Source organism: Pituophis catenifer, unplaced genomic scaffold (assembly GCF_029215685.1).
Source record: "Pituophis catenifer annectens isolate HBS135680 unplaced genomic scaffold, rPitCat1.0.hap2 SCAF_7, whole genome shotgun sequence".
In the NCBI taxonomy this organism is placed as follows: domain Eukaryota; kingdom Metazoa; phylum Chordata; class Lepidosauria; order Squamata; family Colubridae; genus Pituophis; species Pituophis catenifer.
In genome coordinates this window covers 35,090,163-35,666,878 of record NW_027256887.1, presented here as the reverse complement: position 1 = coordinate 35,666,878, position 576,716 = coordinate 35,090,163, and the positions used below count along the sequence as shown (strand labels likewise).

The following is a 576,716-nucleotide window of genomic DNA, read 5'->3' as shown; positions in this document are numbered from 1 at the left end:
GGACCTGTGACCCTGAATCGCAAGTATCTAATTTATTTTATAACAGTTACTGAAGAAGGAAAAGGAAAAGGAAAAAAGAATTTTTAAAAATGGCGACTGCCGAGGCTTGAGAAGGGGCTGAAAGGGAGAGTCCTTCCGTTTCCTATTAAGATACAAAGTAGCTGAATAAATACCTCTGGCTACAATTGAAGATAAAGCTCTACTTTTGTGTTCTCTTTTTCCTGGAGATCTGATAGTGATCTTGGTTGGAAAGAAGTTTTTTTTTTCTTCTTTTCCTCTCTTTTCTTTTCTAAAAAAGTTTCTCTGTGTGGAAACATGGCATTAAAACTTACAAAGCCGGACAAACAAGCAGTGGGGGGGGATTCCCCCATTAACAGATTACGTGAACAAGTTCTAAATCTCCAGTCTCAGAAAACTGATTTTAACATAATTGAATTTCTTTTGGAGGAGATTGTAAGAGGGGATGAGATTGTGAATCAGAACTTTGAAAAATTTAAGTAGGAAATTAAAGAATTAGTGCAATTAAAGTTTGATACTTTGGATCGAAAGATTATAAAAATGGCTAATGGTTTTACAGAATTTATGATCAAGTTGGATGCAAATACTAATTTATTAGAGTCTAAAATGGAAGAAATTGAGGACAATTTGGACAATAGAATACAAAAAATTGAAAATGATTTGACAAATACTCAAGACAATAGCTCAGAACAAAAACCTAAAATGGAGGCTGATCAAAAGACTTGTAATGCAGAAAATATACAACAACGGATTGAAAGAGAAGTTTTAATGATGCAATATAATTTTACTGAATATGCGATTAGACTGAGAGGATTGCAGGAAAATAACAGAGATGATTTAAGGAAAATATCTTCTGAAATTCTGGCTGGGATTTTAAAGGTTCAACCTGAGGAAGTATTTTGTAGGATCGATAGAGTTTATAGAATAAATTCCTGGACTGCAAAGCAAAGGCAATTGCCTAGAGATGTGGTGATTTATTTTACAGATAAAGAAATAAGAAATAATATTGTGCAAAATTCCTTCAACTCTACTTTACAATTGTTTGGAAGAAAGATTTGGATTTACAAAGAGCTCCCGCCCAAGATGTTATCGGAAAGAAAGAAATTTGGTTTTCTAGTGTCTGAGCTTAAAAAAAGAAATATTCTATTCAGGTGGGATGCTCCAGTTGGCATAATATTGAGATATCAAGGAGAAAGATACCAACTAAATACTGTTGAAAAAGCGGAATAATTTTATCAAAAAACTTTGAAAATGAACTTAACATCTTTATGCACAATACAGGATAAGCAGAAGGAGTTGGAAATAAAGGGAAAACATTGAATTATAGAGGCTGCTGTGGACAAATTGCCTTTGGATTCTTTAGACACATCAGCTGGATTATCTACAAATATGAGAGAAGTGGCATCGGATTCTAATGTGATGATTCATCAAGTCATAGACAAGCATGGAAACCAATTAGCTGATACACAATTGATAAAAAAGAAATATGAGCCACAAAAGCAAAACCAACAAGACCAAGTCATAAATCAGAATGAAAATCGACCAGTTGATATACAACTCGTAGAAAGGAAATTAGGATGGAGATCAAACCCACAAAAATTCAAGAAAAAAAGAAATAGATCTCACAAAAATAAAAATTTCTAAATTAGGCAACAGTGAAGCCAGTTATTTAAAAGATGACTGAATACATAAAAAGATAGTTGAGGCGAAGTATTGGTTAACATTATCCTGAGGAGAGTGACAGACCTCTGCAATGCCGTAACTTTGGGATGTGAAAAGAGCCTTAAATTGTTGGATTTGAATTATCTATCTTGGATTTCCTTTTTTTTTATTGATATATGTATTATATTTATCTTGAGTTATAAGGCAAGAGAGCTACGCTGGGGCACGCAGAAGATCTGGTTGTTACCCATTATGATGATGGGAATTAATAATCCTGATGAAAGCCACAATTACAGATACTATATGGAATATAATTATAATGTCACTCGGGTGGTTGTTTTCCTTTTTTATATATATATATGAGGATATTCATTACTGATGGGGGCAGATGATGACTGAGGATTTTGAACAAACTGTTGCAACCAGGATGCTATGTTACCCTAATATGGATGATGGACTCAATAATCCAGTGGAAAGACATCAAAGAAGATATTATATGGATTATAAATTTAAAGTCATTGATTTTTTTTTATATAACGGAATATATCTTTTTTTTTAGCAGGGCGGGCAGTAGATTAAAGATATTAAGAATTGTTGTGTATGGCAATTTTGTAGGAAAGTGGGTGGAAATAGGTTAGTTTACTGATTGTTTAGTTTAAGAAAAGGGATGTTTAAGTGATATATTTAGGGGAGTGGAGGAAATGGATAGAGTTGAATAAATGTTAAATTAAGATTTATGGGGAAGGCTGCTTTGAAATGTTATATATATAAGTATGGGGGAGGAGAAAAAAAAGGCAGAGTGTTGCTAGATTGGGAGTTATAATAATATTATGCTAAATTAGTAGTTATTATATAATGTTATTTTGAAATGTATGGTAAAAGGGGGAAGTAATAATATTAATAATATTATTAGCATGTAAGGGTCAGTATTTAGAGGAGGGAGTAAGGGGATGGTAAAATATTATATAATCTGTTATGAATTAGGTTTTTGTTGTGAAGAAGTCACAGGGGGGATGGGTGGTGAGGGAGGGTTAGGGAGGAGGGGGGGAGAAAAATGGGGGAAAAATTTGTATTTGAAAACTTTTTCAATAAAAAAAAATGTAAATATGACAAATTTGCTAACGACCTAGGTAAACATTTCTCTTTAAAGGCTTTGTGTGAAATAAACAAATATCTTGGGGTGCAAATTACAAAAACAGAAAAAGGTTTTAGCCTATCTCAAAAAGAAAAAATCATAGAACTTGTACACAAATATAATATGCTCAATGCTAAACCTAGTGAAACTCCTATGCAACAAGACTTCTTAAAAAATATGTATATCGAAGCCAGCGCCTTCACAGACAATACTTTTTACAGATCAGTCATAGGTTCTCTACTCTATATCACCAATTGGACGAGACCAGACATAGCCTTACCCGTTAATCTTCTATCCAGGCATGTCAGTAATCCAAATTCATATCATTGGGACGCTGTCAAAAGAGTGCTCAGATATTTGAAACACACTTTAAATACTTGTTTGTATTTAGAACCAGAAATCTCTAAAGAACTGAATCTAACTTGCTATGCTGATGCTGATTGGGCTGGTGATATAAAGAATAGAAAAAGTACATCCGGATATGTGTTCTTCATAAATAACAGTCCTGTATACTGGTATACTGGAAAACAAAATCTAGTAGCTACTTCTACCACTGAGGCAGAATTCATCTATATGTCTAAAGCTGCTAACAATTTGATATGGTTCGACGATCTACTTTCATCCATCTGGACTGAACCAAACTACCCTATTATTATACACGAGGACAATAAGGCAACTATTGAGATCTCGACAGCAGAAGCAATAGGTCAAAGGTCAAGGCATATTGACATAAAAAATAAGCATGTCAGACAACTTTCAAATATTGGATTTATCAAAGCCTTATATTGTGATACAGAGGAACAAATTGCAGATATTTTAACTAAACCACTTCAAAGTAAACAACATAACTATCTAATGTCCAAATTGTGTATTCGTATATAAGATGAGATATTCTAATTACTTTTCATATATATTGGTTAGTCATTTAGAGGGGGTTTTGTCATATGTAAATGACTAACCCTGTGATTGATTGATATATATATCTAAAGAATGTAAATATTAATTCCCTTTTTCAACAACCATCCCCTCATAACTCCTCCTTACCTTGACTCCACCTCCTTAGTATAAAAGCCCCATCCCACTCCTTCATCTTGCTCTCTCCTGTCATGATACCTGTTAAGATGTTTAATAGAAACAATAAATATATTTAATAGAAAAGGAATGACTTCTATGAGTTATTGGGCTTGATCCTTGAACCTACGTAACAGGTATCTTCCTTTTTGTTTTTCCTGAAAAAGAAAACCAATTCTTTCTCCATATATTGTTGAAATTCTTTTTCACTTAATATTGTTTGAGTCAAAGTCCATCTCAGTCTCTTTCTTTGTCCCTTCCATGAGATTGTAATTAGGTTATGATCTGCCCAAATGCTTGCTTCAATATTTATATTTTGCATATTAACTAATAAATCAATTGACATCCACATCATATCTATTCTGGACCATGACCTATGTCAATTTGAATAAAATGTATACTCTTTCTCCTTCAAATGCCTTTCTCTCCAGGTGTCTTGAATGCCTACTTCCTCTACCATTGTAAAAAAAGCTTTTGGAAGAGTTTTTCTAGGCTTTTTATTAATCTTTGTCATCTTATAGTCCAAATCAACTTCTCTTATCGCATTAAAGTCTCTCATCATGCAGATATTTTCATACTCAAACTCTATTATTTTCCTATGTAATTTTCCATAAAATTCTTGTTGATTTTCATTCGGTGCATATATCACCACTAAGACTGTTTGTAATCCAGTGTTACTTCCACCATAAGGATCCTCGCTTCTTCATCAGTAAATATTTGTTCAGGTTCTAATTTCTTTCTTTTTTTTAATATAAAAAGTTTTTTATTTTTTTTAAGACAAACAAACATATAATACATCAGTCTTTCCGTGTGTCATCTCAGTATTTCTTCAGTGACTTCTTTTTGTTACTCCTCCTCTTCTTATTTCTTCCTTAATAAATCCCATTTCTCTATTTCAATATTTTCCCCAAAATACATATATATAATGTAACTTTCTCCTGTTTGCTTATCAAATTCTTTATCTATATCTATTCAATCATAAAATTTTCCCCATATCTTAAAATATTCCGTATCCTCCTTCTCTTTAATCATTAAAGTTAATCTATTCATCTCTATGCAGTCCAAAATTTTTCTAATTACTTCCCCTTCTAAAGGGATTTTCTCTGCTTTCCATCTTTGTGCAAATAAATTCTTGCTGCAGTTATTATATGTACAATCAAATATACATTTTCTTTACTAGAAAAATTTCTCTGGTAGGATACCTAGTAGGAACAACTCAGGTTTTAAAGCAATATGTTGTCAAGTCATTTCTTCTATCCATATCTTAATTCTGCTCCAATAATCTTTAGCTTCTGGACAAGTCCACCACATATATGATAATAAGATCCTGGTATTTGGTAGCATTTCCAACATTTAGTTGATTTATCTTTGAACATTTTTGCCAATTTTTCAGGAGGCATATGCCATCTGTAAAACATTTTATATTGATTCTCTTTATATGCAGTTGACATTGTTAGTTTATAATTCCTTTCCCATAACTGTTGCCATCTATCAAGCTCAATTGAGTGTCCACAATTTTTTGTCCATGCAATCATTGTTTCTTTTACTTGCTCTTCTTCTAATTCAATACTAAGCAAAAAGTTATAACTTTTTAAAATTATTTTGTCCTCTGTTCCCATGAGTATCCTATCCAGATCTGTCATTTCTAAATAGAAACCATATAATTTTGCATCTTTTTCATATCTTGTTTGTATTTGTATATACATATACCAGTCCATCACAATGCCTTGTTCTATCAGTTCTTGTTTTCCTTTCAATTCCCCCTTATCTGTAAGTAAATATTTATATCTAAAAATATTTTTAAAATTAACCATATTTGGGTGTATTAGTGCTTTCATTATTGATAGCCATGTTGGAATTTTCACATAATATTTATCTCTGATCTTCTCCCATACGAATAACAATGCATTTCTTATATAATGTCTTTGAAAATAGTATGTAATTTTTATGATAGCCATATGGGTTGTCTCACTTTAAAGGGTAGTGGTGGGAATGCATGTTTGTTCGGGTTCTCAAAGGAAATAGTAAAGAAAACATCTTCACACTTGTGTATTGGCTGAAATCTGCATTCTGACTTAAAGGGAGGGGTCTCTACCACTTTAATCCTACTGCTTTGCCTAAGGGTATTCAGATTGTGCTTTAGCTGGATGGCCATCACTTCTGCTTAATAAAAGAATCCTTTTGAACAACTATATTTCAAGAGTTCGTATTTTCTTAAATTGGAAGGAGAGGCGATCCTTACAGAAAGCACAATCTGCAAAATGGTCAACCCAGAGAAGCAATCTTTGCTTTACTGAGGGGACCTTGCAAACCATGTCTGAACAAAGCAGAGAGCTGGGAGAAACCGATTGCTGGGGAGAGACAGCAACTGCCACCCAGTCGGATGCCTGTCTCATGCAACCCATCGGAGAGGATGAGGTAACCCTGGGGAATCCGGAAAAACCCCACTGGTCGATTGGCATAGGGAAGAAAGATGGCTGGGATGAGAGAACCAGGGGAGTCACCCTCAACCGTGGCAACTGAAAACCGGGGTGGAAACTGGAACTAGAAGCCCTTACTGACCAGGGGGGACTGACCGAAGCACCCCTGAGGGAGGACTATCTGAAGAGGCATATAACCCAATTGGTGATGGAGACTTTGGAAAATCTTAACATCCGAAGGGAGCCAGGACAACAACCAAAGAGCACTGAAAGGGCAGCAGTCGTGGATGATGCCAGGGGAGGCACCCCCCTCCTGGAGCCCGCCTATCGAGTAGATGGTGCAGCAGCAGTGGGAGAAGACCGAGAAAACCCTCCCCCCATGCAGCACGCACACTGGCGCCCATTCCCATCCAACCCCGGGCTACTCAACTGGAAAGAGAAACTCCCCCCTTGGGGTGAAATTTGATGGGAATTCGCAACAATTAGGATTCTTTGTGGCACATGTGCTCACCTACATGCAAGAGTATGGGCGTGATTTCCAAGTCCAAGGCTCCCAAGTGTGAGTTGTGACCCTAGCCCTAGAGGGTGCCGCAGCCAGATGGATGGTGAACCTACATAACGCCAACGCACCAGAACTGCGGAATTTCGACCATTTCATGATGGCCCTGCGACGTCGATTCGAGGACTCACTGGCAGATCGCAAAGCACGCGACCGCATTAAGGTGATGGCCAGAAACCAGTATCGAGCAGGGCGAGCATGGAAGAAATCCTCACCCCAATGGAAGCAAGAGCCCATTAAATCACAAACCACATTCTCCCCGAGATCTTCAGCCTGTTTCAAGTGTGGAAAAGAAGGGCACCGAGCTGCAGAGTGTTGTTCGCAAACACCTGCCTGGAACCACCCACCGGGGGAGGGTCCTGAAAAACCAGGTCGGCATGGGAAGGAGACTGCTCTGAGGAGCAGGGAGACCATAGAAGTCCCATCCCCTCCCCTCTTTGGGGAAGAAACCCTGGCATCTGAACAGGAGGAATCACACTCGTTCGGAAGCGATCCAGATGATGAGCCACTGGTAAGCAAACCAATTAAACCGCTTACCCTCCCCTTAAGACTATTTATCCCAAACCAGGACAGGGAGATAAGTATCCCCACCCTAGTGGATTCAGGGTGCACCCGTTGTTTGATCAGCCCAACCTTAGTAGGGAAGTTAGGGATTAACGTAAGAAAGCTGAAAACCCCCATTGCTTTCTGCCAACTAGATGGGTCAATAGCAGGAGGGGAGCCAGCTTCTCTGGCCACCGTGCCTCTACATATAGGCATCGGAAGCCACGAGGAAAGGCTTACATTTATAGTGGCACCTGGCATGGAATGGCCTTTGGTTCTGGGCCTTGCGTGGCTAAAAAGATGGAACCCACAAATCAATTGGAAACAAGGCATCATAAAATTTCAGAGGAAGGTGACTTTTGCTGAGTATCCACATAAAGGACTTGAGGGGGCAGAGAATTGAGAAACAGCCATGCCTGGTCACGCCACACCAACTGAGGGCATACCCATAGAATATAAGGATTTAGCTGAGGTTTTTAGCAAAAAAGCCTCAGATGAGCTCCCCCCCCCCGCGCGCGCCACTGACTGTGCAATAGAAATCTTACCCGGCGCGAAACTCCCTAAACCCAAGATGTACAGCATGTCACCGAGGGAGTTGGAAGAGCTGAGAACATTCATTGAGAAAAACCTACAAGGGGTTTCATCGAGCCAGCCCGTCCAAAAATTGCAGCTCCAGTATTGTTTAGAGAGAAAAAAGATGGCTCAAAACACCTATGTGTTGACTTTCAAAACCTGAATACTATTAGTGTGCAGAAGATGTATCCTCTCCCCCTTATGAAAGATATATTAGCAGACCTCGCTAAAGGGAAAATTTTTTCAAAGCTGGACTTAAGGGAGGCTTACTACAGTGTCAGAATTAAGGAAGGGGATGAATGGAAAATGGCATTTAACACCCCCCTCGGCTGCTACCAGTTTAAGGTGCTCCCCTTTGGGTTGCAAGGAGCTCCTGCAGTGTTTATGCAGATAATAAATGAAGTACTGCATCAGCATTTATATAAGGGGGTTCTGGTCTATTTGGACGAGATTTTAATCTATACCGAGACCAAAGCAGAACATGTAAAACTAGTCAGGGCAGTTTTAAACAAACTCCGCGCTGCCAAACTTTATGCCAAACTTTCCAAATGTGAATTCCATCAAGAGAAGATTGACTATTTGGGATACCGCATTTCACACCAGGGGGTTGAGATGGATCCTCTAAAAGTGCAGGCTGTACTTGATTGGGACCCTCCACGCACACGTAAACAGTTACAGAGCTTCCTGGGGTTTGCCAACTTTTACCGCCAGTTTATCCCTGTGTTTACTCAGATTGCCCTCCCCATCACCAAGCTCTTAAAAACAAAGGGGGAGGTAAACCCTAAACCAAAGCAACCATTGAACTGGACTATGGAATGCCAGGCAGCATTTGAAAAACTTAAACGGCTGTTCTCGGCAGAATTAATTCTACAACACCTGGACATGGAGAAACCATTTGTCATACAAGCAGATGCCAGCGATGTGGCAATAGGAGCGGTCCTGCTTCAGAAGAATGAGCAAGACCAACTACAATCCTGCGCTTACGCATCCAAAAAGTTGAATGAGACTGAGCAAAGGTGGGCTATTTGGGAGAAAGAGGCGTATGCAGTTCGTTGGGCATTGTTAACCTGGCGGCACTTCCTAGAAGGCAGTAAGACCCCTTTTGAAGTCTGGACTGATCATAAAAATCTAGAAGCCCTAAAGACCCCAAGGAAACTCTCCCCAAAACAAGTACGATGGGCTCATTACTTTAAACGGATTGATTTTACTCTAAAATACCTCCCGGGGGGGGGGAACTTTCTGGCGGATGCGCTATCCAGAAAACCGCAATACATTAGTGCAAAGTCAAACGTAATCAAACCTATAGTACAAAACAATCAACTAGCCACTAAAGTAGTCACCAGATCCCAGGAAAACCAAGAAACAGTGACGGACAATGACATCACCCAAAATTTTAAACAAGCATTGACCATTGATGAATGGTTTTTGAACAACAAATCCATCTGTCTGATGAAAGAAGACTTGGCTTGGGTGGGGGGAAGTTGTATGTCCCTGCAAGCCAAAGACTATGCTTAATGGTACGGTGCCATGACTCCAAATTAGCTGGACATTTTGGGTTTGTGAAAACTTTACACCTGATTAAAAGACAATTTTGGTGGCCATCACTATAAAAGGACATAGAAAGTTATGTAGCTAGCTGCCCCATTTGTGCAGCAGCAAAGAGACGCCAGGGGAAATCCCCAGGTCTATTGCAGAAGGTAGCTGAACCTTCAGCGCCTTGGAGAGAGATCGCTATGGATTTCATTGTGGAATTGCCAAACAGTGAGGGAAATACTGTTATTTGGGTCGTGACAGACATATTTTCAAAACAGGCACATTTTATACCCTGCCAAAAGATCCCAACTGCTAAAAGTTTAGCCACATTATTCCTAATACACATTTATCGACTTCATGGTGCTCCACAAAGGATCATCTCCGACGGAGGGGCTCAATTCACCTCCAACTTTTGGAGGGCGTTTTTTGGCTTACTTGGTACTGGCCAGGGGTTGAGCACATCTTTTCATCCTTGTACTAATGGTAATTCTGAAATTTTGAATTCGGTACTAGAACAATATTTAAGATGTTTCATTAATTTTCAACAGGATAACTGGACCGAACTTTTGCCTTTTGCTGAAGTTGCATTTAATAATGCTGTACATTCAAGCACTGGTTTTACCCCTTTTAGAGTAGCAATAGGCCAGGATTTCAGCCCCATGCCTGAACTACCCACAGAAGAACCCACCATCCCCTCACTTAAGGAGTGGATGGATAATTTGCAAAACACGTGGCCAGTGGTTAGATTAGCCTTACAGGAAGCTAGAGAAGCTTTTAAGATTCAAGCTGACAAGAAAAGGATGGAACCCAAACCTTTTCATATTGGAGACAGAGTATACTTACCTACAAAATTCTTGAAATCATTAAAACCATCAAAGAAACTAGGGCCAAAGTTTATTGGACCTTTCCCCATCACTAGAATCATCAATCCAGTAGCAGTTGAACTACTTCTTCCAAAGACACTCAGGCAGATCCATCCAGTATTCCATATCAGTTTACTCAAACGAGAAGTAATCTCATCCCTCAGACCACCTGCATCTACACCGCTTGTTCCCATCATGATTGAAGGTGAACAACACTTTGAAATCAAGGAAATCCTTGATTCTAGGATCCACAGAGGGAAAGTCCAATACTTAGTTGCTTGGAAACATTTACCATCAGCACACAATGAATGGGTCGCTAAACACCACGTTAGGGCTCCAATCTTACTGAGTAAATTTCACTCCCAATACCCTAACAAACCTTGTTGATCTACTATCATGAAATCTTGAAATCTTGTGTATATTTGTTTTTTTTTTTACAGGTGGACCCTTTTGTTTTCTAAGGAGGGTAGCATGTCAGATCCCTAAAAGTGATACTGCCATTCAAGTGGAGGAAGGGGGGACTTGGATTCAATTTACTAGCATGGCCTGTGTCATCAGATATTTTACAACCTGTATCCTGGCGCCAAGGAAGCCTGAGATTCCCTTTACCTGCAGGAATTTTTATGATAGCCATGTGGGTTGTCTCACTTTAAAGGGTAGTGGTGGGAATGCATGTTTGTTCGGGTTCTCAAAGGAAATAGTAAAGAAAACATCTTCACACTTGTGTATTGGCTGAAATCTGCATTCTGACTTAAAGGGAGGGGTCTCTACCACTTTAATCCTACTGCTTTGCCTAAGGGCATTCAGATTGTGCTTTAGCTGGATGGTTTTCACTTCTGCTTAATAAAAGAATCGTTTTGAACAACTACGTTTCAAGAGTTCGTACTTTCTTAAGTTGGAAGGAGAGGCGATCCTTACAAGCTATTTGAAATTTTTTAGTCCGATATTTGCCTTGAATATAATCAATCCATCTTTTCCATTCTAACATATATTTCTCATTTGAGTGATCCTTAGATATGCTGAATTTTTCGCCATTTCTGCTAAATTTACTACTTTTAATGTCCATTCTTGAATAGTAGGTAAATCTTCCTTTTTCCAGTACTGCGCCACTTGCTGCAGTTATTAAGTTAAAATCATATTAGTCTCTATAGCCGTACAATCTGTAATTATACCTAACAAAAACAACTGTGGAGTAAACTTTATCCTTTTTTTTAGAATATTTTGAATAATCCACCATATTTTTATCCAAAATGCTTTAACTTTTTTACAGGTCCACCAAACATGAAAATAGGTAGCATCAACACAATCACATCTCCAACTTTTAGGTTGTAAGTTTGGGTACATATAAGCTAACATTTTAGGATCCTAGTGCCATCTATAAAACATTTTATAAAAATTTTCTCTCAAGTTTTGAGCTTGTGTAAATTTTACATTTCTTACCCAGATCCTTTCCCATGTTTCCATCATTATTGGTTTCTCAAAATTTTGTGTCCATTTTATCATACAATCTTTAACTAACTCTGTCTCCGAATCTATTGCTATCAAAATATTATACAACCTTTTTATATGCATTCTAATCTGATCCCTAATTTGTTTTATCAAATTTTCTTCAATTTGTATAATACCAATTTTCTGATCTTTTTTCCATCTATTCTGCAGCTGTACATACTGAAACCAGGTTTGAATTGCCCTTTCCTCTCTTAGTACATTCAGAGGCTTTAACTGTAGTGCATTTCTTTCTTTAAACAGAAGTTCTTTATAAGTAATTACATTCTGTCTTTGTTCTATACTTATATTTTCTATCGCATGTCTGGGTACTGCCCACATGGGTAACTTGCCATTCAAATTATATTGGTATTTTTTCCAAACACGCAGGAGGGCATTCCTTAATATATGACTTTTAAAAGTCCTATCCACCTTCTTCTCATAAACTAAGTAGGCATGCCAACCATATAACAAATCATACCCTTCAATGTTTAGTATTCTTTCATCTGTTAAATTAATTCAATCACTAATTGCTGACAAAACAGCCGCTTCATAATACAATTTTAGATTGGGCAATTTCAAACCTCCTCTTTCACGTATATCCTGCATTATTTTTAATTCAACTCTCCGTCTCTTCCCTACCCAAACAAAGTTGTTAATGCCTCTCTGCCATTCCTCCAAATTTGCATCCTTTTTAAGTATTGGTATCATTTGAAAAAGAAATAGAAACTTGGGCAGAACATTCATTTTAACTACTGTTATTCTTCCCAACAAAGACAGTTGTAATTTTTTCCATTTGTCTATCTCTGTCTGTATTTTATGCCATAATAATTCATAATTATGCTTGTATAATTTCCCATTTGACATTGTAATAACAATTCCTAAGTATTTAACCTTTTTCAGTATCTCGCATCATGTTACTCTTTCCATTTCTTCCTTTTGATTTTTTTTAAAAAATTTGATTTATATGCCGCCCTTCTCCGGAGACTCAGGGCGGCTTACAATGCGCTAAGCAATAGCCTTCATCCTTTTGTATATTTATACAAAGTCAGCTTATTGCCCCCACAACTGGGTCCTCAATTTACCTACCTTAGAAAAGATGGAAGGCTGAGTCAACCTTGAGCCTGGTGAGATTCGAACCTGCAGTAATTGCAGGCAGCTGGTCTTAATAACAGGGTGCTTTAGACCACTGTACTACCAAGGCTCTTGTATTTGTATTCATATTCTTAGCTATCATCTTTGTTTTCCCTATATTTATTTTAAACCCTGACACTTGACCATATTGCCTAATTATCTCCATCAAACCTGTAACTGAACTTATTGGTTGGGTTAAAGTTACAACCAAATCATCTGCAAATGCTCGTAATCTATAATCATGTTGCCTGATCTTAATACCTTGTATATTATCTGAGTCCCGTATTTTGTTCAGCAATACTTCCAAAGTTAGAATAAACAACAGAGGAGACAAGGGACATCCCTGTCTTGTTCCTTTCTCAATTTGAAACATTTCTGTGAGACTACCATTAACTATTATTTGTGCTGTCTGTTTCTGATATATTGCCTTAATAGACTGTATGAAATGCTCTCCCAACTGCATTTTTTGTGCTACTTTCAATAAAAACTGCCAATTCAATCAATCAAATGCTTTCTCTGCATCCAAAAAGATAAGCACTGCAGGGACTTGGTTGTTCTTCCCCAAATACTCCAGTATATTAACTATTTGTCTTACATTGTTTTTCATTTGTCTCCCTTGTATAAATCCAGTTTGATCTTTATGAATCACTTGTTGCATAACTGACATTAGTCTATTTGCCAAAATTTTTGCAAAAATCTTATAATCTGTATTAAGCAATGATATGGGTCTGTAATTTTTGGGTTGACTATGATCTTGATCTTCTTTCGGGATCAGGGAAATAAAAGCTGTTCTCCAGGATGGAGGCACTTCTCCTCCCTGTTGTATTTTAACAAATAACTCCTTAAGAGGTTCTACCATTTCTAATTGAAAATTTTTATAGTACACTGCTGTCAAACCATCTGTACCAGGAGCCTTTCCACTTTTTAACTGTTTAATTGCCAAAAGAATTTCCTCAGTGGTTATTAATACATTCAATCTTTCTCTTTGTTCCTCAGTAATTGCAAGAATATTTTCCTTCTGCAAAAATCTCTCTATATCATTACCTTGTATATTATCACCAGCATATAACCTCGTATTAAAATCTAAAAATGCTTTCTTAATCATATTCTGTTGATATACCTCTTTACCTTTATACTCTATTTTTTCTATTGTACGAGATTTTTGTTTTTTCCTTAACATATATGTTAACCACCTGCCTGGTTTATTTGCGTTACAAAAAGTATTATGTTTAGCATATTGCAAGTTCGTTGCAACTTGATCTGACATCAACATATTAAACTGTCCTCCCAATATTGTAATGGCTTCTTTTATATTCTTGTCATCTGTTCTTTCTTTTTTATTTCCTCTTCCAATTCCCTCCATTTTTTCCCCTGTCTACATCTGTAAGAATTATTCAAATTTATTAAAACTCCTCTCATATATGCTTTACTTGCATCCCATACCATTTCCACAGGTTTACCCTTATGCATATTGAAAACAAAAAATTCTTTCATTAACTTTTTACATTCTATCACATTTGCTTCATATCGAAACAAGTTTTCATTCAATCTCCAGGATCTCCTGGACCCCTCCCCAGACTCTAGTTCCATCCACATCGGATTATGGTCTGTTAAGGTTCTTGGACATATCTTCGTCTTCTTTACCCTAGAAAGAAAATCATTTGTAATTAGTATAAAATCAATTCTAGAAAAAGATTGGTGCCTATCAGAAAAAAAAGTAAAATCCTGTTCTTTAAAATGTCGTTCACGCCATATATCTCTCAACTCCATATCATCCATCATGTCAAAAAAAGATTTAGGCAATTTAGCCCGTGTTTGAACATTTGGCAAAAGAGTCTTTTTGTCTTTTTTGGTGTCCAATACACCATTCCAATCACCCATCATTATGCATGATTTGTAATCCATTTGTATTATTTTTTTATGCAAAAGTTTATAAAATTTCTCTTGTTGCTGATTAGGTGCATATACTCCCACTAAAAGTATTTTCTTCCCTTCTATTAATAGTTCAATCATTATATATCTTCCTTGTGGATCTGCTTCAATTAATTTAGCCATTAAATCTGTTCTTAGGTATATAACTATACCATTTTTCTTCTCAGGAGCTGATGCAACAAAGTGTTTGCCCAATCTAGCATTTATTAGGTATTTCTGATCACTTGTTCTGTGTTTCTTGCAAGCAGATTACATCATTTTTAAACTGTTTCAAATAGTGAAATATTTTCTTTCTCTTTTGTAGTGAGTTTAGGCCATTAACATTCCATGTCAAAAATTTATTTGCCATCCTTGGCCCCTGAAAGCTTATAGAGCACCGACTGGAAGTCCTCCTGGAATTTCCTCTTCGGTCTAGCTCCTCCCATAGCTTCCACATTTGTAGTTACAATTTCTTGGGTTGTTATCTGGCTTTGTTGCTTCTTTAGTTCTTGTTCTTTGCGTTTGGTTGCTGCTCGAGTTTGTCTTTGATCCTTGGGGTCTTCCGTTTTTTCAAATAAATCCAGAAGTTGAACATCCTCTGAGAGTTGCAATAATTCTTGTTGAGTAGTCAAAACACCTCCTTGTGCTTGTGCCTGCATAATTTCCTTTTCCCCCTTTCTGACCTCTCCTGGTTCTTTCCTTCTTCTGGCATCTGGAGATGGTGGGTTTCCAGCCTTTAGTATGGTAGTGTAAAAATCTCTTGCCTTCCAAACTGAGTTAAGACGATGTCTCTCACCCAAATAATTCACCACTAATCTGGCTGGAGCATCCCATCTATACTGTAACTGACGCCTTCTAAGTTCATCAATTAAAAATGCATAGTCCTTTCGAGATCTCAACATTTTGGGGGGAATTTCCTTCATTACTGAAACCTCCTGTCCTGCCACTTGAAGTTTCTTCTTATAAGAGACTTGTAAAACTCCATTTCTTGTTCTCCTTGTGACAAAGTAAATCACAATATCTCTTGGTAATTGTCTCTGTCTGGCAATCCATGAATTAATGTGATAAATTTTGTCTATTTGCCAGTCACACTCTGCTTTAGACTCTCCAGTAAACTGAGCAAGGGCTTCTGCAAAGATCTCTCTGAGATTTTCCTGGTTATTTTCTTTCAAGCCTCTGACCCTCACTGCCCATTCCATCACTCTGTATTGTGTCATTATAAGTTCTGCTTCCACCTTTTCCATCTTGTTTTGAGCCTCTCCCAATTTAGCTTCCACATTCAAATTAAATTGATCAATTTCATCCACCCTTTCTTCCAATGATGTAACATGACCCACCAGTCCCTTAAATGCATCCACAATATTTTCTCTTATTGCATCATTTTGGGTTTTAATTGTTTATTTAACTTCAAGCAGTTCCTCAGACACTCCTTTAATTTTTTCCTCAAAATGGAGTGTGATTTTTTTTCTTCCAAATCATTAGACAATTTAGTAAACAATTTCTTTAAAGCTCCCTGAAAACTTCTAGTGTCAGTGTTTATGTATCTGGTGGGGCTGACAAAGACTGCATTTTTGATGTTTGAGCTGGAGAAGTCCCCACACTTTTAGTCACAACAGTTTTTATTTGTTTGGCAGCCATCTCCAACACTTTCCCACCAACCACTCAGCAGAACCAACAGGTCTTCTTAATCTCAGTCCTTAATAATTATTATGGCTTATTGATAAGTCAATATTGTATTCTTTAATTTCCAATCCTCAAAATTCCCCAACAAAGTCTTTTAAAAGGTACTGACAGTGTTAACGAGCATTAATGAGTGTTAACAAGCACTTTCTCTTTTAACTTTCGATTTCACGCCCTTAAGCAACTCAGCGCCATCTTTTTTAACTTTCTCCCATCTCAAGCTCTGAAGGAAATGGTAATTTATTAGAGTTAAAGTTTAGTACTTGCAGTTGTGATTTCTCCTGTCTTGCTCTGCCTGCTTTAAAGCCAATCGCTGTAAGATCATTTAGTTCACAGGGATGGTCACGGCGCCTTGTTCTGTTAAAAAAACAGACATGTCCCGGATCCGGAGCTTCTTCAGGTGCTTGGGGAGCTCTCACCCTCTGCGCCCCATGATTAATCCTGGGGGGTCCTGGGGAGCTCTACCCACACCTGTCTGCTCACCTTCCCCTCTTCTCCCAAGGGGAAAGTTCTGAGCCACTAGAACAGCTGATTTTCGCTGCTCTAGTGGCTTTACGAAATTGCAGGAGTTAGCGCTCCCAAGGGAGCTGCTGACGACATCTGCGGTGCCACCAGAAGTCCCTCCTGTGTAATTTCTTATAAAATTCTTCTTGTTTATCATTTGAAGCATAGATCGCTATCAAAAGTATTTGTTTAAAATTCATTTTTGTTTCTACCATTAGAATTCTACCTTCTTCATCCTCAAATATTAATTTAGGCTCTAATTTTTCTTTAACATATAAAACTACTCACCTTTGTTGTATCAATGAAATGAATACCACTCCTAGTTTTGGATAGTCTAATAATTTTGTGTGTTGTTTTCTAATGTGTACTTCTTGTAAGCAGGTGATATCCATCTTTAGACTATTTAATTTGTTAAAAATTCTATTCCTTTTGTCACCGAATTCAGTCCATTTATGTTTATTGATATTGCTTTGATTTCTTCTTCCATATTTTGTTTTACTTGTTACTAGTTTTTAGTTTCATCGCTCTTGTCTCTTTTGTTCCTTTGGATCCTTTGATCTTGCTCCTTCTCTTATTGCTCTTTTTTCCTTTTCCTTTGTGGTTTCTTTTTTTCTTTCCTCTTCATCCTGTTGTTTAGTCTCTCTTCAACCTCTAATGGGCCACAAAATTGTTCATAAAATAATTTTGCTTTTTTGATTGAATCTAATCTGTGTCTTTGTTCTTGCCATGTCACCAAGATTCTTTCTGTTATCAACCATCTAAAACTCATTCCTTTTGTTATTAAGAATTTTGTTAGGAACTGATATTCTCTCCTCAAATCTCTAACTCTTATAATAATAATAATAATAATAATAATAATAATAATAATAATAATAATAATAATAATAATAATAATAATAATAATAATAATAATAATAATTTTATTTCTATACCGCCCTTCTCCCGAAGGACTCAGTGCGGTGTACAGCCAATTTAAAAACACAAGACACAACAATGATTAAAATTTAAAATAATAATTAAATAGATTTGGCCAGTTTAAAACCCCAAAAATTTTAAATACCCCAATTTAAAATTATTATGTTGATAGCCCGGCCTGGCGGAACAACAGGGTCTTCAGTGCGCAGCAAAACACCCGGAGGTCGGAGATCTTACATATTTCTGGGGGCAGTTCATTCCACAGGGCTGGGGCTCCCACAGAGAAGACCCTCCCCCTGGGTGTCGCCAGCCGACATAACTTGGCTGATGGCACCCTGAGGAGACCCTCTCTGTGGAAGCGGACTGGTCAGTGGGAGGCTATTGGTGGCAGAATACGGTCTCGAAGGTACCCGGGTCCTATGCCATGGAGCGCTTTAAAGGTGGTAACCAACACCTTGAATCACACCCGGAAGACCACTGGGACCCAGTGCAGCTCGCGCAGGAGGGGTGTCACACGGGCACAATGATTTGCGCCCATAACCACCCGCGCGGCCGCATTCTGGACCAGTTGGAGCCTCCGAGTGCTCTTCAAGGGGAGCCCCATGTAGAGAGCATTACAATAGTCCAGCCGGGAGGTGACAAGGGCATGAGTTACTGTGCGCAAGGCATCCTGGTCCAGAAAGGGCTGCAACTGGCAAATCAGGTGAACCTGATAAAAGGCCCCCCTGGCCACGGCCGTCATATGCTCTTCTAAAGACAGCCGTGCGTCCAGGAGGACACCCAGATTGCAAGCCCTCTCTGTGGGGGGCAGAGATTCACCCCCAATAGTCAGCGATGGCACCTGCTGACTATATCGGGATGCCAGCAACCACAGCCACTCAGTCTTGGACGGGTTGAGTCTGAGCCTGTTCCTCCCCATCCAGACCCGCACGGCCTCCAGGCAGCGAGACATCACATCAAGGGCATTGTTGGGGTGGTCTGGGGTGGAGATGTACAGCTGAGTATCATCAGCGTACAGATGACACTTCACCCCAAAACCACGGATGATCTCATCCAGCGGCTTCACATAAATGTTGAACAGAAGGGGCGAGAGGACCAACCCTTGTGGCACTCCCCATGCGAGGTGCCTCGAGGTCGACCTCTGCCCCCCTGCCAACACAAACTGCGAGCGGTCGGAGAGGAAGGAGGAGAACCACCGCAGAATGGTGCCCTCTATTCCTAACCCCCTCAACTGCTGCAGCAGGATACCATGTTCGATGATATCAAAAGCCGCTGAGAGATCTAATAGGACTAGGACAGAGGAGCAACCCCTGTCCCGAGCGCGTCCAAAAATTCCTAGAGATGTGCACCAGAGAGGACCCTCAAGCTTTTGTGATCAAGCCAGGATGAGGTCCTTCCTCCTAATTTTAAAAGTTTAAGTGTGGGTGGAGGAAATTTTAAGGAATGGGTTAAAAGTATTCAAGTAATTTTAATGAAAGAGAATGTTTTATCGTTGTTGCTAAGACCTAGACCATGGTCCTTAGAAGTTGATCTTTTACATCATAAGGCCTTTTGTATTTTATTGATGTCCATTGACCCTGCATTATATCCCAGTATACCTAGTAACCTGACCGTAACAGAAGTTTGGGTGAAACTGCATAAGCTATTTTGTTCAAAAAGCTCCCATGTTACAAACAGAGTTTATAGGGAGTTCTATTCCGCAAGGTTGAAGGCGGGAGTAGATATTAATGAACACTTATGTGAGTTAAACAGGTTAAGGCAGGAATTGATGTTGAGGGGGGAAACAGTGTCTGAACAAACCCTCATTACTGTTATACTCAATTCCCTTGACCCTAGCTGGGATAATTTTATATCGCAACTAGATAATGTTGATTGTAATAACTTATCTTTAGAAATGTTATCTGGCAGATTGATTGCTGAAGATAACTTGCGAAAATGCAGGGCGGCTTTTCACAAAAAGGAAAAACCTTTAAGAAGGCCCGATAGTTCAGATAGAGCATATACTATTGGAGAATGCTTCAATTGTGGTTCAAGAGAACATTATAGAAGGGATTGCCCACAAAACGTGAATGCCAGGGCAAGTGTAAAGACACTTTCTGATAATAAATGTAAAAGGAGGCCATTGCCTCCTGGTAGAAAGCCAAGTGGAGATGTTCCTAACCACAGAAGGGGTAAAAAGCCAAATAGAGGCAACAAAGGGAACAATCCCAGGTTTAATGATAGTTCTGTAGGTATAGTGGAAACTACTGAGTCAGAACTTACAAGGGAACAGCGAAAGCAACTATGGTTAATGGATAGTGGAGCCAGTAACCATGTTGTCAGTGACCGAAGGTTGTTTGTTAATATGAGAAGGCATCAATCCATGGTCAAAGTTGCAAACAGTAAAAAGGTGAATGTTGTTGGCATTGGAGATGTTTATATTCCTGGGATAGGAGAGATTCATGGAGCATTGTATGTACCAGAGATAGATCATAATTTGCTAAGCCTAATGAGGATATGTGAGAACCCTAGAATGGAGATTCTGTTCTCAGGAGGAACAGCTGTGATCAAAAACAACAAATGTGTGATTGGGGAGGTTTTGAAGATAGGTGGCTTGCCTTATTATTCCCCCAATACAAATGCTGAGACCTGCAGTGATAGCAATTATACTATCTCATTTGGTAGTAACAATGAATCACAGTTAGAACTAGGTGATGAGGATCAAGACTTTCACCAGAGGAAGCCTTGTAAAGACAAATGTAAAGTTAATAAAAAGTTTTTAAATTTTAATTTAGAGTCAGATAGTAGGGAACCTGAAAATGCTAATGCAATTTCTATAGGAGAACTGTTGCACAATGAATGTGCTCACTTGATGCATCGCAGATTAGGTCATGTGAGTTTTCCTATAGTGAAAAAGGTAACCGAACACTCAAGGGGAACCAAGATCAATGATTGTAACACATTTCTAGACTGTTCAATTTGTAGGAGTGCAAAGTTGAAGGTGAAATCTGCGCCCAAGAGGTCTCAGAGGTACTCTGAACACCCGTTTCAGCTCATCCACATGGATTTGGTGGGTCCATTCGCACCTTCCGTGGGTAAGAGATGGTACTTTCTTACCATAGTAGACGACCATAGCAGATTTGGATTCGTTTTTCCCCTAATGTCCAAGAGTGAAACGTTGACTAAGTTTAAGGAATTTTGTAACTTAGTCCAGAACCAGCACCAGGTCAGAGTTAAGAAGATCTTAACTGACAGGGGGACTGAATTTAATTCCAGGCAGTTCTCCAGCTGGTTGAGGAGTAAGGACATAGTCCACTTACGCACCACGCCTTACTCTAAGTTTCAAAATGGCGTTGCAGAACAGCACAGCAACGTATTACAAACAATGATGCGGTGCGCCCTAGAAGATTCCGGATTAAACTTCGCGTATTGGGTAGAAGCAATTAGATATGCGAACTACACCTTGAACCGAGTGTGGTCTAGCGTGGTGCAGAAGACCCCATACGAGGTGCTATACGGCCATAAACCTAGCTTGGCACACCTCCAAGTTTTCGGAGCGATGGCCGATGTTCATGTCCCGAAGGAGCTCAGGAGAAAGGGAGACCGGATCTCTGTTAAACTGAGATTCGTTGGTTACGAGCAGGGCTCCAAGGCATTTAGGTTTGCCTACCCTAACGGAAAACTAATGCTATCAAGGTCTGCCACCTTTCACGAGGGGGCCAATTGGAGTAAGATCCATGCCAATGAGATTCTTACTCAGAACCCTTCCCATAGTTGTCATAGACGAGCGGAGGATGTATCAGAAAACCTATCCGAGGATAGGGATACATCTGGTTCTGGGAAGCGTGCACCCCAGGCACCCTTGAAAGGGATATTGAAGCGTAAGATGGGGGTAGCCAGGAAGGATAGGCACCCAGCTTCTGAGACGCATAGTGATAGTCACGAGGTAGATGACTCATCAGATGACTCTGATGTGAGTGACTCTCCTAAAGGCAGACCAGTTAGGGCTACCAGGGGCAATAAGCCTAAGAGGTACGACGACTTTGTTACCTCAGTCGACCAGGTTTTGGCCACCCCTCAGAGATATGAGGATGTGTTGGCCTTACCTGACCATGAACAACAGAAGTGGCTGGCTGCCATGGATACAGAACTAGATAGCCTGAGAAGGCTCGATGTATTCATGCCAACAAGATTGCCCAAGGACAAGAGGGTGATCGGCACCAGGTGGCTTTTCAAGCAAAAGCCCATTGAAGGTGGGGGCTTTATCTATAAAGCAAGACTAGTAGCGCAGGGATTCTCGCAGAGATTCCCTGATGATTATGAGGACACCTTCTCGCCCACGGTGCGCCCTGAGAGCATGAGAACAGCTCTCACCATCGCTACCATGCGAGGCGAACATGTATATCAATTTGATATTCAGACCACGTACCTGCACGCCCAGTTAGACAAAGAGCTGTACGTGAGGATTCCTCAGGGAGTAAGCCATTGGGAAGACGATGTGTGGTTGTTGAACAAGAGTCTATATGGCTTAAAACAATCTGGTAAGTGATGGTACGAGTGTCTCACTAAAAGCCTGAGAGAGATGGGCTTTTTACCATCGTCGGCTGACGAGTGTGTTTTTGTCAAGGAAGATCAGGGCATTAGGGAAACGGTACTGTTGTACGTTGATGACATCTTATATATTTGCAGATCAGAGAACAGGCATAAGAAGTTCTCTGAGGACCTAAGTAAGAGTTTCGCCTTAAAACCATTAGGTCACATTAGCAAATTTTTAGGGGTGCAATTCGTAAAAACCGAGAAGGGGTTTCGGCTCTCTCAGGAAGATAAAATTCAGGAATTGCTTAAAAAGTGTAGCATGGTAGAGGCAAAGCCATGCGATACCCCTATGGCAACAGACTTCCTTAAGAATATGTACACTGAGAGCACGGAGTTTGAAGATAAGACCTTTTACAAGTCCGTGATTGGGTCGTTGTTGTACATTGCAAGTTGGACTAGACCGGACATCAGTCTAAGTGTAAATGTGTTATCTAGACATTCTGAACATCCCACACAGTACCATTGGAGCGGAATCAAACGACTCCTGAGATATTTAAAAGGTACTGTGAACTATTCATTGTTACTGGAACCAGAAGCAACTAGAGAATTAAGATTGAGTTGTTTTTCGGATGCCGATTGGGCAGGGGATGTTAGATCTAGAAAAAGTACCTTGGGGTACATTGTATACCTAAATAGTAGCCCCCTGTATTGGTACTCTGGGAAGCAGGAGCTAATTGCAACCTCCACAGCAGAAGCTGAGTATGTGAGTTTGTCCAAAGCTTCCAATAACCTAGTTTGGTTTGACGATCTTCTGGTAAGCTTATGGAGGCAGCCCATGCAACCTATAAAAGTCTATGAGGACAACATGGCTGCCATTAACATATTGGAAGCCAATGCTGTAGGCCAGAGATCGCGCCATATTGAAACAGTATGGTTTCAATCAAGCCATCTCCTGTTGGTAATTACCTGCAAGCCTTCCCCGCCCTAGTTAATTGCAGGTTAACTCCCCATATAAGCAAGGATCTTTTCGCTTGCTACTTGGGCCTATACTCCTGGTTTAGGCCTAAATGCACAGCTCCTGCAGGAAGCTTAGTGCAACGCCGCAGATGGGAGAAGAATGCAGATAAGGACTCCAGACGCCGTTGCAGAGAAACTCCCACAGATGCTTGCCTTTTGCTGTTTTATAGCACGCAAGCTATCATCGGGACTGCTGTTGCTGGACCTTTTTCCTCCCACAAGCTTCAAGCAATGTTTGCTGTTTGAACTGTTTTTACTTCAGGTGACTTTTAGCTGTGATGTTTGTGCTGCCCCCATTTTGATTGCCTTGATGATGTATCGGCGCTGAAGCTGCTTACCTTCATGCTAGCTTTATTCTCTTGTGAACTGTTTCGGTATTGTGGAGAGGGATCTAGGGAGATAGCCTTGCTTCACATACCCAGATAAGACTTTGTTTTTAATATGCTTTCTTAAAGACATAGTGCTTTTTAAATGTTTTAAAGTAAATTATATTTTTACACAAGGCGCCTCTGTCAGAATTATTTCAGTCTCAGTGTGTTTACTCATGAGCTGGTTCACAGTCTGGGGTACCCCTCAACCCCATTTCATAACATTTAAGTTCATTAAAAGAAGCCTCCTGGCTCTGTGAATCAGCCGGAAGTTGTGCTTTCTGTGTCACTACTGACATTACTGGGGAACCTCCTTGTCACTGCGTTATTTTATTTACCAGCTGAGCTCATTATTTCTGGACTATCTGACTTTCCGTACCTTGCCAAGAATTGTTATCAAAAGCTACTACGCATGTCCATCCACCCACATTCCTTCACTTGCTCTTCACACACTTTTCCTTTGTTCTCTTGCCACGGGTGCCGGTTGCTGAAAGGCAGCTGGCCCAAATTACTTCCAAAATGTAACAATTAACTTTTCTTAGTTAGTGAGGTGTTTTATTTTCTTTATAACAAATAAGTGAGTTTTATTAGAAACCTTTCTCGCGTTTCTTTTCAGATTATTGCAACAAGGAATAAGCCTCGATTCATCTTCTCTAATCTAAACCAGGATAATTAGTCCCAGAGCCAAACATGGGATTAATAAATGCCCTGACATCTGATAGCACGAGGACGGTTTGATTTATGGCTTTTTTCCTTGTTTTGTTACTTCTGATAAGAGCGCATAGGCAATTAGTTTTTAGCTACTGAGGTACGCTAATTATATTGCTGAGATGCCGAAACAGAAGAAAAACAAACAAAAAATGTATTTTGCTGAGAAGGTGGCAGAAAGAAGGTTTTCAGATTTCCAGCCCCTTACTACAGCCACACGCCTGGAACAAGAAGAAGCCGTGGGAACAGGAACGAAGGGAGATAAGACAGAAGCTGTTTTTGAAGATGATGATTTACGACTGAGGTCAGTAACATTTTCTTCTGATCTTCCAAGCTCTGAAAAAGTCTTCCCAGAACCTTCTGAATTTGTAATGCTCGATGCAAGGCTAAAGCACACTGCGGAGCAAAATTCCTCCCACGCAGAGAGAGAAACAATTCATTATTCTCCTCGAAGCTCTAAGCTCACCCTGGATGAGCTGGCTATGAAAGCCTTTCGTGACCGTATAAAACTCTATGAACAGCAGCTATCCCAGGCAAAAATGGCTATATCTATGCTTGAGCAAGATAAGGGAGATAACTTAAATTTTTCAAAAAGCGCCATATTGCCTTCTTCTCCGGAGCCAAAGACACTCCCCCTGGTGGATTCTGTGTCAGGCCAATTAAGGCAAAGAGCACTGCATACGTCGCATGAAAGTCTCCCTGATCAAGTTACACATGTCTTACATAACCACTCCTACTCTAAAGCATACAATGCCACGTATGCAAAGCTGCCCAAAGGTGCAGCACCATCTGCTGGCAAAAGTAATTTACTACAGGAAGCTGAAATGCCACAAGTGTTTTCACAGGCCCAAACTCAAACACCCCCTGGCAGTGTTGGTGTCCTTTTAGATGGAACACAGCAAAGGCAAATGACTGCATCTCCAGCAGGTCATGCCAATATTGCAGATCAAGCACAAATGGCAACTGGAATACAGCAGATTCCAGTGCATCAGCCACAGCAGCTACAAATGCCTGCATATGTGCCCCAGCCACAAGTGCAAAGAGGACCACCTCCTGGCCCACCTCCAATGGCACAACCAAGACCATTTTTAGGTCCACAACAGGCACAGCAAATACCACAGGCATTTATTTATTTATTATTGAATTTCTATACCGCCCTACTCCCGAAGGACTCAGGGCGGTGCACAGCCATGAAATAAAACACATAAATATACAAAATTTAAAATCGAATAAAATGGATTAAATAAATTTGGCTGAATTAATACCCATAATTTAAAAATACCCATATTTTAAAATCCATTAAAATTTAGAATTTACACTTAAAAGGGAGAAGATTTAGGCGAGGCCAGCTTGATGAAATAAAAGCGTCTTCAACTCGCGGCGGAAGGTGCGCAGATCCGGAATCCTCCGTATCTCTGGGGGGAGCTCATTCCAGATCGTCGGTGCCCCCACAGAGAAGGCTCTCCCCCTAGGGGCCGACAGCCGACATTGTTTGGCCAACGGCACCTGGAGGAGCCCCTCTCTGTGGGAGCGTACTGGTCGGTGGGAGGCTGATGATGGTAGTAGGCGGTCCCGTAAGTAACCAGGTCCCAAGCCATTTCTGCCAGCACAGCCAGCATACCAAGTGCAGGCTCCTTACCAGGCATTTTCTGTCTCTCCATTAACTGGTGAGTCAAAACTAAAAATGTCAGGACACAATTACAAAGCCTGGGTCAGTGAGATTACACTATTGCTTCTTAGAGAAGGCACGCACTGTATGGTATTTAACCCACCTGCTCCACCTTGGACTTATGCAATAAGAGATTTAGAGATAAGGGCTCGCACAACATTATTGATGTCCATGGATACTGAACTGCAGGTCACTTTTCCACCAAACACAACAGCCCGACAAATTTGGGCTGAATTGGAAAATTGCTACAGGCCTATCTCAATTGAATCTTCATGTTTACTCATGTCTGAACTCCACGGTTCGAGATTGAAACCTGGTGAACAAATTGGAGGGCATTTGACCAAACTGAAAGGACTGAGAACAGAATTGAGAGAAAGAGGCCATAACATTGAAGATATTCAAATGATCAGCATCATTATTAACTCTTTGAATTATGAATGGAAAGATGCTGTTACAAAAATTAACCAAGTCCCAATTGCTCAACGCACAGTGGACAATGTTTGTAGACTTTTAATTGAAGAAGAGGCATTCATGTTGGCCACGCCACACTTGAGAGGACCACCCGCATCAAGAGCTCCAGCTAGGCGCCCCTTCCGAGGAAGAACCTACGCTCCAAGGATGCCAAGGTGCAACACCTGCAATCGTGTGGGACATGCCACCCGGGATTGTCCCCAACGAGTTCCAGCTCCCGTCACGTACCAGCCCAGAGGAACAGACTCCAGAGGCAGAGGCAGAGGCGGAAGACAAGGTCGTCGTGGTCCCTGGCGTGATCCACAAACTCCACTCACCACATTGGCTTTAACCAATGATCCACAACCTCAACCAGAGTACGACAGACGACTCCTGTGGACTTTGGACAGTGGTGCAGCATTGCATGTTACCTACAGAAAGGAACTTTTCACAGAGATGCACGAGCCTGAACCAGAACTATGTGAACTTTATTCTTTTTCCAATCATCCTTGTCAGGTCAAAGGAAAAGGAACTGTTTATGTTGAAGAGCTCGATGCATTCATTCCTGATGTTTATTACATACCAACAGCAACCTGTAATTTGCTTAGTCAGTGTCACTTGTCTAGAATGTTAAAGTTCCAAGTTCACCACCATGAAAAAGCAAGTTACATAGTTAAAGATGGAGATATTGTTGCTGAAACCATATTAATTGGTGGTGTTTATTACCTAAAGCCAAAGCCTAAAACACAAACACAGGCAAGTATGCAAACTCCAAAAAGGGAAGGCACAGTCCCAGATAGAGATGCTTCAGTGAGAGATCCTGTTGCTACCCCTAAGGCTCCTAAAGCCAACAAAAATAGAAGTGGTAAACAGGTTGCTCAGAGCAAGCCTGAGGTTCCACATAAAAATGTTAATGTTGAGAATTCACTAACTGGTAAACCTTTGCATTCCAGGTGTATCCACAAATGGCATAGAAGATTGGGGCATGCCAGTTTCCGTGTTCTTAGGAAGATGCCGGAGTTCGCAAAAGGTTTGGATCTAAAGGGGTGTAAGGTGTTTTTGGATTGTGCTGTATGCGAGAAGGCCAAATCCAAAGCAGCAGCCATTCCCAAACGTGCTACACGCCTATCAACATGCATTTTTGATTTGGTTCGCATTGACATAGTTGGTCCTTTCCCGCCATCATTTGATGGTAGAAAATATTTTCTAACAATTGTTGATAATTACTCTAGATATGGATATGTGTATCCTATGAAAGAAAAATCAGAGACTTTTCAGATCTTTAAAGACTTTGCAACCCTTGTTTCTACCCAACACCAAGTTCGCATCGCCAGAATCCAGAGTGATCGTGGTGCCGAATTCATGTCTCAGCGTTTTCAGGACTGGATGCGTAAGAATGGAATTATTCATCAGACTTCAGCCCCTGACACACCGGCTCACAACGGAGAGGTACTGCAAACCATGATGCGTTGTCTCCTAGAAGACGCCAACCTTGATATGATATACTGGGGTGAAGCTATCAAGTACGCAAATTACATTGTCAACAGTACTTGGAGCAGTGTAACAAATCAGACTCCTTTCTTCATGTTGTATGGCTACAAGCCTGATCTTAAAAACATTCATATTTTTGGTTCATATGCTATGGTGAACATTCCCTTAGCTCAAAGAAGAAAAGGAGGTCCAACAGCAAAGAGACTGAGATTTATGGGTATTGATGATAATTCAAAATGGAGCAAATTTATTGACTCTAAACATGCAATTGTGATTTCCCAATCTGCTAATTTTGAAGAACACATTGACTGGTCCAGGATTCATTCCAATGATCCTGGAGTTTATTTTCCCAGAGATGATACTGCTGATGCTACGCAGATTGATGATCAAGATTCCACTGATTCTTCTCAACCCAATGTTCCGTCTTCGCAAGCCACGGATGCTGACGCTAGCGACGAAAGTGAGGACGAGGACGAAGCAGAAGAAGATTGGACAGTTGTTCCGAGATGTTCCAAGAGGGCCACAAAAGGAATCCCTCCACAACGATATTCTTGGCAACTGACAAAAGCACCCTTGCCTTTGATTTGCAATGTTACACTTCCACCTGATAATTTCACACAAATCAAGCAGCTCCCTGATTCAGAGCAAGACAAATGGTATAAAGCAATGCAGGTTGAAATGGACAGTCTAAAGAAACTTAAAGTATTTACACCTGCAAAAACCTCCAGCAAACAAAAAGGTCATTGGCACTCGATGGGTCTACAGAATCAAAAAGAAACCAAATGGTGAGTCACTGTACAAGGCCAGACTTGTAGCTCAGGGTTTCGCTCAACGTTATCCTGAGGACTACACAAATACTTACTCACCGACAGTCAGAACTGAAAGTGTAAAAATTGCTTTAGCAACTGCAACTATCCTTGGTTTAGAAGTTTTCCAGTTTGATGTTGACACGGCTTATCTACATGCAGACCTAGACGAAGAGATCTACGTGAGAAGTCCTCCGGGATTCCGACAGCAAGAAGGGGATACCTGGTTCCTAAACAAAAGTCTCTATGGCCTGAAACAATCTGGTTTAATGTGGTACTTATGTCTTACTGACAAACTAAATTCAATGGGCTTTATTAAGTCCGAAACTGATGAGTGCGTGTTCACAAAAAGATCTAACAATGCATATGAGATAGTTCTTGTTTATGTTGATGATATTGTTTATATTGGTCCAAATAAGCAAATGAGTGAAATTTTTGCCAAAGCTTTGCAGAGATACTTCACATTGAAATCATTAGGTCATATTAGCACTTATTTAGGTGTTCAGATTGAAAAAACACAGAAGGGGTTTAGTCTTTCACAAGAAGATAAAATTGAACAAATTTTGCATCATTGCAACATGAAAGATGCTAACACAACAAAGACACCCATGCAAACAGATTTTCACAACTTGACACAAGAAGCAAGTCCTGAGTTCGAGGATCAAACACTTTATCGTTCAGTCATTGGGTCACTGTTATACATTAGTAGTTGGACCAGACCCGACATTGCACTTAGTGTTAATCTCTTATCACGACACGTAGGTAAGGCAAAACAGTTTCATTGGACATGTATTAAGAAATTATTGAGATACCTAAAATACACCAAACACATGAAGTTATTGTTAGAACCAACACATACTGATTATGCAGAATTATGTTGTTATGCAGATTCTGATTGGGCAAGTGATAAGAAATCACGCAAAAGTACTTCAGGTTATATGATGTTCTTAAATGGATGCCCTGTTTATTGGCAAGTACGTAAACAGAATTTTGTTTCTTGTTCATCTACTGAAGCTGAATATGCTTGTGTTTCAGATGCATGTAATTCCCTAACTTGGTTTGATGCTTTAGTCACAGATATCTGGACACACCCGATCCGACCAATCACCGTGATGGAAGACAATGAATCGGTGGTTTATATTTCTGAATCTCATTTCACAGGTTCTAGGTCCAGACACATTGACATTCGTTACCAAAACATAAAACATTTAGTGAAAAAAGGTTTTGTCAAAATGCAATATGTATCTACACATGATCAAATTGCTGATATGCTCAACAAACCACTTCCAGCAGCTCAACACAAGTATCTGCGTGAGAAGATGTGCCTTATTTGATGATGTACTGATATTCGCTCAACTGGCAAAGAAGGGGAATGTCACTGCATTATTTTATTTACCAGCTGAGCTCATTATTTCTGGACTATCTGACTTTCCGTACCTTGCCAAGAATTGTTATCAAAAGCTACTACGCATGTCCATCCACCCACATTCCTTCACTTGCTCTTCACACACTTTTCCTTTGTTCTCTTGCCACGGGTGCCGGTTGCTGAAAGGCAGCTGGCCCAAATTACTTCCAAAATGTAACAATTAACTTTTCTTAGTTAGTGAGGTGTTTTATTTTCTTTATAACAAATAAATGAGTTTTATTAGAAACCTTTCTCGCGTTTCTTTTCAGATTATTGCAACAAGGAATAAGCCTCGATTCATCTTCTCTAATCTAAACCAGGGTAATTAGTCCCAGAGCCAAACATGGGATTAATAAATGCCCTGACACTCCTCCACTTTTAGAAGCTTAACTTGTTTAGAAGCTATCTTTATTTCAAAAGTCTTTTTTCCTTTCCCAGCCACAAAATCCCTTGAGCAATTTTCAAAAGCTTGTAATTTATAGTGTATAATTTGTCAAGCAAAATAGTCTTTTCTCCACAAGCTCTCAATTCCCAGCAGCTTTAATCCACTCTCAAAGTGCAAAGTTCTCAATAAACACTTTCGTTTTTAACTCTCACTTTCACGCCCACAACAAAGGTGCCATCTTCAGCCTCCAACTCAAAGAGATTCAATTAGAAACAATGTAAACCCGGAGTTAAGCACTGTTACTTGTAAATGCTTGTTCTCCTGTTTCCGCTCTGCCTGCGCTTGTATTCAGTCAAACTCACTTTTGCCTGCAGAATTGGTCGCGACGTCTGGCTCTGTTTAAAACAGAGTCGTCCCGGATCCGGAGCTTCAGTGGGCTGACCGGGGAGCTCTCACCCTCCAAGCCTCTGGAATTATTCCAGAGGACTTACGGGGAGCTCTACCCGCACCCATTGATTCTCCTCTCCTTCTTCTCCCGATGGAGAGGTTTTCAAGCCGCCAGACAGCTGCTTAACGCTGTCAAAGCGGCTTTTATGAAATCGCGGGGCTGGCGGTCCAGAGATACCGTCCACGACGCTGGCGGTGCCAACTGGAAGTCCCCAAAATTTGAGTGATTTTATCATGCAGATATTGCGCAAAATCCTCAGCTCACTCCTTGCAAGGGGTCTTCCCACGCTCCCAGGTGGAGAAGGGAGCAGGTCATCCTAAACAGGGCAACTGGGCAGTTATCTGCCGACGCAATAAGAGCAGAAAAGTAATTACACTTTGCCGCTTTTATCGCCACTAAGTAGGTCTTAATGTGAGACCTCACCAGTGTTTGGTCGGATTTGGAACAACTAGCCCTCCAACTGCTCTCTAGGCGTCTTTTCCGGCACTTCATCTCCCTCAGTTCCTCGGAGAACCAAGGAGCTGGGCAGGTTTGGCGCCGGGTCAGAGGCCGCAAAGGCATGACCCAGTCCAAAGCACCAGTGACTGTCCTATTCCAAGGGGCCACCAAGTCTTCAGTCAAGTCGTGAGACAGAGTCTCAGGGAATGGCCCAAGCTCCATCTGAAACCTATCAGGATCCATCAGGCACCTGGGACGGAACCACCTAATCGGTTCTGCCTCCCTGCGGTGGGGTGTAGCAGTCAGAAAGTCAAGCCTAAGGAGAGAATGGTCTGATCATGACAAGGGTTCGATGGCTATATCCCCTATATCTAGGCCATTCAACCACTGACCAGAGACAAAAACCAAGTCCAGAGTGTGTCCTCCCGTGTGAGTAGGGCCATGAATTAACTGGGTCAGGTCCATGGCTGTCATGGAAGCCATGAACTCCTGAGCCACCTCAGATGTTTCACCGATGGATGGCAGGTTGAAATCCCCCATGACCAAAAGCCTGGGGGTATCAACCGCCACCCCAGCTATTATGTTGAGGAGCTCGGGCAGGGCCCCTCCACGTGGCAGGGATCCAAGTATGTAATCAGCAAGCCCACCTGCATCCCATGACCACACTTCACAAGGAGAGATTCACATCCGGCTATCTGAGGTACAGTGGCCTCCCTAGGATCAAGACCTTCCTTTATGATAACCGCCAGCCCCCCCACCCCTACCCTGGGCCCTCGGCTGATGAAATGTGCGGAAACCTTGTGGGCACACCTCTACGAGGGGGACCCCCTTTCCTGGCCCAACCAGGTCTCTGTAATACCCACCAGGTCCGCTCCCCCCTCCTGAATCAGCTCGCAAATGAGGGGGGCTTTGTTGACCACGGACCTGGTGTTGCACAGCATCAGCCTAAGGCTTGGGCTCTGAGGCTCTGGACAACCCAGGGAACGAGGAGAGCATTGGGGACCGGAGCACGCCACCGCTTGAAGACAGCGGGTGGGTGACCCTGCAACACGATATGGCCCCTTGCTCCCACCATATCTGCCCCTCCCACCCACAGTACTGATGGAATCGCCCTCCTCCCTACCAACACTAACCCCCTCAACTCCCCGCTCTGCATCTCCCATGATGCGACCTTGTGCCGGGCCTGGCCTCCCCCTTTACAAATCACCCTCCACACACCCCTCCCTTGCCAAACAACCCTCCCCCCCAAAAACCCCTAAAAAGATTGGCTAACAACAATTTTTAAAAACCCCTCAACCCCCTCTTCGTGGCATGCCACCTCTCGGGGTTCCAAAGCCCGTCATCGAGGTAAGCCCTCGATAGAGTGGAGGGCCAATCCTGCGAGAGGGGGGACTCTCGCAGAACAAGAAGCTCAGCTGCCGAATACATCTTGCCACAAGAGGATAAAAGTGACCATGTCCCAAAGGGTCCAGATGGAGAATAAAAGTCCAGGGGAGAGCAAATACGATGGGAGCATCCAAAGTCCAAGGTCCAAAGTCCACTGTCCCCTCACAACAGTGGGCAGAGTCTCTTGTCAAGTCAACACAGCTCAAGGGGGATACAATCCAACCACCCTCTCACAGTGGTTGGTCTGATAGTCAGTCCCCTCTACTGGTGAGATGGAAGTAATGAACCAATGCAGTATCAAACACAACCCAAGGGGCTAAAGTCCAAAACCACTCTCTCATGGTGGTTGGTCTGATAATCAGTCCCCTCTGCTGGCGAGATGCAAATAATGAGCTAGTACAATACCGACTCAGCCCGAGGGGCTCAAAGCCAGAACCACTCTCTCACGGTGGTTGGTCTGATGGTCAGTCCCCTCTGCTGGTGAGATGAAAGTAATACACCAGCTCCCATAGCATCCCAACGTATTTGATAATCCTCCAAACGGCTAAGGGGAAGGGCTCAGATGGAAATGAGCCAGATTTCGGCATCAGTAAGTCAGTAAAGTGGAAGCCAGTCCGAGATGGACATAATGCGAAAGGGGAAAAAGATGGAAAATAGGGGGTAGATGGCCTCCTACCCCCAGCCCCCAAAATCCAAATGGAGGCCTCCCAGTGTCTGCAAGGAACTGACCCATCAGCTGGGCAGCCCTCACGCAAGGTCCTAGACAATCCCAGACAATAGATGTTTCTCTGCCACGTTGACCCCGTTGACCACATCAGTAGGGCTGACAGCCAACGCTCTCCTCCCCGCCATCGTCAGATGATCGCCATTGCAGCCGCAGCTGTCACCACCACTGCCTCTGCCACTGCCACTGCCAGACAAAAAATTCTGGCAACGTCCCAGAGCTCTCCAGGGAGTCCGGCAGGCCCCAAAGCAACCAGAAAAACCCCAGGGCCTGGGGCTATTGCCGTGCCGCAGACAACCCCAGTGGACCCGTCGCCGCTGCTGCTCCGACCTCCGAACAGACTCCGGCTCGAGGAATCCTGCCATCACCGCCCAGCTGCTATGATCCGCCATACCGGAAATTATATATATAATTTATATTTCGCTGATAAAGAAATAAAGGGAGACTAGTATAGATCTATGCTAGCCATATCCTTACTTGGATTTGAACTTGGGCTGCCTGCATGTTAGGCAGTTGTATTAACCTCTGAGCCACAAGTTCTCCTCCCTTCATCAGCTTGAGCCAGGGGAAAGATTAAGTGTTTTTCTATCGAGACACCTGGTCTACCCCAGCATGTGGGAGGGAGCATACTGCAGCGAAATATAAATTTGGTATAAAATGGTTTGTTGTGAATGTAACTGCTTGAGGGCTCCTGGATTGGAGCTGAAAGGTGAAAGGGATGCAGTATGCTCCCTCCCATATGCTGGGATAGGCCAGGTGTCCCGATAGAAAAACACATTATACATAGACCATAACCTACTACTAAATAAAATAGAAAAATGTGGGTTAGACAGCATCACCACCAGATGGATTCATAACTGGCTGACCAACTGCACTCAATGGAACTGCATCTACATGGAGGGAAGTATGCAATGGAGTACCCCAGGGCTCTGTTTTAGGCCCACTGTTCTTCAACATCTTCATCAATGACTTGGGTGAGGGGTAGATGGGGAACTCATCAAATTTGCAGATGACACCAAGCTGTGTCCTGCCCTAGCTCTGGATTCCCGAGGATATTGACACACACCAACGGTCCTTATCAAATTTATTTTTTTTTTATTTCAAAAGTTTTACAGTTACATTTTCACCCCATTTTTCCCCCCCACCACCCACCCCAAACATCCCAACCTCCCTAACCCTCCCTAACCCTCCCCTCCCCCCAGACTTCCACACAATATACTCATATCAGGTAGAAAACCCCCCTTAGTATAAAACTTGTATAAAACTTGAACCCCTCCCTCCCCCTTATAATTTTTCTTTTTATCTTCATTACATTAAAATATTTGTGGAGGTAATTCTTTAAAAATTTCAAGTCGTGAACCCCCCACTTGTACAGAAGTGTGAAAAGATTTTTGCAGGATATCATTTCTAATTTCTCTATCAGTAAAGTATATGACCACATCTCTGGGCAGTTGTCTTTGTCTGGCCACCCAAGAGTTCACTCTGTATATTTTGTCTATTTTGTGAAATACCAAATCAGGATTAGCTTGTAAAATCTTAGCCAAGGCTTCAGAGCAAACTTGTCTCAAATCCTGTCTCTCCTCCTCTCGAATTCCCCGAAGCCGTATGGCGAATTCCATCGCCCGGAATTGTATCATAACAATCTCATCTTCAATTCTCTGCATTTTATTGTCAACCTCATCAATTTTATAATCATTGTCTTTCATCTTAACATTAACTTCTGATTTAAATTCTTCAACTTTAAAATCAACTGTCCCAATAAATTCTGCCAGGCCAGACGCCACTTCTGAAATTTTTTTGGTCACCTTATTTTGATTCTGTTTCACCATGTCTTTAACTTCATTAATTTCCTGCATAAATTCCTGATGTGATTTTTGAAGTTTATCATCTATCTCCTGTTGAGATTTTTGAAATTTATCATCCAAAGTTTTAGAAATAAATTCTTTTAAATCTCCCACATCAAATTCTTTTTTCTGAGTTTGTAGCTGTTGAGCAGGGGGAAGTTGCGTTTCATGTTTATGTGTGGGGGATCCCCCCCCTAATGCCTTCCCTTCCTGCTTCTTTGAAGCCATCCTGGCTCGTGATCTAGTTTTTCTAAAGAGGGAAGTTCCTTTTCCTTTCCCTCCTGCACAAAGACTTCTAAAAAAGTCCCCCAGATTTGATCAAATAAGGGTTAAAATAAAGCAAAGTCCAATATTGAAAAGGGAAAAATTTCCCAGTTGTTTCTCTTATAACAAGCAAGGCAACTTTGTAGCAACTTGGAAACTTTGTAACAAAGCAAAGTAACTTCACCAATCCACACTCGCTGGCTCATTAACTCTGAGGCTAGGCGCCATATTTTTTCAAAGCACTTTCACTCACTCGCATTTTCTCAGATTGAAAAGTCAACAAAGTGCTAATACTTGCGTTTCCAAATTTCAGGATTCAGTAGTTTTGCTGTTTATTAAAGCTGGTTCTTTCGCTTTAAGTTTCCTGCAGCCGGCTTGTTCTGCAAAAGCAGAATCGTCCCACGTCGCCCGGAGTTTCAGCAGGTTGGGAGGGAGCCACGCCTGTTCTCTCCCCAGAAACTTCCCTGGGGGGTTACAGGGGCTCAACCTGTGCCCTGCGATCTCTCCTTCTTCAATCCTGTGGATTTAGAAGTTTTCGAGCCGCTTCTTCGTCTCGAAGCGGCTCTACAGGCGGCGGGGCTGGCGGAGCTTCAAAGAGCGCCGCCGTCGCCAAAGACAAGGAAACCGGAAGTCAAATAGCTTTTATTTGAAAATAATGTATTAGAAATATCTTAATGTAAAGAGAAAAAGAGGAAAAATTATATAGGGGGAGGGATGGGTTCAGGTTTATATACCAGTGTTATTAGTTATGAGTACATAATAGGGAAGTCTGGGGGGGGAGGATTAGGGAGGGTTAGGGAGGACGGGAAGTTTGGGGAGGGAGGTGGGGGGGTGAAAAAAAGCGGTGAAAATGTAATTGTAAAACTTTTGCAATAAAAAAAAATATTTGTAATACATTATTTTCAAATAAAAGCTATTTGATACTTCCTAGTTTGATATTTGTTCTGAACATATTCTATCCACTTTTTCCATTCCCATTCATAAGTCTCTTGTGAACAATCTTTTAAGTATGCTGAAATCTTCGCCATCTCTGCAAAACTGGCCATCTTCAAAGTCCATTCCTCAATAGTGGGCAAAGCTTCGTTTTTCCAATATTTACCTATCAACAATCTTGCTGCTGTTATCATATATAATATCAATTTTGTTTCACCCAATGTAAAACCCTTAACTATACCCAATAAGAACAATTGTGGAAAGAATTGAATTTTTTTCTTCAAAACATTCTGCATGACCCACCAAATTTTTATCCAAAAAGCCTTAACTTTCCTACAGGTCCACCAAACATGATAATATGTAGCATCCAAGCATTCACATCTCCAACATTTTGGCTGAACATTAGGGTACATACATGATAACTTTTTGGGGTCTAAGTGCCATCTATAAAACATTTTGTAGAAATTTTCCCTCAAATTCTGCGACTGTGTAAATTTAACGTTCTGAACCCAAATTTTTTCCCATGTTTCCAACATCACTGGTTCTTCAAAATTTTGAGCCCACTTAATCATACAATCTTTAATTAATTCGGTTTCTGAATCCCTTTCTAACAAAACATTATAAAGCCTTTTAATATGCATTGGACCTTTCTCTTTTATGTGTCTAACCAATTCTTCCTCATGCAACATAATACCAGTTTTTTGATCCTCTTTCCATCTCAATTGCAATTGATTATATTGTAGCCAAGTTAAATTAATCCCTTCAGCCAACAGTGTCTGTAGTGTCTTCAGCTGCCATCTGCCCGCATCTGTAAAAAGAACCTCTTTATATAAAAACCCCCCGAGTGACATTATATTTGTATTCCACAAAGTATGACCAAGATCCAGCCATAGCGGTATTTTATAATCCCATTTGAGTCGGTGCTTCTTCCAAACTCTCATCAAAGAGTCTCTAAGTATATGGCTTTTAAATACTTTATCGACTTTATCATCATAAAATAAGTAGACATGCCATCCAAATTCAAGATCAAAACTTTCTACGTTCAATATTCCAGTCTTTTTCCTTCCAAACCAATCACTTGTTAAAGTCAAAGCTGCTGCATCATAATATAACTGTAGGTTTGGTAGTTTAAGACCTCCCCTTTCTGGAACATCTTGCATAATTTTCAATTTCACTCTCGGCTTTTTCTCGTTCCAGACAAACTTATTCACTCCAGCTTGCCACACTTTCACTTGTTTATCACTTTTAAGCACCGGAATCATTTGAAACAAAAAAAGAAATCTTGGCAAAATGTTCATCTTAACTGCTGCTATTCTTCCAAGTAGAGACAGTTGCAGTTTTTTCCAAGTCTCTAAATCTTTCTGCACCTCTCGCCACAACACCTCATAATTATTTTGAAACAATTTCGTATTTGATTCTGCAACCTAGACTCCTAGATATTTTACCCTTGGTACAACCTCAAAACCTGCCCTCCTTTCAAGCTCGTGTTTACGATCTTGTGTCATATTTTTAACTATCATCTTAGTCTTTTTGTGATTCAGTCTAAAACCTGAGACTTTACCATAGTCTTGTATAATGTCCTTCATCAGGATTATTGATTCCATTGGCTGTGTTAGGGTAACAACTAGATCGTCTGCAAATGCCTTTATTCTATAATCGTCTTGCCTTATCGTTATACCTTTTAAGATATTAGAGTCCCGTATTGTATTTAACAAGACTTCTAGTGTTAAGATAAATAAAAGTGGGGACAGCGGACATTCCTGTCTTGTTCCTTTTTCAATTTTAAACTCTGTTGTCAAGCTTCCATTAATAATAATCTGTGCCTTTTGCTCTTGATAAATTGCTGAAATCGCCTGTACAAATTGATCCCCAAAATTCATCTTTTTTAAAGTCTTTAGTAGAAAATTCCAATCCACTCTATCAAAGGCCTTCTCTGCATCCAAGAAAACCAGCACTGCAGGGATCTGTTTATTCTTCTCAAGATATTCCAATAGATCTATTACTTGCCTTACATTGTCCTTCATGTATCTACCCTCGATAAATCCCGCTTGATCGTCATGAATCACCTTTTGAATTACTGGCATCAACCTGTTGGCTAATACTTTCGCATAAATTTTATAATCAGAATTCAGAAGAGATATTGGTCTATAATTCTCCGGTTTTTTAGGACCGGCTTGCTCTTTTGGTATCAAAGATATGTAAGCTGTTGTCCATGATGGGGGTATTTTGCCCCCTTGTTGAATATTGCAAAATAAATCTCTAAGTTGTTCCACCATTTCGGCTTGCAAAGTTTTATAATAGATTGCAGTCAAGCCATCCGTACCAGGAGCTTTAGCTGTTTTTAATTGTTTAATTGCTACTATTATCTCCTCCTCTGTTATAGGATAATTCATTCTTTCCTTTTGTTGATCAGTAATTTTTATAACTTTTTTATCATCTAGGTATTTTTCTATAAGTCCATTCTGCACATCCTCTTTAGCATATAATTTAGTATAATAATCCACAAAAGCTTCTTTAATTAATTTTTGTTGAAAAATTTCTTTCCCTCCAATATCAATACTATCAATAGTCCGTATACTCTGTTTTTTCCTCAGTGTATAGGCCAACCATCTGCCTGGTTTATTAGCGTTACAAAATGTATTATGCTTCACATATTGTAAGTTTGTTGCAACTTGTTCCGCCATAAGCATTTGAAATTGGTCTTTCAAAAGTTTTATAGCACCACGCATTCTTTCATCTGTTGGATTTTTAATAAGTAACTGTTCTTTATTCTTTATTTCTGCTTCCAATTCAGATCTTTTCTTTTGTCGAATCAGTCTATGTTTAGAATTCATATAGATAAGCACCCCTCTCATATAAGCTTTGCTTGCATCCCACACAGTTTCTATTGGGGTGCCTTTATTCAAATTTAGTTGAAAAAATTCTTTCAGGTGCTTTTTAAGTTCTGTTATATTTTTTTCATATCTGAACAAGTTCTCATTTAATCTCCAAGAGCGTCTCTCAGTCTTGCCTATCTCAATTTCTATCCATACTGGGCTATGGTCAGTCAAAGTTCTTGGAAAAATCTTTGTTCTTTTTGTCTTAACGAGTAAATCATCTGACAACAAAATGAAATCGATCCTAGAGAAGGATCTATGTCTGTCTGAAAAAAAAGTATAGTCCAATTCTTTTGGGTTGTGTATTCTCCAAATATCTTTTAATTCCAAATCTTCTTTCATATCAAAAAAAGTCTGTGGTAGCCTAATCCTAGACTTCGCCAAACTCTTTTTATCTAATTTGGAGTCAATTACTCCATTCCAGTCTCCCATGATTAAAATAGATCTATAATCCCATTGCAGTATTTTAGTATGTAGCATTTTGTAGAAGTGATCCTGTTGTTGATTGGGAGCATAAATTCCAATCAAAAGAATTTGGCCGTTTGTTGTAAATAATTCAATTGCTACAAACCTACCATCTTCATCTGCTTCTATAACTTTAGCCGAAAATTTTTTATTTACATAAATAACCACACCATTCTTTTTTTGCAAAGTTGAAGATATAAAATGCGTTCCTAGTTTGGAGTTTATCAAATATTTTTGATCTTGAACTGTAATATGCGTTTCTTGTAAACAAATTATATCATTATTAAATTGTTTCAAATATGCAAATAATTTCTTCCTTTTCTGTACTGAATTCAACCCATTCACATTCCAAGATAAACACTTAATCATCATCTTTATCTTCCTGGAGCAAAGAGCAGAATAACCGAATGTCTTCCAAAATCTTCGGTCTCGCTCCCCCCATGGCTCCAGTCTCTTGTGTAGTACTCTTAGCTTCCTTTTTATCTTGTCGCTGTTGTTGCTTTTCTTTAAGTTGCTTAGACTTGGCTCGGGTTATACGCTGATCCTTAAATTCAACCGTCTGCACCGGGTCCAAGATTGGAGAAGATTTCAGCAAAGGCTCATCCAGAAAACCTCCTTCAGCGCCCTGCGTTTCCTCTGGTTCCTGCTTAGACTGTTCTTGAGGTTCTTGTTGAAGTTGCTTCTTATCACTCTCCTTAATCTCCAGAACTGTGGATGTGCGCGGAGATGGTGTTCTTTCTTTAAAAATAGTAGTGTAAAAATGCTCCGCCTTCTCCACAGTGTTCAAGCGATGTCTTTCTCCCTTGTATCTCAAAATTATACCAGTTGGGGCATCCCACCGAAATGGTATCTGTTGGTTTTGCAATTCTTTAACAAGAAAGCCAAAGTCCTTTCTGGTTTTCAACATTTTAGGTGGTAACTCTTTATAGACTCCAATTTGTGAACCCCCCACTTGTACAGAAGTATGAAAAGATTTTTGCAGAATGTCATTCCTTATTGCTCTATCTGTAAAATATATGACCACATCTCTAGGCAATTGTCTTTGTCTGGCCACCCAAGAATTCACTCTGTAAATTTTATCTATTTTGTGAAAAACCACATCAGGATTAATTTTTAAAATCACAGCCAGAGCCTCAGAGCAGACCTGTCTCAAATCCTGTCTGTCATCTTCTCGAATTCCTCGAAGCCGTATAGCGAATTCCATTGCCCTGAATTGCATCATAACAATTTCGTTCTCGACTTTCTGCATTTTATCATCAACATCAGAAATTTTATAGTCATTATCTTTCATCTTGACATTAACTTCTGATTTAAATTCTTCCACTTTAGAATCAACTTTGATAATAAATTCTGCCAGGCCAGACGCAACTTCTGATATTTTTTTGGTCACCTTATTTTGATTCTGTTTCACCATATCTTTAACTTCATTAATTTCCTGCATAATTTCCTGATGAGACTTTTGAATTTTGTCATCTATTTCCTGTTGGGATTTTTGAAATTTATCATCCAGAATTTTAGAAATAAATTCTTTTAAATCTCCCACATCAAATTCTTTTTTCTGAGTCTGTAGCTGTTGGGCAGGGGGAAGCTGTGTTTCATGTTTGTGTGTGGGGGATCCCCCCCTGTTGCCTTCCCTTCCTGCTTCTTTGAAGCCATCCTGCCACGTAGGCTAGTTTTTCTGAAGAGGGAAGTTCCTTTTCCTTTCCCTCCTCCACAGAGACTTCTAAAAAAGTCCCCCAGATTTAATCAAATAAAAACTGAAGTAAAGCAAAGTCAAGTGTTGAAAAGGGAGAAATTTTTCACTTATTTCTCTTATTACAAACGAGGCAACTTTGTAGCAACTTGGAAACTTTGTAACAAAGCAAGATAACTTCACCAATCCACACTCGCTGGCTCGTTCATGCTAAGGCTGAGCGCCATGTTTTTTCAAAGCACTTTCACTCATTCGCATTTTTCTCAGGTTAAAGAGTCAACAAAGCGCTAATACTTGCGTTTCCTAGTTTCAGGGTTCAAGTAGTTTTGCTGTTTACTAAGGCTGGTTCCTTTCGCTTTAAGTTTCCTGCAGCCGGCTTGTTCTGCAAAGGCAGAATCGTCCCACGCCGCCCGGAGTTTCAGCAGGTTGGGAGGGAGCCGCGCCTGTTCTCTCCCCAGAAACAATTCCCTGGGGGGTTACAGGGGCTCGACCTGTGCCCTGCGATCTCTGCTTCAGCAATCCTAAGGATTTTGAAGTTTTCGAGCCGCTTCTGGGTCGCGAAGCGGCTCTACAGGCGGCGGGGCTGGCGGAGCTTCAAAAGGCACCGCCGTCGCCGAAAACAAGGAAACCGGAAGTCCCTTATCAAATTTATTAAGTAGCAAGAATAAACCAAAGTCCAGCAAAGGTTGGCAACCAGCCCAGAAAGCAAGATACAATAAGACTTTTCCAAAAATGCTCTGATGATAATTACAAGTTGTTTCTAGCAAGAAACTTACTAACGGCATGTGACTTAAATAGGCTAAGGGAGTGGCCAATTATCCTCAAGCCTTACTCTCGAGGAGACCTCCTCCTCCTGAGTAGCCACTCCTGCTTTTTGGCAGCCCTGTGTGCTCGAGCATTGAGGAGAGGCTCCTCCACTTAGCTATCTCCACTTGAAGGAGCCTCTGCAGGTTCTGAAGGCCCTGGCTGAGTCTCTGCCTTTGGCACCACATCCTCTTCAGCCTCCTCGCTGTCCGATGCGAGCGCCAGCTGCACAGGCTGCTGGCGCGACACCACACCAGCCTCCTCGTCGTCGGGATCAGCCACGATCTGCGCAGGCCGCTGGCGGGCCACAACAAGCTGGCAGGAATAGCCAACACTCCAGAAGATAGTCTCAAGATACAGAAGGATCTTGACAGACTTGAACATTGGGTGCTATCTAAAAAAATGAAATTCAATAGTGAAAAAAGTAAGGTTCTACATTGAGGGAAGAAAAACAAAATGCATAGGTACCGTATATGTGGTAACCTGCTCAATAGTAGTAACTGTGAGAGGGATCTTGGAGTCCTAGTGGACAACCATTTAGATATGAGCCAGCAGTGTGCAGCAGCTGCCAAAAAAGCCAACACAGTTGGCTGTGGGATAGAATCAAGATCACGTGAAGTGTTAATACCACTTTCTAATGCCTTGGTAAGGCCACACTTGGAATATTGCATCCAGTTTTGGTCACCACGATGTAAAAAAATATTGAGACTCTAGAAAGAGTTCAGAGAAGAGCAACAAAGATGATTAGGGGACTGGAGGCTAAAACATATGAAGAACGGTTGCAGGAACTGGGTATGTCTAGTTTGATGATGAGAAGCACTAAGGGAGACATGATAGCAGTGTTCCAATATCTCAGGGGTTGCCACAAAAAAGAATGAGTCAAACTATTCTTCAAAGCACCTGAGGGTAGAACAAGAAGCAATGGGTGGAAACTAATCAAGGAGAGAAGCAACTTAGAACTAAGGAGAAATTTCCTGACAGTTAGAACAATTAATCAGTGGAACAACTTGCCTGCAGAAGTTGTGAATGCCCCAACACTGGAAATTTTTAAGAAGATGTTGGATAACCATTTGTCTGAAGTGATGTAGGGTTTCCTGCCTGGGCAGGGGGTTGGACTAGAAGACCTCCAAGGTCCCTTCCAACTCTGTTATTCTATTCTATTCTATTCTATTCTATTCTATTCTATTCTATTCTATTCTATTCTATTCTATACATACATACATACATACATACATACATACATAAACTTTCATATTATCCACTCCTTATTCCCTTTATTAAAAAAGTCCAAGAAAAGCAGGAAAAAAATATCCAATTTCTATTCAACTCAGCAAAGTTCAAATGAAGTACATTAAAGTGTTCAACAAAAGTAAACAAGGGAATAGGCAAAATATATATATAAAAATTTAGAAAGTACAAACAAAGTTAACAATCCAGACCTTCTCTCTTAAACATCTGTTTCCTTATCTTCCCAAACAGAGTTGTCAAGGTCAGCTTTGAAGTTAAAATTAATTCAAAGTGTTTTTTCCCCTTTTTTTCTGCCACTAGGTGGCACTGCAGGCTAATTCAGTCAGTAGAACAAAGCATTTTCAACACTCCTAAATTTTTGCTGTTAATTAGTTCTATTCAAACTTTAAACTCACAATTGTTTAGAACTATTTAATCTTTTTGTAAAAAAAGAAAATTCAGCTTTCTCCATTTAATTAAACCTAGTTTTCAAAAAAGTTCCCAATTTCTTCTCTTTTTTTTTCCAGAAAAAAAATCCTTTTATCTGATACTTTCACTTTCCTTACTGCTCAATGCCGGATGTGAGAGCTGAATACATACCCACTCTCACTCCTCTCTCTCAGTCTCTTTTTTACTCTATTCACCACAAGTGGGTATGAAGGGAAACTGTCGAGTGTCAAAAGCCCCTCGACAACACATCACCTTGATGGATGGTGTTGAAGACCATGAAGGGGATCCGGAGAATACTGACGGATTCCAGCAACAAAACACGGTGGAGGGGGGTGTTGCATTAGGACACCATGTACACTAATAGTGGGTGATGGACGGAAGGCAAGAAGAGGGGGGATGGAATGGGAACATAAATCAGCTGCTGAAGAGATAATGAAGAGCGGGGGTGGAATGGGCACGTAAATCAGCTGCTGAACAGATAATAGTGCGGAGGGGAATAACGTCCTATGCCTGCGATGAGCATGAATGGAACAAGCGGCAGCTTTGATTGTGACAGCTGTGAGAAATCATTGCCTGCCTAATAATAGTTAACTGTATCCACGCCCTATAAAACAGTACGGGCAGAGAGCTAGAGCGTCTCTGACTTTGTTTTGCTTAGCAACTCAGTCTCTACTGTACGCTGCTGTGTTGCCTCCATTAAACTGGGTTTTGGAATGAATCCTTTTCGTGTGTGCATGTTCGTTTGCGCCCAGTGAAGCATTGGCAGCTCCAGAGGGGCTGAGAGAAACTTCTTTTTCCCAAACATAAAGAGTTTTCTCTCCTTGATGTCACACACTGTCTTCTTAAACTTTCTTCTTCTGTTGTAGCCACCCCAGCTTTTTAGCGACTTCTAAGGTCACTTTCTCTGCTGCCCAGTTTGAGGAGCTCCTGACTAGCCAGGAGGTTTGCGACCCCCCTGTGCTGGTTGGACCATGCTCCTCTTGTTCCTTGTCCCTACAGGATGACTTAGGTCACCCAGGACCCTGGACAGCAGAGATATTGGCAGATCTTTGGGGAGCTTCCAAAGAGCCTGCCATGTCGCTGTGGCGTTGGCCATGCCTCCCCCTAATTTCTTTTTAATATATAATACTACAATAATTCTCCCAATTTTGGATATTCCAATAGTTTTTCATGTTGTTGTCTAATATGAACTTCTTGTAAACATATTAAGTCCATTTTTAGTTTCCCCAATTTATTAAGAGTTCTTTTCCTTTTTATCGCCGAATTTAGTCCATTAATATTTATTGATATCGCTTTTATTTCTTCTTCCATACTTTACTTATTACTAGTTTTTGCCGATCTTGTCATTCTTAACTCTCTTTGATCTTTAGGGTCTTTTAGCCTTGCTTCTTCTCTTATTGCTCTTTTTTCTTGTTCTCTTGCCATCTCTCTTTTTTGTTCTTTTTCTTTCATCAATTCTTCCTGAACTGTAATCTCTCTTTCCTTGCTTGATCTTCCCTCTTCTTGAAACCCCAAATATCGCTCATAAAATAGTTCCGCTTTCTCTATAGAGTCTAATCTATGTTTTTGCTCCTGCCAGTACACCAATATTCCTTCTGGTATTAACCATCTGAAGTTTACTCCTTTTTTAATGAGACCTTTTGTCAAGAATTGATATTCTCTTCTCAAATCTCTTACCCTTCTGGGTATCTGTTTCAACACCACTATCTCTCTACCTTTATATTTTATAGGAGTATTCCTTGCTGTCTGTAATATTTCTGTTTTTATTGCTTTCTTGGTGAACCTTACATGCACCTCTCTTGGTAGTTTATTTCTCATTGCATATCTTGTGTGCACTTTAAATATCGTATCAATCCCACTTAATATCTTTTCTTTGGTTTCCTCCATCGTTTCCACCAATATCTCTGGTATAACTTCAGCCAGATTCTCCCCCTTTTCTTCTTCTATATTTTGAAATCTTAGATAATAATCTGCATGATCCATCTCAAGAGAAATAACTGTCTTTTCCTGATTTTTGTCAATTTTTGTAAGTCTTTCATCCATCTCTCCCACTCTTTTTTCAGTTGATTCTGCTTTTTCTCCCACTTTTTGTATTCTATCTTCATTCTTTCCAATCATCCCTTTGACATCTTTAAGCTGTCCTTCTACCTTTTCCATTCTCTCATCCAATTTACTTATTCTTTCTTTGAGATCTTCATGTAAGGCCTGTATCATGTTTTTTTATTCCAATTGCATGCCCATAGTGTCCAGTGTCTTTGAGCCGCAGGGAAGGTAACTGTGTTGTTGTCTTCTTCATTTTGTCACATCTTAACACTGTTATCCACTAGGTTTGTAATCCAAATACAGCTTTGATTTATAATCCAAATATCTAATCCACCCCATTGGATGGATTAGCAAAAAAAAAAAAAAAAGGAAAAAAAAATAACAAAAATAAAGGATGAAAAGCTCAATCAACCCAAAAACCAAAAATGCAAGGGAGGAAGAAAAGAACCAAATAAAAACCAAAACCAAAAACTCCAAAACTTCTCACTCTCCAGGTTCTTCTTACCTTAATCCAAATTTTAGAACATCCAGAAAATCAACCATCCAAAATGAAAAACAATAAAAAAGAGGAAAAAAACTATCCCCAAACGTAAAAAGACCAAAAAGAAAAACACAATCCTGACTCTAATTCCAAAAAAATAAATAAAAAAGGAGTAACGAAAAATCAACTATTAGAGCAGAACAAAAAAAAATTGTTAAGAGTTAATAAATAAAATCCCAAACCAGAAACAAAGAAAAAAAAATCTTGCATAGAAGACTATATGGAAAGTGTCAACAATCCTTCTTATGCTTCTTCTTGCACAAACTTCAAAAGGCAGCTTGAATTAAAGATAACACTCTCAATATGCAACTCTCCACCAGGCACCCCAATTTCTTATCAGTTCTACCAAGAGTCTCAAGGTCAGTCCTCTTATTCAGCTTATTCAGTTTGTACGAAACAATGCCTTTTCACTGGTGCTTCAAGATGGTGCTGCAATTCACTTTCACTCAAGGGAAAAAGGAAAAGTTTTGTAAGGATAGCTCATTCAATCATTTCAACTCAATTTCCATTTCGAAAGTTTAAAAATACTCCTTCAGGCTTTCTGCTCTAATTCCCTTGTTTCCCAAATCAATTCTACTAATTCATTCAATTTTCTTCTTCCATTTGGGCCAATCCACTTTCTTCATTGCTAAGCTGCCGGAGGCAGAGAGCCAGCAAAGAGCCGGCACACGCCCACAATACAATAGTGCGAAGCCAGACGTAATCAAGCCCATAGTACAAAACAATCAACTGGCCACTAAAGTAACCACCAGATCCCAGGCAAAACAAGAAACATTGATGGACAACCACACCACCCAAATTTGGGTGGACACCAATGAATGGTTCTTGAGCCACAAATCCAGCTGTCTGATGAAAGATGACTTAACTTGGGTGGGAGGGAAGTTGTATGTTCCAGCTAGCCAAAGGCTGTGCTTAATGGCAACGTGCCATGACTCCAAATTAGCTGGACACTTTGGATTTGTGGAAACTTTACACCTAACTAAAAGACAATTTTGGTGGCCATCATTAAAAAAGGACATAGAGAGCTATGTAGCTAGCTGCCCCATTTGTGTAGCAGCAAAAAGACATCAGGGAAAACCCCAGGAGTCTTACAGAAGGTAGCTGAACCTTCAACACCTTGGAGAGAGATTGCTATGGACTTTATTGTAGAACTGCCAGAAAGTGAGAAGTAAGTTTTCCAAGGATCTTGCCCAATAATCACAGACACGATAGGCTTTGAGTTCAATGTATTTATTTACTCCATTTCTTTCTATTCAGGTACTCATTTGGAACTGATCCTGGACTTCTGCGCACAGCCTTATATATGGAGGAGGTGGAGTCAAGGTAAGGAGGGGTTATGGGAAGGGCTAAGTGAGGGAGGAGGGATCAGTGGGTCAGTCTATGCAATGGTGTATACACAGTTAGGCATTTACTCGTAACAAATCCCCCTCTAAATGCCTAACATTCGGGGTTGATTCTGTGCCTGGCATGGTCACCCCTAGTTTTGATGTGAGATATGTGTGTTGCTTGTTTGGTAATGGTTTCGTTAGAATGTCCGCGACTTGCTCAGAGGTTTCACAATGTACGGCCCTAATAAAACCTACATTTGATAACTGCCTGACATGCTTATGCTTGATGTCGATATGTCTGGACCTCTGACCCACTGCTTCTGCATTGGAGATGTCTATGGCTGCTTTATTGTCCTCGTGGATAGTTATAGGATAAGCCGGTTCGGTCCATATTTCAGAGAGCAGGTCATCGAACCACACTAAATTGTTAGCTACTTTTGATAGGCAGATGTACTCTGCTTCTGCTGTGGATGTGGCAACCAGGTTCTGTTTGCCAGCATACCAGTGTACCGGGCAGTTATTGATGAGGAACACGTAACCTGATGTGCTTTTCCTGCTCTTGGTATCACCTGCCCAGTCAGCATCCGCATAGCAGGTCAGCGCCGGTTCTTTGGATTTGGATGGTTCCAGGCATAGGTACGCGTCTATGCTATGTTTCAGGTACCTGATTACTCGCTTCACCCCTTCCCAGTGGTATACCTTGGGTTCACTGACATGTCTGGATAATAAATTAACAGCTAAGCTGATATCGGGCCTTGTCCAATTGGCAATATACAGGAGGGATCCAATGACAGATCTATACAAGGTGTTGTCCTTAAATGACTCCCCCTCTTCGTGCATATGTTTCAAGAAGTCTGTTTGCATGGGGGTTTCGTATGGCTTAGCGTCCCTCATGTTGCATCTATGTACAAGTTCTAATATTTTCTCCTTTTGAGAAACCTTGAACCCGTTCTCTGTTTTCTCAATTTGTACTCCTAGATACTTATTGACTTTCCCTAGGGTTTAGTTTAGTTTAGTTTAGTTTATTTGATTTGTATACCGCCCTACTCCCAAAGGACTCAGGGCGGTGAACAGCCAACAATAAAATACATAAATACACAAAAATTAAAAAACCCGATAAAATCAAATTAAACTTTTTGGCCCAGACAAATTAAAATACCCCAATAATTTAAAAACAGATTAAAATTTACATATTTAAAAAGGGAAGAGATCAGGCCAAGCCCGCTTGATGGAATAAAAAGGTCTTCACAGCACGGCGGAAGGAGCGCAGATCCAGGATCCTCCGTATCTCCGGGGGGAGCTCATTCCAGATGGTAGGTGCCCCCACAGAGAAGGCTCTCCCCCTAGAGGCCGCCAGTCGACACTGTTTGGCTGACGGCACCCGGAGGAGTCCCTCTCTATGAGAGCGTACCGGCCGGTGGGAGGCTATTGGTGGTAGTAGGTGGTCCCGTAAATAACCAGGCCCTAAGCCATGGAGCGCTTTAAAGGTGGTAACCAAAACCTTGAAGCGCACCCGGAAGACCACCGGGAGCCAGTGCAGCTCGCGCAGGAGAGGTGTTACATGGGAGCGCCATGTCGCTCCCATTACCACCCGCGCGGCCGCACTCTGTGCCAGTTGGAGCCTCCGGGTGCTCCTCAAGGGGAGCCCCATGTAGAGAGCATTACAATAGTCCAGGCGGGAGGTGATGAGGGCATGAGTGACCGTGCGTAACGAGTCCCGATCCAGAAAGGGACGCAACTGGCGAATCAGGCGGACCTGATAAAAAATCCACCCGGTCACGGCCGTCAAGTGCTCTTCTAAAGACAGCCGTGAATCCAGGAGGATGCCCAAGTTGTGAGCCCTCTCCGTGGGGGCCAATGATTCGCCCCCAATAGTCAGTGATGGCGTCAACTGGCTATATCGGGACGTCGGAAACCACAGCCACTCGGTCTTGGATGGGTTGAGCCTGAGCCTGTTCCTCCCCATCCAGATCCGTACGGCCTCCAGGCACCGGGACATCACTTCAAGGGCATCGTTGGGGTGATCCGGGGTGGAGATGTACAGCTGGGTGTCATCAGCGTACTGATGGTACTCCACCCCGAAACCACGGATGATCTCGCCCAGCGGCTTCACATAAATGTTGAACAGGAGAGGTGAGAGGACCGACCCTTGCGGCACCCCACATATGAGGGGCCTCGGGGTCGACCTCTGTCCCCCTGTCAACACAGACTGCAACCGGTCAGAGAGAAAGGAGGAGAACCACCGCAACACAGTGCCTCCCACCCCTAACTCTTCCAACCGGTGCAGCATGATACCATGGTCGATGGTATCAAAAGCCGCTGAGAGATCTAACAGGACCAGGACAGAGGAGCACCCCCTGTCCCGAGCCCTCCAGAGATCATCAACCAACGCGACCAATGCCGTTTCCGTGCTGTACCCGGGCCTGAAGCCCGACTGGAATGGATCCAGATACGTCATTTCATCCAGGTGCTGGGGGAGCTGTTGCGCAACAACACTCAAGGGTCTTGAGTGTGAATTGTTTCCCCAGTTCTCTGGCGAATTTATCGCAATTTTGCTTGTGCTGCCCCATGTACAGGATGTCGTCTACGTAAACGAGTGCGTATTCGATCGATGTGCCCTCCCTCTTGGCGAAGAGGCAGAGGTCTGCTGATGTGGCGGTAAAACCTATGTCCCTGAGTGTTTTGGCTAGGCATTCATGCCATCTTTTCCCGGACTGTCTTAAACCGTACAAACTTTTGTTTAGTAGCCAAGTGACTCCCTCTTTCGCGCCTTTCCCTGGGGGGTGCCCTGACATATATTTCTTTGTCTAACTTCGCATGGAGGTATGCGGTTTGAACGTCAAATTGGTAGACTTCTAGGCCTAAGATAGATGCAACTACTAGGGCGCTTTTGACACTTTCTGCCCTAACTGTGAGTGAGTAGGTATCCGTGTAGTCGTCTGGATACCTTTGGGCGAACCCCTGAGCTACGAGTCTAGCCTTGTAGAGGGCCTTGTTGTCTTCGAGTTCCTTGATTTTGAAAACCCACTTCGTGCCTATGAGTGTCTTATTGGCTGGGACCTTAGAGGTACACGTACACGTTCAGTTCGCGCAGGCTAGCCATCTCCCTTTCCATAGCTTGCTCCCACTTATCTCTCTCTACCTGCGGCAGACTAATGATTTCTTCGTATGAGTTGGGTGTTGTTCTATTTGGGTGAATGGACATGACATAATCTTTAAACCTCTTGGGCATTTTGTTTCTGTTGGGTCTGATAGGTCTCATGGGTCTTGTGTTGGTGTCGTGCATGTATTTGGCCTCCTTCTCTGTGACCATGTCTACCTTGATGATGGGGTGGTCTTCCTTCCACCCCTTGGTGGCTACCTCATGGTGTCTTGGTCTTTGTCTGTCTTGTGTATTTGCTTCTAATGTGATGGGTTTGCTTTCGTCCTTTGATTCGTTTGTGTCTTCCTGTCTGATGAGTGTCTCGTTGAGGTGTATCTTAGACCAGTTGGCGTTCTCGTGGAACACCGCTGTTCTGGATACGATGAACCTGTTGTCCCTGTCAATGAATCTATAGCCTTTTGTGCCTGGTTCATACCCCATGAACCTTAATCTCCTGGAGACCTTGTCTCCTTTTCGCCTCAGTTGCCTGGGGATGTGCACATCCGCCGTGACTCCAAATATGTGCAGGTGCGCAATCTTTGGTTTTCGGTCGTACATCACCTCATAAGGTGTTTTCCCTATTACGCTAGACCAGAGTCTGTTCAGCGTATAATTTGAGTAGTTGAGAGCTTCCGCCCAGAATGGTTGTCCTAACCCCACATCCTCTAGGGTGCATCTCATCATTGTTTGTAGGACTCCATTCCTCTTCTCTGCGACTCCATTTTGGAACGCGGAAAACGGAGAAGTCTTGTAGTGTATTATCCCGTGCATCTTTGACCAGTTCGAGAATTCCCTCGATAAGAACTCAGACCCCCTATCTGTCATTATTTGCCTTATCTTTGTGTTGTGTTGTGTTTCCACTCTCTTATAAAACTCTTTAAATTTTTGGAATACCTCGTCTTTATGATTAATGGTATACACAAAGCCATAGCGGCTGTAGTCGTCTACTATTGTCAGAAAATATCTCCTTTTGTATTTTATAGAGGGCTTCATGGGGCCCACAATGTCCATATGTACCAGGTGGAAGATAGAGTTGGTAGTACGGGTGGCTTTTCTAGGTCTGGGTTTGGTTTTTAACTTAGATGATTTACATATAGAACACTCTAAGTAGTTTTTGCAGTTTTTTATTTTCAAATCACTGGTACATTCTGTCATTTTTTGGATGACTGGGAAGCTGGCATGGCCCAATTTTCTGTGTAGCAAATGGGCGCAGTCATCGTGAATGGGTTTGCCTATTAGCAATTTCCCTCTGTGTGTCGTGTTGCCTTCGGTGGGGTCGTCTTCCCTGCCCCCCTCTGCCTCAACATGCGTGTTGACTTTATTCTCAGTGTTTTCTAGTTGGGCAATAACTTGGGTCTGGTTATTCTTTTTAGGGTGGAGGTATGTTAGCCCTCCATTAATGACTATTTTGCTGATGCTTTCCCTGTCTCTGGTCAGGTAGGCTTCTCCCTCTTTGAAGGTAGTCTCTATGCCCATGTCCTTGCTCAGTTTAAGCAGTGCTAAAATGTTGTGGGGTATTTCGGGTATGAGTAATACCCCCTCTACTTTGCCTATTCCACTTATGAACGTGTTTCCTCTCCCTGTCACTAGGACCCTGTTTTGATTGGCCACCTTAATGTGGTAGTTTTCCTCTGTGAATGAGGTCAGTATCTTTATGTCATGAGTTGTGTGGTTGGTGGCTCCCGAGTCGATGAGCCATGCTTCTCCTTCTCTGGTTTGTGAGTGTGTGTGTGTGTTCTCCCCGATCCCATATATGGACCCTGGTCGGCTCTCCCTAGAGCTGTCCCTACTTCCCCTTCTGTTCCTTGGGTCGGGGGAGTCTCTGCGCCTGTATCTGTTGTCTGATGGGGATCTATCGGGGAGCCCCGGCTTCCTGCCTTCCCTTTCCCTTTGGTAGGTGTGGCCCCTCCCCTTGAGTTTCTTGGGCAATCCCGTTTGTAGTGATTCTTTGAGCCACAAGTGAAGCATTCTGGGTAGTCTAGGTTCCTGGTTTGGAACTCAACTTTCTTAGTTGGCCTGCTGTCCCTGCGGCTGATGGAGCAGTCCCTCCTTAAGCTATCTTCTGCTATTATCCTATTTGTCAGTGACACGAGTGTGAGGTGGCCTAAGCCTATGCTATCCAGCTGCATTATAAAATTGTCCCAGCTGGAGTCCAGGGAGTTGATGACTATGCTCTTCATGCTCTCTTCGGATATATCCTCCCCCCTTTGTATCAGTTCAGTCCTTGTGGCATTCAGGTTCAGTATATGTTCACCCATGGGAGTCCCTGCTTTATGCCTGGCAGAGTGGAATTCCCTGGATATCCTTGCTGTGGTGGCAGCGCTTTTACTATAGAACAGATTAAATATTCTCTGCTGTATCTCAGACACAGTCAGATAATGGCTTAGGCTGGGGTATACACCTGGTGGGATACTTGCTATAATTAAATAGTAAGCCCTGTGATGCAAGCAATCTGTTTCTAAAGTCCAAGGTTTTGTGGGGGGGTCATCAACTAAAAACAATAGATCCTCTTTTAAAAATAAAACCTGGAGTTGGTGATTCCACTGCATGAGGTTCGATCCATCTAATTTAAGAGTGGGAAAGTTAGCTGGTAAATTCCCTGAGTTGTGTGATGAATTACTCACAGTCTGTTGCTGCCCATGGTGTCTCAGGTGAGGGAACTCACAATATGGCTTGGGTATGCAGTTTGCAGCTCTGTACAGACTTGGATTTATGTTCCCTCCTTCTCTTCTTGCTGGAGCCGACTGAGCACGTGCGAGGCCCATTTCGCTACTGTAGCCAATGGGGGAGTAGCTGGCTGTTGCTGCTTTTAGGCCTCGGCCTAGGCCTCCAGTTGGGGGTCCCATCTCACTCCTGGGATGTCCGGCTTCATCTCTGGAGGCAGGCATCCATCGCTGGGCGTCCGGATCCATGCAGGGGGCTGGAGAGAGTCGGGGAGGCGAGGCAGTCGTAAGTCGAGGACTTCTGGGGTTCTGAGGCGTGGCGGCTGCGGTGGGCCCCGATCCTTGATTGCTGGTCCCTGGGCATGTGAGTAGGCCGGGCGGAGGCCGCATGGGGGTTGAGTAGCAGGTGTGCCCTCTTCCCCTCGGGCCTCTTATGCTTGGTGCTGCGGGTGCTGGGTTCGAGTCCTGCCATCTGCATGATTCAAGCATAGTTGGTGCCCTGCGGTTGTCTTCGTGGGGGTTGGTCATCGTGTGGAGTATCTGGGGGTGTGTGCTATCATCGATGGCCCCCCGTAGCCCCCTCGGTTCGCGGCGGTGTCTCTGGGGTGCATGGCTGGCGTGAAGGGGTTGCGTGCAGGGCCTATTGTGGCTGCTGGGGCCTCGGGTGTCTTTCTGGCTTCGAGCTCGGGAGGTGAGCTCCAGATGCCTTGGTGTGTCCCTTCGGGGGTGCCTTTGACTGTTTCCCTATTTGTTCTGGGGTTTCTTTCATTTCCCGCCATTGGATTTGAATCCTGGCTCCCTATTGGTCGGTGGCCATCCCAAGATGGCCGCCCGGAGCATGGCACGAAAATGGAACCGTTTGGCTCTTGGGTCTCTGCCAGGGGGTATCTCTGTCTTACCGGTCTGGCAGCCTCGTGGTCTTGCTCCTGGGGGCTCATCGCTGCTCCCTGGTCATCTAGAAGGTCCCGGAGCTTCGCGATGAGTTCATCCTTGCTTATGGAGGCTTCTATCATTTTCTGTATGATGTCCTTTAGTTCATCTTGCTCGGGTGATCTGTCTCTGGTGTGCCTGGCTGCACTTTCTTTTGGCCTCACGCTTCTGTTTGTTTGGTCCAGTTCCTCCATCTCTGCCATCAGCCTGGTGGTGGACCTTGTGTTCATCCTTCCTTCCATTTCCGATTTTGGTTCTGTTTATTGGGCACAACCGTCCTCTGCTGCCATTTTGAGAAGTAAGTTTTCCAAGGATCTTGCCCAATAATCACAGACACAATAGGCTTTGAGTTCAATGTATTTATTTACTCCATTTCTTTCTATTCAGGTACTCATTTGGAACTGGTCCTGGACTTTTGCGCACAGCCTTATATATGGAGGAGGTGGAGTCAAGGTAAGGAGGGGTTATGGGAAGGGCTAAGTGAGGGAGGAGGGATCAGTGGGTCAGTCTATGCAATGGTGTATACACAGTTAGGCATTTACTCGTAACAGAAAGTGCAGGGAATACTGTCATTTGGGTCGTGACAGACCTGTTTTCAAAACAGGCATATTTTATACCTTGCCAAAAGATCCCAACTGCCAAAAGTTTAGCAAAATTATTCCTAATACACATTTATCGTCTTTGTGGAGCTCCACAAAGAATCATCTCTGGCAGAGGGGTACAATTCACCTCCAAACTTTGGAGGGCATTCTTGAGCTTACTGGGCACCACCCAGGGTTGAGCTCATCGCATCACGTGTGTACTAATGGTCAAACTGAGAGAACTAACTCAGTGCTAGAACAATATCTAAGATGTTTTATTAATTTTCAACAAGATAACTGGACTGAACTTTTACTTTTTGCTGAAGTTGCATTCAATAACTCTGTACACTCAAGTACTGGTTTTGCCCCTTTTAGAGTAGCAACAGGCCAAGATTTTAGCCCCTAGCCTGAACTACCCACATAAGAACCCACCATCCCCTCACTTAAGGAATTAATGGACACTTTGCAAAACACATGGCCAGTAGTTAGACTAGCTTTAAAGGAAGCTAGAGAGGCTTTTAAAATTCAAGCTGACAAAAAAGAATGGAACCCAAACCTTTCCATGTTGGAGATAGAGTATATTTATCTACAAAATTCCTGAAATCATTACAGCCATCAAAGAAATAGGGCCAAATTTCATTGGACCTTTCCCTATCACTAGAGTCAGCAATTCAGTAACAGTAGAACTACTTCTTCCAAAGACAATCAGGCAGGTCCACCCAGTATTTCACATTAGTTTACTCAAACAAGAGGTAATCTCATCCTTCAGACCACCTGCATCTACACCACCTGTTCCCATCATGATAGAAGTTGAACAACACTTTGAAATCAAGGAAATCCTTGACTCTAGGATCCACAGGCAGAAAACCCAATACTTAGTTGCTTGGAAACATTTACCCTCATCCCAAAATGAATGGATTGCTAAACACCATGTTAGGGATCCTACCTTACTGAAAAAAATTCCACTCTCAGTACCCTAAACAAACCTTGTTAAAATACTATAATGGACTTTTTTGGTTTATATCTTTTCACAGGTGGATCCCTTTTTTTCCTAAGGAAGGCAGCATGTCAGATCCCTAAAAGTGATACTGCCATTCAATTGGGAGAAGGGGGCTTGGATTCAATTCATTAATATTGCCTGTGATAACTGGTATTTTATAACTTGCATCCTGGTGCGGAGCGCCCTGAGATCTTCTCATCTCTTGGGGAAGTATAGGAGGGATGGCCATGTGGGATGTTTCATTTTGATAGCCAATGGAAGATAGCCATGAGAAAGTATGCTTATCCAATTCTCAGGGCAGCAGGTAAAACAACATCTTCACACCTGTGGATTGGCTAGATTTGCATCACACCTCCCTTTAGTCAGATTTGCATCTGACTAAAGGGAGGGGACTCTATTGCTTTAATTCTACTTGGCTTGCCTAATGGTATTCAGATGGTGCTTTGAATCAATTACTGTCATTTCTGCTTAATAACAGGTTCCTTTTGAAATACTTCGTTTCAAGAGTTTTCACTTTCTTAAGTTAGGAGGAGAGGCAATCCTTACACCCTCTTTTCTTTGATTCCTGCAGTATTTTCAAACCTATTCTTGCTTTCTTTCCTAACCATACATATCTTGATATTATTCTATTTAATTCCTCAAAGTATTTTTTCTTCAGTTTTATTGGTATTAGAATAGAATAACAGAATTGGAAGGAACCTTGGAGGTCTTCTAGTCCAACCCCCTGCCCAGGCAGGAAACCCTACACCACTTCAGACAAATGATTATCCAACATTCATTTCATTTTTTCATTTCATTTATTGGTTTTATATGCTACCCTACTCCCGAAGGACTCAGGGTAGTGAACAGCCACAGAATAAAACACATAAATACAAAATTTAAAACAGAATAAAACTGAATTAAACAATTTGGCCGAGACAAATTTAAAACACCCAATAATTTTAAAAACAAATTAAAATTTACATTTTAATTACATTTTACTTCCTGTCTGGCTTCCGGCGCCGCCAGACGGTCCTCTGTGACCGCCGCCCCGTTGCCTGTAAAAGAGCCGCCTTTACATCTGAAAGGCGGCTCGAAAAACTCCATTTCCTGATGGAAATGTGAGTCTGAGCGGGCGGGGGTGGGTAGAGCCCTCTGCGAAGTCCCCAGAGTCTTTTTTAACTCTTGGGGACGGGCAGGTTGGAGCTCCCTATTGTCCCTTGCCGCCGCTCCGGGCATCGAGTGCAATCTGCTTTTTTGCAGAGCCAGGCGCTGGAACCGGATCAATTAATGAAACTAACAGATGGACTTATTAAAAAAGATGAGACTTGGATTTTGGACCCTAAATCGCAAGTATCCTTAATGAATTTACAAGCATTTTAAAGTGAAAGAGGAAAAAAAAAAAGCTTTAAAATGGCCGCTGAGGCTTGAGAAGTAGAAGAAAGTTGAAACTAAGAGTCCTTCCATAACAGATACAAAGTAGCGGAATATATACTGTTGGCTACAATTTGAAAGAAAAAGAGTTATTTTAAGTTCCTCTCTTCTTGGAGATCTGTACTTGATCTTGTTTGGGGGGTAAAAAAGAACAGCCTGCTGGAAGGATGGCGTTACTAATGAAATCTGATAGACAAGAAGGGGGGGGGGGGCGCTCCCCCATCCACAATTGTTTGAGCAAGCGCTGAGCCTACAGACTTTGCAGAATGGTTTTAATTTAAAAGAACTTATTCAGGAGGAAATGGCAAAATTTTATGAGACTGTGAACCAGAAATTTGAAAATTTAAGGCAGGAAATTAAAGAAATGATACAACAAAAGTATGACAATTTGCAACAAAAGATTGTAAGACTGACTAATGGTTTTTCAGAAATTGTTATAAAGCTGGATACAAATATTAAATTGTTAGAGTCCAAAATGGAGAAAATTGATGATTTGGATAATAAAATATTAAGAATTGAAAAGGACTTAATAAATATTCGAGATAATAGCTCAGAACTAAAGTCTAAAAAGGAAGATGGTCATGAGACTTATAACGCAGAAGATATAAAGCAAGGAATTGAAAGAGAGGTTGTAATGCTGCAATACAGAATTACAGAATTTGCGATCAGAATTAGAGGCTTACAGGAGAATAATAGTGATGATTTAAGAAAAACATCTGCTCAAGTTTTGGCTGGGATCTTAAAGGTTCATCCTGAGGAGGTATTCAGTAAAATTAATAAGGCTTATAGAGTGAATTCCTGGATTGCAAAACAAAGGCAACTGCCTAGAGATGTGGTGATTTATTTTACAGACAAAGAGATAAGGAATGATATTGTGCAAAAATCTTTTAATTCTACTTTACAACTGAATGGGAGAAAAATCTGGATATTTAAGGAATTACCACCTAAGATGGTAAGAGATAGAAAGAAATTTGGTCTATTGGTGACTGAGTTAAGAAGACAAAATATTCTATTCAGGTGGGATGTCCCAGTGGGTATTATACTGAGATATCAAGGAATAAGATATCAGATAAATACTGTTGAAAAAGCGGAAGAATTTTATCATAAGGTACTTAAAAAGCAAAATCAACAAGAGACAGAAATTCAAGAAAAGCAGAAGGAGATGGAGACAATGAAGAAACAACAAGTTAATGAGGTCTCCACAGATGAGCAGCTTTTGGATTCTTCTTCAGAGGTCTCAGCTGGATTATTTAATATAAGAGAGGCGGTTCCGGATCCTATTGCAATGATTTGTCAAACCACAAACCAGCATGGAAGCCAATTAGTTGGTATACAATTTACAGAACCAGAAAGATCTCAGCCACAAAAGCAAACTCAACAGGATCAAGTTATACACCAGCAAAACCAAATAGTTGATATACAATCCACAGAAAGGAATTTAGGATGGAGATCCAACCCACAAAAAATCAAGAAAAGAAGAAGTAGGTCTCACAAACATAAAAATTTTTAAACTCAACAACAGTAATGCCAGTTACTTATGAGAGGACTGAATATATGAAAAGATAATTGGCAAAGTATTGGTTTATTTTATCCTGAGGATAGGGCAGATCTCTGCAGTGCTGAATTATTTTGGGATGTGAAAAAGGCCCTAAATTGAATGGTTGGAAACATCTTGTTTGATTTTCGGATTTCTGGATAAATATATTAAGTGTATGTCGAGTTATATGGCAAGAGATTTACTGGATTGGGGCACGCAGAAGATCTGGTTGTTACCCTATTACGATGGTTGGAATTAATAATCTGGATAAAAGACACCTCCATAAACATTATACGGAATATAATTATAAAGTCACTCGGGTGGTTGTTGGGGGCTCTTTTTGTTTCTTTCTTCCAATATGAAGATATTCGTTACTGATGGGGGCAGATGGTAATTGAAGATTCTGAAAATACTGTTGGAATAGGGATGCGATGTTACCCTAACATGGGTGATGGAATTTATCATCCAGTTGAAGGATATTACAGAAGATGTTATATGGATTACAAGCAAAAAGTTTTTTTTTTCCCTTTTAGGATTTTATTTACATAAGGGAATATTCTTCTAGGGGAGTGGGCAGAAGAATAAAGATATTAAGAATAATTATGGTAATTTTGTAGGAAAGTGGGTGGAGATAGGATAGGTTATGGATTGTTTAGTTTAAAGAAAAGGGATATTATGTTTAGATGTGAATGTATGTAATGAAGGGGGGGAAGGAAATGGGTAGTTGAACTGAATAAGTGTTAAATTGGGACTTATTGAATAGTATTAGAGTGGAAGTATGCTTTGAAATGTTATATCGTATGGGGGGTAGTAAAAGGGTAGATTACGAGCGGAAATTGTTAAATTGGGAGATATAATAATATCATTATGTTAAATCAGGAGTTACCAGATATTGTTATAATAGAATGTCACTTTGAAATGCATATTATAGCATAGTATAAGGGGGGCATGATAATTTTATTAGAAAGAAAGGGTCAGTATATGGAGATGGAGTAAGTGGATAGCAAAGTATGATATAATCTGTTATGAATTTGGGTTTTATTATGAAGAAGTCAAAGGGGAAGGGGGGGGTGAGGGGGGTTAGGGAGGAGGGGGGGAAAAAGGGGGAAAAATTTGTATTTGAAAAACTTTTTCAATAAAAAAAAAATTACATTTTAAAGGGGAAAGATTTAGGCCAGGCCAGCTTGATGGAATAAAAAAGTCTTGAGAGCGCAACAGAAGGTGCACAGATCCAAGATCTTCCGTATCTCTGGGGGGAGCTCATTCCAGATAGTAGGTGCCCCCACAGAGAAGGCTCTCCCCCTGGGGGCCACCAGTCGACATTGTTTGGCCGACGGCATCTGGAGGAGCCCCTCTCTACCGGCCGGTGGGAGGCTATTGGTGGTAGCAGGCGGTCCCATAAATAACCAGGTCCTAAGCCATGGAGCGCTCTAAAGGTGATAACCAAAACCTTGAAGCGCACACGGAAGACCACCGGGAGCCAGTGCAGCTCACGCAGGAGAGGTGTTACATGGGAACGCCACATCGCTCCCATAACCACCCACGCGCCCGCACTCTGCGCCAGTTGGAGCCTCTGAGTGCTCCTCAAGGGGAGTCCCATGTAGAGAGTGTTGCAATAGTCCAGGTGGGAGGTGACGAGAGCATGAGTGACTGTGCATAAGGAGTCCCAATCTAGAAAGGGACGCAACTGGCAAATCAGGCGGACCTGATGAAAAATCCTCCCGGTCACGGCCGTCAAATGCTCTTCTAAAGACAACCGTGAATCCAGGAGGATGCCCAAGTTGCAAGCCCTCTCCGTGGGGGCCAGCAATTCACCCCCAATAGTCAGTGATGGCGCCAATTGACTATATCAGGACATCGGAAACCACAGCCACTCGGTCTTGGATGGGTTGAGCCTGAGCCTGTTTCTCCCCATCCAGATCTGCACGGCCTCCAGGAACCAGGACATCACTTCAAGGGCATCGTTGGGGTGGTCGGGGGTGGAACGGATCCAGATACATAATTTCATCCAGGTGCTGGGGGAGCTGTCACTCAACCACACTCTCAACAACCTTCACCACGAAGCGAAGGTTGGAGACCGGACGATAATTAGCCAATACTGCTGGATCCAGGGAAAGCTTCTTGAGGAGAGGCCTCACCACCGCCTCTTTCAGGGCGGCAGGGAAGACACCCTCGCCCAATGAAGCATTTATTTATTTATTTTTTTTATTGCAAAAGTTTTACAATTACATTTTCACCCCTTTTTTCACCCCCCCACCTCCCTCCCCAAACTTCCCATCCTCCCTAACCCTCCCTAACCCTCCCCCCCCAGACTTCCCTATTACATACTCATAACTAATAACACTAATATATAAACCTGAACCCATCCCTCCCCCTATATAATTTTTCCTCTTTGTCTCTTTACATTAAAATATTTCTAATACATTATTTTCAAATAAAAGCTATTTGATACTTTCTAGTTTGGTATTTGTTCTGAACATATTCTATCCAGCTTTTCCATTCCCATTCATAAGTCTCTTGTGAACAATCTTTTAAATACGCTGAAATCTTCGCCATCTCTGCAAAACTGGCCATCTTCAAAGTCCATTCCTCGATAGTAGGCAAAGCTTCATTCTTCCAATATTTACCTATCAACAATCTTGCTGCTGTTATCATATACAATATTAGTTTTATTTCACCCCGTGTAAAACCCTTAACTATACCCAATAAAAACAATTGTGGAGAAAATTGAATTTTTTTCTTCAAAACATTCTGCATGACCCACCAAATTTTTATCCAAAAAGCCTTAACTTTCCTACAGGTCCACCATACATGATAATACGTAGCATCCAAACATTCGCATCTCCAACATTTTGGCTGAACATTAGGGTACATACATGACAACTTTTTAGGATCCAAATGCCATCTATAAAACATTTTATAAAAATTTTCCCTCAAATTCTGCGACTGTGTGAACTTAACATTCTGAACCCAAATTTTTTCCCATGTTTCCAACATCACTGGTTCTTCAAAATTTTGTGCCCACTTAATCATACAATCTTTAACTAATTCAGTTTCTGAGTCCCTTTCTAACAAAACATTATAAAGCCTTTTAATATGCATTGGACCTTTCTCTCTTATATGTCTAACTAATTCTTCCTCATGCAGTATAATACCAGTTTTTTGGTCCTCTTTCCATCTCATTTGTAATTGATTATATTGTAACCAAGTTAAATTAATCCCTTCGTCCAACAGTGTCTGCAATGTCTTCAGCTGCCATCTGCCCGCATCTGTAAAAAGAACCTCTTTGTATAAAAACCCCCCGAGTGACATTATATTTGTATTCCACAAGGTATGACCAAGATCCAGCCATAGCGGTATTTTATAATCCCATTTGAGTCGGTGCTTCTTCCAAACTCTCATCAAAGAATCTCTGAGTATATGACTTTTAAATACTTTATCAACTTTATCATCATAAAATAAGTAAGCATGCCATCCAAATTCAAGATCAAAACTTTCTGCATTCAATATTCCAGCCTTTTTATTTCCAAACCAATCACTTGTTAAAGTTAAAGCTGCTGCATCATAATATAACTGTAGGTTTGGGAGTTTAAGGCCTCCTCTTTCTGGAACATCTTGCATAATTTTCAATTTCACTCTCGGCTTTTTCTCGTTCCAGACAAACTTATTCACACCAGACTGCCAGACTTTCAGTTGTTTATCACTTTTAAGCACCGGAATCATTTGAAACAAAAACAGAAATCTTGGCAAAATATTCATCTTAACTGCTGCTATTCTTCCAAGTAAAGACAGTTGCAGCTTTTTCCAAGTCTCCATGTCTTTCTGAACCTCTCGCCACAACACCTCATAATTATTTTGAAACAATTTCATATTTGATTCTGCAACCTGAACTCCAAGATATTTTACCTTAGGTACAATTTCAAAACCTGCCCTCCTTTCAAGCTCATGTTTACGATCTTGTGTCATATTCTTAACTATCATTTTAGTCTTTTTTGAGTTCAGTTTAAAACCTGAAACTCTACCATAGTCTTGTATAATGTCGTTCATCAGGATTGTTGATTCCATTGGTTGTGATAGGGTAACAACCAGATCATCTGCAAATGCCTTTATTCTATAATCCTCTTGCCTTATCACTATACCTTTCAAAATTTTTGAGTCCCGTATTGTATTTAACAAGACTTCCAATGTTAAAATAAATAGAAGTGGGGACAACGGACATCCCTGTCTTGTTCCTTTTTCAATTTTAAACTCTGTCGTCAAACTTCCATTAATAATAATCTGTGCTTTTTGCTCTTGATAAATTGCTGAAATCGCCTGTATAAATTGGTCCCCAAAGCCCATCTTTTTTAAAGTCTTTAGTAGAAAGTTCCAATCCACTCTATCAAAGGCCTTCTCCGCATCCAAAAAGACCAGCACTGCAGAAATCTGTTTATTCTTATCAAGATATTCCAATAAGTCTATTACTTGCCTTACATTGTCCTTCATGTATCTGCCCTCAATAAATCCCGCTTGGTCCTCATGAATCACTTTTTGGATTACTGGCATCAACCTGTTGGCTAATACCTTCGCATAAATTTTATAATCTGTGTTCAAAAGAGATATTGGTCTGTAGTTCTCTGGTTTTTTAGGACCAACTTGTTCCTTTGGTATCAAAGATATATAAGCAGTTGTCCAAGATGGGGGTATTTTACCCCCTTGTTGAATATTACAAAATAAATCTCTAAGTTGTCCCACCATTTCAGCTTGTAAAGTTTTGTAATACACTGCAGTCAAACCATCCGTGCCAGGAGCTTTAGCTGTTTTTAGCTGCTTAATTGCTGCTATTATCTCCTCCTCTGTTATAGGATAATTCATTCTTTCTTTTTGTTGATCAGTAATTTTTATAACTCTCTTATCCTTTAAATATTTTTCTATAAGTCCATTCTGCACCTCTTCTTTGGCATATAATTTAGTATAATAATCCACAAAAGCTTCTTTAATTAATTTTTGTTGAAAAATTTCTTTCCCTCCAATGTCAATACTATCAATAATCCGTATACTTTGTTTTTTCCTCAGTGTGTAAGCCAACCATCTGCCCGGTTTATTAGCATTGCAAAATGTATTATGCTTCGCGTATTGTAAACTTGTTGCAACTTGTTCCGCCATAAGCATTTGAAATTGGTCTTTCAAAAGTTTTATAGCACTTCGTATTCTTTCATCTGTTGGGTTTTTAATAAGTAACTGTTCTTTATTCTTTATTTCCATTTCCAACTCAGATCTTTTCTTTTGTCGGAACAGTCTATGTTTAGAATTCATGTAGATAAGTACCCCTCTCATATAAGCTTTACTAGCGTCCCACACAATTTCAATTGGGGTACCTTTATTCAAATTTATTTCAAAAAATTCTTTCAAATGCTTTTTAAGTTCTATTGTATTTTTTTCATATCTAAACAAGTTCTCATTTAATCTCCAAGAACGTCTCTCAACCTTATCCATCTCAATTTCTATCCATACAGGGCTATGGTCAGTCAAAGTTCTTGGAAAAATCTTTGTTCTTTTTGTCTTAACAAGTAGATCATTTGACAACAGGATAAAATCAATCCTAGAAAAGGATCTATGTCTATCGGAAAAGAAAGTGTAATCCAATTCATTTGGATTATGTATTCTCCAAACATCTTTTAGTTCCATATCTTCTTTCATATCAAAAAAGGTCTGCGGTAGTCTAATTCTAGACTTTGCCAAGCTCTTTTTGTCTAATTTAGAATCAATTACTCCATTCCAATCTCCCATAAATAAAATAGATCTATAGTCCCATTGCAATATTTTAGTATGTAACATCTTGTAAAAATAATCCTGTTGTTGGTTGGGAGCATAAATTCCAATCAAAAGAATTTGACCATTTGCTGTGAGCAATTCAATTGCTACAAACCTACCATCTTGATCTACTTCTATAACTTTTGCTGTTAATTTTTTATTTACATAAATAACCACACCATTCTTTTTCTGCGAAGTTGAAGATATATAATGTACTCCTAATTTTGAATTTATCAAATATTTCTGATCTTGAGTTGTAATATGCGTTTCTTGTAAACATATTATATCATTATTAAATTGTTTCAAATATGTAAATAGTTTCTTCCTTTTCTGTGCTGAATTCAACCCATTAACATTCCAAGATAGACACTTAAGGGTCATCAGCCTGTTTCTGGAGCGCAGAGCAAAATATTTGAAGTTCATCCAAGAGCTTCGATCTTGCTCCTCCCATAGCTCCACTCTCTTGTGGGGTACTCTTAGCTGCCTTCTTGTCTTGTCTTTCCTGTTGTTGTTGTTGCTTTTGTTTAAGTAGCTTGGATTGAGCTCTAGTTATACGTTGATCTTTAACTTCAGTCAACTGAATCAAATCCAAAATTGGAGAAGAATCCAGCAAGGGCTCACTCAGAAAACCTCCTTCTGCACCTTGCACATTTTCTAATTCCTGCTTGGACTGTTCTTCCAATTGCCTCTCTTCACTCTCCTTAATCTCCAAAACTGTAGATGTACGTGGAGATGGTGTTCTTTCCTTAAGAATAGTACTATAAAAATGTTGTGCCTTCTCCACGGTATTCAATCGATATCCTTCTCCCTTATATCTAAAAATTATCCCAGCTGGTGCATCCCACCGGAAGGGTATCTGTAAATCTTTCAATTCCTTAACAAGAAAACCAAATTCTTTTCTAGCTTTCAGCATTTTAGGAGGTAATTCTTTAAAAATTACAAGTCGTGAGCCCCCCACTTGTACAGAGGTGTGAAAAGATTTTTGGAGGATTTCATTTCTAATTTCTCTCTCAGTAAAGTATATGACCACATCTCTAGGCAGTTGTCTTTGTCTGGCCACCCAAGAGTTCACTCTGTAAATTTTATCTATTTTATGAAATACCAAATCAGGATTAACTTGTAAAATCTTAGCCAGGGCTTCAGAGCAAACTTGTCTCAAGTCCTGTCTCTCCTCCTCTCGAATTCCCCGAAGCCGTATGGCAAATTCCATCGCCCGGAATTGTATCATGACAATCTCATCTTCAATTCTCTGCATTTTATTGTCAGCTTCTTCAATTTTATAGTCATTATCTTTCATCCTAACATTAACTTCTAATTTGAGTTCTTCAACTTTAAAATCAACTTTCCCAATAAAATTTGCCAGGCCAGACGCCACTTCTGATATTTTTTTGGTCACCATATTTTGATTCTGTTTCACCATATCTTTAACTTCATTAATTTCCTGCAAAAATTCCTCATGTGATTTTTGAAGTTTATGATCTATTTCCTGTTGAGATTCTTGAAATTTTTCATCCAAAGTTTTAGAAATAAATTCTTTTAAATCTCCCACATCAAGTTCTTTTTTCTGAGTTTGTAGCTGTTGAGCAGGGGGAAGTTGCGTTTGATGTTTGTGTGTGGGGGATCCCCCCCTGATGCCTTCCCTTCCTGCTTCTTTGAAGCCATCGTGCCACGTAAGCTAGTTTTTCTAAAGAGGGAAGTTCTTTTTCCTTTCCCTCTTCCACAGAAGCTTCTAAAAAAGTCCCCCAGATTTAATCAAGTAAAGCAAAGTCAAATTTTAGCAAGAAAAATTTTTTCCTTTAGGTAGAACAACTTTGTAGCAACTTTTCAACTTTGTAGCAAAGCAGAGAGGCTTCGCAAATCCACTTTCACTAGCTCGTTAACTCAAGTGCTGGACGCCATATTTTTTCAAATCACTTTCACTCGCTCAGTTTCTCTTTGATTTAAAAAGTCAATAAAGCACTAATACTTGCAATTTTCAGGTTTCTGGATTCAAGTTGATATTTCCGCTATTTGTTAGAATTAGTTCCTCTCACTTTAAAAGTTTGCTGCTATCGGCTTGTTCTGCTGAAGGCAGAATCGTCCCACGCCGCCCGGAGTCTCCGCAGGTTGGAAGGGAGCCGCTCCTGTTTTCACCCCCAGAAGCAATTCCCTGGGGGGGTTACAGGGGCTCAACCTGTACCCTGCTGTCTCTGCTCCTGCAATCTTCAAGATTTCGGAGTTTTCGAGCCGCTCCTCGTTCGCGGGGCGGCTCTACAGGCGGCGGGGCTGGCGGTCTTTAGAAAATCACCGCCGTCGCCGAAGCTCGCAAACCGGAAGTCCCAATGAAGCATTTATAATCCCCTGGAGCCAGCCTCGCGTCACCTCCCGGGAAGCCAGCACTAACCAGGAGGGACACGGGTCCAGCAAACATGTGGTCGCGTTCAGTCTGCCCAGAATCCTGTCCACGTGATCAGGAGTCACAGGATCAAACTCATCCCAGATAACATTCTCAAGACCTGCCTCAGTCATCCCCATCATTGGGGTGGTCGGGGGTGGAGATGTACAGCTGAGTATTGACGAATTGATTTCCAGCCAATCAAACAATTGTCTAACATGATAGCTATACCCGATGTGGACTTTCTGGTGGTCACATCAGTAGCAAAACTGGCATCAGCATATGCGCTCAATACTAAATCTAAATATTAAAATATTATTATTATTATTTAATATTAATATTAAAATAATATTATTATTATTAATATTATACTAAATATTATACTAAAACTAAATATTGTTAGGTTCTAGATACAATGCGGAATGCATCGTCATTTTCAGATATCTTAATATACGCTTTGCGGCCTGCCAATGCCTATCAGTTGGCTCTGCATTATATCTCGCTAATTGGTTTACTCCAAATGAAATATCAGGTCTTGACCAATTGCTTATATAAGATAAACTACCTATAAGAGACTGGTAGATCTCCTTACTAAATTTAGGACTTTGGATTTCTCCTTCTTGAAAATCCTGTGCCATAGGCGTTTTAGTTGGCTTACATAGCTCCATGCCATAACGTTTCAACATTTGGCTTATTTTGCTAGAATGAGATATTTTATAACCTCTAGCTGTTTGATTGATATCTAGACCCAAATAATGCCTAATATTTCCTAAATTTCTGATCTTAAATTTGGTTTGTAACTGTTTAACAATACCTATGGCCCCCTCGTCAGTTTCAGTTATTATGGCTATATCATCTGTAAACAATAACAAAAATGATACTACACCATTATTTTCTCTTTTAAAGAGACACTTATCCGCTATACCTTCATGAAAACCGATCTTATTTAACTCTTTAACTATACATTGGTTCCACTCAAACTCTGATTGTCTCAAACCATAAAGAGCTACAAGGCGAGCTTTATAGTTTACTGCCCCATCTATGCTTTTCTTAATTTTGTAAACCCATCTACAACTTATTAATTTTTCACCAGATGGCAATTTCACAGTTTCATAAACACCTAACTTAGTTAAAGAATTAATTTCCTTACTCATTGCCTCCTTCCAAGCATTCTGCTCCTTTTCAGGATAAAGCTTGATATCCTCATAACTTGAAGGTTCAATGTTAACTTGGCAAACTATGGTTGCTTTATATCGATCAGGTGGATGCCTTTCCCTAGTAGATCTCCTAGGTAAAACAGGATTTACAGCAGAAGGTTCATCTGACTCCTCCCCTAAACTTCCTTCCTGTTCTTCCTCCTTGATAGAGGATTCTACATCATCTAAACCCTCAGGAATATCATCAGGAATATGATGCTCTATACTAACAGTATTATTATCATGTCTGTAATCTGCATGCTCTAGTTTATCCCATCCTTCGTGCTCTAGAAATTTAGCACTTGCACTACAGTAAACACTAGTAGTTCCCTGTGCCCAAAATCTAAAAGATCTATGATTTGATTCATAGCCAACGAAAAACATTTTTCTGGCTCTCTGTTGATCCTTTCTCCTTAAACTAGATGGAATATGTACCCAAGCTGGGGTTCCAAATGTGTGTAAGTAACTAAGATTTGGTTTCCTCCCAATAGCAGGCACCTCCTATGCTGGGTTTCTTGGGTCCAATTAGGTCTACAAACACTACCTCTAATGGATTTTTGGTTTTAAAACCATTAACACGGTTTGCTGGTGTTACCCTACTTTTTTGCTGACTACAGGCATTGCAATTTAGATATTTACTACATGCTTGTAGTTTTATCCCTTCAGATAACTGAACTGTTTTCTTTAACGTCCTGAAATTTAAATGCCCAAGTCTCCAGTGTAACAGATGAATACATTCATCATGTGGTTTAACATTCTTATAAACAGACTTAGACTTAGCAACCAATACTGGGTTATCACTGTCAACAACCCAACAATCCTGGTTAACTTCGGTAGATGAACTGGATATAGCTAAATTACAACCCTTCTTGGGTCTAGTATTGTCCCTAACAGACATTTTCTTATTTTTACAATACTTAGCTATATGCCCTTTATCCCCACAAGCAAAACAACGTTTTACAAAATAGGCAGTTGAATACATTTTTTCTTCTTTTGGTTGTTGCACTCTCAACTGATCCCTTTCTTGTCTTCTTTTGGATAACCTACCGGTTATGCCAGCCAATGTCAGTTCATCTCTGGACAAAACCTCTAACGAAGAAACATAGTCGTCATAACTATCGTCCAAAGAAGAAAGAAGTATATAAACTTATTGTAGTTCTGAGAAAACAAGTTCCTTTTCATGCAGCTCCTGGAAAATTCTGGTCATGGATTCCAAATGAGCCATCATATCTCCACCTTTAAGAAGATGTTGTTTAAATAATATTCTTGTGAGATAAATATGAGCGCCCATAGAGTCACGAACATATAGTCTCTTCAACTTGGTCCAACACCTAGCAGCAGACTCTTCGCCATGAATATGGAAAACTGCTGCTCACCCAGTGTTAGTCCAATAATGCAAAGAGCTCGTTCATTGTCTCTGTTAAACTTGGCTAATTTCTTCGCATCTTCTTCATCAGCAGGATTCCATGCTGTTACATCCGGTGGATTATTAACTATGTCCCATAGTCCTTCTCTACGCAAAAGTAGACTACATTTTGTAGACCAGGATACATAGTTTGTTCCATCCAGCCGGGTATTTATTTATTTATTTATTTATTTATTTATTTATTTATTAAATTTATATCCCGCCCTTCTCCCCGAAGGGACTCAGGGCGGTGAACAGCCGAGAATTAAAATAATATACAATATAAAAGTTAAAATAATTAAAAATAAATTAAATTAAACGGCCCCCCCAATTTAAAACCCCTAGCAATACAATTAAAAAACTAACCCATAAAACCTATTCAGGCCAGGCCGGCTTGCTGAAATAAAAACGTCTTCAGGGCCTTTCCGAAAGTGCGGAGATCCGGAATCAGCCGTATTCTGGGAGGTAGCTCATTCCAGAGGGCGGGTGCTACCACAGAGAAGGCTCTCCACCTGGGGGCCGCCAGCCGACATTGCTTGACCGACAGCACCCTGAGGAGGCCCTCTCTGTGAGAGTGTATTGGCCGGTGGGAGGTTATCGGTAGCAGCAGGCAGTCTCGTAAATACCCTGGCCCTAAGCCATGGAGCGCTTTAAAGGTGAGAATCAACACCTTGAAGCGCACCCGGAAGACCACCGGGAGCCAGTGCCGCTTGCGCAGGAGAGGTGTTATATGGGAGCGCCATGTCGCTCCTGTGATCACCCGCATGGCCTCATTCTGGACCAGTTGGAGCCTCCGGGTGCTCCTCAAGGGGAGCCCCATGTAGAGAGAGTTAGCGTAGTCCAGGCGAGAAGTGACAAGAGCATGAGTGACTGTGCATAAGGAATCCCGACTCAGAAACGGGCGCAACTGGTGTATCAGACGAACCTGATAAAAAGCCCCCCTGGCCACGGCCGTCATATGCTCTTCTAAAGACAGCCGTGTGTCCAGGAGGACGCCCAAGTTGCGAGCCCCCTCTGTGGGGGTCAATGACTCACCCCCAATAGCCAGCGATGGCGCCAGCTGGCTATATCGGGATGCCGGCATCCACAGCCACTCAGTCTTGGAAGGGTTGAGTCGAAGCCTGTTCCTCCCCATCCAGACCCGCACGGCATCCAGACACTGGGTTATCATGGAAAAAGTTGCTGCTTGTTCTAGTACCAACTTCACTTGGATTGTTTATCATAAACACAGTTTGTACTATTCACATTAACTCTCAGTTTAGCTTTTAACAATCCTTGTTAGTTATGGTTGGCTCTGGGCCCATAACCAATGTTAAGGATCTTGGTGTTGTGTTACCAACCAGCAAAGTAAATGCACAAGGAAACGTTGCTGAGAGCAATGAATAAGAGATATGCAAACTGGTTTATCAAAAGCTTACTTTATAGTAGAAAAACAATCTCATAGTCTTTAAATAAATTCCAAGTCTTTGCCAGTTAAATCAGTCCAGTAGTTACAGATATCTTCTTACCAAACAAACATTAGTTGGTTAGAATAACAAACTCACTCTGGTTCACAAACCACGATGGTAGCAAATCCATCCAACGATGATTAGCAGAATATTAGCAATTCCTCTCAATGGTAGCATATCATCTCGGCTTCATACACAATGGCAGCATATCATAGCAGCTTCATCATCAAACTGAATACGTTACAATACCTTGCTTAAATACTCTCACAGCCAGTCATTACCTAATTACAGCATGACTCAGCATTACCTTTAAAGTCACATAATACATTTACAGATTAAAGTTACAGTACACATATATTGTCTGGACAACTTGTTAGGCTCAAACCATATCCTAACAAGTATCATCAGCGTAAAGATGGCACTGCACCCCAAAACCATGGATGAGCTCACCCAGCGGCTTCACATAAATGTTGAACAGAAGAGGTGAGAGGACCGACCCCTGCGGCACCCCACAAATAAGGTGTTTTGAAGTCGACCTCTTCCCTCCTGCCAACACAGACTGCGACCAGTCAGAGAGATAGGAAGAGAACCACCGTAGAACAATGCCTCCCACTCCTAGCCCCTCCAGCCGGCGCACCAAGATACCATGGTCAATGGTGTCAAAAGCCACTGAGAGATCTAATAGAACCAGGATAGAGGAGCAACCCCTATCTCAAGCTCTCCAGAGATCATCAACCAATGCGACCAATGCTGTTTCAGTGCTGTAACCAGGCCTGAAGCCGGACTGGAACGGATCTAAGTAGACAGTTTCATCCAGATACTGTGGGAGTTGCTGTGCCACCACACTCTCAATAACCTTTGCCACAAAGCGAAGGTTGGAGACAGGACGGTAGTTTGCTAGAATAGCCGGGTCCAGAGAGGGCTTTTTGAGGAGGGGCCTCACCACCACCTCTTTCAAGGTGGAAGGCAAGAAACCCTCACACAGAGAAGCGTTTATAATCCTATGGAGCCAGCCTCGTGTAACCTCTTGGGAAGCCAACCAGGAGGGACACGGGTTCAATAAACATGTGGTTGCATTCAACTTCCCCAGTAACCTGTCCACGTCTTCAGGGGTCACAGGATCAAACTCATCCCAAATAACATCCTCAAGACTCGCCTCCATCACTTCGTCTGAACTTACCCAGTCAGAGTCCAAGTCTTCCCGAATTTGAGCGATTTTATCGTGTAGATATTGTGCAAAATCCTCAGCTCGACCTTGCAAGGGGTCTTCCTGTGCTCCCAGATGGAGGAGGGAGTGGATCACCCTAAACAAGGCAGCTGGGCGATTATCTGCCGATGCAATAATAGCGGAAAAATAGTTATATTTTGTCGCTGCTATCGCCACTAAGTAAGTCTTAATATATGACCTCACTAGTGTTCGGTCAGATTCGGAATGACTGGCTCTCCAACTACTCTCTAAGCGTCTTTTCTGGCATTTCATTTCCCTCAATTCCTCGGAAAACCACAGAGCCGGGCAACTTCGACGCTGGGTCAGAGGCCGCAAAGGCATAACTCGATCCAAGGCACCAGTGGCCATCCTATCCCAGGTTGCCGCCAGGTCTTCAATCGAGTTGTGAGCTAGAGTCTCAGGAAATGGCCCAAGCTTCATCTGGAATCTGTCAGGATCCATCAGGCGCCTGGGGCGGAACCATTTAATTGGTTCCGCCTCCCTGCGGTGGGGTGTAGCGGACAGAAAGTCAAGCCTCAGGAGAGAATGGTCTGACCATGACAAGGGTTCGATGACTATATCCCCTATATCTATATCTATATATTGTAGACTATATCTACAACCTCTTTGGCCAAAAAAATGCTTTTAAAAGTAAAAAAAAAAAGCCTCTGATGATTGCACGGCTCAGCTGGGATCATCAGAGGCTTTAAAAAGCATTTTTTCTACAACCTCTTCGGCTGAAGAGGTTATAGAAAAAATGTTTTTAAAAGGAAAAAAAGCCTCTGCCGATCAGGCAAGTCAGCTGGGATCGTCAGAGGCTTTAAAAAAAAAAGCTTCTGCCGATCAGGCAAGTCAGCTGGGATCATCAGAGGCTTTAAAAAAAAAAAGCTTCTGCCGATCAGACAAGTCAGCTGGGATCGTCAGAGGCTTTTAAAAGTATTTTTTTTACAACCTCTTCAGCCAAAGAGGTTGTAGAAAAAATGGCTTTAAAAGTTAAAAAAAAAGTTGGCCACGCCCACTCAGTCATATTACCCCCCCAAGCCACGCCCACAGAACCAGTAGTAACAAATTTTACATTTCACCATTGCTTCATATGTTTTAGCCACAAAGTCCCCTAATCATCTTTGTTGCTCTTCTCTGAACTCTTTCTAGAGTCTCAACATCTTTTTTACATCGTGGTGACCAAAACTGAATGCAATATTCCAAGTGTGGCCTTACCAAGGCATTAGAAAGTGGTATTAACACTTCACATGATCTTGATTCTATCCCTCTGTTTATGCAGCCCAGAACTGTGTTGGCTTTTTTTGGCAGTGCTGCACACTGCTGGCTCATACCTAAATGGTTGTCCACTAGGACTCCAAGATTCCTCTCACAGTTACTACTATTGAGCAAGGTACCACATATATGGTACCTGTGCATTTTGTTTTTCTTCCCTCAATGTAGAACCTTACTTTTTTCACTATTGAATTTCATTTTATTAGATAGTGCCCAATGTTCAAGTCTGTCAAGATCCTTCTGTATCTTGAGCCTAACTTCTGGAGTGTTGGCTATTCCTGCCAGCTTGGTGTCATCTGCAAATTTGATGAGTTCCCCATCTATCCCCTCATTCATTGATGAAGATGTTGAAGAGTACTGGGCCTAAAACTGAGCCTTGGGGTACTCCACTGCATACTTCCCTCCATGTAGATGCAGTTCCATTGAGGACTACACGTTGAGTGCAGTTGATCAGTTGAATCCATCTGGTGGTGATGCTGTCTAACCCACATTTTTCTACTTTATCTAGTAGAAGGTTATGGTCTACTTTATCAAATGCTTTACTGAAGTCCAAGTAAATTATATCGACAGCATTCCTCTGGTCCACTAATTTTGTCACTTTGTCAAAGAATGCAATAAGATTAGCCCGACATGATCTGTTTTTAATAAACCCATGTTGGCTTTTGGTTATTACTTTGTTTGCTTCTAGATGTTCGGTGATTTGTTGCTTGATTATCTTTTCCAGAATCTTCCCTGGTATTGAGGTCAGGCCGATAGGTTTATAGTTTCCTGGATATGTTTTTTTCCGCTTTTTTGAAGATGGGAACTACATCAGCTCTTTTCCAGTCCTCTTGCAGTTCCCCTGTGCTCCAGGATCTTTGAAAGATATAGTTCAGTGGTTCTGAGATCTCATCTGTCAGTTCCTTCAGAACCTTGGGGTGTAATCCATCTGGTCCTGGTGATTTGAACTCGTGTAGGGTAGACAGGTGTTCACTTACCATTTTCTTCCCTATTTTATCTTGTGTTCCTAACCTGTTTTTTTGTGGTGCTGTTTTTGATAGGTTGGACTGTTTTTGTTCTGCTTTCTCCCTGTTGCTTGTCACCTTCTTGCCACTTTCTCCCAGCAATGGGCCAATTGTTTCCTTGACTTTTTTCTTATTTTTAACATGTTGGAAGAAGCTTTTTTGTTATTTTTTACTTTTGTCGCAAGCTTTTGTTCATTGTGAGCCTTAGCTTTCTTCACTTCATCTTTACAGGCTCAGGCTATTTGCTGATATTCTGTCTTAGTTATTTGCCCCTCTTTCCACTTTTTCTGCTTGTCCTTTTTGTCTTTCAATTTTTCAGAGAGTTCTTTATGCAGCCATGCTGGTTTCTTTTGAGATCTATGATTTTTCTACTTCATTGGTATTGTGCTAGGGTGGGCTTTTATAATCTCACTTTTCAAAATTTCCCAAGCTTCTTGAGTTGTTTTCCCCTTGAGGATTCTCATTGATGGAATCCTTCTCAAACTCTCTCTAAGTTTATTGAAATTAGCTCTCTTAAAGTCCAAGACTTTAGTTTGACTTTGTTCTACTACTTGTATTTGCATAATGTTGAATTCCAATATTGCGTGTGTTGCAATATTTTCAGGATCAGACTCAATAAAGATAATAGAAGTTAAAGATTTAAATATATTTCTCTTTAATCATAATAGGCATTCTATATTCGCTGAACATTCAAGATAGAAGCAAGGAAAATGGGGAGGATGGCTCCTTTTATATACAAGGGGTGGAGCCAGGAATGGGAGTGGTAAATTATGAATACATTAAAGTCCAAAGAATAAGTTAACCCCTGATGTTCCATATATACATTATTTACACATTAGAGAATAAGGCATTTACATCTGACAAATCCCCCTCTAAATGCCGGTTCGTTATACAACACCAGTTACATTCAGATTCAGGACAATATAATACATATAATTTAGAAGTTAAATATTTGTGTTGTTTAGAAGGTAAGGGTTTTGTTAATATGTCAGCTAATTGTTCAGAAGTATCACAATGTATTGCTTTGATGAATCCGTCTTGAGATAGTTGTCTCACGTGCTTAAATTTTATATCAATATGCCTGGACCTTTGTCCAATTGCATCGGATCTAGATATTTCAATGGCCGCTTTATTGTCTTCATGCATAATAAATGGTAAAGTAGGTTTCTTCCAAACATCTGTGATCAAATCATTGAACCATACAAGGTTATTTGCAGCTTTAGACAAGCAAACATATTCCGCTTCTGTGGTAGAAGTGGCTACCAGTTCTTGTTTACCAGTATACCAGTAAACTGGACAATCGTTCAATAGAAAAACATAACCAGAGGTACTCTTTCTGCATGATGTATCACCAGCCCAATCTGCATCAGCATAACAAGTAATTTTTGGTTCTTTGTCATTATTGGGTTCCAATATTAAACAAAAATCTAATGTACTTTTCAGATATCTTAAAATTCTTTTGACAGCTTCCCAATGATACAAGGTTGGTTTGCTAACATATCTTGACAATAAATTGAGAGGTAATGCAATATCTGGCCTAGTCCAATTAGATATATAAAGGAGTGAACCTATAACTGATCTGTAAAATGTGTTGTCTTTAAACTCAGGGGAAGATTCATCGTTGTTTCTAAGAAAATCAGTTTGCATAGGTGTGTCACATGTTTTGGCATTATTTAAGTTACATTTGTTTAGGAGTTCAATGATTTTATCTTTCTGAGTAAGTTTGAATCCCCTTTTAGTTTTGTTAATTTGTACACCAAGGTATTTATTCACTCTACCTAGTGATTTCAATGAGAAGTGTTCGTTTAACTTATTTACAAAGATTTCCCTGCTCTCTTTATGCTTTCCAATATATAAAATATCATCCACATAAATTAATACAAATTCAATATGATCATTACTCTTTTTTACAAAGAAACAGTTATCAGCAGTGGTGGCGTTGAAATCCATGGTCTTAAGTACTTTTACCAAACAATCGTACCATCTTTTGCCAGATTGCTTCAATCCGTACAGACTCTTATTTAATAACCAAATTTCGTTCTTATTAGTGTATTGACTGTGTGGTGCTCTTACATATATTTCCTTATCTAATTTTGCATGTAAGTATGCAGTCTGTATGTCATATTGAAACACGTCTAGATTGAGTGCAGATGCTACTACAAGAGCTGTTTTGACACTCTCTGTTCTCACTGTGGGTGAATATGTGTCAGTATAGTCTTCTGGATATTTTTGTGCATAACCTTGTGCAACTAGTCTGGCCTTGTATAAGGTATTACCTCCTTCTAAATTCTTAATTTTATAAATCCACCTGGTACCTATAATTGTTTTATCCTTAGGTGCGATCGCAGGTGTGAATACATTTAATCCTTGTAAACTTTCCATTTCTTTTTCCATAGCTAGTTCCCATTTTTCTCTTTCTTCACGGGGAAGTTTCAATACTTCCTCATATGTATTAGGTGTTATTTGTTCTCCATCCATATGCATAATATAATCTTTGTATTTATTTGGTATTTGGTTTCTATTATTTCTAATATTTCTTTCAGGTTTGCTATGGTTGTCATGCAAATATCTGGCTTCCTTTTTTGTTAATGTGTCTGTCTTTATTTTATGCTGACTATTTGTCCAAGTTTTGGTTTTGTTCTTACTTTTGTTAATATTTTGATTTTCTGTTGTTCCTTCCTCGCAAGATATATTATCTTTGCTTTTATTAGGAAATATTTCATTAAGGTGCAATTTAGACCAATTGGCCTGCTCATGAAACACAGCTGTTCTGGATACTATAAATTTGTTATTATTATCAATGAATCTGTACCCTTTGGTTCCAGTTTCGTATCCCATGAATCTTAATCTCCTGGATACGTTTTCTCCCTTTCTCCTCAATTGTTTAGGTATGTGCACGTCTGCAGTAACTCCAAATATGTGCATGTGTGCTAATTTAGGTTTTCTATTGTACATCACCTCATATGGTGTCTTATTCACAATACTGGACCATGTTCTATTTTGAGTGTAATTTGAATAATGTAAGGCTTCTGACCAAAATTGTTTGCCTAAACCAGCATCCTCTAATGTGCATCTAATCATGGTTTGTAGTGTGGAATTCTTTCTCTCTGCAATCCCATTTTGAAATGCAGAAAATGGATTGGACGTGAAATGTAGCATCCCTCTATCCTTTAACCATTGGGAGAATTCTTTAGACATGAATTCACATCCCCTATCTGTCATAATTTGTTTTATTCTGATATTATGTTGTGTTTCTATGCGTTTGTAGAATTCCTTAAATTTCTGAAAGGTTTCATCCTTGTGCTTTAATGTGTAAACAAAACCATAGCGACTGTAATCATCCACTATTGTTAGGAAGTAACGTTTTCTATAGGTAATTGATGGAGTTAATGGACCAACTAAGTCCATATGTACCAAATCAAAAATATTGTTAGTTGATCTGTTAGATTTTTTTGGTCTGGGACTGGTTTTTAGTTTGGTGGATTTACATACTGAGCATTCTAAATAATTTTCACAATTTTTTATTTTTACACCTTCTGCGTGTTCAGTCATTTTTTGTACTACAGGAAAGCTTGCATGTCCTAACTTCCTATGTAAGATGTGAGCACACTCATCATGAATTGGTTTACCTATTTTTGGTTTCTTCTCATTGTGTGTATTTTTGTTATCATGAGTTATTTTACATTCATCATTGTCACTATTACTGACATTTTCATCATCTGCTTCAATACAATCTTCCATATTTGAATCAATGTTATGTAACCATCTTTCTTTGGTTATCAGATAGGGTAGACCCCCTTTTATCATCACAGTGCCTACATTTGTTTTGTTCTTTTCTATAGTTGCTTTCCCCTTTGAGAAAACTATATTGATGTCAGATTCTCTGCTTAGTTTTATAGCACTTAGTATGTTGTGAGGTATTTCTGGGATTAATAATACCCCCTCTATTTTCCCTAAACCAGGCAAGGTCACATTTCCTCTGCCTAATACTTGAACCTTTTCTTGATTAGCTACCTTTATCACAAACTTATCTTCTGTAAATGAAGATAATATACTTTTGTTGTTAGTGGTGTGATTTGTTGCACCAGAATCAATAAGCCAATTATTGTTCTCATCTTGTTGTGTTTTGGTGCTGTCTTGTTTATTTAGCCCATTTAGTGACCCAGATTTTCTCTCTTTTGAATTTTCTCTACCCCCTCTACTTTCTCTGTAATTTGGTGGACTTCTATATTTGTGTCTATCTGTGGAAGATTGTCTGTAATTGTATTTGCTCCTATATTCTGGTCTATGTCTCTCTCTTGGGACTTTGTGACAATCTCTTCTACTGTGTTCCCTGGATCCACAATTGTGGCATCTAAAGGCCTCATTATATTTATCTTGGAAGACTACTTTCCTAAAAGATTTGTGTTCTGTTTGGTTACTGGAACGATTTTTTCTTGAATTGTCTTCTGCTATCAATTTGTTAGATAGACTTTCTATTGATAAATATCCCAAATTAATGGTATCTAAGTGTGACATAAAGCTATCCCATGATGGATCAAGTGAATTGATAATAACACTTTTCATTGTTTGATCTGAAATCACTTCCCCCCTCAATTGCAGCTCAGCTCTTATTTTGTTTAGATTTATCAAATGCTCACTTATAGAAACCCCTGGTTTCACTCTAGAAGAAAAGAAATCCTTAGACATTCTTGTGGTTGTGGCTACGCTATCGCTGTGAAATAGATTAAACATGCATTGAATTATTTCTGATACAGTTAGGTTTGGTTTGATGCTATGATACATTGCAGGAGACACGCTAGAAATTATTATGAAAAATGCTCTATGATGTAAACAATCTATTTTTAAAGTCCAAGGTCTTCTTGGGGGACTGGTGATAAAAAACATTAGGTTTTCTTTCATAAAGGCAACCTGAAGTTGCTGATACCACTCTTGCAAATTAATGCCATCAATTCTAAGTTTTGGAAAATCGCTAGGTAAGTCCCCAGTATTATTATCCCCACTACTTACAACGGAGGGTAGTCCATGGTCTCGTAAGTGTTGAAAGTCACAGGATGGAGTGGGTATGCTGTGCATTAGTCTGAGTGGTTTTTCTTCATCATAATGTCTTCTGTAGTTCTCTGAATGCATCTGCGCATGTGCATAGTTTATATTTCTGTCGAAGTTGTCATAGGGAGCCTCTGTCGCTGCAGTTTCTTCGTAAGTTTCTTCCTCCGACGATTCGGTCTCCATTTCTATCTTGATCTTCTTGTCGATGGCTGATGCTTGCCTCTTTTCGCCAAAGCCGCTCCGCTTGAAGCTCTCCACCTCCGGAACCGTCTGCGGTGTGGGAAAAAACCTGCAGGGTCCTCTGGGCTCAGGTGTCGTCATCCTTTCTGTACGAGTTGAATTGGATATGTTCTGGTTTTTCTTTTTGCTTGCTTGTCTTTTTACTTTTAGGTCATTGGCTTCCGTTGATTTTTTCGCCATTTTTAAATTTGGATCAGAAGTTCTAAATAGTTGTTTCTTTATCGCTTCAACTTTCAGTTCAATAGATGTTTCTTTTGTGTCCGTGTTTGATCCTTCTGAAGAATAAAGATTTTCTTTACTATTTTTTGTACTGTTTGATTCTTTTCGCGCCAGAGATTTTGAATGGTGTATCGTGATTGGCTCTGCTTTGCTTGTCTCAGTGGCCGGTTGAAGACAAGATGGCTGCCATTCGAAATTTTGAGCGGGATCTCTGTTCTTTCTTCTCGTTATTTTCTCTTTTATAGATGGGTTGCTCACCGTCTTTGTTTCTTTGAATTCAGCTGTCTCGATGCTATTTTCTCTCGCTGCTTCGTTTTCTTTCAAGAAGTTTTGAAGGTTCGCGATGAGATCGTAGTCATCCTTTTGTATTTTTATTATTCTCAGTATCTCTGATCTGAGATCGTTGCTTTCTATTTCTTTCTTATACATGTTTATTTTATTGAGTCAATTAACCATCCTCTGCTACCAGCTTGTTGCAATATTTTCAGGATCAGACTCAATAAAGATAATAGAAGTTAAAGATTTAAATATATTTCTCTTTAATCATAATAGGCATTCTATATTCGCTGAACATTCAAGATAGAAGCAAGGAAAATGGGGAGGATGGCTCCTTTTATATACAAGGGGTGGAGCCAGGAATGGGAGTGGTAAATTATGAATACATTAAAGTCCAAAGAATAAGTTAACCCCTGATGTTCCATATATACATTATTTACACATTAGAGAATAAGGCATTTACATCTGACAGCGTGATCACTTGTCCCCAAGTGATCCTGTAGCTACAGTGCCCTGTAGCTTCAACACCTTCTATCATTTCATTTCTGTTAGTGAGAATTAAGCCCAATATGGCTGATCCCCTTGATCCCTCCTCTACTTTTTGGGAAACATAGTTGTCTGCTAGGTTTGTTAGGAATCCGTTGGATCTTCCACTTGGTGCAGAGTTTTTCTCCCAGTTGATGCCAGGGTAGTTAAAATCCCCCATTACTATTGTGATGTGCTTCCTACATACCTTAGTTAGCTGACTAGCAAAAATTTCATCTACTGTCTCTGTTTGGTTGGGTGGCCTATAGTATAGACCTATGGCAATGTCATTTCCCCCCCCCCTTTAATATTGACCCAAATGCATTCAAGATAATTTTCATCATTGTTGTGCTCTATTTGTGTAGAGATGTAGTTATTTCTTATATATAGTGCACCTCCACCTCCTTTTTTATTTGGTCTATTTCTTTTATTGCAAAAGTTTTACAATTACATTTTCACCCCTTTTTTCACCCCCCCACCTCCCTCCCCAAACTTCCCAGCCACCCTAACCCTCCCTAACCCTCCCCCCCCAGACTTCCCTATTACATACTCATAACTAATAACACTAATATATAAACCTGAACCCATCCCTCCCCCTATATAATTTTTCCTCTTTATCTCTTTACATAAAAATATTTCTAATACATTATTTTCAAATAAAAGCTATTTGATACTTTCTGGTTTGGTATTTGTTCTGAACATATTCTATCCACCTTTTCCATTCCCATTCGTAAGTCTCTTGTGAACAATCTTTTAGATACGCTGAAATCTTCGCCATCTCTGCAAAGCTGGCCATCTTCAAAGTCCATTCCTCGATAGTAGGCAAAGCTTCATTCTTCCAATATTTACCTATCAACAATCTAGCTGCTGTTATCATATACAATATTAGTTTTATTTCACCCCGTGTAAAACCCTTAACTATACCCAATAAAAACAATTGTGGAGAAAATTGAATTTTTTTCTTCAAAACATTCTGCATGACCCACCAAATTTTTATCCAAAAAGCCTTAACTTTCCTACAGGTCCACCAAACATGATAATATGTAGCATCTACACAATCACATCTCCAGCATTTTGGCTGAACATTAGGGTACATACATGACAACTTTTTAGGATCTAAATGCCATCTATAAAACATTTTATAAAAATTTTCTCTCAGGTTTTGCGACTGTGTAAATTTAACATTCTGAACCCAAATTTTTTCCCAAGTTTCCAGCATCACTGGTTCTTCAAAATTCTGTGCCCACTTAATCATACAATCTTTAACTAATTCCGTTTCTGAATCTCTTTCTAACAAAACATTATACAGCCTTTTAATATGCATTGGACCTTTCTCTCTTATATGTCTAACCAATTCTTCCTCATGCAACATAATACCAGTTTTTTGGTCCTCTTTCCATCTCATTTGTAATTGATTATATTGTAACCAGGTTAAATTAATCCCTTCGTCCAACAGTGTCTGCAATGTCTTCAGCTGCCATCTGCCCGCATCTGTAAAAAGAACCTCTTTGTATAAAAACCCCCCGAGTGACATTATATTTGTATTCCACAAGGTATGACCAAGATCCAGCCATAGCGGTATTTTATAATCCCATTTGAGTCGGTGCTTCTTCCAAACTCTCATCAAAGAATCTCTAAGTATATGACTTTTAAATACTTTATCAACTTTATCATCATAAAATAAATAAGCATGCCATCCAAATTCAAGATCAAAACTTTCTGCATTCAATATTCCAGCCTTTTTATTTCCAAACCAGTCACTTGTTAAAGTTAAAGCTGCTGCATCATAATATAACTGTAGGTTTGGGAGTTTAAGGCCTCCTCTTTCTGGAACATCTTGCATAATTTTCAATTTCACTCTCGGCTTTTTCTCGTTCCAGACAAACTTATTCACACCAGACTGCCAGACTTTCAGTTGTTTATCACTTTTAAGCACCGGAATCATTTGAAACAAAAACAGAAATCTTGGCAAAATATTCATCTTAACTGCTGCTATTCTTCCAAGTAAAGACAGTTGCAGCTTTTTCCAGATCTCCATGTCTTTCTGAACCTCTCGCCACAACACCTCGTAATTATTTTGAAACAATTTCATATTTGATTCTGCAACCTGAATTCCAAGATATTTTACCTTAGGTACAATTTCAAAACCTGCCCTCCTTTCAAGCTCATGTTTACGATCTTGTGTCATATTCTTAACTATCATTTTAGTCTTTTTTGAGTTCAGTTTAAAACCTGAAACTCTACCATAGTCTTGTATAATGTCGTTCATCAGGATTATTGATTCCATTGGTTGTGATAGGGTAACAACCAGGTCATCTGCAAATGCCTTTATTCTATAATCCTCTTGCCTTATCACTATACCTTTCAAGATTTTTGAGTCCCGTATTATATTTAGCAAGACTTCCAATGTTAATATAAATAAGGTCTATTTCTTTTAAATAATTTATATCCCTGTAGCTGTATGTTCCATTTGCGGGTTTCATTCCACCAAGTTTCCGTAATGGCAACAATATTATATTTGCCCTCATTTACTTGAATTTCTAATTCACCCTGTTTATTCCTCATACTCTGTGCATTGGTGTATAGACATTTGAGTCCATTTTGATTGACCCTGTGTTTACTGTCTACATAACCTGTGTTGTGCCTGACTGCCCTTACTTTCTTGCCACCTGTTTGATGGTATGGTACTCACTATTAAATGCTTGGTTTTGCTTGACAGCAGCTGATAATCTTACTCACGCACACATATGTTACATGTACTGATAACCCTATTAATTTTGGATTGCTGGTTACAGAAATGTTCTGTATCAATTAATTCTCTGTCCCTGCTGTTCAGTTTAAATGTTTATCCAGAAAATCTGTGAACTTTTGCTAAGTAATTCAGTCCCTTTCTTTGATGGATGCAATCCATCTCTTTTGTACAATTTTTCATTGGACCAGTTGCAGAAATCATGACTAATAAAACCAAAGCCTTCCCTTCTACACCACTCCTTTAGCCACACATTAAACTCCGCTACATGCTGGCCTTTCCCTTTTTGTTCCTTATATACCGGTAAAACCTCTGAAAAGATAAGCCTACAACCTATACTACTAAATTCATACCCCAAGCTCTGGAAATCATTCTGCACAGAAAGTACATCCTTTTGGGACAGATCATTTGTGCCAAGATGTATAATAGCATCAACATCCCAGTCCTTACTGGCATTCTTGACTATCTTAAGAATAGGCCTCTTGTCTCTGCTGGCAGTAGCACCTGGCAGACACCTGACCTCTTTCAAAACCTCCATATCTTTTCCTAAATTTACATCCCTTACAATTGAATCACCAACCAGAGGGTGGCTTCTCTTTTTGGATACCGTGCTCTTTTTGTGTGACTGATGTGTAATACCTGGTTCACACTTTCCCCTTTCCAAAGTAAGTTCTTCATCTCGGACCATGATCCCCTGCTTATTTCAGATATCAGTATCACAACTACCTTGACCTGTCACGTTAGTGTCCCTATTAAGGTCAGCAAGGGCACTATATCTGTTATGCTGGAACACAGCAAAAGCTTTGTGTTTATGGTTCACAGCTCTCACCCTGCCAGATCCCACAGCTCTCACCCTGCCAGGTCCATACCGCCCTTCTCCTGCAGGATCTTTGTGGTAGAGGGGACTGATGGCGCGGCAGCTCAATAAAGTGGAATGGGTGAATTGGGCACCTAATTTATTTATTTATTTTATTTATTTATTTATAAAGCATATATAACAAGTAAAAGTATAAACTTAATTTGAATACATGAAAAGAGTAAGTAAAAAGGACAGGGACGGTAGGCACGCTGGTGCACTTATGCACACCCCTTCAGACCTCTTAGGAATGGGGTGAGGTCAACAGTAGACAGTTTAAGGTTAAAGTTTTGGGGGTTTGGGGAAGAAACTAAAGAGTCAGGTAGTGCATTCCAGGCATTGACCACTCTGTTACTGAAGTCATATTTTCTGCAATTGAGTTTGGAACGGTTTACCTGGAGTTTGTATCTATTATTTGCTTGTGTATTGTTGTGGTTGAAGCTGAAGTAGTCATTGACAGGAAGGACATTGTGGCAGATAATTTTTTGTACTATGCTTAGGTCAGACTGAAGTCGGCGTAGTTCTAAGTTGTCTAAACCCAAAATTTGGAGTCTGGTGGCATGAGATATTTTATTGCGGTTAGAGGAATGGAGGACTCTTCTCGTAAAATATCTCTGGACTCTCTCGATTGTATTTATGTCCAATATGCAGTGCAGGTTCCAGACAGATGAGCTGTATTCAAGAATTGGTCTAGCAAATGTTTTGTATGCTCTAGTTAGTAGTACAACATTACCAGAGAAGAAGCTACACAAGATTAGGTTAACAACTCCTAATACCTTTTTGACAATGTTGTTACAGTGAGCTCATGCACTTAGATATTTAGAAATAGGTTTGTTAGGAACATGTTGGATCTTCCACTTGGTGCAGAGTTTGTCTCCCAGTTGATGTCAGGGTAGTTAAAACCCCCCATTATTATTATGATGTGCTTCCTACATACCTTAGTTAGCTGACTAGCAAAAAGTTCTTCTCCCTTGATAGTGGAGACAGCAGCCATATGTGGGTTATGCTCATTGGTCAAATGTGGACTGAGCCTGTCAATTAATTATTAAATCCTGCCCCTATTCCTAGGGATTCCGCTTTTTTGCTCAGTCGTCAGACTGGACAGTTGTGTGGAAAGTGAGCTCTATCTGCTTTTCAGCGTTAGAGTGTTATTTCTGCTTAATTTCTTTAGTTCTTTTATCTACTGTACGTTTTAATTTAATTCACCTATACCTCAGGAGATTCTTAGGTCATCTAAGGATTTTTTTCTATTTCAACATCAAAGAAAACATCGTTACAACTGGTGAAGTTATTCATTTCCTTGGAGCATCCGCTCCCTTAAGGGGGCGGGGGGTTAATTTCTCCTTTATCAGCAGAAGCTATTTAAAACGTAATAAATCAATTGTGGAGTCTAGCGCTCCCCTTGTCATAGCTAATTTAATCTGATTACAAGTGGAGTTTTTGCGCTCCCTCAGGCTAACCGCTTGTCGGTCACTGAACAAGAAAATAGCTTCACGTATTGCCTCTAAAAGCTCCTCATCAAAGACCTTAATTGGTTTCAGCTTTTAAGTTGCGGCTACAAATTTAGCCGAATAAAGGAGGCTCACAGTTTAGCGCTGACTTACGGCTTCAAATTTAGCCAAAAGAGGAGATTCACGCTCCCAATCATCATTAAAGACCTTAATCAGTTTCTACTGTTTAACGTTAAATTGCGCTGACAGTTTAGCCGGAAAGAGGAGTCTCAAGATATAGCGCTGAGTTGCAGCTTTAAAATTAGCCGAAAGAGGAGCCTCATGATTTAGCGCTCCCAATATCACCATCAAATACCTTGATTGGTTTTATCTAATTAGCGCTGAGTTGTGGTTATTATTTTAACCTGAAAGAGGAGCTTCATGTTTTAGCGCTCCCAATATTACCAGCAAAGACCTTAATCGGTTTTATCTAATCAGCGCTGAGTTGCGGTTATTATTTTAACCGGAAAGAAGAGCTGCATGATTTAGCCCTGAGTTGTGGCTTCAAACTAAACTGAGAGTGGAGATTCACGCTCCCATTATTAATTAAATCCTCTTCTGATCTTACGGCTACAATTTAACATAAAAGAGAAAGACTTACGCTCCCAAGAGCAATTAAAACCTTGTTTATTTCTATAAGTATTTAGAATTAATTTAACGGTTTAAACTGTTTGGAATTTTAAACTACCTTACAGTTGAGCCTCGAGCTCACATTGACAGTTGAGCCAGTTGCCTTTTGAATACTGGCAATAACTCAAGTTCCATTCAGGAGAATTTTCAGCCTATTAGGCTGTTACAGTGAGTTTTTTCTGTGAAGCCAATTGATTACTGACACAGTTATAATTTTACAGTTATCTGAGTTCATTAAACATATTAGCTATTCTTAATTTCAAACTATTGGAGAAATATTGAACAAAATCCTTCATTTAAGTAACTTACTGGTTACAGATTGTTACTACATTCCAATTTATTATTATGCCTAAAGCCATCTCAAAATCCAAACATGGCCGGAAGGCCACAGTAAGAGAGCAATCACAGGCTTCATTTAGGGAGGATCAAAAACAAAAGGAATGTGTACTTCCTATGCGTACAAACGCAAAATATTCCTTAGTGACTCCCAATGTTACCATCAGTCAGGACAAGACTGTTAAAAAGTTAAGTAAAAGAAATGATACTGATTCTAAGGTTTCTAAAAACAGAGTTTCTTCTGATGAACCTAGACAGGAAACATCTAATACACCAGACCAAATGTCTTTAAAAGATTACCAGATGTCAATTCAATCATCTGAAGTTTGGGGTTCTAATCCCGTCATGGGTTCAACATCTAATGTGGAGTCTAGTGCTCCCATACTCTCAGCGCTTAATGCACCTGAATCCTCAGTTTCTATCCAATCTTCTAATGAAGTGGACCAGACTCGAAACCAAGCGCAAATCAATTGGCGCACAGAGGACATTCAACATATGATTAATATGGCAGTACAACAATCATTATCGGAACATATGTATTCTGCTGATAGGCAGGTTTCTGCTCTTTTAGAGCATCCAAATATTTCTGATCCTCTAGATTCATTTAATATGGATGATGCTATTTCACTAACAGGTTCAGATTCTCCAGAGGTTTCTTGTGTCAGTGATCATTCAGTTCCAACAGGGTTAGAAACACAGGAACCGGAACTTTCGGAGGATGAAGGTTTACCTCCTGATCAACCTGCCTTCACAGGCATTTTTCCCCAGTCTCTTTTTAAATCGCTTTTATTTAAAGCAGTTAATACAGCCCAATTGGGCTCAACATCTCAACCAGAGCCTAAATCAACTGCTTCTTCATTAGATCCTTTGTTTGCTCAACAGGCTAAGCCTGTGACGACCATTCCAACTCCTCCACTCTTTCTGGAGGTCATTCAAAAACAATGGTTTAATCCCTCTGCAGCTCCAGTTCCATCTGCTACAGACAAAAATAATTTCATTGTATCTTCTGATCTGGATACCTTGTTACAAACACCTTATGTAGATACTCCTGTGGCAGCTTTAATATCATCCTCCTCTATTCCAGGAGATCCAGAAGAAGGTCTTCGACCTGAGGAGCGTAGATCGGATCAGATCCTTCAAAGGGCACATCTTGGAGCGGCATGGGCCATCAAATCGGCAACCACAGCATCCTTTTTTAATAGAACAACTCTCCTGTGGCTGCGTCAATTGCAGGACAAAATTTCTTCTGAGGATTCCAGATTAAAACAGGACCTCAATAAAATTGTAGCAGCAGTTCAATTTTCGGCTGATGCCACTTTACATGCTACCCGGTTTGCAGCTAGATCTCTGGCCTCTTCAATTGTGGCTCGCCGCTTAGTGTGGTTACGTCACTGGCAGGCCGATGCTAGACATAAATGGCGTCTGGCTTCCATACCCTTTTCAGGCACAAAATTATTTGGGGATCATTTAGACAAGTTTCTTATAGAAACCAAAGATAAACGGAAGATACTACCTAGTGTTTTTCGCAGAGGAGAAACCCGTTTTTCCCCATATAATGCCCGTCCTCAATTTAGATCTTCGGAAAGGGGATCTGGATCATCTCGTAACAAGGGTAATTACTACCCACTCCCTTACATTTCTAGACAAAAATTTTTTCAAGAGAGACCACCCAGGGGAAGAAATTTTAGTTCTCGCCGGCCCTTTCGAGGGGGAGGGGGTCGTTCCTTCCGACGCCATCGTTAATGCTGCTAGGGAGCCTCCCATTGGCGGAAGATTGGGCCTCTTCGCCAGAGCTTGGGAGGACACTACTTCAGATCGTTGGGTCTTGGCCTCCATCAAATCAGGTCTGGCTATTGATTTTTTTTCTACCCCTCCGTTGACTTTTATTTGCTGTTCCATCTCTCAGATAGCTGAACGAAGAAAACTTATGGAATTGGCAATTAAACACCTTTTATTAATCAACGCCATTCAAAGAGTCCCTCGTCATCAAGAAAGACAGGGGTTCTATTCTCAGGTCTTTCTAGTACCTAAGTCATCGGGTGGGTGGAGACCTATTCTAGACCTTAAACGATTGAACCAATTTGTAATTTATAGAAGGTTCAAAATGCAATCTTTACGATCAATTCTAGACGGCATACGGAGGGGCGAACTCCTCTCTTCAATAGATCTTACGGAGGCTTATCTCCATATTCCAATTTGTATTTCCCATAGAAAATATCTACGTTTTTGTTATGCTGGTGTTCACTACCAGTACAGAGCCTTACCTTTTGGCCTTTCTCCTGCTCCTAGGAGCTTCACAAAAATTTTGGCAGCCTTAGCAGCTAATCTCAGACTTCAAAAAAATCGTCTTCAATGTTATTTGGATGACATTCTCATTATGTCATCTTCCCATCAGCAAGCTAAGGTCGATCTCGCTCTCACAATACAGTCATTAGCATCACATGGTTTTTCTGTTAATGTGAAGAAAAGCCATCTGGAACCCTCGACCAGAATCCTCCATCTGGGGGCTATAATTGATACAATAGAATGTAAAGTTTTCCTTTCCCCTGATAGACAATCCGGGCTGAGATCATTAGTAACTAAAGTCATGAAGGATAAACGAGCTTCTCCTTTATTCCTTTCTAAATTATTGGGTAAAATGGTATCTACCATTTCTATGGGCCAGATTACATCTTAGAGACCTCCAATGGTTTCTCTTACCTTTTCAGAGGTCAGGCAAGGGATCGTCTTCAACCACAATCAAAATTCCAAGAGAGGTACTCATTTCCCTTCGTTGGTGGCAATCTCCGGCAATTTCCAAAGGCTGCCTATTCCTGCAATCTCAATACGTGATAGTGACGACAGATGCCAGCAAATCAGGTTGGGGAGCTCACTGTGGAACACAGGTCACACAAGGAACTTGGTCGACCTGGGAATCAACCCGCAGTATAAATTGGTTGGAGCTTCGGGCAATTTACTTAGCATTGAGAAATTTTCTAAATCTGGTGAGAGAAACTCATGTGTTGGTCCTCACCGACAATACATCGGCCAAAGCCCATGTGAATCGTCAGGGAGGAACCAGGTCAAAATCTTTGATGCGAGAAGCGAGAAAGATAGGTATTTGGGCAGAGCAAAATCTGATTTCATTGAAAGCAGATCATATTTCAGGAAAAGCAAACATGACTGCGGACTGGTTGAGTCGTCAACAAATAGATCACGGGGAGTGGAGCCTCCATCCACTATTATTCCAAATGATATCGAAACGTTTCGGAATACCAGAAGTAGATCTGTTTGCCTCCCATCAGAACACCAAGTTACCTCGCTTCTTCTCACGTTTCCAATCTCAACATGCAGAAGCTGTGGATGCTCTACGCTCCCTTTGGCCACAAGGTCTGTTGTACGCCTTTCCACCGATTCCTCTAATTCCGAGGGTATTAGGAAAGGGCGGAAATCATTCTAATAGCGCCACATTGGCCAAGAAGGTCTTGGTTTGCAGACCTCATGAATTTATCAGTGACTCCTCCTTGGAGGATTCCATGCATCACAAATTGTCTCAGCCAGGGCTCAATCACACATCCGGATCCACAATGGCTACAGATGACCGCATGGAGGTTGAGCGGGATGCTCTTCAGCGAAAACACATTCCATCTCCAATAATTAAAACCATGCAGGCATCTAGGAGGCCATCAACACAAAGAATTTATTCAGCAACTTGGCGCACATTTACATCTTGGGTGAGACTCAAGGTTTTTCTGCTCTTCAAGCTTCTGTTTTGCAGGTACTGATGTTTTTACAGGCTGGTTTAGAAAAAGGACTTTCTCCAAACACTCTAAAGAGACAGATGGCTGCTATCTCATCTATCCTGTCATATAATTCAAATAATTCATTATCACAAGATCCCATGATTCGTCGTTTCCTCAGAGGAGCAACTAACCTCTGTCCACCAGTAATTCATCGATTTCCTTCTTGGGAACTTTCAATTGTGTTAGACTCACTTATGGGTTCACCGTATGAACCAATAGAATCTAACAGTTTACGACTATTGTCAGAAAAAGTTGTTTTTCTAGTCGCGATTACTTCGGCGCGACGTATTTCAGAACTTGCAGCATTGTCGGTCCGAGATGATTTATGTGTATTCCATGTAGATAGAATGGTCCTCAGATTGGATCCTACATTTATACCTAAAATTAACTCTTCCTTTCATCGTTTGCAGGAAATTGTTTTACCAGATTTTTATTCCTCACCTTCCAATCCATTGGAAAACAAATTACACATGTTGGATGTCAGACGGGCACTGCAGTTATACATCCAGAGGACGGCGGATATTCGTAGGACAGAGTCAATGTTCATTTCCTATCTTCCGTCTTCATTAGGAAATAAGGTATCTTCTTCGACGTTAGGTCGATGGATTCGAACAACGATTAAGATGGCATATGAACTGCGATCTTTGCCTCCTCCTACCAAGGTGACAGCTCATTCCACTAGAAGTGCTGCAACTACAGCTGCTTGGGCATCTAAAGTTTCATTGTCTGAAATATGCAGAGCAGCTACTTGGACCTCTCCTTCTCCATTTGTTAAGCACTATAAATTAGATAAATTTGCCTCTGCAGAGGCTGAGTTTGGGAGAAGAGTATTACAAGGTGTTGAGGTCAGGGAGGAGTTTTTAGGCCCAGACTGTTCCCACCCATTGGGACAGTGAACTTGGGTATGTCCCACATATGGCTGCTGTCTCCACTATCAAGGGAGAAGGGGACGTTGGCTTTGCCTGATACACCCCTTCTTGTTGAGTGGAGACAGCAGCCAGTCCCACCCAGTATCAGTCTGGGTACTAAGAGTAAAATTTATCTAACAGTTTATTTATAATTCTACTTTCCACACTTAGAGTCTGTCTTCCTCCTTCACCAAAGCGGAATCCCTAGGAATAGGGGCGGGATTTAATAATTAATTGACAGGCTCAGTCCACATTTGACCAATGAGCATAACCCACATATGGCTGCTGTCTCCACTCAACGAGAAGGGGCTTATCAGGCAAAGCCAACGTCCCCATCTACTTCCTCTGTTTGGTTATCTCAATGGCTGCTTTCTCAGTCATTCAGTTCAGAGGCTTCTTCCGACCAGTCAGGGAATTTGCAGCTTCCCTGTGCTTTGTGTCTCTCAGGACAGCTTCAGCCAAACAAGACCCCCAGATGGCTGTGATATTGACTGTCAGATCCCTAAGAGTGATACTGCCAATCAATTGGGAGAAGGGGAGGCTTGGATTCGATTTACTAGCATTGCCTGTGTCAACAGATATTTTACAACCTATATCCTGGCGCCAAAGAGCCCTGAGATCCTCTTAACGTGGAGGAATGTTTATGATAGCCATTTTACTTTAAAGGATAACAGTTTGAATATATGTTTGTTCGGTCTCTCAGGAAAATTAGTAAAGAAAACATCTTCACACTTGTGTATTGGCTAAAATTTGCATTTTGACTTAAAGGGAGGGGTCTCTACTGCTTTAATCCTACTTGTCTTGCCTAAGGGTATTCAGATCTTGCTTTAACTTGGTTGCTATCACTTCTGCTTAATAAAAGGAGACTTTTGAACTACCACGTCTCAAGACTCTTTATTTTCTTAAGTTGGAAGGAGAAGCAATCCTTACAGAGACAATCCTTCAGGAGCCCCTGAAGAAAGTGTCATTTTGCTGTGGATACTGGCTACGCCCCCCCTTAAATTTAAATGTAAGAAGAAAGATAAATATGTATTAAGATGATAAATGTTGGATAACACAAAAGATTTTCTACCCAGATGTTACACTGATTAATGATGACCAAAACTGGATGCAGTATTGTAGGTTGGTCTTACTAAGGCTTCCAGAACCTGGTGAATATCACCTCTGCTGTAGTTTCTTTTTGTGTGACGACTTATGCAAAGAATAAGTTAAATAGCTCTGCTTTCTGTCTGCTGCCTGTTACTTCCTTGCTCTTTAGTGGACTGACTGTTTCTTTGATTTTTTTTTCTTGTTATATGTTGGAAGAAACTTTTAAAATGATCTTTGACTGTCCCTCTTTCCATTTTTTGTACTTGTCCTTTTTGTCTTTCAATTTGTCAGAGAGATCTTTGTGCAGCCATGTTGGTTTCTTCTTGGATTTCTTGTTTTTCTTTCTCAGTGGTATTGTGCTGGTCTGGGCTTCTATGATCATTTATTTATTTATTTAGTTATTTTTAAATTTCTATACCGCCCTTCTCCCTGAGGACTCAGGGCGGTGTACACCCAAAATTAAAAAACATGCAGTACAAATATTAAAAACAATTAAAAGATATATAAATTTGGCCCAATTAAAACTCACTACCAATTAAAACATTTAAAAATTTCTTCTTAAGCCAGCCCGGCTTGCTTGAAAAAATGGGTTTTAAGAGCACGACGGAAGGCACTGAGGTCTTGGATTCTCCTTATCTCTGGGGGCAGCTGATTCCAGAGGGTAAGTGCCCCCACAGAGAAGGCCCTCCCCCTGGAGGTCACCAGCCTGCACTGTTTGGCTGATGGCACCCCGAGGAGGCCCTCTCTGTGGGAGCACACAGGTCGATGGGAGGTCGTCGGTAGCAGCAGGTGGTCTCGAAGATAGCTAGGCCCTCTGCCATGGAGCGCCCTCCAGGTGCTCCTCAAGGAGAGCCCCATGTAGAGACCATTGCAGTAGTCAAGGTGAGAGGTGACGAGGGCATGAGTGACTGTGCACAGGGAATCCCGATCAAGAAAGGGCCGCAACTGGCGAATCAGGCGAACCTGACAAAAGGTCCCCCTGGTTACAGCCGTCAGATGTTCCTCCAAGGACAGCTGCATATCCAGGAGGACTCCCAGATTGCGAGCCCTCTCTGTGGGGGCCAACGACTTGCCCCCAATAGTCAGTGATGGAGTCAACTGACTATATCGGGATGCCGGAAGCCACAGCCACTCAGTCTTGGAAGGGCTGAGCTTGAGCCTGTTCCTCCCCATCCAGATCCGCACAGCCTCCAGGCACTGGGACATCACTTCAAGGGCATCATTGGGGTGGCCTGGGGTGGAGATGTACAGCTGGGTGTCATCAGCGTACTGGTGGTATCTCACCCCAAAGCCATGGATGATCTCGCCCAGCGGCTTCACATAAATGTTGAACAGAAGGGGCGAGAGGACCGATCCCTGCGGCACTCCACAAATGAGAGGCCTCGAGGTCGACCTCTGGCCCCCTGCCAACACAAACTGTGACTGGTCGGAGAGAAAGGAGGAGAACCACTGTAACACGGTGCCTCCCACCCCCAACTCTTCCAGCCGGTGCAGCATGATACCATGGTTGATGGTATCAAAAGCCACTGAGAGGTCTAACAGGACCAGGAGCACCCCCTGTCCCGAGCCCTCCAGAGATCATCAACCAACGCGACCAATGTCGTTTCCGTGCTGTGCCCAGACCTGAAACCCGACTGGAACGGATCTAGATAGGATGTTTCCTCCAGGAATTGCAGAAACTGTCGCGTGACCACACTTTCAACAACCTTCGCCATGAAGCGAAGGTTGAAGACAGGACGGTAGTTGGCCAATACTGCCGGATCCAGGGATGGCTTCTTGAGGAGAGGCCTCACCACCGCCTCTTTCAAGGCGGTGAGGAAGTAACCCTCACTCAACGAAGCGTTGATAACACCCTGGAGCCAGCCTTGTGTAACCTCCCCGGAAGCCAGTACCAACCAGGAGGGACACGGGTCCAGTAAACATGTGGCCGCACTAAGTCTCCCCAAAATCCTGTCCACATGATCGGGAGTCACAGCATCAAACTCCTCCCAGATAACATTCTCAAGACTATTCCTTGTCACCCTGCCCTGATCTACCCAGTCAGAGTCCAAATCCCCCTGGATCTGGGCGATTTTGTCATACAAGTATTGTCCGAAATCCTCCGCCCTGCCTTCCAAGGGATCCTCCCGCACTCCCGGATGGAGCAGGGAGCGGGTTACCCTGAACAGGGCGGCTGGACGATTCCCTGATGATGCAATAGAGGCAGAAAAGTAATTAAACTTTGCCGTGTTTATCGCCACTAGGTAGGCCTTAATATGTGACCTTACCAGTGTTCGATCAGATTCAGCGAGACTGGCCCTCCAACCACTCTCCAGGCGTCTTTTCCGGTGCTTCATTTCCCTCAGCTCCTCCGTAAACCAAGGAGCCGCCCGGGATTGGCACCAGATCAGAGGCCGCAAAGGCACGACTCGGTCCAAGGCCCCACCAGCTGCCCAATCCCAGGCAGCTACCAGGTCCTCAACCGAGTCATGTGCTAGATCCTCAGGAAATGGCCCAAGCTCCATCTGGAACCTATCAGGATCCATCAGGCGCCTGGGGCGGATCTATCTAATTGGGTCCACCTCCCTGCAGCGAGGGGTAGCGGTTCGAAGATCCAGGTGAAGGAGCAGGTGGTCAGTCCATGACAAGGGTTCCATATCTATATCCCCTATAACAAGACCACTCAACCACTGGCCAGAGACAAAAATCAAGTCCAGAGTGTGACCTCCCCTGTGAGTAGGGCCATGAACTAATTGGGTCAGGACCATGGCCGTCATGGAAGTCAGGTCCATGACCGTCATATTTTTTAGAGTTTCCCAAAATTCTTGAGTTGTTTTCCCCTTAAGGATTTTCATTCAAGGAATCTTTCTCAAGTTCTCTCGGAGTTTATTAAAATCAGTTCATTTAAAATCTAAGACTTTGGTATCATATATGTTTTATTGCTTCTGTTTGCATTATGTTGAATTCTAGTATGACATGGTCTGTCAGGTGTGCTTCCTTCGAAGTCCAAGAAAGAATAACCCAGACTCCATTGTTTATAGAAGCAGGTACTTTTACTGGAAAATGAAGTGATCGCAACCAAAAAAAAGCAGAATCGGAGACAAGAGCGCGAAAATTACAGATAGAAAGCATCCCCTCCCACTATCCAATGTAAATCATCCAATCCAAAGGTCTCCCAGGGGTCACATGGAAGCACACGTCTGGTGGTGTCATAAATCAGGAACGCCACGGCCATTGACCCGATACCAGCTTCAAAGATGCAATACTATATCTTAGGATTTACTTTCATTTCTCTGTCCAGCATGCTTACAACTCCCCCCTCCCCGTTACCATGGCAGCCAAAGCAGGAAAAAGCAGAGGCTGACATTTGGCCCCCCCCCTTCAGAAGAAAGGAAACCCTTATGCCTAAAAGAGAGGAGAAAGGAGGTAATAACACAATACAATATACATAGATAGAAATCAGGGTTTATCAGAATATTTGGTGTGAAACAAGTGTACTTTCTTTGGTGCCCGGACATCATGTTTGTTCATCCATTCAGCTTTAGACAATGGGAAATGTTTCCAGGCCACCAGATATTGCACTTTACCGTGATGCTTCCTGGAATCCAAGATCTCCTTAACCTCAAAATGTTGTTCCCCTTCAATCAGTATGGGGACAGGAGGAGGCTCTTGGTCTGGACGTAAAGGGGACAAATGCCGGTTTCAGCAAACTGACATGAAACATGGGGTGAATTTGTTGCAAATTTTTTGGCAATTTCAATTCAACCGTGACTGGATTAATGACTCGAGTTTTTTTTTTTTTTTTTTTTTTTTTTAATTTGATTTATATGCCGCCCTTCTCCGGAGACTCAGGGCGGCTTACAATGTGCTCAGCAATAGCCTTCATCCTTTTGTATATTTATACAAAGTCAGCTTATTGCCCCCACAAACTGGGTCCTCATTTAACCTACCTTAGAAAGGATGGAAGGCTGAGTCAACCTTGAGCCTTGGAGAGATTCGAACCAGCAGTAAATTGCAGGCAGTTGTGTTAATAACAGGGTGCTTTAAACCACTGTAGTACCAAGGCTCTTGGTAATTGGGAAAGGGCTGACATACTTGGGTCCAAGCTTCTTTGACTTTTGGGGGGTTTGCAAATACTTGGTAGAGTGGTAAACCATGTTCCCCACTTTATAAGCATGTGCCGGGCACCTCTTTTTATCAGCTTGGGCTTTATGTGCTCAATGTGCTTCATCTAGAGCTTTTCGAGTTACTGCCCAAGTCTCTCGTAACTGGTTAATCCACTCAATCAAGGAGGGGTTCTGTGGGTCATTTTGGGGTAGCTCTGGGATTGGTACAAATTCTTGTCCAGAAGTCACCTTGAACGGAGTGAACCCTGTGCTGCTATGTATGGAGTTATTATACGCCACCTCCGCAAATGGCAATAAGTCCACCCAGTTATCTTGCTGATAATTTATGTAACATCTTAGATATTGTTCTAACACGGAATTGGTTCTCATGTTGAATAAACATTTTTGGAAGGGTTTTAGCTGAAGGGATCTTAGGACATGGAATGAAATGCACTTGTTTGGAAAACAAATCAGTTACTACCCATATGACTGTGCACTCCCCACTATCTGGCAGGTCTACAATAAAATCCATTGATATCTCTTTCCACGGGGCATTTGGCCTCACCACACTCTGAAGTAGACCAGGTGGCTTCCCTGGAGGTCTCTTAGCCGAGGCACACACTGGGCAGCTAACTACGTATGCTTCTATGTCCTTTTTGAGTGCGGGCCACCAGAATTGTCTTTTAACGAGATGGAGAGTTTTAACAAATCCAATGTCAACTTGCAAAGCTTTCAAGTTGCCATGAGCAGGACGGAGGGAGAACTGAAGTGAATTCCATACATTCTTTCTGACCGCAATCAGAAGGAGGGTGTTAGGTTTCACAGCCAGCCAAAGTGGTTAATTGGAGAATGTGATTTATGACATGGCCAGAGAGGAGGGGAGAGACAGGGTCATCGGGGAACATAAATCTACATAGGATCAGTCCTAACTGCATCCGAGTATTGCCGGAATGGTGCTCCTAATAAATGAATATATTTCCTTTGAAGTTTGGATCATGGCTCATGATCCAATTAGGGCATCTTTCAGAAACTTGACATCCAAAGTGTCCCACCACCTTGGCGTCATGAGCGTGCTGCAATACTGTTACTCTCAAACTGGCAGGAACATACAATTTGGCTCCAAGCCAAGCTAGTCCATCACAAAGTGTACATTCATTCGAGTGGGTTTGAAACCGCTCATCAGTTTTCAAAGCTTCTGGTAGTTTCTGACGCAAATCGCCCGAGAGGGATGGATCGCCCCTCACTTGCACTCTGGTAAGTGGGTCGAAGGGATGATCGGGCGAACCACTTCCTCCTTGGTACTGTTGTATTGAGGCAATCTGGAAAATGCATCAGCCATGAGATTCTTTCCACCAGGAAGGTAGCGTAGAGTGAAATTAAAACGATTGAAGTGCTGAGCCCAGCGAATTTGCTTTGGTGACAGCTTACGCAGTGTTTTCAATGCCTCCAGGTTTTTATGGTCAGTCCAAACTTCAAAAGGATGCTTAGCTCTTTCAAGAAATTGTCTCCACGTTAACAATGCCCAGTGTACTGCAAAAGCTTCCTTCTCCCATATGGCCCATCTTCTTTTGGTCTCCGACAATTTATGGGAGGTATAGGCACAGGGTTGTAATTTCCTTTCTGCATTCTTTTGCAGGAGTACTGCTCCTACTGCCACGTCACTCGCGTCAGCCTGTACTACAAAAGGCTCTTCCATGTCTGGATGTTTGAGGACTGGTTCAGTGGCAAACAACCGTTTTAGCTTTTCGAATGCTGCCTGACAGTCCATAGTCCACTCAAGGGCCTGGGAGGGCTTTGGTTTTGCTTCACCTTTTGTTTTCAGGAGATTTGTTATTGTTAGCGCAATTTTTGCGAACGAGGGGATGAACTGTCTATAGAAGTTAGCAAATCCCAAGAAGCTCTGCAATTGTTTGCGGGTGCATGGCGCGGCCCATTCCAATACAGCCTGGACTTTTCCAGGATCCATCTCTATTCCTTCATGCAATATGCAATATCCAAGATAGTCAATTTTGACTATCTTCCCCTTTCCTAGGTGGGCTAGCATGTCCTTCATGAGTGGCAGGGGGTAGACATTTTCCACGCAAATGGCGTTCAGGTTCCTATAATCAACTACCAGATGAAAGGAGCCATCTTTCTTTTCCCAGAACAGTACCGGTGCCGCTACCCTTGGTCTGGCTGATTGGATAAACCCCTATTCTAGGTTTTTGTCAATGAACTTTCGTAACTCCCTCAGTTCTTGAGGGGTCATAGGGTAGATCTTTGGCTTAGGGAGTTTTACTCCAGGGAGGATTTCAATTGTACAGTCCGTAGCTCTGTGGGGGGGGGGCAGCACGTCTGAAGCTCTTTCACTAAAAACTTCTCGGAGATCCCAATACTCCTTTGGAATCTTCTCCTCCCCTTCAATATAACCTATTGCCACCTCTGCCCCTTCGTGTTCTACTCCGTCCTCGGGGGGGGAGGTTCTTCCGTTTCTAGTCCAGGGTTTCTGGTGTGGATGCGCAAACCCCCCGTTTTCCAGTTAACACCCAGGTTCCATTTACAGAGCCAGGGCAGTCCAAGTATGAGGGGTCGTTCCATGCTAGGGGCCACAATAAAACTGAGAGTCTCTACGTGATCCCCCAATTGCATTTCAATGGGTTCAGTCACAAAACTGGTTGGGCCCCATCCTGCTATTGTTCCATCCAGCTGACAGAATGCAATGGGCCTTTTTAACGTTTTTAGTCTCAGGCCCATTTTCTCCACCACTTTCGGGCTGATTACGCACCTGGTGCACCCAGAGTCTAATAGGGCTAGCAGCTGCGCGTGTGCCCCTGTGGACGGCACCCTTATTTCTACAGGAACGAGCATGGGGCCCTCAGTGTGACTTACCAGATCATCGGAGTCGGAGTCGGAGTCCGTCTCGCCGTCGTCTGCGGTGGTCGGAGTTCCCAACTCACCCTGGTTTCGGGGAGCGAACTCAACGACTTCCCCTTTCAGGGCAGCTTCGCGGGCTTTTGCGGGCGCGTTGTCAGCCTTCTTTGGCACCGAGCCGGTGGATTTTGGCATTGGCTTGGAGAAACATTCAGCGGCCCAATGACCTTCCTTGCCACACTTGAAGCATGTGAAGGGCTTTGACTTGGGTTTAAATTCCGCTCTCCCCCCGACCATCTTGGGCGCTCCTTTGCGGTAGTAGGAGAATGACTGGTCCCCTGTACGGCCCCCTCGGAGTCGGCTTCGGGCCAGATCTATCTCCACGTCCTCAGCTACTATGTACCAACTCTGCAAATCTTCGGGGACTCCCCGTGCTCTACAGTCTTTGTAGACGTCTTTATTCAACCCATCCTTAAAACTCTCCAGTAGGGCTGCTTCAGACCACCCTGTCATAAAAGGTGCCAGCTCGCGGAACTCTTGGGTATATTCTGCCACCAATCTCCAGCCCTGCTGGATACCCTTCATTTGGAGTCTCGCCTTCCGCTCAGCTAGGTGGTCTTCAAACCACCTCCTAAGGGCCCCCATGAATAGGTTGTAGTTTCTCAGCAAGGGGGAGTTGTTATTATGGAGCACCACCATCCATTCAGCTGCCACTCCCTCTAGGACATTCGTGACGCATCTCACTCGTGCTACATCTGACAGGTAGTCCTCCCCCCAATCCTGCATGTCATTCCACACCTGGGTCAGGAAAAGCCCCAAGGTCTTCGGATTCCCTCATACTTTTCAGTTAAGGGGGGAATTTTTGGCTTATTGTGTCTCTGGGGTGGGGCCTGCAAGGCTGGGGGTTCCTGGGTTGCTGTATCCCTCGCTTGGGTCCCAGAAGCCTGAGATGTTCCTTCCCCAGCTTCCTCTTCCTCTCCCCCACAAGCAGTCTCTTCTGGATCCACTCTGGGGTAGTCTCCTCCTTTCCCACTAAGGAATGCATTAGACTCATGGTTTTTCCGGCTTTCTTCGGCATCGTGGGGGAGTTGCTTAGCCTGAGCAATCATGAGGCTCTCCTTTTGCTCTTGCAGCCACACTGCCTCTCCCTTATGAGGTCTGGAGCTGGTTACTCCGTGGGGGGTCCTCGCCAGGTCCAGCAGCCTTCCTACTCCCCTTGACCATCTGGCTTCCTCTGGCTCCTCTCTCAGCCAAATTTTTTCCATCCATTCCGCAGCTTCCTTTTCTGCTTGAAGTGAAGTTATCATAGAGCCAGAAGGCCCCATCTGGTCTCCATCACTCTCTTGATCAGACATAGTTTGAGTTCAGCCCCCTCAGTAGTTATCCGGGATGGCTGGAAAAAGGAGATTCTGCTTAATGTCAGGTGTGCTTCCTTCGAAGTCCAAGAAAGAATGACCCAGACTCCATTGTTTATAGAAGCAGGTACTTTTACTGGAAAATGAAGTGATCGCAACCAAAGAAAAGCAGAATCTGAGACAAGAGTGCGAAAATTACAGATAGAAAGCATCCCCTCCCACTGTCCAACGTAAATCATCCAATCCAAAGGTCTCCCAGGGGTCAGGTGGAAGCACACATCTGGCAGTGTCATCAATCAGGAATGCCGCGGCCGTTGACCCGATACCAGCTTCAAAGATGCAATACTATATTTTAGGATTTACTTTCGTTTCTCTGTCCAGCATGCTTACAACTCCCCCTCCCCGTTACCATGGCAGCCAAAGCAGGAAGAAGCGGAGGCTGACATGGTCACTCTCACCCAAGGTTCCTGCTGTTTCAACTCCCTCTATCACTTCTTCTCTGTTTGTAAGAATTACTGTACTTTTCAGAGTATAAGACACACTTCCCCCCCTAAAAGTGGGTGGAAATGTCTGTGTGTCTTATACACCAAATGTTGCTGAAGCCCTGCCCACCTGCCCATCCCCACCTTTCAGCTGTTTTCAGCCTCTGCTTGTTGCATTTTCGGCCTCTGCATGCTCCATTTTAGAGCCCTTCCAGGCTGCCAGGATCACCACAGCACACCACCACCGATTGCTGCCTCCACGCATCATGTTTTTGGCTCCGCGTATCATGTTTTTGGCCTCCGCGCACCCCATTTTTTGGCTAGTTCCAGGTGGTGGGGATTGCTGCCACTGCCGCTGATCCCCGCCACCTGGAACCAGCCAAAAATATGACGCATGGAAACCAAAAATGGGATGTGCGGTGGCCGTAAACATGATGTGCGGAGGCCAAAAATGCGATGGGCGGAGGTGGTGATGGGTTGTGGCGATCCCTGCAGCCTGGAACAGCTGATTGCTGGTATTCTGGGAAGCCAATCCAACCACCAATCATCTGCTCGTGCTGAATCAGGCTGCAATAACATGCTGAAGCTGACCAGGCTATTTGCTGTTTGCTGCAAGGACGCTAGCCAAATGAATACCAATGGATGCTGGTAGGCAGAGCAGAATTTTTTTTCTTGTTTTCCTCCCCAAAAACTAATGTGCGTCTTATATTCCAGAGCATGTTATACTCCGGAAAATACAGTAAGTCCAGTATGACTGTGCCTCTAGTTCCCTCCTCTATATTTTGATCCACTATTAGGTAATAATACTTCAGTGCTAGTGTGTGGAACAGATCCAGAATTCCTTAGTCAGCCACGGGAATTCTGGGAGTTGACGTCCACAAGTCTTAAAGTTGCCAAGATTGGACAACCCTGTTCTAGATCCTACTTTTTTTTTTTTATTTACTGCCATATTTTGTTTCTAATCCCACTGTTCCTACCAGTGATTTATAAATGGTGCCTAAAATTTACCATTTAATATACCGTGTTTCCCCAAAAAGACGACCCACCTTGAAAAGAAGCCCTATCATGTTTTTGAGCGCATGCTATCAAATTAAGCCCCACCTACAAAATTAACCCTAATTAAGACTCCCCACCCCGGGGTGCAGGGGGTGGGGTGAGGTACATAGGTAAAAAATAAGTTAGTGTGGGGGACTTCCGGTTTCTCTGCCTTCGGCGACGGCGGTGCCTTTCGGAGCTCCGCCAGCCCCGCCGCCCGTAGAGCCGCTTCGCTACTTAGAAGCGGCTTGAAAGCTTCAAAATCCGAAGGATTGAAGAAGTAGAGATCGCAGGGTACAGGTTGAGCCCCCGTTGTCCCCCAGGGAATTGTTTCTGGGGAGAGAACGGGTGTGGCTCCCTCCCAACCTGCGGAAACTCCGGGCGACGTGGGACGATTTTGCTTCCGCAAAACAAGCCGGCTGCAGGAAACGTAATTTGAAAAGAATCAGCTTTAACAAACAGCGAACCTATCTGAACCCTGAAATTTGGAAACGCAAGTATCAGCGCTTTGTTGATTTTTCAAACTGAGACAAATTTGAGTGAGTGAAAGTGCTTTGAAAAAAACATGGCGCTTAGCCTTAAAGTTAACGAGCCAATGAGTGTGGATTGGTGAAGTTATTTTGTGTTACAAGTTTCCAAGTTGTTGCAAAGTTGCCTTGTTTGCTATAAGAGAAGCAAGTGGAAAATTTCTCCCTTTCTAATATTGGACTTTGTTCTACTTTAGCTTTTAATTGATTAAATCTGGGGGACTTTTTTAGAAGTCTTTGTGCAGGAGGGAAAGGAAAAGGAACTTCCCTTTTTAGAAAATCCAGATTACGTGGCAGGATGGCTTCAAAGAAGCAGGAAGGGAAGGCAGCAGGGGGGGGGGATCCCCCACACATAAACAAGAAACGCAGCTTCCCTCTGCACAGCAGTTACAGACCCAGAAAAAAGAATTTGATGTGGGAGATTTAAAACAATTTATTTCTAAAACTCTGGATGATAATTTTTTAAAATCTCAACAGGAGATAGATGACAAACTTCAAAAATCACATCAGGAATTTATGCAGGAAATTAATGAAGTTAAAGATATGGTGAAACAGAATCAAAATAAGGTGACCAAAAAAATATCAGAAGTGGCATCTGGCCTGGCAGAATTTATTGGGAAAGTTGATTTTAAAGTTGAAGAATTTAAATCAGAAGTTAATGTCAAGATGAAAGACAATGATTATAAAATTGATGAAGTTGACAATAAAATGCAGAGAATTGAAGATGAGATTGTTATGATACAATTCCGGGCGATGGAATTCGCCATACGGCTTCGGGGAATTCGAGAGGGGGAGAGACAGGATTTGAGACAAGTTTGTTCTGAAGCCTTGGCCAAGATTCTACAAGTTAATCCTGATGTGGTATTTCACAAAATAGATAAAATCTACAGAGTGAACTCTTGGGTGGCCAGACAAAGACAACTGCCTAGAGATGTGGTCATATACTTTACAGAGAGAGAAATTAGAAATGATATCCTGCAAAAATCTTTTCATACTTCTGTACAAGTGGGGGGTTCACGACTTGAAATTTTTAAAGAATTACCTCCTAAAATGTTGAAAGCCAGAAAAGAATTTGGTTTTCTTGTTAAGGAATTGAAAAATCTACAGATACCCTTCCGGTGGGACGCACCAGCTGGGATAATTTTCAGATATAAGGGAGAAGGATATCGGTTGAATACCGTGGAGAAGGCACAACACTTTTACACTACTATTCTTAAGGAAAGAACACCATCTCCACGTACATCTACAGTTTTGGAGATTAAAGAGAGTGAAGAGAGGCAATTGCAAGAACAGTCCAAGCAGGAATCAGAAGTAGTGCAAGGTGCAGAAGGAGGTTTTCTGAGTGAGCCCTTGTTTGATTCTTCTCCAATTTTGGACTTGATTCAGTTGACTGAAGTTAAAGATCAACGTATAACCAGAGCTCAATCTAAGCTACTTAAACAAAAGCAACAACAACAACAGGAAAGACAAGACAAGAAGGCAGTTAAGAGTACTGTACAAGAGAGTGGAGCTATGGGAGGAGCGAGATCGAAGCTTTCGGATGATCTTCAAGTATTTTGCTCTGTGCTCCAGAAAGAGGCTGATGACCTTTAAGTGTTTATCTTGGAATGTCAATGGGTTGAATTCAGCACAGAAAAGGAAGAAAATATTTACATATTTGAAACAATTTAATAATGATATAATATGTTTACAAGAAACGCATATTACAACTCAAGATCAAAAATATTTGATAAACTCAAAACTAGGAGCACATTTTATATCTTCAACTTCGCAGAAAAAGAATGGTGTGGTTATTTATGTAAATAAAAAGTTAACAGCTAAAGTTATAGAAGTAGATCAAGATGGTAGGTTTGTAGCAATTGAACTGTTTACAGTAAAAGGCCAAATTCTTTTGATTGGAATTTATGCTCCCAATCAACAACAGGACTATTTTTACAAGATGTTATATACTAAAATATTGCAATGGGACTATAGATCTATTTTAATTATGGGAGACTGGAACGGAGTAATTGATTCTAAACTAGATAAAAAGAGTTTGGCAAAGTCTAGAATTAGACTACCATAGACTTTTTTTGATATGAAAGAAGATATGGAACTAAAAGATGTTTGGAGAATACATAACCCAAAAGAATTGGATTACACTTTCTTTTCTGATAGACATAGATCTTTTTCTAGGATTGATTTTATCCTGTTGTCAAATGATCTACTTGTTAAGACAAAAAGAACAAAGATTTTTCCAAGAACTTTGACTGACCATAGCCCTGTATGGATAGAAATTGAGATGGATAAGGTTGAGAGACGTTCTTGGAGATTAAATGAGAACTTGTTTAGATATGAAAAAAATACAATAGAACTTAAAAAGCATTTGAAAGAATTTTTTGAAATAAATTTGAATAAAGGTACCCCAATTGAAATTGTTTGGGACGCAAGTAAAGCTTATATGAGAGGGGTACTTATCTACATGAACTCTAAACATAGACTGTTCCGACAAAAGAAAAGATCTGAATTGGAAACGGAAATAAAGAATAAAGAACAGTTATTTATTAAAAATCCAGCAGATGAAAGAATACGAAATGCTATAAAACTTTTGAAAGACCAATTTCAAATGCTTATGGCGGAACAAGTTGCAACAAATTTACAATATGCGAAGCATAATACATTTTGCAACGCTAATAAACCGGGCAGATGGTTGGCTTACACACTGAGGAAAAAACAAAGTATACGGACTATTGATAGTATTGATATTGGAGGGAAAGAAATTTTTCAACAAAAATTAATTAAAGAAGCTTTTGTGGACTATTATACCAAACTATATGCCAAAGAGGAGGTGCAGAATGGACTTATAGAAAAATATTTAAATGATAAGAGAGTTACAAAAATTACTGATCAACAAAAGGAAAGAATGAATTATCCTATAACAGAGGAGGAGATAATAGCAGCAATTAAACAGTTAAAAACAGCCAAAGCTCCTGGCACGGATGGTTTGACCGCAGTGTATTACAAAACTTTACAAGCTGAAATGGTGGGACAACTTAGAGATTTATTTTGCAATATTCAACAAGGGGGTAAAATACCCCCATCATGGACAACTGCTTATATATCTTTGATACCAAAAGAACAAGTTGGTCCTAAAAAAACAGAGAATTATAGACCAATATCTCTTTTGAATACAGACTATAAAATCTATGCGAAAGTATTAGCCAACAGGTTGATGCCAGTAATCCAAAAGGTGATTCATGAGGATCAAGCGGGATTTATTGAGGGCAGGTATATGAAGGACAATGTAAGGCAAGTAATAGATTTATTGGAATATCTTGATAAGAATAAACAGATTCCTGCAGTGCTGGTCTTTTTGGATGCAGAGAAGGCCTTTGATAGAGTGGATTGGAATTTTCTACTAAAGACTTTAAAAAAGATGGACTTTGGGGACCAATTTATACAGGCGATTTCAGCAATTTATCAAGAGCAAAAGGCACAGATTATTATTAATGGAAGTCTGACGACAGAGTTTAAAATTGAAAAAGGAACAAGACAGGGATGTCCGTTGTCCCCACTTTTATTTATTTTAACATTGGAAGTCTTGCTAAACACAATACGGGACTCTAAAATTTTGAAAGGCATAATGATAAGGCAAGAGGATTATAGAATAAAGGCATTTGCAGATGATCTGGTTGTTACCCTATCACAACCAATGGAATCAACAATCCTGATGAAGGACATTATACAAGACTATGGTAGAGTTTCAGGTTTTAGATTGAATTCAAAAAAGACTAAAATGATAGTTAAAAATATGACACAAGATCGTAAACATGAGCTTGAAAGGAGGGCAGGTTTTGAAATTGTACCTAAGGTAAAATATCTTGGAGTTCAGGTTGCAGAATCAAACATGAAATTGTTTCAAAATAATTATGAGGTGTTGTGGCGAGAGGTTCAGAAAGACATGGAGACTTGGAAAAAGCTGCAACTGTCTTTACTTGGAAGAATAGCAGCAGTTAAGATGAACATTTTGCCAAGATTTCTGTTTTTGTTTCAAATGATTCCGGTGCTTAAAAGTGATAAACAACTGAAAGTTTGGCAGTCTGGTGTGAATAAGTTTGTCTGGAACGAGAAGAAGCCGAGAGTGAAATTGAAAATTATGCAAGATGTTCCAGAAAGAGGAGGTCTTAAACTCCCAAACCTACAGTTATATTATGATGCAGCAGCTTTAACTTTAACAAGTGATTGGTTTGGAAGTAAAAAGACTGGAATATTGAATGCAGAAAGTTTTGATCTTGAATTTGGATGGCATGCTTATTTATTTTATGACGACAAAGTAGATAAAGTATTTAAAAGTCATATACTTAGAGACTCTTTGATGAGAGTTTGGAAGAAGCACCGATTCAAATGGGATTATAAAATACCGCTATGGATGGATCTTGGTCATACTTTGTGGAATACAAATATAATGTCACTCGGGGGGTTTTTATATAAAGAGGTTCTTTTCACAGATGCGGGCAGATGGCAGCTGAAGACATTACAGACACTGTTGGATGAAGGGTTTAATTTAACTTGGTTACAATATAATCAATTACAACTGAGATGGAAAGAGGACCAAAAAACTGGTATTATGTTGCATGAGGAAGAATTGGTTAGACATATAAGAGAGAAAGGTCCAATGCATATTAAAAGGCTTTATAATGTATTGTTAGAAAGAGATTCAGAAACGGAATTAGTTAAAGATTGTATGATTAAGTGGGCACAGAATTTTGAAGAACCAGTGATGCTGGAAACTTGGGAAAAAATTTGGGTTCAGAATGTTAAATTTACACAGTCGCAAAACCTGAGAGAAAATTTTTATAAAATGTTTTATAGATGGCATTTAGATCCTAAAAAGTTGTCATGTATGTACCCTAATGTTCAGCCAAAATGTTGGAGATGTGAATGTTTAGATGCTACGTATTATCATGTTTGGTGGACCTGCAGGAAAGTTAAGGCTTTTTGGATAAAAATTTGGTGGGTCATGCAGAATGTTTTGAGGAAAAAAATTCAATTTTCTCCACAGTTGTTTTTATTGGGTATAGTTAAGGGTTTTACACGGGGTGAGATAAAACTGATATTGTATATGATAACAGCAGCAAGATTGTTGATAGGTAAATATTGGAAGAATGAAGCTTTACCCACTATCGAGGAATGGACTTTGAAGATGGCTAGTTTTGCAGAGATGGCGAAGATTTCAGCATATTTAAAAGACTGTTCACAAGAGACTTATGAATGGGAATGGAAAAGGTGGATAGAATATGTTCAGAACAAATACCAAACTAGAAAGTATCAAATAGCTTTTATTTGAAAATAATGTATTAGAAATATTTTAATGTAAAGAGACAAAGAGGAAAAATTATACAGGGGGAGGGATGGGTTCAAGCTTATATATTAGTGTTACTAGTTATGAGTACATAATAGGGAAGTCTGGGGGGGGAGGGTTAGGGAGGGTTAGGGAGGGTTTGGGGAGGGAGGTGGGGGGGTGAAAAAAGGGGTGAAAATGTAATTGTAAAACTTTTGCAATAAAAAAAAAAAATAAGTTAGTGTGGGGATGGAGGGGGGGAGCTGCCCTATTTACCAGGCCTCACAAATCCTGATACTGCCTCACCTTCTTCTGTGGCCACTTGCCGCCACTCGAGTTTCGCCTTCAGATGTCTGCTGGCATGTGTTATCTGCAGCCAATAACAGAGCTCCGGATCAATCCAGAGCTCTGTTATCAGCTGCAGATTCCTTCTGGCAGGCATCTGAAGGTGAAACGGAGGCCAGGGTGATGCGTGCGAGTGGTGGCAAGCGGCTGCAGAAGTGGGCTAGCAGTGGGCTCCTGCTGGGCAAGACTGTTGTGCCACCACCGCGAGATGAGCCAATAATAAGAACCCTTGAAAAGAAGTCTGTTTTTTCAGGGGTCAAAAGAAAATAAGACCTGGCCTTCTTTTCGGAGAAACACGGTAGATGTGCAACCAAGAAAGGTCTCCATCAAAGATCCAATAAAATACTAAAGTTAATTTATGGGGATTAATAATTAATAAAATAAGAACATAGTAAGAATCACTCAACAGTGAGATTAGGGGTGAGGGAATATAAATTTGCAGTCAAAGTTTCAGAAAAGTATAGTAAACTTAGTTTACTATATTTATATAATAAGCAAAATACTACCTGAAAGTAATGGCACCTTCCAAGTAAAATCCAGTCACATTGAAACACAAGATACTGAATGTAAACCAATTTTTGGCTTTTTGTATGTTTCCTACATACTGTAGTCAAGGGTGGTGTGCAATTATACTGTGTAGAAGAGAAAGACAAACAAAAAAATGTACATTGAAATATCAACTGTTTTATTATAGTGTACATTGAATCTTGTGTCTTTTTCATATAATTACTGTTTTTGTTATAATAATTTGTTTATCTGCTTCCTTTCTACACAAGAGAGACTATACAACTAAAATATAGTTGAAATTTGCCTCAAAATATTTAAACCTATTATTAACAAGCTAGAGTGCAAGTAATAATAGGGAAAATTGACGCAGATGGTGAATTTTCTTTTAAAGTGACAGTAGAATAATATACAAGCTCGAATATTTAATTCTCACTCTTTATAGTTTTCTTTCTCTCGCACTGCTTCTTTATTTTTCTATTCCTGAAATTCGACGTGTAGCTCTTCTGGGCACGGTTTTTCTGACTCCCCTGTCTAACTAGTACTCGATTACTTATTGCCGTCGCTATACTTTCGTCGCAGCGCGGCGACCTAAATTTCTCCACGCCCTAATTCCTTAGGAACGACACCCAGATCGATGGCCGGTGCAGGGTAGATGCTTCGCTAGGGCTTCATTGTGAGACTGAGCATGTGCAAAGAGCTGCCTCCTCCTCCTCCTCCCCCCACTCCCCCCCGAGCACTGAGGCGGCGGGTGGGGTTGCTGCGTCGCTTTTGCATCTGCAATCATGTGTCACCGCGAATAGAGAAGAGATAGGCGGGCGGGATGGAGCGGGCCACTGACTCTCTTTGCCGTCGCCGCTGTCTCTCCAGGGGATCATACGGTTGTGCCGACTGGTTTAGTCCTACCAGTTCCCACTGACTCCCGTCCGTGGCTTTTTTGCAACGGGCTGGCAGGTTGCGACGGTTTCTTAGCCTGCAAAGCCCCACTCTGACATCGCGGTTCTGATTGTTTGATCCAAGAGTGACATCACCCTCGTCCAATCGGTACCGGCGCTGCCTCAGTTCCCAACCTCAGTTCCCAGTCTGTTGCCCCGATCAGCTTGGTCCGCCCACTGCCCCTCCGGCAAGGGCGGGCAACTGTCAAGGCAGTGGGGAGGACGCGCTGTGCTGGAGAAGGTGGGCTGGACAGGCGTACGGGTAGGGCACTCCCAGGTGCTTGCGGCTGAGGCGGGAAGTCTTCAGTTGACAGCCCAGCTGTGCGCATCCATCCCTCTGCCAGTAGCTGCCACCACACAGGTAGGATATATGCTTTTTCTTGTTATTCGCTGCATAAATGGAAGCTTGAAGAGCCCGGCGGAGGTGGCGGATGAGCCAGGAGCGTTTTAGGGAATGCGTGTCATTCGAAGGAAGGGTGTGTCTGAAAAGTAACCTACTAGGGAAAGGCAGAATCTGGCCGAGGGCAGGTCATCTTCTGGGGGAGGATGGAGAGAAGGATGGGCAGGTCAACTTTGCTATTCAAAGTTGTCAAAGAGAGTGCCAGGTAGATTTTTGCAGAGGATGCCACAGCAGCAGCAAGAAGCTGTGCCTGGAATAATAATCAGCTCCAACCAGTTTGGGCTATGAAAATTGATCATATAGATAAACTAGTGTCATTTCATCAAAGGGGGCTTCCTAGCCCCTTTATCCTCATTTCCCCCTATAAAGCTTTTTTTTTTTCCATATTAGAAGTTTCAATTTCAAGGGCACACTATCACAGCTTTGCCACGAGGTCATATATATTTGCGTATTATTTTGCTGTATAAAGCAAACAGGTTGGAAACAGCTAAGTGTCATAGACTGGAATAGCTAAAAAAAAGAAAGGCAGGATTCCACTTCTGCTTATTTGTAGAAGCACAAACATTATTTGTTTGTTTGTGATCTTTCTCTCCTGCAACAACAGAGCTGTGAAGTTGGATGGGCTGAGAGGGACTGAAGCTCCATGGGTTTCCATGATTTAAACCTGAATCTCTGTGCTGCCAATCTTAAATTTAGCAGTGACATTTTACAGGGAATGTCAAAACATGGTTTAAAGAGTTTGTCTGAACATAGGAGTTCTTATTGTGAAGACGCAACTTGACTTTTTCTTTGAGGTATTTATGACATTCCACATATATTAAAATACGTTCCAGCAAGATAGGATGAAGTGTGAAGAGGCCTGTAAATCCTGTCAGAAAAGTAAAAATATATATTTTAAAGAAAACCAATCAGAATAGAGCTGAAAGGGACATTGGAGGTCTTCTAGTACAGCCCCCTGCTCAAGCAGGAGACCCTATACCATTCCCAATTCCTGCAATCATTCTTCATGTTTTAGTCTCCAGGCCTTTAGTTATCTTAGTTGCTCTTTGCACTTTATTCAAAGTCTCAACATCTTTTTTGTAATGATGTGATCAAAACTGGATGCAGTATTCTAGGTGTGGCCTTACTAAGCCTTTATAAAGTGATACTAATACTTCATGTGATTTTGATTCTATGCCTCTGTTTATACAAGGATCGTATTAGCTTTTTTGGCTGCTGCTGCACACTGCTGACTCATGTTTAAGTTATTGTCAACTAGAACTCCAAGATCCCTCTCAATTACTGTTTTTGAGCTAGGTTTCGCCTAATCTGTACTTGTACTTTTGGTTTTTCCTGCACATTAGGAAATGTGTTTTCTCCACATTAAATTTCATTTTGTTGGATAGGGCCCATTGTTCAAGTCTGTTAAGATCTTTTTGGATCCTGAGCTTGTCTTCTGGGATATTGGCTGTTCCTGCCTGCTTAAGTGTCATCTGCAGATTTGATGAGTTCCCCTTCTATTTCCTCATCTAAGTCATTTATGCTATGTGTATGTAATATACATGTACTAGTGTACTAGTTCAGGGCGAGGGGGTGTTGGTCACATATATTGTAGCATAAATGCACAGACAGCTGGAACTTGATCCAACTTTATGGTTTGTGAAAATATGTTAAAAATGATTTTTTTGAAACTGCAGACACATCTCAACATGAATCTTTAACCTAGATTTATCTTCATGGTTTTAAACTTAAAATGTTTATTTACATGTATTTTGATAAGCGTTAATAGTGTTGGTTATAGTTCACATATACATTTTAGTATTACTCTTATGATTATGCAGGCAACAAGCAGTTTTGTTTTTCTATCTGGTAATGTGTGTCCAATGTTTTATATATTTATAGAATAATTTACAGTTCCACATCGGAACAAAATATGCTTAAATTTCCTGTCATACTTATCTGAAATGCAAGTGTTCTTAAAAATGTTCATATCGCATATGTTATACTTTTAAGGTAATTCATCTTAATTGTAGTAGCATCTGCTGGTAAGAATAGAAAACTGCTCCCAGAGCTACCTTGAGTTCAGAAGAAATGTCCTCATATTAATTAAAATATAATATGTAGGAATACTTTTCAACGCATTTAAAGAAAAATTACTGCTTTGATGTGAATACAAGAGCCTGTAAAACATGTCCTTAGCCATATGTACCATCCAAATCAATAATTTATCAATAATGAGCAAAAATAATCCAAAATCAATTATCCATACTGAGCAGATACAGTAAGGATAACTAAAGCCCACAACACACAAACAATATTGGTCAAAAGTTACTGTAATGTAAAGCACACTGTTTTACATTATTTCTACCAGTATTTTTGGTCCAGTTTATATATTTTACTAGGGTGGTAGAATAGTGATAATCTAAATTTGTTTCCTTAAATAAGGAACAATTAAGTTAACAATATGTTGGAAGAAATATCCATCTAGTTCAGTTCCAAGCCGGGAGAAAGACACTGGAAACATGGAGGCTGATAGGAAAGATGGTTTAATGATGAAGCAGAACCACCAAGCACATGGTTCTCTAGTGCAGCTGACCACATGGAGTTGAGAGTCAGGAGTATTTATACCTTCTCTTGGGCTTTGAACTTGAACTTCCTGTTTCTGTGCAAGAACATGTATTCTATTGGCTGTTGTCAATCTCCCATGGTGCTCTGTACAAATCCTAGGAGTTTGTCTGAGCCAAGCTTGGTTGAAATTTGCCTGATGCAATGTCTTTAGGAGATTGTGCAATGTAGTGAGCTCTGCTGCTAGTGGGTTAATCCTATTATGTCCTGGAGGGTCATGTCTTGTCTGAAGATGGCATTTAATTTCATTGTACGAGGTGCAATGACAATAAACTAAACTAAACTAAACTAAACTAAACTAAACTAAACTAAACTAAACTAAACTAAACTAAACTAAACTAAACTAAACTTAATCCCATCATCCTGGAGCTGAAGGTCTTTTGTTTTGTAGATATGATGGCCCACTCTTTTTTAATGGGCACAAAATATCTGCTGTGGGGAGGGAGCTGGGGCTGAGTATTTGTCTCCCTTAAGATTTTTATTTCTCTTTTAGGGGAAATACTTTATTCTGCCTTTTTTAATATTCCTCAAAATATTTCATTCTTCTAGGAGAGGAATGGGTGCTAACTTTCTACAAATAAAATTGTTAACAAATCCCACTTCAGATATTTATTTCTTCACTGTAAATTGCATTACTGCTAATTAACTATTGGACCAAATAAAACAATGTTCATATAGTGTTCACATAAATTAATAGTTAAATGCCAAATCTTTGATGTTTATCTTGATACAATTGTGATGTAACTTTATTGGGTAATTTATCTCTCCATTTCAGAAATTGACAATCTGAGATTTCAGAGCCATGTGAGACTGGATTCTAGAGACCTCTAAATATTGTTATTCCAAATGGAGAATAATCAGTGGTGGGATTCAGCCAGTTTGCATCGGTTCGGCAGAACCAATACCTAATTTTTTGTTGAGTTCGGTGAACCGGCTCCGAAATGGCCAGATTAGCTTGCATTCATGTGCCTCCAATCCCTTCCTTGTTGCAATCTGGCTTTGCAGCAAGCAAGGGGGTTGGAGGCATGTGAATGCACGCTAGTCTGGTGTCTTAAAAAACCTTTACTTTAATTCAAATTGTAATAACTCAGGTTTTTAATCTGGCTTTTGTAATTGCAGCTCAGACATGCGTTTTATACAGATGCAATAGCTCCTGCTAGTTTACAGAATTACGTGTACACGATAAGAGAAGAAGACCTCCAGTAGTAAAATGGACTGTTCTATTTCAGAGGGTAGATAAGAGTCCGCTTTCTCGATTGCTTCTCTAAATAACTTTTTTTATCTGCAAGTAGGAAAAACAGCAGAGCCAGATGGGGGACAGAAGAATTTGAATCTAAGCTCTTTGCTTCTTTTCGTGCTGATTTCCCAAATGGAGTTTTTAATATCATGGAGAAGTAAATGATGTTACAATTTTGCTCTATTTGGAAGTGGTACAGCTCATTTTATGACTTTAGAACTTTTTTTTTGGTCAGGTCACTGAATTACATGTTTAAACCTGGCATTTTTGAATCAGGCAAAGTGAGCTTTTTTTCAAGTTTGATTTTTCAAGCTTGGGGTTCTTTTTCCTTATTTATTCCTATGCACCCATCCTTTTTCGCTAAGAAGGGATACCTCTTCTTCTAAGTTGCGGTGTAGACACAGGGTGTGTTGAAAGTTTAGTTCACATGTTTTGCATGCAACACCTCCTTTCTCTGGCTTAATCTTTCCAGACTTCATTCCAAACCCCTAACTGCAGTGTCGAAGTATGTTGTAAGTACCAGAAACTGTCATTCATACTTTTTTTTAAAAAATTCATTTAGACTCAAAATAGTATACACTAATTCAGGAGTAGGGGAAAAACACTCCATTTTTTTGAGACACCGGACTAGCATGCATTCATGTGCCTCCAATCCCCTTGCTTGCATTGCAGCAAGGAAGAGATTGGAAGCATGTGAATGCATGTCACTCTGGCCATTTCGGAGCTGGTTCACTGAACTCAACAAAAAATTAGGTATCAGTTCTGCCGAACCAGTTGTTAAATTATTTGAATCCTACCACTGAGAATAATTACACTTAGAATGAATGGATAATGTGGTCAACACTATCAAAAGCCAGTGAGAGATCAAGGAGTGCCAGGGTAGATACACCACTGCCATGCTGGCTCTGCCAAAGGTTATTAGCAGAAGGATCAAGGCTGTCTCTGTATTGTACCTTGGCCTGAAACAGACTGAAATAGATCCAGATAATTTTGAGGTTTATATGGCTGCAAACTCAAACAATATGGGTCTAGTGCAGTGGTTCTCAACCTTCCTAATGCTGCGACCCATTAATACAGTTCCTCATATTGTGGTGACCCCCAACCAGGGGTGGGTTCTAAATTGTTTTACTACCGGTTCTGTGGGCATGGCTTATTTTGTGGGCGTGGCTTGGAGGTCATGTGACTGGGTGGGCGTGGCCATGGCTATGTGTATAGGGACTACTCAGAGGGCTGAAAAAAGTCATTTCTGACAGATCCTCGCACTTTTGACTGGTCCTCACACTTATGACCATCCTCACATTTATGCCTGTGCAGCATTCTTAACAACCATGTCACTCATTTCACAACTGCTTCTCTTCACCATGGTGATAAGATAGGGCAAAAAACGTAAAATGTGAGGATAGTCGTAAATTCGAGGACTGGTCAAAAGTGCAAGGACCAGTCAAAAATAACTTTTTCAGCCCCCTGAGTAGCCCATGTGCACAAAAGGACTACCCAGAGGGCTGAAAAAAGTGATTTCTGACAGGTCCTCGCACTTTTTTTTTTTATCAAACAAATGACATTTTCACTTGTCTATTTAAACATTTATAAACCCAACCTTCCACCCCCCCTTCCCACCCCCTCCCCCGACTTCCCAGAAGAAAAACAGGGTATAAATTTTACCAAACATACGCTAAAATATGCTAAGTTAATGCAAGACTTAAAACTCCCTAGACCCCTTAACTCCCCTTCTACAGATTATTCATCAACCTCCCTTTAAACTCAAAATAACATATAATCCTTTAAACCTGAGAGTTTTAAAAAACATTAACAAACACTAATAGATCATTCAAAGCCTAAAAATCTCATGATACATCTGTAAGATATTCTTAGTTCATTTACTTAATCATTTTACTCTCCCTCCTACTTTTATTCTCAAAATTCAAATATTTTTTTTTAAACCTTAATTAATCATTAATTGAATTCTTAATTCATTTACTTAATCATTGTAGTTAATCATTAATACATCAATTATTAGACCAAAGAACGTTAATCTTCCATTCTTCCTTTCTTTCTGTATTTTTTCCAGGCTTTCTTTCTCCCTCTTACTTTTATTTTGAGGAGGTTTTGAATTTCAACTGGGGGTTGATGTATCTTTAAAACTTGTCCCTTTCTTGGAACCATTTCCTCTGATTTGGAGCCCCCATATCGACTCTTCTTGCTTATATAATCAGTCAGTTCATAGAACGAAGAGTTAACATGATCAGTTTGCAAAGAAAAGTTTGCAAACTTAATTGTGTGAAAGCCTCTTCCAAGTCTTCTTTATCCTCTGAAACCTCGTAGGGCTGGTCAGTTTCTTCTTCTTTCTGCTCCAAATTATATTTTTGAAATTCCAAAAGGGCAGGAAGAAAGTTTGAAGATTCTTGAGAATCAGCTAATTCCAGCTTCTCTGTTTTAGTCAAAATGTCTCCTACATTGTCATTGTGCTTTCCTTCAAAAACATCCTCATTTGCTTTTATATCCTCCACCAGTTCTATAGATTTTCGTTCCATTATTGCTGTTAAGTTATTAATAATTACAATTTGGTTATTCATGGCTTCCTTTATAAATTCTGTAAGGTCTCTAAAAAAATCCTCCTGGCTCTGTGAGTCAGTTCTCTATATCATTTCTGACGCCATTAAAGAGCTTCCACCACTTTCAGGAAGTGGAAGCCATGTTACTTTAAAAGAATTTTTCTTTTCAAAGCCATAAAATCTCTTGAGCAGCTTTCTCAGATTTATTTGTAATTTATCAAGCAAGATAGTCTTTTCTGCACCCAGCTCCCAAATCCCAGCAGTTTAAATCCAGTCTCTAAGCACAAATCTGTTAACAAGCACTTAACTTTCACTTTTCCGCCCACAATGAAGACACTATTTCCACCTCCAGCTCAGCAAAATCAAGTAGAAACAATGTATCCCAGGAGTTAAGCAACATACTTGCAAAGGCTTGTTCTCCTGCTTCCGTTCTGTCTGCTTTTGGAATCAATTAATCTCCTTGTTGACAGCAGAGTTGGTCGCCGGCGTCTGGCTCCGTTTAAAACGGAGTCGCCACGGATCTGGAGCTTCAGTGGGCTGAATGGGGAGCTCTCACCCTCCAAGCCCCTGGAATTGCTCCAGGGGCTCTACCCTCACCCACCGGCTCTCCTCTCCTTCTTCTCCCGAAGGAGAGGTTTTCAAGCCGTCTGACAGCTGATTAGCGTTTTCAGAACGGCTCCAACGGAATCGCGGGGCTGGCGGTCCTAAAATACTGTCCGCGACACCAGCGGTGCCAACCGGAAGCCAGGTCCTCGTACTTTTGACCGGTCTTCGCACTTATGACTGGTCATCATTTATGCCCATTGTACCATTCTTAACAACCGTGTCACTCATTTCACAACTGCTTCTCTTCACCATGGTGACAAGATAGGGCAAAAACGTAAAATGTGAGGACAGTCGTAAGTTCGAGGACTGGTCAAAAGTGCGAGGACCAGTCAAAAATAACTTTTTCAGCCCTCTGAGTAGTCCATATGCATAAAAGGATACAGCAATAGAGAGGGATGAAGGAAGGGAAGGGAAATTAGAGTAGGAGTGAGGGTAAGAGAGGGAGGAAGAGAGGAGGAGAAGGAGAAAGGAAGAGGAAGTAGGAAGGAGAAGAAGAGGGGAGGAAGAGAAAGTAAGAAGGAAAGAAAAGAGAGAGGTGGTAGGTTTGAGGAGAAAGATTGCTGTACAATAAAAAAGATGAAAGGGAAAAAAACCAACCCCAAACAAATATAAAGATATTAAGATAAAGAATGAATTGTTAAACTTTAAAGAATAAACGAGAACAAATATGAATAAATAGCAATAATTAGAAACACACATACAAACATACAATGTATTTTCTTTGAACAGAGTATTTGGCCGGTTCACAAATTTAACCAGTGTTTAGTCATTTCAATTAAATTTACAATTTCTATATTTCCTTTTTGCCATATTTATTCCTCATCTAATTTTTTAAAAAACCAATATTACCCTTCATCCTCATCTCTAATCTTAATCAAATTCAATTTTTCCCTTCTATTCTATATTATACCCCTTCACATTGTCATCTATTTTTATATTCATCCTCACATTGGTTAATTATGTAATTATGTAATACAGTTGTTTAATACAAATTCAACATTTTAATATAAATCAATTAGTTATATAACTATCTTTTTTGTATATCAATCAATATGAACATGAATATTCCAATTATTTCCATGCAATCCAATTTCTTACAAATCAATTAATTCTATTTACCAATAATAATAAACCAAATAATTTCCCCCATACATTCCTCCAAACCACAACTTAAGCATTTCTGCTTTCAACACAATATACAATTAATAGTATTTCAATTATTACAATTCCCTAGTTAAATAGAGCTTTTTTTCTTTTGTGTTTTAAAATCTTGAACCTCCTCTTTTGCCCTAAATTTCCCATTGTTTGCAGTTTTGCACCTACCTTTTTTGGTGAGGAAAAAGAAAAAGAAATCTCTCTCTGCCTCATTTTGTCACATTGCAGCAATCTGGACTACTGTAACACTCTCTACATGGGGCTCCCCTTGAAGAGCACCCGGAGGCTCCAGCTGGTCCAGAATGCGGCCACGCGGGTGATTATGGGGGCGACTTGGTGCTCCCATGTAACACCGTTCCTGCGCGAGTTGCACTGGCTCCCAGTGGTCTTCCGGGTGCGATTCAAGGTGTTGGTCACTACCTTTAAAGCGCTCCATGGCATAGGACCTGGATATTTACGAGACCGCCTTCTGCCTCCGATAGCCTCCCTCCAACCAGTATGCTCCCACAGAGAGGGTCTCCTCAGGGTGCCGTCGGTTGCTGGTTTTTATCTTGGCTGTACACCTCCCTGAGTCCCTTTGGGAGAAGGGCGGTATAAAAATTTGATAAATAAATAAATAAATAAATAAATAAATAAATATCCAGAGGTGGATCTCTTCGCTACCCCGGAGAATGCTCAGCTCCCCTGCTTCTATGCTCACTTTCTAGTTCCTTGGGTGGAGGGAGTGGGCGCTCTTCGCAGACCCTGGCCGAAAGGGCTTCTTTACGCCTTTCCCCCACTGCCACTCATTCTATGTGTGGTACAGAAGATGCTGGAGGAGCGGGCGGAGGTCATTCTGCTAGCGCCACACTGGCCCCGGCGGTTTTGGTTTGCCGACCTCAAATCATTGTTGGTGGCTCCTCCCTGGAGGGTCCCTCAGTCTGTGGACTTGCTCAGCCAGGGGGCGTTCCTCCACCCGGACCTTCGGTGGCTCCAACTGACCGCCTGGCGCTTGAGTGGTGCACTCTGAGTAGGGACAACATCCAGGGTTATCTGGACCATCCAAGCATCCCGGAGACTGTCCACAGACCACATTTATTCGGCCACTTGGCGGGCATTTTGTGATTGGTGTGACCGTATGGGGGTTTCTATCCTGCAGGCCACAATTGTCCATGTCCTGATTTTTCTCCAGGACAGACTTGAGAGGGGACTTTCACCCAATACTCTTCAGAGGCAGGTGGCGGCTATCTCTACGGTGCTCACATGTGGGTCCCTTACCTCCTTGTCCCAACACCCTCTCATACATAGGTTCCTGTGGGGAGCCACTAACTTACATCCCCCCTTGGTACACAGATATCCCACCTGGGATCTGACCATTGTTTTGAACTCCCTTACGGGAGTCCCATATGACCCCTTAAGGACTGCCAGCCTCCGCCTACTCTCATGCAAAGTCGCCTTTTTGGTGGCTATTACCTCTGCCAGGCGGATTTCTGAGATTGCCACCCTTTCTGTATGTAGTGACCTTTGCATTTTTCACTCAGACTATGTGGTCCTTCGTATGGATCCCTTCTTCGTTCCGAAGATCAATATGACTTTCCATCACACGCAGGACCTGGTCCTTCCAAATTTTTGCCTGCATCCTACTCACCCTTTAGAACGGCACTGGCGTACATTGGATGTGCGGAGGGCTCTTCATATTTATCTCAAGAGGACTGCTGATATCCAGAGAATGGAGTCCTTGTTTGTCTCTTTTATTCCAGTGTGTTTAGGTTCCAGGGTCTCTTCTGCCACCATTGGCAGATGGATTCGGTAGACGATCGCCAAGCATACGAATTGTGTTCCTTGCCACGACCATCCCATCTGACAGCGCATTCCACGCGCAGTGCGGTGACTTCTGTGGCCTGGGCCACGCAGGCGTCCTTGAGCGAGATCTGCAGGGCGGGGACATGGACGTCTTCTTCGTCTTTTGTTAGACACTACAAGCTGGACCAGTTTGCTTCGGTGGAGGCAGCATTTGGCCGCAGGGTTCTGCAGTAGGTTCATTCTGATGCAGAGACTTAGGACCAGACTGGAGCCTGCCCGTAGTTGGCATACTAAGCTTTGGTATGTCCCATTCCTGGCTGCTATCTCCACCCACAATGGAGAAGGGGCATTGGTCCTACCTGATACGCACCTTCTCGTTGGGTGGAGACAGCAGCCAGCCCCCCCCCGGACTGTCTGGTCTCCTTTATTAACCTTTCTTTCTTTCTCCCAAGACGTTGAGTCTGTTGTTGTCTTTGTAAAAAGCTGGAGATTCCTAGGAACAAGGGAGGGGCTTAATTTTGCAACAGGCGAGAACACCCATTGCTGGCTACTGTCTCCACCCAACGAGAAGGTGCATATCAAGTAGGAACAACACCCCTTTTTCCCCCAAAGTCAAGCCGCTTGCAAAGGGATCCTCCCCAAAAGTTGTCATGGCTATTATCTGTAAAGTTCACGATTTTCCAGAACACAGACCAAGTTACAATGTTCCTTTTTACTCCTGATGGTGTCTCTCTTGCAATCCACAATTTCCGGTTATTTAGCAAGTACCCATTTTGTTTCAGTATGTTAACGATCTTAACTAGTTTTTCTTTTTCTTTTTGGCTTTGAGAATACCAAGTCAATTTTGTAGTTCAGTCCAAATTTAAAAATCTCTTTTCCTTTCTTTTTCCCTTTTTCCCTTTGTTTATACAGCACTTCTGTTACAAGGCTTATTGTCCATTCTCTTTTTATTTTTCTTAAAGTTCATGAGAAAGAGGAGAAAAAAGGATCTAGTTATTCCGTTCTGATCCTTTAATCAATCTTGGGGTAATTTCTTTCATTTTAAAAATTTCCAAGTTATTTTCCAAATCATTTTGTTCAAGGATCAATTTTCTATTTTGGGTTCTTTTTTTGTCTATTTAAAAATACGCTCCAATGTTCTCTTTTCCTCCCCCCATGCTTATTAGCTGCCGTTTTCTCGCTGGGGGTTTCAGGTTTTTTAAAAAAGTTTTTCCCTTATTATGAGTTGGCTAACACTCACCCGGCTCCAAAAACTCCGATCAAATCACTGCTCCTGCTCCATGCTTAGTCCGGTTGCCCCAGCTTCATGACAGCCGCAATGGCTGCGGCCCCCGCCGCCAAGTCATAGAGAGCTACCTCTGACCATCGAGGAACTTGCCTGTTCCTCTTGGTCTTCTGAGGTGCCTCTCCTTCACCCCCGTACCTACAGGACAGTTCCGGTCCGAAGACCCCTTGGCAGCGGTTCGTCAGTCCAGGTTTTTGCGGAGCTCATCGGAGCCCGCAAATTCCTTGACTATCTTGCCGCAATGCTTCCGGTCGAATCTCGCCAATTGGCATTTTCAATACCGGGCCATACCATTCGGCCTTTCATCAGCCCACAGGACCTTCACAAAACTTCTAGTGGCTGTAGCCTCCACTCTCAGGCAGATTCCTGTCAGGGTTCTTTGCTACTTGGATGACATACTAATTCTCTCATCCTCTCATATTCAAGCTGCGCGGGACCTGATTACGGTGTGCCGAACTTTGCAGCTACATGGATTCTCCCTGAACCTGGAGAAAAGTCATCTGCAGCCTACCACCCGCATCCTCCATCCACTCTGGTGCAGTGATAGATTCCGACAAGGGTCAAGTTTTCTATCCCCAGATCATTGTCTCAACATCAAGTCCTTAGTGTCTCACGTCCTTTCCATCAGGTCGGTTCCCCTGCTTCTCCTGTTCCAGCTGCTCAGGAAGATGACCTCGTGCATTGCAATAGTCCCTTGGGCACGGCTTCATGCCCGGCCTTTGCAATGGTACCTACTACCGTACCAGAAGTCATGCCGCAACAATTCCAGGGCCACAGTTCGGTCCACCTATCCCTCCATTGGTGGACTTCAGTGGCCATATGGAAGGGATGTATCTTCCAAGAGTCACAATGTGTCACCGTTACAACGAATGCAAGCCTGTTGAGTTGGGGCGCTTATCTTCTCTCCCGAGTAGCTCAGGGTCGTTGGTCTCCGGTGGATCTTCAGAATGATATCAACTGGTTGGAACTGTGGGCGGTCCACCTTGCCCTCCGCCACTTTCGATCCGCCGTGGCACACCACCACATTTTTGTCTTAACAGATAATGTCACAACAAAAGCACATGTCAACCGAGAGGGTGGAACTCAGTCCCGATCACTTATGGATGAGTCTGTGAAGATGATGTCCTGGGCGGAGAGACACGTTCTCTCTATCACAGCACAACACATCTCCGGATCAACCAATACCCAGGCAGATTGGTTGAGCAGGACTCAGATAGATCAATCAGAGTGGTGTCTCCATCCTGCTCTTTTCCGAGAACTGTCACACCGATTCGGACATCCGATTCTGGACCTATTTGCACACCCGAACAACACTCAGCTCCCTCGTTTCTTTTCCTGGTTCCCGTGTTTGGAAGCAGACGGGATCAACGCTCTATGGTGCCCCTGGCCGCCAGGGCTACTCTACGCCTTTCCACTCCTCCTGCTCCTCCTGAGGGTGATTCGCAAGGTCCTGGCAGAGGGAGCAGACATCCTCCTGGTCACCCCCTATTGGCATGCGGACTTGGTAAGCCTGTCTGTCGCCTGTCCCTGGAGGATTCCTCAGGACCGGATCTCTCTCAGCCAGGGGGTCATTCTGCATCCAGAGCCCCAGTATCTTCAGTTGACCGTCTGGCACTTGAGAGGATCCTCCTGAGGAAGGGCAATCTCTCAGGACGGGTGATCTCCACCATACAAGCTTCGAGACGCGCCTCTACGAACCGGATCTTCAATGCCACCTGGAGGTTGTTCTGTTCATGGTGTGCCCGAGCTCACATCGACCCGACCTCGGCTTCAATGTCCGACATTCTTGAATTCCTCCAAGATGGGTTGGATAAGGGCCTTGCCCCGAACACGCTTCACAGGCAAGTGGCGGCTTTACATACCGTTCTGTCTGGTGGGGCCGATCATCCTCTTACCCAGGACTCAAAGATTCATAGTTTTCTTAGAGGTGCTGCCAACTTCCGTCCACCGGTATCCAACATGGGACCTTTCTCTGGTTCTCCAAGCGCTCATGTCATCCCCCTTCAAACCTTTGGGGTCTATCAGTCTTCGGCTTCTCACTCTTAACGTCGCCTTCCTAGTGGCAATCATCTCTGCAAGATGTGTGTCCGAGATCGCTGCCCTGTCAGTTAGGGGAGACCTCTGTATCTTCCATTCGAACAGAGTCGTCCTGAGGATGGATCCCTCCTTTTTGCCCAAGGTCAATTCTTACTATCATCGTGCCCAGGAACTCGTATTACCTGATTTCTGCCTGGGCCCATGGCACCATCTGGAAGCCCAATAGCATACCTTGGACGTTCGGAGGGCCCTCTGCAGGTACATTAAAAGAACCACACCTTTTTGAAGATCTGAGGCACTCTTTGTCTCCTTCTTTCCTGCATTGATGGGCAGGAAAGTCTCTTCATCTACAATTGGCCGCTGGCTAAAGGCGTGCATTTGCAAGGCATACGCCCTCAAGAACAAACCCCTGCCGGACAAATTTTGCCCCACTCGACGAGGAGTGCTTCTACCACAGTGGCATGGGCCACCCAGGCTTCCGTAAATGACATTTGCAGGGCAGCCATCTGGACTTCATTGACACCGTTCATCCGCCATTACAAGGTCGACTCCTTTGCCTTGGCTGAGGCGTTCTTCGGATGACATGTGCTGCAAACGGTCCACTCTGCTTCTGCCACCCGGGAGCACTCCCTTCTTATTAATTGCTTGGGTATATGCCATATCTTTGGATTCTCCAAGCAGCGCGCTGGAGAACGGACATTGTCTTACCTGAATGTCCCTTCTATGCGCGCTGCTGAAGAATCCAACCCTCCCTGGCCGGCTGCTGCTCTTCAGTCCCGGATGGCTCTATAGTGACATTCTTCCTATATTTTCCTTCATGAACAAAACTGAGCCTCAGCCAGGCAAGGGAGGCAGAGTCAAGAAGATTTAAAGAAATATTCACTCAGTCTCTGGCTAACAGACTAGGAATAACCCATACCTTTGGATTCTCCAGCAATGCGCATAGAAGGGACGTTCAGGTAAGACAACGTCTGTTTCCAATAAATACTTTACAAGTTTTCAATAAAATTAATAAATAAACAATAAACAATAAATTAATAATAATACATTTTAAGAATCTATTCTTAATTATAATAAGAACTGTACTAGTCCTTTATACTTTAGAATATTTAGCGGAGTGGCAAAGTTTTAAAAGTGTATAAGAAGCAGTGGGAATTGAACTGAATACACATAAATAAACAGAAAATGCATCTTTTATTTTTTGTTATCTCTAGAGTTTGAGCGTACCTCAGTGTACTTGAAGGACTATACACAAGAAAGATATGTATCGGAATGGAGAATATGGATTGACTATATTCAAAATAAGTATCAGACAAGAAAATACTAAATAGCTTATGAATGAATGTTAAGTATTAGAAGTATTTTGTTATCTATAGTGGAGTTAAGGTTTCAGGGGGGGAGTTAGTAGTCCGAGGATAAGTAGGTTAATCTAATTTATGATTGTTAAATGAAACACCTTGTATTTTGCTCTGGGAAGTCAGGAGGAGAGGGTGGGGGGAGGGGAGGGAAAGGGTGGGGGGAATATGGGGGGGAAGAAAATTTTTGTTTTTTGTAAAACTTTTCAATAAAAAAAAATAGAAAATGCATCTTTTATTTTTTGTTATCTCTAGAGTTTGAGTACATTTGCCTTTTCACTTACTTTCCCTTTCCCTGTCACCTCTCCCTCTTCTTGCCACAACTGGTTATTTCTAAAAGTTAACTTTAGGGAATATCTTTTTGACTGAAGATTATTTTATGGCCGTGATGGCGAACTTATGGCACACGTGCCACAGGTGGCATGCAGAGCCCTCTCTGTGGGCACGCCAGCCATCGCCCCAGCCCAGCTTCACTGCTCATGCGTGTGCGCCTCCCACCAGCCAGCTGGTTTTCAGGTCTCTGCTGTGCATGCATGGGGGGTGGGACGCATGTGGGGAACATGTACATGCATGTGCGGGGTGGGTGGGGTGTATGCGTGGGGGTGCACGTTGGTGCAGGAGGTTTTCCAGGACAAATCGGGGCACGGGTGGCCTCGCGCTGTGCCCCTGCACACTATTTTGGGCCTGGAAAGCTGCCTGCACCAACCTGGTAGCCAAAATGGGGCACAGGGGCCGGGATGCATGCGCAGGGGTGGTGGGGTACATGCATGGGGAACACACATGAGGGGGGCAGGGTGCATGCATGGGGAACGTGCTCACATTGCATTTTCTGGATTTGGGCACGTGCACGTGCATTTGCACCAAAAAGGTTAACCATCACTGTTTTATGGGATAATTAAGGTAGTGCCCTGGCTTTTAATTTTTTAATAAGTGACCCGAATTCATCAACCTTAAATGTTTTTGATCCCTTTAGGCTTTGAGATGGTGGAAAGTAGTCCTGGCAATCCAATTAGAGCTTCTTTGCCATGTGCCATGTTAAAAGTCAATAGGAACTATTTTACTTTTTTCTTTATTTTGGAGCTCTCTTAAGGTTAATATTATAGACACTCCTATATGCAAGAACAACTGAATAAAAAACAGCTACAACACTGAACAACTTTCCTCCAGATGTTGGGTTTCTTCTCTTCAGTATTTTTTTTGGCTCATATTTCCAGATGATTGAAAAGAATGTGAAATACCTGCATAGTAGTCAAACAATCCTAGGATAAATATATTTGAGTAAGGAGATACTGACAGAAAGCTATACCTGCTCCAGAGCATACCCTATTAGCATGCTTTTACCTCTAACATTGATTTTCCTAGGATTGAGTGGCTACCATGTGATTACTTTAAGGAGATTCTGACTGGCACTGCTTGCATGCCCATGCTCCCTTTGAGACATCTTATTTGTTTTAGATCTTACATGTTATCCTACAAAATTGTGTATCACTGGCACATCGATAAGTTACAATAACTTTGTCAAAGTTATTCATAAAAATATTGAAAAGAAGTAGCTGTAGGATTCAATTTTATTAACTACTAGCTGTACCCGGCCACACGTTGCTGTGGCCCAGTCTTGTGGGTATACAATATTTTTTGACCAAGTGCCAATAATGTCCCTCTGTAGCTCAGGTCACGCCTACTTTGCCTCCGTCCCACCAGTCTTTTCACTCGGTCGATTGGATTCAGACCTGAGTTGCCTTTCTCTACGTTTCTTTTTGGACTTTAACGTCGCTTAATCAATTGCTTTCTTGGACTTTTACCTATTTGGTGGTTGTATTGGGAGAACTACGCGTCATGGGATTGGCGGAGGCCTCTGCCTGGGCTGCCGTCGGTGAGTTTGCATTCCTGGGGATCTGGAGGTTTGTCTTCGGACGCCTCCAAGGATACTTTGCCGCGGGTGCAAGAGCTGGGTTCCCGGCTTAGCGTTATAATCGCCGTCACCTTCGCAGCTCTCCGCACCACAGGCGGCATCGGGGTCCCTGCGAAAGGTACGGCATATTCCGTTAGGAGGACGCTTCGCGGCAGTTGACATTTCCCACCATTTTGCTTGTGGATTGGGCAGCAGCGGCGCTGAAGGGAAAAGACCCGGGTCGCGCCTGCCATTGTGGTGTTGCAACATTAAAGTCCAAAAAGAAACGTAGAGAAAGGCAACTGAGGTCTGAATCCAATCGACCGAGTGAAAAGACTGGTGGGATGGACGCAAAATAGGCGTGCCCTGAGCTACAGAGGGATATGGCACAGCTCAATTCCAACGCTGTCACATATAAATGTCATACCTGCTCAACATACTCCCCCTAGCCTGGCACCTCAAGGGTTAATTCATGCACCTCTGGTCCCCTCCCCTTCCCCTGGGTACTCCTTACCTGAAGCTCCGCCTCTAGGGTACTTAAGGCCGTCTCACGCTGCTCCCGTTGCTGTTGTTGCTGATACCTGCAAAGAGAAACATCTGTAAATAAAGGATGATCTGAATAAAATTCTAAATTTAACATTTATCCTCTTTAATCCTTCATAAAATTGAACATTTTCAAACCTTAGACATTTTCTCTCGCATACCTTTTAAGATACTATAATCTTATATTAAACATTTTAAAAATCTCTTAATACATCAATAAAACATTCGTAATTCATTTCACAATTGAATTTCAAAACCTGCAGGAAGATATCCTTCAAATTTTCAATTAACCATTTTAATACTTCCATAACTTTTAAAAAGCAATCATTTTTATATCCAAAGCTAATTGTAAGAAAACACTTCCTTTATATCATTGTCTTAGAATAACCTTTAAGAATACCAGTTAATTAAAATTTTGAATTTATTACTAAAATCCTTCCCCCCAAAAAAGGAATTAATCTTCTATTCTTCCCTTCTTTCTATATTTTTTCCAATCCTTATTCTTCAATAATTCTTTCAACATTGCTCCTCCCCATAATTTTATTTTCGAAAAATTTTGAATTTTGATTTGAGGTTGATGTATCTTGAAAGCTCGCTCTCTTCTTAAAATCATTTTCTCTGATTTAAAACCCCCCTTTCGACACTTCTTGCTTGTATAATCAATCATTTCATTCCTTTGTCTGTAAAGCCAAGAATTGTTGCCATAAAGTTTGTCAACTTGCAATAAAGAGTCTACTTGTTGCTTTTCTGTTAATTGAGTGGAAGCGTCTATTTCAACCTCCATTTCCAGCCTGACTGCGTCTTTATCCTCCGGAATCAAAATCCTCTGTTTAATTTCCTCCTGTTTCTCAGCCAGCAAATCATTACAATTCTCCAAGCTACATTTTTGAAAAGTTCTTTCAATTGTTTCCAAAAGAGCAGAGTTAAAAGAGTCTAAAAGTTCTTGAAAAACCTTTACAGTCACAACTTGAGAATTTGCTGATTCACCAAACAGTGACTCTCCAGCCCAGATGTCAGCCATGTTTCAATCTTCACTTTATATTTATCCAGCTATCAGGTTGACAAATCCAACTATTTTCCACACAGTGTGAAGATGTAAATTAATTGAGGTCAATACCAAATTCTTTTTCATGCCGCTTCCACTTTAAATCTTTTTCTTAGAGTGTAATCCAGTAGCTGTATCGATGTTACAAGCGTAACAAGCACTTTCACTAATAGCTTTTACTTACGCCCTCAGGCGCCATTTTCTGCATTTTTAAACTGAGTTAAAGTGTTACTTGCATTTTTTTTCCTTTGTTCTCCTGATTTGCTCTGCCAGCATATCAAAGCCCAAATTTAAAATTGCGTTGCTGGGATGGTCGCGGCTTCTAGCTCCGCTTTAGCGGAGTCGTTCCAAGGTCCGGAGCAGATTGACAGGCTTTTAGGGAGCTCTCACCCTTCGCGCCCCAAGATTTCTCCTAGGGCGCTTGGGGAGCTCTACCTCTGCCTGTCAGCTCTTCTCTCTCCCCTTTACCCGGGGAGAGGGTTTCCAAGCCCCAGACAGCTGTTTTTCGGCTGTTCTGGGGCTTTTACGGTGCCGAGGATCGGGCGCCCACAAAGGAGCGTCAGCGAAGCTCGCGGAGCCAACCGGAAGTCAACTTTGGTATAATCTTCAAGCCAGCTCCAGATCTATTTAATTGTTGTTATCCAACCCATATTAATTATCTTGCTGACCAGAATGTCATAGGTATTTTGTCAAATGTTTTGTTGAAATCAATATTTCCACACTCTATTAAAGAATCATTCTGCTGTTGCAATTTCTTGGACTTCATTTTCCATGCTGATTAGCACAGTTGATCCTTTCATACCTAAAAAAATGTTAACAAGACAGGCCAGAAATTGGAGAAGGAGTAAAAATGCCCCATCAAACTATTTATGCTTATTTGAAAGATCTATAGTTATCCACATCGACTCCCTGGTTAGATAAGCAGTAACAGACATAATAGACACAACACATTTGAATTCAAAAACATTATTATATTGTACTGTGGAGTAGCAATGGTAGTATTGTCACAATTACAGTTATCCATTATTATGAGAAAATTAATACATCTCATAGCTTTGGTGTTTCACAGTGACTCATGTCATGTGTTCTATAAATAGGCTGGCAGTACTTGGAATCTACCAAGTGAGATTCCTTAGGATTACATTGTACATTCCTAACAAAAGTACATAAATTAAGTCATCTTATTGCTATAGGATACAATAGATTTGTAAGACAATCACACAAAGGCTGCTTAAGTTTTATTGAAATAAATGAGAATTAATCAGTCTAATTTTGAACAAGATTGCCTTGCTTTAAGGACCCAAATTCCTCATGCTTATTGATGCTTCATTCCACTGCATTGATATATGTAATGATTGCCTCTCCTTCCAACTTAAGAAAGTAAAAACTCTTGAAACGTGGTTGTTCAAAAGGATTCTTTTATTAAGCAAAAGTGATAACAACCCAGTTAAAGCAAGATCTGAATACTCTTAGGCAAGATTAAAGCAGTAGAGACCCCTCCCTTTAAGTCAGAATGCAGATTTTAGCCAATACACAAGTGTGAAGATGTTTTCTTTACTAGTGTCAGATGTAAATGCCTTATTCTCTAATGTGTAAATAATGTATATATGGAACATCAGGGGTTAACTTATTACTTGAGCTTTAATGTATTCATAATTTACCACTCCCATTCCTGGCTCCGCCCCTTGTATATAAAAGGAGCCATCCTTCCCATTTTCCTTGCTTCTATCTTGAATATTCAGCGAATATAGAATGCCTATTATGATTAAAGAGAATTATATTTAAACCTATAACTTCTATTATCTTTATTGAGTCTGATCCTGAAAATATTGCAACAAGCTGGTAGCAGAGGATGGTTAATTGACTCAATAAGTAGTTAAAAATGTCCAAGAAAGATAGGCCCAACACCAGGGCCTACAGCAAAGAAATAGAAACTGATCAAGAGATGATCAACGAATCCACTAATGCGATTTCGAGAGAATCCGAAGAATACACCACTGAAGAAGAAGAACTGATGAGTGAAAATAACGACCAGGAAGAAATCGAGATAGAAAATAACGAACTCAGGTCAGAAATATTAAAAATACTAAAAAGCCAAAAGAATGATGAAAGCCTCATCGCGGACCTCCAGGAGATGCTGAGGAACAGCGGAGCAGCGAGAGAGAAAAACATCATTAAAGAAAAACCCAAAGATCAAAAAACTGTGAGTGAGATGACTACTGAGAAAATAGTTGTAAAAAAGAAAAGATGTGACCCCGCGCGAAATTTTGAACGGCAGCCATCTTGGTTTCAACGAACTTCAAAAGAGAGTGAAGCAGAGCCAATCAAAACGCTCAGTTCAAAATTTCTGGCGCGAAAAACGCTATCAGACGAAGAAAGTGAAAAAGAAGTCTCAAACTCTTCAGATGAACCAAAATCAGAAAGTGAAGACGATTTAACAAAGTCTCAAGTAGAGTCAGCAATGAAAACACTTTTTGCTGCTTTTGGGCCAAGATTGAAAATTTCTAAGACATCAACGAAGAAGCAAGCAATCAAACCGACAACTCAAGACCTGCACGCTCCCATCCTGACTTCGAAAACTACGACACCCGAGCCCAGAGAGCCATGCCGATTCCGTCCTACACCGCAGACAGAATCGAGTACCAGCACACACAAGAGAAAGAGAAGAACCGCCGCCATCACCAAAGCCCCAAAAACCGAGCCAGAGACCGACTCATCTGAAGAGGAGCGGATCGAGAGAGCTGAAATGGAGAGAACCTTCCACAACGGCGCCAAAGAAGAAATGAGCAACGCGCATGTGCAAAACTACGTAGACGGCCCCGAAAGACTTGAACTGGCCAGAGAACCGCGCAGACTCGTTACAAGCATCCCAATGCCGTTCTGTAATTTCCTGCACTTGAGAGACCACGGACTGCCTCAGGTTGTAAGTAATGGACAGAATAATGTGGGGAACTTACCCAGTGACTTCCCAAAACTTAGAGTTGATGGCATTAATTTACAAGAGTGGTACCAACAGCTTCAGGTTATTTTTATGAAAGAAAATTTACTATTCTTTATAACTAGTCCTCCAAGAAGACCTTGGACTTTAAAAATAGACTGTTTACATCATAGAGCATTTTTCATAATAATTTCTAGCGTGTCTCCTGCAATGTATCATAGCATCAAACCAAACCTAACTGTATCAGAAATAATTCAATGCATGTTTAATCTATTTCACAGCGATAGCGTAGCCACAACCACAAGAATGTCTAAGGATTTCTTTTCTTCTAGAGTGAAACCAGGGGTTTCTATAAGTGAACATTTGATAAATCTAAACAAAATAAGAGCTGAGCTGCAATTGAGGGGGGAAGTGATTTCAGATCAAACTATGAAAAGTGTTATTATCAATTCACTTGATCCATCATGGGATAGCTTTATGTCACACTTAGATACCATTAATTTGGGATATTTATCAATAGAAAGTCTATCTAACAAATTGATAGCAGAAGACAATTCAAGAAAAAATCGTTCCAATAACCAAACAGAACACAAATCTTTTAGGAAAGTAGTCTTTCAAGATAAATATAATGAGGCTTTTAGATGCCACAATTGTGGATCCAGGGAACACAGTAAAAGAGACTGTCCCAAAGTCCCAAGGGAGAGACATAGGCCAGAATATAGGAGCAAATACAATTACAGACAATCTTCCACAGATAGACACAAATATAGAAGCCCACCAAACTACAGAGAAAGTAGAGGGGGTAGAGAAAATTCAAAAGAGAGAAAATCTGGGTCACTAAATGGGCTAAATAAACAAGACAGCACCAAAACACAACAAGATGAGAACAATAATTGGCTTATTGATTCTGGTGCAACAAATCACACCACTAATAACAAAAGTATATTATCTTCATTTACAGAAGATAAGTTTGTGATAAAGGTAGCTAATCAAGAAAAGGTTCAAGTATTAGGCAGAGGAAATGTGACCTTGCCTGGTTTAGGGAAAATAGAGGGGGTATTATTAATCCCAGAAATACCTCACAACATACTAAGTGCTATAAAACTAAGCAGAGAATCTGACATCAATATAGTTTTCTCAAAGGGGAAAGCAACTATAGAAAAGAACAAAACAAATATAGGCACTGTGATGATAAAAGGGGGTCTACCCTATCTGATAACCAAAGAAAGATGGTTACATAACATTGATTCAAATATGGAAGATTGTATTGAAGCAGATGATGAAAATGTCAGTAACAGTGACAATGATGAATGTAAAATAACTCATGATAACAAAAATACACACAATGAGAAGAAACCAAAAATAGGTAAACCAATTCATGATGAGTGTGCTCATATCTTACACAGGAAGTTAGGACATGCAAGCTTTCCTGTAGTACAAAAAATGACTGAACACGCAGAAGGTGTAAAAATAAAAAATTGTGAAAATTATTTAGAATGCTCAGTATGTAAATCCACCAAACTAAAAACCAGTCCTAGACCAAAAAAATCTAACAGATCAACTAACAATATTTTTGATTTGGTACATATGGACTTAGTTGGTCCATTAACTCCATCAATTACCTATAGAAAACGTTACTTCCTAACAATAGTGGATGATTACAGTCGCTATGGTTTTGTTTACACATTAAAGCACAAGGATGAAACCTTTCAGAAATTTAAGGAATTCTACAAACGCATAGAAACACAACATAATATCAGAATAAAACAAATTATGACAGATAGGGGATGTGAATTCATGTCTAAAGAATTCTCCCAATGGTTAAAGGATAGAGGGATGCTACATTTCACGTCCAATCCATTTTCTGCCTTTCAAAATGGGATTGCAGAGAGAAAGAACTCCACACTACAAACCATGATTAGATGCACATTAGAGGATGCTGGTTTAGGCAAACAATTTTGGTCAGAAGCCTTACATTATTCAAATTACACTCAAAATAGAACATGGTCCAGTATTGTGAATAAGACACCATATGAGGTGATGTACAATAGAAAACCTAAATTAGCACACATGCACATATTTGGAGTTACTGCAGACGTGCACATACCTAAACAATTGAGGAGAAAGGGAGAAAACGTATCCAGGAGATTAAGATTCATGGGATACGAAACTGGAACCAAAGGGTACAGATTCATCGATAATAATAACAAATTTATAGTATCCAGAACAGCTGTGTTTCATGAGCAGGCCAATTGGTCTAAGTTGCACCTTAATGAAATTTTTCCTAATAAAAGCAAAGATAATATACCTTGCGAGGAAGGAACAACAGAAAATCAAAATATTAGCAAAAGTAAGAACAAAACCAAAACTTGGACAAATAGTCAGCATAAAATAAAGACAGACACATTAACAAAAAAGGAAGCCAGATATTTGCATGACAACCATAGCAAACCTGAAAGAAATATTAGAAATAATAGAAACCAAATACCAAATAAATACAAAGATTATATTATGCATATGGATGGGGAACAAATAACACCTAATACATATGAGGAAGTATTGAAACTTCCCCGTGAAGAAAGAGAAAAATGGGAACTAGCTATGGAAAAAGAAATGAAAAGTTTACAAGGATTAAATGTATTCACACCTGCGATCGCACCTAAGGATAAAACAATTATAGGTACCAGGTGGATTTATAAAATTAAGAATTTAGAAGGAGGTAATACCTTATACAAGGCCAGACTAGTTGCACAAGGTTATGCACAAAAATATCCAGAAGACTATACTGACACATATTCACCCACAGTGAGAACAGAGAGTGTCAAAACAGCTCTTGTAGTAGCATCTGCGCTCAATCTAGACGTGTTTCAATATGACATACAGACTGCATACTTACATGCAAAATTAGATAAGGAAATATATGTAAGAGCACCACACAGTCAATACACTAATAAGAACGAAATTTGGTTACTAAATAAGAGTCTGTACGGATTGAAGCAATCTGGCAAAAGATGGTACGATTGTTTGGTAAAAGTATTAAAGACCATGGATTTCAACGCCACCACTGCTGATAACTGTTTCTTTGTAAAAAAGAGTAATGATCATATTGAATTTGTATTAATTTATGTGGATGATATTTTATATATTGGAAAGCATAAAGAGAGCAGGGAAATCTTTGTAAATAAGTTAAACGAACACTTCTCATTGAAATCACTAGGTAGAGTGAATAAATACCTTGGTGTACAAATTAACAAAACAAAAAGGGGATTCAAACTTACTCAGAAAGATAAGATCATTGAACTCCTAAACAAATGTAACTTAAATAATGCCAAAACATGTGACACACCTATGCAAACTGATTTTCTTAGAAACAATGATGAATCTTCCCCTGAGTTTAAAGACAACACATTTTACAGATCAATTATAGGTTCACTCCTTTATATATCTAATTGGACTAGGCCAGATATTGCATTACCTCTCAATTTATTGTCAAGATATGTTAGCAAACCAACCTTGTATCATTGGGAAGCTGTCAAAAGAATTTTAAGATATCTGAAAAGTACATTAGATTTTTGTTTAATATTGGAACCCAATAATGACAAAGAACCAAAAATTACTTGTTATGCTGATGCAGATTGGGCCGGTGATACATCATGCAGAAAGAGTACCTCTGGTTATGTTTTTCTATTGAACGATTGTCCAGTTTACTGGTACACTGGTAAACAAGAACTGGTAGCCACCTCTACCACAGAAGCAGAATATGTTTGCTTGTCTAAAGCTGCAAATAACCTTGTATGGTTCAATGATTTGATCACAGATGTTTGGAAGAAACCTACTTTACCCTTTATTATGCATGAAGATAATAAAGCGGCCATTGAAATTTCTAGATCCGATGCAATTGGACAAAGGTCCAGGCATATTGATATAAAATTTAAGCACGTGAGACAACTATCTCAAGACGGATTCATCAAAGCAATACATTGTGATACTTCTGAACAATTAGCTGACATATTAACAAAACCCTTACCTTCTAAACAACACAAATATTTAACTTCTAAATTATATGTATTATATTGTCCTGAATCTGAATGTAACTGGTGTTGTATAACGAACCGGCATTTAGAGGGGGATTTGTCAGATGTAAATGCCTTATTCTCTAATGTGTAAATAATGTATATATGGAACATCAGGGGTTAACTTATTACTTGAGCTTTAATGTATTCATAATTTACCACTCCCATTCCTGGCTCCGCCCCTTGTATATAAAAGGAGCCATCCTTCCCATTTTCCTTGCTTCTATCTTGAATATTCAGCGAATATAGAATGCCTATTATGATTAAAGAGAATTATATTTAAACCTATAACTTCTATTATCTTTATTGAGTCTGATCCTGAAAATATTGCAACAACTAGTTTCCCTGAGAACCCGAACAAACATGCATCCACACATTATCCTTTAAAGTGAAACAACCCACAGGGCTATCATAAACATTCCTCCACATAAAGAGGATCTCAGGGCTCTTTGGCGCCAGGATATAGGTTGTAAAATATCTGTTGACACAGGCAATGCTAGTAAATCAAATCCAAGTCTCCCCCTTCTTCCAATTGAATGGCAGTATCACTTTTAGGGATCTGACAATGTGTGTGTGTGTGTGTGTGTGTGTGTGTGTGTGTCTGTGTGGCTAAAAAGAGGTGACCGAGTGTTTATTCAGGCAACAGATTGACCATATATTAAAAGCTTGGCTGAACTAATGGCTAAATTCAGTGCAAGACTTGGAAACTGATAATGTTGTATGAGTTATTATTTCTTATACAAAATTAACGACTATAAAATAAAACAAGTTGTAGGAAAATAAAAATCTGAGGAACATGTTATTTCTCTGTTGCAATGAAATGTGCCACACTTATGATAAAGAAATGAACAAATTTGATTTTTTATTTCAACACATTCTGTTTTCTTAAAAAATGAAAGTAACTATTACTTCTTTCTTTTTTGATGGAATTAAATTAAACTTTTTTTTTTCTGAAGCAGCAAAAGAGAAATTCTGTTTTGTTTAAGGAATTTTTAAAATGTAGAGGTAAAGACAAAAAGGGCTCTTTTATTTTTATTATTATATTTGATACAAAAAATTGCCTCATCTTACAGACTCGTAACTTCAGAAATGCATGATTGATGCCATTAAATTTGATTTATTTTTAAGACAGAAGTGAAAGATCTGCCAAAAATTCATTTTCCCCACTCTTCCCTTATTTTTGTGTGGCAGGTTATTGAAATGCAATGTACAGCTTGCTCAGTAGATTGTAGAATGGAAGAAGATTGCAAAGTTAGAATATAGTAGGTAGCTACTGTGAAGAGAAGAGCCCTTATTGAAACTGGGAATGGATGGCAGTTTTCAGAAATAAGAAATTTATTTTCTTGGGAGTGTGTAATGGGAAATGAAGGCAGAGAAAAGCAATTAATGAACTTAGATTAACAAGTCTACTACAAAGGAAAGCGCTTTAGAAATGATAGTATATCATTTCTCTGTTGGAGTCAGTGCTTTTTTTTTGTGCTATGTGAATCTTCTCTCATGTTGTCTCTAAACATGTAAAAGTTATTATTATTTTTTCCATAACTCCTCCATTGAGCAAAAAAATAAAATCCAAATTCTCTTCTTGTTGGATATTTAGTGTCTTTGCTGATGCTAGCTCACAAATCAGGGAGATGAATGGAAAGCTTTTGTAATCTCTCTTTTTCTATATATTCAGAAAGATTTGAAGTAAATGTAAGATCCCAAAGATGTATCTGCTTGACACAGAGTGCACTTTCAAAAGAGACAAGCATGGATAAAGCCAATTTTCTGGTTGAAAAGCATAAATACATTTTCTGTTATGTGTTAGTTCTATAATCAAATGTATTTTGGCTATTATAAGAAAGTCAGCAATAACTCTCATTTGCACTGTGACTATAGACTACCCAGTGATTTATGTCAACTTGTTCATCCAGAGATAGGAATAGAGAGATAATAATGATCAAAATTTGAAAATGCTGTTATGAATCAAGATAAGCATCTCGTTTTTAATATCAGTCAACTGACTAGCAGCTTAAAGGAGCCACAACTGTATTTTTGGACTTTCCATATGGTAGTAAAATGAATGAATATTGTGCTATGATGTGTTCTTCTTCTTGTGCCATATCCGTCATCGGACATTGGCGATCATGTTGGCAATCCTATTTTTGCATGAAAAAGTGCTGCTGAGTTTTGTCCAAACCAGTCCCTTAGGTTTTGAAGCCATGATGTTCTTCTTCTGCCTGGACCTCATTTGCCTTCCATCTTTCCCTGGAGAATTAAGTGAAGGATGCTGTATATTTCTGGGTGTTGCATCACAAGTCCAAAATATTCTAACTTTCACTTTTCAATAGCTTTGATGATTTCCCTTTGCTTTCCCAGGCAGCTTATCACTTCCTCATTTGTGATTTTGTTAACCCAGTTTATGCATAACAGCCGTCTGTAAATCCACATTCTCCATTGTGGAGGGAGAAAGAGCCAGGCATGGGTTGTACTCATCTATTCAGATTGATGGACTGAGTCTGTCATTTAAGCTAAATCCCGTCCCTGTTGCTAGGGGCTTCCAGCTTTTGACTCAGTCCGTCAGACTGGACAGTTGTGTGGAACTCTGTCTCTGGCTATATTTCTTTACTTCTTCACAATTGTGAGATTCTCGGATTGCCTCGGTTTTTTTGACTTTGGACTTCACTTTGACTCTTCGATTTTTGAATTTGGACAGTTCTCATTGATCGTGGGTCCGGTGGTCATCTTCCATGGGGTGTGCTCTTCCGATGATGACGGATCGGGTCTGCTAGCTGAGAAGCTCCTCCCTTCCTGTAGCCTCCCAGCTTTCAGACTCGATCCGATTTGTATCAAGTCACGGTTTGAGCTGCTCCTGAAATTTGGAAGTTTTTCTAGCCTTTAATTGGATTTTTTCTAAATTGGTTCCTGCCTTCCTGCCTGTTTACCCCCTGGGGGGGGGGGGGAACCAGCGAGCAAGGTTTCGTCCCAAGGCCGCTGAAGACTGCTTGCGGTGGGATAGGCTCCCATTAGGTAGAGCCTTCCCTGACAGTGAGAGGGGCTCTCTCCCTATGCCGCTGTAGCAGCCCTTCGGCAGGAATTAAGTGATTGTTTCCTCCGCCGCCGCATCGGCTTCAGAAGGGGCGGGGAAAGTCGGAGCCTTCTCTGCTCCACTGGGCTGCATTGCGCCGGAAGGCGCAGGAGCGGTGAGCCTTCCTTCAGGGGCAGGATCGCCTCTGTTTCCACCGGCTCGCCTTTCAGCTCCTTTGGGACCGCGGGCAGGGCGGTTCGGCTGCCTAGAGCAGCAGTGTTTCGGCGCCTCCTGGGCTTTCGCCCACGTGCCTGGAGGGATTTAAAAGAAGCAGCAGCAGAGCTTCGGAGGTTTGGAGCACAGTGCAGGCGGCTGTAAGTTTCTCCCTGCGGGGGGGGGGGGGTTGTTTAAAGGATCTAACCTCCCCTCCTTGCCCTAATTGCCTTTTCTTCGGCAGACGGCTGTGGCAACCCTTGCTAGGCCACTCCAGGGATTCCTCCTCTCCTCGTGGCTGCCGCCATTTTGGCTCTCCTGCTCCCTCCGCCATTTTGCAATTCTGCGTGGTCTGGGCCCTTCTTCACGATGGCATCCACCAGGCAGTCCAAGCCCAAAAGACAGGGCACTTCTATTGACCAGCCTGGATCTTCAGCTGAGGTCCCTACTAAAAAGACAAAGAAATCCTCCTCCAAATCCTCAGAGTCTAGATCAAGGGAGGAGGTGAGGCTGCATCAGGCCATTGAACGTTCAATACAAAAGGCCCTCAAGGAGGCCTCCATTAAGGAATCTGATGTTTCAACCTCTATCCCTGCTCGGGCCTCCTCTCCTGTGAGACCTGAATCCATCCCTCAGGCCCAGCCTCCAGCCTTATCCCCGGATGGGGATGGGACTTGTGTGCAGCCACAGCAACAAGTTAATGAATCCCTTTTTGGAAATCAGGAAGAAGGGTCCTCTAGGGCTCAATCTCCTGGGGTGCCCAGGGCTTCTCCTACTCCAGCCCTGCAGAGTACGGGTGACCAAGTTCAAGAGGGGCCTGTAATTTCCCCAGATTTGGTGGCTTACATCCATCAGGCCATACAACAGGGTATTCAAGCTGACAGGCAGCGCAGAACAGCCTCATGGGTCTCTGACTCACCTTCTCACATAGATGTGGAAGGTTCCTGTCTCATGTCAGATAGGGCTCAACCCTCCGCCAGAGCTCATTCATCAGCTTCTTCTGTCCAAGGTTCTCTCATTGGTGAGGATGTGAAGGATGCTGAGTTGTCTGATGATGATGACTTATCCCCAGACCAACCTTCTTTCATAGGTCTATTCAAACCACAAATGTTCAGATCTTTATTGCATAAAGCTAAACTGACAACTGGTTTAGGGACACCCTGCCCTAATCCGGCAGGGGAGGGGACTTCTTCTTCTTCTGTACCTCTGTTTGAGGAACCTCTCATTGAGACCGAAGAGATCCCAGGGCCCAAGTTGTTCAGGGATGTTCTCACTAAGCAATGGCTTGCTCCTGCATCGGGGCCTAGACCCAATACACTGGACAAGCGCATATATAATATGGCCCCGGAGTTTTCTTCCCTTCTACAGGTGCCCTCGGTTGATGCTCCTGTTGCCGCCCTTTCGGCCTCATCGTATACTGCAGGCCCTCCAGAGGAGAACCTCCGGCCAGAGAAACGCCGTCTGGAGCACGTATTGACTGCGTGAGCAGTCAGAGCTACAATGGCAGCTTCTTTCTTCAACTGGGCCTCCATTCTTTGGCTCAAGCAGCTGCAGGAACGTCTTCCAGTGTCTGACTCACGCTCCCATCAGGACATTAACAAGGTACTGGCGGCATTAGAATTTTTGGCCGATGCCACTTTGAATTCATCCAGGTTCATGGCTAAGGCCATGGGGGCGACTATCACGGCCCGTAGGCTTACCTGGCTCAGGCAATGGCAGGCAGACGCCAAGTCTAAGTGGCGTTTGGCATCATCCCCGTTCGAAGGCTCCCTCTTATTCGGGGCTCCACTGGAACCTCTCTTAGCAGAATCCAGGGATAAACGTAAATACTTACCGGCCATGTCTCGTAGATCGGGCCAGAGATTCCCCTCCTCCTCCTCCTCCTCCTCCTCCTCCTCCTCCTCCTCCTCCTCCTCCTCCTCCTCCTCCTCCTCCTCCTCCTCCTCCTCCTTTCGTCCCTTTCGAGGGCCAGAAGGAAATTCTTACCCTCGCCAAGGTCAGAGGTCCTTCTATTAGGGAATGGGGTTGAGGGGTACCCCGGACCGTGAACCAGCTCATGAGTAAACACACTGGGACTGAAATAATTCTGACAGAGGCGTCTTGTGTAAAAATATAATTTACTTTAAAACATTTAAAAAACACTATGTCTTTAAGAAAGCACATTAAAAACAAAGTCTTATCTGGGTATGTGAAGCAAGGCTATCTCCCTAGATTCCTCTCCACAATACCGAAACAGTTCACAAGAGAATAAAGCTAACATGAAGGTAAGCAGCTTCGGCATCGATACATCATCAAGGTAGGGGCAGCACAAACTTCACAGCTAAAAGTCACCTGAAGTAAAAACAGTTCAAACAGCAAACATTGCTTGAAGCTTGTGGGAGGAAAAAGATCCAGCAACAGCAGTCCCGATGATAGCTTGCGTGCTACAAAACAGCAAAAGGCAAGCATCCGTGGGAATTTCTCTGCAACGGCGTCTGGAGTCCTTATCTGCATTCTTCTCCCATCTGCGGCGTTGCACTGAGCTTCTTGCAGGAGCTGTGCATTTAGGCCTAAACCAGGAGTCTAGGCCCGAGTAGCAAGCGAAAAGGTCCTTGCTTATATAGGGAGTTAACCTGCAATTAACTAGGGCGGGGAAGGCTTGCAGGTAATTGCCAACAGGAGATGGCTTGATTGAAACCATACTGTTTGTGAGTAGGCAAGTAGCCACAGCAATCCTGGAAACACTCGTGACAATCCCCTTCTCTGCGGCTATTTGACTCGTTAAAAAACATACATTCTACATTGGGTACATGTACACATCAATGGTGAGTACGTTCACATAGCCATTGACATTTTACCCAGAAGATAGAGGTGTTGGTCACGGGGCAGCGGTTTGGTAAACACGTCCGCTACCTGTTCCTTGGTTTCACAATACACAGTCTTAATGAAACCTGTTTTCACCAATTGCCTCACGTATTTGTTTTGTATATCAATATGGCACGATCTCTGGCCTACAGCATCAGCTTCCGATATGTTAATGGCAGCCATGTTATCCTCATAGACTTTTATAGGTTTCATGGGCTGCCTCCATAAGCTTACCAGAAGATCGTCAAACCAAACTAGGTTATTGGAAGCTTTGGACAAACTGACATACTCAGCTTCCGCTGTGGAAGTTGCAATTAACTTCTGCTTCCCAGAGTACCAATACACGGGGCTACTATTTAGGTATACAATGTACCCCGAGGTACTTTTTCTAGATCTAACATCCCCTGCCCAATCGGCATCCGAAAAACAACTCAATCTTAATTCTCTAGTTGCTTCTGGTTCCAATAACAATGAATAGTTCACAGTACCTTTTAAATATCTCAGGAGTCGTTTGATTCCGCTCCAGTGGTACTGTGTGGGATGTTCAGAATGTCTAGATAACACATTTACACTTAGACTGATGTCCAGTCTAGTCCAATTTGCAATGTACAACAACGACCCAATCACGGACTTGTAAAGGGTCTTATCTTCAAACTCCGTGCTCTCAGTGTACATATTCTTAAGGAAGTCTGTTGCCATAGGGGTATCGCATGGCTTCGCTTCTACCATGCTACACTTTTTAAGCAATTCCTGAATTTTATCTTCCTGAGAGAGCCGAAACCCCTTCTCGGTTTTTACGAATTGCACCCCTAAAAATTTGCTAATGTGACCTAATGGTTTTAAGGCGAAACTCTTACTTAGGTCCTCAGAGAACTTCTTATGCCTGTTCTCTGATCTGCAAATATATAGGATGTCATCAACGTACAACAGTACCGTTTCCCTAATGCCCTGATCTTCCTTGACAAAAACACACTCGTCAGCCGACGATGGTAAATAGCCCATCTCTCTCAGACTTTTAGTGAGACACTCGTACCATCGTTTACCAGATTGTTTTAAGCCATATAGGCTCTTGTTCAACAACCACACATCGTCTTCCCGATGGCTTACTCCCTGGGGAATCCTCACGTACAGCTCTTTGTCTAACTGGGCGTGCAGGTACGCGGTCTGAATATCAAACTGATATACATGTTCGCCTCGCATGGTAGCGATAGAGAGAGCTGTTCTCACGCTCTCAGGGCGCACCGTGGGCGAGAAGGTGTCCTCATAATCGTCAGGGAATCTGCAAGAATCCCTGTGCTACTAGTCTCGCTTTATAGACAAAGCCCCCACCTTCAATGGGCTTTTGCTTGAAAAGCCACCTGGTGCCGATCACCCTCTTGTCTTTGGGCAATCTTGTTGGCGTGAATACGTCCAGCCTTTTCAGGCTGTCCAATTCCGTATCCATGGCAGCCAGCCACTTCTGTCGTTCATAGTCAGGTAAGGCCAACACATCCTCATATCTCTGAGGGGTGGCCAAAACCTGGTCGACTGAGGTAACAAAGTCGTCGTACCTCTTAGGCTTATTGCCCCTGGTAGCCCTAACTGGTCTGCCTTTAGGAGAGTCACTCACATCAGAGTCATCTGATGAGTCATCTACCTCGTGACTATCACTATGCGTCTCAGAAGCTGGGTGCCTATCCTTCCTGGCTACCCCCATCTTACGCTTCAATATCCCTTTCAAGGGTGCCTGGGGTGCACGCTTCCCAGAACCAGATGTATCCCTATCCTCGGATAGGTTTTCTGATACATCCTCCGCTCGTCTATGACAACTATGGGAAGGGTTCTGAGTAAGAATCTCATTGGCATGGATCTTACTCCAATTGGCCCCCTCATGAAAGGTGGCAGACCTTGATATCATTAGTTTTCCGTTAGGGTAGGCAAACCTAAATGCCTTGGAGCCCTGCTCGTAACCAACGAATCTCACTTTAACAGAGATCCGGTCTCCCTTTCTCCTGAGCTCCTTCGGGACATGAACATCGGCCATCGCTCCGAAAACGTGGAGGTGTGCCAAGCTAGGCTTATGGCCGTATAGCACCTCGTATGGGGTCTTCTGCACCACGCTAGACCACACTCGGTTCAAGGTGTAATTCGCGTATCTAATTGCTTCTACCCAATACGCGAAGTTTAATCCGGAATCTTCTAGGGCGCACCGCATCATTGTTTGTAATACGTCGCTGCGCTGTTCTGCAACGCCATTTTGAAACTTAGAGTAAGGCGCGGTGCATAAGTGGACTATGCCCTTACTCCTCAACCAGCTGGAGAACTGCCTGGAATTAAATTCAGTCCCCCTGTCAGTTAAGATCTTCTTAACTCTGACCTGGTGCTGATTCTGGACTAAGTTATAAAATTCCTTAAACTTAGTCAACGTTTCACTCTTAGACATTAGGGGAAAAACGAATCCAAATCTGCTATGGTCGTCTACTATGGTAAGAAAGTACCGTCTCTTACCCACGGAAGGTGCGAATGGACCCACCAAATCCATGTGAACGAGCTGAAACGGGTGTTGAGAGTACCTCTGAGACCTCTTGGGCGCAGATTTCACCTTCAACTTTGCACTCCTACAAATTGAACAGTCTAGGAATGTGTTACAATCATTGATCTTGGTTCCCCTTGAGTGTTCGGTTACCTTTTTCACTATAGGAAAACTCACATGACCTAGCCTGCGATGCATCAAGTGAGCACATTCATTATGCAGCGGCTCACCTATAGCAATTACATTAGCATTTTCAGGTTCCCTACTATCTGACTCTAAATTAAAATTCAAAAACTTTTTATTAACTTTACATTTGTCTTTACAAGGCTTCCTCTGGTAAAAGTCTCGATCCTCATCACCTAGTTCTAACTGTGATTCATTGTTACTACCAAATGAGATAGTATAATTGCTATCACTGCAGGACTCAGCATTCGTATTGGGGGAATAATAAGGCAAGTCACCTATCTTCAAAACCTCCCCAATCACACATTTGTTGTTTTTGATCACAGCTGTTCCTCCTGAGAACAGAATCTCCATTCTAGGGTTCTCACATATCCTCATTAGGCTTAGCAAATTATGATCTATCTCTGGTACATACAATGCTCCATGAATCTCTCCTATCCCAGGAATATAAACACTTCCAATGCCAACAACATTTACCTTTTTACCGTTTGCAACTTTGACCATGGATTGATGCCTTCTCATATTAACAAACAACCTTCGGTCACTGACAACATGGTTACTGGCTCCGCTGTCCATCAACCATAGTTGCTCTTGCTGTTCCCTTGTAAGCTCTGACTCAGTAGTTTCCACTATACCTACAGAGCTATCATTAAACCTTGGATTGTTCCCTTTGTTGCCTCTATTTGGCTTTTTACCCCTTCTGTGGTTAGGAACATCTATACTTGGCTTTCTACCAGGAGGTGATGGCCTCCTTTTACATTTATTATCAGAAGGTACCTTTGAGCATGCCCTAGCATTCACATTTTGTGGGCAATCCCTTCTATAGTGTTCTCTTGAACCACAATTGAAGCATTCTCCGATAGTATATGCTCTATCTGAACTATCAGGCCTTCTTAAAGGTTTTTCCTTTTTGTGAAAAGCCACCCTGCATTTTCGCAAGTTATCTTCAGCAATCAATCTGCCAGATAACATTTCTAAAGATAAGTTATTACAACTAACATTATCCAATTGCGATATAAAATTATCCCAGCTAGGATCAAGGGAATTGAGTATAACAGTAATGAGGGTTTGTTCAGACACTGTTTCCCCCCTCAACATCAATTCCTGCCTTAACCTGTTTAACTCACATAAGTGTTCATTAATATCTACTCCCGCCTTCAACTTTGTGGAATAGAACTCCCTATAAACTCTGTTTGTAACATGGGAGCTTTTTGAACAAAATAGCTTATGCAGTTTCACCCAAACTTCTGTTATGGTTAGGTTACAAGATATACTGGGATATAATGCAGGGTCAATGGACATCAATAAAATACAAAAGGCCTTATGATGTAAAAGATCAACTTCTAAGGACCATGGTCTAGGTGGGGGTTTTAACAACAACGATAAAACATTCTCTTTCATTAAGATTACTTGAATACTCTTGACCCATTCCTTAAAATTTCCTCCACCCACACTTAAACTTTTAAAATTAGGAGGAAGGACCTGTACATTATTAAACATGGAAATAGACATTAATTGATGTTCAAAATGTGGTCCATCCTGGAACGGGCAATAAGGCATTGGAATGGAAGCACACAGCACAGTGTCTTCCATCTGGCATTCTGACAATCGTTCCTCCCCAATGGGAGGGATTAAAACTTCATGTTGTGTGGATGCAAAGCTCATCCTGGTTTGATCACAAAAGCTCGAAGGTCCTCTCTGGTGCACATCTCTAGGAATTTTTGGACGCGCTCCCAAATTCCTATCTTCAGTTGAGGCAGCCTCCGGAACCGTCCTGGATGTCGATGTCATCACGGATGGATATATCCCACTCGTGGCGTGCGCTGAATTAGTCGCAGACATCAGGGGTACTTTGGTATGTGCAGCTGCTATTTGTTGAGCCAATGGTGCCTGCAAACCATCGCCTAAAATGGTTGCCAAAGTTTCTATCACACTTGCAACCTTACGCTCAACGTGAGAGTCTCTTAAATTTTTAGCAGAAGTCATTGATATCATCAAGGGAGCTAAAGTCTTTATGGCCTGATCTATGATGGCTTCAACAGCAGGTGGCACAATATCAACTTGGCCATGCTGGTTTAACAAAGAAGCAGGAACATTCGAATCAGGCAGTCTGTTATCTCCCATTCTCCACTTATGGTCTGAGGTAGGGGTTTTAGGAAAAGATTGAAAGTCTCTTACCAATCCGGTGTTTTCTAGGACTTCGATCTTCTTTTCTTTCACGGCTGGATTCTTTAATAATTCGCTAGAATCAGCAGTTGGGTTCTGACTTACTGTGGGCAAACCTAAAAACTGAAGGATTGCCTTCCTAAACTCATCATCCACCTCTGTATTTGTTTTCAAGACCTGAAGTGGCGTTCTTCCAGTCTCTACTTCTTTAGGTGATGATGGTTTACTCACTATCTTAGGCCCTTCAGAAGTTGAGGCCTCTGCTCCAAAACTTACAGCTCCACTATTCTCTAAATCAATTAGAATTTGGGTTTTTTTCAGCCAAAACATTTTTGGCCTGAGCCCCAGACAGTCCAGTTTGTGACTTCATACTTTTTGCTGCTGCTGCCGCCCTAGTCAACATCTGTTCAACTGCAGACATTCCAGTCTAGCGCATTACCACATGAGCGTAGGTTCGTTAAACCATCCTCTGCTACCAACTGTTAGGGAATGGGGTTGAGGGGTACCCCGGACCGTGAACCAGCTCATGAGTAAACACACTGGGACTGAAATAATTCTGACAGAGGCGTCTTGTGTAAAAATATAATTTACTTTAAAACATTTAAAAAACACTATGTCTTTAAGAAAGCACATTAAAAACAAAGTCTTATCTGGGTATGTGAAGCAAGGCTATCTCCCTAGATTCCTCTCCACAATATCGAAACAGTTCACAAGAGAATAAAGCTAACATGAAGGTAAGAAGCTTCGGCGTCGATACATCATCAAGGTAGGGGCAGCACAAACTTCACAGCTAAAAGTCACCGGAAGTAAAAACAGTTCAAACAGCAAACATTGCTTGAAGCTTGTGGGAGGAAAAAGGTCCAGCAACAGCAGTCCCGATGATAGCTTGCGTGCTACAAAACAGCAAAAGGCAAGCATCCGTGGGAATTTCTCTGCAACGGCGTCTGGAGTCCTTATCTGCATTCTTCTCCCATCTGTGGCGTTGCACTGAGCTTCTTGCAGGAGCTGTGCATTTAGGCCTAAACCAGGAGTCTAGGCCCGAGTAGCAAGCGAAAAGGTCCTTGCTTATATAGGGAGTTAACCTGCAATTAACTAGGGCGGGGAAGGCTTGCAGGTAATTGCCAACAGGAGATGGCTTGATTGAAACCATACTGTTTGTGAGTAGGCAAGTAGCCACAGCAATCCTGGAAACACTCGTGACACCTTCCCATCTAGACAATTTCGCCCCTCCGAGCGTCAAGGGTTCCAATCCCAGCGGGGCCAATTCAAACGCTCCTTCCATGGGGATCATGGGCGCTCTGCCCGCAGATCCCGCTGACGGTTCATCAAGCCTTCCCATCGGAGGCCGCCTGGCCCTGTTTGCCAGCCAATGGGAGGCCATGTCCTCGGACGTCTGGGTCAGGGAGACAGTCAGGGTGGGCCTCTCCCTCGAATTTCTCTCCACCCCCCCGACCCAATTTCTCAAATGCCCCTTCTCTCAGGATCGGGCTCGCCGGCTCCTGATGGTATCAGCCATTCAACATCTACTCGAAATTCAGGCCATCGAACCGGTTCCTCAGGAGCTGCACGGACAAGGCTTTTACTCCCGCCTGTTCGTCATTCAGAAGTCATCGGGGAGTTGGAGGGCAATTCTAGACCTCAAATCCCTGAACCGACGGGTCGTCTACTGTTGGTTCAAAATGCAGTCCCTCAGCTCCATCTTGGAGGGTATCAGGCCCGGGGACCTCCTTTCGTCAATAGACCTGACAGAGGTCTACCCCCATGTCCCCATCCACGCGGATTTCAGGCAGTTCCTTCGCTTCTGTTATGCGGGTCGTCATTATCAATATCGAGCCCTTCCATTCGGCCTATCCTCGGCGCCCCGAGTTTTCACAAAAATCATGGCCGCGCTAGTGGGCTACCTCCGGACTCTTCCAGTAAGGATCCAGACCTACCTGGACGATCTCCTCATCCAGTCGACTTCGGAGGATCTAGCGCGCCAGGACTTGGAAACCACCCTCCAGGTCCTGGAGAGCCATGGGTTTTCCGTCAACATGGCCAAGAGCCATTTGATACCCACGACTCGCATACAGCACCTGGGGGCCATCATCGATTCGGTGGAGGGCAGGGTTTATCTTTCCCAGGACCGCCTGTCCAGCCTGCGGTCACTGGTCAGGTCAGTGTCGTCAGGGAGACCAGTCTCCCGGCATCCCTGTCCAAGCTCCTGGGAAAGATGGTCTCCTGCATCGGGATCATTCCTTGGGCGCGTCTCCACTGCAGGGATCTGCAGTGGTTTCTGCTCCCGTATCAAAAGCGTCAACTAGGGACTTCCGACCTCAAGGTCCTCCTTCCCCACAAGGTTCTCCTCTCCCTTCAGTGGTGGTCTTCAGCAGCAGTCCTCAGGGGGAGGGAGTACAGGGTTTCCCAATACCTTATTCTGACAACAGATGCCAGTCTTCTAGGCTGGGGGGCTCACCTGTCCTCGTCCATGGCCCAGGGGCGTTGGTCCCAGTCCGACTTGACACACAATATAAACTGGTTGGAACTTCGGGCCATCCATCTGGCTCTCCGGGTCTTCCAGCATCGCGTGTCAGACAAACACGTACTGGTATGGACAGACAATGTAGCCGCCAAGGCTCATGTAAACTGCCTGGGGAGGACCCGATCTCGCCAGCTCATGGAGGAGGCCGAGAGTCTGGGAGCCTGGGCGGAGACTCACCTGAGGTCCCTCAGATGCCTGGGGCATCTCACATATCGGGAGTGACAAACACCCAGGCGGACTGGCTCAGCCGGGAGTCAGTGGACCAGGGGGAGTGGGCACTTGACCCGGACCTGTTTCGGATGATCACCGACCACCTGGGCCTCCCTGTGGTGGACCTGTTCACCACTCGGGCCAATCGCCAGACAGAGGGGTTCTTCTCTCGCTACCCGGAACCGGGGGCAGAGGCCGTGGACGCAATTCACAGCGACTGGCTGGCCGGCCTCCTCTATGCCTTTCCACCTCTGCCTCTCATTCCCAAAGTCATCAGAAAGATGCTGTTCCTCCGGGCAGAGCTCCTGCTGATTGCTCCGTTCTGGCCTCGTCGGCCATGGTTCGCAGACCTCCAAGCTCTGTCCGTCCGGCATCCCTGGCGTCTTCCTCGTGACAAAGTGATTCTTCGTCAAGGGCCGCTGCTCCACCCGGATCCGGCATGGCTTCAGCTAACCGCCTGGCGGTTGAGCGGAGCTTGCTGAAGGCGGCCAGGGTTCCTTCTTGTGTCGCCAGCACCATCCAAGCGGCTCGACACCCTTCAATGACATGAATTTACGACTCCACCTGGCACTCCTTTGTGTCATGGTGCAACCGTCGCTCCATCGTCCCTACGGCGGCCTCCATGGTGCAGGTACTGGTGTTCCTACAGGACGGCTTTGAGGCGGGCCTGGCTCCTAACACGCTCCGCCGACAGGTCTCTGCCCTGTCCACCATTTTGTGTTGTGGTTCCAAACGCCCCCTCTCGAGCCATTCCCTTATCCGCCTCTTCCTCAGGGGGGCTTCTAACCTTTGCCCGGGGACTATCCACAGATACCCTTCCTGGGATTTGCCCTTAGTGCTAGACGCCCTCACTAGGGCTCCCTTCGAGCCCCTAAGGTCAGTGGGCCTACGTTTCCTGTCTTATAAGGTCTCCTTTCTACTGGCCATAACTTCAGCCAGGCGAATTTCAGAGTTGGCGGCCCTCTCCATCAGGGCTGATCTCTGTGTTTTTCATCCTGACCGGGTGGTGCTTAGGTTGGACCCCACGTTCCTCCCTAAGATGAATTCCCCTTACCACAGGGCACAGGAACTAGTCCTTCCAAATTTTTGTCCACGTCCCAGCCAGCCCTTAGAACGAGCCTGGCACTCCCTGGACGTGAGGAGAGCCCTTCGAATTTACATCTGTCGGACATCTGACTTCAGGAGATCGGAATCCCTTCTGGTCTCCTTCCAGCCATCCAGTATGGGCCAAAAAGTCTCATCCATTATGGTGGGGCGTTGGATTAGGGCCACCATAGCCACAGCATATGGGTCCCAGGCGTTGCCAGTTCCACCCAGGATCACGGCCCACTCCACCCGCAGTGCGGCCACTTCGGCTGCCTGAGCCACCCAAGCTTCCTTGGAGGAAATCTGCTGGGCTGCGGCCTGGTCGTCCCCGACCCCTTTCATTAGACATTATCGCCTAGACCAGTTCGCATCTGCAGATGCGGCATTTGGGCGTAGGGTACTCCAACAGGTCCTCCAGCGGACCACCTCATCGGCCAGGGCAAGTCCCTCCCTATAGTTACAGGCTTGGTATGTCCCATGGAAGATGACCACCGGACCCACGATCAATGAGAATGGGCTTTGTCTTACCTGAAAGCCCTTTCTGATTGTGGTGGGTCCGGTGGTCAGCCCCGCCCTGTTTATGCCCAGGGCCGATTCGGCGGGGTCCTGGTGTCCTGTTTCCTTTCTTGCAGCTCACCATGTAGGTCTGCTACAAATCGTATCTCGTCAGAAAGCTGGGAGTCTACAGGAAGGGAGGAGCTTCTCAGCTAGCAGACCTGACCCACCACAATCAGAAAGGGCTTTCAGGTAAGACAAAGCCCATTTTCTGAATTTCGATTACCTCAGCGACTAGCTTGGCTGGTTCACTGGGGGGGGGGAGGAGTATACTTCGCTCCTGACTGCCCTGGGAATTAGATCGCTTCGGACTGGACAACACTCTGAGATCTTGTGGAGCTTCACGCTCCCTGTAAGGGCAGGAGCTGTCCCCCTTCGTTTGCGGAGCCTCACACTCCCTTTTGCCAATAACTGACTGCAGAGCTTCGCACTCCTGGATTTATTGATGGGTGGCCATTTTGCTTCAACTACTGACGGCTTGCCTTTTGGTGGAGTCCTCGTGCTCCCCTTTGTGCCCGTTCACCTCATTCGATTAACCGGGTCCCTGGCACCCTATCGAGCATGGATTTGAGTTTCTAAAGCTTCGCGTTCCGGCTGAAGCCCCTTTCGAGCCCCCTTTAGCTGCTGAGTGCCTGCGGAGCTTTGCGCTCCCGATTTGAGTGATGGGTGGCCATTTTCTTCAACTGCCGATGTATTAATAATTGGTGGAGTTATCGCGCTCCCGTTATTGCCCATTTGTATCCCACTATTAACCGGGTCATCGACATTCTAATTGACGTGGGATTGAAGGCTTCGGGGCTGCGCGCTCCAGCTGGCTGATTTCAGCACCCGGGTGCGGCTGGTGGAGCTTCGCACTCCCTGTCAGAACGCTACAAAGCATCTGCCATTTTGAAACATCTCCCAATTAGCCGCACATGGGTGGGCGTTACTCAGGCCTCCAGGTTTTAGCCTGTGCCTTTTTTGGCCGTTCACCTGTGGCAGCAGGCTTTTATTGACAGGGTTGAGGCGCTACAGTTTGAACCGATCTATCTAGCCATTTGGCAGATATATTGCCCCCTTTTACGCCCAAGGTGGCATATTGGGCGTTGCTATTGCTCTAGTTATCACAACCTACAATGCTTAAAGTCTTGGCCAAGAGCAAGCATGGCAGTAAGGCCATGCCTCAGGAACAGTCTGGTCCCATTCCAGGTCCTCTTCTTCTTCCAAGCCCACTCAAGGTACTGGTCCTTTGGACAAAGTTTCCAGCAGTAAGGACTCTCATCATCATCGTAAAAGCAACAAGCATTCTTCTGCCTCCTTGCGGGTTGAAAAGAGCCGGGATAAGGTGTTGCAGAAGGTGTGTGACAAGGCCAGCGGCCATTGCTTTTTACCTCCTGCTGGTAGCACAGAGAGGATTTCTTCCGGCACAGAAACTCGGGACCCGCTATTAACACCGGATGAGATCTCTTTGCAGGACTGCCCGGTAACTATCCAGACTGCTGATTTGTGGGGGCCTATTTCCCATCCAGCATCTAAGATCGTCGCAGAGACAAAACAGGCTGCGCACCTGGTTCAGCCAGGTCCATCTATATCTTCTGCTCTGGTCCGCACTTCCGAGGAAGCCGGCCCAGCCCAAGAACAGCTGTCTGCGGCCCGAGGAGATTCAGCAAATGATTGCTACAGCTGGCCAACAGTCAATGTCATCTCAATTCTTGCTGCTCAACAGGGAGGCTTCGGTGCACTCATTTCCGTCAGGGTCACCTGATAGAGATTATACCATGGACTCTCTTTCTGTTGCAGGTTTGGATTCTCCAGCCCCTTCTTATGTGAGTCACCCATCTGTCCTTGACGATGTTGAGTCACAAGAACTGGACTTGTTGGAGGATGAGGGTCTTCCTCTAGAGCAACCTGCCTTTATGGGACTCTTTCCTCAGGCCCTTTTTAAATCCCTGCTGTTTAAGACAGTGAATACGGCTCAACTTGTTTACGTCCATACGGAGCCTTCTCCGATGTCTGCACCGGGGTCTCTGAACCCTTTGTTTGCTGAGCCGGCTAAGCCATTCCCACGCCACTTCTCTTTCTCGACATAATCAAAAAGCAGTGAGCTTTGCCCAGGGCTTCTCCGGCTCCATCCTCAACGGACCGAAAAATTTTTCACGTGGCTTCTGATTTGTCTGACCTTCTTCAAGTGCCGACGGTCGATGCCCCTATTGCTGCTTTGCTGCCTAATGCCTCCGTGCCAGGAGATCCAGATGAAGATCTGCCTCCGGATGAGTGCAGGTCGGACCAGGTTCTTCAGTGGGCGTACCAGGGAGCGGCGTGGGCCATTAAATTGGCCACAACCACCTTTTTCTTCAATCAGTCTACTCTGCTGTGGCTACGACAACTTCAGGACAAACTCACACTGGAGGACACGAGGATAAAGCAAGACTTGAATAAAATCATCGCAGTGGTGCAGTTCTCTGCTGATGCTACCCTCAACGCTGCACGCTTCGCATCTAAGTCTCTGGCCTCCTCAGTAACAGCCCGGCATTTAGTTTGGCTCTGCCATTGGCAGGCCGACACCAGACACAAATGGCGTTTAGCATCAGTTCCCTTTACAGGAGACAAATTGTTAGTGGCCCCAATAGAACCTTTCCTTGTGGAAACGAAAGATAAAAGCAAGGTCTTGCCTACGGTTTTCCATAGGGGAGAATCCTGGTTCGTCCCTTATTCACATTGGCCTCAGTTTCGAGGAATGGACGGGGGGACCGGTTCATATCGTTCTAATGGTAATTTTGTCCCGAAGCAGCGGGGTTCCCAAGACAGGATTTCCAGGGGCAGACCCTTTATGAATAGGCGGCCCTTTCGAGGGGGAGGAGGTCATTCTATGCGGCGCCGGCACTAGTAGTATCTTAGATCCTCCCATTGGCGGTAGATTGGCCCTCTTCGTCAATGTTTGGGAGCATACTACTTTGGATTGCTGGGTCCAGGCCACCATAAGATCTGGGTTGGCGATATAATTTCTTTCCACTCCTCTGATGTTCTTTGTACACTGTACACTTTCTCATAACTCCGAACATCGAGCTCTTATGGACTCGGCTATCAGGCACCTTCTTGCCATTAAGGCTATCCAACAAGTGCCTGAAGATCAAGCAGGACAGGGATTCTATTCTCGTGTTTTTCTGGTTCCTAAGTCATCGGGTGGGTGGAGACCTATTCTGGACCTTAAGCGTTTGAACCGCTATGTGGTATACCGCAGGTTCAAGATGCAATCCTTGCATTCTATATTAGACGGCGTCAGGAGGGGCGATCTCCTCTGCTATATTGATCTCACTGAAGCTTATCTTCATGTGCCTATTCTCCCTTCCTATAGGAAGTTTTTCAGGTTTTGCTATGCAGGAGCCCATTATCAATATAGGACTTTGCCCTTTGGGCTTTCTTCTGCTCCCTATAGTTTTAGCGGCCCTGGCGGCTTCCCTCAGGGTTCATTCTATCCATCTCCAGTGTTACCTGGACGACATTTTGATATTGTCTAGTTCTTCTCAGCAGGCCTTTTTGGACCTCCAGTTAACCGTTCAGGCACTCGCCTCCCATGGTTTCTCTATTAATACGGAGAAAAGCCATCTAACTCCCTCTACTCGTATCCTCCACTTGCGGGCAATCATCAACTCTGTTGAGGGTAGGGTTTATTTATCCCGGGAACGACATGATAAGTTGAAAGCCCTTGTGGCTAAGGTAGAAAGGGACCGAAAGGCGTCTCCCTTACTTCTTTCCCAATTATTGGGTAAGATGGTTTCGGCCATTTCCATAGTGCCCTGGGCCCGTTTACACCTGAGAGACCTCCAATGGTTTCTTTTGCCATTTCAGAGGTTGGGCAGGGGCATGTCATCAGCCAAGATTCCCGTTCTCAGAGAGGTAATCACGTCCCTCAGATGGTGGCCGTCTCTAGCCATTTCCAAGGGCTGCCTGTTCTTTGAACCCCAGTGGCAGGTGGTTACTACCGATGCCAGCACGTTCGGCTGGGGAGCCCATTGCCAGTCTCAGGTGGCGCAGGGCAGGTGGTCAACCAGCGAAGCATCCCGAAACATCGACTGGCTGGAGTTACGGCAATATTTGGCCCTTCAGGCTTTTCAACATCTTGTGTCTGGTTCCCATGTCCTGGTACTCACAGACAATGTGGCGGCCAAGGCCCACATAAATCGCCAGGGAGGCACCAGGTCCAAGTCTCTGATGTTGGAGCCCAAGAGAGTGGGACTCTGGGCAGAACGTCACCTTGCCTCATTGAAGGCGGAGCACATCTCAGGAATGTCAAATGTGCACGCAGATTGGCTGAGTCAGCAAATGATCGACCACTCAGAGTGGCACCTGCACCCTCGGATATTCAAGGACCTGGCAGACCAGTTTGGCGCACCGGTGGTCAACTTGTTCGCGACCTCGAAGAACACTCAACTTCCGCGGTTTTTCTCGCGGTTTTCGCAGAAGCGGTGGATGCTCTGCGCTCCCGATGGCCCCCAGGCCTGCTTTACCAATTTCCACCAATTTCCCTCATTCCGAGGGTCCTTCGAAAATTCTTACAAGAATAAATAGAGGTCATCTTTCTGGCTCCGCATTGGCTGAGGAGGTCATGGTTCGCAGACCTCGTGAGTTTGTCGTGTCATCTCCCTGGAGGATCCCGTGCAGCGAGGATTGTCTCAGCCAAGGGGCGTTGTTGCACCCGGAGCCCCAGTGATTGCAAATGACCTCCTGGCAGTTGAGTGGAATGCTCTGCAGCGGTTCAATTTCCCCGCCACTGTGATAAGGACAATCCAGGCTTCTAAGCGGCTTTCCACGGACCACATTTATTCGGCCACTTGGCCGGCCTTTTGTAATTGGTGTGATCTCAAGGGTTTCCCTGCCCTTCAGGCTTCAGTTGTGCAGGTTCTGATGTTTTTACAGGATGGTCTGGACAGAGGTCTCTCACCCAATACTCTTTGGAGGCAGGTGGCGGCTATTTCGATGGTCCTGATTTATGGGTCTCTGCCTTCCTTATCACAACATCCTTTGATACGTAGGTTCCTCCGGGGAGCCACTAATGCCCCCCAGTGTTACATAGGTATCCCACTTGGAACCTTTTTCTAGTTCTGAACTTCCTTACGGGTGCCCCTTACGAACCTTTGAGATCTGCCAGCCTACGGCTCCTGTCATGTAAAGTTGCCTTCCTAGTGGCGATAACTTCTGCAAGAAGAATTTCAGAAATTGCTGCACTGTCGATGAGAAGCGACTTATGTGTCTTCCATGTGGATCGCGTGATCCTAAGACTAGACCCTACTTTTGTACCTAAAATTAACACTCCGTTTCACCGTTTGCAGGAACTTATTCTCCCGGATTTCTATCCCCGCCCTTCTCATCCGCTGGAACAGCGGTGGCACAAGTTAGATGTCCGGAGGGCCCTCTGGATGTATCTCAAGAGGACGGCAGATATTCGTTGGACGGAGTCTTTGTTTGTCTCCTTTCTTCCTGTCTCCTTAGGTGGTAAAGTAACTTCTTCGACCATCGGTCGGTGGCTTTGACAGACGATCGCCACATCTTATGAACTTCGTTCCTTGCCTACACCTGCTAATTTGACTGCACATTCTACCCGCAGCGCGGCGACGTCAGCGGCTTGGGCCACACAGGCTTCGTTGCTGGAGATCTGCAGGGCGGTGACCTGGACTTCCCCTTCCCCATTTATTAGGCATTATAAATTGGATAAGTTTGCCTCAGCGGAAGCTGCATTTGGGCGAAGAGTGTTACAGAGGGTTCATGTAGAAGGGGAGTCCTCTGACTGGACTGGGCCCGCCCATACTTAGGGACAGTGAACTTTGGTATGTCCCATGCCTGTCTGCTATCTCCACCCACAATGGAGAAGGGGCATTGGTCCTACCTGAGACGGACCTTCTCATTGGGTGGAGACAGCAGCCAGCCCCACCCTTTGACAGTCCGGTCTCTAATGCTAACTTTCTTTTTCTTCCACACGCCAAGTCTGTTTTACGTCTTTGCCAAAAGCTGGAAGCCCCTAGCAACAAGGGCGGGATTTATCTTAAATGACAGACTCAGTCCATCAATCTGAACAGATGAGTACATTCCTGGCTGCTGTCTCCTCCCACAAGAAGGTGTGTCTCAGGTAGGACCAACACCCCTCTCAAATGCTTCTAGTTTCTTCAAGTGGTTTTCTGTCAGAGACCAACTCTCTACTCCGTAGAGCAGGATAGAAAAGATATAACATTTTAGGCTTATGTCGTGACTGCAGAAGACCTTTTTCATTTGAAGAGCTTTCTCTATCCTTGTCTTTACTTCACTGATCATGTCCCAGCTTTCATGTAAATTAAAGCCAAGGTATGTGATCCTTTCAACTTTTTCTAGTAGTATTCCTTCCAAATTTATCAGTGGTAGATTAATGGGTTGTTTGCTGACAACCATGATCTTAGTTTTTGGAGGTTTAAGTTTCAAGCCATATTTTTCAGATATTTCTGAGACTCTGTTGATGAGGAGCTGAAGGTCTTCATGCTTACTGGCAAGCAGAACTGTAGCATCAGCATATCTTAAATTGTTGATCTGAACACCGTTTACTTTGAGGCCAGCATCAATGTTTTCCAGTGCTTTGTTGAAAAATGACTTAGAGTAGATATTAAACAACAACAGAGACAGAATACAGCCCTGTTCATATTTCTGCATCATCTGAGTATTTTTGGCCTAGTCTCACATTTGCTACCTGATACCAATATAGATTCTTTATGATTCGGATGTCTTTGTCATCTAGTCCCACTTGTTTCAAGATTTATAATAATTTGCTGTGTCTTATTTTATCAAATGCTTTTTCAGAATCGATGAAGCATATGTAAACACTGTGATTGACATCTCTACAGCGCTACATAAGAACTTGAATGCTGAATAGGGCATCTTGTGTCCCAAGATTGTTTCTGAAACCAAATTGTGTGTTACTTAGACACTCCTCAATTTTGTTGTATATTCTTGTGTGAATTATTCTCAGGAATATTTTCAGGGCATGACTAATTAAACTTATTGTTCTGTATTCGGTACACTTCTTTGCATTTATTTTTGGGGGGATTGTCATAAAGGTTGACTTTAGCCAATCATTTGGTATCTTTCCTGTTTCATATATTCGACTGAAGAGCTGCAGTAAAAATTTCTTCCCATTGTCTTCCAGCAATTTTAAAATTTCTACTGGGATAACATGAGGTCCTGTGGCTTTTCTTGTTTTTGCTATTTTTATTGTGTGTTCAACGTCCTCCATAGTGATGTTTGGTCCAGTTGTTATACTTCCTATATCAATATCATCCCTAGTGTCCTCAAAAAGTTCTTCAATATATTCTTTCCATCTTTTTAGTTTTTCATCCTCATCCAAGATGATTTTCCCTTCCTTGTATGTGTTAGATAATTTAATTACAATGTGACTTGAATAAAAAGTGGAACACTTGGCAATGAGATGGAATAGTTTGAATAATGAAGTGATATTTTAAGTTTTAAAAAAAATTAGCCTCAGCACACATCTGTACTTTTTGTTTCTTTATTAAATATTAGCACATAATGCAGTTATAGGCATTTCTCATAGAAATCACAGATCAGGATACTTTTTATGTAAACAACTTTGGTTTGGAGACTGGTTTCTTAAGTACAAGATTATGTACCTTTCATAGTGTAATTATATATTTCAAAGGTGATATCCAGAAGACATCATTTGGTGGTGGCACAGTTGTTAGAGGGCAGTACTGCAGGCTATTTCTGCAGGCTGATCACCAGCTGCCAGAAGTTTGGCAGATCGAATCTCACCAGGCTCAAGGTTGACTCAGCCTTCCATCCTTCCGAGGTTGGTAAAATTAGGACCCAGATTGTTGGGGGCAACATGCTGACTCTGTAAACCGCTTAGAGAGGGCTGTAAAGCACTGTGAAGCAGTATATAAGTCTAAGTGCTATTGCTATTTGATTTAGATTTTTAAGTGTTCTACCTGGATGACATCCTCATCCAGTCCAGTTCAGTATCCTGAGCCAGACAGGACCTAGATACCATCATACAGGTCCTCCAATGTCATGGCTTCACAGTGAACCATTTCAAAAGTCATCTGATCCCTACAACGTGTTTGCTCCATCTAGGAGCAATAATAGACACAGTGGAGTCAAGGGTGTATCTTTCAGTGGACCATCAATCCAGCCTGAAGGACCTGACAGTCTGAGTTCGGTCGGATTGTGCCTCTTCCCTCTGCTTCTCTCTCAACTGCTGAGAAAGATGGTGTCATGTTTCAGCATCACGCCTTGGGCTCATCTCCACAGCAGGGCCCTGCAGTGGTTTCTTCTTCCATTCCAACAAGCTCGGTGCAGCACGTCTCCAGTATGAGTAGAGGTTCCACCAGCAGTCCGGTCTTCCCTCACGTGGTCTTCTGACACCATTGCCCAGGGTTGCAGGTTCCGGGAGTCTCATCATCTCACCCTAACAACTGACACCAGGCTCTTTGGCTGGGGTGCTCATCTCAGATCCCACATGGCTCAAGGTTAGTGGTCCCCAGAAGATTTTTCACACAGCATCAACTGGCTGGAACTGCAGGCCGTCCACCTGGCTCTCAAGAGTTTCGAGTCCCTTGTGTCAGGGTCAGACATATTAGTGCTGATGGACAATGTGGCCATCAAGGCCCACATAAATCATCAAGGGGGACCTGATCCTTAGCTCTGATGCAAGAGTCAGAGCAGCTGATTCTCTGGGCAGAATCTCATCTGTCTTCCATCCGAGCGGACCACATATCGGGAGTGGTGGATTGGCTCAGTCGGACTTCAGTTGACCAGGCAGAGTGGCGTTTGGATCCATCTCTGTTCAGGGCTCTGACAGATCACTTCAGACTCCTAGTGGTGGATCTGTTCATCACACGGGACAACCGTCAAGTACCGAGGTTCTTCTCCCAGTTCCCATCTCTGCAGAAGCAGTGGATGCATTGTGGAGCCCGTGGCTGTCAGGGCTCCTGTATGCCTTCCCTCCTCTTCCTCTGATTTCCAGAGTCATCCAGAAGCTCTTGGAGGAGAAGGCAGAACTTTTACTTCCGGCTCCTCATTGGCCCAGGAGACCTTGGTTTGCAGATCTAGTGGCTCTCTCTGTGATCCAACCCTGGAGGTTGCCTTGGGACAGGATCTCCCTCAGCCAGGGAGCGTTACTACACCCAGACCCACAGTGGTTTCAACTAACCGCTTGGCGCTTGAGCGGAGCCTACTGAGGGAGGACACATTCTCTTCCATGGTCATCGCCACTATCCAGGCATCCGACAGGTATTCCACCAACTGTATCTATAATGCTACATGGCAGTCATTTTGTATCTGGTGCAAGAAAGGGAATCTAGTTCCCACTGAAGTTTCTGTGGCTCAGGTTTTGGACTTTCTTCAAGTCGGTTTGGATGGTGGGTTGGCCCCTAATACTCTTCAGAGATAGGGGGCAGCCCTTTCTTCCATTCATACTTGTGGAATCAGGGATTCCCTGTTGAGGCATCCAGTATTTTGACAGTTCCTCAGGGGGGCCTCCAACCTTTGACCACCCGTGGTTCACCGCTTTCCCACATGGGACTTAAACAAAGTCTTAACTGCCCTTACCCAGGGTCCCTTTGAACACCTACAGGAGGTTAGTTTGAAATTTCTTTCTTAGAAGATGGCATTTTTGGTGGCTATCACCTCTGCTAAGCACATATCTGAGCTTGCAGCTCTGTCACCAGAGGGGATCTCTGTGTTTTCCATGCTGACAGAGTAGTTTTACGCCTCAACCCTATGTTCCTTCCAAAGGTCAACACTTGGTTTCAAAGGGCTCAGGAGTTGATTCTGCCCAATTTTTGCCCTTAGCCTTCACACCATTTGGAACGTATGTGGCATACATTGGACGTACGGAGGGCTTTCTGCATATATGTTAAACGGACCTCTTCTCTGCGGAGGACAGAGTCCCCTTTTCTTTCTTTTCAGCCTGCCACCCTCGGCGGCAGGGTCACTTCCTCCACCTTGGGTTGTTGGATCAGGGCTTGTATATCTATGGCATATGAAGCCCAGGTCTTACCTGTGCCCAGGCATATCACAGCTCATTCGACACGAAGTGCTTCGACTTCTGCAGCTTGGGCTACCCAAGCCTCTCTGGATGAGGTCTGCAGAGCAGCTACTTGGTCTTCCCCTTCATCTTTTGTACATCATTACAAACTTGACTCTTATGCCTTGGCTGAGGCTGCTTTTGGCAGACAGGTTCTCCAGCGGGTTCATTCAGACCTAGGACCGCAGGCCCAGACTTCTCTCTCCCTGTCAGGGCATTTATTAATCCCATGTTTGGCTCTGGGACTAACTACCCTGGTTTAGAGGAGATGGGTCGTGGCTTAATCCAAGTTGTCAATAATCTGAAAAGAAACTCGAGGAAGGTTTCTAATAAAACTCATTTATTTGTTATAAAAAAAATAAAACACCTCACTAACTAAGAAAAGTTAATTGTTACATTTTTGAAAATAATTTTCCTGCCGGTCCAAAGACGGACCTTGCTGGCAGGAGAACAAAGGAAAGAGAGGTGAGAAGCAAGTGAAGGAATGTGGGTGGATACGGAAACACGTAGCTTACTGATAAGAAGTTGGCAAAGCTACGGAGAGTCTGACAGTCCAGAAATAATGAGCTCAGCTGGTAAATAAAATAACGCAGTGACATTCCCCTTCTTTGCCAGTTGAGCGAATATCAGTTCATCATCAAATAAGGCACATCTACTCACGCAGATACTCGTGTTGAGCTGCTGGAAGTGGTTTGTTGAGCATATCAGCAATTTGATCATGTGTAGATACATATTGCATTTTGACAAAACCTTTTTTCACTAAATGCTTTATGTTTTGGTAACGAATGTCAATGTGTCTGGACCTGGAACCTGTAAAATGAGATTCAGAAATATAAACCACCGATTCATTGTCTTCCATCACGGTGATCGGTCGGATCGGGTGTGTCCAGATATCTGTGACTAAAGCATCAAACCAAGTTAGGGAATTACATGCATCTGAAACACAAGCATATTCAGCTTCAGTAGATGAACAAGAAACAAAATTCTGTTTACGTACTTGCCAATAAACAGGACATCCATTTAAGAACATCATATAACCTGAAGTACTTTTACGTGATTTCTTATCACTTGCCCAATCAGAATCTGCATAACAACATAATTCTGCATAATCAGTATGTGTTGGTTCTAACAATAACTTCATGTGTTTAGTGTATTTTAGGTATCTCAATAATTTCTTAATACATGTCCAATGAAACTGTTTTGCCTTACCTACGTGTCGTGATAAGAGATTAACACTAAGTGCAATGTCGGGTCTGGTCCAACTACTAATGTATAACAGTGACCCAATGACTGAACGATAAAGTGTTTGATCCTCGAACTCAGGACTTTCTTCTTGTGTCAAGTTGTGAAAATCTGTTTGCATGGGTGTCTTTGTTGTGTTAGCATCCTTCATGTTGCAATGATGCAAAACTTGTTCAATTTTATCTTCTTGTGAAAGACTAAACCCCTTCTGTGTTTTTTCAATCTGAACACCTAAATAAGTGCTAATGTGACCTAATGATTTCAATGTGAAGTATCTCTGTAAAGCTTTGGCAAAAATTTCACTCATTTGCTTATTTGGACCAATATAAACAATATCATCAACATAAACAAGAACTATCTCATATGCATTGTTAGATCTTTTTGTGAACACGCACTCATCAGTTTCGGACTTAATAAAGCCCATTGAATTTAGTTTGTCAGTAAGACATAAATACCACATTAAACCAGATTGTTTCAGACCATAGAGACTTTTGTTTAGGAACCAGGTATCCCCTTCTTGCTGTCGGAATCCCGGAGGACTTCTCACATAGATCTCTTCGTCTAGGTCTGCATGTAGATAAGCCGTGTCCACATCAAACTGGAAAACTTCTAAACCAAGGATAGTTGCAGTTGCTAAAGCAATTTTTACACTCTCAGTTCTGACTGTCGGTGAGTAGGTATTTGTGTAGTCCTCAGGATAACGTTGAGCGAAACCCTGAGCTACAAGTCTGGCTTTGTACAGTGACTCACCATTTGGTTTCTTTTTGATTCTGTAGACCCATCGAGTGCCAATGACCTTTTTGTTTGCTGAAGGTTTTGCAGGTGTAAATACTTTAAGTTTCTTTAGACTGTCCATTTCAACCTGCATTGCATCATACCATTTGTCTTGCTCTGAATCAGGGAGCTGCTTGATTTGTGTGAAATTATCAGGTGGAAGTGTGACATTGCAAATCAAAGGCAAGGGTGCTTTTGTCAGTTGCCAAGAATATCGTTGTGGAGGGATCCCTTTTGTGACCCTCTTGGAACGTCTCGGAACAACTGTCCAGTCTTCTTCTGCTTCGTCCTCGTCCTCACTTTCGTCGCTAGCGTCAGCATCCGCGGCTTGCGAAGACGGAACATCGGGTTGAGAAGAATCAGTGGAATCTTGATCATCAATCTGCGTGGCATCAGCAGTATCATCTCTGGGAAAATAAACTCCAGGATCATTGGAATGAATCCTGGACCAGTCAATATCTTCCTCAAAATTAGCAGATTGGGAAATCACAATTACATGTTTAGAGTCAATAAATTTGCTCCATTTTGAATTATCATCAATACCCATAAATCTCAGTCTCTTTGCTGCTGGACCTCCTTTTCTTCTTTGAGCTAAGGGAATGTTCACCATAGCATATGAACCAAAAATATGGATGTTTTTAAGATCGGGCTTGTAGCCATACAACATGAAGAAAGGAGTCTGATTTGTTACACTGCTCCAAGTACGGTTGACAATGTAATTTGCATACTTGATAGCTTCACCCCAGTATATCTTACCAAGGTTGGCGTCTTCTAGGAGACAACGCATCATGGTTTGCAGTACCCCTTGTCTTCGTTCTGCGACTCCATTATGAGCTGGTGTGTAAGGAGCCGAAGTCTGATGAATAATTCCATTCTTACGCATCCAGTCCTGGAAACGCTGAGACATGAATTCGGCACCACGATCACTCTGGATTCTGGCGATGCGAACTTGGTGTTGGGTAGAAACAAGGGTTGCAAAGTCTTTAAAGATCTGAAAAGTCTCTGATTTTTCTTTCATAGGATATACATATCCATATCTAGAGTAATTATCAACAATTGTTAGAAAATATTTTCTACCACCAAATGATGGCGGGAATGGACCAACTATGTCAATGTGAACCAAATCAAAAATGCGTGTTGACAGGCGTGTAGCGCGTTTGGGAATGGCTGCTGCTTTGGATTTGGCCTTTTTGCATACAGCACAATCCAAAAACACCTTACACCCCTTTAGATCCAAACCTTTTGCGAACTCCGGCATCTTCCTAAGAACACGGAAACTGGCATGCCCCAATCTTCTATGCCATTTATGGATACACCTGGAATGCAAAGGTTTACCAGTTAGTGAATTCTCAACATTGACATTTTTATGCGGAACCTCAGGCTTGCTCTGAGCAATCTGTTTACCAATTCTATTTTTGTTGGCTTTAGGAGCCTTAGGGGTAGCAACAGGATCTCTCTCTGGAGCATCTCTCTCTGGGCCTGTGCTCTCCCCTTTTGGAGTTGCCTGTGTTTGTTTTTTAGGCTTTGGCTTTAAGTAATAAACACCACCAATTAATATGGTTTCAGCAACAATATCTCCATCTTTAACTATGTAACTTGCTTTTTCAAGGTGGTGAACTTGGAACTTTAACATTCTAGACAAGTGACACTGACTAAGCAAATTACTGGTTGCTGTTGGTATGTAATAAACATCAGGAATGAATGCATCGAGCTCTTCAACATAAACAGTTCCTTTTCCTTTGACCTGACAAGGATGATTTGAGAAAGAATAAAGTTCACGTAGTTCAGGTTCTGGCTCGTGCATTTCTGTGAAAAGTTCCTTTCTGTAGGTAACATGCAATGCTGCACCACTGTCCAAAGTCCACAGGAGTCGTCTGTCGTACTCTGGTTGAGGTTGTGGATCATTGGTTAAAGCCAGTGTGGCGAGTGGAGTTTGTGGATCACGCCAGGGACCACGACGACCTTGTCTTCCGCCTCTGCCTCTGCCTCTGGAATCTGTTCCTCTGGGCTGGTACGTGACGGGAGCTGGAACTCGTTGGGGACAATCCCGGGTGGCATGTCCCACACGATTACAGGTGTAGCATCTTGGCATCCTTGGAGCGTAGGTCCTTCCTCGGAAGGGGCGCCTAGCTGGAGCTTTTGATGCGGGTGGTCCTCTCAAGTGTGGAGTAGCTAGCATGAATGCCTCTTCTTCAATTAAAAGTCTACAAACATTGTCCACTGTGCGTTGAGCAATTGGGACTTGGTTAATTTTTGTAACAGCATCTTTCCATTCATAATTCAAAGAGTTAATAATGATGCTGATCATTTGAATATCTTCAATGTTATGGCCTCTTTCTCTCAATTCTGTTCTCAGACCTTTCAGTTTGGTCAAATGTCCTCCAATTTGTTCACCAGGTTTCAATCTCGAACCGTGGAGTTCAGACATGAGTAAACATGAAGATTCAATTGAGATAGGCCTGTAGCAATTTTCCAATTCAGCCCAAATTTGTCGGGCTGTTGTGTTTGGTGGAAAAGTGACCTGCAGTTCAGTATCCATGGACATCAATAATGTTGTGCGAGCCCTTATCTCTAAATCTCTTATTGCAAAGTCCCATGGTTGAGCAGGTGGGTTAAATACCATACAGTGACTGCCTTCTCTAAGAAGCAATAGTGTAATCTCACTGACCCAGGCTTTGTAATTGTGTCCTGACATTTTTAGTTTTGACTCACCAGTTAGTGGAGAGATAGAAAGTGCCTGGTAAGGAGCCTGCACTTGGTATGCTGGCTGTGCTGGCAGAAATGCCTGTGGTATTTGCTGTGCCTGTTGTGGACCTAAAAATGGTCTTGGTTGTGCCATTGGAGGCGGGCCAGGAGGTGGCCCTATTTGCACTTGTGGCTGGGGCACATATGCAGGCATTTGTAGCTGCTGTGGCTGATGCACTGGAATCTGCTGTATTCCAGTTGCCATTTGTGCTTGAGCTGCAATATTGGCATGACCTGCTGGAGATGCAGTCATTTGCCTTTGCTGCATAAAGTTTAATTGTGTTCCATCTAAAAGGACACCAACACCACCAGGGGGTGTTTGAGTTTGGGCCTGTGGAAACACTTGTGGCATTTCAGCTTCTTGTAGTAAATTACTTTTGCCAGCAGATGGTGCTGCACCTTTGGGCAGCTTTGCAGACGTGGCATGTTTATATGTAACTTGATCAGGGAGACTTTCATGTGACGTGTGCAGTGCTCTTTGCCTTAATTGGCCTGACACAGGATCCACCAGGGGGAGTGTCTTTGGCTCTGGAGAAGAAGACAATATGGCGCTTTTTGAAAAATTTAAGTCACGGGATTCTTCCTTATCATGCTCAAGCATAAACAAATCTCTCTTAAATCGAGACAGTTCATTTTCATAATATTTTACATGCTCACGATAGGATTTGATGGCCATCTCACGCTGGGTGAGCTCAGGGCTTTGAGAAGAGTAATGAATTACTTCTCTCTCTGCGTGGGAGGAATTTTGCTCCGCAGTGTGCTTCAGCCTTGCATCGAGCATTACAAATTCAGAAGGTTCTGGGAAGACTTTTTCAGAGCTTGGAAGATCAGAAGAAAATGTTACTGACCTCAGTCGTAAATCATCATCTTCAAAAACAGCTTCTGTCTTATCTCCGTCCATTTCTGTTCCCACGGCTTTTTCTTGTTCCAGGCGTGTGGCTGTAGTAAGGGGCTGGAAATCTGAAAATCTCCTGTCTGCCACCTCTTCGTTGGAAAGATCAATCAAATCATTTACGAAGAGTGGTCTTGGTTTCACTTTGCCTTTTTTCTTCTGTTTCGGCATCTTAGCAATATAATTAGCGTACCTCAGTAGCTAAAAACTAATTGCCTATGCGCTCTTATCAGAAGTAACAAAACAAGGAAAAAGCCATAAATCAGACCATCCTCGTGCTACCAGTTGTCAGGGCATTTATTAATCCCATGTTTGGCTCTGGGACTAACTACCCTGGTTTAGAGGAGATGGGTCGTGGCTTAATCCAAGTTGTCAATAATCTGAAAAGAAACTCGAGGAAGGTTTCTAATAAAACTCATTTATTTGTTATAAAAAAAATAAAACACCTCACTAACTAAGAAAAGTTAATTGTTACATTTTTGAAAATAATTTTCCTGCCGGTCCAAAGACGGACCTTGCTGGCAGGAGAACAAAGGAAAGAGAGGTGAGAAGCAAGTGAAGGAATGTGGGTGGATACGGAAACACGTAGCTTACTGATAAGAAGTTGGCAAAGCTACGGAGAGTCTGACAGTCCAGAAATAATGAGCTCAGCTGGTAAATAAAATAACGCAGTGACACTCCCAATAGGACACGGCTTTAGTATGTCCCATTCCTAACTGCTGTTTCCTTTTTGATGGGGAATGGGCATTGGTTATACCCTTTCTCATCTTAGAGGAAACAGCAGTCAGCCCCGCCCAGTTTATTCATCCGGCCCTGGCATTGGGAGGGTAGGGTTTTGTTCTGTTGTCTTTACAGCATAACACGTCAGTCTGTATTGATGCCTTTGTCAAAAAGCTGGAAAGCAACAGGAAGAGGTGTGGCTTAACATTTCGCAGGCTCAGTCCAAGCAGTTAACAGATGGAATTAACCCATTCGTGACTGCTGTTTCCTCTAGGCTGAGAAAGGGCGTATCAGGTAATAACCAACAACCAATATCTCAGGTGTTAAATATTGATCCATTACATTAAATCACTCTTTATTCTGCAACTGTTTTCATGTCTCAGTTATATGTATGCGTTTTTGTGTAATTCATTAAAATATGACTCCAAAAATATGCTTGTGAATTCATGCAGTATGATGCTCAGTATATTCACTAAGTATAAGAACAATTCTCTTGGTGTTTGAAATACATTGCCTGACATGCTTAGTAAACTAGATGAAAGATAGATAGATAGGTAGATAGATAGATAGAATGACTGAATGAATGAATAGATAGAATTGTTTATTGGCCAAGTGTGATTGGATGCACAAGGAATTTGTCTTTGGTGCATATGCTCTCAGTGTACATAAAAAGAAAAAAGAAAAAATACATTCCTCAAGAATCATAAGATACAAAACTTAGTGATAGTCGTAGGTTGGTAAATTAGCAATCAAATCATACTAGGAAACAAAACAACATAAATGTAGAGATACAAGCAACAAGGTTGGGGGGGCATCTGTAAGGGGGAAAGCTCTGTAAAACGGCTCTCTGGTTTGGAGAGTTGCTTTCAAAGCTATTTTCCTTTGGTCGACGGAATCTTCGGAGTCCCAGATCCATTGGAGGGGGAATGGGAAGAAAGGGGCACCCTGCAGTGCAATTTTTAATGGCAGTCAGGATAGCAGATGGTAGGAAAGCCTTGGAGAAGCTGATCGGGGATAGAAGACGGCCCACAATGGTGAAGAAATGACATCAGATAGCTGGACAGTGATAGCGCTGGACTAGCGAGACAACAGAGAGACTGAGCTGGGCTAAAGCGATCTTGGCATCTTCTTGCAAGTAAGCCAGGCGAAAGACCTTCCCGGAGGATTAGCAAAGAGGAAAGAGGAAAAAGGAGGCCCAGGAGGGGGGAAATTCCCTCCAAAACACAGCAGTGAATAGCAAGTTTAGGGCTTAAAAGAGACTATTTCAACACGGGAGACAACATTGGAGAAGTGAGGGAAAAAAGTTAAGGGAGTATCTTGCTATTATTGATGATTTGATATTATAAAACCAGTCAAGTTAAAGTTTGAGCGAAAGTGCTGACTAATTGGAGATTACTGACTTGTTGAAGAGTGAGAGATGGTTGAGTAATATAACAAGGAGCAAGGGTGACACCTACTGGCCAAGAGAAGAAAAGTTAATTTAAAGGAATATAAGAGCTACATTTGAGAACTTGTTGTTAACTAACTTTTAAATTGGGGAGATCCTGTGCATAACTTTGGCTGGAACAGAACTTGTGAAATAGTGCTCATTTAGAAACAGAGAAAACCCTACAAGGCGGTGGTGATATGGGACACTTTTAAGAGGACATTACCTTTATGAGTACTTTTATGATTACTACTTTATTTTTTCTTACTATTTGATTACTATATTTTTTTCTATCTAATATATTAAGTAATGACGGCATTGATATTGTATGTGATTTAATTGTAAATTTTGTTATTGTTGATATTGTTGGATGTGCTAGATTGATATATTGGAAGGATAGATTAATATAAGGATGCTAAATTTAAATGACATTTAAAAACAGGTTATTGAGTGGAAGTAATGAATTTAAATACTGAAAATTGAATTGTGGAATTAGTAATAGCTGGGGAGTGCTGGAGAAATACAAGAGGAATATAAGGAAGTGGGGAGGTTGGTGTAAAGTGGTTGCAAAGATGAGAAGCATCTCTAATTTGACAAGAATTGGTGCAGGGAAAAGGCAGGGGGTACAAACTATGACAGTGGAACTGAATGCAGCAGGGCAAAGGTCCATTGAGGAAATAATACAAAAGGAAAGGTCCAATTCATTCAAAGACTTACAACAGATGTTACAGACAATGCAGGATGTTATGCTAAAAAATCACGAGAACTTGAAACGAGATAGGAGAAATAAGGAGATACTGGAGAATTGAAAGAAAAGATGAGATCAATGGATGATAAATTTGAATGCTTCCAGCAACAAATAATGAAAAATGAGCAAAAACTACAGGAAATGGAGGAGAGAATGGGAAGGGAAGAAAAAGGAAAGGAAGACGTGGAAGAAAGACTGATACAAGCCAATAAAGATCTGGAACTGTCAGTTATCCATTTAGAAACAGAAAAGGCAGACCACTTCCTGTGATTCCAAAACGTGAGGGAAGAAAAGAGTGAGGACCTTCCTGAGATGATGGCGGATTTATTGTCTGGTGCACTAGGAATTGGAAAAGAGGAAATGATCAACGAAATGGATGAAACCTATAGGATTCATACTAATTATGCAAGTAGGAACAATCTACCCAGAGAAGTACATATTAGATTTATAAAAAAATCAATACATGACGAGATCCTCCATAGAACAAGAGAAGACACACTGGAATTTAGAGGAAGGCAGCTGGTGGTGCTCAAACAGGTTCCCAGAAGGGTAAGAGAATATGACGACCCTACCAAAAGCTAACATTCAAATTGACAAGAAAAAACATAAATTTCCGATGGTTGATTCCAGAGGGGATTATGGTATCCTGTGTGACAAAAGGTTCAGACTGGACACAGTAGACAAAGTAGAAGAGTTTTGCAGACAGAATTTTGGTAATGAAGGGGAGGTGGAAGAAAGAGAAAGAAGGGAGGATAGAGAACTAAGAAGACAGTCACCAGAGAAGAGGGAATCTCAAAGTAAAGAGAAAGGTAATGGAAAAGGAGAGAATGTAGATAATGGGAAAGATGATGATGGTGGACACAAAGAATACAAAGAAGTCAGACAAACGAGGGCAACAAGGCCTAAATACAAGTAGAGGTGTAGAAGAGGAAATATCAATCTTATCTGTAAATGTTAATGGGTTAAATGCTCCAGGAAAAAGGATTTTTTTTTCAATCAATTGTATAAAATGAACTTGGATATAATAGTTTTGCAAGAAACACACATAAAAAAGCAACATCAGTATCTATTAAAATGTAATAAGCTAGGGAATATGTTTATATGCTCATCACAGCACAAGAAAGAGGGAATTGTTATGTATGTAAAGGATGGAATTTTGGCTAAACAAATATGTAAAGATGAGGGTAGAATATTACTAGTAGAGTTAACCTTGAACGACGGAAAAAGGATCTTGTTTGGAATATATGTGCCAAACGAGGATCAAAAATTATTCTATAAGAAATTGTATAACATGATAGATTTAGAATATGATAATATGTGGATAATTGGTGATTACAATGCGATTGTGGATAGAGAACTAGACTATAGGAATGATAGATCAAAGAAAAGTATCGGAAGAATATTACCTAATATATATATTTTTTTTTTATTGAAAAAGTTTTCAAATACAGATTTTTCCCCCTTTTTTCCCCCCCTCTCCCTCCCCCTCCCTAACCCCCCCCTCCCCACCCCACCCATCCCCCCCTGTGACTTCTTCATAACAAAAAAAACCCTAATTCATAACAGATTACTTACTCCCTCCTCTAGATATTGACCTTTACTTACTAAAAATATTATTAATATTATAACATCCCCCTTTATCCATACGTTTCAGAAAAGAGAAAAGAGAAAAGAAAGGGAAAAAAAGGAAAAAAAAAGAAGAAAAAAAAAGACATTATACTATGACATTATAAAATAACTTCTCCACTTTAAAACTATACAATAAGTCCTACTTTAACATTTAATCTTCTATATGTATTACTATGACATTTCAAAGCAGCCTTCCCCATCAAATCTAGTTTAACATTTATTCCACTCTATCCATTTCCTCCACTCCCCTAAATATATCACTTAAAAATCCCTTTTCTTAGACTAATCAATCTACTAACTAGCTTGTTCACCCACTATCAAGCAAAATTACCATACACAACATTTCTTAATATCTTTGATTCACTGCCCACACTACTTAAAAATCTATGTCTATATTTTCCATTATATCTAAATAAAAAAAAAAAAAAGAAAAGACAATAACTTTAAATTTATAATCCACATAGTATCTTCTTAAAGATCTTTCCACTGGATCGGTAGAACCATCATCCATAATCGGGTAACGTAACTTGCTGGTGCAACAGTTTATTCAAGATCTTCAATCATATCTGCCCCCATCAGTAGTAAATATCTTCTTATATATATAAAAGTAAAAACAACCACCCGAGTGACATTATAATTATATTCCATATAGTAATAATTATGGGTTTCATCAGGATTGTTAATTCCCGTCATCGTAGTGGGTAACAACCCGATCTTCTGCATGCCCCAGCATAATTCTCTTGCCTTGTAATTCGAAATAATATAATATATTTATCAACAAAAAAAAAAAAAAAAAATCCAAAATGGATAATTCAAATCCATCAGTTTAAGGCTCATTTCACGTCCCCAAATTACGGCCATGCAGAGATCTGCCACAATCTTCAGGATGATATTAACCAATACGTCGCCTCTTCTGTGTTTACACATAATAATTCATATTTTAAAGTCACTGGCTTCACTGTTGCCTGATTTAGAAATTTCTATTTTTATGCCACCTATTTCTGTTTTTCTTTTCTTTTTGTGGGTTTGTTTTCCATCCTGGTTTCTTTTCTACAGATTGTGTATCATCCGTTCGGATTTTGTTCTGCTTTGTAGATTGGTCTTGTTGGTTTTGTTTTTGTATCTCATATTTCTTTTTTATCCCTTGTATTTCACCTAATTGGTTTCCATGCTTATCCTTGCCTTGATAAGTCATCACTTTAAGGTTAGATGCCACTTCTCTCAGGTTTGTAGATAGTCCAGCTGGGGTATCCAATAAATCCAAAGGCAATTCTTCTGGTACAGTCTCTATATTTCGATATTTTACCTTTATTTCCGGCTCCTTCTGCTTATCCTGTATTATACCTGAAGATGTTAAGTTCATTTTCAACCTATTTTGATAAAATTCTTCCGCTCTTTCAACAGTGTTTAGCTGATATCTTTCTCCTTGATATCTAAATATAATACCAACTGGGGCGTCCCACCTGTATAAGATATTTCTCTTTTTTAACTCATTCACCAGAAAACCAAATTTCTTCCTTTCCATCAATATCTTAGGTGGGAGTTCCTTGTAAATCCAAATCTTTCTTCCATGCAATTGCAACTTAGAATTGAAGGAATTTTGCACGATGTTATTCCTAATTTCTTTGTCTGTAAAATAAATCACCACATCTCTAGGCAATTGCCTATGCTTGGCAATCCAGGAGTTAATTCGATAAACTCTGTCAATCCTACAAAACACTTCATCAGGTTGAACCTTTAGAATCCCAGCTAGAAATTCAGAAGATATTTTCCTTAAATCATCTCTATTATTTTCCTGCAAACCTCTTAATCTTATCGCATATTCTGTGAAATTATATTGTGCCATTAAAATCTCTTTTTCAATCTTCTGTTGCAGATTTTCTGCATTACCATACTTTTGATCAGCATTCATTTTAGATTTTTCTTCTAAGCTATTATCCTGAATATTTATCAAGTCATTTTCAATTTTTTGGATTCTATTGTCCAATTTATCTTGAATTCCTTCCATTTTAGACTCTAGTGCATTAGTATTTTTGTCCAACTGCATCATAAATTCTGTAAAACCATTAGCCATAGATTTCACCAATTCTTTAATTTCCTGCTTAAATTTTTCAAATTGCTGATTCACAATCTCCTCCCTTCTTTCAATCTCTTCTATAAAAAATTCTATTATATTAAAATCAGGTTTCTCAGACTGAAGAGTTAAGACTTGTTCCTTTAAGTTGTTGGTGGGGGAATCCCCCCCCTTCTTGTTTATCTGACTTTATGAGTCTCAGTGCCATGTTTCCGCCCAAGCAGACTTTGTTAAAAAAAAAAGCAAGAAAGACTTCTTTCCAATCAACAACAATATCAGGTCTCCAAGGGAGAGAAAAAGAGAAAAAAAACACAGGAGCGAAGTTTTGTCTACAAATGTAGCCAGTGGTATTTATTCCGCTACTTTGTAGTAATAAAAAACGGAAGGACTTTTCCTTTCTGCCTCTCCTCCAGCCGACGCCATTTTAAAAGGCTTTTTTTTTCCCTCTTTCTTTTCCTCCTCTCTCTTAAATAATTTCTTTTTTAAAAAATCAGTAAAATACTTGCAGTTCAGTATTACAGGTCCAGCTCACATTTTCTTTGAGTAGTCTGTTAAATTTGCAGGCTTGCTTTTGACGCCTGGCTCTGCATCAGCAGAGGTCTCCCAAAGCCCGGAGCAGCGGCTGGGGATACGGGGCATCTCATCCGCTCCGTCCCAAAAGTAAAGAAAAAACTTTTGGGACTCCGCAGAGAGTTCTACCCACCCCTGCCGGCTCTATCTCCGTTTCCTCATGGAAACGGAGTTTTTTCGAGCCACCATTCCGTTGTGAAGGCGGCTCTGACAGGCGATGGAAGCTGACGATCCCAAAGGAACGTCTGGCAGCGACAAGCAGCAATCCGGAAGTCCCTAATATATTTTTTAAAATGGTGGAAGAACTGAGTCTAAAGGACAGTTAGAGGGAAAGAAATGGGAACAAGAAACAATATACATATTACTCTGGCAGACATCAATCTTGGTCGCAAAGTGACATGGCATGGGCATCAACGGAATTAAATTTAGAAATTGAGGAAATTAATATTGATACAAATTCATGGGCAGATCACAATTCTATTATAATTAAATGGAAAGGACAAAAAATAAAAAATAAAAAGGTGGACCCTAAAAAAAGCAATTCTAAATAAAAAAAATTAAATTAAAGATGGATGAACAAATGAGTTTGTTTTTTCAAAGTAATAAGAAAGAGGATACGAATAGTCAAAATCTGTGGGATTCGGCTAAAGCTTATATGAGAGGAATAGCAATAACATACATGGCTAAAGATAATAAACAAAAAAGGCAACGACAGAAAAATCTAGAGGTGGAGCTTAGCAAATTGGAGAAAGAATTACAGGAAGAACCAAAAACAGCGGGAATTGAAACAGCAAATAGATGTAACTAAACATAAATTGAATATCATTGAAAAGGAGAATATGACACAGCAAATAAAAAGTATCAAACAAAACTTTTTTGTGAATGCAAATAAACCAGGACATTGGTTGGTTTATAGATTAAAAAAGCGAAAGGAAAAAAGGCAAATTAGTAATTTATATAATGAGGAGGGAGAAGTAATGTGTCAAAACGAGGGGAAGAAAAGGGTGGCCTATGAGTTTTTTAAAAATTTATATGAGGATGAAAGAAAGATAGAGAAAGGCAAGATATTGCAATATCTACAAAAAATAGGACTGCCAAAAATTCCAACAGAACATAAAGACTTATTAAATAATGAGATAACAACATTTGAGGTATCTGAGGCCATTAAAAAACAAAAAAGTAACAAAGCATCAGATCCTGATGGGTTGCCGTCAGAGATTTATAAAAAATCATCAGGAAATTTTAGGCCCATTATTAATAGAGGTATACAGTGACGTATTGAATGAAGCCAGGATGCCAACATCATGGAGGGAAGCAACCATTAAACTGATTCCCAAGGAAAATTCCGATTTGACTCATATCAAAAATTATAGGCTGATATCTTTATTAAATTCGGATTACAAAATTTTTATCAATTATGGCAGATTATCAATTATGGCAGATAGATTAAAAAAAGTATTAGAGAAATTTATTCACTCTGATCAAAATGTCTTCCTGCCCAGAAGGCATATAAGGAACAATATTAGGACTGTCTTAGATACTATGGAATATTATGAAGTCCATAATGAGAAACAAATGGCATTGTTTTCCTGACTCGCTGCTCCGACATTCCTACTCTTGGGTATTATTCACTCTTATTGGTTTGACTGAGTGCCAATCAATTTTCCCTCTGTAGCTGGGGTCACGCCCACACCAACTCCGCTTGTGCAGTCTTTTTCACTCAGTCGATAGTATCAGACTTGAGTTGCCTTTTTCTTAACTACTTTCTCAAATATTTCTGTTTAATTGATTATTTCCTTCTGTGCCATTTAATTGGAGAGCTGCGCATCAATGTTTAATGTAAGACCTCCATTTCCGCTCCAATTGGTGTGTAGGCGTTCCCGGGGCTCCGGGACGCTAGCCGCTATTTCGAAAGAAAACTAAACACTTTAAATTGAGCAGCGAATTAGAGGCTTGCCTTGGGTAGCCTCTAGCAGATTGAGCCGCGGGTGAGAGAGTTGGTTTCCCGGCTTGCCGGCATAACCGTCTCCACCCTCGCAGTTTCTCTCGGCAGATTGGCGACATCAGAGTCCCTGTCTGTAGAGGCATACTCTGCTCATTGGGAGGATGCTTCGCAGCGGTTGATTCTTCCCGCCATTTTGACAGTTGGCAGTTGGCAGCAAGGGACACTGAGGAGATTGGAGTACTTGTGGCCGCCATTTTGCCAAGTTCCACTTGTCATTTCGAAGTCTTTCCAGTGCTTCAATCGACTTACAGACTACTCGCTTTCAAGTTAGCGAGCTGTGAGTGAAGCGACGGGCTGAGGACACGGTTCCTTCAGCACCTGCCTCCTACCACCGTCATCTGCGTCAGGAGCCAGATCCCATTGTCAGGGAAGTGTCCTTTGTTTGCCTCTAATACTTGGGGTGTTTATTCCTTCCCGGTTATTACTGCAATGGCAGACACCCCTCTGTCCTCAGATATTGAGCAGGATGCTCCATCTCCCAGGGTACCATCTCCCAAGTCTTCTAAGAATAAAAGGGCAAAATCTTACGCTGAAGCAGGCTTGAGCAAGGGCAAGTCTTCTAAATCCCACAGCACATTCTCTGGGGTGGATAAATTGGCTCAGCGGAGGCATAATGTTTTAGAGAGGCAATTTAATAAGGCTCAATGCCAGGTGCAGTCTGCCACTACTCATACTTTGCCAGAACTTGAGGTGGATCAGTGTTCTGTCACTCAAGATTGCCATCCTCAAGAGACTGCCATATGGTTTGCTCACAGGAGGATATTGAATATGTACCACAAGTACATCCTTTGACCTGTATTCAAGGAGGGCTCCCTCCAAATACGATATTACCTCCGCAAGTGCCTCATGCTGTACCTGAGGCCACCTGAGCCCTACTGCTGCGGGGCTCCATATGGGGGAGGGGCAGAGCTGTGGTCAGTCCCTGGATTTTCAATCTTTAGTTTCCCAAGCGATTACTCGCATATTTCAAGCTGGTCTGCAACAGACTACATTACCAAATCAGCAAGAGGGCACCATCAGGGCTCATAGCGCTGTTCCTCTTACCCATCTGCCAATCTTGGGTCGGGTTTGCACACACCCTAAGGAACATATTAATAATAATAATAATAATAATAATTTTATTTCTATACCGCCCTTCTCCCGAAGGACTCAGGGCGGTGTACAGCCTATTTAAAAACACAAAAAAAAAAATATTCAGGATGAGGAGTACATTGATGAATTTGAATTCTCAGAGGATGAGGAAATGGTTACTGAGCAGGCTGCGTTTCCGGGGTTGTTTCGGCCTTCTTTATTTAAATCCTTTCTCCATAAGGCTAAACTAGCTACTAACATGGGGAAGGGTCTTGACCAGCCTTCTACTTCCCAAGATCAGGTTGATCCCAATGTCAGTTTATTTCGGGCCCTGTCCTTGTGCCCTGTCCAGATCTCTTTTCACAGGTGATTCAAAAATCGTGGGAGAATCCTGGGGCTCTCTCAGGTCCTAATAGTTATGACAAGAAATTGTATTGTTCTGCTCCGGAACTAGATGCCTTGCTCCAGTTGCCATCTGTGGATGAACCTGTAGCCAGTCTTACATCCTCTTCAGTTCTTGTAAGTGACGTTGGAGAAGGCCTTAAAATGGAAGACAAAAGAGCTGAGATGGTCTTTTGCAAGACCCACCAGGCTGCGGCCTGGACTATTCGTGCAGGGACATCTGCTTCATTTTTTAACAGAGTGTCATTGATATGGCTTCATCAGCTTCGTGACAGGTTACCTCCAGAAGAAGCAAGGCTCCATCAAGATGTGACCAAATTAGTGGCGGTTGCCGAATATTCTGCCGATGCTTCCCTGGACGTGGCAAAATTTGCTTCCAGGGCCTTAGCATCCACTGTGATATCCCGTCGTCTTCTGTGGCTAAGACATTGGAGAGCCGACATGAAATCCAAATGGAGACTCACGACGACTCTCTATAAGGGATCTTCCCTATTTGGTGCAACCCTGGATTCTGTGTTGGTTGAAGGCTGTGATAAGAAGAAGATGCTCCCTTCTTCATATAGAAGACCAGATTGCAGATACTCACCTTATCCTAGGCAGCCCTTTCGTGCCGATCCGGGTACCAGTGGTTCCTCCTTTCACCATTCCACGCCTCAGTATTATCCCTCATCAGACCGCGCTTCCTTTCGTGACAGGGGCAGGTGTAAGTCAAACTTCAAGCGACCATTCAGAGGAGCGGGATATCGCTCATTCCATAGGGGCAAGTGACTCACCGATTATCCTTCCAATTGGTGGCAAGCTCCAATCCTTTTACCACCAGTGGGGGCTTTCTACAACAGACTCCTGGATTCTCCACACTGTCACCAGCGGACTCACTTTGGAATTCACCTCCACTCCCCCCAACCGTTATCTCCAGTGCACTCAATCGTGCAAACGGCATCTCATGGATCTCGAGATCCAACATCTCTTGGAGATCGAGGCCATCGAGTCGGTTCCGGAAGATCAGATTCAGACCGGATTCTATTCCATATTATTCCTGGTACTGAAGAGTTTGGGGGGCTGTAGAGGAATTCTGAACTTGAAACAATTGAACCTTCACATTTTGTATCGCCGCTTCAAAATGCACTCTCTCAAATCCCTACTAGGATGTGTTCGTCAGGGCGATCTGATGCAATCAATAGATTTGAAGGGGGCATATTTGCATGTGCCAATTCATCAGGCACACAGACAGTTTCTCAGGTTTGCTTATGCAGACCACCATTTTCAATACAAAGCAATGTCTTTCAGACTCTTGTCGGCGACGTGGACTTTCACAAAAATCTTAGTGGCCTTGGCGGCATCACTCTGAGAAATTCCAGTGCGTCTGGTCTGTTACCTGGACGACATCTTGATCCTTTCAGCATCCTTGGCTCAAGCGGACCATGTGGTGGTTGTGGTTCACACCTTACAACATCATGGATTCACACTCAATATGGACAAAAATCATCTATGTCCAACAACACGCATACTACACCTGGTTGCGATCATCGATTCCATGCAAGGACTGGTTTACCTGTCTCCAGACCGTCAATCCAGTATACGCAATCTCATGACTCAAGTATTGGCACACAAGAAGGTTTCCTTGCTTCTACTGTCCCAATTACTAGGCAAGTTCATCTTGTGCATTGCGATAGTGCCGCGGGCACGTCGCCATTCATGGTAACTACAATGGTTCCTATTACCGTTTCAGAGACAAGGCCAGGGCAATTCTCTCACGAAGGTTGCTGCACCACCTCGAGTGAAACAGTCTCTTCGCTGGTGGCTTTCACCAGCTCTTCAAGCAGGATCGCTATTTCTGGAACCCGAATGTGTTACGCTGACCACGGATGCCAGCCTTTACAGGTGGGGTGCCCATCTAAATTCTCAACTGGCACAAGGCACCTGGTCACCCTTGGAAAAAACACACAGCATCAATTGGCTTGCGTTACGTGCAGTTCGCTTGGCGTTATGTCACTTCCACGTCCAGGTCTTCAAGAAACATGTACTAATATTGACCGACAACATGGCCACGAAGGCCCATGTCAATCAACAAGGGGGCACTCGCTCCCAATCATTGATGAAGGAGACAGAATGACTAATTTTTTTTTTTTAATTTTGATTTATATGCCGCCCTTCTCCGGAGACTCAGGGCGGCTTACAATATGCTAGACTAATGTCCTGGGCAGAGAAACATACCCTTTCATTGAAGGCGGAACACATTTCCAGTTCAATCTGCAGGCGGACTGGCTCAGCAGAGGTCACTTGGACCAATCGGAGTGGAAGCTGAATACCTCCCTGTTTCGGGATCTCTCTCGCTGGTTCGGGTCTCCAGTTCTCGACCTTTTTGCCTCAGCCCAGAACACACAGTTGCCAAGGTACTTCTCCCGATTTCCAACTCCGGGTGCGGAAGGTCACGATGCCCTCAGATCCCCTTGGCCTCGGGGGCTTCTTTACGCTTTTCCTCCGATACCGATCATCCCGAATGTCATTCGGAAGATGATAGCGGAGCGAGTGGACTTTCTGTTAGTGGCACCTCATTGGCTGTGTTGAGCGTGGTTCACCGATTTGGTAGCCCTGTCAGTCGAACCACCGTGGAGGATTCCTCCCAATCGAGTTTCTCTGAGCCAGGGACTTGTACAACACCCAGAACCAGAGTGGCTCCAGTTGACCGTCTGGGGCTTGAAAGGATCCGCTTGGCTAAAGGTCATCTGTCTAGTGATGTCATTTCTACTATTCAAGCGGCCAGACATCCGTCAACAGTATGCATTTACAACGCGGCTTGGAGAGCATTTACTCAACGGTGCGCTACAAATCACGTCGACTCTACATCTGCGACAGTTCCTGATGTTCTTCAATTTTTACAATCGGGATTCGACAGGTCTAGCTCCATCCACACTTCGATGTCAAGTAGCCACCCTGGCTACTGTCCTCGGTGATAATCAATAGTCTTTGTCTCATGATTCGAGGATTAGGTCTTTTCTCCATGGTGCTGTCAACCTACGACCGCCTGTGGTGCACCGCTACCCTACGTGGGACCTTACACTTGTCTTGCAAGCCTTAACATCATCACCATTTGAGCCACTCGGATCCACTAGTTTGAGATACCTCACCTTGAAAGTAGCCTTTCTATTGGCGGTAACATTTGCTTGTAGAGTTTCGGAGATAGCTGCACTTTCTATTCAACAAGGTTGAAACTGTAGACTCCCTGCCTCAAGGGCAGGTAGTTCTCCTGGCTCCAGCCATTATTAACCAGGGACAGAATATTTCTCCTGATTTGGCTAATTTAATAGCTCAATCGATAAGACAAGGCATCGCTCAGGGCCTGCAAGAGAGAGCCTCATCTCGGGTTTCGGAATATCTGGACGAATAAGCCCTCTCCCTGCGTTCTGAACCCATGGAGGCAAGCCATCTTCCTCAGGAGCGTGCAGTCTCTCCTTCCAGAGTCAGTCAGGGGTCCGTTTCGGTGGAAGAAGAGGGAGAAATTTTGGTTGACCAGGATTTATCTGAGGATGAGGGTTTCCAACCTGAACAACCCTCCTTTGTTGGTCTTTTCCGGCCGCAAATGTTTCGGTCTCTTTTATTTAAAGCCCAGACTACCACCCGCTTGGGCAACCCCGGGACAAAGCCTTCCGGTCAACCTTCTTCTTCTTCTGACCCGGCTTCGGCCTTGTTTGAGGAGCCTTCGGTTATGACTGAGACTATACCTGCACCCAAGTTGTTTTCGGATGTCTTACAGAGGCAATGGAAATTCCCGAGCTCGGGTCCTGTGCCCAACTCTTTGGATCGAAGGTTTTACCACTTAGCATCAGAATTTTCCGATCTGTTACAAGTTCCTATGGTGGACGCTCCAATTATGGCTCTCTCTTCTCCGACCCCCTTGTCGGGCCCCTCAGAGGAATCGCTATGACCTGAGGATAGGAAAGCGGAAAGGTCTTTGATCAAAGCTCATCAGTCGTCGGCCTGGTCCGCTCAGGCTTCCTCTGCGGCTTCTTTTTTTAATAGAGCCTCTATCCTCTGGCTGAAGCAGTTACAAAAACGCATTCCTAGCTCGGATGTCCGCTCACACCAGGACATAAACAAGATTCTGGCGGCGGTTGAATTTTCGGCCGACGCCACCTTGAATGCTGCACGTTTTTCGGCCAAGTCCATTGGTTCGACGATTACTTCTCGATGGTTGCTCTGGTTGAAGAATTGGCAAGCTGACATCCGCCACAAGTGGCGCCTTGCCTCCTCTCCCTATGCAGGGGTCACCCTGTTCAGGGCCCCCCTTGAACCACTTTTCATTGAAACCCGGGACCACCGCAAGGTATTGCCAGCCCTTTCTCGTAGATCAGAGTACCGCCAGGCGAGTTCCTTTCGTCCTTCGGCCTTTTGTCCCTCAGACTCCGCTTCTTTTCACCAGCGATACCACCGCTCCTTCCAGTCCAGGGGAGCTCCTCTCCAGGATAACCAGGTCAGACAGGGGCCCAGGTTTCCCTCCAGGCGAAACCAGCATGGGGGGCGTAGCAGACCCTTTCACAGACCTCGTTAATTTTCCCCAGTCCTCTGGGATTGGAGGACGTTTAGCTCTTTTTGCCTCCAAATGGGAGTCAACGGTTTCTGACAATTGGGTCAAAAATGTTATTAAATTCGGTCTTCCCCTTGAGTTCAGGTCTACCCCCCCCCACTCAGTTATTTTTACGTTGCCCTGTTTCCCTTGATAGATCAAAGAGGGCCCGGGTGGAGGCTTCCATTAAACACCTTTTAGCCTCCAGGTCTATTCAACCTGTCCCGGCCTCAGAATTTGGGAAGGGTTTTTATTCCCGTTTATTTCTCGTCCAAAAGTCGTCGGGGGATTGGCGCCCCATCCTCGACCTTAAAGCCTTGAACCGGCACCTTACATATCGCCGGTTCAAGATGCAATCCCTTCAAACTATTTTGCTTTCCCTGCAAGTGGGAGATTTCATGTCATCTATTGACCTGACAGAGGCCTACCTTCATGTCCCTATCCTTCCCGAACACCGTAGGTACCTTCGTTTTTGTTATAATGGGAAACATTATCAATACCGTGCCCTTCCCTTTGGCCTTTCCTCAGCCCCCAGGGTTTTCACCAAAATTATGGCAGCCCTTATGGCCTATGTCAGTAATCTCCCAGTCAGGGTTCTCTTCTATCTCGATGATATTTTGATTTTGTCCCGCTCCTCTGATCAGGCCCAACGAGATCTAGTTTTGACCCTTAGAATCTTGCAGGAACACGGCTTTTCCATTAATTGGAGGAAAAGCCACTTGATTCCTGCCACTAGACTACAACACCTAGGAGCTATTATAGATACAGTCTCCTCGGAGGTATTTCTCTCTCAGGACCATATCTTGAGCTTAAGATCACTGGCATCCCGGGTACAGCGACAACGCTCAAATTCTCTCCTCACCTTGTCTTGTCTTCTCGGCAAAATGGTGTCTTCATTTGGGATCGTCCCTTGGTCCAGACTGCACAGCAGGGACCTCCAGTGGTTCCTCCTGCCATTTCAGCGGTCCCGCAGGGGTTCATCAACCTTAAGAGTAATTCTTCCCCCGCACGTGCTGCAGTCTCTGACTTGGTGGACTTCCGACAAGATTTGCAAGGGCAGCTCCTACCGCGAGCCTCAATGCTTAGTCTTGACAACGGACGCCAGCTTGTCGGGTTGGGGCGCTCATCTAGGGAGCCACCTAGCGCAGGGGCAATGGTCCTCCCAGGAGTCGAAGATGAGCATCAACGTCCTGGAGCTTTGGGCCATATTCCTCGCTCTTCAACGTTTCCAGCCCCTGGTGCAAGGCCAGGACATCCTCGTCCTAACAGACAACGTCTCGGCCAAGGCCCATGTCAACAGGCTGGGGGGGACGCGGTCTCGGCCCCTCATGCGCGAGGCTCACAGGCTGGGTTCCTGGGCGGAAACCAATCTGTCCTCCATCAAAGCGGCACACATCTCGGGGATCGAGAATCGGATAGCAGACGCCCTCAGCCGGTCCACGATCGACCCTGCGGAGTGGAGCCTCCATCCGGATCTTTTCCAAGAATAGGTGGTTCGCTTCGGCCTTCCGGCCATAGATCTATTCGCCTCGGGGTCCAATCACCAGACACCGCGTTTCTTCTCCAGGTTCCCGACTCCGGGAGCGGAGGAGGTAGACGCTCCACGCTGCAGTTGGCCGTCAAATCTTCTCTTGTACGCATTCCCTCCGCTGCCTCTCATTCCTCTAGTCATCAGGAAGCTCCTTCAGGAACGGGCGGAGCTCGTCCTACTGGCCCCCTTTTGGAGCCGCCGCCCTTGGTTCGTGGACCTGCGGGCTCTCTCGGTTCAGCCTCCCTGGCAGATCCCAGACGATCGGATTGTGCTCCTGCAGGGATCCCTGTCTCATCCGGACCCACAATGGCTCCGCTTAACCGCGTGGAGACTGAGCGGCTCATTATGATGGACATTCCCCTTTCATCGGGTGTCATCGCCCTCATTCAAGCTTCTAGGAGGGACTCTACTACCAGAATTTATGAGGCCACCTGGCGGTCTTTCTCTACCTGGTGTCGGAAGCTTCACCTGTTACCGGCCTCTGCCTCGTTGGAACATGCCTTGGAGTTTCTTCATGAAGGGTTTGTGTCGGGCCTCTCGCCTAACACCCTGCAACGTCAAGTGGCAGCTCTCTCTTCGATTCTTTCCTGTGGTTCGAAGCATCCAATTTCTCGACATCCACTTGTTCGCCAGTTCTTACGGGGCACCACTAATATCCGCGCTCCTCCGGTTTGTCGTTTTCCTACATGGGACCTCCCTAGAGTCCTTTCGGCTCTTACGAAAGCACCCTTCGAACCTTTGAGGGAGGTGTCCCTTCGGCTTCTTTCTCTGAAGGTAGCCTTTTTAGTGGCTGTCACTTCCGCCCGAAGAATCTCAGAGATGACCTCGCTGTCGATTCGCAAAGAGCTCTGCATCTTTTACCCGGACAGAGTTGTCCTCAGGTTGGACCCTTCCTTCGTCCCGAAGGTTAACTCTTTATTCCACAGATCCCAGGAATTGGTTTTACCGAACTTTTGTCCTCGTCCGCGACATCATTTAGAAAAGGACTGGCACACGTTGGATGTGCGCCGTGCTGTCAAAGTCTATATAGCTTGTACGTCCTTGATCAGGCGAACGGATGCCTTCTTTGTGTCCTTCCTTCCTTCTTTGTTGGGGGCCAAGATCTCGTCAGTGACCTTGGGCCGATGGCTGCAGGCCTGCATCTCAGCAGCTTACGTCTCACTGTCTCTGCCGGTCCCTCGGGGCATCACGGCTCACTCCACGAGAACGACAGCGGCCTGGTCGACCAGGGCCCCTGTGGAGGAGATCTGCCGGGTGGCCACGTGGGCCTCTCCTAACGCCTTTATCAGACACTATTGCCTGGATGCTTATGCCTCAGCGTATGCGGCCTTTGGCAGGAGAGTTCTCCAACAAGTCCATCAGGCATCCTAGAGCCGGGGCCGGCCGTGACCCTCCCGACAGGACACAGGACTTGGGTATGTCCCATCCTGACTGCCGTGACCACCCTGACAGGAGAATGAGCGTTGGTACCTACCTGATACGCTCCTTCTCTGGCTGGTGGGCACGGCAGTCAGCCCCTCCCTTGGGCCGTTCCCGATCTGGCGGAGGCCTCTGGGGGGAGGTTGGGGGTTCACTTAATTCTCTTTCTTCAATTTTTTTCCTCTAGACACGCCAGTCTGCCTAGAATTCCTCGTCTCAAAACTGACGCCTAGAGCAGGGAGGCGGGGCTTCGTTTCCTCTGCAGACTCGGTCCTAAACAGCTCGCACCCGTGTCGCCTCATCCTGACTGCCATGCCCACCAGCCAGAGAAGGAGTGTATCAGGTAGGTACCAACGCTCACTCTCTCTTTTCATCATTGAAGATGCAATGCCCTCAGCTACATTTTTGTTCAGGCGATATAACAGGCTCTTCCATTCCAAGAGGAATTTACCCGGGGTTAGATCATCACATTGCAACCTCTTGGTGACAGTGAAGGGGTGAGAAAGAAGGTTCTCCAGCTCTTTTGTTTGTGTCCACTGGCTTGCAGTTAATGCAAGATTTTCATTGTCCATTTCTTCTATGAAGTCTTTAAGCTCAAGCAAACGCTTCACCATTAAATAAGTGCTTCCCCAGTGAGTTGTTTGATCCAAAATGGCTCCTTTTCCTGCACGTCTTTTCAAAATTGCATCTGTTTTCAGGGCCCTGGCTGCAACAGTTACTTGCCGTAATTTGCCAATTAGTGTAGCTGTATGGCGATCTTTTAATCCATCTCTTATGGCAAGTTGCAGTGTATGAACAGCACATCTCATATGATGAATAGTAGCAAGCTTCAATGCTTCTTCAACAAAGTTGTCTAAAAAAATGTCAGCATTCTCTTCAGTTTCTAAACTTTCTCCAATACTTGCAGAGCTGTCTTCCTCTAACTCTAATATCTGTTTGTTACCTTCTTCATCTGCATTCATCTTCTCAATTGTGCTCAACATGTTAGAAGCGTTATCTGTCACAACACATAAAATCTGTTCCTTTTTAATTTCAAAATCTTCTAGAACACCCTCCTTCTGAAGGTAATCATTGGTGTGATGTGCCTGAGTGTCCTTTAATCCGAGGGTCCGTGTTATTGTTTTGTTATTTTCATCCACAAATCTAACATTAATAGCGAAATAATTGACTCTGTGACGTGTGCATGCATCCATTTTAAGGAAGACAAAACGTCCTTTCAGAACTTTCTGTAGTTCTTCCTTTTTACATTTGGCCTCCTCAATTATAAGTTTCCTTATACTTTCTCTTTCCAGAGAAACACCAAGTTTTTTTTGCCATTTCTCCATTTACTCCTAAAAAGGCTGTCTGTGAAAAGAAGGATAGTGGTACACTATTCTTTACTACCATTTCAATAATGTGGTGTTTGAATTTTTCTGGTGTCATCCTTATGGTAACTTTGTCAGATATAAAGAATTTTCTTATTTGTGATTGTTCTCCAGTAGATTTCTGAACGTTTTTTGTCACAGAAGTAGATGCAATGTTTTCATTGCTATCTTTCTCATTCACGGTTTCTAACACTTTGGGATGAAAACGCTGTAAGTGTCTTTTCAAATTTGATGCTCTTGTAGGTGCATTTTTATCAGGCCCACTGAAACTGCTAATTTTTGCATCACATTGTTTTTCACCATCATCATCTTTTCTAATACATTGGCACACGTAATGTTTTCCATCACTTGATAATGCAAAGTGCTCATAAACAGTAGACTTTGTCGTGTTTGTTGTTAGCAGTCTTTTTGCCATTGTTTAGGATGCCTCTTTCCCTAAAATATAAAATATGTTATACTAACTGGCATATAATTAGATTTTTAATATCAACATACACAGTCTTGTAAGTTGTACGTACATGGCTTTATACAAACAAATAAGCTATATATCCCAGCACTAAACCTAGACATGATTTGTCCTATACAGAAAAACATACACAGACATGTACTGAACACACACACACAACACAGAGCCTACATTTTAGTACTCAGAGCATATAAACAATCTGCACTATACATAAACATTCATACATTCCTGCACTACACTTACAAACCTAGGATAGACAATTTCTTCCAGAAACATGTACACATGTCTTCCCTCATACAGACAAGCAGGCATGCAGGTTTTAAAATAAATATAAACGCTTACAGTTGAATCCAAGAAGCTGTTCCACCAAGTTCTTCTAAGCTCTTCTAGCAGAGAGAGGTAGTTGGGCAGAAGCTGCTGCCTTCTCCTTTTTGTGTGCTGATCTGCTGCTGAAGATAGGGCAGTGGGAGGATCCAGGAAGGGGCATTTATTATAAAACATGATTTCCCTAGTAGAATCCCAGTCATGTTTAAAGTTTAAGCTAACAATCGGAGTTTACAAGTTTTTATAGCCTTAGCTGAATGATAACAGTTTTTTCAATGGTTTACAGTTTCAGTCTTGAACTATTGACCCTCCATTCCCTTTACTTATACAAGTGTCTCTAGTCCTGCAAAAAACATATTTACTTAATCCCTTATCAGTGAGAGGCTAGGTTACCCATGGGCGCTGCATTCCCTGTAACAGCAGAACACAACACTATGGAAAGTATAAATATTGCCGCTCATAATTGTGCATTGCGTGCCATATAGTGTTCGTTTTGCGGTTACGTGAGGCACTGCATGCATTGGTCTTTATTCTTACAGTAGAGAAGTCATTAATTATAACTTTTTGTGAATTGGGACATTTAAACTTGCTTTTTTTTTAATTCTAATCTAAATTTAGTAGGAGTCGGAGTTGGTGCATTGTTTGCCGACTCCGACTCCGACTCCAGGTACCCAAAATTTCCTCCGACTCCGACTTCTCAACTCCAACTCCGACTCCGACTCCGACTCCACAGCACTGGTTTTAAGTCTTTGTAAGCAGATGCAAGGTGAATCATGCAATGATCAGAGTGTCCCACAGCTGCTTGTGGTAAAGACCAATAAGCATCTTTTAATGTTGTGTAGCAATGACCTAAAGTATTCTTGCCTCTAATGAGACAATTGACATGCTGAAAATATTTTGGTAGCTCTTTCCATAAGTTAGCTTTGTTAAAATCTCCTAAAACAATGGGAAGTGAATCTGGGTATTTAATTTCAGCCTACATAATCTGGTCAGCTACAGTTCGTAATGCATTATTTACACAAGCTTGTAAAGAAATATAGACAGCAATTAGGAGAAATACGGAGAACTCTAATGGAGAATAAAATGGTTTACAATTGATAATTAATGTCTCTAAGTCCACATCACAGGATTTCTTTAGTATAGTTATATTTTGGCACCAGCGGCTGTTAATATATAAAGATAGGCCTCCTCCATTCTTTTTACCTGATGTTTCTGCAATTCTGTCTGCTCTTTGTATCTGAATACCTGTATTTGTATACTTGGGATATACAAGCTGCTATCATCAATTGACTCATTTAGCCAGGTTTCAGTGAAGCAGAGAGCTGCTGAGTTGTAAAAATCAGAGTTGTACCTATTTAAAAGAAGTATTTCATCCATCTTATTAGCAAGTAAATGTAAATTAGTCAGAAAGAGTGATGGGAGAGGGTTTTTTATCTCACTTTTCCTTAAACTATTCAAAATTCCCGCTCGCTTACCGCTTCTTCGCCTCTGGCATCTCCTTCACTTGTTTTTGTTTTTTCATTGGTCAGAGGAAGTTGCTTCTTCTTGTGTAAGAATCTCTTCTGCATTTGTAAAGATGGGGGTGGGGGGAGTGAAGTCACAGAAAGCTGCCCATTAAAGAAACATTGCTTGATGCTTAGTCGTTGGTCTCTTGAGTATGAAATCGGTAGTGAATCACAGAGAATAATGAAAAACTTAAAAATTGCTAAAATTAAGAACAGTTACATACATTTTAATGAAAATCAGACCTTTTTTTGCAATAGTTTTATTTCAGGATTATATGTATAAAACTAAAAAAACTGGCAGAAGACAAGGGATGAATTCAATCAAACACAGATAAGAGCTGCTATTAAGGCCTACCTCATGGTGATTCATGCATTCATATAAATACTTCTCCACAGATAATCACCCAGCGACCTTCTTTAAGAGCCACGTTCTCCTGGGGAAGGAGGAAATTGAGGTCCGCCTGAAGGGGCTCGCTGAGGAATTTGCAGATTTTCTGGAAGACAAAATCGCTCAACTTTGTTCCCAGTTAGATGTTGGCATGGTTGCTGGTCTGGTGGAAGCCTCTGAGGCAGGTTCTTGCCCTGTTATCTGAGAACAGCTTGACCCTGTTGCTCCCGAGGAAGTGGACAGGATCCTAGGGAGTATGCATGCAAGCACCTGTGTTTTAGATCCATGTCCCTCCTGGCTTGTGGAAGCTTCTCAGAAGGTGAAGGTGGGTGGACTCTGGTGGTGACTAACGCTTCCCTACAAGAAGGGGTGGTGCCCCAGCACTTTCATGAGGCTGTGGTCCGCCCTCTTAAGCCATCGCTGGACTCCACCCTGTTGGATAATTTCCAACCTGTCTCCAATCTTCACTTTTTGGGGAAGGTTGTTGAGAAGGTAGTTGCGTGGCAGCTCCAGAGGTTTCTGGATGAAACGGGTTATCTCAACCCCTACCAGTCAGGATTCAGGCCTGGATTTGGGACAGAAACTGTATTAGTCACACTTTTGGATGATCTCTAGCAGGAGTGGGATGGGGGTAGGGCATCCATACTTGCTCTACTTGACCTCTCAGTGGCTTTTGATACCATTGACCATGGTATTCTCCTGGAGCAGCTTTGGGGAAGGGAGTGGGAGGCCTTGTGCTATCCTAGTTCACTTCCTTCTTCTGCGGCTGTTCTCAGTCAGTGTTGATAGGAGGGGAGAGATCCAGCCCTTGTCCACTGCTTTGCGGGGTTCCAGAGGGCTTGGTACTCTCTCTGCTCCTGTTCAACATTTATATGAAGCCACTGGGTGAGATCATCCATCTCCATGGACTGAGGTATCACCAATATGCTGATGATACTCAGCTGTATGTCTCAGCAACTCACCACGAATTAAGTGATTCTGTGACCTCCCTCTCACAGTGCCTGGAGGCTGTCAGGGGCTGGATGGGAAACAACGGATTGAAACTAAACCCTGGCAAGACCGAGTGGCTCTGGGTTTGGGGTTCATTGGCTCAGGGAGAATTGCCATCCTTGGTCTTGGATGGGGTGGTAATACCTCAAACAGACCCTGTGCGTAATCTGGGGGTTCTCCTGGACTCACGACTACTGCTTGAAGAGCAGGTGGTGGTCATGTCCAGGAGAGCCTTTCCACAACTGCAGGTTATGCACCAGTTATGCCCTTTCCTAGACCAACAATCCCTACTCACAGTCCCTCATGCCCTAATCACTTCACGTTTTGACTATTGCAACACGCTCTACATGGCATTGCCCTTGAAGAGCATCTGGAAGCTCCAGTTGGTGCAAAATGCAGTGGCCCGCATGGTTTTGTGCAGATGTGATACATGTGTGCACATGTATCACCTCTCCTGTGGGAGCTGCATTGGTGTCAATTTACTTCCAGGTGCAATTCAAGCTGCAGGTTGTCACCTTTAAAGGTCTTCATGGCTTGGGACCAGGTTATCTGAGGGACCGTCTCTTGCTGGTCACATCTACCCAACCCATCAGAGCAGGGAGGCAGGGAATGCTGCAGGTCCTATCCCCGAGGGAGATACACCTGGTAGGATCCAGAAGAAGGGCCTTCTCCATGGTGGCTCCCTCTCTGGAACATCATTCCCCTAGAGATTAGAACAGCCCTCAGAAGGCGCTGAAGACCTGGTTCTGCCATCGGAGAACCCAGAGCAGGATGGAGCCCAGTGATCTGCTGTCGCCGGGGCAGGAAGGGGGGGGTGATTTTATTTTACTATATTATAATAATTTATTTGATTCTTTTTATTAGTTTTATTGTTTTAAATGAGGTTTTATATTCTGTAAACTGCCTTGAGTCACCATGGGTGAATAGGCGGCAATATAAATTCAATACATAAATAAACAAAAAAAGAAACAAATAAATAGAATTTACATAATATGAAAAAGAAAAAAGACTTTTAAAGGAATTATAAATTGCTGAAAAATAAGAAAAAAAGAAAGAAAAAGCCTCCTTCATCTCTAGCAAGTGTAATCAACATTAAAATGTATCACTATCTCTTAAAATAAAGCCAACCATCTCTTCATCCCATCTCTTATCACATTCTCTATAAACCAATCTTTAAACCCGATCTCTTCATCTTAATTAGCAAATAGCTATTGAAGATTATTAGAAATAACAACATAAATATTATAAATTATTAGTATAACTAATTTGAATCATTTTTAAATATTTATATCTCTTTTTCTATTTAAATATATTTCCCCTATTTCCTGACTATAAATAAATAAAATCTTTAAAACATTGTCATCTGGTCCTAATCAGCAAAAATCCATTGAACATTGCCAAAAATAACAACTCCTTTATTTTAACCTTGATCAAATTCTTTCTTCTTTTTCCCAGGGATTTTTACTTCTCTTAAATTCTAATATCTGCCTCCTTATATTCTGTCTGTTCTCTCAGAATTATCAGTGTCTTTAATAACCTCTTTTGTAATTCCAGTATAATTTTTTTCCATGTTATTGTTCATATTCTCCATTGTGGGTGGAGACAGCAGCCAGCATGGGTTGTACCCGCCCGTTCAGATTGATGGACTGAGTCTGTCATAGCTGTTAAATCCCGCCCATGTAACTGGGCAGATCCAGCTTTTGACTCAGTCCGTCAGTCTGGACAGGTGTGTGGGACTGTTTCTCCATTGTGGGTGGAGACAGCAGCCAGTGTGGGTAATCCTCATCCAATCAGCCTGAAGGACTGAGTCTATCCAAAAGATTAAATCCCGCCCTTGTTGCCGGGTAGACCAGCTTTTGACTCAGTCCTTCAGTCAGGACTGGCGTGTGGTCTTTAGCTGTCTCTCTTTTAGCTGAATTCTAATTGCTGTTTGATCTGTTTTTTTGGTGTGACTTACTCTGGACTGTTTTTTGACTACAATTTTTGGACTTTCCTTTGGATTCTGGTGAATTTGGACTGTGCAGTGAGTTCCTTGCTGCAGGGGGCTGTCCCTTTGCCTAAAGGTGTTTTCTCTGGAAAAGGGATGGGAAGTTCCCCTGGACTATTTCGTTTGGCACTTCCTAGCTTACAGGGGAGATCGTTGGGGACCCTTTGGAACTTTGCCTGGCTCGTTGGGTCCCAGCTCCCTGGTCCCTCGATTTCGGCCGTTTTTCGCGCCGTTTGAGTGGCGGCCATTTTGTTTCATCGGGGGTGCAGCACGGCTTCGTTTTCTGACTGCTTGGCCCTATTCTTTCGACTGCTGCTTGAATCGCTCGCCTCCTTATCTCCAGCGACCGGATTGCTGCATAGTGACCTGCCTGCTGTCTCCCATAGCCTGCACGATCGGACGGCCGCGCAGCGGGCTTCCCTCTTATCGCCTGTCAGCTGGGAGCGTTTTTTTTCTCTAATTAGGACTTGCTCTTCCCTGCTTGCTGTCACCTGCCTTTAAATCGCTGGGAGAGACTTCTGGGGCCTTCAGCTTTAACGCTGTGTAACTGGGCAGGCTGATTCAATTGGACCCTACCTAGACTCATTAATTTACTGACGGCCGCCATTTTGTTCCATATACTGACAGACACGGTGGCCATTTTGTGGAGTTTCCGCGCTCCCCTCTCAATTGCTGGATTACACTGTTGTGTGCTGAGGGCCCCTGTGGAGTTTCTGCGCTCCCCCATTGGCAATTGATCGCCCTCATTGACTGTTCTGGCTGCTTTCATCATGCCCAAAGCAGCCTCTAAATCAAAGCATGGTGGCAAGGCCGTAGCTTCTTCTGCGGGCCAATCAGATGGTTCATCTGTTACCCCTCCTGAGCCTTCCCAGGCCCCTATTGAGGCTCCAGCTCCGCCCCAAAGGCTGCATTCACATCATACAGGGCATAAAAAACATGGCGGTACTTCCTCTAAAGTGGAAAAGCGCCGAGATAAAGTGCTTTCTAAGCTTTTGATAAGGCATGTGCGGACTGGATTTCTTCTACAAGGGTGACACCAGTGGCGGTGGCGGATATGGGGATTGCCCAGGATGTTCGTCCTGCGACTCCTGACCAGCTATCGCTTCAGGATTGTCTGGTTGCAATTTCCACTTCTGACCTGTGGGGCATTGAATCTTCTACTCTGGCCGTCATTCCAATTCCTGCGGTGACACAGGAAGCAACCATCACTGTGCCTGCTGTTGTTTCTGCTCCTCCTGCCTTACCTGACCTGTTATCCACTGACCTTTTGCAACAGCTCATCGAAGCGGCGGTGCAGAAATCTTTGGCTGCTAGATCCCACCCTCCCAGCAGGGCTAGTTCAGTGAGGTCTGCCTCCCCTGAGCGACATAACACTCCAGAGCAAATGGTCACCGGACATCCTTCTTCTCCTTCTGTCTCTCAGGCCACTCAACCGTCTATCTTGTCTGATGTTGATGATGCTGAGGGTTCCGGTTTGTCTGATGACGAAGATCTTCCGCCGGATCAACCAGTTGTGTCTGGCTTGTTTCTGCAGGCTTTATTTAAATCCTTGCTCTTTAAGGCCATTAACATGGTCCAGCCCTCTGCTCCTGTTCCCCCCCCCCGGGGCTCTGGACCCTATGTTTGCAGAGCCGGCTAAACAGGTCACAACCATTCCTGCTCCGCCTTTATTCTTGGAAACGGTCAAGTGGCAGTGGGCTTCTCCTGGCTCGGCTCCCCTGCCCTCGTCTAATGACAGAAAAAACTTTAATGTCGCTTCTGACCTGGACTCGCTACTGCAACTGCTGTCTGTGGATGCTCCCGTGGCTTCCCTTTTACCTAATGCGAATGTCCCCGGAGACCCTGATGAAGGATTGCGACCTGAGGAGCGTCGTTCTGACCTGGTTTTCCAGAGGGCTCATCTGGGGGTGGCATGGGCTATCAAGGCATCCTCTACGGCTTCCTTTTCCAATCGCACCACCTTGCTGTGGCTCCGCCAGGTACAGGAGAAGCTTTCCCCGGACGACGCACGGATTAAGCAAGACCTCAATAAGATTATTGCAGCAGTCCAATTTTCAGCAGATTCAACTCTGAGCGCCGCCCGTTTTGCGGCAAAGTCGTTGGCTTCTTTGGTGGCTGCTCATCGCTTGGTCTGGCTCCGCCACTGGCAGGCAGATGCCAGACATAAGTGGCGGTTGGCTACTATCCCATTTGGAGGGGTCCGATTGTTTGAGGATGCCTTGGACCCCTTCTTGACCAAGACTCGGGACAAAAAGAAAGTCTTGGCGCCTGTTTTTCGCAGGGGGGAATTTCGTTATGTGCCTTACACTGCACGGCCTCAATCTCAGGCTTCTGACGGTGGGGGTCCTTCTACTTCTTCCTCCCTTTTCCCTCCGCCACGGCCATTCAACAATTTTGGGCAGTCCCGGGGTTCCCAAGATAGATTGTCCCGGGGAAAACCCTTTATGTCCAAATGGCCCTTTCGGGGGGGAGGAGGTCGCTCTTACCGACGCCGTCACTAGTCGCATCTCTGACCCTCCCGTTGGTGGCAGATTGGCCCTCTTCGCTGCCACTTGGGAGAAGTCTATCTCGGATAAATGGGTCCTGGCCACTTTACGATCAGGATTGGCCATTGAATTTCTCCCCTCCCCCCCGAGGACCTTTGTCTGCTGTCCGATTTCTCGTAACGCCGAAAGGAGGGCGCTTATGGACACTGCTGTTCAGCATCTCCTTTCGATCAGGGCTATCCAACTGGTCCCTTCTGACGAAATTGGGACAGGATTCTATTCTCGGGTTTTTCTGGTGCCTAAGTCCTCGGGGGGGGGTGTGGAGACCCATTCTGGACCTCAAACGGTTAAATCGGTATGTAGTGTACCGGAAATTTAAGATGCAGACTCTTAAATCCATTCTTGACGGCGTTAGGAGGAGCGATCTTCTTTCTTCTATCGATCTTACTGAGGCCTATTTACACATCCCCATTCTACCTTCTCACAGACGTTATTTGCGGTTTTGTTACGGGGGGTGCATTATCAATATCGGGCTTTGCCCTTCAGGCTTTCATCCACCCCCCACACCTTTACTAAGGTGTTGGCGGCATTGGCCGCTTATCTCAGGCTCTCCTTGATCCGGCTCCTTTGTTATTTAGATGACATTTTAATTTTGTTGTCTTCCATTCGCCAAGCTGACCGGGATATTCAGTGTACTCTCAGAACATTAGCTGCCCATGGTTTTTCCATTAACCTGGAAAAAAGCCATCTGGTCCCTTCTACTTCCCTGGTTCATTTAGGGGCCCTAATTGATTCGCTACAGGGTAAAGTTTTTCTCTCCCCAGAGCGTCAGGTTAGCCTGCGGGATTTGGTGGTTAAAGTCGAGGGATCTCGGAAGGTCTCCCCGTATGTTCTTTCCCAACTCTTGGGGAAGATGATTTCTGCCATAGCCATTGTTCCTTGGGCGCAACTCCACGCCCGGGAGCTCCAATGGTTTCTTTTACCTTTACAGAAGGCGGGCAGAGGCACATCATCCAGTCAGATCCTGCTTCCTCCTGCAGTTCGCAGATCCCTTCGGTGGTGGAGGTCCCTGTCCCTTTCGGCGGGTTCCCTCTTTCTCGAGCCGCAGAGGGTGGTGGTGACAACGGATGCCAGCCTCCGCGGCTGGGGGGCACATTGTCAGGGTCAGCTCGCCTAAGGCGTGTGGAACGAGGTGGATGCTCACTGTCCGATCAACTGGCTAGAGTTACAAGCCATCTTCCTGGCCCTCAGAGCGTTCCGTCAACTACTAGCCGGAGCCCATGTCCTTGTCTTGACGGACAGTGTAACGGCCAAGGCGCATCTGAACAAACTGGGGTGCACCCAGTCGAAGTCCCTATTGTCAGTGGCTTTGAAAGACGGCCTCTGGGCAGAACGTCCATCCTTCGGGTGGAACACATCTCGGGCGTCGACAACATTCAGGCGGACTGGCTGAGCCGACAACAGGTGGACAATGCAGAGTGGCGGCTCCACCCTTGAACCTTCAAGAGCCTGGTCCTTCAGTTCGGGACTCCGGTCGTGGACCTCTTCGCGACTCCAGCAAACGCACAGTTGCCTCGCTTTTTCACCCAGTTCCCAGAACCTCAGGCGGAAGCTGTCGACGCCCTCCGAGTTCCCTGGCCAAAAGGCTTTCTATACGCATTCCCACCAACGTCACTACTCCCCAGAGTGATCCGCAAGCTTTTGGACGAACGGGCGGAGGTGATTCTCCTGGCTCCACCCTGGCCTCGCAGGGCCTGGTTTGTGGACTTGGTTTCCCTTTCTGTCGCTCCCTCCTGGCGCATCCCGATCACAGCAGACACTCTGACTCAAGGGGCATTGAACCACCCAGACCTCCCGTGGCTCAATCTGACTGCTTGGCGGTTGAGCGGCTCTCCCTGAGCATGGCTAACATTCCAAATGATGTTATACATACAATCCAGGCCTCCCGTCGTCCTTCTACTAACAGAATTTATTCTGCCACTTGGCGGTCTTTCTGTTCTTGGTGTGACAGGAATAGCGTGCCTGTCCTACAGCCTTCGATAGTGGACATTCTGGTGTTCCTACAACGAGGATTTGCTGACAGCCTCTTGCCAAACACGCTACGACGCCAAGTTGCGGCCATCTCTTCGGTACTTACCTGCAGATCCCTCTCGTCATTAGCGCAGCATCCTCTAATTCGGCGCTTCCTCCGTGAGGCCACTAACTTGTCCCCTCCCGTTTTGCATCACTATCCCACCTGGGACTTACCTTTGGTCTTGGAGTCTCTCATGGGGCCTCCCTACAAACAACGTCTCTGCGCTTGTTGTCGTGTAAAGTCGCCTTCTTGGTGACTATCACTTCGGCTCGCCGCATCTCGGAAGTGGCTGCTCTATCCACCTGGGCGGACCTTTGCATGTTCCACACTGATCGTGTCGTCCTCCGCCTGGATCCAACCTTCGTGCCGAAAATCAACTCTGTGTTTCATCGCTCTCAAGAGCTCATCCTCCCGAACTTCTGTCCACGTCCTTCTCATCCTCGCGAACGGCATTGGCACACCTTGGATGTTCGACGTGCTCTTCGCATCTACATTAAACACACAGTGTCATTCCGACAATCAGAGGCTTTGTTCATCTCTTTCTTCCCCGTCTCTTTGGGTCTTAAGGTGTCTTCTTCTACTATCGGTTGCTGGATCCGACAGACCATTGCCTCAGCCTACGACTTTCACTCTCTGCCACGCCCTTCTCATGTGACTACCCACTCTACGCGCAGCGCAGCTACGTTGGCGGCCTGGGCTACTCAGGCTCCACTGCTAGAGATTTGTCGTGCGGCCACATGGACCTCTCCGGCTCCCTTTATTAGGCACTATAAAATTGACTCATTTGCCTCTGCTGAGGCAGCATTTGGTCGGCAGGTGTTGCAGAGGGTTGTTGATAGGGAGATTGTTCCGGACCAGCCTGGCCCCTCCCAGGTCTCGGGACAGTGAACTTGGGTATGTCCAACACTGGCTGCTGTCTCCGCCCACAATGGAGAAGGGGCGTTGGTCCTACCTGATACGCTCCTTCTCGTTGGGTGGAGACAGCAGCCAGACCCTCCCTTTTTTTGTGCCAGGCTGGTCTCGTGTTTCTTTCTCTAAATTTCTCTTATCTTGACCACACGCCGAGTCTCTCCTTAGTTTTTCGCCAAAAGCTGGTCTACCCGGCAACAAGGGTGGGATTTAATCTTTTGGATAGACTCAGTCCTTCAGGCTGATTGGATGAGGATTACCCACACTGGCTGCTGTCTCCACCCAACGAGAAGGAGCGTATCAGGTAGGACCAACGCCCCTTCTCTGGCTCTTTTGGCTCTTTTAGCTGCTTCTTATTCACCTTTTCCTCATCTTTGCTTCCCTTTATTGCTGGATTTCATGGTTTGACCTGGACTGTTCTTTGGACTTCCTTTCTGCTACAGATTTGGACAGTAAGATTTGGCCCTCAGTAACTGGCTTCACTGGTTTCTGAGGGGATTTCTCTCAGCCCTTTGCATTTTATTTGGGCACTTCAACTGGAGAATTGTGGAGCCTCGTGCTCCCTTAGTGGGGGCTAAGGTCTCCTTTGGCTGGCAAGTTTTTGTTGGACTTCTGCCTACGATTTGGAGGGTGGGAGGGTTCGCGCTTCCCTGTCACATTGCCGGCGGCCATTTTGTCCTCCTCGCGGCTTCACCGTCCCGACGGTATTTGAAAGGCTGAGACTCTGCCGCGTTTGTTTGGAGAACCTTTGGATGCCTTCCTCATAGAAACGAAAGATAAGAAGAAGGTTTTTCCTGCAGTTTACCGCAGGGGGGAGTCTTGGTTCCTGCCTTATCCTACCCAGACCTCAGTACAAAATTTTGATGGGGGTAGCACTTCCTTTGCCACTGCCAGATTGCACGGGAATTTTAATTCCAGGCAGTGGGTCTCCCAGGACAGAGCTACCAGAGGTAGACCTTTTGTAAACGGCCCTTTCGAGGGGGAGGAGGTCGTTCATTCCGATGCTGTCATTAACTGCACCCGGGAACCTCCCATAGGTGGCAGATTGGCCTTTTTTGCCAACCTGTGGGAGAGTACTACATCTGATAAATGGGTCCTGGCCACATTAAGATCTGGGTTGGCCATTGAATTTGTCTCCCCTCCCCCAATGTCTTTTGTCTGCTGTCCGCTTTCTGGAAACGTCGAGAAAAGGTCCCTTATGGACTCGGCAGTTCATCATCATCTTTCGATCAGGGCTATCCAGAAGGTTCCTGGTGATCAAAAGGGAACGGGATTTTATTCCCAGGTTTTTCTTGTACCAAAGTCATTGGGGGGTGGAGTCCTATTCTGGACCTTAAACATTTAAACCAGTATGTCTTATACCACAAGTTTAAGATGCAGTTGTAATGCTCTATTCTCGATGGTGTTCGGAGGGGCGATCTCCTCTCTTCTATAGACCTCATGGAGGCCTCTCTCCACATTCCCATCCTCCCTTCCCACAAGAAGTTCCTTATATTCTACTATGGGGGATCCCATTACTAGCATAGGACCCTGCCCTTTGGCCTTTCCTCCGCCCCCCGGACCTTTACCAAGGTTTTGGTGGCCTGGCCGCTTCCCTCAGGACTAGGTCGATCCGTCTCCAGTGTTACCTGGATGACATCCTGATTTTGTCCTCTACCCCGCAGCTGGCATTAGCTGATGTACAGGCCACCCTTAAGGCTCTGGCCTCCCATGGCTTCTCCATTAATTTAGAGAAGAGCCATCTTGTTCCGACCACTAGTCTACTCCACTTGGGAGCATTAATTGATTCCGTGGCAGGAAAGGTCTATCTTTCTCAAGAACGACAGGACAGCTTACTGGCCCTAGTCTCCAAAGTTGAAGGATGCCGATCAACTTCTCCATTTGTTCTGTCACAACTCTTGGGGAAGATGATCTCAGCCATCTCCATTGTTCAATGGGCTCAACTTCATTCCAGGGAACTTCAATGGTTTCTTTTGCTGTTGCAGAAGGCGGGCAGAGGCACTTCATCCCTAAAGCTCCCGGTTCCCCAGACGGTGCGCAGATCCCTCCGCTGGTGGCGTTCTCCGGCCATCTCAGAGGGTTGCCTATTCTTCGAGCCACAGAGAGTGGTCATGATGACGGACGCCAGCCTTCAGGGCTGGGGTGCCCATTGTCAGGGTCAGATGGCGCAAGACCGGTGGACCAACAGCGAGGCTCGCAGGCCAGTCAACTGGTTGGAGTTGCATGCGGTGTTTCTAGCTCTGCGAGCATTTCACCATCTTGTGGCCGGCTCCCATGTTCTCGTCCTCATGGACAATATTACAGCAAAGGCGCACATCAACCACCTCGGGGGCACACAGTCCAAGACCCTCACGGCAGTGGCCATGAAGCTAGACTCTGGGCGGAACATCATCTCGCTTCATTGAAGGCGGAGCACATCTCTGGGACTTCCAATGTTCAGGCAGATTGGCTGAGCCGCCAGCAAGTGGACCATGCAGAATGGCGCCTACACGCACGGGTCTTCAGGGAGCTGACAGACCGTTTCGGTGCTCCGGAGGTCGACTTGTTTGCAACTCCAGCGAACGCCCAACTCCTGCGATTCTTCACTCGCTACCCGTCACCACTGGCGGAGTCCGTCGATGCTTTCTGATCCCCGTGCCGGCGGAGCTCCTGTATGTGTTCCCACCGATCTCCCTCCTCTCCAGAGTCATTCACAAGCTGTTGTTGGAATGGACGGATGTCATACTTCTGGCCCCTCACTGGCCTCGGAGGCCTTGGTTTGCGGACCTTGTCTCCTTATCTATCACCCCTCCGTGGCACCTTCCCCAGGGGGCAGACACTCTGACGCAGGGGGCTCTGTGACATCCGGACCTGCCGTGGCTCAATCTGACCACTTGGCGGTTGAGCAGTGCGCTTTAAGGGACGTCAACATCCCACTGGATGTTGTCCGAACAATTCGAGCTTTGCGGCGGCCTTCTACGGACCGTATCTATTCGGCCACCTGGTGGGCCTTCTGTGCATGGTGTGATCAGAACGGTGTTCAGGCCCTTCATGCTTCAATAGTGAATATTTTGGTTTTCCTGCAGGAGTATTCCAAAGATCTTTCCCCTAATACCTTGCGGAGGCAGGTGGCGGCGATCTCATCGATACTTACCTGCGGTTCTTTGACTTCTTTAGCTCAACACCCTCTGATTCATCATTTTCTCTGCGGTGCTACTAATTTGGGTCCTCCGGTCCTGCATCGCTACCCTACTTGGGACCTCTCGATTGTGTTGAACTCGCATACGGGTCCCCCGTATGAACCTTTGCGGACAATGAGCCTCCGTCTGCTATCCTGTAAGGTCGCCTTTTTGGTCGCCATCACCTCAGCTCACCACATGTTGGAGATCGCCGCCCTTTCTACTCATAGTGACCTCTGTGTGTTCTACGCGGATTGCGTGGTTCTTCGACTGGACCCTACCTTTGTGCCAAAGGTCAACACAACGTTATACCGCATGCAGGAACTTATTCTTCCTAACTTCTGCCCTCATCTTGCTCATCCCCTGGAACGCCGGTGGCATACTCTGGACATCAGGAGGACACTCTGCGTGTATCTTAAGCGGACTGCCACCATCTGCAAGACAGAATCGTTGTTTGTGTCCTTCCTGCCTGTCTCCCTGGGTTGCAAAGTGTCATCATCGACCATTGGTTGCTGGATCCGACAAACTATTACTTCTGCCTACGAGCTGTGTTCCTTACCAAGACCTCCTTGTTTGACAGCGCATTTGACCCGCAGTGCTGCGACATCAGCGGCTTGGGCCACGCAGGCCTCTTTGCTCGAAATCTGCAGGGTGATAATGTGGACATCGCTGTCTCCCTTCATCCAGCATTACAAACTGGACAAATTCGCTTCAGCGGATGCCGCCTTTGGTTGTTGAGTTCTGCAAAGGGTCCTTCCTGGGCAGGGTTCTTCGGATCAGCCTGATCCCCCCCATGTTTAGGGACAGTGAACTTGGGTATGTCCCATGCTGGCTGCTGTCTCCACCCACAATGGAGAAGGGGCATTGGTCCTACCTGAGACTCACCTTCTCATTGGGTGGAGACAGCAGCCAGACCCTCCCTTCGCCAGTCTTGTCTCTCTCTCTTTATTACTTGCCTTTCTCTTGGTCTCCCACACGCCGAGTCTGTTTTTACATCTTCGCCAAAAGCTGGATCTGCCCAGTAACATGGGCGAGACTTAACAGGTATGACAGACTCAGTCCATCAATCTGAATGGGCAGGTACAACCCATGTTGGCTGCTGTCTCCACCCAACGAGAAGGTGCGTCTCAGGTAGGACCAACACCCCTTTTCATTATCCCTTCTCACAAAATCTTTGATAAATTCAAGAATTTCTTTTTGTATATTCAACATAGAGAAATTATCCACATTATTCTTCTTGAATATTTTTGTGTCTTTTAAAATTATTTAATTAATGGCCATTTTTTTGTTTAAAACCATTATTTCAATCTCTTTTTTATAGGTATCATTTTAAAATCCACGTTCAGTTTTATTTAATGGAACTTGTTCCTCTTCAGAAACACCTAATTTTTTTCTAATAGTAGATAACTTTATAATTAATTCCCAAGTCCATTCACACTAGATGTCACTCAAAGAGGCCACATATGCATTTGTTTCCTTTGAATGGTCTCTAGTGTCTAACATCAAAGTTGTCTTATGAAATACAAACAGATTTCCCCATGGGAAAGATTCTTTTAATTGAAGTCAAAGTTTTAACCCTTAATCTATTTAATTTTAAACCATTCTAAAACCAACATTAACCATCATTTTCTTATATTATTCAAACAAAATTTACAAATCTTTAAACTTGTAGTTAAGACTTCTTTCTTAAAAGGATTGAAGAAAAGTCATCTAGCGAATTCAATAATATTTGCTATTGTGAAAATTCTAAACTTTTAAGAAGCAGTTGAAAAGATTAAATCCAAAATGATTCATAGGTAAACTTCAGTTGAGCCTAGAATCCATATAGACTACTTTAACAGCTATAAGCTTGATGGAAATTGCAATTCCCAGCCAATTAACAAGCCAACTGCAAAAATGTTGTGATGCCATCTCATCACAAAAACAACTGTCTTCTTAAGATGTCTCCTTTTTCTGGAGAGATTTCAGCAGTCTGGATCCAGCATTTGAATGCTGTTTTCAGCCATAAAGGCCAGGGCAGAAGTGTTTTCAGACTTGGCAAGATTCTGATATTGTAATTTATAATAGAGATCTCATGGTTTGATTTGTTGTCTGGGATACCTAAAAGGGCTGATAATATTGCAGGAACTTAGTAATTGTAGCTTGGTCTGGGCTAGTTAATGTTGTTGATGATTATCTATAAATCTTTTATGACTCATTGCCTCTGGGATCACCTGTTCCAGATAAAATCTGCCCACTCGATATACGCTGGTTGGGAGGTATGTTGAGGGTATTTTTCACCCCAAGAGATCCTGAAGTAAAAGTCTACTTTGCTGTAGCAGTAACTTCTCCTGGAGCAACTTGTTCCTTGGGTTAAGGATGACTCTCACACTATTATATTTGGAAAAACTGTAAAAGTGGTGCTTTTATGCAAGCCGTCAGCATGGAGAATATCAATTAAGCAAATAGCCAAGATATTTCTAATCATGATCTTATGGTATTGGTTTTATGATATTGTATGGTTTTGAATGTTTTGAGTAGGTACTTTAGCATATAACTTACTGAATTAGCAGTCCAAATACTTGAATTAGCAGTTACAAAAAGGCAATCCTTATGAAATGAAGTCCATTGTAATGTTTTATTAATTTATTATTAGATTTATATCTTTCTTTTGTACTATTCTCATTTCTTATTTTCCCCACAATAACAATCCCTGTGATGTGAGATGAACTAGGGAGCCCAAAGTCACCTATCCAGCTTTCATGCCTAAGAAAGACCACAGTCTCTTAGTTACTAATCCAATACCTTAACCACTACCCCAGAGTGGCTCTCCTGTCATGAAAAATTGGAAGCAAGTGAATAACCCAGCTTGCTAGAACAAAGAACAATAATGAGCAAAAACAAAGTAGTGTGAATTTGTTCAGTAGCCTGAGTGAACAAAACATCCTTTCAGTGCTGTTGAAATTCTGATAGATAAGACAGCAAATTCTAAATGTGCCAATTCATAGCTATTCACTTGGAAAACATGCCATTGTCCTGAGAAACCTTGATGGTAAGCACAAACATCCCAGTGAGATCAACAGAAATATTGTGCTCTGTAGCAAGAATTCAGATATAGTTTGTAAAATTCTAAGTGGTTTTAGGAGAAGACATAGAGAAATACTGAATTAAAGTATAAAAATACTCCTTTGGATAAATGCTTTAGTTCATATTCCAAATGCAATGTGATTAATATTTTAGGTAGATTTATTTTGCTCTGCCTTAAATATTAATCAAGTTCTCTATAAAACATCTTTGTACAGGGAAAGATTTAAAACTATTATTAAAATGTAGAATGAATCTGCACTCCCTTTCTCACTGTATGCGCATATGCTGTGGCTGGCATGACATCTACTTTTGATGTACATTTTGTATACATTGTTTTGGGGTTCTGAAACTTTTTCAAGCACCAAGTATCTATAAAATAAACATAAATATATAAGTCATTGCAGCCATAGAGAAGTGCAGGCCTCCCCTGTCCCCCTAAACATTTTTTTCAGTTCATAATTTCACTCCATAGGGAATAGACAGGTAAATTCTCTTACAGCAATCTAGCCTTACTTGCCCATTCGGAAGGAAGGAAGGAAGGAAGGAAGGAAGGAAGGAAGGAAGGAAGGAAGGAAGGAAGGAAGGAAGGAAACTAAATTATGGAAAGACCCATAGTAATGCTTTGAGAAAGCTGGAACTCCTTGAATGGCATCTGAGTTTCCTGTGATGTGAATCCTGAGTTGCAGAGGCTACGGGGAATTGAGAGGTAGCAAATCCCTTCCTACCAGGGTCTGACTCTCTGCAGTGGTTACAAGGACAAGACAGACAACAATGTTCCAAGCAGTTCCATTGTCAACCCTAACAATGTCAACCCTAACTCCATTGTCAACCCTAACTCCTCTGCCAGGAAACTATTTTTCCAGAACACACTGAATATCTAATCAAAAGCTCATTGTGTCTGGTAGGAGTTGGTTCTATGTGTAAAACAGGAATAAGTTCTACACTGATTCTACACTGATATAGGTTCAGTATTGTCCATTACTTCAACCTGCTTTGGTGAATTGTTTATTCTTCCTTCCCAGTATCATTCTATCTTTATATTATGTGGTTCAGTATAATTTATTTTATTAATATAAGTGCCATTTACATTAGGATTCCTGGAATATTCTGCCATATTTGTAACTTTTTTACCAGTTTCTAGCAAAAAATACCCATTCAGGATAATGGGTTCAGACTTATGACATGATTCATTTAACAACCATTGTAAAATAGTCGTAAAATTGGGTCTAGTCAAGTTGGTGCCTCAGAGTATGACTATCATGACTTACAACCAAAATTCTGGTCCCAATTATAGTCATAAATTCAGGAGTACCTATAGTGGTTTTCCACTTCTATACTTTTTCCAGAAAGAAAATGCAAGTAATTGTTAGTATGCTCTGTATTTTTATCTGATCTTAGGTAGACATAATTTTGTAAAGACATGATATTCAAAATGAAGACTTGTGATAAGGGGCTATTCTTTTTTTTTAAAAGGGTCATCTTTTGGAATATCATTCCTCCAGAGATTAGATTGGTCCCAATCCTGCTGGCCTGTTGCAAAGATAAAAAGATGTGGGTCTGTCATAGACCTGGGGATCAGGTAGCACCAATTTGTTATTGTAAGTTTGTTTTTACCTTAGTGTGATGACCTGGGGCTGAGCACGAAAGCAACACAGCCAGAGTGAAGGCTTAGCTCCCTTTTATTGCTCCAACTTTTTCCCCAAAAGTTCCCACAGTTCACTGTACGTCCAAGAGCAATGCTCCAAACACACACACACCTTCACTAGTTCCTGGCTACTGTGAGTCTGGAAAAGCAGCCAGTTCTGAGAGCAAACACAGTTCAGGAAATTTGGCATGTCTTTAAATCTTATTTCCCAGGTGAGCCTTGTGAAGAGGGGTGGAATGCTCTTCTCTGAGCCGTTGGTTCGCCCTTTGTTGATCCCACCTCCTTTCCACCCTCCGCACTCGAGGATCGAGTGGGGTAGGCAATCGCTCCTCCCTGGAGTTCCGTCACTCCTCTGCTCTGCTGTCTACTCTTTCCCTCTCCTCCTCCCTCGCTCGGTCCTCCCTCTCTCCATCACTGGCCACTCCACCAAGGCCCAAGGGACCTGGGACTGCCCTGTCCTGCTCCCCTGGTTGCTCCACTAGGGTTAAAGAAGCTGCACCATCCTCCTCCATTGGCCCTGCACCATCTCATCCTCCTCCTCGGACCCAGACTCTGATGGGGCCATGACACTTGGTTCGGATCACATGTAAATTGTTTTGTCTTTGTAAATTTCATATCCTGTTTTAATTATTGTTAGTTGCCAAGTCTGAACCTGAGATGGCTTTACAGCCATCTCTGAGTAGTTTACAATGTCAGCATATTGTCTCCAACAATCTGGATCCTCATTTTATTGACCTCGCAGGATGGAAGATGAGACAACCTTGAGCCCTGTCAGAATTGAACTCCTGGCTGTGGGTAAGGTTTGCCTGCAATACTGTATTCTAACCACTGCATCACATTATTAAATTAAATTAGAAGCCCTATCTTAGTATTAAAGCTAAATTGAGAGTTGGATAACAATTGACTTCATTTTGCCTTTTTTTTTTCTATTATTGTTTTGATCCTCTAATAATGATGATAAAGGTTATGGCTTAGAATTATGTATTGGATATTGACTGCTAAATGTTATTTAACAAACTATGTTTAACTATAATGTATTGCAAACAATAAATACAGTCTATATGTCAAAATCAATATTTTGAAGCTTGAAAATTCTGTAATAGATGTATCATGTGTAAGATTCTTCACATGTGTCATACTGTTTTAGCTGAAGGAAGCAATTGATATTATAGTGAATTCAGCTTATAAGAAGAATATGTAAAAATGTTACATTTTTACATATTTACGTCTTGATACATTAAAAATGTATCAAGAACACAAAAGATATTGCTTAACTGATATTCAGTAGACTGTGGAGTAAATATCTTTTTGGAAACAGTTAATAAAATAATACTCAAAGATAGACCTTTTTATTTATTTACACACTAAAAATAATTTATCTGAATACTGCATTTCTGTTTTACATTCAGTTTAAGTATTTTACATTGAAGAAAACCTGTGTATCCTATTAATTTGGCTTGGAATGGGCTCTTCCGCTGACCACAGAAGAGGGCATTTATACAACTTTTTCATTACACAGTACTCCATATGCTTTGTGTTTTTTTTAATTGGCAAGAGACTAATGAGTTTCAGATTAATAGCATTTATCTAAAGGTTTTTGTTTTGAATAAAACTGCCATTATTGAAACAAAATATAAAACCAAGATTTATCTGTTGAGAGAGAAGAGACTTAGAAGAAGACAAAAAAACACAACATTTTAAAATAGTAATTGGCTATTATAAGAATGTGGACATTCACACAGTTGATCAATTTTGCTATGATTACCATTAAGAACTACTGTCTTTTAAATAATCAGCGTCCTATCTCCTCTGTCCTGATGACCACTATCCCAGGACCTTTGTGTTGCTTACACATATTGATGATGATGATTTGGGAACAACAGAAAACCCAGGATGATGTAGCTGACAATGGGGCCACCTCGTGCTATATGTGGGAAGGCTAAACTTTTTCACAGCTTCTTTATTTTCTACACAAAGCCTCCGTGCACCAGATTTGAGGTGTCGAAAAACAAAAGTGGAACAACAGAAAAACATCTATAGGACTAACTCCTTTTTATGGCTATTCCTGCATCTCACTTTTTTCTTGGAATCCTGGCAATTGAACCATATACGTAATTTTTCCAAAATATTGGAATGCAGTTAAGACAATTTATAACCATACAGATTGGCATAATTACAGATTGTAGTTATAATGCTTTTTCTTAACCATAAAACTTGATTCATGATCTGTTTGGATGACACAGAACCAGCGGTGAAATCCGGCTGGATCTATCCAGCTCATGCGAACTGGTAGGGCCAGCAGCGGGAGGCTCCACCCACCCGCCAGGATGTCATTACGTCCCGTTTTTTTACCCTCTGCGCATGTACAGAAGGCTCTGTGCATGTGCAGAAGAGGCATGCGTGAGCGTAGCGAGCGCGCACACGCACTCACATTTCCGAATCAGTAGTGAAGATAAGTGCATTTCACCGCTGCACAGAACATGCAACTACAATTTGGCTTAGTGCATTATATAAATATGTACAGTAGGTTATCCTGTATAGGTTTAACTTTCCTACTCATTTTGTATTTATCTCTGTTAGTTTATTTATTTAAAAATACTTAACATTTCTAAATTGAAGTGAATTGTTAGCAAGTTCATGTTAAAAATATAAGGCCAAGAGATAGTCTGTGTTTAATGAATTAAAGTTTTAAACAACTATGCATTTGTACAAATCCATGGATGAAAATCCTAAAGGGGAAAACAACTCTTGTGGAAAACTCTGAAAAATGCGATCATAAAAGCTCAGTCCAGCACAATACCACTGAAAAAGGAAAACAAGAAATTCAAGAAGAAGCCAGCATGGCTGCACAAAGATCTCTCTGACAGATTGAAAGACAAAAAGGACAAGTAAAGAAAATGGAAAGAGGGACACATAACTAAGGCTGATTACCAGCAGATAGCCAGAACATGTAAAGAAGTCAGGAAAGCAAGGCTCAGAATGAACAAAGACTTGCAACAAAAGGCAAAGATAATTAAAAAAAAGTTTCTTTCAATGTATCAATAACAAGAAAAAATCCAAGGAAACAGTAGGTCCACTAAAGAGAGAAGATGCTAAGGAAATAACAGGCAGCAGGGAGAAAGCAGAGCTGCTTAACTCATTCTTTGCATCAATCTTCACGCAAAAAGAAATTATAGCCCAACATACCAAAAAAACTACTGTACAAGACAAACTAGAAATAAAAATTAAAATAAGCAAGAAAATAGTAAGAGAACACCTATCTGACCTTGACATATATATAAATTACTGGGACCTGACAGTTCTGAAAGAGCTGGCAGATGTTATTGTACCATCTTTCAAAAATCCTGGAGCACCGGTTAACTACAGGAAGATGGAGAAAAATTGGATGCGGTTCCCATCTTCAAAAAGGAAAAAAAGCAGACCCAGGAAACCACAGACCAATCAGCCTAGCATTAATATATGGAAAGATTCTGGAAAAGATAATAATAATAAAAAAAACAGATCTGCAAACAATTAGAAGTAAATAAAGTTATAACTAGTAGCCAGCACGGGTTTGTTAAAAACAGATCATGCCAAACCAATCTTTTTTCAGTCCTTGATAAAGTGACTAAATTAATACACCAGCGAAATGCTGTGGACAAAGTATAGATTTCAGTAAGACATTTGACAAAATAGACCACAATCTACTTCTTGGTAAGCTAGAAAAATGTGGAATAGACAACATCATCACCAGATGGATTTGTAGCTGGCTGACAAACCATACTCAATGAGTAAGTCCTTAATGGTACTACATCCACATGGAGAGAAGTAAATAGTGGGGTACCACAAGGCTCCATCTTGAGAGGCAGGCCTTACATAAAGCAGGCTCTGCAAAAGTGGTCAACCCAGAGAAGCAATTTCGCTCTACTGAGGGGACCCTGCAAATAATGTCTGAACAAAGTGGTGAGCGAGGAGAGGCAGAATGCTGGGGGGAGACCTCTCCTACCATCCAGCCAGGTGCCAGCTCTATCTGCACTATCAAAGACATTGAAACTGTGCTGGAAGGCTCCACAAAGCCCCGGTGGTCGATAGGAGTGGGGAAGAAAGACAACTGGGATGGCAGAACCAGAGAAGTCACCCTCACCCATGGCAGCTGGCAACCAGGCTGGAAATGTGAGCTGAAAGCCCTGTCAGACCAAGAAGAACTGACTGAGGAGCCGTCCGGGGACGATTGACTCAAAAGACATGTCATCCGACCCATGATGGAAGCTTTTGAGAACCTTGGAGTAAAGGGGGAGCTGGATCGCCCCCAGAAGGGGGGAGAGACTGTAGCGGCAGCCAGTGGAGCCGGAGCCATCATCCTGGATCCAAAAGCCACAGGGTCAGTTGATGGCTACACTGGAGCAGCAGCCGTCCCGCTAAACCTGCCCCGTGCAGCACCGGCACCTGCGAACGTCCCCGGTCAGACCAAAGCACCGCAGCTGTGGCTGGGAGAGCTGTGCCAACCCAAGGCATTCCCAGGGAATACAAGGACTTAATTGAAGTTTTCAGCGAAGAGGGCTCTGACGAGCTCCCCCCCACCATCCCACAGACTGCACCATCGAAATCCTCCCAGGTGCCAAACTACCAAACCCCAAGACGTATAGCATGTCCCCCCACAAGACTTCAAGGAGTTGAGGATCTTCATAGATAAGAACCTGGCTAGGGGTTTCATCAAACCAATGTGACCAAAAATGCCGCCCCAGTGCTGTTCTGAGAAAAAAAGAGATGGGATGCTTACGTGTAGACTATAGAAATTTAAACACTGTAAGGGTAGAAAATGTGTACCCCCTTCCCCTCATGAAGGATGTGCTAGGCCACCTCTCCAAGGGAAAGTCTTCTCAAAACTGGACTTGAGAGAAGCTTATTACTGAATCCTGAATCAGGATTAGGGAAGGGGATGAATGGAAAACAGCTTTTAACACCCCCTTGGTGTTACCAATTCAAAGTGCTCCCATTTGGACTACAAGGCACTCCCGCCATGTTCATGCAACTCATAAATGAGATGCTCCATGAGCACCTATACAAAGGGGGTTCTGGTGTATTTAGATGATACACCAAAACTGAGCACATAAAACTGTCTGGGGGGTCCTAAACAAACTCTTGTCCAGGGGGACGAGCCAAAGCTGAAATAGCCTCTAAACTGGACTATGGAATACCGGGCAGCATTCAAGAAACTGAAACAATTATTCTCAGCTGAACCCATCCTAAAGCACCTAGACCCAGAAAAACCTTTTGTCATACAGGCAGACACCAGAGACATGGCTGTCGGGGCCGTCCTACTCCAAGAAAATGAACAGGGCCAACTACAACCCCTGTGCATACACGTTTAAAAAATTAACAGACACTGAACAAAGGTGGGCTGTCTGGGAGAAAGAGGAATATGCAGTGCGATGGGCTCTCGTTACCTGAAGACATTTCCTAGAGGGAAACAAAATCACTTTCGAGGTGTGGACTGATCATAAAAATCTGGAGGCCCTTAAGACCCTGTGGAAACTCTCCCCCAAAAAGTGTGCTGGGCTCAACATTTTAAGCATTTTGACTTCAGCCTCAAATATTTTCCTGGGGGAAAGAATTTTCTAGCAGATGTACTGTCCAGAAAACCACAATATAATAGCAGAAAACCCAAAGAGATCAAACCCCTGCTCCCAGCCTCCCAGCTGGCAGCCAAAGTGATAACCAGATCGTAAGCCAAACAAGGCCTTCTAGTGGACAATGCCACCATTCAGGCATTTAAACAAGCCCTACTTAATGATGACTGGTTCTAAACCCATAAAAATACCTGTTTGCTTAAAGATGACCTGGCTTGGATAGGGGGAAAATTATACGTTCCAGCTAGCCAGAGGCTTCCTCTCATGAAGGTACGCCATGACTCCAAACTGGCTGGCCACTTTGGGTTCATGAAAACCCTGCACCTTATAAAAAGACAATTCTGGTGGCCGTCACTCAAGAAAGACATAGAGGGCTACGTTGCTAGTTGCCCTCTCTGCGCAGCAGCGAAAGGAAGGCAGAGAGAAACTCCTGGACTCTTAAAACATAGTCGAACCTTCAGCACCCTGGAGAGAGATCTCTATGGATTTTATTGTAGAGCTGCCAGAAAGTGGGGTAATGCTGTCATTTGGGTCATAACGGACCTGTTCTCCAAGCAGGCCTATTTTATCCCCTGCCAAAAAATCCCCACTGCCAAGGCACTTGCCAAAATGTTCCTACAGCACATTTATCGACTGCATGGGGCCCCACAGATAATATCTGATTGGGGGGTTCAGTTCACTTCAAAGTTCTGGAAAGCTTTTCTGGGCGGGCCTCTTAGGTACTGGCCAGGGCCTAACCTCCTCCCATCATCTGGCCACTAACAGAGTGACAGAGAGACTGAACAGCATTCTAGAACATTATTTGAGATGTTTTATTAATTATCAGCAAGATAATTGGACAGACCTCCTGCCCTTTGCAGAGGTGACATACAATAACTCTGTACATTCTAGCATGGGATTCACCCCATTCCAAGTTGCAACAGGCCAGGATTTAACCCCAATGCCAGAACTACCAGTAGAGGAACTAACCATACCCTCCCTTACACCTGGCCAGTAGTAAGATTAGCTCTAAGCGAGACTAGGACCGCTTTTAAAACGCAAGCCGACAAAAAAAGAACTGAACAAAAACCTTTCAAAATAGGTGATAAGGTCTACTGATTCACCAAATTCCTACAGTCCTTGCAACCCTCTAAAAAGTTGAGACCTAAGTTCATAGGACCTTTCTCTATCACTAGGATCATTAACCCAGTAACTGTGGGATTACTCCTCCTTAAAACACTTAGGCAGATCCATCCAGTGTTTCATTGCAGCCTACTGAAGCCAGAAATTTCCTTGTCTCTAAGGCCACCTGCAGCCATTCCTCTGACCTCTATTATGATTGAGGGGGAACAACACTTCGAGATCAAGGAACTAGACTCTCACAAACACCATGGCTCCATGTGATATTTAGTAGCCCGGTAGCATTTACCCTCCCTCCCAGAATGAATGGATGGCTAAAAACATTTTAGGGCTCCTACATTACTCAAGAAATTCCACTCGCAGTACCTGACAAACCCAACTAACCCACTACATTGTCTCTCTTTGTGTTTCCTTTATAGGTGGATCTTTCATTTTTCTAGGAGGGCAGCATGTCAGATCCCTACCTTGATACTGCCATTTCTGTGCGGAGGGGGCCTGGATCTCATTATTCACTTATTGCCCTCTTCCTGTTTCCTGCACATCCTGTAATCCCTTAGTTTATAACCCTAGCTCTGACACCTATCTGCCCTGTGCTTTGATTTACCTTTGGGGAATGTGTAAGGGGGGAGGGTCATCTGTTTTGCCTGAGTTTTGAAGCCCCCTGAAAGAAGCGCCTGGGAACAGTTCCTTATCTCCTTCCCAGGATGGCCATTTCCACAACATCTTCGCACCTGTGGATTGGCTCATTCAACATCGGACTGAGGGGAGGGGTTTCTAACTCCTTTATTCTAATGGAATTGCCTAAGGGGAACTTAGAGCCTGCTTTACTTTTGTCTTGCAATCACTTTCCTTTCAATAAAAGTTTCCTTTTGAAAAGCTGAAACTTCCAAGAGTTCATGCTTTCTTGAATGGGGAAGAGAGGCAGGCCTTACATTAACATCAATACCCAGGAAGATACAGATACAGATTAACAGAGTTTTAAGGGACTTGTAGGTCATCTAGTCCAACCCCCCACCCAGCAGATCCTACACTATTTTTGACAAATCGCAGTCCAGTCTCTTCTTGAAAGCTTCCAGTGATGAAGCTTCCACAATGCAGCCAAAAAAGCCAATGCAATCCTAAATTGCATTAATAGAGGGATACAATCAACATCAAGTGAGGTACTAATACCACTCTATAAAGCTTTAGTAAGACCACACCTAGAATACTGCATTCAGTTTTGGTCACCACACTATAAAAAAGATGTTGAGACTCTAGAAAAAGTTCAGAGGAGAGCAATCAGAATGATTAGGGGACTGGAGAGTAAAACATATGAAGAACGGTTACAGGAACTGGGCATGGCTTGTCTAGTGAAGAGAAGGACCAGGGGAGACATGATAGCAGTGTTCCAATATTTGAGGGGCTGCCACAGAGAGTTAGGGTCAAGCTATTTCCAAGGCACACGAAGGCTAGACAAGGGATAAAGAATGGAAACTGAACAAGGAGAGATTTAACCTGGAAATGAGAAATTTTCTGACAGTGAGAACCATCAACCAATGGAACAGCTTGCATTCGGAAGTTGTGGGAGTTTCATCACTGGAGGCTTTTAAGAAGGGATTGGACTGCCATTTGTCAGAAATGGTATAGGGTCTCCTGCTTGGGCGGGGGGTTGGAGTAGATGACCAGAAGGTCCCAACTCTGTTAATCTGAGTTTGAAAAAATGTTTGCATACAGAAAAATCTTTGGAAAAAAGGGAACATAAGTGAGAAGAACGCTGATTAACTGCAGAATTATTCTAGTACTTTGTCACTAGAAATGACATTCCTAATCATGGTGAGAAGTCTCATTTCCATTTGGAAAGCAACTTTTCTTCACAAATTAGAAACAATACAAATCAGTTTTCTATAGTAGTTTCCTGTTGGGAAATGGTATTTTGGGATGCTCTAGTAAATGTTGGAAAATAATTTTAACAGATATTTATTCACATTTTACAAAATTCATGGCTATTATTAATATAATACAATGATGTTTTCATATCTGGTTATAGAAATTTGTTGACATAGTTCTTGAATTGTTCTTTCAAATATTTTATGATTAAAGACATTTATTGGAACAGGTTGACATTAAACTTTGTCACAATGAACCTAATGTAATTTTGAGGATTAGAATGGATTCAGTTTTTGATATTATTAGAACATCTTGTGACATTTCTGTGAACATTTTTCTCCACCCTCCCTTTTATTCATTGTTATGTTTGATTCAATTTTAAAGAGAAATAAATACTTATGTTTGTGTTCTCATTTATCAAGTATATTTTTAGAAATGTATCAATTCCCATTTGAAAAGTTGTAACTTTTAAAAATTGTATTTATAACCTATGTTCTAAAATTATTCCTATTTCATAATTTATTTGATTTGTATCCAATTTTATAAAATTCATTTTTATGAAAACAGGAAGTAGCTAGGAATACTAGGAGTAGATCTAATTGGCTATAGCCAACTCTCATTAATTGCTGTCTAATTAAGGAAATTGAATTTAATATTATTTAATTTTAAGTGTTATAATTTTCAAGACATTTACTCTACTTCTTTATTCCAGTGTAGCAATACAAATTATAATATATATAAAATGATTAAAGTAGCAAACAAAATCTAATGTTTGTTCTTGTTTTTTTGATCTTAGTAAAATATATCCCATGGCAGTAGGAAAAAATATTTATTTCAGGGGTGTCAAACTCACATTGTCACAGCAGCATCACGTGACATATCAGAACTTTTCCTCCCTTTGCTAAACCGGGCATGATGCATCCGGCCCGCAGCTGGGAGTTTGACAGCCCTGCTTTATTTGATAGAATTGAGCATAACTAATCTAGCAGGGCTGATAATGCATATTTAGAATAAGGAAAAAAGAGTAATTGGCAATGTATTTTTTTCATCCAAAAGTAAGGGCAGTATATAAAATAAAGATGTGGGAAGAAATTTAGCTGTATCATGCCATGCATGCTGGCATTACAATTCAGTGCTGCAAGGGAGGGAAAACTTAGATCTGCCTCTGATGTAGGCTGGACCAACTATTTGCTGCAGTGAGTCAGTGCTTCTTCTTGATTATTTTAGTAATCCGATCAATATATTTCCATTATGGACTGCAATGCTATGCAGGAAGTATCCTGATTATTGTAATGTATACATTATGCATTTTCTTGCTTTAGTCTTGAGACTGAAAAGTATGGATCTCATTATTATGAGATGAACCTTTGCAGAAAACGACTGCAGTCAAATCAGGCCAGAACTGTGTGGGGGCTGCTTTTTTTAAAAAAAGATAATTCTTTGAGTTTACCATGCTCAGAACAGCTGATTTAAAAATGTTGTAGCCATCTAAAAGCTAGTTTCTTGCCCCTAGCTTGTTTTTCTCAGAAGATTGGCTGAGAGATGATAACAGCTGTGCTTTGCTCTGAAGTCACAGCTTGAAATCACAAGTCATCCCTGTTCCGTCTTTCTCTTTTAATTTGCTTTCTGCCACAGAAGAGAATATGTGAAGTTTGGGGGTGCAGCTATCTACATTTCAGAGCATTTGTTTAAGATATTTATTATAGACAAAAAAATAAAAGGAAATTCTTCAGCTAAGGTAAATATTTCTAACCCCTTATATGACAATTCAGTCTAATTTCTGTGTTCAGCTTTTTCTGTGATCAACTTTTTAAGACAGTATGTGAAACCTAGATCATTTTGGAGTATTGCTTTTGTAGCAGGCATCTGAAGAGGCATTATAATGTGGAAAGCTCCTTGATATTTTTTTAAAAATACTGTTTGTAGTAGATTTGGATCTTTTACTGAAGATGTCTAACAGGAAGGGGGCATAGTATATTAAGCTGATACAAAAGATAATCTACACATTATCAATACCTACAATGCTATTAATGTTACCTGGACTTGATGACTACATTGTTTAATTTTCATGCTTTTAGTATACACACCAGGTAAACCATCACCATCTGTTGTTAAAAGCATTTGCGGTGCTTGAGATTCTCAAATGAGCAAAGGGTTGAAATGATACAATTTAGGAAGCATATCTGTATACATATATAATTTCGTTCTAAGTTTCTTAATACTGAAATACTTTGGCAAAAACTAGATGATAACTATAATGCAACAGCGTATTACTACATAGGAATAAGGAATTAGTATATTTGTATGCATTGCTCTTTGAAACTAGGAGTCAAAAGCAACAATAGATGGATATTATGAAAATAAAAATTCCATTATTTTCTATGTAGTTGAATGTTCACGATTTGTGGAAGAATGGTTTATATGCAATATAATAACTGAATATACATTTGTAACTGGTGTTTAATAAAAGCTAATGCATTGTGCAACATAATGAATAGTATCAAAAATGCTATTAAAGATATGCTATACTAAATTTATTAGGTATCTGACAGCTTTTTGATATTGTCAGAAATGTACTAGCTAATCACAGCATTTAAATATTCTTGGGTTTAAAATAATTAGTTTTAATAATATAGATATAAAAGTTTCACTTTCTAAAGTAATAATTCTAAAATAAAATATTTTCTAAATTTTAGTTACAATTTATTGTAATGCTATTTTTGCTTTCCACTTAATCATTTTCATCTTCTGTCCCATGTCTATTCCTGTTTTTGACCTTTTTGACCTGTTGCTTTTATAGCTATTAAATACATCTTTTTCTTATAAATTCAACTCATTTTTAATCTCTATATAATTTGCAGTTCAGTAATATCTCTTCATTAAAACTTCTGAACGCTTAGTATAGTAAATAGCTTTTTTAACTTGAATTCTCTTACGTGCAATATTTTTATAGCTGTTCTTTCTTTTCTGTATAACTATTCATTGAATGTTTCTACAGGAATACATTTTGTTTTTGCTTTCTTTCCTGTTGGAGCCCATTTTATTCTCACTTTCCTCTTACACGCTATTTATTTTATTTAATTATATTTACATACCTACTAGTTCAGGAGCTCAGGGCAGTGCTTCCTATTTTCATTGTCTATCACACAACATATTTTACGATTGTTTTAAATCCAACACAGAATTTTGTCCTTAGCTTTATATCTTTTCCCCCTTTACATCCTAATTTCTGGTTGTTGCCAAGTCATACCATTGTTCCAATTACAATATTGCAAAGCTCTAATCCTTTCATTTCCTACATTAGCCTCAAATATAAGCACTGGTTAAATTATGTTCTTTTTTTTCTTTAGTACACTCCAATGTTATAAATTAATAGGTTGAAAATAAAATAAAATCTTATTGAGTACTCTTCCTTACGTGCATATTTTATTAAATTGCTACGATGTCTTCATACCCTTTCCAAATTCCCAGAATTATATGCTTGAGATGAGCAGCTATAAAATTTGAATACATAAATACACCAGCATGCCTACCATCCCTGTCCTACTGCCCCCATTTATTTGTGTTCATTTCCTTCTTCACATCCATGTTCATATTCATACTTGCTATTTTGTACATGTTTGACAAATACATTTTTTTAAAAAGTAAAAATTATTCAATTATGAATCGTCCTTTTGTTTTGAGAACAGTTCACTTCTTTGTCGGACACTTGCAGCAGTGACTTTGGTGGGTTCTTGGCTCCCACAGTCTATCCCTGGAGCATCTGCATTCCTTCTCATCCTTCCCTTTGCCCAGTTCTTTGGCAAGTTGAATAACAATAAGACTCGAAAGTTTCAAAAGTGGTTCAATCTTAACATTTTGGTTTCCACTTGACAAACTAGTAGGGATGTTAGCAAATTATACTATAGAATAACTTCGGTCGCTTGGGGAGATGCGTGACTTGCTCTCCACCCATAGACACTGGTATAACCCGGCTGTGGCCGATGCTCAGCATCATAATGGGCTCCAGGAGGAGGAGGGGATGCCATCTCCCCCATTGTGAAGCTTGCTAAATTTAACAGTGCTGCGCAAGGTTCTGTGAGAGCAGTGGGCAGGCTATGGAGGTGGCAATAGCAGCGGCGTCAACAAGTACAGGGGCACTTGACTCCCACTCTGGAATATGGAGTGAGTCTCCCTCCCCTGCTGTTGCCCTTACCTTCTCAGGCCAGGCGAGGAGTGACTGGGAGGGGAGGGTGAGGGGCGGGGCCAGCCAGTGGTGAGTTCAGCCGACAAGGAGCCACAGCAGGGGGACGAAAGAGCTTCATTTATGTGGGAATCTGAAATGACTCTTGATTTAAGTCATATGGTAAAAAGCACCCCAAGAAGAAGAAATAACAACATCAGCAAAAACAAAAAAATAACCTTTGCCCGTTTTTGGAAAATGGTTCAAGAGGGAACACACACACGCAAGGCAGAGAAAGAGAGAGAGAGAGAGAGAGAGAGGAGAGATCTGTTTCCCACAGAAAAGAAAACACTGGGAACCACAAAACCTGGGTAGGCATGATGGTGTGTGTGTGTGTCATGTGACTGGGTGGGAATGTGTGACGTCAAGTTGGCCATGCCCACCCAGGTTTTGTGGCTCCCTGTGTTTTCTGTAGGAAATGGGTCCAAATGGCTCTTTTGAGTGTTTAAGGTTGCCCTTGGTCTAGCTACTATCAAAGGATTCAATTAGGCAAGAATGAGAAATGCTTCTTCAAAATAAGAATGTTGCCAAATATGTGATAGCAGGAACTGAACTTTTAAATTGCTGTAGCTTTAATTACCCTTGTCTCTCCATCCAAATACAAATGAAGCTAAACAGTCTTAGTTCTTCACTTGATTAATTTCTGTGCTCAACCCTCTACTGTGGATCTTCCCAAGAACTGTGAAGAAGATCATAATCCTCTGTATCAGAATCAGGCCAAGATCTTCAACTGTTCTTTCATGGCTCATACTCAGGTTCAAGAGTAACTTGTAGTGTTTCTGGATTCCCAGGTTCTTTGGATTAATACTTTTCTGAATGTGACTTGATAGATGCAGGTAGGAACTGATAGTTAAGGGGAAAAATTGACTCCAATCATTGTCATTATTTATTTATTTATTTATTTATTTATTTATTTATTTATTCAATTTCTTTATCAACCCATCTCAAACAAGGTACTCTAATGTTATATTTAGGCTTTATGTAGAATAAATTTATACATAATAATTTCTTTATTACATTAAGGAGTCTATATGAGCTCCTTTTCCTGAATTGCAGTGTCTTACCTTATATCACTGTATAACTTGTGTTAGCTGTCTATTTTCTGCATAGAGTTTCTGAGCTAGTTGAGTTTGATGAAACAGCTTATGAGAGAAAATTATTTGCTTTTTAGAAACTGTCTTGCATGCTGAGTCACTGAGACTCATTTTGGACTTGCAAGCAATATATTATCCAGCAGTTCTTATAGTCAAGTGAGTTTTTTTTTCCACATAAAAGCCTAATGAAAAATGTATTAGGCTTTTATGTGAAAAAATCTTATTTGACTACAAGAGCTGCTGGATATATATTATAGATGAGGCTTAGAAATGCTTACCAACTTAAACAGTATATTAAATTAGAAATAGTGGCTGTGTTAATGAAAATATCTAATCCAGTTGGGTGAATACAATTCTCACTAAATAATAAGCAATGATTTTTTGTTACTTATGAGACCTACATTAAGATCATCATATGTTCTGAGTCATAACAAAAGTTGTTACTTGCAATTATGTTTCAAAGGCAAATAATACAAACACAGTTAAAAATTAATATAGAAGGACAACCCACATCACCAGAGTGGTATGTGTGTGTATATGAATTGAAATAAGTGAGATACTAACAAAAAAGAGGTCCTGCTTGAGATTTATCACTACTGAGACAAATAATTGTTAGGACAAATAGAGACTGCAAAATCACTATTTATGAAAGACACTATTGGTTCAGTATGGTTTTTATCTTGAGCTCTTGTTTCTAATAATGCATCTTTCTTCTCTTAACCTTTGACATTCTCTGAACTTCGTTATTTTTTAATGTAACTGTCAAGGTTCCGACTAATGAACCCAAGCAAATCAGAACTCTGAAACCAGGATCCTCCTCAAAGCTTTCTTTATTGAGTACATTATATCGACGCAGCTTCAAAGGAAACCTACTCTAAATCTTTCCCATGGTTTTAGTATAATTAAAATAGGAAATAACCCCATCCCCCAAGTGTCACAGGTCACGTTGGCCAATTAAGTTAATTGACGGGCTCTTCAGGCACTCAAACTGCCTAGTTTGAGTTTCTCAAATGCCCCGTGGCACTTCACAGTCCACTCTAGTGATTGGCTGGGCCGTGATTTGCCCCCTCCCCCTTTCCCTGTCTTTAGCAGTTTGATGATTGGCAGGGCTGTTTTGGTGAAGGAGAGATTAACTGCTGGTACAAGTTTGTGAAGCCCAAAAAGCTCTGCAGTTACTTGCAGTTTCAAGGGAGTTGCCACTTCAGGATGGTTTTTACTTTTTGTAGGTCCATTTCTACCTCTCGCTCGATACTTGATAACCTAGGTAGTCAAGGCAGGTGTTATGGAACTTGCATTTGGACAACTTAGTGTATAAATTTGCAGCCAGGAGCTTTTTCAGTACCTGCCAGACCAGTTTGATGTGCTCCTCCATCCTTTCGGTGAAGATGAGAATGTCATCTAAGTACATTAGGACCCTCTTATACAGATGCTCATGCAGCACCTTGTTGATGAGTTGCATGAACATTGCAGGGGCTCCTTGGAGCCCAAATGGCATTGCATTCAATTGGAAGCTCCCCAGTGGGCAGTTAAATGCAGTTTTCCATTCGTCCCCCTCTTTGATCCTCACTGTGTAGTATGCCTCCCTCAGGTCTAGCTTGGTGAATATCTTCCCCTTTGCCAGATGGGCTAACATATCCTTCATTAGGGGGATGACATGTTCTCCACACATAATTCGTTTATTCCCGTAAAATCAACACACAGTCTCATTGTCCTGTCTTTTTTCTCCTTGAATAGTGTTCTGTCCCCGTCTCCACACACACACAAACACAGTCAGCTGAGGGTTAAGAAAGCACTTGGCACGCACACAGGTTGTTATCTAAAACTTGGCAGCTATACGAGCATCGACTGCCAAGGGCTTTACTTCATCAGATAAACAGAAAATACATACAAATTGCAAATAGTCCAGTTCCAAACAAGAAACCTTTCGGCAGCTTTAAGCGTTGTTCAAGTGACTAGCCAGAGTTAGTTTTTGTCCGTCACAGAGTCTTAAATGGCCACCACACTCTCTTATATAGTCTCTGGGGTGTGGTCCAGTGACTCAGTTATAATCCCTGGCATGCCTCCTTAACTGCTGCAACCGTTTATCACACCTTCGTTGACGTGGATCCAAGAACGACAGATCACCTCCCTCGCTCTCATCGGAGACACCTGGCTCCTGACTAATCTCCTCTTTCTCGGCCGGCACTTGAGGCAGTGCCAGAGGGGAGGGGCTTGGAGAGGGAGGCCTGACCGACTCCTTCATGTTCGGAGCCTTCTTCCTCCGATGAGATAGGCTTAGAGGGCGGGGCCACAACAGAATAGTATGGGAATGGCCACATGGGATTTCACTGGTTGAATTAAGCCTCTGGCTAGGTTTTTGTTGATGTACTCCCTATGCTCCTTCATTTTCTTTGGGGTCATGGAGTACATTTTTGGTTTGGGGAGTTTTGCACCTGGCAGGATCTCAACCGCACAGTCGGTGGGGCAATGGGATGTGTGTGTAGCACATTCTTTCTCACTGAACACCTCCAGTACTCTGGGGATTAGCTGGGTCCCTGGTGGTTGCTTTGATGTGGCTTTCAGGAACTCATTTCCTTTAGTTCCTGCTTGGTACTGGACAACTCCTCCCTCCCGGCTGCTTTGAGGAGGGAGAGGGCCTCTTCCTAGTCTCATTTTCCTCTCTCCCCCTTACCACCAGAGTGTCGGGCCCCACTTGTCTAACAATGACAGTCCCAGAATTATTGCCTCTGTCATTTTCAGGACTATCACAAATCAGATAATCTCCCAATGTTGGCCCATCTCTAGCTCCACTGGCTCAGTGAGGTGTGTTGTGGGAGAACCTTCTATCAATGATCCTTTGATCTGCTTGAACCTCATGGCTTGGGACAGTCTCCTCACTTGGATCCCTAACACTGAGCTGTTCTCTTCACTTTCCATCTCAGGAACAGAGCAGTGGGTGATCAAGGGGACATCAGAGCCTTGATGGTACAGTGGTTAATGCACCCTGTTATTAACACAGCTGCCTGCAATTTCTGCTGGTTCGAATCTCTCCAAGGCTCAAGGTTGACTCAGCCTTCCATCCTTTCTAAGGTAGGTGAAATGAGGACCCAATTTGTGGGGGCAATAAGCTGACTTTGTATAAAAATATACAAAAGAATGAAGGCTATTGCTTAACGCATTGTAAGCCGCCCTGAGTCTCCGGAGAAGGGCGGCATATAAATCAAATAAAAAAAAAAAATCAGGAGGAACTCTGCTTCTGCTGCCTTGGGAGCTCTGCTGTGGGGAGGGCCCCTTCCTCAGCTTGACCTGTCAGTTGCGCAACCCCAGCCAGGGCTGCACTAGGGTTGGTGGCTGCTTCCCCCATCTTCTCCATCTCCAAGTCTTCCATGTCCACCCGGTCCTGTCAGGTGGGTGCCCGGGGCTCAGGATCCTGGAAGGGTGCCCTACATTCAGGGCAGGGTTATGAGAGTTGGTTTAATGTCCCAAGCAAATCAGAACTCAGAGACTAGGATCCTCCTTAAAGCTCTTATTTATTGAGTTTATTCTTTATTGAGCACAGCTTCAAAGGAAAACCAACTCTAACTCTTTCCCGTGGTTTCAGTATAACTAAAATAGGAAATAACCCCATCCCCCAAGTGTCAAGGTCATGTTGGCCAATTGGGTTCATTGGCAGGCTCTCCAAGCACTCCTTCCCCAACCTTATCCGTTGCCAATAGAGATGACTTTTGTTTTCACAAGAAACATCTCTGTTGTTTCTAGTAAAGCAATTCAACCTCCTTCCCCCCTTCCTCCTCTGTGAGGCAACTGAGGAACAGAAAAAAGGCTGCTGCCAGGTTTGGTTCGAAGTTGACAGTAACTTTAATGGTTTTAGCAGTGCTATCTTCCAGTCTTAAATCTGAAAATATACTCATACTCATTTTATAATTAAAATGAATTAGCAAAAGTTAATTATATAAAAATGTTGGTCTCAGAGATAAATGATTATGCAATGGTTAGAAATACTGTAATAAAAACAAATGAAAGTTTTCCATGTGGAGTTGCAGTTGAAAGATAACTTGAAGCAAATAACCTTTTTGTACCTTGAAGCAAATAACCATTGTAACCTTTTTACAATGTAACTGAGATTTTATGAACTAAAGATTATTCAGAACAAAATTTTGTTATAAGCAGATATCTGCTTTGTAAGAAATAGACAAATTTCTTCCTAGGTAAGATGCTGATGAATCTAGCAATTGTCATATGAAAAGCCCTTGTTTGACCTTGCATTCGTACTGATTGCATTCTTTGTACTATGCACTTTTTCTTATCAAATTAAACTACGACATAATTTCTATATCAGATACAGTACAGTGAGGAAAGTTGAAAGTTAGGTAGAAGTGTATACATAATAAATGGAGGCTTCAAGAGAGGGATTTTCAAAGTTGTGAGAAGAATTTCTGCTAGTCCAGGGGTGTCAAACTCAAGGCCTGGGGGCCAGATCCGGCCCACAGGGTACTTAGATCTAGCCTGAGGGGCCACTCTGGAAACAGTGAATGACTGGCTTGCAGTGCCTCCGCCAGCGAAAAATGGAGCTTGGGAGGGCTGCATGCGGTTCTCCTGAGCTCCATTTTCACTGGCAGAGGATTGCAGGAGGTGGTCACAGCCGAAAACGGAGCTCACGAGATCCGCCTGCGGCTCTTCCATGCTCCATTTTCACTGGCAGAGGGTTGCAGGAGGCTGTCACAGCTGAAAACGGAGCTCAGTAGCCCGTTTTGGCTGGCAGAGCACTCAGGCCCCTACAGGTGTCCCCGACACGAATGATGTTGAGCTAGCCATTCCCACCCTGGCCACACCCACCCTGGCCCCTCGAGGTCAAACACAACCCTGCTGCGGCCCTCAATGAAATCGAGTTTGACACCCCTGTGGTAATCCTTTTGAGCCAAATTGTAGATGATACCTGAGAATATTTATTCAGATTGGATGACCTCTTACTTATACAGTAAAATCTGGCGCTGAGTTATGGGAGAGAGTAGTAAAGAGACACATCAGCCTTGAATCAATGCTATGCAGGAAGAGATACAGAAATGATCCTCCCTAATTTTTCACAGTACTTATCAGTTATGCAGAGTATACTTTAGTTTGGCAAGATTCTGTCTATTAACTGAAGAGCAATAAAAAAATTACCGTATTTTTCAGAGTATAAGACACACCAGAGTATAAGATGCAGCTTAGTTTTTGGGGAGGAAAATAGGAAAAAAAAAAATCTGCCTACCAGGTATTCATCTGGCTAGCGTCCTTAGTTTGGTCAGCTTCAGCACATTAGTTGGCTGATTTTGAGCGAGCATGCGTGCTTTTTATCCCCTGCTTGGGAATAAAAAACAGCTTCTAAAGCACAGCTGAGAGGGAGCAGCAATGAGAAAAGCAGGCAAAGCATTGAGATTGCTTCACTCACTCAGATCGCCTTTTTAGGGCTGAAAAAAGCTTCTAAAAACAGCTGAGAGTCAGAAGGAGCAGGCAAAGTGGGCAGAAAATTGTTAGTGCCTCATTAGGGCTGAAAAAAGGCTTCTAAAACACAGCTTGAGAGTCGGAGGGAGCAGACAAAGCCAGCAGAAGATCACTTCACTTGCTGGCACCTCATTAGGGTTGAAAAAAAAGCTTCAAAAAAGCTACATTCAGAGTATAAAATGCACCCACATTTTCAGCCTCTTTTGGGGGGGGGAGTGCATCTTATACTCCGAAAATTACGGTACTTCGGTGCAATGACTTGTGTCATTCTTGGTTTCCTGTGCCTGACATAATTTTGGTTAAAATGCTGAGGAAATCCAACCCTAGGAATGAAACAATATGGGAAATAATGAGTCATTAATTGAAAGCTTTCTCTAAGGTTGAAACAGTTGTAGGAAATTGTAAGTTGCATAATTAAAGCATCATACAGATGTAAAATAGGTTTATGATACATTGGGCCACAAAAAATATAATTTGATTGATGGAATTTTTGGATCTTAGACATGGTAGATCTCTTCATCTGACATGTTGTCTAAGAAGCAATTCCCAAAATTTGTTGTAATCCAGTGGAATAACATTGCACAAGTTCCATCAGAGATTTACACAGGATTCAGAAATAAAGAGAACCAGTATAGTGAAGCATTTAAGGCATCAGGTTAGAAATTAGGAGATGATGAATTCTAGTTCTGCTTTGGACACAAAGCCAGCTGAGTGATCTTGAGTCACTCAGTCTCTCTCAACTCTAGGAAGTGGGCAATGGAAAACCACATCTGAAATCTTGCCAAGAAAATTATGGGATAGTCCAGGCAGTCAACATTGTATTAAAAGCAATCCAAAAAGAGAGAGCAATAAATATATCTTTAGATATTTGGTCGGTACTGAGGAGGTTATAGTTGAAGAGTCTGATAAGGCTCAGATCTGCTTTTACTGTAGATACATCTACTCCAGAATATAGCAGTACAGCATGTTATATATTGCAGACCCAGGGTTTAAATCTCACATCCCATTCTTATGTGGTTACTTCTTCTTGTTCATTTCTCAGCATTGGATGTGAAAAGCATCTGGACTTATTTTGCTTTCAGCTGTGTCTACCTTAGCCTCTAGAGGTGAGATGGGGCAGAAAACAAGGTGTATCAACAGCACTGCTTATGTTTTTGTCACTGGTCTGTAATTCCTCAACAGATGTTTCTTATTCTTTTATGTCCCAGATTAATATTCTCCATTGAGAGTGGAGACAGCAGCCAGTGTGGGTAGTGCTAGTCCAATCAGACTAAAGGACTGAGTCTGTCAATCAAATTAAATCCCGCCCTTGTTGCCGGTAGACCCAGCTTTTGACTCAGTCCTTCAGTCTGGACTGGCGTGTGTGTCTCTAGCTCTGTCTCTTATTGCTAAATTTTCTTCTCTGGTTTGGATTTCTCATGTTTTTTCGACTTGCATTGTCTGACTTTGCATTATCTCTTTCCTCGAAACTTGGTTGCCTTTGGACTTTCATTATGGTGCTGTGAGTTTTGCTTGGGGACTGTTATCGGTCTACAATTAGCAGGGGCTGTCATTTGTCACCTTCCCCCGGGGAAATTCCTTTGGGGAGGTGAAGTGCTTCATTAGCGGTTCCTTTCTACTCCTTCTGCTGGACTTTGACTATTGGGGGCTTCTTCGCAGCCGCCTCCTATTTTCCTGCTGACTTGAGTCTCCTCGGAGTTTCTGGCCGTTTTTCGCGCCATTGGAGCGGCGGCGGCCATTTTGCTGCAAGATTTGGCATTCCGAACTGCCTTCATTTTCCCCGTTTTTCCCCAGACTACAGCCCATTCCAACCCTTGTTACTCCTGGGCTGGACATTGAAACTCTTTAAAGGGCCCTAGGGACACTTGGAAGCCGGCATTTAGAGCGGGGTCAAGTTGATAGTCTTTCCACATATCGGCAATTGGAGGCGCCCTTAAAAGAACGCCTGAAGACCGTCTGTCAGGCGCTTCAAAGAGCTTCACACCCGCGGCTTCAGGGCTTGCTGTGCCCTGCTTCATTGCTATTCAAATGCCCGGGGAACAGCCGTCAAGCACTTCTGAGTGCACTGCATTCGGCGCCAGTATTGGCAAGGGCCCAGCCTCGTTCCTAATTAAATTACCACACTTGTTTTCGGGGAAGCCTTGCGCTCCCAATTGGTACACTGAGGCTTCTGTTATCTTGCGGATCTTGTCAGATATCTGGGCTGTCCGCCATTTTGAAGGGCAACTAATTGACAGCGGCCATTTTGTGGAAGCTTTGCGCTCCCTGTTCCTTCCTGGCCCTATTGCTGGACCCTGATTTGTGGAGTTTCCGCGCTCCCCTCCTGATACAGCGCTATTGTTGGCCTTCATGAGCCTCTTGCCTTATCACTGGGCCTAGTTTCTGCAATTATGCCCAAAGCCGTTTCAAAATCAAAGCACAGTCGCAAGGCCAGTTCTTCCTCCAATGGCCAATCAGACATTAAATCTGTTACCCACCAACAGTCCAGCCACAGCCCGCCTAACCCGCCTTTGACTGTCCCAGCACCCCGCTCTCATCACTCGACTCATCAACATGGCGGCACTTCTACGCGTGTGGAAAAGCACAGAGATAAGGTGCTCACCAAAATTTGTGACAAGGCCAGCGCCCACCTAATTTCGACAACTGTTTCTGCTCCTGTGTCGTCCGAGCCATTGGAGACACCAAGAGAACCCCGTCCGGTTACTCCAGACCAACTCTCTTTACGGGATTGTCCAGTAGCTATTTCTACTACGGACCTGTGGGGCTCCCGTCCTCCAGCTTCTCCGGTTCCAGTACAGTCTGAGGCCGCTCAGGAACCTTCTCCAGCTGTGTCGGCTCCTCCTGCCTCCGCTGAACCTATTTCCTGTCAGCTTCTTCTGGGTCAACTTGAGAAGCTCATAGAAGCTGCTATACAGAAGTCACTGGCGGCTGGCCTTCGTCCCCCGACTGTTGCCGGTTCCATATGCTCCATCTCCCCGGAACGAATTTTTCTTCAGACCAGGTGTCGTACACGGCTCCAGTATCTCCTGCCCGCTCGCAATATACTCAGGTTTCTACTGTGTCAGAAGGCGATTATAGTGACTCCGGTCTGTTGGAGGATGAGAACCTTCCTCCGGATCAACCCGCCTTTTCTGGATTGTTCCCTCAAGCTTTGTTTAAGTCACTGCTCTTTAAAGCAGTCAACACTGCTCAGTTGTCTGCTTCGGTTCCAGAGTCGGCTGTTTCTGTTCCCCCGGATACCTTGGATCCTATGTTTGCAGAGCCAGTTAAACCGGTCACCACCATCCCAACTCCTCCCCTTTTCTTGGACATTATCAAAAAACAGTGGGTTTCTCCAGGCTCTGCTCCCCTGCCTTCGTCTACTGATCGAAAATTTTTTAATGTGTCTTCTTAATTGGACTCTATTCTGCAGCTGCCTTCAATTGACTCTCCTGTTGCCGCACTCTTGCCTAATGCCAATGTTCCTGGAGATACTGACGAGAGTCTACGACCAGACGAGCGACGCTCTGACCTCGTTCTGCAGCGGGCGTATCTGGGCTCTGCGTGGGCTATTAAAGCTGCTTCTACGGCTTCGTTCTTTAACCGCTCCACGTTATTGTGGCTACGCCAACTACAAGAAAAACTGTCATCAGAGGACTAATGTCAAGCAGAGGACTAACGTCAAGCAGGATCTTAATAAGATCATAGCGGCAGTTCAGTTTTCGGCGGACTCGACCCTTAACGCCGCACGGTTTGCTGTGAAATCATTGGCATCCTCTGTCGCTGCTTGTCGCTTGGTCTGGCTCCGCCATTGGCAGGCGGATGCCAGACATAAGTGGCATCTGGCTTCCATTCCGTTTGGGGGGTCCCATCTCTTTGGAGACATTCTAGAGCCGTTCCTGACCGAAACTAGGGACAAGAAGAAGATTTTGGCTGCGGTGTATAGCAGGGGGGATTCCCGCTTTGCTCCTTAAGCTGCACGACCCTTTTCCTGTGGTGCTGATGGTGGGAGTCCTTCCTCTTCCTCTTCTTTCATTTCCCCGCCTCGGCCTTACAATACCTTTGGCTGGCCACGAGGCTCCCAGGGCAGGGCGTTGTGGGGCAAATCCTTTGGGTCCAAGTGGCCCTTTCGAGGGGGAGGAGGTCGTTCCTACCAGCACCGTCGCTAATTGCATCTCGGGCCCTTCCATAGAGGTAGATTGGCCCTCTTCTCCACTACCTGGGAGAAGTCCACTTCTGATAAATGGGTCCTGGCCACCTTACGATCCGGTCTGGCCATTGAATGCCTCCCCCCCCCGAATACCTTTGTCTGCTGTCCGCTTTCTCGTAATGCCAAAAGGAGAGCTCGTATGGACTCTGCGGTTCAGCATCTTCTAGCGATCAGGGCTATCCAACTTGTGCCTCCTGATCAACAGGGAACGGGATTTTATTCCTGTGTTTTTCTGGTACCTAAATCCTCGGGAGGGTGGAGACCCATTCTTGACCTGAAACATTTAAATCAGTATGTCATATACTGGAAATTTAAGATGCAATCTCTAAAATCAATTCTTGACGGCGTTCAGAGAGGCGATCTCCTCTCTTCTATTGACCTTACTGAGGCCTATTTGCACATTCCCATTCTCCCTTCCCACCGCAGGTATTTAAGGTTTTGTTACGGGGGGGGTCCATTACCAATACAGGGCCTTGCCATTTGGACTTTCCTCTGCCCCCCGTACTTTTACAAAGGTATTGGCAGCTTTGGCTGCCTCTCTCCGGGTTTGTTCAGTTAGACTCCTATACTATCTGGACGATATTCTTATTTTATCCTCTTCCCCCCAGCGGGCTGTCAGGGACCTTCAACTCACTCTGGAGATGTTAGCTTCTAATGGGTTTTCTATCAATATGGAAAAGAGCCATCTGGTCCCTTCTACCTCACTGATCCATTTAGGAGCCTTGATTGAGTCGGTTCAGGGTAGGGTTGTCAGATCCTTAAAAGTGATACTGCCATTCAAGTGAAGGAAGGGGGGACTTGGATTCGATTTACTAGCATGGCCTGTGTCATCAGATATTTTACAACCTATATCCTGGCGCCAAGGAAGCCTGAGATTCCCTTTACCTGCAGGAATTTATATGATAGCCATGTGGGTTGTCTCACTTTAAAGGGAAGTGGTGGGAATGCATGTTTGTTCGGGTTCTCAAAAGAAATAGTAAAGAAAACATCTTCACACTTGTGTATTGGCTGAAATCTGCATTCTGACCTAAAGGGAGGGGTCTCTACCACTTTAATCCTACTGCTTTGCCTAAGGGCATTCAGATTGTGCTTTAGCTGGATGGTTTTCACTTCTGCTTAATAAAAGAATCCTTTTGAACAACTACGTTTCAAGAGTTCATACTTTCTTAAGTTGGAAGGAGAGGCGATCCTTACAGAAAGCACAATCTGCAAAATGGTCAACCCAGAGAAGCAATCTTTGCTCTACTGAGGGGACCTTGCAAACCATGTCTGAACAAAACAGAGAGCTGGGAGAAACTGATTGCTGGGGAGAGACAGCAACCGCCACCCAGTCGGATGCCTGTCTCGTGCAACCCATCGGAGAGGATGAGGTAACCCTGGAGAATCCTGAAAAGCCCCGCTGGTCAATTGGCATTGGGAAGAAAGATGGCCTGGATGAGAGAACGAAAGGAGTCACCCTCAACCGTGGCAACCGAAACCTGGGGTGGAAACTGGAACTAGAAGCCCTTACTGACCAGGGGGGGCTGATCGAAGCACCCCTGAGGGAGGACTATCTGAAGAGGCATATAACCCAGTTGGTGATGGAGACTTTGGAAAATCTTAACATCCGAAGGGAGCCAGGACAACAACCAAAGAGCACTGAAAGGGCAGCAGTCATGGATGATGCCAGGGGAGGCACCCCCCTCCTGGAGGCTGCCTATCGAGCAGATGGTGCAGCAGCTGCGGGAGAAGACCCAGCAAACCCTCCCCCCCAGGCAGCACGCACACCGGCACCCATTCCCAACCAATCCCGGGCTCCTCAGATGGAAAGAGAAACTCCCCCCCCCTTGGGGTGAAGTTTGATGGGAATCCGCAACAATTAGGATTCTTTGTGGCACATGTGCTCACCTACATGCAAGAGTATGGGCGTGATTTCCAAACCCAAGGCTCCCGAGTGCGAGTTGTGACCCTAGCCCTAGAGGGTGCCGCAGCCAGATGGATGGTGACCCTACATAATGCCAACGCACCAGAACTGCGGAATTTCGACCATTTCATGATGGCCCTGCGACGTCGGTTCGAGGACCCACTGGCAGATCGCAAAGCACGTGACCGCATTAAGGTGGTGAGGCAGGGGCGACGGCCAGTAGCAGAGTATACTGAAGAATTCCGGGACCTCGCGTGTCGTGTGCACTGGCCAGAAGATATTTTGGTGAGCTGTTTCAAGGACAGACTGAGTGATGATCTATACAATGCCTGCGTGGCCCGAGGGGCACCGAATGACCTACATGAATGGTATGTTACCGCCGAAGAAGCTGAGATCGATATGGCCAGAAACCAGTATCGAGTGGGGCGAGCATTGAAGAAATCCTCACCCCAATGGAAGCAAGAGCCCCACAAACCACAAACCGCATTCTCCCCGAGATCTTCAGCCTGTTTCAAGTGTGGAAAAGAAGGGCACCGAGCTGCAGAGTGTTGTTCGCAAACACCCGCCCGGAACCACCCACCGGGGGAGGGTCCTGGAAAATCAGGTCGGCGTGGGAAGGAGACTGCCCTGAGGAGCAGGGAGACCGTAGAAGTCCCATCCCCTCCCCTCTTTGGGGAAGAAACCCTGGCATCTGAACAGGAGGAATCACACTCGTTCGGAAGCGATCCAGATGATGAGCCACTGGTAAGCAAACCAATTAAAGCGCTTACCCTCCCCTTAAGACTATTTATCCCAAACCAGGACAGGGAGATAAGTATCCCCACCCTAGTGGATTCGGGGTGCACCCGTTGTTTGATCAGCCCAACCTTAGTAGGGAAGTTAGGGATTAATGTAAGAAAGCTGAAAACCCCCATTGCTTTCTGCCAACTAGATGGGTCAATAGCAGGAGGGGAGCCAGCTTCTCTGGCCACCGTGCCTCTACATATAGGCATTGGAAGCCACGAGGAAAGGCTTACCTTTATAGTGGCACCTGGCATGGAATGGCCGTTGGTTCTGGGCCTTGCGTGGCTAAAAAGATGGAACCCACAAATCAATTGGAAACAAGGCATCATAAAATTTCAGAGAAAGGTGACTTTTGCTGAGTATCCACATAAAGGACTTGAGGGGGCAGAGAATCGAGAAACAGCCATGCCTGGTCATGCCACACCAACTGAGGGCATACCCATAGAATACAAGGATTTAGCTGAGGTTTTTAGCGAAAAAGCCTCAGATGAGCTCCCCCCCCACCGTGCCACTGACTGTGCAATAGAAATCTTACCCGGCGCGAAACTCTCTAAACCCAAGATGTACAGCATGTCACCGAGGGAGTTGGAAGAGCTGAGAACATTCATTGAGAAAAACCTAGCAAGGGGTTTCATCGAGCCAGCCCGACCAAAAATTGCAGCCCCAGTGTTGTTTAGAGAGAAAAAAGATGGTTCAAAACGCTTATGTGTTGACTATTGAAACCTTAATACTATCAGTGTGCAGAACGTGTATCCTCTCCCCCTTATGAAAGATATGTTAGCACACCTCGCTAAAGGGAAAATTTTTTCAAAGCTGGACTTAAGAGAGGCTTACTACCATGTCAGAATTAAGGAAGGGGATGAGTGGAAAACGGCATTTAACAGCCCCCTCGGCTGCTACCAATTCAAGGTGCTCCCCTTTGGGTTACAAGGAGCCCCTGCAGTGTTTATGCAGTTAATAAATGAAGTGCTGCATCAGCATTTATATAAGGGAGTTCTGGTCTATTTGGATGACATTTTAATCTATACCGAGACCAAAGCAGAACATGTAAAACTAGTCAGGGCAGTTTTAAACAAACTCCGCGCTGCCAAACTTTGTGCCAAACTTTCCAAATGTGAATTCCATCAAGAGAAGATTGACTATTTGGGATACCGCATTTCACACCAGGGGGTTGAGATGGATCCTCTAAAAGTGCAGGCTGTACTTGATTGGGACCCTCCACGCTCACGTAAACAGTTACAGAGCTTCCTGGGGTTTGCCAACTTTTACCACCAGTTTATCCCTGCGTTCGCTCAGATTGCCCTCCCCATCACCAAGCTCTTAAAAACAAAGGGGGAGGACAACCCTAAACCAAAGCAACCATTGAACTGGACTGTGGAATGCCAGGCAGCATTTGAAAAACTTAAACGGCTGTTCTCAGCAGAACCAATTCTACAACACCCGGACACGGAGAAACCATTTGTCATACAAGCAGATGTCAGCGATGTGGCAATAGGAGCGGTCCTGCTTCAGAAGAATGAGCAAGACCAACTACAACCCTGCGCTTACACATCCAAAAAGTTGAATGAGACTGAGCAAAGGTGGGCTATTTGGGAGAAAGAGGCGTATGCAGTTCGTTGGGCATTGTTAACCTGGCGGCACTTCCTAGAAGGCAGTAAGACCCCTTTTGAAGTCTGGACTGATCATAAAAATCTAGAAGCCCTAAAGACCCCAAGGAAACTCTCCCCAAAACAAGTACGATGGGCTCAGTACTTTAAACGGTTTGATTTTACTCTAAAATACCTCCGGGGGGGGGGCTTTCTGGCGGATGCGCTATCCAGAAAACCGCAATACATTCGTGCAAAGTCAGACGTAATCAAACCTATAGTACAAAACAGTCAACTACCGCTAAAGTAGTCACCAGATCCCAGGAAAAACAAGAAACAGTGACAGACAATGACATCACCCAAAATTTTAAACAAGCATTGGCCACTGATGAATGGTTTTTGAACAACAAATCCATCTGTCTGATGAAAGAAGACTTGGCTTGGGTGGGGGGGAAGTTGTATGTCCCTGCAAGCCAAAGACTATGCTTAATGGTACGGTGCCATGACTCCAAATTAGCTGGACATTTTGGGTTTGTGAAAACTTTACACCTGATTAAAAGACAATTTTGGTGGCCATCACTAAAAAAGGACATAGAAAGCTATGTAGCTAGCTGCCCCATTTGTGCAGCAGCAAAAAGACGCCAGGGGAAATCCCCAAGTCTATTGCAGAAGGTAGCTGAACCTGCAGCGCCTTGGAGAGAGATCGCTATGGATTTCATTGTGGAATTGCCAAACAGTGAGGGAAATACTGTTATTTGGGTCGTGACAGACCTATTTTCAAAACAGGCACATTTTATACCCTGCCAAAAGATCCCAACTGCTAAAAGTTTAGCCAAACTATTCCTAATACACATTTATCGACTTCATGGTGCTCCACAAAGGATCATCTCCGACAGAGGGGCTCAATTCACCTCCAACTTTTGGAGGGCGTTTTTTGGCTTACTTGGTACTGGCCAGGGGTTGAGCACATCTTTTCATCCGTGTACTAATCGTAATTCTGAAATTTTGAACTCGGTACTAGAACAATATTTAAGATGTTTCATTAATTTTCAACAGGATAACTGGACCGAACTTTTGCCTTTTGCTGAAGTTGCGTTTAATAATGCTGTACATTCAAGCACTGGTTTTACCCCTTTTAGAGTAGCAACAGGCCAGGATTTCAGCCCCATGCCTGAACTACCCACAGAAGAACCCACCATCCCCTCACTTAAGGAGTGGATGGATAATTTGCAAAACACGTGGCCAGTGGTTAGATTAGCCTTACAGGAAGCTAGAGAAGCTTTTAAGATTCAAGCTGACAAGAAAAGGATGGAACCCAAACCTTTTCATATTGGAGACAGAGTATACTTATCTACAAAATTCTTGAAATCATTACAACCATCAAAGAAACTAGGGCGAAAGTTCATTGGACCTTTCCCCATCACTAGAATCATCAATCCAGTAGCAGTTGAACTACTTCTTCCAAAGACACTCAGGCAGATCCACCCAGTATTCCATATCAGTTTACTCAAACGAGAAGTAATCTCATCCCTCAGACCACCTGCATCTACACCACCTGTTCCCATCATGATTGAAGGTGAACAACCCTTTGAAATCAAGGAAATCCTTGATTCTAGGATCCACAGAGGGAAAGTCCAATACTTAGTTGCTTGGAAACATTTACCCTCAGCACACAATGAATGGGTCGCTAAACACCACGTTAGGGCTCCAATCTTACTGAGAAAATTTCACTCCCAATATCCTAACAAACCTTGTTGATCTACTATCATGAAATCTTGAAATCTTGTGTATATTTGTGTTTTTTTTTTTTACAGGTGGACCCTTTTGTTTTCTAAGGAGGGTAGCATGTCAGATCCCTAAAAGTGATACTGCCATTCAAGTGAAGGAAGGGGGGACTTGGATTCGATTTACTAGCATGGCCTGTGTCATCAGATATTTTACAACCTATATCCTGGCGCCAAGGAAGCCTGAGATTCCCTTTACATGCCGGAATTTATATGATAGCCATGTGGGTTGTCTCACTTTAAAGGGAAGTGGTGGGAATGCATGTTTGTTCGGGTTCTCAAAGGAAATAGTAAAGAAAACATCTTCACACTTGTGTATTGGCTGAAATCTGCATTCTGACCTAAAGGGAGGGGTCTCTACCACTTTAATCCTATTGCTTTGCCTAAAGGCATTCAGATTGTGCTTTAGCTGGATGGTTTTCACTTCTGCTTAATAAAAGAATCCTTTTGAACAACTACGTTTCAAGAGTTTGTACTTTCTTAAGTTGGAAGGAGAGGCGATCCTTACAGGGGTTTTCCTTTCTCCAGAACGGCAGGACAGCTTGCGAGCATTAATTTGTAGGATTGAAGGGTGTCGGACTGCTTCCCCTTATGTACTTTCTCAACTGTTGGGGAAAATGATATCTGCCATAGCCATTGTTCCCTGGGCTCAACTCCACGCCTGGGAGCTTCAATGGTTTCTCTTACTTTTACAGAAGGCGGTCAGAGGCACGTCTCTCAGGCCAGTTCCTGTTCCCTCCTCGGTTCTCAGATCTCTCCGGTGGTGGAAGTCGCAGTCACTGTCAGCGGGCTGTCTCTTCCTCGAGCCCCAATGGGTGGTCGTCACATCAGATGCCAGTCTTCGAGGCTGGGGGGCTCATTGCCAGGGCCAGCTGGCTCAAGGGATCTGGACCTCCTTGGAGGCTCGTCACCCAATCAATTGGCTGGAACTGCAGGCGGTGTTTCTGGCGCTCAAAGCGTTCCGTCACCTTGCCTCCGGAGCTCACGTGCTGGTGCTCACGGACAACATTACCGCCAAGGCACACCTGAACCAACTGGGGGGCACCAGGTCCAGATCTCTGTTGACTGTAGCCTTGAAACTCGGGCTTTGGACAGAACGCCACCTCTGCTCTCTTCGGGCGGAACACATCTCCGGGGTCGCCAATGCTCAAGCCGATTGGCTGAGCAGACAACAGGTAGACAATGCGGAGTGGCGTCTACATCCTTGTATTTTCCAGGAGCTGAGTCGTCGGTTCGGTGCCCCGATCCTCGACCTCTTTGCAACGAGCTCAAATGCACAATTGTCCCGCTTCTTCGCCCGATTCCCAGAGCCTCAGGCGGAGGCCATCGACACACTCAGGTCCTCTTGGCCGGGGGGACTTTTGTATGCCTTTCCCCCGATGTCTCTGCTTCCACAAATCTTCCGCAGGATTTTAGACGAGCAGGCAGAGGTAATTCTCTTGGCTTCTCACTGGCCCCGGAGGGCTTGGTTTGCGGACTTAGTCTCCCTCTTGGTTGCCCCCTCATGGCGCATTCCCCCCAAAGGGGATGTCCTAACTCAGGGGTCCTTGAGCCACCCAGATCTTCCGTGGCTCAATCTGACCCCTTGGCAGTTGAGTGGTGCTCATTAAGAGGGGCCAACATTCCCGGGGATGTTATTTGAAACATCCAAGCATCTCGTCCTTCAATGGACTGGATTTACTCCACTACCTGGTGGGCCTTCTGCTCATGGTGTGATCAACACGGTGTTTCCGCTCTCCAGGCTTCTATTGTGGACATCCTTGTGTTCTTGCAGAAAGGTCTCTCTGAAGGGCTCTCACCTAATACCTTGCGTCGCCAGGTGGCAGCTATTTCCTCTGTGCTTACCTGCGGCTCTCTTTCGTCGCTGACACAACATCCGCTGATTCGCCGTTTCCTCTGCGGCGCAACTAACTTATCTCCACTTGTCTTGCACCGTTACCCCACCTGGGACCTTTCCTTGGTTTTGGAATCACTTATGGGGCCCCCATATGAGCCCCTGCAGACTGCGAGTCATCTTACTGTCTTTTTTTTTTTATTATTATTATTATTTCAATTTGATTTATATACCGCCCTTCTCCGGAGACTCAGGGCGGCTTACAGTGCGTTAAGCAATAGCCTTCATACTTTTGTATATTTTATACAAAGTCAGCTTATTGCCCCCACAAACTGGGTCCTCAATTTATCTACCTTAGAAAGGATGGAAGGCTGAGTCAACCTTGAGCTTGGCAAGATTCGAACTTACTTTAATTGCAGACAGCTGGTGTTAAATTACAGTGCTTAGTCTGCAGAGCTATCCAGGCTTGTAAGGTCTTGTAAGGTCTCCTTTTTGGTGGCCATAACGTCAGCTCGCCGCATTTCCGAGATTGTCGTGCTGATTTTTGTGTGTTCCACGCAGACCGCGTGGTTCTGCATTTGGACCCTACCTTCATGCCGAAGGTTAACTCTGTTTTTCATCGCTCACAAGAACTGATCTTTCCGAACTTCTGTCCACGACCCGCTCATCCTCGTGAACGCCGTTGGCATACCTTGGACGTCAGGCGGGCATTACGGATCTATTTAAAGAGGACTGCTCCTCTCCGGCATTTGGAAGCACTGTTTGTTTCCTTCTTGCCCAGCTCCTTAGGACACAAGGTTTCGTCTTCCACTATCGGCCGCTGGCTACGACAGACTATCGCCTTGGCTTATGCCTGTCATTCTCTTTCACGACCTTCCCGACTAACTGCACACTCCACTCACAGCGCAGCCACATCGGCGGCCTGGGCTACTCAAGCGTCCTTACTGGAGATTTGCAGAGCGGCTACGTGGACTTCACTGGCCCCATTTATATGCCACTATAAATTGGACACCTTTGCCTCAGCTGAGGCTGCTTTTGGACGTCAAGTGTTACAGCGGGTGGTTGCCAGGGAGGCTGTCTCAGACCAGTCTGGTCCCCCTCAGATCTTGGGACAGTGAACTTGGGTATGTCCCACACTGGCTGCTGTTTCCACTCTCAATGGAGAAGGGGCATTGGTCCTACTTGACACGCACCTTCTCATTGAGTGGAGACAGCAGCCAGACCCTCCCTGTTCCAGTCTGGTCCTTTTTTTCCTCTCTCTTTCTACTTCAGGCTCCTTCTTTGTTGGTAGTTGGTAGCTTGTTTCACACACATGCCGAGTCTGTCTCTATCAGTCCTTCGCCAAAAGCTGGGTCTACCCGGCAACAAGGGCGGGATTTAACTTGATTGACAGACTCAGTCCTTCAGTCTGACTAGCACTACCACACTGGCTGCTGTCTCCACTCAACGAGAGGGGCGTGTCAGGTAGGACCAACACCCCTTTTAATTTAATTTTAATTTAATTTAATTTCCAATTTATATACCGCCCTTCTCCCTGAGGACTCAGGGCGGTGTACAGCCAAGATAAAAAACATAGAATACAAATATTAAAACATTTAAAATATATATAAATTTTGGCCCGAAGTTAAGAATCACAAACTAATTAAAAGAATTTAAAAATTTGTTCTAAGCCAACCCGGCTTGCTGAAAAAGATAGGTTTTCAGGGAACGACGGAAGGCATTGAGGTCATGGATTCTTCTTATCTCCGGGGGCAACTGATTCCAGAGGGTGGGAGCCCCCACAGAGAAGGCCCTCCCCCTGGGGGCCACCAGCCTACATTGTTTGGCTGATGGCACCCTGAGGAGGCCCTCTCTGTGGGAGCGCACGGGTCGATGGGAGGTCATCGGTAGCAGCAGGCGGTCTCGGAGATAGCTAGGCCCTATGCCATGGAGCGCTTTAAAGGTGATAACCAACACCTTGAAGCGCACCCGGAAGACCACCGGGAGCCAGTGCAGCTCGCGCAGGAGCGGTGTTACATGGGAGCGCCACGTTGCTCCCATCACTACCCGCGCTGCTGCATTCTGGACCAGCTGGAGCCTCCGGGTGCTCTTCAAGGGGAGCCCCATGTAGAGAGCGTTGCAGTAGTCAAGGCGAGAGGTGACGAGGGCATGAGTGACTGTGCACAAGGAATCCCGATCAAGAAAGGGCCGCAACTGGCGAATCAGGCGAACCTGATAAAAGGTCCCCCTGGTAACAGCCGTTAGATGTTCCTCCAAAGACAGCTGCCTATCCAGGATGACTCCCAGATTGCGAGCCCTTTCGGTGGGGGCCAAAGACTCGCCCCCAATAGTCAGCGATGGAGTCAACTGACTATATCGGGATGCCGGGAGCCACAGCCACTCAGTCTTGGAAGGGTTGAGCCTGAGCCTGTTCCTCCCCATCCAGATCCGCACAGCCTCCAGGCACTGGGACATCACTTCAAGGGCATCGTTGGGGTGGCCTGGGGTGGAGATGTACAGCTGGGTGTCATCAGCGTACTGGTGGTATCTCACCCCAAAGCCACGGATGATCTCGCCCAGCGGCTTCACATAAATGTTGAACAGAAGGGGCGAGAGGACCGATCCCTGCGGCACTCCACAGATGAGAGGCCTCGAGGTCGACCTCTGCCCCCCTGCCAACACAAACTGCGACCGGTCAGAGAGAAAGGAGGAGAACCACCGCAACACAGTGCCTCCCACCCCCAACTCTTCCAGCCGGTGCAGCATGATACCATGGTCGATGGTATCAAAAGCCGCTGAGAGATCTAATAGGACCAGAACAGAGGAATAACCCCTGTCCCGAGCCCTCCAGAGATCATCGACCAACGCGACCAATGCCGTTTCCGTGCTGTGCCCAGACCTGAAACCCGACTGGAACGGATCTAGATAGGATGTTTCCTCCAGGAATTGCAGAAACTGTTGCGCGACCACACTCTCAACAACCTTCGCAATGAAGCGAAGGTTGGAAACAGGACGATAGTTGGCCAATATTGCTGGATCCAGGGACGGCTTCTTGAGGAGAGGCCTCACCACCGCCTCTTTCAGGGCAGCGGGGAAGTGACCCTCACTCAACGAAGCATTAATGACGCCCTGGAGCCAGCCTCGTGTAACCTCCCGGGAAGCCAGTACCAACCAGGAGGGACACGGGTCCAGTAAACATGTGGCCGCACTAAGTCTCCCCAAAATCCTGTCCACATCATCGGGAGTCACAGCATCAAACTCTTCCCAGATAACATTCTCAAGACTGTTCCTCGTCACCCTGCCCTGATCTACCCAGTCAGAGTCCAGATCCCCCCGGATCTGAGCGATTTTGTCATACAGGTATTGTCCGAAATCCTCCGCCCTGCCTTCTAAGGGATCCTCCCGCACTCCCTGATGGAGCAGGGCGCGGGTCACCCTAAACAGGGCGGCCGGACGATTCCCTGATGACGCAATAGAGGTGGAAAAGTAGTTAGACTTTGCCGTCTTTATCGCCACTAGGTAGGCCTTAATATGCGACCTTACCAGTGTTCGATCAGATTCAGCGAGACTGGCCCTCCAACTGCTCTCCAGGCGTCTTTTCCGGCGCTTCATTTCCCTCAGCTCCTCAGTAAACCAAGGAGCCGCACGGGATCGGCATCGGGTCAGAGGCCACAAAGGCACAACTTGGTCCAAGGCCCCACCAGCCGCCCGATCCCAGGCGGCTACCAGGTCCTCGGCCGAGTCATGTGCTAGATCCTCAGGAAATGGCCCAAGCTCCGTCTGGAACCTATCAGGATCCATCAAGTGCCTGGGGCGGATCCATCTAATTGGGTCCGCCTCCCTGCAGCGAGGGGTCGCGGTTCGAAGATCTAGGCGAAGGAGTGAGTGGTCAGTCCATGACAAGGGTTCCATGTCTATATCCCCTATAACAAGGCCACTCAACCACTGGCCAGAGACAAAAATCAAATCCAGAGTGTGACCTCCCCTGTGAGTAGGGCCATGAACTAACTGGTCAGGTCCATGGCCGTCATGGAAGCCATGAACTCCCGAGCCACCTCGGACGTTTCACCAATGGATGGCAAGTTGAAATCACCCATGACTAAAAGCCTGGGTGTATCTACTGCCACCGTGGCTATCACGTCGAGTAGCTCAGGTAGGGCTGTTGCCACGCGGCAGGGAGCCAGGTACGTAAGCAACAAGCCCATCTGAACCCCACGGCCCCACCTCACAAGGAGGGACTTCATATCTGAAGCACAGTGGTCTCCTTCGGACCCAGATCCTCGTTAATAATAACCGCCACCCCCCCCGCCCCTCCCCTGGGCCCTCGGCTGATGGAATGCTCTGAAGCCTGGTGGGCACATTTCAACCAGAAGGACGCCACCCTCCGGGCCCAACCAGGTCTCCGTAATACCCGCCAGGTCCGCTCCTCCCTCTTGTATAAGATCGTGAATGAGGGAGGCCTTATTGACCACGGACCTGGCGTTGCACAGCATCAGCCGAAGGCCCAGCTCCTGAGTATCTAAGCCACCTAGTATCCGAGCAGAGCCTTGGGGACCGGGGCAAGCAATTGCTCTCAGACAGCAATTTTGTTTGGTGTCTATAAATACCATTATTGCAACTGCATTCCTTCTTTCTCCTACTTGTCAAGCAACTGGCCTTCCATAGAACATATAATGAAAAATGCTTTATTGTAAATACATCTGCAATTAGATTATGCTTACAAAGAAAGGAAAAGCTTTGTACTGTTGATACAAACCCGCTTGATGGCAGTAGACAAGACTGCTTTATTCTTCCAATAGTCTGCTTGTTTGCATATAGTGGTAAGAAGGAATGCATTGGCCCTTTTTTTTTATCAGCCTGCTTCCTGACTTGCAAAGAATTTCATTCAACATCTTGGTACCTGGGCTGTTTTAATTCTCAAAATAGTATCAGCCTGTTCACACAGTGTCTGATATAATTCAGCCACTTATAAAATATATTTAATTTCTTTTATCTTACACATTTTTTTCAATTAATGTCCCTCAAATGTCATTAAATGTGCTTTATTTTATATAAAAAAATTCAGTTGATGTCCCTCAAATGTCATAAAATGTGCTTTATTCTATAATGGTTGATTGACCATCTTATAAATTTCTTGTTGAATTTGGACTTTTGTAGACTAAATGTAGGCTGAAAATTTTAATGTCACATTCATTTCATATAATGAATATTTTGGAAGACTTCATGGAATGATTGTTCATATTATACTGAATATTTCTTTAAAAATTCCTAAATTATTAGTATTGCTAAAACAGATATATTCATACTGTGACACTGCCTCAAAAGAAGCTGTGATGAAGAAATGAAAAATTAAACTTTGTAGAAAGTGATACATTAAGCAATTAACACATTAGCAGACTCATCCCCAACAGCCTGCACAACAGGTGTGTCCCTTCAACAATGAAGGGACACAGGCAGAAAACATCCTGCAGAAAGCACAGCTCTAACTTCTCAATGACTCAGGTAACCCTGAGGACACAGATAAACCTCAACATAGCCTCAATGACTCTCTAACAGAATGCAAATGACCAGCTATCTTCAAGGAATATAAATCCTTCCATTCTCCACCATCCAATCAGAGCTGAAGAAGCTTCTTGGATGAGAAACAAAACATCTTCATAGAAAAACAAGAAAGTCCAATTGCCTCTTGAAAAAAAGCACCTTTGGGACAGTCATGCCCTGGATGATTGAGAATCTCCAGACATATGGATTTTATTGAAGACAAATAACTGTATTTATGATAATTTAATGTCTAGCCAAAATTTTCAAAATCAATCACTGATTGCATTTATATAAAACAAGAATTTGAAATTTTTGCTTTGTAATTTGGAGCTTTGGAAGATTACTACCACACCAGATGGAAAAATGCAAATTCCTTACTTAGCATTTCTGTAGGAAGAATATAACTGAACTGCATAGTTTTTTGTTGATAGAATGATACCATGCTTGAGTTCAGGATTGGGATTAGTAATTTCAAGTCAGAACTGTTTTCTAAATAGTTTGACAAAAATTATAGGTAGAAAGAATAGTCAAGGAAAAAGAAACTTAAACATCTTGCCTTCGAACTAGTATTGCATTTATCAGGACTGAAATTCATAAATACATTCACGTTCAGTATATGACACCTTAATTGCTCTTCACTGACTAGAAGAGATTGCTATATAACACACCTGTTTTATTATGTGAAGTGTCTGGAATAATATTTTCAATAAAAGCCTATACCCTCCTTTTAAAGATAGTTGAATAAATGTATAAATGATATCCTTGTTTTTAAAATGGGCATCAACATATAAAAAACTGTCTCCTAATTGTGAGTTTCAAATATCAACCAAACAACATTAAGGTGCACTTAATTATAATGTTCCTTGTAAAGGAAATTTATTTTCTCTTGTAAAGATAAGTGATATTTTCTGTTTCTCCATTGTGGGTTGAGACAGCAGCCAGGATGGGTGTGCTCGTCTGTTAGGCAGATAGACTGAGCCTGTCAAAATTGCTAAGTCCCCCCCCCCCCTTGTTACTGGGCAGATCCAGCTTTTGGCTCAATCTGTCAGTCTGGATAGGCATGTGGGACTGTTCCTCTGGCAATTTCTATCTCTTTACCTTCCTCTTATTTGGACCCTGATTCTGATTGATATTACTGGTTTGACTTTGGACTTTTATCTGGACTGCTCTTGGACTTCGATTTTAAACTGTAAGACTTTAAATCCCCAGTAACTGGCTTGCCTGGTTATCTGGGGAAGGTTTTTCCTCACCTTTAACACTTTCATATTGCTTGCGAGTAGAAAGCTGGTTTTTAGGTTTGTGGAGCTTCACGCTTCCGTGGGGGAGTCTATAGACCTTGCCTCAGCTATTTGGCCGATTTGACAATTGCGGAGCTTCACGCTCCCATGTGCCCTCCGCTGGCCATTTTGAGGGCGATTGCGACTGGCTGTCTCCCTTTGATTATTGCATCGCGGCATTTTCTCTGGTGTTTGTAAGGAAACAGCGGATCGGAGCCTGCTAGTGGAGCTTCGCGCTCCCAACGGTGCCTGATTGCGTGCCTGAGCCATCCATTCGCTTGGCACATTGGGGAGTTTCTCTGCGAGCCGCTGCCTGTTTCGGCGCGAAAGTCAACTGAGGCGGCGGTTTGTCTTGCCGTTTGCTGCGGCGCGCGCCCCTTTTTCGCACCAACGGTTTCAGTGGTGAATGGCCGATCGCTGTCATTAAAATTCTATCGGAGGGGTCGCGCGCCCCCGTCGCCAGCATTATTGGCCCCCCAGCGAGGAGAGCGATCCTGCGTGGAGCTTTGCGCTCCCTTTTCAGCACGATTTGCGCAGGGCTCTGTGGATTCACAGCCTCACATTGGTGAGTAACCGGCCGCTCCTTTAATTTGGTGGAGTTTAGCGCTCCCATTTGTTAAGGCCCCTGTTTGTGCCCTTTGCCTCAGGGTTTCTCAGCTGCTTGGGCCTCCAGGTTTCGGCCTGTGCCTTCTGGGGACATATTATATCTCCCCTTGCCTGTCTTACGACTTTAGGCATGTTCCCTGGGCATTGCATGATATTTCTGAGTCATTTATTGACTGTTGTATTGATTGATTGACCATGCCCAAAGCTTCACATAAAACAAAGCATGGCCGGAAGGCTAGTCGCTCAGAGAGCCCCAAACTTAAGGGGGACTCGCACTCCAGAAAAGACCAATCTGCGGTCCTTTCTTCTCAACCTATTGCCTCTGACGCTCCTCGGCCTCATCATAAGTCCTCCTCCAACTTTATGACCTCCCGTGCTGAGGCTCGCTGGGACAAGGTTCTCAAAAAGCTCTGCGCTAAAGCAAGCAACCACCAGCCTTCTGTCAGGGAGGTAGGTGCTGTTTCTTCGCAGGTGACCACCGCATCTGATACAGGAGTGCAAGTTGACCAAGTTTCTCTTCAAGATTGCCCGGTGGTCATACAGCCGGAAAATCTGTGGGGTTCGGAGGCGGCCCCAGCACCGCTACCTTTATCTGAGGCTCCTTTGGCCTCTTCTTCAGGAGAGGCTGCCCCTGAAACGGTGGCTCAGCCTCATCCAACTGACCAGATGTCTGCCGTTGGTCAGCAGCACGACTTTCTGTTGCCTGACCAAATACAACAAATAATCACGACAGCGGTGCAGCAGTCGTTGGCCTCACAATTTCTGCCTACCAACAGAGCTGATTCTATTCGATCTGGGGCTTCTGTTTCTAGGGTGGATGTTCAACAGGATGATGCCCTCTCGATCGAGGCTCTGGACTCCCCTGTCTCCTCTATTGCTGTCAGAGGCAATCAGCCCCGTTACCTTCCTGGGGTAATTGCCTGGATCGTGGCATTTTCCTTGTGTATACTTTTGAAAAATAAAACCAGAATACATCTTCTGTTACTTCTCCCACGGCTTCTAGTTCCAGGCGTGTGGCTGTAGCAAGGGGCTGAAATCTTGAGGGTCTTTCTATCTCCTGCTCTTCATCCGAAGAGGATAAAACTCTGGGCTTCATTTTGCCCTTTTCCTTCATTTTGCCCTTTTTCTTCTTTCTCGGCATTTTTGCAAAAAATAATTAGTGTACCTCAGTAGCTAAAAACTAATTGCCTATGCGCTTATCATCAAAAGTAACAAACAAGGAAAAAAACCCATAAATTTTGACCGCCCTCTGCTACCATTGTCAGAGGCAATCAGCCCCATTACCTTCCTGGGGTAATTGCCTGGATCGTGGCATTTTCCTTGTGTATACTTTTGAAAAATAAAACTGGAATACATCTTCTAATTAAACTCATATTTATTGTAAAGAAGAAAATAAAACATCTTACTGATCTAATAAGTTACATTTTTGCAAAAGTTCATGCCGGCTATTTCTTAGCCGGACCTTTCTTGGCAAGAGAACAAAAGAAAAGTGTGTGTGGAATGTGGTGGAGTACATGCGCAGTTTAGCTTACTGATAAGGATTCTTGGCAAGCTACGGAAAGTCTGATAATCCAGAAATGAGAGCTCAGCTGGTAAATAAAAAACGCAGTGACAATTGCGAGCCATGCTTCCTCCATGGCCGACGAGGTGTCTCAGGATCTGGATTTGTCAGAAGATGAGGATCTTCCCCCAGATCAGCCCGCTTTTACGGGTTTGTTTCCCCAGGCCTTGTTCAAATCCCTTCTGCACAAGGCGATCATTACTGCACAGCTGGACACTCCAAAACCATCACCAGCTGCCTCAACCATGGCGAAAGGGGTTCTGAACCCTCTATTCGCTGAACCATCCTGTCCTGTGGACACTATCCCAACTCCACCTCTGTTCCTCAACATTATACGGAGGCAGTGGTCCTCGCCTGGATCGGCTCCGGCTCCTTCAACAGCAGACCAACGAAATTTCAGTGTGGCACCGGATCTGGATTCCCTCCTCCAGGTTCCGTCCGTAGATGCCCCTGTGGCTGCACTCTTGCCACAAGCTGCGGTTCCCGGCGTTCCAGATGAAGGTCTCCGTCCTGAAGAACGGCGGGCAGAACAGGTCTTACAACGGGCGCACCAGGGCGCCGCCTGGGCTATTCAGTCGGTGTCAACTGCTTCCTTTTTTAATCGCACTACTCTCCTCTGGCTTTGCCATCTTAGGAGACCTTAGCTACGGAAGATGTCTGCGTCCGGCAGGAGCTGAACAAAATCATAGCTGCCACGCAATTCTCAGCGGACGCTACCCTCAATGCCGCTCGCTTCGCGGCTAAATCTCTCACCTCTTCCGTTACTGCCTGTCGATTGGTCTGGCTCCGCCATTGGCAAGCCGATGCCAGGCATAAGTGGTGACTAGCTTTGGTTCCCTTTGGTGGCTCCAAGTTGTTTGGGGATTCTCTAGATGCCTTCCTCATTGAAACGAAGGACAAAAGGAAGGTCCTTCCGATTGTTTTTCGCAGGGAGGAGCCTAGGTTCCAACCCTACCCACCTCGGCCCCAGTCACGTTCATATGAGGGTGCTAGTTTTGTTCCTCCATCTTCCAGACCTCACAGGACTTTTCAGCCTAGATAGCGGGGCGCTCAGGACAGGGCGTCCTGAGGTAGGACTTTTGTTTCCAAATGGCCCTTTCGAGGGGGAGGAGGTCATTTCTCCAGGTGCCGTCGCTAACTGCATCCCGGGCCCTCCCATAGGGGGCAGATTGGCCCTCTTCGCCCCTGTTTGGGAAGGTTCCACCTCAGATAAATGGGTCCTGGCCACCTTAAGATCTGGGTTGGCCATTGAATTTCTCTCCCCTCCTCCGAGGTTTTTTGTGCGCTGTCCGCTTTCCCATGACATTGAGAAGCGGTCCCTTATGGACTCGGCGGTTCAGCATCTCCTCTCAATCAGGGCTATTCAACCAGTGCCCGAGATTGAGCAGGGCTCGGAATTTTATTCCCGTGTTTTTCTTGTACCAAAGTCTTTGGTGGGGGGGGGGTGGAGATCTATTCTGGACCTTAAACGTCTCAATTGGTATGTCTCATACTGCAAGTTTAAGATGCAGTCTTTGAAGTCTATCCTTGACGGCGTTAGGAGGGGCGATCTCCTCTCTTCTATAGACCTCACTGAGGCCTATCTCCATATCCCCATCCTCCCCTCTCATAGGAGGTTCCTTAGGTTCTGCTATGGGGGGCGCCATTACCAGTATCGGGCCTTGCCCTTTGGCTTTTCGTCTGCCCCTCATACCTTTACTAAGGTACTGGCTGCCCTGGCAGCTTCCCTTAGGGCTAAATCTGTTCGTCTACAATGCTATTTAGACGATATTCTGATTTTGTCCTCTACCCGTCAGCAAGCCTCCTCTGACCTGCAGCTTACCCTCCAGACTCTGGCTGCCCGTGGTTTCTCCATTAACTTGGAAAAGAGCCATCTAGCCCCTGCTACTCGTTTAGTCCATCTGGGGGCCCTGATAGATTCGGTGGAGGGGAGGGTCTACCTATCGCGTGAGCGACAGGATAGTTTGAGGTCACTAGTCTCTAAAGTTGAACGGGCTAGATCCGTGTCTCCCCTTGTCTTATCCCAACTCCTCGGCAAAATGATACCCGCCATCTCGTTAGTTCCCTGGGCCCAGCTACACTCAAGGGAACTTCAGTGGTTCCTTTTGCCGCTACAAAGGGCGGGCAGAGGCACTTCTCGCATGAATGTTACTGTCCCTAGAAAGGTGATCAGGTCCTTAGGGTGGTGGCGGTCTCCGGCCTTATCCCGAGGTTGTTTTTTCTTCGACCCACAGAGAGTGGTGGTGACAACAGATGCCAGTCTTCAGGGCTGGGGGGCCCATTGTCTGGGTCAAGTGACTCAGGGCACATGGAACAGTGTTGACTCCCGTCGCCCCATCAACTGGCTGGAACCGTGGGCGATTTACCTGGCGCTTCGGGCATTTCATCACATCATATCCAATTCCCACGTTCTGGTCCTCACGGACATCACGGCAAAGGCCCATGTCAATCGCCAAGGGGGCACGCGGTCTCTCTCCCTGATGTCGGAGGCGTTACGGCTGGGAGTCTGGTCGGAGATTCACCTTGCCTCGTTGCGTGCGGAACACATTTCCGGCGTCGCCAATATACAAGTAGACTGGCTAAGCCGTCAGCGACTAGACCACGCGGAATGGCGTCTCCACCCGCACATCTTCTGCCAAGTCGCGGCACGCTTCGGGACTCCGGTGATCGACCTCTTTGCCACATCGGACAATGCGCAGCTTCCGCGCTTCATCTCGTGGTACCCATTGCCTCATGCAGAGGCTATCGATGCTCTCCGCTCTCCGTGGCCTCCGGGACTCCTATATGCATTTCCTCCGGTCTCTCTGATCTCCCGAGTGATTCGCAAGTTGTTGATGGAGCAGGCGGAGATCATACTTGTGGCCCCTTATTGGCCACGCAGATCTTGGTTTGCGGACCTAGTGTTGCTGTCGATATCCCAGCCGTGGCAGTTACCTCAACCGGAGGACGCACTAACTCAAGGGGCTGTGAGGCATCTGGACTTGCAGTGGCTCCGTCTGACTGCTTGGCGGTTGAGCGGCATGCACTAGGAGAGGCCAACATCCCTGCAGATGTGATCCGCACTATTCAGGCTTCAAGGAGGCCTTCTATGGACCGGATTTACTCGGCCACCTGGTGGGCCTTTTGTGACTGGTGTGATCGGAACAGGGTGTCGCCCCTTCAAGCATCGATTGTTAATATATTGGTTTTCCTGCAGGAGGGACTGGCTAAAGGATTTTCACCCAACACTTTGCGAAGGCAGGTGGCGGCGATCTCGTCGATACTTACCTTCGGATCGTTATCCTCTCTGTCCCAGCATCCTTTGATTCACCGTTTCCTGCAAGGTGCTACAAATCTCTGTCCTCCAGTTCTGCATAGGTACCCAACTTGGGACCTCTCTGTTGTTCTTAATTCTCTCATGGCTACTCCATACGAGCCTTTAAGGACAACTAGTCTTCGGCTTTTAACGTGCAAAGTTGCCTTTCTGGTAGCTATTACCTCGGCTCACCGCATCTCGGAGATCGCTGCCCTCTCCATCCGGGATGACCTCTGTGTGTTCCACATGGACTGCGTGGTGCTCCGGCTCGACCCGATATTTGTGCCTAAGATTAATACCACTTTCCACCACATGCAGGAACTTGTCCTGCCCAACTTTTGCCCTCGTCCTACCCACAGGCTCGAAGGCGGTGGCACTCTCTGGATGTCCGACGATCACCGCGGATCTATATTAAGTGAACAGCGAATTTGCATAAGACAGAATCTCTTTTTGTTTCCTTCTTGCTGGCGTCCTTGGCAGTAAGGTGTCATCATCGACCATTGGACGTTGGATCCGGCAAACGATTGCCAAGGCCTACGAACTGCACTCCCTTCCAAGACCTCCTCGACTGACGGCGCATTCTACCCGCAGCACTGCTACATCGGTGGCCTGGGCCACGCAGGCGTCATTGCTTGAAATCTGCAGGGCGGCTACGTGGACTTTGCCCTCTCTATTTATCCTGCACTATAAACTGGAAAAATTTGCTTCGGCTAATGCCGCCTTTGGTCGTAGGGTGCTACAGCGGGTTGTTTCAGGGGAGGGTTTTTCGGACCAGCCTGGTCCCTCCCAATTGTAGGGACGTGAATCTTTGGTATGTCCCATCCTGGCTGCTGTCTCCACCCACAATGGAGAAGGGACATTGGTCCTACCTGAGACACACCTTCTCGTTGGGTGGAGACAGCAGCCAGACCCTCCCTTCACCAGTCTGGTCTCTTATCTACTGTCTACTTCTTTGTCCTTTGTTTGGTGTCCCACACACCGAGCCTGTCTTCTTGTCTTCGCCAAAAGCTGGGTCTGCCCAGTAACAAGGGTGGGACTTAGCAATTTTGACAGGCTCAGTCTATCTGCCTAACAGACGAGCACACCCATCCTGGCTGCTGTCTCCACCCAATGAGAAGGTGCGTCTCAGGTAGGACCAATGCCCCTTTTCAAGTGACATTTTAAACACATTTTCTTTGTGGAGTCTGTTGCAATTTCATAACCTGAGAATAGCTTTGTTTTTCCTTGATAATAATAGATGCCATTGTTCTTTTTAATATTGTTTATTGATCTGCTATGACTAAACCATGTCATTTGATCTTGTTTTCTTTTTTAATTAGGATACAATCACAGAATGGTAATTATTTAATAGAGATATACAGTACATTTCTGGATGAATTTTTTTTGAAAATATCTCAACATGAATTTCAGTAAATATAAGATATAAAAACTTTAAAGGAAATTATTTGGGAAGAACAAAATCTTAAAACAATTGTATTAAAGCTTGGTCTTGATATATCAGATCTTATACAGTTTATTTTAAATAACATCTGCTGAAATAATTGCTTAGGATCTTCATGCCACTTGCCTGTTTCAGCCTGTTTTAGAAATTTGTTAGAGATCAAACACTGTCTCTCTTCATTAAAGTAACTTCCCATTTTCCATTGCGCTGCTTACTCAATTCATGTGTGGGATTTCCTCGGTTGATTGTCAGAGACCGAGCGTAATATTTCTTTAAATCTGCTTAGGTCATGCCTCCTCTGCCTCAGAGACCCTCAGTTGTTTCACTCGGTCTAATTATAGGGACCTGTGCAGCAACTGCTCTGGCAGTTTGTGTTTGTAGTTTGTTAGTTCTTAATTTTTGTAGGCATTTATTTTTCTTATTTGGGTTTTAATTTGTAGAGGGAGCAGAAGATAATTATAGGACAGCTTGCGACTGCAGCTGATTTTTTGCTGCTGGTGGGGGTGAGTGATTCTGGGGCTCCAGTTCACTTTCACTTCCCAGAGACTTTCCAACAGTGTTTGTGGATTGTCCCGGCTGGGCAATTACAAAGGCTTTATTGCCACTTATATTGCCGCCGGCGGGAGAGTTGGTTACCGGCTTGCTGGGATAATTACCCCCGCCATTTTCGCTCCCATTAGACTAGGGCGGCTCCAGAGTCACTGCTCGGGGTTCCGAGACAAACTCTGTGGAATCGACTTGCCTCTGGGCGTTGCAGGAGCGTTTCGCTCCAGTGCCTTTTCACCTCGCGCTTCTCAGCTGTTGCGAAGATCGCATTTCAAAGGCAAAGTCAGTGAAATTAAATTGCCTCTCAGTGCTTGAAGATCATTAGCTCTAGCGTTTATTGCCACTTCACGCTGGTCGGTTGAGGAAGAGATTGGAGCTCTGGACAGTAAGTGGAGCTGAGGACTTGCTTTGTGAGCCTCTTGGTGGCAAGGTTTGACAGCCCAAAACGGAGTGAAGGGTTTTCATTTATTTGAACCCATTGGTTTGAGGGCTAACGTGAGAGGCAGAACTAGAGGAAATCGTTCCTCTCTCTTCTCAGCAAGGTCTGTCTGGACACTGGGAAAAGGTGATCTCGTGCCATTTTTGTTCTGAGGCAATTTTTGACAGTTGACTTTTGGCGCCAAAAAATATTAACGGCTGCCTCTGCGGGGTGGATTGCCCTGAAGTTAATTTCGCATTTCACCGCAGGGCATTATTGGAGAGCAAGAATTCTCCTCAGATTCAGAGCAGCTCTAACGCCCCCCAGAGTAAAGAAGGCTTCTAAAGCCAGGTCTAAGAACTTACTGACTGTGGCCAGGAAGGATTCTAACCCTGCTACTCACAGGTCTGCCTGTGCGGATAAAGATGCCCAGAGGAGGCACAATGCCTTGGAGAGGCAGTTTGAAAAGGCTAAGAAATCCAACCAATTGCTAACAACTCCTGATGTTTCTCATTCAGGAGGTGGGGAGGTCTTTTCTCAGCCACTTGATCTGACACCCCAGGATTTACAGGCAGATGCAGATATGCACTCAGAGCCCAGAGTGGGTTGCAGGCAGGTCAGCCTAGATCAAGATTGGCTCCAACAGCTACCTTTACCCCGACAGCAGTGGGCCTCCGTGTGGGGGAAGGGCAGGGACCTGCCCAACCTTTAGATTTTCAGACATTATTTACCAATGCATTAGCACAAGCTTTAGAATCTGGCCTTAACCAGCAAGGCCACATTCCATCTGCCTTGCCCAGTTGGCAGACTCAGCCTCCTGTACATCAAAACCCTAGGTCTCTACCTCTTGCCCAGCAGGATTCTGTGAGGGGTCTGGGCAAGAGGAGGAGAGGGAAGAGCCTGAATTTTCCGAGGATGAGGGAGTAGAACCGGATAAACCGGCTTTTGCTACTCTTTTCCGTCCATCTGTCTTTAAGACATTGCTCCGTAAAGCAAAATTAGCAACTAACATGGGGACGATTGTTAATCCACAAACACAGGATCAAGGGGCCTTAAAGCCTCATAAGAATTTATTCTCAGTCCCTTCCCCGGACAAAGATTTTATACCTTGCCCAGACCTTTTCTCTGATGTCATTAAAAGGCAGTGGACCAACCAGGGATCCTTTCGGCTCCCACAAGCCATGACAAAAAGCTTTACTGTGCTGATCCGGGTTTGGAGGGGTTGCTGGCCCTTCCTTCTGTAGATCCACTGGTAGTCAGCCTGACATCGTCTACTGTCCTGTCTAATGATGTAGTGGAGGTCTTAAAAACAGAAGATAGGCGAGCAGAGGTCTCTTTTCGCAAATCGCACCAGGCGGCCGCCTGGGCAGTCAAAGCCGCTAGGAGATTTATGTTGGTACAGATTCACCGCCAGGAAGGCAGCGTGGAAAGCAGGCAAGCATGACAGGGAAGGGAGTAGTGCTAGCTCCCTTCTCCTCAGCCCTGCCATGCTTGCTTGCCTTCCACGTGGCCTTCCACTTGCCTGCCTTTGCAAACTGGCCATGAGGACACCAGGAAGGTAGTGTGGAAGGCAGGCAAGCATGGCAGGGCTGCAGGGAAGGGTGTAGGCTGCTAACTCCCTTCCCCACAGCCTGTTGTGGTCTGCCAGCAGCCTGTGGAGCTGGCAGTGGAGTCAGACAGTGAGAAGGCTGGGGAGGACAATGGGCCAGTCCTGGAGTCAGGGAAAGGCCCGTAAGAGGGCTCTGTGTCGGAGGCAGAGATGGGGCCAGGGCCATCTGGGAGCGATGCGTGGACTCCAGAGACGGTTAGCAGAGAGGCAGAGGAACAGGAGGAACAGTTCTTGCTAAACTCCAAGCCTCCAAACTCTATGCAAAACTCTCTAAATGCGAGTTCCACCAAGAAAGAATTGACTACCTGGGATATAGACTATCCCATGAGGGAATAGAAATGGATGCACTAAAAGTAAAAGCCATCATCGATTGGGGGTCACGTATATCTATCCACAAAGTTTCTACAATCCTTACAACCGTTTTAGAAACTGGGACCAAAATTCATTGGCCCATTCCCCATCACCAGAATCATAAACCCTGTCACAGTAGAACTCCTCCTTCCTAAGACACTTAGGCAGGTTCATCCAGTGTTTCACTGCAGCCTACTCAAGCTAGAAATCACTTCAAAAGTCAGACCCCCTTTGCCCACACCTCCAACCCCCATTATGGTGGAAGGAGAACAACATTTTGAAATCAAAGACATCCTTGACTCCTGCACTCACCACAGCTCCATACAATATTTAGTGGCATGGAAAAAACAGGTAAAAGCCTCCACATTCTTTTTTTTTTAAAAAAAATAATCTTTATTTACATTTCAGTTAAAAAGAAAAAACAACACAACATAAAGTGACACACAAAACACAATACAACAATAAATATATGTACTTCCATATAGTACCTTAATGAACAAGTATTTGGTACTATAGCTCTAAATTATATTCCGGAGAAGACAGAACAGCTTATGTTTCTTAGTACATCACTTAGGTCTATCCGACCACGCTTATCTTATATAATATAAATTTCTCTTTAAATACCATTCCTCATCTAATGTGGGTTATAGTTTCCTCTTTTCTAACCATTTATAAAATTTGTCCCAAGCCAAACCTACTTGTGTTTGCTCTCTATCCTGTAGTTTTTTAGTTAGCGTATCTGCTTCCGCACATTCTAAATTTTTTTTTATAATAGCCTCCTCTGTTGGGATATTTTGGTTTTTCCAAAGTTGCGCGTATGTCAGTCTCGCCACTGTAATGATATGTAATGCCAAATACCATAAGTCCCTTTTTATATTTTCCGGCTTAGAGTCGAGCAGGCATGTCTCTGGTCGCCAGTCGATTTTTAACATTAAAATCTCATTGAGCCATTTTTTAATTTTTCCCCAAAATATTACTGCCTTCGGACACGACCACCATTGATGATAGTAGGTGCCATGCTCCCCTCCACATTTCCAAGAATCCACCGACTGCCCAGAGAACATTTTAGCTAGTCTATCAGGAGGCAGGTGCCACCTATATATCATTTTATAGATATTTTCTTTGTAGGCCGTAGATACTACTAATTTCATATTATCCCACCAAATCTCTTGCCATTTATCTAGGTGTATTGGATACCCAAAATTCTTCCCCCAAGCGATCATAGAATCTTTGACTATTTCCTCCCCTATCTCTAATTTCATAAGCAGTTTGTAAGATTTTGAAATCATGCCTTTTTCTTGGCCCATCAAGATTTTATCTAGTTCTTGTAATTCGCCATCAATACCTCTTCCATCCCTATCCTTTCGGTATTTAGACTGAATCTGCAGGTAATTCCACCAATCTATTTGCACTCCTTGAGAGGTTAATTCCTATTTAGACTTTAATCTCCCTTGTACGTTCAGCAAGTCTTTATATGTTAATTTTTTAGCCACGTTGTATAAATTGGGATATGTCACTGCTTCTAAAGGTGCTAACCAACAAGGCGTTTTAATGTAATATTTTTTACTGACTTTTTCCCAATTTCGGATTAAAATCTTTCTTATATAATGTCGGGTAAACCATTTACTCTGTGGGGTATTCTCACGCCAAAGTGCCTTATGCCAACCCAACCCAACTTGGTAAAAGCCCCACATTCTTAAGGAAATTCCACCTGAAATACCCCCACAAACCATCCTAAATCTTAACATATTATATGTTTTATGCCTTTATAATGGATTTTCCATTTTTCTGAGGAGGGCAATATGTCAGATCCGTGTATCTGCCATTCTTCATGGAAGAAGTGGGGGGGTTGGAGTTGTCACATTTAGTTCTTTTCCTATGTGTCCTAAGTATCCAATTTCTTGCCTGGTCCTCTTTATATGAGCTTTAACATGATTTATAACCATTGCCTGGTGCCAGGAATGCCTGGAGAATTCTCACACCTAAGGAAATGAAAGGGGAGCTGGGGGTGGGGAACGAGTGGATTGTAAAATGACCCTGAGAAACTCTTCATATCTGTGTTAGCGTTGGAAGCCATATTAGGCCGGAAGCTTCCATGCTGCCACCTTCTCATGTGTGGGAAAGTAGGAGGGGGGATTTAGTAGAGGGGTTGTTTGTAGACATAATAGCATTCTTCCTGTCGGTCAAGGTCAGGGTGATCCAGTATCTGGAGAAGGAGTGGTCAAAGTGCTGAGTCGAGATGGGGTGGAAGTTGATTGGAGCATGTGATCGAGTGAAGAGTGAGGGGATGGTTTTAGCGATTTTGATTTACTGAGGGAAAACCCGGAGTTTTCAGATTCAGGTTTTCCCAAATGTGCCAGTTTACCTATTCTAGTAAAGAGAACTTTGGAAAATGCTTACTTCCGCGTTTTTACTCAAGAGTTGGGGTTTTCTGGAACGCTGACAATCTGTTTCTCAGAGAGGCTGGTGCAATTCATCTTCACACTGGTGGATTGGTTGGAATCCACATCGGAAGGTGGGGAGCGGGTTCCTAATTTCCTTTATCCTGAACTGCATGCCCTGAGGGATCCCAGACCCTGCTTTGAGTTTTGACTTGCTTTCATCCCTTTCAATAAAAGTTTCCTTTTGAAATACAAAATTCTCAAGAGTTTGTACTTTCTTGGAAGGGAGGGGATAAACTGGTCCTTACATATATTGTATGTAGTTAAAGAAAGAATATGGAATGTTATATATGTTTTGTATATATGTGTATTATCAATGCTGGATCGCTATAAAAATGGTGCATGTGATATAAAATAATGAAATATTTAATAAAAATATTTTTTTAAAAAAGTTCAGAGTTGTGACCTCATTTTTCTGGAGGTTAGCCTCAATGGGGTTTATCTTAAATATTCAATTACTGTTCAGGGTTAAAACCAAATGAACAGTGACATTATTTCAAATCATCTGGAGATCTGGGTTGACTTTCCTGTTTCCCTTTCTAGTTGCAGCTGCAGCTAGTTTAATTTACATTGTTTATTCACAGAATGAAAGAGTTGTTTTTGAGCATTCTCTACAGAAGCTTGTGACTGATGTTAAAAAGTCACTCTGTTTAAGAGTTGCTAGGAAACATACCGTTCAGAGGATCTCCTATTGAGCTTGTCCTCAATGTTTGGAGGCTTATTCTATTTAAGTGTTTATGTTGCTGTGTCTTAGTTTGAGATTGTAATCATGAACCACATAGGAAGGTTTTCAAAATCCCAATAAAATTTTATGAAACAATAAAAATTCTGACTGCATTGGATTCTGTTGCAATTTCAAAAATTTGGTCGATATGTATTCTTGATACTTCATAATTGTCTTGCTATAAATCTATACGGTAATTTATAATCAAAATAAAGAGATTCCATTCAATGGAAAAACCAGCAATTTGATCCCTATGCTGCTTTATGATGGAAGAAAGCAACATGATGTTTGCCTCAAGAATGGGAGATGTATTTGAGAGATAAATGATTAAGAACCAGACATTGATTAAGAGTTGTCTGAAAGGAACAATAAATTTGGGTCGCCACTAATTCCTATTTACTTCAGGAGACCAGCCAAGATTAACTTTTGCTGTAAAATAAATTGCATGGTCTCAGAAAGTGGCTTACCTTTATTTCTGATAAATATGTAACATTGTGTCACCAATAAAATACACTTTGAAAATATTCTATCTAGAGTTTACAGGAAATGATATAGTCTTAATTCAGTAATGTTGATTTGGAAAATAGGATCCAGGAACGGTTATAATGCTGAAAAAAATTATAAAGAAACATTATAAATGTTAAATTTATATTTACAAACAAATAAATAAAGGGAGACTAGTATAAATCTATTTCAAGCTATTTAGCTCTCGTCAGCTAACAATACCCTTCTGGAATTCGATCCTGGGCTACTTACATATTAGGTAGATGTATTAACCTCTAAGTCACAGTCTCTCCTTGGTTGTTGGCTATACCAGGGGAGAGATTGTTTTTTATCAGGGCAACCTGATTTACCCAAATATGGGACGGAGCATACGCTGCCTCTAAAGCTATTTAAGTATAATTAGTTTTGTACACATGCTGCATAAACATAATTTAGCATTACAAGCTGAAGCTTAAGATCAGCTTCATATATATACATGCATTCTCCTTTCCTTTCTTCTGGTACCATCATGAGAACAGAAGCTAAACTTTCCAGCCCTGATCTCCAAATTATGATTATCTGAAAGATGACTATTTGAAGTAAGTTAACTTTTTAAATATATTATTTTAATCATATAAGTATTACATAGCACTGTGTATTTTTATCTACATGTGTGTATTGCAATGTGTATTTTAAAAATACACCCCAGCTGTACATCTCCACCCCAGACCACCCCAACGATGCCCTTGAAGTGATGTCCCGGTGCCTGGAGGCCGTACGGATCTGGATGGGGAGAAACAGGCTCAGGCTCAACCCATCCAAGACCGAGTGGCTGTGGTTTCCGACGTCCCGATATAGTCAGCTGGTGCCATCGCTGACTATTGGGGGCGAAGCATTGGCCCCCACGAAAGGGGTTCGCAACTTGGGTGTCCTCCTGGATTCACGGCTGTCTTTAGAAGAGCACTTGACGGCCGTGACCGGGAGGATTTTTCATCAGGTTCGCCTGATCCGCCAGTTGCGTCCCTTTCTGGATCGGGACTCGTTACGCACGGTCACTCATGCCCTCGTCACCTCCCATCTGGACTATTGTAACGCTCTCTACATGGGGCTCCCCTTGAGGAGCACTCGGAAGCTCCAACTGGCACAGAGTGCGGCCGCGCAGGTGGTGATGGGAGCGACGTGGCGCTCCCATGTAACGCCTCTCCTGCGTGAGCTGCACTGGCTCCCGGTGGTCTTCCGAGTGCACTTCAAGGTTCTGGTTATCACCTTCAGAGCGCTCCATGGCTTAGGACCTGGCTATTTGCGGGACCGCTTGCTACCACCAACAGCCTCCCACCGACCAGTACGCTCCCATAGATAGGGGCTCCTCCGGGTGCTGTCGGCCAAACAATGTCGACTGGCGGCCCCCAGGGGGAGAGCCTTCTCTGTGGGGGCACCTACAATCTGGAACGAGCTCCCCCCCGAGATACAGAGGATTCCGGATCTGCGTACCTTCCACCGCGCGCTTAAGACGTTTTTATTCCATCAAGCTGGCCTGACCTAAACTTTTCCTCTTTTTAAATGGGAATTTTAAATTTGGTTTTAAAGTGGGGTTTTAAAATGATTCAGCCAAATTTATTTAATTTGTTTTATCTCTTTTTTAAATTTTGTATTTATATGTTTTATTTTATGGCTGTTCACCACCCTGAGTCCTTCGGGAGTAGGGCAGTATACAAATTTAATAAAATGAAATGAAATGAAAAATGAAAAATTGTTTTATGCACCATCAATATATTGCCTTACCTTGTATATTTGTTAACATTTAAAATTCATGTAAAATATCGTAATTCTCTAGAGTTCTTGGTTTTAAAAAGTAAGCCTCTATAAAATTAAAGGAAGTAAGAAGTATATATAAATGGTGAATGCAGTTGGATTACAACCAGCAGAAATGTAATTAAATCTCATTAACTCTATACAGTGCCTTCTTTTTAATTTTGGCTGTGCAATTATAGTGTGTTCCTATTTTCTTAAATGTGTTTACTGTTCCTTCTTTGACTTTACTTGGGATATAGTTTTATTACCTAATATTAATGCCTATAACAGAATGTTGCAATATATTATAACAGAAATAATTCTGTTCAAGTTTTATTTTCTTTATCTTGTAAATAGTTATGGACAAAACAAAGCTAATCCATTCAGTTCCTGTTCTTCTTTCATTTTAATTTACCATCAAATTCAGTGTAACTTTGATTCTGGAGGTCACCAAATACATTTAGTCATGATTGCATACTGCTGGGTTCCACTTTTTTTTGATTTGCAATCTTCGATAGTGTTATATTCCATTGGTGATTCCATGAAACAATGGCAACTTTGTGGCATTTGAGTTTTTTGTTTTTTTTAATTTGATTTATATGCCGCCCTTCTCCGGAGACTCAGGGCGGCTTACAATGCATTAAGCAATAGCCTTCATACTTTTGTATATTTATACAAAGTCAGCTTCTTGCCACCACAAACTGGGTCTTCAATTTACCTACCTTAGAAAGGATGGAAGGCTGAGTCAACCTTGAGCCTGGGGAGATTTGAACTTACAGTAATTGCAGACAGCTGGTATTAAATTGTTGAAATCTGTTCTAATAAATCTCTTGATTGAAGAAAAATGTGGAGTTGTTTTAGCAACAGGTCTTCAGATCTTTTCTTAGGGATAGGTAGATAGACAGCATATGTATGTATTTTTTCCCTTGAAAGTCTTCCTGCATTAGATCAATCAAAACTGATGTATCAGGGCTGCCTCTATCCAATTCATAGGAAAGAAAAACCGTAGTACACTAATGGCATACATTAAAATGAAATTTCATTGCATACAGCTCTCAAAGGGTCTCGACCTCTAATATACACTACATAACATGACTAAATAAATAAATACAAAATTATGCATATACCCACATATATTATATGACACAGAGAAACAAACAGTTTAGTTCAGATGTATACATGTACATGGTGAGAAAAATGAATCTTGCAAGTTTTCCAAACGGATGGCATAGGGAACAAAGCTGTTACAGAATCTGGTAGTTCTGCTAGAAATACTTCGAAACCTCCTCCTCGAGGGGAGCAACAGAAACAGACCATGAAGTGGATGTGTGGGGTATCTAATAATGCTTTGAGATCTGAGCACATAGTGCTTATAAGCAGTATCCTGAAAAACAGGAAGCGAACTTCCTATAATCTTCTTGGCTGTCCTTACCACTCTCTGAATGGACTTTCTCTCTGAGGCACTACAGCCACCATGCTGTGGACCTCGATACTCTTTGATGACCTTGGGGCTCCTTTACATACAGGAGGGGAGGATTCATGCTATCCACAGCCCCCATGGTGTCGATCATGGGTGCAGTCGAATTCTATTCATCTGGCAACACAAACCAGTGTTGTAGGGTGCATAGGGCCCCACACAAAATACAAGTATGGTAGATGTCATCGCTGAGGTCATCTTTGTAGCAATCAATCAGAATGTCTTCAGGCTATGTGATTAGCTGGCACACGAACTCTTAGAATTCCTGGGTATATGCAGCCCTGACCACCGCACTTGGGTCATGGTCTTCCTCCAGTTTCGAGCTTTGCATTCCACCAGTGGGTCTTTGAACCATTGGCAAAGGGCTGCCATATGATTGTAGTTCCGCAGCTGGGGAGCATTGTTATTGTGGAGGGAGACCATCCACTCAGCAGCTGCACCTTCCAGAGCCATGGTTATGCATCTCAGTCAGACTGCCTCTGTCCCCAGTTCAGCCCCATACTCCTGCATGCAATTCCAGCATGCATCAGGAAGAACACCAGTTACTTGGAGTCTCCCCGATATTTCACACCCAAGGCTAAGACCTTTGGGGCCCAAAGGGCAGCCTCCTGCAGCCCGTGCAGGAGGGGGCTTGTGCAGCAGTCGCTGGCGGCATTGTTTGTGCTGGTGCCAGACCAGGTGGACCAGGTGAAGCCACCACCATAGTGGCTCCATCAATGGCTTGTCTTGGGGCCACCTGGGGAGCCTGGGTTGTATGCATCAGAGTTTCCTGGGCTATTCAACTCTCCATTGCCTCTTGTATCAGGTACAGAGCCAGCATGGCACCCTCCAGGCTTTCATCCAGAGGGGGGGGGTCCTTCTTTTGCTGCACACTCAGTGACCATCTACGCCTGACAGGATCCTTGTCAAAGTCCAGCTCCTCTCACCATTCTGCCTCATCTCTAGCACAGTGCAGTCTGGGGGGTGGGGAGCCAGCTGTAGCTCCAGTTTCTTCCAGCTCGCTCTTGTGGCTGAACATTAGACGTTTGGTCACTACAGTAGATTGCTATCTCTGAGTTAACCATTAATGCAGATTTTGTCTAATGTCAGAGCTGCTTCTATTCAATTCCTAGGAAAGAAAAACTTTTGTCTCCATAGTTTTAGAGAAAAGGTACTTTTACTAGGAAAGAAGTGAGTCAGGCCAGATCTGAAGCAAAACTGTATGAAGCATTAAATTGAAGCAAACCCTAGAGCCTATCCATCCACCCCACTTGTAACTCGGCAACTAGAGTTCAATCCCTGGCCAGAAGACGTTTTGGGAAAGTCTCTCCATTCCGAAGCTAGAAAAGTTGCCCTTGAAAATAATAAAGTCCAAGCTGGCATTTGTAAAGCCTCACAAAAAATTTCCCCCTGCATGCTTCCCCCCCCCCAAGTGCCCATCACTCCCTCTTCCCCCATTTCCATGGCAGTAGGCAGCAAACTGACAAACAAGCGAGGATTCAGGCTGACAAACTGATCTGTCCCCGTCCACACACACACACACAAACACAGCCAGCCGAGGGTTAAGGAAGCACTTGGCACACACCCAGGTCTTTATCTCCAACTTGGCAGCGATATACACACCGTCTGCCAAGTGCTTTTATTGCCACAGAAACAGAAAGATAATATACTCAGCATACAAGAGTCCGACAGAAATAAATATTCCTCTCAGCAATTTCGGACGATGCTCTAGTGACTATCCAAGGTTTATTTTTGTTCGTCACTGGCCACCACCCTCTATTATATAGTCTCTGGGGTGTGGTCCAGTGACTCAGTTCTAAATCCCTAGCACGCCTCCTGAGCTGCTGCAATCGTTTATCACGCCTTCGGTGGCGTGCATCCAGGAATGACGTCTCTCCTTCACTCTCATCCGAGACACCTGTTTCCCGGCTAATCTCCTCTCCCTTGGCCGGCTCCTGAGACAGTGCCAGAGGGGAGGGGCCTGGAGAGGGAGGCCTGGCTGACTCCTCTTCCTCATGCTCGGAGCTCTCTTCCTCCGTTGGGATAGGCTCAGAGGGCGGGGCCACAACACTATCCCCCACCGTAGGGCCCTTCCCCCGGGTCTGACGGTTGGGATGGGGTCGGGACGGGAACTGTTCGTGGAAAGCTCGCACCAGGTCAGGGGCGTGAACGGCAGACATGTCCACCCAGGTGAAATCCTCGGCCGCGTACCCCTTCCAGGCGATGAGGTATTGGAAGCGCCCCTTCAGCCAACGGGAGTCCGGATACTGTCCACCTCGTACGTCGAGGCGTCGTCCTCATCGGCTGTGGCTGGGGGGGCAGGCATCGGCGGGCGGCGGAGATGGCTCGTGGGGGCCTCAGGGACCAGGAGGGACCGATGAAAAACAGGGTGGAGCCGCATGGAGCGGGGTAGAGTCAACCGGTAGGCCACCGGGTTGATGACCGCCTCGATAGGGAAGGGACCGATAAAGCGGTGGGCCAGTTTCCTCACCGGCCGGTCCGTGGGGAGGTGTTTCGTGGACAGCCACACCCAATCTCCTACTTCCAGCAGTGGTGTCAGGTATGCTTCCTTCAGTATCCAGGAAAGGAAAACCCAAACTCAAGCATTTTGAAGAATTTGGTACTTTTACTGAATATGAAAAGATTAACAACCCAGGAAAAGCTGGAAGTGAGCAAAACGCGCGAAAAGCATCTACTAAGCTTCTTCCCCCCCTCGTGTTTATATTTTCTCAGCCAATCTAAAGGTCTTCCAAAGGTCAGGTGGCAACCCGTCTGGCAGCGTCATCCATCAGGAATGTCGAGACAGTTGGTCAGCCGTCCCCTTCTGAAAATCCAGTTTCGATTCCCACGAAGTCCCCTCCTACAAAGGCAACCCCCTCCTGCTCCCTTCCCCCCCTTTGCTCCATACCTAATCCCTCCCCGTTTCTTATGGCAGCTAAAGCAGGCAAGCTGAGGCTGACATTCGGCCCCTCTTGCAGAAGAGACGTTAGTCCTAAATAAAAGGAAAGAAGAGAAAGAGAAACAGAATACATACAATGATTAGGGTTTATCAGGGTATTTGGCATAGAACTGTTGTACTTTCTTGGGAGCTCGGACATCCCGTTTATTTACCCATTCAGCCTGAGATAGTGGAAAATGTTTCCAGGCAATCAGATATTGGACTTTACCATGGTGTTTTCTAGAGTCCAAGATTTCCTTAACCTCAAAATGTTGCTCCCCTTCTATGAGGATGGGAATTGGAGGGGTGCTATGATCAGCCCTTAGGGGAGATGAGTGTTCAGGTTTCAATAAACTAACATGAAATACAGGATGTATCCGTCTCAAGGTTTTTGGCAATTCCAATTCAACTGTCACTGGATTTATCAGTCTAATCACACGGAATGGTCCTACATACTTAGGCCCCAGCTTTTTAGACCTCTGGGTGGTTTGTAAGTATTTGGTAGACAAATAGACTTTATCCCCCACTTTATAAATGTGAGCTGGGGACCTTTTTTTATCGGCTTGTGCCTTATGAGCTCAGTGTGCCTCATCTAATGCCTTCCGAGTCACTGTCCAGGTGCTCCTTAGTTGTTCAATCCAATCCATCAAGGAGGGATTTTGGGGATCATCTTGAGGTAACTCGGGAATGGGTACAAAATCCTGGCCCGATGCAACCTTAAAAGGGGTGAATCCGGTGCTACTGTGTACAGAATTGTTATATGCCACTTCTGTAAATGGCAACAAGTCTACCCAATTGTCCTGTTGGTAATTTACGTAACACCTAAGGTATTGTTCGAGTACCCCATTGGTTCTTTCACAGGCACAGATTATTATTAATGGAAGTTTGACGACAGAGTTTAAAATTGAAAAAGGAACAAGACAGGGATGTCCGTTGTCCCCACTTTTATTTATTTTAACATTGGAAGTCTTGCTAAACACAATACGGGACTCTAAAATTTTGAAAGGTATAATGATAAGGCAAGAGGATTACAGAATAAAGGCATTTGCAGATGATCTGGTTGTTACCCTATCACAACCAATGGAATCAATAATCTTGATGAACGACATTATACAAGATTATGGTAGAGTTTCAGGCTTTAGATTGAATTCAAAAAAGACTAAACTGATAGTAAAAAATATGACACAAGATCGTAAATATGAGCTTGAAAGGAGGGCAGGTTTTGAAATTGTACCTAAGGTAAAATATCTTGGAGTTCAGGTTGCAGAATCAAACATGAAATTGTTTCAAAATAATTATGAGGTGTTGTGGCGAGAGGTTCAGAAAGACATGGAGACTTGGAAAAAGCTGCAACTGTCTTTACTTGGAAGAATAGCAGCAGTTAAGATGAACATTTTGCCAAAATTTCTGTTTTTGTTTCAAATGATTCCGGTGCTTAAAAGTGATAAACAACTGAAAGTTTGGCAGTCTGGTGTGAATAAGTTTGTCTGGAACGAGAAGAAGCCGAGAGTGAAATTGAAAATTATGCAAGATGTTCCAGAAAGAGGAGGCCTTAAACTCCCAAACCTACAGTTATATTATGATGCAGCAGCTCTAACTTTAACAAGTGATTGGTTTGGAAGTAAAAAGACTGGAATACTGAATGCAGAAAGTTTTGATCTTGAATTTGGATGGCATGCTTATTTATTTTATGACGACAAAGCAGATAAAGTATTTAAAAGTCATATACTTAGAGAATCTTTGATGAGAGTTTGGAAGAAGCACCGACTCAAATGGGATTACAAAATACCGTTATGGCTGGATCTTGGTCATACTATGTGGAATACAAATATAATGTCACTCGGGGGGTTTTTATATAAAGAGGTTCTTTTTACAGATGCGGGCAGATGGCAGCTGAAGACATTACAGACACTGTTGGATGAAGGAATTAATTTAACTTGGCTACAATATAATCAACTACAATTGAGATGGAAAGAGGACCAAAAAACTGGTATTATGTTGCATGAGGAAGAATTGGTTAGACATATAAGAGAGAAAGGTCCAATGCATATTAAAAGGCTTTATAATGTTTTGCTAGAAAGGGATTCAGAAACTGAATTAGTTAAAGATTGTATGATTAAGTGGGCACAAAATTTTGAAGAACCAGTGATGTTGGAAACATGGGAAAAAATTTGGGTTCAGAATGTTAAATTTACACAGTCGCAGAACCTGAGGGAAAATTTTTATAAAATGTTTTATAGATGGCATTTAGATCCCAAAAAGTTGTCATGTATCTACCCTAATGTTCAGCCAAAATGTTGGAGATGCGAATGTTTGGATGCTACGTATTATCATGTTTGGTGGACCTGTAGGAAAGTTAAGGCTTTTTGGATAAAAATTTGGTGGGTCATGCAGAATGTCTTGAAGAAAAAAATTCAATTTTCTCCACAATTGTTTTTATTGGGTATAGTTAAGGGTTTTACACGGGGTGAAATAAAACTAATATTGTATATGATAACAGCAGCAAGATTGCTGATAGGTAAATATTGGAAGAATGAAGCTTTGCCTACTATCGAGGAATGGACTTTGAAGATGGCTAGTTTTGCAGAGATGGCGAAGATTTCAGCGTATTTAAAAGATGGTTCACAAGAGACTTATGAATGGGAATGGAAAAGGTGGATAGAATATGTTCAGAACAAATACCAAACTAGAAAGTATCAAATAGCTTTTATTTGAAAATAATGTATTAGAAATATTTTAATGTAAAGAGATAAAGAGGAAAAATTATATAGGGGGAGGGATGGGTTCAGGTTTATATATTAGTGTTATTAGTTATGAGTATGTAATAGGGAAGTCTGGGGGGGGAGGGTTAGGGAGGGTTAGGGAGGATGGGAAGTTTGGGGAGGGAGGTGGGGGGATGAAAAAAGGGGTGAAAATGTAATTGTAAAACTTTTGCAATAAAAAAAAAAAAAAAGAGAACTGTGCCTTTTTGATGATCTGAGGCCCTCTTTGTTTCCTTCCTCCCGGCATCATTGGGCAAGAAGGTTTCTTCTTCCACAATTGGACGATGGTTAAAGGCGTGCATCAGCAAAGCATACGCAATCCGGAACAAACCTCTACTGGGCAGGATTTTGGCCCACTCAACGAGAAGCGATTACATAAAAATAATTAGGGTTCCTATTCCTGAGAAGTAACTTTGCTTCATTTCAACTTCATAAATTTTCTTTTAACCAAAACTACAATTACAGTACAATTATGAAGAACTATAAAAATATTATAATTTATAAAAATAAAACAAAAATTTACACCGCAATTGTATGTTATGCATAATTTTGATTATACTGGTCTAATTAAGTGGATAATTCATTTTGTAATCATTTAAGAATTTGAAACATTAATTATTTTAATTAGTGAATGTACAATCCAGTATTAAAGGGTAGGATAGTTCAAATCATTTAAAGTAATTACTAACAAATTATTCGTTTAGAAAATCAAAATAACTCATTCAAAGAGGTGGCAATTGGGCAATGTGGAGTTCATTCTTAATCTCTGGAATTTGAAATTTATATTATACCTGAAATAATATTGTTAACAGTTAATATTGATAGTTTCTGATTATCTTAAATTATAAATAATACTAAAATTAATAAGTATATGTCATTCAGATCTTAATTCATAAACAGTGTGGCATGTATCCTGTTCTATGGATACTAATCAGGTATGCCACAGATTTTGAAATAATGCCAGGAGATGCTCAGAAACAAAATCATTTATTTCTCTCTTTTTGTCTTTATATATAGCTGAATTCCATTATTTGAAGTGCAGACATTCTTGGGAATCAACATTCCTGTGAACATGAAGTTGAGGGCTTCAACCAATTATTTTGTTGCCCTTTTTCCATTTTTTTATCTGGCGGGTAAGATATATTCTAATTTTTATCAATAATAGCTATTATTTTAACTTATTTTAATAGGGCTGGAATCATCCTTGTGACCTACTTTCAAGTAAATGTGCAAAGAATTAAAAAGAAAGGCTATAATCCTGTATCACAATGTTTTGAATATTAATACATAAATGAATCCATTAGATTCAACAGTATTCAACTTAATCTCCTTTACAGAATTGTTCAAATAAAGTTAGAGAAAGAGAATGAATTCAGCCTTGAAGTTTTAATACATAGTAAAAAATACTGTGTTTCCCTGAAAATATGATCTACCACGAAAACAAGTTGTAGTCCAATTTTCACGCTTCCACCTAATATAAGCCCTACCCCAAAAAATAAACCCTAATGAAGGGGGTGGCCAGCACAGGAGGCGACCCTTCCCTTCCTCAGTCATCTCATGAAGGCTTGGCCTCTTAATCATTGTCCTGTGGATCAGCTGAGCCAGCGAGGGCTTGGAACTACCTCTCATTCTGTCTCTCTGAGTGCCTGGAGGTGTTTCTGGCGCACACTTGCAAGCCCTGCCCCTGCCCACGGTGCCAGGCAACCTCACAGCTGAGGGCCCCTTTCTTCAGCAGCTCACCTTGTGGCTCTGGGGCAGGTGGTGACCATGGTTTGTTCTCCACCAGGCCTGGAGTTCAAGTCTTGCTCAGACTGCTGCTATGATGAGGCAGAAGGCCATACAGCACATCGGAATCGTCTCCCCCCTGCCTCTGCCCGGCTTCTAGGCCTGTTGCACTTGTTGCTGCTGGCCTCGTGAGGGCTCTTCACCCTCCTGGCTGTGCTGCTCTCAGCAGCCCTGTTGGGCTGCTCCTGCCTGGCATGGAGCAACTTGGCCCATATCTATGACTCCAGAGCACCTCTTCTGCTGCCAGCCTGCCAGGGCCCCCTTTGCCAGTGGTCACACTGCCCTGTGCGAGCACCATGGCGGCCCTGCAATAGGATGGAGGAGGGAGGGGGAGATTGCCCCTTCCTCCTTTGCAACCCAAAACCCCATCTTCCCTGGCCACCAAGCCCCCAGCCTGCACTCTCTCGCTGTAGCAAGATGAGCAAATCAATTTACCTGCAGAGGCCTCCCAGTACTATGCTCTGCCGCAGCTTTGAAGCAAACCTTCACTTTCCCTGTGCAGGATTGCAAGGCTGGAGGCTCTGAAGCCATGGAGGGAGCATTTTTGGTATGTGCATCTGTGCAGAGCTCCCCAAGGAAAGGAGGATTGGCAGGAAAATCCCCCTCCACACTCACAGATCACTGTCTGAAAGAGTTTTCTTCACCCTGCCCGCTTCCTATCTTTCTCCCTCTCCCGCATCTCAAGCAAAATCAAACCATGATGAACAAGGTGGCCAACAAGATGCAAGAAGAGCCTGCACTTCTGCTTGCCTGCTCCCCATACTTACCTAAGCCAGATCCTCTCCTCTCTGCTCATCAGCCCTGCCAGCACTGTACAGATGCACATCAAAAAATGCTCTTTCTGCATCTTCGGCACAAGGAAAGGATGATCAGCAGGAAAATGGGGGGGGGGGGGGGTGATTTCCTGCTGATCCTCCTTGATCCTCCTTTCCTTGGGGAGCCCTGTTCATGGTGAAATAGTGGTGAATTGGCTTGTGAGGTATTCCTAAAGCCTCAGCAGGATGGGAGGGTCGCTTGGGTAGTAGGGTGAGAAAATGGGGTTGATACGTGAGTTGTTGGTACAGGTCAAGCTTGGCATTTCACCTTCCTGTCTTTTGCGAACTTTTGGCTGCACACAAGGAAACAGATGCAACAGAGACCCTGGCTTGTTTCTTTTCCCCAAACTTTGCCAGAAATTGAGCCTTGGTGGCGCAGCGGACTAAACTACTGTTAAAGTAGCACTTAGCTACCAGCTGCCTGCAATTACTGCGAGTTCAATTATCACCAGGCTCAAGGTTGACTCAGCCTTCCATCCTTCCGAGGTAGGTAAAATGAGGACCCGGTTTGTGGGGGCAATAAACTGACTTTGTATAAAATAGAACACCACTTGGGGGCCCCAAAAAAGCCCTACTAAGCAGGTATATACAAAAGTATGAAGGCTATTGCTTAATGCATTGTAAGCCACCCTGAGTCTCCGGAGAAGGGCGGCATATAAATCGAACTAATCAATCAATCAATCAATCAATCAATCAATCAATAAATAAATAAATAAATAAATAAATAAATAAATAAATAAGTCTTTGCGAGGCTTGTGCTGGTGCAGCCACTCGCAGCAGGACGCTGCAAGGCTTGTTGCACCATTGTATGTGTGAGCAGTGGCACCACCGTGAGGTTCATCACAGCGATGCCGCCACTTGCGAAGACCCATTTCTGATGAAGTTTGTGGGAGAGAAACAAGCCAGGGTCTCTGCTGCAACTGCTTTCCTTGGGTGCAGCCAAAAGTTCACAAAAGGCAGGAAGGTGAAATGCCAAGCTTGACCCATACCAACACCTTGTGTATTAACCCCACTTTCTCAGCCTACTACCCAAGCAACCTTCCCCTCTTGCTGAGGTTTTAGGAATACCTTCCAAGTGAATTCACCCACCATTTCACCACGAACCACCCTGCTCCCGACTGAGGACAAAGCTAAAGCAGGAAGAAGCTGCAGCTGTGGCTCCAACCACGTCTGTTTGCTGACCTCGAGCATGCTCAGTGAGCACCAGCAGTGCCTGTTGTGGCAGCAGAGGCCAGAGCCAAAGCATTGTTTTCAGCTTCTCTTGGATGGTGAGCTGCCCTGAAAGGTAGGGGGGGGGAAATTAAGACATCCCCTGAAAATAAGCCCTAGCGCTTATTTCAGAGGTCAAAAGAAAATAAGACCGGGTCTTATTTTTGGGAAAACATGGTAGTTAAGAGTCAAATTCAACTACTAGAAACCAACATATTAATTATTTGTAATCTTATCCTTATGTGATATATCCTTTCTCCCACTAGATAAGTTTATTTTGTTTTAGTTTAACATAGTCAGCATTTTGTTCTCCAGACAGGATTTGTAGGAACAAAATGTGAACTTGGATACTACGTCTCGTGTTGAAATTCAGAAATCATTCAGTCTGAAGCCTCAAGCCTTAATTAGCAGTTTTATCGTTTCCATTAATTATTTATTAAAACATTTTAATTGACTTGATTTTTTAAAAAAGTCACTTAAGAAGCCTTTCTCTTCCTCATTTCCTTTTCGTTCCATCTCCTGAACTATTCCTAGCAAGTTTTAAAATAGTCAGGAGAGTGCTTCTATTTTTATATAAAAAAATGTAACTGCTTATTTAAAAAATTCTTTACTCTTCTTTTATTAAAAATAGGCCTGAAATACTCAACTGCTATTGGAAGTAATGGTAAGTAATGTAGCACTTAGAAATACCCACCTTTGCTTTTCTGTAGATTGATGCAAGCATAGATTTCCAAGGCATCTGAGGTTCAAACTTTGACAGATTTGTGCTGTTAATGATGATATGATATATGATATAAGTAAATGATAATGCTGATCATGCATCAAGCTAACCCATAATATAGTTATTGATTTTGGCTTTGTGTGTTTTATGAAATAGCCATTGTTGCTTGCAAGCCATGATTTATGGGTCAGAGAAATATCCAATCAATTATTGCTCAACTATTATTAAGAAACTTGTCCTGTGAAACCAGACTTTAAGAATTTGTAGCATTCTGACTCCAAATGTGCAATTAGCCTTTTTTAACAACATCAAAAAACAATCTGATATCCATGGAAGCTTTGGCATTTAAATACTACTTTTAGAAAGAGGGGTGTGTGTGTTTGATTATGTGCAAGGAAGAATCAGCATTCCATCTTCTCAAAGGTGTGATTTAGACAGTATTAAATATTTTTGGTGCCTACTGACTTGAGTATTTTTCGGAGTGTAAGACACACTTTTTTCCCTTCTAAAAGAGGCTGAAAATTTGGGTGTGTCTTACCCTCCAAATGTAGCTTTTTCAAAGCTTTTTTTCAGCCCTAACGAGGCGCTAGTGAGTGAAGCGATCTCTGTGCTAAGCTTTTTTTCAGTGAAGCAATCTTTCGTGCTTTGCCTGCTCCCTCAGACTCTCAGCTGTGAAGCTTTTTTTTAGCCCTAATGAGGCACAAGCAAGTGAAGAGATCTCCGTGGTTTGCCTGCTTTTTTCCAGTGCGCTGCTCCTATAATCCATGGATGGGTTATTTCACGTGTGTTGCTAGGGACTGGGTGTAGATTTTTTTCCTTCCTTTGATTGACCATTCCTTCTCTGCTCTGCCTACGTCAGTCTTTTTCACTCAGTTACTGAGGAGACTAGTGTTTTTCGCTTGCTCTGCCTTTAGCTTTGAATTTAGTTGGATTGATCAGCTAGATTTCCTTATTTTAGTTTTTTGTTTTCCTGTTTGTCACTGAGGAGCTGCTACGCTATTGTTTGTGGATTTGTAAGCTGCCAGGGTGCGGTAACGAGCTTGGGGCTCCAGGCTGTTCTGCGCCTCCCTCATCATTCACGGGGGCAGCGGTCCGGATTCTGACCCGGCTGGGCGGATCCACGACATTGATTCAGCCACTGGCGGGTGTGCTGGTTTCCCGGTCCGCCGGCACAACTGCCACCACCTCAGCTCTGTTTTGTGTTTGGTAGCTCCGGAGTCACTGCCCAGTTTCCGCGGCACACTCTGAGGTCCAGGATAGCTTCAAGGCACTGAGGAAGTCAGTTGATGTTGCGCCAATTTCTGCTGCTTCGTGAGCCATTGAGGAAGGTAGCGAGTGGTTTCCTACCGCGACTGCCATTTTCTCATCCCGTCAGTGACTGGCGGCCGCCATTTTGGGACCAGCAGCAGACTTCAGTGGATGTGACAAGAGGAAGAAAAGTCTCAGTTTCGGGACTTTGCATAATTTCATCCACTATAGCGAAGCAGTGCCTTTTGGCTAGTGATTGAGCCTGCACTTCAATTTCCTGGATTGTGGCTGGAATCTCAGCGCTGGGAGAGCGTGTTCTTTCGCGCTGCACCACTAAGACTCTCAGGTTTGATTATTGTACTTGGGGCCCTGCACTCAGCGTCTGCACCCAGGACTTGGTGTGAGACTGAAGTGGTCGTAACTTTGGGGGTTCCATAGTCCCATTTCACTGATGTGTTCTCCTGGACCCTGTTTACTTGACTTGATTAGATTCCAGCTCTATTTCTCTCTATTGGCATATATATATATACTTTTCTATAGATATATTATATTGTCATGACTGACTCCTCCCTGTCTTCAGATTTGGAGCAGGAAGTTAGCCCCCCCAGAGTTCATAAGCCTCGCCAGGCAGTTCCAAAAGGAACCAAAACTAAGACTAGAAGCAAGGTTGCCAAGTCACAGCTGGCATCTTCAAGGGGCACTTCTGCTCAGGACAAGGACGCCCTAAAGCGTCACAAGGAGTTGGAGAGACAGTACGACAAGGCCAGGCATACAGCCCAGTCTACACCTCACAGAGCCCCTGCCACTGAGGCTGTTCCATCTGCTCAGCCTCATTTGGATGCAGTGCCTCAACATCTGCCAACTGAAATTCCCTGTTGTTCTTCAGGGGGATTTGGAGGCCAGAATACTTCTGCTCTGGGTCTGTCAAAAGGAGTTTCTCTTTCCTTGCCTGATGTTTCTGCTGCAACCTTTGTTGAGCCACCAGCGGTTCAAAGGCGCATCCCAGAGGCCACCTTTACCCCAACAGCTGTGGGGCTCCACTCTGGGGTCCCTAGTAACCAGTTAGACCTTCACTCCATGCTATTTGACACTCTAGCCAAAATCTTGGCAGCCGGTATTCAACAAGGGGTAGGGAACCTTTGTCAGACTGTTAACCCTCAGCCCCAGGCACAGGGGCATTTGACCGACAGGCCTATTGCTTCAGCTCATCGTGAGTCTATTTCTAGTGAGGAGTCTGAGCAAGGAGATGACTACCCAGAGGAGATTGAGTTTTCGGAGGATGAAGGGCTAATGCCAGATAAACTAGTGTTCACAGGTCTTTTTCGCTCTTCAGTTTTCAAATCCTTGCTGCACAAGGCTAAGGTTACTACTAAGTTTGGTGTGATGGACACCACGCCTGAAAGTACTCAGCCGGCCTCTGCCCCACATGACGCCTTGTTTCAAGTGTCTAACCCCAACAAGGAGGTAATCCCTTGTCCTCTACTGTTCTCTGAGGTAGTTCAGAGTGCATGGGGCCAAACTGGTTCACTAACCGCCCCAAGTGGACTAGACAAGAAACTCTATTGTTCTGCTCCAGAGCTGGAGAAGCTTTTGACCTTACCGACTGTAGATGCTCCAGTGGCGAGTCTTTCCTCATCTTCGATCATTTCTACTGACATCATTGATGGCCTCAAATCCGAGGACAGGAAGCCTGAGCTGGCCTTCAGGAAGACTCATCAAGCTGCCACTTGGGCGATTAAGGCCACCACTTCCACTTCGTTCTTCAACAGAGCATCTCTCATTTGGTTGCACCAACTGCAGGAGAGGCTTCCACCTGACGAAACTAGGCTCCATCAGGACATTAATAAATTGGTGGCAGCTACAAAGTATTCCACAGACGCATCTTTGAATGCCGCAAAATTTGCCTCTCGTGCCCTTGCTTCTGCTGTTACATCTCACAGACGTTTCTAGCTCCATAATTGAAGGCGGATATGAAGGCTAAGTGGAAGCTCGTCTCGGCACCTTACAAGGCCCCTACCCTATTTGGTGCAGCTCTTGATCCTCTCTTAGTGGAGGACAAAGATAAGCGAAAGGTGCTCCCCTCTTCATATCGGAGGCCTGAGCACAGATATGTTCCCTATTCACAGAGGCAGCCCTTTCGATCCTTCTCCGGACCCAGTGGGTCCTATTCTCAACATACTTACTCCCAGGGAGCAGACTGTACTTCCGATAGGCAGTCCTTTTGAGATCGAGGTAGATACCAAGCCCCAGCTAAACGACCATTTCGAGGAGCTGGCTACAGATCCGTTAGGAGGGGCAAGTGATTCGTGGCTGTCGGGTCCCATTGGTGGTTGTCTCCAGCAATTTCACCGACAATGGGAAGTGTCAACGTCCGATGCCTGGGTTCTTCGCACAGTGGCTCATGGCCTCTGCCTGGAATTTCACTCCAGTCCTCCCAGTCACTTCCTACGCTGTCCAGTTTCCCTTCTTCTGGCAAAGAGACGACTGATGGAGATCGAAATTCGACACCTGTTATTCATCAGAGCCATTGAGCCGGTGCCCAGAGAACAGGAGAGGACCGGGTTCTACTCCACATTGTTCCTAGTGTTCCTAGTGTCCAAAACCTGGGGGTTTGGAGGGAGATTTTGAACCTCAAGCATCTAAACCAGTTCATTCTCTATCGCAGGTTCAAGATGCAGTCCCTCAGATCGATTCTGGCATGCGTTCAGGAGGGAGATCTCTTACAATCGGTGGATCTCAGAGAAGCATACTTACATGTGCCAATTCACCCGGCTTATCGCAAGTACCTTTGGTTCAAATATGCAAACAATCACTTTCAGTATTGTGCCATGCCGTTCGGTCTTTCCTCTGCCCCCAGAACCTTTACCAAACTGGTGGCAGCGGTAGCTGCGACTGTCAGGGTTCTTCCAGTATGCATTCTCTGCTATCTGGATGATATTCTTGTCCTATCGTCCTCTCCTCTGCAGGCAGCGTGGGACATTGAGTCGGTGATCAATGTATTCCAACAGCATGGTTTTTCCATCAACCTGCAGAAAAGTAATCTGATTCCTACCACTCGTATTCTACACCTCGGGGCAGTGATCGATTCAGTTAAAGGTCAAGTGTTCCTATCTCCCAACCGGATTCTCAGCATCAAGGACTTGGTGGCGCAGGTGAGGGCCCAAAGGTCGGTTCCCCTGCTACTGTTTTCACAACTTCTTGGGAAGATGGTATTGTGTATAGCCATCGTTCCCTGGGCACGCAGACACACTCGCCCCTTGCAGTGGTTCCTGCTGCCATTCCAAAGATCGGGACGCGGCAATTCCAGGACTCAGGTTACGTTGTCACCTCGAGTTCACTTGTCTCTCACATGGTGGATATCGCCTGTTCTTCTGAAAGGGTGCATGTTCCTGGAACCCGAACGTCTGGTGTTGACATCAGATGCGAGTCTTCATGGATGGGGAGCACATCTTCTCGAGCAATTGACTCAGGGGCAATGGTCCCCGGAGGAACGGACAAACAGCATCAATTGGCTGGAGTTGCGAGCTGTTCGTCTGGCCCTCCATCATTTTTGCCCAAAATTGGAAGGACAGCATTTGCTGATCTTCACAGACAATATGACCACAAAAGTTCATGTCATTCGGGAGGGGGGCACTCGATCCAAACCCCTAATGATCGATGCGGAGAAACTGCTGAGCTGGGCGGAATGTCACACTCTGTCAATCAAGGCAGACCACATTTCTGGCCTTTCCAACGTTCGTGCGGGTTGGCTGAACAGGGAAAGACTCGTTCCAGCGGAATGGCAGCTTCATCCGCACATCTTTCTGGAGTTGTCACAGAGGTCGACCATCCTCTAGTAGGCCTGTTTGCCAGCCCTCAAAATGCTCAGCTTCCAAGGTTCTACTCGCGATTTCCAAGCGCAGAGGCAGAGGGATGCAACGCTTTTCGCTGCCCGTGGCCATTCGGGCTTCTTTACGCCTTTCCTCCCATCCCTCTCATCCCGAGGGTTATTCAGAAGCTGCTGTCCTAACATGCGGAGCTTCTACTAGTAGCTCCACATTGGTGAGTCTTTCTGTCTCCCCAGCCTGGACAATTCCTCAGCACAAGGTCTCTGTCAGCCAGGGGGTCATCACCCACCCAGAGCCCCAGTGGCTCCAGTTGACCGTCTGACACTTGAGAGGGTCCTGCTGAGGAAAGATCGACTATCTGACAAGGTGATCCAGACCATCCAGTCTTCCAGGTGTCCATCGACAATGCGTATTTGTGAGGCCTTGTGGAGATCATTCTGTGCCTCGTGTTCAAAGCAGCATGTCGACCCGACATCGGCTTCAATCCCAGATGTCCTTGACTTCCTACAGGTGGGGTTGGATAAAGGTCTAGCCCCAACTACCTTGAGGCGCCAGGTAGCGACTCTAGCTACGGTTTTAACCTGTGATCCACACTGCACGCTTTCTCAAAACCCGAGAATTCAGGGTTTTCTTCAAGGAGCTGCCAACATCTGTCCTCCGGTTGTCCATCAATACCCATCGTGGGATCTGTCCTTGGTTCTCCAAATGCCCTGTTTGAGCCTTTAGGCTTCATCAGTCTAAAATTTCTGACTTTCAAGCTCACCTTCCTGCTAGCCATAACGTCCGCCAGGAGGATTTTGGAGCTCGCTACCTTGTCCATCCGCAAAGACCTCTGCATATTTCATTCCAACAGAGTGGTGATGAGGTTGGACCCTTCGTTTCTGCCCAAGGTGAACTCATGGTTTCACCGGGCCCAGGAGCTCATCTTGCCAGACTTCTGCCCGGCCCCGCAACATCCACATGAGGAGCATTGGCATACCTTGGACGTATGAAGGGCCCTTCGCTGATACATCAGGCGTACAGTTTCCTTTCGCCGGTCGGAGGCTCTCTTAGTCTCTTTTCACCCATCTTCTATGGGCAGGAAAGTCTCTTCTTCCACTGTGGGCAGATGGATTAAAGCCTGCATCTCCACAGCATACGAGCTCAAGGCCAGATCTGTACTTGGTAGGATCTTCGCCCATTCCACTCGCAACGCTGCTACTATGGTTGCTTGGCTACCCAGGCTTCCATCAGTGACATTTGTTGGGCAACCACCTGGTTCTCGGTTTCTCCATTTATCCGTCATTACAAGATTGACAGTTACGCCTCGGCTGAGACTTCATTTGGTCGGAGGATACTACAGCAGGTTCACTCCACCCTGGACCCGGGGAGCAGTCAGCCTCCCTCCCAAGAGAAGTGAGCGTGGGTATATCCCATCCATGGATTGTAGAAGCAGCGCACTGGAAAACGGACATTGTCTTACCTAAATGTCCCTTTTCTGGGCACTGTGACTACAATCCATACCCTCCCATTTTGGCTTCCTGCTCTTGTCTGGGTGGGTTGCCTTGTTTTGTTTTCTTTTTGTGTGCTTACCTTGTCTCGTAGACTCTTGGATGCCTGCACCTTCATGACAAAAGGCTGACGTAGGCAGAGCAGAGGAGGCGTGGTCAATCAAAGGAAGGAAAAAAATCTACACTCAGTCCCTAACAACACACATGAAATAAACCATCCATGGATTGTAGTCGCAGCGCCCAGAAAAGGGACGTTCAGGTAAGACAAAGTCCGTTCTCATTGCTTCTCTCTCCAAAGATCAGTTGTGCTATAGAAGTTGTTTTTTATCCCTAAGCAGGGGATAAAAAATAGCAAACTAATGTGTTGAAGCTGACCATACTAAGATGCTAGCCAGATGAATACCTGGTAGGCAGATTTTTTTTTTCCTATTTTCCTCCCCCAAAACTAAGCTGTGTCTTATACTCCGGTGCATCTTATACTCCAAAAAATATGGTAAATACATTTTAGATTTTTTTACCTGAAACATTTAACTTTGTTTCAATTAGGTCTTCCAAGTTTAAGAAAGAAACACTCAAATGAAATATAAATGCTCAAAAGATGGATGAACATCTTTTGATACAGGAAGTAATATTTAAGATATGCCAAACTATCAGAGTTGAATGTGTATTATTAATCATGTCATTACTGTCCTATTGCTGTTATATCAAGAATAAATTTTGGTTCAGTTTCCTTTATCAATAAACAATTTGGTAAAATACACTACTGTAACATCTATTCTGATTAAAGTTACTATTTAATATGCAGGATATTAAAATTAATATATCAACTGTTCTGTATTTTTTTGTGTGAGCAATTCTTTGCTTTTTGCTTTTCTCTTTTCATTGAACCCCAGATTTGTTTCAAATGTCTCGTACAACCCAGGTCAAGTACTATTTGATGCATCCCTGGCAATAAAATAATATTAAAGTGATTTCTCTGTAAAGTAATAATCTTTGGTATGTCTTACACTAGCAGTGACATTTTTAACTCAGTAGTAGCTGCTCATGGGTTGGGGGACTCACTGAAAAAATAATGTTTTCTTTTTCTATTCCAATATTTAAAAGTTCGTGACATGATACATGGAATCACAGTTCACGTACGAGGTAAGTTGAGCTCTTCTATTCTCATGGTAAGATTGGATAATTCAGTGAATGATTTTATATCTTTAAACAAAAAACCTTAAAAATTACTAGTCTTGTTTTCAATTTAACAGGCAATAGTATATTTAATGGACAAGTTTTGCAATTTAAACTGTGAATATAAAATAATTACTGCTTGTGAGCCCCAATGATTCTCAAAGTAATTTACATGTAATAAAACAGCAGTTGAAAGAAAATAGTTTTAATAATATTTAAACAATTTTAAAAACAAAGGAAAAAATTAAAGCTATATGAGACTTATTTTGATATCTTATCAGACAACTAGGTTACTTACCTAAGTAATTTCTATTTTGTTTGGTAGTTTCTCTTTAGCATCTTAGCATGCATTTCCCACTGGAAATTCAATAAATTAAAACAGAGGCCTTTTGCATGGAAAAATATATGCTTTGTTTTATAAATTAAATACTTGCCATCATTTTGAAGGACTGTAAACTTGAGCTGAGTAGATGTGAGACATGACAACTAAAAAGTCTCTGCTGTTCACTAATAATCATTTATAGTCCTATATTTGTCTCAAATCTGGGAATGCAAAATGAATGCAGGGCTTGTTAACAGAGAACATGATTTAAGAAGATAGTAAGCTAGATATACTAGAAGAAAAATAGTCAAAAATATTGAAAAAAGAATGTTAAGGTTCATTTTATATTTTGCAATTCTATAAAAAGAAAGAGTCCACTCCTGCAACTGGCATCTACTTTTACTGATTTTCCCAAGTGGCACTTTAGAGAAAGAATCATGAAACTAAACCACTTTTCAATCATATGTTCCTGACACCATATATTGTGACATTTCATCTTTTGGATTGTAGTTTTATCCTGGTAGAGAAAATAATGTAACACATTGCTTATTTCTTTTATTTAAAAAAATAATAATTTAAAGTACAGACTGCCTGACTAAATAACTGGGTGATTTGCAATTTTTTAAAAAACCTATCGTACAAAGAATACAATTGAGCAGAAGAGCAAAAATACCATAACAAAAGCAAAGCAGACCACACTACACTGAAACAAAACAAATCATTGCAATCACCCTGTTCTCAAGATCTAGGAGAACGCTGGTTATTCTCTAAAGTTTCTAAAGAAAAACTTTAGAAACAATGAAAAATAGATTCATGCTTTTTTTTTACTTTGATTAAATCATAACTGCATGTTATGGCAGGAGCCCAGCTGCATTTGCTTTTTCCTCATGCTGAATTGAATGATGTCTTGAAAACTGACCAAATTTAATAATGTTTCTATCATTATATATTGAACAAATATTATTGAAACTTTAATAACAACTTCAATTTATTTATTTATTTATTTATTTATTGGCTGCCCATCTTACCATAAGGTAACTCTGGGTTGCTTACAGTTACATAAAATCTAAAACATAAAAAGTTAAAAACAAACATTAAAACCAAGAACATATGAGAATGGTGGGGGTGGAGTGGTGGGGAGGTGGGATCTTTTATTAATTAACCATCTCCATTCCACTGATTCCCCATTGAAGTGCCAAGCCAACTGCCATAGCCATGTCCTTAAGCTCTTACAAAAAGATAGGAGGGTTGGGGACAACCTCACATCAGGGGGCAAGATGTTTCAGAGGACAGGAACAACAGCAGTATTTTTGCCCTAAACATTAATATATATATATTCATATATATATATATATATATATATAACATATATGTCCATTTTATCCTAATATAATTATATCTGCTCTCAGTAGTAACTATGATGACACTTGGAAAGGTTAATACATACTGATTCTTTGTTTGGTTATGTTTTTTTACCACAATCTTCTGAAACATGAGAATATTGCTTTTAGTTACAATTAGTTTAGGAGCATATATTTGGCTACATTTTGAAAGTTGATGAACTAATAAAATGGTCCTTTAATTCCAATGAATTATAATTCTGATTAATTAGAAATTGAACATCTTTACTTTTTAAATTAAAACTGAAATTGTTCTGTTTTTTTTAGATTACACCGAAATATAGGTTGTAATCCATTCTAAGGTCAGATCACGTTTATCATACAAACAGGAAATAATGTGTGTATGTTTACCAATTATGTTGTTTAGCCCACCAGACAACTGACTGTTCCATAGAAATCCTGCCAGGGGCTAAACTGCCTAAGCCCAAATTTTACTTAATGACTTCTAGAGAACTGGAGGAATTACAGTCCTTTATAGACAATTATTTGAAATGTTGGTTCATCCACCTGGCCCAACCCAGGGTAGCTGTCCTGGTCCTGTTCTGGGAAAGAAAAGGACAGGTCCCTCGTTTATGTGTGGACTATAGAGTGGTGCATGTGTAAAATGAACGACATGTTAGCAGCCCATCTGGCAAAAGGGAAGATCTTTACTAAACTGGATTTGCAGGAAGCCTATTACCAAGTTCGAATTAAAGAGGGGAATGGATGGAAAACCACTTTTAAATGCCCTTTGGGGGGATTTCAATTCAGAGTTCTCCCTTTGGGACTACACCCCCCCTGTCTTTATGCAGCTAATAAATGAGGTACTGCATGAGCATTTATATAAAGGGGTTTTGGTACCTGGATGACATACAGATCTATACTGAAACTATGGCAGGACATGTCCCAAAGGTGCTTTTTCAAGAGGCAACTGGGTTTTCTGGTTTTTTCTTTGAAAATGTTTTGCTTCTCAAAAAGCACCTTTGGGACAACCATGACCTGGATGACTGAGAATCTCCATAGACATTATGCCAGAACATGTAAAATTGATTAGGGCAGTCCTTAAAAACTGCACAGCTATATACTAAGCAAGTTCCACCAAACTAAAATCTACTGCCTGGCTTACTGCATCACCCATGAGGGGATAGAGATGGATCTCGAGAAGGTCAGGGCTGTGCTAGAGTAGGCTCCACCCTGCACCAGGAAGCAACTGCAAAGTTTCTTGGACGTTGGGAACTTTTACCACCAATTTATCTCATTATTTGCCCAAATTGCCCTCCCTATCACCAACCTGTTAAAAACAAATGGAGAGGGGAAGCCCAAACCCAGCCAGCCACTGAAATGGACAAAGGAAAGGCAAGACGTATATAAGAAATTCAAACACCTGTTTGCAGCTGAGCCAGTGCTGAAACAGCCTGACCCTAATGCCTCATTTATCATTCAGGCAGATGCTAGTGATGTGGCTGTGGGGGCAGTTTTCTTACAAAGAAACAACCAGGGTGTCCTATGTGTGTACACATCCAAAAAACACATTGGCACTGAGTGTCGGTGGGCAGTTTGGGAAAAAGAGGCTTACACAGTGTGCTGGGCACTTCTATCTTGGAGGCACTTCCTGTAAGAGAGCAAAATACCCTTTGAGGTGTGGACTGACCATAAAAATTTAGAAGCCCTGAAAATACCCCAAAGTTGTCACCCAAGCAAGTCTGATGAGCTCAGTACTTTAATTGATTCAAGTGCATCCTCTGATACCTCCCAGGGGAAAGATTTTTTTAGTGGATGTGCTATCCAGAATGCCTCAATACAACATTTCCAAGCTGGAGGTACTTAGACTTGTCATCCCATCCCACCAGCTTGTGACACCAGTAACCATCCGAGCACAGGCAAAGGTGAAATTCCAAATAGGTGAAGAGACCTAGAGGGAAGCACTAGAGGGAAACAAATGGTTCCAAACCCACAAAATGAATGTACAATACAGAGTGGTCTAGCCTGGGTAGGAACCAAACTATATGTCCCCAAAAGCCAGAAATTGCTGATATTGGAGAAAAGGCGTGACTCAAAAATTGCAGGGCATTTTGGATTTGTAAAGACTTTATCCTAATTAAGTGGTAGGTTTGATGGCCATCACTTAAAAAGGACATTCAGAGTTATGTGGCCAGTTACCCAGTATGTGCCTCAGCAAAGTGACAGCAAGGGAAAACACCAGGACTCCTTCAGCCGATAGCAGAGCCTAGTGCCCCATGGAAATCTCCATGGACTGCATAGTGGAAAGTTTAGGGAATATCATGCTCTCGGTGATCACTGACTTGTTTTCTAAGCAGGTACATTTTGTGCCCTGCCAAAATATTCCTTCTGCCCACACTCTGGTTAAGCTGTTCATTCAACATATCTATAGACTGCACAATGCTTCGCAATGAATGATCTCTGATCACAGAGTGTAATTCACTTCAAAGTTTTGGTAGGAGTTTCTAAAACTCCTTGGAATGTCCCAGGGGCTTAGTTCCAGTAATCATCCAGAAATGAATGGGGACTGTGAACATTAGAATGTGGTCCTGGAACAATACCTCAGATGTTACATCAAGCCTTCCCTGGACCCAGCAGTGTTGGCTAACTACCGTCCAGTCTCCAACCTTCGCTTCGTTGCGAAGGTTGTTGAGAGTGTGGTAGCGCGACAGCTTCCTCAGTACTTGGATGAATCGGCTTATCTAGATCCGTTCCAGTCGGGCTTCAGGCCTGGATACAGCACGGAAACAGCATTGGTCGCATTGGTAGATGATCTCTGGAGGGCCCGGGACAGGGGTTGCTCCTCTATCCTGGTCCTATTAGACCTCTCAGCAGCTTTTGATACCATCGACCATGGTATCATGCTGCACCGGTTGGAAGAGTTAGGGGTGGGGGGCACCGTGTTGCGGTGGTTCTCCTCCTTTCTCTCTGATCGGTCGCAGTCTGTGTTGACAGGGGGGCAGAGGTCGACCCCGAGGCCCCTTGTATGTGGGGTGCCGCAGGGGTCGGTTCTCTCACCCCTTCTGTTCAACATTTATGTGAAGCCGCTGGGTGAGATCATCCATGGTTTTGGGGTGAAGTATCATCAGTATGCTGATGATACTCAGCTATACATCTCCACCCCGGACCACCCCAATGATGCCCTTAAAGTGATGTCCCAGTGCCTGGAGGCTGTACGCATCTGGATGGGGAGGAACAGACTCAGGCTCAACCCATCCAAGACCGAGTGGCTGTGGTTTCCGACGTCCCGATATAGTCAGTTGGTGCCATCACTGACTATTGGGGATGAGTCATTGCCCCCCACGGAGAGGGTTCGCAACTTAGGCGTCCTCTTGGACTCACGGCTGTCTTTAGAAGAACACTTGACGGCTGTGGCCGGGAGGTCTTTTTATCAGGTTCGCCTGATTCGCCAGTTGCGTCCCTTTCTGGATCGGGACTCGTTAAAAACGGTCACTCATGCCCTCGTCACTTCACGCCTGGACTACTGTAATGCTCTCTACATGGGGCTCCCCTTGAGGAGCACCCGGAGGCTCCAGCTGGTCCAGAATGCGGCCGCGCGGGTAGTTATGGGAGCAGCATGGCGCTCCCATGTGGCTCCCCTCCTGCGCGAGCTGCACTGGCTCCCTGTGGTCTTCCGGGTGCGCTTCAAGGTCTTAGTTACCACCTTTAGAGCGCTCCATGGCTTAGGACCGGGGTACTTACGAGACCGCCTTCTGCCACCAATAGCCTCTCACCGCCCAGTACGCTCCCATAGAGAGGGGCTTCTCAGGGTGCCGTCAGCCAAACAATGTCGACTGGCGGCCCCCAGGGGGAGAGCCTTTTCTGTGAGGGCACCCACCATCTGGAACGAGCTCCCCCCAGAGATACAGAAGATTCCGGATCTGCGCACTTTCCGCCGTGCCCTCAAAACATTCCTGTTTCAGCAGGCCGGCCTGGCCTAACTTTCCCTTTATATTGCTTTTTGATTTTATTTTAAACTGGGATGTCTTGAATTATCTAGGACCAGAATGTTTAGTATATTTTAATTGGTTTTTTTATTATTAACGTTTGTATTACATGTATTTTTATCGTTCGCTGTTCACCGCCCTGAGTCCCTTAGGAATAGGGCGGTATATAAATTTAATAAATAAATAAATAAATAAATAAATAAATTACCAGCAGGACAATTGGACAGACCTTCTCCCATTTGCTGAGATGGTTTACAACTTCGTACATAGCAGCACTAGGTTTCACCCCATTTAAAGTGACTACAGGACAAGACTTTGTGTGCATGCCTGAATTGCCCCTAGCCACCCCTCCTATCACATCACTGAAGGATTGAGTTACTCAGTTACAAAATACCTGGCCAGTGATTAGAAAGTCACTGGAGAAAGAAAAAGTTACAAAACACAAGCCAATAAAAAGCAAATAAAGGCCAAAGATTTTAAAGTAGGGGACCATGTTTACCTGTCTACAAAATACCTGCTATCCAGGCAACCTTCCAAAAAGCTGGGACCAAAGCATGTTGGTGTCAAGATTGAACCACTTTACTTCTTTCACACCTTAATGCTTTTCAATTTGCCAATGAAGTGTGGGGAGGGAAGGGGAAAATGGAATGTGGAGAATGTATGCAGAGATTGTGAGAACATGGAAGCCATCAAGGTCACCATTGCAGCACCATTTTAACTCAACACAGCCTACTGGGATACTGCCGAGAGAGCTGTAACATAACAGATCATGTCCAGAGCGGACTGAAAAGCTGATGTCACAGTGAAGCCTGGATCGCTCCCTACTCAGGAGGCACCAGCAGTTGCCCAAGTCGATGTTGGGGTGCAAACAGTGGTGACCCAATCCAAAGTGAGAGCGGAGAAGATGGAGCAGCCACTGGTATGTGAGGAAGAAATTGTGGCTGTATCCATTTGCCCTGACCTGAAGACAAGATGGCCGAGCAGAGTGGGGAAGGCAGCTAGTTGGAGTTCCCCTTAGTCCCACCTGGAGTGACTCAAGTGAGCAAATGGAAGGCCTGGAGGGCTACAGATTGGAAAAAACCAGGGGAGTGGAAATTCTTAACCGCATGCCATAACCCATCTGTGGAGCAACTGCATGAAAGATTTGTCAGAATGGAAATGTGGGGAGCAGTGTCGATGAACCAGTCAGTCCCAGGAGAGGGGTTGAGACAGGCCAAGTGTCGGCAGGCCCATCTCCCTCTCCACCCCAATGGTTGAGACTAGGAAGTGAGGTCCAAGGAACTGGGGCTCCCTCAGTAAGAGCTGTAGTCCCTCCTACATCTGAGGGACATGCCCAGGGAATCTCTGCAGCGGCAGGAGCCCAGGCTCAAGCAAGCCCATAGAGGGGGGCTGCCACCGGGCTACATGCTAGTTTAGGATGATCAGGAGCCCCACCTCTAAAAGCTATGTTTGATGGATGGCCAGAGCCAGGTGTGGCATTATCTGGAGTGGTATGGGGGAATGTACCCAGACGAAGTTGCCCACGTGAATGCCATCACTTCGAACCTAGAGGATGAGGCAGCAGACTAGGTGATGTACCTCCACAATGAAGGAGCACTAGAGTTGGGGAATGTGGATTCTGTCCTGGACGAACTTCAAGCCACATTTGGAAATTTTGGATAGGGCCATTGAGCGGAATTTGGGACTGTACCAAAACTACCTGCCCCAAGGAATTCCAGACAACCTCGGGGCATGGTACCAGCTGGTGACCACAGTGGAGCTAGACCTGTTGGAGTACTGGCAACATGCAGTGCATGAGGATCTCCCCTGATGAGGCAGGAGAGATGCCTACCAACATGCAGGGGATCAAGGCCCCTCATGCCACCCCTAGGGAGAACCGTGGTGCCTGCCTGGAGCCTGCTTCTGATATGGAAAAGAGGGCCATTGAGCAGCCAACTGCCCACAACCCATGTCAGCAGCGAGGGGTCTAGGCCAGCTGAAGGCCAAGATGGTGCTGAGAAAGGGAAAGGAGAAGACGTGTGTGGTGCAGCAGGTCATGGAGGTCTTTTCTCTCTCTAGTGGAGGGGAGGGAACTTCAACCCCCAGCAAGCCCAACCTGGGCTTCTACAAGAGTGACAGCGAAGGGGAGGATGATCCAATGGTAAGTGGAACCATCACCCCTTTGACTACCTGGGTGGAGATGCTAGTGCCTCATTCAGGGGCGACAGGGGTCTTCAGGGCCCTGGTAGACTTAGGTTGCACTCGCTGGTTAGTCTGTGAACTGTGGAAAAGGTGAGACTTTAAAATTTGAGGCAACCTATGAAATTTGAACAAATTGATAGCTCCCTTACTGGGGGGACTGCCAGCTACAAGGCTAACCAAGTCAGTAATCCTGAGATCAAGGAGCTATGAGGAAACAATATGATTCTGAAAATGGCAGAGACTATGATATTGGTGGCTGAAGAAGTGGAACCCAGTATTTGATTGGAAAGACAACTGGCACTGGAAGAATAGAGCAGCAGATTGCAATGCATGGAGTGACATGCAAAAGTAGTGAAACCCTGCTGGTGGGGAGGGGAAAGATAGAGCCCGTCAATTCATTAACTGAGGGTGGCCAACAGGGACCTCTCATCCCAAAGGAATACAAGGACCTAGCTGAAGCCTTCAGCAAGCAGGAATCAGATGCACTCCCTCCCCATCACCTCACTGACTGTGCCATTGAGATACTGCCAGGGGCCAAATTACCCAAACCAAAGATGTACTCAATGACCCCAAGAGAGATAGAGGATCTCAGAAACTTCATGAATAAAACCTACCTAGGGGCTTCATCCAACCAACAAAATCTAGCATGGCAGCCCTAGTGCTCTTAAAAGAAAAGAAAGATGGGCCTTTGGGATTATGAGTGGATTTTCTTGGGGTAGTGGTGTCTGTGTGGAAAACCTCCCTCCCCCTTACGAAGGATATGCTGGGATGCCTGGCCAAGAGGGAAGGGTGTTCACCAAGCTGGAGTTGAGAGAAGCATATTACTGAGTAAGAATAAAAGAGGGCAATGAGTGGAAAACCACTTTCAATTGTACCTTATGGTATTTCTAGTTTTGAGTGATGCCTTTCAGGCTGCAGGGAGCACCCACGATGTTCAAGCAACTAATCAATGAAGTATTACATGAGCATCTCTATAAGGGAGTGCTGGTGTATCTGTACCACATCCTCATTTATTGAGACAATGGAAGACCACATGAAGTTAGTGCGGGAGGTGCTAAGAAAACAATTGAAATCTAAGCTCTGTGCTAAACTATCTAAGTGCAATTTCCACAAAACCAGTTTGGACTACTTGGGGTACCACATGTCCAGTAAGAAGTTGGAAATGGAAGTGTGAAAGCCATTCTAGAGTGGGAAGTCCCCTCCCCTGGACGAGAAAGCAACTGCAGAGCTTCTTGGCCTTTGCCAAATTCTATCGCCAATTCATCCCCTCGTTCGCACAGATAGGCCTGTCTATCAACAAACTGTTAAAAATGGGTGGAGGGCAGGGGTGAAATTCTCCTGGTTTGGACCGGATCGCCAGATCCGGTAGCGATGGAGGCAGGTGGTTCGGAGAACCGGTAGCAAAAATCCCTGCCCCCTCCCCCCATGCCCAGTTGAGCTGAGCTGCACAATCATCAGAGGCTTTTTTTTTTACTTTTAAAAGCATTTTTTCTACAACCTCTTCAGTGGAAAAAATGCTTTTAAAAGTAAAAACCTTTTTTTCTTTTAAATGCCTCTGACGATCCAAGCTGAGTTGCCTGATCAGCAGAGGCTTTTTAAAAAACTCAGCTTGGCTCCTCAGAGGCATTTAAAAGAAAAATAGGGTTTTTAAAAAAGCCTCTGCCGATCAGGCAACTCTGGGATCGTCAGAGCCTTTTGAAAGCAGAGCCTCTTCACTGAAGAGGTTGTAGAAAAAATGGTTTTAAAAGTAAAAAAAAAAAAATGGCTACGCCGACCCAGTCACATTACCACCCCCTCTAAGCCATGCCCACAGAACCGGTAGTAACAAATTTTAGATTTCACCACTGGTGGAGGGGGAGTGAAACCCAAACCAAGCCAGCTGCTCACTTGGACTATGGAATGCTAAATGGCTTTTGGAAAGCTTAAATGGCTTTTTGCGGCAGAGCCAATCTTTAAGCACCTGAACCCAGAAGAGCCATTTGTAATACAAGCTGATGCAAGTGATGTCGTGGTGAGGGCCGTTTTGCTCACAAAAAATGTGAAGGGGACACTGTAACTCTGCGCCTATACCTCCTGTAAGCTGACCAACACCAAAAGATGTTGTGCGGTATGAGAAAAGGAAACATATGCCATTCGATGGGCATTGCTGACTTGGAGGCAATTCCTAGAAGGCAGTAAGATTCTGTTCGAAGTGTGGACTGACCAAAAGAACTTAGAAGCCTTGAGAACTCCAAGGAAGTTATTCCTAAGCATGTGCAATGGTCTCAGTACTTTAATGAGTTCAATTTCACCCTTCGATATTTGCCAGGGGGAAAAAAATTCTTTGCTAATGCACTCTCCTGGATGCCCCAATACAAAAGCACCTGAGAGGAAATAGTCAATTCCATCATTTCCTCCAGGCAGCTGGCAGCGCAGGTCTCAGTGAGAGTGATGGCAGTTAGCTACCGTGTTTTCCCGAAAATAAGACAAGGTCTTATTTTCTTTTGAACCCCGAAATAAGAGTTTGGCTTTATTATCAGGGGGTCTTATTATTTTGGGGGTGCAGGAGGCCCCAGGGTGGGCCTGCACACTCAGAGCCAGGAGTCTGGCAGAGAGAGGCCCCCTTCGCATGCAGCCATCAAGCCCCTCCCATCCCGCAGGTGTGTGTGTAGAGTGCGAGAGGCTTGAAGGCACCAAGCCACAACAGTGCCTGTCCCCACCCCCTGCTCACGTGCCTCCCAGGCCTCACCACGTTGATGTGGCGAAGCCAGTGAGCACCAGGTTCTTGAGATGCTCCTAGCCAATGCTGCCGGCACCCACCAGCAGCACCCACACGGAAGCCACTGCCTGGGCCACCTCTCCCTGCAGGGTCCAGCTCCAACTCCAGCTGTCACCATAGAGTGGGAAGCACACTCCCAGAGTGGCCACTGCCCTGGCTGGGGTTTGGAAGCCGCAGAGGCAGAGTTTGGGGGAGAGAAAGAAAGACTTCTGCTGCTTCTGCTGCTTTCCTTGCATGCAGCCAAAAGCATAAGCAGCAGAAGTCTTTCTTTCTCTCCCCCAAACTCTGCCTCTGCAGCTTCCAAATTCCAGCCAGGGCAGCAGCCACTCTCAGAGTGTGCTTCCTAGTCTATGGTGATGGTCGCCAGAGGCTTCCCCTTCTCCCCTGCTCCTCCTGCTCTGATTGCTGTGAGATGCCGAGCAGCCACGCTGAGAGCAGCCCTGACAGACACATTTTGGCCGGCCCAGCCAACGTTCCTTGCCCACTGCTGAGCTTGGCTGCAGGGGGCCACTGGGCCTCTGGAGGTGGTAGCGGCAGCAACACCTGCAGCGCCTCAGCCATCCCCGCTGAGACCCATGCCCAGCTGCGGGATTTATTTATTTATTATTTATTACATGTATTTATATGCCGCCATTCTCCCGAATGACTCAGGGCGGCGAACACAAGTTAAGAAACAAGTACAATAAAATCATAATTTAATCCAAATAATTAGAATCAGAGTCAGCCTATTTGTTTGAAAAGCCAAGTCTTCAAGTCCCGACGGAAGGAACGGAGATCAGGAGCCGTCCAGAGCTCAGTAGGTAATTCATTCCAGAGGGTGGGAGAACCCACAGAGAACGCCCTACCCCTGGGCACAGCAAGGCGACATTGGCTTGCCATCGGAACCCTGAGGAGAGCGGCCCTATGTGAGCGAACAGGATGGTGAGAGGCAGGCAGGAGAAGGTCATGCAAATATCCCGGACCTAAGTCATGCAGGGCCTTATAGGTGAGGACTAGCACCTTGAAGTGGACCCGGAGAACCACTGGTAACCAGTGCAGCTCACGCAGGAGGGGTGTTATACGGGAGTAATGAGGGGCTCCCGTAACAACCCGTGCAGCTGCATTCTGGATCAGCTGGAGTCTCTGGGTGCATCTCGGGGGCAGGCCCATGTAGAGGGAATTGCAGTAATCCAAGCGGGAAGTAACCAGGGCATGAGTGACTGTGCGAAGGTCATCTCGGTCCAGGAAAGGGCGCAACTGGCGCACCAGGCGAACCTGTGCAAAGGTCCCCCTGGTCATGGCCATTAGATGGTCTTCTAGGGACAGCCGAGCATCCAGGAGGACACCCAAATTGCGAGCCCTATCAACGGGTGCAAGTTTTTCCCCATCTATCAAAAGTGATGGTGCCTCTGAAACCCGAGATGCTGGCATCCACAGCCACTCAGTCTTAGAGGGATTGAGTTTGAGTCTGTTTCTGCCCATCCAGGCCCGTACCTCCTCCAGGCAACAGGACATCACGGAAAGGGCATCTCTCGGGTGGTCTGGGGTAGAGATGTATAATTGGGTATCATCAGCATATTGATGATATCTCACCCCAAAGCCACGAATGATCTCACCCAGTGGCTTCATATAGATGTTAAAGAGCAGGGGGGAGAGAAGCAACCCCTGAGGCACCCCACAATTAAGGGGCCTCAGGGTGGCTCTCTGCCCTCCCGCCCATACAAACTGAAAGCGACCCGAGAGATTGGAGGAAAACCACCGTAAGACAGTGCCTCCCACCCCTAATACCACAAGTCGCTGCAGTAGGATACCATGGTCGATGGTATCAAAAGCCACTGAAAGGTCAAGTAGGACCAGGATGGAGGAACAACCCCCATCCCGAGCCCGCCAGAGATCATTCACCAGAGCGACCAATGCTGTTTCCGTGCTGTGACCGTGTCGGAAGCCTGATTGGTACGGGTCAAGGTATTCCATTTCCTCCAGGAATTGTGGGAGCTGTTGTACCACTACAGTCTCAACAACCTTCGCGATGAAGCGAAGGTTGGAGATGGGACGATAGTTATTAAGTGAGTCTGGATCCAGGGAAGGCTTCTTGAGGAGAGGTCGAACCACTGCCTCCTTAAGAGAGGCGGGGAAGTTCCCCTCTCTCAACGAAGCGTTGACAATTGCCTGGATCCAGTCTCTAATCACCTCCCTGGCAGCCGAAACCAACCAGGAGGGACAAGGGTCCAATAAGCAAGTGGAGGAACTAAGTTTGCCCATAATCCTGTCCACTTCCTTGACAGAAACAGGGTCAAACTCAATCCAGATATTATTCTCATGATTTTATCATGCAGAAACTGTACAAAATCCTCAGCTCTGCCCTGCAAAGGGTCTTCCCTCGCTCCCTGATTGAGGAGGGAGCGGGTTACACGAAACAGGGCCGCTGGGCGGTTTTCTGCAGATGCAATGAGGGCGGTGAAGTAATGATGTTTCGCCGCTTCCATCGCCACTAGATAAGACCTAATATGGGTTCTTAACTGTGTTCGGTCAGATTCAGATCGGGAGGACTTCCAACTCTCCTCTAAGCGTCTTTTCCGACGTTTCATTTCCCGGAGCTCCATGGAAAACCAAGTTTGGTGAGATGCACCAGGTCTGCTGTTGTAGTCCTCTGCAACTGCCCACCATGCATGGAAGCTTCTCTGCTGCCAGTGGCCGCCCTGCCAAAGAAGCCTCGGGGTGATGATGCTTGCACTGGGGCTGCTCTGGCGGGCACTCAGTAGCACAGGGTATGAGCATGCAGTGCCTGGGCACTGGGGCTCAGCGGGCAGGCCGCCACCATGGCACAGGAGCAGGAGCAGGCACTCGCGGTCTACTGTTGGTGCTGCGGGTGGCAAAAGGGGCAGGGGACGCAGGAGTTCGCAGGGATGTGGCTGCCTTGGGAGGGTTGGGGGAGTGAGGGACCTGTGTGTGCGTGTGTGTGTGAGAGAGGGGGTATTTTCGGGGGAGGGCATATATTTAGGCCCACCCCAAAAATCAGGCTTGGCCTTATTTTTGGGACATGTTCTATTTTCGGGGAAACGTGGTACTCCTCAGCCAGCCGACAGCACACTGATCCAACAGCTAAAAGAAGCCCTGAAGGAAGATGAATGGCTCAAAAATCACAAAGCTGATCTAATGATGAGGGAGGACCTGGCATGGAAGAGAGACAAGCTGTATGTTCCAGTCAGCCAGAGGACCCAAATCCTACAAAGGAGCCACAACGTAAAGCCGGCTGGACACTTTCGGCTTGTAAAAACTCTTCACTTGGTCAAAAGACAATTCTCGTGGCTTAAGATGAAGTAAGACATACAGAACAATGTAACCAGTTATCCAGTGTGTGCATCTATGAAACGATTGCCAGGGAAGACTCCTGGGTCACTGCAGCCAGTGGCCAACCCTAGCAGACTATGGGAGAAAATTGCCATGGATTTCATAGTGGAATTGCCAGAGAGTAATGGAAGCACCGTAATTTGGATTGTGGTTGACTTCAAAACAAGCACACTTCAACACTCACCCAAAGCTTCTCAAAGTCTGGAATTTGGCCAAAATGTTTGTGCAGCACGTCTACTGGCTGCATGGAGTCCCAAGGCACATCATTTCAGACCGGAAGGGTGGGGTGCAGTTTACAACAAAGTTCTGGCAGGAGTTCCTAAAGCAAATAGGGTCAGCTCAGGGACTTAGTTCAGGGTTCCATCCAAGGACCAATGGGGTGGCAGAACAAATTAACACAATAGTGGAGCAATATCTACATTGCTATGTAAACTATCAGCAAACCAAGTGGACGGAGCTCCTATCTTTCGCAGAACTGATAATAACATGGTCATAGTAGCACTCGATTCATCCCTTTCAAAGTAACCACAGGGGTTGAATTTGTACCAATGCCAGCATTTCTGAGGGAATTTCCTCCCTCAGTAACAATAACTGAATGGATGGATATCCTGAAAGCTGCTTGGGGAAATGTGCAGAAAGCCCTGAATAAAACCAGGGAGTCACAAAAGAGACAGGCAGATCAGAAAAGAGCCCCTCAGAAGAAAGTTTACTTGTCTACTAAATACTTAAAGCTGAACCAACCTTGTAAAAAACTGGGTGCCAAGTACATAGGTCCATTCCCAATTGTTTGAGTCATAAACCCTGTTACAGTGGAATTAGTTACTTAAGGTACTCAGATAAGTCCACCCAGTGTTCCACCGTAGCTTACTGAAGCCCTTCCAAGGCTCCAAGCTAAGGCCAGTTGAGGAGAAATCTCCACCTCCCGAGATGGGAGGGTGGAAACACTATTAGATAAAGAGGATACTGGACTCAAGATATTTCAAGGGGAAAATGAGGACCCGGTTTGTGGGGGCAATAAGCTGACCTTGTATAAAATATACAAAAGTATGAAGCCTATTGCTTAACGCATTGTAAGCCGCCCTGAAACTCCGGAGAAGGGCGGCATATAAAAATAAATAAAAATAAAATAAAATAAATAAAAATAAAAATAAAAATAAATTACAATACTTAGTGCAGTGGAAAGGATATCCCTCAGCCAATGCTGAGTGGATAGGTGCCCAAAATGTTAGCATAGACAAGTTAGTAGAAAGGTTCCACACAAAATACCTCGAACGACCAAAGAAATTAGTAAAGGCTAAGACCATCCAAGCAACAATAATTAATCTATTAATTAATATTAATCTAATATTTTCCAGGTGCCCTTTTCCTTCAGGGGGCCAGCATGTCAAGATTGAATCATTTTGCTTCTTTCAAACCTTGATGCTTTTCAATTTGCCAATGAACTGGGGGGAGGGAAAGGGGAAATGGAATGTGGAGAATGTATGCAGAGATCACGAGAGCATGGGAGCCATCAAGGTCACTGCTGCAGGTGCTTAAGAAAGAGATGGACTGTTCCCATAACAAAAGAATGGCTCATGATTTGACAATGTGATCACCCAAGGCTGGGGAGAAGGGGAAGGTATTACTTAACTGGGCAAGCATTTGTGCAGGAAAACCAGAGTGTCAGTGTTCTGCCAAAAGCAGAACTCCAAGACAGGTAGATTCCTCAAAGAACTTGTTTATTGGTTACATCATATCTGCACAGCCAGTGAAAACCAACTCTAAAGGTTCCTGCGGTTTTAGCCTAATTAAAAGAACAAATGGTCTCCAGATGTTACGAGTCACATTGTCCAATGAAAGTAGCTGGCAGGGTGCTTGGTCACTCCTCTCTTCCTTCAACTGCCACCTGTTAGGGTGAACTGGGTTCCCACAAGAAAACTTTTTGTTTTGACTGTTAGCCAGTTTATCTACTTCTCCCTCCCTTCCCCCTTTCAGAGTTCATGGCAACTATGAGGCAGCAAAAGATGGTTTCAGCCTTCTGTGGAAAACCGGATGCACTTTCCCTAATAGGCGGGGGAGTTTCAGCTCCACCATGATAGAGTTAATAATCTTCACAATGGGGAAAGGTCCTATAAATTTTGGTCCTAGTTCTTTACAGGGCAGCTTTAATCTTAAACATTTGGTGGAGAGGTAAACCTTCACCCCTATTTAAAAGGGCAATTGGTGGGACTAATGCTTATTGGCTTGCACTTTTTGTGTTTTCGTGGCTTCCTGAAAGGCTTGTTTCAAGTTTTCCCATGCTTTCTTCAGTGACTCCATCCATTCGGTTAAGGTCATGGAGGAGGGTGGCTCCTTGGGGTGCTCAGGCATGGGGATGAAATCCATGCCTGTGGTGATTTTGAAGGGGGTTAGCCCAGTGCTACTGTGCACTGCATTGTTGTATGCCACCTCAGCAAAAGGTAGCAAGTTTGTTGGTAATTGACATAACTCCTCAGCTATTGTTCTATCATTATGTTAGGTTTTAGGTTTTATTAAATTTGTATACCGCCCTATTCCCGAAGGACTCAGGGCGGTGAACAGGCACAAGATAAAATACAGAAATACAAAAGTTAAAACAATTGAAAACCAAATTAAATAATATTGGCCCACGACAATTAAAATCCCAATAAATTTAAAACCAATTAAAATTTCAATTTAAAATTTAAAAAAGGGGAGAAAAATTAGGCCAGGCCGGCTTGCTGAAATAAGAGGGTCTTAAGAGCACGGCGGAAGGTGCGCAGATCCGGGATCCTCCGTATCTCTGGGGGGAGCTCGTTCCAGATAGTGGGTGCCCTCACAGAGAAGGCCCTCCCCCTGGGGGCCACCAGTCGACACTGCTTGGCTGACGGCACCCGGAGGAGACCCTCTCTATGAGAGCGTACCGGCCGGTGGGAGGCTATTTGTGGTAGTAGGTGGTCCTGTAAATAACCAGGTCCTAAGCCATGGAGCGCTTTAAAGGTGGTAACCAAAACCTTGAAGCGCACACGGAAGACCACCGGGAGCCAGTGCAGCTCGCGAAGGAGAGGTGTTACACGGGAGCACCATGTTGCTCCCATAACCACCTGCGCGGCCACACTCTGTGCCAGTTGGAGCCTCCACGTGCTCTTCAAGGGTTAGCCCCATGTAGAGAGCATTACAATAGTCCAGGCGGGAGGTGATGAGGGCATGAGTGACTGTGTGTAGGGAGTCCCGATCCAGAAAGGGACGCAACTGGCGGATCAGGCGAACCTGATGAAAAATCCTCCTGGTCACGGCCGTCAAGTGCTCTTCTAAAGACAGCCGTGAATCCAGGAGGACACCCAAGTTGCGAGCCCTCTCCGTGGGGGCCAGCGATTCGCCCCCAATAGTCAGCGATGGCATCAACTGACTATATCGGGACATTGGAAACCACAGCCACTCGGTCTTGGATGAGTTGAGCCTGAGCCTGTTCCTCCCCATCCAGCTCCGTACGGCCTCCAGACACCGGGACATCACTTCAAGGGCATCGTTGGGGTGGTCTGGGGTGGAGATGTACAACTGAGTATCATCAGCATACTGATGGAACTTCACCCCGAAACCACGGATGATCTCGCCCAGCGGCTTTACATAAATGTTGAACAGAAGGGGCGAGAGGACCGACCCTTGTGGCACCCCACATACGAGGGGCCTTGGGGACGACCTCTGCCCCCCTGCCAACACAGACTGCAACCGGTCAGAGAGAAAGGAAGAGAACCACCGTAGAACAGTGCCCCCCACCCCTAACTCTTCCAGCCGGTGCAGCATGATACCATGGTCGATGGTATCAAAAGCCGCTGAGAGATCTAATAGGACCAGGACAGAGGAGCAGCCCCTGTCCCAAGCCCTCCAGAGATCATCAACCAACGCGACCAATGCCGTTTCCGTGCTGTACCCAGGTCTGAAGCCCGACTGGAACGGATCCAGATACGTCGTTTCATCCAGGTACTGGAGGAGCTGTCGTGCAACCACACTCTCAACAACCTTCGCCACAAAACGAAGGTTGGAGACTGGACGATAATTAGCCAACACTGCTGGGTCCAGGGAAGGCTTCTTGAGGAGAGGCCTCACCACTGCCTCTTTCAAGGCGGCGGGGAAGTCACCCTCACCCAACGAAGCATTTATAATCCCCTGGAGCCAGCCTCGCGTCACCTCCCGGGAAGCCAGCACTAACCAGGAGGGGCACGGGTCCAATAAACAAGTGATCGCGTTCAGTCTACCCAGAATCCTGGCCACGTCCTCAGGGGTCACAGGATCAAACTCATCCCAGATAACATTCTCAAGACCTGCCCCAGTCCCTCCCCCTGAGACTACCCAGTCAGAGTCCAAATCTTCCCGGATCTGAGTGATTTTGTCATGCAGATACTGAACAAAATCCTCGGCTCTACCCTCCAAGGGGTCCTCCCGCGCTTCCTGGTGGAACAGGGAGCGGGTCATCCTAAACAGGACGGCCGGGCGGTTATCTGATGATGCAATAAGAGCAGCAAAATAGCTACATTTCGCTGCTTTTATCGCCACTAGGTAATTCCTAATATGAGATCTTACCAGTGTCCGGTCCGATTCTGAAAGACTGGCCCTCCAACTACTCTCTAGGCGTCTTTTCTGGTGCTTCAACTCCCTTAGCTCCTCAGTAAACCAAGGAGCTAAATGAGATTGGCGCCGGGTCAGAGGCCACAAAGGCACGACCCGGTCCAGAGCTCCAGCGGCCGCCCTATCCCAGGCGGCCACTAGGTCTCCAGCCGAGGCGTGTGCCAGAGCCTCAGGAAATGGCCCAAGCTCCATCTGGAACTTATCAGGTTCCATCAGGCGCCTGGGGCGGAACCATCTTACCGGCTCTGCCTCCCTGTGGCGGGATGCAGCGGTTCGGAGGTGGCCATTCGGACTCTGTGACGGACAAAGCTAATCTCTGGCGAGGCACTTTGCACCTTCGGACACAACACCTATTTGCTGTGGATTTAATTACAAACTGGACTATTCAAACTGTGTGTATTTTTGTCTGTGTTATCGGAGTAAAAGTTTTTGGCAGGCAGCCATGGAGTTGCTGCCAAGTTCCTTATCATTGACATTGAGTGTTTGAAGAGTTTATTTAACCCTCAGCTGGCTGGTTGAGTGTGTGCGTGGTACGGGGACAGAATACAGGCCCCAGCTCTCCTCTGGATGGCAGTGGTCACCAGCTCCCTTGTCGTCATCACTGGGGGTCACTCACCAGCCCTTGGAATGAACCTCGGCACCTGAAGTCTTCCTATGCCCAGTACAGGTCCCCAGTGGCTGGCCATTCAGTATAGGTCTTCAGCCAGGTGCCCATCTGCTGGACGATCTCCGCTGCCACTTCCACCATCCACTGGGTCCCCTAGGGAGTTTGCAGGCTCTCCAGGAAGCCACCCCAGTAGCCCTCCATTCTGCCTTCTTCCCTGAGTCTTTCTGCTGCCTGGGTAAACCAGGACAGCAGCTGGACTCAGGACCCCAGAGGGCAGCTCCAGTTGGAGCAGAGAATTTTGGAGGAGAATTGGTTTAATATCAAGGTTCCAAGTAATACACCCATAGCAAACAGAACTCTGAGGCAGGAAGATTCCTTGAAGAACAGCTTTATTTGGAGATATCATCTTGGCATGACTGGTGGAAAACCAACTCTGAAAGTTCCTGCATTTTCCACCTCATTAAAAAGTGAAAGTTTCTTGTTCTCCCAAACAATAAGTCACACTATCCAATCTGAGTGCTGGCTGGTTGCCTGGTTACTTTTCTCCTCCTCCTCTGGCCAGCCAGCATTTGGAATGTCCTTGGCTCATCAGAGAACTATTTTGTTTTGGCTACAAACCCCAATTATCTTTACATCCCCCTCTGCTTCAGGCTGTGTCAAGCCTGAAGCCATGTGAAGAAAAATCCCCATAGAAAAAGCTATAGAAAAGAAAACGACCATAGCCAGGTTAGCTTCAGGGTTGACAATTTTTATTTTATTTTTTTAAAATTTGATTTATATGCCACCCTTCTCCCGAGACTCAGGGCGGCTTACAATGCATTAAGCTATAGCCTTCATACTTTTGTATATTTATACAAAGTCAGCTTATTGCCCCCACAAACTGGGTCCTCATTTTACTTACCTTAGAAAGGATGGAAGGCTGAGTCAACCTTGAGCCTGGTGAGATTCGAACTTACAGTAATTGCAGACAGCTGGTGTTAATCACAATGCTTTTAGTCTGCTGAGCCACCAGGCTCCCAAGGTTTTTTTAATGGTTTTAAACAAACTTCCTTAACCTTTCATGCTCTGGACCAGTGTTTCTCAATCCCAGCAACTTTAAGTTGTGTAGACCTCAACTCCTATGTTGTCTGGAGAATTGTGGAAGTCTCATATCTTAAAACTGCTGAGATTGAGAAATACTGTTCTAGATGCTGGGATGTAAGTCTTAGAATTCTTACAAAAGTCTGACCAAGATAGAACATGAGAGCCAGTTGATTAAGTTTGGACCAGTCACTGTCTCTCAGCCCAGTCATTCTCACAGTGTTGTTGTGGGAAAAATAAGAGGAAGGAATATATGTTGGTGTTTGCCACCTTATTTATTATTTATTATTATTTATAAAAATAATAAAGGCAGGATATAAATAATTTTTAAAAATATTTGTTCTGACCTGGCTCCCAAACACTACAAGCCCTTTGTATTTAACAAAATGTTCCCTTTATTACGAGCACCAGCAATCGCTCTCTCACAGCAGGCTACAAAGTCTCTAAGTCTTGTGGAAAGTGATGCTCATTCCCTTTCCCCCTGAAATAGCTCCAATACACCAGGAGTCTCTCTCTCTCTCTTCCCACACTTGCAAAGAAAGTCCTGGAAGGTGTGCTCGCTTTCTTCCAGCAACAGAGGCACACACACACATGCTCAGAAGTTGCTGTATATTCCAAGAAGAATTCTGATAATTTCCAGACAGGATTAGGAAGTGCAGGCTATCAGTGGCTGACTGGCAGGGAGATGAATAGATGTCTGTGATATCTATTCATCTCTGCCCCCTGCCTTTTATCCCCAGAACTAGGGTGGGGCTTCGCTAGCAGCAGTGGCTCTTCCATCCCAAGAACCATCCCATAGATTCACGTTGCTGTCCTCTTCTCTGCCTTCTGTGCATCCGTGCATCAGGCACTGGGCCCAGCTGTTCCTCCTCTTCCTCATCAGCCACCTCCAGACCTGCGAGCTGTTGACTCTCCATCTGAGGACTGATGGATGGCTCAGGCTCTGTCTCTATCTCTGACAGCTCCATTTCCTCTTCCTAGAGCTCTCTGATTGCCTGATGCTGGCCCTGACTCCCATGCCTCCTCCTCATCTGATTCAGCTGCTGGAGGGGCTGGTGGCCGACAGGCCACAACAATATGCTCAAGGTTGACTCAGCCTTCCATCCTTTCTAAGGTAGGTGAAATGAGGACCCAGTTTGTGGGGGCAATAAGCTGACTTTGTATAAATATACAAAAGGATGAAGGCTATTGCTGAGCACATTGTAAGCCGCCCTGAGTCTTCGGAGAAGGGCGGCATATAAATCAAATTAAAAAAAAAATATATATATTGTTTTATGCAAATTTCTTAGAATATAGAAGACTTTTGTTTTATTTTGTAACAGGAGAGTTTTAATCAGTGGTGGGATTCAGCTAGTTCGGACTGATTCAGTCGAACCAGTAGCTAACTTTTTGTGCAGTTTGGCGAACCAGCTGAATAGCATGCCTTGCTGCACCCTGCCCTTCTTTCCTCCCCTCCAAGCCACTCCTCACCTGGCCTGAGAAGGTAAGGCTAACAGCGGGGAGGGAGACCCATTCTGGGTCTTTTGCCTTGAGCAGAAAGTTGAACTAGAAGACCTCCAAGGTACCTTCTAGCCTATGATTCTAAAGGCTCCAAGAAAGGGAATTTGCTTAAATTGTGTGTGTGTGTGTGTGTGTGTGTGTGTGTGTGTGTAAGAGAGAGAGAAAGGGAGGGAGGGAGGGAGGGAGATGTGACTTCTTGGGGGTGCATTTTGGAGAAGTGTCAAGAGAAATGTTAAAAGGGCAATCAGTTTGGGATTTCCTTACCCTGAAAACCAGTTTGGGTCTTCAGGGTAAGGAAACATGAAGAACTTTCAACTGCAGGTTTCTAAAAATCTTTTAAAATGAATGTCTAGAGGCAGCTCTTTAACTCATTAGTCCAGAGGGTTAGTGTTTTTTAAACTTGGCAACTTTCAGATTCATAAAGAAGGAGTTAACATATTGCTTCCTTGATGTTTCTGTTATAGTATTATATACTAATGGAGCTGAGACCACCACAAACTAAGTAAGATAGTATGTGCATTGTACCTACAGATCTTGTCAACACCTTTGTATGAGAAGGATGATCAAGGGGAAAAATGTTAATCTCCTGTGCGCTGCTTGGAGAGTCCAAGCAATGGGTTCAAGTTTAGCTTGGTTGGCCAGAGACTGAGTTGAATTTGCCTAGCCATGCCTCTTTCTCCCATGAGTCTTCAGTGTTTCAACTCAGTCGGCCTAAAGAGACTTGCTTTAATTTCTCCGTCTTAGAAAATTTCTTTAAAATTCTTTAAAATATTCTGCCAGCCACAGAAGAAACCGTCTTTCTCCCTTTTCTCTTAAAACTTAACACTAACAGCTGAAGTGTTTCCCACTGCCAGGAGCTCTGTGGAACTAATTAGCTCCGGAGCTAATCTCTTGCCTCAGGTGCCGTTCCTAATTGCTGCCATTAACAGCACAACCGAGGCAATCCTTTTAAAGGCAAATTAGGCTCCTAACAGCTCAGAAACGCAGGAAAAAGCCTCAAATGCCTCAGAAACCATCATGGGATCGCTAATTAGCAGTTTTTGTTTATCAGAAACAGCAAGGAGATTTACTGCTATTGCCTTTTGTGGTTTGGGGATTGTTGTGTCTGTCCCGCACCATTGATTACTGCTGCTTTTCTCTCATAGCGTTATTAGAGCTGGTCATTGATCAGTCTCACGCCTAATACCTAACAGCAGTGGAAAATTGCGCTTACACACTATTGTATCAGTTTGGCGCCATATTTACCAATACTGGAGTGAGGAATAATATCATTATTATAATCATTGTCCTAGTAAGCTCTTCTGATTGAATTGCCTTTTTTTCTTGTCATTCCAAGATGGCGGATCGCAGCTCCTATCACTCCAAAAGTACTGCATCCCATTCTTCTGCTTCTAAGAGAGCTAAGTCTTCAGATCACAGTAAGGCAATGGGGCCTCAGCCTGGGCCTTCCACCAGATCCAAGGCCTCTTCTTCCACAGCTGTTGATAAGGATGCAGAAAGAAGGCAAAAAGCCTTAGAGAAACAATTTGCAAAGGCAAAAAAAGCAGGCAGAAGCCTCCTCAGGCCTAGGCCTTGTCATTGTTCACCCAGAGCCTAATATCCCTCCAATTCAGGATACACCTCCTTCTGCTTCAAACGAAGATAGATTGACTTGGTCTCCAGATATTACCACAGATCCTCCAACTGAATTAATTGAGAGTGCTGAGGAGGTTATTCCCATATCAGAACAGGGCTCATCTGATCAGGGAGTCATTCCAGTACCTAGGAGGTCAGCTCCCTCAGCTACTTTCACCCCTACAGCGGCGGGGCTCCGCCCTGAGGTAAACCAGGCCCCTGTTCTTTCTCAGGAACTCTGCCAGATGTTAGCTCAGACCATTGCCCAGGGCATAGACTCTGCCCTGCTTAGGAGGGGCATTTCTGCTCCCGCCTCAGCTGGTACCACTCCCAATGTACACCAGGCCCACCAGGATATAGTTTATTCCCGGGCCCCCCACTCACCCCATGATTCTCAGGGCAGTGAATGGTCTTATACTGGGGAGGAGGAAGAATTCACAGATCATGATCTTTCTGAAGATGAAGGCTGATCTCCAGACAAACCAGCCTTCATTTTCAACCCTAGCATGTTCAAGACCTTGTTATACAAGGCCAAAACCACTGCCAATCTAGGGGTTGTGGCTGGGGCATCTGACCGTTCGGCTGAGCAGGATCCCCATGCTTGATTATTTACAGAACCGGTCACTACCCAGGACGCTGTTCCTTCTCCCAGATTATTCATAGACATTATCAAGAAGCAATGGCTTCAACCTGGATCCTTGTCTAATCCCAGCGGATTAGACAAAAAGATGTACACTGTAGAACAGGAGGTAGAGGACATGCTTAAGTTGCCTACAATAGATACTCCCTTTGCCAATCTAGCATCTTCCAATATTCTCCCCTCAAACTCTGCAGAAGGGCTGAAGACCGAGGATAGGAAAGCTGAGATGTCAGTTTGTAAGACACATCAAGCAGCTGCCTGGGCGATCAGATCAGCCACGGCAGCTTCCTTCTTTAATAGAACCTCCCTCTTGTGGCTGCGTCAAATGCAGGCAAGGGCTCCCCCTGGAGATGTCAGATTACACCAGGACATCAACAAATTAATTGCTGCAGCAGAATACTCTGCTGATTCAACCCTTAATTCGGCTAAGTTCGCTTCCAGGGCCCTGGCATCTAACGTGACTTCCAGGCGATTATTATGGCTTTGCCATTGGCAAGCCGATATGAAATCCAAATGGAAATTGGTGTCTGCTCCTTTTCAGGGCAATAATTTTTTTGGTGAGGTTTTAGATCCCATTTTGGTAGAGACCAAGGATAAAAGGAAGGTACTTCCCCTGTCTCACAGGAGGACAGACAGGAGATACTCTCCATATTATCGCAGGCAGTCCTTTCGTGGGGCGGAGGGCGGTTACTCCGCCCCAACCTATCAGAGGACTTACCCCCCCAACTTCAGACCGATCCCAGGATAGGGCTCAGTTCAGGGACAGGTCTAGACAACCCCAGTCTAGGAGACCCTTTTGAGGGGCCGGTGGTAGACCTTACCACAGGTCCAAATGACTCCCAGTCACATGTTCCCATTGGAGGCCGCCTCATGAGGTTCTCAGCCCAATAGGAGCTCATCACAACCGACGCCTGGACTCTGCAAACAGTCCGGCTCGGTCTCACATTGGAGTTTTCATCCCTCCCTCCAATGAGATTCATCTCTTGCACTCTTCCCAGAGATGCCACCAAAAGGTCTCTGATGGAAGCCGACATCCTTCATCTACTTTCCATCCAGGCAATAGAACCGGTGCCTGTCTCGCAGAAGGGTCTCGGTTTCTGTTCGATCCTTTTTCTAGTTCCCAAGAAATCAGGGGGTTGCAGGGGAATACTAGATCTAAAAAGACTCAACAAACACATCAAATATAAGAGATTCAAGATGCAATCCTTAACCTCTATTCTAAATTGCATCAGACAGGGGGATCTGCTTACATCCATAGATCTAAAGGAAGCCTACCTGCACATACCAATTCGGATTTCACACAGGAAATATCTCAGATTCTGTTACGCAGGACAACACTTCCAATACAGGGCCCTTCCATTCGGCCTGTCCTCTGCCCCCAGGATGTTCACAAAGCTCCTGGACGTGGTGGTAGCCCATCTGCGGGCTCGCCCAATCAGGCTTCAATGTTACCTAGACAACATTTTGATTCAATCCTCATCCATCAGGCAGGCGAGACAGGATTTGTCAGAGACTATTCAGGCTCTGCAACTTCACGGGTTTTCAGTAAATCTAGAAAAGAGCCAGTTAATTCCATCCCATTCTATTCTTCATTTAGGTGCCCGGATAGACACAGTCCGTTGCCAGGTCTTTCTATCACCAGAACGTCTAGTCAGCATACGGGCCTTGATACATTGGGTCAGGTCAGCCAGCTCTGTCTCCCTCGCAGTATTGTCCCAGTTGCTAGGGAAAATGATTTCATGTCTGGCCATCGTTCCTTGGGCAAGGTTACATTCCCAGACCTTACAATGGTTCCTCCTACCAAGCCAACGAGCAGGTATCAGTCACTCCACAACAAGAGTCAGGGTGCCTCCAAAAGTTCTCGACTCCCTGAACTGGTGGATGTCACCTTCCCTAGAGAAAGGCTGTCTCTTCAAGGAACCGCCATGTCTAACGCTAACTTCAGATGCCAGTCTATTCGGCTGGGGGGCTTATCTGGGTTCCCAGATGGCACAGGGCAGATGGTCACCACAGGATCTGTTGCACGACATAAATTGGTTGGAACTCAGAGCTGCCCACCTAGCTCTACGTCACTTCCACCTCTCGCTAACCAACCAGCACGTGTTGCTGTTAACCGACAATGTCACTGCCAAGACACATGTGAACAGGCAGGGAGGCACCTGGTCCAAGGACCTGATGTCCGAAGCAGCGAGCCTCGGCCTCTGGGCGGAATCACACCTGCTCTCCCTTCAGGCGGAACATATTTCAGGTGCACACAACGAACAGGCGGACCGGTTGAATCGAACAACCATCGACCACTCCGAATGGCGTCTCCATCCAGACCTGTTTCACCAACTGACGACCAGGTTCGGCCAACCATGCGTGGATCTATTTGCAACACCAAAGAACATTCACCTACCTCGGTTCTTTTCCAGATTTCCGACGCCGGGGGCAAAAGCGACCGACGCCCTTCGGGCGCCCTGGCCTCGAGGCCTTCTAGTGTCAGTGTCCCGCCTGTGGAGGATTCAGCCAGACAGGATTGTCCTAAGCCAGGGGGCAGTGCAACATCCCGAGCCCCAGTGGCTCCAACTGGCCGTCTGGCGATTGAATGGGAAATCCTGAGGGACTCCAGATTCTCGAGCGAAGTCATTTCTGTCATCCAGGCCTCTCGTCGTCCGTCTACTACCAGGATTTATGACGCCACTTGGTCAGCGTTCTCTAGCTAGTGCCGAAAATCGCACATTCCTCCCAGGACAGCTTCCCTTCTGGACGTCTTGAGTTTCCTTCACTCAGGATTCAAACAGGGACTTACTGCCAACACGCTCCGCAGACAAGTGGCCACCTTAGCGACTATTCTGCATGGAGAGGGTCCTATCCCTCTCTCTCAACACCCCAAGGTGAGGAGTTTTCTTCGAGGTGTTGCTAATTTACCGCCTCCTCCAGTCTATAGGTATCCTTCCTGGGACTTGCCTCTCGTCCTACAAGCGCTCACGTTTGCTCCATTCGAGCCTTTAGGATCCGCCAATCTCAAAATACTTACCTTCAAGGTCGCCTTCTTGATAGCAATCACGTCTGCAAGGAGGATCTCCGAACTGGCGGCACTTTCGGTACGTAGAGATTTATGCATCTTTTACTCCGACAGGGTGGTCCTCAGGTTGGACCCGATTTCATACCAAAAGTCAATTCTTGGTTTCACAGGGCACAGGAGGTGGTTTTACCTAACTTTTACCCTGACCCAGCACATCCTAGAGAACGGCGTTGGCACACGCTCGATGTTCGTAGGGCACTTCGCAAATATATTGACAGGACCGCTTCATTCAGGAAGTCTGAAGCACTATTTGTATCATTCCAGCCTACTGCCATGGGCAAGAAAGTTACCCCATCTACAATTGCGAGATGGATCAAAGCTTGCATCGCAATGGCTTATGAACACCAAGCTACTCCAGTGCCCAGAAACATCACTGCGCATTCAACTCGTAGCGCTGCTACCACGGCAGCCTGGGCTACTCAGGCTTTCATATTGGAGATTTGCAGGGCCGCAACTTGGGCTTCTCCCACTACCTTTATCAGAAATTACAAGTTGGATGTTTTTGCCTCAGCCGAGGCTTCGTTTGGCAGAAGAGTCCTGGCAGAAGAGTCCTGCGTTCTACCAGGAGAACAACACCTGGACCGCTCGGACTCCCACCCTGGGGATACTTAGCTTGGGTATATCCCATTGCTTGGACTCTCCAAGCAGCGCACAGGAGATTGAACATTGGATCTTACCTGAATGTTCGATCTATGTGTGCTGCAGGAGAGTCCAACCCCGCCCTAAGGTAGCGGTCCAGCATCCAACACCTAGTTATAGTGGACATTCTTCTATCATCATTGCTACATCTTCTACAGACCTCTTCGTCGAAACACTGAAGGCTCATGGGAGAAAGGGGCATGGCTAGGCAAATTCAACTCAGTCTCTGGCCAACCAAGCTAAACTTGAACCCATTGCTTGGACTCTCCTGCAGCTCACATAGATCGAACATTCAGGTAAGATCCAGTGTTCATTTTATAGCATTTATTGCATATTCATAATCCGCTACATAAATTTTGCACTGAGCTTTCATTTGGACTGTAAACATAGAACTAGATGGAAAAGAGTATGAAAATAAGTGCTTTCAGTAGGTGCATTTTCAATATAAAATAGCTATTAATGAATTGTCTGTATCTACTTAAAATATCCTTTGGGGCTTGTTCTGGAAGCATTAAGGCATTAGGGAAGATATTCATTCAAAATAAAGAATACAGCAATAGGTGTGGAGAGTCAAGAATATGGTTCTAAAGTAATGGTTGGAAAATGGAAAGCTAAACAAAATCAAATTGTATAGATTTGCTTTCTCTTTTATGCATTGTTTCAATATTTTAAAAAGCTTCTAGAAATTCCTCTTAGCTTTGAGCTCTATTTTGTAAAAAATTTCCCCCTGCATCTAGAATTGAACAATTTTGAAAACAAAACCACACATTAATTAAAAACATTTTATCCTTAAAAGAAGGGTAGAAAGAAAATCAGATGGCAGAGTATGAAGAATAAGCACACTGCTAATGAAATTGACCTATCAGCTTCAGCTTTGTTACATGACCCAGTCCAGTGGACTTTAGGAAAGCTATAGGGATAACCTGGGAGGTTTTAACTCTCTGTCTTGCTATTCTTTTTATAAAAGTGCACAAGTCACCAATGCTCCATAAGCTTTAGCTATAATTGGCAGGATGGTTGACGGTGTCAATGGAAAGCTAATGTGGCTAAAAGGAACTGAAATTGCTTTACACTATTTTCTAATGGGTAGTATACTGACAAGATAAAATTAATTGGAAATTATAGCTTGTGGTTGTTCCTATGTTCCATCTCTAAAAGAATTTATAAATGTTTAAAGTATCTGCATTTCATATGTACTAATTGGGTAACATTATTCAATTGCCTTGCCATCTATTTGCAGATGAACTAAAAGGTTATGGACCAATTTTTGAAGAGCAGCCCATTGATACGGTATACCCAGAAGAGTCTCCAGATGCAAAAGTGTCAATGAACTGCAGAGCCAAAGGAATCCCTACACCTACTTACAAGTAACTAGAGTTGCTTTCCTAATACTATATTAATAATACTAATTGTACTAATTCAGTTTAGAGCTGAGATTTGGTCCAAAAATGCAACTGTGGTGGATAATTCTAGCAAGTTTGGAAAAGTCAGTTTACTAACAACTGCAGAAAGCTTAATGATTTAGTTCCAAGGTTTTGTTACTTTTTCAGAAAGGACATTTTAACTTACAGCCACCTATATCATTGCTATGTGAGTAGCAATGCAAAGTAGCGGACAAAGTCAATTGGGAAGTTTGCGGGAAGTCAGAAGTCATGATGATGATCATGTGAGATCCACACTTAATAATGCACACAGTCTTCACTTAACTAAAAGTAATTGGGGACTGCTATAACTGCTGTTGCTAACTCATATGGTCAAATATCACGCTTAACGACTGCTTCGTTTAGCAATGGAAAACACCAATTGTTATTACTAAGTGAGTCCTACCTGTATATTATTTTTAGCAAATAAAAGTGTACTGTAAAAATGAATAGAAAACAAATAGTAAGAGATGAGCAGTGCTGAAATCAATCTGCCCTGGTACAATTGTTATTTTTCTCTTTTTTAACATTTATAAATAACAGTACATTAGAAATCATAAGAAGTATTAACCTCAAAGATCGAAACCTTTTTCTTATGAGGAAATGATTCAGTTGCATTTTGCTTCTGTTTATCAATGTGTCAGATCCACCAGCTTTGGCTTGATGCCTGCTGACATTCTGCCATCAATTGGGAAAGGTGGGGGGGAAGGGACAAATGGGCCATAAAGCTGTATTATTATGAGAAATTGGGAGGGAGGGGGAATTGACAGTTGAAGAAGAACAGAGGGTTTTGGAAGTGGCATGCTGGCATCTTCAAGATCGTTTGCCCTGAGAGTGGAATTTCACCAACCCAAACACCTCAGCATTTCCCAAAACATCTGGGCAGTGCTGGATTGGCTACACATGGATGGACCGGAGGGGGGGAGGTTATGGGAAACCAGGGGTATAGTTCTGTATTGGAATGTGGGAATTTTAGATTCCACTTGACTTAATTGCAATCAGCATCTCTTAGTAAAAGTGCCTTTTCACTTCAACCAAATGGAGTTGAGAATTTTACTTCCCTAAGGGATTAGACTGGGGCACATCCGACATTAAATGGAATCTGCAATTGAAAGCATCACCTCTACCATCATGAACATGCATGTGATGTTGGCTCAAGAGAGTGACCAGGAAGAAATTGAATGCTGGGGGAGCCTTCGTCCAAGCCTCTGTGCAGGCAGGATCACTACAAATGGACTAGAAACAGGGAGATGTGTGATGATCTGCTAAGATCCAGGTGGTCCCTGGGCATCAGAAGGAAGGAGGACTGGGAAGAGAAGCCTGCGGGAGTGACTTTTACTTGTGGAAGCTGCAGAAGCCACCAATGAGAACAGAGAATGGAACTGAAAGAACTGGAGGAGGAGGAGGAAGAGACAGGTGGAAAGCATGGCCAGGCTGACTGGATGATGGAGCAAGCCATCAAGTTTATGGAGGTGGCTTTCAAAAGCCTCAAGGCATGCAGAACTCTTGCTGTCGCCAGACAGTCAGCCATGTCCAGCCTTAGTGACCAATGGGGTGACCACATCCAGCACAGCAGGCAATGTGGGAGATTGATCTGAGACTGCAGAAGCTTCTACAGCCCAGCACAATTGTTTAATACCGAACGAGTGCTAAAACACTCAGACCCTAACATCCCATTTGTTATTCAGGTGGATGCTAGCAATGTGGCAGTGGGGGGCAGTTCTTTTACAAAGAACTGCCAGGGTGCCTTACAACTTGTGTGTATACCTCCAGGAAATGAACTGATACTGAATGGCAGTAGGTGGTTTGGGAGAACGAGGCTTATGCAGTGCCCTGGGCACTCTTAACATGGAGACATTGCCTGGAAGGGAGCAAGAGCCCTTTAGAAGTTTGGACTGACCACAAAAACCTAGAAGCCCTAAAAACGCCCCGGAGATTATCGCACAAAGAAGTTAAGTGGACTCAATACTTTAATTGGTTTACCTTCAAGCTCTGCTACCTCCCAGGGAGAAAGGATTTCGTAGCTGATGCACTATTCAGGATGCCCCAATAAAACAGTTCCAAGCAGGGAATAGTCAGACTGGTTATTCTGTCTCACCAGCTTGCGGCACTAGTCATCACCCGAGCACAGGTGAAAGCAAAACCCCAAATTGGGGAAGGCATAGTGGACACTCTAACAGACACTCTAAAAGTAGCACTAGAGGGAGACAAATGGTTCAATCTCACAAAAATGAATGCACAATGCAAGGTGGCCTAGCCTGGGTGGGGGCCAAGCTGTATGTTCTGAAAAGCCAAAGATTACAAGTCCTGGAGAAAAGCCATGATTCAAAGACTGCAGGACATTTTGGTTTTGTAAAAATGTTATACCTGATTAAGTGCAAGTTCTGGTGGCTGCTGCTTAAGAAAGACATTCAAAGTTATGTGGCCATAGACTTCCGGTGGCTCCTCGTTCCCCGAATGGACGCTCCTTTAGGAGCTCCAGCCCGTGATTCTGTTTGCCATTAGAACAGCGAAAATCAGCTGTTCTAGCGGCTCGAAACTCTCCCCCAGGGAAAAAGGGGAAGAGAAGAGCAGAAGGGTCTGGGTAGAGCTCCCCTAGACCCCCAGGCTTTTTTTTTTTAAGCCTGGGGTTTGCAGGGTGAGAGCTCCCTGAAAGCCCTTCAGTGCTCCGGATCCGGGACGATTCTGCTCTATGCAGAACAAGGGGTCGCGACCACACCAGCAGTGCAATTTTAAGGACTATGAGAAAATTCGAATCTGGATGCTGGCAGAGCAAATCAGGAGAACAGAAAATGCAAGTATTAAACTTTAACTCCGTTTAAAAGAAAAAGGAAAAAAGATGGCGCTTAAGGGCATTTAAAATGAAACTTACAAGTGAAAGTGATCGTTAAAGCTGCAACATTGTAAAAGCTACCGGATTACGCGGCAAGAAAAAGATTTAAAGTGCTAGTGAAATGAAAAAGACTATGGTATTGACCTCAACTACATTATACTTCTAAATTGTGTGAAAAATTATTGGATTTATTGACCTGATAGTTGAATAAACTTAAACTGGGAATTGAAATATGGCTGACATCAAGGATGGAGGATCATTACTATATGAGCCAGCAAATTCACAAGTTGTGACTGTAGAGGTTTTACAAGAACTTTTAAATTTCTATACTTCTGCTATACTGGAATCAATTGAAAGGACTATTCAAAATTATAATCTGAAGAACAAAAATGATTTGCTGGCTGGAAAAGAGCAAGAAAATCAAACTAACTTGTCTTTGGAGCAGGGAAAAGAGGCTGTCAGGAACACGATGGAAGTTACCACATTGAAAACAGAGGTTTTGGCAGAGGCTTCTATGCAGTTAAATGAAAAGCAGCAAATAGACTCTTTCCTGCAGACTGATAAACTTTATCGTGACAATTCTTGGTTTTATAGACAGAATCAATTTTTAAGGGAGGAAGTGACTGATTATAGCAGGAAGAGTAGAAATGGAGCTTTCAAAATGAAGGAGATAACTTTAAGGAGAGAGTGATTTTCAAAGATGCATCAGTATCAAATCTACATTCAAAAATTTTCGAAAATAAAAGCAGGGGGAGGAGCAATGTTGAAGGAGAGAGTATTATTGAAGAAGAAGGATTGGAAAAAATATAGAAAGAAAGGAAGAATTGAAGATTAATTTCTTTTGGGGAGGATTTTAATAATAAATTTGAAAAGTCTATTGAAATTAGCACTTTTTTTAAGTTTAAGTAAAAATGTTTAACTAAAAATGGATAGCTTTTTTAAAAAATGACTGTGGTATTAAAATGGTTAACTTTAAAGTTAATGGATAATTTTCTGAAAGTTTTGAAATTGATATTTTGAAGAATGAATTTAAGACTTAGAAATAACTAAACTCAATGGATTAATAGTATCTTTAAGGTTATATTCTGAAGAATATTTTATTGAAGTATTTTTTTTGAGAGAAAGAAAAAAAAGAACTTAATGAAGTACTAAAATGGTTAATTTAAAATTGAATGGATGCAAAATAATATCTTCTTTTTTTTCTTTTTCTTAAAGAGATATGCTTTAAAGAAAGTTTTAAAATGTTTAAATTAGAATTTTAAAAGGGGAGGCTGATGAACAATTTTTAAAAAGAAGAGTTAAAGAGGGTGAGGGAGTTTTGAATCTTGTAGCAAGTTAGTATATTTTAGCTTATGTTTAGTTTAATGCTATACCCTGTTTTTGCTCTGGGAAGTCGGGGGTGGGGGTGGGGAGGAGGGGTAGAAGGTTGTGTGGGGATAAAATGGTTGTCTAACTTTTAATATAATTAAAAGATAGATTAAGGTATTAATAGAGAAGTAAGAAAAATGGGGGAAATGTTATAATAAAGGGAATGACAATATTAAGATATGATAAATATTGGAGAAGTAAAAAGAAGATTTAAAAGATGTACTCAGAAGATATATTGAATGATGGATTATGTATTATTTGTTTGTTTGTTTACAATATTAAGATATGATAAATATTGGAGGAGCAAAAAGAAGACTTAAAAGATGTATTCAGAAGATATACATTGATTGATTATCAATACATAGATTGATTATGTATTGTTTGTTTTATAAAAAAAAAAAGTTATGTGGCCATAAACACCAGGACTCCTCCAACCAGTGACAGAACCTAACATCCCCTGAAAAGAAATTTCTATGGACTTCATAGTAGAGCTACCAGAAAGCTCAGGAAACACAGTAGTTTGGGTGATCACTGGTTTGTTGTCTAAAAAAGTGCATTTCGTGCCCTGCCAAAAGATCCCTTCTACCCATACAATGGCTTATTCATCCACCATGTCTATAGGCTGCATGCTGCTCCACAGTGGATAATTTCCAACTGAGGACAGGACATTGGGCCCATGCCTGAGCTGCCCTTGACCATCACCACCCCACTCCCCCATTCCATCTTTAAAAGACTGGGTTGCCCAGCTACAGAATTCCTGGCTGGTCATCAGAAAATCATTAGAGGAGGCAAGAGAAATTTATACAGATTTATACAGATTAACAGAGTTGGAAGGGACCTTGTAGGTCATATAATCCAGCACCCCCCGCCCAAACAGTCCTGGTCCCCGGCCTCCAGCTTGCCTGGCTTGCTTCATCGCCACGGCTCCATGTGAGCCATGGCGCTTGCGGCCTAGCTAGCTGCCCTCCCATTGTCCTCAGGCTTGCCTGGCTGGCTAAGCCATCGGCATGGCTCCATCCCAGGAGACAGCACTGGCTGTGGCTTAGCTAGCTGCCCCACCCCCTTTGTCCCCGCTTGCCTTCCCCTACTCCCCCGTGGCCCGCGGCCCCACCATGCTTCCCTGCCTTCCCAGCGGTTCCCGTGGCCAGGCTCACTGCCCATGTTCACCTAGAGAACCTAGGCAGGCTTCAAACTAAACCCCTCCCTAAGGCCGAAGCAATTTACCCTGCCTGCGGCCTGCCATGCTTGGCCGAAGGCCGCCGGTGGGGGCAGTGCGGGTTGGGTGACCGGTATGGGCACAGGTGGCTGAAGTGGGTTTGGGTAAGGCTCTTACCTTACTGTCCCATCTGTAAAGCACTGCGGCGGAGAAAAGCAGCCACTGACTGACCTGGAGAGTGCATGGAGTCACTCCAGGTGTTCTCCGGTGACCTGTTTTCAATTCTCTCCCCTGCTGCTCTTGCTGTGCAGTTTTGTGCAGCACAGCAAAATTTACTTTAGCGACCGGGAGTTGCAACTTTGGGTCCTGTAAGTCCCACTCCCATCTGGAAAATGCTGCAGGCGGCAGAAAGAAACTGCATTCAACCTGGCTGCTTTTCTCTGCCACCCTCAGCGCTTTCTCAATGGGAGTGAAATTGGACCCTAAGCTAAATTTTGCTGTGCTGCGAAAGACGCTTTCCCATTCCCAGGAAGAGCAGCAGGGGAGAGAAAACAGGTTGCCAGAGAACATGTGGAGGGTGCCATGTGCTCTCCAGGCCAGCAGCTGCTTCTCTCCCCTTCTGCTGCTCTTGCCTGGGAGAGTGAGAGAGTGTCTTTTGCAGCACAGCAAAATTTAGCTTTGGGCCTGACTTCACTCCAATCAGGAAAGTGCTGCGGGCAGCAGAGAAAAGCTCTGCCACCCACAGCGTTTTCCAGACTGGGACTTACAGGAGGACCCAAAGTGGCAACTCCCTGTTGCTAAAGTAAATTTTGCTGTGCGCCCAGGGCCCCGAGGGCCGACCTCTCAGAGCGCCGCTGCTGCTGCACTCCTTCCACCGCCGCTGCTGCACTCCTTCCACCACCGCTGCCACCATGCTTCTTCCATCGCCACTGCTGTGACTGGAGCTCGCCATCAGGATCAGTATCAGTAAGTTCTTGCTTTGTTCCCTGGGAAGGGCTCTGTTGTGGAGGACTGTGCGCCCAGATCAGGTGCTTTCTCTCAGGCCTCCTGCCTCGCATGTCTTGGGTGGGTCTCACCCTCGTAGCCTTTGAAGGAGGAAGGGAAGGGAGAGAGAGGGGGGGGAAGAAAGAAAGAAAGAAAGAAAGAAAGAAAGAAAGAAAGAAAGAAAGAAAGAAAGAAAGAAAGAAAGAAAGAAAGAAAGAAAGAAAGAAAGAAGGGAGGGAGGGAGGGAGGGAGGGAGGGAGGGAGGGAGGGAGGGAGGGAGGAAAAGAAAAAAGAGAGAGACAAGAAAGAAAAAAAGAAAGAAAGAGGAAGGGAAGGGAAGGGAAGGGAAAGAAAAGAAAAAAGTGAGAAAGAAAATCGAGAAAGAAAAAGAAAGGAAGGAAGGGAGAGAGAGAGAGAAGAAAGAAAGAAAGAGAAAGAGACAAAGAAAGAAAAAGAAAGAGAAAGAAAGGAAGGAAGGAAGGAAGAAGGAAGGAAGGAAGTGGGAGAGAGAGAGAGAAAGAGAAAGAAGAGGAAGGAAGGGTCACAAACCCTGCCACTAGACATGGCTTCCGAAGACGCTGTGAAACAGCACAGCAATCTAGAACTGGAAGGAACCTTGGAGGCCATCTAGTCCAACCCCCTGCTCCAGCAGGAGATCCTTACAGAATCATAGAATAGCAGGGTTAGAAGGGACCTTGGAGGCTATCTAGTCCAACCCCCTGCTCCAGCAGGAAACCTTATATCGTCTGGATTATTTTGGTGCCTCTAACAGAGAGGAAAATTGCCAGAAAGAAGAAGGAGTTTACTAGGACAAGACTGCCATGCAGAGGAAGGCAGAGTTGACTTATGACCTTGATTTATGACCACAGTTGAGCCCAAAATTTTGGTTGCTAAGCAAGAGCGTTGTTAAGTGAGTTGTACCACATCTTACTCAATCCATGACATCTCCAGGCTCTAACAGTCATGTGCAAGCTAGGGAAGAACATCTGAAGGTGTGTGTAATGTTCTAATGTACAGAGGTTATAGTTCAATGTGTGGCAGAAAATGGATTCTGGTGTGTTTTTCCAAATGCAGTAAGTGAGGTTGAATGTGTATAGTTTTAGAAGAGCTGTGTGTATGTGTATGTGTATGTACATACACAAACAGTATATATAGTAGATAATGTATCTTTTTGTGTGCCTATACACACTCTATACTATATAATATGTATGTACACATATGGCATATATAACATTGGATTAAATAAATAATATATTTTGGATGTTCAGTAGTAGTAAATAAATAGGGAAATTGTATCTTGTTGAGGCCTTTGAGGCGAGGAGAGGCCAGGCAAGGCGCTCCTTGACATGAATGACATCAAGTTGGCCATGCCCACCGAGTCACATGACCATCAAGCCACACCCAGCTAGTCACATGACCACCCAGCCATGCCCACACAGTCACATGACCACCTAGCCACGCCCACCAAGCCACGCCTACAGAATTGGTAGTAAAAAAATTTGAATCCCACCACTGCCCTATACCATTTCTGACAGATGGCAGTCCAGTCTCTTTTTGAAAGTTTCCAGTGATGAAGCTCCCACAACTTCTGAAGGCAAGCTGTTCCATTGATTGATTCCTCTCACTGTCAGAAAATTTCTCCTTATTTCCAGGTTGAATCTCTCCTTGTTCAGTTTCCATCCATTATTCCTTGTCTGGCCTTCAGGTGCTTTGGAAATTTATAAATTTATAAAAAGCACACAGACAAAAAAAGAACAAAGCCCAAAGACTTAGAAATAGGAGAATGGATCTTCCTGTACATTAAATACATGCAATCCAGACAGCCTTCCAAAAAACTGGGATCAAAAAAACGGGAAGTACGTTGGCTCCTAAATGGGTAGACCTTAAATACATTAAGGCACTCAAACTCTTCAAACGTTTCCATTAGCGATATCCTTATAAACCAAAATAGTTCCCTATTTTAACCATATATCTACCTTGTTTCTCTCTCTCTTTGTTGTGTGTTTCCATTGATGTCCTTGTCAAGAGGGGCAGCATGAATTATCCACCAGCTTCAGCCTGGCACTTTGCCAGCATTCTGCCATCAATCGGGGAAGGGAGGAGGGGACAAATGGCCCATAAAGCTGTATAGTCTTATTATGGGAAATTTGGAGGGGATAATTGACAGTTGAGAAAGAACAACTTGGAATTGTTCTTTGGTTTTGGAATCCAGTTCGTGCTGGTGCACTAGCATTTTCAAGGCCATTTGCCCTGAGAGTGGAATTTCACCAACCCAAACACTTCAGCATTTCCCAAAAATGTCAGCAGTGCCAGATGGCTCCACATGGACAGACCACAGGGGAGGGCTAGGGGAAACCAGGGGTTTAGTTCTGTATTGGCGCATAGGAATTTTAGATTCCGCTTGACTTTACTGCGATCGGCATCTCTCAGTAAAAGTGCCTTTTCACTTCAACCAAATTGAGTTGAAAGTTTTACTGATCTGTAAGGGATCAGACTGGGGCAGATCTGACATAATATCATACTTAGCATTAATTATATATTTCAAACAATTTTATGTTAATTAACATTTTAGGAATTATATTTAACATCAATATAGCTTTTGTGCTCATCTTTAAAAGTTTAACTTATTAAATAAATTTAATAAATGGAGATATGACTGAACAATTTATAATAACAAAAGGAGTGAGACAGGGATGCCCTTTATCCCCTTTATTGTTCATACTATCCTTAGAGATACTGTTAAATGAAATTAGAAGAGACAAGGAAATAAAAGGACTGAAAGTTAAAAAAGAGAAATATAAACTTCAAGCCTTTTCCGATTACTTGGTCTTCATCATAGAGCAGCCAATATCAACAGGACCCAAATTGTTATCACAAATAGAAGAATATGGGAAGGTAGCAGGACTCAAAATTAACAGGCAAAAAACAAAAGGCACTAACAAAAAACCTCACAAAACAACAACAGAAAGAATTAGAAGATAGAATGGATATACAAATGACAAAAAAATTAAAATATTTAGGAATATGGCTAACAAATAAAGGATCATCAATTAGAGAAGACAATTACAACAAATTAACAAGACAGATAAAGAAAGATCTAGAAATCTGGAACAAACTACAGTTATCATTTCTAGGGAAAATAGCCTCAATCAAAATGAATGTCCTACCAAGAATGCTATTTTTATTCCAAGTGATACCTATAAAATTGGGGAAGATTTTTTTTAAAGATTTTAATAAACTTATAGTGAATTTCATTTGGCAGGGGAAGAAAGTAAGGATCAAAATAAAACATTTACAAGACACGAAGGAGAGAGGAGGATTAGCAATCCCAGACTGGGAAACCTATTACAAAGCAACTTCATTGATATGGATTAAGGATTGGATGGAACTGAAAAACAAAAGAATATTGTCATTAGAGGGGTACGATCTAGAAAGAGTACAGCATGCTTTCCTGTGGGAGGGAAAAAGTAGACATCACGGATATTTTCAAAGACATTTGATCAGGGAAGCATTCCTACGGACATGGCAGGGGATAAAAAAGAACCATTATGATAAAATTCCAGAATGGTTATCCACTATGGAGGCACAAATTTACCCAAATGTCTTAGATATTGGTAAAATGAAAACTTACAAAGATCTGTTGATAATCAAGGGGAATTAAGAACAAGGCAGGAATTGAAAGAATTGGGTACAGACATTGATTGGTGGCCCTATATGCAAATAAAATCTAGATACAAGACAGATTTGGCACAATTTGGATTTCAAAAGGGAACGTGAATTAGATAAAATTCTCCATGGAACAGAGGATGAATTGATAAAAAAACTATTTATTAAAATACAAATTGGAAGAAGAGATAGTTAAAGAAAATATGATAATTTGGACGAAAAAATTTAAACATCAAAAAGGAACTTATTATCACATGTGGTGGTCCTGCCGTAAGGCAAAACAATTTTGGCAAATAATTAAAACACAAATAGAAGAAATTATAAATTAACAAATAGAAATAAGGCCAGAAACTTTCCTACTGGGAATAATTACTGGGTCATAAGAAAAAGAAATAAGATACTTAATTATTCACATAATTACAGCAGCACAAATAGTTTTTACCCAAAACTGGAAAAACAATGACATACCATCAGAAGACAAGGTGATTAGAAAAATTATGGAGTGTGCGGAAATGGATAAGCTCGCAAAGGAGATACAAGAAAAAGATGAAATAGAATATTACTTACTCTGGGCGAAATGGTATAAATGGTTGGAGGAGAAAGGGGGGAAAAAGGGGGGTGACAAAATAAAACTAAACAATGGTTAAATTAGGTGGAGGAATATGGAAACAAATGGGAAGCTATAAAAATTGTGGAAAGGAAACTAGGTACCTGTTTATATTAAATGGAAATAAAATATTTAGATTAAGAAAATATATTATAACGGTTTATATGATATACTAGAAATATATGTATAAAAGATATATTAAGATAAGAAAGAGAAAATGTATAAATATGGATTACTGATGCGGAGATGTTGAAAAAAAGAAAATGTAAATATCTGTTTTTGGGTTTTTTTGTTTTTAAAAAACTGTTTAATAAAAATTATTGGGAAAAAAGATTTAACTTACCCAAAACATCATAGTGTTAACGATTTCTAATTTTTTATTATAAAATATCACCGTAGTCTGCTATAATCTGTATTCTACAATGCATTATTTTGCTCTTATAATTAATAAAACAATTAACTGGGGGACAAATCAGAGGTGAAATGCTCCCGGTTCGGACCGGATCGCCCAATCCGGTAGCAATGGAGGTGGGTGGTTCGGAGAACCAGTAGCAAAAATCCCTACCTCCCCACCCCATTGCCCAGTTGAGCCGCGCAATCATCAGAGGCTTTTTTTTAATTTTTAAAAGCATTTTTTCTACAACCTCTTTGGCCAAAAAAATGCTTTTAAAAGTAAAAAAAAAAAGCCTCTGATGATCGCGCAGCTCAGCTGGGATCATCAGAGGCTTTTAAAAGCATTTTTTCTACAACCTCTTCGGCCGAAGAGGTTATAGAAAAAATGTTTTTAAAAGGAAAAAAAGCCTCTGCCGATCAGGCAAGTCAGCTGGGATCGTCAGAGACTTAAAAAAAGAAGCTTCTGCTGATCAGGCAAGTCAGCTGGGATCGTCAGAGGCTTTAAAAGCATTTTTTTACAACCTCTTCAGCTGAAGAGGTTGTAGAAAAAATGGTTTTAAAAGTAAAAAAAAAAGTTGGCCATGCCCACTCTGTCATATTACCCCACCAAGCCATGCCCACAGAACTGGTAGTAACAAATCGTATCTGTGAAAAACATTCAAATAATTATTTTCAATTCTATAACGATATTATTTGGGAATCGCTGTCATTCTGTAACTAGCACAATGGATAATATATTTCAGGGAATCTGTAATTTACACCTAGCAATACTACTGTATGCAATAAGATCAGATTTGTATTGTCAATTCAGATCAATTCAGGTCAAATATCTAACTCAATCTGGAAAATCAGTTTGATGCTTTAAGTAATAAAATTACATTATTTGGAAATCCAGTTTGATTCAGGGAAAAAATACTTTTCCTGCATGCACAGATCTTCTAAATTATCAAATTGGAGTAAATCAGTGGTGAAATCTAAAATTTGTTACTACCGGTTCTGTGGGCGTGGCTTGGTGATGGGGGGTAATGTAACTGGGTGGGTGTGGCCAATTTTTTTTTCTTTTAAAACCATTTTTTCTACAACCTGTTCGGCGAAGTGGTTGTAAAAAAATGCTTTCAAAAGGCTCTGACGATCCCAGCTGAGTTGCCTGATTGGCAGAGGCTTTTTTTTCTTTTAAAAGCCTCTGCCAATCAGGCAACTCAGCTTGGATCATCAGAGGCATTTAAAAGAAAAAAAAACCTCTGCCGATCAAGCAACTCAGCTGGGATCATCAGCTGACGATCCCAGCTGAGCCGCGCGATTATCAGAGGCTTTTTTTTTTTACTTTTAAAAGCATTTTTTCGGCCAAAGAGGTTGTAGAAAAAATGCTTTTAAAAATTAAAAGAAAAAGCCTCTGATGATTGTGTGGCTCAGCTGGGCGGGGGGTGGGGCAGGGATTTTTGCTACCGGTTCTCCGAACCACCCGCCTCCATTGCTACCGGATCGGGTGATCCGGTCCAAACCGGGAGCATTTCACCCCTGGAGTAAATTCAGACTGATACAGAAACACAGTCAAATTCAAACTGAATTTCCAATTAAAACTATGCATTATTCAATGAAACAGATACTCTTATTAGGGATAAGATACTATGTTTTGGAGGCAATGTGCACTTCAGCACTGAAGTGCTGAAATAAAGTGTTAATATTTTTTTAAAATAAATATTTTCCTTGAATAGGTGGCAACGTAACAACTGGGATGTTGATATTAAGCTGACAAAAGAACATTATAGTATGGTAGGAGGTAACCTGGAAATCAATAATCCTGAGAAGTCAAGGGATGAAGGAACATATGTTTGCATAGCATACAATATACATGGAACTATAAGGAGCCGGGAAGCAACTTTAAACTTTGGTTGTAAGTTGTCTTTACATGAACCTTTCCTTTATACAAACTCTTTGAAATGGTGTTCAGTAGATTGGTATGTTAGACTGTGTTATTTCTCCGTGTCAAATAATATATGGGTATATGCATACTTTTGTATTTATTTGTTTATTTTGTCATGTTTATGTAGTATGTAATGGAGGTGGTGACACTTTGAGAGCTGTATGCAACAAAATTTCATTTTAATGTATGCCAATTAGTGTACATTCAAAGTGACAGTAAAGTTATTCTAAGTCTACTGACTTAATTTAGTTTGATTTATTGTCATGACCCATGCTGATTGAAACAGTATGAAAGAGACACTTTTTCTAACCATAATCACTATTTTTTTAAAAAAAATTTTTTTACTGTGATTAGAGTGAGAAAAGTGAGTGAATATGAATGGATCATTTTTTTCTAGATGAAAAAAAATTTGTGGACATTTATTATATCTTCTATATAAACCTATCTGCTTATATGTAATGATGAATTTTATCAGTGCTGATTGATTACATAGCAGTTTATTAAAACAAACCTTGTGCTTCTATAAAATAGTAGATACCAAAATAATGATATTTTTGCAACATGACTTTAATAAAAAACATCTTATTTCAGTTTTTTACTAAAACTGAAAAACTTCCCAAAAAGTATTGCTTTAGGATCATTCTCAAAACTTTCTAGTGCAAAGTTACCCTGCCAATCATTGGTGGAAAACATGTCTTCATGACATGTTGCTTTCTTAGAAATTTATTGATAAGGAGGTATGATATCAACTTTAGATATTTTAGCCTCAAGGGATGGTTTTGTTTCCATCCACAAAAGTAGATCTCTCATGAAGTCATGTTAGTGCTCCTGATGTTAGAATTCAACTTTGCCTGTCTGGATTTGAAGCTGTGAATTTTTTAACTGTGAAGAGTAATGGGTCTGATTACAGATTAACAGAGTTGGAAGGGACCTTATAGGTCATCTAGTCCAACCCCCACCCAAGCAGGAGACCCTACACCATTTCTGACAGATGCCAGTCCAGTCTCTTCTTGAAAGCTTCCATTGATGAAGCTCCCACAACTTCCGAAGGCAAGCTGTTCCATTGGTTGATTGCTCTCACTGTCAGAAATTTTCTCCTTATTTCCAGGTTGAATCTCTCCCTGTTCAGTTTCCACCCATTATTTCTTGTCTGGCCTTCAGGTGCTTTGGAAAATAACTTGACCCCTTCCTCTCTGTGGCAGGCCTTAATATTGGAACACTGCTATCATGTCTCCCCTGGTCCTTCTCTTCACTAGCCTAGCCATGCCCAGTTCCTGTAACAGTTCTTCATATGTTTTAGTCCCCTAATCATCTCGTTTGCTCTTCTTTGCACTCTTTCTAGAGTTTCAACATCTTTTTTATAGTGTGGTGACCAAAACTGGATGCAGTATTCTAGGTGTAGTCTTACTAAGGCTTTATAGAGTGGTATTAGTACCTCACTTGATCTTGATTGTATCCCTCTGTTAATGCAATTTAGGATTGCATTGGCTTTTTTGGCCGCCACCTCACACTGTTAGCTCATATTTTATTTGTTGTCCACTAAGACTTCAAGATCCCTCTCATAGTTACTGCTTTAAGCCTGGGTTCACCCAGTCTATATATGTACTTTTGATTTTTCTTGCCTAAGTGTAAGACTTTACTTTTCTCTACATTGAATTTCATTTTGTTAGTTAGGGTCCAGTGTTCCAGTCTGTCAAGATCCATCTGGATCTTGAGGCTATCATCTAGGGTGTTGGCTATTCCTGTCAGCTTAGTATCATCTGCAAATTTACTAAATTCCCCTTCTATTCCCTCATTTAAGTCCTTTATGAAGATATTAAAAAGTACTGGACCTAAGACAGAACCTTGTAGTACCCACTGCTTTCTTCCCTCTGTGTAGATGTAGTACCATTCAGGATTACTCGTTGAGTACGGTTTGTCAGCCAGTTAGAAATCCATCTGATGGTGATGCTATCTATGTCTACTTTGTTGAAGTCTAAATATACTATGCCCATAGCATTTCGCTGGTCTACTAATTTAGTCACTACGTTGAAGAATGAAATAAGATTGGTTTGGCATGATCTATTTTTAACAAACCTGTGCTGGCTTCTAGTTATTACTTTATTCATTTCTAGATGCTGGCAGATCTGTTTTTTGATTATTTTTTCCAGTATTTTTATATGTTTCTATATAGCATTCCTCCTACTGAAATAACAGGTGTGTAAATTCTTTATTTATTGCAGCACTATTGAATTATGTAATTCCCAGCATTTGTGGAAAGTGGCTTTTTTAAAAGCAGTCTCCCAGCTACCAACTATTTCTTTGTATTATTGAGTGAAGGCAGCACTATTGCTGGCCTTGTTACTGAGACAAAGCAAAAAAAGTGTGTGTGTGTGTATGACTTTTTTTAGTGACATACTTTCCTACAGCCCAAGGAGAAGAGGAAAGCATATTATCAGTGCTGTGTAACTGAGGCCTTAATTTCTGTTTCAGTGCTACCAAGCTGTGAATTAAAATTAGAATTAGAATTCTTTATTGGCCAAATGTGATTAGGCATATGGAATTTGTTTCCGGTGCATAAACTCTCAGTATACATACAACAATAGTATTCGATCATTAGTCATTGTAAAAATACGTTCATCATAAAACATTAGATACAACATTTAATGATAATCATTCATAGCCAGTTTGCATTTAAAAGAGCTAAATTCAACATCTAAATGAGATTTAGAAATAAAAAGAACAAACAAAATAAGGGGAGCTATTATTATCCTAATAAACATTTTACTAAAATAATTATTCTTTTCTACATGCCTATGGACCTCAGATAAACCAATAACAGAAAAATACCATTGTAAACTTACAACAAAATTTTTTACTTGGTAAGATACTTATAGTATTGCAATGGCATGCCAAGCCCTATCAAACATAAATTAATGAGCTAATGTATAGATATGTTTATTCACACAAATCTCCCTGTTACATGGGTAAAAGAGGTGAACCTAATTTAAATATACTATTATGACTGTTTTTTTCTCCATAGACCCATTGCAGTTCCCTGCCTGCAATAGTTCTGTAGTTTTGTAATATTAAGTAGCATAATAGAAATTCATTTATGAAAAAATGATTATTTGCTTGTTCAGCAATCACTGAATTGATAGGCTATTTCCTTTTCTTTCGTATTTATTTATTTATTTATTTTTCAAATTTCTATACCGCCCTTCTCCTTTCGGACTCAGGGTGGTGAACAGCCAAGATAAAAAACATTTATACACAAAAGTTAAAAATAGATTTAAAATAATTAAATAAATTTGGCCCGTAATTTAAAACTTTTCTTGTTTTGATTACATATTATTACTCATTTTGAAGACATTAACAGTGTTCATGCACTGTAGCCCTTCATGCACTTCTTAAAAGAAAAGAATTGAATAGAAAATATTTATATTGAAAGGTTATCATTTTCCCTATAGCATAAATGCAACGTTTTGTTTATGGTGAATGATTCCAAATATATGTGTAATCCTTAGGGCTACTATTAATATTAAAATCATAGTTACTTAAGTTAAATCACTTTCATATAATTAAAATGAATTAAAATATTTCAAATTTAATTCTGTATACATTAATGCATACAGGAGCCTGGTTTAGCTCAACAGACAGAAGCACTGTAATTTAACACCAGCTGTCTGCAATTAAAGTAAGATCGAATCTCGCCAGGCTCAAGGTTGACTCAGCCTTCCATCCTTTCTAAGGTAGGTAAAATGAGGACCCAGTTTGTGGGGGCAATAAACTGACTTTGTATAAAATATACAAAAGTATGAAGGCTATTGCTTAACGCACTGTAAGCCGCCCTGAGTCTCCGGAGAAGGGCGGCATATAAATCAAATAAAAATAAAAAAATAAAAATAAAATATATGACCCACCTCAGGTTTTTGCAACCTATGTTTTTTTGCAAAAGCAATCCCACTTTAATCTCATTCCTGGAAACTGAAGAAAAAGCCAAGAAATATAGTTGCAATTTTTTCTTTTATAACATTTTTTCTGTTTGTTTGTTTAGTTCAGTGAATAGAGATAAAAAGACAAGAACTTTCAAAGACTGATGTCATTCTTATCAATTAATAAAATGGAAGACACTTTCAAAGAAGGCTTGATTCCTCATGACTGCATGGGTAGTCAATTCTCTGAGAAGCATGTGTGAGTGGCTTGCTGTAGTGGCTTTTAGTCTGTAGCCCTGATTAGCTTGCACATGTCAATAAACCCAAATTTCTTCTAAACAATACCTTAGCAAACTTTAAAGTCTAGCAGTGATGGCTAAATAGAGTAAAGTATGAAATAATTGATGGATATATGTTAAAATAGTTTGGTGTTTAGTACAATCTCACAGACTATCTTCATCCATCTTTTAATTTCTCGGCTTTCATGAACTGTTCCTTTCCAGATAAGCCAATAAAATTCTTTTGGAATCTTAAATTCACCTTAATCTTATTTTCTGCCCACCTTTTATTGAATCTTAAATTTAAGATTATAATGTTATGGATGATTTGCTTTTCAACCCATACACAAACCAAGACTAGACTATTGAATTGTCAGCCTTGCAATTTTATCCATGTTCCAATATTGTATCTTGAAATTGGCTTTTTATTTGCTCAGTAACATAAGCGCTGATCCTTGTAAAACAATTTCCTGAATAGATATCTTGAATGTTTTTATAGCCCTACATATCACTGAGACAGTAATCTCTATGTTTGTGAAATGTTTGTTTCCATTATTAGCAAGAATTCTCCAGTTTGACCTCAAAAAAATAAACATGAGGTTACAAACACTCCTGAGAGTATAAAGGCATCAACTTCTATTATGATACACATAGATATTGGGAGATGTTATTTTTTGTAGATAAATTGGATAACAGTTAATATGAGAGACATTCTTCTTAACATTGTTATTTAATAATATCTTTTTATTTTACATCTATATCTATATCTATATCTATATCTATATCTCTATATCTATATCTATCTATCTATCTATCTATCTTATCTATCTATCTATCTATCTATCTATCTATCTATCTATCTATTATCATGCATAGATTTATATCCTTTTCCTCCGGAAGAGAGACATGCAGTAAAAGTACGAGAAGGTGTAGGTGCTGTTCTTCTCTGTGATCCTCCACCTCATTATCCAGGTAATTAAATTTATATATTTCAGTTTCAATTGGAATAATGACATAAAAATTAATACAATTAGAATAGTATTAATGTTGACTGTAACTAAGTTACCTAAGCCTCTTGAGCCTTATAAAAAAAAGAATTGTTCCTGTTTGACATGTGAAAATAAAATTCCTTACAGTATGATTGTCTTCCTTCAGATTATAAAGTAATTGAATCTGTTTACTATTATAAGATTTGATTGTTCAAAGTTGAAAACAGCTGAAAACTTTCAGAGAAATACTGTATGTATTTTACAAATGGAAACCAGCTTTTTCAGGTATATATTTAATGTATTCTGTAGAGGTAATCCCCGGGTTATGAGGGTTCCCTTAGCAAATGTTTGAAATTGCATGATTAGTGCCCCCTAGTGTTTATGAACAAGTCCTGAAATTATGAATATTGCAGCACCATGGCAGTTGTTCATCCTTACGAACGACCACAGAGGCTCTGCAACATTTATTCCGCCTATTTCACCCCCTCCCAGCTGGGTCTTCAAGATCTCCTCTCTGTCGTGCTTTCTTTGACTGCTTCATTACTTCAGGCTTTCAGTGCATTAAGCAGAGAACAGAGGCCTAACATGCTGCAAGATCAGTAGTGCGAGATCTTGTGCTACTGATCTCGTGTGATCTTGGACTTTAGGCCTCTATTCTCTGTGAATTGAGGCCTGGAGATTGCAATTGGATGGAAGGCTTTCCTTCAGGCTTTCCCTCTGTTTGCCATTTCCTTGCCGAAGCCTGCAGGGAGATTGCATTCCTGTAGGCTTTGGCAGCTCTTTGCAAAAAGCTTTTGGTGGCATCAGCAGAGCTTGGGAGGAGTGGGTGTGTCCCTCTGAAGCTTTGTTCCTATAGGCAAAGCCTTTTTGAAAAGGACTGGTGAAGCCTAAAGGGACGCAATCCTCAAGCGCTTTGGTGATGAGAAAGGAGGCACAGAGGACCGTGCATAGTCTTTTGGGCCTCCTTTCTCGCCAGCAATCCACTTAACAAGACCTCTGGTGATGAAAAAAGAGTCCGGGTAGGAGGCCCGACCTCCTTTTTCATCACTGGAGACCTTGTCAAGCCCTTTGGTGATGAAGAAGGCAAAGAAACAGACTGGAGAGGAGACAAATCTTCATAAAGTAAGACACCCAGCATGGCAGAATAGGGGAAAGCAATTGTGGGGACCCCGGGGGAAGGAGAATGAGGTATCTGTGGGTTAGGGGAGGCCTTGGAGTAGGTGGCCTGTTTTATCACTAGGCCCCCCCCATGGCCTTTCCCACCCTGAGATATCTCATGTGCACTTAACGAGCTGCACATTCAATTATCAAATATGTGGGCAAAAGGAGGAAGTGATCACATTCAAGGTATGAGATTCATTCCCACAAATCCTTGGTTTACGAATGGAATGGGCAGGCTCCATTAAATTCGTAACTCGAGAACTACCTGTACTCTTCTCTAGCCTAAGCCTACAGTATGCATAAATAGAGGTCACATATCAGTATTTGTTAAACTTGACAATTTAAGAAATGTGGACTTCAATGCCCACTTACTGTCATATATAGCATGGAGTGATAATTAAATGAAGAAAAGTTGTTCCAAAGTTCTAACAGCTGCCCCCCTTGCAGTCATGTGATCTCATTTTGGGCATTCAGTAACCAGTCCGCATTTATAGCTTTTTGCAATGTTCCATGGTCATGTAACTGCTTTTTACAACATTGATGCTGATAACTGGCATTTACTTCTGGGTTTTGTTTTGGTTTTTGGTTTTTTTGCAAAAATGGCCCACTGCAAACAATGATTTCACTTAACAACCACAGTATTTGCATAATGTAATAATAGTAGTAAAATTTGGTTGGTTGTGTTAGTGGTCTGCTTTATGACCATCACAATTTATGGGCCGGCTCCATTACAGTTGTAAATTGAGTACTATCTGTATAGCCAAGAGCACTGATATTACTGGTAATCCCTGATCCAAGACTAACCAGTGCTTATCTTGTTTAGCTTCCAACAAAATTAGCTAGGTGTTACCATATCCTCTAAACAATAGCTTCATCTCTATTAATAAATTTTAAATACATTTTTCTATCTCCAGATGATCTAAGTTATCGCTGGTTTCTGAATGATTTCCCAGAATTCATTACTTTGGATAAACGGCGATATGTGTCACAAACAAATGGTAATCTTTATATAGCCAAAGTTGAACCTACTGATAAAGGCAACTATTCATGCTGTGTGACTAGTAATTCAATTACTAAGAGTGTATTCAGCAGTTTCATTTCACTCATTCCTCAAGCAGATCGTAAGTATTCCTCAAAAGTCTTATGTATGTCAGATGTTCTTCTTAAATAATGTCTCCTTTCCTTTTGTACACTTTATCCAGTTCAGTGAAACAGTATATGAAAGAAATGTTTGGCTTAGATTCTCTTTTCAGCTTGTTTTTTATTTCTAAATTTTAGATTTTACATCTTATCTCATGAATCCAACTGTTTTGTTTTTGTTATCCAAAACATACTCACTCATTCAGCCTCTTTTTCTGTGTGTGTGAGAGAGACACATACAAAGAAAGAGAAACAGAGAGAGAACACAACAGTTATAAATAATCAGGGAGCCAAGTTTGACTATGGCTTACTTTCAAATTTAACTCACTTGCTTGACTGAATAATGTGTGTCTCAGAAATGTATGATATAAAATGTGTAAGCTATAAAAAAAATAGAAATATAAAAGGATACAAAACAGACATTGCTTTTCCCATGTTTGGAAAATCAAATATGAGTATATTTACATTTTTGAGATGTGACATGTGACAGGAAACAATATTAACTTTCTCAAAACAATTTTTGGTTAACTGGTAAGAAATAGATTATGTAAATGAAATATTGGGATTTGATCTATTTTAAAGATTTTCATATTCTGTTCTGGTTAAATATTTCAACTTTTACTTTATGTGAATTTATACAAGTTATCAAAAAAGCAGTTAGAATTTCTGTAATCACTTAGCCTCCAGTGTTGTCCAGATTTTTATGGCTTAGGTGACGTAGTGATATTTCATGACAAGTTAAATCTATTCTTAACTGATAGTAGAATAAATGTGTGTGATCCTTTCTTCCTGCTTCCTACAACTGTTTTATTTTAGAAATGCATCTCTACTCACAGTCTCTCTAAGTTTTTTTTAAGGAAATAAACTTTTCAAATATTATATGTGCTAAGTATCCATTTTTTAGAAAACTATTTATTTTATTGTTTTTTCTTATTAGGGTCAAAAGGCTATGTGCCAGATATCAGAGTGAAGTTCAAAGATACATATGCACTTTTAGGACAAAATGTGACACTAGAATGCTTTGCGCTTGGAAAGTACGTATGCTTGAATTTAGTGATATACATGGCAAAATGTGATCTATTTTGGCCAGGGATGGGTAGCTTTCTTCTGCGATCAGAAGCAATCCCAAAACATGAATTTGAAAGTGTTCTCAGTGCCTCCTATCACTCATACTTTGCACTCCTATCACTCATTCTTTGCACTATATACAAATGCACAAAGTCTGGGGAACAGATAGACAGATAGACAGATTAACAGAGTTGGAAGGGACCTTGTAGGTCATCTGGCCCAACCCCCCAACCCCCAATCCCCACCCAAGCAAGAGACCCTACATCATTTCTGACAAATGGCAATCCAATCTTTTCTTGAAAGTCTCAAGTGATGAAGCTCCCACAACTTCCGAAGGTAAGCTGTTCCATTGGTTGGTTGTTCTCACTGTCAGAAAGTTCCTCCTTATTTCTAGGTTGAATCTCTCCTTGGTCAGTTTCCATCCATTATTCCTTGTCTGGCCCTCAGGTGCTTTGGAAAATAGCTTGACCCTCTCCTCTCTGTGGCAGCTCCTCAAATATTGGAACACTGCTATCATGTCTCCCTGGTCCTTCTCTTTACTAGACTAGCCATGCCCAGTTCCTGTAACTGTTCTTCATGTTTTAGTCTCCAGTCCCCTAATCATCCTGGTTGCTCTTCTCTGCACTCTTTCTAGAGTCTCAGCATCTTTTTTTTTTATTGCAAAAGTTTTACAATTACATTTTCACCCCTTTTTTCACCCCCCCCACCTCCCTCCCCAAACCCTCCCTAACCCTCCCTAACCCTCCCCCCTCAGACTTCCCTATTATGTACTCATAACTAGTAACACTAATATATAAGCTTGAACCCATCCCTCCCCCTGTATAATTTTTCCTCTTTGTCTCTTTACATTAAAATATTTCTAATACATTATTTTCAAATAAAAGCTATTTGATACTTTCTAGTTTGGTATTTGTTCTGAACATATTCTATCCACCTTTTCCATTCCCATTCATAAATCTCTTGTGAACAGTCTTTTAAATATGCTGAAATCTTCGCCATCTCTGCAAAACTAGCCATCTTCAAAGTCCATTCCTCGATAGTGGGTAAAGCTTCATTCTTCCAATATTTACCTATCAACAATCTTGCTGCTGTTATCATATACAATATCAGTTTTATCTCACCCCGTGTAAAACCCTTAACTATACCCAATAAAAACAACTGTGGAGAAAATTGAATTTTTTTCCTCAAAACATTCTGCATGACCCACCAAATTTTTATCCAAAAAGCCTTAACTTTCCTGCAGGTCCACCAAACATGATAATACGTAGCATCTAAACATTCACATCTCCAACATTTTGGCTGAACATTAGGGTACATACATGACAACTTTTTAGGATCTAAATGCCATCTATAAAACATTTTATAAAAATTTTCTCTCAGGTTTTGCGACTGTGTAAATTTAACATTCTGAACCCAAATTTTTTCCCAAGTTTCCAGCATCACTGGTTCTTCAAAATTCTGTGCCCACTTAATCATACAATCTTTAACTAATTCCGTTTCTGAATCTCTTTCTAACAATACATTATAAAGCCTTTTAATATGCATTGGACCTTTCTCTCTTATATGTCTAACCAATTCTTCCTCATGCAACATAATACCAGTTTTTTGGTCCTCTTTCCATCTCAATTGTAATTGATTATATTGTAACCAAGTTAAATTAAACCCTTCATCCAACAGTGTCTGTAATGTCTTCAGCTGCCATCTGCCCGCATCTGTGAAAAGAACCTCTTTATATAAAAACCCCCCGAGTGACGTTATATTTGTATTCCACAAAGTATGACCAAGATCCAGCCATAGCGGTATTTTATAATCCCATTTGAATCGGTGCTTCTTCCAAACTCTCATCAAAGAGTCTCTAAGTATATGACTTTTAAATACTTTATCTACTTTGTCGTCATAAAATAAATAAGCATGCCATCCAAATTCAAGATCAAAACTTTCTGCATTCAATATTCCAGTCTTTTTACTTCCAAACCAATCACTTGTTAAAGTTAAAGCTGCTGCATCATAATATAACTGTAGGTTTGGGAGTTTAAGACCTCCTCTTTCTGGAACATCTTGCATAATTTTCAATTTCACTCTCGGCTTCTTCTCGTTCCAGACAAACTTATTCACACCAGACTGCCAAACTTTCAGTTGTTTATCACTTTTAAGCACCGGAATCATTTGAAACAAAAACAGAAATCTTGGCAAAATGTTCATCTTAACTGCTGCTATTCTTCCAAGTAAAGACAGTTGCAGCTTTTTCCAAGTCTCCATGTCTTTCTGAACCTCTCGCCACAACACCTCATAATTATTTTGAAACAATTTCATGTTTGATTCTGCAACCTGAACTCCAAGATATTTTACCTTAGGTACAATTTCAAAACCTGCCCTCCTTTCAAGCTCATGTTTACGATCTTGTGTCATATTTTTAACTATCATTTTAGTCTTTTTTGAATTCAGTCTAAAACCTGAAACTCTACCATAGTCTTGTATAATGTCCTTCATCAGGATTGTTGATTCCATTGGTTGTGATAGGGTAACAACCAGATCATCTGCAAATGCCTTTATTCTATAATCCTCTTGCCTTATCATTATGCCTTTCAAAATTTTAGAGTCCCGTATTGTGTTTAGCAAGACTTCCAATGTTAAAATAAATAAAAGTGGGGACAACGGACATCCCTGTCTTGTTCCTTTTTCAATTTTAAACTCTGTCGTCAGACTTCCATTAATAATAATCTGTGCCTTTTGCTCTTGATAAATTGCTGAAATCGCCTGTATAAATTGGTCCCCAAAGTCCATCTTTTTTAAAGTCTTTAGTAGAAAATTCCAATCCACTCTATCAAAGGCCTTCTCTGCATCCAAAAAAACCAGCACTGCAGGAATCTGTTTATTCTTATCAAGATATTCCAATAAATCTATTACTTGCCTTACATTGTCCTTCATATATCTGCCCTCAATAAATCCCGCTTGATCCTCATGAATCACCTTTTGGATTACTGGCATCAACCTGTTGGCTAATACTTTCGCATAGATTTTATAGTCTGTATTCAAAAGAGATATTGGTCTATAATTCTCTGGTTTTTTAGGACCAACTTGTTCTTTTGGTATCAAAGATATATAAGCAGTTGTCCATGATGGGGGTATTTTACCCCCTTGTTGAATATTGCAAAATAAATCTCTAAGTTGTCCCACCATTTCAGCTTGTAAAGTTTTGTAATACACTGCGGTCAAACCATCCGTGCCAGGAGCTTTGGCTGTTTTTAACTGTTTAATTGCTGCTATTATCTCCTCCTCTGTTATAGGATAATTCATTCTTTCCTTTTGTTGATCAGTAATTTTTGTAACTCTCTTATCATTTAAATATTTTTCTATAAGTCCATTCTGCACCTCCTCTTTGGCATATAGTTTGGTATAATAGTCCACAAAAGCTTCTTTAATTAATTTTTGTTGAAAAATTTCTTTCCCTCCAATATCAATACTATCAATAGTCCGTATACTTTGTTTTTTCCTCAATGTGTAAGCCAACCATCTGCCCGGTTTGTTAGCGTTGCAAAATGTATTATGCTTCGCATATTGTAAATTTGTTGCAACTTGTTCCGCCATAAGCATTTGAAATTGGTCTTTCAGAAGTTTTATAGCATTTCGTATTCTTTCATCTGTTGGATTTTTAATAAATAACTGTTCTTTATTCTTTATTTCCGTTTCCAATTCAGATCTTTTCTTTTGTCGGAACAGTCTATGTTTAGAGTTCATGTAGATAAGTACCCCTCTCATATAAGCTTTACTTGCGTCCCAAACAATTTCAATTGGGGTACCTTTATTCAAATTTATTTCAAAAAATTCTTTCAAATGCTTTTTAAGTTCTATTGTATTTTTTTCATATCTAAACAAGTTCTCATTTAATCTCCAAGAACGTCTCTCAACCTTATCCATCTCAATTTCTATCCATACAGGGCTATGGTCAGTCAAAGTTCTTGGAAAAATCTTTGTTCTTTTTGTCTTAACAAGTAGATCATTTGACAACAGGATAAAATCAATCCTAGAAAAAGATCTATGTCTATCAGAAAAGAAAGTGTAATCCAATTCTTTTGGGTTATGTATTCTCCAAACATCTTTTAGTTCCATATCTTCTTTCATATCAAAAAAACTCTCTGGTAGTCTAATTCTAGACTTTGCCAAACTCTTTTTATCTAGTTTAGAATCAATTACTCCGTTCCAGTCTCCCATAATTAAAATAGATCTATAGTCCCATTGCAATATTTTAGTTTATAACATCTTGTAAAAATAGTCCTGTTGTTGATTGGGAGCATAAATTCCAATCAAAAGAATTTGGCCTTTTACTGTAAACAGTTCAATTGCTACAAACCTACCATCTTGATCTACTTCTATAACTTTAGCTGTTAACTTTTTATTTACATAAATAACCACACCATTCTTTTTCTGCGAAGTTGAAGATATAAAATGTGCTCCTAGTTTTGAGTTTATCAAATATTTTTGATCTTGAGTTGTGATATGCGTTTCTTGTAAACATATTATATCATTATTAAATTGTTTCAAATATGTAAATATTTTCTTCCTTTTCTGTGCTGAATTCAACCCATTGACATTCCAAGATAAACACTTAAAGGTCATCAGCCTCTTTCTGGAGCACAGAGCAAAATACTTGAAGATCATCCGAAAGCTTTGATCTCGCTCCTCCCATAGCTCCACTCTCTTGTACAGTACTCTTAACTGCCTTCTTGTCTTGTCTTTCCTGTTGTTGTTGTTGCTTTTGTTTAAGTAGCTTAGATTGAGCTCTGGTTATACGTTGATCTTTAACTTCAGTCAACTGAATCAAGTCCAAAATTGGAGAAGAATCAAACAAGGGCTCACTCAGAAAACCTCCTTCTGCACCTTGCACTACTTCTGATTCCTGCTTGGACTGTTCTTGCAATTGCCTCTCTTCACTCTCTTTAATCTCCAAAACTGTAGATGTACATGGAGATGGTGTTCTTTCCTTAAGAATAGTAGTGTAAAAGTGTTGTGCCTTCTCCACGGTATTCAACCGATATCCTTCTCCCTTATATCTGAAAATTATCCCAGCTGGTGCGTCCCACCGGAAGGGTATCTGTAGATTTTTCAATTCCTTAACAAGAAAACCAAATTCTTTTCTGGCTTTCAACATTTTAGGAGGTAATTCTTTAAAAATTTCAAGTCGTGAACCCCCCACTTGTACAGAAGTATGAAAAGATTTTTGCAGGATATCATTTCTAATTTCTCTCTCTGTAAAGTATATGACCACATCTCTAGGCAGTTGTCTTTGTCTGGCCACCCAAGAGTTCACTCTGTAGATTTTATCTATTTTGTGAAATACCACATCAGGATTAACTTGTAGAATCTTGGCCAAGGCTTCAGAACAAACTTGTCTCAAATCCTGTCTCTCCCCCTCTCGAATTCCCCGAAGCCGTATGGCAAATTCCATCGCCCGGAATTGTATCATAACAATCTCATCTTCAATTCTCTGCATTTTATTGTCAACTTCATCAATTTTATAATCATTGTCTTTCATCTTGACATTAACTTCTGATTTAAATTCTTCAACTTTAAAATCAACTTTCCCAATAAATTCTGCCAGGCCAGACGCCACTTCTGATATTTTTTTGGTCACCTTATTTTGATTCTGTTTCACCATATCTTTAACTTCATTAATTTCCTGCATAAATTCCTGATGTGATTTTTGAAGTTTGTCATCTATCTCCTGTTGAGATTTTAAAAATTTATCATCCAGAGTTTTAGAAATAAATTGTTTTAAATCTCCCACATCAAATTCTTTTTTCTGGGTCTGTAACTGCTGTGCAGAGGGAAGCTGCGTTTCTTGTTTATGTGTGGGGGATCCCCCCCCTGCTGCCTTCCCTTCCTGCTTCTTTGAAGCCATCCTGCCACGTAATCTGGATTTTCTAAAAAGGGAAGTTCCTTTTCCTTTCCCTCCTGCACAAAGACTTCTAAAAAAGTCCCCCAGATTTAATCAATTAAAAGCTAAAGTAGAACAAAGTCCAATATTAGAAAGGGAGAAATTTTCCACTTGCTTCTCTTATAGCAAACAAGGCAACTTTGCAACAACTTGGAAACTTGTAACACAAAATAACTTCACCAATCCACACTCATTGGCTCGTTAACTTTAAGGCTAAGCGCCATGTTTTTTTTCAAAGCACTTTCACTCACTCAAATTTGTCTCAGTTTGAAAAATCAACAAAGCGCTGATACTTGCGTTTCCAAATTTCAGGGTTCAGATAGGTTCGCTGTTTGTTAAAGCTGATTCTTTTCAAATTACGTTTCCTGCAGCCGGCTTGTTTTGCGGAAGCAAAATCGTCCCACGTCGCCCGGAGTTTCCGCAGGTTGGGAGGGAGCCACACCCGTTCTCTCCCCAGAAAAAATTCCCTGGGGGACAACGGGGGCTCAACCTGTACCCTGCGATCTCTACTTCTTCAATCCTTAGGATTTTGAAGCTTTCAAGCCGCTTCTGAGTAGCGAAGCGGCTCTACGGGCGGCGGGGCTGGCGGAGCTTCGAAAGGCACCGCCGTCGCCGAAGGCAGAGAAACCGGAAGTCCGAGTCTCAGCATCTTTTTTATAGTGTGGTGACCAAAACTGGATACAGTACTCTAGGTGTGATCTTACTAAGGCTTTATAGAGTGCTATTAGTATTCCCTTGATCTTGATTGTATCCCTCTGTTAATGCAATTTAGGATTGCATTGGCTTTTTTGGCTGCCGCTGCACACTTCTGGCTCATACTTAGCTGGTTGTCCACTAGGACCCCAAGATCCCTGTCACAGTTACTGCTATTAAGCCTAGTTTCACCCAGTCTATATATGTACTTTTGGTTTTTCTTGCCTAAGTGTAGGACTTTGCTTTTCTCTACATTGAATTTCATTTTGTTAGATAGGGACCAGTGTTCAAGTCTTCAAGATCCATCTAGATCTTGAGTCTATCTTCTAGGGCAGTGGTTCTCAACTTCCTAATGTCGCGGCCCTTTAATGCAGTTCCTCATGTTGTGGTGACCCCCAACCAGGGGTGGGTTCTAATTTTTTTTCTGTGGGCATGGATTTTGTGGGCGTGGTTTGGAGATCATGTGACTGGGTGGGCGTGGCTAGCTGGTCATGTGACCAGGTGGCCATGGCTATGTGTATAGGGACTACTCAGAGGGCTGAAAAAAGTCATTTCTGACAGATCCTCGCACTTTTGACTGGTCCTCACACTTATGACCATCCTCACATTTATGCCCGTGCAGCATTCTTAACAACCATGTCACTCATTTCACAGCTGCTTCTTTTCACCATGGTGATAAGATAGGACAAAAAACGTAAAATGTGAGGATAGTCGTAAATTCGAGATCTGGTCAAAAGTGCGAGGACCAGTCAAAAATAACTTTTTCAGCCCTCTGAGTAGTCCATGTGCACAAAAGGACTACCCAGAGGGCTGAAAAAAGTGATTTCTGACAGGTCCTCGCACTTTTGACCGGTCTTCGCACTTATGACTGGTCATCATTTATGCCCATTGTAGCATTCTTTTTTTTTTTTGATTTTTTTTTTATTTTTAAACAAAACTTAAAACATAAAACAATTGTCATCCATTACAATTACAGAAAGTGTATTGATCGGTTACGAATCTTTTGTGCTTAATCCTCTATCCCACATTTTCTTATTTAACAGTTTATTACATTATTATTCTCCTTTACCAATTATTTAACAGTAAATTATCCTCTATAAGGGGGGAAAAAAACCCCTTTATATATTTTATTATCTTATCCATTTCATTTCATATTTCATTTCCATTCTTTCTTGTCTAACCATTGATAAAATAAATCCCATATCAAATAATATTGTTTATCTTCTTGTTCCCTAATTTCAAATGTCAATTTACTCATTTCAGCACACTCCAAAATTTTCTTGATAACGTCGTCATCCGTGGGTATCTTCTCACCTTTCCAGTTTCTAGCAAATACAATTCTAGCTGCTGTTAAAACATTCAGAATTAAATATCTCATTTCTCTATTATGTATTTCTGGTAAAATCCTCAATAAAAATATCTCTGGTTTAAAGTCAATATGTTTCTTTGTCATTTTTTCCAACCACCTGTGGATTTTAGTCCAATATCTTTTAGCTTTTGCACATGTCCACCACATATGGTAATATGAGCCCGGGGACTGATGACACTTCCAACATTTCTCCGATTTGTTCTTGTACATTCTGGCTATTCTCGCCGGGGGTAGATGCCACCTGTAAAACATCTTATACAAGTTTTCCTTATATGCTGTTGATATTGTCATTTTATAATTCTGTGACCATAATTTTTCCCATTTCTCTAAGTCAATCCCATGACCCACATTTTTCCCCCATGCAATCATTGTTTCTTTAACTTGTTCTTCTGCCAGTTTTACTTCTAATAAATGGCTATACAATTTTTTAATCACATGGTCATCAGAACCTATTAAAATTTTATCTAAGTTTATCAAGGTGCTATAAAAACCCTCCTTTTTAGAATCTTCATCATATCTAGACTGTATTTGCATATATGAAAACCAATCCATTTCAAGCTCTTGTTCTTCTAATTCTTGCTTCGATTTAAGTTCACCCTTTTCATTTAATAATTCACCATATCTAACAATTTGTTCCTTCCTAAACGTTACTGCGTGTGAGACTGCTTCAATAAGTGATAGCCAGACTGGAATTTTTAAGTAGTAACATTGTTTGATCTTCTCCCAGTTTAATAACAAAGACTCTCGTATCATATGTCTTCTAAAATAACCCTGTATTTCTGTACTTTTATACCACATAAAAGCGTGCCAACCCAACAATAAGTCATGTCCTTCTAAGGTCAACAATCTAATATTCCTTAGTGTTATCCATTCTTTAATCCACATCAAGTTACAAGCTTGATAATACAATTCCCAATCCGGCAAACCAAAACCTCCTCTTAATCTAACATCTTGCATCAATTTTAATTTTATCCTTGCCTTTTTGCCCTGCCATATATATTTTAACACCATTTTATTTAAATCTTCAAAATATTTTTTCCCCAACTTAATTGGAATTGTCTGAAACAAGTATAGAAGTCTGGGCAATATATTCATTTTAATAGTTGATATTCTCCCTATCAATGATAACTGCAAATTTTGTTAGGTCTGTCGCTATCTGTAGCATTCTTAACAACCGTATCACTCATTTCACAACTGCTTCTCTTCACCATGGTGACAAGATAGGGCAAAAACGTAAAATGTGAGGACAGTCGTAAGTTCGAGGACTGGTCAAAAGTGCGAAGACAAGTCAGAAATAACTTTTTCAGCCCTCTGAGTAGTCCATATGCATAAAAGGATACAGCAATAGAGAGGAATGAAGGAAGGGAAGGGAAATTAGAGTAGGAGGGAGGGTAAGAGAGGGAGGAAGAGAGGAGGAGAAGGAGAAAGGAAGAGGAAGTAGGGAGGAGAAGAAGAGGGGGAGGAAGAGAAAGTAAGAAGGAAAGAAAAGAGAGAGGTGGTAGGTTTGAGGAGAAAGATTGCTGTACAATAAAAAAGGTGAAAGGGAAGAAAGCCAACCCCAAACAAATATAAAGATATTAAGATAAAGAATGAATTGTTAAACTTTAAAGAATAAAAGAGAACAAATATGAATAAATAACAATAATTAGAAACACACATACAAACATACAATGTATTTTCTTTGAACAGAGTATTTGGCCGGTTCACAAATTTAAACAGTGTTTAGTCATTTCAATTAAATTTACAATTTCTATATTTCCTTTTTGCCATATTTATTCCTCATCTATTTTTGTAAAAAACCAATATTACCCTTCATTCTCATCTCTAATCTTAATCAAATTCAATTTTTCCCTTCTATTCTATATTATACCCCTTCCCATTGTCATCTATTTTTATATTCATCCTCACATTGGTTAATTATGTAATTATGTAATACAGTTGTTTAATACAAATTCAACATTTTAATATAAATCAGTTAGTTATATAACTATCTTTTTTGTATATCAATCAATATGAACATGAATATTCCAATTATTTCCATGCAATCCAATTTCTTACAAATCAATTAATTATATTTAGCAATAATAAAAAACCAAATAATTTCCCCCATATATTCCTCCAAACCACAACTTAACCATTTCTGCTTTCAACACAATATACAATTAATAGTATCTCAATTATTACAATTCCCTAGTTAAATAGAGCTTTTTTTCTTTTGTGTTTTAAAATCTTGAACTCTCCTCTTTTTCCCTAAATTTCCCATTGTTTGCACCTACCTTTTTTGGTGAGGAAAAAGAAAAGAAATCTGCCTGCCTAATTTTCCAACGTTGCAGCAACAGCAAAGCCAACAGCCTGCTTTACTTTCAGTTTTGTTTTTCAGCATAGCTAGGGGGGGAAAATCTCCAGCAAGCAGCAGAGCCCTGAGCAAAACAGCTGAGAGCAAATCAGTTGAGAGTCGGGAGCCGATCTAATCAAGGGCTAATTATCCTATGCTGAAGCTCCACAGGCCAATAAAATTACAAAAAAACACTGAACCATTTGTTAAATTGCTGGCTTGCCCACCCCTCGCCCACCACTATTTATTGGCAATAAATAGTGGTGCGGAGGGGCGGGGCAAGCCAGCAATTTAACAAATGCAGAATCCCACCACTGGCTCTAGGTCATCCCTTTGAAGCCCCGCGGCAAGAATTTAAACAGTTTCTTTTCCTCTAGCCATCAGCTGGGACTCAGGAGGCAGCAATAGATTGGGAATGGGCGGGGTAAGCGAACGGCCGGCGATCCAACAGAGCAGAGAGTGATGAGTGAAGGCGTGGGGAGGGGCGAGAGAGGGCTTTGGCGACCCTTGTGAAATGGCCGTTCGACCCCCAAAGGGGTCGTGACCCCCAGGTTGAGAACCGCTGTTCTAGGGTGTTAGCTACTAACACCCTACTAGGAAACAAACAGGGTGAACTACTAATACAAGAAGGTGGATATAATATAGTTGGAATAACAGAAACTTGATGGGATGAACCCCATGACTGGAATGTACTGATAGAAGGATACAAACTGTTCAAAAAATCCAGATCCCATAAAAAGGGAGGTGGAGTTGCACTGTGTGTCACTGCTAAATTTTGGAGGTAGTTCATTAAGTTGATAGGGTCATGTCAAGGTCTTCACACAAAAAGAAACTATAGCCCAACCTACCAAAAACATAACTGTAAAAAACAGATTAGAAATAAAAGTTAAAATAAACAAAAAATTAGTAAGAGAACACCTGTCTGATCTTGATAAATACAAATCAATGGGACCTGACGGATTACATCCCAGAGTTCTAAAGGAGCTGGCAGATCTCATCTCAGAACCACTGTACCACATATTTCAAAAATCCTGGAGCACTGGGGAACTATCAGGGGACTGGAAAAGAGCTGATGTAGTTCCCATCTTCAAAAAAGAGAAAAAAACAGATCCAGGAAACTACAGACCAATCAGCCTAACATCAATATCAAGAAAGATACTGGAAAAGATAATAAAAAAATACATCTGCCAACATCTAGAAATGAGTAAAGTAATAACTACCAGTCAGCACAGGTTTGTTAAAAACAGATCATGCCAAATCAATCTTATTTCATTCTTCAACACAGTGACTAAATTAGTAGACCAGTGAAGTACTGTGGATATATTTAGACTTCAGCAAGCATTCAATAAAGTAGACCACAACCTACTTCTTAGTAAGCTAGAAAAAAGTTGGATAGATAGCATTACCATCAGATGGATTTGTAACTAGCTGACAAACCGTACTCAATGAGTAGTCCTTAATAGGTCTACGTCTACATGGAGGAAAGTAAACAGAATTGTACCACAAGGTTCCATCTTAGGCCCAGTACTCTTCAATATCTTCATAAAGGATTTAGATTCAGGAATAGAACTTACCAAATTTGCAGATGATACTAAACTGGCAGGAATAGCTAACACCCTGGAAGATAGGCTCAAGATCTAGATGGATCTTCACAGATCTGAACACTGGTCCCTATCTAAAAAAATGAAATTCAGTGTAGAGAAAGGTAAAGTCCTACACCTAGGCAAGAAAAACCAAAAGTACATATATCGACTAGGTGAAACCAGGCTTAATAGCAGTAACTGTGAGGGTGATCTTGGAGTCTTAGTGGAAAACCAGCTAAGTATGAGCCAGCAGTGTGCAGCGGCAGACAAAAAAGCCAATGCAATCCTAAATTGCATTAACAGAGGGATACAATCAAGATCAAGTGAGGTACTAATACCACTCTATAAAGCCCTAGTAAGACCACACCTAGAATACTGCATCCAGTTTTGGTCACCATACTATAAAAAAGATGTTGAGACTTTAGAAAAAGTGCAGAGGAGAGCAACCATGATGATTAGAGGACTGGAGAATAAAACATACGAAGAACGGTTACAGGAACTGGGCATGGCTAGTCTAGTGAAGAAAAGGACCAGGGAGACATGATAACAGTCTTCCAGTACTTGAGGAGCTGCCACAAAGAGGAAGGGGACAATCTGTTTTCTAAAGCACCTGAGGGCTAGACAGGGAATAATGGATGGAAATTGATCAAGGAGAGATTCAATCTAGAAATGAGGAGGAACATTCTGACAGTGAGAACAATCAACCAATGGAACAGATTGCCTTCGGAAGTTGTGGGAGCTTCATTACTGGAAGCTTTGAAGAAGAGATTGGACTGCCATTTGTCAGAAATGGTGTAGGGTCTCCTGCTTGGTTGGGGGGTTGGATTAGATGACCTACAAGGTCCCTTCCAATTCTGTTAATCTGTAAACACAAGTAAACTTTATATATAAATTTAACATGTTTCTCCTTTATGCATATGGCTCCAAATGTGGTATGGCTTAGCATTACAGCTACAAAAAAGCATTGAAGGTGACAATGAAATTGCCCTTAATGAAACTAGCCAAACATTCTCCAGTTTATTTTCCAGTTATTATGAATTCAATTTATTTTATGATTCAGGTTCTTGTAGAAGGATATCATTAAAACAATGTTGTATAACCTGTTTACTTGACAAAAAAAGATTGTTTTAATATATTATTGACATTAGAGGTATGTAGAGGTAATGCAGAAATATTCATTCTGTTTTAGACAAGTGAAGGAAGCAGATTGAGAAGGGAAGGGTCATGTCAGTGGGCAGTTAAACAACAGCTAAGTGAAATTTCTGCTTAAGAAACTCTCTTTTGTAATTGTGAAACATGAAGAGGAAAGTTGATGCTGAAGTTACTTAATAAATGAAAGATCCAACAGCTAATCAAAGCTGAATTAAAATGTGTCCTATTTTCTTTAAGCCCTGTTCCTGAACTCAGATGGAGTAAATATCTTGAACCAATGCCAAGCAGTGCAGATATAAGCTTGTCTGGTGCAGTTCTAAAGATCTTCAATATTCAGTTTGAAGATGAAGGAATATATGAATGTGAAGCTGAAAATTACAGAGGAAAGGATAAACATTCAGCAAAAGTGTATGTTCAAGGTAAGTAGAATTTCTTCATGCATTTCATCACTGAAAAATACATTTATACATATTTATCCCATATCATTTTAGAAGGTTGGTTTTTCAAAATTTCATAAATTAATGCAACATTTTGCACTGTGACACAATTCAGAATAATTCAATTAACTAAAGGTTGGTTGAGTAATAAGCTGAGCCAGCAAACATTATTCCAATTTTTAAGTAGCAGCATGTGACTTAAACATTAATTTGGCTTTACTTCTAATTTCAAGCATAGAAAATTAATTCTTTTGGTATGTAATTTTTTATTTTTATATATATCTATATGACCCGAATAACCAAAGACCAACTATATGTATATATATAATTATTGAATACATGAACAGTGTGGCATCTGGGTATCATTAATTTTGAAACCAGATAATAGTGATAATCTTGATAAACTTAATTACATTAATCATACACACATCATTATAATAACATAAATATTACAATTAAAGTTGTTAACATTTTAGTATTTGCTCCACCATGTATATAATCCTTCATCATTTGATTATTAAAGTATTTTAATACACAATGCTAATAACCATAATATTGTTGTTTAAGTGTACATAATACAACCATCTTTCAACTTCTGATCCTTTCATCTGCATACTAATTTTAAAATATTATATAGAAATATGCATAATAATATTTTCCCCTATCTAGTTTCTACCTCTATTCTGTTTCTTAATAGAACAAATCTTATATTTGTAGATATTCTATTTCTATTTTTTAAAAAGTTTTTTATTTTAAACACATTAAAAACACATTAAAAATCAAACATGTACATACAACAAAAAGTAAGACAAAAAAGAAAAATATCACTTTTCTTTTCAGCTATACACAGCGGTCTGCTCTTTCTATACATCAATATTTACAAATATTTAAGTATAAATTTATTTGACGTTCATTTTCTACTTTATATCATTTCTTCTTTACTAACAAAAGATCATACACATTTCCCCCCTCCTTTCTTCATTCATTTAACTTACTTCCTTATGTTTCAACCATTCATACCATCTACTCCAAACCTTATAATACTTTGATTCTTCTTTCCCCTTAATTTCTTTAGCTAATTTATCTAATTCTGCACATTCTAGAATTTTTTTAATTAAATCCTCTTCCATTGGTAGTGTTTCCTTCTTCCAATATTGTGCGTATACAATACATGCTGCAGTCAATATATGCAATATAAGGTACTGTATTTCTTTAGTATAATTGTCTATTGAGATTCCTAACAGAAATTGTTCCGGTTTTCCCTCTATTGGATTCTGAATTATTTCTACTATCCAAGTTTTGATTTTCTTCCAGAATTTTTGTGCCATCGTGCAGGTCCACCATTGATGATAGTATGTTCCGTAGCCAGTCTTGCACTTCCAACATTTCGGGGAGTTGGTAGGGAACATTTTCGCAATTCTGGCCAGTGGGAGGTGCCATCTATAAAACATTTTCATCTGGTTTTCTTTGTATGCCATCACAATTGTTAATTTCATGTTCGTTTTCCACATCCTCTCCCACTTCTCTAGTTCTATCACATGGTATCAATAGGTATTCTATTTCTATCCATCATCTCTTGCCCATTTTAGTATTTCAATTCTTGTTTATTTTTTGGCATGTTTTCCATACTCCTCCCTTAGGATTTTGTATCTCTATACATCATTCTTCTTTGATCTAAATGTTTCCTCTGTCTCTACATTTACCTCTCACTGCCAAACCTTCACTACACATTTCAGTGTCTCTAACTTCAGTTCAGGAATGTCTTTCTGTTTATCCAGTTCTATTTTTTAATTTCTTAATGTATAATCTGCCTGTTCTATTTCATCTGTTTTAATTATCTCTTTCTTCTCTTATCTTTTGGATTAATTTGTTATTTATCTGCTCTATCTTTTCCTCTGTTTTTTCTATTTTCTCCTCTATTTCCTGGGTTTCCTGTTCATTTTTCATTGTCATTTGATGAACATTTTCTGGTCTGACAACTATATCATGTATCAAGTCCTTTATCTCCCTGTGGTGCTTTGCTATAGTTTCATGAATACTTTGAAACATCAATAATATTTCTTTTTGAAATTCACTTATTTTCCCTGTTGAAGCATTTTGTCTTATTTTGATGAGTCAAAAGGTTGCTCAGTAAGCTACCAAGGTCTCAAACTCTCGGTTGTCTATAACATCAAAAGCCAATATTAAAACAATTTACTCAGTCCCAAAATTATTCCTTAGGATGAACAATATTTATAGTTCTTTATAGTCCTCAACCTGTCATTTTACTCCTTCCAAGTTGTTGTTGTTGTTGTTGTTGTTGTTGTTGTTGTTGTTATTATTATTATTATTATTATTATTATTATTATTATTTAAATTTTTATACTGCCCTTCTCCTGAAGGACTCAGGGTGGTGTACAGCCATATTAAAACAACATATACCCACAAAACTTAAAAACAGTTTAAAATACATTAAAAATTTGGCCCTTATATTAAAAACTACAAACACCCAATTAAAATTCATTTTTCTAAGCCAGCCCAGCCTGTTGGAACAAAAGAGTCTTAAGGGCACAGCGAAAGGTACGTAGGTCGGGGATCATGTGAATCTCCGGGGGCAGTTCATTCCAGAGGGCAGGTGCCCCCACAGAGAAGGATCTTCCCCTGGGTGTCGCCAGTCGGCATTGTTTGGCCGACGGTACCCTGAGGAGCCCCTCTCTGTGGGAGCGTATTGGCCGGTGGGAGGCTATCGGTGGCAGAAGGTGATCTTGTATATACCCAGGTCCTAAGAGATGGAGTGATTTAAAGGTGGTAACCAACACCTTGAATTGCACCCGTAAGACCACTGGGAGCCAGTGCAGCTCACGCAGGAGAGGTGTTACGTGGGTGCGACGAGTCACCCCCATAATCACCCGCGCGGCCACATTCTGGACCAGTTGGAGCCTCCGAGTGCTCTTCAAGGGGAGCCCCATGTAGAGAGTGTTACAGTAGTCCAGACGGGATGTGACGAGGGCATGAGTGACTGTGCATAAGGCATCCCAGTCCAGAAAGGGATGCCTGGTAGATCAGACGAACCTGATAAAAAGCTCCCCTGGCCACAGCCGTCATATGATCTTCTAAAGACAGCCGTGCATCCAGGAGAACACCCAAGTTGCGAGCCCTCTCTGAGGGGCCAAGATCTCGCCCCCAATAGTCAGCGATGGAGCCAGCTGGCTATACTGGGAGGCCGGAAACCACAGCCACTCGGTCTTGGAATGGTTGAGTCTGAGCCTGTTTCTCCCCATCCAGATCCGCACGGCCTCCAGGCACCGGGACATCACATCAAGGGCACCATTGGGGTGGTCCGGGATGGAGATGTACAGCTGAGTATCATCAGAGTACAGATGAAACTTCACCCCAAAACCACGGATGATCTCACCCAGCGGCTTCACATAAATGTTGAACAGAAGGGGCGAGAGGACTGACCCTTGCAGCACCCCACAAACAAGGTGCTTCGAGGTCAACCTCTGTCCCCCTGCCAACACAAACTGCGTACGGTCAGAGAGGAAGGAGGAGAACCACCGCAACATGGTGCCCCCACTCCCAACCCCTCCAATCGATGCAGCATGATACCATGTCGATGGTATCAAAAGCCCCTGAGAGGTCTAATAGGACCAGGACAGAAGAACAACCCCTGTCCCAAGCCCCCCAGAGATCATCAACCAATGCGACCAATGCCGTTTCCGTGCTGTACCCCAGCCTGAAGCCCGACTGGAACGGATCGAGATAGACAGCTTCATCCAGGTACTGGGGAAGTTATCGCGCCACCATACTCTCAACAACCTTCGCAACGAAGCGAAGGTTGGAGACTGGACGATAGTTCGCTAATACAGCCGGGTCCAGGGAAGGCTTCTTGAGGAGGGGCCTCACCACCGCCTCCTTCAGAGAGGGAGGGAAGAAACCCTCACTCAAAGAAACGTTAATAATCCCCTGGAGCCAGCCTCGTGTAACCGCCTGGGAGGCCAGCACCAATCAGGAGGGACACAGGTCCAATAAACATGTGGCAGTGCTAAGCCTACCCAGAATCCTGTCCACGTCCTCGGGAGTCACAAGATCAAACCCCTCCCAGATAACACTCTCAAGACCCACCTGATGTCAGCTTCCAAGCTGCCATAAGGACGGTGTCAAGTTTCGCTATCTTAAATAAACTTCATTCTCAAACGCAAGGTCTCTAATGAATCTTTTTTTTATTTAAGAATAGAAAGAACGACATCCCTGAACTCTTTGTGCAGCCAAAACTGGCACCTCCTTCCAAACCCCTCCCTTTCCATTCTTCAACGCCAATGTCTCATTGGCCATCGTGCAGATCCATCTCTTTGTCCCAAGCACTTTCTTTTCACAGGAATTCCCCCCTCCCTCTATCACCCAGGTAACGCTATCTACTAAAGAGCAGGAAACTAGGTAAAAGTTCATCTCAGCATTAAAGCAAAGCTTCTCCCTCTCTCATTCATGTCAGCGCTGTAGGAGATCATAATTTGGAATGCTGACATCCGGGAGGAGAGGCTTGAACTTTCACCTACTTTTTCCCCTGAAGAACTGTCTCCACGGAGATAGAGATGGGAGGGGGGGCATTCCTGTGAAATGACAGAGATGGGATGAACAGAGTGGCTTGGAAGATGGCCAATGAGATGCAGAGAGCTGGGAACCGGAAAGGGAGGTTTGGGGGGGGGCAAAGTTCAGTGCTAACTACGCTTTGAGTCAGGGTCAGTTCGTTATGCCCAATAAAGAGAAAAGTTTCCTCAAAGATCGGGTGTTTGGAAATTCATTTATTTGGAGATAACAACGAAGCTTGACAGATAGTTAGCATTCAATTTTCAAAGCCAAACTGGCAAGCCTCCAGCCCTCCAGCTCCGTGCCAGATATTTGGACGGAGTGGCGCCAAGGTTCAGAAGCCATGGCAGAAAGCCAATTCTCTACTGAAAGCTTATTTCAAGCAGCTGGGAACCAGCCGCCCCCACCCCCTCCTCCAGCACTGCCACACCATTACGAAGGTCAGACAATCATGCTCCAAGCCAAGAAAAAAAAATGAACCTTGCAAAAAGCTTTTGCAAGACTTTGCAAAAAGCTGCAGAAGCTGAGTTCCCTTTTCTGGACATGAAAGGTAAGGGAAATCCCCTGAGTGAATTGGGGAGGGCAGATGGGCTTTGGGGCTGGCAACAAGTCAGGCAGCAAAAAGGGGCTGAGGGCAAACCCACCACCGAGGGCACGACCAGAGCGAGGGCCCAAGCGCGCCACCGATGCACCACGAAAATTCCCCCCAGGCACAGAGGTCTTCGCCCACCTGACCGAAGCAAGGAGAGTCCCAGATAGTGGAGATCAATTCCCCGACTCGTATGACAGCGAGGACAATGGTGAAGATGACCCAATGGTGAATGGACCCATCCACCCTTTCCTCTTCCCCATACGCCTAACAGCCCCTAAAACAGGAACCCAAGGGACTTTCCAAGCCCTAATTGATTCGGGCTGCACGAGGTTCCTGATTAACCTACCCACAGTCCTGAAATTGGGGATCCGAGCGAAGAAGCTCAACCACCCAATTCGATTTGAGCAAGTGGACGGGACCCTCGTAGGCGGGGCTTACGCCACACACCTGACCGAGCCAGGGAAGCTGGAGCTAGGAGATCACTGGGAGATGATTCGGTTCATAATAGCCCCCAAAATGACCGATCCAGTCATACTGGGGCTTTCCTGGCTAGACAAGTGGGGTCCAATCATCTGGTGGCAAGAGGGGACCCGCAGATTGAGGATAGCAAAGGGGCCCCAACCTCTGCCACTCCAACCAGGACAGACGCCCCCCACACTCGAGCCCCAACGTTTCCCACCTGAACAAAAGAAGATGGCACCGACACAAGGGCCCCTCCCGAAGGGCACTGCAAAGCAGCTGGGGGCCACATCCAACAGCTCCCATGAAGCAGAACAGATCCCAAAAGAGTACCAAGACCTTGCAGAGCTATTTAGCGAGACCGAGTGTGACGTCCTACCTTCCCACCAGGATGCTGACTGCACCATCGAAATCATCCCTGGGGCGAAACTACCTAAACCTAAATTGTATGCCATGATGCCCCGTGAAATGCAAGAAATGCAAAACTACATAGACAAGAACCTACGAAGAGTTTTCATTGAGCCAGCCAAACCACGGATCGCAGCACTGGTCCTTTTCAAAGAGAAGAAAGATGGCTCTATGCGTCTGGTAGTTGACTTTCGAGTTATCAATGCAGTCTGCGTACACAACTTATATCCCCTCCCCCTCATGCTAGCCCACATGCTAGCCCACCTGGCCAAGGGGAAGATTTTCACTAAACTAGACCTCCGCGAAGCCTACTATTGAATACGCATCAGGGAAGGAGACGAGTGGAAGATAGCATTCAACTGCCCCCTGGGAAGTTTCCAATTCAAGGTGATGCCATTTGGGCTACAGGGAGCCCCAGCGGTGTTCATGCAATTGATAAATGAAGTTCTACATGACCACCTCCATAAGGGGGTCCTCGTCTACCTATCTGACATTCTCATTTACACGGAGACCATAGACAAACACATACCCCTCGTCTGCAAAGTGCTGGAAAAACTGCTGAAAGCGAACCTCTATGTCAAACTGTCAAAATGCGAGTTCCACCAATCACGGCTAGACTATTAAGGTTACCGAGTGTCAAACGAGGGGATAGAGATGGACCCGGCTAAAGTACAATCAGTCCTAGACTGGCGACCCCCTCGCACCCGCAAACAACTGCAAAGCTTCCTGGGGTTCGCAAATTTCTACAGGCAATTCATCCCCTCCTTTGCAAGAATTGCCAAACCTCTGACAGACCTCCTAAAGACAGGGAGTACGACAACGAAACCCCGTCCAGGACAGCCTCTACAGTGGGACCCGGCCTGCCAACAGGCATTCGAAACACTAAAACAAATGTTTGCAAAAGAACTGGTCTTGAAGCATCCTGACCCCGAACAATCCTTCGGCATCCAAGCAGATGCCAGCAATGTGGCAGTGGGGGCAGTCCTACTCCAAAAGAACAGGCAGGGAGACCTACAACCTTGTGCCTACATATCCCGCAAACTCACCGACACAGAGAGACGATGGGCGGCGTAGGAAAAAGAAGCGTTCGCAGTGAGGTGGGCGCTGTTAACCTGGCGACATCTGCTAGAAGGAGGCCAAACACCGTTCAAGGTTTGGACTGACCATAAAAACCTGGAGGCCCTCAAGACCCCACGGAATTTATCGCCCAGGCAAGTCCGGTGGGCCCAATACTTCAATCGTTTCAACTTCGAACTGAAGCACATCCCAGGGGGGAAGAACTTTCTGGCCGATGCCCTCTCCCGAATGCCCCAATACAACAGTGAACGGGAGCAGGTGGTGAATGCCATCATCCCCTCTGCCCAAGGAGTGGGTCAGGTAACCACCAGACAGCAGCATCGTGACCAGCAGGGGCAACCAACAAGTGACCTGACAACAAGGCTCAAGGCAGAAACGTTGGCGGACCCCTGGTTCTGAGACAATCAACATCTCTTGACAAAGAGAGATGGCCTAGCATGGAGAGGGATGAAACTTTATGTCCCAGAGACTCTACGCACCCTGGTCCTCAAGAGGAGTCACGACGTTAAACCAGCGGGGCATTTCAGTTTCCTAAAGACTCTGCATTTAGCACAGAGACAGTTTTGGTGGCCCCACATGAGAAAAGATGTAGACAGCTATGTAAAAAGTTGTACCATCTGTGCCACGATGAAAACCCGACCAGGAAGACCTTCGGGGCTGCTGCAGCCAGTAGCTGAACCATCAAGGCCATGGGAAGAGATTGCTATGGACTTCATAGTCGAACTGCCGAGAAGCGGCGGAAACACAGTGATCTGGACTGTAATAGACTTATTCTCCAAACAGGCACACTTCATACCCTGCAGCGGACTACCCTCAGCCTGCCAATTGGCCAAACTGTTCGTGAAACACATCTACCGCCTGCACGGAGTACCCAGAAGAATCATCTCCGATCGAGGTGTCCAGTTTACAGCGAAGTTCTGGAGGGAATTCCTTCGATCCATAGGATCATCCCAAGGCCTCAGCTCAGCGTTTCACCTGAGCACCAATGGGGGGGCGGAAAGATTGAATGCCATGATAGAGCAGTACCTGAGGTGCTACGTTGACTACCAACAATCGAACTGGGCGGACCTCTTATCGTTTGCAGAGGTTGCATATAACAATGCTGTCCACAGTAGCACAGGACTAACCCCATTTAAGATAGTGAGCGGCATGGATTTCGTCCCCATGCCAAAGTACCCAAGGGAACCTCCTTCCTCAGTTAGCTTGAATGACTGGATGACAATTCTGAGAGAAACCTGGGAGAACGTCAAGAAGGCATTAGACAAGGCAGCATGGTCTTATAAGAAACAAGCAGATAAGCACCGAGCCCCCCAAAGGCCGTTCCGAGTAGGGGAGAAGGTATGCCTCTTCACCAAGTATTTAAGACTCAGACTCCCGACCAGGAAACTGGGCCCGAAATTTATAGGACCATTTCCAATAGTAAAAATAATCAACCCGGTTACAGTACAATTGCAGTTGCCCCGGTTACTAGGGAGGATACACCCCGTTTTTCACAGTAGCCTCCTGAAGCCTGTGGTAGGGTCAACCTTAAGGCCGGTGCCACGTGATCCCCCCAGGGCCCTTAATTATTGGAGGCCACACTCACTATGAAGTACTACGAATTCTTGATTCAAGGTGGCACAGGGGGCATCTCCAATACTTAATTAAGTGGAAGGGTTACCCTTTGTCAGAAGCTTCCTGGGTGAAGAGCACAAACATCCAAGCTGACCGCCTTATAGCTAAATTCCATGCAGATCACCTGGACAAACCGGGAGGGGGTGGGACACCCTCTTGGACGGGGTAAAGGTACTAAACTTGTTGTGTGTCTTGCGCAGGCCTCACTGAGAGAATGAAGGAAGAGGGGCCGGATGTCAGCTTCCAAGCTGCCATAAGGACGGGAGGAGAGGCTTGAACTTTCACCTACTTTTTCCCCTGAAGAACTGTCTCCACGGAGATAGAGATGGGAGGGGGGGCATTCCTGTGAAATGACAGAGATGGGATGAGTAGAGTGGCTTGGAATATGGCCAATGAGATGCAGAGAGCTGGGAACCAGAAAGGGAGGTTTTGGGGGGGGCAAAGTTCAATTCTAACTGTGCTTTGAGTCAGGGTCAGTTCGTTATGCCCAATAAAGAGAAAAGTTTCCTCAAAGATCGGGCGTTTGGAAATTCACTTATTTGGAGATAACAACGAAGCTTGACACCTCCGTCACCCCATTTGAATCTACCCAGTCAGAGTCCAGGCCTTCCCGAATCTGAGTGACTTTGTCATGCAGGAATTGCACAAAATCCTCAGCCCTACCCTGCAAGAGGTCTTCCCTCACTCCCAAAAGTTCTCCAAAAAGTCTTCTTTTTCCTTCTTTTTCCTCTTTATGTAGTTATCAGACAACAATTATAATCCTAGGTCAGTGATGGCAAACCTATGCTATGCGTGCCGGACGTGACACACAGAGCCATCTCTCTGGGCACACGATCCATTGCCCGTTGCTATTCTGGGTTCTGGCTCATCGGCCAGCTGGTCTTCACGCGCGCACCAGAAGCTGGGAGAGCAGCCACCCGGTGCGCATGTGCACACTGGGAAGATGATCTTCCAGTTTCCGGCACGCACATGTGCACCAGCCACCTGGTCTTATGGTTTCTGGTGCGCATGCACATAAAGACCAGCTGGCCGATGAGCCAGGGAGGAGAGGTGCCTCCAACTTGGAAGACAGCATTTATTTCGTTGATCCCAAAAGAAGGGCAAGACGAAACAGACCCTAAAAATTATAGGCCGATTTCATTATTGAACATAGACTATAAGATTTTTGCTAAAATTTTAGCAAATAGACTAATGACAGTTATGCAGCAAATGATTAACCATGATCAAACTGGATTTATAAATGGTAGACAAATGAAGAGTAATGTAAGGCAAATTGTTAACTTATTAGAGTATCTGGGAAGGAACAACCAGGTCCCCGCAGTGCTAGTGTTTTTGGATGCTGAAAAAGCCTTTGACAGATTGAATTGGCAATTTTTATTAAAATTAATAGAAAGGATGCAATTTGGAGAACAATTTGTACAATCTATTAAGGCAATATATCAAAAACAAACAGCGCAAATAATAGTTAATGGTGGCTTAACAGATCCCTTTAATATAGAAAAAGGAACAAGGCAAGGTTGTCCCTTGTCTCCGTTATTGTTTGTGTTGACGCTGGAAGTTTTACGAAGTAAAATACGTGAGATGGACACAATAAAGGGAATTAAAATTAGACAGCATGAGTATAAGTTACGAGCATTTGCGGATGACCTGGTTGTTACCTTAATCCAACCGGTGCAATCGATTACAGCCTTGATGGACATAACCTGCTTATATGGACAAGTATCTGGTTTTAAAATAAATGCAGCCAAAACGAAAATAATAGCTAAAAATATGGTCAGAAACCAGAAAGAAGAGATAGAAAGGTTAACAGGATTTGAAGTAGTTAAGAAGGTTAAATACTTAGAGGTTTATATTACGACTGCAAATATGAAATTATATCAGCACAATTATGAACCACTATGGCACAAAATACAAAAGGAGATGGAAAACTGGAAAAAACTACAATTGTCTTTGCTGGGAACGATAGCTGCTGTAAAAATGAATATTTTACCAAAATTTTTATTTCTTTTTCAAATGATACCTATACTTTAAAAAGATGAAAATTTGAAGGAATGGCAGAAGGGCATAAACAAGTTTGTGTGGGCAGGGAAGAAACCTCGAGTTAAACAAAAGATAATGCAAGATATCCGAGAAAGAGATGGTCTTAAAATGCCCAACTTCAGATTGTACTATGAAGCCACTGCCCTCTCAGCAATTACAGACTGGATAAATTTAACGGATGAAAAGATATTGAATATTGAAGGATATGGTTTGGTCTACGGCTGGCATGCTTATTTAGTTTAGTTTAGTTTAGTTTTATTGAATTTCTATACCGCCCTACTCCCGGAGGACACAGGGCGGTGAACAGCCACGAAATAAAACACATACATATAAAAATTTAAAATCGAATAAAATTAATTAAATAAATTTGGCTGAATTAATACCCATAATTTAAAATACCCATATTTTAAAACACATTAAAATTTAAAATTTGCACTTAAAAGGGAGAAGATTTAGGCGAGGCCAGCTTGATGAAATAAAAGAGTCTTCAGCTCGCGGCGGAAGGTGCGCAGATCTGGGATCCTCCGTATCTCTGGGGGGAGCTCGTTCCAGATCATCGGTGCCCCCACAGAGAAGGCTCTTCCCCTAGGGGCCGACAGCCGACATTGTTTGGCTGACGGCACCTGGAGGAGCCCCTCTCTGTGGGAGCGTACTGGTCGGTGGGAGGCTATTGATGGTAGTAGGCGGTCCCGTAAATAACCAGGTCCTAAGCCATGGAGCGCTTTAAAGGTGGTAACCAGAACCTTGAACCGCACCTGGAAGACCACCGGGAGCCAGTGCAGCTCGCGCAGGAGAGGTGTTACATGGGAGCTCCACGCCGCTCCCATAACCACCCGCGCGGCCGCACTCTGCGCCAGTTGGAGCCTCCAAGTGCACCTCAAGGGGAGCCCCATGTAGAGAGCATTACAATAGTCCAGACGAGAGGTGACGAGGGCATGAGTGACTGTGCGTAGCGAGTCCCGATCTAGAAAGGGACGCAACTGACGAATCAGGCGAACCTGATGAAAAATCCTCCCGGTCACGGCCGTCAAGTGCTCTTCTAAAGACAGCCGTGAATCCAGGAGGACGCCCAAGTTACAAGCCCTTTCCATGGAGGCCAATGATTCGCCCCCAATAGCCAGCGATGGCGCCAGCTGACTATATCGGGACATCGGAAACCACAGCCACTCGGTCTTGGATGGGTTGAGCCTGAGCCCGTTCCTCCCCATCCAGATCCGTATGGCCTCCAGGCACTGGGACATCACTTCAAGGGCATCGTTGGGGTGGTCCGGGGTGGAGATGTACAGCTGGGTGTCATCAGCATACTGATGGTACTTCACCCCGAAACCACGGATGATCTCGCCCAGCGGCTTTACATAAATGTTGAACAAAAGGGGCGAGAGAACCGATCCCTGCGGCACCCCACATATAAGGGGCCTCGGGGTCGATCTCTGCCCCCCTGTCAACACAGACTGTGACCGGTCAGAGAGAAAGGAGGAGAACCACCATAAAATGGTGCCTCCCACCCCCAACCCTTCCAGCTGGTGCAGCATGATACCATGGTCGATGGTATCAAAAGCCGCTGAGAGATCTAACAGGATCAGGACAGAGGAACAACCCCTGTCCCAAGCCCTCCAGAGATCATCAACCAACGCGACCAATGCCGTTTCCATGCTGTACCCAGGCCTGAAGCCCGACTGGAACGGATCCAGATACGACGCTTCATCCAGGTACTGGGGAAGCTGTCGCGTAACCATACTCTCAACAACCTTCGCAACGAAGCAAAGGTTGGAGACTGGACGATAATTAGCCAATACTGCCGGGTCCAGGGAAGGCTTCTTGAGGAGGGGCCTTACCACCGCCTCTTTCAGGGCGGCGGGGAAGACACTCTCACCCAATGAAGCATTTATAATCCCCTGGAGCCAGCCTCGCGTCACCTCCCGGGAAGCCAGCACTAACCAGGAGGGGCACGGGTCCAACAAGCATGTGGTCACGTTCAATCTACCCAGAATCCTGTCCACGTCATCTAACTGGGATCAAACTCATCCCAGATAACAGTCTCAAGACCTGCCTCCGTCACCCTCATTGGATATATCCAGTCGGAGTCCAGACCTGCCCGAATCTGAGTGATTTTGTCATGCAGATACTGAACAAAATCCTCGGCTCTTCCCTCCAAGGGGTCCTCCCGCGCTTCCTGGTGGAGCAGGGAGCGGGTCACCCTAAACAAGGCGGCCGGGCGATTATCTGATGATGCAATAAGAGCAGCAAAATGAGTACATTTTGCTGCTTTTATCGCCACTAGGTAATTCCTAATATGAGATCTTACCAGTGTTCGGTCGGATTCAGAAAGACTAGCCCTCCAACAGCTCTCTAGGCGTCTTTTCCGGTGCTTCATCTCCCTCAGCTCCTTGGTAAACCAAGGAGATCGGCGCCGGGTCAGAGGCCGCAAAGGCACGACTCGGTCCAGGGCTCCAGCGGCCGCCCTATCCCAGGTGGCCACTAGGTCTCCAGTCGAGGCATGAGCCAGAACCTCCGGGATTGGCCCAAGCTCCATCTGGAACCTATCAGGTTCCATCAGGCGCCTGGGGCAGTACCATCTTATCGGTTCCACCTCCCTGCAGCGGGGTGCCGCGGTTCGAAGGTCAAGGTGAAGGAGAGAGTGATCTGACCATGACAAGGGCTCGATGACTATATCCCCTATATTGAGATCACTCAACCACTGTCCAGAGACAAAAACCAAGTCCAGTGTGTTTCCCCCAGTGTGCGTAGGGCCATGAATTAGTTGGGTCAGGTCCATGGCCGTCATGGAAGCCATGAACTCCCGAGCCACCTCAGACGCCTCACCCACGGATGGCAGGTTGAAATCCCCCATGACCATAAGTCTGGGGGTATCAACCGCCACTGCGGCGATAACGTTGAGTAGCTTGGGCAGGGCTGCCGCCACGGGGCAGGGAGCCAGGTACATAATCAGCAAACCCATCTGAACCCCGTGGCCCCACTTCACAAGGAGGGACTCACAACCGGCCGTCTGAGGAACAGTGGTCTCCCTTGGCCTAAGGCCTTCTCTAATAATAACCGCTACTCCCCCGCCCCTCCCCTGTGACCTCGACTGATGGAATGCGTGGAAACCTGGTGGGCACATTTCTACCAGAGGGACCCCTCCCTCCGGGCCCAGCCAGGTCTCCGTAATACCCGCCAGGTCCGCTCCCCCCTCATAAACAAGATCACAGATGAGGGGGGCTTTATTTACTACGGACCTGGCATTGCACAGCATCAGACGGAGGCCCGGGCCCTGAAAGTCTGTACTACCTGGAGAACGAGTGGAGCCTTGGGGGCCGGAGCACCCTACCGCTTGAAGACAGCGGGTGCGTGCTCCCGTAACATGATATGGCCCCCTGCTCCCGCCATATCTACCCCTCCCACACGCAGTACCAATGGTAGAAACACAGTCTGGACAAGCTCGGCCCCCTCCGGATCCCCCCCCCCCGCCGAACATCCTGGCCAGGCCCGACTCTCCCCTTGGTGGGTTATCCCCCAAACCCACAGCCCTAATTCCAATCCCAGCCCCCTCCCCCCTCCCCGGACCCCTTAAAAGTTTAGACAAAGACAATTTTAAAAAACCCTGCAGCCCCGTCTTTGCGGCATGCCACCTCTCGGGGTTCCAAAGCCCGTCATCGAGGTGGGCCCTCGATAGAATGGAGGGCCAAGCCTGCGAGAGGGGGGAGTCTCGCAGACCAAGAAGCTCTGCTGCTGAGTACATTGACCATAACGGGTAACACGACCATATCCTGAGGGTCTATATAAAAAGGACCAGGGAGAAGACAAAGGAATGGGGGATCTCAGAGACATATTTGCAGGACCAAGTCCACTGTCCCCTCACAACAGAGGACATAGTCCAAAACCAAGACGACCACATTCCAAGGGGGAAATAGATCCAACCACCCTCTCACGGTGGTTAGGTCAGCTGGACAGCCCCCTCTTGTGGTGAGATGGTAGCGATTAACCGATGCGTATAGATAGCGTCCAGGGGTCAGGTCCAAAAATCGCCCTCTCATGGCGGTTGGTCCGATGGTGAAGTCCCCCCACTGGCAAAGTGCATATATGTAAAAAACCTCCCAGTTCAGCCCCCAGGAGGCTCCGACACCCGGACACCCTCTCACAGTGGTCAGACAAATGTCTAGCCCCCTCAGCCGACGGGATGCAGCCATGTACCAGCCTCCCATTCAGGTGGAAATAGCCCTCTCCAGAGTCAGGGGGGTTCAGAATAGTGATGGAACATAGCGCCAGTAGTCCCACAGGCTGACAGTTGGTCCAGGTGGGCCCAGTCCTAAAGGGGAACGCTGGAGGAGAGAGAAATGGAGCAGAAATGGGGCAGTTGTCTCAAGCCCCCAGCCCCTGCATAATCCCAAATTGAGGCCTCCCAAGGCCCAGAAAAAGTCACTCCGGGTCCTTTCCGCCCCAACCGTGGTTGCAGGTCTCCCAGTCCTGTTGATTCGTTGCCCCCCCAACTCCTATTCCAAGGGGGGGGTCACCAGCATTGTCTGACCGCCAGCTAGCCTCCACTGCAACCGCCATCGCTGCCGCCACCGCGCCATTGTCGCCAACCCCCGAAAGAGCCTGGCGACGTCCCAGAGATCTTCGGGGGGTGCCCGACACGACTTGCAGCTCTTCAGGCAGCCCCCCCGGGCCTAAAAACTCACCGTGCGGCGGGCGCCCCCGGCACAACACCGCTCCAATTAACCGATGGCCTCCGGCTGTGAAAAAACGCTGCCGACGCCCAGCTGATCAGCCTGACGCTCCTGACATCACGCCTTCCTCTCTGCTCAGTCACGGAGGGAAAGAAGACCCTCTCCGTGCTGGCAAGGAGCTCCCCTGACTGGTCCTGGGGTCATAAATCTTCAAAACGACCCCCAAAGGACCCAAAGGGTAGGTCGGCGCCCCGTCCTCAGATCGCGATCCCAGCGGACGCCGCCATCTTGGACATGCGCAAAAAAAAAGGTTAGTCTATGACAAGAAAGTAGATAAGGCTTTTAAAAGTCATATATTAAGAAATTCTCTATTGCGGGTCTTGAAAAAGTACAAATATAAATTAAGTGATAAATTACCAATATGGACAGTACCCAGACACGCGATAGAGAATATAAACTTAGAGCAAAAGCAAGATAAGATTACATATAAGGAACTTCTTTATAAGGAAGGAGTCAGATTACAATTAAAACCAATGGAGCAATTAAGAGAAGAAGGAATTATTAGGACATGGTTTCAGTATGGACAGCTGCAGGCCAGATGGAGAGAAGATCAAAAAATTGGTATTTTGCAGCAGGATGAGAATTTGATAAAGTAAACATGAGATAAAGGTCAAATGCATATAAAAAGGTTGTATAATGCACTAGTGGAAATAGATTCAGAAACAGAGTTAGTCAAGGACTGTATGATAAAATGGGCACAAAACGTAGGTGAACCAATAATGATGGAAACATGGGAAAAGATATGGGTCAGAAATGTAAGATTTACACAAGCACAAAATTTAAGGGAGAATTTTTATAAAATGTTTTATAGATCGCATTTAGACCCAAAAAAATTAGCCTGTATGTATCCAAATTTACAACCTAAGTGTTGGCGATGTGAGTGTAAAGATGCTACATATTTTCATATATGGTGGACATGTAAAAAAATTAAGGCTTTTTGGATAAAAATATGGTGGATTATTCAAAACGTTTTAAAGAAAAAAATTAAATTTACATCACAGTTCTTTTTGTTGGGAATAGTCATGGATTGTACCGTAATAGAGACTAAGTTGGTTTTGAACTTAATAACAGCTGCCAGGTTACTGGTGGCACAGTACTGGAAGAAGGAAGATCCACCCACCATTGAGGAATGGACATTAAAAGTCGTGCATTTGGCAGAAATGGCAAAAATTTCATATCTTAAAGACCATTCAAATGAAAGATATATATCGGAATGGAGAAGATGGATCGATTACATACAGAAGAAGTATCCGAATAAAAAGATTCATATAGCATATGAATGAAGTAACTGAGTAGTTTATGTTTGTTTTTTGAATTATAAGGAGTTAAGGATCTAGGGAGAATATGAAATGTAACAATTTGTTAGCATATTCTAGCTTTTGATTTGTGAATGCTATACCCTGTGCTTGTTCTGGGAAGTCTAGGGAGGGGGTGGGGGGGAAGGAGGGAAAGGGGGGTGGGAAAGGGGAGGGAGGGGTTGAGGGGGGAAGGGTGGGGGGGTGAAAATGTTTGTACTTTCTATAAAACTTTTTAATAATAATAAAAAAAAGACCAGCTTGCTGGTGCGCATGCGCATGCTGGAAACCAGATCATCTTCCCAGTATGCACATGTGCACCGGATGGCTGCTCTTCCGGTTTACAGCGCGCACATGCAAACTGTCAGTTGGTTTCCACACGTGCATGTGCACCAGAAACCAGAAGGTCAGCCACCTGGCACACGCATCAGGGGGCTCCTCTTCTGGTTTCTGGCACACACACGTGCGCGCCCATTTCTCCCCAAAAGGGCGAAACACTGTCCTAGTAATCCATCAGGTTTCCCCATGTCTTAAACTCTTTAATTTCAATGATAATTCCATGTATTTGTAAGCCATTCTACTTAGCAATCTTCAAAAGTCTCAGAATTTATTCCTCCTTAGCAGTGAAGCAAATAGATATAGAACAGTATGCAAAAGGGCAGTCTTCCAGGTGTTGTTTGTGTCCACTCTGGATTATCAGTCCTCAGATTATTTCAGGGACATTCCCAGTCTTGTAAAAATATCATGTATATTCTTTCATCAGTAGATGGCACCATCGCCTAACATTTCAATGTTGCACCCAATGTGACAGCTGAAAATCTGTTCCAATTTTCTTCAAGCAATTTCTTCCAATAATCAACCAAATATTTCCAGCATTTTAAAATGCCTTTTCAAAATATTACCAATAGAATATTCAAGTCCAGTCTTCCTGTATTTTAAAAATTTTGTATTCTCCCTTAGGTTTCATTTTCTTTCAGGTCAGTAATCTTTCTCTAAGTATTTGTTAGCCGCTTTTTTACCACTTTAAAGAGTCTATCTTTTTGGAATTTCTTTTCTTTGGGATTAGATCTCTAGTATAGAAGTTGAAAATCACCTCACCCAATTCCAGTACACTGTTCATGAACCGCTCCTGCACATTTCTTTCTTCGGTTGTTCCAGCTTCATGGTGGCCATAATGGCTGCATCTCCATTGTTGGCTGGGAAGGAGCCTCAGATCAAGCAAGAGAGCTGCTGCTCCACAACCTGCAAGGTGCCCCTCCTTTCTTTGTCACCCCTTCAGGGTGACTTTAGCCCTTTAAGGGCCCTCCAACGAGGAGGGTTCAGCCTAGGTTCATGTAGCCCCGCTCTCTACAACTGTCCCGCAGTGATGCCAAACCAGAAGTCAGAAAATGAATTCTTTATATAGTATAGAACTTAGGGATTTATTTCTAGTCTGTTCTTTATTCTGTTACTCACATGCTTTTTCTGTTTTTTGTATATTCATTTATTAAAAACAATTTATCCTGTTTCTATATTAATCTTTTAAAAAATTCACATATTCTACATATATATATGCATTTTGAAAATATTTTCTCCCAAAATATAGTGTCTGAAAATACTCAGCATGCTTTACTGTAGGATATTAATTTAGCATTTTAAAAATACTTTGAAAAAAAATGCACTATGAAATACAGGGAAGCTAAATGTCTGTGGAAATTTTCAGTCATCCAGTTCCTCTTGAGAAAAGCATCTTTGGGACAACCATGACCTGGATGACTGAGAATCTCCATAGATAACCAATCAGATATTGCAGCACATGTCTTTAATGTAGAAACTGAGGTTATGTCAGTTTGAGTCAGCATGCAACCAAATCTAATTCAATAAGTATGCCTAGTTGGGATAAAAAGTTCAATACTGTCACACTGGTTAACATACATTAACTTCTGTTATGCTATCCAATCTTAATTAGATATTGGCTGTGCTGGAATATGATAGTTATGTTTTCACTAGTTTACAAGATTCAGAAATAATCGGCTTTTCCTTAACATATAAGGAAATCATTCTTTCTGTCAGTGTAACAGAATCTACTTGGAAAATAATGTCTTGGCACCTTGATATTTGCAGAACTCTCTTCTTCTACTGAACCAACATATACTCTTGATAAGGCAAGTTGTTTCCCAATTTCATAATGTGAAGAAGGACAAAACTAGAAGGCCTACTTCTTTTGTATAATCCTAATTTCATGGAACAGCCTCCATTAAATCCACAATTAGCTTCTCTTTCAGATCTTTCTAGTATATGACATCCAGAAAGCAGATTGCACAACAGATGCAGCGATTCATAACCCACATTTGAACTGCATGGCACATTTGATACCAGAGTATGATCTTCAGGCTCAGTCTTGCTCCTAAGGGGAGATATTTTATGAGTCCACAAGGCAAGAGCTCAGATCAATGGTCCACACAATGCTCTATACACTCAGAAATTAGATCTAGGGTGCGTCATTATAGGATATATCTGTCCAGGCAGCATACACAAACGAACCTCTATTAACAACATGCTCACAATTTTTTTATTTTTTTTTTAATTTGATTTATATGCCGCCCTTCTCCGGAGACTCAGGGCGGCTTACAATGCTTTAAGCAATAGCCTTCATTCTTTTGTATATTTTATACAAAGTCAGCTTATTGCCCCCACAAACTGGGTCCTCATTTCACCTACCTTAGAAAGGATGGAAGGCTGAGTCAACCTTGAGCCTTGGAGAGATTCGAACCAGCAGAAATTGCAGGCAGCTGTGTTAATAACAGGGTGCACTAAACCCTTGTACTATCAAGGCTCTTGATAGTACAATCCCATTAGAGAATAGACATTCTTCTATTTTTCAGCCAAGCCACAACCAATTCCTCTTAAAGGAATCACTGCACATTACCCATTTGCCTTGTCCCTTCATAGGCCCCTTTAGTGACAACCTCACCTGTGACAGTGACCAAGGTCATTTAAGGTGCACAGTCTTCCAAAAGATGGAAGATGACAATCGGGTGGCAATAACTACTGACAACAAACTCCCTTTAGAAATGACCAAGCAGGGATTAGTCAAAGAAGATACTGACAACCAGGTCACCCCTCTTGCCTTCATATCACAGAGGCAATGCCTAACAATAAAGAACAAGCTGTAGCCTGCTCCTTGTCACAGCCTCCATCTATGCCACTCATACCTCAGAACCTGTGGACAACACCATAGCTCAAATGGCGCAGCAGCCTAAAACCACACCACAAACATCAGCAAGGTTCAAAAAGCAATTGAACCAATCTTCTGCAATGTATTCCATAGTATCTGTTCAACCAAATGGTGCTGGATATACATCAGATGACCTCAGCAATTCTAAGGGAGAAGCTAGCAATGGGATGTTATATTCCGGATTTAGATCACTGTCAAGTTCCCAGAAGTCTCATTGGAAACTGCAGTAACCCTAACCCTAACCCTAACCCTAAGCACTCCGTGGGCTGGATCTGGCTCACAGGTCTTGAGTTCGATAACCCTGAATTAGAGTTTTATATAATAAGTAGGAATTAAGCTGGCTGTTAGGGCTAGAAAAACTGTTTTAAGCATGCATACAAAACAAGAAAAGTTGTTTCTCTTCTCCTTCAGCATATCCAGAATGGGTGGAACATATTAATGATACCGAAAGAGATATTGGCAGTGAATTCCATTGGCCATGTATAGCTGCAGGCAAGCCTATTCCAACAATCCGGTGGCTGAGAAATGGATTACCGGTAGGCTTAACTTATTTATGAATCACAAAATACTATCTTTAATGGTTAAAAAGCAAGAATAAATTGATACAGTTCTTTTGTTAAATAATGTCCAAGTGAAATAAGTTTCCAGAAATGAACTTTTACACCATAAATGTTTTAGAAACACATGTATTTCTATTTAATTTATTTTTGAAACCATCTTATTTTTCTGTGAAAATGTTGTAAGTGTTTGTAAAACTCTTTATTATAGCTTTCTATGGCCGAACTATGGAGAATGTAGTTATTAAGATGAAGACCATGGTGAATTCTGCTTGTTTTGCCTAATTCCATTCATCCTGGGCAGAAGCTTACACAAAAATTAAAACATTCATACTTGATTTTGTTTAACAAACTTATTATTTTGTAAATTATGTAATTGGAAAGGGAGGGAATAAGATTCTCTTCCCGTGTGCAAAGTTTCTCCATCTTGATTAGGTTACTATGCTGGCTGTGGTGGAAACTGCAGACTATTAAGATGTATATCATAAATTGGCCAAGAAAAAATGTCTTAAATAGACATTGGATTCTCCCTTAATTCTCAGAATTGGAAAAACAAATAAAAGAAACATGGAAATGTTCACTGTAGTGTTATTAAAGCTATCAGATCTGCCTTGCTTAGCTTAGGGGGGCGGGGGCTTTGCTCACAGGCATTCTGCCATAAAAAGAAGGAGGGGAAGGATAAAAGGGGCTGGAAGGATGAAAGAGGGAAGGATGAAAGGGCAATAAAGCTGTGTGTGCATGTGATAGAAAATCAGGAGGGGGCAATGACAGATGAGAAGGACCAGAGCAGCCAGATCCTGTTTGTACCAGCATCCCATGGCCAGACACCCTGAGAAATATGTGGATTACTCCACAAACACCTCAGAGTTCTCAAAACATCTTGGCCCAGCTCCAGTTGGCTGGAAACAGATTGGTCACGGGAGGGAGGAGGGAGGTGAGAAAACCTATGCCTTATTTTTGTATCTAGTGAGAGCGGTACTTTCAAAGCTGACTTGACTTTATTGCAACAACCACTCTTAGTAAAAGAACACTTTGCTTTAACCAAATGTAGTTGAAGACTTTTCTTTTCCAAGGGATTGGATTGGGGCATGTCTGATATTAAGCCAGCTCTGCAGTTGTGGTCAACCCAGAGAGGAAACCGCCTCTACTATGGGAAGTGTGCAAAATATGTCGGCTCAAGAGAGCGACCAGGAAGGGATCAAGGCCTGGGGGGAAGCATGCTTGAAACCCCCTCCTGAAGGGCTGGATCTATCCAGATGGCTGGGAGAGGACAACCCACCAAGACCTGGATGATCCCTCTGAGTCAGGAAAAAGGAAGAATGGGATGAGAAACCCATGGGAGTGACATTCACATGTGCAGACCATGGCAGCTACCAGTGAGTGGAGTTGGAGGAACTGGAGGAACATTCGGGCAAAGGCAAGTCAGGAGTGAGAGGACTGGATGCTGGAGCAGGCCATAAATTTCATGAGGGGGACTTTTGGTAGTCTCAAAGCTTGAGAAGCCCTAGCCTGGGTAGCACATCCTGCTGATCAGCCAATTCCAGCAACAGCAAGCGAGGGGGCAACTACTTCTGCAGCAAGCTTCTGATGGCAGCAGCAAGCCCGCTGGCAACTGCAACTGCCCCAGCACCTGGCCCTGCAGCCAGCCTGCACCAGCTGGAGGACACAACCAGCAGGTGGAGAAGATGCAAGACACCAGCCTTGGGAGTAAAGTTCACTGGAAACTCTAAGCAATTGGGATTCTTCCTGGCACAAGTTTGGACAATCATGCAAGAGTATGTCCAGAAATAGTCACCAAAGGGACTAAGGTGTGGTGCATGATTGTGGTATTAGAGAAGGCCACAGCTGAATGGATGGTCACCCTCCACAATGATGATCTCCCTGAGCTCAAAAACTTTGACTGCTTCATGGCGGCACTTTGAAGATCCTCTAGCCGACCACAAAGCCAGAGATCGCATAAAAACAATCAGCCAAAGTCGCAGAGGAGTGGCTGAGTACATCCAGGAGTTTTGCAACCTGGCCTGTCCTACTGGCCAGAAGACATCGATTGGATGCTTCTGAGATAGGCTAAGGGACGAGGTCTACAACACCTGCATTTCCGAAGTGACCCACCTCCTCCATGGCTGGTATGTTCTAGCAGAGGAAGTGGAAATTGACCTGGCCTGATCCAAATATCAGCCGAGCCGTAGATGGAAAAGAAAAAAAAAAGAGGCCCCAAAACCGGCACCTTGTGAACAGAGTGTCAAGATTCTGACTAGTGAACCCAAATGAGTCAGCACTCTTTCAGCTTCCTCAAAGAACTGCTTTATTGAGTACATCATTTTGGCATGAATGATTTAAGACCAGCTCTGGCCGTTTCCTGAGCTTTCAATATAATTAAAGATTAGACAGCTTCCTCCCTCCTTGTCATTGGTCACATTGTCCAGTTAGGTATTCTGGCATCTCCTTCCAGTCTTTGGCAGCACCTGTTGGGATGATCTTGGTTCCCACAAGATAGTAAGTTGTTGATATCTGGTCTGACATTCCAAAGCGTATCAAGCTGAGAAATGGCTGCGATGGGTCTAATCTATTTCGAAGTTGACAGTTGGATCCCCCTAAAGAATAAGAAGTACCTGGAAAACATCAAGCACATGTACACATTAGCAGTGGCTGGGTCCCCCCTGACTTAGTGGAGGACCTCCTGGTTTTGGGGGGTACTGCTTGTGAAACTTTTTTTATTAAATGGTCCGCTTTCATATCCCTTGCCTTCACCCATCTAGCCTCTGCTAGTGGATATCATTTCCATTGGACCAGATATTGAAGTTTACCTTTCTGTAGCCTGGAATCCAGGACCCTCTTGATTTTGTAGTGGGTTTCCCTGTCCACAGCTATTGGAGCTGGAGCTAACCTTGCTAGTGGCTTTAGTTCTGACCCTACCACCAACTTCAGCAGACTACAATGGAACACTGGGTGCGTTTTCCCCAACAAACGAGGCAGTCTCAATTCTACTGTCACTGTCAATTATTTTTACCATTGGGAAAGGTCCTTTGAACTTTGGACCTAGCTTCGTACAGGGTAATTACAATTTCAGGAATTTTGTGGTGAAGTAGATCTTCTCCCCAATGGGAAATGGCCTCTGGGGTTACCATCACTTATCTCATTGTGCCTTCTGCATTTCTGCTGCTTTAACTAATGCCTGTTTTACATTCCCCGATGCATTTTGTAAGGAACCACCCATTCCATTAGGCTCACTGAGGAGTGGGGTTCCTGAGGGTATTCCGGCATGGGGACAAATTCCACCCCTATGGCTATTTTAAAGTGGGTGAGTACTATGCACGATATTATTGTAGGCAACCTCAGCAAATGGCAGGAGATCTGCCCAGTTAGATTGCTGATAGTTAACATAGCAGCTCAGATATTGTTCTATCATTGCGTTAGCACATTCCACCGCTCCGTTTGTACTCGGATAAAAGGCGGAACTAAACCCTGATTACAGACTAACTGAGTTGGAAGGGACCTTGTAGGTCATCTAGTCCAACCCCCCCCCCCCCGCCCAAGCAGGAGACCCTACACCATTTCTGATAAATGGCAATCCAATCTCTTCTTCAAAGCTTCCAGTGATGAAGCTCCCACAACTTCCGAAGGCAAGTTACCATTGGTTGATTGTTCTCACTGTCAGAAAATTTCTCCTTATTTCTAGGTTGAATCTCTCCTTGATAAGTTTCCATCTGTTATTCCTTTTTTTTTTTTTTTAATTTGATTTATATGCCGCCCTTCTCCGGAGACTCAGGGCGGCTTACAATGTGCTCAGCAATAGCCTTCATACTTTTGTATATTTTATATAAAGTCAGCTTATTGCCCGCACAAACTGGGTCCTCATTTAACCTACCTTAGAAAGGATGGAAGGCTGAGTCAACCTTGAGCCTTGGAGAGATTCGAACCAGCAGTAAATTGCAGGCAGCTGTGTTAATAACAGGGTGCTTTAAACCACTGTAGTACCAAGGCTCTTGTCTGGCATTCAGGTGCCTTTGAAAATAGCTTGACCGCTTCCTCTCTGTGGCAGCCCCTCAAATATTGGAACACTGCTATCATGTCTCCCCAGGTCCTTCTCTTCCCTAGACTAGCCATGCCCAGTTCCTGTAACTGTTCTTCATATGTTTTACTTTCCAGTCCCATAATCATCATGGTTGCTCTTCTCTGCACTGTTTCTAAAGTCTCAACATCTTTTTTGTGACCAAAACTGGATGCAGTACTCAATGTGTGGACTTACTAATGCTTTATAGAGTGGTATTAGTACCTCCACAAGCTTGTGTAAACAAGGCATTAGGAACTCTAGCTGACCAAATTATGGAGGCTGAAGCCAAATACCCAGATTCACTGGCCATTATTCTGGGAGACTTAAACAAAGCAAACTTAAAGAAAGAGCTTCCAAAATATTTTCAGCATGTCAATTGTCCCATTAGAGGCAAGAATACTTTAGACCATTGCTACACAACTCTAAAATCTGGATCGGATTGGATTCTGACTGGGCAGAATCCAATCGGGAGACTAGGGTGGGTCTTGAGAATAATATCTGGATTGAGTTTGACCCTGTTTCTGTCAAGGAAGTGGACAGGATTGTGGGCAAACTTAGTTCCTCCACTTGCTTATTGGACCCTTGTCCCTCCTGGTTGGTTTTGGCTGCCAGGGAGGTGACTAGAGACTGGATCCAGGCAATTGTCAATGCTTCGTTGAGAGAGGGGAACTTCCCCGCCTCTCTAAAGGAGGCGGTGGTTCGACCTCTCCTCAAGAAGCCTTCCCTGGATCCAGACTCACTTAATAACTATTGTCCCGTCTCCAACCTTCGCTTCATCGCGAAGGTTGTTGAGACTGTAGCGGCTCAACAGCTCCCACAATTCCTGGAAGAAACGGAATACCTTGACCCGTACCAATCAGGCTTCCGACACAGTCACAGCACGGAAACGGCATTGGTCACTCTGGTGAATGATCTCTGGCGAGCTCGGGATGGGGGTTGTTCCTCCATCCTGGTCCTACTTGACCTCTCAGCGGCTTTTGATACCATCGACCATGGTATCCTACTGCAGCGACTTGTGGGGTTAGGGGTGGGAGGCACTGTTTTATGGTGGTTTTCCTCCTACCTCTCGGGTCGCTTTCAGTTTGTATGGGTGGGAGGGCAGAGATCCACCCTGAGGCCCCTTAATTGTGGGGTGCCTCAGGGATCGGTTCTCTCCCCCCTGCTCTTTAACATCTATATGAAGCCACTGGGTGAGATCATTCGTGGCTTTGGGGTGAGATATCATCAATATGCTGATGATACCCAATTATACATCTCCACCCCAGACCACCCCAGAGATGCCTCTAAGACTGAGTGGCTGTGGATGCCAGCATCTCGGGTTTCAGAGGCACCATCACTTTTGATACATTGGGAAAAACTTGTACCCGTTGATAGGGCTCACAACTTGGGTGTCCTCCTGGAAGCTCGGCTATCCCTAGAAGACCATCTAACGGCCATGACCAGGGGAGCCTTCACACAGGTTCGTCTGGTGCGCCAGTTGCACCCTTTCCTGGACCGAGATGACCTTCGCACAGTCACTCATGCCCTGGTTACTTCCCGCTTGGATTACTGCAATTCCCTCTATATGGGCCTGCCCCTGAGATGCACCCGGAGACTCCAGCTGATCCAGAATGCAGTTGCACGGGTTGTTATGGGAGCCCCTCATTACTCCCATATAACACCCCTCCTGCGTGAGCTGCACTGGTTACCAATGGTTCTCCGGGTCCGCTTCAAGGTGCTAGTCCTCACCTATAAGGCCCTTCATGACTTAGGTCCGGGATATTTGCATGACCTTCTCCTGCCTGCCTCTCACCGTCCTGTTCACTCACATAGGGCCGCTCTCCTCAGGGTTCCGACGGCGAGCCAATGTCGCCTTGCTGTGCCCAGAGGTAGGGCGTTCTCTGTGGGTGCTCCCACCCTCTGGAATGAATTACCTACTGAGCTCCGGACGGCTCCTGATTTCCGTTCCTTCCGTTGGGACTTGAAGACTTGGCTTTTCAAACAAATAGGCTGAGACTTATTCCGGGCTTTATTATTTACTATTAATTAATTATTTGGATTAAATTATGATTTTATTGTACTTGTTTCTTAACTTGTGTTCACCACCCTGAGTCCTTCGGGAGAATGGCGGCATATAAATACATGTAATTAATAAATAAATAAATAAATAAATAAATAAATAAATAATGCTTATTGGTCTGTACCACGAGCAGCTGTGGGACACTCTGATCATTGCATGACTCACCTTGTACCTGCTTACAGACAAAGACTTAAAACTATGAAACCAACAATTAAATCAGTGAGAACTTCGACTGAGGAGCCAAAGCTAAAGCTACAGCCTTCCTTGACTGCACTGCTTGGAATGTTTTCGAAAATACCTCTGCAGACTTAGATATCACAGATACTGTAACATCATATGTTAGCTTCTGTGAAGACCAATGTGTACCGACCAGGAACTTGCGAATTTACAGTAACAATAAACCTTGGTTCACAGCTAAACTTAAGCAGCTACATTGTACCAAAGAGGAAGTCTACAGAAAAGGTGATAGAAAGCTGTACAATCAGGCCAGAAATGTATTAACAAGGGAGATCAGAGCAGCAAAAAGAAGCTATTCTGAAAAACTAAGAAATCAGTTCTCAACAAATGAACCAGCAAACATGTGGAAAACTCTTAAAAATATCACCGGTTATGGCAAACCTCCTTTCCAGGCTGAAGGAAATCAACAGCTGACAGATGACCTGAACGTGTTTTACTGCAGGTTTGAAAGGAAACTACAGCCACCTATCTCCACAACCCCCATCCCAGACACACCAACAACAGCCAAACCTCTTACAACTGACCCCATCCCATTGGGTTCACAACCCCTGGTGATCACAGAAAAGGAAGTGCAAGATCTATTTCACAGACAAAAGCCAGGAAAAGCACCAAGCCCAGACAAGATAACTCCTCCTTGCTAAAAGTCTGTGCTGGCCCATATATTCACCCGAATCTTCAATAAATCACTAGAGATGTGCTATGTTCCTTCTTGCTTCAAATGCTTCACTATCATCCCAGTGCCAAAGAAGCCCTCCATCAAGGAACTGAATGACTACAGACCACTTGCTCTAACATCTGTAGTTATGAAAACCTTTGAAAGGCTAGTGATGTCCGACCTGAAAACCATCATGGATCCGCTGTTAGACCCCGTGCAATTTGCATACAGAACAAATAGATTGACAGATATGCTGTTAATATGGCTCTGCACTACATCCTACAACATCTTGAATCTCCAAAGACCTATGCAAGGGTCCTCTTTGTAGACTTTAGTTCAGCATTCAATACCATCATTCCATACACTCTTCTAACTAAACTAAATCAGCTAGTGGTACCTGAACACACTTTCAAGTGGATCATAAGGTTCCTAACAAACAGGAAGAAGCAGCTGAAGCTAAGCAGAATCACATCAGATACCGGTACAATTAGCACAGCCCCCCCCCCCAAGGATGTGTGCTCTCTCCACTTCTCTTCTCTCTATATACCAATGACTACATCTCAAATGATCCATCTGTTAAACTACTGAAGTTTTCAGATAAAACAACAATGATTGGTCTCATTCGAGACAACGATAAATACACATACAGACGGGAGGTTGAACAATTAGCCTTGTGGTGCGACCGGAACAATCTGGAACTGAACACACTCAAAACCGTAGAAATGGTGGTAGACTAGGAGAAACCCTCCCATACTACCACATCTTACAATACTAGACAACACAGTATCAACAGTAGAGACCTTTCTAGGTTCTATTATATCTCAAGACCTAAAATGGACACCTAACATCAAAAACATCATCAAAAAAGCACAACAAAGAATGTTCTTTCTGTGCCAACTCAGGAAGTTCAAACTGCCCAAGGAGCTGCTGATACAGTTCTACAGAGGAATTATTGAGTCTGTCATCTGCACCTCTATAACTGTCTGGTTTGGTTCTGCAACCCAACAAGACAGACACAGACTTCAGAGGATAATTAGAACTGCAGAAAAAACAATTACTACCAACCTGCCTTCCATTGAGCACCTGTATACTGCACGAGTCAAAAAGAGAACTATGAAAATATTTACAGGCCCCTTGCATTCTGGACATAAATTGTTTCAACTCCTACCCTCAAAACGACGCTATAGAGCACTTCACACCAAAGACACAAGAACAATTTTTTCCTGAACGCCATCATTCTGCTAAACAAATAATTCCCTCAACATTGTCAAACTATTCATTAAGACTGTATTACTATTATTCTTCTCATCGTTCCTGTCGCCCATCTCCTCCCACTTATGACTGCATGACTGTAACTTTGTTGCTTGTATCCTTACGATTTATATTGATATTGATCGTTTCCTAGTATGATTTGATTGCTTATTTGTACCCTATGACTATCATTGTGTTGTACCTTATGATTCTTGATGAATGTATCTTGTCTTTTTATGTACACTGAGAACATATGCACCAAAGACAAATTCCTTGTGTGTCCAATCACACTTGGCCAATAAAGAATTCTATTCTATTCTACTCGATCTTGATAGTTGTTGTTGTTGTTGTTGTTGTTAGTTGCAAAGTCATGTCTAACCCATTGCGACCCCCATGGACAACGTTCCTCCAGGAACGTTCCTTCCTGTCCTCTACCATCCTCTGGAGTCCATTTAAGCTCACGCTGACTGCTTCAGTGACTCCATCCAGCCACCTCATTCTCTGTCGTCCCCTTCTTTTGCCCTCAATCTTTCCCAGCATTAGGCCCTTCTGCAGTGAGTCCTTCCTTCTCATTAGGTGGCCAAAGTATTTGAGTTTCATCTTCAGGATCTGGCCTTCTAAAGAGCAATCAGGGTTGATCTCCTCTAGGACTGACCGGTTTGATCGCCTTGCAGTCCAAGGGACTCACAGGAGTCTTCTCCAGCACCATAGTTCAAAAGCCTCAATTCTTTGGCGCTCAGCCTTTCTTATGGTCCAACTTTCACAGCCATACATTGCAACTTGGAAAACCATAGCCTTGACAATACGCACTTTTGTTGGCAGGGTGATGTCTCTGCTTTTTAGTATGCTGTCTAGATTTGCCATAGCTTCCCCCCCAGGAGCAAGCATCTTTTAATTTCTTGGCTGCATTCCCCATCTGCGGTGATCTTGGAGCCCAGGAAAATAAAATCTGCCACTACCTCCATTTCTTCCCCATCTATTTGCCAGGAATTGAGAGGGCCGGATGCCATGATCTTAGTTTTCTTAATATTGAGTTTCAAGCCAACTTTTGCACTCTCCTTCTTCGTCCGCATCAAGAGGCTCTTTAGTTCCTCTTCACTTTTTGCCATTAGAGTGATATCATCTGCATATCTGAGGTTGTTGATATTTCTCCCGGCAATCTTAATTCCAACTTTTGATTCATCTAGCCCCGCCTTTCTCATGATGTGCTCTGCATATAAGTTACAGTAAATAGACAAGGTGACAGTATACAGCCTTGCCGGACTCCTTTCCCAATTTTGAACCAATCAGTTCGGTGTCCAGTTCTCACTGTTGCTTCTTGACCCGCATATAGGTTTCTCAAGAGACAAATAAGATGGTCTGTACTCCCATCTCTCTAAGAACTTGCCACAATTTGTTGTGATCCACACAATCAAAGGCTTTAGCATAGTCAATGATGCAGAAGTAGATGTTTTTCTGGAACTCCCTAGCTTTCTCCATGATCCAGTGTATATTGGCAATTTGATCTCTAGTTCCTCTGCATCTTTGAAATCCTGCCTGTACTTCTGGTAGTTCTCGATCCACATACTGCTGGAGCCTAGCTTGTAGGATTTTAAACATAACCTTACTAGCATGTGAAATGATGCAATAGTTTGAAAATTCTTTGACATTGCCTTTCTTTGGAATTGGAATGTAAACTGACCTTTTCCAATCCTGTGGCCACTGTTGAGTTTTCCAAATTTGCTGGCAAATTGAGTGTAGCACTTTTACTGCATCGTCTTTTAAGATTTTGAAATACTGGAAAATAAGAAAATGTTATTGGTAGTAATATATGCCCCCAATCAAAACCAACAGGAATTCTTTAAGGGATTACACAATAAAATGGTAGAATTGGAGTATGAAGATATTTGTTTAATTGGAGATTATAATGCGATAGCAGATGTTAAAAAAGATTACAAAATGAATAAAAACAATAAGAAAAAAAAAGAAACACTCCCAAAAGAATTCCCAGGGAAATAAACCTGAGAGATGTTTGGAGGAAAACCCATGAGGAACAGAAGCAGTTTACCTTTTACTCTCATCCCCACCAATCCTGGTCTAGGATTGACATGGCATGGATGACTGCGAACATTAGAAATGGGGTTGAGAAGATAGAGATAGAGGTAAATCAATGGGCAGACCATAACCCAATCTTGGTAAATTGGAAAGGAGAAAAAAGATTTAGGAGATGGTCAATGAACCAAAGAATCTGTAAACAAAAAGAATTTAAACAGATGCTAGAAAAGGAACTAGAACTATTTTTTAGAATAAATAAAATAGAGGATACTTCCTTACAGAACACTTGGGATACAGCAAAAGCATATATAAGAGGTCTGACCATAGCATATATAGGGAAAAAGAATAAGGAAAAGAAACAACAGGTAAACAATCTGCATCAAGAACTAAAAAATATAGAACATAAATTGCAACAATATCCGCATAGTAAAAAAATAAAAGAAGAATGGAAAATAATCAAACACAAATTAAATTTGATAAATCAAAAAGAACTAGCTTGGAAAATAAAAATGGCCAAACAGAATTATTTTGAATTCGCGAACAAAACTGGGAGATGGTTGGCCTACAGACTGAAAAGAGATAAAGATAAAAGGATGATACACCAACTTAGAGATGCAAATGGAGAAATCCAATACAGTAGGAAAGCGAAAAAAGAAATTATTCAAACATTCTATGCAAACTTGTATAAACAGGAAGAAGTAGAAGAAGAAAAGATAAAACAATACATAAAAAGATCAAATATTCCAGCAATTACAGAGGAACAGAGAGAAATGTTAAATAGGCCAATAACAAAGATGGAATTAGAAGCTGCTCTGAAAAAACAAAAAAAACAACAAAACTCCCGGACCAGATGGCATACTGGTGGAACTATACAAAAACACACAAGAAATATTGGGAGAGATTATGTTGGAATTATACAATGAGGCCCTAGAGAAGACAAAAATTCCAGTAACCTGGACGGAAGCCATAATCACAATTATACCCAAAGACGACACTGACCACCAATTAATCCAAAATTATAGACCAATATCTCTATTGAATACAGATTATAAATTATTTGCAATAATCATAGCAGAAAGAATCAAAAAAGTACTGAATAACTTTATCCATATGGACCAAAATGGATTTCTGCCGGGCTGTTAAATTAAAAACAATATGAGGGTAATAATAAATACATTGGAATACTACGAGGCACATTCGGAAAAACAAGCTTCGCTGGTTTTCCTCGATGCCCAAAAAGCATTTGACAATTTAAATTGGGAATTTCTAAAAAGACAATTAGGGAGCATGCAATTCGGAACAAAATTTGGAAAAATTATTGGAGAAATATATACTAAACAAACAGCAAAAATAATTTTGAATGATGACATGACTGACCAATTTAATATAACAAAAGGGGTTAGACAAGGTTGCCCACTTTCTCCGCTATTGTATATCTTAACACTGGAAATCTTGTTAAAAAAAATTAGAGAGGATCAGGAAATTAAAGGATTAAAAATTAGACGAGAGGAATACAAGGTTCAGGCTTTTGCTGACGACCTTGTATTCATAGTAGAAGAGCCATTAGAAGTAATGCCAAAGCTGTTCAAGAAAATTGAAGAATTTGGAGAGGTGGCCGGCCTAAAAATAAATAGGAATAAATCGAAACTATTATTAAAAAATCTCACGAAGTCCCAAGAGATAGAATTGGAGAATAAGACACCAATCCAAGCAACAAAAAAAATAAAATATCTAGGGATCTGGCTCTCACTAAAAACTTTATCAATAAGAGAAAATAATTATGATAAACTAATGTTACAGATAAAAAAAGATTTGGATAATTGGAAAAATTTGCAGATTTCTCTGATGGGAACAATTTCCACTATTAAGATGAACACTCTACCAAAGTTGCTTTTTGTTTCAAGTCGCACCAATAAAAGTAGAGAGAAAATTCTTTGAAACTTTAAATAAGATGATCTCCAAATTCACATGGCAGGGGAAACGACCATGAATAAAACTGAAGTTATTACAAGACACCAAGGACAGAGGGGGAACAGCACTCCCAGATTGGGAACTCTACTATCAAGCGGCAGTGCTAGCATGGATTAAAGATTGGATGGACCTGAAAAACAGTAGAATATTAACGATAGAAGGCCACAATTTACAACTTGGCTGGCACTCCTTTCTATGGGATGAAAAGTATAAAACACACACTTACTTCAAAAGACACGCATTTAGGAATACACTAATATTAATTTGGCTTAAAATTAAAAAACAACAGTATATAAAAATCCCGACTTGGCTTTCACCATCAGAAACATTAAGGCATCCAAATTTGATAGAATCCAAAGACATAATTAGATACAAAGATTTATGGGATAAGTGGTATCAATGGCATAACTCTACTAATAAAGGAATACACTTAGAAGAAGGATAGGATAAAAGTGTAAATATGTATATAAATACCTTCCTACGGGCAGATAAATTTGTAGAGGGAAACTTAAAATGAAAGGAATAATCCAAATATATAGTATATAGATTAATATAGGGGGAATTCTTAAGGGAGGAAAAGAAGGGGGAGGGGGAAATAGAAAAAGAAAACTATTAGTTTAAGACTACATTTGTATTAATTGAAGGACCAATACGAAACAAATGCTTCAAAAGATTAATTTATTTGTGTGTTGTATGTTATGTAAATCTTTTTATATGTTTTTATATATGTTTTAATAAAGTTTATAAATTTTTTAAAAAAGATTTTGAATAGCTCAGGTGGAATACTGTCACCTCCACTAGCTTTGTTGTTGCTCAGATTGCCTAAGGCCCATTTGACTTCACATTCTAGGATGTCTGGCTTGAGGTCAATGGCCACCCTATCGTGGTTATCAGGGATGTAAGTTTATTCTTGTATAGTTCTTCTGTGCAATTTTGCCACCTCTTCTTAATCTCTTCTGCCTCTGTTAGGTCCCTGCCATTTTAGTCCTTTATCATGCCCATCTTTGCATGAAACGTTGCCTTCATATCTCCAATTCTCTGGTCCTTCCTATTCTATTGTTTTCTTCTATTTCTTTGCACTGTTCATTTAAAAAGGCATTCTTATTTATTTATTTATTTATTTATTTATTTATTTATTTATTTATTTATTTATTTATTGGTTCGATTTATATGCCACCCTTCTCCAGAGACTCAGGGCGGCTTACAATGCGTTAAGCAATAGCCTTCATACTTTTTTGTATATACCTGCTTAGTAGGGCTTTTGGCCCCCCCTAAGCGGTGTTCTTTTTATACAAAGTCATCTTATTGCCCCCACAATCCGAGTCCTCATTTTACCTGCCTCGGAAGGATGGAGGGCTGAGTGAACCTTGAGCCTGGTGAGATTTGAACTTGCAGTAATTGCGGGCAGCTGGCAGCTAAGTGCTACTTAACAGCACTTTAGTCCGCTGTGCCACCAAGGCTCCTTATGTATCAATTATTGATATAATAATCTTGATTGTATCCCTCTGTTAATGCAATTTAGGATTAGGTTGGCTTTTTTGGCTGCCGCTGCACACTGCTGACGTAAATTTAGCTGGTTGTTCACTAAGACTCCTAAATCCATCTCACAATTACTGCTATTAAGCCTGGTTTCACCCTGTCTATATGTGTACTTTTATTTTATTTATTTATTTTTATTTATTTTATTTTATTTCTATACCCTTCTCCTGCGGGACTCAGGGCAGTGTACAGCCGAGATAAAACATTGCATATAAAATTTAAAACAGTTTAAAAAACAATTAAATAATTTCGGCCCAAGATTTAAAACAACCCAATTAAAACCGAATTCAATTAAAACTGAGAGGATGGGATCAAGCCAGCCCGGCTAGATGGAATAAGTGTGTTTTCAGGGCCCGACGAAAAGTCCGGAGGTCTGATATCGTGCGTATCTCAGGGGGTAGGTCATTCCAGAGGGCAGGTGCTACCACAGAGAAGGCTCTCCCCCTGGGGGTCGCCAGCCGGCACTGTCTGGCCGACGGCACCCTAAGGAGGCCCTCTCTGTGCAAGCGAACCGGTCGGTGGGAGGCTATTGGCGGCAGAAGGCGGTCTTGCAGATACCCCGGCCCTAAACCATGGAGTGCTTTAAAGGTGGTCACCAACACCTTGAAGCGCACCTGGAAGACCACAGGAAGCCAGTGCAGCTCGCGCAGGAGAGGTGTCATATGTAAGCGCCCCGTCGCTCCCTTAATCCCCCGCGCGGCCACATTCTGGACTAACTGCAGCTCCGGGTGCACCCCAAAGGGAGCCCCATGTAGAGAGCATTGCAGTAGTCCAGGCGGGAAGTGACGACTGCTTGAGTGACCGTGCGTAGGGAGTCCCGATCCAGAAAGGGGCGCAACTGGCATATCAAGCGAACCTGATAAAAAGCCCCCCTGGCCACGGCCGTCATGTGCTCTTCTAAAGACAGCCGTGCATCCAGGAGGATGCCTAAGTTGCGAGCCCTCTCCGTGGGGGCCAGTGATTCTCCCCCAATAGCCAGCGATGGCACCAGCTGGCTATATCGGGACGCCGGAAGCCACAGCCACTCGGTCTTGGAAGGGTTGAGTCGGAGCCTGTTTCCCCCCATCCAGGCCCGCACGGCCTCCAGGCACTGGGACATCACTTCAAGGGCATCGTTGGGGTGGCCTGGGGTGGCCTTTTGGTTTTTCATGCCTAAGTGTAAGACTTTACTTTTCTCTACATTGAATTTTATTTTGTTAAATAGGGCCCAGTATTCAAGTCTGTCAAGATCCATCTGAATCTTGAGCCTATCTTCTAGGGCAAGGGTTCTCAAACTTTTTAAACAGGAGGCCAATTCACAGTCCCTCAGACTGTTGGGGGGGCCGAACTGGCTGGGTGGGCGTGGCTAGGCGGTCATGTGATTGGGTGGATGTGACCAATTTAACTGTCCATTTTATGCCTTTCTCCTTCCTAAGCTGTTCTTGCTCAAGCCAAGGAATTATTATTATTCCTCTTATTATTTACTTAATAAGAACCACCCCCCAAAGGGAAAAAACTTTCTTGCCACTTGCCTAATTTCATTACAACAGCAGCTTCAGGTTCCTTAAAATAGTCCATTGAAAAAGGAATAAAACAAACAGGATTTCCTTCAAAATGACTCCTGATCATGTTTCAGATGACCACACAATAAACAAGACTGAGAACTGCAGCAATTAAGACTGCAACTAAAACCCCCAAGATGGGCATTGAGAGACATTGGAAGCAGGCAGAAGGCGAGAATCAACACAACACCCCACCCCCCAAGCATCCAATTGTGAATTAAGGAGGGATAATGGTCCCTCAAACTGTTGGAGTCCGGACTATAGTTTGAAACAAACATAAACAAACTTATATGAACATTGCACATATCTTTATTTGTAGTGCAAAAAAAGTTAAATAATACAATATTTAAAATGAAGAACAATTTTAACCAACAAAAATATACTAATTCAATGGGAAGTGTGAGCCTGTTTTTGACTGATGAGAAAGTCAATGTCCGGTTCCATATTTATCACTGCCAGTCGTAACAAGTGATGCAAGTATTCATCAGTTAGTCTGGATCTGGTTGGAGATTTCAGTTGTTTAATTTGGGAAAAAGTCTGTTCACAGATATAGGTGCTGCCAAAGATGGTTACCATTTTGAGTGCATGGTTCCTGAGATGAAGATATGTCTCAGAGGGGAGAGATGCATAGAAATCAGTAAGGCTGTTTGACTTGAATGTGTCTTTCAGAGAGTCACAATTCTGTAGTTCAGCCAGTTCCATTTGGTAAATTGGATCAACAATTTCGATGTCAACAGAAAATGGGTTCCAGAAAAGCTGTATGTCCTGGTCATGTGCACGAAGCTCTTTAAATCTAATTTGAAACTCCTTTTGCAACATTTCCAGTGAATCCACACACTTTTTGTTTGGGAATGCAAGAAAGTAAAGACTTTTGAAATGTGATAGTTCAAAAGGATCCTTTTATTAAGCAGAAGTGATAGCAACCCAGTTAAAGCAAGATCTGAATACCCTTAGGCAAGACAAGTAGGATTAAAGCAGTAGAGACCCCTTCCTTTAAGTCAGAATGCAGATTTTAGCCAATAGACAAGTGTGAAGATGTTTTCTTTACTAGTTTCCCTGAGAACCCGAACACACATGCATTCACACCGTTATCCTTTAAAGTGAAACAACCCACATGGCTATCATAAACATTCCTCCACGTTAAGAGGATCTCAGGGCTCTTTGGTGCCAGGATATAGGTTGTAAAATATCTGTTGACACAGGCAATGCTAGTAAATTGAATCCAAGTCTCCCCCTTCTCCCAACTGATTGACAGTATCACTTGGTTTTACAAAAAAGTCATGATTCAAAAGTGGCAGGGCACTTTGGCTTCGTAAAATCCCTACACCTAATCAAGCAGCAATTTTGGTGACCATCACTGAAAAAGGACATAGAGAGCTTTGTGGCTAGCTGCCCCATTTGTGCTTCTGCCAAGAGGCGACAAGGGAAAATACCCGGGCTTCTCCAGCCAGTAGAGAGCCCAAAGTCCCATGGAGAGAGTTATCAATGGATTTTATTGTAGAACTGTCCGAATGTTCGGGGAATACAGTGATCTGGGTGATAACCAATCTGTTCTCCAAGGAAGTGCACTTTATACCTGTCAAAAAATCCCCTCAGCACATGCTTTGGCTAAACTATTTGTGCAGCACATTTATTGGCTGCACGGTGCTCCAGAAACAATAATCTCATATTGCGGAGTCCAATTGGTGGCTTTGGCAGGAGTTCCTAAAACTTTTGGGGACCACTCAGGGGCTCATATTCTTTCATCATCTGGCTACTAACATGGGCTGCAAAAGGGCCAAAGGCGTCCTGGAACAGTACCTCAGATGATACATTAATTACCAACAGGACAATTGGGTGGGCATCCTCTCTTTCATGGAGATTGCCTACTCAGTGCACAGTAGCACCGGATACACTCCATTTAAACTGGCCATAGGACAAGACTTGGTATCTATCTAGTGGTGGGATTCAAAAAATTTTACTACCGGTTCTGTGGGTATAGCTTGATGGGTATGGTGTGGCTTGGTGGGCATGGCAGTGGAAGGATATTGCAAAATCTCCATTTCCACCCCACTCCAGGAGAAGGATACTGTAAAGTTTCCATTTCCACCCCACTCCAGGGGGAAGGATACTGTAAAATCTCCATTTCCACCCCATTCCAGGGGGAAGGATACTGTAAAATCTCCATTTCAACCCCACTCCAGGGGAAGGATACTGTAAAATCTCCATTCCCACCCCACTCCAGGAGAAGGATACTGTAAAATCACCATTCCCTCCCCACCCAACTAACCTGCTTTTCAGCTCCATTCTCCTGTGCAGGGCAACCAAAGAAGACCCAGCCGATCAACTGGGAATCAGCTGGGACTCAGGAGGTAGCAAATAGATTAGGGGTGGGGCCAGCCAGAGGTGGTATTTGCCAGTTCTCCAAACTACTCAAAATTTCTGCTACCGATTCACCAGAACCAGTCAGAACCGGCTGAATACCACCTCTGTATCTATCCCTGAACTACCTCAGGTCACCCCATTGACTGCATCGCTGATAGATTGGGTTGCCCCAGGATAGAACACCTGGCCAGTGGTGAGAAAAGTTTTGAATGAAGCTAGGGAAACATACAAAAAACAGGCTGATAAAAAGTGCATCAAGCCAAAGGACTTTAAGGTGGGAGACAAGGTCTATCTCTCTACCAAATTCCTACAATCTACAACTGTCAAAGAAATTGGCGCCACAATACGTTGGATCTTTCCCCATCAAGAGGATTATTAACCCATAACTGTAGAACTTGAGCTGCCAAAAATGTTCAGATGTGTACACTTGGTATTTCATTGTAGCCTACTGAAATCAGAAATCACATCTTCTCTATGTCACAAATTGCAAGCACCTCCCAACCCCATTATGATCAAGGAAGAGCAGCACTTTGAAATCAAAGACATTTTGGACTCTCACATACATCAGGGAAAAACTTAGTATTTGGTAGTCTGGAAAGATTTCTCCCCTCAGAAACTGAATGGGTTGACTCCCAACATATTAAAGCCTCCAGATTGCTTTAAAAATCCATGACCATTACCTAAATAAGCTGCATTGGACTGCCTATTAATTGGGAAATTTTGTGTATCTCTCCCTCCCCTCTCTTTTCCCTTTTGCAGGACTAATGTCACTGTCAAGGGGGGAAGAATATCAGATTGCCTGGCTCGGCTTGGGGGGAGGGGCTTACAGGCATCCTGCCATAAAAAGAAAATGGGGGGGTAGGATGAAAGGGGGAAGAAGGGGAGAAGGATGAAAGAAGGAAGGATGAAAGGACAATAAACCTTTGTGTGTACATGATAGGAAATCGGGAGGGGGGAATGACAGATGAGAAGGACCATAGCAGCCGGTTCCTGTTTGTACCAGCATCCCATGGACAGGCACCCTGAGAAAAATGTGTATTACTCTCCAAACATCCCAGAGTTTCAAAACATCTTGGCGAGCTCTGGTTGGCTGGAAACGGATTGGAAATGGACTTTATCTTATTTTTGTATCCACCAAGTGAGGTACTGTCAGAGCTGGCTTGACTTTATTGCAACCACCACTCTTAGTAAAAGAAGCCTTTGCTTTAACCAAATGGAATTGAAGGTTTTTCTTTCCTAAGGTATCAGATTGGGGCAAGTCTGACAAAAGCTGTTATCCAATGAAACCAAACTAAAAAATCTATGTTTGCCTTAAAAAATTAAGGTAGGGTAAGATGTAAGGAAAAGAAAAAAATCAAACAACTATCATTATTATCTTGAAATTTATCATTATCTATTTTTACTATGTGTTTTACTCACAGTATTGGAAAGGAGAATTGAGATTTTCTAGCCTGAAGCTTGAAGATTCAGGCATGTATCAATGTGTAGCAGAAAATATACATGGAATGATTTATTCAAATGCTGAATTAAAAGTTATTGGTAAGTGTATTATACTACATTATTATTTTATTTATTATTTATTTATAAAATTTGTATGCCGCCCTATCTCCGAGGACTCGGGGCGTTTTACAACGACAATCGACCAAGCGACTGTTAAAAACAACAAATATACACAAAAAAATTAAAAAGTTTTTAAAAACTTTAAAATATACTACCCCATCAGTCCAAGCCGGGGGACATAAATAGCCAGGTTTTCAATTCACGGCGGAGGTCAGGGGCCAACCGGAGCCCCAAGGGAAGTTGATTCCAAAGGGTGGGGGCGCTCACAGAGAAGGCTCTACCCCTGGGGGTCACCAGCCGAAATTGTCTAGCCAACGGCACCCTGAGTAGGCCCTCTCTGTAAGAGCACACCGGGCAATGGGAAGTTGACGCTGGTCCAACAAATAGCCTGGGCCTAAGCCATGAAGGGCTTTATAGGTTAACACCAGCACCTTGAATCTCACCCGGAGGGCAACCGGCAACCAATGCAAACCGCGCAGGAGTGGTGTAATATGGGAGTATCGAGTCCCTCCCACAACAACCCGTGCGGCTGCATTCTGTACCAGCTGAAGCCTCCGGGTGGTCTTCACGGGCAGCCCCAGGTAGAGAGCATTGCAGTAGTCGATCCGGGAGGTGACTAGAGCATGACTGACTGTGTAGGGCATCTCGGTCCAAGTATGGGCACAACTGGCGCACCAGGCGAACCTGGGCAAATGCCCTCCTGGTCACGGCAGTGATATGACCCTCCAAACTCAGCCATGAATCCAAGAGGATGCCCAAGTTGCGTGCCCTGTCTATGGGGGGCAACACCTCGCCCCCAATAGACAGCGTTGGAACTTCTTGCTCGGCCTGAGATGCCGGTATCCACAGCCACTCGGCCTTGGCCGGGTTGAGTTGAAGCCTGTTACTCCCCATCCAGATCCGTACTGCTTCGAGGCACCGGGACATCACGTCGAGGGCATCAGTAGGCTGGTTCGGGGTGGATATAAAAAGCTTGGTATCATCAGTATACTGATGATACCCCATCCCAAAACCACGGATGATCTCTTCCAGCGGTTTCATGTAAATGTTGAACAGAAGGGGCAGGAGGACCGACCCCTGGGGCACCCCACAAGTGAGGGGCCTCATGGCCGACCTGCCAACACCACTTGTGTACGACCCAAGAGGTAGGAGGCGAACCACCGTAAAACGGTAGCCGCCCACTCCCAACCCCTCAAGGCATCGCAACATGATACCTTGGTTGATGGTATCAAAAGCCGCCGAGAGATCTAATAGGACCAGGACCGAGGAATGCCCCTGTCCCAAGCCCTCCAGAGAGCATCCACCAGCGCGACCAATGCTGTCTCCGTGCTGTAACCAGGCCTGTAACCCGATTGGCATGGATCTAGGTAATCTGCTTCATCCAGGGCCACCAGAAACTGACATGCCACCATGGTTTCAACAACCTTAGCCAAAAAATGAAGGTTGGAGACCGGACGAAAGTTGCCTAAAATGGTTGGATCCAAGGCAGGTTTCTTAAGGAGGGGCCTAACCACCGCCTCCTTCAAGGCGGTGGGAAAACTCCCTCCATCCAAGGATGCCATTATCACTGCCTGGATCCAACTGCGTGTCACCTCCCGAGCTGCATAAACCAGCCAGGAGGGACACGGGTCCAGTATGCAAGTGGTCGCACTCAGCTTTCTCATGATCCTGTCCACTTCCTCCGGGGTAACAGGATCGAATTCTTCCCAGACAACAAGACCCGCCGCCTCCCCACCATCCGACCCTGCCCAGTCAGAGTCCAAGCTGTCCCGAATCTGAGCGATCTTGTCCCGCAGATGTTGGCTAAACTCCTCGGCTCGCCCCCGCAAAGGGTCCTCCCCCGCCCTCTGATACAGGAGGGAGCGGGATACCCTAAACAGGGCAGCCGGGCGATTATCTGCAGACACGATGAGGGCGGAGAAGTATGTACACTTCGCCGCCACCATCACCTTCAGGTAAGACCATGGGCTCGGTCAGATTCGGAACAACTAGTCCTCCAACAGTTCTCTAGGCCTGTCCTCCTGCGCTTCATCCCCCGGAGCTCCTCAGTATACCAAGGGGCAAGCCAGGGTCTGCGCCGGGTCAGAGGCCTCAAAGGCACGACACGGTTGAGAGCCCCAGCGGCCGCCCTATCCCAGGCCTCCACCAAGGTCTTGACCAGGGTGTGGGAGAGAGAGAGAGGGATCATCCCAAGCTCTGTCTGGAACCTCTCCGGGTCCATCAGGTGCCTGGGGCGGAAACAGATGGTCGGTTCCGCATCTGTTCTGTCCCCGTCTCACACACGCACACCAGCAGTTGACCAAGAGTTAAAATAAACCAACAGACAAGAATTTCCTTTGATAACAGAATTGGCAGCAACCCAGTGGCTGCTTGCCAATAGTTTTTACTTACAAAGGGAGGTTTATCTCCTCTGACCAAAAACATCAAAGTCCACAAAAGCCAAAGAATAGTCAAGTCCAGTCCAAAAAATCAGCCCAAGCAAGTTCCAGAAATACAGAATGACTTGCTAGCTTTCAGTTTTGTCCGTCACAAAGACTGAATGGCCACCACACCCCCTTTTATCCCCTGTGGGGTGTGCTCCAGTGACTCAGCTTAATCTTTGGCATGCCCCCTTCTCTGCTGCGTGTGCTTGTATTTCCAACGCTGTCAGGGATCCAGCCAAGACTTATCTCCGTTGCTGTCTAACTGTGGCTGCTCGGAAATGCCTGGCTCCTAGCGTATCTCTTCTCCTTCGGAAGACACCTGAGGCATTGCCAGAGAGGAGGGTCCTGGAGAGGGAGGCCTTGCCAACTCCTCTCCTTCACTTTCGGAGTCTTCTCTCTCCGATAAGACGGGCTCAGGGGTCGGAGTCACAACAGCATCCCAGCAAGGTGGGGCGGCATTCTGGAAGTCCAACCGGAGGAGATGATGGTCAGTCCATGACAGGGGGAAAACGACAAATACCCCCCCACCGAGCATAACACACCACTGCTCCGAGATGAAACAAGATCGGGTGTGTGCCCTCCCTCATGAGTCAGTCCCTGAATAATCTGAGTCAGGTCCATGGCCGCCATGGATGCCATGAACTCCCGAGCCACCCCCGCCCCCCCGCCCAGGGAAGGCAGGTTGAAGTTCCCCAGCACCATAAGTCTGGGGAGCTCCACCAATAAAACATTTTAGGTAGAAAATACAATAACAACAATCAGCTGCCCCCTGGTCATGTGACCACATATCAGGTGCTCATCAACCAGCCTGTATTTGTGGCTGTTTGCATGTTCTTAGAGCCACATGACCACGTTTTTTCTTTTTGAACAATTTGAATATTTTTTTCCCATAGTGGCTTTATATTTTGATATAAATATGTGATAATTTATTATATTTTATGCTGTGGGATTGTTCCATTGAAAACAAATTGATTCCTCATTAGCCTTATACAAACTCCATGTTTGATCTGAAGAATTCTACATATTTAAAGATTTGTGGAATGTGGAAAAAAGTATAAAATGCTTATTGTACAGTAGAAATCTATTTGCATAATTTGTAGTATTTTAAATTGTTATTGTGTTGTCTAATTACTGTAAAGTTCTTTGGAAATTATATTTTTCTTCACAGTTTTACCTCCAACCTTTGAATTCTACCCAATGAAGAAAGAGGTTTTGGCTGCAAAAGGAGGACAGGCTATAATTGAGTGCAAGCCTAGAGCAGCTCCTAAACCAAAAATTACCTGGAGTAGAGGGACAGAAATTCTTAGAAACTCAACCAGGTTAGTATTACTGCTGAGTATAGTAAATAATCTACAAAGCATTATTTCAGAGTTCGGTCTCAAATTTTTAAAAAACCCTGTGTTTCTGCATGGTTTGGCCTGAATATACAGTAAGTGTGCCACAGAAATGGGAAATTTTATTAATACAACAGACTAAATCTTTAGGTTAGTTGGTCATATTGGCCTTCTTCATGGTTAAGGTTTGTGAGGAAACATTGTTAAAGGAAAGCAAGACCATGCTTTTTTTTCTTCTCTTCAAATTCTGCAGTGAAATTAAGATATAAAGTTGAAATGAAAGTTAAAAAATGTATGTTGAAAGAAAGAAATGAAATTGAAATGTTAGATAATGTTGTAAGTGGACCAGCAGATGTAGAATGGTCTAAATGTAAAAATAATTGGAAGTGATTGAAATGATAGGGAAAAAGAAAATAACTATTGAAATGAAATAAGGGTGGAAAGTTAATTAAATTGAAAATATTTTAAGGTAAATATGAAATAAGTTGAAATATAATGTTAAGAATTTTAATAATATGATGGAAATCTTGAGAAATATGTGATATAAAGAGAAGAAAAATGGGGATGCCTGGACACCATAAAAAAAGCACTGAATTGAAAATAAAAACAGCAATAGAGAGAGAAAGAAGGAGGAGGAGGGAGATTGAAGGAAGGGAGAAGGAAAGAGAGGAGCAGAAGGAAGGAAAGAGGAGAGGAAGACAGGAAAGGGAAATAAGAGTAGGAGAGAAGGTTAGATAGAGGGAAGGAAGGAAGGAGGGGGAGAAAGGAAAGGGAAGTAGAGAAGGAATAGGAGAGGAGGGAAGAAGAAGGTAGAAAGGATAAAAGAAGGGAGGGAGAGGAAGAGAACACAAAAAGAGGAAATGGAGGAAAGGCATCCCCGAAAACATTTAACTATGTCAAGATAAAGAATGAACTATTTTTAAAAAATTAAAGGAGAATGTAAAATGATTAAGAATGGGAAAATAGAATTTGAGGGTGAAGAAGATACTGTTTATAGAAATAAAAAAAGAAAAATTAAAAGTTGATTAATAAATATGGAAAAAGAACACTTTGGCAGAAACAGTAACAAAGTAAAATACATTTCAATATGATAAATTGTATATGATATGATGTGATATGGTCAATGCTCTGTTTCAAAAAATATGTGGGTGTGTATACTTCTCCAACATAGCTCCAGCATAGCTAAGTTTATCCATTTGACAGATTTAACAGATGAACAGAGTTGGAAGGGACCTTATAGGTCTTCTAGCCCAACCCCCCAACCCCCAACCCCCACCCAAGCAAGAGACCCTACATCATTTCTGACAAATGGCAATCCAATCTTTTCTTGAAAGTCTCAAGTGATAAAGCTCCCACAACTTCTGAAGGCAAGCTGTTCCATTGGTTGATTGTTCTCACTGTCAGAATGTTCCTCCTCATTTCTAGGTTGAATCTCTCCTTGGTCAGTTTCCATCCATTATTCCTTGTCTGGCCCTCAGGTGCTTTGGAAAATAGCTTGACCCCTTCCTCTCTGTGGCAGGCCCTCAAATATTGGAACACTGCTATCATGTCTCCCCTGGTCCTTCTCTTCACTAGACTAGCCATGCCCATTTCCTGTAACCGTTCTTCATATGTTTTACTCTCCAGTCACCTAATCATTCTGGTTGCTCTCCTCTGAACTTTTCTAGAGTCTCAACATCTTTTTAATAGTGTGGTGACCAAAACTGGATGCAGTACTCTAGGTGTGGTCTTACTAGGGCTTTATAGAGTGGTATTAGTACCTCACTTGATCTTGATTGTATCCCTCTGTTAATGCAATTTAGGATTGCATTGGCTTTTTTGGCTGCCATTGCACACTTCTGGCTCATACTTAGCTGGTTGTCCACTAAGACTCCAAGATCCCTCTCACAGTCACTGCTATTAAGCCTGGTTTCACCCAGTTTATATGTGTACTTTTGGTTTTTCTTACCTAAGTGTAGGACTTTACTTATTTTTTAAAAAATCTTTTATTAGTTTTAAAAGTAAACAATGGACATTGCTTAACGTCTCTGGTTTCTAACATTTACGTCAAAATCAAGTTAATAAGTAGTCTATTCCTTGCTCTATATACAAATTTACATATCTCCTACTTCATTATATATCAAGTATACAGTATTTTATTTCCTAATCAACTATGCAAGTATTTACATTCACAAATTTAATATGCATTGATATATTAATATACATTGATATATACTGTACATTTCCAGATATTTGTTATCCTTTGTTTTTGGCATTTTTCCTCTTATCTAACCAGTTATAAAATTTATTCCAGACTTCATAGTATTTTGATTCACTTTGAGTTCTAAAGTAAGTCTGTCCATCTCTGCACAGCTGTAAATTTTGTGTATTACTTCTTCTTCTGAGGGTATTTCTTTACACTTCCATTTTTGAGCAAATGCTAGTCTTGCTGTGGTAAGTATATGCAATATTAAATAGGTTACATTTTTGTCATATTTGCCATCTGTCATGCCCAGTAAGAAAAATTCTGGATTCTATTTTGACCATTAACATCTCTTCTAACCAGCTCCTTTTTTGCTGCCAAAAACGTTTGGCTTTTGAGCACTCCCACCACATATGGTAATTTGACCTCAGTTCCACCTCACATTTCCAACAAATTGGGGAGTATTTTTTTACTAATTCTTGCCAATCTTGTGGGTGGGAAGTGCCACCTGTAGAACATTTTATACAGGTTTTCTTTATAAGAAGCCGCCAGTGTAATTTTGATATTTTTCCCCATAGATTTTGCCAATTGTCCAAATCGATACTGTACCCAAAACATCTACTCCAAGTTATTATCGTCTCCTTAACTTGTTCTTTAAGCATATCTTGTTTTAATAAATAGTGGTACAGTTTTTTTATGGCCTTTCCCTCTGTGCTTAGTAAAATTTTATCCAGTTCTAATTATTCTAATTTTATATCTCGCTCTTTTTTATCCTTTGTAAATTTGGATTGTATTTGTAGGTATATCCACCATTCTAATTCAATTCCTTCTTCCTTTAACTTGATTTAACTTTAACTTAATTCCTTCCTTGATTTTAATTCCCTGTTCATGTTTAGTAATTCTTTATATGTAATAGCCCCTCCCATTTTGAGAAGATTAGGATATGTGAGCATTTCTACTGTTGATATCCAATTGGGGATGTCTATATAATTACTTCTCTTGGTCTTGATCCAAATATCTAAAAGTGCCCTCCTAATATAATGCCTTTGGAAGTACTGGTGAACCTTATACTTCTCTTTCCAGATGATAGCGTGTGACCCTATTTGAAGGTCATGTCCTAGTGTCAACAGTCTTCTATTTTTGAGGTGTAGCCAATCACTTACCCAAACCAGGGTTGCAGTTTGCCGATATTTTTTCCAATTTGGAAGACCAAATCCTCCTCTTCCTTTTGCATCTTGTAATAATTTTAATTTAATTCTTGGCTTTTTGCCCTGCCATATAAATTTTGCTATGATTCTATTCAAATTTGTAAATAAATCATTTTTGAGCCGGATTGGTATACATTGAAATAAATATAAAATTTTGGGTAGCATGTTCATCTTAATCGTAGCAATCCTCCCCATAAAGGAGAGTTGCAATCTTCCCCATCTTTCTAAATCAATTTTAATTTGCTCAATTAGTCTATTGTAATTTTCCTCTTTAAGCGTCACGCATCTTGATGTCAATTGAATCTCTAGATATCTAATTTTTTAAACTATCTGAATATAAATTTTCCCTCTATATCTCTTTTTTGCTCCTCTGTCATGTTTTTTACTAACATTTTCATTTTGTCCTTATTTATCGTTAAGCCGGCTACCTCCCCATATTCCTCCAGTACTTCCATAATCGTACGCCCAATTGCATTGGCTCTTCAATAATAAAGATGACATCATCTGCGAATGCTTGCAATTTAAAAATTTCATTTCTGATATTCAAGCCTTTAATTTGAGTATCTTCTCGAATTACTCTATTTAATGCTTCTAACGATAAAATAAACAGTAGGGGCAATATTGGACAGCCCTGTCTTGTACCTTTCTAAATTTGGAAGTTCTTTGTTATTTCCCCATTAATTACCACTTTTGCTTCTTGTTCCAAGTAAATTGCTCTGCACATCCTTATAAATTTTTCCCAAATTCCATATACTTTAGTTGATTTAAAATGAATTCCCATTTAACATTATCACATGCTTTCTGTGCATCAGCAAATATTAGTACCATCTGTTTTTCATTGTGAGGCTCATAGTATTCCATAATATCTAATATAATCCTAATGTTATTTCTTATATATCGTCTGGGCAGAAAGCCATTTTGATCAGAGTGGATAAAATTTTCTAAGAATTTTTTTAATCTTTTGGCCATAATTGTCAACTTTACTTTTCTCTACATTGAATTTTATTTTGTTAGATAGGGCCCAGTGTTCAAGTCTGTCAAGATCCATCTAGATCTTGAGCCTATCTTCTAGGATGTTAGCTATTCCTGCCAGCTTAGTATCATCTGCAAATTTGGTAAATTCCCCTTCGATTCCCTCATCTAAGTCGTTTATGAAGACATTGAAGAGTTCTGGGCCTAAGATGGAACCTTGTGGCACCCCACTGCTTACTTCTCTCCATGTAGACTTAGACCCATTAAGGACTACTCATTGAGTATGGTTTGTCAGCCAGTTGCGAATCCATCTGGTGGTGAAGCTATCTATCCCACTTTTTTCTAGCTTACCAAAAAGTAGGTTGTGGTCTACTTTGTTGAATGCCTTGCTGAGGTCTAATTATATTCACAATATTTCACTGGTCTACTAATTTAATCACTATGTTGAAGAATGAAATAAGATTGGTTTGGCATGATCTGTTTTTAACAAACCCATGCTGGCTGCTAGTTATTACTTTACTCATTTCTAGGTGTTGGCAGATCTGGCTTTTTATTATCTTTTCCAGTATCTTCCCGGGTATTGATGTTAGGCTGATTGATCTGTAGTTTCCTAGGTCTGTTTTTTTTTCCTTTTTTGAAGATGGGAACCACATCAGCTCTTTTCCAGTCCTCTGGTAGTTCCCCAGTGTTCCAGGATTTTTGAAAGATGTGGTGTGTCAGGGCATTTATTAATCCCATGTTTGGCTCTGGGACTAATTACCCTGGTTTAGAGGAGATGAATCGAGGCTTATTCCTTGTTGCAATAATCTGAAAAGAAACGCGAGAAAAGGTTTCTAATAAAACTCATTTATTTGTTATAAAGAAAATAAAACACCTCACTAACTAAGAAAAGTTAATTGTTACATTTTGAAAGTAATTCGGGCCAGTTGCTTTCCAGCAACCGGCACTCCTGGCAAGAGAACAAAAGAAAGAGAGTGTGAGAAGGAATGTGGGTGGATGGACATGCGTAGTAGCTTTTGATAACAATTCTTGGCAAGCTACGGAGAGTCAGATAGTCCAGAAATAATGAGCTCAGCTGGTAAATAAAATAACGTAGTGACATTCCCCTTCTTTTGCCAGTTGAGCGAATATCAGTACATCATCAAATAAGGCACATCTTCTTACGCAGATACTCGTGTTGAGCTGCTGGAAGTGGTTTGTTGAGCATATCAGCAATTTGATCATGTGTAGATACATATTGCATTTTGACAAAACCTTTTTTCACTAAATGCTTTATATTTTGATAATGAATGTCAATGTGTCTGGACCTAGAACCTGTAAAATGTGATTCAGAAATATAAACCACCGATTCATTGTCTTCCATCACGGTGATCGGTCGGATCGGGTGTGTCCAGATATCTGTGACTAAAGCATCAAACCAAGTTAGAGAATTACATGCATCTGAAACACAAGCATATTCAGCTTCAGTAGATGAACAAGAAACAAAATTCTGTTTACATACTTGCCAATAAACAGGACATCCATTTAAGAACATCATATAACCTGAAGTACTTTTACGTGATTTCTTATCACTTGCCCAATCAGAATCTGCATAACAACATAATTCTGCATAATCAGTATGTGTTGGTTCTAACAATAACTTCAAGTGTTTAGTGTATTTTAGGTATCTCAATAATTTCTTAATACATGTCCAATGAAACTGTTTTGCCTTACCTAAGTGTCGAGATAAGAGATTAACACTAAGTGCAATGTCGGGTCTGGTCCAACTACTAATGTATAACAGTGACCCAATGACTGAACGATAAAGTGTTTGATCTTCGAACTCAGGACTTGCTTCTTGTGTCAAGTTGTGAAAATCTGTTTGCATGGGTGTCTTTGTTGTGTTAGCATCTTTCATGTTGCAATGATGCAAAACTTGTTCAATTTTATCTTCTTGTGAAAGACTAAACCCCTTCAGTGTTTTTTCAATCTGAACACCTAAATAAGTGCTAATGTGACTTAATGATTTCAATGTGAAGTATCTCTGCAAAGCTTTGGCAAAAATCTCACTCATTTGCTTATTTGGACCAATATAAACAATATCATCAACATAAACAAGAACTATCTCATATGCATTGTTAGATCTTTTTGTGAACACGCACTCATCAGTTTCGGACTTAATAAAGCCCATTGAATTTAGTTTGTCAGTAAGACATAAGTACCACATTAAACCAGATTGTTTCAGACCATAGAGACTTTTGTTTAGAAACCAGGTATCCCTTTCTTGCTGTCGGAATCCTGGAGGACTTCTCACGTAGATCTCTTCGTCTAGGTCTGCATGTAGATAAGCCGTGTCAACATCAAACTGGAAAACTTCTAAACCAAGGATAGTTGCAGTTGCTAAAGCAATTTTTACACTCTCAGTTCTGACTGTCGGTGAGTAAGTATTTGTGTAGTCCTCAGGATAACGTTGAGCGAAACCCTGAGCTACAAGTCTGGCTTTGTACAATGACTCACCATTTGGTTTCTTTTTGATTCTGTAGACCCATCGAGTGCCAATGATCTTTTTGTTTGCTGGAGGTTTTGCAGGTGTAAATACTTTAAGTTTCTTTAGACTGTCCATTTCAGCCTGCATTGCCTCATACCATTTGTCTTGCTCTGAATCAGGGAGCTGCTTGATTTGTGTGAAATTATCAGGTGGAAGTGTAACATTGCAAATCAAAGGCAAGGGTGCTTTTGTCAGTTGCCAAGAATATCGTTGTGGAGGGATTCCTTTTGTGGCCCTCTTGGAACGTCTCGGAACAACTGTCCAATCTTCTTCTGCTTCGTCCTCGTCCTCACTTTCGTCGCTAGCGTCAGCATCCGCGGCTTGCGAAGACGGAACATCGGGTTGAGAAGAATCAGTGGAATCTTGATCATCAATCTGCGTAGCATCAGCAGTATCATCTCTAGGAAAATAAACTCCAGGATCATTGGAATAATCCTGGACCAGTCAATATCTTCTTCAAAATTAGCAGATTGGGAAATCACAATTGCATGTTTAGAGTCAATAAATCTGCTCCATTTTGAGTTATCATCAATACCCATAAATCTCAGTCTCTTTGCTGCTGGACTTCCTTTTCTTCTTTGAGCTAAGGGAATGTTCACCATAGCGTATGAACCAAAAATATGGATGTTTTTAAGATCGGGCTTGTAGCCATACAACATGAAGAAAGGAGTCTGATTTGTTACACTGCTCCAAGTACGGTTAACAATGTAATTTGCATATTTTATAGCTTCACCCCAGTATATCATATCAAGGTTGGCGTCTTCTAGGAGACAACGCATCATGGTTTGCAGTACCTCTCCGTTGTGAGCCGATGTGTCAGGGGCTGAAGTCTGATGAATAATTCTATTCTTACGCATCCAGTCCTGGAAACGCTGAAACATGAACTCGGCACCACGATCACTCTGGATTCTGGCGATGCGAACTTGGTGTTGGGTAGAAACAAGGGTTGCAAAGTCTTTAAAGATCTGAAAAGTCTCTGATTTTTCTTTCATAGGATATACATATCCATATCTAGAGTAATTATCAACAATTGTTAGAAAATATTTTCTACCACTAAATGATGGCGGGAATGGACCAACTATGTCAATGTGAACCAAATCAAAAATGCGTGTTGACAGGCGTGTAGCGTGTTTGGGAATGGCTGCTGCTTTGGATTTGGCCTTCTTGCAGACAGCACAATCCAAAAACACCTTACACCCCTTTAGATCCAAACCTTTTGCAAACTCCGGCATCTTCCTAAGAACACGGAAACTGGCATGCCCCAATCTTCTATGCCATTTATGGATACACCTGGAATGCAAAGGTTTACCAGTTAGTGAATTCTCAACATTAACATTTTTATGCGGAATCTCAGGCTTGCTCTGAGCAACCTGTTTACCAATTCTATTTTTGTTGGCTTTAGGAGCCTTAGGAATAGCAACAGGATCTCTCTCTGGAGCATCTCTCTCTGGGCCTGTGCTCTCCCTTTTTGGAGTTTGCATACTTGCCTGTGTTTGTGTTTTAGGCTTTGGCTTTAAGTAATAAACACCACCAATTAATATGGTTTCAGCAACAATATCTCCATCTTTAACTATGTAACTTGCTTTTTCAAGGTGGTGAACTTGGAACTTTAACATTCTAGACAAGTGACACTGACTAAGCAAATTACAAGTTGCTGTTGGTATGTAATAAACATCAGGAATGAATGCATCGAGCTCTTCAACATAAACAGTTCCTTTTCCTTTGACCTGACAAGGATGATTGGAAAAAGAATAAAGTTCACGTAGTTCTGGTTCTGGCTCGTGCATTTCTGTGAAAAGTTCCTTTCTATAGGTAACGTGCAATGCTGCACCACTGTCCAAAGTCCACAGGAGTCGTCTGTCGTACTCTGGTTGAGGTTGTGGATCATTGGTTAAAGCCAATGTGGCAAGTGGAGTTTGTGGATCACGCCGGGGACCACGATGACCTTGTCTACCGCCTCTGCCTCTGCCTCTGGAATCTGTTCCTCTGGGCTGGTATGTGACGGGAGCTGGAACTCGTTGGGGACAATCCCGGGTGGCATGTCCCACACGATTGCAGGTGTAGCATCTTGGCATACTTGGAGCGTAGGTCCTTCCTCGGAAGGGGCGCCTAGCTGGAGCTCTTGATGCGGGTGGTCCTCTCAAGTGTGGCGTGGCCAACATGAATGCCTCTTCTTCAATTAAAAGTCTACAGACATTGTCCACTGTGCGTTGAGCAATAGGGACTTGGTTAATTTTTGTAACAGCATCTTTCCATTCATAATTCAAAGAGTTAATAATGATGCTGATCATTTGAATATCTTCAATGTTATGGCCTCTTTCTCTCAATTCTGTTCTCAGACCTTTCAGTTTGGTCAAATGTCCTCCAATTTGTTCACCAGGTTTCAATCTTGAACCGTGGAGTTCAGACATGAGTAAACATGAAGATTCAATTGAGATAGGCCTGTAGCAATTTTCCAATTCAGCCCAAATTTGTCGGGCTGTTGTGTTTGGTGGAAAAGTGACCTGCAGTTCAGTATCCATGGACATCAATAATGTTGTGCGAGCCCTTATCTCTAAATCTCTTATTGCATAAGTCCAAGGTGGAGCAGGTGGGTTAAATACCATACAGTGCGTGCCTTCTCTAAGAAGCAATAGTGTAATCTCACTGACCCAGGCTTTGTAATTGTGTCCTGACATTTTTAGTTTTGACTGACCAGTTAGTGGAGAGACAGAAAATGCCTGGTAAGGACCCTGCACTTGGTATGCTGGCTGTGCTGGCAGAAATGCCTGTGGTATTTGCTGTGCCTGTTGTGGACCTAAAAATGGTCTTGGTTGTGCCATTGGAGGCGGGCCAGGAGGTGGCCCTATTTGCACTTGTGGCTGGGGCACATATGCAGGCATTTGTAGCTGCTGTGGCTGATGCACTGGAATCTGCTGTATTCCAGTTGCCATTTGTGCTTGAGCTGCAATATTGGCATGACCTGCTGGAGATGCAGTCATTTGCCTTTGCTGTGTTCCATCTAAAAGGACACCAACACCGCCAGGGGGTGTTTGAGTTTGGGCCTGTGGAAACACTTGTGGCATTTCAGCTTCCTGTAGTAAATTACTTTTGCCAGCAGATGGTGCTGCACCTTTGGGCAGCTTTGCATACGTGGCATTGTATGCTTTAGAGTAGGAGTGGTTATGTAAGACATGTGTAACTTGATCAGGGAGACTTTCATGTGACGTATGCAGTGCCCTTTGCCTTAATTGGCCTGACACAGGATCCACCAGGGGGAGTGTCTTTGGCTCTGGAGAAGAAGGCAATATGGCGCTTTTTGAAAAATTTAAGTTATCTTCCTTATCTTGCTCAAGCATAGATATAGCCATTTTTGCCTGGGATAGCTGCTGTTCATAGAGTTTTATACGGTCACGATAGGCTTTCATAGCCAGCTCATCCAGGGTGAGCTTAGAGCTTCGAGGAGAATAATGAATTGTTTCTCTCTCTGCGTGGGAGGAATTTTGCTCAGCAGTGTGCTTTAGCCTTGCATCGAGCATTACAAATTCAGAAGGTTCTGGGAAGACTTTTTCAGAGCTTGGAAGATCAGAAGAAAATGTTACTGACCTCAGTCGTAAATCATCATCTTCAAAAACAGCTTCTGTCTTATCTGTCTCCATTTCTGTTCCCACGGCTTCTTCTCGTTCCAGGCGTGTGGCTGTAGTAAGGGGCTGGAAATCTGGAAACCTCCTTTCTGCCACCTTCTCAGCAAAATACATTTTGTATTTGTTTTACTTCTGTTTCAGCATCTCAGCAATATAATTAGCATACCTCAGTAGCTAAAAACTAATTGCCTATGCGCTCTTATCAGAAATAACAAAACAAGGAAAAAAGCCATAAATCAACCGTCCGAGAGCTACCAGATGTCAGGGCATTTATTAATCCCATGTTTGGCTCTGGGACTAATTACCCTGGTTTAGAGGAGATGAATCGAGGCTTATTCCTTGTTGCAATAATCTGAAAAGAAACGCGAGAAAAGGTTTCTAATAAAACTCATTTATTTGTTATAAAGAAAATAAAACACCTCACTAACTAAGAAAAGTTAATTGTTACATTTTGAAAGTAATTCGGGCCAGTTGCTTTCCAGCAACCGGCACTCCTGGCAAGAGAACAAAAGAAAGACAGTGTGAGAAGGAATGTGGGTGGATGGACATGCGTAGTAGCTTTTGATAACAATTCTTGGCAAGCTACGGAGAGTCAGATAGTCCAGAAATAATGAGCTCAGCTGGTAAATAAAATAACGCAGTGACATGGTGCAGTGGTTCTGAGATGACCAGCTTCTTTAGAACTCTGGGATGTAATCCATCAGGTCCTGGTGATTTGTATTCATCAAGATCAGACAGGTGTTCTCTTACTATTTTTTTTCCTTATTTTAACTTTTATTTCCAGTCTGTTTTTTACAGTTATGTTTCTGTTAGGTTGGGCTATAGTTTCTTTTTGCGTGAAGACCAATGCAAAGAATGAGTTAAGCAGTTCTGCTTTCTCTCTGTTGCCTGTTACTTCCATGCCATCTTCTCTCTTTAGTGGACCAACTTTTTCCTTGATTTTTTTCTTATTATTTATATGTTGGAAGAAACTTTTTTTGTTATCTTTGACTTTTGTTATAAGTCTTTGTTCATTCTGAGCCTTTGCTTTCCTGACTTCGTCTTTGCAGATTCTGGCTATCTCCTGATATCCTGCCTTAGTTATGTGTCCCTCTTTCCATTTTTTGACCTTTATTCATTGCACAAAGATACGCAGAGTGACAAGAAATGAATGAACGCAACCCTATCTGTTTGTCATTCAAGACGGTGGTTGCTTTTGAATGAATCTAAAAAAGTGTACAAGTATTTTAAGGAGTCTACTCCTTATGGGCAATACAACCTTTAAAATAGTGGCATTTTTTTCATACACCTACTGGTGCCATCTGCTTCCTATAAAGTGTTTTTTTCTCCAGTCATACTAGTTCAGCATAAGCTATATGGTTGCCTATATTTTGCCACCACTGAACTGCTGTGTAATATTGGAAGTTGTGTTTCTTCTATTTGGGCAATTGAGTAACTCTCCCTCTTTCCTGGAGTTAAGCAGCACAGGTATGAACAGACTGTGTAACAGGCAGGAGTGTAATGTGTAATGCCATACTTCCATTTCCATCCACATTTTCTTATTATTATATTGTTGATTGTCAAGTTTCTTAACAATTTCTTTTTCAATAGGATACATATATGGTATGATGGCAGCCTAGAAATTATTAATGTTACAGCAGTAGATGCAGGCAATTACACCTGTTTTGTGGAAAACAACAAAGGAAAAGCTAACAGTTCTTCTGCTCTTATAGTCACAGGTAATTCTCAAACTTCTCTACATTCTCAAATTTAAGTAAAGCATGGACTTCAGATTGCATATGTTGAAATCCTTTTCAATTTTCTAAATAAATCTGGGTCAATTTGATAAGCCTATTAATTTAATTGTGTATAACAAAATAATATATATTTCTTATATCTTGTCTCTGATTCTGATTACTGACTTTTTGTATGTGGATCACTGAGCTTACACTTTACAGAAGAGTAGCTGTATTAATCTAAAGCAGAGGTCCACAACCATTGCGGTTTGGCAGCCCGTCTGCAGGGGGAGAGGGGAATTGGGTTGTGTGAGTGGTGGGCTGGTGTATAAAAGCGTGGATGCAGCCCTTGTGCAAGTGACGGGCTGACACATAGGCATGCAGCTTGACTTGTGCGAGGGCTGTTGCACATGTACATGAGTGCCTGCTGGCCTGCTGCTTATGCAGGTTAAGCTGTATACGCACACTCCAGCCAGCCACACACATGGCCCAATTCTGAAGAGGCCATGGCCCAATAATGGGCTGTGGCCCAGGGATTGGGGGACCCTGATCTAAAACATTCAGTAAAGAGTCTTGTGACAATTGGCACTTTTATTATCACATAAGCTTTCTTGAACTATAGGTTGCTTCTTTAGATACATAGTTACTCATATATTAAAAGTTAAAATCAAGTACATAGATATTTATTTGTATATATAAGTGAGAGGAAGAATATTTTATGTCAGAGACATAATAAAAATTATTTGTATTGGAGTACAATTTGCACTAGTCCAGGGGTGTCAAACTCGATTTCATTGAGGGCTGCATCAGGGTTTTGTTTGACCTCAGAGGGCTAAGGGAGATGTGGCCATGGTGGGTGTGACATGGAACTCATGTGGGGGAACCTGTGGCGGCCCAATGCTAAGGCAGGACTTCCTTGAGACCTTCCCTCATTCTCATTATAATCTCCCTTCCTTCCTTCCTTCCTTCCTTCCTTCCTTCCTTCCTTCCTTCCTTCCTTCCTTCCTTCCTTCCTTCCTTTTCATTTTCCTTCCCTCTTCATTTTTCCTTCTTCTTCCTTCCCCTCTTTCCTTATTTTTCCTTCCTTACTCTCTTCCCATCTTTTCTTCTTTTTGTCTTTCCTCTTTCCCTTTCTCCTTTCCTGTCCCTTCTTCCATGCTCAAATGTTTTGTTTGGATAGCCCTCTGCCAGCCAAACCTTTTCCTTCCACACTGGATCCTGCATTCAGCAAGTCAAGCAGCAATTCATTTTTTTCATGATAGCAAAGGGAGGGTGAGTCAATTGTTACTGGGCACTTGGGCTTTGTAGGAGGTTTATTTTTGCTTTGAGAAGTTTGGATGGATTTTGAGAAGGTCTACATTGCACTGAATTTCAGGAGCAAAGTAAAGTTGAATTGACAGTAGAAGAGGGGCAAAGAGATGAACTGACAGTCTTTTAATACAGAACCTGGAGGGATTTTGGTGGACATTGAGGCATTTTCATTGGTATCAGAGAGTGGATCCCTGATCATGTGATATGTTCAAGGCTGGAATAGCATTGGTCTCTGGAACATCAGATTGCCATAAACCACAAGCCTTTATAGCTCCTAGTTCTCCCTTTCACAAGCCAGCCTTTCTTCCTCACTGCAACCTGCAAGGTTGTGCTGAAAAACCTACAAAAAGCACCCAGGACATCTCCCCCCCTCCCTCCCTCCCTCCCTCTCTCTCGAGCTCCCTGCTTTTCCCGTTCGCTAGGGCCTTCACGAGTGGGGCAGCAGGTCTAAGACTCACCCCACATGTGCAGTGCAGTTAGAAGATGAAGTTGGATGGCTCCACCCCACCCCACCCCGCCACCTGCCTCCCCTCCCCTCATAGCAGCAAAGACATACTGTGGGATGGAGCATGTGGGTAGATGGCTGCCCAGCATTTCTAACAGGCTGGATAATGTGCCTCCTCCCCTATGCTTCTGCCTGCTGCTTAGGGCCATCTTGGCAGTCACAGCGCCCCAGACCCACCCTCACTGTGCATGTTACAGAGCCCCTCAGCTGGCGGGCTCCTGCCAGACACCTTCGGCCCTCACACGCTCACTGCCCCCTGTGTGTGCTCTGAGGGGGGGGCATCTGGCAGGGGTAGCCAATCCCTCACTATGTCTGGGGCGAACCTGAGACACAAATAGTGTTGTTTCATATGCCTGGCTTAGATCTGATCCTGCCACTTAGTGGCTGCCCTGCCACTTCAGCCCCACCCCCTGTGCGTGCGCCATGGGGGCGGGCCTGGGGTGGCCCCTCGTGGGCTCCAGGGCGGCCCTGCAGATCTAAGGCTGGCTGTGTTCTGGCCCAGATGGCTACCAGCAGCTTGTAAATTGGCACCCGATCAGCCTGAGCTGAGCTAAGGCACTGCGAGCCAATCATTCCCTGCTTCCAGGGCAGCTCCGCGGGCCGGATCTAATCACCTCGCAGGCTGGATCCAGCCCACAGATCTTGTGTTTGACATCCCTTCACTAGTCAAATAGAAATGATATAATTATTTTTTCAGAATAACACATAGCATTATACAATAGTATTTGATATAACTTTAAGCTAGATCTGAGTCACATAATTTTAAACATGATTAAATTCAGATCTTAGGCACCTAACCATTTAACGAGTGATTGTTTATAGCACCATTATTCAAATAATGTTGGAGTATTTCATAGAAGTTACTTTAAATATTATTGAGGAATAGGAAATATGCACATTCTTTATAGTACTAAGAATAGAATTTTATGTATTCAATGCAATTTGCATTGTATTCAATGCAATAGAATTTATTTCATGTATTCAATGCAATTTGAGTATTTTATTTATAGATAAATTCATTTAATTCTGAACTTCCATGTTATACTAATTACATTGCAGACACTCAACCTGTTATTCACTTATGTACCCTGCAGTAAATTTACATGGTACTAACATGACTTTACACCACAAATTTGGTTTGGGGAGGATTTGAATATAATCCAGCCTACATTTTTATTGCAGAAATATTACCCTTGTTGATACAAATGCAAATTTTCACCCACACTTTATTAAAGTCCCCATGAAAATTAATTTTCTAGAAGTAACCTCTTGCAAAAATTTAAATATCTGCTGCTTGTATTTGCTGCTTCTAGTCTCAGCTGTGATCTGGAACATTATTCTAAAGAAATTCCTGCCAAGAAATTGGTAATTGCATGATAAATTCACATGATACTCTCACCGCTGGATCATTCTCACATCAGTAGGATACAAATAGGGTATATTATTTGGGTGGGTCCCCAAATAGCTCTCTTATGAATAATCTTCGACACAGGTTGTTGCCATAATTTTTTCCTTTGACCCTAAGATTGGCTTAGAACTGTATATACTATTCATGAAAGAAAGGTTAAGTAAAAACCATTTCTGTATCAGAATTTGCAAAGAAAAGAAAGACCTACCAAAACAATCACAAATTTTAAAAACGTTTTATATCTCTTTTGCTATTGAAATACAGTCATCCATAGTAAAGTTGTATATTTTTCAGGTTTTAAGTAGATCAGAGCCTCAATTGTTGCATATTTAATGACTTGCTAATATATAACCACATTTTTTCTGTTAACTGCAAAGCTGCAACAAGGATAACATTAGCACCAACTAATGTTGATGTCATTGTTGGATTGAATGCTACCATGCAATGTCTTGCATCCCATGATCCTTCTTTAGACCTGACTTTTATTTGGCTTTTAAATGGATATCCAGTAAATGTTGATAAAGAGAGTGATTATTATGAAAGATCTATCATGGTGAGTTGCCTCACATTTCTCTTTTCACATATTTACATTTGGGTGTAAATTTTTTTCTTGGCATTTTGGAAAAAGGAAAAGAGGGAATAATTATTATGAAGTGTTTCTTTTCCCCCATATTACAGTTTATTCCAGAAAGGAAAGCTATTATTATTATTTATTATTATTATTAATTCAATTTGTATGCCGCCCCTCTCTGAAGACAAGAAGAAGAAGAAAAAAAAGTTACTGTCTGATGAGCCACAATATTATAACCTCTTATAAACGTATTGTTCATAAATTCATTAGTAGCACTCCAGCATCAAAACAAGTTATTCCAAAAATTGCTTATTTTCATGTCCTGACTTCAAGCAATAGAGAATGTTGTTTATACATAGCAATATCTTCTTTCAAAGTTCCTCCAACTAAAAACAAAAAAAATGCACTTGGGTCTGCAGAATGATTGATATGAATCAGTCCCACTATGATGAATCCATCCCACTGTGTTTGGTGTCAGACCAGATATATTATTTATTTATTGCATTTATAGTAACTGTCATTTTTTGTTTAGGCAAAGTCTTGGAGCATCCATTTCTTGCATTTCCATGGCTACTAAAGAACCTCTTAAAGTGCTGCTTTACATACTCTATGGGTCCTTCAAACAGAACTTCCCATCTGGTGTGGTTGTTTCGAGCCAAGATATTAAGATTCCCTCCACAAATGCATAAGAAATTGAATTGAAATTTCTTGTTTAGACACTTCCCACCTTGTGGAATACTGTGTCTCCAGAAATATGGATGACCTCTTCCCTAACAGTGTTCAGAGTCAAAAGGGGTACTTCACAGAGCTTTAAAGAAATAATTCTATGAATTATATTAAAGATTTAAATGTAAATGCTGCCTACTGGTAGCCTGGATTCTGTGTTGTGTTTTTAGTGATAATAGGTTCTACCAGGGGTTAAATGCTCCCAGTTCAGACCAGATTGCCCGATCCAGTAGTGATGGTGGCAGGTGGTTCGGAGAACCGGTAGCAAAAATCCCTGCCCCCACCCCCATGCCCAGCTGAGCTGTGCAATCATCAGAGACTGTTTTTTTTACTTTTAAAAGCATTTTTTCCTGCAACCTCTTTGGCCGAAAAAATGCTTTTAAAAGTAAAAAAAAAAAAGCCTCTGATGATCGCGCAACTCAGCTAGGATCGTCAGAGGCTTTTAAAAGCATTTTTTTCTGCAACCTCTTCAGCTGAAGAGGTTGTAGGAAAAAAAATGCCTTTAAAAACCTCTGACGATCCCAGCTGAGTTGCCTGATCATCAGAGGCTTTTAAAAGCATTTTTTTCTGCAACCTTTTAAGGTTGTAGAAAAAATGCTTTTAAAAGTAAAGAAAAAAGTTGGCCATGCCCACCCAGTCACATTACCCCCACCCCCACAAGCCATGCCCACAGAACCGGTAGTAACAAATTTTACATTTCACCACTGGGTTCTACTGTGTCTCACTGAAAATAAGACTGAGTCTTAAATTTATTTTTCCTCTGAAAAACCCATTAGGGCTTATTTTTGGATATGTCTTATTTTTTTCATGTACAGGAGGTAGCGAGTGTAGGGGCCCATGGGAGTTGGAGCAGCCCTCTCTGTCCCACCATCTGCTTGCCCATGGTCGCAATGAGCCAAGTGCCCTGGCCTCTGCCTCCCCTGCCTGTTGGCCCTGCTGCTGCTGGGATACTTCTCAGCTGTGGCGGGCACCGTGCTGCTGTGCCTGCTGCACCTGCTTCTGCTGGAGGCCAGTGGCACCCAGGCTGAACAGCTCTTTGGCCAGGCCAAGGGGTGGTAGTGGGACCATCTCCCCGTGCTGGCCGTATGGCTGCTGCATGACCTGCCACTGCCCTGCCTGTCCTCGGCTCTGGCTGCCACCCTGCTGGTGCTCTTGCAGTGCCAGCAGGCCAAGCTCTTGGCATGCCCTGGCCTCTGCCCACCCTGCTTGCTGGCCCTGCTGCTGCTAGGACACTTCTTGACTGCAGTGGGTGCCATTGAGTGGCTGCCCATGCTACTGCTGGTCTCGCAGGAGCTCTTCGCCCTCCTGGCCACACTGCTTCCAACTTCCCTGCTGGGCTGCTGCTGCCTGGTGTGGAGCGAGTTGGCCAGATCTACAACCCCACCTGCTGACACCCCTTTGTCTGCAGCTGCCAGTGGAACCACACCACACCACTCTAATCTGCCGTCCCTGGGTGGAGCGTTGGGGGCGCTCCAGGAGTTCATGGCTTCCATGGCAGCCATGGGCCTGACCCAGATAATTCAGGGCCCGACTCATGAGGAGGGGCACACCTGATCTTGTTTTTATCTCAGAACAGTGGCATGATGACTTCGGTGGGAGAGTACCAGTTATCCATCCCCTGTCATGGACTGATCATCATCTCCTGCAGGTAGGCTTCCTGAATGCCAACCCCTCCCCCCCAGCTGGGATGCGGGACCGACCATCTGGTTCCGCCCCAGGTGCCTGATGGACCCAGAGAGGTTCCAGACGGAGCTTGGGACAATACCTGTCTCTCTCTCTCCCATGACCCGGTCGAGGCTCTGGTGGATGCCTGGGAAAAGGGAGCCCCCGAGGCACTCGACCGTGTCGTGCCTTTGCAGCCTCTGACTCGACGCAGATCCTGGTTGGCTCCTTGGTTTACGGAGGAGCTCCAGGAGATGAAGCGTCGTAGGAGAGGCCTAGAGAGCGGTTGGAAAGCCAGCCATTCCGTTCTCAGTTGAGATCGTTTACACGATCCTATCTGGTGGCGATAGAGGCGGTGAAGCGAGCATACTTCTCCGCCCTCATCGCGTCCGCAGATAATCGCCTGGCCGCCCTGTTCAGGGTGTCCCGCTCCCTCCTAAATCAGAGGGCGGGAGACAACCCTTTGCAGGGACGTGCCGAGGAGTTTAGTCAGCATCTGCTGGATAAAATCACTCGGATTCGGGACGGCTTGAACTCTGACTGGGCAGGGTCTGACGGTGAGGAGGCAGCTGGTCTTGTGATTTGGGAAGAGTTCGATCCTGTCACCCCTGAGGAAGTGGACAGGATCATGGGAAGGTTGAGTGCCATCACGTGTGTACTGGACCCGTGTCCCTCCTGGCTAGCTTATGCGGCCCGTGAGGTGACACGTGATTTGATCCAGTCAGTAATAATGGCATCCTTGGATGAGGGGATCTCCCACCCTGAAAGAGGCGGTGGTGAGACCCTCCTCAAGAAACCTGCCTTGGATATTGGATAACTTTTGTCCGGTCTCCAACCTTCGCTTTGTAGCAAAGGTTGTTGAGAGCGTGGTGGCACGGCAGCTCCCATTGGCCCTGGAGAATACAGACTACCTGGATCCGTACCAATCGGGGTTCAGGCCAGGGTACAGCATGGAGACAGCATTGGACACACTGGTGAATGATCTTTGAAGGGCTCGGGACAGGGGACATTCCTCTGTTCTGGTCCTCTTCGATCTTTCAGTGACATTTGATACCATCAACCATGGTATCTTGCTGCGACGGCTCGAGGGGTTGGGAGTGGGAGGCACCGTTCTACGGTGGTTCTCCTCCTATCTCTCGGGCTGTATGCAAGCGGTGTTGACAGGGGGGCAGAGGTCGGCTATGAGGCCCCTCACTTGTGGGGTGCCCCAGGGGTCAGTTCTCTCACCTCTCCTGTTCAACATCTATATGAAGCCGCTTGGGAAGATCATCCGTGGTTTGGGGTGCGGTATCATCAGATGATCCCCAGCTTTTTATATCTACCCCAAACCAGCCCAGTGATGTCCTCGACGTGATGTCCCATTGCCTGGAAGCGGTATGGACCTGGATGGGGAGGAACAGGCTTCGACTTAACCCTGCCAAGACCGAGTGGCTGTGGGTACCGGCATCTTGTTCCGATCGAGATGTTCCACTGTTGACCATCGGGGGTGAGGTGTTACCCCCTGTGGATAGGGCCCGCAACCTGGGAGTCCTGGATTCACGGTTGTCTCTGGAAGACCATGTGACGACTGTGACCAGGGGGGGCATTTGCCCAGGTTTGCCTTGTGCAACAGTTTTGTCCTTACTTGGACCAAGATGCCCTACGCACTGTTACTCATGCGCTGATCACCTCCCGTCTTGACTACTGCAACGCTCTCTACCTAGGGCTGCCCTTGAAGACCACTCGAAGGCTTCAGCTGGTGCAAAATGCAGCCATGCAGGTTGTGATGGGAGCGTCCCAACACTCCCATGTTACACCCCTCCTGCGCGGCTTGCATTGGTTACCGGTTGCCCTTCGGGTGAGGTTCAAGGTGCTGGTTATCACCTATAAAGCCTTTCATAGGCTAGGCCCGGGATACCTGTCGGACCCCCTGCAGCCAGCGACAATCCCCAATCGCCCGGTGCGTTCCCACAGACAGGGCCTCCTCAGGGTGCCATTGGCCAGACAGTGTCGGCTGGTGAACCCCAGGGAGAGAGCTTTCTCTGTGGGCGCACCCACCCTCTGGAACCAACTTCCGTTGGAGCTCCTGATGGCCCCTGACCTTCGCTCGTTCCGCCGCGAGTTGACGACCTGGTTGTTCCGTAGCCTGGGGTTAATGAATTTTAAACTGTTTTAAACTGGGTTTTAACTCTATATCGTTTTAATAGGAATCATGCATTTTACTGTTGTGAGCCGCCCTGAGTCCTCAGAGATAGGGCGGCATATAAATTGCATTAAATAAATAAATAAATAAATAAATAAATAAATAAATAAATAAATAAATAAACTTGTGTCACCTCGCCTGCCACCATCTTCGGGCTGCTGAGCGCCAGCCTGCAGGCCCTGTTCCTGGCTGCCTTTAGCCTCTACCTCACCTGTGGCTGCTGCCTCACCTTCTGCCTGGCCTGGCCTGCTGCTAAGCCCCAGATGCTACCCAGCAGCCTCCACTGGGCGCTGACCTAGCATGAGAAGCAGACCATGGTCCACAGCCAGTCTGACTATCTCCTGTTGAAGCTGTCCCAGGCACCCCGCAGGCCAGGCAGTGCACCCCTGCCCTGCCCTGAATGGCTTCAGCAGGTGTCTGGCAGGCGGAGGGAGGCAGCTCAACCCAACCACGTCACCTGCCTCACCTCGTCATCCTTGCCAGGTGGAAGGAGAGGCAATGGCAGTCACCAGCAACAGAACAGCCACAAGATGCACCTAGATACATCCACATTACACCAATTCTCCGCGAGCTGCACTGGCTCCCTATTGGTCTCCGGGCATAATTCAAGGTATTGGTTATTACCTTTAAAGCCCTACATGGCTCAGAGCCAGGTTATCTTCAAGACCGCCTTCTACCACATAGCTCCCAGCGACCGGTAAGATCCCACAGAGTTGGTCTCCTCTGGGTCCCGTCAGCTAAACAAAGCCAGCTGGCGGGCCCGTGGGGGAGGGCCTTCTCTGTGGCTGCCCCAGCTCTCTGGAACCAGTTACCTCCTGAGGTCCAGACCACTCCCACTCTATTGGCCTTCTGAAAAGCGGTGAAGACCTGGCTTTTCCGGCAGGCCTGGGGCCGTTGATCTCACTGTTGCGATCTTGTGAGATCCGGACATGAATGTTGTGAATGGGTTTTAATGTTTTAATTTTTAAATGTTTTTATAATTTTTTTTAAAATGCATTGTAAGCTGCCCTGAGAAAGGCGGCATATAAATTGAACTAATAATAATAATAATAATAATAATAATAATAATAATAATAATAATAATAATAATAATTGAAGTAGAGGCCGGAAGGCGGCCAGGTGCAGCCCCACGTCTGCCTCACATAGCTGGCATGAGAGCTGCAGCGCCCACCGGAGCATGCCCCAAAGAGCCTGAAGAGTGCCTGGCTCAGCCCATAGCCCAAAACCTGCAGCAAGTAAGCATGCAGGCTGGCACTCAGCAGCCCAAGTCAGCAGTGGCCAAGGCAGTGTGGCCAGCATGGCTCCACCAGCAGGCACTGGCAAAGGGGCCCTGGCCAGCCGGCAGCCAGCGGGACACTCCGGAAGTCATAGATCTGAACTGATTCGCCCTATGCCAGGCAGAAGCAGCCCAGTAGGATGGCCGAGAGCAGTACAGCCAGGAGGGTGAAGAGACCCTGTGAGGCCAGCAGTAGCATGGGTAGCTGCTCGGCAGTCAACATGGTGGCCTCTGCAGCCAAAAAGTATCCCAGCAGCAGCAGGGCCAGCAGGCAGGGCGGGTAGAGGCCAGGTGCACCAAGAACTTGGTCCATGGGCACCACGAGAGCAGCAGGGTGGTGGTCAGAGCTGAGCTCAGGCAGGTTGTGCAGCAGCCACACAGCCAGTACAGGGAGCTGCTCCCACTGCCACTCATCAGCCTTGCCAAAGAACAGCCCCCAGCAGCAGCAGGTGCAACAGGCCCAGCAGCCGGGCCTCAGGGCCATCCAGGCAGCAACCGGGGCTTCTGAAATCAATCTGGGGAAGAACAGATGACTGAGGAGGCACTTTCTTCCCTTTCAGACCCTTCTGTAGTTGCCGAAAGAGCCAAGCGGCAAATGTTCAGGGAGAAAAGAAGGTAAGGGAGGGTAAAGAAATCCTCCTCCCCCCACAGGTGAACACGAGCAACATTGAGCTGGCCACACACACACACATTACTAATGTAAATGCGTCCATCTGGCTGACAATTTTAGCTGGATCTTATTTTTTGGGTAGGGTTTATATTACGAGCAGTCTGAAATCATAGTAGGGCTTATTTTCTGGTTGGGTCTTATTTTCAGGGAAACACGGTATGTGTGTTCATATAAACCACTGGGAGTCTATGTGGAACCAGCATATACAAATAGCATAAATTATTAACTGAGAATCAATCTGTATATTAATTAATGTGCAACTGTTTATTTTCTGTTCTTGGGGTTGTCCAATTTTCAGGACTATACATAGAAGGTATCCCTTCTTTTCAACCACTTTTTTTTTTTTTTTTTGAAAAATCACTTCCCCATTTAACTCAACAGTAAAAGAAAGATAGAAAGCTTCCATTGGACCAGCTGAAGCATTTTTCCTGACTACAGTGATCATGGGGAGAGAGTCCATTTTTGGAAATGAACATTAAAATATTAATTCCATCTGCACAGTGGTTACAGTGCAGATTTGAACCTAAGCTTAGACCTTGGGCAGGCATATTTATTGTGATGGAATTTCAAGGGGTGGGTGGGTTGCAACATGTCTGCTGGACTTATGATAAGAACTAGAATTTCCTAATACAGGAAAATAAATTATAATATAGAACATACTGTATATTATCCTACAGAATTGAGATTAGTTTTTGATTAATACGTTAAATTAGTTTTTGATTCATACATCCATATGACTCACCTAGTTACACAATGGTTCATACATTTTTTTCTCTTTTAATTTATTCCTATATGTTAGGAATAAATGATAGTTCTTCAGAACTATCATATGGAAATAAATTAAAAGAGGAAAAAAACACATCATATTGTGTGTTTAGAATTCTGCATGAACAATTACCACTGGATCATCTGACTATTATGACATTCTTGCGAAATGGAAACTTGACAGATTACTTACTATCCTCCTGCGTAAATATTCTCTGTTGATTTCTTCAAAAGCCCATCCAAGCCCAAAGACTCCAGGGCTGGATTTTCCTATGCAAAAATAATAGAAAATTTAGTTATAAAAACTTTTGAAACAACCACAGTTGTGAAGTTTGGAAGAGGTCATCATATGTACTCTTGCCTTAGAACAGGGGTGTCAAACTCACATCATCACAGCAGTATCACGTGACGTATCAGGACTTTTTTCCCCTTTGCTATACGGGCATGGCCGTGGCCAGTGAGTGATGCATCTGGCCAATGGGCTGGAAGTTTGACACCCCTGCCATAGAGGATAAGCTGTTCCAAAGGAGGAAAACTCCCATAGAGAATTTTTATTTTTTTTAAATACATGGCTTGAGCCAAACAACCTTCAAACCTTGCTCCTTAAGCAAGGGTGTTCTCCCTTGAAACAGCAGATCTGAAGTGCTGCATTGCTTTACTTTGTATTCTCCAGCTGTCTCTCCCAATGTATCTAATGGATGCCCAGAAACTTCTTTTAATGCTTCAGATCAGGTACTCAGAATACCAGTATCAGAATTGCTCATGTTTTTATCTGTGCATTTTGATTTTAAAAAAATAAATGCATTGGGAAAATGTTTGATGTATATCATGAACCTTTACTTAATGAGGAACACTGGCTTGACTTGAACACCATAACTGGAAAACATAGTCTGATTTAAATATAGTGCCAAACAGAACATGGTTGCCTCATGAATGAACATTTATATTCTGGACATGGTAGATTACTGAGGTAACTTCACTTTTTACTGTTGAAAAACATTAAGACTCCTTGTGTTAAAGGTTTTTTAAAAATGTGCTCCAAAAATCATTTTTGTATTCTTTTCTAATGCTTCAATAAACACATTTTAAATGAACATTGTAATAACCCCAGAAGATCTTTTATTTTCCTGTTCCTCACTAGGATCCTGAATACCTTGAAATAAATGAATAATCTGGAATGAATTAAGAATAAGCAAAAAATTAACTATTCCAGAATAATAGTTAAAATATGCTTTATTTTGCCACATTTCTAAATATTCTTTTATATATATGTGAATGTGATTGAGGACCTTATTAAAATGCATATTTAAGCAATATATTTTGGGGCAATCTATAATTTTTATATGGCTATGAATTATAAATGTTGATTACTCTGTTTCCAAATATTGGATGGTCAGTATTGGATTTAAGGTTACTTCCATACATTTAAGTAGATTGTAATTGAGAGACAGCTACAGAAATAAAACTTTAACTATGTCAGTATGTTCCTTGCAGCAAGTAATACAAATACTAAAGCTTGGTATTCTGCAAAAAAGGGGAGATAATGATTTTAAAAGCCATTTTATTGTTCATAATACAAATTATTATATTGATACATAATATCAATTTATGTTGTAAGATTAAATATTGCTGACTTTGAAAGTGATATCTGATTTCACAATTTTTAATGTGTATCTTAAATACAATATAATTAATTGATATCAGGGATATTTATATTGTTTTTAAGAGCCATAGGCAGTTCAGAAATAGATGTCTTATTCATTTTACTGATTTATTTTTAGGAGTATTTTGACTTCTATATGAAATTTAAATTTAAAGGACTGTTACAGATTTTTTTTTCTGATTTGTAGATAAAAGACAATGGTGAACTTATTGTCAAGAATGCTCAGTTGCGACATGCTGGAAGATACACTTGTGTTGCTCAGACAATTGTTGATAATTCCACAGCTTCAGCTGATCTTGTTGTGAGAGGTAAAATATTTTCTTGATTTTTTAAAATTAAGCTATTCCCACATTATTCATTATAACACTATCACATAAAGTTGGGGTGGGTGGGAGGGTGTACAGGATTTCCAACAGGAATTAACATATAAGAATCAGATCCTGTTCCCAGAATTAATCATCCCTAGAAATATGACAAAGGGAAGCAATTATATTTCACTTTCCAACTTCCAATAATTTGGAAAGAACTTTGAACATTTATTCCAGTTCTATTTCAAGAGAAAGATCTGATGGACTAAAGACAGCTCTACAAAAATCAGAGTCAGCAACTGAGGTGGAATGAAGAACTGGCGAGTAGATCATCTCTGATAATTCTACTCCAGAAAAAGAGGACTTGATATCACCTACAAGTATTCCAGATAGCTGCCCTCACAAAGACAATAAGACAGCAGCCAAGTTTAGAACTCGGGGAGATGAGGAAATAGCCATCTTGTTCAAACCATGGTTAGCATCCTTGAAAGGACACTAACTTTGCATACTTCTTTTAATAACTTTTTAAAACTGAAACTCTTGTAAAATTATTAGAAAGTTTTAGATCCACACATTTTAGGTAAAGGTAAAGGTTCCCTCGCAGATCTAGGACATATCTGCGAGGGGAACCTTTACCTTTACCTGTGTCATTCCTAGTCATTCCCTACTCTAGGGGGCAATGCTCATCTCCATTTCAAAGCCGAAGAGCCAGCACTGTCCGAAGATGTCTCCGTGGTCATGTGGCCAGCATGACCAAACACCAAAGGCGCACAGAATGCTGTTACCTTCCCACCAAAGGTGGTCCCTATTTTTCTACTTGCATTTTTTTTAAAGGATAAGTTTTTGTTATTAATTAAAACAGTCTACCGATGTGATAGCTTTAAGAGCAAGTCGTAAGACTTGATTGATGTTTTTCTGTTTTGTATGTTGTATTGTTGTATCTACTTGCATTTTTTACGTGCTTTCAAACTGCTAGGTTGGCAGAAGCTGGGACAAGTAACAGGAGCTCATCCCGTTACGCGGCCCTAGGGATTTGAACCACTGAACTGCCGACCTTTTGATCGACAAGCTCAGTGTGTTAGCCACTGAGCTACTGCGTCCCATCACACCACACATTTTACTTCACTGTTTTTTCAATCTTTAGTAAAGGAAAATGTTACTTACAAGTTTAAGAACTTTAAAAAATTTAGGAGCCGATAAGCAGCAAAAAAGTTATCTTTTAATTTCAAAAAGTAAAAAATGGACTAAGGATCCAAATAAATTTGATATAAGATTCTGGATTTAATTGTAAAAAATTCCTCCTATGGGAAAATGCTTTTGTTTTGAATTTTCTTTAATGACAGCTAAAATGAAAATTTAAAAATCAGAGAATAGAGAGAACTAAATATCACAACTACAAAAATTACAAAGAACTCATAAACTCTACAATTACAGAATGAAGCAAAATATTTTAACATTGGACATATTGATTAATATTTTTGAACAACAACTCAGAAGTTAATTTTAATAGTGCCCACAGAAACATCTGCTTCAATGGAAAGACTAAGTTTAAGAGATGTTATGGAAAGGGAACATATTCTACCTGACAAGAAAGTTGATTTACAGAAGATAGGCTACAAGAATGACATGGGAAAAGATGTTGCGCTGGACATTTAAAAGAAAGCATCTGATGTCTTAATATTTGAAGATGTCTTAATATTTGAAGGGATATACAAACAATAAATCGAGTGACTTACATAATTTTCCTGTAATGGATTTACAAAATAGGTTTATTAAAGTTTTGAAAAATTTTGTGAGAAGGGATAAACAAAAATGAAACTAAATCAAGTTCTAGGACATTATTTGAGTGGACTAAAGTTAAAGATCATTAGAAGAAAATATAGAAAGGAATATAAAACTGACATACCTGATCAAGGTTAAAATAGATATGTTGGTATCTCTGGTAACCCTTAATGGATTTTTCCTGATCAGGAATGAAACACTGAGGCTGTAAGGATTTGTTTATAGATAAGAGATGGGATTCAAGAAAAAGAGATCATATTCTGCATTTTAAGACAGCGGTCTCCAACCTGACCTGGCGTGGGATGGGCGTGGGAGTGGCAGGCAGATGTGCATGCACAGCTGCATTGGTATGAGTGGCTGGCATGCGCGCCCTCCACTCGTGCCAATGGAACGTGCAAGAGGAGTGCGCTTGCGCTCATGCATGAAGCTCTACTCGCAAGAGCAAAGGGCACTTGCACTTGCACATGAAGTCTCCATTTGCACGAGCGAAGGGTGCTTGAGAGGAGGGCACTTGAGCTTGCGTGCGAAGTTCAACCCAGGCGAAGCTCCCCTCATGCAAGCAGAGAGTGCTCATGTGTGATGCTTCATTCCCATGAATGAAGCTTCGCCACGAGAACCTTAAGCTCAAGCTTCCTCTGTTCTTGCGAGGTGAACTTCGCACGCGAGCACAAATGCCTGCCACTCATGCTCACCATTCATGCCAGTGGAGCTTTGTGCACGAGCGCAAGCACCCTCTGCTTGCATGCGAAGCTCCATTTGCATGAGTAGAGGGTGCGCGCATGCGCCACTCACACCAATGGAGATTTGCACACGCATGCCTGCCATTCACATACCGCCCCCACTGTCTGCTCGCACCAGTGTATGAGATTTGTATGAGACCAAAACTATGATGTTACTTTATAAAATACCCTTTCCAATTTAGTATTCCCTATTTTTATTTATTTATATTTATTTATTTAGTTTTTATTTATTTTATTTATTTATTTATTTAGTATTTAATATTTATTTAGTATATTTTGTATTCCCAACATTTCATTTGGCCATCTTACCTGAGATTTTGCAGATTAAATTTTAATATGTGAGAATAGTAGATTACAGAAAGTTGTAATGAAATAATTTAACTCAGGTAAATATGATGATACAGTTTAAAACATTGGTTCACTTTTTGACAAGATTATGTCATAATTTTTCATGGAAATATTTTTCAGGTCCCCCAGGACCCCCTGGTGGACTCAAAGTAGAAGACATTAAAAATACATCTGTAATTCTTACATGGAGCCGTGGGATAGAAAATCATAGTCCTATATCAAATTACACTATTCAGTCAAGGACTTTTTTGTCCGAGTATTGGAAAGACATGAAAACAGGTAAGAATCTTATAAAAATATTAGCTTGGAGCCTAAATAATAAACTAACATTCTTGATATAGTTTCATTTAGCAGAACACTGTTTTAATTATTCCTGATAATGTGTTACAACAGGGGTCCTCAAACTTTTTAAACAGGGGGCCAATTCACAGTCCCTCAGACTGTTGGGGGCCCGAACTGGCTGGGTGGGCGTGGCTAGGTGGTCATGTGGTTGGGTGGGCGTGGCCAATTTAACTGTCCATTTTATGCCTTTCTCCTTCCTAAGATGTTCTTATTCAAGCCAAGGAATTATTATTATACCTCTTATTATTTACTTAATAAGATCCACCCCCCAAAGGGAAAAAGAGCACAAACTTTCTTGCCACTTGCCTAACTACATTATAAGAGCCTTGGTAGTACAGTGGTCTAAAGCACCCTGTTATTAAGACCAGCTGCCTGCAATTACTGCAGGTTCGAATCTCGCCAGGCTCAAGGTTGACTCAGCCTTCTATCCTTTCTAAGGTAGGTAAATTGAGGACCCAGTTGTGGGGGCAATAAGCTGACTTTGTATAAATATACAAAAGGATGAAGGCTATTGCTTAGCGCATTGTAAGCCGCCCTGAGTCTCCGGAGAAGGGCAGCATATAAATCAAATTAAAAAAAAAAAAAAACAGTTGCTTCAGGCTCCTTAAAATAGTCCATTGAAAAAGGAATAAAACAAACAGGATTTCATTCAAAATAACTCCTGATCATGTTTCAGATGACCACACAATAAACAAGACTGAGAACTGCAGCAATTAAGACTGCAACTAAAACCCCCAAGATGGGCATTGAGAGACATTGGAAGCAGGCAGAAGGCGAGAATCAACACAACACCCCACCCCCCCAAGCATCCAATTGTGAATTAAGGAGGGATAATGGTCCCTCAGACTGTTGGAGGCCGGACTATAGTTTGAAACAAACATAAACAAACTTATATGAACATTGCACATATCTTTATTTGTAGTGCAAAAAAAGTTAAATAATACAATATTTAAAATGAAGAATGATTTTAACCAACAAAAATATACTAATTCAATGGGAAGTGTGGGCCTACTTTTGGCTGATGAGAAAGTCAATGTCCGGTTCCATATTTATCACTGCCAGTCGTAACAAGTGATGCAAATATTCATCAAATTGTCCCCCATTTCTTCAATCCTTCTTGTGATTGTAGGTCCTGAAAGACTCACTGTACTAAACAAATCAGCCTTCTCTGGACACATCTCTTTGGTAACAGAAAGAAGGCATTCTTTAACAAATTCTCCCTCTACAATTGGCAACTTGAAAACTTGCTTGCAGTGATGACATATTTACCTGCTTCTGCTTCACAAAAGCATTTTGCTGCATTGTCAATCCATTTTTCAGTTTTAATATTTTTTTAATATTTTTATCTTTTCTTGCTTGTCCGACCAAACAATCATATTTGTCTTTATGTCGAATCTCGCCTTGACTACTGTAACGCTCTCTACATGGGGCTCCCCTTGAAGAGCACCCGGAGGCTCCAGCTGGTCCAGAATGCAGCAGCGCGGGTAGTGATGGGAGCAACATGGCGCTCCCATGTAACACCACTCCTGCGCGAGCTGCACTGGCTCCCGGTGGTCTTCCGGGTGCGCTTCAAGGTGTTGGTTATCACCTTTAAAGCGCTCCATGGCATAGGGCCTAGCTATCTCCGAGACCGCCTGCTGCTACCGATGACCTCCCATCGACCCGTGCGCTCCCACAGAGAGGGCCTCCTCAGGGTGCCATCAGCCAAACAATGTAGGCTGGTGGCCCCCAGGGGGAGGGCTTTCTCTGTGGGGGCTCCCACCCTCTGGAATCAGTTGCCCACGGAGATAAGAAGAATCCAGGACCTCAATGCCTTCCGTCGTTCCCTGAAAACCTATCTTTTTCAGCAAGCCGGGTTGGCTTAAGAAGAAATTTTTAAAATTTTTAAATCCTTTTAATTAGTCTGCGATTTTAATTTTTTGGGCCAAATTTTATATATATTTTTAAATGTTTTAATATTTGTATTCTATGTTTTTTATCTTGGCTGTACACCGCCCTGAGTCCTCAGGGAGAAGGGCGGTATATAAATTCGAAATTAAATTAAATTAAATTAAATAGTGTCGACGCAAATTGTATTCCTTGAACACAGTCACTAAATCCTGGCATATCAGACAAACAGCTTTTTCTTTGTACTTCACGAAAAAGTAATCGTAAATCCACTGTTCTTTGAAGATCCTGCACTCAGAGTCAATTTTTCTTTTCTTTGACATGTTTCCTAGGGATGCAAAATTGCTATTAGTAAGATACCAATAAATACAGAGCTACAAAAAATAGGGATCACTATAGCACAGAAGTAATGACAGGCTGAGAGAATGCCCCTCCCCTCCCTTCTCCTCTCTATGGTCCCACCTGGTTCCTTCCCCTTTGGTTCCAGCCAAAGCCTTTGGGGCTCTTTGCAAGCAGCAGCAGCAGGACCTGTGAATACCTGCCAACAGGGGAGGCAGCCAGGGAAGGAATAGGAGACCAGACTACTTTTTTTTAATTATTTGGGATTACAAGACTAAAGGTCTTTTAAGCCTGAAGGAGAATTCAAACTGATTTGTTTTTTGCCACACTTGTGCCTGTGTATCCACACACATGAAAGCTACCAAAATTGTTCAGCAACCGATTTAGTGGATGTACTTTATGTATTGCAAAATCAAAGCAGTGGGTGAATTATAAGGCATTATAATGGTGTTGCTTTTGAATTAATGTTAGCCAACTTCAGCTGATTTTGAAAAAGCTAGGAGACATGGAGACATATCCCCCACCCACCCACTTTAAAAGTGCTACTTTACAAGCAGCCCCTCCCCTACTTAAACACTGGCCCTGGTTCACATGGCTGTGAAAAAGGCTTTTAATTTAAAGCAGCCAGTTTCCAAGCTAGGAGAAGGCAAGAAAAAAATCCCCATTCCAACTGTGAAAAAGATCCTGTTTACATTGCTTTCAAAGGCTTTTAATTTAAAGCAGCCCGTTTCCAAGCTAGGAGAAGACAAGAAAAAAATCCCCATTCCAACTGTGAAAAAGTTCCGTTTACATTGCTTTCAAAGGCTTTTAATTTAAGGCAGTACTTTTTAAAGCTTTTCATATCATCCCTCACTGGCCCTCCCCCACACCCTTCGGCCTTACCTTCGGCAGCAGCTGTGTGATCAGAAGTGCAGCTCAACCGGTGAAAGAAGTGTGGCTGGAGTGGATGCTCACTGGAAATAAAGCCGAGAATAAGGGAGCGGGGTTTAATCCCACCACTCCACGAGCCGGATGCTTTGCATTGGCGGGCCGTATCTGGCCCGCGGGCCGTAGTTTGAGGATCCCTGTGTTACAAACTAGAAACAACAAAATGAATGAGTTTATATAGATAGTGTGGGAAGAAATATCCATCTGGTTCAGTTCCAAGCCAGGAGAAAGGCACGGGAGACAAAATGGAGGTTGATTGGGAAGAGGGTTCATTTATTGATGAAGCAGAACCACCATGTGATTCTGGGCAGCTGACTACATGAAGTTGAGAGTGAGGGGTTTTTATACCTTCTTGTGGGCTTTGCACTTGAGCTTCCTGTTCCTGTGCAAGAACATGTACTTTATTGGCTGTTGTCAGACTCCCATTAGGCCATGTAGGGGTTATAGCTGGCTCTATAGGTTGTCTGAGTTAAGTTTGGTTGAAGTTTCTGAGAGTGATGCAATGTCCTTAGGAGATTGTGCAATGTAGTGAGCTTTGTGTTTTAGTGGGTTAATCCTATTATGTCCTCAAGGGTCATATCTTAATCCCTTCACCCTGGAGTGGAAGGTCTTTTGTTTTGTAGATAGGCTGGTCCAGTCTTTTTTAATGAGCACAAAATATCTGCTGGGGGCAAGATGCTGGGCCTCTGAGTTTTTGTCTCCCTTAAGTTTTTTTATTTCTCTTTTAGCTGAAATATTTTATCCTGACTTTTTAAAAAAAATATTTCCCAAAATATTTCATTCTTCTAGGAGAGTAGGTGGCTTCCCACAGTAGTATTTGCCTTTTTGGCAAACCTGTAGGCTCAATAATCATCTAACTACTAGAAATGCACTTCAAAGTCCAAAGTGTAGCAGGTTTTCATATGATTTTCTCAAGCCCGTTAAGTGTCATAAAACATTTCATTATTGCAACAGCAGCAAAATAATTTTCTAAATTACCAATTATTTTGCTAAATTATACATCTTAAGACAAAATTGTGGTATTTCCATAGCACACTTGCCTAGCTAAAAGCATAGCTCAGCATGTTGTATGTACCTGGCCATTTTTTTAGCATGCATTAGCAAAATGTGTTGAGTGAAGTGTGGTTTGTTTATTTGGGCGTAATATGTTATAAGAATATAGCAACTGTCTGTTGTAAATCCAGAATTATGGCTTACTTTTAAAAAGGATTAATTATTTCTCCCTGCTATGATTCTTTTGCAAATCCCCTCCCCCATCTGTACATTTTACAGTTTGTAATGTACATTCACAATCAACTTGTCCCAAGCAAAGGTCTTCCAGGTGATCTTCAAAGCTATCCAACTTAATAATAGAAGTGTGTAATGGGTTCACACTTCTGCTGCTTTGTCTTATTAACTTGTTCCATTGTTATACTGTATGAATGTAAGATGTCTCCCTCAATTTATAAAATTAGGATTGGTTAAAATACATAACCAACATTAGCTACCATAGCCTAGACAAAGTAGAATATAAATTGAGAAAGAGAGATACACATGAAAAATGGGAAGTAGAGTAGAGAACAGATGGACAATTTCTCTTTTTCTTTTGGGAAAAAACAAGCAGCAGCAGAGGTGGTATTCAGCTGGCTCGCACCGGTTTGCACAAACCATTGTCGGAAATTTGGCCAAGGTCACCGAACCAGTAGCAATGGCTGGCTGGCCATGCCCCCAAACCAGTCCTCTGGTCACCGCTCACTCACCCTGCCCACCGTGTTCATCACCGCCATATTCTTCATGCACATGCATCCCATTGCCTTGTAAATCCAATGGGATGTGCATGCATGAAGAACATGGCGGCAATGGCAGCAGCTTTTTCTGCAACCTCCAGTACTTTTTGGTGGCCTGTGGCCAGTCGCCGCCTCTTTGAGAGCTGTTTTGCTGTGGCAAAGCAGCTTTCAAAGAGGAGGCGGCTGGGAGGTTTCTTTGCCAGCCGCTTTCCAGCAGCGGCAGCTGGCTGGGGGGGTGCCGAAAATACCAGTCAGCTTGCCTTCTGGACTCTGGGCCAGCCACTCCGGAAGGTAATCAGCCTGAACAAAGTGGCAGTGGGGGGGGGAGGAAGCGGGGCTAGGACCGGGGCCACTAAGGAGGGGAAATGGGGGCGACCGGTGAAGGAAGGGTGGGGGTAGATAGGTGGAAATTCCAAAAATTTTCCTACCTTTTCCTGTGGGTGTGGGTAGGTGGGGGGTCATGTGACTGAGTGGGCGTGAGTGACGTCAAGTTGGCCATGCCCACTCAGTCACATTCCCACCCCTACCTAGCCATGCCTACCAAACCAGTAGCAAAAAATGTTGAAACCCACCACTGAGCAGCAGGTATCTGAATGGGCATCCCTAGCTCTTGATAATGTCCACATTTAAAAGTGGTGGTGGGGGAGTTGCTTTCTCCCCCAGGAAAGGGAAGGGAGGTGGAAGAAGGAAGGAAGGAGATGGGAAGGAGAGGGAGAAGGAGGGAGGGAGGGAGGGGGAAGGACAGAAGGAGGGAGATGGGAAGGAGAAGGAGAAGAAGGGAGGGAGGAAGGAAGGAGGGAGGGAGATGGGAATGAGAAGGAGGGAGGCTGGCCCTGCTCATCCTGGCCACATCAACCTGTTGTGGCCCCGCCCTCTGAGCCTATCCCATCGGAGGAAGAAAGCTCCGAGCATGAGGAAGAGGAGTCAGCCAGGCCTCCCTCTCCAGGCCCCTCCCCTCTGGCACTGTCTCAGGTGCCGGCCGAGGGAGAGGAGATTAGCAGGGAGACAGGTGTCTCGGATGAGAGTGAAGGAGAGACATCATTCCTGGACGCACGCCTCCGAAGGCGTGATAAACGATTGCAGCAGCTCAGGAGGCGTGCTAGGGATTAGAACTGAGTCACTGGACCACACCCCAGAGACTATATAATAGAGGGTGGTGGCCAGTGATCCCTGTGACGAACAAAAATAAACCTTGAATAGTCACTAAAGCATCGTCCGAAACTGCGGAGAGGAATATTATTTTCTGTTGGACTCTTGTACGCTGAGTATATTATCTTTCTGTTTCTGTGGAAATAAAGCACTTGGCAGACGGTGTGTATATCGCTGCCAAGTTGGAGATAAAGACCTGGGTGTGTGCCAAGTGCTTCCTTAACCCTCAGCTGGCTGTGTTTGTGTGTGTGTGTGTGTGTGTGGACAGGGACAGATCACAACCTTGGCCACACACACCCAGCCCCAGGTCAACCACAACCCTGATGCGGCCGTCAATGAAATCGAGTTTGACACCCCTGTACTAGACTATTATTAATAGGATGTTCGTGTAAGAGCAATATCGAAGAAAATGCTTGTAATATCCAAACAATATTATTTTAATTTCTATTGAAAAGGGCTGCTTTTCAAAAAAACAATTTTGTTATATCAGCAAGCACAAATAGCAATAGCACTTAGACTTACAGTATATATTGTTTCATAGTGCTTTACAGCCCTTTCTAAGCGGTTTTACAGAGTCAGCATATTGCCCTCCACAATCTGGGTCCTCATTTTATCGACCTTGAAAGGATGGAAGGCTGAGTCAATCTTGAGCTGTTCAGAATCAAACTCCTGGAATGAGCAGTGAATTAGCCTTCAGTACTGCATTCTAACTACTGTGCCAAATAGTACTAAATATTATCTTAGTACTAGTTATACTTTGGGCAATGGTTCTTGTGTAATATTCATTACACCAATCACACTGATTGCCAATGTGTTTGACTCATATTTCAAGTAATTGTTTTACTCATTAAATACTATATTTTTTTAAAAAAATCAGTCCATTATTATACCATCAAGTATTTCCTAAAGGATGTGCAACTATGAATGCAGATATCTATTGATATTCACACTGTTCAGAATTTTGCACATCTTTCCAAAAGGTGCATACAGTAGAAATGTACAAAAATAACACCTACATTAGTGAAAAATGTATAAACACATATATAGAATGAAGCTTTTAAATAATGTGGCTATTAAGAAAAAGGAAACTTATTTTCAAATAAATGTGTTTTATACATATTTGTTTTTAAAAATTACAACCTGCTGAATAAATGAACAAAAACAATTCAAAATGGGCAAAACGAAAAACAGAAAAATCGTCCTAACAGATTTCTCCATCCATATTTCTGTATTCATTCAAGAAATTAAACTGGATTATTCAGCAATTAAAATCACTTGAGCAAGCCAATATTAGATGTTAGGATATGATTTTTGTTGCAGTGCTGTTTTTAATTATTGTCTCTGTTTGTATTTAGATCCTTCCATTGTTGATGGAAATGCGGAATCAGCAAAAGTTATTGATTTAATTCCATGGATGGAATATGAATTTCGTATAATGGCCACTAATATTTTAGGGACAGGAGATCCTAGTATACCGTCACAGAAAATTAGAACAGAAGGATCTCGTACGTACAAAAAATGTTGCATTTGATTTAATTATTGTTTTGAACTTCAGAATGATTATTTGATAATTTCAATGAATTACTACTTATGCAAAGTTTAACACATTTTCTATACATTCAAGCATTTGTGTTTCTGAAATTTTTCTATACTGGAATCACTTTAAATAACTTTACTGGAAGATATAAAGCCAAACATGTTCTGAAACAAATCTACAGGTAATCCTTGATTTACAACTGTTCATTTAGTGACTATTCAAAGTTACAACAGTACTGAGAAAAGTGACTTATGACCATTTTTCACACGACCATTCTTGTGGTCATGTGATCACCTTTTGCGATCTTCTGACAAACAAAATCAATGGGGAAGCCAGATTCATTTATCAGCGGTGTCAGTAACTGAACAATTGCAGTGATTCACTTAACAACTGTGGTAAGAAAGGTTGTAAAAGGGGGCAAAACTCACTTAACAACTAACTTAGCAACAGAAATGTTGGGCTCAATTGTCACAAATTGAGGACTATCTGTATTTGATTTCCAATATATAGAGACCTCTCTTAAAGCACATTATATCTTCCTTTGCAACTTTGAGCCTTTCGAAATGTCCTAGGGTGGGATTGCTCAGTACTGGACTATTCTGGCTATTCTACACAAAGAAATGCATCAATTAAGAGGATTGTTTTAAATTTCTCTTAACTAAAAATGAAAACTTTCAGACAGTATGTTATACTGAACTTAATAGAGTGCATCATTTTTACATTTTTAAAAACAAATATATCTTACCTTTCCACCAGTTCACTGGTATTCAAGTCAATATTACATTCCTACAATTGCTATTTCAAAGGAAGTTTTATATTGCAACTAAAAGATTTGTACATTACCAATTTCAAAATTTTTAGAATGTGATATATTACTGGTGGTCCTCAATTTACAACTGGAATTGAGCCTGGAATTACAGTTACAAGTTGTTATAGTCATAAGTTGGGAATCACTTAAGCAAATCTGATTTTTGACATTGTTTTGGTGGTTATTAAGTGAATTCTGCAGGCATTAAGCAAATATTGTGGTTAAGCAAATACCATGGGCATTTTTCACTGGAAACCAAAAGTAAATGACAGAAACCATTAAAAAATGTCACAAATTATGGTCATTAGGCCGTGGGACATGCAAACAACCATAAAGGTGAGTCAGTTGCCAAGTACCCAAAATACAATCAGATGCCCAGAGGGGTGTGCAGCTGCTGTAATTTCAAAAATGGATTATAAATAGATTTTGGGGAGTCCAGCAAAATAGTTATTAAGTGATCATTTGAAAGCCAAGGACTATCCATATGATGAGCACTTGTTATGTTTTGCCCACCAATCAAATCGCATAAGAGAGGGTAAAGATTTCTGTTCTCAGGTGCAGAAATTCCAGACCCAGTTGATGGACAATATTATACATACCTCTTTCTTTAGCCAGACAGGTAGATGCATTTGCTTAAAAGTTTTGGCACTTACTTTTGCTTGATTGGAAAGGGAAAGATTTGAATCTTTTCTCCTGGAATGTAAACCAAAACCCACAACCAAGGTAGAAAAAATACAATGAAAAGTTGATGAGCAATTTTAAAATGATTATGAAAAGTAATGAAGTCATTGTATACTCCACAGACATTTCTGTGGTTTTGTCATAATTGAACACTTCACCACATGCTCAAAATAGATTCAATTAATTTTGAACATCCTGACATAATGTGTAGAGAATATTTGCCATGCTTGTAATCTTGATCCTATCAGAGCCCTCCCTGTGTGGTTCCCGAAGCTGGCTTGCCTGCAAGGAAAGGGTGCAGGAGATCATAGCCCCAGAGCCCTCCCCGTGTGGTTCCCGATGCCAGCTTGCCTGCAAGGGAAGCCTGTGGGAGATTGCAGCCTTAGAGCCCTCCCTGTGTGGTTCCCGAAGCCGGCTTGCCTGCAAGGGAAGGGTGCAGGAGATCACATTCCCCAGAGCCTCCCCATGTGGTTCCCGAAGCTGGCTTGCCTGGAAGGGAAGCACGCAGGAGATCACCCACTGGACTAGTGAGGTGGACAGGGGCAAGCCGGTAACCCTCGGGAGAGCGCTGTGCTGCCCGCCCGCTGTGGTCTGTGTGCTCTGGGGCTGCAATCTCCTGCGCCCTGTGCTGTGCCCTGGGTGCTCTGGGGCCTCCCGCCCATCTCTGCTTCTGCAAGGCAGAAAGAAAGCCCTAAAGTCTTAGCCTGCACCCTCCTGGGACCCTGGACTCGGTGCCAATATGAGTGTATCCTCCATGGACGCCTAAGAGCCCAAAGCTGATGGCACCAAGGAACCCGTGCCTCCTGCTGCTTTGGGCTCAGAGTTTTAAGCCACATCCAGGGAGCACTCCGGCGGAGAGAAGCTGCCAAAGTCAACCCTACCTAGGAATCTCAAATATGGATGAGAATGAAGATTGTGTTGTAGCCAGCGGTAGATCAGTTCCCTGCGAACTCTGTCTCTTGAGGAGCCCAGCCGCTCGCCAATTGCCAAGTCACCTGGACTCCCAGTGACAGGATGGGGTCCTTCAGGCACTTAGTTTGTCCACCTATTTAGTAGCTCCAGCCAGCGGTTACCACACAAATGTTCATTCCTGGCCGTATTTGACATTCCTAGCTGCAGTTTACTCGTGAGCACCACTGGCCAGGAGAGTTAGGGAGAAAGGCCAATGGTGCTCACGAGTAAACTGTAGATTAGAGGCAGCCAGCAGATTGCTGGCTCGCTTGCTTGGCTGCTTGCTGACCAGAGCTCGCAGGTAGTGAACAAAACCATCGCCTCCTGCCTTCGTGCATCGAGGAGGCCGAGCAGCAGCGGGAAAAGCACGGACCTCCTGAAATGCAGGAAGCAGCTGCCAGCGATGCCCTCAGGCAAAGATGTGAGCGGGGAGGCCAAATCCCCCTTAGGAGCCACAAAATGCTCACTGCCCCTCTGATACCCGACAGACCTCCTCCCACCATGCTCTTCTTCCTCCTAACCAGAAGTGCTTACAAGCAACAAGATATTTTTGCGGGATTGCCCCCATCTGTTCTTCAGTATGTGGCTCGTCGGCCTCTGGACGTCAGATTCTCACCAACCAGCACCAGTTCAGAGGTTCCTTTCCCCCCCCCCGGGGACAGAGAGAGGGAGGGAGGGAGGGAGAGAGAGAGACAAGAGACACAGAGAGATGGGGGGGGAAGAGAGAGACAGACACATAGAGGGGGAAAAGAGACAGACAGACATACAGAGGGGGAAAGAGAGAGACAGACACAGAGAGAAAGGGGAGAAAGAGAGAAACAAGACACAGAGAGATGGGAGAAAGAGAGAGACAAGACACACACAAGAGATGGGGGAAAGAGAGACAGACACAGAGAGAGGGGGGAAGAGAGAGACAAGAGACAGAGGGGGGGGGAGATCAGGCAAAAAAAATCCCCATCTATTTATCCTGTAAATTTCTCAAAATATTTTCTTTCACACCTGTCATTCCTTCATTAACATCTTTTGGACATCAGTCTATCCATAGGAACAGACATAATTGCTGACCTCTGGTAATCGGTTTCCAAAATCTTGAAGTCCTGAATGTCTGTTATGACTTTGGATAGACAAAACAATGTAGTTTCCATGAAAATATTTCTCTCCCTCCCTCACTCTGTGTCTGTGTGTGTGTGTGTGTTTGTGTGTGTGTTTGTGTGTGTGTATGTGTATGTGTATGTGTATGTGTGTATAAACCATGTTTCCCTGAAAATAAGACCTGGTGTTATTGCAAGCAGACAAAGCTTTGTCTCCCTCTGGGTGAAAAGTGCACAGCAGAACAAGGCAGAGGGAGGGGTGATCCCAACGTGCTGCCCACTCCATCCCACCGTCTCTCAGCTTGTCTGCAGCCATGCTGAACAGGCACCCACATGGGGCATTAGGATCACCTGTCTCCCCCCATCCCCTACGCTTCTGCCTCTCCCTGCTGCTGGTACTGCCGCACAAGCCTCCCTTGAGTCAGGCAGTCATGCAGTACATCCGGATCCCCTATCTTCTTCTCCCACCTCTGCCACCATACTTGGACTTAATGGTATTTGTGCTGCACCAAGGGGCCAGTGGGCTATGGCTCCTGCCAGACACCGTCGCTCCCCTGGCACTTGCCACCTCTCGTGCTGGCCATGCCCATCCCCCAGGCTTATTTTGTGGGTAGGGCTTATATTAGGCACACTCCAAAAAAGCAGGCTAGGGCTTATTATTGGGGTGGGTGTTATTTTGGGGGGAAACACGGTATATATTCATTCCAAAAACCTATAGCAAAATATTCTATATTTGTCTGGTTCTTTAATTCATTGATAACTTTCTTGGATCAGAGTATTATTTAGCTTTTTGCCATTTATTTACAATTTCTTAAATTGTTAAGTTTATGGTTAATATTTATTTTATTCAAGAATGAAGATTAAACTCACTAGGTAGCTTTTGAAACTTGTCATTTCAAGGATCTCTAATAGCCTTAATATAATTAAATAGATGATTTCCAAAAGTGATTTGAAAGTGAGGTTAGGGAACCCAATGTCCTTTCATAGGCTCTGCCATGGTTGAGACATGATGGCTTTTTCCTTTGTCTCCCGGTGCGCAAATCTCTGGGAGACTGCTGTCCTATGGATGTCTGAAGTACTTGTCGGTAATATCTCATCCTTTCCTTATCTGGAGAAGTTCCTTAGAACCAATCAACTCACCTGTTCTTCAGTCTGCGCCTTGGTCATCATCTCCATTCATATAGAGATGTGGTAGTTCACCATACTGCCCCCGGAAATCTGTTGGCAAGTGATAAGCTTTCTTACCAGCTTTACATAGAAATGTATAAAACATTACCAGTGTTATTGTTAGCTGCTTTTTCAATATATATCAGACTTGATTTTAAGGTACATCTACTAAATCTTAAACCTATATTTACTCAAGCTACTATCATCCTCTGAAATGTCCTTTTTCTCGACTACTTTCACTAATATAGATCCTTTCAACCATCCCTTGTGTATTTAAAATTAGGATTGTTAATAAATATTCATCATTTACTCTTACATATTGAATCACTTTAGATATGCATAGTGATTTATAGCCTTAATGGATTTGATCTTTTAATTGTTCCTTTCATCACTGCTTTACTACAAAACTGATCATTTCTTGACTTAGCCTGACTTAAAACTATTTGGCTTTAACACCTCTTTAAATCTTCTGACCAGAAAGTCCACTGAAAAAATTTAAATCTGAGGTAATGTATAAATGTCTATAATCTCTAATATAATGATTTTTATGGTTTCTTGAAGTTTCAATCAAAAACATATGTGAAACCTCCTAGAACATAGTATGCGAAATAGCTGAAAATCAGGTATTTCTAAATGATTTTTCACACAATTAGAAGCTGTTATCTATTTAAACTGAAATGGATACACTTTAGCTTTTATGTTAGTTTGGCAGTGCAAGGACACAAAAAATGCAGGTAATTGTTAAATTATGACCATAAAGAAAATATGTCGACTTCCGGTTGGCACCACAGGCTCCGTGGATGGTCATTTATGACCGCCAGCCCTGCGTCTCCGTAAAAGCCGCTTTGACAGCGCAAATCAGCTGTCAAACGGCTGAAAAAACTCTCCTTGGGGAAAAGGAGAGGAGAGCCGGTGGGCGAGAGTAGAGCCCCCCATAGTCCTCTGGATCATTTCCAGAGGCTTGGAGGGTGAGAGCTCCTCAGGCAGCCCGCCAAGAAGCTCCGGAGCCAAGACGACCCTGCAAAATGCACCCTGTAATTAACACAGCTGCCTGCAATTTCTGCAGGTTCGAATCTTTTTTTTTTTTATTGGAAAAGTTTTACAATTACATTTTCTCCCCATTTCCCTCCCCCCCATCCCTCCCTAACCTCCCTAACCCTCCCCAACCCCCCCTAACCCTCCCTAACCCACCCCTCCCCCCGGACTTCCACAGAATATAATCCAAATCAAAATCCCCTTTTTATAAAACTTGAACCCCTCCACCCCCAATATATTTTTTCATCTTCACAAAATTCATATATTTCTATCTTTATATAATACTTTCAGTTAAAAGCTATTTGATACTTCCTAGTTTGATATTTGTTCTGCACATAATCTATCCACTTTTTCCACTCCCATTCATAAGTCTCTTGTGAGCGATCTTTTAGATATGCTGAAATCTTCGCCATCTCTGCATAGCTGGCCATCTTCAAAGTCCATTCCTCAGTAGTGGGCATAGCTTCATTTTTCCAGTATTGACCTATCAGTAATCTCGCTGCTGTTATCATATACAATATCAACTTTGTTTCACCCAATGTAAAACCCTTAACTATACCCAATAAAAACAATTGTGGAGAAAACTGAATTTTTTTCTTCAAAACATTCTGCATAACCAACCAGATTTTTATCCAAAAAGCCTTCACTTTCTTACAAGTCCACCACACATGATAATATGTGGCATCTAAGCAATCACATCTCCAACATTTTGGTTGAACGTTAGGGTACATGCACGACAATTTCTTAGGATTTAAATGCCATCTATAAAACATTTTATAAAAATTTTCCCTCAAATTCTGCGACTGTGTAAATTTAACATTCTGAACCCATATTTTTTCCCATGTTTCCAACATCACTGGTTCTGCAAAATTTTGTGCCCACTTAATCATGCAGTCTTTAACCAATTCAGTTTCTGAATCCCTTTCTAACAAAACATTATAAAGCCTTTTAATATGCATTGGACCTTTCTCTTTTATATGTCTAACCAATTCTTCCTCATGCAACATTATACCAATTTTTTGGTCCTCTTTCCATCTCAGTTGAAGTTGATTATACTGTAACCAAGTTAGATTAATCCCTTCATCCAACAGTGTTTCTAATGTCTTCAGTTGCCATCTGCCCACATCTTTAAAAAGAACTTCTTTATATAAAACCCCCCCGAGTGACATTATATTTGTATTCCACATAATATGACCAAGATCCAGCCATAGCGGTATTTTGTAATCCCATTTGAGTCGGTGCTTCTTCCAAACTCTCATCAAAGAGTCTCTAAGTATATGGCTTTTAAATACTTTATCCACTTTGTTTTCATAAAATAAGTAAGCATGCCAACCAAATTCAAGATCGAAGCTTTCTATATTCAATATTCCGGTCTTTTTCCTTCCAAACCAATCGCTTGCTTGAGTCAAAGCCGCTGCTTCATAATATAACTGTAGGTTTGGAAGTTTAAGACCTCCCCTTTCTGGAACATCTTGCATAATTTTCAATTTCACTCTCGGTTTTTTCTCGTTCCAGACAAACTTAATCAGTCCACTTTGCCATTCTTTCAATTGTTTATCACTTTTAAGCACCGGAATCATTTGAAACAAAAAAAGAAATCTTGGCAAAATGTTCATCTTAACTGCTGCTATTCTTCCAAGTAAAGACAGCTGCAGTTTTTTCCAAGTCTGCATATCTTTCTGTACATCTCGCCACAGCACCTCATAATTATTTTGAAACAATTTCATATTTGATTCTGCAACCTGAACTCCTAGATATTTAACCTTTGGTACAATCTCAAAACCTGCCCTCCTTTCAATTTAGTGTTTACGATCTTGTGTCACATTTTTAACTATCATCTTAGTTTTTTTCTTGTTCTGTCTAAATCCTGATACTGTACCATAGTCTTTTATAATGTCTTTCATCTGGATTATTATTTTTTTTTTTATTGAAAAAGTTTTTCAAATACAAGTTTTTCCCCCTTTTCCTCCCTTCTTCCCTAACCCCCCCTCACCACCCATCCCCCCCGTGACTTCTTCTTCACAACAATAAGCTAATTCATAATTAATTACATAATATTTTACCATGCCCTTACTCACTCCTCAAAGTACTGACCCTTAGCAAAGTATTCTTATAACTCCGCTTTTCTCCGCTTTTCACAATCTACCCTTTTTCTCCTCCCCCAAACTTATAAAATATTATTATTACAACAACATAACCTTTACTTTTATATATATTAATTTAACATTTCAAAGCAGCCTTCTCCAAATTTAACATTTGTTCAGTTCTATCCGATTCTTCCACTCCCCAAAATATATGACTTAAAAATCCTTTTTCTTAAACTAATCAATCACTAAACTAGCCTATTTCAACCCAGTTTCCTGCAAGATTACCATGCACTACAATTCTAAATATAATCCACTGCCCACTCTGCTAAAATATACATATGTCTATATATACATTTCATTTTATAAAAAAAGACAATAACTTTAAATTTATAATTCATTTAGTATCTTCTTTGATGTCTTTCCACTAGATTGTTAAATCCATCATCCATAATAGGGTAACATAGCATCCTGGTGCAACAGTTTATTCAAAATCTTCAGTCATCTTCTGCCCCCATCAATAATGAATATCCTCATGTATATATAAAAATAAAAACAACCACCCGAGTGACATTATAATTATATTCCATATAGTTGTAATTGTGGTTTTCATCAGGATTATAAATCCCCATCATCTTTGTGGGTAACAGCCAGATCTTCTGCATGCCCCAGCATGACTCTCTTGCCTTGTAACTCAAAATAGATATAATATATTTATCGGTAAAAGAAATCCAAAATAGATAGTTCAAATCCAACAATGTAAGGCTCTTTCCACATCCCAAAATCACGGCATTGCAGAGATCTGCCACTTTCCTCAAGATAGTATTAAACGATAATTCGCTTCCAATATCTTTTCACATATTCATTTATTTTTTTAAAATCCCTGGCTTCACTGTTGCTTGGTTTAGAAACTACTATTTCTACGAGATCTGTTTCTTTTCTTTTTCTTTTGCGGGTTGCATTTCCATCCAGATTTCCTTCCTACAAGTTGTGTATCAGCTGATCGGTTGTCATTCTGCTTTGTAAATTGATCTTGTTGGTTTTGTTTTATTATCTCATATGTCTTTTCCTTCACTTGTATATCAACTGGTTGATTTACGCACTTGTCTGTAAGTTGATAGTTCATCACATTAGAATCAGATGACACTGCTCTCAAATTTATAGACAGTCCAGCTGGGGTATCCAAGGAGTCCAAAGACAGTTTATCTACCACAGCCTCTGTAATTTGATGTTTTCCCTTTATTTCCAACTCCTTTTGCTTGTCCTGTGTTATGCCTAAAGATGTTAAATTTATTTTTAAAATATTTTGATAAAATTCTTCCGCTTTTTCGACTGTATCCAGTTGGTATCTTACTCCTTGGTGTCTCAATATTAAACCAACTGGGACGTCCCACCTAAATAGAATATTCCTTTTTTTTAACTCATTCACTAGAAAACCAAATTTCTTCCTCTCCATTAACATCTTGGGCGGGAGTTCCTTAAAAATCCAAATCTTTCTTCCATGAAATTGCAAAGCAGAGTCATAAGAATTCTGGACAATATTATTTCTAATTTCTTTGTCTGTAAAATAAATCACCACATCTCTAGGCAATTGCCTTTGTTTTGCCAACCAGGAGTTTATTCTATAAATTCTGTCAATCCTGCAAAACACTTCATCAGGTTGAACCTTTAAAATCCCAGCCAGAATTTCAGAAGATATCTTCCTTAAATCATCTCTGTCATCTTCCTGCAAACCTCTCAGTCTAATTGCATATTCTGTAAAATTGTATTGGATCATTAAAACTTCTCTTTCAATCCTCTGTTGTACATTTTCTTCAATAACAGTCTTTTGATCAGCCTCCATTTTAAGTTTGTCTTCTGGACTATTATCCTGAATGTTTGCCAAATCCTTTTTAATTTTTTGGATCTTGTCATCCAAATTCTCCTCAGTTTCTTTCATTTTAGAGTTAGTATTTGCTTCCAACTGAGTCATAAAGTCTGCTAAGCCATTAGCTACTTTTAAAATCTTTCGATCCAAAAAGCCAAATTTAGATTTCACCAATTCACCAATTTCTCTGATTTCCAACTTAAATTTTTCAAGTTGCTGATTCACAATCTCATCCCTTCTTACAATCTCCTCAAGAAGAAATTCTATTATATTAAAGTCAGGTTTCTGTGACTGGAGAGTTAAAACTTGTTGATGTAATTTATTAATGGGGGAATTCCCCCCCACTGCCTGTTTGTCTAGTTTTATAAGTCTCAGTGCCATTTTTCCACGCAGACAAAATTTACTGGAAAAGAGAGGAAAAAAAAAACTTTTTTCCAACCAAGATCAATATCAGATCCTCAAAGAGAAAAAAAAAGAGAAAAAAAAACAGAAGTGAGAGTGAGATTTTGCCTTCAGATACAGCTAAAAGTATTCATTCCGCTACTTTGTAATTGAAAACGGAAGGAGTTTCCCTTTCAGCCTCTCTTCAAGCCGCAGCAGCAATCGCCATTTTAAAAAAAAACTTTTTTCCCTTCACTTCACTTCTTAGGCAAAATAGAATAAAAGGAATACTTGCGCTTCAGGATCAAAGGTCCAGCTCATATCTTCTTTAATTAATTTATTTGACAGATTTACAGGCTTGCTTTTGCCCCCTAGCTCTGCGTGTAGCAGAGATTTCCCAGAGCCCGGAGCATCGGCTGGGGATACGGGGAGTCTCTTCCGCTCCCTCCCAAAAGTAAATAAAAAACTTTTGGGATTAGGCAGAGGACTCTACCCACCCCAGCCGGCTCTATCTCCGTTTCCTAATGGAAACGGAGTTTTTTCGAGCCGCCATTCCGCTGAAAAAGGCGGCTCTTACAGGCAGTGGGTTCGACGATCCCAGAGGAGCGTCCAGCGGGGACAAGCAGCAAACCGGAAGTCTTTCATCTGGATTATTGATTCCAACGGCTGTGTTAGGGTAACAACCAGATCATCTGCAAATGCCCTTATTCTGTAATCCTCTTGCCTTATCACTATTCCTTTCAAGGTACTCGAGTCCCGTATTGTATTCAACAAGACTTCTAGTGTTAAAATAAATAACAATGGGGATAGCGGACAACCTTGTCTTGTTCCTTTCTCAATATTAAAATCTGTTGTTAAACTTCCATTAATAATAATCTGTGCCTTTTGTTCTTGATAAATTGCTGAAACCGCCTGTATAAATTGATCCCCAAGGTCCATCTTTTTTAAAGTCTTTAAGAGAAAATTCCAATCCACTCTATCAAAGGCCTTCTCCGCATCCAGGAAACCCAGCACTGCAGGGATCTGTTTATTCTTCTCAAGATATTCCAATAAATCTATGACTTGCCTTACATTGTCCTTCATATATCTGCCTTCTATGAATCCCACTTGGTCACCATGAATCACCTCTTGGATAACTGGCATCAACCTGTTGGTTAATACTTTTGCATATATTTTATAGTCATTGTTCAGAAGAGATATTGGTCTAAAATTCTCAGGTTTTTTAGGACCTGTTTGCTCTTTTGGTATCAAAGAAATGTAAGCTGTTTTCCATGATGGGGGTATTTTACCCCCTTGTTGTATGTTACAAAATAAATCTCTAAGATGTTCAACCATTTCTGCTTGCAAAGTTTTGTAATACACCGCAGTTAAACCATCCGTTCCAGGAGCTTTAGCTGTTTTCAATTGTTTAATTGCGGCAAAAATCTCCTCAGCTGTTATAGGATAATTCATTCTCTCCTTTTGTTGATTGGTAATTTTTGTAACTCTTTTATTTTCTAAATATTTTTCTATAAGTCCATTCTGCATATCATCTTTAGCATATAATTTAGTGTAATAATCTACAAAAACTTCTTTAATTAATTTTTGTTGAAAAATTTCCTTCCCTCCAATATCAATACTATCAATAGTCCGTATAGTCTGCTTCTTCCTTAGTGTATAAGCCAACCATCTGCCCGGTTTGTTAGCATTACAAAATGTATTATGTTTCGCATATTGTACATTTGTTGCTGTTTGTTCCGCCATAAGCATTTGAAATTGATCTTTCAGAAGTTTTATAGCACCACGTATTCTTTCATCTGTTGGATTTTTAATAAGTAACTGTTCTTTGTTCTTTATTTCTGCTTCCATTTCAGATCTTTTCTTTTGGCGATTCAATTTATGTTTAGAGTTCATATGAATGAGTACCCCTCTCATATACGCTTTATTCGCATCCCACACAATTTCAATCGGGGTACCCTTATTCAAATTCATTTCAAAAAATTCTTTCATCTGCTTTTTAAGTTCTATTATATTTTTTTCATATCTAAACAAATTTTCATTTAATCTCCATGATCTTCTCTCAATCTTTCCCATCTCAATTTCTATCCATACTGGGCTATGGTCGGTTAGAGTTCTTGGAAAAATCTTTGTTCTTTTTGTCTTGACAAGTAAATCATCTGATAATAAAATAAAGTCAATCCTAGAAAAAGATCTATGTCTACCAGAAAAAAAAGTAAAGTCCAATTCTTTTGGATTATGTATTCTCCAAATGTCCTTTAATTCCAGATCTTCTTTCATATCAAAAAAAGTCTGTGGTAATCTAATCCTTGACTTCGCCAAACTCTTTTTATCTATTTTAGTGTCAATTACTCCATTCCAATCTCCCATGATTAAAATAGATCTATAATCCCATTGCAGTATTTTGGTGTGCAAAGTTTTGTAAAAATGATCCTGTTGTTGATTAGGAGGTTCTTGCAGGTTCGAATCTTACCAGGCTCAAGGTTGACTCAGCCTTCCATCCTTTCTAAGGTAGGTTAAATGAGGACCCAGTTTGTGGGGGCAAGGAGCTGACTTTGTATAAATATACAAAAGTATGAAGGCTATTGCTTAATGCATTGTAAGCCGCCCTGAGTCTCCGGAGAAGGGCGGCATATAAATCAAATTAAAAAAAAAAAAGGGCGAGAAGCCGCGATCCGATCCTGCTTTTAAAAAGTGAGTTTGATTGATCCCAAGCACAGGCAGAGCAGAAAACAAGAGAACAAGCCTTAAAAATACAGAGCTTAACTCCAAAGTTACTTTGTTTCAATCTGAATCTTGAGCTGGAGGCGGAAGATGGCGTCTTTGTTAGGGCTTTGAAAGTGAAAGCCTGAAACGAAAGTGTTTGAGAACTTCGCGCTGGGAGAGTGGATTAGCTGCCTATTAACTGCTGGGAACTGAGAGTGCGGAGGGAAGAGAATAAAGGAAAAAAAACTACTTTGTCTGGCAATTTAGAGACTATAATTTAACATCTTTAAAGACTTTATTGCTTTTAAAGGAAAGGGGGGGGGGAGGAAAAAAAATGGCTTCTAGATAAGTGAAACCAGGAGTTGCTAAAGGAGGGGGAGGCTCCCCAGTTGTGTCAGTGGTGACACAGAAAGCACAACTTCCGGCTGATTCACAGAGCCAGACCCAGAGTCAAGACGCAGCACTTAATGATTTTAAGGCAGCTATGAAAGAAGCCATGAATAATCAAGCAACAGCAATGAGAGAAGCAATGAACAATTTAACATTACTTGTTGAAGGGAAATTTAAGAAAATAGAGGAAGACATTGGTTCGATCAAGGGAGCAGTTGCAAAGGAGCATGATAAAATAAGAGATGATATTGTTTTTTCTGTATCAGGACTCTCAAATCTTGTTATCCAGCTTGATGGGAAAGTTGAAGAAATTAATGAAGCCAATTTAAATCTGGAGAGCAAAATGGGTGATGTCATGACCAGAATAGAGAAAGTGGATGATGAATTGGTAATATTACAATACAGATCTATGGAGTTTGCTCTGAGACTGAGAGGCCTGAAGGAAAATAGTAAAGAAAATTTAAAAGACATTTGTGCTGATGCTATAGCTGAGATAATTAAAGAAAGACCAGAAGATGTGGCAATCCAAATTGATAAAATTTACAGGGTTAATTCCTGGTTGGCAAAACAAAGACAGCTGCCACGAGATGTGGTGATTTACTTTACAACTAGGAGGATCAGAAATGAAATTCTACAAGCTTCTTACAAGAATAAAGTTCAGGTGGCTGGGCAAGGGAGAGCCGAAAGCACAACGACTGACCCGATCAACTTATAAATTGCAACAACAACAACCAAAAGGGCAACAATCTCAAGATTTATCTCAAGAAGTACAAATTAGTGACTGGTTTAACTTAACTGAAGAAAGAATGTTAAACATAGAAAGTTATGATTTGTTATATGGATGGTATGCTTATTTGTTGTATGAAAAAAAGTGCATAAAGTGTTTAAGGGTCATATACTTAGAAATGCATTGTTGAGGGTTTGGAAAAAGTACCAATATAAGCTGAACTATAAGATACCTATATGGGCAAACCCCAGACACGTAATAGAAAATATAAGTACAGAGCAAAAAATAGAGGTGATTACTTATAATGAGCTTCTTTTGGAAAGGGGCAAGTTGCAATTGAAATCTCTAGATGAATTAAAAGAAGAAGGGATAATTTATACTTGGTTTCAGTATGATCAACTCCAAGCTAGATGGAGGGAGGATCAAAAAATTGGGGTTATGCAAAATGAGGAAAATTTGGTGAAACAGATTAGAGATCAAAGTCAGATGCATATTAAAAGGTTGTATAATGCATTATTGGAAATAGATTCAGAAACGGAATTGGTTAAGGATTGTATGATTATATGGGCACAAAACTTTCAGGAACCAGTGATGATGGAAACGTGGGAAAAGATTTGGGTCAGAAATGTTAAATTTACGCAAGCACAAAATTTGAGAGAGAATTTTTATAAAATGTTTTATAGATGGCACTTAGATCCTAAGAAATTATCATGTATGTACTCAAATTTGCAAGCTAAATGTTGGAGATGTGAATGTAATGACGCAACCTATTATCATATATGGTGGACTTGTAAGAAAATCAAGGCATTTTGGATAAAAATTTGGTGGGTGATGCAGAACATTTTGAAAAGAAGGTTGAAATTTACTCCTCAATTGTTTCTATTGGGTATAACTATGGACTGTACAGTTTCAGAGACTAAATTGATTTTGAACTTAATATCAGCAGCTAGGCTGCTGGTAGCTCAATATTGGAAGAAGGACTCTTTGCCTACTATTGAAGAGTAGATATTGAAAGTAACAAACCTAGCAGAAATGGCAAAAATCTCGGCGTACTTGAAGGACCACATGCAAGAAAGATAATGTATCGGAATGGAGAAGATGGATTGATTATATTCAAAATAAGTATCAGACAAGAAAATATCAAATAGCTTATGAATGAATGTTAGTATTAGAAGTATTTGGTTATCTGTAGTGGAGTTAAGGTTTCAGTGGGGGAGGCAGTACTTTGAGGATAAGTAGATTAATCTAGTTTATGTTTGATTAAATGAAATACCTTGTATTTTGCTCTGGGAAGTCAGGGAGGAGGATGGGATGAAGGGGGGGAAAGGGTGGGTGGAGCGGGGGGGGGATTTTTTTGTATTTCTTTTTTGTAAAACTTTTCAATAAAAAAAAGAAAATATGTCAAAACATTGGATTAGATCATTTAAATGTACACCTGATTGAAAGTTTTTAACTCTGATTTTTTGAAGTCCAATATCAGACGCGTGACTTTATCCTCTGCAACACATGTCCTACTTTGTTTAATTGTTTCATTTAGATCTTAGCACATAGTTGAATGTGCATATTATTTTGCCTTCAACAGGTATTTCTTTCTCTACATGAAGAATTAGCACTGCTTCTATTGTTCAAGATAATGCATGCTGTTTTGACTGTATGAAGGAGATAACAGCATTTCTCCAGGAAGTCGTATATCATTGTAAAAATGTCTAGAAAAGCTTGAATATCGTTCTTCAACAAAGTTTAAATTATTCTTTTGTATTTGCTTTTTAGTGCATTGTTGAGTATAAATGCATATGTGAAATACAAATTGGCATTGCTAAAAAAATAATAACAACCACTAGTCTTCTATTGAATCTGGCATTGCTTTAAGGACTAAGAAAGCTTTAGCTATACAGGCTAATCAAAAATTCAGTGAAGAAAATCTGTATAATTCCAAGTAAAACAGAATGTAAGCCAATAAATTGAGCTAATGTTATTTGTATTTCCTCTTTCTATATTTGCTTTAATGTAAGAGCATAAATATTAAATACAGAATACATAAACTTGTAAGAGTGCTTATGTGAAAAATAAGTGCTTAAGACAATTTGATGAATAGAAAAAAGCATTAAAATGCATGAAGACTTTTTTTTAACAAAATAATGAATATTCAGTTGTATAACTTAAACAAAGTTAACACCTAGCATCATTGACTGTTGGCAATCATTTGTAGGTGAAGCTTACACAAAATGTAGCAGATTGTTGCTATTTTTAAGAAGGTAAATAACTGGAATAACTGCAAAATTATAGCATTTGAAAAACCCTATTTGTTATTTATATTGCAATATAGTTTGATAGATAAAGGATTATAAGAGAACCAGTGAGAACAAATTTTGAGAACATTGCAGAACAGAAACAATAGCTATAATGTCTCCATCATCAATCCTATCATATTTTGCTAAAGTGCACTATTTCCTCCATAGTTTAACATTTTGTTCTGCTAAGTGAATTGAAGATAAGCAATTGAAGATTTTTTAATACATTCTTAAGCTGAGACCTAGCACAGTTGTGGAGAAAACCAATTACATTATTACCTGGATCATGACTTAAATTTAAAGCAGTATGTTTAAGACAGTGATATCCTAAAACTTCCTAAGGGTATAAACTAAACTTAACATTAATGTGTCTTAATATTAGCAGAAACAAAGAAAATAACTGAGATTGTTTTCTGTAATGGCTTAATTTTATAGTTTTAATGTGTTACATATAGAAATAATGATACGACTTGTTTCGTTTTTCTATATTTGTCCATATCAGTGATGAACTGCCTTTCTTTATCACGTCTATAAATATCAAACTTTGTAATAAAATACTGAATGTTGTCCTATGATGTTCAGAAATGTTTATATTCATTTACCCTTGTGTGACTGTTACAAATGGTTGTGGATTTGAGCATAGATTCACTGCCTAGTTTATAACCACACACACACAAACACACATACATGTATTATTTGTTGCTTCTTCATGTAATTATTGCAGTGATGAGGGCACATAGTGTAAATGCCTGATATTTGGCCTACAACTAATGTGCTTTGTGTTTATGCACATTTGATTTAGCAATATGCATGCCACCATGCAGACTTTGGATCATGACTTGAACACTGACTAGGATGACAGACAATGGACAGATACTAATAACGATTAGTAATAAAGACCACTGAAGTGGTTCTTCTAGACTTTGACATTACTGAATCCAGTAATTGGCAGCCTTCCAAACTCAATACACACTAAGATTTCCAATAATGCTGTGTCTATGTCAGACTCACCTAGAAGCTAGTATTCTCATACCATAGTTAAAATATTTAACTAGACAGAGCTTTGATAACCAGTGAAACCGGTTGTAAATCTAATGGCAATGACTATAACTAAGTAAATAAAGCCTATTTGGGCAGGCAGTTAAAAAGAGCAGCCATATATTGACCTCATCACTAAAATGCTGCACTGTGAAACCAAAAATCAATTCAAGGTCCTTAACCACTATTGGCAAAACCATAATTAGAATTTCAGCAAGAGACTGAAAATCAGAATATCAAGGGGTGAGGTGGAAGTGATAGGCTAGTCCCAGAAATAGTCAAGATATTTTCAGCACCAAGAATATGTTATTTTGGCAAATTATGAATCTTCTGAGAAGCTTTAAATACTGTAACACAATCCTCTTTATTTCATATACAAATGCTGCTGAAACTCTGAAATCTTGATTTGGTCAGGATATGATCCTCTAAAACAGGGGTGTCAAATTCACATCACCAGGTGATTTATCACAACTTTTTCCCCTTTGCTAAAATGAGGGTGGGTGTAGCCAACATGTGACACATCCGGCCCAAGGGCCACAAGTTTGACTCCCCTGCTCTAAAGCTTCAGTTCTCCAAATAAAATCTTTTTTGACAGGTAGCTCATTTATAGCCAACTTAGCTATCTCCCTTTATTGTTTCCTATGTTCTTGAGGTGGAGTCATGGTGGCTCAGTTGTTAAAAATGCAGAACATGTCAGGTGGAAGACCCAAACGCTGTGCGATGGTTCAGCTCCTACCCACCTAGCAGTTCAAAAGCATGCAAATGAGAATAGATAAATAGCTACCATTTCTGTGGAAGATAACAGCTTTCTGTGCACCTCGGCATATAGTCATGCTAGCCACATGACCATGGAAATGTCTTCAGACAATGCATACTACTTTGGCTAAGAAATGAGAATGAGCACTGCCCCCTAGAGTCAAAAACAATTGAACAGTGGATACCTTTATCTTTATTTTATGTTCTTGAAAATGACAAAACCTTACTTATAATTCCAGATGCAAAAGCTCAGGTTAAGTGTCAGGAATGGTGGAAGCTCTTCTGAGAATAATGACATATTTGGCATGCAGCATTTCCTCTGCTTTTGAATGTGACCTGGTTTTTCTGAGTATTCCCAACATTACCTCCTTCCCCTACAGAGATAGATTTCTACAAATCCAAGATCTTATTCACCTCATTTTCCTCTTGTCACTTGACCTGGAATGGCAGTGGTGGTGGTCATACAATTTGGGGTACATTGAATGCACCAGATAGTCTGGGAAGAGAAAGAAATGGTATAATATGAATAATGTACAGCAAGAGCTTGAATTCCATTGGATTGATTTGGGCCATGACAGAATGGTATAATGTATTTAGGTTCCTGCCTGACTTTTCACAAGCAGATGATTATCTGCTTCTGGTCCATTTGATTAGTCCAGATGATTACCACACTGGTCCAGATGATTACCACACTTTCTGGTCCATTTGAAAGGATAATTCTTATTACTATCAACAATCTGCAAAGCTGTTGTAATTGTGCTCTGCTCCAATTTCCTTCAATCTGAACCACCTGAATCTTCTTAGTAACAGACACAGCATCTTAAGCACTGTTCAAGCATGTCTTTGATTTGGTCAATTTGTGCAGTCAGTGCAGTTTGAGTTGGGAAAATGGACAATGCAAAGAGCAACTCTGCCTACAGAAGTTTTCCCAGAATCACATAGTGAACTATGCACCCCTATTCCAATTATGAGATCTCATATGGCAGTAGTTTCATAGATCTCATAGTTTCCAAACATTGTGAAGTGATACAATAATTGAGCTAGCTTCTAAGATCACATGATCAAAGAAGAAAGAAAATGACTAATTTTTGAGAACAGGTTTACTATAACTAGAAAGTAATGTATGTAGGAATGTAATCCTTTGTGCATTGGGAGAAGTCCAAAATTATTACTTCCCAGGGTTCCAAAAGTATTAATAAATTTGTAAACTTAAATAGTGAGTTCTTCAATCTCTTGTGTGTACGTAAGTTATATTTCCATGTAATGCTGCACTTCTGCCTTTACACAAGCACCCCAGAAATATCAGAAAATGTGTTAAATCTTGAATGAATAAAATGTTCTCCTTTCAGATTGATAGAGCACACCTGCAGGACATACCCTCTAAATTCATTGAATGACAAATAGATTGAACCTCATTAAAGCAGGATCTTTTATTGAACTGAAAATAGAGTCTGGGCTAAAAGCATCCTTCTGTTGTTTTACTTTATTCTGTGTAAGACATGTGTTGTTGGTTATTTTAAATTTCATAGGCTAGGACTGATGATTGTCCAAATTGTCCAAGCTGCAATTGTCCAAGCTGCAAAATTTTCCACTCATAAAATCATGGATACTTTTCATCCACCAACTCCTCCCTATACTGATGTGTGTGTTAAGGCATCTTCCTTTCAATTCTTCCAGTTAAAAGAATATAATCTGGGGGGGGGGGGGAATACAAAAAATCAGTCTTAACTGAGTTTCCTTACAATTTAGAGGTTTTCCAAGATTTCATGTGATGAATGGGGCTGCATTGGGTTCTTCGCTCACTCTAAAACTTCTTTGATGACTACAAATTCCTTATCCCATTTCATTTCAGCTAGACTGAGTTTTTATAAATGGTATAGGTATAGCAGCATTGCTCCAGATACATTCCTTTTTATCAGAAGTAATATACTGGGATATGGATGTTTCAGGGTGGGATTTGATACGATAGACTCTTAGCCTGCTGGAAGGCTTTGTATTACATAAATTAAAGGATTATTAGCATGCACCAAGGCTGTAGAGGATAGTTGAACAAACCAGAACTTTTAAATCTCTCACATATAACTTGTTCCTAATCTGGGTTCATGTCTAATTTTAAAATACAAAAACTACAGAAATCAAACACAGGAAAAATATTTTTATGTATCTACTAAAGTTGATGATTTTGCCATTGTTAAACTGTTTTCATTAGTATTCTTAAATATTCCTGAAATATATTAGAAGATCACTATGATATGCCTATGATATGCTAATCATAGATTAGTTCTATTTCATAGAACTAATCTATGAAATCTCATAGCACATTTGTTTATGAAGTGTTGGAAGATGACTGAACCATTACATAATCATTTGAAAAGGACGAACTTCGGTTACATAAAATTGTAATTGGACTTGAATCATAATTACAAAGGTCAGGATTATAGAATCCAAAGCCTATGGACAACTGCCACAGTCTGCATCCACATTTGGCCTAATTTGTGGGTAGAAATTGAGTTCCAAGTGCCTGAAATTGTTAGAGGCCTCTGAAACTATCAAGGGTAAGCAATAATGGAAAACTCTTCATCTCTCTGAGTATTACAGGAGTAGAAAACTGAAAATGTGCAAATATTAGCAAGAAAAAGATTCATTATCTTTCTGAAAGATACAATAGAGTTTGTTTTGGCAGCTCATAATAAGGCACATGCTTCCTTTTCAGTCATGCTTCCTTTTTACATCTTTTCTCTTTTTTTTGGAAAATCATAGGTGTGTTCCACCCAGCATCATGGACTCTGTTACTGCAGACTCAGTTGCAAAGTTTTTTAAAATAATAGTATGTTATTTAAATAACAGTATGTGGGTATGTACATATGTGTGTATATATAGGCATTTTCTCAACTGAATCCCAACCCTCCAGCTGATTTTATACTAATAGAACCACATGAGTAGTTAAAATAGGCATTGTTTTGCCTCTTCCTAATACACATCATCAATTAGGCTTTCCTGAAATTGGACTACTAATGCTGGTTCATTCAGCCTTTAATCTAAAAGCACAGGTATATAGTAGTTCAACACAGACTTATGCCCCTCTTGTAAACATTGAAGGTCTATCTGTATTAGCCTTTGAAGAAGAATTTTCAAACGTCCTCACAAAGTCAGTGAAATTTGTTAAGAGTTCTTCTTCAAGACAAGAAAATAATAATAAAATGTTTATTTAATTCCCAAATTGGTAAAGCTCTCAACCCAATATTGGTTATTCAGGAACACATCACTTCATATTAGAAATGTAGTAATGTAAATATATCTGGATTCCTTTCCCATTTTGTGTGTGAAAAACTTGATATTTTAGGCAAATTAGAGAATGAGGCAGGAGGAGTTTAAGCAATAAACTGACTCAATGGATGCTGCATTGTATAACAAATGCAGCTGTCCCAAAGAATGTGGTTTTCTTGTATTAGCCCTTGGCTAAAGAAGTTCTCACATATTACCAGATTCTAACAGGGTTAAATGGAATAGCCAGCCAGTCAGTCAGTCTGTATTAAACCAGGTTGTAAAACAGTAAATTAAACCAGAATTGTTGAATTAGTGTTGAAAAATCTTAGACAAAGGTAGTATTACAATTCCTGCAAAGAATCAGTGTTTGAAGGAGTGAGATGTATGCAGTAATTGATATCAGCTCAAGTATCAACAATGTTGAAGAGACTTTGAACACCATAGATAAATTTGCTCCAACTAGGCACAAACCATCTGGGCAACCTTAACACAATCTCTATATTCTATATCCAAATGCAGGTAAAAGTGTACAGCCTTGATTTGGTCAGAATATAATTCTGCAAAGCTTCATCTCCCTGCATCAGTCTTTTTGAATATTATCTCTCCCTATTGTTTCCAGCATTGTCAGGGATGGCTGGGTTTCTATCTAGTTCCAGTTCTAAAAAGCCTCTGCTGCAGTCACAAACAGTGAAACTTGCATATACCTTCCAAAGATATATGAGGCTTGGTACTGTTATTTGAAATATCAGATTTATCAGATGGATTTTCTTGTAGGGGTGATGATATGCCTGGCTGGATCTGACATTTCACGTTGCATCTTGCTTTTTCTGGTTGCACTCAGCTCTAGTATAAATAAATTGTTACATTGTCCAGGGTTGACCTGCTTTTCAGTATTCTTCTTTAGCCAGGCTCTTAACCTGTGAAAATGATACACAATTTGAGTTAGTCTCTTTTTCTAGCCTACCACTCTGACTCTTCTTGCCTTTAGACTTTTTGATGACATTTTAATTTTTAGGATAGTTCAAAGCATATCTAGAATCTAGTATTTAAATGTAGCATTTCCTATCCTGCTACTTTCCAGATGTGTTGATGTTGAATTACAAAGTCTTCATGAATAGAAGACGGGTGCATCAGAGGCAAGTAGGCCTAGCCAGTTCAGCTTTGATTCTTTATTATGTATTTTATAGTAATCATAAATAGATTATCATTATCAAATAAATATCATTTGTCAAATGGCAAATATAATGCAAACTATCTTGTGGGTCAGGTTTCTCCAACTCTGTATTTCCAGATGGGTAAAACTAAATTTCTCATTAGGCACATTCTATGTCCATACTGATTGAAAATGATGTTCTACTTTACCCCTTCAGGAAGATCTTACTTTGAGGGGAAGGCTGCTGTAAGCAAGCCATAAAATATAAGCATGCACATTATCTGATTTCAAAATATTATGCATTAAGTATAAACTCTTGAGCTAAGAACAATATATCCTTCTAGTATCTGCTTACCCATGGTCTCCAAAGAGAAACTATTCACTGTGGAAAAGTGTAAATTCAGTAACTGAAGAAAATTGGCAGATTTATGCTGGTAGCAGTCTATATTTCATTATTCAATGCCTAAAATTGTGCAAGACATATCTCAAATGCATATAATTAATAATGGAGAAATTAATGATGTTTTTATTTCATGGAAGCAGATGGATCTTTATTATCATTATTTTCTATTATTCAGCTCCAAATGTGGCCCCTTCTGAGGTTGGAGGAGGAGGTGGAAGCAATAGAGAACTGACAATAACATGGGTGGTAGGTATTATCCAGTATATTTATCTATATTGTAGAAGAATGTTGTAAACTGTCCAGAGTCACTTAGGTGAGATGGTCAGTGTAGACATTAAATAAATGAATAAATAAACAAACAGAAGTTACATTATTCTGCTGAGATAAATGTGTTTTGTGCATATAAAATAGATCACTATAGAATGCAGGTTATTATAAATATTACTAAATAATTTGCGAACATACATAATGAGTTTTTGTGTCCATACTTATATTTTTTAAGATTCAAAATTCCTTTTCAAAGTGATCTTAAAGGCTAAATGGAATAAAATTAACAAAAGTGATGATGATATTATATATTGAATAAATACTGGGCATTTCTTTCTTAGGCCAGAACATTAAATTAGAATCTACACATAAACTTTTAGCAAACAGACTACTTTGTATATGAATGCAGACCAGCTACAATATTGATTGCTAAATAGTATAGTCACATTAGAATTTTTGTTGATGAACATTCTCTCTATTTGGGTCAGTTAGATTTTTGTTCAGAATACTGCTTAAAACATTGCTACTCATTTTTTGGTCTGGGATCTGAAAAAAGTGCCACAAATCATACCACACCTTTTAAACATGAAGTGATTGCTAGAACCTAGCATATGCTTAGAATAAGCTTGCTTTGATACAGTGTTAATTCAATATGACTAAAGGAATTGCAAATCTAAACAAATATGAAGCAGTGAGAGCAGCAGAGAAATGTGCATCCTTACCTAGTACCTTGTTTTGCCTCACTTTAAATCACTTAGACTTTGGTGTCTACAATGCCCTAAGATGTGCTTTGATTGCACCAATCATTTCCAACTATGAGGGCCATGCATTTTATGTTTATTATATATTATATGTATATGGATAAATTTTATGTTTATTATTTTTTAAGGGGCATCTACACTTACACATCAGGTGGCCAATTTTTTTTTTTACCAAGTCACACGTTCAGAATTTTTTTAAATTAGGCATGCTGCTTTATTGTCCCATTATTTTTCTCTTCTCTAACAACTAATTGTTGTATTAAACTGTTCTTTTTACTGTGTTTTTTTTTATTGTAAAGGCTAGTCAAAGACCGTAATGCTATCTTGTAACATTTTCATATTTATCTGTGCTTTCTTACCTAGCCAAATAATTTTTTTAATTATTTTATTTAATTCCTCAAAGAATCTCCTTTCCAATTTTATAGGGACTGTCTGGAATAGATATAATAATTTTGGCAATATATTCATTTTAACCACTGCTATCCTTCCTAGTAGTGATAACTGTAATTTTCCCCAAATCTTTAAATCTTTTTTATTTGTTATATCAGTTTTTTATAAATATCATCTTTTATTGAAGAACACCTTACAGTGAGCCAAATTCCTAAATATGTAATCTTTTTTTCAATTTGCAATCCCAAATCTTTTTCTAATTCTTTCTTTTCTTTTTCAGTTAAATTTTTTACTAACATTTTAATCTTTTCTCTATTAATTTTCAGTCCTGCCACTGTCCCAAATTTTTCTATTTCATTAATTAAGGTGTTTCCTGTTTCCAGAGGCTCTTCTATGAAGAAAACTAGGTCATCCGCAAATGCCTCTGTCTTATATTCTTCTTTTTTTACCTTTAGTCCTTTTATCTCTCTATTGTATCTAATTTGGGTTAGCAGCCCTTCTAATGTCAAGATGAAAAGCAGAGGTGACATTGGGCATCCCTGTCTTACTCCTTTATTCAAATTTCTCTGTGTTATCCCCATTAATTATCACTCTAGCTGTTTGTGTCGTGTATATCACCTTTATTGTTTCTCGAACTTCCCTCCAAATCTCATATCTTTGATCTGTTGGAACAAAAACTACCAATTAAGATTATCGAATGCTTTCTGGGCGTCTAAAAATATTAGTGCCACCTGTTTTTCAGGATGTGCTTCATAGTACTCTATGTTTCGACGAAGTCTCATTCGTCATCTTCAGGCTGGTGTTCTCGGCTTCGTGCTTCCAGGAGCAATGTGAGATCGCAGCTGTCTCTTCCTTTTAACTGCTAGTGGGGGTGTGAGCTGATTGGGTGGGGACTTGGCTGTGCTCTGATTGGATGGGGGGTGGGTTGTGCTCTGATTGGCTGGGGGTGTGTTCTGTTTGGGTGGGGGCTTGGTTGTGCTCAGCTTAGTCTGAGTTGCAGGGGGATTTGAGCTGGTGAGCTGCGTTGTTGTTGTTTGGCTTCGTGTTTGTGGCCGTGCGAGCTCTTCATGGTGGGTGTCAGTCTGCTTCATGTATGGATTGGAGGGGTTTAAAGTGGCTAATGATGCAGCTGCGGTCTGGCTTCTGGTCCTTGGTCGTGGCTCATTATCAGTGTGGGTTTGAGTCTGCTTTCTGCGTGGATGTGTGGTGGTGACATCCTGTGTGGCTCTCGTGAGTGTGGGTCTGGTGTCATTCGTCGTGCTAGGGACTCGTTTGTCAATAAGGGCGGGTTTCCAAATGGCTGGTAGGCGGGAGGTATCGTCTCGTTTGTTCATGCTGTGTGGGCATTTTTCTATCTCGATGGCTTCTCTGATTATTCTGTTGTTAAAGTGTTCAGTTTTGGCGATAGTTCTGGTCTTTTTAAAGTCAATATCATGTCCTGTGGCTTTAAGGTGTTGGACCAGGGAAGAAGTTGGTTCCTCTTTTCTGACTGAGTTCTTGTGTTCTTCTATGCGTGCACTTATTCGTCTGTTGGTTTGTCCGATGTATGTGGTGGGGCAGGCGGTGCATGGGATTTCATATACTCCTTGATTTTCTAACTCAATTTTGTCTTTGGGGTTCCTTAGGATGGTGGATATTTTTCGGTTTGTGCAGAATGCTGTCTTGATGTTATGTTTGTGGAGGATTTTGCTTATTCTGTCTGTGGTGCCTTTTATGTATGGGAGGAGGGCTTTGCCATTTTCTTGTTCTCTGTCTTGGATTTTAGTGGGGGTTTCTTTTTGGATTAGGTTGGTGATCTTATTTCTTTGGAATCCATTGGATGTTAGTACGTTAGTGAGAGTGTGTAGTTCGGTTTTTAGGTGTTGTTCGTCAGCTAAGCATTTTGTTCTGGAAATGAGTGTCTTGGCTACAGAGTTGATCTGGGCAGGGTGGTGGTGTGAGAGTGCGTGCAGATAGCGGTTTGTGTGTTTTTTCTTCTGGTAGATAGTGTGTCCTAGGGAGCCATTGGATTTTCTGTAGACTAAGACATCCAGGAAGGGAAGTTGGTTGTTCGCTTCTGTTTCCATGGTGAACTGTATTTTGGGGTGTAGGCTGTTGAGGTGTGTGAGGAAGTTGTCCAGTTTTTCTTTCCCATGTGGCCAGATTATGAAGGTGTCATCTACATATCTGAGCCAGAGTTTGGGTTTGTGATCAGATTTTTCTAGAGCTTGGGTTTCAAAGTATTCCATATAGAGGTTGGCAATGACAGGTGAGAGGGGTGATCCCATGGGTGCTCCTTCTTTTTGATTCTCATTTGGGGCGTAAATTGTCACCAACAACCATGATTTCTGCCCAATTTGTAGTTCTATCATTAAAACTCTTCCATCTATATCTTGATATTTTAATTTAATTTAATTTATTCCCTTCCTAATATATACCACTATTCCCCTCTGTTTTTGTTCCACTAATGCTGTGTATAGTGTTCCTAATTTCGGGAATTCCAAACATTTTCTATGCTGCTCTTTTATATGTACCTCTTGTAGGCACACTATATCTATACCTCGTTTTGCTAATTTTGTTAGTATTTGTTTTCTTTTAGCAGGGGCATTTAATCTGTTAACATTAATCGATATTACCCTAATTTCTTCTTCCATTGTTCTAATTATATATTGGTTTCTATCTTCTATTGATTCTAACATCTCTTTGTGGTCGTGTTCTCAAACCCGCTCCTTCTCCTTCCCTTTGTCCCTTTTCTTCCTTGATTTCTATCTCCAGTTCTATTTCTTTTAGCTCCCATTGCTGGTCTTCCTGACTTCTAGATTCTAATTCCTCTTTGCTACTGCTCTCTTCTTCTACCCCCTCCAGCTGATCATAGAGTTCTTGTGCCTTGTCTATATTGTCTATCTTGATCTTTCTCTCCTGCCATGATACCAACATCCCTTCTGGGATTAACCATCTAAATAGTATATTTCTTTTAATCAGCTGAGCACCGAGAAACCTATAGTCTCTTCTCTTCGGGATTAAAACATGTTTGTATTTCTTTATCCTTATAAATCATTGGGTCATCTCTCGTAATCTTATAAATTATGTCTCTGACTTTCTTTCTCTCAAATCTTATATGAACTTCTCATGGCAGTCTATTGTGCCTAGCGTAGTTTGTGTGAATTCAGTACGCGTTGTTGATCTCCAATAATATTTCTTGTCTATCCCTTTGTAATGCTCCCACTATCAGCCTTGCCATAATAGTGCCCAAGTCTTCTTCCTTTTCTTCCATTATATTCTGGAATCTTAGATAGAATGCAGCTCTCTCTATTTCCAGGTGGATAATTGATTCTTTGAGTCCCTTGTTCATTGCCATCAACTTTTTGTCTACTACGTCAACTTTTTTTCCCATTTGTTCTGACCTCACTTCCACTGTTTTTATTCTTTCTTCATTTTTCTCAATTGTTTGTTGTATCGTCTCTATCTTATTGTCCAATTTATTCATATCTCGTTTCAATTCTATATGATTTTTATACATTGTTTCCTGCATCTTCATCATCGTTTCCTGAATGGCCAATAATGTTGTCTGCATAGTTTGCATGTTCGATATTACGCTCTGTTTTTCTGTCCCCAGCATTCCTTCAAATGTTCTCTGACAGATGGGGATAAGGGTGTCAGTGATGGGCTTGATGTTGTTTTCTTTCCTGTTCTCAATGTTGTCGTTGTAGTGCTTGTCATATTACTCAAGTTTACAGTACTCTTAATTAATTTTCAACTTAATTCAAATCTACTCAATTCCCTTTATAACCAATCTTGGCAGTATCTTGAATACAATGCTGTTTGTTCTCTTAACTCTTCTTTATACCTTTATACCTTAATCTCCTCTTAATACCCTAACTTAATCCACTTAGCCTCTAATTATTCACTACCACTATATATTTATATAATGTCTATAAATATTATTTTCACAATACTCAAATTAATTAATATATATATATATAGAACTATCAGTCAGTTAATTGTAAATAAAATATACTTATAACTCTAAATCAATTATTATAACTCTTATCTGTATATTAAGTATCTATATATAGCCTATACATTTAATCCTTTTAATATTTCCTTATTTAGCTAGCAGCCTATTAATTTCACACTTTCTCTCCGAACCTCCGTTTCTTTGTTTTTCTTTCTCTTCTATATCCACTGTCCCTCCTTTCTCTTCTACTCTTGAACCTCTCTTCTCCTTCTCCAACACAGTTCACTTTCTTTTTTTCCTCCTACTTGGCTCACAGTCTCTCTAAAGAGGCAGTTTCCTTCTCCAATCTTCCTCCATCTGGCGCCAATCCACTCTTGTTACTCTTGTTGCCATGTCTCGTCCTTTCTCTGTCTCTTTTACTTTCTCCAGCCTTCTGCTACATACTGCTCCTTCTCTGTCTCAATTTGCTTTCCTTCGATTTTTTCACTTCTCTCGCTGCTCTCCTGGACCACCAATTTTTTTCCGCCTTCTAGCTGTCTGTCACCTGTCGTCTCATCTTGCTCACTCCGCCGTCTCTCATCTTCACTGTACCATCTCCCTTTTCTCTTTCTTCTATTTTCAATCTTTCTTCGTTTTGGGTTTCAAATTACACCTTCCAATCTTCTCCCAGCCACTTTCTTGCCTCTCCTCTTCTCCTAAAGCTCTTGCCACAATGTTCTTTGTCTTCCTTCTCTCAATCTTTAGTTATTTTAATTTGCTGACTCACAGCTCTTCCCACTGGGTTGCCGCTTGCTTTGAGGATTTCCTCACAAATTGAGCTTCCTTCTTTCACCAAAAATCAAGGACTTACTTTTCTTTAGGCTCTTCTCTACAGTTCTCTACTCACTTCAATGACACAGTCTGTTAAATATATCCTTGCTTCTGCATCGTCTGTGTCTAGTCATGGACTCGGGTCTGCCATCTTGCAATAGCAGATGCTTTCACGCCAGGTTTAAGGGGTTTCCTTTCATTGCAGCTGGTGATCGCCTTTCATCCCGCTACCCCCCAGGCTTCCCCTTTATTTCGCGTGGCTCTCCAGGCTCTCTGTGCCCCCGAAGGGTCCCCAATCGTGAAAAACTCAGAGTTAAACGATGGAGACCGTCCTCTTTCCTCTGCACTGCCACAATGTCGCCACCGGAAGCCTGCATTTAAGACTTTTATGCCTGTCCATGGGTATAATTCCTGCATCTCCTAATTGTTGTTTGAGTTTTTCTTTTCTTTTTTTTTCTCATCACTCCCTACCTCATTGTTTGATTTGTTTTCTTGGGATTTATGGTTGTGTTCTAGAGATACTAAAGTTGGTCACCCTCCATGCTCACCCTCAGTTTTAGTTTAAAGCCCTTCTGATGAGTTAGACCAGTCTTTTTCTTAGTACATTTTCCCCCGTTTTTGTGAGGTGCAGCCTATCCCTTACTTTAAAAATGTAATAGTTCATTTAAAGTTTTCAAAGTTTAAAAGTTTTAAGATTTAAAAATTTAGAATTTGAAAATCCCTTTTTTGGTTGGTGGATGTGCTTTCCTGTTAGCCTTGTTTCTACCTTCTCTGTTTTAGGTAATTATCCCTATTTCTTTCTATCCTTTTTTTCTGTCTATGTCCTCGTTTCTCTGCCTTGTTATTTATGTAACTTGCTTACTATTATGTTAGTTTTATTTATCCTTTTCTTCCCTATATTTTTAAAAAGTTTTTGAGCTCCAATTCCTCCTTACCTTATTATTTAAGATTTGCCTTATTTATTTGATTGCTCTTTATTAATACTATTCTTCCTTGATTTCCAATTTTCTACTCTTGTCCTTATTATTTGCCTATTTATTTTTCTTTTCTATTGTATTTATTTTTATTCTCTACTGGGGCCTTCCATCCCTGCCTATTGGAACCTCAGGCTTAGTTTGTTGCCTTTTCCATTGTTTGCTGCTCCGGCCTCATGTTGGTTTCTCTCCCAGCTTGGTTCTGTCTTTCGGTGCTGAGGTTTTTTCAGACTCGTTTCTGCTCTGGTCAGCTCTCTCGGCCAGCCGTTTAACTTTCCGATTGGCTGTCTGGTCTGCTCCGCTCAGCCTGCCACTCATCTTTAGAGATCAGATCTCTCTAACTCCATGCACCTCTGCTACTGTGCTGCTTGTCTCTGCTGCTATGATCTCCCCTCCGCCAATCTACTGCTGCTATGATCTCCCCTCCATGGATTCTGCTTCTGCTACAATCTGTTATGTCCTTATAAGGACATCCGCCCGGATTGGCTGCCAGCCATCGGGCGGGAAAGTTTGAATCACTGTCAGAGGCGGTGCAACTGCCGGAGCGAATATAAGGAGAGCTCCGGCAGCGCACAGCCAGTCTTGCTACTGTTTCTAAATAAAGTTATTAATGTAACGAGCTGGTCGCGTCTTCCATTCCTGCGCCGATCTAACACTGGCGACGAAGGACTAGAGCAAGAGACGAACCTCGTGGTGCCAAGCCAACAAGACCAAGACACCGGCACCTGAAACCACCAGTAGGCATTTCCGAAGGCATGGCATCCGCTGAAGTCACTTTGCCAGCCCTTGCTCCTTTCCGCCCAGAGAAGGACAAGTGGAAATCCTACGTGGTCAAAGTTCGGCAATACCTGAGAGGCAACAACATCAGGGATGCCGACGATGACCGAAAAAAGGGCATTTTCCTGGCCAACTGCGGCTCCGAAGTTCTCGACATGGCCATCGATCTCGTAGCTCCACGAGACATCGAAGAAGTACCATGGGCGGACCTGCTGCAGATCCTGGAGGACCATTATGACCCAACAGGAACACCAGTGGCGAACCGTTTCACCTTCCATCAGAGGGATCAGAAGGAAGGTGAGACCATCAAAGAATTCGTGGCCGCCCTGCGCCAAATCGCAGCCAGCTGCGAATTTGACCATGTGGACAATGCCATTGCTGACCGCGTGATTTTCGGCATGAGGGACAGAGGCCTGCAAAAGAAATTCCTGAGCAGGAAGAAACTCGTGCTCAAGGATGTGGTGGAGGAAGCCACCGCATCCGAAATCTCAGAAAAAGCGGCAGCCGCGGTAAGCAGAGCAAAGGGAATCCACAAGATTCGCACCACAAAGCAATCATCAACTGAGGATTCCACAGCTGGATCGGAATCGGAGGAGGAGTCCACCGTCCACAAAGTATCCAGATCCCCAAGGCGGGAAACCGCTCAAAGAAGTTACCAGGGGGAGCGCTGTGCCAGCTGCAGAGGGGACCATGCCAGGGCAACCTGCAAGTGGAGAGATGCGACCTGCAGACACTGCAACAGAAGGGGTCACATCGCCGAAGCTTGCAGAGCCGAGGAACCAGCCCCAGAACCCTCCAGCCACCGTCCCCGCGAAAATCGAAAAGAATACCAGAGATCATCCAAACGGTCCTCTGGCCCATCTAGACGCAGAGACGACGAATTTCCCCGGAGCGGAGCGGTCCACCAGACGACCATCGCCCACACAAACTCGGACAATGCTACCAAGTTCCACGTGACCATCCACGTGGAGGGATCACCCTGCTCAATGGAGGTAGACTTGGGCTCGGTCTACTCCATCATGGATTGGCACCAGCTGAAGCACCTGCAACCCAGCATCAGCAAACGAGACCTGAAGCCACTACACTCAAAGCTCGTCAATTTTGGGGGAAACCCCACTGGAGTCTTAGGAAGAGCAAACATCCGAGTCTCCTACAACGAGTTCCAAGGCAAGCTTCCCATCACAGTCGTGGAGAACAGCTGACCGAACCTGCTAGGAGTGGAGTGGTTTAAGCCGCTGGGGCTATCCATCGGAGGCATCCATCAAATTCGCAGGGATGAACTCGACAACCTCATCGAAGAGTTCAAAGAAGTCTTCGATGGTAAGCTGGGGAAATTTGTGGGGAGGCCAATCTCCTTTAATCTGGACAAGGGAATCACCCCAATTAGGCTGAAGCCCCGCCGGGTTCTATTTGCCCTGCGGCCTAAAGTAGACGAGCAGCTGGATAAGCTGATCGCCCAGGGCGTCCTGGAACCGATCGATCATGCCTCATGGGAGACCCCCATTGTGACCCCACTGAAGCATGATGGGTCTGTGCGCATCTGCGCCGACTATCGTTGTACCATCAACAAGGCGTTGGCACAGAGCGCATACCCAGTCCCAGTGGTGCAACATCTGCTGCATTCCCTGGGAACTGGCTCAATTTTTGCGAAACTGGACCTGGCCCAGGCTTACCAGCAACTGCCAGTGGATGAAAAAACGGCGGAGGCACAAACAATAGTCACACACAGGGGGGCATTCAAATGTAACCGTCTCCAGTTTGGAGTCAGTGCTGCCCCCGGCATATTCCAATCAATGATGGAACGCCTTCTCCAAGGCGTTCCAGGGGTGGTGCCATACTTTGACGATGTACTAATCTCCGGAGATTCACAGGCACAACTCCTTGAAAGGCTCAGGCTTGTCCTGCAGCGCTTCAAGGCCAAGGGCTTGAGAGTCAGGAGAGATAAATGCATCCTAGGAGTACAGGAAGTCGAGTTCTTGGGCTATCTCATAGATAGCACTGGCATCCACCCCACCAAATCAAAGGTGAAAGCAATCCATGAAGCTCCGAGCCCCAAAAATAAAACGGAACTTCAGGCATTCCTTGGATTGCTTAACTTCTATGCAATGTTTCTCAAACAGAAAGCCACAGTTGCTGAGCCACTCCACCGCCTGTCGGGGAAAGCGGCTTCCTGGAAGTGGGGCCAAGAAGAGGAAGCAGCATTCCGGGCCGTGAAAGGACTTTTAACTTCCAAAAGCGTCCTCATCCAGTACAATGAGACGCTCCCCATTAAGCTAACCTGCGATGCGTCGCCTTACGGGGTGGGGGCAGTCCTCAGCCACGAACTGCCCAACAGCTCCGAAGCCCCAATAGCCTACTTCTCAAAGACCATGTCCGGCGCGGAACGCAACTACAGCCAGCTGGACAAAGAAGCCTTGGCCATCGTTGCAGGAGTGAAACGCTTCCATGAATACCTCTACGGGAGGAATTTCACTATAGTAACCGACCACAAGCCACTCCTGGGGCTCCTCGCAGGCGACCAACCCACCCCGACCTTCATGTCCCCGCGGATGACGAGATGGGCCATCTTCCTAGCCGGCTACTCCTACAGGCTCGTGCACCAGCCAGGCACAGCCATAGGAAACGCCGATGCGCTGAGTAGATGCCCATTGAAGGATCCAGTAGAAGACCCAGCCCCCACGCTCCACCTCTTCCACATAGACGATGACGCCAGCTGTCCAGTCTCGTCCGCAGATGTGGCCGTCCTCACCCAAAAGGACTCCACACTCCGCCAAGTGAAGTCCTGGGTCCTCAGAGGGTGGCCATCTGAGAAGATGGAGAAAAAGTTCAGCCCATTCGTCAGGAAGCAGAAGGAGCTGTCCACAATGAAGGGCTGTTTGCTATGGGGAGACAGGGTGCTGATTCCAAGCACTCTGCAACGGCGGGCGCTAGAGACATTACACAAAGGGCACCCAGGCATCTTCCGCATGAAGGCCCTGGCACGGAGTTACGTCTGGTGGCCCTCACTGGACAGAGACATCGAAGAATGGGTCTCCAGATGTGACCTGTGCCAAGAAGTACGCCCAGCGCCACCACAAGCCGAAACAGCGAAGTGGGAGACCCCCAGCAACCCCTGGTCGAGGATCCATATCGACTTCGCGGGTCTGATGCAAGGGCACCACGTACTCATCGTCGTCGATGCCTTCTCCAAGTGGCTCGAGGTGGTACCCATGGCATCTACCACAACGGAAGCGACGATCCGGGCCCTGCGCCGCTTTTTCGCCACCCATGGACTGCCGGATGTGCTGGTCTCTGACAACGGCCCCCAACTCACATCCCTGGCCATGGAGGCATTCCTGGCAGGACGAGGCATCCGCCATGCCCTGTCCGCCCCGTACAGGCCGGCTGGGAACGGACAAGTGGAACGAATGGTGAGACTCACCAAGGAGGCACTCACCAAGATGGGCACGGGCGACTGGCAGGAAAGAATAGACAACTTCCTCCTCACCCAGCACATCACGCCGCATGCCACCACCCACAAGAGCCCGGCCGAATTGTTGATGGGCAGAAGGTTGAGGTCACCATTGGACCGGCTGCACCCCCAATACAGCCCAGAAGTGACCGCAACGGCCAGCCGCCCGCTTCGCGCCTTCAGCAAGGGAGATTCGGTTTTCGCGCTAAACTTCCACGGCTCTCCTAAGTGGCTGAAGATAGACAGCACAACCGGCCCAAAGTCCTACACCGTGGAGCTGGAAGATGGACAGGTCTGTAGACGTCACATCGACCAGCTCCGGAAAAGGTGGGGGGGAGCACAAGAAAACCAGCCTGACGAGGGAGGCCTGCAACACCCCGACGAGGTAGGCCTGCAACACCCCGACGAGGTAGGCCTACAACACCCCAACGATGTAGGCCTACAACACCCCGGCGAGATAGGCCTACAACACCCCGACGAGGTAGGCCTACCACACCACGGCGAGGCAGACCACCGCCACCCCGACGAGGCCGGCCAAGCACACTACCAGGCGCTAACCCACCGACAGTCCAGAGCGGTAGACCGGGGCCAGCCGCATGGGGGATGGCAACACCAACCCAGCGAGGTGGGCACCGGGCACGACAGGGCGAGGGACTACCAAAACAGCCCACGAGTAGACCGGGACATACCCTGAAGGGGAGCATCGCACCCATCCAGCAAAGGCAATCAGCGACAGCCCTGCCAGGGAGACCTCCACTACAGGCGAGTAGACCGGGGACCATCCGAGGTGGGCATACCACAGCCCAGGGGTGAGGGTGGCACACAACTCCCCGGCGAGAGGGACCCCCGCCCAGCACAGAAGACAACCCGGCAAGAACAACCCAGCCCAGATGACCCCAGCCACCAACCCGCGGTAGACCAGGGACTAGGGTGAAGGGAAAGCCGACAACAACCCAGCCAGGGAGGCCTGCGCCACTCCGGCAGGGGAGACCTCCACCAACCCGCGGAGGTAGCCCCACAACGACATCCCGACCAGGTCGACCACCACCGACCCGACGGGGTAGGCCAAACCAGCTCGACCAAGGGGACCTGCGCCACCCCTGCGAGGTCGGACAGCACAACACGACCCAACACCATCCACCGCTGGCAGACCGGACCCGAGGGCACCGATCCGAACCACCCCCCAGACGACAACGAGCCGAACCGCAGCCAAACCACAGCGCCCAGGAGACCGAGGAGGAGCAAGTGACAGCCTGGGACTTACCGAGACTCAGACGCTCTCCCCGGGTCGGAACCGAGCAGCCTCGACAAGACGATAGATCCACAGGCCAGAGGAAGACCATCAGAACCAGCCATCCAAGGTCTGCGGTCCGGCCGGAGGCGCTGAGGGTGACCCCGCACACTCGCCAGCCGAACCGAGCCCGGTTCCGGAGAGGGAACCAGGAGACACAGGAGCCCCATCCGTCCGGGTCGGGGACGAGGAAGAAGTGAGACTGCGCAGGTCAACTAGGGTGCCGAGGCATCCTACGTACCTGCGTGATTACGTGACTTTTATTGACAAACGTTGACTGTTCTCGGACTAAGAGGGGAGGAGTGTTATGTCCTTATAAGGACATCCGCCCGGATTGGCTGCCAGCCATCGGGCGGGAAAGTTTGAATCACTGTCAGGGGCGGTGCGACTGCCGGAGCAAATATAAGGAGAGCTTCGGCAGCACGCAGCCAGTCTTGCTACTGTTTCTAAATAAAGTTATTAATGTAACGAGCTGGTTGCGTCTTCCATTCCTGCGCCGATCTAACACAATCTCCCCTCCATGGATTCTGCTGCTGTGTTTCTCCCCTCCTCCGATTCTGCCACTACCAATTTCTCCAATTCGAAGAAATTCTGCTTAGAAAATACAATCTGTCTTTCCTAACCAGCAACTGCAAGTATTTTCTTATAAAAAGAGTAGTTGATCATTTTCTTACTTCCACAATTCAAAGAGGATACTTCTTTTTTATCTTTTGCTTTGCCTCTTATGTTTTGCCAGAATAAAAAAATACCTGGCATGTTATAAAAAAATCATAAACGTCTTGCATCTTAGAGTTTACTTCCTATACTGAAAATGTCAGTATAATCAGTGGTGGAATTCAAATAATTTAACAATAGGTTCTGTGGGCATGGCTAGGTGGTCATGTGACTGGGTGGGTGTGGCCAACTCAATGTCACTCACGTCAAGGGATGCCTCGCCCGGCCCCTCCCCTCCTAGCCACTCCTTGTCACGCCCCACCTCAACGTATCTATAGTTCTGTAAAAATGTTGTGAACGTTTTTTGGATTACTTACCTTTTTTTTGCTATAAAGGTATAATTTTTACTGATATCTATTCTGTTAATATAACTAAATAAGCCATTATACACTTGAGGCATTATGAAATACAATCTGATCAGAAACAAGAAATTTGACAAGCCTAATGTACAATGCTTGATAGTGGCATTATAAAAAGACTTTTCCATGAAATGTTTAAACACTCAGAATTTTTAAATCTGGCAATCTTATGTCAAAAATTGCTAAAATGATATGAATACCTTTGAAACATTGAATTCTGTGACATGGATTTCAAGAACTACAATAAGACAAAACTATATTAGTTGTTCAGTGAAGTCTCATTCTAACATTAGAAAAGGTTTCTCACAGACTCTCAAGCAAATATAAAAACTTGCTGGATTTGTGATTATTCCCCCCTATATTGGAAGCTGTTCTTCTGCTAATGGAAGCAGCTATCTGTTAACATAGGTACCTTCTAAAATTTTTAGCAAGTACCAGTATATATTTTTTGGAAATAGTAATAGCTGTATTTTAAAGTCATTGTATTAGCTTTTTACTGTGGTAATTAAGACCACTTTAGAGACCACTGTAGGGTCTCTATATAGCTGTAGGGATTTTGCTCCCTTAGGAATTCTGTTGTCTTTTTTTTCTGCTTCCTTTATGTTGTTCTAAATAGACAAAGTATTAAGAAAAATCAGTTAAGGAGTAGAGCTTTAGTGAATGGTGAGAGAGGAACTACTCTGAAGAAACAGATTGATTCTCAATGAATATTCACTTTTATCAAAACAAAAATCTTTGTTTTAGTTTATTTAGTTTAGGTTAGTTTATTTGATTTTTATACTGCCCTACTCCCGAAGGACTCAGGGCGGTGAACAGCCACAAGATAAAAACACATAAATACAAAATTAAAAAACAGAATAAAACCAAATTAAACAATTTGGCCGAAGACAGATTTAAAACACCCCAATGAATTAAAAACGAATTAAAATTTGCGTTTTAAAAAGGGAAAGATTAGGCCAAGCCAGCCTGATGGAATAAAAAGGTCTTGAGAGCACGGCGGAAGGTGCGTAGATCCGGGATCCTCCGTATCTCCGGGGGGAGCTCATTCCAGATAGTAGGTGCCCCCACAGAGAAGGCTCTCCCCCTGGGGGCCGCCAGTCGACATTGTTTGGCCAACGGCACCCAGAGGAGTCCCTCTCTATGAGAGCATACTGGCCGGTAGGAGGCTACTGGTGGCAGCAGGCGGTCCCGTAGATAACCAGGTCCTAAGCCATGGAGCGCTCTAAAGGTCTCTAACCAAGACCTTGAAGCGCACCCGGAAGACCACCGGGAGCCAGTGCAGCTCACGCAGGAGAGGTGTTACATGTCGCTCCCATAGCCACCCGCGCGGCTGCACTCTGCGCCAGTTGGAGCCTCCGGGTGTTCCTCAAGGGGAGCCCCATGTAGAGAGTGTTGCAGTAGTCCAGGTGGGAAGTGACGAGGGCATGAGTGACCGTGCGTAAAGAGTCCCGATCCAGAAAGGGCGAATCAGGCGAACCTGATGAAAAATCCTCCCGGTCACGGCCGTCAAATGCTCTTCTAAAGACAGCCGTGAATCCAAGAGGACGCCCAAGTTGTGAGCCCTCTCCGTGGGGGGCAGCGATTCGCCCCCAACAGTCAGTGATGGCACCAACTGACTATATCGGGACGTCGGAAACCACAGCCACTCGGTCTTGGATGGGTTGAGCCTGAGCCTGTTTCTCCCCATCCAGATCCGCACGGCCTCCAGGCATCGGGACATCACTTCAAGGGCATTGTTGGGGTGGTCTGGGATGGAGATGTACAGTTGAGTATCGTCAGCGTATTGATGGTACTTCACCCCGAAACCACGGATGATCTCGCCCAGCGGCTTTACATAAATGTTGAACAGAAGGGGCGAGAGGACCGACCCTTGTGGCACCCCACATATGAGGCGCCTCGGGGTCGACCTCTGGCCCCCTGCCAACACAGACTGCAACCGGTCAGAGAGAAAGGATTTGTTTTGCTACAAATCTACAATTTGCTACAAAAATCAAAGGACGGACATAAATGATTTAGTTGCAAATCAGGAACATTTTTAACATATAGTTCTTTTATATTTTTAAACATAATCTTAATAGGTTACATTCATGCTAACTTAATTACCTTTACTTCCCACTGAAAATAATGGAAATGATAATCATGCCATTTATTTTATTACTTACTTTTTGAAGATCTTACTTTTTTTGAAGTTCTCCAGAGGTCCAGAAGAGGCTGACCCACTGGTAGAGAAGCCAAAGTGTTTTATTCAGATGATGGCGAATCTGTAAGAATGTGAAATCTAAGAAAAACATTTTTACCAGCTTCTGAATAAAAGACTTCAGCCGGGGCCATGTGGCCAGCAGGCCTAGGCCTGGAAGCAGCAGCTTCCTGATTCAGGGATTGAGGCAGCAACAGCAGCAGCCAATGAAAGGGGAGGTAGCTTCCTTTGTCTCATTGGGCTGAACTGCAAGGCCCTTGTTGATTGGTTGCCATGGCCCAATCCCTGAAGCTGCTCATTCGAATTAGCCAGTCAGTAGCAAGCAGACTGGGCCCAAACTAAGCCTGACCAGACTGGGTAAAAACTAAGCCTGGCAGAGAAGCTGAAGTCTTTTATTCAGATGGGGAAAGCTATTTTCCTTACATCTCACATTCTTATAGCTTCACCAAGTTCTGAATAAAAGACTAGCTTCTCTGCCACCTGGCTTAGCCTCTTCTGCAACTCTTTCGAAAAGTAAGTAAAGTAAAGCCATGGGAAATGGGGTGGGGAGGGCGGATCAGGGCCAGAAACCCTCCATTTCAGCCTGTAAGAGGCTGGGGAAGCCCTAGGAAGGCCTGGACGGGGCCTGGAAGGGCAGATTGGGGCCAGGGACCCTCTATTTCAGCCTGTAACAGGCTGGGGGAGCCCTAGGAAGGCCTGGGCGGGGCCTGGAAGGGCAGATCGGGGCCAGGGATCCTCCATTTCAGCCTTTAACAGGCCGGGGAGCCCTAGGAAGACCCTGTAACAGGCTGTTATTGCTGGCAAACAGGCAAAGGAAGGCTCACCAGACAGGCAAGTAGCTGGGCCACAGGGAAGGCCACAGGGAAGGCAGGCTAGCAAGCTGGGCCACATCCCTCTGCACCCTGTTTTGGGCCTAGGAGGCCTCCCTGAACCTCCTGAGAGTGAAAATGGGCTGTGGGGGGTGCACCATTTCCCTGCTCCCCGTTTTGGGCCTAATAGGCCTCCCTGCACTTACATGAGAGCCAAAATGGGGCACGTGGGGACTCCTGGAAGGGATGGGGTGGGGCAGGGCCAGCCAGCAATTTAACTACTGGTTTGCCAAAACTGGCCTGAACAGGCTGAATCACATCATGTCAGGGTTCCAGAACAACCCAACTCCAGTAGAAAATTCCGAGACAAGCATCATCTCAAAACTTTCATTTATTGGAATAGGTATAACTAGCACATCTGGGAAAACCTGAATTTGAGAGTTCCAGGTTTTCCCTCAGTAAATCAAAACCCCAAATCCAACCCCTGCACCCATCAGTCCATCACATGGCCCAATCACCATCCATCCCAACTTGAGCCATCACTGCAACCACTCTTCCTCCAGATGCAGGAAAACCATGACCTTGACTGAAGGGAAGAATGCTATTATGTCTAACTACAATCACTCTACTGAATCCTCCCTCCTACTTTCCCAAGTGCAAAAAGTTGGCAGCATGGAAGCTTCTGGTGTTAATATGGCTTCCAAAGCTGACACACCACTGAGTATAATGGAACTAAATGTGACATGACAATATTTTATTTTTTACTCCTTTTTATGCATGATCTTACAACTTACGAAACAAGAATTCAGAGTCTAGCTATTAGATGTGCTGCATATATTATCTACATATAACTTACCAAATATGAGTGATGTACTACTAACGTGTTTCCCCGAAAATAAGACATGTCCTGAAAATAAGGCCAAGACTGATTTTTGGGGTGGGCATCAATATACGCCCTCTCCTGAAAATAAGTCCTAGTGAATGGTGGGTGTGGCCAGTACCGGAGGCAGCCCTTCCCTTCTCCGGTCAGCTAATGGCAGCTGGGCCCCTTTATCGCGACCCATGGATCAGCTGAGCTAATCAGGAGCTGCCTCTTGTTCTCTCTCTCCCAGCGTTCTTGGCGCCCACCCGCTTCCCATTCATTCATCCACCCATCCCTCCCCCTCACCTGCAAACTCCTGCCCCGCTCACAAGACAGCAGCTGCCTGGCACTTCTTGCCACATGATGCCCACCCAGCATTGAGGATGGCTTCCTCTGCGGCTTCCAAACCCCGGCTGGAAGCCGCTGGAAGTGGAGAAGAAGTTGGAACCATAGAGCGGGAAGCGCACTCCCAGAGCGGCTGCTGCCGACGCAGAGTCTTTTATCAGCGGCTGCTCTGGGAAGTGCGCTTCCCACTCTATGGTTCCAACTCCATATGACTGTCCCGGCTCCCAGAAGACTCAACAGTAGGCAGCTGGCCTGACCGGCTTCTTCTCCGCTTCCAGCGGCTTCCAGCTGGGGTTTGGAAACCACAGAGGAAGCCATCTTCAGTGCTCAGATGGTAGCGGCAGTAGCGCGGTCTCCCCATGCAGAGCTGCAGCTGACTTCGCCCTTCGCCACCTCTCTGGCCCGGCTGCCGTAAGACTCTCTACCCTGGCTCCTGGAAGACTTGGCAGCAGGCGGCTGGTCTGACCGGCGTCCTCTGCTTCCAGTGGCTTCCAGCCAGGTGCTCACCAGCTTCACCCAATGAACATGGTGAGGCCTGGGAGGCATGCAAGCGGGGGAGGGAACGGGTGCTCGCGCAGCTTGGCACCTTTGGGCCACTCGCGTTATCTCCCCACAGGAGGGGCAGGGCTTGATGGCGCACAGAGGGAGCCTCTCTCTGCTGGACCCCCCTGATAATAATAAGGCCAAGCCCTTATTTCGTGGTTCAAAAGAAATTAAGACTGTCTTATTTTCAGGGAAACACGGTAGTTAGAAAATTATCATATATTCCATACCGACCTTGAATACTATTGCCTTCAGTCTGTATATATTTGAAAGCTACATTTTATAATTTTAAATAATTTTAAAGTTAAGGATGCTTTTAATAAAGAATTAATTAATACCAATAAAGTTACTACGAGTGTTCATATTTCTATTTGCTCTGTGCTTGTTGACTATACAATTACAACTGTTCAGTCAATCAGAATAGAGCAGGAAGAGGCCTTGGAGTTCTTCTAGTCCAGTCCAGCTCAAGCAGGAGACCTATACCATTTCAGACAAGTCACTGTCCAGTCTCTTCTTAAAAACCCCCAGTGATGAAACTTCTGAAGGCAAACTCTTCCACTGGTTAATTGTTCTCACTGTTAGGAAGTTTCTCCTTAATTCCAGGTTGCTTCTCTCCTTGAATAGTTTCCATCCATTGTTTCTTGTCCTGCCCTCTTGTGCTTTGGAAAATAAATTGACCACCTCCTCTTTGTGGCAGCCTCTCAAATACTGGAATATTGCTATGTCCCCCACTAGTTCTTCTTTTCTCTAGACTAGCCAAACCCAAATCCTGCAACCATTCTTCATATGATTTAGTTGCTCTTCTTTGTGCTATTTCCAAAATCTCACATCTTTTTTGTAATGTGGTGACCAAAACTAGATGTAGTATTCCAGGTGTGTCCTTACTAAGACTTTATAAAGCAGTAGTAATACTTCATGTGATTTAGATTCTATGCCTCTACTTACACAACCAAGGATTGTATTAGCTTTTTTGGCTGCTCCAACACTACTAACTCACTGTTAGTCCGTCTACTAGGACTCCAAGGTCCCTCTCATATTTACTTTTTTAAATCAGGTTTTGCCTAATCTGCCCAGGTGTAAAACCTTGCTTTTATCCACATTAAATTTCTGTTGTTGGATAAGGCCCATTTTTCAAGTCTGTAAAGATTTTTTTTGGATCCTGAGCTTGTCTTCTGTGATGTTGGCTATTCCTGTCAGCTTAGTGTCATCTGAAAATTTGATGAGTTCCCCTTCTAGTCCATCATCTAAGTCATTTATGAAGATATTGAAGAGTACTGGGCCTAAGATGGAACCTTTTGGTACCCCACTGCTTCCTTCCTTCCATGTAGATGTAGTATTGTTAAAAACTACTTGTGAATATGGTTTGTCAGCCAGTTACAATTCCATCTGGTAGTGATGCTGTCTATCCCACATTTACATTCTGGTACAAAAATTTCATATTAAAATAACACTGTCAGGGTTCCAAGTAATACCCCCAATGAAAGAAGACTCCAAGGCTTGAGTTTCCTCAAAGTTCCTTTTTATTGAAGATGTCATATTGGCACATCTGGGAAAACCCGAATCCAAACTGGAGTTTCCAGTTTCCAAACTGGAGGCACCTCCCAGTCATCCGACTCCAGGTGCCAGGGCAAGGCATCCTTGACTCTCTGAGAAAGGAATTTTATTTTGACTACATATCACCCATACTCTATGAAATCCCCCCTCCCATTTTCCCACAAAAGAAAATGTGGCAGTCCTGAAGGCCCAAATGTAAAAGATGGCTTCCAGGTCTGACAAACACATTATAATAAAAATATTTAAAATATTTCAGAAATAAACATGTACAAGTTATTTTACTGTTGAAATATATTTTTAAGAAAACTTTGGAAATGTTTCTATAACTATAAAAAATAGTTATTTGACTTCTTTGAGATTCTATGAAAGCTCTTTCATAGAATTGGCTATCTTGTTTTAGAAATAAAATTAATGGTTATAAAGTTATTTCCACTACTACTGTATATATCCACTAATATATTTCCTTAGTACCAATTAAAAAGAATGTAGAACTTAAAACAACATCTATTTTTTCCTGTAATGTCTATTTCATCTTCTCTCTAAAATCTTTAGTGACTAAAATCCACATGTGTATATCTGTCTTAAAAAATGGAACTATTTTAGAAAAAGCAAACAGAAATAGGTCCTACCTTTGGAGTAGATTTTTTAAAAAAAAGAACCTATTATATTTTGGGTCATACAAAGTCAGTACCACACTTTATTTGTCAGGGTAAATGTCTAACTTTACCATAATCACAGGCCCAGGGCCATGCAAGGGTTAACCGATCACACATCCCATCATCCCCTTAACCACACCTTACCTTTAGGCTCCTCCCCCTAGGTATAAGAACTCTCCCCACGTGGAGATGGATGAGATCCAAGAACGTACCTGTAAATGGAAAGATCTGATGTCAGTAAGTGCTATGCTTGATAGGCCTGGAACAAGCCAGGCAAGAAATAAAAGATACCTGAAACTTATAACTACTTGTCTTTTGAGTTATTGGGCTAGATCCATTCTATATCATTATTTAGGTAAAATCATAGCATTGTAATAATTCAGATTTAATCATCTATACTGGATATATGCCTACAGCTCTAAATGCACAAATCATTGATACTAGTTTTTATTATATAAAGACATTTCAATTTATTTGTATTCAAAATCTATATATTATGAGATAAAGGCTAACAGTAAGGAGAGGAATAAAAAATGAGGGTAACTATATAAGCTGATATTGTAGAAGGTCTTTTATAAAAGTTATTTTATATTTAGAAAGTATTTGATCTGTGATTTTAAGATGGTTTCAGATTATCTGTGAGAAAGAAGAAGACAATCTAGAAACTTTCCACCTGACAAGCCTTGAGCAAAAAAAAAAAAATGTATTTCCTTACTTAGAATCTTCATGGGAACATTCCTCCTAGTAGATGATGATATTGAAATTTTATTTATACTCATTCAAACAAAGAACTAAAATGAAAGGAATGCATAATTCTTGTGTTTTGTCTTATAGCCTTTGCCAAAAGAGTATCACTTTGGTAATAATTTTGGATATGTGGTAGCTTTCAAGTCCTTTGATCAAAATGATTGGAAAAGTGTTATAGTTCCTCAACCTGAAATTGGTCGGTATGTCCATAAGGATGAATCAATGCTTCCTTCATCAAAGTATCAAGTAAAGGTGAAAGCATTTAATAACAAAGGGGAAGGACCTTTTAGTCTTACTGCTATTATCTATTCGGCAGAAGATGGTGAGTAAAAGATGGTGTGATGAAAGTTAAGAATAGGTTTTGTTATGCTTGCTGCAATGTACAAAAAATAATTCTCATGTAAACAGTCTAATTCCTAAGATCTATTTCCAAAGATAATTAAGTTGACCCAACTAGCCTCTTTAGCACATTGGCTGCTCACATATCTGAGTCAATTCTGACCTGTAATATCAGAGGAATCCATTTTTCTTGAAAGTAGAACTGAGCCCAAGGATGTCTGCCATGAGAAGAAAGCAAAATTCAGGAAAGTGCATGTCATGATAATTCACGTTTTAAGTGAATATCAAATAAAGCAATGTATTATAAAAGTTTCAGGTTGTTAGGCCATCTCAGGTTAATTAACATTTCTGTATAAAAAATCAATTTTCTATTATTTTACTGAGCATATTGCAATGCAAGCCAAGCTTCTGCATCTCTGGAAATACACTAAAATTCTAAATTTAATAAAATCACTAGTATAAAAAGTTAATTTAAATACCTTTCCATACAAGATTATTCAGTTTTATTTATGAAATTAAATAAAATTGAAATTTATGAACATTTCCATCCAATATATAATTGTTTCCTCTGAGCAGTAACTACTTGATGCATATTTGACTGAGTGCCCAGTTACAGGATTAAATATATGAAAGGTTTTTTTGAGCTTTTATGTTGCAACTTGCTAAAAAAAGATCTTCAGAAGAGCATTATTATTATTATTAATAATAATAATAATAATAATAATAATAATAATTATTATTATTATTATTATTATTTTATTTCTATACCGCCCTTCTCCCAAAGGACTCAGGGCGGTGTACAGCCTATTTAAAAACACAGACAAAACAGCAATTAAAATTTAAAATAATTAAATAAATTGGCTCAGATTTAAAACCCCAAAAAATTTAAATACCCCAATTTAAAACTATTATGTTGATAGTCCGGCCTGGCGGAACAACAGGGTCTTCAGTGCGCAGCGAAACACCCGGAGGTCGGAGATCTTACGTATTTCCGGGGGCAGTTCGTTCCACAGGGCTGGGGCTCACACAGAGAAGATCCTCCCCCTGGGTGTCGCCAGCCGACATAACTTTGCCGATGGCACCCGGAGGAGACCCTCTCTGTGGGAGCGAACTGGTCGGTGGGAGGCTATTGGTGGCAGAAGACGGTCTCGGAGGTACCCGGGTCCTATGCCATGGAGCTCTTTAAAGGTGGTAACCAACACCTTGAATTGCACCTGGAAGACCACTGGGAGCCAGTGCAGCTCGCGCAGGAGGGGTGTCACATGGGCACAACGAGTTGCGCCCATAACCACCCGTGCGGCCGCATTCTGGACCAGTTGGAGCCTCCGAGTGCTCTTCAAGGGGAGCCCCATGTAGAGAGCATTACAATAGTCCAACCAGGAAGTAACAAGGGCATGAGTGACCGTGCGCAGGGCGTCCCGATCTAGAAAGGGCTGCAACTGACGAATCAGGCGAACCTGATAAAAGGCCCCCCTGGCCACGGCCGTCATATGCTCTTCTAAAGACAGCCGCGCGTCCAGGAGGACACCCAGATTGCGAGCCCTCTCCGTGGGGGGGCAAAGATTCACCCCCACTAGTCAGCGATGGCACCTGCTGACTATATTGGGGCGCCGGAAGCCACAGCCACTCGGTCTTGGAGGGGTTGAGTCTGAGCCTGTTCCTCCCCATCCAGACCCGCACGGCCTCCAGGCAGCGAGACATCACATCAAGGGCATCATTGGGGTGGTCTGGGGTGGAGATGTACAGCTGAGTATCATCAGCGTACAGATGGCACTTTACCCCAAAACCACGGATGATCTCACCCAGCGGCTTCACATAAATGTTGAACAGGAGGGGCGAGAGGACCGACCCTTGCGGCACTCCCCATGCGAGACGCCTCGAGGTCGACCTCTGTCCCACTGCCAACACGAACTGCGAGCGGTCAGAGAGGAAGGAGGAGAACCACCGCAAAATAGTGCCCCCTATTACTAACCCCCTCAATCGCTGCAGCATGATACCATGGTCGATGGTATCAAAAGCCGCTGAGAGATCTAATAGGACTAGGACAGAGGAGCAACCCCTGTCCCGAGCCCTCCAGAGATCATCCACCAACGCGACCAATGCCGTTTCTGTGCTGTACCCCTGCCTGAAGCCCAACTGGTACGGGTCTAGATAGATAGCTTCATCCAGGTGCCAGGGAAGTTGTCATGCCACCATGCTCTCAACAACCTTCGCCACAAAACGAAGGTTGGAGACTGGACGATAGTTGGCTAATTCAGCCGGGTCCAGGGAAGGCTTCTTGAGGAGGGGCCTCACTACCGCCTCTTTCAAGGTGGCAGGAAAGGCACCCTCACTCAGAGAAGCACCTATAATCCCCTGGAGCCAGCCTCGTGTAACCTCCCAGGAGGCCAGTACCAACCAGGAGGGACATGGGTCCAATAAACACGTGGCGGCACTAATCTTACCCAGAACCCTGTCCACATCCTTGGGAGTCACAGGATCAAACTCCTCCCAGATAACATTCTCAAGACCTGCCCTGGTCTCTCCCGTGGACTCATCCAATCGGAGTCCAAGCCATCCCGAATCCGAGCGACTTTATCGTGCAGGAATTGCACAAAATCCTCAGCACGACCCTGCAAGGGATCTTCCCGCACTCCCCCCCGAAGAAGGGAGTGGGTCACCCTAAACAGGGCGGCTAGGCGGTTCTCTGCAGATGCGATAAGAGCGGAAAAATGGTTAGATTTTGCTGCTTTTATCGCCACTAGGTAGGTCTTGATATAAGACCTCACCTGTGTCCGGTCGGAATCGGATTGACTAGTCCTCCAAATGCTCTCTAGGTGTCTTTTCCGACGCTTCATCTCTCTCAGCTCCTCAGAGAACCAGGGAGCTAATTGAGATCGGCATCGGGTCAGAGGCCGCAAAGGCACGACGCGGTCCAAAGCTCCAGCGGCCACCCTTTCCCAGGCGGCCACCAGCTCTTCAGTCGAGTGGTGTGTTAGAGTCTCAGGAAACGGCCCAAGCTCCTTCAGGAACCTTTCGGGATCCATCAGGCGCCTGGGATGGAACCATCTGGTCGGTTCCATCTCCCTGCGGCGGGGGCAGGCGGTAGGAAAGTCTAATTGAAGGAGTGAATGATCTGTCCATGACAAGGGTTTAATATCTAGGTCCCCTCTACCAAGATCATTCAACCACTGACCAGAGATAAAAATCAAGTCCAGAGTGTGTCCCCCTATGTGTTTGGGCCTTGAACTAACTGGGTCAGGTCCAAGGCCGTCATGGAAGCCATGAACTCCCGAGCCACCTCTGACGCCTCACCCGCGGATGGGAGGTTGAAATCCCCCATGACAATAAGTCTGGGGGTATCGACCGCCACCCCGGCAATGATGTCGAGTAGCTCGGGCAGGGTCGCTGCCACGTGGCAGGGAGCCAGGTACGTAGTCAGCAAACCCATCTGCACCTCACGGCCCCACTTCACACAAAGGGACTCACATCCGGCTATCTGAGGAACAGTGGTCTCCCTCGGATAGAGACTCTCCCTAATGATCACCGCCACTCCCCCACTTCTCCCCTGGGCCCTTGGCTGATGAAATGCACGGAAACCTGGCGGGCAAATCTTGACGAGGGCCCCCCCCTTGGCCCAATCAGGTCTCCATAATACCTGCCAGGTCTGCACCCCGCTCCAAAATAAGATCACAGATGAGGGGGGCTTTATTAACCACCGACCTGGCATTACATAACATCAGCCGCAGACCCTGGGCCTGAGGCGCTACACAACCCAGGACACGAGTCACGCATTGGGGGCCGGAGTGCACAATCGCTCGGAGACAGCGCGTGCGCACCCCTGACACTTGATATGACCCCCTGCGCCCGTCATACCTGCCCCTCCCACTCATTATTTCAATTACACAGCCCTTTCTATCGTCCCCCTGTCCCCCGGTTAAATTTCCTTTCGCGACCCCTCTGCTGCAGCTAATCGACCCATCATCCCACGCAGTCACTATCTGGACTCCCCCAGGTCCACTTTTACAACCTCCACCCGCCCTCCCGGGTCCCCTTAAAATTTTCCTTAAAAATTTAGCTAAAAAACCCCTCAACCCCCTCTTTGCTGCATGCCATCTCTTGGGGTCCCAAAGCCCGTCATCAAGATAGGCCCTCAATAACGGGGAGGGCCAGGCCTGCGAGAGGGGGGAGTCTCGCAGCGCAAGAAGATCGGTTGATCTTTCCATCACAAATGAATTTTTATAGACATTGGACTGCCTTCAGTGAATTGTGTTCACGAGTAGGTTAATATTTTCTTTTAAAAATATTTAAACAGAGCAGCAGCATCTGTTTAATGTAGTTAATCTTGAATTAATCAAAATGCAACAAGCAATTCAAAAATTAGTTTTATATATGTGTGTGTGTGGTATGTATGTATGTGATGAATGATCTAGTAAAGTCAAAACTATAGAACACCCAAACTGTTTGCATTTATTCTGTCTATAACAAAAAATAAACCACACATTTTAGGCACTTGAGGAAATTCAATAATTGCACCTAACCATCACTGCACATTTAGATACATAATTTGGATACTAAAAAAAGAATTATTCATTCAATGCCTAATCAATGGTTATTTCATAAAAACATCTATATCTCTCTCTCTGCAATATACTAGTACTTTGTTTCTTTATGGTGTTAGTGAGAAACTACTATGTTTCTTCAAAAATAAGACCCTGTCTTATATTTTTTTTGAACCCTGAAATAAGCGCTTGGCCTTATTGCCATGCGCTCAAAAGCCTGATTGGTCTTATTATTGGGGATGTCTTATTTTGGGGAAAACACAGTATGTGAATCAGGAATTTTGTGAATTTATATATTCACACATTTTTTTAAAATTTACATACAGTAGGTTTGGTATTTGATTATTTTAAATGGTTCATAAGTCTCCTTTTCAGAGTTCAAGGCAACTTGCTTAAGTAGAAACAAAATGAAAGATAAAACTGGCAGGTTTCTTGCCATAATTTCAGAAATGGCTTGCCATTGTTTCTTCCTAGGGCTAAGGGCAAGTGACTGGCCCAAAGTCACCCAGATGACTTAATCTGGTTGCTAAAGGCACCAGACTAGAAACTGGAAGAAATATTGACCACACTGCCAAAGAAAACACCAAATGAAATAATTGGAAATCCTTGATTATTTACTCTACATTAGTCAGAATATTGGATTCACAATATTAATATTCTGTTCAATTTTCCAGCTCCTACTGAAAGGCCTAGAAATGTGAAAATAAAAGTTCTGTCATCCATGGAAGTTTCTGTTTCCTGGGAGCACATTTTCAATCCAGTTGTTACTGGGTATGAGGTGAGCTTAAAAATGCATTCTCTTTTATTACTCATACCACAAGATACAAAAGAACTGAACATGATATTTAATTCATATTTATTTTTATAGTCAAAAAGTGTATCTGAGTTTGAAATGAATTATAAATACAAGAATAGCTTTGGAGAATTAGATACTTCTGCCCTTTACTATTCCTGAAGTTTCTGTCTATATAAAAATACTATAGTGATTCATAAATGATTAAACAAATAATTACCAGAAAATGCAATAATGGAAATACAAGTAGCTTCTGACTTATGACCCATTCTCATTCTCCCATTCAGAAGAAATTACTTGACACTTCCATAGTTGTCATCTAGACATGCTAAATACAAGAGGTTTTATCTGCAATGCCTTATTGAAAGGATTAGTACAAACCACAGTCCTGTAGTAAAAGGAGACATTAGGTGTATGAGCCAACCTGTTCTCAACCTGAAACAACTGGCAGGAGGAGGAATAACTCTTAAATGTACAAACTTTTTTCTCCTGTCAACCTGCCAAAACCAAATTTTCTATTCCCCATCACTTCTGAGATGTTGTACTAATAAATCCCTTTCACCCATCTCTTCCCACTTATGACTGTAACCTTGTTGCTAGTATCCTTACAATTTATATTGACTGTTTCCTAATATGATTTGATTGCTTGACTATCATTAAGTGTTGTACCTTATGATTCTTGACAAATGTAATTTTTCTTTTATGTACACTGAGAGCATATGCACCAAGAAAAATTCTTTGTGTGTCCAGTCACACTTGGCCAGTAAAGAATTATATTCTATTCTATTGTATTCTAAATCAGTAAAATATTTTAAAAGGAAAGTATAGAGGTAGTTCTTGACTTAAAACAATTGAGCCCAAAATTTCTGTTGTTACGTGAGTTTTGCCCCATTTTACAACCTTTCTTGCCACAATTGTTAAGTGAATCACTACAGTTGATAAGCTAGTAACCTGGTTGTTAAGTAAATCTGGTTTCCCCATTGACTTTACTTGTCAAAAGGTCACAAAGGGTGATCACATGGCCTTGGGACACAACAGTCATAAATATGAACCAGTTGCCAAGCATCTGGTTTTGATCACATAATCATGGGGATGCTACAAAGGTTGAAAACGGTCATAAGTCACATTTTTCAGTGCCATTGTAACTTTGAATGGTCACTAAATGAACTGTTGTAAGTAGAGGACCTGTACTCGCCCACCTAGAATCTCTTAGCCAAATATCAAAGAAGCAGGAAATCTTACACCATTACTTACCTGGCAAATTGGATATATCCCTGGAGTGAAAATCACTTCCCTTTGGCTATTACTTCCCAGTGTTTGTTCTATCTTTAGGAAGCCTTGGGTGACTTAAAGCTTTCTCCCAACAGCTCTAGGCTCTTGCTTTGGGAAGATCCCCAATCATTTTGCTCATGCATGCATGCACACCCCTCTACCAAGGTTGTAATGACTCTTCTAAAGTGATTCCTCCAAAAGGATTCAATCTAAATAGTGGAGTTGCTGGGAGTAAAGAGTATCCCAGGAAAAAAATGTCCTACCAGTTTCTATGACCGAAAGATGCTGTTTAAAAAGCAAATGGACTTTCTTAGTTTTTTCCTTGAAAATGTTTTGGTTCTCATCCAAGAAGCTTCTTCAGTTCTGAAGTCAAGAAGCTTCTTGGATAAGAAGCAAAATGTTTTCAAGGAAAAGAACAAGAAAAACCAGTTACCTTTTAAACAGCATCTTTGGGGCTGTCCGAAAGATGCTGTTTAAAAGGTAACTGGTTTTTCTTGTTCTTTTCCTTGAAAACATTTTGCTTCTGGATGATTGTGTCATTTCTACATCATATCCTGCCATTCTGTTTGAAGCAGGGTGGCGGTGGGAAGAATGGCTTGCTGACATTTTTCTCATGCTTTTGCTTTTGCTATAACTCTTTGGGAATTAGGGAGGGGGATTGTCTTCTGAGACAGAGCAAACTTCCTCTCAGCTGGTTCCAGCCTGGTTTCAAGGCCGTCATGCCCTGAGAGTGGACCATTATCTGCCTAACACCTCAGAGTTCTCAAAACAACCTTGCGGCATCACATTGGCTGCTGGTGGACTGGCCAGGGGGTTGGTTTGGGGATGAAAGAATTGCTTTGTACTTTGCGTGGGCTTTTTCAGATTTGACCTGACTATACTGCAACCACACTCTCTCAGTAAAAGTTTTTATGATTCTTGAGTCAAGAGTCTTGCTTTTCTGAGGGACCAGCTAGGGCAGTGGGGCAGGTCCTTACAGACTGAGAATCTTAGTTTTTCTGTTTCTCCTGCTGAGTTAGTTCTAAAATCTGGTATGTTTTTAAATATAAGTTTCCATTGCTTTTGAAATAATTAGGAGTAATTATTTCAAATATATATTTCCTTTTACATTTGACTTTTTTTTTCATTTTTACAGATCAGTTACTGGTCCAGCAGTGAAAAAGAAATAGCTGCAAGTAGAGTGCAAGTGAGCAGTCGGAATTTTTCAGTAATGTTAGAAAACCTGAAACCTTATACAAAATACTATACAAAAGTTGCAGCTTTCAATGCAGCTGGCATTGGACCTTACACTTATCCTTTGGATTTTGTTACAGAAAAAGCACGTAAGTATCTAAAGTAGGAGATGGAGATGAATAGTAAAGATAAGATCAGATGGACATAGAATAAAGGAAACTTATATCTGTAGACTTCATCAGACAACACAATTTGTCTTAAAACTCCTTGTTCAAGGATGAGCGCAATGTAAAATGTCTGGGAGCTTGAAATAGTCCATTTCTGGTTTGTGGATATTGTAATGTTTTAATTACCTTAAATTAATTTTTTTCATATGGAGTTGCCAGTTTGTCTAAATGTACTCAGTCATTGATGGTAAATTATGCATATTGGTAGATACACAAACCTCTGGTGTGAACAGTATCATCTTGGCTGCATAGTTTTGCTTCTCTTCCATAGATCACTGTGACGTGGTCTGCAAATGCTGGACAGTAGCTGCATAAGATTTGGTGACAATTTTTAAGCAAGAGGAAGCTATGAATAATTGTATAAATCAGAATGGGAAGTAGATAGTAGATGACACCATTCTGAATTTTACTTGGGGACATAAATAGACAAATGTGTATGACTGAGAGAATAATGTTTATAAAATTTAATTGTACTGGTTAGAATAAAGGTATGTGCTATTTTTTTTAGCTCCAAGGCAGCAACCAAGAATTATTAATGCTGTAAGGTCGGGTTCAAAGTACATCATCACATGGGAGCATGTTAAGTCACAGTCCAATGAATCTACTGTGAAAGGATATAAAGTAAGATTGATATTTAAGCCTTTTGGGCATAACTGGGTAATACTGGCTGTTTTGTTGCCCTATTTGAATTGTGTGTTCATAAAGTAAATTGCTATTTAAAAGGAAGAGAGTTAAGTGATATTTAAGAAAGGATATCTTAGACCATAAAAAGCAAACTTTGGTTCCAGTGAATACAGGAATCTTATGAAATTTCTCTCAAGATCTATTATATTGATAATTCAGCTAATTCTTAGAAATTACCTTCTAACATGAGCCTTGACAAGATATAAAAATAGCTATAAGGCAGAGAAACATACCTATGAGTTCTTATTCTCTTACACTAATAAGTGAAAGAGTAATCAATCAACTTTTGTATTAGTATCTATTATGCTCAGAGCTGATTCATCTTCTGTATGATGACATACATGTCACTTCTTTTCAGTGGTGGAAAGAAGGAAACAGACTGGAGATCAGTGTAAGCCAGGGGTGCTGGCTGGGGAATTCTGGGAGTTGAAGTCCATAGGTCTTAAAGTTGTCAAGGTTGGACATCCCTCACAGTGTATAAGCAGCGATGGCTGAGGCAATCTATTTGGTACTTTCTTTATTTCAGCAAGAAGGAAACATTAGGAACAATGGTCTACGGAGCACAGAAAAAGAATGAACCATAAAGGAGACAGGGCATAATTGCTTCCATCTTATATTCTCATATAAGATGGAAGCAATTATATCCTCATATGAAGTGTGGAAGTGTTGCTGTTGACTTCTCATAACGGTAATTGGTTAATGCTGTTCGTATGTAATACCACCATTGTTTCCTATTCCCAGTGATCATATATAGGAAATTAATGATTTGATTTCCTGGTAGAGCTTGTCTCTTTGCCCATTACTACTTGCTCTGCTTACACCACAGAAGCAACAGAAAATTTAAATATACCAGTTATGTCAGGTGTGTCTCCTTTCAATACTCAGGAAAGAAAAACCCCGACTCCATTTTCATAGAGAAAGGTACTTTTACTGAGTATGAACTGAATGCAACCATAGAAAAGCTAGATCTGAAGCATAGGCGCGAAAATCACATATAGAAAGCATCCCCTCCCAACTGTCCAGTGTAAATCATCCAATCCACAGGTCCTCCAAGGATCATGTGGGAGCACACGTCTGGCAGTGTCATCCTCTTGGTATACCCCGACCGTTGACCTTGAAACATATCAACTTCAAAGAAAGAACTGCAGCAAAGATTCACTTTCGTTTTCCTCCAGCACGCTTCCCCCCCAAGAATCCCCCTAACTCCCCCTCCCCCATTTCCATGGCAGCCAAGCAAGTAAGCATCGAAAGAGCGGAGGCTGACATTCGCCCCCCCCCCCCTTCAGAAGAGATATTATTCCTGTAAGAGATAAAAGGGAGATAAACATACAATATAGACACAAATTAAGGTTTACCAGGATATTTGGTGTGAAACAATTGCACTTGCTTTGGCGCTCGAACATCTCGTTTATTTACCCATTCAGCTTTAGAGAGTGGGAAATGTTTCCAGGCCACCAAATACTACACCTTACCATGATGCTTCCTAGAATCCAAGATCTCTTTGACCTCAAAATGCTGTTCTCCTTCAATCAAAATGGGGACAGGAGGAGGTTCTTGGTCTGGACGTAAAGGGGATGAATGTTCTGATTTCAGTAAGCTGACATGGAATACCGGATGAATTCGTCTTAAATTTCTTGGCAACTCCAATTGTACCATGATTGGGTTAATGACCCGAACTACCGGAAAAGGGCCCACATATTTGGATCCCAGCTTTTTAGACTTTTGGGTAGTTTGCAAGTATTTGGTGGAAAGATAAACCATATCACCAACTTTATAAGACCGTGCCTGACCCCTTTTCTTATTGGCCTGGGCTTTATGAGCTCGATGCGCTTCATCGAGTGCCTTACAAGTTACTGACCAACTGCCACGTAGCTGTTTGGTCCAATCAATCATAGAGGGGTTTTGTGGATTCTCTTGGGGCAACTCTGGAATTGGCACAAAATCTTGGCCGGAGGCTACCTTGAAAGGGGTGAACCCTGTGCTGCTATGTATGGAGTTATTATAGGCCACTTCTGCAAACGGAAATAAATCTGCCCAGTTATCTTGCTGATAATTTATATAACATCTCAGATATTGTTCCAATACGGAATTGGTTCTCTCACAAGCCCCATTTGTCTGAATATGGTGGGTGGAGCTTAATCTCTGGGCGGTGCCTATTAACGCTAGGAACTTTTTCCAAAAATGGGAGGTAAATTGAACACCCCTGTCAGAGATTATATGTTTTGGAGCACCATGTAACCTGTACACATGGTGGACAAACATTTTCGCAAGTGTTTTTGTGGAAGGGATCTTGGGACATGGAATGAAATGCACTTGTTTGGAAAACAAATCAGTAACCACCCAAATAACTGTGTTCCCCCCCCCACTTTCGGGCAATTCTACAATAAAATCCATGGAGATCTCCTTCCAACGGGCATCTGGTCTGGCAACACTCTGAAGCAGACCAGGCGGCTTCCCCGGAGGTCTCTTGGCTGAAGCACACACGGGACAGATGGCCACGTACTGTATACCTCAATGTCTTTCTTGAGTGCCAGCCACCAGAATTGTTGTTTGACTAGATGTAGTGTTTTGACAAAACCGAAATGGCCAGCAACTTTGGCATCATGAGCGTGTTGTAACACTGTGGCTCTGAGACTGGCGGGAACATACAACTTGGCTCCCACCCAAGCCAGACCATCTCAAAGTGTACACTCATTCGAGTGGGCTAGAAACCACTCGTCGGTCTTTAGAGCTTCTTGTAGTTGCTTAGACAAATTGTCCAATAGAGCTGGATCTGCCTTTGCCTGCACTCTAGTAGTTACCGGTACAGCCAATTGTGTTGAGGGGATAATTGGCTGGATCACCTCCTCTCTAGCACTGTTGTATTGTGGCAGTCTCGAAAGGGCATCCGCCATAAAGTTCTTCCCTCCAGGAAGGTAGCGCAGGGAGAAATTAAATCATTTGAAGTGATGAGCCCAGCGGACTTGCTTTGGGGATAGTTTATGTGGCGTTTTCAAAGCTTCCAAGTTTTTGTGGTCAGTCCATATCTCAAAGGGGTGCTTAGCTCCTTCAAGGAATTGTCTCCACATTAACAGTGCCCAACGAACTGCAAAAGCCTCCTTCTCCCATATGGCCCATCTCCTCTCGGTCTCCGTCAGCTTACGAGAGGTATAGGCACAGGGTTGCAGCTTTCCTTCTGCATTCATTTGCAGAAGTACTGCCCCTACTGCTACATCGCTGGCGTTGGCCTGCACAACAAAAGGCTCTTCCATGTCCGGATGCTTAAGGACTGGTTCAGCAGCAAACAAACATTTTAGTTTCTCAAATGCCGCCTGACAGCCCATAGTCCATTCGAGGAGCCAGGAAGGCTTTGGTTTTACTTCTCCTTTTGTCTTCAAAAGATTTGTAATTGGCAACGCGATTTTGGCAAACGAGGGGATGAACTGTCTATAGAAGTTAGCAAATCCCAGAAACCTCTGTAGTTGTGTGGTGGGGCCCATTCCAACACTGCCCGGACCTTTTCCGGATCCATCTCTATTCCCTCATGCGAGATGCGGTATCCCAGATAGTCAATTGTGTTTTGGTGGAATTCACACTTTGAGAGTTTGGCATAAATTTCAGCAGCCCTGAGTTTTTTCAGGATGGTCCTCACCAATTTCACATGGTCGTCCATGTTCTCGGTGTAGATAAGATTGCCATCCAAGTAGACCGACACCCCCTTGTACAGGTGTTCATTCAGTACTTCGTTGATTAGTTGCATGAACACAGCAGGGGCTCCTTGCAGTCCAAAAGGGAGTACCCGAAACTGGAAACATCCCAGCGGGCAGTTAAAAGCCATTTTCCATTCATCCCCTTCCTTAATACGGACTTGGTAGTAGGCCTCTCATAAATCTAATTTGGTGAAAATTTTCCCCTTGCCTAGGTGAGCTAGCATGTCCTTCATGAGTGGCAGGGGGTAGACATTTTCTACGCAAATAGCATTCAGGTTTTTGTAGTCAACTACTAAGCGAAAGGACCCATCTTTCTTCTCCCGGAATAGTACTGGCGCTGCCACCCTCGGCCTGGCCGGTTGGATAAAACCCCGTTCTAGATTTTTGTCAATAAAGCTCCGTAGTTTCCCCAGCTCCGGGGGGGGGGAGGTCATGGTGTAGATTTTTGGCTTAGGGAGTTTTACCCCAGGAAGTATTTCAATGGTACAGTCCGTTGGCCTGTGGGGGGGGAGGGCAGCACGTCTGAGGCCTTCTTGCTGAAAACCTCCTGGAAATCCCAATACTCCTTTGGAATCTTCTCCTCCCCCTCAATGTGGTCTGTTGCCATTGCCCCCCCCTCGTTTTCCACTCCGTCCCCCAAATGGGGTTCTTCCTGCCTTTTCCTGATTTCTTGGAGCAAATGCACAAAACTCCCATCCTCCAGTTTATGCACGGTTTCCATTTACGGAGTCAAGGCAGTCCAAGTATGAGGGGCTGCTCCATACCCGAGGCCACAATAAAACTAAGAGTCTCTAGGTGATCCCCCAATTGCATCTCGATTGGTTCAGTCACAAAACTGTCTGGGCCCCCTTCTGCCACCGATCCGTCTAACTGACAGAATGCGATGGGCCTTCTCAACACTTTTAGCCTTAGGCCCATCTTTTCCACCACGTCTGGGCTGATTATGCACCTGGTGCATCCAGAGTCTAGGAGGGCTGGCATCTGTCCATGGGTCCTGGTGGATGGCACCCTTAATTCTACAGGCATGATCATGGAGCCCCCATTGTGACTCACCAGGTCATCGTCGTCAGAATCGGTGTCAGTCTCACTGTCTTCCGCGATGGTCAGAGTTCCCAACTCACCCTGTTTCTGGGGAGCAAACTCAACGACTTCTCCTTTCAGGGCGGACTCGCGGGTTTTCATGGGTGCTTTATCAGCCTTCTTTCCTCCGGGGGCAGTCGCTTTGGGCGCTGGCTTGGAGAAGCACTCAGCGGCTTGGTGCCCCTCCTTTCCACATTTGAAACACACGGAGGATTTTGGCTTGGGCTCTGTCTTCCCCACTGTTGCCTTTGGCACTCCCTTGTGGAATGAGGAGGATGACTGATCTCAGGCGCAGCCACCATGGATCTGGCTTCGGGCCAGATCGATCTCCACGTCTGCTGCTACTACATACCAGCTCTGCAGATCTTCAGGGACCCCCCTGTGCCCAGCAATCTTTGTAGATATCCTCATTCAATCCATCTTTATAATCTTTATAATCCTCTAATAGGGCCACTTCTGACCACCCTCTCATGAAGGGTGCCAGCTCGCAGAACTCCTGGGTGTACTCCGCCACCGATCTCCAGCCCTGGTGAATGCCCTTCATTCTAATTCTCACCTTTCGCTCAGCTAGGGGGTCCTCAAAACCCATTCTGAGGGCTCTCATAAATTGGTCATAATTTCTCAGCAGGAGAGAGTTGTTATTGTGAAGGCCCACCATCCATTCAGCTGCCACTCCCTCTAGGGTTTGGTAACGCACCTCACTCGTGCCGCATCCGACAAGAAATCCTCCCCCAGTCCTGCATATGGTTCCACACTTGGGTCAGGAAAAACCCCAAGGTCTTCGGATCTCCTCTGAACTTTTCTGATATGGGGGGAATTTTTGGCTTTCTTTGCCTCTGGGGTGGAGCCTGTAATGCCAGGGCCCCCTGGACTGCTGCATCTCTCGCCTGAGCTCCGGAGGCTTGAGATGTTCCTTTCCCAGCTTGCTCTTCCTCTCCCCCACAAGCAGCCTCTGCTTCATCCCTGGGGCAGTCTCCCCCCTTTTCAGCTGGGTAAACATACCTTTCTCAGCTTCTGCAGCTTTCTTCAGTATCTTTCAGAAGTTGCAGAGCCTGGGCGACCATGAGGCTTTCTTTCTGCTCCTGCATCCATGCAGATTTTCCCTTTCAGGGTCTGGTGCTTGTTACTCCTTGGGGGGGTCCTTTCCAATTCCGGTAGCCTCCCTACTCCCAACAACCATCTGGCTTGCTCTGGTTCCTCTCCCAGTCATAAATTTACCATCCAGTCCGAGGTTCACTCCCCCTCCCCCCGGGTGGAGGGACAAAACTGTAGAGCCAGCAGCTCCCATCTGGTCCTGGTCACTGTCTTGATCAGACATCGTTTGTTCAGCCCCCTCAGTAGTTATCTGGGATGGCTGTTAAAAAGAGATCTTGCTTAATGTCAGGTGTGCCTCCTTTCAATACTCAAGAAAGAAAAACCTCGACTCCATTTTCATAGAGAAAGGTACTTTTACTGAGTATGAACTGAATGCAACCATAGAAAAGCATAGGCGCGAAAATCACATATAGAAAGCATCCCCTCCCAACTGTCCAGCGTAAATCATCCAATCCACAGGTCCTCCAGGGATCATGTGGGAGCACACGTCAGGCAGTGTCATCCTCTTGGTATGCCCCGACCATTGACCTTGAAACATATCAACTTCAAAGAAAGAACTGCAGCAAAGATTCACTTTCGTTTTCCTCCAGCACGCTTCCCCCCCAAGAATCCCCTAGCTCCCCCTCCCCCATTTCCATGGCAGCCGAGCAAGTAAGCATCGAAAGAGTGGAGGCTGACAGGTTACTTAAATATAATTTACTAATGTTCTCTCCCTAAGCCTTAAAAAAGGAGTGGAAGCTTTTCACTTTTATTTACAAAAATGTATATAAAATGTAATAACATATTGATTCAAGACAGCATTTATAAATATTTTGCCCTGATTTTTTAAATAATGACCTGGAGTATTAATTTGTTGGATTATGTTTGTGAATTTACAATGCTATTTTTTATTATTCTCTAAAAGGTGCTCTATAGACCAGATGGTCAATTTAATGGCACACTATTTAAGACCGGTAACCATTATATAGAAGTTCCTGCACCTGTTAAAGGTCAGTACATTGTTGAAGTTCGGGTCCATAGTGAAGGGGGAGATGGAGAAGTAGCTCACGTAAAAATTCCAGGTATGTATATGAAAAAATGAAACTGTATGAAAGATGTTATTTTTTTTCTATAGTTTAAGTGTTTTAATATTTAGCTAAGTTTAAGGTTTAAAATTTTAACAGTATTTCCTGGTGTCTTTTATATAGTGGTGATAATTGGTCAAGAAATATAAAATATAAATAAATATGTACAGTAGTCATTTATTTTCAAATAATTGTCTAACAAAAAATATTTTATTTGTTTTCTAGCTAATATATCATAAATATACATTTTAGTGGTTGAGAGAAGCAAATTAGCAATTTTTCACTAATAATCCCCTTCCTAAAATCTTGCTATTCTTCCTTATTGTGTGGTTGTTCCTAGAAGGGCTGAACAAAGAATGCTGATGGCGAAGCCACCAGCAGAGTCCCATGAGGTAGGAGGGTCATTCTACCAAAAAAAAAGTAGACACCTATATTGGGCAGCAATATAGAAGGTATTGGAGATGGATGATCACTTTAGGGGCAATAACAAAGGCATCGTTTCATACTACATGGGATAAACCTATTCTACTTTATTTTACTGAGAAAACTACGTGAACAGATTATAAAATAATCTGATTATCTGATGATGTAATGCTGGATAATGAGCCCCCAGGTCTGATAGGGGTCCACATTCTTCTGAGGAGCTGAGGATCTTTCAGAGTATTAACGGTATAATAATGGTTAGATTTAAATCTTAGCAATGTTCTGCTACTGATATTATCATTCAGGAAAAGAAAATCCAAAACTGACAATTTGATATTGATAGTTCATTATTGATATTGATCCTGGGGCGGTCACTCTTCCGAGCCCTAGAAAGAAGGCAATGGAAAACCACTTCCCAAAAATGTTGTCAAGAAAAACAAACTGCAGGAGCTTGTCTGTGTAGTTGTCAGGAGTAAAGTCTAATTTGAAATCACACAGAGGACAAGTTTAGCAAATAATTAGAAAATATCTGACTATCACAATTCAGAGAATACAATTTGGGGAAGAATCTTTAGAACATCTCTGTTTTACTTGTAATCTTCCTTAATCTTCAATCTTTTGTATAAAATGTAAACCTGTTTGATTTTTCAGGAGCTGCTGCTGGAATATTACCTAGCTGTCTTGGTTTATTGTTGCCTGTCCTTGGTATCCTTATCTTTTTGGAATTCTGAATGTACCTGAACATGTCCTCAGTTTAGTGCAAAGGACTGAACCTAAAAGAAATTCTTCTTTTTTTCAATTTCTTGAGGCATTGTCCTAAGCCAAATAAATTACACTTCCAAGTAAATTATCTTCCTGACTTAACTATGGAACTTCAAGGACTGAGACACCTAGAAACTCCTTCATCAAGCAACTCAAGTTTTGAAAGTTTGAGGAATACTTTTTAACATGTTCGATTATGCCTTATGAAACACTTCTGCTGATCTGCAACAGTTGCATGATTCGGTCCAATGGGGCAAGTTACAGTGTAGTGTTAAATCTAATAATGTAAGCTGTATAGTAAAAATAAAATCACCACACATAGGTGCTTTAACTTTCATAATAAATTGTGAAAACATAATAGAGATTGAAAAATTGATTGTATGTGGTATATGTAGAAGCAACTACGTCTGTCGGTACTATCCTATCTGTTTTGTGTACTGCATTTTTTTTTAATGGCCCCTGTCATTTATGACTTTTCAGGTTTTTAAAGATACAGTCAAAGCAAAAGCATTGCACTCATTTTACAGCTTTTGTAACTTGAAGTAAATAAATGGATTGAAAACACCAGAATGCAAGTTAAGGATTTTATTTCTGGATCTATTAATAAGTTTTAACAGCAAAGGATTCCAGTACCTTAATTATATAATGGAAATTTAACTCAACATATTGTTTTAAATAATGCAAATCACAGAGAAGTTTATTTTGATGTAAATTATCTTACTAGTGTGGGAATCACCCCCCCCCCCCGAAGAATGAAATATTTTGAGGAATATTAAAAAAGGCAGAATAAAATATTTCCCCCAAAAGAGAAATAAAAAATCTTAAGGAAGTCAGAAACTCAGAGCCCCAGCTCCCTGCCCCCAAGCAGATACTGGGGAGGCAGCTTTTAGAAATGCAGATTTGGTAATCCGTTGAAGACAGAATATTTTGAAATTCCCTGCAGCAAAGTCTGAACAAATATAGGATTAGTCCTCACTCAAGATCCAAAACAAGACAAAAGCCATTAAGCCAAAATAGGAATTATTGCATCACCCATTATTGCAGTCCAAACTTCAACCAAACTTAGCTCAGACAAACACCTAGGATTTGTACTTTGCTTATAGAGCCAGCTATAACCCCTAAATAATCCCTACATGGCCCCATGGGAGTCTGACAACAGCCAATAGAATACATGTTCTTAAACAGGAACAAGAGCTCAAGTGCAAAGCCCAAGAGAAAGTATAAAAACCCCTCACTCTCAACTCCATTATGTCAGTTGCACCAGAACCACAAACATGTGGTCCTAGTCATCAATAAATGGGCCCTCTTTTCAATCAGCCTCCAGCCTCCATTTGGTCTCCAGTGCCTTTCTCCTGGATTGGAACTGAACCAGATGGATATTTCTCCCACAATAGCTATATAAACAAATTTACTTTTAGTATTTTATCTAAATGTAATTGCCACATTTGAATAAATTGACTTCTATCCAAATACATAATTTAGATTTTAATATTGCAGACACCTTATTTTGCTCATTATAAATATGGAAATTTGAAAAGTAATTACCTGATTGCATAAATATTGACATGAGTATAGTATTTAAAATAATGTTTAAAAATCAAAGCAAATGCTGTAATAATAAATAAATATGCAATAAAAAGAAAACACATTAGCAGTTAACAAAATCTATCTGAAAGGATTTTTTTTCCCTCTGAGACACATATGGCGTTCTTTTAGTGAAGGCCAACCTGGAGGAAAATGATTTGCATTTTCCAATAAATTAACATTGTTTTACTTCCTAGAGTTGTAAATAAGAGTTGTAATGTCCTAATCCAATTTTCCCCATTTAATTATCCCAAGATATAGATTCATTACAATTCAAAAATAGAGCTCAAATATTGTTTCCTTCAAATATGTTTTCAAATTTAGGGTTCCCACAAAAGATAAAGAATGTCTTTGTTCTGACTGTTTGTTCTATGCGGTATTTAAATTTTTAAAAAAGGAATACTTACTTCTTTCAGAAACTATGATGTATTGAGAATTTGATATGAATTAAAAGAAAAAAACTGCTCAAGTTATACTGAATCATTGGCTCAAGTAATAGTGCAAGTGTCTGATGCTTCCAGAATTATAAACTTGGAGTCATTATTTTATTAGCAGAGCTTTGCTAGCTGATTTAGAAATAGAATTTAACTTTTTAGAACTGATATTGTAGATGCCCATAATGATACTGTCCATGTGAAGCAAGAACAGATCTGTCAGTACTTTACACTCGTTCTATAATTTGTATGACTTTGTATTATATATTTACATTTTAAAACTCTAGACTCTTCATGCAAAATATCAATATTTTATCAATGTTTTACTTTTGTTATAGTTTAAAACTTTTTTAAACAGTAGGTCAAAGGATAATTTGTTTTTAACTGAATGTTAGAAGATTAATAAATGTTATTCATAATTATATACTTATTTGAAGAAACTAAAGTTCATGCATAAGAAACTAATGTCTTTGGGAGTCTTCTATATATTTTGTTTTGGTTCACTTTTATGCAAGGTATCTCATATTTTATATAACCTACATTCACAATTTTTGTTTGTTTCTTTCTTTCTTTTTGCCAAAATGCATGTCTGCCTAATGAATTTCTAACACATGATAAAAATATCAAAAGTAGATATTTTTTGCATGGATAACATTTGAAAAATGAAAGCACATGTATTTAATTTAAGCTGCAATACACTTGAGCAAGATTTCATCACTCAGACTAATGAACTAATCCCAGATTTTCATTGTTCTATACAGCTGTACAAATTTTACTGAAATATTCAGTTACCAACAGTTATTGGCACAATTAACTATATACTGTATCATCTGGTTTACAATGCAAGGTTCTTAATTAAAATTTATATAGATACATTGCTTGTTTCTTTGTATTTCAGGCAATATTGATATTATTACCGGTATTTGATACTAGTAAATATTAATTTTTAAAGTTACTTTTTATCATTTTCTTTACTATTGAATAGACCAGGACTACACTTTGTCCATTTTATGGTTGAAAAATAAATTATAATTAAATAAATGTATTAATAGTACTCCAGATATAACAATTGTCATTTGAATTTTCCAGAGCCTTAGATTTCTTTGTATAGGTGTAGAGGGGAAAAGTACATGATTCATAGAAATAAAGTGTCCTAAAATATTTTCTAGTGACATATGGATTAATCAATAATCTCTTTAATGTTACTGATTTAATACATATATTTCTCAATTATCTTATTTTTTATTTTTTTTGCAATGATTAGAATGCAGTACAGGTAATCCTCAAGTTACAAATGTAGTAGAGCCTGTGAATTACATTCAAAACTTGAGAATTTATTGATTGGCTCACATTAAATGAATGGATCATTTATTAATTAAATGCACAGGTTGTTAAGTGTACATGAGGTATCTCAGGTTGGTATGACCATGGAGGGCCAAGTGCTGGAAGAGGCTACCTGCTTCCAACCACCCAACTTCTCCCCCAAGCCACTGAGATATCTTATGCTTCCTTGAGGTCCCCATAGTTTTATTAGAAGAAATATCTTTCTGGGTTCAGCTCCTGTGGGGAAAAAGATACTGGAAACATGGAGACTGCTTGGAAAGATGGTTTAATGGTGGACAGGATCACATGGTTTGAGTTCCTGAACAGAAAAGGGCCGAGATGCAATAATAAAATTTCTAATAAAAAAAAGGGCCAATGTTAAGTCCTTATAAGGACATCCGCCGGGGATTGGCTAATCCACCGGCAGGAAATTCAAACAGCTGTCATTAGACGGCTGAGTTTGCCAAAGTGTATAAAAGAGCTCTGGCAGCACAACCGTCCGCCTTCATTCAGAGCTGAAATAAAGGTACTGAATGGACCAACGCTGGTCGCGTCTTCCTTTCCCTGCGCCAATCTAATACTGGCGACGAAGGTACCAAGGACCAAAAACGACGAACCTCGTGGCACCCTGCCAACACCACAAAAGAGCTAGTCACTGAGCTGAAGTCACTGACTAGAAGTCACCTGAAGCATGGCGGCACCAGAAACCGCATTGCTGACACTAGCCCCTTTCTGACCAGGAAAGGAGAAATGGACATCCTATATGATCCATTTTCGCCAGTTCCTGAGGGGCAACAACATCCGAGATGTGGATGACGACCGCAGAAGAGCCCTGTTCCTGGCCCACTGCGGCACCGAAGTCCTGGAGATGGCCGTTGACCTCGTGGCTCCGAGGGACATCGAAGAGATGTCATGGATGGATCTGCAGCAAGTGCTACAAGACCACTATGCACCGACGGGAACCCCGGTTGCCAACCGATTCACCTTCCATCAGAGGGACCAACGTGAAGGCAAATCAATCAAAGAATTCTTGGCCGCCCTGCGCCAAATTGCTGCAAACTGAGAATTCGACAATGTGGACAATGCCATCAGCGACCGCATTGTGTTTGGCATGAGGGACAGGGCCCTCCAGAAAAAATTCTTGAGCAGAAAGAAGTTGGTGCTCAAAGATGTCGTGGAAGAGGCCACAGCTGCCGAAACATCCGAAAAAGCGGCAGCCGCGATGCTAAGAGCCAAAGGGATCCACAAGATCCAGAGGGCACCCCAATCTTCCACAGAGGAGTCAGCTGCCGGATCAGATTTGGAGGAAGAAATGGCCGTGCATAAGGTCTCCAGACCCCCAAGGCGGGAAACCGCGCAAAATGGCGATCGGGGGGAGCGTTGTGCCAGCTGCAGAGGAGACCATGCCAGGGCCAAGTGCAGGTGGAGAGATGCGACCTGCAGACGCTGCAACAAGAGGGGTCACATCACCAAAGCCTGCAGAGCCAAGGATCCAGCCCCAGAACCATCCAGCCACCGGCCACACGAAAATCGCAACGACTACGCGAGATCATCTAGATGGTCCTACTACCAGCCCAGACGGGGAGAAAGTGACGGCGGCCGGAGGAAAGCAGTCCATCAGACGACCATAGACCACTCAGACGACGACAGCACCACCAAGCGCCACATGACGGTGCACGTGGAAGGAACCCCATGTTCCATGGAAGTAGACTCGGGATCAGTCTACTCCATCATGGACTGGCAGCAACTGAAGCGTCTCAAGCGTGGAGTCTGCAACAGAGATCTGAAGCCCTTATGGTCAAGGCTGGTCGACTTTGGAGGAAACCCGATCGGAGTCCTGGGAAGAACGTCACTTCGGATTTCCTACCACAACTTCCAGGGCAACCTCCCCATCACCATCGTCCAGAACAGCCGCCCGAACCTACTAGGCATGGAATGGTTCAAGCCACTAGGGCTCGAGATCAGAGGGGTTCACCAAATCCAACAGGACGAACTCGACACCCTCCTCGAAGAGTTCAAGGAAGTCTTTGATGGTAAGCTGGGGAAATTTGTGGGGAAGCCCATTTCCTTCAATTTAGATAAGGCAATTACACCAATTAGCCTTAAGCCCCGCAGAGTTCCATTTGCCTTGAGGCCCAAAGTAGATGCTCAGCTAGATAAGCTGATTGCCCAAGGCGTATTGGAGCCAATTGATCATGCAGCATGGGAGACCCCCATTGTGACCCCCATGAAGCATGATGGATCTGTGCGCATCTGTGCCGACTATAAATGTTCAATCAACAAGGCTTTGCAACAGAGCGCATACCCAGTTCTAGTGGTGCAACATCTGCTGCATTCACTAGGGAGTGGGTCAATATTTGCCAAACTGGACCTGGCCCAGGCTTACCAGCAACTGCCAGTAGACGAAAAAACAGTGGAGGCACAACAATGGTCACCCACTGGGGCGCATTTAAATGTAACCGTCTCCAATTTGGAGTCAGTGCAACCCCAGGAATTTTTCAATCTATGATGGAACGCCTTCTTCAAGGCATTCCAGGGTGGTGCCGTACTTCGATGATGTCTTAATCTCCGGCCACTCTAAAACCCAGCTACTTGAGCGACTGAAGCTAGTTCTACAGCGCTTTAAGGAGAAGGGTTTGAGAGTCAGAAGAGATAAGTGCATCATTGGGGTCCAGGAGGTCGAGTTCCTGGGCTATCTCATTGATGGAACTGGCATCCACCCCACCAAATCTAAAGTTAAGGCTATCCACGAAGCTCCAGCCTCCAAAAACAAAGCGGAACTTCAGGCTTTCTTGGGACTACTGAATTTTTACAGTGTCTTTTTAAAACAGAAAGCCACAGCTGCTGAACCACTCCATCACCTGTTGGGGAAAGCGGTACCGTGGAGATGGGGGACAGAGGAGGAAACAGCCTTCAAAAACATCAAAGCACTGCTCTCTTCAGACAGCGTCCTAATGCAATATCACAAGACACTGCCCCTCCTGCTGACCTGCGATGCGTCACCATACGGGATTGGAGCAGTCCTCAGTCACCAACTCCCAAATGGAACAGAGGCGCCCATCGCTTACTTTTCAAAAATGATGTCCAGCACCGAAAGGAACTATAGTCAGCTGGACAAGGAAGCCTTGGCCATCGTCGCGGGCATCAAGCACTTCCATGAGTACCTGTATGGCCAGAACTTTACAATTATCACAGATCATAAGCCACTTTTGGGACTATTTGCGGGCGACAAACCCACACCAAGCTACATGTCACCAAGGATGACACACTGGGCAATCTTCCTCATATACCCTAACCCACAGACCCGGCAAGACCATCGGAAATGCTGATGCCCTGAGTAGGTGCCCATCCCAGGAGCCGGTAGAAGACCCAGCCCCCACACTCGGACTATTCCACATTGACAATGACCTCGCTTGCCCAGTCACCTCCACAGACGTGGCATCACAGACCCAGAAGGACCAAACGCTCAAGCAGGTACTATCTTGGGTTCTGCGCGGATGGCCCACGGGGAAGATGGCAGAATTTGCCCCATTTGCCAGAAAGCAGCAAGAACTGGCCACTATGAAAGGCTGCCACCTGTGGGGCGACAGGGTCGTGATTCCCAGTTCACTCCAAAATAAGACTCTAGAGACTCTTCATAGGGGGCACCCAGGCATCGTTCGCATGAAGGGGCTGGCACGAAGCTACGTGTGATGGCCAACCCTGGACAAGGATATAGAGACCTGGGTGCCAGATGTGACCCGTGCCAGGAAGTCCACCCAGCGCCACCCCAGGCCCAGTCTACAGAGTGGGAGGTTCCCAGCAATCCATGGTCGAGAATCCACATAGACTTTGCAGGTCCAATGAGCGGAAGATACCTCATCATCGTGGATGCCTTCTCGAAGTGGCTGGAGGTCGTGCCCATGGCATCCACAACAACAGAAGCCACCACCAAGGCACTCCGGAGACTATTCGCCACGCACGGGCTACCGGATGTCCTCATTTCCGATAATGGGCCGCAGCTCACATCCAAGCCCATGGAAACGTTCCTGGCAGGACTGGGCATCCGCCATGCCCTGATTGCCCGCTACAGACCGGCCGGAAATGGGCAAGCTGAAAGGATGGTGAGGCTTACCAAAGAAGCTCTCACCAAGATGGGCACCGGCGACTGGCAGGAGAGGATCGACCAGTTCCTCCTCACTCAACACATCATGCCACACTCAACGACGCACAAGAGCCCGGCCGAACTGCTGATGGGCAGAAGACTGAGGTCACATCTGGACCGGCTGCACCCCCTGTGCAACCCAGAGGTGCCATCAGATGCCAGCCCCCCCCTGCACCTTTGCCATAGGAGACCCGGTCTTCGCGCTCAATTTCCATGGGTTTCCGAAATGGCTGAAAGGAAGAATTGAGAGCACAACCGGCCCGAAGTCTTATAGAGTGGAGCTGGAAGATGGACAGGTCTGTAGACGTCACATTGACCAGCTCCGGAAAAGGTGGAGGGAAGCGGAAGGAAACCAGCCTGACGAGGTAGGCCTACAACACCCCGATGAGGTAGGCCTACAACACCCCGACCCGGTAGGCCTACCACACCCCGATGAGGTAGGCCTACCACACCCCGAGGAGGCAGGCCTACAACACCCCGAGGAGGTAGGCCTGCCGCACCCCAGCGAGGAAGGATGGTGACACCCCAGCGAGGTAGACCCGCACCACCTCAGCAAGTCAAGCCATCGCCGATCCAAGGGAGTAGACCGGTACCCGCAGCCTGAGGGGAGTCAGCACTGCGCCGACGAGGCCATTCGCCACCCCAGCGACGGAGACCTCCACCTCCACGACAAAGTAGACCGGGGACAACGCACAGAGGGAGACCCGCAACCCCCCGGTGAGGGCGACCGGCCACACCCCAGCGAGGGAGACCACCACCGATGCAAGGTAGTAGACCGGGGACAACCCAGGGGGAGAGACCCACAACGCCCCCGCAGAGCCAGCCAATGACTCCCCCATGAGGGAGACCACCATCACCACACCAGCAGGGTCGACCAACACCACCCCAGCGTGGTCGACCTGCACCAGCCCGACATGGTAGACAGGCGACTCCCCTGGCGGCGGCGGCCACCCACCACGACAAGCCGACACGCAAGAGCAACAACAACAACAACAGCTGAGACAACAGAGCCACCAACAGAAGCTGCAAGGGGCCAAGGAGAATAAAATGGTCTTACCAGACATCAGTTGTCACCCCCGGGTCAACAGCAATGCCCAGCCATGAGGTTCCAGGGATCCCGGTCAGGGGAAGGACCACTGCCACCAGCGGGTAAATCCAGACAATGCGGCCAGAGGTGCTGGGACAGGGCCCACACACTCGACGGCCAGACCCCAGACCCTTCCGGGTCGAGAGCCAGAGGGGACAGGAGCTCCGCCTGCTCCGGCCAGTGGCGAAACCCAAATGGAACTGCGCAGGTCAGCCAGGACCATCAAGCGTCCTGCCTACCTGCGTGACTACGTGACATTCATTAGTGTTGATAGATAGACATCGAACTAGGAGGGGAGGGGTGTTATAAGGACATCCGCCGGGGATTGGCTAATCCACCGGCGGGAAATTCAAACAGCTGTCATTGGACGGCTGAGTCTGCCGAAGCGTATAAAAGAGCTCTGGCAGCACAGCCGTCCGCCTTCATTCAGAGCTGAAATAAAGGTACTGAATGGACCAACGCTAGTCACGTCTTCCTTTCCCTGCGCCGATCTAACAGCGAAGATGCTGAGCGTGCCTTAGTTTTATGCCCTCTCTGAGCTTTGAACCACCAGTGCAACATATCTTTCTTTACTGGACAACTGGCGGCATCATTTGTGAGTCACGGTCAGGGCTTGGGTTTTGGATACCACTTTTTTCTGCTATCTCTTCAAGTGAGGGGATTGCCTGGGGGATTGCCCCTCCCCCATGGAATTAGCAGTGAGATATGTGACTCCTTGGGCTTTTAGTGCCACAGAGCAAAAATCAACCTAGGAGAAGCTTTGTGTGGAGGTAAATGAAGGGAATAGTTTCAGTTTAATTCTGAATGGTGTGTCTCTCTCTGTGTGTATGTGTATGTAGCTATTTTTACAATACAGGCAATACAGACATTTTGGACAATTTTCTTCCCACCAGACAGACATCCAAGGTGTACAGAACTTGCTGTGCCAGCCACTCTCAAATACAATCCTTACATGAGTACATTAGACTGATTATTATACTGTATAAATGAGACAAGAAAAAAAACCTTACAATGAATTTCCACCCCCACCCCCCAATCTTTCCAGCTGTCTTCTGTGGCTTGAAAAGAGTCTTTTAGTCTTTACTTGTACATCTCAGGGTCTTTTCTTTCATGTCTGCTGGGTGGCATGCTTGGTGATAAGGCTAGTCAGTCAGGCTGGCAGATCACAAAGCACACAACCGCATTAAGGTGGTGAAGCAGGGGCGATGGCCAGTAGCAGAGTATATTGAAGAATTCTGGGACCTCAGGTGTCGTGTGCACTGGCCGGAAGATATTTTGGTGAGCTGTTTCAAGGATGGACTGAGTGATGATCTATACAATGCCTGCATGGCCCGAGGTGCACCGAATCACCTACATGAATAGTATATCACCGCCGAAGAAGCTGAGATCAATATGGCCAGAAACCAGTATCGAGCGGGGCGAGCATGGAAGAAATACCCACCCCAATGGAAGCAAGGGCCCCCCAAGCCACAAACCGCATTCTCTCCGAGATCTTCAGCCTGTTTCAAGTGTGGAAAAGAGGGGCACTGAGCTGCAGAGTGTCATTCGCAAACACCTGCCCAGAACCACCCACCGGGGGAGGGCCCTGCAAAACCGGGTCGGTGTGGGAAGGAGACTGCTCTGAGGAGCAGGCAGACCACAGAAGTTCCATCCCCTCCCCTCTTTGGGGAGGAAACCCTGATATCTGAACAGGAGGAATCACACTCATTCAGAAGCGATCCAGATGATGAACCACTGGTAAGCAAACCAATTAAACCGCTGACCCTTCCCTTAAGACTATTTATCCCAAACCAGGACAGGGAGATAAGTATCTCCACCCCAATGGATTCAGGGTGCACCCATTGTTTCATCAGCCCAACCTTAGTAGGGAAGTTAGGGATTAACGTAAGAAAGCTGAAAACCCCCATTGCTTTCTGCCAACTAGATTAGATCCTACCCATTACCGTGAGAGGGTAGTGGTGACTCTTCTGATTAACTTAGTCTTGCTTCCTGGACATTGGAAACCATCATTATAGACCCCTAGGCCATGTCTAGGCCAAATTTGTATTATCACTCTAGTGTTTTAAATGTATTCTAGGGCAAAGCTTCTTGTGCTGCGAGATTCCCCCCTCTCGCAGGCCTGGCCCTCTATGTTATCGAGGGCCCACCTTAATGACGGATCTTGGGACCCCGAGAGGTGGCATGTCGCAAAAAGGGGATTGAGGGTTATTTTAAAGACATTTTTAAATAGACTTTTAAGGGGCTCTGAGGGGTGGGGAGGTTATGTGGGTTTGGGGGGAAAAAAACCCACGGGGGTTGGAGACTAGTCCGGCTGCTATTAATGGTGCCATAGGGGGTACGGACTCTGGGGGAAAGGGGACTGTTAGAATGCCCTCTAGTGAGGGCTTCTCCATTAATATGCTGAGTGGGAGGGACAGGTATGGCGGGAGCAGGGGGCCGTATCATGTGGTGGGGACATGCGCTCGCTATCTCCGAGCGATTGCGTGCCCCGGTCCCCTTAGCTCTTCCCGTTCCCCAGGCTGCTCAGAATCTCAGGGCCCGAGTCTCCGGCTGATGTTGTGTAATGCCAGGTCCGTAGTAAATAAAGCCCCCCTCATTTGTGATCTTATTCAGGAGGGGGGAGCGGACCTGGCAGGTATCACGGAGACCTGGTTGGGCCATGAGGGGGGAGTTCCCCTTGTGGAGATGTGCCCATCAGGCTTCCATGCATTTCATCAGCCGAGAGCTCAGGGCAGGGGCGGGGGGGGTGGCGGTCATTCTAAGAGAAGGTCTTGATCCGAGGGAGACCACTGTACCTCAGATAGCCGGATGTGAGTCCCTTTTTGTGAAGTGGGGTCGTGGGGTGCAGATGGGTCTGTTGATCACGTACCTGGCTCCCTGCCATGTGGCAATGACCCTGCCCGAACTCCTCAATGTTATAGCCGAGGTGGCGGCTGATACCCCCATGGGATATCATGGTCATGGGGGATTTCAACCTGCCATCCATCGGTGAAACATCTGAGGTAGCTCAGGAATTCATGGCTTCCATGACGGCCATGGACCTGACCCAAGTAATTCAGGGCCCTACTCATATGGGGGGGGACACTCTGGACTTAGTTTTTATCTCTGGTCAGTGGTTGAGGGGCCTTGATATAGGAGATGTAGATATTGAACCCTTGTCATGGTCTGACCACTCGCTCCTTCAACTTGACTTTCTGACCGCCGCACCCTGTTGTAGGGAGGCGGAGCCGACCAGGTGGTTCCACCCCAGGCGCCTGATGGACCCTGATAGGTTCCAGATGGAGCTTGGGCCATTTCCTGAGACTCTAGCTCATGACTCGGCTGATGACCTGGTGGCCGCCTGGGATAGGGCGGCTGCCGGGGCTTTGGACCGGGTCGTGCCTTTGCGGCCTCTGACCTGGCACCAAACTCACTTAGCTCCTTGGTTCTCCAAGGAGCTGAGAGAGATGAAGCGCCGGAAAAGACGCCTAGAGAGCGGTTGGAGGGCTAGTCGTTCCGAATCTGACTTGACACTGGTAAGATCTCATATTAAGACCTACCTAGTGGCGATAAAAGCGGCGAAATCTAGCTATTTTGCCGCTCTTATCGCGTCATCAGATAACCGCCCAGCCGCCCTGTTTAGGGTGACCCGCTCCCTTCTCCATCTGGGAGCACGGGAGGACTCCTTGCAGGGCCGAGCTGAGGACTTTGTACAGTATCTGGATGATAAAATAACTCAGATTTGGGAAGACTTGGCCGCCGACTGGGTTAGTTCAGACGAGATGACTGAGGCAGGTCTTGAGAATGTTATCTGGGAGGAGTTCGATCCTGTGGCTCCCGAGAACGTGGACAGGATCTTGGGACGGCTGAACGCGACCACATGTTTATTGGACCCGTGTCCCTCCTGGTTGGTGCTGGCTTCCTGGGAGGTTACATGAGGCTGGCTCCAGGGGATTATCAACGCTTCTTTGAGTGAAGGTGTCCTGCCGGCCGCCTTGAAAGAGGCGGTGGTGAGGCCTCTCTTCAAGAAGCCATCCCTGGATCTGGCTGTTTTGGCTAACTATCGTCCAGTCTCCAACCTTCATTTTATTGCGAAGGTTGTTGAGAGTGTGGTGGCGCGACAGCTTCCCCAGTACCTGGATGAAGCTGTCTATTTGGATCCGCTCCAGTCCGGCTTCAGACCTGGGTACTGCATGGAAACGGCATTGGTCGCGTTGGTGGATGATCTATGGAGGGCCCGGGATAGGGGTTATTCCTCTATCCTGGTCCTATTAGACCTCTCAACGGCTTTTGATACCATCGACCATGGTATCATGTTGCGCCAGCTGGAGGGATTGGGAGTGGGGGGCACTGTTTTGCGGTGGTTCTCCTCCTATCTCTCCGACCGGTCGCAATCCGTTTTGACGGGGGCAGCGGTTGACCCCAAGGCGCCTTGTTTGTGGGGTGCCACAAGGGTCGGTCCTCTCGCCCCTCCTGTTCAACATTTATGTGAAGCCGCTGGGTGAGATCATCCGTGGTTTTGGGGTGGAGTTCCATCAGTACACTGATGATACTCAGCTGTACATTTCCACCCCAGACCATCCCAACGATGCCTTGGAAGTGATGTCCCAGTGCCTGGAGGCCGTGCGGGTCTGGATGGGGAGAAACAGGCTTCGACTCAACCCTTCCAAGACCGAGTGGCTGTGGCTGCCGGCGTCCCGGTATAGCCAGCTGATGCCATCGCTGGTTATTGGGGACGAATCATTGGCCCCCACGGAGAGGGCCCGCAAGTTGGGTGTCCTCCTGGACGCACGGCTGTCTTTAGAAGGGCACATGACGGCCGTGGCCAGGGGGGCTTTTTATCAGGTTCGCCTGATACGCCAGTTGCGCCCCTTTCTGGACCGGGACTCCCTACGCACGGTCACTCAAGCACTTGTCACCTCTCGTCTGGACTATTGTAACGCTCTGTACATCAGGCTCCCCTTGGGGTACACCCGGAGGCTCCAACTGGTGCAGAATGCGGCCGCGCGGGGGATTATGGGAGCAACGGGGCGCTCCCATGTGACTCCTCTCCTGCGCGAGCTGCATTGGCTTCCAGTGGACTTCCGGGTGCGCTTCAAGGTGTTGGTGATCACCTTTAAAGCGCTCCATGGCTTGGGGCAGGAGTACTTACGGGACCGCATTCTGCCACCAATAGCCTCCCACCGGCCGGTTCGCTCCCACAGAGAGGGCCTCCTCAGGATGCCGTCGGCCAGACAATGCCGGCTGGCGACCCCCAGGAGGAGAGCCTTCTCTGTGGTGGCACCTACCCTTTGAACAATCTACCCCCAGAGATACGAGTGATCTCCGACCTCAGGACTTTTCGTCGGACCCTAAAAACTTATTTTTTTCAGTTAGCCGGTCTGTCTTGATTTTAGGGTTGGTTTTTAAAATTTTGATACTGATTTTAAATTGACAAATTTTAAATTATGGGCCAAATTTATTAATTATTTTAAATCTGTTTTTAATTGTAATGTTATGTATAAATGTTTTTATTTTGGCTGTTCACCGCCCTGAGTCCGAAAGGAGAAGGACGGTATAGAAGTTTGAATAATAAATAAATAAATAAATAAATAAATAAATAAATAAATAAATAAATAAATAAATAAATAAATAAAATAGATAGGTCAATAGCAGGAGGGGAGCCAGCTTCTTTTGCCACTGAGCCTCTACATATAGGCATCGGAAGCCACGAGGAAAGGCTTACATTTATAGTGGCACCTGGCATGGAATGGCTGTTAGTTCTGGGCCTTGCGTGGCTGAAAAAATGGAACCCAAAAATCAATTGGAAACAAGGCATCATAAAATTCCAGAGGAATGTGACTTTTGCTGAGAACTCGAATCCACATAAAGGAACTGAGGGGGCAGAGAATCGAGAAACAGCCATGCCGGGTCACGCCATACCAACTGAGGGCATACCCATAGAATACAAGGATTTAGCTGAGGTTTTTAGTGAAAAAGCCTCAGATGAGCTCCACCACCACCACCACCACACCACTGACTGTGCAATAGAAATCTTACCTGGTGCGAAACTCCCTAAACCCAAGATCTACAGCATGTCACCGAGGGAATTGGAAGAGCTGACAACATCTATTGAGAAAAACCTAGCAAGGGTTTCATCGAGCCAGCCCGACCTAAAATCGCAGCTCCAGTGCTTTTTAGAGAGAAAAAAGATGACTCTAAATGTCTCTGCATTGATTTTCGTACCCTGAATGCTATCAGTGTAGAGAACATGTATCCCCTCCCCCTTATGAAAGATATGTTAGCACACCTCATTAAAGGGAAAAATTTTTCAAAGCTGGACTTAAGGGAGGCTTACTATCGTGTCAGAATTAAGGAGAGGGATGAGTGGAAAATGGCATTGAACACCCCCCTTGGCTGCTACCAATTCAAGGTGCTCCCCTTTGGGTTGCAAGGAGCCCCTGCGGTGTTTATGCAGTTAATAAATGAAGTGCTGCATCAGCATTTATATAAGGGGGTTCTGGTCTATTTGGACGACATTTTAATCTATACCGAGACCAAAGCAGAACATGTAAAACTAGTCAGGGCAGTTTTAAACAAACTCCGCTCTGCCAAACTTTATGCTAAACTTTCCAAATGTGAATTCCACCAAGAGAAGATTGACTATTTGGGGTACTGCATTTCACACCAGGGGGTTGAGATGGATCCTCTAAAAGTGCAGGCTGTACTTCATTGGAACCCTCCATGCACGCGTAAACAGTTACAGAGCTTCCTGGGGTTTGCCAACTTTTACCACCAGTTTATCCCTGCTTTCACTCAGATTGCCCTCCTCATCAGCAAACTCTTAAAAATGAAGGGGGAGGACAACCCTAAACCAAAGCAGCCATTGAACTGGACTATGGAATGCCAAGTGGCATTTGAAAAACTTAAACGGCTGTTCTCGGCAGAACCAATTCTAAAACACCCAGACACGGAGAAACCATTTGTCATACAAGCAGATGCCAGTGATGTGGCAATAGGAGTGGTCCTGCTTCAGAAGAATGAGCAAGACCAACTAAAACCCTGCACTTACACAGCCAAAAAGTTGAATGAGACTGAGCAAAGGTGGGCCATTTGGGAGAAAGAGGCTTATGCAGTTCGTTGGGCATTGTAAACCTGGAGGCACTTCCTAGAAGGTAGTAAGACGCCTTTTGAAGTCTGGACTGATCATAAAAATCTAGAAGCTCTAAAGACCCCAAGGAAAATCTCCCCAAAACAAGTACGATGGGCTCAGTACTTTAAATGGTTTGATTTTATTCTAAAATATTTCCCGGGGGGGGGGGAAACTTTCTGGCGGATGCGCTATCCAGAAAACCGCAATACAATAGTGCAAAGCCAGACATAATCAAACCCATAGTACAAAACAATCAACTGGCTGCCAAAGTAGTCACCAGATCCCAGGCAAAACAAGAGACATTGACGGGCATTGACACCACCCAAACTTTTAAACAAGCATTGGCCACTGATTAATGGTTTTTGAATAACAAATCCAGCTGTCTGATGAAAGAAGACTTGGCTTGGGTTGGGGGGAAGTTGTATGTTCCTGCCAGCCAAAGACTATGCTTAATGGTAAGGTGCCATGACTCCAAATTAGCTGGACATTTTGGGTTTGTGAAAACTTTACACCTGATTAAAAGACAATTTTGGTGGCCATCACTGAAAAAGGACATAGAAAGCTATGTAGCTAGCTGCCCCATTTGTGCAGCAGCAAAAAGACATCAGGGGAAATCCCCAGGTCTATTGCAGAAGGTAGCTGAACCTTCAGTGCCTTGGAGAGAGATTGCTATGGATTTCATTGTGGAATTGCCAAACAGTGAGGGAAATACTGTTATTTGGGTCGTGACAGACCTATTTTCAAAACAGGCACATTTTATACCCTGCCAAAAGATCCCAACTGCTAAAAGTTTAGCCAAATTATTCCTAATACACATTTATCGACTTCATGGTGCTCCACAAAGGATCATCTCTGACAGAGGGGCTCAATTTACCTCCAACTTTTGGAGGGCATTTTTGGGCTTACTTGGTACTGGCCAGGGGTTAAGATCAGGTTATCATCCTCAGACTAACAGAAATTCTGAAATTTTGAACTCGGTATTAGAACAATATTTAAGATGTTTTATTAATTTTCAACAGGATAACTGGACCGAACTTTTGCCTTTTGCTGAAGTTGCGTTTAATAATGCTGTCGATTCAAGCACTGGTTTTACTCCTTTTAGAGTAGCGACAGGCCAGGATTTCAGCCCCATGCCTGAACTACCCACAGAAGAACCCACCATCCCCTCACTTAAGGAGTGGATGGATAATTTGCAAAACATATGGCCAGTGGTTAGATTAGCTTTAAAGGAAGCTAGAGAAGCTTTTAAAATTCAAGCTGATAAGAAAAGATTGGAACCCAAACCTTTTCATATTGGAGACAGTATACTTATCTACAAAATTCCTGAAATCATTAAAACCATCAAAGAAACTAGGGCCAAAGTTTATTGGACCTTTCCCCATCACTAGTATCATCAATCCAGTAGCAGTTGAACTACTCCTTCCAAAGACACTCAGGCAAGTCCACCCAGTATTCCATATTAGTTTACTCAAGCGAGAAGTAATCTCATCCCTCAGGTGTTGGGCATCTACACCGATGGTGTAGATGCCCATCATGATTGAAGGTGAACAACACTTTGAAATCAAGGAAATCCTTGACTCTAGGATCCACAGAGGGAAAATCCAATACTTAGTTGCTTGGAAACATTTACCATCAGCACACAATGAATGGGTCGCTATACACCATGTTAGGGCTCAATCCTACTGAGAAAATTTCACTCCCAATATCCTACAAACCTTGTTAATACACTATCATGAAATCTTGTGTATATTTTTTTTTCAGGTGGACCCTTTTGCTTTCTAAGGAGTGTAGCATGTCAGATCGCTAAAAGTGATACTGCCATTCAATCGGAGGAGGGGGGATACTTGGATTTGATTCCCTAGCATTGCCTGTGTCAACAGATACTTTACAACCCATATCCTGGTGCCAAAGAGCCCTGAGATCTCCTTTACCTGCAGGAATTTTTATGATAGCCATGTGGGTTGTCTCACTTTAAAGTATAATGGTGGGAATGCATGTGTTGTGGCTCCGATCCCCGAGCCCATCTTATCGGAGGAAGAAGGCTCCGAACATGAAGGAGAGGAGCCGGCCAGGCCTCCCTCTCCAGGCCCCTCCTCTCTGGCAATGCCTCAGGTGTCTGCCGAGGGAGAAGAGATTGACCAGGAGCCAGGTGACAGCGGTGAGGGTGATAAGTTGTTCCTGGATCCACGCCAACGAAGGCGAGATAAACGTTTGCAGCAGATGAGGAGGCGTGCCAGGGATTAAGCTGAGTCACTGGACCACACCCCACAGGCTATATAAGAGAGTGTGGTGGCCATTTAGACTCTGTGTCAGACAAAGCTAACTTCTGGCTAGTCACTTTGTACAACGCCTGATCTGCTGAAGGTTTCATGTTTGAGCTGGACTGTTTTGAAAACTGTGTGTATTAGTTGGTGTTATCTGGTGGAGGAACACTCCCTCTTCTTGTAGTAAAGCACTTGGCAGACGGTTATCGTATTGCTGCCAAGTTCCTGATAACGAACCTTGTGTGTGCCGAGTACTTCTTTAGCCCCCGGCTGGCTGTTTATGTGTGTGGGGGGACGGGGACAGAACAGCATGTTTGTTCGGGTTCTCAGAGGAAATAGTAAAGGAAACATCTTCACACTTGTGTATTGGCTAAAATCTGCATTCTGACTTAAAGGGAGGGGTCTCTACCACTTTAATCCTACTGCGTTGCCTAAGGGTATTCAGATCTTGCTTTAGCTGGATGGCTTTCATTTCTGCTTAATAAAAGAATCCTTTTGAATAACCATGTTTCAAGAGTTCGTACTTTCTTAAATTGGAAGGAGAGGCGATCCTTACAATGGGTTAATCCTGTTCCTGGGGCTTTGTCTTTCCTATCCTGGGGGTTAATTCTGCCAGGAAAGAAGAAAAGGGGAGTTCCAGGTGAGTTAATTTTAGCCTGATGTCCCTTATCTTAATGGCTCCACTTAAATATTTCTATTGTTCGCCCTGTAGCAGGGTTGCTCTGTGTTTTTCATTCAGCTGGTGCTTCTTGGTTTTCTTAAAGAGGAAATGGCTGGCTTGAGTCTCTTGGCACTGTTTTCTGAGGTTTCTGGTGCTATGGCAGTGGTGGGTTTCAATTTTTTTTACTACCGGTTCTGTGGGTGTGGCTTGGTGGGCATGTCAGGGGAAGGATACTGTAAAATCTCCATTTCCATCCTACTCCAAGGGAAGGATACTGTAAAATCTCCATTCCCTCCCCAATCCAGGGGAAGGTTACTGCAAAATACCCATTTCCTCCTGATCAGCTGGGACTTGGGAGGCAGAGAATAGATGGGGCGGGGCCAGTCAGAATTTTTACTACCGGTTCTCCGAACTACTCAAAATTTCTGCTACCGGTTCTCCAGAACTGAGCAGAACCTGCTGAAACCCACCTCCGTGCTATGGGGTACACTTCCCACAATAAAATGTGTGATTTAAAAGGAAAAAAAAGTATTTAAAGGGAGAAGAAAAAGAAATCAGTCATAGTTCTTAGCTACAATATTTCTTAAGGAAATCCTTTCTAGTCAAGAGGGACTAAATACCTGTAAATCTCCTACTGTTGCTGTTCTCTAACTAAGGTAGAGAACTTTTTTTTCTTTTTCTGATTTTCTTTAATGTGTTATCTGCCAGTGCTGCTTTTCCCTTTTTTTCCTGGTAGTACTTTATCTTTCTCACTATGCATCTCACATCTTACATTTTTGGAATTCCTTTTCCTAATGGTGGTTTCAATGTTTTATAACTTTTTTTTTGTAGGACCACCTTCCTCTGATTAAAAAGAATACATTCAGATTGAGATTGGGCAATATTTTAAAAATCCTATCTAGGCTTTGTGATGAGTATGTAGCACCTAAAACTAGATGTCAGTTTGTGAGTGAGCTTAGATCCAAACAAGAAGTACAGGTAGTCTTTGACTTAATTTTTTATCTTTTTATTAACTTTACAACAACACAACACAACACACAAAACACAAACACACAATATGTGTTTCTTTTTACGTATCAGTTTCGTTCCTCTTACTTTCTATTTTCTACATTTCCCATTTTTCTCATCCTTTATTATCTTTATCTTTATCATCCCTTTGTTTCCATTTATTCATTTACAGTATTTTACACATTTGTCACATCATTTATTCACTTTTACTTTCCCTAATCTTGAACCAATCGTACCACTTAGTCCAACTTAGTTGATAATATTCTGTGTCTTCCTTTTCTTTTATTTCTTTCATTAATTTATCCATCTCCACATAGTCCAGAATTTTCTTAATTGTTTCTTCCTCTGTTGGTACCTTTTCATTTTTCCAGGACTGTGCGTAGACTATCCTTGCCGCTGTAATTATATGCAAAATCAAATATTTAATTTCTTTACTGTAGCTTCTGTTCAATATCCCCAGTAAAAACGTCTCTGGTTTCAAGTCCACATTGTAACTAATTATCTCTTCTATCCAACTTCTAACTTTAGCCCAATATTTTTTTGCCTTAGGACATGTCCATCAGAACTGGTAATATGTTCCAGGGACTTTTTTACATTTCCAACAAGTTGGAGAGTTCTTAGGAGACATTATAGCATGCCGTACTGGTGTGAAGTGCCATCTGTAGAACATTTTTAACTGGTTTTCCTTGAATGCAGTTGATAGAGTCAATTTAATGTTTATTTCCCATAATTTTTCCCATTTCTCCAATTCTATATTGTAGCCAAAATTTTTCACTCATCTAATCATGATATCCTTAACTACCTCTCCTTCAATTTTATACCTCAGTAGATATTTGTATATATTACTAATTAATTTTATTTCTGTTCCATTAATAATTTTGTCCAATTCTTGTGGTTCCTTTTATATCTCATACATCTTTTTATCTCTTAGAAATTTAGATTGAACTTGTGTGAATGTCCAACAATCCATCACCCTACCAATATCTTGTTCCAATTCCTGTTTTATTTTCAAATCTCCCTGATCATTTACCAATTCCTTATATTTAATTTTCTTATTTTTCTCCAGCAAATTTGGGTATATCAATGCTTCTGTTGGTGATAACCACATTGGAATTCTAGTGTAGTGTTTTTGTTTTGTTCTTTTCCAAATCTGTAGCAATGCATTCCTGATCAAGTGTGTTTGAAAATATTTATGCGATTTATATTTCTCATCCCACAGGAAAGCATGCTACCCTGCTTGCAAATCATTGCCTTCTATTCTTCACTCTGTTATTTTTCAGCTCCATCCAATCTTTTAACCATGCTAGACTCGCCGCTTGGTGATAAATTTCCCATTCTGGTAACACCAATCCCTCTCTATTCTTTGTGTCTTGCAAAAGTTTTAATTTAATCCTCGGCTTTTTCCCTTGCCATATAAATTTAGAAGTTAATTTATTTAATTCTTGAAAGAATGTTTCCCTAGTTTTAATGGTATCACTTGGAACAGAAATAAAATTCTCGGCAGTATATTCATTTTCACTGTTGCGGTCCTCCCTAAAAATGAAATTTGTAATTTTTCCCAATTTTCTAAGTCTTTTTTTATTTGATGTATCAATTTATCATAGTTATCTTCCTTGATTGAGGAACATTTCGCTGTAAGCCAAATTCCAAGATATTTTATTTTCTTAGTTGTCTTCATTTTTATTTTGTCCTCCAATTCCTTTTCCTGACCCTTTGTAAGATTTTTTGTTATTAATTTAGATTTATCCTTATTAATTTTGAGTCCCGCTACCTCACCAAATTTTTTGTATCAATTTAGAACCCGTTTCTAATGGATCTTCCAAAATAAATACCATGTCATTGACAAATGCTTGAGTCTGATATTCTTCCTTCCTAATTTTTAAGCCCCTTATTTCCTGATCTTCTCTGATTTTTGTTAGAAGGGTTTCAAGTGATAAAATAAATAGAAGATGAGAGAGAGGACACCCTTGCCTAACCCCTTTTGTTATATCAATTTTATCTGTCAACCCCTCATTTATAACTACCCTGGCTGTTTGTTTGGAATATATTTTTCCCACCATTTTTTCGAATCTTTCCCCCAATTCCATATAATTTAATTGTGTTGTAATAAAGTTCCAATTCAAATTGTCAAAAGCCTTTTGGGCATCAAGGAAAACCAGAGCAGCTTGCTTTTCTGGATGACTTTCACAATATTCAAGAACATTCATTACTATCCTCATGTTATTTTTAATTTGCTGCCCTGTCAGAAAACCGTTTTGGTCCGAATGTATATAATTATTCAAAAGATTTTTTAATCTCTCCGCTATTATTATTGCAAATGTTTATAATCTGTGTTCAGCTACTTCTATCGCCTCATTATAAATCTCTAACATTATCCATTGTAGTACCTGTTGTGTGTTTTTATACAGCTTAATTGGAATCCCATCCGGGCCTGGTACTTTATTGTTCTTTTGTTTTTTCAAGGCTATTTCAAATTCATTTGTTGTTATTGGACTATTTAACATTTCTTTTTGTTCTTCAGAAATTTGATTCATTTTGGCCGCTTCTATATATTGTTTAACTTTCCTGTCTGCTATGTCTTCCTGCTTGTAAAGCTTTGCAAAGAAGTTTTGTATTATTTCCTTTTTTTCTTTTCACCTACACTGTATTATACCATTTTCATCTTGTAGTTGTTGTATTATTCTCCTTCCTTTTTCTTTTCTTAATTTATATGCTAGCCATCGGCCTGTTTTATTCACATTCTCAAAATAATTTTGTTTCACTATCCTAATTTTCTGTGCTATTTCTTTTTGTGTTATCAAATTAATCTTATGTTTCGTAATGTTCCATTTTTCCTTTATCTTTTTATTTTGTGGGTCCTTTTGTACTTCATATTCAATTTTAAAAAAATTCTTCCTGCAAGCCTTCTAGTTGCACTCTCTTTTCTTTATTTTTCTTAGAATTATATGCAATGGTCAATCCCCTTATATAAGCTTTTATGGTGTACCACTAGTTTTGTATCGAAGTATCTTCTTTTTTATTTATTTGAAAAAATATTTTCAATTCTCTCTCTAACATCTGTCTATATTTTTTATCTTTATACACATTTTGATTCATTGTCCATCTTTTATTTTGTTTCTGGCCTTTCCATTTTAATGTAGTTGGATTGTGATCAGCCCAATCATTTACTCCTATTTCAACTTATTCTATTTCATTTTGAATTTCTGCTGTTGTCCAGGCCATATTGATCCTGGACCACGATTGATGTGGGTATGAATAAAATGTATAATGTTTATGTATTCTATATGTCTCTCTCCATATATCTCATAGATTGAACTCAGAGACTATATCAAAAAAGGCTCTTGGTAATACAATTTTCTTCTTTTTCTTCTTTTTATACTTTTGTAATCTCTCTCGACTTCCACTACAGAATTAAAATCCCCAATCATGCAAATCCTTTCATAATCCAAGTCCAGTAATCTCTTATGTACCTTTTTAAAGAATTCTTGTTGATTTTTATTTGGTGCATAAATTACTATGAGCAGCATTTGTTTCTGTTCTATCTCCAATTCCACCATAAAAATTCTACCCTCATCGTCTGCATATCTTAAATTTGATTTTATTTTTTCCTTTACATATATGGCAATACCTCCTTTCTTTTTCTCTGCTAAATGTGTGTATATTCTTCCTAATTTTCTATTGTCTAATACAGGGATTCTCAAACTTTGAAAGCAATGTAAATGAGATCTTTTTCACGGTTGGAATGGGGATTTTTTTCTTGCCTTCTCCTAGGTTGGAAACTGGCTGCTTTAAATTAAAAGCCTTTGAAAGCAATGTAAACGGGATCTTTTTCACGGTTGGAATGGGGATTTTTTTCTTGCCTTCTCCTAGCTTGGAAACTGGCTGCTTTAAATTAAAAGCCTTTTTCACAGCCATGTGTACCAGGGCCAGTGTTTGAGTAGGGGAGGGGATACTTTTAAAGTAGCACTTTAAAGTGGGTGGGTGGGGGATATGTCTCCATGTCTCCTAGATTTTTCAAAATCATTTTTTCAAAATCAGCTGAAGTTGGCTAACACTAATTCAAAAGCAACAACATTATAATGCCTATCACCCACTGCTTTGATTTTGCCATATATAAAGTACATCCACCAAATCGGTTGCTGAACAATTTTGGTAGCTTTCATGTGTGTGGATACATAGGCACAAGTGTGGCAAAAAACAAATCAGTTTGAATTCTCCTTCAGGTTTAAAAGACCTTTAGTCTTGTAATCCCAAATAATTAAAAAAAAGTAGTCTGGTCTCCTATTCCTTCCCTGGCCGAGTCCCTTGGCAGGTACTCACAGGTCCTGCTGCTGCTGCTTGCAAAGAGCCCCAAAGGCTTTGGCTGGAACCAAAGAGGAAGGAACCAGGTGGGACCATAGAGAGGAGAAGGGAGGGGAGGGGCATTCTCTCAGCCTGTCATTACTTCTGTGCTATAGTGATCCCTATTTTTTGTAGCTCTGTATTTATTGGTATCTTACTAATAGCAATTTTGCATCCCTAGGAAACATGTCAAAGAAAAGAAAAATTGACTCTGAGTGCAGGATCTTCAAAGAACAGTGGACTTACGACTACTTTTCCATGCAGTACAAGGAAAGAGCTGTTTGTCTGATATGCCAGGATTTAGTGACTGTGTTCACGGAATACAATTTGCGTCTACACTATGAAACTCGACATAAAGACAAATATGATTGTTTGGTCAGACAAGCAAGAAAAGATAAAATATTAAAACTGAAAAATGGATTGACAATGCAGCAAAATGACCACCAACAAGCACTATGTTGTAAGTCACTGAAGTGGAACTCTGTCATGAAAGTTGTGGTGTTTTGTGTTAACTTCATTAGGGCACATGCACTAAACTACAGACAGTTTCAGGAATTTCTGTCTGAGCTAAATGTTCCCTATGGAGATATTTTGTATCACACAGAAGTCCGTTGGCTGAGTCGAGGGAGAATTTTGAAACGTTTCTATGACTTACTTCCACAGGTTTCTGCTTTTCTAATTTTAAAAAGCAAAGAGGTACCAGAGCTCAAAGAAGAAGAATGGAAATGGCACCTTCCCTTTCTGACAGATGTAACAGAGCTACTGAATAGTTTGAATGTGCAACTTCAAGGCAAGGGGAAGCTTATCTGTGATATGCTTTCACATGTGAAGGCATTTGAAGTAAAATTGGGCCTCCTCATTAAACAAGTGAAGGAGGAAAACTTCTGCCATCTCCCTACTACTCAAAAGCTGTTGGCTGAAAAACCAACAGTTGCATTCCCAAACAAAAAGTGTGTGGATTCACTGGAAATATTGCAAATGGAGCTTCAAATTAGATTTAAAAAGCTTCATGCTCATGAACAGGACACACAGCTTTTCCAGAACCCATTTTCTGTTGACATCGAAATTGTTGATCCAATTTACCAAATGGAACTGGCTGAACTATAGAATTGTGACTCTCTGAAAGACACATTCAAGTCAAGCAGCCTTACTGATTTCTATGCATCTCTCCCCTCTGAGACATATCTTCATCTCAGGAACCATGCACTCAAAATGGTAACCATCTTTGACAGCACCTATATCTGTGAACAGACATTTTCCCGAATTAAACAACTGAAATCTCCAACCAGGTCCAGACTAACTGATGAACAGTTGCATCACTTGTTACGACTGGCAGTGACAAATATGGAACCGGACATTGACTTTCTCATCAGCCAAAAGCAGGCCCACACTTCCCATTCCCTGCCCTGCTGCCTGTCACCATGGCCATTCCACCAGCAAGCCCATTGCCACCCCATTTTAGAGCCATTTTTGACGGTAAGCCTACCAAATTGTCTTATTTCCTCAGCCAAATCTGGGCCCATATAAATCAGTATGGAGAACAATACAAAACCGTGACTTAGTATCAGCGATTACCGATGGCATGAATGAAGGGGACGCTTCAGACTGGATAGCCCAGCTGCACAATGAGGGAGCGGCTGAACTAAATGATGCTGAAGGTTTTGTTGCGCTGCTCCGGGCCAGATTCGAAGACCCTGACAGGATCAATGAAAATGAAGCCACAATAAAAGTGATGAAAAGAAGGTAGCCGACCCATAAATGACTTTGTATGGGACTTTAGATGAGTTGGAGGGAGCCTGGCCCATTGGCCAGACCACATCCTCCTGCACTACTTTAAAGAAGCCATTGATCAGGAAGTCAGAAAAGCTTGTGGTGTTTGAGGGGTGCCAGAGTGACTGCAGGACTGGTATACCATGTCCGTAGTTCTGGATAGAGAAATTTACCCACATCGCAAACCCTTAGCAGAGAAGCTACCCCGGAGGACTTTGGCTAGGCATCCTATTTCTAAACCTGCTGAGACCCCTCCTTCTCAACCTACAGGGGCTATTAAGTGCTACCATTGTGGTCAAACGGGTTATTGGGGTTCCGAGTGTCTGGCCCTTGCACCAGTTCCATGTCCTCCCTTGGCTGCCGGAGGCAGAAGGGTGCCAAGAAAGCCCCAGACACCAGCCTCTTCGCCCAACAAGCCATAGAGTTTCCCCTCCCCACTGAAGAGAGCGAGGAACTTCCAGCCAAAGGAGCTCCTCCCGGTGAGGCTACCAATGAAGATCATCTGATGGTGAGTGCAGCCATCCCCCCCTTTTCAGTTAAAATGAAATTGGTGGTGCCTGAGACAGGGGAGTAAGGAGAACTATCAGCAGTAATAGATACAGGCTGTATCAGATGCTTAATTGGGAATCCAATCATTGAATAATTAGTGATAAAAAAGAGAGCCCTGAAAAGCCCAATTAAGGTGGCTGGAACATTAATTGGAGGGGTATAACCGAACTGGTTAAATTAGAAATGGGGATGCATTGTGAACTTATACGATTTATAGTGGCACCAAAGATGTCCGAATCTGTCACATTAAGCCTTGCGTGGCTTGACAAATGGGCCTCCACCATTAAATTGGAAGATGGATACTGGAAGATCATAATTGGCATTGGCTGACTGCCCCTGGTCCCTCTTCCCAAGACACTGCCAACCTATAGGGACCAACCACTAAAAATGGCAGCCGCCATTTCAGAATGGCCTCCGGGTGAACCCCAGATTCCTAAGGAGTATAGAGACCTAGCTGAGGCATTTAGTGAGGAGGAATGTAACATCCTCCCCCCTCATCGAGCCACTGATTGTACCATCGAATTAGAACCTGGGCCAAGTTACCAAAACTGAGAATGTACTCCATGATGCCTGTGGAAATGACTGAGTTGAGAAAGTACATAGATACCAACTTAGCCAGAGGCTTCAATGAGACTGCAAAATCTAAAATGGCAGCCCCCATATTGTTTAAAGAGAAGAAAAATGGGGGGTGGAGGGCTGAGATTAGGGGAGTGATCACCATTTACATACAAAATACCTACCCCCTACCTCTAATGAAGGACTTGCTGAATCACTTGTCAAAAGGCAAGGTCTTCACCAAACTAGATCTAAGTGAAACCTATTACTGAATCTGCATAAAGGAGGGAGACAAATGGAAAACAGCTTTTAACTGCCTGCTGGGCGGTTTCCAATTCTGGGTCATGCCTTTTGGACATCAGGGAGCCCCCACAGTATTCATGCAACTGATCAATGAGGTGCTACATGAACACCTATATAAGGAGGGTCCTAGTTTACCTGAATGACATTCTATAGTCAGCGAAAATATGGAAGAGCACGTCAAACTAGTCAGGCAAGTGCTGAAAAAACTCTTAGCAGCCAAACTTTATACGAAGCAATTGAAATGCGAATTCCACAAGGAATCTTTGGACTACCTGGCTACTGGGTGTCTAATCAAGGGATCGAAATGGACCTGGAAAAGGTGAGGGCCATGCTAGATTGGCAGCCCTCACGAACACGTAAGCAACTTCAAAATTTCCTGGGGTTTGTGAATTTTTATAGACAATTCATCCCTTTCTTTGCAGAGGTAGCGATTTCTTTAATGGAGTTACTAAAAACCAAACCAAATAAGCCAAAATCTAGCCAGCCTCTCGCTTGGACAATGGACTGTCAAAAATCCTTCGAGCACTTAAAAGTGACTGCAGCGGAGCCAATCCTCCAACACCCTGATCCAAATAAGCCCTTCGTAGTCCAAGCCGATGCCAGTGATGTGGCTATAGTGGTTGTTCTTCTTCAGAGGAATATCCAAAATGAATTAATGCCTTGCGCTTATATGTCAAAAAAGTTAATGGACACCAAACGCAGATGGGCGGTTTGGGAGAAGGAGGCTTTTGCAGTGTGATGGGCTCTCTTATCATGGAGACATTTCCTAGAGGGGGCTAAGGAGCCTTTCGAGATATGGACTGATCATAAAAACCTTGAGGTGCTAAAGACCCCTCGAAGACCTTCCCCCAAGTTCTCTTGGCTCAGCGAGTTTGAAATAAAGCGTATTTCAAATGCTTTAACTTTAAGCTAAAATACATATCAGGGGGAAGAAATCTATTGGCCAATGCTTTGTTCAGGAAACCCCAATTTGACAGTCGACAAGAAGAGACAGTACATGCCATGGTATCTGAAGCCCAACCAACAGCACAAATACAAACTAGACTCCATTCTGACCTCCCTGAAGACAAATTGACAGCAGAGCTAAAATCTGCGCTATCAGACGATACTTGGTTCAAAGATAACCAAATGGACCTAACACTGAGGGAGGGGCTGGCTTGGAAAGGAAGTAAAATTTATGTGCCCAGCCGCATGAGACTGCTAGTTCTAAAACGTAGTCATGACTCTCGACTAGGGGGCCATTAAGGGTTCTTAAAAAACCCTCCATTTGGTTGGAAGGCAATTCTGGTGACCAAGGATGAAATCCAGCATAGAGGAGTATGTAAAAAGCTGTGCTATCTGTGCCACCATGAAATCCCAGCCAGGGAAAGCCCTGGTCTTCTCCAGCAAGTAGCCAAACCTACAAAACCATGGGAGGAGATTGCAATGGACTTTATTGTCGAACTCCTGGAAAGCGGGGGGAAATACTGTGATTTGGACTGTCATTGATTTACTCTCAAAACAAGCACACTTCACTGCCTGTAATGACTACCCTTTGCCAAAAAGCTGGCAAATCTTTTTGTGATGTATATTTACAGGCTACATGGCATCCTGAGGAGAATAATATCGGATTGTGGGGTCCAATTTACTGCTAAGTTCTGGAAGGAGTTCCTGAGGTCCATTGGGTCGTCCCAGGGGCTTAGCTCGGCTTTCCATCTGGCTATAAATGGATCAGCAGAGAGATCGAACACTATGGTGGAACAATACATTAGATGTTATGTAAACTATCAACAAGAAAACTGGGCGGATTTATTACTGTTTGTAGAAGTGGCTTACAATAATAGTACACAGTAGTACAGGGTTGACTCCTTTCCAAATAACTACTGGGATGGATTTTTTTTAAAAAAAGTTTTTTATTAGGTAAACATTAAAAACTTTGGACACAGTGTGACCATCCTGGTTTTGTCATTTCCATACATATTTTTACATAACAACAAATACGGTTACTATTTATCAGACATTACTACTTTGATCTTATAAATATATCCCTTGTCCTCGTTTGTATATTTGTGTAAATATTGTCCATTTTCAGTTCTACAAACCCTAAATCATTTCTATTTCGACTCCTTCTCCTCTCCAACCATTGATACAGTTTGTTCCAGTTTTTGTAGTATTCTGTCTCACCCTTATTTTTGAGTTCCAGTGTCAGCCTGTCCATTTCTGTAAGACCAAGATTTTCTTTATCATTTCCTCTTCCGGGGGCGGGGGGGGATTCCTTCTTTTTTCCAGTATTGTGCATAAACCAATTTTGCTGCTGTTATGACATGCAGCATTAAGTATATAAATCCTTTGTCATATTTCTCTTCTGTTATTCCTAGTAGAAATAATTCTGGTTTCAGATCTATGTTTTGTTCCAAATTGGAAATCCGTCAATTCCTTTTTCTGTGTTTTGGACATATTTTTGACTATTATTTTGGTTTTTTCCTTATTTACTCTCAATCCAGCTGCTTACCCTTACTCTCCCAGTACTTCCATAAACTGCAAACCAGATTGTAGTGGCTCTTCTATAATAAATACAAAACCATCTGCAAAAGCTTGCAATTTATAAACTTCTTTCTTAATTTCCAATCCCTTAATTTGTTTGTCCTTCTGGATTATTCTTGTTAATACCTTCAAAGTTAATATGAACAGTAGTGGCGATAATGGGCATCTTTGTCTCGTACCTTTCTGGATCTTGAAACTTTGTGTTATTTCTGTTTACTATGGCTCTGACCTCTTGATTGGAGTATATTGCTTTAAACATGTTTATAAAATTTTTGCCAAATTCCATATATTTTAACTGTCTCAATATAAAATCCCAATTCACGTTATCAAAAGCTTTTTGGGTGTCTAAAAATATTAATGCCACTATGCACTTCATAGTATTCCAACACATCCAGTATTGTCCTCATATTGTTTCTTATTTGTCTTTTGGATAAGAAACCATTTTAGTCAACGTGGATGAAGTCATTCAAATATCTTTTTAGTCTTTTGGCCAATATTTCAATAAATATTTTGTAATCCAAATTCAACAATGATATAGGCCTATAGTTTTTTTATTAGTGTTAAGTCCATATTCTCCTTTGGAATCAATGTAATATTTGCCTCCGCCCATGAGGCCGGTGCTTTTGCTTCTTTTAAAACAGCAATAAATACTTCAATTAATATTTCTCCTAAAGAATCTTGCAGTTCTTTATATAGTTCTGCTGGTAACCCATCGGGACCTGGCGTTTTATTATTTTTCTGTTTTTTAATTGCCTCTGTTAGTTCTGACATTCTTATATCTTCATTCAGCATATTTTTTTATCTCCTCTGGGACTTTGGGTAGGTCAGCTTTCTTGAAATACTGTTGTATTTTTTCTTCTATATTGCATTCATCATCTTTGTATAGTTTCTTGTAGAAATCATGGATTATATTTTTCTTCTTTTCATTTTGATAGAATATACTTTCCTCCTCATTTTGTAATTTACTAATCCATCTTTTTTCTTTCTGTTTCTTCAGTTTATATGCTAGCCAACTCCCTGGCTTATTTGTATTTTCAAAAAAGTTTTGTTTACTTTGCATTATTTGTTGTGCTAGATCTTCCTTTTCAAGAATATTCAACTTGTGTTTGATTAATTCCATTTCTTGTTTAAGATCTCATCTTTGGGGCTCCTTTTGTAGTCCTATCTCTTATTTTCTATATTCCTCCTCTAAATTTTTCTGTCATTGTTTCTTCTTTTTGTTTTCTTTTGCCACATATGCAATTGCAATGCCTCTCATATATGCCTTCGCAGTGTCCCATAGGTTTTGTAGGTTTGTGTCTTCTTTTGTATTTTCTTGAAAGAACAGTTCTACCATATTCAGCCTAAATTCTTCATGTTTTAGAATTGATTGTTTTAGAGTCCATCTTGTCATTTTCTTTTGTCCCTTCCACTTAATTCTCATTGGGTTGTGGTCTGCCCAGAGACTGGTCTCTATTTCCACTTCCTCCACTTCTGAATTTAACTCTGTCGATATCCAAACCATATAAATTCTGGACCCATGATTTGTGTCTGTTTGAATAATATGTATACTGACTTTCCCCTTGATTTCGCTCTCTCCAACTGTCCTGTATATTCAACTCCTCAGCCATTTTGAAAAAAGATTTGGGTAATATTCTTCTAATTCCTTTTTTTGCTTTGTTGCTTTTATGGTCTAATTTTCTATTGCATTAAAATCCACCAAAATGCAAATATTATCATTTTCAATCTCCCAGATTATATTATGTATAATATAATTGTTCTTGTCTCTCATTCGGGGCATAGATTCCTACAAGTACGACCGGCTTATGGTTTAATATTACTTCTATTATTAAGATCCTACCCTCGTCATCTTTATAGATTTGTTTGGCCAAAATCTTCTCCTTGGTGTAAAACACTATCCCACTTTTTTTATATTGTGAAAGCGATGTGAAAATCTTTCCCAATTTGGAGTATACCAGTAATTGTTCATTTTGTTTCTTTATATGGGCTTCTTGTACCGCTATTATATCTAAGTTCATTTTATTAAGTTTGTTAAAGATTTTTTTTCCTTTTTGGAGGGGAGTTCAAACCATTAATATTCAAGGACAGAATCTTAATCTCTTCCTCTACTTGTATCTGGATCTTGTTGCCCCTGTTGATCTAGTTTCTCTTGGTTCATTAGGTTATTAATGAACCTCATTATTTTCTATTTTTCCTCCTTTCCCTCTACCTCTCTACTCGCATGGATTTTGTGCCTATGCCTGAATTGCCTAGAGAACCACCAACTTCCATGTCCCCAACAGAATGGATAGCCTCATTACAGAAAAAGTGGGAGAATATTAAGAAAACTCTAGCGGAAGCAGCTGAAAAGTATAAAAGCCAGGCAGACAAACACAGGTCACTCCAACCGCCTTTTCGAATAGATAAAGTATATTTGTCAACTAAGTACCTAAAATTGAGGCTACGTAGCAAGAAATTCAGACCTAAATTCATTGGTGAAAGTGATTAATCCTGTGACTGCCCTATTTAGCCTTCCTCGAATAATAGGGAAAATACATCCAGTGTTTCACAGCAGCTTATTGAAACCAGCAGTAGGATCTACTTTAAGAACCTTGCCTCCACCTATGATAGTCCAAGGTGAAACTCATTATGAAGTTAAGAGAATCCTTGACTCTAGATTACAATGGGGTCAGTTACAGTACTTAGTACTCTGGAAAGGTTACTCTACGTCAGAAGCTACATGAGTAAAAAGTTGGGATGTGACAGCAGATAGACTAGTAAAGCACTTTCATGATAAATTCCAGGACAAGCCAAAGGGGAGGGGAGAGAGGGGGTTAAAAGAGGTTATGAACAATGAGTTAACCCCTTTCTATGCTTTGTATATTTTATTTTCCTTTGGGGAGGGGGACGCCTGTCAACTTTGGAAGCCAAATTAACACCAGAAGCTTCCATGCTACCACCTTCTTGCGCTTGGGAAAGTAGGAGGGCGGATTTAGTAGCGGGATTGTAGTTAGACATAATAGCATTCTACTTTTCAGTCAAGGTCATGGTGTTCCTGCATCTGGAAGAGGAGTGGTTGAAGTGGTGGCTCAAGTTGGGACAGATGGTGATTGGGCCATGTGATAGACTGAGGGGTGCAGGGGATGGATTTGAGATTTTGATTTTCTGAGGGAAAACCCGGAACTCTCAGATTCGGGTTTACCCAGATGTGCCAGTATACCTATTCTAATAAATGGGAACTTTGAGAAGATGCCTGTCTCAGAGTTTTTAATTGGAGTTGGGGTTGTCCGGAACGCTGACATGTAGCTTCTTTCCATATTGTAGATTTTAAAGAAGACCTGAAGATGGTTTAATTGATTTTCTGCACATAGCAGGGGGTTGCATAGATGAAATTCACAATTACATGATTTTGTGATCTCCATAAATTCATTGTGAGCATTCTTTGACCTTTTTCTAAAGCTCTGATTAATGTTAATCAGTGATTAACTTGCAGCGATTAACATTAAGTATTGTAAACATAACAAAATTAAACATATTTAAATACTGTTAAGTTGACAAAGCTTTTTAATTATCTGGCTTCAAATCTCTGTTAAGAAAGCATTCTTGGTATCTTACATATTTAGTATCTTTATAGTGTGATAAAGATAGGAGAAATGTATGACTGAAATTGTAAATATTTTGTAACCAATCTTACACAATATAAAAACTACTGAATGTTTATATTTTAATAGTCTAATGCTCAGTTTAATCCCATGATTTCTTATCTGAACATTGCTATAGGAGTGATAGAACGGCAGGTGGCTGTAGAAACCAGCAGAAAATATCCTTTCAGAATAAAAAACTTAGTTTTGACAGCCTCTTCTTTATCCAATTATAAATATGTGTCAAATAACTATCAGGTTTGTCAAACTTTCTTGTTTCTCAAATGAGAAGTCCATGCATTTGAAATACACTGGCAATACAATTGATGCAAGCCCTGACAATGTCAGAAGATGTTCTCGTTCTTGTAAGAGACTGTGATAATTGATAAATGACCAGGTTGCTGGATCCTGACAGCCTAGTTTCCTGGCCTTTGCACCCTACTTACAAGTGTGAAATAGCCAATTACTAGAATACCTATTGAATATAATGGACCAATGAAGAAATTGCTACTGTGGGGTACTATGGTAGGCCAAAATAAAGTTCTGATGTTAGCAGCTATGCTTAATATAGCTTGATAAATTTATCGGAAAACCAAGTGATGAGTATTAGGTATTTCCCCATTCAAATTGCAAGTGTCTTGCTTTGGTCCTAATTTGTGGAAATAAACCCTCCTTTTAAAAGGTTGTTAAATAGGTAATAGTCATGGCCATAGATTTTGTGCAAAAGCATTAAATACATTTTTTGCTTGGAATGAAAAGTCATATAGTGTGCAGAGTGTTAATACTTTGCAGCCATGCAGAACAATTATCTTGATAAAGGACAGTGAAAAATTCCAATCTATTCACTGACATCACATTATCAGCAATAATATATGACTGCATCTAAATATTAGGTTGAGTTCAGATTCAGTTCAGGGGGTTCTAGCAATTTTCCTGTAAATATATTGTATATGAGACACCAAGGTAAAAGTACTGCTTTTACTGTGACCTATTTTTAGGTAGGATTTAAAGTTTTACTATGCTTAGTGGAATAGATCACAATGTTTCTTCTTTTTTTGTTAGCTTGCTTCTTTTTGTAAGGATTTTAGTAAGAAAACAGGCATTGCTAGATCTGACAAAGCATAAATAGTAGTCAGAAAAATGTACAGTAGAAGCTATATTTCCAACTGGATCAAAGAACTTATCATAATCATGGCTTTAGTTAAAAGACAGATACAATGATTTATAAAATGTATTTCAGTAGTTAACTATACAGAAAATGTGGGAGAAGCTATCAAACTACCCAGCATGTACAGAGAAAATCTTCTATAGGAAAGAAGGCTATATCTGCACAATTACATTTATATTACATCTATATTACAATTATAATCTAAATTAAAATGGAAAGCCTGTAATAAAGCATAACTTCTGCAAAAGAATCTGGAGCTTGCATTCTTATTTGTTTTTACAGTCCTTGCCACAATGCCTAGAAGTAGTGGAAAGTAGGGTAGACAAGAATTGTGTTGCACTGTATAGTGTTTTGAATTCCCTTCTGAAAGATGCCAATACCTCTGAAGGCAAAAGTGCTTCCTTTTCGAGTAGTTATTGCTTCTCTGTAGCATAAGCATTCTGTTAGTTTAGAGACCATTTTTGAAGAGTTAAAGAGTTCAGATATATTTTGAAAATGAAGTGAAAACCAGATCCATTTCTTCAAAGATGGGAGCATAGCAAAGGATTCTGTTCCAAGGGGGGGGGGAATAGAAATGTCCTCTTTTACTGAACTTTCACAATATCTCCTGTTATTTTTGTATCCGTGTGTCTTCAAAACTTGCTACTTACTGTCTCTTTCAATGGGAAGGTACCAGGTACCAAGAAGACTCTAAGGTACTTACTGAATTTACTATTTATACTTCCAAGCCCCAAAGAAACCAACAAATTTCCTTAGAAAGGCCAGACATGACATAATAAGGAATACAATTTAGATGCAAATGTTCCTAACCTGGAGATATAAGATTACCGTTACGAAACTGTTGTAAAATGGGAATATATGTTTTGTGTCTTGTGTTTGTCATATTATGTTGTTTTATAAATAAATAAAATTTAAAATTCACAATCTCTTTATGATTGTGAGGTTAAGGTGAGCCAACACCTTAACTACTATACTAAATTTATTGCCAGTTGGATGATTGATGTAATTTTAAAAAAAATCTTATTGGGTGTATCAAAGAAAATAAAATGAATACTTGAAGTGTAGCTCAGGTAGCACTAATACCTAACACACTGTGAAGAATTTCCATAATTATATGTGACATAGGCTTTAGTGAAAATAGAAATTTGGAAATTCAAGCATGCTTGATCTTAAAAAGAAAAAGAACAGATATATATAGATTATCTCATATCTAAACAATCTTATTTACATGGGAAGGGCAGTTCTTGTCTAACTCACATCCCAATTTTAAATTGGCAATGTGTAAAAATAATTATGAACAGCCTAGTTATCTTTTATTTTCATAGTATAATGAGTATTTCCCAGTAGAGGTGAGATCATTGTCCCTTGATAGCATTCAAGAGGATGCTGAAAATAGCTGTTCTAGAGAATGCTTTAACCAGTCGTAGACATCTTTAATTTGCACTTTTATTTTGCTTCATTTCAACTCTTGTATAATATCCCTGGCTTCTTTTTAATTGTTTTATTGTATTGTAAGACCTATCATGGAAATGTTAAAATTCTTGTATTACATAAGCTTTTGAAAGTCACATGGATTGTGGCAGGATACAAATGAAATAAATGAAAGACATTTGTAAAATTTCATTACAACTGCTTTATGTTCTTTGTCAATCTGGCTGACACTTGAAAGAAGAAGATTGCAGTGACTCTGGAAAGAGAGCTGCAAAACTTGGTGAGACTTACAAAAGAACTTTTGGATATTACACAGTTGTGGATTCGTCTTCTAGATAGAAAGTCTTTTTCTAATTTTCTTTTTTTGGGTATTTTTTTTTTTATTATTCTACTTCTCCCTCTTTCAATTATTTTTAATTGAATTGTGTTTCGCTTTTAGAAGACTTTTAATATTTTAAAATTTTTGATATAAATTTTTCTTCTTCTTTGATGGGAGATTATTAATGTGTTCACTATCCCTTTATTAAATTGGATTAGGGCACACAAGAGCCTGAAGATTTTGTTTTCTTTGGATCTTCCTTTTGCTTATTGTTATTTGGGATAATATCTGTCCTCTATTAAAATGGATTAAGGTATAGAAGAACCTGAAGACTTTTTGACTGTTTGAATAGTTTGCAACTATTCTATAGACATGAGTAAAAAGGCAGAAGCTATTAGTTCTTCTGCATCGACTCCTTCCTCTTCACAGGACAACGATCAATACAGTCGATGTTGCAACAGGAAAAAGAAAAAGAAAAGGAGAGGGAACCTGACAAGGAAAAGGATGCGACAATGCAGATGATTTTGCAAGGAATACAAGACATACAAACAAAAATAGTGAGCATTGAACAGAGAGCAGAAAAGATTGAACAAAGAACAGGAAAAACAGATGAAAAAGTGGAGAATATACAACAAATGATGAAGAAATATGCGGACAGGCTTCAAAAAATTGAAGAAAAGGAAGAACAAAGAGACAAAAAAATTAGAGATATGGATAGCAGATTAGATGAGATTGAATGTGATAAGAGTGGAATAGGATGGGAGATTGGCAAATCAGAATTTTATTTAAGATTTCAAAATATTGAAGAAGAAAAGGGAGAAAATTTGGCAGAAAAAAATGATAGAAATTTTAGCAGAAGCGCTAGAAATCACCAAAGAAAAGATGATGGACAGCATAGATGAGATATTTCGAGTATATACAAGATACGCAATGAGAAATAAATTACCAAGAGAAGTTCATATAAGATTTACCATGAAATCAATTAAAACGCAAATATTGCAGATTACAAAGGAAAAAACACTGAAATACAAGAGCAAGGAAATTGTGGTTCTGAAACAAATACCGAGAAGAGTGAGAGAGATGAGAAGAGAATATCAATTCCTGACAAAAATATTGCTCCAGAAAGGTGTGAACTATAGATGGCTGATACCAAAAGGTTTGGTGTTTACATGGCAACTGCAAAGATTTAAAATAGATTCAATTGATAAAGCCAAAGCATTTTATGCTGAATATTTTAGAGAGAAGGAAGTAGAGTTAAGAAGGGAAGAGTCATTGCTCCAATTACAAGAGGAAGGTCTAGCAATGATTGAAAAGGAAGAAGGCGCAGTAAGGGGCATAGTAGAATACAAAGAACAACGTGAACCGAGATCCACTAGAGCAACAAATCCTTCATATAAAGTATGAATATGGAAGAGAAAAAATTGATTACAATGAACATAAATGGACTTAACATAGCAACTAAAAGAAGAAAGGTATTTCATAAATTAGAGAAATTAAAGTTGGATATAATTTGTCTACAAGTGCATATTAAAAAACAACATGAACAATTTTTGGAACAGCCAAAATTAGGGAAATTATTTGCTTCATTGCCGCAATGTAAGAACAGAGGAGTAGTTTTATATATTAGAGATATAATATTAGCGGAGAAAATTTATGCAGATGAAGAGGGAAGAATTTTGATGGTGGAAATGATGGTGGAAAATACTCTTAATAGCAATATATGCTCCAAGTGACAATCAAGAAGATTTTTATAGAAAATTACACATGAAACTAATTGAACTGGACTATGAAAATATTTGCATGATGGGAAATTTTAATGGCATAGTGGATGGGAAAATGGACTATAACACACAGAAGGCAACAAAACAAAGTAGAAGAATTTTGCCAAAATCTTTTTTTAAGATGATAGAGAAAATAAATTTAAAAGATGTATGGAGAGAAAAAAATGCAAAAAATATACAATATACTTTTTATTCTAACAGACATTTATCATGGTCTAGAATAGATATGATATGGATGACAATGGAATTGACTTCTAATATAGAAGAAATTGATATAGAAGCTAATACCTGGGCAGAACATAATACAATGATAATGAGATGGAAAGAACAAAGGAGAAGGTCTAGATGGACTTTAAATACTACAGTATTAAAAGAAAAGGATTTTGTACAGAAAATGGAGAAAGAATTGTCTTTTTTTTTTCAAAGAAAACAGAAAAGAGGATACATTAATGCAAAATCTGTGGGATACTATGAAAGCTTATGCCAGAGTCAATTGTATAATTGACTATACAGGGAAAAGAAATATTAAGAAAAGGCAAGTCTACAGAACATTAGAGGATGATTGAAAAAGAACTACAGAAATTCCCACAAAAAGGATATTAAAATGAAAATGGATATAACTACACATAAAATGGGATTAATAGAAAAAGAAGATCTAGCACAAAAAATTAGAAGTGCCAAACAGAACTATTTTGAAGATACTAATAAACCAGGTAGATGGCTAGCATATAAATTGAAAAAAAAGAGAGATTCAAGGAAAATAACACAATTAGTAGATGAACAAGGACAAATTAGATTCGGGAATGAAGAGAAGAAAAATATTATACAAGATTACTATAAAAAATTATATGAAAAAGAAAATATAGAGGAGGAAAGAGTTAAACAACATTTATACAAGGCAAATCTACCCCAGATTTCAAAAGATACTGAGATGATGCTAGAAGGAAATATAACGATGATGGAATTGACCAAAGCACTTAAAAAACAAAAGATTGAGAAGGCGCCAGGCCCAGACAGATTGCCTGCAGAATATTATAACACTTTACAGGAATCATTGAGTCTTCGATTGTTAGAAGTTATGAATGAAGTAATGTTAAAGATGGAAATACCTAAATCATGGTTGGAAGCATATATTACACTTATCCCAAAGGAGGATGCTGACACACAACAAGTCAAGAATTATAGGCCTATATCCCTGCTAAATTCAGATTATAAAATCTTTGCCACAATATTGGCAGAAAGACAAAAGATATTTAAATAATTTTATACATTCAGATCAAAATGGATTTCTGCCAAAAAGGCAGATCAGAGACGATTTGAGGATAATTCTGGACACTTTGGAATATTATGAGGCACATCCTGAAAAGCAAATGGCTTTGATGTTTTTAGATGCACAGAAAGCCTTTGACAATGTGAATTGGCGATTTATGTTATTACAGGTGAAACAGATGGGCTTTGGGAGGAAATTTATTCAAGCCATAGAAGCCATATATCATAAACAAACAGCAAAAGTAATGATAAATGGAGAATTGACAGAATCTATTGAAATACAGAAAGGAACAAGACAAGGCTGTCCACTATCACCACTGTTGTTCATGCTAATATTAGAAGTATTAAACAGAAATATTAGAGATGAAAAAGAAATAAAAGGAATGAAAATTTAAAATGAAGAATATAAACTGCAAGCATTTGCAGATGACCTGGTGTTTATTCTGGAAGATCCATTTGAATCAATAAATAAACTGATAGACAAAATAAGAGAATTTGGAAAGGTAGCAGGTTTGAAAATAAATAAAGATAAAATGAAGATTTGGACAAAAAATATATTAAAAAAACAAAAAGAAGAATTGGCGGAAGTATCAAAGATGCAGGTCACGAACAAGGTTAAGTATTTGGGGATATATTTGACAACAAGATGCAGTACACTCATCAATTACAACAAGCTTAAACAACAAATAGTGACAGATTTGGCTAAATGGGAGAATTTGCAATTATCATTGATAGGGAGGATATCAACTATTAAAATGAATATATTGCCTAGAATTTTATATTTATTTTATATTTATTTTTTTATTTTAATTTGATTTATATGCCGCCCTTCTCTGGAGACTCAGGGCGGCTTACAATGCGTTAAGCAATAGCCTTCATACTTTTGTATATTTATACAAAGTCAGCTTATTGCCCCCACAAACTGGATCCTCATTTAACCTACCTTAGAAAGGATGGAAGGCTGAGTCAACCTTGAGCCTGGTAAGATTCGAACCTGCAGTAATTGCAGACAGCTGTGTTAATAACAGGGTGCCTTAGACCAAGGCTCTGATATCTGTTCCAGACAATTCCAATTAGGTTGGGAAAAGATTATTTTGAAGAATTAAACAAAATAGTGTTAAAATATATTTGGCAGGGTAAAAAGGTGAGGATAAAATTATAATTGTTGCAAGATGCTAGAATAAGAGGAGAGGTTTTGGATTGCCGGATTGGGAACTATATTATCAAGCAACAAATTTGATGTGGATTAAAGAATAGATAACCTTAAGAAATACTAGGTTGTTGACTTTAGAAGGACATGACTTGTTGTTGGGCTGGCACGCTTTCTTATGGTACAAGGGCACAAAAACACAGGGGTATTTTAGAAGACATGTTATTCGAGAGTCTTTGATATTAAATTGGGAGAAGATTAAAAGACAACATTATTTAAAAATTCCAGTCTGGCTATCTACTATTGAAGCATTCTCATATTCAATAACATTTAGAAAGTAACAAATTGTTAGATATAGTGAAATATTGAATGAAAAGGGTGAACTTAAATCGAAGCTAGAATTAGAAGAACAGGATATAAAAAAATTTATTTTTCGTTTTATGCAAATACATTCTAGATATGATAAAGATTTTAAGACAGAAGGTTTCTATAGTAATCTGACTAATTTAGATAAAATTTTAATAGGTTCTGATGACTATATAATTAAATAATTGTATGGTTACTTATTAGAGGTAAAATTGGAGGAAAAACAAGTTAAAGAAACAATGATTGCATGGGGAGAAAATTTTGGTTATGGTATTGATTTAGAGAAATGGCAAAAATTGTGGATGCAAAATTGTAAAATGACAATGTCAACAGCATATAAGGATAATTTGTATAAGATGTTTTACAGGTGACATCTACCCCCGACAAGAATAGCGAGAATGTTCAAGAACAAATCTGAGAAGTGTTGGAAATGCCATCAAATACCAGACTCATATTAACATATATGGTGGACATGTGTAGAAGCGAAAAGATACTGGACTAAAATCCACACATGGTTGGAAAAAATGACAAAAAAACACATAGATTTTAAGACAGAGATTTTTTTATTAGGGATTGTGCCGGAAACATACAATAGAGATGTGAGATATTTGATTGTGAATGTTTTAACACTGCTAGAATTGTATTTGCTAAAAACTGGAAAAATGAGAAAATACCAATGCAAGATGAAATTATTAAGAAAATCATGGAATGTGCTGAAATGAGTAAATTGACATTTGAAATTAGAGAACAAGAAGATAAACAATATTACAAGATATGGGATTTATTTTATCAATGGTTAGATAATAAAACATGGAAATGAAATATGAAATATGAATGTCATAAATATAATATTTGAAAATAAATTTTTGAAGCAACAATGCAATAGTTAAATAAATGATAAATGAAGGTGTTGATTTGTTTGACAATATGAGAAATTAGATAATTAGTAAATTTTGAATAGGAGGATGATGCACAAAAGATTTGTAACTGACTGAGACACTGTTTGTATTTGTAATGGATGATGGATTTGTTTTATGTTTTGTTTAAAAAATTTTTTAAAAATTCAAAAAAAAAGAAGAGGTGGCAAAATTATACAGAAGAACTATACAAGAACGAGCTTAATATCTCTGAAAGGCGGGGCTAGATGAATCAAAAGTTGGAATTAAGATTGCCGGGAGAAATATCAACAACCTCAGATATGCAGATGATACCACTCTAATGGCAGAAATCAAAGAGGAACTAAAGAGCCTCTTGATGAGGGTGAAGAAGGAGAGTAAAAAAGTTGGCTTGAAACTCAACATTAAGAAAACTAAGATCATGGCATCTGGCCCTCTCAATTCCTGGCAAATAGATGGGGAAGAAATGGAGGTAGTGACAGATTTTATTTTCCTGGGCTCCACATGGGGACTACAGCCAAGAAATTAAAAGGCGCTTGCTCCTAGGGAGGAAAGCTATGGCAAATCTAGACAGCATACTAAAAAGCAGAGACGAGACATCACCCTGCCAACAAAAGTGTGTATAGTCAAGGCTATGGTTTTCCCAGTTGCAATGTATGGCTATGAAAGTTGGGCCATAAGAAAGGCTGAGCGCCAAAGAATTGAGACCTTTGAACTATGGTGCTGGAGAAGACGCCTGCGAGTCCCTTGGATTGCAAGATAGGGTTCATTGATAAGGTTATCTGTGAATTAAACTGTTTACCAACCACCACCAGTCTGAAGCCTTTCTTGTCCCAATGCAACAGTGGGTTTTCTTCAGATAGAATGATTTATGCTTCCATTTTTTCTCCTATCTTTTTCTGTTGATCATTTTCATTCAACTGTGCCAGGAAAAAAATAACAGTTCATTCAAATTATTGGAAAAATTGGAAGGCAAAGAATGTTGCTGTTGTTAATCGTGAAGTCATGTCTGACCCATTGCAACCCCATGGACAATATTCCTCCAGGTCTTCCTGTCCTCTACCATCCCCCCGAGTCCATTTAAGATCATGCCAATTGCTTCAGTGACTCCATCCAGCCACCTCATTCTCTTTCATCCCATTCTTCTCAATCTATCCTAATGCCCTCAATCATTCCCAGCATTAGGCTCTTCTCCAGTGAGTCCTTCCTTCGCATTAGGTGGCCAAAGTATTTCAGTTTCATCTTCAGGATATGGCCTTCTAAAGAGCAGTCAGGGTTGATTTCCTCTAGGACTGACCGGTTTGATCATCTTAATCTTACTAGTCACTTTCAATGTTGCTATAATGCATGGGTACAAGCAGAGAAAATAGCATTTGTAAGAACAAAAGAGATAAGATGAAGATCTGATCCTTATGATGGAATTCCCCTCTTCTTTTGTTTTATACACCATCCAGAGATTGTGCTCACTGAATTTCTTACAGCAAAGCCAGCAAGTGAAGTTTCACCATTGTTGGAATACTAAGACATTGGATGTATTTCCTAATCTTTTGAAGAAGAAAAAAACTACTTCCCCAATTAGCCTTTATACAAATTAATTGATTGTGCCTGAGATCTGCTAATTCCTTCCTATTTAGGGTATTATGGAAGAATGTAGCAATTGTGGCATATATGACCTGGGAAAGAAGAGTAAATCAAATGTTTCTTTCACTGATCTTTGCTGTTACTGTAGTTGCTATTCCACAATACTAAAGCTATTGCTATTGTTAATGATTCTATGGTTAATGAAATTCATTATGACTTTATGGACAAACTACTGTATATTTCCAGTTCATCCAAAAGAGGCAACAGTTTTCAAAAATCTGTGTTTCACTACTTCTACAAGTGAAGTTTCATCAATTTCAAAATGGAAAAGTATTTAGCCTTTCTGCCCTAGGATTTTAATCCTTATTAAAGAATAAATATTCATATCCATTTTATGATAAGTTGAAGTACACAACATGTTGTGAAAAATTGGACAATGAATGTATTTTAGAAAAAGATTTGCTACCAAATATAAACATTATTATTTTCTTTGGTTGGACATTCATATTTTTCTCTATACAACATGATGTTAGAACTTATCAGAACTTTTGAGCAAAATATTCAAGCACTCAGAATGTACTTTCTGAAAGACACTTTGAATTGTCTTTTTTTTCTTCTTTTTTATGAAAATTGCTTTATATTTTACTTAGATGCATATATTTAAGCAAGAATAATTTTGATCTTGCTGCTTTAGTAGAAATTCCAGTTGCATTCTGAGACTCTTATAAATATACTTACTCAGCAGCAACAGCAAGCTGATTCCTCTGCATATTCCTCTGCTAAGTAGGCCTTGAATGTATTTAGGAAGCCCTATTGAATTTATTTACAAAAATGTACTTAAGAAGCTAGCTGCCTTCTCAAATGCAAACTTATCTATGTCTGCTCAGCAGCAAATTGCATTATTTTCTATAGCAATAGTTATTCCCAGTTGTACGGAGTGAAGGCAGGGCCAGCTGTGGATTAAGACATTAGGCTAGGGTGCCAAAGCTTAGAAGGAACCAAAGCCATCCCTTCTTCTGAAACATTTTAAAAATGCAAATCTTTACAGCCATTGGAGAACACTAGTCAATGTGGTTTATAACCACCAACCCTTGAACCATTATAGAGCTGCCTCCCACATTCTTGTAGAATTGTAAAATTAAATGAGATTAGTATTCCATTTTATTATTTATCAAACAATTAGTTTTCATATTGCATTCAATGTGAGGACCTTTCCCAAAAATCCTTCTAAAATACAGTTTTAGGAATAGAAGAATCTCATCTCTGGATTGCTAGCTTTGCCCCATAAAAGTTGCAGCAAGTTAAGGTTCCAATTTCAAGTCCCACTAAACTATATGTTGTTTCTGTGCTTGATAAGTAGGGAAAGACATCATTTCATGTTATATTGACTTGCAGTAGCTCTTCTTCTTATTCATTTAAATTGATAAAATACTACAGCTAAACAAGCATGCAAATATCTCCATTCTTCATTTTCAGATCAGAGTATCAAGCATATTCCAATTTTCAGTTCTGCTTCCAAATCTAGAAAAACAGAATTAAGAACTTAGTATCCATGCAACATAACTTGTAAAGATTTTGCTAAGTCTCTTATGCTATTATGGATTTAGAAGTCAGTCTTTGTCTGATTTATATTGACATAATTCCCATTATTCTAAATGGCTCCTCCTGTTACAGTATTTGTACAGGCAGAAATTGAAAAGATCTCTGATCCACTCAAAATCTTTTTCAACAAATAAACCTCATGGATTTCTCATGGGTATATACCAATATAATTCACAGTATTGAAACACACTTCCTGCTACTATAAAAGTACTCCAGGCAGACTTCTGGCGGTGACATGGGGTCGAGGCGGCACTGGAAAAAATCGCTCCGTTCCCAGTGCCGATTTTCTGGCGTTTTGGTGCCCTTAGGGGTGAGGATCAGTCCTGGTGGGACCGGCAAGAAGGAGGGGAATCTTTGGAGGAGGTGTAGAGAGGTGCAGTCTCCCACCATACCAAGAAGGACCCTCAATCCAGATGCAAAAGAAGCCAGCCGGCATAGCTGACCCAGAGGCTTGACGTCCCACTTTAGAGCAATAGGAAGCGAGAGTGAGTACGGTGAGTGATTCAGCGGTGAGAGCAAAGAATATAAGTTTCCAGTTTTTGGACTATTGGAGAGAAAGTGTCTGGAGGGGCAGCAGAGAGGAAAGAAAGACTCCGAGTGTGAACGGGCGGCAAATAGTGAGGAGAGCAAAACAGGAAGAGGATGAATTCCAAACCAGCAGAAAAACACCAGAGGAGTGGAAAAGGAGACAATTGGAAGGAAAGGAAGGAAAGTGAGTGTTCCAGGAAGCTGAACCTGAACACGAGGTTCTGTTTTTACTGCTTTAACGGAAGAAGAAGTGTGGATTGACAAAAAGTAAAGGGTGCATGAGAGTGCAAGTGCAGATTGGAGATCGCCATTTTGAAGACAAGGACCAGCTGATTGTCACTTTTGAGTGAAGGACTAAAATTTCAAAGGAAAGATTATATCTGAAATTAACTCACAAGAACTGAAAGTACTATGTACATTTACACAAAATTTATATACTGATATACTTATTTATAAAGTAACAAATAAAATTTAAACTTTTATATTTATAATTAATTAATAGCAATTTAGTATTAATTATTGGTAAATTTATTGTCTTTTTATCTTTTCTCTTTTTTTCTATTTTTTTCTGGCTCTCTCTTCTTTACCTTTTCCTCTTAACTTGTTTATTTATTATTTAAAACAAAGATTTAAAATTTAATATTAGAGCTTCTTAACTGATTAAATTAGTAATTGTATAATTATCTATTTGTTGGTTTAAACTAAAAGTGGAATAATCTTAGTAATTCGATTATTAATTAAGGTATTAATGAATTTCTGTTTTTAATAGAATTCTATTAATTAAATTAGAAATTATATTATATAGATACGTTTTCAGGGATAAACGTATCAGGGATACGTTTTCAGGAATTCAAATACTATTGTGAATTGTAGTGGACTAGTTTATAATCTGGTAGTAAGGGATAAGGAAAAGAAAGAAAGGAAGTTGAATAGTGAAGTGGATGGTGATTTGGGAAAAGATAGATAGGATTTTAGGGGAACACTATAGAATAATAAAGGAAATGACCAGCACCACCACAACCATTGTGAAGGCGGGAAAGAAAACTACTTCGACATTGACTGGGCCATCAGCTTCTCCTGCAGCCCAGAGAACAATAGAAGGAATGTTCCCATCAGAAAAACAACCCCACACTTCAAATATGCAAACTATGCAAGCTACCCTCTCAGCAATTCAAGAGACTATGACAAAACTGCAGGAATGTATGACAAAGAATCATGAAGAAACGAGGAGGGATATGGATGAGATCAAGAGGAAAGTCAAAAGCGATATTCAAAAATTAGATGAAAAGATGGGTTCAATACAAGAAATCATACCAAAAAAATGATCAACGAATAACAGTCATAAAGAAAAGAACAGAACAGACAAAAGGAAAATTGGACTCATTGGACCCGAAAATGATAGGACTAAATAAAGAACTGGAAAACACAGTGACCCACCTGGAGATGAAGACAGCTTCATTCTATCTGCGATTTCAGAACGTTGTCGAAGATAGAGAGGAGGACTTGACATTTGTGATGGCGGAAGTGATTGTGAAGGCCCTCCAGCGAGATAAGGATGAAATAATAAATGAGCTGGATGAGGTCTATAGGGTCCACACGAACTACACCAGACAATACGCCTGGTGGCTCAGCAGACTAAAAGCATTGTGATTAACACCAGCTGTCTGCAATTACTGTAAGTTCGAATCTCACCAGGCTCAAGGTTGACTCAGCCTTCCATCCTTTCTAAGGTAGGTAAATTGAGGACCCAGTTTGTGGGGGCAATAAGCTGACTTTGTATAAATATACAAAAGTATGAAGGCTATTGCTTAACACATTGTAAGCCGCCCTGAGTCTCCGGAGAAGGGCAGCATATAAATCAAATAAAAAAAAACCTACCAAGGGAGGTCCATGTAAGATTTGTGCGAAGAAAAGTAAGAGACATTGTTTATAAAATAACAAAAAATGAACCCTTGTTTTATAGAGGTAAGGAAATAATCACATTAAAGCATGTCCCTAAGAGAACTGAGTTTTCCTAAGAGAACTGAGAAAGGAATACTGGTTCCTAGCCACATTATTAAATAAGTGGCACATACCGTTTAGATGGATAAAACTGGAGGAAATGTTGGTGTCGTGGGAAGGGGAAAAAATTAAAGTGGACTCACAGAGCAAAGCACAGAACCTTCATGACCAAGTGATGGGTATAGAAGGAGTAAATAGTAACAGGGAGGAACCATAACACAGGACTAAAGGGGCCCAAAGACAGGAAGAGCAGGAAAAGGTACAAGAAGAGGGAGATAAAGAGGAAGAAGGGGAACTTCAAGAAGAAGAAGGAGTGAGAACAAGAGCGAAGAGAAGGGACAGGAAATAATAGGAAATAGTGCGTAGTAGAACCACAAAGGAATTGAACAAAATTTAAAAATTATATCATTAAATGTAAATGGTCTTAACTCTCCAGCTAAATGACATCAAATTTTTAGAAAAGTGGCAAAACAAAAAATGGATATAGTGTGCCTCCAAGAGGTGCACATAAGGAAACAGGATGAAAAATACTTACAGTGTAAAAAATTAGGGAAATCATTTGTAGCATTAGCGGAAGAAAAGAAAAGAGGAATAGTGGTGTACCTTAGAGAAGGAATAGAGGGTAATTTGAGATATGTAGATTCAGCAGGAAGAATATTGATGAAAGAGGTAAAATTAGAACATAAAAATATTTTATTGGTGGTCATCTATGCGCCGAATAGTGGACAGCTAGAATTTTATTTAAAAGTACATGAAAAGATAATAGAAGAAAAAACAGAGAACATATGTTTAATTGGTGATTTCAACGCAGTTGTAGATGTAAAAAAGGATTATAGCAGTGATCAGAATAACAAAAAAAAGAAAGAAAGAAAGAAAAGAAAAGAAAAGAAAAGAAAAGAAAAATGTACTTCCTAGAACTTTTACGGACCTAGTAGAAGAATTAAATTTAATAGACAGTTGGAAATTCTGCAACCCCAAGGTAAAGAAATTTACACATTATTCCAATCCTCACAAGTCCTGGTCCAGAATAGACATGGTATGGATAACGAAGACACTTATTCAAGAGATAGAAACAGTAGAAATAATGTCAAACAATTGGGCTGATCATAACCCGGTAATGTTGATATGGAAAGGACATCAAAGGAAAAAGAGGAGATGGACGTTAAGCCCACAGATACTGAAGGAAAAGGAATATATAGAGCAAATGAAAAAGGAATTAGAGTTGTTTTTTAGAGACAATACAAAATACCATACCTCCCTTCAAAATCTGTGGGATACAATGAAACCTTATGTGAGAGGATTAACCATAGCCGACAGTGCAAAAAGAAAAAAGGAGAGGGAAAAAGAATATAAGAACATGCAGGAAGAAATCAAAAATTGGGAAGAAAAATTACAAGATAAACCTGGGGATGAGCAAATTAGAGGTAAATGGATAGCAGCTAAACATAAATTGAATATATTGGAACAGGAAAATTATGCAAAGGCATTGAAATTTATAAAACAGAATTATTTTGAACACACGAATAAACCAGGGAGGTGGTTTGCTTATAGATTAAGAAAAGAAAGGGAGAAAAGGACAATTCAGCAACTACAGGATAAAAGGGGTAAAATGCAATATAGTTTAGAAAAGAAAAAGGAGATAGCATGTCAATTTTTTCAATAACTCTATGAGCAAGATAAAGTGACAGAGGAGGAAATAAATCAATATCTAAATGGGGAGGGAATGTTGGCTTTAACAGAGGAAGAAAGGGAGATATTAAATAGGGATATCACTATAGAAGAATTAAGAGAGGCGATTAAGAAACAAAATAATAATAATAAAACCCCAGGGATGGATGGACTACCAAGTGAATTCTATAAAGGACTAGGAGAAGTATTGGATTGGATATTATTAGAAACTTGTAATGGGGCATTAATAGAGGCAAAGCTACCAGATTCATGGAGAGAAGCATACATTTCATTGATATTGAAGGAAGGAGCAGATATAGCACAGATAAAAAATTACAGACCAATCTCTTTATTAAACACTGATTACAAAATTTTTATGACTATAATGGCAAACAGGATGAAAAAAATACTAAATTGTAGAATGCACCCAGACCAAAAGGGGTTTTTACCAACAAGACAAATAAAAAATAATATAAGAATGGTAATTAATGTATTAGACTATTATGAGGTGCATCCAGAGAGGCAGGTAGCCCTGGTCTTTCTGGATGCCCAAAAGGCTTTTGATCAGGTCAATTGGCAATTTATGCTTCAACAAATAAAAAACATGAAATTTCGGGAGAGATTTGAAAATATAATAATCTCCATATATACAAAACAAAAAGCAAGTATAATAGTAAATGGAGACCTTACAAATTTCTTTGAAATAAAAAAAGGAGTACGGCAGAGATGTCCACTTTCACCCTTGCTTTTCATTCTGACATTGGAAAATTTATTGATAAGAATTAGATCAAACAAAAAGATAAAAGGATTGAATGTAAAACGAGAGGAGTACAAGGCCCAAGCATTTGCGGATGACCTTGTATTCTTCATAGAAGAACCATTAAAAACAGGACCAATATTGATAAGAGAAATAGAGGAATTCAGGAAGGTAGCTGGCTTAAAAATTAATCTTTTATCTTTATCTTTTATCTTTTATTAGATTTGTATACCGCCCTTTTCCTTTTGGACTCAGGGCGGTGAACAGCCAAAATAAAAACATTTGTACACAAAAGTTAAAATAATTTTAAAAATAATTAAATGAAATTTGGCCCATAATTTAAAACATTTCAATTAAAAATCAGTATCAAACGTTAAAACCAACATGGAATCAGGCCAGCCCGGCTAACTGAAAAAAGTAAGTTTTTAGGGCCCAACGAAAAGTCCAGAGGTCTGGGATCACTCGTATCTCTGGGGGTAGATCGTTCCAAAGGGTAGGTGCCACCACAGAGAAGGCTCTCCCCTTGCGGGTCGCCAGCTGACATTGTCTGGCTGATGGCACCCTGAGGAGGCCCTCTCTGTGGGAGCGAACTGGCCGGTCGGAGGCAATTGGTGGCAGAAGGCGGTCCCATAAGTACCCAGGTCCTAAGCCATGGAGCGCTTTAAAGGTGGTCACCAACACCTTGAAGCGCACCCGGAAGTCCACCGGAAGCCAATGCAGCTTGCGAAGGAGAGGTGTCCACGTGGGAGTACCCTGTCGCTCCCATAATCCCCCACGCGGCCGCATTTTGCACCAGTTGGAGCCTCTGGGTACACCCCAAAGGGAGCCCCATGTAGAGAGCGTTACAATAGTCCAGATGAGAAGTGACAAGTGCTTGAGTGACCGTGCGTAAGGAGTCCCGATCTGTCTCTTCTAAAGACAGCTGTGCGTCCAGGAGGATGCCTGTTGTGGCCCCGCCCTCTGAGCCTGTCCCATCGGAGGAAGAAAGCTCCGAGCATGAGGAAGAGGAGTCAGCCAGGCCTCCCTCTCCAGGCCCCTCCCCTCTGGCATTGTCTCAAGTGCCGGCCGAGGGAGAGGAGACAGCTGATTCGAGTCAAAGTGATAATGACACATCATTCCTGGACGCACGCCTCCGAAGGCGTGATAAACGTTTGCAGCAGCTTGGGAGGCGTGCTAGGGATTAGAACTGAGTCACTGGACCACACCCCAGAGACCACACCCCAGAGACTATATAATAGAGAGTGGTGGTCAAGGATCTTTTGTGACGAACAAAGCAAAACCTTGGACAGTCACTAAAGCCTCGTCTGGAACTGCTGGGAGGAATATTATTTCTGTTTGGACTTTCTTGAACGTTCGTATCTTATCTGTCTGTTTGTGAAAATAAAGTAACTTGGCAGACGGTGTGTCTATCACTGCCAAGTCGGAGATAAGAACTGGGTGCGTTCCAAAGTGTTTCCTTAACCCTCGACTGGCTGTGTGTGTGTGTGTGGGGACGGGGACAGATCAATGCCCAAGTTGCGGGCCCTTTTCGTGGAGGCCAGTGATTCGCCCCCAATAACCAGCGATGGCACCAGCTGGCTATACCGGGACGCCGGCAGCCACAGCCACTCAGTCTTGGAAGGGTTGAGTCAAAGCCTGTTTCTCCCCATCCAGACCCGCATGGCCTCCAGGCACTGGGACATCACTTCCAAGGCATCGATGGTCTGGGGTGGAGATGTACAGCTGAGTGTTATCAGCGTAGTGATGGAACTCCACCCCAAAACCACAGATGATCTCACCCAGCGGCTTCACATAAATGTTGAACAGGAAGGGCGAGAGGACCGACCCTTGTGGCACCCCACAAACAAGGCGCCTCGGGGTCGACCGCTGCCCCCCTGTCAACACAGATTGCGACTGGTTGGAGAGATAGGAGGAGAACCACCGCAAAATGGTGCCCCCCACCCCCAATCCCTCCAACCGGCGCAACATGATACCATGATCGATGGTATCAAAGGCCGCTGAGTGATCTAACAGGACCAGGATAGAGGAATAACCCCTACCCCAAGTCCTCCAGAGATCATCCACCAACGCGACCAATGCTGTTTCCTTGCTGTACCCAGGCCTGAAACCGGACTGGCGCGGGTCCAAATAGACAGCTTCATCCAGGTACTGGGGAAGCTGCCGTGCCACCATACTCTCAACAACCTTCGCAATAAAATGAAGGTTTGCGACTGGATGATAGTTAGCCAAAACAGCCAGATCCAGAGAGGGCTTCTTGAGGAGGGGCCTCACCACCGCCTCTTTCAAGGTGGCTGGCAGGACACCCTCACTCAAAGAAGCGTTAATAATCCCCTGGAGCCAGCCTCGTGTAATCTCCTGGGAAGCCAGCACCAACCAGGAGGGACATGGGTCCAATAAACATGTGGTCACATCTTTTCCCATGTTTCCATCGTTATTGGTTCACCTACATTTTGTGCCCATTTTATCATACAGTCCTTAACTAAATCTGTTTCTGAATCTATTTCCACTAATGCATTTACAACCTTTTTATATGCATTTGACTTTTATCTCTTATTTGCTTTATCAAATTCTCATCCTGCTGCAAAATACCAGTTTTTTGATCTTCTCTCCATCTGGCCAGCAACTGTCCATACTGAAACCAAGTCTTAATAATCCCTTCTTCTCTTAATTGCTCCATAGATTTTAATTGTAATCTGACTCCTTCCTTATAGAGGAGTTCCTTATATGTAATCTTATCTTGCTTTTGCTCTAAATTTATGTTCTCTATCGCGTGTCTGGGTGCTGTCCATATTGGTAACCTATCATTTCATTTATATTTATACTTTTTCCAGACACGTAATAGAGCATTATTGTCAGGTATGCTTCCTTCAATATCCAGGAAAGGAAAACCCAAACTCAATCATTTTGAAGAGATTAGTACTTTTACTGAATACGAAATGATCGCAACCCAGGTAAAGCTGGAAGTGAGCAAAACGCGCGAAATAGCATCTAGTAAGCTTCCCCCCCCGTGTCCATTGATCATCATCCAATCCAAAGGTCTCCCAAAGGTCAGGTGGAATCACATCTGGCAACGTCATTCATCAGGAATGTAGGGCAGTTGGTCAGCCAGCCCCTTTGGAGATTCAGTTTCGTTTCTTGGAAAGACACCTCCTGCATTGGAAAGACGCCTCCTGCAATCTTCCCTCCCTTCGCCCCCTTAACTAATCCCTCCCCCGTTTCTTATGGCAGCTGAAGCAGGCAAAGCTGAGGCTGACATTCGGCCCCTCTTGCAGAAGAGACGTTATTCCTAAATAAGAGGAAAGAAAAGAGAGAGAAACAGAATATGTACAATAATTAAGGTTTATCTGGGTATTTGGTATAGAATTGCTGTACTTTCTTGGGAGCTTGGACATCCCGTTTATTCACCCATTCAGCTTGAGACAAAGGGAAATGTTTCCAGGCAATCAGATATTGGACTTTACCATGGTGTTTTCTAGAGTCCAAGATTTCTTTAACAAAATGTTGCTCCCCCTCTATGAGAATGGGAATTGGAGGGGTGCTTTGGTCAGCCCTTAGGGGAGACGAGTGTTCAGGTTTCAACAAACTAACATGAAATACAGGATGTATACGTCTCAACGTTTTTGGCAATTCCAATTCAACTGTTACTGGATTAATCAGTCTAATCACACAAAATGGTCCCACATACTTAGGCCCTAGCTTTTTGGACTTCTGGGTAGTCTGTAAGTATTTGGTAGATAAATAGACTTTATCCCCCACTTTATAAATGTGAGCTGGGGACCTTTTTTTATCGGCTTGCGCCTTATGAGCCCGGTGTGCCTCATCTAATGCCTTCCGAGTCACTGCCCATGTGCTCTTTAATTGTTCAATCCAATCCATCAAGGAGGGATTCTGGGGATCATCTTGTGGTAGCTCGGGAATGGGTACGAAATTCTGGCCCGATGCGACCTTAAAAGGGGTGAATACGGTGCTACTGTGTACGGAATTATTATATGCCACTTCTGCAAATGGCAACAAGTCTACCCAATTGTCTTGCTGGTAATTTACGTAACACCTCAGGTATTGTTCTAGCACCCCATTGGTTCTTTCACAGGCCCCATTTGTCTGAGGGTGGTGACTGGAACTTAGCCCCTGTGCAGAGCCTATCAACTTCAAAAACTCTTTCCAGAAACTGGAAGTAAATTGCACACCCCTGTCAGAAATTATTCTTTTCGGAGATCCATGTAGTCGGTAAATCTGCCGAATAAACAGTTTTGCGAGGGTTTTTGCTGAAGGGATCATTGAGCAAGGGATGAAATGTACTTGTTTGGAAAACAAATCAGTTACTACCCAAATGACAGTGCAGCCCTCACTCTCTGGTAAGTCCACAATAAAATCCATAGATATTTCCTTCCATGGGGCGTTCGGTCTAGCCACACTTTGCAGTAAACCAGGGGATTTTCCTGGAGGTTTTTAGCCGAGGCACATACTGGACAACTAGCCACATATGCCTCTATGTCTTTTTAAGTGCAGGCCACCAAAATTGTCTCTTAACCAGATGTAGAGTCTTGACAAACGCAAAGTGTCCTGCGTCCTTGGCATCATGAGCATTTGTCAATATGGTTGTCCTTAATGTGGTTGGAACATACAATTTCGATCCAACCCAAGCTAGTCCATCACGAAGTGTGCATTCATTCGAGTGGTTCTTAAACCACTCGTCAGTTTTTAGCGCTTCTCGCAATTTTTCAAGTAAATCCCCCGAGAGTTCTGGCTCGGTTTTACTCTGCGCTCTGGTAGTGTCAGGTGTTGCCAATTGTGTCAAGGGGATCATTGGTTGAACCACTTCCTTCTTGATGCTGTTGTACTGCGGCAATCTGGAAAGTGCATCTGCCATGAAGTTTTTCCCACCAGGAAGGTAACGTAAAGTGAAATTGAAACGCTTGAAATGTTGGGCCCAACGAGCCTGTTTTGGTGATAGTTTGCGTGGTGTTTTTAATGCTTCTAGATTCTTATGATCAGTCCACACCTCGAAAGGGTGTTTCGCCCCTTCTAAAAATTGTCTCCATGTTAACAGCGCCCATCTAACTGCAAACGCCTCTTTCTCCCATATGGCCCATCTCCTTTCCGTGTCTGATAGTTTACGGGACATGTAAGCACAGGGTTGTAATATCCCATTTTCATTCTTTTGCAAGAGTATTGCTCCTACAGCCACATCGCTGGCGTCAGCTTGTACTACAAAAGGTTGTTCCATGTCGGGGTGTTTGAGCACAGGTTCAGCCGCAAACAACCGTTTCAATTTTTCGAAAGCAGCTTGACAGTCCATAGTCCATTCTAGTGGTTTCGAGGGTTTGAGCCTTACTTCCCCTTTGGTTTTTAGCAAGTCTGTAATTGGTAATGCGATTTTCACGAAAGAGGGGATAAATTATCTATAAAAGTTAGCAAACCCTAAGAAACTCTGTAACTGTTTACGGGTGCGCGGTGCGGCCCATTCCAGCACTGCCCGGACCTTTTCAGGGTCCATCTCTATTCCCTCATGCGATATACGATATCCAAGATGGTCGATTTTGTCTTGGTGAAATTCACATTTAGAAAGTTTGGCATAGAGTTCAGCTGCTCTGAGTTTCTTCAAGACCGCTCGAACAAACTTTACATGGTCGGCCATGTTCTCAGAATAGATCAGAATGTCATCCAAATAGACCAACACCCCCTTGTACAGGTGCTCGTGCAATACTTCGTTGATCAACTGCATGAATACAGCCGGGGCTCCCTGTAGTCCAAAAGGGAATAGTCTAAACTGGAAACATCCCAGTGGGCAATTAAATGCTGTCTTCCATTCATCTCCCTCTTTTATTCTCACTCGGTAGTATGCCTCTCTTAAATCAAGTTTGGTGAAAATTTTCCCCTTCCCTAAATGGGCTAACATGTCCTTCATGAGTGGGAGGGGGTAGACATTTTCTACGCAAATCGCGTTCATATTTCTATAATCAACTACTAACCGAAAGGATCCATCTTTCTTTTTGCGGAACATTACTGGTGCCGCCAACTTGGGTTTGGCTCGTTCGATGAATCCCCGTTCTAAGTTTTTGTCAATAAAATTTCGCAATTCCCCCAATTCTCGAGGTGTCATGGGGTAAATTTTTGGTTTGGGAAGCTTCACCCAAGGGAGTATTTCAATGGTGCAGTCGGTGGCCCTGTGGGGAGGCAGAGCATCCGATGCCTTTTCGCTAAACACTTCCTTGAGATCCCAATATTCCTTTGGAATTTTCAATTCTCCCTCAATATAGTTAATGGTTACTGCCACCCTTTCTGGTTTTATTTCGTCTCTCAGGGGGGTCCTTCCTTTTCCGGAGTTGGTTCTGCCGTGTGGATGCGCAGGACCCCCGTCTTCCAATTTACCCGTGGGTTCCATTTTCGAAGCCAGGGCAGTCCTAGAATGAGGGGTCTTTCCAGGGGCTACAATAAATCTGAGATTCTCTACATGATTCCCCAACTGCAGCTCAAGGGGTTCGGTCATAAAGCTAGCTGGGCCCCCTCCTGCAATTGACCCGTCTAATTGACAAAATGCAATAGGTCTTTTTAAAGTTTTTAGTCTCAGTCCCATTTCCTCGACTACTTTGGGGCTAATTATGCACCTAGTGCACCCCGAGTCCAACAGGGCTAACAATTGCGCGTGAGCCCCTGTGGAGGGCACCCTTATTTCTACGGGGATGAGTAATGGTTCTTCCGTGTGACTCACCCGATCGTTGGAGTTGGAGTCCGTCTCGCTGTCGTCATCATTGGTTGGAGTTCCCAACTCACCCTGGTTTCGGGGAGTGAACTCAACGACTTCTCCTTTCAGGGCGGTGCCGTGGGTTTTGGCAGGTATTTTGTCGCCTTTCTTCGGGCCGGCCCCGGTAGCTTTTGGCGGTGGCTTGGAGAAGCATTCGGCAGCCCGGTGACCTTCTTTCCCACATTTGAAGCAGGTGAAGGGCTTTGACTTGGGTTTGAATTCGGCCTTCCCCCCAGTCATCTTTGGTGTCCCTTTACGGTGGAAAGAGGATGACTGGTCCCCCATACGCCTTCCTCGGAATTCGCTCCGTCTCAGCTCGATCTCCACATCCTCAGCTACTATGTACCATCTATGCAAATCTTCGGGGACCCCCATGCTTCTGCAGTCTCGATATATCTCTTCATTCAACCCATCTTTGAAACTCTCCAAAAGAGCCATTTCTGACCAGCCTGTCATATAGGGTGCCAGTTCACAAAACTCTTGGATATACTCTGCCACCGGTCTCCGGCCCTGCTGAATGCTCTTCATTCTGAGTCTCGCCTTTCGTTCAGCTAAATGGTCTTCAAAACGCTTCCTAAGGGCCCCCATGAACTGGTTGTAATTTCTCAGCAAGAGGGAGTTGTTATTGTGGAGAACCACCATCCACTCAGCAGCTGCTCCCTCTAGGGCATTCGCGACGCTTCTCACTTTAGCAGCCTCTGATTCATAGTCCTCCCACCAATCCTGCATGTGGTTCCACACTTGGGTCAGGAAAAATCCCAATGCTTTAGGATTTCCATCATACTTCCCAGGAAGGGGGGGGATTTTTGGCTTTTTACATCTGCGGGGGGGGGCTGCAGGGCTGGGGTTCTCTGGCCGGCTGCATCTCTCCCTCGAGCTGCCGAAGCCTGGGATGTTTCTTCCTCAAACTCTTCCTCTCCCCCGCAGGCTGTCCTCTTCTGGCTCCCCCCTGGGGCCTGCTCCCCCCTTCTCCACAGGAATTCCAAAAGACTCATGGTTTTTCTGCTTTCTTCTACATCACGGATAAGCTGCAAGGCTTGTTCCATCATGAGACGTTCCTTTTGCTCTTGGATCCACACTGCCTCCTTTTTACGGGGTCTGGAAGTCGTCACTCCCCGGGGGTCCTCTCCCCAGTCCGGCAGTCTCCTCACTCCTTTCGACCATCTAGCTTCCTCTGGCTCTAAACGGAGTCTTTCCAACCATTCTGCAGTCTCTTTCTCCGTTTGGAGGGCAGCTGCTGTTGAACTCGCTGCCCCCATTTGCTCTTCTCCATCACTCCCTCGATCTGACATATTTTGGATTTACAGTCCCCTCGGTTTTTGTCCGGGATGACTGGATGTGACTTCCAGCTTAATGTCAGGTATGCTTCCTTCAATATCCAGGAAAGGAAAACCCAAACTCATTTTGAAGAGATTAGTACTTTTACTGAATACGAAATGATCGCAACCCAGGTAAAGCTGGAAGTGAGCAAAACGCGCGAAATAGCATCTACTAAGCTTCTCCCCCCCTGTGTCCATTGATCATCAGCCAATCCAAAGGTCTCCCAAAGGTCAGGTGGCATCACGTCTGGCAGCGTCATTCATCAGGAATGTAGGGCAGTTGGTCAGCCATCCCCTTTGAAGATTCACTTTCGTTTCTTGGGAAGACACGTCCTATAATGGAAAAAAACCACCTCCTGCATCTTCCCCCCCTTCGCCCCCATAACTAATCCCTCCCCCGTTTCTTATGGCAGCTGAAGCAGGCAAAGCTGAGGCTGACAATTATCTACTTTCTTATCATACACTAAATAAGCATGCCAGCCATATACCAAACCATATCCTTCAATATTCAATATCTCTTCCTCCGTTAGGTTTATCCAGTCTGTGATTGCTGAGAGGGCAGCGGCTTCATAGTACAGTCTTAAAGAGTGGTCTTGAGAGTGTTATCTGGGAGGAGTTCGATCCTGTGGCTCCCGACGACGTGGACAGGATCTTGGGACAGCTGATGGGTTAGAAATGTAAGATTTACACAAGCACAAAATCTAAGGGAGAATTTTTACAAGATGTTTTATAGATCACATTTAGATCCAAAAAAACTAGCTTGTATGTATCCAAACTTACAACCCAAGTGTTGGCGATGTGAGTGTGAAGATGCTACATATTTTCATATATGGTGGACATGTAAAAAAATTAAGGCTTTTTGGATAAAAATATGGTGGATTATTCAAAACATTTTGAAGAAAAAAATTAAATTCACACCACAGTTCTTTCTGTTGGGAATAGTTATGGATTGTACTGTAATAGAGACTAAGCTGGTTTTGAACTTAATAATGGCTGCCAGGTTACTGGTGGCACAGTACTGGAAGAAGGAAGATCCACCCACCATTGAGGAATGGACATTAAAAGTTGTGCATTTGGCAGAAATGGCAAAAATTTCATCATATCTTAAAGACCATTCAAATGAGAGATATATATCGGAATGGAGAAGATGGATTGATTATATACAGAAGAAATATCCGAATAAGATTCATATAGCTTATGAATGAAATAATTTTAAGTAGTTTATATCTGGGGTTTTTTTTTTTTGTTTTTTTTTTGAGTTATAAGGAGTTAAGGACCTAGGGAGAATATGAAATGTAATAATTTGTTAGTATATTTTAGTTTTTGATTTGTGAATGCTATACCCTGTGCTTGTTCTGGGAAGTCTACGGAGGGGGGTGGGGGGGAGGGAGGGGAAGGAACAAAATGTTCCATCCAGGAACAAAATGCATAGGTATTTTTGCAATCATATACTAAGAGATTCATTAATTCACACTTGGCAGGAAATTAAAGGTAAACACTATATGAAAGTTCCTGGATGGGTATCCACAATGGAGGCGATGATACACCCCAATACCTTAGCAATTCGAAAAATGGCAAGATATTATGAAATTTTGGATCCCCAAGGAACACTAAAAATACAAGAGGAACTCAGAGATCAAGGAATACAGATAGATTGGTGGCCCTATCTTCAGATAAAAACAAGATATAAAAAGGATCAGGAAGGAGGAATTGAATTAAAACCGAATCGGTTGGATAAACTTTTAGAAGCCACGGAGGAAAAAATGATTTCAAAAATATACAAATATCTATTGGAATTTGATTTAGCAGAGGAATTAGTAAAGCGACAAATGATACCTAACACTCACCCTCTTTGAGAGATATGCAAAAGCTACTGATTGAAAGAAGATTCCTCAATACTTAATCAGGTTTATGCCATCTTAGTTTTGTTTTGCTACTCCAAAATAATGTTATAATCATACAGACACTGAAAAATATCTCAGTGATATTTTATGTATATTCATTTTCTTATACTTTCCTATTTTGTGCATATGTATTATGAAAGCTATTAAAGTTCATTATCTCTACTTCCAAAATAGACATTTGCTGGTGATGATAAAGTTATAATTCTTTCACGGCTTCCCCTTTTCTCTTCCCCTTCCCCTTTTCCCCAGTCTTTCTTCTTTCGATTTTCCTTTTCCTCTAAATTGGCTTTTATTAAAGATTATTTCCCCCATTAACCTTTATTTCTTTCGTTCTCCATTGGTTCATCTAATAGAAACTATAATTTTCATCTGGTTAGTTAATCAGATGGTGTAGGGCAGTGATAATTAACCTTTTTGGCACTGAGTGCCAAAAGTGGAGTGTGTGCATGTGCGCATGCACATGTGCGCCAGAACCTGGAAGAAAGCAGACGGCTGGTGCACATGCGTACGGCAGCCAGCTGCTCTTCCAGGTTCTGTTGCGCACATGTGCACTGGACAGCTGGTCCATCGCGCATGCGCTCAATGGAACCCGGAAGAGGAGCTGGCGATGGCATGTGTGCCCACAGAGAGGGCTCTGCGTGCCACCTCTGGCACATGTGCCATAAGTTCACCATCATGAGTGTAGGGGATAGCAGTTTATGTGTTGAAAAATGTTTGACTACTGTTGCTGATTGGATTCCATAGAATATTTTTTATTACTCTATTTTTTCATCATTTATTTTTCTTATTGTTGTGTCCGCAAGCCACGCCGTTGCTAGGCACGATGCAGATGCACCTCCCATTAGCTAAGATGCGACAGCTCAGCCGGCAGGAGAATAAACGTGCACCATTGGTTAAACCGTTTGACAGTTGCTATATAAATAGCAGCTTGACAGAAAGTTGTTGTTGCTGGTTCCACATTACTTGTTGCATGTTAACTGTTACCATATTAAAAGGGGATTACCTTGAAAACCGTCTCTTCTCAGTTTCTAGCCACCTTTGTTCTCCTGAATAGAACACTGGTGACAAAGGCTCTAGAGGTAAAAATATTAGATATATGTAAAAAATTTATAAGAACACCTCTAATTTTGGCAGGAGACTTTAACGCGCATGTGGGTCCCTCGTTGGAACCTTTTATTGAAAATGGTACAATTCCAGATGGATATTTACATAACCAACAATCATGGGTCTCCCAAGATAGGAAAAAGAACAAAGATGGGGGGAAATTTCTAACAATGGTATATAACTGTAACCTTCAAATTGTAGGCCAGTATTCGGAGGTCAGAAGGTACCCCATAACTTTTTTTGGCCCTAAGGCCAAAGTTCTATTAATTATTTTTGTGTTTCTCACAGCTTAGTATCGGGGGCAACTTTGGTCTTGACGTTACCAAGGCCAGAAAGTGATCATCTTCCGATTGAGACATCCCTGGCAATCCCTTCCGACTTAAGGAAAAGGAATCAAACAATTCAACAAATAGGCTTCAACTTAGAAGTAGCCCATGAGAGAAGACTAACATGGAAGAGAGTTGATAGCAAAGCAGTGACTGAATTCACCATGTATGGAAGCCTTAGCGCATATATGCTCAAACAGTACGGGTAAACAAGAGCTTATAGTATATTTTGCAGAAATATGCCATAAATTGAAGCATTTTTCCATGACTACCAAGCCAATGGGCCAGTCTGATTCTAGTTACTCAGCATGGTTTGATAACGACTGTAAGGAAAAGAAAAAACAGCTTAGGAAATCACTTAGGAGATACTTAATCAGCCCAAACATGGAATTACAGAAGGAGTATATTACCATAAGGCAGAAATATAAGCAGCTATTGAAGAGAAAAAAGGCCTCCTATATCAGCAACTTATGGGCTGGCCTAGAACAGGCAGCAAAGCTGGTCTCACCCACACTATTCTGGTTGGAGGTCTCAAAAATTATTAGAGATAGAAAACCAATAAGTGACCCAAACATTAGTGCAGAAAGTTGGGAAAAGCATTTGGCCACTCCAGCAGAAGTGGGAAGCTCTGATGAGGCTATAACCTCTCCGAGCTTGATACAGGAATATGAAGCCTTACCCCAGTGGGAAGAAGTGTCAATCACAAAGGTGAGGAGTTTAATCTCCTCCCTGAAGACAAACAAAGCTCCAGGAAAGGATGTGCTCCCGGCATCGTTATTTAAAGATAACATAGCGCCTGTCCTGGCAGGTCTCTTTACTTTACTTATCAATAGAACAGGGCAAATTCCCACCAGTTGGCGTTCATCAATAATTATCCCCTTATATAAAAAAGGCTCTAGAGATAATCCAGATAATTTCCGATTAATTAGTCTAATCGATATTTCAGCAAAAATTTATGCTAAGCATTTGCTTCATAAATTAGAGGACTGGATAATGAGAAATAACATTCTAGCTGAAGAACAGTCAGGTTTCAGGAGCGGAAGATCTACTATGGATAATTGTTTTGTGCTGGACCATCTAATAACAAAGTTTAAGTTTTGGAAAAAACCACTGTATGTGGCATTCATAGACTTGAAGGCAGCCTTCGACACAATTGATAGACAAATTTTATGGGATAAATTAGAGGCCATGGGAATTGAAAAGAAATTGTTATATCTAATTAGCTTGTTATACACGGAAACCCAAGTAAGAGTTCAAGTGAATAGGACAGGATCGGTAACAAATGCAATCCCAATAAAGAAGGGTGTCAGACAAGGTTGCATCTTAGCCCCAACACTTTTCAACTTATATTTAAATGACCTTCCAAAATGTTTGGAAGATACATCACTCCATGGGCCTAGTATAGGAACAAGACAGGTCAATTGCTTGTTATATGCCGATGATATAATTTTGCTGTCGGCCTCACAGGTGAGGCTACGAAGGTCACTCGGGAGGTTGGCAGAATATTGTATAAAAAAATCGCTTGACAATTAACATAGAGAAATCAAAGGTAATGATATTTAGCAGGCAACAAAATATGAGGAGATGGGTTTTAAATGACAGAAGAATAGAACAAGTTCAGTCATTTACCTATTTAGGGCTAGTATTTCAGACAAATGGCAAATGGAATAAGCAGGTAAAAGCCGGAGCTCGGAAGGCCATGGCTTGGATGGCTCAATTAAACAAACTTATTTTAGAGAAAACTCCATCTTCATTAATCCCAGTGCTAAAGGTCTTCCAGGCGAAAATTGAACCAGTACTTACCTATGGGGCGGAAATATGGGGGTCGGTTAAGTTACCTGGGCTGGAAACTCCTCAAAATAAGTTCCTGAGGAGAATTTTGGCAGTGTCCCCTGGAACCCCAGCATGTGTAGTAAGGGCAGAAACGGGAGTCCATGCGATTGGCACTAGGGCCTTGTTGAAGACTGTTTATTATTGGTTAAGAATAATCGAGATGGAGGAAGGGAGGTTACCAAAATTAGCGCTAATGGAGCAGATTATCTCAAGTAATAAAAATAACTGGTTATCAAGAATTCTGAAGCAGGTATCTAGCTCTGGTATTCCTTTAAATTGGCAGCAGTACGATCATAGGCAGATCCAAAATTGGATTGCACAGAGATTTAAGGATATTAGTGCCCAATCGGATATTGCACAGGTGACAGCAGTAAAAGTTTGCCCCTGGTTATCAGCCAATAAACAAATTTTTAAAATAGAAAAATATTTAACTGTGCCTTTATTTCCCGTCATAAGGAGATTTTTTACCAAATTGAGATTAGACCAACTTCAAACAAACATGCTTTGGGGTAGGTATAAGGGTATTCCTGTAAGAGAGTCTGTTTATGTGGAACGGGGGAAGTTGAAACAACGTCCCATGTAATTTTTGATTGCCCCGTATACTCAGATTTGAGGGAACATCAACTGGGCAGGATCTTTTATACCAGCACCCCTAAGTCTAAAGAGTGCTTCTTGCAACATTGTCTGTTAGGTTCTAACTTGCAGTTGGTGAAATGGATTGCCAAATTTGCGGTAAAGTTGATGAAAAAAGGACAAAGTTGGTGCAGCAGAATGTGGTAGATTGTAGGAAAGACCATTTGATCTAATAATGTAATTTTAATAGTAGTTTTAAGACTGATTGGGTAGATGCAGGGGTGACATTATAATATAATTTAATCATATTTAAATTGTATGTCAAATGATTGTATTGTATTCTGATTTCATTTTAGATCATATTTTATTCTAATTGCATTTTTAATCATGTGTTATTCCAATTTCATTTAAATTGTTTTACCAAACTTTTGTAATGATTTGTTTCTGCACTTTGATATGGCCCAAGGGCTAATCAATAAATAAATGTAAATGACAAAGGATGGGATATGCTGAGGGGAAAGTCGAGCTAAGTCACTGCAATTGAGCTGAGACATTTTATTTTATTTTATTTTTAATTTGATTTATATGCCGCCCTTCTCCGAAGACTCAGGGCGGCTTACAATGTGCTCAGCAACATTTGAGCTGAACACTGCCTTGATCAAGGCAACTACACTCTGTGTGATTTTAGGAGGAAATCTCCTAACCACCTGTCCTTTTAAGGATGGCTGCACCGGCAACATTTGCACCTTTCAAACCGGCAATTGAGACTTGGGACACATATGTGGAATGCTTTGAGTGTTTCCTTCAGGCCAATGACTATACAGAGCTGTCCAGCGACAGAAAGCGAGTCCATTTCCTGAACCCATGTGGTCCACAGATATTTGCAATGGCTAGAGCTCTAGTGGCCCTGCACCCAGTATTTACTGTGCCCTGGGACACCCTGCTGGGCAAACTGCAGGGCCATTATTCGCCAGCTCCATCTCGCATTTCATGGCAAATTGCATTCTGTCAGAGAATCCAGATGGAGGGGGAGTCCATAAATCCTGAGGCTTCCCTCAGGACAGCTGCAATCTATTGCGAGTTCCGCGATCTAGACGATTCTCTCCTTTTTTTTTTAAAAAAAAAATGATCTTTATTAATTATTTACAAATAAAAAGAACATATACTGTAATTATCAAACAGATATGAGTTATATATATATATATATGGGTACACAACACAACACATAAAGACATAAAGAAAGACTAACCAGGGGTCATAACGATCCCCCAGATACCTATTCATAGTTACATCCCGGTAAATCTTTTTGTTCAGATAACATTGACTATTTTGTAAGCCGCCCTGAGTCTCCGGAGAAGAGCGGCATATAAATCAAATTTTAAAAAAAAAACTATTTTGAATACCAAATGCTATCTAATTATAACTAAGTATATATTTAATATTATATTGTTTACTCTATGTTTCTCCTCTTCTTTAGCCATATATACCAGTGTTCCCAGTTACTGTAGTATATTGTTGTGGCTCCGACCCCCGAGCCCGTCTTATCGGAGGGAGAAGACTCCGAAGGTGAAGGAGAGGAGTTGGCCAGGCCTCCCTCTCAGGACCCTCCTCTCTGGCAGTGCCTCAGGTGCCTCCCGAAGGAGATTGGCCAAGAGTCAGGTATCTCCGAGCAGTCGCAGTCGGACAGTGACGGAGATAAGTCTTGGCTGGATCCACGCCAGCGTCAGAGAGACAAGCGCACACAGCAGAAAAGAAGGCGTGCCAGAGATTAAGCTGAGTCACTGGACCACACCCCACAGGGGATAAAAGGGGGGGGGGTGGCCATTCAGGCTCTGTGACGGACAAAACTAAACAACTAGCAAGTCACATTGTATCTCTGAAACTACGTTATCTGCCTGCCTTGGATTTAATACGGACTGGACTTGACAATTCTTTGACTTTGTGTACCATCTCCAATGAGACAACCCATTTAGGAACTTGGGTATGTTTGTTTCTTCACCTTTTCCCATACTTTTATTAAAATTCTTCTAATATAGTGATTAGTAAAATATTTAGATTGTTTTCCTTGTTGTGCCCACAAAGCTGAATGCCAGCCTTGGTGAAGATCAAATCCCTCAACCGTTAATATGCGTTTTCTCGCAAGGGATACCCAGTCTCTTATCCAAAGAAGGGACAAGGCTTGGTAATATAGCTCCCAATTTGGGAGCCCCAAATGTTTTTTGCTCCGGTAGCATTTTTCTTTTAATTCGTGATTTTTTTCCCTTGCCAAATAAATTTGCTTATTGCCTGATCCAATTTCCTAAAGAATTTTTTTTCCAAATTTACAGGAGCCGTTTGAAATAGAAAAATCCACCGTGGGATAATATGGGCTTTGATTGCGGCCACCCTGCCCAGAAGTGAAAGCTGTATATTCTTCCATCTATCTAGGTCCTCTACTGTATCAGCCAATAATTTAAAGTAATTGGTCTCTTTAATATTATAGCATTTGTTTGTCAGCCAAATCCCTAGGTATTTTACCTTCTTAGTAAATTTAAGTCCCATGGCTTCCTGCACCTTATTTTTTTGATCCTCTGTTAAGTTTTGGGATATCATTTTAGTTTTATCTTTGTTAATTTTTAATCCTGCGACTTCTCCATATTCTTCAATTCTCCTTAGCAATATCGGACCTGAGGTTAGGGGGTCTTTGAAGATGAATACAAGATCATCAGGGAAAGCTTGGAGCTTGTATTCTTCTCCCCTAATCCTCAGGCCTCTAATATCCTTGTCTTGCCTAATTATGTTGAGAAGTGGTTCCAAAGTTAAAATGGATAATAACAGTGAGAGAGGGCAACCCTGTCTGGTACCTTTGGAGATTTTAACCTCATCAGAGATCGTTCCATTAAATAGCAACCTGGCCGACTGTTTAGTATATATAGCCTGAATTGCATTTATAAATTTAGGGCCAAATTCCATATTTTTAATTGCTGTGTAATAAAATTCCAATTGACCCTATCAAAGGCCTTTTGGGCGTCTATGAATATCATTGCCATACCTTTGTCTGAATACCTTTCATAATACTCCATTACATTTAAAATTACTCTTACGTTGTCTCAAAGTTGTCTATGAGGTAGAAAGCCATTTTGGTCCTGATGGATGAAGTGGGAAAGAAATATTTTGAGTCTTTCTGCTAGTACTGTTGTAAAGATCTTGTAATCGACATTTATGAGCAAGTTTGGTCTGTAGTTCTGAATTAGTGATCGGTCCGAGTCGGGCTTTGAAATCAATTAAATATAAGCTTCCCTCCAGGATTGAGGTATCTTGGCATCTGTTAAGGCCTCGTTAAATACATCCTTTAGTTGAGGACCCAGCAGGTCAATAATACCTTTATATAATTCACTTGGGACACTGTCAGGCCCAGGGGTCTTTCCCCCCACTTGCTTCTTAATAGCTTTTTCAATTTCACCAATAGTAATCTCTTTATTTAAAGTGTGCTTAAAAGAATTGGGGATCAGTTCCAATTGAAGTCCCTGTAGATATTCCTCAAGTTTATTTTCTTGACATCTTTCTTCTCTGTATAAAGAGCCATAGAATTTCTGGGCTATTTTTATTTTTTTGATCCTATTAACTGCCAAATTTCCATTTTTATCTTGTAAGTATTCTATTTTTCTTACTTCTGCCTCTTTCTTTAGTCTATAACTTAACCATTTCCCGGTTCACATGCTCAAACTGTCTTTGTCTGCTTTTCCTAATTTTGTCTGCCAACTCCTTTTGGTCTTTTAATGAAATCTCGTGTCTAATTAAATCTATTTTCTCTTTGGATTTAAGATTTCGTGGGTCTAATCGCAACACCTCTTCCATTTTTTCTAGCTCTGATAGTAGCTCCACCCTTTATCTTTCTTTTTTTTTTATTGAAAAGTTTTAAAAATTTTTACACATATTTTCCCCTCCCTCTTCCCCCCTTCTGCCCCACCCCTCCCCACCCCCGAACTTCCCATCTTTTTGATCTTTCTTCTTTCCACTTGCGGGCTAAGTATTTTATTGCCAATCCTCGCACTACGGCCTTAGCAGTGTCCCAAGTATTTTGTAGAGAAGTGTCCTCTCTTTTATTTTCCATAAAAAAGAATTGTAATTCCATTTTTATCATATTAACAAAGTCCTCATCCTTCATTAATTCAGCTCTCATGGACCATCTCGCTCTTTTTTTTTAACCCCTGCCCATCTGATTATTATAGGATGGTGGTCCGCCCATACATTTGTACCTATCTCCAGTTCTTTAATCGCCTCTTTAATCTCTGATGTTGACCAAAACATGTCAATCCGTGACCACGACCAATGCCTGGGGGAAAAGAAAGTGTATTGTTTTTCTTTAGGATGTAGATCTCGCAATACACCTGACAGTCCTATTTCAGTTGCCAATTTGTCCCAAATTTTTGGTAGTGTTTTTCTCTGTCCTTTTGCATATTTTTGGGATCCCCTCCCTGGTTCATAATCCTTACCTGCGTCGGAGATTGCATTAAAATACATACATTTTCATAATCGAGATCAGCTATCTTCTTATACAGTTTTTTTAAAAAGTTTTTTTGATCAATATTGGGGGCATAGATACTAGTAGGGTCAATTTTAAATCTATTTTAATCTCCAAACATAATATTCTTCCCTCTCCATCTTCATATAGTTGTTGAGTCACTAATCCTTTACGGTCATACACCGCAATACCTCATTTTTTCTGGTCGGCCAGGGATACATACAATTTCCCAAGTTTGGGACAAACTAACACCCTCTGCTGGTCTTTACGTATGTGGGTTTCTTGTAGACAAATTAAATTGTAATTTTGTTTTGGAGATTAAGCCAAACTTTCTTTTATTTGGGGTGTTTAGACCATTGATATTCACTGAAAACAAGTGCAGCCCCTCTTCCATATCCTCACTTTCCTGTGGCTTTCTGTTTTCGTGATCTAGTTTCCACTTGCAATCCGAGTCCATCCCCAACCTTTTCCTTTCCGTTCATCTTCTCCTGTTTGCCATGACTTTCCATCCTTGTCTCCAGTATAATATCCTCTGAGCTTCTGCTCTCTGGTTCCCCTTCACTTTCTCGATCAAAAAGAGTAGATTGAGATTCGTAAAATTCCTGTGCATCTTGTGGGGTTTCAAGTCTAATCCTCTGCCATGTGAACGATAACCCCTCTGGCAGTAACCAGCGATACCGAATTCCATATTTTCTTAAGTTTGTTGTAAGAAAGTCGTATTGTCTTCTAGAATCCCACACACGTCGTGGTAGTTATGGTAATACTATAATACACTTCCCTTTGTACGTGAATGATTGATCCCTGGTTTTCTGAAGTACCTCCTCCCGGACTGCCTTTTTAGAGAAACGAATGTGGATTTCTCTTGGGAGATTATGACGCCTGGCATAACTGGTGTAAATGCGGTAAATTTCATCAACATCCCTCATTGCGTCGAGTTGATCCCGTCCTAGAATTCCCGCAATTATTTCTCCCATCACTTTGTTGAGACATTCTTCCTTTTCCTCCACCACATTCTGGAAACGTAGAAAATACCCAGATCTGTCCATCTCAAGCAGCACTATCTCGTTTTCCATCTTCTTATTGATCATAGTATAGTGAGAGTCCATTTTTTCTAGTCTTGTTATCCGTTTTAGCTGTTTTCTCTTCTATAGTTTGTATTCGCTCTTCATGGTTGATTAAAATATTCTGGATCTCTTCAAATCTTGTGTGGAATTGCCTTGTCTCGTTTGATAAAGTTGCCACATCCGATTTTAATTCCTCAAGTACTTTAGAAGTACTTTCTTGATTATTAACTAGCGTATCTTGATTCTTGAGTACCGTATCCTGTATGGATTTAAGAATGTCTTGCAGTTCTCAGGATATGGCTGGGGATTTACCTGAGGGTGAGACATCTTCTGCTGATTTCCTTAACATCTGTGGAATTGTTATCGGAGAGGGGGAGGAGGAAGATGTAAGCGTCTTCTTCTTAAGTGTTGTCGTGGTCGTAGCCATTTTGGATAGGCCTAACAGATCTCTTCAATCAATCATGCACTGCCATGTTTCTTTGTCAATATCGTTCAGTTTAGTATTAGTAAGACTACTTTATCTCAATATTTTTCCTACTAAAGTATGGATTAATCAATTAATTAAGCCCTTAAATTATAATTATAGTTGCTGATAATGTGCTGATTATAAAATACATAAATTATCCAGGTACTTGATATTCCAAATAATTTTCTCTAACAGTAATTACACTACTTGACCAATCCTTCAATTAGAAAATGAATTGAAATCAATAACTCTAAGAGTCTATCTATCTTTAATATAATAAGTATGAAGAGCAATTAATTAAGGCAAATAAGCTGTAGTTTTACTATTAAGAGGTGAATAATCAATTAATAATTAACAATTTAATATCTATCAAATGCTCAATAATAGTAATAACCCGTGGATAATAATAATCACCAAACCAATCACAATAAATAATTTCTCAAAGAAAAAATAAATCCCAGGGTTGATCACTAGATGGCAATCGAAGAGCAACGTAAGTTCACTTTCACATTCAGAAGATTGTTCCAAATTGACAGCTCATGCAAATGGCATCTTACTTGTAGCTTCTGGAGTAACTTTCCAAAATAGTTTGAACGAATTGCTACTCCCCTTCACCAGATCTTCAGAGAGCCCAGATTTACAAACAGCAGAGAGATTGTTTTATTAAGAACAACAAAATCCAGCTTTCCTCTTCTACGATCTTATTCAAGGCAATGTCACTCTCTCTTTTTTGGTTCACCTCCAAAGCCCTTTTGTTACCCTTCTTAATTCTGTCTTAAATACAAGGAGCAAAAGCAAAATTTGTGATAGAAATGCCTTTCAAAGTTCCCTTATTTTTCTTCCGTTTTAAAATCGAATCAAGTTAAATGCGATTACCGGGATGTCCTGGCTTCCTGCTTAGATGTAGTCATGGCTTTGGGATGCCATTCCAGTCATCCTCTTGATGCATCGGCCCCAGGGAGTTCCTCAGCTTCTTCCAGTAGCTTGCACCTCTACTTCGGAGCTGGAATGCTCCCCTCCCTTTCCCCGAGCTTTTCCCGCTCGAGGATGGCTTTAATCAGCCACCAGATGCAGCAAACAGAGCTGTCAGCTTCGGGAGAGAATCCCTTGCTTGCTCTGGCCACCGTGACATCACTTCCCTAGATGATTCTCTCCTTGAGCAACTGGTATGTAGCGTAAGGGACATGCAATTGCAACGTTGCCTGTTGGCAAAAAGGACATTAGCCTCCAGTCTGTCCTGGATGAAGCATGTGCTTTGAAATATCAGATAAATCAAATATCAGATAAGTCAATGGCTGAGATGCACAGGACCCAGACCACCTCTGGCTAAACCTCAGCTGTTCACCATGACGATGAGGTCCCTGACAACATTACAGACGAGGACGATGTAAGTCACCTCAAATCATCCCAAAAAAACAAGTGGGCGGCAGATAAAAAACCTTCTCAATCATCCTGCTGTCAGGATTCCAACGAACACCCCCAACAAAATAAAGCTCTGAGTCCTGAAGTTCCTCAAAGTTCCAATTTATTAGAGATTCATGTTGGCACATCTGGGAAAATCTGAATCTGAAAGCTTCCAGGTTTCCCCCACCCAGCCCTGCCCCACACCCACAAGTTCATCACATTGTCCAATCAACTCTTCACACTCCACCGGATACAATCTTCATGCAGTCTGCATCAGAGCAAAAGTCCTTGAGTATGGAATGTTGTTATGACTAACTTTCTATCGCTCCAACAACAACCCCCTCCCAACTTCCCCAGCTGAAATATGTGGCAGTTTAGAAGCAAAAAGAAAATTGTCTTCCAAAACTGACACCTGCCTTGGCTGCGGCAAAAATCAACTCAGGTCTTTATGCAGATTTAAAGCCATCATCTGCCTTCTTCATTCCCTAGGCCAGGGCACCATTTTTGCTAAGTTGGATATGGCACAGGCCTACCAGTAACTTCCAGTAGACGATGCTATAGCAGAAGCCCAAACCATCGTCACACACAGTGGAGCATTTAAATACCATCGCCTTCAGTTTGGGGTTAGTGTGGTCCCTTGCCTGTTTCAAATTCTTATAGAATGCCTGCTTCAGGGTATTCTGGCGTTGTTCCCGATTTTGATGACATTTTAATTTCTGCCACCAGTCAAGCAAACCTCATCAAACGGCTACGAATGGTTCTTACCCATTTCCAACAAACTGGCCTCAAACTAAAAAAGCCTAAATATAAATTTGGAGTCCGTAAAGTAGAATTCCTGGGATTTCTAATAGACTCTGCTGGCCTATACCCTACTGCGTCTAAGGTTGAAGCCATTAAAAAGGCACCACCACCCACTTTCAAAAGTGAATTGCAGGCTTTCCTGGGGCTACTAAATTTTTATAGTGCCTTCCTGCCTCATAAAGCCTCAGTGACTGAGCCACTCCACAGACTGTTGGACAGCAAGACACACTGGTCATGGGGAAAAACTAAGTCTAACGCTTTTACAGCAGTGAAGAATCTTCTAACCTCTGATGCTGTGCTGGTCCAATACAGCGACCTTAGCATGCGATGCCTCGCCCTATGGCATTGTGGCTGTCCTAAGTCACAAACTGCCCAATAGGGCTGAGGCCCCAATTGCCTATTTTTCTAGAACTCTATCTCCTGCAGAGACCTACTACAGCCAAATAGATAAAGAGCCTCTGGCAGCTATCGCTGCTGTTAAACGTTTCCATGATTATGTCTATGACCCTTTCTTTCTTTTTTTTCTTTTTTCTTTAATTAAAAACAAAACTTTATTAAACATATAAAAAGTAAAATATTATACCATGTATATACAAGATACATATATATTAATACAGGCGACAATACATAAAAAGAAAAAGTGACTTTGGTCACACGTCCATTATCTTATTAACAGTGCATATTTGTTAATTATTATTATCGTACAGAATTTTACATTTACTCTCATTTCTACGAGTTATCCAATCATACCACCTATTCCACGGTATATAACATTTTGAGTCTACCTTATCGTTCATTTCAAATGTTAGTTTGTCCATTTCTGCACAGAAATGTCCCTTTACTAATTCCTCTGCTAAATCAAATTCCAATAGATATTTGTATATTTTTGAAATCAATTTTTCCTCCATGGCTTCTAAAAGTTTATCCAACCGATTCGGTTTTAATTCAATTCCTCCTTCCTCTTGATCCTTTTTATATCTTATTTTTATCTGAAGATAGGGCCACCAATCTATCTGTATTCCTTGATCTCTGAGTTCCTCTTGTGTTTTTAGTGTATAGTATACTACAGTGTATATATACTACCTGTATAGTGTTTATACCTAAGTGTCCCAACCATTGTTGAAAACTTGCTGACATGAATTCTGAACCTCTGTCAGTTTGCAGCTGACATACCTGTTTATATCTCCTTTCTACAAAGCTTACCTATTGCTTAAATTTCCGTAGCACCTTTTATTCTTTAGTAAATAAGCAGAACCCAAACCTGCTGAAATAATCTACAATGACCAGCACATACTTTGCTCCTCCCAAACTGGTTTGCATCGGCACAACCAAATCTGCATGTACCATCTCTAGAGCTCTTGTTGTCTGCCTTGTGCTACTCTTCCTTACTTGGAAGGCTTTGGACTTTGATGATTTGCATACTGCACAGTCCAAATATGCCTTACATCCCTTTAAATTTAATCCTTCTGCAAACTCTTGCATTTTTTTTTTGCAAAACTCTGAAGCTGGCATGGCCAAGCTTTCTGTGCAAGAGATGAACACATGAATCATGTGATGGCACATTTCCAAATGTTTGTGCACATTGAATCTTTTCCCCCTGCAACACATAAAGATTACCCTCTTTTATGCCCTGTGCACATACATTCCCATATTTCTTTATGAGACACCTCCCATTTGCAAATGTGGTCTCAAATCCTTGCTTGTCCAAACTAGAGACACTCAGCAAATTATGCTCCATTTCAGGCACACATAATATATCATTAAACCTCTTTTCCAGATATGGAATTTGCACACTGCCTCTTCCAATGACTTTAGCCTTCTGTCCATTTGCCAAGGCTACTGCATTTCCAGCAGCTGAATGCAACTTGTAAAACAATTTAGAATTGTTAACAATTGTTTGACTTGCTCTACTGTCAATCAACCATTTGTCTGTTATTACAATAGCCAATTTTTGCAACATCATCTTGTCCATCTTGCAATTTTCTTTGCAAACAGTTCCTGTCTTGCAAATAATTTCTTCCTTGCAAACAGCTTTTTCTTTGCAAACAGTCCTTCTTTAAATGTGTTGTTTCTTTTTTTTTTAATTTTTATTATATTTTTATTGTTAAAGAATAACAGAAAGGAAAAAAAAATCAATACAAAAAATCAATAGTAAGGAAAGAAAATTTTTTCCCCCCAACGTGCTATACAAACGGAAAGGAAGTTTTAGGAACTTGAAGTCTTCAATTTTTCCAGAAATCTCTTTGATAAGGTACTGGTGCCAATTCATCCAATCTCCCAAGTGCAAAGTCCACAAATGGTTGCCAAGTGTTCCAAAAAACATTTTCTTTATATATACCACTTCTAATTTTAATATCACAAGTCAATTTAACATTTAATGCAAATTTCCATGTTTCATTGTACCATTCTTCTAATTTTAAGTCAACATTTAATTTTCAATATCTAGCAATTATAATTCTCCCCATTATAACCAAAATCCTCACCAAATCTCTTTCTCCAGTTGTTAATGTTGTTTCATTCAATATTAATAATAATATGGTTTCCAATTTCAATTTGACCCTCTTCTTAATTATTTCAAATATTTCATTTTCTATCCTAGACCAAAAAAGTTCAACCCCACTACATTTACACCACATATGAACATATGTCCCGAGTTCCACTTTATATCTCCAACTGAGGTAAATAACAAATAAAGAATAATGTAGATAAAAGAAATAATGTGAATAAAATAGGAATCATACAGAGTCAAATATATGGGCTCTGGGGGACCCTCTCTATTCATATTATTATAAAGGGAAGACGTGCTTGGATACATGAACTCTGAGAGACCCTATCTATTCCCATTATTATAAGAGAGGAAAGTGCTTGTTGGAAATTACATTGACAAACAGTTAAACCCTTTTAAGTGGTAATATATCTTCTGAGACCTAGATGTCACGGAAAGGACTGCTATATGGAAAAACATCTGAGTGACCTGACTGTGAATGACACAAAGACCTATATGTTACAAAGAGTTACTTAATCTAATGAATTTACCCAAGGACAGTAGTAACTCTCCCATTAGCGACTCTGAGCACTTAAGAAAAGTTGTGTGGCTAAAATAATTTTATAAACTAAGATTAATGCTTTAAGTAATTAGATGAACTTATTAACAAGTGAATGTAACCATAAAAGGAAAATCGGATGTATGATCTCATGATTAACCATATATGGAAAATGTATGATCTCACTGAATCCTTTGTCTTAGAAATGTATAAAAACCATTGTATCAGAGTTTTTTCTTTGTTCAAAGCTTCAGGTACAAATCTGGCTCTGAACCTTGCGCAATAAACTGTCTCTGACTGGCCTGGGAATGTTTTTTAGTCCTTCCATTCCACTACAAACACATTTTATCCACTTTATTATCCATTTGAAAAAGTCTTATTGGGGTCAAATACCACTTCCAAATGACTTTATAGTTATGTTCTTTAATCCTTATTGATAATGTCCTCATTATTCTACTAACCCAGTTCATATTCCAATTTTGATCAGAAATTTCAATACCCAGTTCTTTTACCCAATTCTCTTTCATTACCCTTTGTGAATTATTATCAAAGTTAATAATTTTATAAATTTTACTAACTAATCCCTTTGGCCCAATTTCATCTTTTATTATTCGAGATGTCAAATTTTCAAATTCCGTTTCCTTTCTACTCTCATCATTCCTTTCTTTGCATTTCCTATTCCATTTATTCATTTGAATTCTTTCAAACCAATTAATGTTTAATTTTCCATAAATTTCCTCTTTCCTCATTTCATTTTCTATAAATTTCAACCATTCACTAATTGTTTCCACTTTCTCTTCTATTATAATCCTCTCTCTGTTATTATTTAATTTCATTGGGCAATTCTCTTTCAGTTTACCTAAATACAACGCGTCTGGTATTAATTTTTTTGCTACTCTGTCCCAATTTTTAGTCAAACTATTTAACCAATAATTACAAATTTTAACCTTACCTTTAAAATTTTCCAAAAACCATTTGTAACCAAACTTCCAAAGTTAAACCAAAGTTTAACATCTCCTTTTAAAATTTTTACTACTGTTTTTATATTAAATGCTCTATAATAGTTTAATAATTTTGGAATTCCTAAACCACCTTGTTTTTGGTTCTGATACCACATTTTCTTAATCAATCTTGGTTTTTTATCCCCATTACAAAATTTATCTAATTTTTTTGATATACTTCAATGTCCTTCTCAGTTAAAAAAATCGGAAGCATCTCGAATAAAAAATTAAATTTAGGAAGTAACATCATTTTACATAAAGCTACTCTACCAAACCAAGATAACTTAAGTTTTTTATATTTCCCAATTTTCTCTTCAATTTCTTTTATTACTATGTCATAATTTAGTTTCTTTAAATTTTTAATTTTAAGTGAGAGTATAATACCTAAATATCTTAAATTATCCTTTATCCTAATTCCAAATTGATTTTGTAATTTTTCTAATTTATTTTCCCTATCAATTTCCATTAATAATTCTGATTTTGCCCAATTTACTTTCAAACCAGTCATATCTTCAAATTCTTCCAAATGTATTTGAATTCTTTTTATATCATTTGTAATATTATTTAAAATGACAAGAGTGTCATCTGCATATAAATTAACTTTGACGCCTTTATAACCTATTAATTCTGAATCCTCTTCAATCAAAGTTGTTAAAATTTCCATTGCTAATAAAAATAGGGTCGGAGACAGGGGACAACCCTGTCTTGTCCCTGCTTCCAAATTTATATCTTGTGTAAATATACCATTTACCTTCACTCTTGCCGTACCCCTCTGGTACAATTTGGAAATAATATGAATAAATTTATTACCAAATCCTAATGCAAAAATCATTTCTTTTATAGTATCCCATTGTATAGTATCAAAGGCTTTAAAAATATCCAAGGCAAGAATACCTATCTTATCACCATTATTCTCAGCAATATCAATAACATTTAATATTCTTCTATATATATATATACATATACATATATAACGCCCTTTAACAAAACCTACTTGATTATGGTTTATATATTTATCTATAAAATTATTCAATCTATTTGCTACAATTGCAGTAAATATCTTAGCATCTTGATTAATCAAGGAAATGGGCCGATAGGATTCAATTTTTTCAAAATCTTTACCTGGTTTCGGGATTAAGGATATAATTGTTCTATTGCAGGACATGGGAATATCATCTCCATGTAATATCTTATTATACAATTTATGTAATTTTGGGATCAAAGTTTCTTTAAACTCTTTATAAAATTCTACTGGTAACCCATCCTCACCTGGAGATTTTCCAAGTTTTCGCTTCTGAATCACATCTTTAATTTCCTCAGAGGTAATATCCTTTTCCATTTTTTCTTTATATTTATTATCAATTTTCTTCTGACCATATTTTTCTAAGAAATTTTTTAATTTACAATTATCAATTTCTTTTTTAAGATATAATTCTTGAAAAAACTTTTTAACAATTTCACATTTCTCTAATTTTTTATAACATCTCTTACCTTTTTCATCTATTAGGACACCTATTTCTCTTTTTTCTTTTTTATCTTTCGCCATTCTTGCTAATAATTTTGAATTTTTATTACCATATTCAAAAAATTCTCTTTTTAAATAGCTTAATTTTTTTAACTATTTCTGTATCTTCCACTATTTGTTTATTTTTCAATTTTTTAAGTTCCTCCCATAATTTCCTATCCTTAGTCTCTAGAAATCTATTTTCCAGTTCTTTTATCAATTTCTTCTTTTCCTCTATTTTTACTTTATAATTCTTATACTTCCTACTTGATAATTTAATACTTTCTCCTCTAAAAATTGCTTTCATTGTGTCCCAAACTGTTCCATAATTGACTTCCCCATTATCATTCCAATCCCAATTTTCTTCCCATTTCTTAAGAATACGATTCTTATCTTCCTCGTTTTTATACAATTTTTCATCATATCTCCAACAATTTTCTTTTTTCTCCAAAAACATATCTAATTCTGCGTGGTCAGAGTCTTTAAATATTCCAACATCCATATTATCCACGTTATCCATCAGATTCTTGGATACAAAAATATAGTCAATTCTTGAATATGAATTAAATACCTTTGAGTGAAAAGTATACATTCTTTCGTTACCTTTAATCTCCCTCCAAACATCTACTACACCATTTTGCAACATCCAATTATCAAGTATCCCCATTTTTCTTATTCCACCATATCGGGTAGGATTGGTACTATCCATCTGGTTTCTAATTAAATTAAAATCACCAGCAATAATTACCTTCCCTACCCTTTCAATTTGCAACAAATCAGTAATCTTATTCAAAAAATCTTTTTGATTCACATTTGGTACATATAAATTAACTAATGTTATTTTTTCCTCGTTAATACATCCTGTTATTATCAAATATCGTCCATCAATATCTGCTATTACTTTGTTTCTTTCAAATTGGACTCTATTTGATATTAATGTTGCAACACCTCTAGATTTTGAGGACCCAAAAGCTTTTTCATAAACCTGCATCCCTTTTAAATACATCCTGTTTATATCCTCAGATTTCTGATGAGTTTCTTGCATAAAGAGTATGTCAGGAGAATCTCTTTTAATCTTAAATTCTAAATGTCTTCTCTTAATCTGATTCCCAGTACCTTTAACATTCCAAGTCATTACCTTAATTACCCCCATTAATATTTTTAATTTTAACTATTCCCTCTTTTTTCTTTCCGTGACCCAAAACCCAAACAAATATATATAGACAACACATAACATAATAATAATAATAATAATAATAATAATAATAATAATAATAATATAAAACATACAAACAACATAAAACAAAAACTAACATAACACACAACCACATAAAATCTTCATCTCCCACCGTCTTCATTAAGACACACCTCGTTTCCAAGAGTGGGGGAGAGGGGACCACGTCCATCAGCTGGGTCATCTCTTCATTGGCATAATTCTGGTTTCAATTGAACAACTACAGTAAGATCTCAACTTTTCTTCTGTACCTCCGCCAAGGATGGAGAAATATCTTTCGTTGGTTTTCTTTTCCTCTTTGGTTTTGGACCTAAACCTCCGACTGCCCCTCCTTCTTCCACTGATGTTGATGTATATATTTCAGTTCCACCCATTTTGAGTAATTGTGATCTTAATTCACTTTGTTCTTCCTCTTTTTCCAGAAAGCCAAGCTCATGGAAGTATTGGACCACATCCGTTTCTATTGTAAATATATGCCTTCTATTTTTATAGAAAAATTTCATTCGCTGTGGTGGTCTCCAATTATACTTAATACCTCTATCTCTTAATATTTTAGTAATTGGCTTCAGATAATATCTCCACGATCTTTCCTCTCTTGAGATATCTTGAAAGACTTGGACCTGTTTTCCCTCGAGCTTCAGCACAGCATCACCATTTTCTCTAATTTTTGCCATTACTTGTAATTTATCATTAACACTTGCAAATCTCACCAAAACATTTCTTATTATTTCACGTTGTCTTCTGAATCCAATTCGATAGACACTTATCAAATCTGTAGTTGTAAAATTTTTATCCAATCCAAGTTCATTAAGCCATTTCAAAACACGTTGTTTAACATTGTCCACTTTTTCTTCCACTATGCCTCTTATAACAATGTTGGACTTCCTAACTTCTTCTTCCAGAATACATATTCTTCTATCCTGTTTTTCATTTTTAAAAAAGATTTCAGTTATTTGCTTATCAATTTTTTTTGTTTGCACTTGTAGTTGGTCTACATTATCTTTTATCACTGTGTTGTTTCGCCACAAACGAAACACATCCGTTGTTGCTGTTCTTTCTGCTCGCGAAGTCTTTGCTGGGTTGTAATCTGATATCTTCTGCTGCTATACTTCTTTTTGCAGACACCTTGTCTGTTGCTCTGCTCCTTGGAGACAGCCAGTCTATGGAATCTTCTTTCTTTTTTTTTTTTTTGAATATTTTTTTTATTTTTTAAAAACACATAAACATACAAAAATCTTTTCAGAACGAGCCATTGATCCAGTCATAAGTAGGTACAATTACTAATTCCTCTTTAACAAAAGCTTTTCCCAAATCCCCGCTAATTACCATAAAAAAAGAAAAAAGAAATTATCTAACTTATATCGTTTTACACAAATCAATTACCTTCTGTTATTTCACCACAAATCTTAGTTTTCAAATAACACAATTTAATATTCTCTAAGATTATTGCCATAAATTCTATCTGATAAAAGAAAAAATTCTTAAAACCCATTAGACTGATCTTAAAATCCTTAATTCAATATCATTTCAATTTCTTTTTGTTTTAATATGGATGGATATATCTTAAAAGTATAAGTCATCGAAGTATTTACACAGTATTTTAACTGTTAACATTTATCATCTTCATTTTACTATTTATCACAGCTTGACCCTTTTAATCACAACATAATCATTTCATTGTTAGTATTAATTCCAGTATGGTCATCTTTATTTCTAAAAGTTTATCCCAGTATATAATCTTCATTTTAGTCATCCTCTTTTGGCTGTTAATCACAGCATAATCTTCTTAAGTTTTACTGTTACGCCCAGTATAATCATTGTTTTTACTGTCAATCCCAGCATAATTATTTTTATCTTTACTGTTATACCCAGTATAATTCTACAATCCACAATTTCCTTTAGTCATGCAAATCGCCATTTTGTTTCAATTATATAACATTCCAGCTTAATTCTCTCCTTCTTCTGTATTTTAAAGATAATAATTCTTCTTTATCTTCTTTTCTTTAAAAATCCAATTCAAAATTAAAGTTGTTCAATTTTGAACCAAGTCTCAATGTTTATTTTTCCAATTTAGTCTATTCAAATATCAACTTTCAGTCGGGTCTTTTTCTTTTCTTTTAAAAATTTCATCTTAAAATCTTCTATGCCCCATAGCTCCGCTGTCAGGGCATTTATTAATCCCATGTTTGGCTCGGGGACATATTACCCTGGTTTAATTAGAGGAGATGAATCGAGGCTCCTCCTTGTTTGCAATATTCTGAAAAAGAAACGCGAAGAAAGGTTTCTAATAAAACTCATTTATTTGTTATAAAGAAAATAAAACACCTCACTAACTAAGAAAAGTTAATTGTTACATTTTGGCAAGCGAGATCTCCTGCCGGTCCAGCCGGACCTCTGGCAAGAGAACAAAGGAAAAAGTGTGAAGGAATGGAATGTGGGTGGATGGACATGTGTAGTAGCTTTTGATAATAATTCTTGGCAAGGTACAGAAAGTCAGATAGTCCAGAAAAGATGAGCTCAGCTGGTAAATAAAATAACGCAGTGACATCCGCAGCCATTGTTTTACGGCTAGGGGTCTTACAAATAAAAAAAGCCATTATTCCAAACATTGTTTCGAGCCTGGGTTGGTTGTCACTCACCCGGCTTCAAAAGGCATTGCTCTTTTCCGCTTTCCTCCTGCACATCACTTGCCCAGTTTGTCCCAGCTTCGTGACAGCCGCCATGGCTGCCGCCCCCCACCAACTCGCAGAGAGCTCCCTCCGACCTCTGAGGAACTTGCCTGTTCCTCTTGGTCGTCCAAGGTGCCTTTTTTCCATCCCCGTCCCTGCAGGATGGTTCCAGTCCGAAGACCCATCAGCGGTGGTTCGGCAGTCGGGGTTTTTGCGGGGCTCATCAGAGCCCGCTATTTCCCCGACTGTCTCACCGCGATATCAAACTGGAAGTCTCCCCAGTCTATGGAATTTTCCATTCTTCTCTCTCTGCTCTTTGGGCCCCCACCTCAGGAATTCCGCCTTGTGGTTTTTTCTATAATGGCGTTCGTTCTCCTCAGCAATCAAACAAGGTTTTAAAGCCTCCAAATACAATTGCTGCTCTGATTTGCACTCAAACACTGGAGGAACAATGTCCCACATTTCATCCAGACTGTTTAACACTAGCAGCACCTTCTGAGACTCAGGAAACTGCAATCCATTCCACAAACAAAGTTTGCATTTGTATAAAATGCTGTTCCACACATTCTCCTGGTTGCAAACAGGCTCTGTTTATCAATTTTCTTGATAATTGTACAATATTGCATGCTGACACACTCACATGCACATTTCTTAATTTCAGCCAGACCTCATTTGCAGTCTTTAAATCAGCTACATTGAGAAGTTGTTCATCTTCTAAACTCAAGATGAGATAAGCCATTGCTTTATCATGCTGCCTCTAATCTGCAGCAGTAAACGGTGCATGTGGTGGATTAATAACCATATCCCACAGCTCCTTAGCCTTCAGGAAACATTCCATCTTTGTAGCCCAAATTATGTAGCTCTTTTGTCCCAAATAAGGCAGACAGGTCTCCTGCAATTTAACAGCAGCCATCATGCAATCTTTATCTGTCTGGTTTCTCACACAGGCAGTCTCTCAGCTTAATTAGGGCCTGGTGGCTCAGCAGACTAAAAGCATTGTGATTAACACCAGATGTCTGCAATTACTGTAAGTTCGAATCTCACCAGGCTCAAGGTTGACTCAGCCTTCCATCCTTTCTAAGGTAGGTAAAATGAGGACCCAGTTTGTGGGGGCAATAAGCTGACTTTGTATAAATATACAAACGTATGAAGACTATTGCTTAACACATTGTAAGCCGCCCTGAGTCTCCAGAGAAGGGCGGCATATAAATCAAATTTTTAAAAAAATTACAATTCAGTCTTCTGTGTGCTCTGGGCCCATAACTTTTCAGAGTTTCTTGCAAAAATCAAATCCAGAAGCATACACAGATAAACTGATTCAGCAGGATTCATTAACTTCTTTATACACATAATAACAGATGAAGTATTTACAATATCAGTAGTTGATTCTTCTTCAACATAGTTGCAGTTACAACACAAGGCAGGAGAGAACAGTTAGTTTCATTTTCAACAGAGCAGACAGTATGCACACACTGGTTTCAGTTTCGTTTCTCTGCACAGGATCAAAAGCTGCAGACTAAGACATGCCCTGGCTCCAGTCTGTCTCAGCTCCCAATTGGCTGACTTAGTTGTTATGCCTATTCATTGACTGACCTTGTTACCATGTCTTCCTAGTCATGAATATTCTGACACATTTGACAGCTTGTTAGCTTTAAGCTTGGCTCCCACAATGAATGCTGCAGAGATCACATTTAATGCATGATATGAAAAAAGATAATAGTAGGACAAAGATGTAATTCACAACATTATTTACTTTCCTTTTATTTTATTGTTTAGCTGTTTTACATGAAAATATGTAATTTTTGTAAAAATTTAGTTTGTCATTTATCCTAAATACATCTGAATAAATTATTTCTATTTTCTCTGAGAAAGGAAAAAAAATGAAATCACCTATTAAAATTAGGAACAAAAAATAGTAAGTATATTTCCAGGAGGAAGGTTTGTTTCATCTTACTTTGGCTTGATTACTAAATTACACAAGATGCAAAAACCTCTCTCTTACAATAAGTTTAATAAAGTGTTAGTCTTCATATCTAAGTTATATTAATGTTTTCCTGGTATGAAAACATTCAGTCATTAACATTTAAGCACTATCTTTGCTTGAAATATAAAAAATTATAACTATTTTAACAAGATATTATAATATTATGATATTAAAACATGAGTTTTAAGTGTTTTGTATTTTAGGATGATAGAATATGGGCAAAAATGAATGTTTTCATCTAATTGCTGACCAGACTGTTGCTAGATAATAAAGACATAAATTGGTTTAAAGTTAACAAACATAGAGCACTTTGTTATTTTACATAAGACCATTTGCTTTTTAATTTGGTGTTAAAGTAATGCTTGGAGCCCTTCCTTCAGGCAAGTCCCTGGCACATGCTTTATTGTGTCTCTTGTTTTTCCTCTGGGGCCATGCATTAAAATATCACAAATAGCTGCTATTAAAGTGTGAATCATGGTAGCTGCCATTTTTCATGAGTGCTAAAGGAAATGTGACATGTTGAGGAAACCCTGCCATTGATACTAATGCTCTGATCTTCAGGCAAGTGTTTAATACTCAGTATATTGCACAAACTTCACTATCTCCTGAACAAAAGGTTACTGCTAGAGTGCTATAAATATTTGGAAATGTCAGGAGACTATAGTAAAAGAGGATCTGTATTTTTTTCGATCATTGAAGACAAAATGACAATCAAATCTGCTTCATGCTTACATATTTTTCACTTTTGTATATTCCATTACAATATTTCCAATTAATATGGTACTGATGTTGAGCACAATCTACTTGTATAGATTCTGAGTAAATAAAAAAAAGTTTTTGTTAAAAAATAATGGTTATATTTTAAGATAGCAATTAGTTTCAGCCTTATAAAACAGATTTCCTTCTCTTCCAGTGAATCAATCAATTATTTAATTTTGGTAATAGGAGAAACAATCACTTTCCATTTCTGCTTCCTGTAGGTAGCTAGTTTGTAATTTCTGCTGCCACATTAATTGTGCAGGCAGAAGACAAAGAAGTACACAATAATCTTTGCACATACACCTAATACCTTCCATACTGATGCTTCAACAATTGTGAATTTCACTTATTTACAACTGAGCTCTCTCATCTAACTCAGTTATATATTCTATGTTATGGCAAAGCCAGTTTTAAAAATGGCTTATCTTCAGCAGACCTGAATTTCTGGAGTATAATTTCCATGCCATCCATCAAAGCAGAAAAATGCAACCTAGTTTGAAGCTTTTTTTGTGAGAAAGCCACTCTGTTAATAGAAACTGAATTGCGATTTTGCAGATAGAATCTCTGTGTGTGGTTCATAACCTACACAATTGATCACATCTCATCATTTCTTGAACTCATTTTGCCATGCAGTAGTCACATGGGAACTTGTTACTACTGAACAAGAGATGAGCAGAAACAAGAAATGTAAGGATGTATTTGCCAGACAAAATGGGAGTATGAAAACAATTTTGAAAGCCCAAAGCTGCAATTTTACAGAACAATAATATTCAAAACAGTTCTCTGATTAATAAAAGTATCAATTACTATGCATACCTTTAATATACTCTTATCCAGAATAATATTGTTGATAAACCTATTTTCCAAATGCCTATTGTTAATAGCAATAGCAGTTAGACATATACTGCTTTATAGTGCTTTCTCGTTTCTCATTTTACCAACCATACAAGTAGTTCTCAACTTACAACAGTTCGTTTAGTGACCGTTCAAAGTTACAACAGTCCTGAAAAAGTGACTTATGACTATTTTTCACATTTATGACCATTGCAGCATCCCCACAGTGTTCTGTCCCCGTCTCACACACGCACGCACACAAACAGATAGCCAGGAGTTAAATAAAACTTGCAGACAACAAATTCTTTCGATAAGAGGATTGGCAGCAATCCAGTAGCTGCTTGCCAAGAACTTTACTCATAGAGGGAGGGGTTGTTCCTCCGTTAGATAAACCCAAACAAGATACACACAGTTCAAGAATTGTCAAGTCCAATCCGTATTAAATCCAAGGCAGATAACGTTGTTTCAAAGATACGATGTGACTCGCTAATAGTTTAGTTTTGTCCGTCACAGAGTCTGAATGGCCACCTCACCCCCTTTTATCCCCTGTGGGGTGTGGTCCAGTGACTCAGCTTAATCTCTGGCACACCTCCTTTTCTGCTGCGTGCGCTTGTCTCTCCGACGCTGGCGTGGATCCAGCCAAGACTTATCTCCGCCACTCTCCGACTGCGAGGAGATACCTGGCTCCTGGCAAATCTCTTCTCCTTCGGGAGACATCTGAGGCATTGCCAGAGAGGAGGGTCCTGGAGAGGGAGGCCTGGCCAACTCCTCTCCTTCATGTTCGGAGCCTTCTCCCTCTGATAAGTCAGCCTCGGGGGTCGGAGTCACAACACACAGTCACATGATCAAAATTCAGATGCTTGACAACTGACTCTTAGTTATGACAGTTGCAGTGTCCCATAGTCATATGATTCCCCTTTTGTGGCCTTCTGACAATAGCAATAGCATTTAGACTTATATACCGCTTTACAGTGCTTTACATCCCTCTCTAAGCAGTTTACAGAGTCAGCATATTGCCCCCAACAATTTGGGTCCTCATTTTACCCACCTCGGAAGGATGGAAGGCTGAGTCAACCTGGAGCCTGGTGAGATTTGAACTGCCAAATTGCAGTCAGTTGGCAGTCAGCAGAAGTAGCCTGCAGTACTGCACTCTAACCACTGCACCACTGCAGTTCATGATACTGGCATATTCATTTTATAGAAGTACAACTTCATTATTATGCTTGAATAATAAGTGCTCTGCACTTGAAGGAATTTCCACTGACAAATCCTTTATTACAAGATGATTAAAGAAAATGGCCTTATGCTGAAGTTTAGGAATAAACAGCAAACTATACAAATAAATAATTATATATTGGTCAGATCTGTATCAACCTACTCCACAGTTGGTCAGTGGTTAGTTGGTGTCAACTATCTCATAATTATGAAGCATCAGAGAAAGAAGCTGTTAGCTATAAAAATAAGAAGTAGTTATGGATGAAATGTGGTTTTGATTATTTTCTGCCTGGAGTATTCTTTTTTTTTTAAACAAAACTTTATTAAACATATAAAAGTAAAATACTATACTATGTATATACAAAATACATATATATTAATACTAATCACAATACATAAAAAGAAAAAGTGACTTTGGTCACACGTCCATTATCTTATTAACAGTGCATATTTGTTAATTATTATTATCGTACAAAATTTTTCATTTATTCTCATTTCTACAAGTTATCCAATCATACCACCTATTCCACGCTATATAACATTTTGAGTCTACCTTGTCCTTCATTTCAAATGTTAGTTTGTCCATTTCCGCGCAATTATAGATTTTTTGGATTATCAATTGGTCTGTTGACAGTTGATCAGTTTTCCAATATTGGGCGAGCGCCAATCTGGCTGCAGTGACTATGTGTAATATTAAATATTTTATTTCTTTCCTATAATTTTCTTTAATCATCCCTAGTAAAAAAATCTCTGGTTTGAGTTCTATTTTTTCCGATGTTATTTCTATTAGCCAAATTCTTACTTTTTCCCAATACTTCCTAATTTTGGGGCAAAGCCACCAGACGTGGCAGAAAGTACCCTGTGCCTGTTTGCACTTCCAACAGGTTGGACTTGGATTTGAATACATTTTTGCTAATCTCGAAGGGGCCAGATACCATCTATACCACATTTTGTATTGATTCTTTTTATAAACCACTTACTTTGTTATACTATAGTAATTTTCACACACTTACTATTATACTTGCTTTTTGTTTTGTGTATTTGGAGGCTATTATATTTTCAAATCTCTCCCCAAATTTCATGTTTTTTATTTGTTGAAGCATAAATTGCCAATTGACCTGATCAAAAGCCTTTTGGGCATCCAGAAAGACCAGGGCTACCTGCCTCTCTGGATGCACCTCATAATAGTCTAATACATTAATTACCATTCTTATATTATTTTTTATTTGTCTTGTTGGTAAAAACCCCTTTTGGTCTGGGTGTATTCTACAATTTAGTATTTTTTTCATCCTGTTTGCCATTATATTCATAAAAATTTTGTAATCAGTGTTTAATAAAGAGATTGGTCTGTAATTTTTTATCTGTGCTATATCTGCTCCTTCCTTCAATATCAATGAAATGTATGCTTCTCTCCATGAATCTGGTAGCTTTGCCTCTATTAATGCCCCATTACAAGTTTCTAATAATATCCAATCCAATACTTCTCCTAGTCCTTTATAGAATTCACTTGGTAGTCCATCCATCCCTGGGGTTTTATTATTATTTTGTTTCTTAATCGCCTCTCTTAATTCTTCTATAGTGATATCCCTATTTAATATCTCCCTTTCTTCCTCTGTTAAAGCCAACATTCCCTCCCCATTTAGATATTGATTTATTTCCTCCTCTGTCACTTTATCTTGCTCATAGAGTTATTGAAAAAATTGACATGCTATCTCCTTTTTCTTTTCTAAACTATATTGCATTTTACCCCTTTTATCCTGTAGTTGCTGAATTGTCCTTTTCTCCCTTTCTTTTCTTAATCTATAAGCAAACCACCTCCCTGGTTTATTCGTGTGTTCAAAATAATTCTGTTTTATAAATTTCAATGCCTTTGCATAATTTTCCTGTTCCAATATATTCAATTTATGTTTAGCTGCTATCCATTTACCTCTAATTTGCTCATCCCCAGGTTTATCTTATAATTTTTCTTCCCAATTTTTGATTTCTTCCTGCATGTTCTTATATTCTTTTTCCCTTTCCTTTTTTCTTTTTGCACTGTCGGCTATGGTTAATCCTCTCACATAAGGTTTCATTGTATCCCACAGATTTTGAAGGGAGGTATGGTATTTTGTATTGTCTCTAAAAAACAACTCTAATTCCTTTTTCATTTGCTCTATATATTCCTTTTCCTTCAGTATCTGTGGGCTTAACGTCCATCTCCTCTTTTTCCTTTGATGTCCTTTCCATATCAACATTACCGGGTTATGATCAGCCCAATTGTTTGACATTATTTCTACTGTTTCTATCTCTTGAATAAGTGTCTTCGTTATCCATACCATGTCTAATCTGGACCAGGACTTGTGAGGATTGGAATAATGTGTAAATTTCTTTACCTTGGGGTTGCAGAATCTCCAACTGTCTATTAAATTTAGTTCTTCTACTAGGTCTGTAAAAGTTCTAGGAAGTACATTTTTCTTTTCTTTCTTTCTTTCTTTCTTTTTTTTTGTTATTCTGATCACTGCTATAATCCTTTTTTACATCTACAACTGCGTTGAAATCACCAATTAAACATATGTTCTCTGTTTTTTCTTCTATTATCTTTTCATGTACTTTTAAATAAAATTCTAGCTGTCCACTATTCGGCGCATAGATGACCACCAATAAAATATTTTTATGTTCTAATTTTACCTCTATCATCAATATTCTTCCTGCTGAATCTACATATCTCAAATTACCCTCTATTCCTTCTCTAATGTACACCACTATTCCTCTTTTCTTTTCTTCCGCTAATGCTACAAATGATTTCCCTAATTTTTTACACTGTAAGTATTTTTCATCCTGTTTCCTTATGTGCACCTCTTGGAGGCACACTATATCCATTTTTTGTTTTGCCACTTTTCTAAAAATTTGATGTCATTTAGCTGGAGAGTTAAGACCATTTACATTTAATGATATAACTTTTAAATTTTGTTCCATTCCTTTGTGATTCTACTACGCGCTATTTCCTATTACTTCCTGTCCCTTCTCTTCGTTCTTGTTCTCACTCCTTCTTCTTCTTGAAGTTCCCCTTCTTCCTCTTTAGCTCCCTCCTCTAGTACCTTTTCCTGCTCTTCCTGTCTTTGGGCCCCTTTAGTCCTGTGTTACGGCTCCTCCCTGTTACTATTTACTCCTTCTATACCCATCACTTGGTCGTGAAGGTTCTGTGCTTTGCTCTGTGAGTCCACTTTAATTTTTTTCCCTTGCCACGACACCAACATTCCCTCCGGTGTTATCCATCTAAATGGTATGTACTGCTTATTTAATAATGTGGCTAGGAACCAGTATTCCTTTCTCAGTTCTCTTATTCTCTTAGGGACATGCTTTAATGAGATTATTTCCTTGCCTCCATAAAACATGGGTTCATTTTTTGTTATTTTATAAACAATGTCTCTTACTTTTCTTCACACAAATCTTACATGGACCTCCTTTGGTAGTTTATATTGTCTGGCGTAGTTCGTGTGGACCCTATAGACCTCATCCAGCTCATTTATTATTTCATCCTTATCTTGCTGGAGGGCTTCCACAATCACTTCCGCCATCACAAATGTCAAGTCCTCCTCTCTATCTTCGACAATGTTCTGAAATCGCAGATAGAATGAAGCTCTCTTCATCTTCAGGTGGGTCACTGTGTTTTCCAGTTCTTTATTTAGTCCTATCATTTTCTGGTCGAATGAGTCCAATTTTCCTTCTGTCTCTTCTGTTCTTTTCTCTATGACTGTTATTCATTGATCATTTTTTTTTGTATGATTTCTTGTATTGACCCCATCTTTTCATCTAATTTTTGAATATCGCTTTTGACTTTCCTCTTGATCTCATCCATATCCCTCCTCGTTTCTTCATGATTCTTTGTTATACATTTCTGCAGTTTTGCTATAGTCTCTTGAATTGCTGAGAGGGTAGCCTGCATAGTTTGCATATTCGAAGTATGGGGTTGTTTTTCTGATGGGAACATTCCTTCTATTGTTCTCTGGGCTGCAGGAGAAGCTGATGGTCCAGTCAATGTCGAAGTAGTTTTCTTTCCCGCCTTCACAATGGTTGTGGTGGTGCTGGTCATTTCCTTTATTATTCTATACTGTTCCCCTAAAATCCTATCTATCTTTTCCCAAATCACCATCCCCTTCACTATTCAACTTCCTTTCTTTCTTTTCCTTATCCCTTACTATCAGATTATAAACTAGTCCACTACAATTCACAATGCATCATATCCCAAAAAGCTTATCTATATAATATAATTCCTAACTTAATTAATAAAATTCTATTCAAAAGAGAAATTCATTAATACCTTAATTAATAATCTAATTACTAAAATTATTCCACTTTTAGGTTAAACCCAACAAATAAGCAGATATACAAATATTAATTTAATCAATTAAGAAGCTCTAATATTAACTTTAAATATTTGTTTTAAATAATAAATGAACAAGTCAAAAGGAAAAGGTAAAGAAAAAGAGCAGGACAAAATAAAAAAAGAAGAGAAAAGGTAAAAAGACAATAAATTTACCAATAATTAGTAATAATTTGCTATTAATTAATTATAAATGTAAAAATTTAAATTCTATTTGTTACTATATAAATAAATATATCAGCATATAAGTTATATATAAATGTACATAGTACTTTCAGTTCTTGTAGGTTTTAAAAATTCAAATATAATCTTTCCTTTGAAATTTTAGTCCTTCACTCAAAAGTGACCATCAGCTGGTCCTTGCCTTCAAGATGGCGATCTCCAATCTGCACTGTCACTCTCATGCACCCTTTACTTTTTGCCAATCCACACTTCTTTCGTTAGAGTAGCAAATGTAGAGGTAAAGACAGAACCTCGTATTCAGATTCGCTTCTCTTTCCCAGCTTCCTGGAACACTCACTTTCCTTCCAATCGTCTCCTTTTCCACTCCCCTGGTGTTCTTCTGTTGGTCTGAAATTCGCCCTCTTTCCGTTTTGCTCTCCTCACTATTTGCCGCCCGTTCACACTCAGAGTGTTTCTTTCCTCTCCGCTGCCCCTCCGGACTCCTCCTCTCCAATAGTCCAAAAACTGGAAACTTCTATTTCCTGCTCTCACCGCTGAATCTCGCACCGTACTCACTTTCCACCTCCTATTGCTCTAAACCAGGACGTCAAGCCTCTGGGTCAGCTATGTCGGCTGGCTTCTTCTGTGTCTGGATTGAGGGTCCTTCTTGGTGTGGTGGGAGACTGCACCTCTCCACACCTCCTCTGAAGATCCCCTCCTTCTTGCTGGTCCCATCAGGACCGATCCTCACCCCTAAGGGCCACCAAAACACCAGAAAATCAGTACTGGGAACACAGTGATTTTCCCCCGTGCTGCCTTGACCTCACGTCACCGCCGGAAGTCGACTGTTTCTTTCAACTAATAACAGACCACGAGCCTCTCTTGGGTCTGTTGGCAGGTGACCAGCAAACCTCTCAAATTATCTCCCCTTGCATGTCCAGATGGTCTGTATTCCTGGCTGCATACAATTATCAACTAGTCTATCACCCTGGGAAGGAACTAAGTAACACCAATGGCCTCAGCCTTTGCCCGCTCCCAGTCGCAGTCCAAGACCCAAGCTCCAGCGATGTCTGTCTTATTGATTGATGAATTCAAAGCCCTGTAACAGTGGCAGACATCGCGAAATACTCAAGCAGAGACCATATACTTGCACAAGTACTGGACTGGGTGTGCAGGGGGTAGCCGCAAGGACATCTACCAGCAGTGTTCCCATCCTACAAGACGAGATAGCATGAACTGTCCATTTTGAAGGACTGCTTATTGTGGGGTAGTAATGTAGTGGTTCCTCCTAAATTACAAACGCTGATATTACAAAGCCTGCATGAGGGACATCCTGGCATAATCAGGATAAAGGCATTAGGTCGCAGCTATGTGTGGTGGCCAAAATTGGACCAGGCAATCTCTGACTGGGTTGTGGGATGCCAGCGCTTTCAACAGTCCCTCCCAACAGCACCAGAAGTCCTCAAATTCATATAGACTTTGCTGGGCAATTCCAGAGGCAGACCTTTTTGATAGTGGTTGATGCATACTTCAAATAGGTAGAAATAGCCCTCATGGCACCAACCACTTCCAAAGCCGTAATTAGGGTCCTACAAAAATTGTTTGCCACCTATGGCCTGCCTGACTTATTGGTTTTGGATAATGGCCCGCAATTAACCTCGGCCACGTTCCAGATGTTCCTTGTTGAGCATGGCATTCATTATGCCCAGGTGACCCCTTTTCACCCTGCCAGTAATGGTATGGGAGAACGAGCAGTCCGGTCTGCTAAGGACATTCTGGCTAGACTTGGCCCGGGGAACTGGCAGGAGAAAATCGCAAAATACCTCTTAGCACAACATACAACCCCATACCCGGCGACCAACTGCAGCCCTGCCAAGTTACTCATGGGCTGACAACTCAGGACCACCCTGGATAGGTTGCACCCAAGCTACGTAACTGGAACCCCCCTGGACTCGACCAGCTGAGTCAGAACTTTTAAAATGGAAGACCAAGTGTACGCCCGGAACTTTGGAGGTGAACCTCAGTGGCTGCTGGGACAAATAACCCTAGTAACTGGACCTTGTTCTTAGAGGGTCGAGCTCGAAGATGGAAGAAATTGGCTTTACCACATTGATCAACTCCGAGGGCGAGCATTCATTTCTGCCTCTCGGCTGGAAGGGGCCTTACCAGAACTAATTGCTGAGGCAGCCTCCTC

General features: G+C 42.3%; 1 protein-coding gene across 1 annotated transcript; it reads left to right on the top strand.

The window, feature by feature from the left end:
* Nucleotides 1-111,024: 111,024 nt before the first annotated feature.
* On the top strand, nucleotides 111,025-484,001 carry CNTN1 (contactin 1). Its single transcript, XM_070947941.1, has 25 exons — nucleotides 111,025-111,080; nucleotides 267,547-267,662; nucleotides 270,970-271,002; nucleotides 278,729-278,767; nucleotides 307,707-307,833; nucleotides 320,610-320,788; nucleotides 325,887-325,982; nucleotides 328,075-328,281; nucleotides 329,238-329,334; nucleotides 342,673-342,854; nucleotides 363,279-363,403; nucleotides 382,551-382,668; nucleotides 386,281-386,431; nucleotides 398,549-398,676; nucleotides 402,275-402,450; nucleotides 411,600-411,720; nucleotides 414,711-414,869; nucleotides 422,356-422,505; nucleotides 445,506-445,576; nucleotides 466,862-467,096; nucleotides 472,329-472,432; nucleotides 474,855-475,041; nucleotides 475,628-475,740; nucleotides 482,572-482,728; nucleotides 483,806-484,001. The coding sequence occupies exons 2-25, from the start codon at nucleotides 267,602-267,604 to the stop codon at nucleotides 483,883-483,885; spliced, it is 3,096 nt and encodes a 1,031-aa protein (XP_070804042.1). The 5' UTR covers nucleotides 111,025-111,080; nucleotides 267,547-267,601; the 3' UTR covers nucleotides 483,886-484,001.
* The last annotated feature ends 92,715 nt before the right edge of the window (nucleotides 484,002-576,716 follow it).

Excerpts from the sequence above, each read along its gene's own strand:
- CNTN1 (XM_070947941.1), top strand. The coding sequence starts at position 267,602 with ATGAAGTTGAGGGCTTCAACCAATTATTTTGTTGCCCTTTTTCCATTT. Across the intron at positions 411,721-414,710 it reads AGCTGATCTTGTTGTGAGAG|GTCCCCCAGGACCCCCTGGT; the intron begins GTAAAATATTTT and ends AATATTTTTCAG. Across the intron at positions 475,042-475,627 it reads TTTTGTTACAGAAAAAGCAC|CTCCAAGGCAGCAACCAAGA; the intron begins GTAAGTATCTAA and ends TATTTTTTTTAG.